The 509,952-nt window shown below is 38.6% G+C and overlaps 7 protein-coding genes across 21 annotated transcripts; 4 read left to right on the forward strand and 3 right to left on the reverse strand.

The window, feature by feature from the left end:
- Positions 1–18,103: 18,103 nt before the first annotated feature.
- LOC148079724 (receptor tyrosine-protein kinase erbB-4-like) lies at positions 18,104–240,843 on the reverse strand. Of its 3 annotated transcripts, none has more exons than XM_087791381.1 (27): positions 240,562–240,843; positions 130,418–130,569; positions 108,971–109,157; positions 85,494–85,628; positions 83,981–84,046; positions 82,000–82,118; positions 81,345–81,486; positions 78,748–78,861; positions 75,975–76,101; positions 73,497–73,570; positions 72,500–72,590; positions 71,943–72,148; positions 70,258–70,390; positions 66,399–66,492; positions 62,307–62,461; positions 60,293–60,337; positions 54,488–54,620; positions 48,855–48,977; positions 47,665–47,763; positions 41,925–42,107; positions 27,279–27,440; positions 25,889–25,964; positions 25,631–25,777; positions 24,515–24,612; positions 24,241–24,411; positions 21,541–21,823; positions 18,104–20,732 (listed from the first exon to the last, which is right to left on the reverse strand). In XM_087791381.1, the coding sequence occupies exons 1-27, from the start codon at positions 240,623–240,625 to the stop codon at positions 19,918–19,920; spliced, it is 4,194 nt and encodes a 1,397-aa protein (XP_087647507.1). In that variant the 5' UTR covers positions 240,626–240,843; the 3' UTR covers positions 18,104–19,917. The 3 variants fall into 3 exon arrangements, with proteins under 3 accessions (XP_087647507.1, XP_087647508.1, XP_087647506.1); XM_087791382.1 differs by having other exon boundaries at positions 27,285–27,440; positions 41,925–42,110; XM_087791380.1 differs by having other exon boundaries at positions 41,925–42,110.
- A 4,488-nt stretch (positions 240,844–245,331) lies between these two features.
- LOC148079725 (receptor activity-modifying protein 1-like) lies at positions 245,332–251,575 on the forward strand. 4 transcript variants are annotated; one of them, XM_087792539.1, is made up of 5 exons: positions 245,332–245,516; positions 246,624–246,691; positions 246,789–246,883; positions 247,963–248,101; positions 250,889–251,575. In XM_087792539.1, the coding sequence occupies exons 3-5, from the start codon at positions 246,829–246,831 to the stop codon at positions 251,142–251,144; spliced, it is 450 nt and encodes a 149-aa protein (XP_087648665.1). In that variant the 5' UTR covers positions 245,332–245,516; positions 246,624–246,691; positions 246,789–246,828; the 3' UTR covers positions 251,145–251,575. The 4 variants fall into 4 exon arrangements, with proteins under 4 accessions (XP_087648665.1, XP_087648661.1, XP_087648663.1 ...); XM_087792535.1 differs by having other exon boundaries at positions 246,624–246,883; XM_087792537.1 differs by lacking the exon at positions 246,624–246,691.
- An 11,046-nt stretch (positions 251,576–262,621) lies between these two features.
- On the reverse strand, positions 262,622–312,276 carry LOC148079726 (Krueppel-like factor 7). The gene is made up of 4 exons (XM_087791394.1): positions 311,864–312,276; positions 280,469–281,075; positions 271,280–271,403; positions 262,622–267,241 (listed from the first exon to the last, which is right to left on the reverse strand). The coding sequence occupies exons 1-4, from the start codon at positions 311,963–311,965 to the stop codon at positions 267,190–267,192; spliced, it is 885 nt and encodes a 294-aa protein (XP_087647520.1). The 5' UTR covers positions 311,966–312,276; the 3' UTR covers positions 262,622–267,189.
- Positions 312,277–387,516: 75,240 nt separating this feature from the next.
- On the forward strand, positions 387,517–394,772 carry creb1a (cAMP responsive element binding protein 1a). 3 transcript variants are annotated; one of them, XM_087791391.1, is made up of 8 exons: positions 387,517–387,694; positions 388,722–388,815; positions 389,179–389,325; positions 389,417–389,517; positions 389,728–389,867; positions 389,948–390,130; positions 391,381–391,525; positions 393,734–394,772. In XM_087791391.1, the coding sequence occupies exons 2-8, from the start codon at positions 388,729–388,731 to the stop codon at positions 393,876–393,878; spliced, it is 948 nt and encodes a 315-aa protein (XP_087647517.1). In that variant the 5' UTR covers positions 387,517–387,694; positions 388,722–388,728; the 3' UTR covers positions 393,879–394,772. The 3 variants fall into 3 exon arrangements, with proteins under 3 accessions (XP_087647517.1, XP_087647519.1, XP_087647516.1); XM_087791393.1 differs by having other exon boundaries at positions 391,384–391,525; XM_087791390.1 differs by having other exon boundaries at positions 389,948–390,117; positions 391,359–391,525.
- On the reverse strand, positions 394,675–397,492 carry mettl21a (methyltransferase 21A, HSPA lysine). The gene is made up of 3 exons (XM_087791396.1): positions 397,208–397,492; positions 397,031–397,142; positions 394,675–395,629 (listed from the first exon to the last, which is right to left on the reverse strand). The coding sequence occupies exons 1-3, from the start codon at positions 397,352–397,354 to the stop codon at positions 395,232–395,234; spliced, it is 657 nt and encodes a 218-aa protein (XP_087647522.1). The 5' UTR covers positions 397,355–397,492; the 3' UTR covers positions 394,675–395,231.
- Positions 397,493–416,934: 19,442 nt separating this feature from the next.
- Positions 416,935–475,510, forward strand: tns1a (tensin 1a). 7 transcript variants are annotated; one of them, XM_087791406.1, is made up of 35 exons: positions 416,935–417,235; positions 417,445–418,043; positions 435,581–435,695; positions 438,639–438,676; positions 445,066–445,104; positions 446,183–446,224; positions 448,724–448,773; positions 449,423–449,594; positions 449,676–449,726; positions 449,789–449,911; positions 450,235–450,299; positions 450,888–450,971; positions 453,058–453,170; positions 453,233–453,311; positions 453,392–453,467; positions 454,122–454,251; positions 454,567–454,632; positions 455,169–455,294; positions 461,679–463,340; positions 465,367–465,515; positions 465,775–465,856; positions 466,053–466,106; positions 466,775–466,792; positions 466,917–466,998; positions 467,065–467,582; positions 469,704–469,790; positions 469,998–470,126; positions 470,195–470,290; positions 470,350–470,427; positions 471,323–471,394; positions 471,616–471,642; positions 471,785–471,953; positions 472,981–473,049; positions 473,125–473,154; positions 473,240–475,509. In XM_087791406.1, the coding sequence occupies exons 2-35, from the start codon at positions 417,948–417,950 to the stop codon at positions 473,367–473,369; spliced, it is 4,917 nt and encodes a 1,638-aa protein (XP_087647532.1). In that variant the 5' UTR covers positions 416,935–417,235; positions 417,445–417,947; the 3' UTR covers positions 473,370–475,509. The 7 variants fall into 7 exon arrangements, with proteins under 7 accessions (XP_087647532.1, XP_087647538.1, XP_087647531.1 ...); XM_087791412.1 differs by lacking the exon at positions 416,935–417,235 and adding an exon at positions 464,893–464,973 and having other exon boundaries at positions 417,271–418,043; positions 453,251–453,311; positions 473,240–475,510; XM_087791405.1 differs by lacking the exon at positions 416,935–417,235 and having other exon boundaries at positions 417,272–418,043.
- A 20,884-nt stretch (positions 475,511–496,394) lies between these two features.
- LOC148079730 (insulin-like growth factor-binding protein 5) lies at positions 496,395–508,421 on the forward strand. 2 transcript variants are annotated; one of them, XM_087791398.1, is made up of 4 exons: positions 496,395–497,118; positions 505,119–505,351; positions 505,909–506,028; positions 507,117–508,421. In XM_087791398.1, exons 1-4 carry the CDS (start codon positions 496,797–496,799, stop codon positions 507,252–507,254), a joined length of 813 nt encoding a protein of 270 aa, XP_087647524.1. In that variant the 5' UTR covers positions 496,395–496,796; the 3' UTR covers positions 507,255–508,421. The 2 variants fall into 2 exon arrangements, with proteins under 2 accessions (XP_087647524.1, XP_087647525.1); XM_087791399.1 differs by having other exon boundaries at positions 496,405–497,118; positions 505,140–505,351.
- The last annotated feature ends 1,531 nt before the right edge of the window (positions 508,422–509,952 follow it).

A 509,952-nucleotide genomic window follows, 5' to 3' on the forward strand; every position in this document is an offset into this window, starting at 1 on the left:
AGCTGAATTGTTTGACATTTGTTGGAGACGCTCAGGCCCACGTGTATTTTGGGAGGGGAAGTCAACAGAGGCGAGACGTACGGCGGGGTGTGAGACGGGTCGTAATGGGGAAGTCTATGATTGATATTCCCATTAGCCACCCGACAAGTTGAGGACAAGGCTCTGATAATGAATTGTGACATATTAATGAGCTTGTCTAGCAAAGACAATACCTGATCAGGCCCTGTACCACTTAACCTTTGATAACACTGAAGCAAATTGAAGGCAAATAAGTCTCTCAAAGACAAAATAGGACTTCAAAAAGCAACTTGCCGCCAACTACTTCCAGATATTAAACATAAACGTGCACTTCAATGTGAAGCTAACAGTATTTATCCAGTGGACTCACACATCCTACGTCTAAATAAATAATTAATGAAAGAGGATGATTAAGATATACATTGGAACACATCCTGATATTACACTTGTGGCAGACACGCATACACAGGTAGGTGCTTTTTGCAATTATTTATTGGATGTCTGAGCTTACCAGTGGGATATCAAGGAAGTAGGAAGTTTCTTTCATCTCCAGGTGTTGCAACTCCTCACACTACACCATCTGGTCAGGAGTTCTGCATAATGCCACTGTCATATCAAATCTCTTAAACTGAAACATTCAAAATAATAATCAATCATCCGATATACATTGGGTTTAACTAGAAATGCACTTATTAGGTCACATCCGTTTGTCATGGCAAAATTACAATTTATTTTTCTTACAGGATATTACAATTACATTTTTCTTCTGAATCAACAGCATATTACAATTTAATTTTCATAATAACAATCATACATTCAAGCTCAAGGCCCCGGGGGCCAGATGCGTTCTGTCAAGACATTTCATGTGGCCCACCAGATGGTTGGTCAAAACCAAAGTAGATTGATGTTCATGTTGACCTATTAAGATGCAAGTGTTTAAGCTATGACAAGGAATTATCAATACCAACAATTATACATCGACTTCAAATATAATAATCATAATAATCACAATCTGACACTTTTTTGGTAAATGTATTGTGCATTTTGTTCAGCCCACGATCTTGATTGCTAAAAGATTTCCCTCGTGTGCTTGAATTTGACTCCCCTGATATAGATTAAACAAAAGTACTATGCTATTATCTTGTCAATAAAATCTGAATTCTAACGTAAAATTGTGTTATCGTGGATCTTTCAAGCAAGCACCTTTATATACAGGATTGTTAGCTGCACTAAGGGTTTAGCATTTTCAACTGGTTCCACCAGGGACCATTTAAACCTCTCAATGGACCAGTCAACAGATAAATATTGGAGGTGAGGCCCCAGATGCAGTAAGACCAGACAGGCAAACAAAGCTTCAATTTCCATCAAAGGAATAGGCAGCAAGTAAGGTCAGGGAAAAAACTTGGTTCGGTTGCCAGAAGACCGCGGGTACCAGATGTGGCAGGAGTGAAGTCAAGAAACTGACTGGTTCAGGAAGGCAGGATGTTTAGTGACGATAAATAAATACTGAACATAGGAATCAAATCACAAGTATTCTTGCTGAAACATAAACACAGTGGGGGAGGGTTAACTATGAAGTGAAAGAGGGCATTCGATGGCAGGGGTGTGATCAGTCTACTCAATGCTCAAATCTTAAAGAGTTAGAATATAAACAAGTGAAGGGGTCTGTAAATCAGGCGTTATTGGGACTGTATCGACGGGCTGTTGAAGCTTCATGAAACAGTATTCATAATTTTACTGCCAACTAGATTCTTGTGTCCACTAGAATCTAGTTTACATCTATAATCTAGATGGTCCCCTCAACGCTGACCTCTAAAAAAATGGAACACTGCTCAAGAAGCTTCATCAACTTGCAGAACTGGGAGGTGATCCATATAATTAAAGCCATAAAAACAATAAGCATTGAGGTAGTTAAGGTGTAATATTAAGTATCAAGAGAACTCTGAACCAGAATTAAAAGTGCATGCTATCCTTCTATTTTACCTTTTATAACATGCAAAGGTCTACCAAAGACAGATCTTGTGAATAAAACAATTATACACTAAATTATTAATTGTGCTACATTAAACTTTGAGAATAGTGTTAAAAAAATTAAATTCTGGATCATTTTTAAGACCTCAAAAACTAAATGTAATTTATTTTTGGCTTCATAAACAACATTTTCAAAATGTTTTCAAAAAACAAAATAGTAAGAGAATCTAGATCTAGATCTATTTTATATGTATGATGAGACATATTTGTTATCATTTGAAAAAGGAATTATATTCTTTATGGTCAAATTCAAATGAGCTCAGTAAGACAGAAGGTGGCAATAGTTTTGTGGTTGCTTGCACAAACCAGTTAGCAGGAAATTCTGATCGAGCTTTAGAAAAAGTACTGGCAAAAACAGATGGTTATTTTTCCAAAATAAGAAAACTTGCATTTGTACACGGTTATGATGATCATCACTCTGTTTTCACATCCATAATACAAACCATCACAAGCCTTTATCCCTTGCTCTTGGGTCAAAACACCAGCTGCACATTTCAGAACATGAAGATAGAAGTTTATTGATTTACAAACAAGAAGATGCTTTTAAATGTTTGAATACTGGAAAGTCATGTCAGTGGGCATCGTGCACATCGTTTTAAGATCCGAGGAAGAAAAGGCTAAGATCGTGTTGGTAGCCAGTCATTCTACAATAACATTTATTTATTTCTTGGATGAAAACATGATCTTGCACCTGCACTTGTGAGCTCACCGTCTTGCCAGGAACTCTTGGAGGCTCTGCTGCTTTGACTCCATCCAAAATGGACGGTGGCGAGTTTAGCAAGGCCAGGGAACCTGTTATTGCTCCACAAAAAGCTCCAGCATGATCAGACAGTTCAACACGTGTGCAAGTAGGATCCAGGCTCACAAATATTTACAGGCTTTTTATGCGACTGTGAATAGAGCCATATCACATTTCTTCCAGAGACGAACACAACAAATGCTATTCTTAGTGTTATGTGCTGCAGGGATAACGTTCAGTTATGATATGAAAGGAAAAATGTTCGAGAAAATGGCTCTTATAATGGACAATATTTACTGATTAAAGATGCTCATTGAAGAACAGAAGAAATGAGATGGCATGATTGATCATGTGCCCAGCGCAAAGCAAGAGAAGCTATCGGCATGCTCTTTAATTAAAGTGAATTCACTATTCTGAAGAGGCGTATTAGTGGTCGTTCCCCCGTGTAAGAGATACCCGGAGGATCTCAAGGTTCTTGATGTTGTGGGGCAGTCAAGCGCTTGTGCAACTTCCATGGACATCTGGAGAGGTTCTGCTTGGTCTTGGTCCTCCACTTCAAAAAGGACCACATAGTGGGAAAAAGAGGATTAGGGAGTGTGTTCCAACAACGGGGAAGTATCACTCATCAGAACCAATGTTCAGAAGTCGAAAGAAAAAGGTGGAATGTTCAAGACCATAGAGAGACCCTTCCCAAGGTGGAAGAGTTCAAGTGTCCTGGGTAAGGTAAAGATTTTTGGGGAGAGGGAATGCTCTGGCTACTTTTCCACAGCCCAATCTTGGATCAGTCAAAAATAATTTTCTGTTAATTCAACAGAATATGGGGAATGTTTGGACCACATTGCCTGGGGCCAAATCTGTCCAGCAGAGACATATTATGTGACCCATCCAGTACTACAAATCAAAGTACATTTTCGCACCATGCGGCTGATCTGATCATTTAAGGATAAGAAATTATGAGATTATCTATGCAACAATTACATAAAGATAGGTTGGACAGGTTGATCAGGAGGGTTGGCTCTGTGGTTGGCATGAAGCTGGACTCACTGGTGACAGTTGCTGAGGGATCTCTGCAGAAACTACTGCCCATCATGGATGACTACAGCCTTCCTACAAACACTGTCATCAGTGAGCAAAGAAGCAGATGGAGTGCACGAATGCTGCTCCCCAGATGAAACACTAATAGACTCAGGGACTCATTTATTCCTCGTGCTATTAGATTGTATAATTATGAATTTAGGGGCAGGAGCAGAGTGAAAGAATGATGTTATTCTATTCTATGTTAATCTTTGTATACTTGTCTTTGCGTTAGTTCCTTTGATCCTTGTTCTTTTCACACTGACATTGTTCTTTTGTTTGCACTTTGTTCTTGTTTTTATTTAACTTGTTGTACCAATTTCCCAAAGGAGAGCTCGAGGGAGATAAATAAAGTCTATCCATCCATCTATCTATCCAAATAAGAAAAGGAGATCATTTCGATGGTTCAATATGGATAATATCACAATCAAACTCAATCTGAAAGACACTTTGACAAGTATATGATGGAGTTGATGGAGTTTGACACCCTTGTTTGATTAATATGATCAATGGCTTATGTTGTTACAATCATTTTCTAAACCAAAGCAGTTTATTTGTACATAAAAGTAACTCTACAAAGTTCATTTTCATGCTTTGGTTGCAATGATTTGTCTAGTCTTCAGGAAAGATATTTTGTTTTCTTTTTTTTTCTATCCATGTAATGACATGCTGATTTAATTGGCAGCCTGAGTTGATGTTGTAGTGGCTCCAGGATGTCAGTCGGGGAACAGGAACACAGTGGGGTGTTGAACACTGGGAAACGGGGATGAGGGGATATAATGAATCAGTAGAACAGCATGACAGGATGTGCAATGGCGAGCAATTGGATTCTTTTATATATAAGAAAAAACAAAAAAACAGGTTCTCTCACTTCATTCAAGCACTCCTCCATCCCTCACACCATCGCTGTGCAATTAGACTGCAGGCCGGGAGAATGATTGGCTGTCATCCCGACGGTGGCCTTCCTCTGCCAGAATGTCAACCACGCCTGAGACAGCCTAGCTGAGAGAGCCGCACACTCAATTAAAGACCTTTGCACGGAACGTATTTACAAACACACGCATGAATACATATGAGACGATAGATTTAATATCTGTGGAGGAGACAAAAAGAAAAAATGACACACATGAACGCACACAATCGCACTTTATGCTCCACGCTGCCCGGGGTGATACTCTTAATTAAAACATAGATTTTCAGAACTGAAAAAAAGTAACTATTGCTTACTTTGCCCTTTTTTTCTTTCTGTCTCAAATTCCTCCGCAGGCGAACGTCACTTCTGGATGAAAGTGGATACAGGTAGGCGTTCGGGTGAATTCCTGTGCCCAAGTCAGCAGCATCAAAGCAAGCAAGTGTCAAGGGATGGGACATCAGAACCTACTTTTTCCTTTATGTTTCTGTCTCGGCATCACCCGAGTGGCTACAGGCGTTTCTTACCTTGATGCCTTTATGTACATGTCCATAGAGAGATTCTATATTTAGAGCTCAATTAATAACCAGATGCGTCATAAAGGCATTACGACGGATGCCAGTGAAATGTGGGATGAGGATGAGTAAAAGGCAACATTTCTGTCTACCTGTTTGTGTGAGTATTTGTCTTTATACCTGATCTGAATGTCTTATACTGTCCAAACTGCTCGATATAATAGACTACTGGCCACTCAGTGAAGGTCTTAAGGGGGAGAGAAGATCGATCAGGTCAAAGGAAATGGGGGTAAAAGGCCAGAAAACCCCCATGGAAATTCAAATACGTCAAATTTTGATACAAAATAAGGGAGATATCAAGAATTTCTGCTCCATTCACTGATTGTAAGAGGCCCCTAAGGGAAGAAGGTGGCAGAAGCCCCCTATGTATACCTTTTAAAAATGTATTATTATTTTCCATAACCCGCATGAGCTTACTCCTTTCTCTCCTCTTTCACTGTGTTTTTTTTTTGGTTACTTGGGTTTCAAATTATTTTTTAATATCATCCTTTGTAATTTCTATTCAAGAAATTGATTTTTGTTATCCTTTTCTTCAGACATTTTCTTAAGCCTACCCACGTACGTACCTGACTCACCCGGGCGTTTTGAGCTAGTGTTGAATAAAAAGCGAAGATGAAGACAGACATAAAAGAGAAAGAGAAGAGAAATAAACAAGAGCATGCATATAAATATAGACGGAATTGTAACTCGTACAATCACATTTCATTTAAGGAACCATGCGACTTTGGAGTAACTACCGTTGACAATTTCTCTGGTTGAAAAGAGCAGATATAAAAAACCTTATCTTCATTCAACTGCTTTTTACTCGTGTTATGACAGTTGTTTGTTCGTTGTTGCGTGTTTCCTGTAGCAGGATGAGTTTGGGGAAGTACATGAAGCCTCATGACAGGAGACAAGGGATCATAAACAGTGTTAAAATAAAAAAAATTTCACTGAGTTTGAATCTTAAATTAAACACAAAGAAAGAAGTAAATGTCTGGATTACAGCATGACGAGGCAGACGACCTTACAGCCCCACAACTGATGACACCACCATTTGTGTCGGGCACGGTTTAATAATGTCACAAGACTGAACTACGTTTTAAAAACTGTGACATTTATTTTAAATGTGATGGTGTCAGGAAAACGCACATTAACTTTTATTTGGTGATCCAACACTACGAAACATTACACACGCCTCGCTCAATAGCGAGGTGCCTGAGCAGTTTAAAATACTAAACGCGTTCAATAAAATCAATCAATAAAATCATTTCAATCCATGGTAAGGATGCATTAAAGAGTTCTAATGAGCTGCCAGTGATCTTTTGCTTCTCCATTTAGAAGTGAGAAAACATTGAGGAACTGAATGCAAGATAACATACTGTAAAAGCACTTAGAGAGAGCAGACTTTGACCAAGCTGATCAAGTTTTCAACCAATACTATATCATACTTTATTTTTGAGCCAATATTATTCCCAAACATTGTTTAAAATCAATATACAGTAATTGGACACAATGTTTAGCATGGTGCACAGTTCACAATACAATTGATCATGACAGAAAATAAAACAACTTAATATGACACAAACTAAAAAAAACATAAATAAGAATTACATCAACTACAGAAGGTGAAGATGTGTTCATTTTTAGGGGAGATCTGTACTGAAATATATGTCAAGTTGGCAAGAATTAAAAAATAATTAAAAAGGAGTATGACAGTAAAGAAAAAGTATTTTTCATTCTTCCTAATAATTTTTTCAAACCATTTTTGTTGTATGTTTTTTTATTTTATTTCTACATGTCTTTTGTATTCAAATTCAAAACATAAAATAAAACTTTAAAACATTTAACAACAAACAAAAAAGCTGTTGTTTTTTTTAAAACCCACTACAACAGTAAATATTTTAAGGTTGTATCAATCATTACTTATTTTGTTATATTTTTAAGTCTTGACCTCCTCTTGTTTAGGGGGGTACATATCTAGAGCACCTGGCCAGGAGTCCACCAAGTAATGTAATGTGGAATGCCGGATGGTTGGTTCAAAAGTAACCAGCAGACAAGAAGATGGACAGGAAAAATACATTGATTTATGGATAAAAACAAAGTCTAATAAGTACAAAAACAAGAGTCCAATAGCTTCAAAATGTGAGTCCAATATCTCAAGAGTAAAAAATAAACTCAAAACGCCACCAAAAAGGGGATGAAACAGCTAAAAAAAGAGAAAAGAACAGGGAACCTGGGATAAGAACAGAAAACAAGCAGGTCAAAACACTCACTGTCAATAAGAAAGTATCTAAGGCACAAGGGCATAAAATACAAAGAATACATAAGATCAAACCAGAAGATTGAAGGAACAAGACAACAACTTTACCAACACAGGAACTCATTTGATCTGGCTCACAGGGCTGGACTCAGGTGGTTGAAATAGGTGTCTTGATGGCAGTCGTCTGCCATTAGACAACTCACGGGGAAAAGAAAAGGAAAGATCAGGAAGTGATAAAACCAAATAAAGCCAAAATAAAAGTGGAACTTGACAACAATATGGAATAGATAAATGTAACAAACGTATGTTCTGAATGATAACTTTTTATTTAACTTCACCAGAATTGTAGAGATACAAACGAACACACACTTCAAAGGACGAGGATATTTTTTTAGTTTGTTCAACCAAGTGCAACACAAAGCGTCCATATTGTGCTCAGAATAAACCTCATTCTTCTTTGAACAAGATTGACTTACAACAGATTCAAAAGATTGCGAGGCTCAATGATGGCCGGCGAGGATTTAAATGTCAAAGATTTACTGTGAAAAGGAAGTTTATCTTTCTTTGTTGAAATTCCACAAATGCTTTTGAAAAGGAAATGAAAAGTATTTTGTTCTCAAGGGGATTTGAAGTTACTTTTTTTGGGCCCAGAAGATATTAGAGCACTCTGTCTCTGTCTGAAGGCCTGAGCTTCTCTGAGCATATGAGTGTTGGTCAGTGCCAGAAAAAAAAAGTGTTTGGACATTTGAGCCTTTTATCCTCCGGCTGTACAAAGAAGGAATTCTATTAGTCATCAGATATCAACTTCTACATTAGAGTTGCTCTGTTGTGGTTTTTTATTATCATAAACTGCAGCAGTCAAAATGTCTAACAGAAATCACAAAAAGTAGACCAAAGTTGATAATAATTCAAATGTAAATAGTTTTTACCTGAAGCAAGGCTTCGTTTTGGGACTCCTTGAAGTCCTCAGGTCAGCCTCTTTCCCTGTTGGAGAAATGAATAGTGATTATTGTACAAATACAAAAGAACATGACTTTATGAATCCATTTGTTATACAAACCACATTTGTTTTGGTACAAGTGATTGCAGGAGCATTAACCAAGCAACACATACGTGAGCGCTGAAGTGGACCAGAATCAGGTAATCAAGTCTAAAATACAAATAGAAAAATGTTAACACATATCTTCAGGGACATGAACTTGAAATCAACAAATGTGTTTTTGGTGGAACATAGAAAGTGTTCATGTCAAGTGCTTGATGGTAATTGTGACTTTTAAAACAAGTATTTAACTCGATTGCTCAAGGGTTTGCGAGCTTACTTGAGTATAAATGTTCTGTTCTGCAACAGATGGATGGAGTTAGATGAGGTTTTCTAAATTAAAAACACACAATATTTTATAAGATGTGTATAATACAGATGCAATACTACCATGATCATGAGGAACACCGGATACACTGTAAGTGAAAAATTCAAAAGAGCCTCACATAATTATTTAACAAAACTATTTAGTCAAACACAGAATTATTTAAGAAATATTTTACTTTCATTTACAAACTCAACAAAAGAAAGTACTCAAAGTATACAAGCAATAGGGGGTTAGATTAACCATTTAACTACGCTAAAATCATTAACAATAAACATCTTTTATTTGACACCTGATGTCACCGACAGGCCTATTTGACTTCTCTCCAAAACATTTGTCATGAATAGATAAGGCATCTGAACATAGTGGTGGAAGGTAGAGGGATTAAGGCTAAAGATAGATGCAAGTACATGCTGTGAAGTTCGATACTCATTATAAAAAATATATATAATGTAGAGAAAGAGTTGAACAATCGGATACAGAATGGTGACCTTTGAACAGAAGGTAAAAAACAACAAATACCCACAGTTGAAATACGTGTTTTAAATCTGCATAGTTGCGAGAATAAAAGCTTCGCAAAAACGCAATGGTAATATGTTGGAACTCACCCAGCAATACACAAGATTATGTGGATTTGTACTTTATGACAACATCTTGAAAGTATTAGCTCAAACACCGAACTCATTTCACTTCGCGAGACATTTGGCAATTTCCACGTTATTAGAATGTAAATAGACCATCGGAAGTTTGAGCGAGAGATACAATAAGAGTAATGAGACTCAATTATGCGTTGACGCCGAGGCCACAGATTAATACTGAGACTGATTAAAGATTTCTATCTGTTGCTGGTACAACTGGGAGGTTGTGAGGTAATGAGGGCTGTTACTCAGAAGCAGAGAGAACCTGACTTTACTGGAAAATGATTCCGCTTTCAAATTGCGTTCAATTTAGAAGTAATTTGAAATATGTACATTCATTCGTTTCCTGCTAAATTATTCCCTGGAAAAAAAAAGTGGGAAAAGAGACACATCTTTAAAAATAAAGTTCCACCACTGTCATATGGTCCAAATAAATGTAGTTTAGAATCATTAAATGGGAGCTGATATGAAATAAAATCTGTTTATCTTAAACCATTTTGATATTACAGATTTATAACGACAACATTTTTTTTTTTTTACTTTCATTCAATAACCATTCCAGCAGTCTTGAGGCTATTCAACACCAATATGTGTCATCCACAGGTACTGATATCATCATTAGATAGATAGATACAGAACATTGAGAAAAGTCAGTAAAAAAGCCAGAATAGAGCGCACACCAGTCTTCACTCAGAAACTCCATGTAACACCATTTGTGATGGAGACATAGAAGTACCAGTAATTGTCACATCAACAGTTAGGACTTGTGTGATCCCTTTTCCTGGGGGATTTTTGTGGTCACGTTTTAATGCAAGAATGGTAACCGGTCTTTCGCGGTAAAGCCATTACTCTCACCAAAAGTCATGAGATTGACAGGCGGATTGGGGCGGCATCTGCAGTCATGCGGACCCTGCACCAATGTGTGGTGGTAAAGAGAGAGCTAAGCCAAAAGCCAAAGCACTCTCTCTCTCTATACCGGTCGTTCTATGTTCCTACCCTTACCTATGGTCATGATAGGTAAGAATGAAAGAATGAAATGAGTTTTCTCCGTAGGATGGCTGGACTCTAGCTTAGAGTTAGGGTTGAGAAGCAATGTCATCTGGGAGAGGCTATAATTGCTGCTCCTCAGTTGACGTGGCTTTGGCATCTGATTTGGATGTCTCCAGGACGCCTCCCTGGTCAGCTGTTCAGGGCATGACCCAATGGTAGGAGACCACGACGTAGAACCAGGACACGCTGGAGAGAGTACGTCACTCAGTTGGTCTGGTCCCCCCTTGAGGAGCCGCTGCCCCCGCGACCCGAAAAAGAGAAAGAAGACAATTGTTATGAACTCTGTCTGACCAAAACTTGATTAACATGGTCAGGTGCTTGGCTTCTCCTTAGAGATGACATGAGGAGTGCAGTCTTCTGGGGCGAAGTCAAAGTAAAACAGCTTCTCCTTCCCTCTTTTGAAAAGGCAGTCGAGCAACCTCCAGATGTCCAGATGTCTTCCTAGTCCAGTAGGACACAGGGCAGACCCAGGAGTGGTGGATATCTTGACATTTAATCAGAGCCGGTTTACATCTATTTAGTATGGGTAAAAGCTAGCACGGTGGTGAGGTGTTTGCATCAATAATAGAACTGTAAATATTTGTGATGTCAACTTTCGGCCTCTGTCAACACCACCTCTATTCACGACCTACTGTAGATGAGTTATAACGTTAGGAAACGGCCACATGTGTTTTGGCCGCAGACATGAAATTAACCGAATCATAAAAAATAATAACACAGTCACCTTGTTTCTCTATGGCACCTCAGCCGCGTGGTTTAAAACAAGCCATCAAGGTGACACGATGCAATTAAACAGCAGCGGTGAGCCAGTGACGGGCTGTCATGGCCTGTGAACAGGGCAGCTGGAGGAGTAATTGCTACAGGCCCTTAGGACCGAGTTGAGACACATCTGCTTGCAGGCCTCACAGCAACGTACAGTACAGAGTACCTCCGTCTGTTGATGATATGAATGTGAGCTTTGACAAATTTACTTAAAATGATGATAAGAAAGAAAAAAACAATTATTGTATTCTGCATCTCATGGTATTTGATGCTTGATTTGTAACTTTCTGTTTTATCTGCACAGAGAAACAGCAAAAACTCAGCAATGATAAATTCAGAGCGGGAGATGTGAAAAAATGGTAAACATTAGTATCATGATGTTCTATTCTATGTTAATCTTTGTATCCTTTGTCTTTAGACTTAGATTGTATCATTTTGTTTCTTCTTTCTCTTCATTTATCTTTGTTCTTGCTCTTTTATTTTTATTTATTTTTTTCTGAATAATTGCTGTATTGCTGTGGCTAATTGGAAAAAAAACAATTTCCCGAAGGAGACCTCCCGAGGGATCAATAAAGTTCTACCTAACCTAACCTAACCTAACGTAAACATCAAAATGGACACCGGCTATATTATATCAGTAGATAAAAATGGACATACATTTGAAGCAGTAAAAATCCCCCAAAGAACTCTGAGGGATGACATAATATATTGCATCTAGGTGGATAATTGGTCCCGACAAGTGCTGATAGGAGCTGAAATGAATGATAACCTTCTTTACCATGTAATCAAAGTTGTATTAACCTCAACTTCACTTGAAATTGGACCTATTGACCTTTCACAGGGGTCGTGTTTCCACCTTGTGCTCCCATTCACTTGACCTAATACAGTTGCCTGTGCTGTATCTGAATTTGCATACTTCTCTTAGTGCACTGGCAGTTAGTATGCATCAGGATAGTGTACGTACTAACTAGTACACATATTCTCGACAGATAGTACGTCTCAAATCAAACACTGCCGCTGCGCACTAACCGGAAATGATGCGACAGCTTCTTCTTCTACTACTATTTACCAATGATTTCGACCAACTGTTGGAACGCTATCGTCGACACCTGTTGGCAGCACGTCTTGCAAGTTTGGATCAAGAAATATGAGAAAAGAAATATTCGCCAGATATTTACGCCGGTATCAGCACCTAAGACGTGTCATCCTCCTAGTGCTGGCTGAAAATGCACCTGTAAGTATATCGTATATATATGCATATATATATATGACGTAACTTCCATTTACAACGTCAATGTCACGAAAGATTGTGGCCGTTTAGGGTGTCCATCGATCCATACTTAGTTTTGTGGGCGTTTTAGTACGCCAAACTCACATACTAAGAATTTGGACGCACTTATGCACTAAAAATACTAAGTTTAAGTACGCAAGTATGCAATTTTCAAATAATTTTCATTAGCCTTCATTTCAAAACTAGTTTGAGTTGCCTCATTTGCCCCAAGCCCTTGCTTTAATATCATCACATGGAGGAAACTTGGAGAGTGGATGGGAAGTGGAAAAGATAATTAAATGCACCTGCCCTTCACTCACAGCCAAAATATCATGGATCAGCCACATGTTGCTGGAGCAGCAATATATTCCATGATTCAAACAACAAGCAATACAAAAAACAATACAAATAAACCATAAAAACCTCACATAATGCACAACAATCTATAAATGGAGTAGTTTCTTTCACACAATATTCAATAACATTCAGTTTCAATAAAATACATGGGTGACAAACTATAACGTGTGAAGAGATTGTTTAGTTTAATAACGTCTCCCAGGTTTAATGTGACACTACAACATTTTTTTACAGGCAATTTAATTTTCCCTGTTTTATAGTGATAGTGGAATTCATTTATTTATTTTTTTAACGTTTATGTATGAACATAACATTTCGCAGCAACAACAAGGGGCCTCATTTGCACACAAATCCACGCATAATCCTTTTTATTCATTATCCTCAAAATAAAATAAATAATATAAAAACTTCTTCGGAGGGACAGCAGAGAATTGTGGTCCTTTAGTGCCACTGCATGGATGCGTTTTTCATGCACCAAAGCTGTGCATTGTGGGTGAGATACAGCTCTCGAAGGGATTTCTTCAGCTGTTCTGAGAACTGGGATGACTTTTTGAGATGGCGGTGAGAATTCCCCCAAAGTGAATTGCTTAGAGAAAGTCAGGGAAAGCATAGACATGTATGCATCGACGCCGCATCGACGCCGCATCGACTGTAGACGGATGTGTAAATAGCGCCGCCATCTTGGTACACTGTCATCAGAGGCCACGGCGCATTAACAACTACAGGGAAGGAGGTACATCTCAATCAGAAAATACAATTATTCGATGAATTCTGGTCGATTTTCAAACAGTTCTGTCCGTATTGGTTTCATCTATCGAATTCATCATATTTAAAACGTTTTTTTTATAGATTTTATAGAAAAATATTACTTCTAATAATGTCCATATATCTGATCTGAGGTTTAAAAAACAAACCCTGTAAAAAAAGCTTGACATTTAGAGATTTATGATCACTTTTATAGTGTTAACACATCATTCCTCTGTAGACGTAATGCACTGTAGGAGCGAGTGGCGCTGTACCAAGATGGCCGCCCTGTTTACACAACGCTCTAGTGGGCGGCAGCAGTCGATGCCGTGTCTATGTATATATGTCTATGAGGGAGGGTACAGAAATTGAGTAATACAGCCCATCTCTCGGCAGAGAACATCCACACCTGGGATCATGTGACCAGAGCACCTGACCTGAGCCTACCTTTAATAGGTGAATCGCCCTGATCAGGTTTTCTACGACCCACACATTGATCCCAACTTGTCTCTGTTTTTTGTTTATTTAATATGAGGCTTTTGCTCTCTCACACATTAGCATTACCTCCAAACCTCATCATCCTCAATGACCTTGGAATTTTGCATTTTGCGTATCGTCCAGTTGATGACATGGGATTGATAGACTGAACCAGAGTATTTCAGACTTCGAGGCGTGTTTTCCCAGCGTGTCCTGTCCCACCTGCAAACAAGAAAACCTGGTGAACTTCTGGAAGGTCTATCAGCGGATGTGCCCGGGATCCGAGCAAACAAGCAGCAGAAGCTAATAAGGAGGAACTGAACGTGCTTACTAATTGAGGGCTCTGAGGAGGCGGCGAGGGGATGAAGGCGGAAGAGAGCGGTTGCTGGATTTCTGTTCATAAACTGTGTTTACTTAAAGAACTCCATTGCCTTATTAGTATTAATAGCAGTGACTTCAGAAAGCTCATATTCTGCCATTGGACGGTTTTCTATTATTTATGACTGAAATGAAAGCTGGCCTGCACGCCAGCGATTCTGAGGGGTGCTGCATAGTAAACAATGTTGCTGACTGCCCATTTACGTGAGCAAAATTTTGTAAACAGCAAATTAAGCACAGCGAGAGGCTGGAGAAAATTGAGAGCAAAATGTTACATCCATACATTAGCCTTCTTGAGACATGATTTGGGAAAGCGGCGAGAACACTTCAGACCTTTTGATGCAGCTGGTCTTCATCTGCGAGTCTTTTTGAAAGCCTGCCGCAGTATCACGCCTCCAGTGCAACTTCTGGAACGCCGAGCTTCAGAAGTTGAGTCAAAAAAAAAAAGAAAAAAAAAAGAGAAAAAAAAAGAAAGACGAGCGTACGGTATCTTGAGAGCTCCCTTAATTAAAGACACCATCTGTTAAATTTGATTATTAAGGCTGTTAGCGTGAGCATGGATGCAGCAGAACATGACTTTCATTTTCTGCTCTATTTGCAGGGCAGCGGGGTGGGATATCATTTATGGAGACATGGATAGAAGTTCGGGGTTCATAAGCTCCCCCGGTGAGGTGCTTTTGAGCAAAAACATTGAATCCCAGCTGCGCTTTTGCAACTGCAAGGCATGATTTGAGCTTTTATTTTAATGTATTTTAATGAATGAAACAAGGTGTGGAATCACACTTAACCGTGAGTTTGCTTATGAACCACAACACACGGAAATAACACCCTCAAAAAAATCTTGTTTGGAAACAGAAATCCATAATAAAAAAGTGTATATTTTAATGATCATTAGCCCAAAGCTGTGGAATTAGATCATCTTGCTCAATAACAAGAATATTCCAGGAGATGAGAGTCAAATTCCGACAGTGGCCCAGCGTCCTTCCCTGGTTGAGTTTGGTCATCTTACTTTTCCTCAAACTCTTGATCAGTGTGCAGACATTGAGACACTAACTCCTCCCGTATTTTACTTCATGCCAATCAGTCCGTGTAGGCCGGCAAATGAAAGTTTGAGATTTAAATATGTGATTAAAAAATACATGTAAATCAGTTTAATCAAGTTAATCTATGTAGTCAGGTAAGATCCGATCAAATGTTGTTATCGGGAATTCAAATGGCTCGATATAGCCAGGATGATTTAGGCTGTTGTTCGCAATTTGTAATGGTACTTTTAATTTGTCAATGAATTCAATGTTAATCCATCCAGATTAACCCAGATCAACCCCTTTTTTTCCTTATAATAATAATGATACTAATAATAATTAAATGTTTTAGTTCTTGACGAGCCCTCACACTGGTCTTAGAATTAAAGTTCCTTTAGAACTTAAAGGGTAAGTCATCCAAAATCATTGAAAAAAGTTTCATTCATTTTCTACTCATTCTAGTGTTGACTGAAAGGGTTGTGATTATTTCCAGAGTAATCCATTCTTTTTGGCACAAATGTATACCCAAGCTAAAATAGCAACCGTATCTCACTTCATCTTCATCCAAAAAAGACAAACCTAAAATCATCCAAATACCTCCGAGGTGCTTGTCTGTAATGTTCATCCTGTACTGAAGCCTCGACTGGAGAAAAACTGTATGTATTTAAAGTTTGTAAGTAGCGGAAGCTCTCAGTCTCAGAGCTCCAGCTAAAAGTGTTTCCTCATTGAAAAAGATTGTAAGTGTCACTAACGTCCTTGGATCCCACGCTGAAAAAAAGCATAAAATAGATGCATTTAAGTTTTTTTAGGAACAATTTCTTATCGTGAGCTCTTCGATAGAAGAGGGACGTTACAGACGAGCAGTAGGGAGGTATTTGGATGTTTTTAAGTGTGACTATTTTTGTCTATAACAGCAAAAAGAAATGGATTCCAACCTTTGGTCGACAAAAGGGTTAGTAGAAAATGAGTGAAATTAGATTTTTTTTTTTTTGCACACTATCAATCTAGATAGCTCACACCTGTTCCAGACCTAATTTTGGCTCGCTCAGCACAACAAAGCTGCAATTGAGTTTGGCACTGATCCTTCAATTCAATCGCTCCAATGTCGTAAAAAACATCTTGATTGGATACAATTACATTTTTCTGTCAGAAAATATCCTACAATTCCAGCCTCAGTTTTTGAGTGATTTGAGACAAAAAGGGTCTGAATAATTGGCATGCAGCTTGTAGCTACCAACCAGGAACACAAAGACTTCCTCTGACAGCTCAAGATAATCTTCCTGACATATATGCTGCTGGGCTCCTCGGCCTGCCGCACCTCCACCGGTGCCCATTATGTTAGCTGCGGGGTCATCCGCAAGGGACCATCATTCACAGATGTTTCGTTCCTTAGCCGGGAACATCTCTTGGTGGAGGTGCAGTTAACGGGTACAGACCCCCCCACAGAGCTAGCCTTTCTCACGAATTGTTTACTCCCCATACCTCGGATAAATATAGTATACTGTAAAGAAAATGTTACAAGAGCAAAAAAAAAAAACTCACCTCTTCAGACCAGATTTTGAGATCTGTGTTATCTTGGTTACGTGATGGAAGATCCAGTTCAGTACTCGTCGGACCACATCTCTTATCTGTTCCCTCAATTTTGGGACAAATAAAGGAACATCTTATCTATTGTCATCTTAATCCAGCCTCCAATCATCCCACTTAGGATACATACATGAGAATATAACTATGTGGAAGCATTGATATGAAAATAACTGAGTTAAAAGATATGACCAATGACCTCATCCAGGATCTGGCAAAGAGATCCGGCCAGAAAAAATTCAACGAAATTTCGTTGCCATTTTCACTGCGATGTTTTTTTGTGCGATGACGATAAAAGGAAGTCTTAGTCTAAAAGAAAAACAACAACACCAAACACTGAATCAATCTTTATTTATATTAAATTAAAAATATACTTTTGACAGATCCATGTAAGAAACATGAGGAACAGTTTTTTATATGATATAAAGCTTTGAGTATGTTATTGAGAGCACTCGGGAGAGAAGAGTGAGAAGCAAAGAGACGACGAGGATTCAATGCTCCTCTGTCTCCTCTAGAAGCATGCAAACAAATAAAAAAAAACCATTGTTAAGAAAAAGAAGGTCAGACTTAGCTGAGCTTTATTTCCACTAAAAGGTTTGCAGAGATGATCACTCATGAAACCAAAAAAAAAAAAAGGTACTGCGCTGGTTTTGTCAAGAGACATAGAGGGTATTTTATCACTTACTTATGCTGCTCTCAGGATTAAAACAAGTATGGCAAGAGGAGGTGCCACGGCGTTCTTCCATCATGCACCATCATGACTTGTCAGGAGGGACTGCCACTCAAGTACTTAAACAAAACACTTACAGCAAATACTGTTTTTGTAAAGCCAAGATTCCAGAAAGCTTTCGTATATACAGAGAAACCATTTCGGTGCTTTATAAAAATACTATTCACATTTATTTTTCAGTTTGTTAGAGTTGTTCTCCGGAGATTCTGTACAGAGCGTCTGGGCTCATTTACACATCTTTGAGGATGACTATGTGCTATTTACTTGGGGACGAAGGTGTGTGGGTTTTTTTTTTGGGGGTGATGAACAGCAATCAAAAATTATTGTGAAAAATGAAAAAAAATAAATGTTTTTTTGTTTTTTTTGAGGAGACACACTTTATAATATGTTAATAAATAATCAAAGAATTAATGGTAAAGTTAACACACACAAACACACAATGCTTCTTTAAAATATTCCAAAATGAAGGTCAATTGCAGTTTGTGCTACTGAGGTCAATACGTATAAAATATTTTAATTCAGACCTCTCTGTATGTTTTCTTTTTTTCAAATGAAATACATAATAAAGGCCAGTAAAGTTCTGACTTGGAGAATCATGCAGGATTTCGTACTATATTTCTGAAATGACTACATGGCTGTGTACTGCAGTTTTGGATGTGGATATAGCAGCACAAAGAAATGGTCCAACACTTACGACAATAGGATGAGAAACCAAACCCGTCTCTCCCTCTAACTTTCTTATGTGTCTCTGGAGTCGACTGGTGACCAGGCCGGCGCTTCAGTTTTCATGACTTGAAATGACCTTAAAACACATTTAGGCAGTTGTTTCCAACATAAGTACAAACCATCTCGGACATTTAACGTTTACATTAAATGGCTGAAAATAATAATAACTTACATCTTTGAATTAATTTTCAAAATGCTCAATCAAATCCTCATGAGGTTAGTCCACAACTAGTATAAATAAATACATGAAAGTTTAGCTGTCAGAGCTGGTCAGTTGCACCGAATTCACACAAATATTTCAGACATGAAAGGTAAAAACATTAATTTTTTACCCCCCAAAAAGTGCATAGTGGGGTTGTATTATTCTACCATGTTAACATAAAAATACACGCAAATATAGTGAAAATAAATAAGAACAACTATGAAAACAGATTTGACTTGTATAGGGTGACACAAATAATATTTATCCCAAACCTGAAAACAAAAAAAAATCACCACAAGGGTAGATAAATAGTTTTTGCAGCACAGTTGGTGCTATTGGACTCACACTTGTGCTGGCCTAACATGACTGCAATTGTCCTGCAACAATTCCTTTTGTAAACACACATCCTTACTTGGAGAGATGAAGTGTCAGATTATATTCGACTTCCTCCTTGGCCTACAATGACACAATTAGTCTTTTTTTCCATTGGTTTAAATACTTTTGATCCGTTATATCAGTTTTTTTTTCCATCACACGAGACCAGATACACTATGACGTGTTTGTTACTACAGTGAATAAAATATAGAAGTAACGATGCCACCAGATGCTGACGGAACATTTTGAGTCTGTCTAAAAGTCTTCTGATTCCTTCCACAGTGGATGGCAGTGAGTTCAGGTCCCCCCAGCGACAAAAGTGCCTATTTCGAGTTGATACCACCAACGTCCGCCTGGCTCTGACAACCCGTTTCTCGGTCATGTGACAGCCATCGCAACACGATGTTTCTTTTGCACCATGTGTCAGGTTCTCAGACTTTTCACTGTCTACGTAAATGAAATGGCGGAGTAAAGGTGGCGGCGACGGGTCTGCTTGGTTCAGTTTTGATAAGTCCACCGCTTCACAGTAGTTTGAGAATACATGACTTTTTATCTGGAATAGTTTGAGGCGGATCCTAGTTTGAGTCACTGTGCCTCTCTGTGGGGAAGTGGAGTAGTTGTCGGGGGTTGGAAGATAGTTCTGGACAATCTACACCACTGTGTTACGCTGTCTGTATGGCGGAGGGGGCAAGACTGTGCCAGATTTAAGGGAAAACTCAGACATGTATTCAGGGTTTTCGGCCACAGCTGACCGTAAGTGTCCATTTTGCTTGTAGAAGAGTTTGGCATTGGTTGATCCTCCCTGTGCGCCTTCAGATGTCTTGGGAGGTAAGCTGTGCTGCCAGTATTCAGGATTGTCAAATGTTACCTTCAGCTTCTTTCCATTTGCTTTACCTGCCATCGGTCCTCCATGTTTCAGCATACTGGAGGGGTGGACGGTGGTGAGGCTATGGTACGCTGGTAAATTGCTGTGCCCGGCAGACGTTGAAGCAGAGAAAGTGCCCGGAGTCTGGATGACCTGGGCTTGGGAGGAAGGCCCTGTTTGGCTTTGGCTGGTGGGTCCGACGATTGAATTGCTGGGTTGTCCTGCAGGTTTGATGTTGTGAAGGATGCGTGTGGTTGGCCCGTGGTGGCATGACATGGCGGAGGGAGAGGGCTGTACCGACGGGAGTAAGTAGTTTGGAAGGCTGGTCTGGATGGTGAGGGGCATGTGGGCTCCTGAGGTTGCGGCCGAGATGGAGGTGGGTGGCTGGGCGCAGATGGGGAGACTCCTCCTCAGGGTCTCCATGGTCAGGTCGTTAGGGTTATGGAAAGTGTTGAGGTAGAGCGGCTCGTTGATGTACTCGTCCTCTCCCTTGGGCTGGCTGCTGGGTGTGCTGTGATATCCAGGGTTATCCAGAGCATGGATCTCGCCGTTTCTGCGCCGAGTGACAAACGGATTTTCCTCAATCGGATTTAGATACTCTGCAGCACAAACCAAAAGAAAGCAGGGAAGGAAGAGATAAGAAGCAGAATAAGAGAAAAAGTTTCGAGAGAAACACAAGCCTCACACAAAACATTATCAGGGGGAGAAAAAAAAGGGAAAATTGAAGATGCAAATGAAAAGAAGAGAAAAGAGATCACTCGCTCATGAGGGGAGGAGATGAAGACGGAGCTGATAATGGTGATAATGGGAGGCACTCAGGAGCAGACGGGCAACTTGCCATCAGTTCCTTGGCTCTGGAAACTCCATCTGCCGGGGGTGGAAATGCCATCAAATGACCCTTCCAAATACTACGAGAGTTGGGTGCGTAAGCCTATTGATTGCTCCCACTCCTCTGTTACTTGACACTACATTGGCTGTGTTTGCTGAGGGCTTTGTTATATTTTCAGAGACCAAAAAAAGGCGAGAGCACAAAAACAAGTTCTGGAACTGCGCTGATCGACTAAATTGTGATCAAAGGCCAACTTGTAACATTTCCCACCGAGTCTCATATAAATCACTGACGATGAAAATGACGGATTTTTGATTGATTCAATCTTAGGAGACATTTTCTCTATAAATCATCAACTTTTTTTTATAAAAATGTTGATAAACTCATTCAATAATAATGTGATCATGAACTTACTATGGCAAAAGTCATTCTTGGACATTCTAAATACAAGAGAAATGGTAACCAAGAATGTTTAGGAAGCAGGTCAAAAACTGAATATGACAACTATACTTGGAAGAGACTGCTCATCGAACCTCCTTTGTTATTAACAAATTGTGATTATATCTTACTTGGATTACCTGATGAGCTCTTGTTCTTCATCGGAGTCATGTATCCATCTTCCGTTTCCCCTCTGGAAACCCTCTCGCCGAGGAAGATGGTCGGGTCAGCGCTGTATCTCTGACAACCGCTGTCTTCACCGATTTGGCTCAAACTCTTTTTATGCAGGCTTCCGTTGCATCGCTGGTCGTCCATTAGGCGAGCGTCACTGCCCGTGGCTTCCTGGTTCCCGCATGATGCCTCGGCTCCACCAGCAGAATCCTCTGCTGTATTTGAACCTCCATCCCTGTAGCCGAACTGATTCTAAAGAGGTTCAAAAAAGCAGAGTCGCTTATACTTTCTGATAGCAACACAGTGAGATACATGCATGGAACAATGGTTACAATACAATATAACATTATTTTATTGAGGAAAAGTCTTGTATGGAAGTTATTAGGAATACAATATTTTCATTGACCAAATTCATGATTTGCTCAGCTGAAGATAAACTTAAGATATCCAACATAAAATCAACGTTATTAGGGTAAAATACAAGACAAGTCATTTAACACTGAAAAAGATCATAGTTTACAAGGCACATAAACACAATCAAACATTTCAAAGAAGGCAAAACATGTGTCAAAAAAAGTTCTTAAATCTGCATAAAGAACTGGTGACTTGTGTCTTCTTATAGAAAAAAAAAATTCAAATTTTACTTTATAATTGTTGATCGTTTTGTGTTATATGATAACCAATGTATGGAAGTGTCTGATAGTTTAATAAGTGGATCAGGAAGAAAAAGAAATAAGGAAAAGTTAAATGCCCCAAAATAATGATAAAAATCTTTAAAATATTCCATGGAAAATGGGTTGGAATCACATAAGGGAACTAACCCGCAAATCTTTAAGTAGGAAAGGATCAGTCTGTCTCACTCAAGCCGAAAGATATCCAAGACTTCACTTTACCAGCAAAAAACCCCCGAAAAATTAACTCCTGTTACCAAATAGCACAACTATAAAAGTAAGTAAGTAAGTAATTTTTATTTGAAAAGCACAACTAAACTAACCATGACAACAAATATAAAACCTTCAAGTTCCGGCCAACTTCATGTCACCTTCGGGGCCAGAGAGCGAGACAGTTCACCTGCACATCTGCCATTACAAGGTAAGATTTGCCAACAAAGTCCTGCTCATGTAGTCATCAGCCTTCAGAGACTGGAAGGCGCAGCCAGGAAGAGATACAAATTCAAACACCTGCACCTCAAAAAAGAACACAAATCCCCACAAGAAAATACAAAACATGACATGTAAAGCGAAAGGTTTTTTCGTGGTGCGTTTGTTGCCTCAGGCAATTTAACTCAGCCCTACTTCTCTGCACTCTAGCCAACTGCAAACGCTGCTGCAGCAATTACAGGGAAAAAAAGAAACTACAAAAATATAAAAAGGAAAAAAGAAGCTGGCTCGGGGTCACATCCGTCCACCTACTCATGCTGTCTTCTCTCTGATCCCTACATTGTTAATCGCTACTTCAAAAGATTCATTATACGCTCCTTTGTAAAGATGAGCGGAAGATCAGAGTGGAATGGATAATAGTTGCAAAGCAAATCATCAATTCAAAACAACAAAACAGTGGACACACAATCCAGTACAAACTATTTTGAAAAGGATTGATGATGATTCTAATGACGCTGAGGGTTGCGAGCTTGAGGTCTCTTCAAGAAACAGGTGACAGTGAAATCTTTTCAAAGTCATACTTAAAAAAAAATAAAAAGGGAATGTACTCCCTGTCAATCTGCAGCATGCTGCGCCATAAGATTGAAGAAAAATAAATGTATACATGAAAAAAAATGCTTAGCGAGCAATGAGTAATGAAACCTGGGGCCTGGGGACGCCGCTATGCATAAAGACTACAGGTCGAAACTGCACACAGGGAGGGAAATGATGGAGGTGAGCTATTAGTGAGAGAAATCATCTGTGTATTGAACGATCTTGGCAACTTCAAGCTCATTTATGGAGTAGTGGTTGCGGCACACATAATGAAAATGTAAGAATATATCAATAATGTGAAATTATATTTAGATATCACTTCAAAGTAGACTTGGGAACAGTTATGCTTCTGTTATTTACTGAAATGTGTAACGTCATGAGCACTTTGTTAAAAAAACAACACATTTGGACTGAAATAAATTCTAAATTTACGAAAGGAAACAGGTGAATTTTAAGTGATAATGAATCAGATCTTGTCTTAAACTGATACAGTACACATTTGACCTCTGGCTAACATGTTAATACCCATTTCTACAGTGTTGGAACATTAAATCAGTGCTGTGATAAAACAGCCAAAACTAAATATATCTCAAATAGAAAATTGTATTTTTTGAGCCTTAAATGGACAGAGGCGAGTAAAACCTCAAACAGGTCACCAGTCTACACTTTTTGACACATTTAAGAATTTGGTTGTGTTATAAAAATGAGTTTTTGTCTTCATGTTTCACAATCAAAATAGGATTCTCCCCATAATAATAATTCATTCATGATCCGTAGACATTTGATTAGTCACTTATGGAAAGAGGAGTTGAGTATCTCAAGTATTGTTGACCAGTATTTGCAGTATAACAGATGGATCAAGCGAGCTTTTGCCCTTCTGCTCCACGGGAGGTTTCTGTTTCAACATACTCTAGTCTGTCAATTCCTAATCAAACTTGTCTCTGAGAAAATAGGTAAAAGTTTAAATGTACTTACTCTATTAGAGTCCACACGAGGTCTAGTCTTGTATAAAGGAGAAGCAGCGTTGAAACCATGAGGTACCAGATAATCGTCAGCGTCCATCAAATCGTTCAGGTCCTCCTCATCAAGGAGACTCTGGAAGAACTTGCTGTCGTTTGGGCTGGGCAGCTTCATCCTGTCATCTCCCTGAAACCACATGAGAACAGTCTCTTAAACGGCATCTCAAATACTTTTATTTTATTTGTGAGTAAACGTGAAAGTCTGGCCCTGGTCTTGGAGAAGGACGCACCTGGATGACAAGGTACCGCTGGGGATCACGTGCCATTCTACAGAACTCGGCGGCCAGCTCCTTAAACTTGGGTCTGCTGTCTGCGTCGATCATCCAGCCTGGATTTGAGACGTATAAACCATCATGTTGTGCAACAATGCTAAAAAGATTCATCATGTATTTATCTTATATTATCTACAGAGTTGGCTTTGTTGAGTTAGAACCGTAGTTTGATGGAAAAATATTAAGTGAATTATGTACAAAAAAGAATATATTTTTTACTTGGTGCATAACATAATTGAAATAAATTAAAAAATATATTTTTGAGTTACACAATCCTATTATACATGAACAATGTGGCCCCTTAAGACGTACCATAAAACCCCCCCACAGGATTAATCCCTCAGGGCGTTTTACTGCCTTTTAATGTATTATAGAACCTTTATTTTTCTCATCTGCAATCTTGAGTGAAGACTACTGATTGGACAAGAAGTTAACCCATCGGAATTCAAAGTCTCTATTAAGAAATCAAGTAGTGGTTTGAGTGCCACATTTGGGCCAAAAACAACAGAGCATACAGCCTAATTTTTATACATAAATCTGACTGACATAAGTAGAGTGGTTAGATAATGACGGTGGACTAAAGTAAAATCTCAACAGTGGACCAACTCAAAAATTAAAAAAGTTGGAAGACCTTGATAGTCAATTTTTTATCAGCGCTAGGTAACTTAGCGTCGATGTCCATGTCTGCATCGTCACTTGGTGATGCTCTCATTTTATTCTGTATTATCTTGTTTCGTATAAAGAGATTTTGGCTTCATATAATTGTTATATGGTTCAGCTATGTAGCCTAAATGTTCTCCAGTTTTCTGAAGTTAATGTTGAGTAGGTTTCTTGTTGCAAAGAGTTTTATTGATGTTTGCTTTTGGCCGTGAAGGCTCAGCTATGGAGCACAATAACTACATAACAGCAGTCATTTAAGTTAAATACATAACTCTCTATCAAGATAAAGAAACTGTAAAACTATCAATATCTGTATTTGCTTTTGCAGCCTTCTTTCCTACGGACTACATCAATGACTGCACAAGTCAATAATCCGTGACATGTAAAGACTTGATACTCTGTACATTTCCTTACATTTAACCATCACCATGTATACGTCAATAGTGCAAATGGGTGGCTGGGGCAGTCGTTCCCCTTTTTCCAAGATGTCCGGAATTTCCCTCGTGGTGATGCCATCATAGGGTTTCCCACCAAATGTCATCAGTTCCCAAATGGTGACTCCTGAAGAATGCAATCGAGTGAGATTAGGAGAAATCGAAGAACGTGGACAGCGTTGCATAGATTATTTGCGTTTTCACTTTAGGCAAAGAAGAATGCACAGGTGCCACTCACCGTAGCTCCACACGTCACTCTGGTGGGTGAACTTCCTGTAGTGGATGCACTCCAGAGCCATCCACTTGATCGGCATCTAAGAGAAGGTTGAAGGTTATTTGAGGAACAAAGACGTACACTTCCTTAAACATCAATTACAAGGCTCCCTGTGGCCGCAGATCTTTTCCTTCCTTTGGTTGGTGCGACATTGGGAAATTGACAAGGCTTTCAACCATAGTTTGGCTTTGCTCAATAACACTCACATACTGTGATTGATTAGTTTGAGTCTTAGCCAGGGTTTGTCAATACAACTGAGTGCTCTTAAGCTACTAAATGAGATTGTTCTTTCCATTTGACTCGCATTATCTGCTAAGTTTACGGAAGGCAAATCCGAGAGATTAAAGTAGCAACGACACTTGTAACTTCGCTGACAAGGACACTAGCAAACATCTCCATATCTGCTGCTATATCTGAAGCCCATATTGATTATAGGGGAATGCAGCGTTCAACCGAGTGAACAACCTAATTATCCATTTATTGTGCATGAGAGCAGACATGTATGTCGCTCTGACACACATGCTGGTTCATCAGAGAAAATGAATTGCATGTTCCTGTTATATCACTACAGATTTGTTGATTTACCTCAGCGTGGGCGGATTCTTGATATGCTCAAGTATTTGCTGACCACAGCTGTTTGACAAGCTGTAATTCCATGTGAATATTTTAATAGGTTTGGTGTTAGAAATTAATATTTTAAGGCACACATGGAAAACACCCAACTGGTTGGAGGGATTCTCACCAACGACCATTATAGAGGTTGTGTTTCTGGGGCAACAGCCGACCACGACAGCTCCAGCAATCCTCCCCGAGGAGGTTACCGGTGAGAAATGAGATACAAACTCTCGCCAGGTTAGTGAGTCTGCAGCTCAACGGTCTCATCGGTGGATCTAATACCCCATCAGGGAGTTGTCCTGACAGCAGGCAACCGATGTATGGCCGAGCCTTCCACTCAGCCACACACGTATCGCTCAGAAATATAGTGGAGGAAAATCGTTTTCTTTCATTCCACTGTCCTGGTCTTTTGGTCGTCACCCACGGCTGCTGACCATAGAAGGAGCAGTAAATTGAAATCTTTTATCTAAGGCCCATCTTTTCATTGATCTGCCAATCTAGTGTTGTATAATAATTACGATAAACAAATGGCATTTTAAAGTTTTAAGCAACAATTCAGAGAAAATAAGTAACAAATGTTTTTTACTGTGGTGTTTTTATAAATGGTTAGTTTACTCTATTCCTATCACTGCACTCTTGCTTCACATATTTGCACAGACCATCTATCAATTTAACTTGTCTTTTATTAAAGAAATAAAACGGAATAAATGTAAAAAAGAAAGTACACTTCTCCACTTACACCAACCTTGCCCACGTCAGAGTTGTACTCTTTCTCGTCTCCATCGAGCAGACGTGCCAGGCCAAAGTCTGTGATCTTGATGTGATTGGGCGACTTCACCAGCACGTTCCTGGCAGCCAGGTCTCGGTGAACAAGCCTGCGCTCCTCCAAGTACATCATACCCTGAAAACAGTGAACGTATATTTTCAGTGAATTAATTTGTTTTTTAATACATATTTTGCACATCTTGATAAACGCAACAAAAGGGTCCATCTCTTACAAAATATATGCTGCTCTTCTCTCCTGCCACTATTGCTCATTGTGAACCAGTTTAAATTCTTACATAGTGTTATACAAACTTCAAAGTGTCTGGGGATAACTTGGTTATAATTTGGCACTTTAAATAAAAAAACCTGCTGTAAATAAGTAATGTTGAAAGAAATAAATGGCTTTTTTTCTTCTGTTCCGTTTCTATCAATAAACAATTAAGAGCTTATTTTGGCAAATACTTTTTTAAAAGGATTCAATAGGATTTATTATACTCAGTCCTTACGCAACATTTCTGAACAGAATTCATCTGTCAAAATAGTTAAAAGAGTACTTCATTAAGTACCAGGCACATACGACAGCTGGAGTTCTGAGCTGACAGATGTCTGGCATATGTCTGTTTGTTGTTTCGAAACACAATTCGTTGTCACCACTACCCTTTTCTATACTTGTGTCTTTTATTAAAATGTTTGCGCCATAAAAAGGTTTAATAAATTTTGTTTAAAATGTAACTGTTTCTTTTTAGATTTCAGCTCTGTGAGTTGACATATGATCCATGTTGAGATCAAAATGTGAAAGCTTTATTGAAAAAGGGCTTCGTGCAAAAGTTGATCATCAGTTGTACAGACAGCTCAGTCGGACTCGGGGTGAAATTCTGGACAGTCAGCGAAATCCGGGTCGAGTGGTCCGAATCCTGCTTTTGTAAAATTTAGAGCCGTGTCCATAGTAAATAATGCTTAAAAAACATTGGCTTCTGTTGATGGCTTTACAAATGCACTGCATGCTACAACATAAACTATGTATTACGATGTAGTGAAAAAGGTGTATTAGAGGTGCGCCCAGACTTCGCACACTATCAATATCTCAGCCTCGGCACATGTTTGCCTCTGGTGTGACCTTGTTACCTGATAACTGCGACTGTCTATAATTGAAGCCATTTTCAAGATGAGTGGGCAGAAGAGAACAATGAACGTCCGTTCAATTTGTTAAATTCTCATTATGAACCGCGACGTGACGGCGTGGGAGGGCAATAAAACTTTCAACGGCCGGAGCCGCCACCCGTTTTTACTGTCCTAATTTGTTGCTCAACGGCCTGAATGGACACTTGATAGTCACTCAGAAAGCTATTTGCAGCCATCTTGCCACGCTCGATTCAAAACCTCCTGCAACGTCTCACACCAAACAGACGTCTCAGGCGCACACCTCTGTGTGCCTTGCATTTATAGCGGAACAAGACAGCCGGCCAATTCAAGCGTATTAGACTGGTTGTTAAACAAGTGGATGCCACTTTGCAGGCGGATCAATGAAACACCCTGCCGAGAGATGCAGTCCTTGTCCTGAGCAGATAATGAAGAAATTTTTACCGAGGCCTGAGCTGGCATTTGAGGATAATCCAATTGTTGGCGCTGCTCAGAGCGGTGGTTGCGCGCACATATATTTGAGCCAGATTGCATCAGAACGCTCTCCCGCCGCACATGTCGACGCCCCCCCCCCACAATCCTCAACGAATGTGAGAATAAATCGATAACACTGACGTCTTGCTCGCCACGGGCTGAGCCCTCATCCATCATCTACAGGCGGTTCAGAGACAGACATGTAGACACACAGTATACACACTGCATGACACTCTGAGACCACCGAGCAAGACGTATTTCAATGAGCATAGTGACTCTTGCAATATTTCTATCTACCTGTCGCTTTGTATATCTCCCGCTGTCACTCAAGTGCTGTGTTGCAGTGCATTTAAGCAGCCCTTGAACCTTTCTTCTTGCCAACAGGAATACAATGTGCTGGGACCAGGCCCAAAATACGTCTCCTCCTTTTACTGAAAGTGTATTTAAAATAGATTACTTCATGAGGGTTCAGCCGGGCGATCAATAGCTGTGCTGATTACAATAAGCCCAAAGACGACTGTGCAAAGCAATATTTATCCCTGATGTCCATGTCGGAGGGAATTAGGAATCAATGGCCCACACAGTGCTTTAATACACTTGGACTTAAAGTGACGGAGCAATGAGTAGGGGCCATCGCACTGACAGGAGAATTTACAGCCGCTCAAGGAGCCAATTAATTTTCAGCCACTCTAGGCGGTAAACTACTGCATCCTATGGGAGGACGTGGTCACAAAGCTGGGGGTTCAGGTTGGCTGCTTGGATGTTGCTCAACTGTCACAATCCCCAAGAAACCCCAGGGTCTTTGAGTAGATGTTCTGATTGGATGATTCGCAATAACTTGATGGAAAAATGAAAGACTCTTTTTGTGTTAGATGGCTCGCAATGATGTCTCCTTGCCTTCTATGTACGTCACATTTTGGTCGAAGTGTAATCTGGTATCATTATACGACGGGACGACGATACGATATACAGTATTGCCATATATAGAGATACTGTAAAAACAAGGATATATTTGTAATATTGTCTTTTTAAGTTATTCATAGTAAGTGATTTTCTCTCTTGACGAAATCGTTACTGCTTTCATTTGTTTTTAAACCAGAATATATCCAAACATCATCTTTAAAAGCTGCTGGCGCCGACTGTATCCTCTTGTCCTGAGTCATTGACGGGATCTCAGAGGATTTCATTGTTCCTTTAAGTTTATTTTCAACACACAAATTAATAAACTCTACTTACTTGATACCCTTCCCTTATTAAATAATAATTATTTTATTTTAAACACACTTTATTGGACTGTAAACCATAAAAACTAGAGAAAAACGAATAGAAAACTTAAACTGTTAAGAGATAAATTTTGTTATGATCGGAAACTTTAAATGAAATAGAATTGAAATTGAACTTAATTGAACTATGATAAAACATAAAATATCATGTAAAGAAAGAAAAAAAAAAGAACACAGCACAGTCAAATATCGTTACAGTATCGAAAATACTGCGATATACATCTATGTCGATACTTCAAATTCGGTCATACCCTAAAATCTCTGTGTTATGCTTTAATGGCCCATGTGTTTTCTCTTTGGTTGTATTAGATGAAGCTGTCATTGAAGACCTGATTTTAATACTTGCAATAACCAACAGCTTATTATGCGGACCACCACTAGGTGCCCAACTATAGCGTGCCCACAGCCAAAACATTGATATTAAAATCATTGACTTGGACACGTGTACTTCAAGGTCCTCCATTTGGTTTTGCACTCTTTGATGCATATTTGTAATGCTACTCATGGTTACATTTCCACATACTGTCTTCATACATCATCCCACTTGGTGCAACATATACTGGCCAAGTAACAATAGTAAACAAACTTTAGTCAACTTGATTCATTAGGATGATAACTAGAAAGGTAACAGTTCAAAACCACCAATTCTCAAACATTCCAATTCACAAATAGTCAAGTAAAAAAAGTGTAAACAGAACATTATGAGAATGGTTTGTTTTGGTATTGTTCGTCTAAATAAAAGTTGATGTAGTTATTGTAGTTTTAGAGTGTTTAAAACAAACCTAAATCAGATGAACCCGTGTTGTATAAGAAAAAAAGAGTCGTGGTCACCCTTTGCTTTTGTTCTCCTTCATGTCAGTCTTTCTCTTCATACACTTAACTTCATGGTGCTCGCTTCTCTACCCAGCATCTATTTTCCGCCGCATCTCTCTCACCCACGGGTTCCCCTCCTCCCAGGCATCACCACACAACACCTTTTTCATGCCTGGTTTCATCCTCTGTAACTCTCCCTACACATTACTGAAGACACCTCTTTAGTCTTTCTTCTTTCAGCATAGAGGGTTCTAATGGCTCAGAGACCAGTCCTGACCTCATCTGTTCCCAGCTAAAGAAAACTTTTGCCCTTTGTAAACAATCCAGAACCCCACAGTGATGAAAAAGAAAAGCATTCAGTGTGTGTTTTGAAAATTGATTTTATCCTCGCTGTTAGCGTGTGTCAGGTCACCAGGAGATCGTCGTTAAAGTAGGAGAAAACCAACTGCTCTGTAACTCTACATTCAAGCAGGGTAAAAATATACCGTACCAATACCGTGTACGATCTGGCAGAGTACGAACATGTTTCTGTCTAAAATGAGATATAAGATTCAGATAAAAAAAAGGGAAACAAATTATAGAATAAATAGGTATATCGATATTGTTAAGATAGTCAGCTTTGGACTTATTTTTGGTCGAACAGAAAAAAAAAGAGTATTTCTTTATGATTACACAGTAGAGAAACATAGTGAACAAAGAGAAAAAAGGTGCTGAAATTGTGGAAATCATAGGTATTTTATATGTATTAAATATGTTGTAAATTTCATTGAAATTTGGACAAAAATCTCATCGAGGTCTTCTGTCCCCTTGAGCTCCCTTATTTCACATAAGCAATTTTGAGTCTATAAGACATTAAGATCACGCGGACACACATCCCGACAGGCACACATTTAAAGTTAGGAAACAAAGTTTCAAGCGCAGGTGTGGAGATTACTTTATTGATTGTTGTTGAAGCAGCAATGAAAGTGCATAGACAGGAGAGGAAAATCGCAAATACACTTGTATGTATCTGCAAAACTTTTGGAAAATGAAATGTACAAGTCTATTTGTTAAGAGGGAACTGCAAAACCGATTCTTTTTTTTTACTTTACACTTTTACACAAGTTTTGGAACATTACTGCCACTTTGATTTGACAACATCAATGTTATTTTATCATCCAGAAAACACATTTAATTTTGTCAAAAAAAATGGATGTATAAAAACTCTGTTGTATGTGAGGAAATTAGTTTATTGTTTTCGCTATTCTAGCAATAACTATTATTCGCTCCTACAGTGTTTGTTCTGGGAGCGAGTTCCTGAACACTACTGCCACCTGATTTCCAACTGAGCTCATTGTTGTTAGCAACCGTTCAAATGATATATAAACCCATTGATCTGCTTAGAATCAATGTATGGCATTAATATTAAAATGAAAAAAAAAGAAGCAAATTTAAAAGCAACATAGGTTGCATAAACAAGCAGGTTGGCAGAGGTCTTCGCTTTTCTTTTTTCCAGGTGCATCCCTTGTTCTTGACTTGGCTTAAATTCACACATGCACAATGGTTGAGGAGCTAACCAACAATGTGAGACATATGGAACCATCCACACAGTGCACTGCGACGGCTGAGATTAGGAGACAACACAATGGGCCGGTTCTGGTGGAGCAGGTGCTCGTCTGTCATGTGGTATCTGGGAATGGTGTGCCAGATACAAAAGCAGAACATATTTCTACTGCCTCCGTTTGTGTGTGTGTCTTCCAACACTTTTTTGAGGTTGGGCAGAAGTTTGGGGCAATATATGGAGTAGCGAGGTACATACTTTTCTTTTCGCTGGAAATGTCGCGATGTTCCCTGGCCAACTGTGAAACATGGCGTGTCCAACATGCTCTTTGTCTGTACCGGGGTCTGTTTCCACTTATAAATTTCCCAAACAGCTACCCAGGCAGGTGTCAAGAAGGCATCTTAAAAAGGTGCTAGAACCAACTCTACTCATGGTCTTCTGATCCCTTCCCAAAGTCCATGGCTATAGATGAAATATGTATTCAGCTCCATCAACACCATTGCCCTTTTTAGCAAACTAAAACACAGTATGTATTGGTGTAAACTACCTTGTCCAACCACAAACAACCATTTGGGTTGATATCAAAGAGGCTCTTTGTCTAATCACGCTTTTCCAAGTCTGATCTTCACTAAGACCATGACCTTTTAGCAGAAAAATGAGGTTCAAAGGAGAAACACCTTCCGGTTCTTCATACATGCTGTGTCTCAAATCGCACACTTATCTAAGTACACTGCTTTACAGTACACTGTGAGACAGGGTAGTACTGTCTCAAATCAAACAAATGACTCGGCAGCTTCTTCTCCTACTACTTGTTAACGCTGATTTCAACCAGCCGTAGAAACCCTATCGCCAACACTTAAAAGCGCCTTTGGCCAATTGAAACAAGTTATTAAGTTGTGTTTCATTTCGCTATTATTGTTGTTGTGTTGTTTTGTGGTAAAATGTGTTTTTCTCAAGATATTTACGACAGTATTTGCTCCAAAGAAGCATCGTCAGTGACTTCTTGTAGCTTCCGTTTAGCGTCGTATACGTCACTAAGATGGCGGTCGTTAAGGGTTGAAAGAGTAATCGATCGAGTGAAATCGATCCACACTTTATTTTTTTTACATACATTACATTACATTTTACATACGGTTTACATTTTCACAAACTGAAAGTGCAGAAGTGCACGGTTTGGGACACAGCCCGAGTGACTCTAGAAAGGGTTTGTAGAGCGAACTTTTCAAAACACTGATTATTAATGTGGAGGAACATTGACGTTAGTAATTCTCTTCCATTTCTCCAGTGATTATTTTACTGTTTTTATTTTATTTGAGCAGGCAGGAATGCTTTTTTTTTTTTATGCGAGTAAAAAACACGGATAGTCTAAAAAACATTGCAAAAGTAGCTTAACATGTACATCTCATTTTGTGCTGTTATATACTAATTATGTTGCAGAACAAATATCCAAATGGACACAATGTTGTTCTTAATCTTAAGGGAAAGACAACGATGGTCTATATCCATTAAGTTGCACTTCTATGCATGAATGCATGAATAAATATGAATAAAAAATAAAAAGGTCACGCTGGCTTGCAAAAGTCGGGACATTAGAATGAAGTACGTGTTTTAAATAATAAAAAAGGTGCATTGTACACAGCATTCCAGGCGTTTGTTGCGAATATTCTGGGAATTTACTCATTTACTCCTATTTCTGTAAATACAGCGTATTCCGACAGTCTCAGTTCAATTGAATTCCCCCGGGGGGAAAAGAAGAGCGCGGGGATCTGTTTCTATTGTCAAAATAATGATATTATGTAGTCAATTTCACCAAAACATGCTTGTCATGTCAAGAATGGAGAACCAACTGCTAGCGTCCATGTGTAATGAGGCCCGGCTGCAGGCGTCATGAGTAATGGATGTGCAGGGAGAGAGGTGACCGATCTAATCATGCCTGCCCACCCATTGGAGGTGGCAGTCAAATCCATCCCTTTACACATCCTTGAGCACTGCTGATCCTCACAGATAATTAGAAAGTCCCCGGGGACTTATCCCTCCTCCGCCTTCCCTTCCTCACCTCTTCCTCGTCTCCCACGACGCACTTTCCTCAATTTGTTGCATCAGCAGGGACACCTGTGTTCACCCGGGGACGGCGTGAGGGAATGTTGTGGATGCGGTAGCTGCAGAATGTGTCCGTCTTTGTCTTAAGATTCTTAATGGTGGAATGGAACGAATGTATTTTCCAAATAGAGATCGTCATCATATGATATGCTGACAGTTACAGTTTAGCTCAGATTTATTAAATATTTGAGCAGATTAAACCGATTTTTTAAAGGTATTTATTTAGAGTGTGAACAATACATTGTGTGCGATTTCTGAAAGGTTTAAGATGGGATGTATTATCAAGTAAGTGAGTTTGTCGGGTGTATGCAGGGGCAACCTACGGCTCTCATCAGTCCTGCATATTGAATTGTCAACGGGGACTGAAACGGTTCTAAAAGAGCTGGCTTTTAAAACCGTCAGACCCAAAGATAGTGTTTTCTTTTTTACATTGAATGATCAGTGGCTTAGAATGCTGGCAGACAAAAGAGAAGGTTACATTTTATTCAAAAAACATTTTACTATTTTCATGTTTACTTTTATAAATGCCATTTTTTTTACATTTAAACTCACTTGCACAGTTCTGTATGTCTACACATTGCATTTTTAACATACTAAAAAAAAAACTGTAGTCATTTTCAATCTGTGTTATGTTTTTTATCCTCCAAGCTATTTTCTTTTATGGAAGAGGGGATGAAACCTTGGTCGATTCAGTATGGCTGGTTAACATGCAATCTTGCAGAAATGTAAATTGGAAAATTTACCAAACACAATATAGTATTTTTATTATTATCTCAAATTAGTTTTTGCAATAGTAAACACCATGGACGTCATTTCAGTGAGTGAAGAAGCCCATCGTTTAAACACATTGGTTCTCCTTTCGGGCCATTTTGGAGCTGTTGGATCCATAACCAATTAATACCTGCAATGACAAAAGTCCTTGTAGGTTCTTTTTTTCCTGCAGCAGCTATTACAGCTGGGATTTTACCAAAGCTACACATAAGCTAACATGACCCACTTTAATTCACATTCCTGGACATTATATAATTTTGGGTTTGTGAACAGAATGCCGTGAGTCTTCATGACTCATACATTAAAAATAAAGTGAACTTTTGTCTCTTTCAAAGATATCCAAAAATAGATTTTTTTATTTTATTTTTTTACGGCAGTGGAATCAGCAGGATATGACCGTATGTTTGTTACTTGACTTAGCAGGCATAATTGAGAAACAAACAGGAGGTAAAGTGATGGTCAACATGCAACCCTCAGAAAGAGAAGCACGGAAGAAAATACGTGATAAAAGACAGGAGGACTCGGGGCCTGGCTAACGAGTGGAGACCAAATGTGTATGCTCAGCACATAGCAGTATTTACAGGACAGTGAATGACACTGAGAGTGTCGCTGTCAGCTTGACTAGATTCAATCTTTGGCCATAGGGTGGCATCTCCGGGGAGCCACTGCTCGATGGGAAATCTGATCTTAAGACTCATGCAAGCACACCCACACAGTTGGGTGTGAAACATCTGCTGAGAAGAATATTAACTCACGCCAGCACAAACGGACAAGAGCATATGCAGAGTCAAAGATCGAGAGATACATTTATTGGTGCAAAGATTTTTTTTTCTACCTTTTTCCCTGAGTAAGCAAAAAAGGAAAAATACTGATGATATGACCAGAATGAAAAATGAATATAATCACAGTGGATTAGGCTGTGTATATATATATATATATATATATATATATATATATATGGTGGGTTTGATACCCTTGTATGGTCAATGGAAAACATGAATTGAATATATTCTTTATTGACTTCATAGACTCTTTGTATCCCTTGTCTTTCTTATTTTTCTTTGATCTATGTTCTTTATCTTTAGACTTAGATGGTATCATCTTGTTCTTTCTCTTTATTTCTCAATTTAGTTCTAACAATAAAGTTCTACCTAATCATTTTCTTTGATTAACATAATTAAATAATGTATATACTGAAAGGTTTAAATATGTTTTTTATTGAATAATTGAATTCAATAATTGTTTTATACATAGTTTGATATTCTAATCTCTATAAAACTCCCGTCCCTTTAAATTAAATATAAAAATGTTTCTATGATGGAGCAACCTGATGAAACCACAAGAATACCAAGCTACTTGATAACATTTTCAGCTATTTTTTGGACGACATAGAAGCACTGGAACACCAATTTGGTATTTCCAGACAAAACTCAATTTCGTTTCAATGTCAATGGTCAGATCAACCCGTGTTAGAGCGAGTTCAGCCCACAAGGTTTGTATAGCTCAGTCGGTAACAATAGTGATGGTCTGATGAAGCTTCATGAAGCAGTGTCATGTTGTTTAGAGGTCAGTAGGTGGCGCCATTATTTTTAAAATGATGTGACGTTTCATTTGAACAGTTGTTCAAAACAAAGGAAAATAGAGCAGAGACCGCCATATAGTGGAAATAATGACACTACCTCATGACGCTTCATCAAACCATCACTATTAAATTTGATCCTTCTCTTTTTCTTGTTTCATGACTCATGTGAAAAAGGCACCTTTCTTTGTTACCTCAAAATCAGTGTATAACCTAAATTGTCTTCATAAATATTTCGACTCTTTCACAGAACAAGCTTTATAAAGAGTGTATAGATTTATAAAACTGAACTCAAATTATGTGTATGTTTAGTATCCTTAATTAATTTAATTTAGTTTTAATATCTTGCTGCTGTGGAAAAATATCTTTATGGAACACCTTTCAGTTCAGTTCAGTTTATTTTAACCTGGTAATTTGAATTTGTACTGTTAGGTAGTGAGGATACTTTTACTTACTAAATATAGTTGCTGTCTATTTGCATATGAAAACTATCTTATTGCAACAGATGGCCGTTTTAATGTCTGTGTATTTTCTCCTGAGGGAAACCTGAGGAACAAAACACCAAAAATGATCATGTGTGTCAAATGAACATTATTATAATTCAAGGATGGAAAAAACAATCAACTAAACAAATTCATTCAAATTTTCCACAACAACTTTTTTATGTTTCCAGACAAAATATATGATATTAACTGGAGGTTAAAAAAAAATAGAACAAAAAAAAAATAGAATCATGTACTATCATGTACTGTTTCAGTCTCATCTTTAGAAATCTTATGACTTCAGCCCTAACATGATTGTTTTATAGAAACTGTTGTAAACATTGTTTATTGTCCTGGAATGTATGCATGCATAGCTATTTTAGCTCTGTCAATCAGAGTACAAAAGTACAAAAATTAAATAAACATCCAGTCTCAGTAGATGCTGATTCAACTGAAAGGTTTGTATGTAGAGCACCCTGCAGTTACAGTTACACATCTGTTTGTTCACCAATCGTATGAGAGCTATTTCCCTCTTATGCATGGTCGCTCGTAAAAAAAACTATTTTTCAACTTAAACAGATGAGGAAAAGGTTGATAATGAAAGACTGAGTGTGACAAAATTAAAAGACTCCCCCCATAAATGTCCCATATTTAATTCTCTGATTAATAAGTTCATTATAATGTATCCTCACCTAATTATTCCATTAATAATCAAAAGCAAAATGAGAGCGAAAGAGTCAGAATAAGTTCATGAATGTTGGTGCGCGATTCATCAACTACTTACTGTTATGAGAGCTGCTGTATGTTAGCTTTTATTAAGCGACTCTTTTGTGTTGTGAGATGAAGAGACGAGGCTGAGCCCACATGAAACCATTAGCCATTTTGCAATGAGACAACATTATCTCTGAGTCACTCAAGTCACTTTTCCTCTTCGGCATATACACCTTTTAATAGGGATTGATTTAACAACAATGAAATGCTTTTTTAATTTATAGAAAATGAACTAATATTCTATATTTTGTTAACAGTTATTCAGAACAAAAAAATCCTTGAGTTTAGAGTAGTTAGGAGTTAAGTTGATGTTGTTTGCTGATGACATAGCGATTTGTAGTGAGAGTCATGTTGGAGTTTGGTTGATGTTGTTTGCTGATGACATAGTGATGTGTAGTGAGAGTCAGGTAGTAGTTTAGTTGATGTTGTTTGCTGATGATATAGTGATGTGGAGTGAGAGTCAGGTAAGAGTTTAGTCGATGTTGTTTGCTGATGACATAGTGATGTGTAGTCAGAGTCAGGTAAGAGTTTAGTCCATGTTGTTTGCTGATGACATAGTGATGTGAAGTGAGAGTCAGGTAGGAGTTTAGTTGATGTTGTTTGCTGATGACATAGTGATGTGTAGTGAGAGTCAGGTTGGAGTTTAGTTGATGTTGTTTGCTGATGACATGGGGATGTGTATTGAGAGTCAGGTAGAAGTTTAGCCGATGTAGTTTGCTGATGACATAGTGATGTGTAGTAAGAGTCAGGTAGGAATATAGTCGATGTTGTTTGCTGATGACATGGTGATGTGTATTGAGAGTCATGTAGAAGTTTAGCCGATGTAGTTTGCTGATGACATAGCGATGTGTAGTGAGAGTCAGGTAGTAGTTTAGTTGATGTTGTTTGCTGATGACATAGCGATGTGTAGTGAGAGTCAGGTAGGAATATAGTTGATGTTGTTTGCTGATGACATAGTGATGTGTAGTGAGAGTCAGGTAGGAATATAGTTGATGTTGTTTGCTGATGACACAGTGATGTGTAGTGAGAGTCAGGTAGGAGTTTAGTTGATGTTGTTTGCTGATGACATAGTGATGTGTAGTAAGAGTCAGGTAGCAATATAGTCGATGTTGTTTGCTGATGACATGGTGATGTGTATTGAGAGTCAGGTAGGAGTTTAGTCGATGTTGTTTGCTGATGATATAGTGATGTGTAGTGAGAGTCATGTTGGAGTTTGGTTGATGTTGTTTGCTGATGACATAGTGATGTGTAGTGAGAGTCAGGTAGTAGTTTAGTTGATGTTGTTTGCTGATGACATAGCGATGTGTAGTGAGAGTCAGGTAAGAGTTTAGTTGATGTTGTTTGCTGATGACATAGCGATGTGTAGTGAGAGTCAGGTAGTAGTTTAGTTGATGTTGTTTGCTGATGACATAGTGTTGTGTAGTGAGAGTCAGGTAGGAGTTTAGTCGATGCTGTTTGCTGATGATATAGTGATGTGTAGTGAGAGTCGGGGGTTTGGTAGATTTAATTTGGATGGAAAAAAGAAAAGGGAGTACATTTGTGTAAAAGAGAGAGGCAGGAGAAGCAGTAAAGATGCAGTCAAGATAGTGTAAACAAACAAGTTCAAGGATTTGGGTTCAACCCCTGGTGTGAAAAAAGCCAAAAGAAAAAAAGAAGCTGAACGTCCATTGAGAGGGAAAAATCATTCCATGAGTTCTGCGCACCACGCTGGGTCACTTGAGGATAGGAGAGAAGCATTCTCTACAAAGGCGATAAGGAATGACGGAGGAAGGTCAAGAGGAAATGAAAGTGAGAAAAGGAAGGCAATTGTGGTGAAGAAAACAGGGCAATAGAGGTGAGGACGCAGCAAATATGTAGAAAAAATAAAAGCTACAGGACACAGATGACAACAGAAAAAAAATAAAAACTCTGTCAGTGCCCTGCGTGATAGCAGCAACCATGTGAGCCTCACCTATGTGTGTGTGTGTGTCAGGAGGAGTGGCGCACTCACTGTGGCAGTAGATTAATGGCACCTATTATCAGAATGCCCAAAACACTTAGTGATGAACAGTCACTGCCAGGCAACATGTCTTAGCCAATCAATTAAGGGCGCAGTGGTCACTTGACGGGGGGTCAGAGCCTCCAGACATGTTTGTGTGTGACGCTGGGTTAAAAGAAAAACAGGTGGATGGTTGAGATGTCTGGAATAAGTAACAATAATAACTGAACAAATAATGGCCCTGAGTTGTCAAAAGGGGTCAAATGTGGGGATCAAAATAACTCTATAATAATTAACAAAATACTCTGAATTATTTATGAATTCACAGATTTTTCGGAGTCCATTAGATTGTGTTTGAACACAATTAGCAGACGGAATGCATTATTGTTTATCTATGATAAGAGCGAATCTGGAACATAAACATGTCAAAATCTTATCAAACTGATAAAGAAGTGTAATTCCTTGTGCCTAATCGTTCGCTTACAGAGCTGACACCAGATGTCTTCTGGCGCACTTGTAATAACAGCCTGGCACCCCCCTGCCTTCGCAGAGTGAGATTTACATTTATATCATTTCCTGCAGTTACACTATCAAACAGACTGGCTATATCACCATCCTCGAGAAACACGACTGTGCTTAGAAGAGGCAAAACAAACTTGATAAAGTCAATATTGTGTTGTTGTTGTTTTTTTTTACAGAATAACAAATGAATGGTCTGTTGTGTGACTGATTGGTCAGTATCTAAAGCCAAGATGATAATTATGATTTAAATATGCCAGGGATGGAATTCTATCAATTTCTAAAGTGTTAGTGTACTAAGAGAATATTGAAATTGGAGCAACACTCACACAAAACTATTCTATACACACTCACAAAGACACTCATTCAACCTTTGTATGATTTTGGAGTGTGGGAGGAAACCAGAGTGCCCGGAATAAACCCAAAAAACACAGGGAGAACATCCAAACTCCACACAGATTGCCTCAAGCTGGAGGAAAACCAGCAACCCTCTTGCTGTGAGGTGGTCATGCTTACCACTACGCCACCGAGCGCCCCCTTTGATTGACACATAGGTAGAAGGGCACCACCGATTTCAGGGAAAAGCAAAAGCAGGAAAACTATTCATACTAACTTCACAATACGATGAGTCTGTGGTCAAATAATGAGCCGTATAAGTGGACTATGACAAGGGCGCCAAACCTTTTTGTAAATGCATACCAGTTACTATGAGTTTCACAAGCTGACCCTCAGATTAAAAAAAAATAAATTAATAAACGATAAGTGCACGATCTTAACCATGAACTTTGTAGAGTGTATTTTTACACATTTTTTTTTAAAGTAAACTTGAAACATCTCAGGCAAATATGGCTTACAGTCTTCATTCAAAATTGAACACATTGCAGACAGGACTAATCAATAGATCAGGATCCATCCATCCATCCATCTGTCTAAGGTGCGGTACCACATTATGGGTGTAGTCTTTATTGGCCAGGGATTTAGTTGGCTTAAGCAGAATACCACCAAGTTTTGTCAAATTTTTAGGCTCACTACACAACATCCATTGTCTTCATGTAGATAAGGTTTTCTTATGTGGTGGAGTGACCTGACATTTCAATGAGATGACAAAACACGGTTTTTCGGATGATTCCACCTCAACACGTTGGACAGAGTTTCAAGGAGGTGACCTACCTTGGCGATCTGGACACACCAGTTGAGTAGCAGCTGAGATCCGATGTTGTCCTTGTGCTCGTGCACGTAGTCCAGGAGGCAGCCGTGGGGCATGAGCTGGGTGACCAGCTGGATGGTGGGGCTCAAGCAGACCCCCAGGAGGCGCACCAGGTGAGGGTGCTCCATGCTGGCCATGATCAGGGCCTCCTAGGTGAGAGGTTGAGGAAATAAAACACAAGGACTAAGAAGACTTATACTTGAAGGCACAGTGCATATAAATAACATTCCACAGGGGGCATAAAGAATGATTTTGTAATTGTGACGAATAACCTGCGTCTAGTGTTCTGCATGAAGAGACAGCAGCAGCTAAACTCTTTTATTTTTAATGACTTGAACTATGACCAGGAGATATCTCTGTCCAGACCTGCTAATGTTTAGTTGATGCAATTAAATGTCTTGTTAGAATTGTGTTACTCATTGTTACAAGCTAGAACTGTCTGGTTAAAGATGGTAAACATTTCAATAGAAGTGAGTTCACACTAAATATTGAAGTGAATTCTTGACTTTCATTTGCATTTCAAGTTCAGAAGAAGTTGAGCTAATAGCGGATGATGGCGCGGGAGGCAGAGACAGCAAAAAGTGACAGATGCAGCATAACATGGATATTTTGATTTGTTTGTTATACGAGGAATATTTGATATAATGTCAGGGAAAAAAGTTTAAATGAGATAAATAAGATTCTTGACAAGTTTTTATCTCTGTTTCATTAATTGAATTGACTTTTGTTTAAGGGTTCAGATGAAGTTCAGCAGGCATCTGAAAACAAATGGTGAGACAGAGACTTTAGAGATAAAAATGTGTGGATTAAACATTGTAAAACAACAAATGTAAAGTAAGATTCAAACGATACTTTTTATCAACTATTCCGACAAACTTTTGACTGAAATGAAGATTGAAAGTAAGTAGTTGGTATATAGTTGCATAAACTATATGGAATACTTATAGATAATAGGTAAATGTCCAAGTTTAATATATACATGGGATGTACAGTCAATAATTATACATTATTAAGTTAAAACAAGTTAATCTAAATGTAACTAATCTGTCTTTTTTGGGCGAGTTTAAAGACATGGGTTTGAATAGACAATTTCATGCAGGTGTCAATCATGGTACTTTTTCAGTTCATATGCTGAACTTTAAGTTTACATTTTGGTCTCGGAGTTTAGGAAATAAAACAGCCATATTTATTTAGTATCTTTCTGCCCACCGCCACATATTTACAAGGCAGTTTGTCATAATCCTTTGGTATTCCACTGAACAATGTCCAAAATTGGTTGCTTGAAAGGCTTTGTTACTCGCCGACTTATCTATACCTGTCATCTCAGTACGTGACTTCTGGTAATTGGGTCAATTTCTGCGTCGCAGGGAGCGGTGAGATAAGCGACTGGCAGCAATACATTCAACTTTGCAAATGATTGAAGATTATTGCAGTTGAAATGAATAACCCTACTCAGTGGAAAAACCCAGCCTATTTATTCATCCATGAATTTTTTTTTAGTAACTTAAAATCCCTGTGCGAATATTGTGAGTCCGATCAACTAAATCTTTTGATTCATATCAACTTTAAAACCACCAAAAGCTACCAGAAGTGGTGGACAACAACTTATCACACTGAAGAATATATTTCCACTCTTCCAACACCGTTGGTCTAGAGAATTATTCCCACACATTAAAAGGTAGGGTCTTGACTTATTTGCATGCAGCTTCTCTTCAATTAGTATTCCTGCTGTGCCTGAAATATCCTGCAGAAGCACATCAAAGCTGTATCAACACATTCTTTTTTATAAATATTTCAGCACGCCGCTGTTGAATCTAGCATCATCACAATTTAAAGACCAAAAACGTGTCCAAGATGAAGTCCTTCAGTTGAGCCTGATGCTCCACCAGTCACCATATGGTGGTGTTTGATTTGTAAATACATCGACCCGGCGTCGTCCTCCGTCCTCAGGCAGACGGATGGAGGTCTGAACCCTTGGCTAATAGTTGGTGCAGAGCTCTGATGAGACATGTGATGATAAAGAGCCGTTCTGGCAACAATTCCAGTGGCTGTGTGCATATCTGCTCTAAAACATGGTGTACCATTGCTCTTGAGTATGTTGACTTTTAACACCCTCAAGGGGCGACTGCACAGGGAATGGTAGAGCAGGTATCTATCAGGTGAGAGTGTAAATTATACACATCTTCTGTCTTCGTCTTCCCCGCCCCTACATCGTCATAGCAGGCTCCACTTCTGGGCGGAATTCTGGCTAAACTCTTGTTAAGGATGTTTATGGATGTGCTTAAATGAGCATTAGGAAGCCGGTGTTTTCTCCTTTTCTCTTCCAATTTCGGAGCACTGACCTCCATTACTGCCAACTCAACCGTTCTTCGCAAGCACTTGCTCACTCTCCTGCACACGAGCACACACATCACATACACACTGGCTTTCAGCACAGGACATGGTCATACACAAACACGCTCACGCACACACACAAATCTACACACACACACACCTTGTCCCGTCATATATACACAAGCTTATATTACAGCACTTGCACACACATACCTGTACAAACACACCCAAACACATGTACAGTATACACCTACAAACACACACACGGACAAAGCAAACAAAGGCTAACTTTAAAAAAACACACACATGCCTACACAAAACACCTAAAATAAAAAACCTGCCTAACACACAGCTACACACAGCATGTACATACTCACCTGCCCAGGCACATATATACATCTAAAAACACGCACACAGACAAAAACCATCAGACGCACTCAAAGGCACACACACACACACACATGCAAAAAAAAAAACCACACACGTACATATTAAAAAGTGCAAAGCGGATATAGCTGTACCAACAAATACACATTCCTACACACTAGAACAAGCAAACACACATACATTTACACACAGACACAACTACAAACGCACACCTCTACACATCATATACACACTGGCTTATATCACAGGACATGCACATCCAGTACAAACTCACCTGCATAAGAATGCAAGCAAATTTTCACACGTGCACGCACTCACACACCTACACAAATACACCTCAAAAAACAATGCACACACACACCTAAACAAAAACACCAAACAACTACTGCATACATCCCTACACGCAACTTTTACACACTGGCTTATATCACAGGTCATGAAAATGCACCTGTACACACACATCATCATACCTGCACAAGTATGCGCACACACACAGACACACCCACACTAATACACCTACAAACCAACACACACACACACTTGCCTACATTAAAAAAAACAGCTATAAACCAACACACACACCTACAACAATCAACATACACACAAACACTCACATAAGAACACACAAACACGTTAAATTGTGCCCCTACACACAGATGTACACACATAGAAACACACACGCACGTTTCTAAACTACCGGTGGTTCAGTTGTCTCTCTTCATCTAACAAAGGTCTTCTGTAATAAACGTTGATTCAAAAGTAAAAGTGAATCCTTGATAACCTGGATGACTTTGTTTAACACTTAATTATATTTGTCTTGAGCTCTTAAGTTCACCGAAAATAATACACTATATCTACTCATGTATCTTTATATGTTGGATTATCTCTCTTTATCATTACTATGTAGCACTTTTCTCTCCTCAGTTATTAGTGTATATATGTAGAATTTCCACACAGTGTTTGAAGCAGGCACTCCAGCGGCTGGTTCCCCAGTGGTGGAACGTGAGCCTGCCTTTAGATTGCTGTTTAACTAGACAGACAGATCATATTTGCTCCAAACGGACAGGGACGCCCGCTGGGGAAAAACCGGAGGGTGGCAAAGTGAGGGAGAATGCAGAAATGAAGGTTGTTGATGAGCAGATGCACTGCTAGATGATGGAACAACTACAGTATGAAATAATGTTGTTGTGTCTCATGATAATGGTTTGGTGATCATTTCTACAGTAAGCTTAACACTTAACTTTATCTTTAACTGCTTAAAACAATAAACAGTTAATAGCAGACTGAGCCGAAAAGGTTATAGCAGTTTCATTGTTCAATTTTTTCACAGTTGCAGCCGAAAAGGGTAAAAGGTACTGAGGTTACAGTAGTTTGGAAAGTTTGTGTAATATGAATAAAATACTGCTGCCAACACTATATCCTTAACCATCCCCAGACGCAAGTAAATATTCTCATTAGACAATCTCATGTGCTATAATATTTATGATCCTGAATAAATATGTATATTTGAAAAGTGTAGGTTAGGTTGTATCTGATAAAATAAAGACATTTATATGATATTTTTTATCCATTCAAAAGAAATTTGAGCAACAATGCCATACAACTTGAGGTAAGTCCTAATCTTGCCACCAGCAAATACGTCTGTTTACAATGAAAGAGAAAAACACTTAACTGTTTTTTTTTACTTCCTGAAAGCTCAAGATGTATTCTCTGTACTTTGGCCATGAAGAAAATGAAAAGAACAGCTGCTACTGTTAAGCAGTTTGATGGTCACAACTGACAGTTTACTGACCGCAATGCGTGACAAAAACACGAGGGGAATATTTGGAAAATATATAGACTAGGAAGTACTGATGAGGCTTTTTCCCGAGGAAAGCATCAGGATCAGATTAGTTGACCCCCTGGCTGCTCAAGACCTGTGTTACTGAAATATCTGAACCTCGGGCGGTTCAGAGGCTCCACTGTACCGTTCATGTCCCAAAAAAGAACAGGCCCAGCGAGCTGAATAATTACAGACGGGTGACACTGACATCACAGTGGATTAAAACAATGGAGCGCCACCTACTCCAGAACCTCAGGCCCTAAAGTTCAGCACGTCTATCAGATTGACGCCATGCAGTGGTTGGGGTGGATGACGCGGATAGGAAAGCGTCTGAGTGAGCGTCCTGTTCCTGCTCTTCTCCATTGCATTATATATTATCCAGCCCAACCGAAAATAATGCAAGTGGACCCCTGCCTGGTCTCCCGGATCTTAGACAAGCACAGCATGTCAGGCTGAAGTACATCACATCTGACACTTGTGTCAACAGTACAAGGAGCACCACAGGGTACTGTCCTGGCCCCTCTCTTTTTCACACTATACTAATCAAATTTCTGCTACAGCTCAGAGCTAAGTCACATCCAGAAAAACACTGATGACACTGTCAGTGTAGGATGTATAAGGGATGACAAAGAGAGCAGGAGCCTAATAAGTGACTTTGCTGGACTGCAGCAGTAATAAAGTCTTAAAGCTCAACACCTCAAAGAAGAAGGAGCTGGTTTTGGACTTTGGATGGTCCAGTCAATATTCACGTCTAGTCTCCATCACAAACTGTACTTTATCCAGCCATCTTAAATCCAACTATTCTTCAATCAACTATTTCTAAATCCATCTATTCTTCCCTATACATCCAACAATCTATCCATGCATCTTTTCTTCCATCGATCCCTCCATCTATCCATCTATCCATCCATCCATCCATCCATCCATCCATCTATCCATCTATCCATCTATCCATCTATCCATCTATCCATCTATCCATCTATCCATCAATCCTTCCATCAACCTATGCTTCCATTCATCCATCAATCCATCCATATTCCTGACTTTCAATAAGGGTGCATAATGATTTGATAAGCCTGAGATAGACATTTCTTAATTACATTATTTTTTCCAGAAATCTCCCTTCCAAAATTCAACACAGTTACTTAATAAATACTCACATCCATGAACTCCACGTTGGCTTTGGGACCCGTGGTCTCATTCAGGATTTTGATAGCTACAGGAATCTTCACCGTCTCACCTTCGGGGACCCAAATACCCTGAAGAGAAAAAAAGCACTGACTTGAAATGCATCCTGCTTACTTGCAACAAACAAACACACCGCGCAGACTGTGATTATGTTTTATGAGAACTGTGTTTTAATTAAACAAGTCCTGCTGTCTCGCTGTGCACAAACCACCTATGAATGGAAATCGTGAGGAAACAAAGACACATTTGTTGCTTTATCATGTTTGTGTTAAACAGTTTCAATTTCCCCTCACGGCGCGTGTGAACAGCAGCAGACCAACAACTGTGAAACGATAGAGAACTTAATGATTATAGCAGTTGAAAAAAAAAACAGCACCACTTTTGGGAAAGATATGATTTACAGCGAGCAGCAGAGAAGCCAAAGCAATTCAATAGCTTTGTGGAGTGTTTTGGTTGTATGAATAATTTGTCCGAGGGCAGTGAAGTTGGCAAGCAGACAGCTGTTTCTGTTCCAGGTCCTCACGCTGCCCGAGGCTTGTGTCTGTCAGAAAACGTTAATACAAAAGAAGAATGTTTATGCTTTTTGTTCAGGTTGTCAAGGTGGACCGTTGTACCAGTGAAATAAAATGAAAAAAAGATATGTGTATTTCCTTTCAGTGGCTTCCCCTTTAACAAGACCCAGACACAATTCATCCTAGTTGAATTTCGGCCAAGGATTTGTCTCTCACAATGAGTGGATAGATCACCCACTCCACTTATAAAGAGATCCTGCCGCACTTCCTCTGCTAAAGTAGAGTCATTTTGGTTAAAGCAGCCCAATTGGTTTTACACCTTGTTCATTCATTCTCGTGAAAACAGAAGTGTCTCCCACTCTGCCTCCGCAGTTCCTATTTATTCACTGGCGATACTTGAAATTATTGCAACCTAATACAACGGCCAGTGTTTGATTGCCTGATTATTATGCAGTTCTATTGATTGATATAATGTTTCATTAATTTCCTGCAGTCTTTTGACTTAAAAAGGGGGCTTTCCAAAATCAGAGGAATGTGGTTTTTCTATTTATAAATTACTTTAAATCACAAATCAATGATGAGGACTTCTGTGGATACTGTTCTGTATAAAAACCGTAGTATCTTGCTTTGTTAGGTTGAATCTCACTTACTTTGTAGACTGTTCCGAAAGCACCTGAGCCAAGAATCTTGACCCTTTTGAGTTCCGTCTCTTTCAGGATTCGAAGCTGAGCCTGGTTCGGGGCCATACCGCTCGGGGTCAGAGGTTCCACTAGCTGCCAAAAGAGAACCCCGAAACAGAAAATCAGTGAGAATCCTAAGTCATTTTCATAAATACAAAACTAGCCAAAAAGCCTAAATACACTTTTCTTTTTGTAGACACGGCAGTAAAATGTAATATAGCACACAGTACCACACAAGATTTGGAAATTTTTTAAAAGAACAGAGTCAGGTTTTGTCCAAGGTTACCAGAACAATATACAGACAGTTGAACACACACTGAGGAAGAAGTCAATACCTCGGTTCAATACCCGTCTTAATGAGCCCATCAGCTTCCTTATTTGTTGTAGTTTATTGGCGGCATAATCACCCGGCTCAACCACGGCCATCAAACAATATAATGAGACGATATATCAGCGGATTGGTCGGTCACTGACTGATATAAGGCTGTCAGACAGTGCCGTGTGCGGTCATGCTAGCACAATGGATCTCATTTGGCATGGACTGGCTATGACTATACGTCTACGATAAAGTTACAATCACTATAAAGCAAAACTGTACATGACTTTAAATAGGCATTGATGATTGGTAACTAGGGGTGAAAATCGAAATGGTGATATATTGCAATAATTATTTTAGTGATACTCTATCAATATTCTACAGCACTGTCAATCCTTTTCTTTTATTATTATAATTATTTTATCTTTTCTTTAAATAATATATTTTTTTATATCAAATATTCACAGCATTTGTTCATTTTTGTGTTGCCATTGAACCTCTGGCCACTAGATTACAGCAGTCATTACAATTTAAGCAGCTAAAGGAACAATAAAATCCTCAGAAATTCTATTCTGAGGACAAGAGGATACATTTCACTCTATCAGCTTTTAAAGCTGACGTTTGGCTGACAAATTAAACTAGTTAAGACTTAAGTCAAGAGTCATGGGATCTGTAAATTCTGCAAACAGAAAAGGCAAGTTATTGGGCAATATTACAAATATATTGGTGTTCCTACAGTGATGCAATGTATCGTATTATTGCCTGTGTATCATGATATGGACAGTATAGCCAGATTCTTAACAACAGACACCCCCTAACCCCAAATTTTTTTTTCAACACAAAAAAATAAATCTTGGTATGGAGAAATCTGGTTTCCTTGTTGGCAAAAAGTGTTATGTATTCATCTTTGCCTTAATTCGAACATTGGAGACATTTGTAAAGGGTAATTGTTTCGTGAGGTATGTGTCGTGCAACAACATTTAGATTTGATTATGTATTTATGTATTCATTCATCTTATCTAAGCTCATGTTGTGTGGGCAGCAGTTTGAGCCAAGACACAAAAAAAAACAAATGCGTATCTTGCATTTCCTGTGTATTTTGATGAATGAGAAAAATATGTTGCTGTTGAATCTCTTTACCAAACTATTATTGCACCTTCTTCCCAGCTGTTGACTTTATTTAGCAAGAACTTTGCTCACATCCATCAGAGGAGGCTGGTATTTGGGCAAAGAGCATCATTTGCATCAATGTGTTCGCTCAAACCGTGCATGAATTACAAAACTGAGATGCGAAGCAGGAAGGTTGTGATGGAGCACTAATAAGAACAGATGGTGACAGCCTGTAGTTGTTATCGTTTCATTAGGAAAAGCCTGGATGGAGCTAAAGAGGAGCAAGCTATTAAATCCAGCTCAGACTCGTGGCCTATAAAATTCTCCGGAGTTCATACCCACTAGTACACTCACCGCAGCACTTTATTTACCGGCTAATAACGCAATGTGCTTTCGACAAATGAGCTTTACTGGGGGAGCACTGGAGAGGATTCAGTTGCTTTACTGGACAAATAGGCAGAACGCTGAAGACTCCTGCTTGAATACATCCACCGAATTATTGTTATTGACTAAATAAACAGTGTTTCCAAACATTGATTCCACTGCGACATCGCTGCATAAATGTTCACATTATACATCTTTGTTTATGGATTACGTCATCCAGCTGTTATTGAACCTTTTAACAGAAAAACAGTTAATCCGAGAAAGTCCCTTAATACCATATTCTATTTATAACTTTTGTATGTTGCAGGCAACTATCAAATACAGATATAAAGAAATATGAAATGCAATAACCGCACATAAACATAAAATAGATCAGATTCATCTTTTTTTAATCTTCCCTCATTTACATAATTTAATTTTACAACTAAATAAAAATGTTTGTACTTTAGCTTTATTCTTGAAAAACATAAAACTAGATACATTGCTCTAGTTCATATTTTAGAATATACTTTATCCAAGGACTATATAGACACATTTATAAATTCCATCTGTTAGAACATTATATTAGAAGAGTCTAATTAAACTGTTTTTTCCATTTACTGATAATTTCTCAGGCAAATATACAAAAGTCTTTTTTTTTCTTTTTTTTTTAAAACATTTTCAGTGCATACCAATCACAGCAGAGTGGGTGTGGTTATGGTAATCAATATTTGATCTCCAGAAAAAAATATTTATTTTTAGGGGGCGGGCTTAAGCACATTTTCTGACACATACTGATAAGTACAATATAAGTCCACGATCTATTTAAGATACACTTAAATCAACACATTAGTTTCCGTTAGTTAACCCTTTTTTTTTTTTACCCATATGCTGCTGCTACCTCTATCTATTCCGTCCTGTTAAAAGCACCAACCGCACACACTGCAAGTCATTTTACCATTTGTTTTCCTTTAGCTTTTTAAAAATGGCTGAAAGTAGAATCAAGACTTTTGCATAAACTAGTTGCTTTTCCTGAAGTAGCTCATTAAGGCAATTTGTCCACAAAAGCTGAAGTGCCCTAATTTGCAAAGCTGTTACTTTCTTTATGGCAAAACTCCAGCAGCATGGAGAATATTGCAATACATTAATGTAAAGTCATGTTCTTTTATACTAGCTTACAGATTATTGTGTAGTAAAATTGATGTCCTTCCTTCCTTCCTTCCTTCCTTCCTTCCTTCCTTCCTTCCTTCCTTCCTTCCTTCCTTCCTTCCTTCCTTCCTTCCTTCCTTCCTTCCTTCCTTCCTTCCTTCCTTCCTTCCTTCCTTCCTTCCCTCCCTCCCTCCCTCCCTCCCTCCCTCCCTCCCTTCCTCCCTCCCTCCCTCCCTCCCTCCCTCCCTCCCTCCCTCCCTTCCTCCCTTCCTTCCTTCCTTCCTTCCTTCCTTCAATATTTGCTTCAAGTAGAATTTTAAATCCTTATCTTAACCTACAAAGTGTTACATGGTCTAGCACCAACATACAGTACATCTAAGATTTCCTCCAAACATTTCAACCTTCTAGGACGTTACGATCCTTAAACTCAGATCTATTAGTTATACCTCAAAGCATCAAATGTAGATACGGAGCCAGGGCCTTCAGTTTTCAGGCTCCACCGCTGTGAAACCAATTACCGGTCTCAGTCCGGAGGGCAGACACCCTCTCTCTTATGTGTACAATAAGTCTTAAAACTCTCCTCTCTGCCTGGACCAGCTCTTAGTCATGCTGCTATAGGTTTGGATTGCTGGAGGAGTTCTTTACCCACCGAGCTCTCTCTTTCTCTGTCTTTTCTTTCCTGCCTCATGTCTCACCAACTGTGCAGTTCTAACACTTCCTCTTCATCCCCCCATAGCTCAGTGTCTGACCTTCTTTAACAGCACCTCCGGAAGATGCTGCTGGATGGACAAAGACTATAGATTCAAACAGGTGCCATTGATGCAGGTAATAGAAGAGAATAGAAGAGCTTCAATAATGAAGTAATGGGTCTGGGAGGGGACAAAATTATTGCTTTTGCTAAATACTTATTTTCTGCACCATTATACAAATACATTATTTTTAAATCATCGAAAAAGCTTTCTTGGAAAAAAAAATTGTGTCTCACGGTTTAGGTTTACCTAAGATGAACAGATTTTGTATCTTTTTGAGAGGAACAACTTTTGGAAACAACACCCCCCCCCCATCCTCCTCTGAATATAATATCTATTGCACAAAAAAGAAGCAAGAGGAGAGAAAGCGGGTCAAGCAGATAACCTCTCGTTTCCTTCGGTTGACAGTACATTGGTGGATCTTCTCAGATCTCGGATTCAAGACTTCCCGTCACGGAGCAAGGTGATCCTGCGATTAAGATGGATGAGCATCGCCTGGAAGTGCAGGTTGCCCTGATTGCGGCCTGTGACCTGACAGCTGTCTCTAGCGCCGCCACATTACCGAGGATTTATACAAATACTGAGTGACAGTCAGCAAAACCTGCCTCTCTTAAGGCCACACCACTGTTTGCGGCTGTGTTCATGCACCACGACGAAAGGTGATCCTCCGGAGTGAAGAGACCATTAGCTCATCTGAAATCTTTGACTTTCTGCTCTCAACATGCTCCCGTCAAGGTCTGATGTGAAGCAAATACATCTCTGGAGGTTTGCTTGAGCATCATTGCTGAGGCAGAACATTTGAAGGTTTGTGTTCGCCAATTGATGAATTGGCATTGTAACTTTTAAGTGAGCTCCTGGGTGTTGTTGGGAAGCTGACTTGGCAAAATGAACAACAGTGAATCTGTCTTCTTTCCATCTCTAAATCAAGGACATTGTATAACACTAACCAACTTGAAGTAATAACTTCGAAGTTGAATTTATTTTTATTTTGTATTCTTCTTTTTTTTATTACTGCCGCCTACTTTCACAAGTCAAATATCAAACTGCAGAAAATATGATATAACATCAAGACCGATATTTAAGAAATGAAAAATAATATAAGAGGGAAAAAGAGAGCGAGAGTATTGAACAAGGTTGCCAGGAGTAGAAGTAGAAGGAGAAGCAGAAGATTTAAGCAAGGAACAGAATTAAAAGATTGCAGGGTTTAAGGAGGAAAAATGTGCTGTTCCAGATGTATTCAAGCGATAAAAAACCTTTCCCTGTAAGTAAGTTTTTACCTCAGAGATTCAAGACTGTCAAGAAAAAATGAATGACAAGATAATCACAAAAGAAAAAAACAAACAAAGACAATACAAGATAATATCAGAATTAAAACCAACCAAAACTACTCAAACTCAAAGACATCGCGATACCGAATCACCTATAGACAATTTACATGTATAATAATATCAATTTACGTCTTCTTCTGACATGACAGTCACTTGCATTCTCATTTTTATTTAATATACTTGTTTGTACAATCATCTTTTAACCTTATTTGTGTTGTTATAGCTATTGTAGGACGTTTTCTCCTTTAATATGATTCTACAATAATATTTGACGTACCCTTTTTTCAGCTTTAAATCTTTAAAAACCTGTAGTATCATAGCTCATGCTGAGATGCTAATGTATGCATAGAGATTAAAATGAACAAACTATTGCACAAACATTATTTGATAAACAGGAAAGTTTTCAAGTGTCCTTCAGCGAACCCTTAACCCTGCAACCGGCCCGCTGCTGATGAGTGTCCTCGGGCTGCTCTTCAGCTGCTTCCATCATGGGAGTGAGTCAGCAGAAATGGTTTAACACCCAATATCTTTCCCGCTCGCATCCAAAATACGTCCGAAAATGGGAAATGAATGCCTGTGACCTCTTACCTCGGTCTCCAGAAAGCGCCGCAAGGCTCTTTTCTTCTTGATGCTCTTGCGTCGAACATAAACGGCAACACTCAGCGCCAAGATGACCATGATAAATAGACTTCCGATGATACCCGCTGCTATTAGGGGAGTCCTGCAGAGACAGAGCAGGGGATGAACATTAACACTGATGAAATATTAAGGAGTAGAATCGGATGCATTGTATCGCATTACCTCCCCTGTATTAACTTTTATTCACACATTCTTTTAACTAAAACCGGAGGGGTCCCCAGATCCCCTCATACAATCAACAAACTCAAGGTACAGGGATGTAGATGCATATATGATGACAGAGTCAGTACAGTGATGATGCCATCCTTGTGTAGAAATGTCAAGACCTTAGTAGGCCTTGAAGATGTTGTGTGTGTACATGTGTGTGTGTGTGTGTGTGTGTGTTTGCCTGTCTTCATGAAACTAGGTTTGAGGAGTAAAAAACACCTTGCTTGCTCAAGGGAGAAGGTGTGTGGTTGGCATGATAAGAGAAGTCCGGTTTATGCTAAATGGGACGCAGGTCTCTGGGTCCCTATGGTTGTCAAGTGTTGCATGTATTCCCACACGGGGGGTCCAGAGTGACGGAAAGAACAATGTATGATGGGTCCAATGGAGGTGATGGACGGTTAGATAACGCATCTGATCCACTAACAATCACATTCTCTGATGGCCGATTCATTCTTTGTGACGCTGGACGATGTGTCGACCCACTCCAGCTAGATTCATTGCCATGGATCAGAAGACAGTTTGTAGCTCCTGCTTTTATTTCTGCGTAACTTTTGAAGCATGTGCAGGTGAATCTACTCTGTGTTTAGATGGGCCTACCTTATTACAGCAGAGCTTCGCCATTATTTTTTCTTATGCCCCCTTTAGGATGATGAACACCTTTCGTGCGCCTCACACTCTCCCAGGCAGCTGTATGTATAGTATAATCTGCTTATAAAATGGTTATAAGTACACTTCTCTAAAACATTGGTTGTTTATTAACAATCAAGAAAACAAAATAAAGATACAATTACAACAACAAATAACTTTATTTTCGTCTGTAAAAGAACAAACTCAAGGTGCATCATTTTGCCTGTAATAATAATAATGATTGAGTAAAATGCTAAAATGTGATGAATCTTCATTTAACTTTTGACCAATTAAATTGAACCATGAAAAATAAAATATATACATTTTAATTGATGAGAAACTCGGGAGCTCAATATGTAAAACAAAATATAATAACAACATTTGTGCTGTTAAAAAAATGAAATCAAAAAAGGGAGGTCAGTATAAGTGGCCTTAATGAGAACATTTTGTACCGCAAAGTTTTTCAAAGCGAGGTTTGAAGCACGATACTGCAACTCTCAGCTCTTTCTCGGTGTTTATCTTAACCTGTACTTGGTCTTCAGTGCAGCAACAGCAGATACGATGAATGTGCTTGAGGGTTTACTGATAGTAGCTTTCATAATGTAGGATGATTGTTGGCAATATTTGGCAAGTGAACTCGAAAAACCCTACACGACTTTTCCATGGGCCTGAGGTGTTAAGTCTTGAAGTGACGCCTTCATTTTTGTGCTTACTGACGTTTTTGGACACCAGTCTTTTCCTCATTTCACACCATTGCCATTGTAAATACAAGCTGTAAATACACTTAGTAATATTTCTTGCATTTGGTTTTGGTAATTTACAGGCTGAACTGAATGTAAATTTACTTGTGATGGTCTGATGAAGATTCATGAGTCAGTGTCATTATTTTCAGAGTCCACTAGATGGCGATCTTTGCACCGTTTTCTTTTGTTCTAATCATTTTTATACGTATGGCGCCACCTACTGACCTCTAAACATGACACTCCTTCATGAAGCTTCATCAGACCATCATTGGTTTGTTGAATTATTGCTTTTCATATCTTTGTATTTTTGTTAAAGAACTGTTTCATATTGTATCACACCAGGGGCCAAACTTGTTTAGCAGTCTATGTAAGTTACGGTGAAAAAAAGTTTTACTTAACAGGAATTTTGATATTGCTCTTTCTTTATATAAGGTTAAATTAATTCAGTTTCAGTTTAACTTCCAGCATCACGATCAGAATCAGAAACTTTTAATGAGAATAAAGTGTTTTCAATACAAATTGGATTTTTTGTGGTGTCAGAACAGAATAAAATAATGCATAAGGTAACACACAAAATAAGCAATATAAGAACAAAACCAATCCCTGAGGCAGCCATTCTAAGGCACCTATGCTTACTAATATGAAAGACATCCATCATCTCTAAAGGTCCAATTTAAGAACATTGTTCTACTTTAATTATGATACAAACGTCTGGCAGGAGCCACATACAATGACTTGGCCTTGAGTTTGAAACATGAGAATAGTTTATTCCTGTAATTCACTTATTTATTTTACACAACATGCTCATGATTCATTTGTATTTAGAATGTGTTTAATTTCCAAGCAGTAACATCCATTGCAAGTTATCAAAGTCATGAATTTTAGTTTTTTACTTTAAAATGTTTGGGTCTGTTCCTTTTAACTATAAGTTATTGATTTTGTTTTGCATCTCCTTGCACTCAATCACTTCTTTTTCTTGTCACCTTTCTCACTGTGATCTTTACCCTTCTTCTTCTTTTTTTTGTTGCAGAAAACATAAACGCAAAGATTAAAATAACCCCTTTCTCCTCCGAAAAAACTGAAGTTCAAACCTCTATTAGCGCTGAAGGCCATTAGCTGCTAATGGAAGATTCATGTATCACAGGGAGTTAAGGTGCAGCAACGTTTGCCATATTGAGAGAGGCTCTAAATTTACAAAGGACGCTGTGGGCTGGGACGTAATGAGATTTACTGCCTGGTGGTGAATAGTGATGCACGTGTAAGGGATGATTAGGCCGAGGGGGGTAAAGAGACAAGGAGAAATGAAAAATGCTTGGGAGAGACTTTAGATAACAAAGGACGAACATTTACAGTAGAAAAAATGCCTCAAAGTAAAAGAAAAACTAGCACCGTAGTTTTTTAAATAAACCTCAACATTTCATTAATCAATTGTAATATCGAATCTAGTTTGAAATGTTAAAAAAATATATTATTTGTTTTATATAAAAGTAAATACCCTTTTTATATACTTCACCTGCAATACTACAGTTTAAATTGTATATAGCACACTAGAGAGTTTCCTCTATACAGGCAGGTTTTTATATATTTAAGAAAAAATGTTCTCCAGCAGACATGTGATGGAGTGGGTTTTTGACAGTTTTTGAGAGATTTACAAACTAACGTTTGATAACTTGTTGTGCCTCAGGGTCGGATTTAAAGCCGCAGATTCAGTTTGAGAACAACAATCACGGCTTGAATGAGTCCAGCCTTGGTCTGGGTGAGGTCTTTGTCTGGTCGAGGAGTTTTCAACAGGGAAAAATAGACGACTGCACCGGGCAAACTTGGTTTCAGCCACACTTACGTTCAAAAGCGTCTGTGCTCACATAGCTTCAAATGGAGATTTAAAAAAAGAAAAAAACGCCTCCTTTTCATTTCCTTTGTTTTATTTTACAATACCAACGTAAGTGGAAACGATTGTACGATAAAAGAGGAGCCGAGTCAGCAGATAAAAGCTCTACGTTTTCGGATCAATTATATTTCATTCATCGACCTTTCACCATAAATTATGATGATGAAGGATATAGTTGGTCACACGGTGAGAAGGTTATCTTCCTAGCGCGTTGGAAGAAATCAGGCTGATGCTTCTGAACATAATATAAATTCCTCTGTCAGTCTACTCTGCTTTCACATGTATTGTTTTAAAATACTGAGCACTGAATAAATACTGTACATCGTAGGTGCTACTTCTTTAATATCAATCTGAATTAAAAAGATAAGGTGATTATTCAGTTTGTTTGATTATTGATATGGCGCACGACAGTAAGCGTGATGGCCTCGCAGCAAGAAGGTTGCCGGTTTGCTTCCAGGTTGGGAAGGAGCCAACTGTTTCTGTGTGGAGTTTGTCTGTTCTCCCTGTGTTTCCTGGGTTTACTCCGGTTTCCTCCCACAGTCCATAAACATACAGAGGTTGCTTGGAAACCCCGTGAAATGGTCCGTAGCTATGAGTGTTTGTGTGCATGGTCGTATGTCTTTGTCCTGTCCAGGGTGTCCCTCACCTCTCGCCCAATGAAACTGATAAATGATTGGTGCTTTTCAGTAGCAGTGTATACTATGTATTAGTACTATGGATGATCACCTCTCCCTTAAACAATCTAAAACAGATCTAGATACATGGATCACAATACGATTAATTCCTGAAACATTTCAATATATAAAGATGTGATGAAATTTGATGCAATGCAGTTCACCAATTTGTGGGTTGAAAAATGATGTAAAAATGTATCAGGTTTTACTTATGCTTTTTCTAACTTGCCTTTTTGTTTATAAACCTTAACAGTTTATTATGTAACATAAGGTAAGCTTTTCCGTCTTTAGTTGCCATTTTTGAGCTCCTTTCTGTGTTTCTGCATCCTCTGCATTTTCATTTCTCGCCTGTTTCAATGCACGTTCTGGATTTACGTCTTGTGGATTTAGTGTTGCTTAAAGACTGTGATGTTGGACACTTTCTTAGCTTCCTTGAGCACGATTTGGTTTTCTGCCTCTCCTAACTCCTGACATCGACTCCTGGATTGGTGTCTCCATGCCATCATAACAGGCGAGTGCTTAGATTAGACCAGCTACTGCTCAAATCAATGTTTTACACACTTTATAAATTGCCAGACTTTTATCCAGTTTCCTTTTCTTCTTAAATTTTTTTTTAAGATGTGTGGGTCATGCTGTGTTAACCCTTGTGTTATCTCTAGGTCAAGGTGACCTAGTGTTTGAGGAATCCTATGTGTTTACCATCGGGTCATCTTGACCCAGAGATAATACAAGGATTAACTGCTCTGGTGTTGTTTGACAGCTTCAAACAAAAAGGTGACTCTTGTCACTGCCTAGGTTCTACGAGATAAGAGCACCATATTTTGTATGGAACCCATAACCGCATATAAATTATCCAAAATATACATGAAGTACTTTTCTTGGATTAAAAAAAACATTTCATTAAGAGAGACACTTCTCAATACATATGGTGGTTCAACTTCCACGTTCCTGCTGTTCTATTGATTTTTTTTTCTTCGTAGTAAACTGAAGTAATCTATAATAAAGACACTTGTTACTGTTCCCACTCTTACAATGATGATTTATTTGAACAGCAGATATGCTTTAAAATAACTACAGAACTTAGTGGGAGGCATTCATTACTGCAGCAACCTTACTACGAACAAGACTGTGAACTCCCACGATGCATTTCTACACATTGCTCTATTGAGTGCTGATTAGCCTCCACAATACTGTACTTAAATTATACGCCATGTTGCTCATTCCAAAGGAATTGACGGCTGTGATTTGTCAGCCCCTGAAGTCGGCTGTTGCTAAACATCTTCAGACATTCTTATCTGTGCAGGCTTTTTCCTTGATTTTCTGGGACTCCTGTGTTTGTCTTATGTGTCTTGGCCTTTTAAAGCATGTATTTTAGCTGTGTATTGTTTTTGAATGTTAAAGCGCTTCGTGACCCTGGTCTAGAAAGGCACTTTACAAATAACCTTTACTTTACTTACTTACTTGGCTGGGCGGCAAAGCATTATTTGAGCTGTTCAGGTCTTGTGCGTGTATGTGTGTCTGTTCTTATTCTTTAACCAGCTTCTGCAGAGCACAGCCCTGCCTCACAGGGGAACGTCCAGTGACGAGCAACACAATCACTCTAGAGAATTCTCACCTGTCCATCATGCCAACACAATCCTGAAGTCGTGGACCGACACACCTGAAAGCAGGAGAAACAAGAGATTATCTGTTAATTCACTGACAGGTTATGAGTAAGCCTTGTGCACGTCAGTCATCTTTCACTGTGAGGAACTGATGAAAGATGGAGAGCAGAGAAGCCATCGACCATTAGCAGAGATTATGTCAGGAAAAAAAATGTAAGTCAAAGAAATGACATGATTTGCTGATTTCTAACAATAAATCCTATTTAATTGTCATTATAAAAGAAGACTGTGGGACACATCTGGAAATGAGATACTTCAAGGATCCTTATTGGAAATTAAGAATAAATAAAATAAATAATGTCTTTAAAACTTTGACAGGCAGCATGCTGGTGGCATCTCTGGTGTCAGGTGAGCTGTCAAACATGTAACAAAAATAATTTGTCAGCACTCGTGGAAGAATTGGGTTGTTACGGCTGAAGGCCAGGTTGTCCCTGGAGAAGTGGCTCTTACTCAGATAGGGCCAGTTAAAAAAAAAGATAACTCAAAATGTTTTCATTGTTGGTACTAACCATTTTTAATAGCTTTTGTTTGAGTCTTGCTTTCTTAATTTTGCTCCCGAAGTTTTCTACATGAGCTCAGTCTCTGATATACTCATTTCCAACCTTGTCTTTACAAGTCAAAACTGTGCAACTCAGACTCTTTCAACTGCTTCTTATCCTTGTGTCAGAGTAGCTGTCTGTAAAATATACTGTACATCACTGTCAATCACGGATGACATTCACCTCCACCCACCCTAACCTGCCTGCACTCTTCACCTCTCTTTATCTCTTTCCATCATTCTGCATGACCGATTTTCCATCCTAACTACTCAGATTTTAGTTTTTACTTATCATCATTATTCTTATTTTTTGTTTTCACTTTTCTTTCTATTTAACCTCTTTATTTTCACAATGAAATAAGAGGGAAATAACCCATGTTATGTTTATCTTCTTGTCTTTAACGCTGGTGCATCTCAGCCAAAAATCAAACCAATTTATCGTCATCTGTCTCAATTTGGCCAAAATAAAACTGCTGTCGGCAACTTACGCATCATAATTGTGAACTATAATAACCTGTCAGCTGCAAATCGTCTCATTAAACACTCTTATTTTCAGCACATTACCGAACTTGTTTGAAGTCACTTTCACAGTGGTTGTTTTTCCAAAGATTATAGTTGATCTTCTTTTTTTAATAAGAGAACAACATTAGCGCTAATGAAGGAATGTTAATTTGAGGCACCTTCACACATCAAAACTGATCTTGTATTTTACATTGTAATCTGAAACTAGAAAAATAAACTTCAGTCGCTTCTTTCATCTACGACATGTTAATCGTCTCTTGGGTAGAGCGACGCTATTCTTCTTTGTGCAGTGTAAAACAATTAATCAGAATATTATATAAGGAAACTACTTGAGAAAGACAGTCCAAAACTAATGAACTAATTAAATATTTTAGAAGCATTTATTTATAGTTGTAATAATAATAATAATAATAATACATTGTATTTATATTGCACTTTTCGTCATACATGACCTCAAAGTACATAGTATAGTGTTTAGTCTTGCAGGATATACTTTACTTTTATTTTATTTTGTGTACTTTGAAAAGTGCTAAAGAAAACAGAGTATTACTATTATTATTAAAAACATGTTACAGTGTGTCTGTCCAATTTCAATCAAATACCATACTATTTTAAATATGGAATACGATTTTATATAATTTCTGCAATTTAACTTTAAATTTAACTTTATATCAGAAGTTTTTGGGGGTATTTGGTCTTTAAATTAACTTGTAATACCTGAAAAGGATCATGTGAATTTACATTTTTCAATTATTCTTTTTAGATATTCATTAACCCTCACTTTTATCTTCACAAATGTCTCCTTGAAGTAAAAAAATAAGTTATTTTTTGCATTTTAACACATTTTTGACACACAGTCACGGAACCTGGAATGTAATAATTAAAAAATAAGCTCGGTCAATTACCCCTGGGAGCAGTTAGCGTGGCAGGGATGGCATTCGTTGTTGGCTTTTGCGTATTTAAAGATGAAGCTGTTGGTTCCCTGCAGACCGTCAGGGCACTTCTCCACACAGTTGGGTCCGTCTTTAAAGTGATCACACTTAATGCAGTGATCTGGGCCCTGCAAAGAACATCAAGATTAAATAACAGATTCAAAAGAAGTGCTGGCGGTGCACGGCGACAAATAAACAGCGAGGTAGTATATTTGTGAAAAGGGCAAGGTTTAATGTGAAGTAGAGGATAGTTGCGGCGGGGAAATAAGGTTTTCCGAACTGTGGAACGGAACAACATTACTGAACATGAAAAATGAACAACGGTGGCGGACAAAATCAGATTCAAACAAATTATGTCAATTTGCTCTCTTTCCGCCGGAGCTAATGTCGCTGGCATGACCCGCGTGAATTCAATTCGAGTCATTTAAAAAGCGCCGAGCAAAATTGCCCAGAGTGTATTCTGCTGCAACCCTGTAGGAAATGGCAAAATGCATAAAGAATGAGGTCATGTCAAGGTACAGCACAGCAGGGGTTGACATGCGGTGGCCGAGCACGAGCACAGCTTGATTCTTGAATGAATAACGACCGTGTGTTTGGGTCCGACTTGGATTTAAGACCGAGACACACTACCAAGACCGGGAAGGTGTCGAGATCGATCCAGACTGAGTCAAGACCAGAACTATTTCAGATGGAGGCAACGACAGAGTGGGAGTGTGGAGTGGAGTGGGCTGTAATGATGTGTCAACGTTTGTGTGATGTGTATTATTAAAGGAAAAGAAAAATAGTTAATTATGCTTCAAGACCACTATTACGAGTGGGAGGAAACAGGAGCGGGATAAGACTATGACACCATTTACAGACCTAGACCACGCTAAATGACCAAACTAAATGTATCAGTCTGACCCAGACCAAGACTGGTGGGTCAGACTGACTGACTGAAAAACAAAGATAAAAAGGTATAATTTCAATGGTTGGTCCATTCACACAGTAGAGGCAGTATCTCACCGTCAGAGACTAAACATTGCTTGTGCTCTCACCAGGGCGATGAGTCTGAGACCTGATAGAGACTTGAAAACGTCTCCAAATAGTCTCCAAAAAAATAAAACTTGGTTGCGATTCGACTTGTGTCAAGAAGATGTCGCTGCGACCAGCAGAGCCTCCAGTTGCTGCCAGTTTATGACCTAGTCTCTAGGCCAGCCCTTTATATAAAGGTTTTTTTAAGGACTAAAAAAGGATTCACAATATGCAATGCATACAGTATTTAAAAATCTTAAATATCTTAAATCATTGTTCACCGATTGGAATAAGTATTTTATGCCCTTCAGGGGAATACATCTCTTTTTAGATCTCTTTCAAATCCTTGAGTTGAAGAATCTGTCGCCTGGCAACTTAAAGCGTTCTGAATAGGTTTATAGGTTTACATCTTAATACGTTTTTTGGGCGCTACTTTATCCCCTCTGCCGTACTTTTTGGGGACATTGTCAGACGGGAAATCTCATCCAGGACCCATTTTAAGCTGATTGGCTGAATAAAGGAGGTTGTCAAAACGAAGGACTTCAAGGTACAAGATCCCATGCATCTATTCTTTGATACTATAGAGTTGTTTATCGTAGAAACACCAACATTGAAGATGTTGTTTTTGGGCGTATTGTATACATTTCTCTTACACTGATTAGAACCTTAGATTTCAGTCATATCTGACCACATCAGCATATTCAAATTACTCTCATTACTATTGTCCTGGACATGTCTCTTTGAACAGGACAACCATTCCATAACTCATTATGACATAATATCTTGCCAATGGCTTCATTTTTTAAATATTTAAAGGGCAAACAACCAAACTTTCCTGACTTAATAACATGTTTCAAATGTTAAAGTCTTCCTCTCCAGGATACAGTAAGTCCCTTATCGTGACGACGTTTTGAAGTTATGACTTTATAAATCTGAAATCTCAGCGAACGAGAGGTTACAAGAGCGGAGTCCATTATTACATAATAATGGTCTTCACTCCTCCTCCAGCATACAGTAATCACGCCTGCTTTGTTTTTTACAACAATTCTTTTGGATGCTTGACCAATCCCAGCACAGTAGGTGCGGTTATGGTAAACAAGATTTGATCTCTCTTCAGTGGGCGGGGCTTAAGCACATTTTCTGTTGTAAATATTTTAATTAAAAGAGAAGTTTGTAGAGACATATACTGATGAGTACAATAGAGGTCCAAGATTCATTTAAGACACACTTAAATCCAGATATTAGTTGCTCTTTAATTTTAATTCCTGTTTACTTTTTTATATTTTCTGTCTCACACTATAAAAACAAACCAAAGTACAGACCATAAACGTCTTTTATGAGTCAAATGAACATAGATGGTTGGATTCAAATACTGCGAACAGCCTAACAAATGATTCAAGTGATGTAAGAGGAGCCGCAGAGACACGTTGATACATCCATGGTCGATGCCGTTGCTGGATGTAATGGAATGTTTCCCTCAATCTTTTTTTTTTCATTCCGACGCAGTACATCAGTAAAGATTAGGCTCAATACTGCATGTTTGTGTCTACCTCCGCGCGTGTGGCTACATACGGATGTCTGGATGCATTCAACCGTGTCCGTATATGAATGTGTATTTGTGAGTAAGCGCCCGTGGATGCTTGACTCTGGTGTTGTTCACTACTCAACTGTGACCAGCATTTGAAACTCTAGCTACTGAGAAGCTCATCTGTTTTCACTAAAGCGTTTCTCGCTCAACCGGAAAATTAGACAAAAGTGAAGAAAAAAATCTAAACAAATTAAATGAATGCAGTTTTTTTTTTTTTTTTAAAGATGAGGCAAATACACCAGCCTTGGTTTGAGTACAGAGCAGACTGATAAATTAATTTACCATTAGATGCGTCTCCTGGTCTTGTACCTGCTCCCCTCAGTAACACTTAGATGTTCTCTTGCACTAAAAACTTCTTTTGTAGATCTTTCTCAGAAGGTCGATCATGATGGTATGTTTCAGTTACGTCTATAGATGTATGTAATGATCTATATATAACAAAGAGAGGTTTTTGTTTTCATTTCTATGTAATCTGTGCACATATTGCTTTAGAGTCCAGACTCTAAAGACCAGAGATTATTGAAGCTGTTTTTAAGCATCCAAGTATTCTATCAAATTTAATTATATATTATTTAAAAATGTGTTAGAACTTTAAAAAAATATTAATTTATCTGTCTTACAAGGACCTAGCCTGTGGGCTAGTGATGGGTCGATGAGGCCTCGTGAAACAGCTGGTGGGGAATCATACAGTGTTTTTATTTTAATAGGCCACAAGATGGCACTCTTTGCTTTATAATATTTGGCTCTGATCTAGTAATTTGATTACATCTGGCATCAATTTCAAAATGAGAGTGCCATCTAGATGAATAAACTGTATCATGATACAGTACCAGCTGTTTCATGAGGCATCATCCAACCCCTAATTTTTACTTATCAGCTTGGATTTGCATACTTATAAGTTTAAATACATTTTAATTTATTTCATTTTACTTACATTAGTATTCACTCAATTCAACACACACAAAAGAACCGTAAATATAAACAACAACAACAAAACATGCATTTAAAAAAAATAAAAAAAATATATAGATATAATATATAGATAGATTTAAAGTTAAGTTTCAACTTTTAAATACAATACTAACTTTACAGTAACTTTTAATTACAATAATGCTTACAATATTAACTTTACAATAACTTTTAAATACAATTCAATTTTGTTCACCAGAATCTGATGACAAGTAATAATATTTGTATTCACTATATCTGTTATTGTAGGTTTCAACGGTGTTCATAGAACATCAGCAAGTTAGCCTGAAGAAAAGATGAATATTTGATGTATGTTGTATCCAAGATATGTTGCCATTTGTTTCAACACATGCCAGAAATAAAAGATAAATAACATTTACATGTTGCAACACGCGTTGGCTCTTGCAAACACTGTTTATGATGTTGAATTCTAAAGAGTAAGCTCATTTGTTCCTATTTATAAGCACGGATGAACGGATGCAGTCGCGTCTTACCTGTCCGAGACAAGTGGTCATGCTGCCCTCCATCTTCTCACACTGGCGGTCACACTCCAGGCAGACTGATCCGTTGGCGAATTCACGCACCTCCCTGGTTTAAAGAAGAGAGTTAATAAAGAGCAGTGAGTAGATTAGCAATTAGAAACCCTCTGGAGTTGCCAATTGGAACGTTGGAATGAGATCAGCCTCGTACCATCCTGCTCAGAGTTCAGCGCGTGATGCAAGAAAGTCAAAGCACTTTCCACACATTCTCATCGTTTAGGTAGGAGTGCTGTAAGAGAGGCACGTAGGGCAGGGAGCTGCTGGAGACTGTTTGATCAAGTTAAAGGCTTAGAATGGTCAATATTCTTACAGAGAGGGACCATGAATAATGAACCGCTTTTTAAATCATGGGAAAACACAGAAAGGGTTGCAATGTGAGGGTGAGAAGATAGACAGCCAGAGAGAGCGGCGGCATTGCTCAGAGACCGATGGAGTTTCACCATTAACCACTTCCGTGGTTCTAAACGAAGAAGACGAAACAGGCTATTCTCCGTGAATTACACAGCCAAAGGACGACTCGTGACCAAGGTTGTAACAGTGGATATTCAATGGTCTGTGTGTTCACCCGTTTCTGAATTGATTCTGAATTCCCTGTCTAAAGGAAAACAGTTTTCTAAAGATATTGATCAGCTGAGGATTGAGCGACCCTCACCATTTATACTCTTCATCTGAAGTGTTTGTACATTTGTTTGAAGAGGAGAAACTTCAATCTCATTTGTGGTTCGTTATTATAATATGTTACCGCACTGCATATAGAACTATGTAGATCTAAAGTAGATAAGATAAGGAACAGAAAAGGAAAAAGGAAATACGTTTCATGGCCATGTTTGCTGGAGATAATTGATGGAGCGTCCAAGAATAAAAAGACTATATCACAATCAGTAAGAAAGGTCACTAAATATAAATGTTTGTTTGAACAGCAACTTCGACTGTTGACAGATTTTGGCACCTTGTGTGATCTTTCAGGTTAACATACTATTTAAAAGTTGTATTTCATTAAGTTTCAGAAGGAACCTTATAAAATGGTGAGTGTGATCTTATTTGACATTTTTTTCTACCGTATCATAGAAGGCTCAAAGGGCAAGTAATAGTGTTGATTTAAGTGTCTCTTAAATTGATCCTGGACCTCTATTGGAGTGATGAAGCTTCACGAAACAGTGTCCTATTTTAAACGATAAAAAAACTGTTTAAATAAATACATTCGAGAGCAGACAGTGCCATCTAGTGGTCTGAAAATGATGACACTGCTTCATGAAGCTTCACCAGCCCATCACTACTCTAGTGTACTTTTATTGAAATATTTACGTTACAAGTGCTTAAGCTCTGCCTACTGAAATACTTTTTTTTATGGAGCTAAAATCTTGTTTACTAAAGCCACACCCACTTTGCTGTGATTAGTTAAGCATTGAGGTTTGTCACCATGCATCATGAATCAAGGAAGTCTCCCCCTGCAATAGACTTGTTGTATAAACAAAGCAGGGTGTGTCTACAGCTGGCTGGAGAAGGAGTGAAGCCATTATTACGTCACAATAAATATAACTTACTTACTTACTTACAATGGACTCGGCTCTCGTAACCTCTCGTTCGTCGAGATTTCAGTTAGGGGAGAACTTTATTGAGTAATTAATTCCAAACATGGTCAAGATGAGAGACTTACTGCATCTTGGAGAGGAAGGTTTAAATTTCAATAGATTGAAACATGTGAGTGAGTCAGGAAAGTTGTGTTTTCACATGAGTTGCCCTTTAAGTTGAATTCTTAAAGGTCATTAATGCCACATGCATTTTCAACAGCAGCTCTGATCTTAGTATTGAACTTTTAAAAGGTTGTTGATTAAAGAGCTTTCTTTATAAATTACCTCCTGTTGTTATCTTTACATTTTGCTGTGGGGATTCTCTTCATTGTTGGGACATAAATTGTGTTTCCATTTCGGAAACAATGCGCATACGAGTTCTTGAACAGACACTATGTGGCAACGGGAGAGATATCTGGTTCAATAAGGAGGAAGGAAACACAGTGAGACAAAGAGCGACTGACAGGGTTGGTCTCCTGGGTCATTTCTATTCTTTCAAACCTTCTCCTAATTGCCCCTTTCACGGTTTGAGTGAGTGCCAAGGCCCCAACGGAGCGAGGCCTGATTAAGGATAATCCCCATTTTTTAGCAGGAATTCAAAATGGAATATGGCCGCCGCTCAGACCACCAAACCTGGTGAGTAGGTGCAACCCACTGGAGCGTCTTGTTTTAATTAAACACTTCCAAGGTCTCCCTAATCTGCTCCTCTTGTCATACTCCATCCATCCCTGGTGGACGCCATTTCAGACGTTTTTCTAACCCCTCTTGAACTCATTCTCCTACTTTTGTTCTCCCTTTGTTTCATTCAACGGACAGAAATACTAATGGGAATTGGTGCCCATGCCTGTGAAGAATGGAGACGTAGTGTGTAACAGGTGCAACCTAGAGACTCCTAGGCTTGAGAATACGTGGAAACACATTTAATGAGCTATTGCTTAATGTGAAATAAAAAAAAAGTTCAGTTATCATGATATTTCTTTGACTTCAGTGGACAATCTTTTGAGACAAATACTTGATTATTCTAGGTACATTTTTTTGGTCAATATAATGATAAGAAATAAAATGAGATAGCAATAACCACTTAATCAATATTTTTGCAATTGTAACGACACAAATTATAGCTGACTTATTTTAAATTCAAAACGTTGAACAGTTTGCCCCTAATATTGTTTTTTGTTTGTTTAATTTGCAGCACACTTTAATGTCTGAAAACCTCACTATTGAACGAGTCAATCACTAAAACAAACGTATATAAGGCCTGAGAATCAGTTGTATTAACATATTATAGATGTGTCACAATTACGGTTATTGCAGAACGTCATTGAGTCTGTGGTAAAACTATGAGGGATGATTAAGTAAAAATCTGGAAGAAATATATTTAAAAAAAAATGTGAGAACAAATTGAATTACATATTCAGGCATGTGGAGATTAAAATTATGAAAATAATTGTTTTAGTCCAGAGCAAAGATATATGGCTTCAGGTATACATGACTTGATTTGTATAACAAAAGTTGGAGTGGAATCGGTGCCAAGTTAAAGTTCTAGTTGGTCGGATGTGGGCCAAATATGAAAGTTTTAAACAGAAGCTTCTTAACTTTTATAGTTTTTTGTTAAAATAATCTGTCAGAGAGCAAGAAAAGAAATGCACTTTCTGTAGGTGAATAAACTAGTGTCAAAAAGTGTTAAATATATACATTAAAATACTTTGGAAAACATAGCGTGGCTGCTAACAAAGTGTAAAGCGGTTGAATTAAAAAAACATTTACAGTAGAACAACTTCTCATCACATTAGCTCATCAAAATATGATTGGTTTTAATTTATAAAAGCCATCCCCTCCCTGAAAAAGATTACAGGTAGTAATGGTCTGATGAAGTTTAATGAAACAGTGTCATGTTGTTAAGGGGTCAGTAGGGGGCGCCATCGGTTTAAAAAGGATGTGATGACTGCCATCTAGTGGTCTCCGAAAATAATGCTCAATAAAGCTTCATCAGACCATCACTAGTTATAGTACTATTGTGATTTAACAGAACATGTTAACTGGTTAATCTTATTCAATTTTCGATTAGATTTTTCTCTTAATTGATTGTATTTCCAGTGACTGTCAAGTGTGTGTTTATAAAATCCGAGATGATGTCACCTCCAGAAAACCTTTGTATTTGATTACCTAACACGTGACGTAGATAAGATTTGGTGGCAGTTGAGTTTCTACTCGAGACGTTTCATTGTGAGTGGATCACTTACCCTTCATAGAGGTTGCACGACTCGATACATCTCCGGCCCCGTCTAAAGTTTCGGCAAGAAAGACACTGATCGGGCCCGGGACCCCAGCAGCCCTCGTCTGAACACATGCGATCACACACCATCCGCTGGTGAACTGTAAAGAGAGCGGGCGGTAGTGTAAAACCCATTTGTGCAGCCATTCATGTCATGCAATTAAACCAAAACGATTAAGTTACAGAAGATTGCCCTCGGCTCACTGCGTCCACAGTAAGTGGAAATTAGCAAATAATTATGTTTGGAGCTAAAATGAATTTATAGATTAGCTAACTTGTTCTGGAATAATGAGAATGCCTGGAAGGGGATATCTGTGAGTTTAGATTTGAACAGTCTTGGTTTTTCATCTGTGGTCGCTGAGCTTTGAAAGTAAACACTGCTGTTCGCCCCTTCCAAGAGCTTTAGAACTGTAAGCCCCTATTTTTCTTCCAACAATCAATACTTAGCATTGGATTCCGGGCATTCGCTTTACAAATGAGTGACACCCGCATCCCTGGAAGCACGACCCAGTCGGGGACTTAGCATCCTGGTCAACGGCGGTCGATTGCGAACAGGAAGGAGGTCGAGTCTAATGAAGAAGCCTGTGTAGGACCTCATCGATCTGACTCAAACACCCCGCTCTCATTAACTGGCTAATGATATAAACTGCTGAGTGGCACGACGCTGGAAAACAGTGAATTCTCCCGCTGATGGTCTTTTGTCACATTATGATGATAGTACATGACGCCTTAAGAAAACTGATATCGACTTGTACTTCGACATCCTATAAATGCTTCACATACTTTAGATTACACTCACTTCCAATTTACATTAAATGTCATTTATCAAGCATCACAGTAGTGATAAAAATTACTATTAGACAGACGGTCAATCATGAATTGCCCTTGAATTATTCAACTTCAAACCATGGGTCAGCGTTGCAAAATAGACCAATTTGAGCACAGTTTCAAATTGTCCACTTATTTTCTTCTGTTGAATGTCTTTCTCCGGGTCTCAGTTATTCTAGGAGGGTTGATGCAATCTTATTTATTTGATATGTTCATCTTCAAGTTTACAGTGTAGCAAGCTTTAAGAAAATTAAAATAAAATAAATATTAAAAAAGGATTTAACTTACAAGAAATATGTGCCTAATTTTTACGTAAGATAGTTAACATCATTTTTTCCCCCTAATATTAACTAGTAATTTTATAATAATAACAATAATAATAATAATCTACAAAATCCAGTCATTATCCATATACTTTTATATTGTTTACTGTCATTATGCTTCCACACAAATCACAGTCATTTGAGCTGCAGTTGTAATATATTTTATATATTTAAAAAATAATATTAATTCCAGGTTTGACAGAAATATCAAAACTTCATCAAAAATGCGTGGGGAAGGCTTGAGTAATATTTATCTACAACATCATTGTGTTTTCTCATAAAAATTGTTCTTTTTTTTCTAATTTACATGATTTTGAATTAATAATTTATCTCTTTTTTATATCATATTCTAGTCCCTTGACATCATGTTAAGGTACGATGCCGAGCCATGTGTGTTGTTAATTGGTCTAAAATAAAATAAATATCCAAGTATATATAGATATCATTCAAGATTGTTTTTTACCGGTGGTATTGTTACATACACAGGAAGTAGATGACTTACTACAATTCTTGGGATCTCGATTGTGCCCGACCAGCAGCTTCTGCGTTGGTGTTCTGAACAGCGAGGTCCAGTTGACGGTGTTATAGAAGCACAGGCGGGTGTTGTTGAAGATGTAGACATTCCCGGCACTTATCTCAGTGAGGGACTGAAACTGTAGCGAGCTGATCCAGCTCTGCCGGAAGATGAGCAGCGAGATCCCACTCCCACTGGAAGGAGAAGACAGAAGATGTGGAGCTTGAGAGGGAGGCGGGACGTCACTGCGGTGACCAGAGAAAACTTCCCAAGAAAGTTGACCAGGAAGGAAAAACAACCTCAACTGCTTGGGTGTCAAAATATGGAGAAGCTCTAATGTAAAAGCCAAATGAGCATCTGCACACTGAAAATAAACATTTAAGCTCACTGTCTGAAAGGTCAAATGTAGAATGCCATTATAATTTACTCAATGTTACCATTTTTATTAATATCCTTCGTTAGACCTCAAATGACATCATTACCACGTATGAAAGCTGCAGTTTCTAACTCAACTTTTGTGTTCATGCTATCAAGGAAGTCCATACCTGTACAGGGTTCTTCCTCCAATGGTTGCCAGGTTGGAGAAAACCCCCAGATCCGTCATGTTCTCTGGCCAAGACTGGATATTTAAGTAACCTGTTGAGGTAAAAGTAATAGAAATTGTCAAGAAAAATGTAAAAAAAACCACTAATGATTTGAGTCTAGTGTGACAAAAGACACTTTAAAATGTTATATTCCCCACTCACCAATTCACTTCGACATTTAGTGGATGGATGCAAAACATAGTCACAATAAAACAGTTGCTGCACTTTTACATTGATTTGTTTTCATTAGTGTCATAACAGTTTCTCTCTCAGTTCAGCTTAACTTCAAGTCTGGTAAATGTCCATATTAAATATCCACCGAGCCCTCCTATTGCCTATGTGTTTATATACATGTACTCTTTCATTCAAACTCATGGTCCGGGGGCTAAATCTGGCAGGCTAATTCATTTTATGTGGCCCGCATGACAGTTGGCTCAAATCACAGTAGTTTAATGTCATGTTGACACTGTGATTTATAAAGGGGCAATTGTTTAAGATAAGATAAGTAACATGGATTTCTGATGCAAACAACCATATAGAGGCTTCAAATAATATTATTGCGATTAGACTCATACTATCTGTTATCAACGGTTTGGTAAATATTAGTAATGGGCTGATGAAGCTTCACGAAGCAGTGTCATGTTGCTTAGAGGTCAGTAGGTGGCGCCATCAGTTTAAAAATGATGTCATGTAACATGAGAACAGTTGTTTAAAACAAAGGAAAACAGTGCAAACACCACCATCTAGTGGACTCTGAACATAATGACACGTCATGAAGCTTCATGAGACCATCACTAGTAAATATACATTTAGTTCGGCCTGTGATTTAGTCTCTTGTTTGATTGATTTTGACAATAGTGTACACAAAATAGCTTGAACCATTACTTTTTTCTGATATAAACACAAATTTTACTACACATAAACACATATATATTAATCTCAAAAGGGCTTCTTTCACCTGTTATCTCTCTGACTGTACGAAACACGCTGAGACGTTCAGGGTCCAGAGGTCCAATTCCATGGTACATATCTCTGTTAAAAGAAAATAACAAATCAAAAAATATATCAAACCTCTCAGTAGGAGTGAATCCTTCACAGCACAAAGAACAGTTGCACAAAACAAAATATGTTTATTGTGAAGAACAGTCTTGATCGTAGATTCTTTCAATAAAAGAAAAAAAAGAAGTCATGTTAAATGATGAACTTAACTATGGTGATTAAATGAGACCAGAGTTGTCAGAATTCAAATAAGGTAGTTAAACATGCAGGGGCCAAATGAGAGTAACCTTATGCAGACCTTCAAAATAAAAGCTCCTTTATCTTCATCCACTACCACACTAAACAAAAGAACAGGTAGGATCTGGCCCTCAGACTACACTATACATGCCTGAGATAGGAGCACACACACTTCATAACCACATTCTTTTGCGATAAATATTGCTGTTTTAAGTTGACACAACTGATTACATTCATCATTTTTAATTCATATTTATTAAGCAAAGCATTTGATGAAAGTGTAGATGACAGGAAGTAATTAAATAAAGATATTTTTAAAACAATTTAACCAGGGTTTGATGTTAAATTCATTCAAGACCCTCAGGCATTTTAAAACATATTTTAATTGAGGCAAAAACACATTTTATAACAGTTAAAATAATCAAAGTAAGCACTCATAATTATCAGCAAAAATAGGTCAAATTATTTTAAACAAAACCTAATTATATTCTTGTTTTCAGAAAAACTGTTGTTTAAGTGTAACTCAATTTTATGTCATTTTGTTATATATAATTGTCAGTGTATTGTCACAATAAGGCTAATTCCTAGCGGTATAGAGTCAAGCCACTATTTGGACGCGGGTCAAACCACCCTCCGATAGACGTGGATATTTAGCGTCATCATCTTGGCTCCCCTGTGGTTTCACAAGCTGATTTCCCTGCTGACAGCGTTGTTGTACAACTGCATCCTGTTCTCATTTTGTCAAACAAGCAGATTCAGAGTTCAATTCGTGAGATGAGCCGCGCATCTGTCCGGACCAGCATTTCCCATGTATCGTCTAATTACTATTCCAGCTGAGCCTGTTCGTCACTGTGACGCCGACGGTCTGTCGGACAAACGATAATCTGTTAATGAACTACATTTTTTATGCGCCAGCTGGAACCATACATGTGTGATTTAGGTGTTTTTATTGTCCTGTGTGTCACATGCAGGGGTCGAGCGAGATACGCAGACCATCATTTAATCAGATTTATATTGACATCTCAATGTGCTAGCAATTACAAAATCACTTTTGTCCTGGTTGTTCGAACCAATCTTTTCTCTACATCGACATGCCAAGTAAGGAAATATTGTGGAGGGCAGCCAAGCAGCATCTCTGTCGTGGACGAAAAAGTGGCATTTTGGGGATTTAAAAATGAGTCCAAAGCATGTAAAACAAACAGTAAGTTGACACTATTTTCAAGCTGGTGAAGGTTTAATTAAGATTTCTGCCGGAAGCTTCACATCTGAATCAGGATTTGAATTGACTGACAGCCACCGTTCGTCAAATTTTCTCAAGGCAGGAGAAATCTCTTTTTCTATACGGTGTGATGAGCCGGGGACTCTGCAGTGCCGTTACACGACGAGGCGTGATGACTCTCGCGAGGCAAAGTGTTTCCTCAAGCACTTGAACTCTGAGAGGAAATTGGGATTGTTTCTGGAGGAGGAATGTAAAATGAACCGGCAGCTAATTATATATTTTTCATTTTAACGTCGTCTTTCTTGGTTAAAAAAATGGCTCGTTTTAGATTTTAACGTGTCGCATGGACAGTATTGTAGAAGATGTTTATATTGCTGAGGCATACTAGTATTTTCCAGAAGCCAGTCTGGGTCAAGCTCATCTTCAGTTCTCATCTGAATCTGACCAGCCGTCAAACCGGTGGATGTCAGTTTAATTGCTCAGCCTTCACAGTTCATTTGCTGCTCTGTCTTAGTTCTCAGTCAATATAATTTGTTCTGTCATTGATGCGTTCGCTTCCCAACTTGCACCATGTTGACACCTATCATATACAGTATATCTGTGTTTCTCCTTTTTCTGCAACACATTGTGCACTATGACCTTGGTACACTTTCTCACAACATTCAGTTTTTCGTTAAAGAAAAAATGGATGGAGAAAAAGCACCGTTAACCTCGTCTGAGACCTTTTAAAATGACTCGTGCCAACTTGAGTATCTCTTTATCTTTGTTTGAAAGGATGTGTGGTGTTTGTGATTGACAGATGTTTGTTTTTTCCAGCTAAAATAGTTACGAGTGAATCTCTGGTTCAACAGTTTTTTATCATTTGTGTTTGAGACCAGTCATGACTGAAGTGTCGTCCCCTGCATACCTATGACGACTAGTAAAGTGTGAGAAGTGCAACATTAAGGAAGGTGGACGTTGGTGAGTTTTTGTGCCACTTACCCTTTCATGCCAGTGATGAGAAAGATGAGGTTTCCATTGATCTTTGTGCAGTTGACAAATTTTTCTATGTTGCTCGCGTCCACTGTTTGGGCCGTCTGCAAGCTGCCTGTCCCGATACCATCACAAACTGGGAAAACATAAAAAAAATAATTAAAAAAAGGTTACGCAGGGAAAAAAAAAAAACACACAAAAGGTTGATATTTTTATCTAATACAGCTCTTACACTGAAATAAACCAAATGGTTACAAGTCATTCATAAAATGATTGTTTAAGAAAGAATTGTATAAAATGTAAATTCAACAGCCTAATTAGAATTCATTGAGTCTCACGTCCCTGACATGTTTATTTTTTCACATTTTATTTCAACATATTTGGAAAGAAATGACACCTGAATTACTTGTATACAGTTAAAAAAAAAAGATAATCTGCCATTAGGAAGATGAATACATTCTGGTTTAGCTTCCTGTACTAAAACATTATTCTTGTTTTAAAAAATTTACAAGAAAAGGTTTACACAAAAAGATTATTTTAATTATAAACAAGTAGTTCAGGAGTATTTTTGTTCATCTTAATACCTTAAAATAAGACTGTTTTCATGGACTCGTCAAGGAAATCTAGTTCATTATTAAGTTTATTATGTTGTTTTTTTTTTAAATGTAAAAGTAAGATTTCAGGTGTTGCAGAAAACAGAGCCATTTAATCTATTATAACTTCATATATATATACAGACACTTCATAAAAACTTGAATAGAAAATAATCAGTTTGCTGCATAATTATCTATGTATTAATGTTTATCATCTTTTATGTGTATAATTGATCTTTGTGAAAAGAAATATATAAACAATATTTATTATTGTTTAGAAGTTTATTAATAATACTTTAACTACAGTAGAAAAAAAGAAACATTTCCTTTTCATGTTTAATACAGGAATAATTTTAAAACAATAAAGATTCTAGCTTTTTGTGTGTTATATTATGTGTTATTTATTCAGTAGCAAAACATTACGCTGCAGATTTCTTGTACATTAGCTAGTTCCAAAAGCATTTTGTTTCAAAACCATTATGTACATTATGGGCGAGTGTAGAAAAAAAAAAAGAGGCCTGCACTTGCAGCTCATAACAATTGGTGCCTAACATACCGAGCAAATATAATCAGCAATTTATGGGGCCATTATTCATACATTATTATTCATCAGGGGGGAATGTTTCCTAAATGAGGTTATTGATGGAAAAAACAGGAACAGCCATCTACACTAGCATGTGTGTAAAATGCCTCACCTGCACACAACCAGTAATCAGATCACCCTCCAGGACAGAGGACGACTGAATGCATTATTGATGCCCATCAATGCAGGCCAGGATGGTAAAGCTGTCAAACACCGATACACGAAAAACTATAGGAGGCTTCGACCAGAGAGCTGTTAACGCGCAATGTTGACTTTTCCTTGTATATGTATGTGAATCCTTGTGTATGTGAGCCACACACTGACATGTCAGTAAGCAAGTAAGTAGGTAAGTAAGTAAAGGTTATTTGTAAAGCACCTTTCTAGACCAGGGTCACAAAGCGCTTTAACAATCAAAAACAATAGGCAGTTAAAACTATATACTATAAAAGGCAAAGACACAAAAGGAAAACACAAGAGTCCCAGAAACTACCAAAAGCTTGTTTAAGATTTAAACTATAATCACAGAAAAGTGCTTATGCTTTGACTCTTACACGTAATATAGAGTCAGATTTGCACTTTTTAAGGATCTATATTTGAAACAAAAAAGTAACAAGAACTGAAATCAAAGCAGATATTTGTTTCAATTAAAAATGTCTGATTAGTCTTAATTGACTCAAAATTACCTGAACAGTCGAGAGAAATTTCTTGTTTTAAGATATTGAAGGACAAATCCTTTCCTTTGTGTTATTTCCTTTGATCTTTACACTTGCACTTTGTCACCCTTTGCACTTTGTTCTTTTATTTGTGCTGTGTTTATATGAAACTATCGTTTGCTGTGTACTGGAAACCCAATTTCCAAGAGAATATCTCCAGAGGGATTAATCAAGTCTATATAATCTAATCTAATCTTAAAACATTAAAAGAATTCCACCCAACGAGTTGAGAAAAACAAACTTTAGTACTATTTAGTACTTTCTTGTATTAAGACATTGTTCTTGTTTTTGGAAACTTTATTTTTACTACTTGCATGCAATTTAGACTTCATAGGTGCCTTCATATTTTAAAATATTTTTTCACTTGAATTAAAACTTTGTTCTTGGCAGTGAAGACGTTTAGAAGTGAACAGTGAAATGGAATGCAGGAAAAACAATTAAGAAGATCCTGGAGTCAAGCAAAAGTATCAGAATCCTTAAGTGAACGAACGAAAACAAACAGAATATCATCTTTTCTTCTCACTGTTTTTCACAAAGTCAGAAAAAAAGCCATTAGAAAAAAAAGAAAATCAAATACAATGCTATAATTGTCAGTTTTTTGTTTTGTCAACCATCACTTTCCAATATTCAAAACCTTTATAGGAAATATATTAAAAAAAAGCAATGTGTCACTCAGAAAACCACACATGCAACTTAACTGAAGTGAAAATAGAAAGAAGTTTGAACTAAATTACTCAGCAGCTCCACTACATGGATTATTAAAGATGAGCATGTTTTTGTGTCTTATGTTTTGTCTTCCGAGTGCTGCTGCTGCTAATAACTGTTTTTCCCTTGAAAGAAAATAAATATAACATCAAGCAGAGCTTTTATCTAAAAAACTCTTGTGTTCTCACCTTTAGGGCAGATGTCAGTGCAGGGTATACACATCTTGATGCGGTTCTCCTCCACCTCCATCTTGTTGCTTGGACACGCTCTCACACATGAACTGTGGTCCACAACAAAGTTATCTGTCAAGAAAAATGAATACATGAATCAAAGATGCATCAACTCCAAAAAGGCAAGTATTTGATTTGGGATTTGAAAAGATGAGTCAATCTGTTGCCAGGGAAACACACAGTGAAGAAAGACACGGTTTATTCTCCTGATTTAACAATCAGCGAAAGTTGATGTTGATGTTCGGCTTCATAATACATGCTGCTCAAATGCAGCAAATCTTTACCAAAGAAAAAAATTGTTATTTGCTTCTTTTTTTTTTTTTTTTTTTGTTAACCAGCAGAAGCTGAAACAGATGGTGCATGAAAGATTTGATTGAGATACACAATTTATTTATGCTGGAGTCATTTATCAGGAATTTGAATAACCATCTCGGGTCCAATTTCAAGAGAGATTAATGCATTTTTGATGGACGCCCGCGTGCAGCAAATAAAGCTTAATTATGAGTATCATTATGAGCTTTTTATGTGCTCGCAGGGTAATGTTTCGGTATTTTAATCAAGTGCAGGGGTTCATGTGAGACTGCTTTAAAGTGACACTGTGTTTGTTTTTTACCTTTTAAACACTGTTTGTTATTTATAGCATGCATTCGCTGCCAGAGCTCGTCAAATATCCGGTAGTACATAAAAAAAAAAGTCTTTCCAAATGAGCAGTGGTGGCTAAAATAAATAATAACAGGGATCACGATGCCAAAAATAAGCCAGCGCTGCACCACTGTACATCGCTTTTGATGCCAAAGTACTGCTTTGTACGAGCTCTGTATATAAATTACATCACATGTCCATTTTTATTTAGTCAGATTTCTTCTCTTGTTTTTCTTGAACAGACACTAAAAAAATACTGTAATTTCTGGGTTACTCATTTGAAATACTTAAGCCAATTGCAAGTGAATTATGACAAAATTATTTTTAACAAAATCAGCCAAAGACTTGACCTGAAGCTTTTTCAGATTTATTTATGGATGTATTTACGACAAATGCTCAGCCCATCGCTAGCATTGATAATTGATTAGCGACGGGCTGAGCATTTGTCGTAAATACATCCATAAATAAATTGTCTGTGTCAACTTTACAACGTTAAGAGAGGATTATACTGCATTATTTAAACTGGAGCATCTTTACTTTACGTAAAATGAAGTCTTGGCCACAACAAAGTAGTTTGATGGAGGAAAGAAGGAAACATTTTTTGTGCTCATTTTAGGACAGAATTGTTATATTAAAATATTAAAAAGTTAATTTATTCCATTTTAAAACATTACCATGCGAATTTCTCATATATTAAATAGTTGCAAAAGCATTTTGTCTCAAAACCCCCTAATTATCAGAGATCAGCAAAACTATAGTTTTATCTGGTTTTGATATGCATTTGGGTTTATTTTAGAGAATGAACATTGAACTTCCCTGTTAAACTTTAACCTATCGTAATTTAAACTGAAAGTAAAATACACTTGCCCTGGACTACATCAGTTATATTCTTCTCGTAAAATGAAGCATTGTCGTCTATTGTGGTTCAACTGGGTATTTTATTGTGTCGTACATTTACTTTATTGACACTTTACTTTCACAGAAGAAGTGTTTGTGAAGGTTCAGCTGATTGGACCAGCCCCCGACCACCTTAGAAAATGGACAAATGGGCCGCTTTCTTAGTAATAACGTCCGTAATTTGTAAGCCTGCCCTCAATTTAAACTATTTGAACACTGGATTAAACTCATGAAATGTTGTGTAGCCAGACTAGCATCGCAGAGGAATTTGTTGGTGCACAAGAACTTTTAATGATGTAATGTTATGAATTAAAAATGATTAAAAAGCTGCAAACACTGTTTTATTTTGTTAATTCAATGGACCATCTTCACTTTCTACCACTCTTGGTGCCACAACGTGATGGGGATACAATGGAAAACACTAATATTTTCGCACGGCGGAACACGTGGAAAACAGGGCCCTCTGAGTTCTCTGGTTGAGTCGCATTAGTATCTAATTTCCAGGCTGCAAACATAGGACTGCACCGCCACAACTTTGCGAGTCTACGGTCAGCTCTGAAAATAGGAAATGCTTCATGAAGCTTTATTGGCCTATCACTTCTTGACACTTGTGTTACCTGGAAATGTAGTCTAGTAAGAATTATTTAGGTATTTATCCCAACTTATTAAGTAAGTAAGTAAGTAAGTAAGTAATATTTATTTATATAGCGCTTTTCGAGACCAGGGTCACAAAGCGCTTAAACAATCAAAACAATACTCAAAAAAGTACATACTTTAAAGATCAAGATAATACTGAGAACAACACAGGAGTTCCAGAAAATCAAGGAAAAGCCTGAACAAATAGAAACGTCTTAAGATGTTTCTTAAAGGAGTCAGTAGACTCCATCAAGCGCAAAGAGAGAGGAAGATCGTTCCAAAGCTTAGGAGCAACAGCCTGAAAAGATTTCTCATTGTACCTAAAATTTCAACAAACCAAACTGGGACCTTTGTAAAACCAGGACAGAGTTGACACTTACGTGGACATTTCTTGACGCAAAAGGCTCCATACGTGTACTTGGCTCGTGGGTTGTGTTCCAGTTGAAACGAGGTGGGATTGTACACAAACGGTTGCGGGCATTGAGTCACGCAAGCACCACTGTCGTTGAAGTTGGTGCAGGCCTGGAACAGACATAACAACTCATTTGACACACTTGGCAAGATTGTTACGGCAACGTTTCCGCGTTTAGCGTTACGTCCTTCCAACCATCCAAATGTAGGCCGTTGATCCACAGCCCTGATGTAAATGTTGAAGTGTTTGCTCATAAACCTCATAAGTGGTTTAGTCTGCCACAGGGCTGAAAATGGTGGTAATTGGATTGGATGAGCCTCTTACTGAATTACAGCAACAATATCATCGCGCTGCATGAAACAGCAGAAGAAGTTGTGGTGGTAAAAAGGGATATTAATCGGAACACTGAATAACCAATTTGTTTCTGGTACGATGAAGAGTGGCGGTACACTTAACAGCCTTGTGAAGCGCCGAACAATTCATCAGCGTGTAAACCAAGTGGATCATTTTCAGGTGGGCACGATGATGAGCAGATGTTGGGGATGGATAGGAAGAGTTGTGTGTGTTTGAGGAGGTTGAAAAGAATAAGGTTGGGGGGGGGGTGGGGTTGGATGTAAACGTACAAAGCAGTCTGTGTCCTTCGGGCCCGAGCAACCACCGGCGCACTCGCGATGGCAGCAGTCGCTGACGTAGGGCCCAAAGCAGCGACCGTCACACTGCTCCGCACACACCGTCTTTGTCACTGCGAGGGAAGGGAGTGAGAAATGTATTAGTCTTTTTCACAAGAACTGCCACTGTCAATGTCCTTCATTCGGAATTTGACATTGAAGAAAAGAGAATGGTAAAGTGGATGGATTATCATCAAGGTCAGTTAGAAGTGAAGCAAAGGACTTCGCTGCTCATATCTTATCTGTACTGTATATAAAACAAGAGTTAGCAACACAATCCATCGGTTAAGGAAATGTAAGTACTTTTTATTCAGGTCATTTCCTGCAAGATATCATTTTGTAAAGCTATAGATTCTCATTTCTTTATCTTTATTTGATTAAGCAAAGGAAAGAAGGTTAAGGTTGAATCACTGATCCATGATTTCTTGTTAAAATGCTCATTCATTAGAAAAAGCTGCTGAAAACTAACCATTTTGCCAAATAAAATCTCTGTTAGTGAAAGTTTGGTCAGTCTAAACTGGGAGACCTTTTAACACATAAACATAGTGAAAAAGGAACACGTGTGCTTTTTTTTGCATTCTTCAATCACAGTGTTAAATTTAAAACTCATTCTGTAATCAATGATTATTTTTTTTAATCTTATTTTCAAATCAATTCTTACCACCAACTAGCATGTAGAATTCTTGAATCTGTCATGTTAATAAATATCTTATACAGCGTAGGTGTTATTCAAACTTCTATCTTTTCGGTAGCCTTTTTCCATCAAAAGTATATAGTTGTCTGCCTTTATCTTTAGTCCACTGCCTAGTGACAACTACACAACACGCATCAAGTAAATACTAAGTATTTCAGATCATACTTTTTTTTTTTTTTTAAACACGGCACACGCAGAGGTTACACTTAATTTATTTGTTTATTGTAATACTAAAGGTCTTGAATCATTCAGTTGTTGTCACTTGTGAAGTTGAATACCTGAAGGTGCTTAATTGTTGAGTTAGACAATGAAATAGTTTAACAGTAAGGTGATCCTGACACATTAAGATCTACCAGATGATTCTATAAAATAAATACAATTCAGCCAACAAAAACCATAAAATCGATTTTAGATATTTCTATAAAATACAGAAACGTTTTTTTTATTTAAAAATATTTTGTCATCTTAGTGTTCAGTCAAGCATGAAAAATATAACCTGCATACAATTATATATAATAATATACTATTTTTGGGAGTGTATCCAAACTTAAAATTTAAGGTTATTTCTTTTTTTCTTTTTTTTTGTTGCAAAAAGTGGCTCATCTCTTCTCTACTTTGGTAACAACTTTACTTCTTTTTGACTTTCATTCCATCTAATACTATTCAATATCCAAAGCAGCTCAACGGATAAATGTAAATGTAAAACAGACCAGATCAAGGAAGATTATGGATTAATTTAAATCAACAGAAATCCAATAATCTATTTTCTCGTTTAATTTGACCTAGAATTAACAGATTTGCGCAGAAAAAAAATCTGCTTCAGCACGATTTAGACCCAATATTGTATTCCTTGATCATCTCGGTTATTTTAATCACATCATAGATATTCAAGTTATTAACTTTTTTTTTCAAACATTATAGTATAATTTCTGATGTCTTTAACTTGACTTTGATATTGTCGCCCAAGAAACTTTCCACACATAAGAACTAAAGGCAGCAAATGTGACCAAGAAATACAATCTGTTCCTAGTTGTATTTTTATCTCATATCTCCGGTTGCTCACTGAAGACGACGTCCTCCTTTGTTTAAGAATCGATGGCCGTGCTAATGATGATGATAGGTCACTGCCACTAGTGATGGTTTCAATCACCGGCGAAGGAGGAGTGTGGTGTCGAAGTGTCACGCACTGCCTCACATCTCTTAACACATCACCTCATCAGTCACATCATCAACATTACTCACAGGTCTGACATTGGTCCTCCTGGTGGCCCCAGCAGCGTCCATGACACGAGCGATGGCAGTTTCTGCCTGTGTATCGCAGACACACACACAAATGGAGAAGGTAAAAAAAAAAAAAAAAGCATTCAGCGAACTTCTTGGCTAACTTTACTCTAGTTTTGACACAAACACAAATCTCAGAGGCCCCTCACGCACCATCACAAATAGCCTCACAGAGTCCCCGACTCGTGACACTGACAGATCTGTCGAATCTCCTCCACTCATCCGACAAAGAGGCAGCAGTCTTCCTGACCGACTCTTGGCCCACAAAGAATATGAGCCTGGAAGACATGCTCCTTCTCTTTTACTGTCAAGTCTTCGTGGTCGTCAAAACGAGAACCAGCACTGTTGGTCCATCATTAGGACTTAATTGATGTGATAATTCAAGAATAATATATATAATCTACTATTGCCTCCAGTTTGTTAGGTTCAAGTCTTCCATTATTTTTTGCCAATCTCTTTCTTTATTTGTCTTTTTTTCCTCAGCATAGGATGGTCTACAGATGTTTTACATGCATTAACCCTTGTGTTATCTCAGGGTCAAGGTGACCCGGGTGCCCGAAAACAAATATGTTTATGGTATCCCTTGTGTTGCCTTTGGGCCAAGATGAAACACCTTTGCCTGTGTAAAGGAATAAGAATTAAGGTTGCAATAAACAACACTAATAAACAATATTTCACATGTTATATACCAAAAATGAGAGAATCTCTGTCACAATTTGATTTTGTTAAAGTAATGCAAAGGTGATGTAAAAGCACTTTAAAGCATTACAATAAAAAAAAATGTCTTAATCTCTGGTCTTAAAACCCACTTTTATTCCCTGGATTTCAATTTAGCATTATTCCCTTTTACTTGTTTTATTTGCTCTTATTAGTTTACATTTATTTTTGGCATATATATATATAATAAAGCTGAGTTGAGGAATGTAATTCAATACTTTGAAATGAGAGTAATAACAATTTTGAAGTTACCCGTCCAACACTGGGTCATATCTGTAAACAAACACGCGGTCAGGAGTGAACTTTTCTAAGAATCTGGCACTAGAGAGGTCCCAATGGTTGACCCTGAAAATGTCAGAAAAATAATAGAAAACACTGTTGCTTTGAAATCAGCATCAAAAAAACACAGCCCAGATGTTTGAGCCGACTGTCTTTTACAGCCAACCATCCTGACGGCCGGACCCCTTGATGAGTCCGTGGCCGAGGGTGCCGAGAGTGGAGAGCTTCCAAACCAGCTGTCAGATCTGCTGAAATTTCAAATGAGACCAGCGAGACGGCGGCTCCATGGGCCTCGCTGGAGAGCCATGGAAACACCACCACAATGAAAAGGTTCACACGTTGATCTAACTCTATGTGATTTTTGACCCGGAATAACCGGAAGCCAAACCGAATAGTTATTGAGGGAGAGGGACAGACTTGCCACGAGAGTGTATTTTTGCACTTTCCCCAATTCCACCCCGGGCCGTGCCGTACTCACATCCAAGGTTGCTGTTGTTGGACGAGACCACGAGGAGCTCCGCTTGCGGGTTCTTGATAATGTCACGCCAGTGGATGGTATCGGCGTGGCATAAGGATTTGTTCTGGTCAACATACACGCCCCCATTCAGAATCTCTGCACACACAGAAAGGAGAGCATGAGCATTAAAATATGGTGGCGGGAAATCAATAGTTCAAAGTTAACTCTGGTTGTCACAGAGTGGGAGACCGGACTCGCCGTTCCCTCAGGTGTCGTCGGAGCATGAAGATAAACACTATTGACAAGTGCACACAGTGATTTAATAATACACAATCATTCATGGAAGCTTTCAGATAATCAGAGGGCTTTTCAGAGCGCCAAGAGAACAATGTCCGGCAAATGGCTCACGTCATAAAAGACAGGTTAGGATTTCACAATGAGAAACTTTACTTGATTGAGGTTTTTAGTTCAGAATCAGATTTGTATAGATGAAGCCGAAGGAGTTTTTTTTGTATCATTGAGACATGTTAAACTTGTCATACTGTCCTTTTGGTGAACCATTGCGTCTACATTCTCATATTTCACCACAAGTAGCTGGGATAGACTCCAGTCACCCCATAACTGGATGGATATGTGGAAAATAGAGGGTTTTCATTCTGTGTTTGAAGACAGAAAGCTCATATAAACGTTTTACAAAAAGTATAGACATTTGTTTTTGGGAGAGTCTTCGTCTGTCATAACAACACTTCTCGGTAAGAAACCGAATATCATTGGAAGAGCATGTTTATTCCTCTTTTAAATGGTTCCCCACTTGAAAAAAAAAGATGCATCTGTGGGTAGAGCAGCAGAGCTGTGCAAGTATCTTCTTCGCCCAGTCAAACAGTTCTTTCTGCCACTGCCTCTTGTTTGGTGGATTGCCTGATTCAAATTTGAAGAAACAATACATGTTGGCAATTCAACAATTGAGTCATTTAACAGTAGCATGCCAGACACCCATAGCTTTTTGTTGTCACAACACAACAACTGCTGCGTCAATGAGTAATGAACAACAACATATTTTATCACCACGGTCCACACATAACAGTGGATTTATTTTAGTTATGCAATCGTAAGCTACATTTTACTATACTACTATACTATATGAACAATTATTCCAAAGCCTCCCTAAATCATGTTCCTTATCATATTATGGCGAGCCATCAAACATTTAATGGAGCTATGTTGCATTTGTCTTCAACCTTGTTCCAAAAAGACACACTTAAAAACATCCAAATACCTCCATACTGCTCGTCTGTAAGGTCCATCTTATATTGAAGCCTCAACAAGAAGAATTGTTCAGGAATAACTTAATTAAATCTGTATAGTTTAAGTTTGTGTGTAGCAGAAGTCATCAGTCTCTCATCTGCTAAAGTCTTTCCTCGTTCAAACACAATAAAAATGTCATATGCAAGAGTTAGGCTGATAAACTAGCAGTGTTAGCTAAAAACAATCTTAAAATATAGACTTATTTAAGTTTTTCCAAGCTCTTTTAAAGGCTTGAATACAAGATGTAAATTACAGAGCAACCACAGAACCACAGCTGTTTTGGGATGTTTTAAGTCTTTCAGGAGTAAGATAAAGACGAATACAACTGAGCATCAGTGGCTACATTAGCATGGACATTCCTTTGGCCTTTAACTCTAAAAAGGAACAGATTACTGTTAGAAACACTTAGTCGACATGAGGGTGGAAATGAGTGAAATCTGGGTTAACTATCACTCTAAATGTTCATCAACAGACAGACATACAGAACGAATATATGGATAACATAATCTCCTTGGCAGAGGTAATAATGAGTTATTGTTTCACCCTTGAGGAAAATAAAAGCTCAACAGTATAAATGACATCTAATGTATCCAGTATTTGATTGAGATAGAATCTCAAGTGAGAGCTAATGAGTGAAATGTAATTACGGGACATCTGAGGATCATTCTCGTGGTAACATAAAACTGAAACAAGATATCGAGAGAAATCTCATGATTATATCTCTGGATATTATCACTAAATATAATCGTGCGACAGAATGACACAATGGACATGTGACAATAGACGGATGAATTTCACAGGCTGGTCTCAAATCCATTCCTTATTAAACAATCTCGTTTTCCTTTAATTCTTCCTCCAGCAGCCTTCAAAAGGATCCCGAAAATTATCAATCCGATTTAGAATACGACAAGTCATCTGTCCGGTTGACCAAAACCCTGAGCAGCTTATTGTCCCGTGCTGAAGAAAATCTGACCACACACACCACTGTCTGTCGCTGGATGGATTCTACCTCTTGTAATGAGCATCAAATAAAATAATAACGCCGTAATCCACGTCTCCCATGGCAACCTCTGAATGGATTATTTAACCTCATGGCGTTTAATCCAGATTCCATATGCAAGCATGTCACTGATAAATTGAATTTATCATTCAAAAAGAAACAATGTGTTTTAGATTAAAGAGGGATTAGAAGATGGCATGAAGGTTATTATCTTCTGTGCACGAGGAGCAAGCTCATCACTACTGCCAGGCGTCCTGATTAGAGAAGTGGGCCTTGGTAGAGACAGGGAAATTAATTCATGAACCTCTGGGCGGGACACGGTCCTTGTGAAGCCCTTAAACAACCGACAGCTGCTGTCACTTTCATTGTCATCATGGGTAAAAAAAAAAAGAAGAAGACATTTGACCGGAGAATAACCAGTGAAAACATTTTAAAGAAACAAATGGGACCCCTTGGTGGTGACTCCGAAATTGAAACGCAACCCTTGATTTTTGCTTCGTATGATTTTTACGTTAATAAAAAGAAGATTGAAATGATTATAATTGATCACTATGAAGCAAACAAGCTTTTTACTGTAGTATTCATCAGTTCTGTGGATTTTGAAGTACAATACAAGTTAGTAATACCTAGTGATGGCTCCGGTAACACCGATGCGTCGGCGCATGTGTCACGCTCGGGCAGTTAAGCCCGTATCGGTGCGGATATCACTTTAAAGTAGTCACCTGACGGATACCGGGACTGTTTTGAATTGACCTTGATGCGCCAAACTGTGTTCATAAGGAAGCGCATCTGTCAACGGGATGCGGCCGCTAAATGGATTGCGGATCATTTGCGTTTTAAAACGTATTGGAGCTGCCTCCCATTAAACGTGGGACCATTTTGATGTTCTATCAATCTATCAATATATCCATTTTAATGTTCTATCAGAAAATATGGTATTTGATTTAATTTCCTTGTTTCGTCCTGTTCCTCTCCAAGTTTCCACTTGATCTATTTAAATCCAAATTCATTTTAAAGTGAAACTTAGTTTACTATGCTTGTTGTAGGTTAAATTTCTTTTCTTTTTCTTTTTTTTTTAAAATAAATCCACCTCCTCAATGCTGAGGCATCTTTTCTATTTGATTTTTTGTTTTCTACAGCAGGAGATATTATATCAAGAAAGAGAAACCGACTTAATTTTAAAACAAAACTATCAATACAGAGTTGCTATGTGTTGAAATGCTTCAAGACGCCTTATCGACCAATCGCTAGCAACACTGTATGCTCATTGGCAACTTATTAACTATTAAATTCAACGTATTAATGCCTTATGTTGCCAAATTGATAATTGTCAAACCACCATTTGACTCTTGTGATTCATTTTGGGGATTCCCTGAATAAAATGTTAACATATTTTACCCTCCGAGATCCAATCTTAAGTATGAATAATAACAGAACATATTTCACAATTAAAAAAACAAATCAAATGCGGTGGTTCAGGTGTTTACCAATGGAACAAGACAGTTTTACAAATGAAGGCCTACTTCACAGGCTTTACTGATGGCACCGTTAATATCTACATCTGTGAATAAATCTCTTATATTCACTGCAGCTGCATTTTTCCATGAAAGATGAAGTGTTTGGCTTCGAGAGAGAGCGGCGTTCACGTGAAGAAACCAAAGAAGATGATATGTGCTTCAGTTTTTCACCATTTTTTTTTTACCAGCACAGTTCGTTGAAATCGTCACGTCAAAGATTTTCTTTTCAAACTTTTTTTTTAGAATCTGTGTCATTGTGACCACAAAACCGAGGGTGGTTTCGACGAACACTATTTTAATACAAAGTCCAAGTTCTGAAGCTTCTGTTTCTATCTAGTGACTATCAGAGAGAAAATGTAAAAAAGCTTTTTATTTTTGTCAGTACAACATCACAGCTCTTGATGGGAGAACTAACAGTGAGAGGTTATTGTTAAGTAAACCAAAATCATGTCTACATATCAGTTCATAACATCAGGTCAAACATAAAAAGCAGTCAGGGTTGCGTTTGCTAAAGGATACAAGGACAGAGACAAGGATTTGTACCTTGACTGCAGAAGCAAGACAAGAGACTGTTAAATCCAAAAGTTGTATTAAAAGATCTCTAGATATGAATTTGTTTAAAGAACACCAGAGAAGGATTGTGAGACTATTGAGAATGAGAAGCATCAACTCATTTCTTTTGTTATCTTTCTTTATCTTGTTCTTACCCAATTTCTTCATTATTATATTATATTTTTAATATGATGTTACTAAATCTTATTTTAAAGCAGACAAACTGTTGGGTTGTTTGACATTGTATTACTTACAAAGTTACAGGACAATTCAAAAACAATGTTTTGTCTTTAGTAATGAAGCATATAAAGCCAATGGTTTCACCGTATTGGACATTCTATTTAATATAACATTTTATAGTAAGAAAGGGTGGGATTTTTCTTTGTGATTAATTGCATCCGTAGATTTTTTTTTTATATCAATTTGAACTCCTCGGCCAGAGAATGCGAGATAAAATATTTCATGTAGTTTATTAAAGACATTCATTTTATTAGTAAGCTTTTCTTTTCTCCGTCGTCAACTCTGTCTTTTTGCAATTTCAGAATGGTCACTTTTAATGCCCAGTCAGGAATCCTTGAGGCTCCCAAATGCAGTTTTATGGAAGGTGAAAACACATACTCAGCAGGTGGCGTCACTCATATTTAATAGCAGCAGTCTAGAAAGTTCCCGCAGCTGTGATGAAGATCCTGGAATTCAGTCGTTGCAAACATCCCAAGGACCATGAAAACTTTTTTTTGGTGGGTATTTTCTTTGTTCATGCTGACAGAAAGTTGATTTATGAATTCAATTTGTCAGTTTTACTGTCACAAAGGAGGATTGTCTTGACGGGGTTCGACTTGGGTCAAACCTATCTGTGTCCTTTCTCAAGCTTCTCACAATAGCGTCTGTAATTTTATTTTTTGTACAACAGACGAGTGACAAGATAATTATCCTTCAGATTTTCTTTTTCATGATGTCAAAGAAGCAGCTTTTTCAAGTGTCCCTAAAATACATCCACATGTGTGACTCTTGTTAACTCACATTATTAAAGAAATGTGTTGCAACAATTGCATATACAATAAAAATATATTTAAAATAATTCTCCAATTAGGCAATTGTAGGTCGTTTTAAACAACACAAAATAAGACATTAAAACATGAATAAATACAACTATAATGGATCATATTCTAACTTCTATTTTTGATTTTGCATTACATTTTATTGCAGAGTATTGCACTAAATGATGTTTTTTTTTAACCAACCCATCCACTAGACTCACCTCATCCTTATCAAGCCTTCATCTCTTGATGATGCTTTGTTTTTTCTGTTGGATCTACACTCACACCATAAACCACATCATCCCTGCAATACATCTCTGCACCAGAGTGTATCTCGGACTCATGAAAGTGTAATGTACTTACTCTAACAGATCAAATATATTTCCTTTCTATTTCTTGTTGCAGGAACGGGATGCTCCTGTCATCAAAAGAGAGAATCTAGTTTGTTGTATAAAATCTGAAGGAGGAAATGACCTTGTAGACTTTACAATTTGACATTTGAGCAGAGAAGCAGATGGAGTGCACGGATGCTCCTCCCCAGATGCAACACTAACAGACCCAGGGACTTATTTATTCCTCCTGCTATTAGGCTGTTTAATTCTGTTTTTGGGGGTAGGAGTGAAGTGAAAGGAAGATAATCCATGTTAATATTTGTATCCTTTTTCTTCATTATTTTTTCTATCCATCTATCCATCCATCCATCCATCCATCTATTGTGTGGTTCAAAGTCTTAAAAAAAGTATGTGCTCCTCTAAATGCAGGATAATAATCAGCATGAATCAAAATTACTGCATTGAAACGGTTATAATTTAAATGTAATATATGTACGTGTGAACGTATAATTTGCAGCCCTAGTTAAAATTGGGAGTAAGAAAGACATTTTTTATTTCCAATTAGTTGATAGACACATTTAAAAAAAGCCTTTCTTAGTCTTTGATACAACACCCTTTATTTTATCACTCTCATTAGAAAAAGAAAAAAGATGCCATTCATCTCTGACTCTCAGCTGCTTCAGAAAAGCCAATTACGTCTATTGTAGCGCCGTTCAATCTGAGCAAAGCCAGTTTCCAGGCAATGATAGCCGCGGCACGAGTTGGCACCGGGGGCCCACAGAGAGCATGCTGATGAGCTTTCATCAGCACCACTCACCACTTCTCCCGCATCCCTCCGTCTTTCCTAATTATGCTGATGAATAAGGGTGTAACGGCGATCCATCCACGACTGATGAGTCCGGGCCGTTTATTGTCTTGTCTTCGGGCTGGGTGTGTCACCTATTACCGAAGTGAGGAAGCACTCTCAGACCGGGATCCGTCCCTGTTCATTAGCCTCCGTTGAGGTGAACGATGGTCGGATTAGGAATGAAATGTGGTTCCTCAAGTCAACATGTTGTCAGAGGAAGATAGAATGCATTGCTAGTAGACTATTGGGCTGGACTATTTTTATTTTTGGGCTGTGCCCGCCAACCCATTATGGACGCAACATAACTTTTCCCACCAGAATATACATTTGTTTGCAACATAAGTTGCACACAATTACAATAAAGTTCCAATAAGGAAAGAATCGAACAAGGTCAAAAAATTCCCAAATTTGCCACGTTTTTCATCTCCTGCTCTGGCATATGTTCAGGTAGAAACACCATTTGAACTTTAAAATGTAGATAAAAGTCCAAATTATCAATGTTGTATTTCAATTTTTTGTAGATTTCATAGATTTTTCGTCACCGGGCAAAGCGCACAAGCCCACTCTCGCGGTTTCCCGGCGAGGAATTGTCCATTTTATAGTTTGATTTTAATCTAGATCTTTAGTTAGTCCACTATGAAGCTACAGATCTTGCTTAAGGCTGACACTTAAACAAAGAACAGAAATCAGAGTTGGTTACAGCAGGGACAGAGGAGTATAAAAATACGTTTACAAGTCATTCTGCAACAAGAATTATTGCCCCATCATAACCTGATAATTACGCAACAAAGGCGACAACCAGAAACACGCACACCGGAATGAATTACTGCAGGTTGAGCGCTCTTCCTGATGGCTTATCCGATTATTATGTGTCACCTGGAGACATCCTCTCATGTTCCCTTCCCAGGCCGAGCAGTGATTAAAACATAAGAAGTGATTGAATATGTTAATATGTGTGGTTGATAAAAACCGCGATAACATACTTTAGCCCAGCAATTTCCCATCATCCACGTAAAGTAAATCTATCTAATCTTTATCGAGGGAGTTTTAAACTTCTATTCCTTAATTGGTTCACAAGCTTTTCACATTTCCAAAGTGCAAAAGGGGAAACTAAAAAATGTTTCTAAATCCAGAGGGAACAATATTTTTTTCTTCTGTAGTTGCACATTTTATAAAGAGCTACATTATTCACAAACCTAAAAAGCTGTCACCGTGAAGCGTTTCTTTAATAAATGGTACAATCCTTACAAGCAAATCCACAGCGGCTCGGGGGCCACTGACTTGCTGGGGAACTTATCTGATCTTCACAGAGAGATGAAGGTGTGTCCCTGGAGTCCCGTTTTCTCTGCTTCCCCATTATTAGCTCTGCTCGCTGAAGAGATATTGTGCTCACAGACAAATGGGGGACAAGCCGCTCAGAGCAGACAGTGCGGGGGAGGTCACTTCCATCTTTCTCCCTCCCCTCCCTCGCCCTCCCTCCCTCACCCACCGCTGCAGCCGTGTCCTCCCTGATAACCGTAATTGTATTTTAAAGCCCCTGATTAAATTTCGGTCTCGAGTGATATTATTTTGCGATGAATCCTTATGAAAAAAAATCTGTCACATTAGGGCGACAGCGGAGGCTGCGGAGGCACGACTAAAAAGGTAGAGGCGGGGAGAATTTTTTGGATACATTCAAGAATGCTAAATGAATCTTATTTTTCCCCACCACCCACTCTTGCTCCACCCTCCCATTGTGGTCGAGGAACACACACAGTCACCGTATTGTTTTCCTTTCGCACTCCTAATAACGCCCGAGGCAGTCAATCGACTGTGCGGCAAAAAATAATTTTGATTGGAAGTAAAGTGTCCTACTGTCAAACGTGAACATCTTCATCCTCTGTTTTTTTTTTTTTTTCTTTAGAGGTGACACAAAATGCAATCAGGGTGAATGAGAAGGGAGCAAATTCAATAATAGAGGCAAATGGAAATGAGACTGAAGACTGTGCACTTAAGGCTGGATGGGCTCGCAGCCCTAATAAGCCCTCTTCTGTCAACGCTTTCAATGTCTAGATTTAGCTGAGGTCCTCCAATCAGTGCAGGCAAACAATTGAGGCGGCCAAAGAGGCGCCTGCTCCGCTGAATACCAATGACGGTAAACAGGGACACCGGTCGGCCCTGATCAACTCGGCGTGCATGTGTGCAGAAGGCGAAGTAAGAAAGGAACAGTCAAAACTACTCATCGGACAGAGAGCTAATAAGATTCCACGTTCGGCCTTGCGGCTTCAGCCAAAGACAGTCGGGAAATGTTAGACTCTGGCTTATGAGAATTTGATCAAACAGTTCACAGGTTTTTTCTGAAGGGAATTAGAGAAAAATAATTCCAGTAATGTGTTCGTCACATTTCTGAGCATGAGAGCTTCGTAAGAAATGAGCGATTAAAAATGATTAATTCTTTACATGTATAATGCATGTTGTAATTTCATGGCACCAATCAAAACATGATTAAATATTTGATTGTTCGTCACGAGTTGACTCTTGAAAGAATTGATTTTGGTCAGTTGGGTCGATGCAATGAGAACATTCCATTAGGCTTTATCCAGGGATCTTTCCAAACGCCAAATCAGCTGTTTTAATTGACCGTAAGCTTATCCAATGAAATCGTTAAGCACCGAAAACTCAGTGGGCGGATCTAATGACAAATAAAGTGAGCCATTAGTTATCTGGAGATGGCCGGTCCAATCATGTGGACCTTCTCAAACATCGATTCTGTGACAGTGTAGTGTTAATGTAGTTGTTAATGTCCAGTACAGGGCAAAGGTTTGAACACATCTTCTCATTTAATGCTTTTTATTACCGTTTTTAATGATTATTAACATTATAGATTCCCACTGGATGAATCAAAACTATAAATGTGTGGAATTATGTACTTAACAAAAAAAGTGTGAAATAACTGAAAACGTGTCTTGACTTTTGGCAATCTTGATGACCTTCAAATTATAGTCACCTGGAATAGTTTATACTTGTCTTATAGTCTGTCTTTTCAGGGTTACTTGGTGGAATTTTGGGACTACAACCCTATTGGACAACCTTATAATTCAGTTTAAATCAGCTAAGAAATAAATAACTTTGTAATGTTTTACACGTTCTCACACAGTGTATACACTAAATCATTTTAACATTACATTCTAAAAGATGATAATGAATACTATACCTGTAAAATATTGGTATGGCAAAAGATTGGAATTCAAAGTATTTGAATTTGCATGTGTCTGTTTGTGAAAAGCTCTCTTTTCATTGACACATTTCATTAGAACATTTGCATAAGCCCCGCCCACCAAAGGGGGATGAAATCTCTTTAACCATAACCACACCTACTGTGCTGTAATTGGTCAAGCCTCCAAAGGACTCATTGTGTAAACAAAGCGGGGGGTGATTACAGCTGGCTGCAGGATTAACGAAGCCATTGTAAAGTCATAATGAACTTCGCTCTCATAACCACTTGTTCGCCGAGATTTCAGACAAGGGAGGACTTCATAAAGTAATAATTTCAAAACATCATCATGACGATGACTTTATCTTGGAGAGGAAGACTTAAACATTTGAGTAAGTCAGAAGAGTTTGATTTTCATGTTAGTTGCCCTTTAAAAGAAGGATCTTGAAACTTTGAGAATCCTTTTCACATGTTTTTAGGTCATTGGAAAAGTCATCACTCTCTGAACTTTAGCTCTACTTTACATGATACAAGTTGTCATTATAAGTGGAATAATAAAGCTCCAGTTTTCTTAAGATATGTCTAGTAAAAAGTAAAAGAAAAAAAACTTTTATGTGACCGGATAAGAATGACCAATGAAAAAATTATGCCACAAATATTACAGATCGTTTTATTGTAGTTTTGGGAAATTCATTTTTAGGATTGCACAATTAAAGCGTCTCCCACATCAATAGAAACAATGTTCTCTGAAATAAAGACAAGGAGTCTCTACTGCTGCTTTGTTCTACTTTTTGACAGGTTGCTTTACAGCCATCACTTTGCTCTGATATTGGAAATAGTTTCCTCCAACCGGCCAATCCAAGGAGCTCAAAGTTAAGAGGGCAATCGACGGGCCACGAGGGAGCCATACGGACATTAAAACTGCCGAGCGGCTTCACTCGTGAGTTGTGGACTCATAATGTTCACCCTTGAGTCAGAGAAGCAGAAAAGAATAAAGCACCTGCAGGCACCTGCACACAACCTCCTCACTGCTGCCCCAAAATTATTTCACATTGCTTTTGTGCTGGGAAAGCTTAAAGTGGCTCTAAAAAATGTCAGTTTCTATGAGATTGCTGTGCAATTTGTCACTTCTTGCCAAAGTGTTTTTTATACTTTTGTATTGTAGGACAAACCAGGTATGAGTAGAACACTCCTTCCACAGCTAGCTAAATATATGGAGTGGGTGTTTGTTTGAGCCTGGGAGAATTCTATTTTATGGCTCCACCTTGTAACATGTCTTTCCCACGAAGAATCATTTCTCACGGATATTGGACAAGTATTAGTGTCCAAGTTACACCAGAGGCAACAGATAGAGGCTGGACCACAATAATGTTACTAAAAAAGTCCACAATGTCAAGAAGGTTAATGCCAGTGTGAACATGAGCGCACAGATAAGATCCAGGGCTATGACTCACACCACTACACACAGTATCAACATGTCAGGGTGAAAGAGATATGCACTTGGATACACTTGAATTTAAAAAACAAAGCAGTAAAATAAATATTTTTAAAAAGATAAGTGTTATCACTGTAAAAAAAGTATATATTTTGTTTATGTTTGATTGTTGTATTAATTTGTTTTTTGTCATTTGTAATTATTTCCTTGTAATTGAAAAGACCATTTTGTTCATTAAATATTTGAAGAAAAAACAAAATGTGTGCTATTGAAATTATAAATATGTTGACGCTTACACACGTTTAAAGAGCAAATTTTTTGTTGATTTAAGTGTCTCTTAAATAGATGTTGTACCTCTATTGTAGTCATCAGTATGTGTCTGTTTGTACAAAACTCTTTTTTCATTCAATTATTTACATGTGCTTAAGCCCCGCCCACTGAAAATGGTTCATTTTTATGGAGTTGATATCTGTCAAGCATCAAGGTTAGTTATTACACGTCACAAATCCCATAACTCTCCACCTCCAAAATACTCCTGTATAAACAAAGCAGGGCGTAATAACAGCTGGCTGGGGGAGAAGTGAAGGCAATTATTACGTCAAAATGGACTTCGCTATCGCAACCTCTTGTTCGCCTATATTTCAGATGTGATTTTCACATTAGTTGTCCTTTAAAGCGAAGATTGTAAAAAAATTAAATCAAAATCATTGATTTACTTTCTCCATCATAAGAAACATGCCAAAGCAAATAATTGTCATCTTTAATTTAAATTATGTAAAAACTTTTTTTTTTTAATCTCAGACACTCATTTCATCGTGCAATTTATTTAAAGTCTTGACACTTTTTGGTCAAACCATTTATGTTTCCCTCTCTAAGCTTCTCACAATTATCTGCATGTCAGAGGAGTGACAAGAAAATTATCTTCCTGATATCCTGATTTCCCTTCCCAACGTTGTCATAAGAGAAGCAGCTGTTCCAGGTGTTGAACTTCACCAGAGCAGGTGTAAATCACTAAACGATAGCTGCTAATGGCTTCTTACGGATGACAAACATCTTAAGATTTCAGTTATTTCCACAGCTAAAACACTGTAAACAAATACAATTTAAGTGCTGTCCTCTGACCTGTGTTGTGCCAGATGACTTCTTCCACTTCTGTTTCTTAAAAACTACTTTGCAAAGATGAAATAAAAAAAACTCAGCACACGATGATTAAGAGGTGTCTCCGACACTTTGCTCCTGTTCCGATCTGTAAACTCAGTCTTAGTTTATTGGATGCAGATTGTCGTTCCGCCCACAACAGAGACATCTAAGCATGAAATTACATATGCCCAAACCTGGATCTGTTTTATGAATCTGAACTTATTGCTTATCTTTCCAATAGTTCTTTTGACACTTTAACAAACATTGTACTGCAAAAAAAGTTATTTCAGGCATTCCATGTTTTTCAAAAGTTACTATTTGCAAACCAGGACAGCATAATCACCTTTTACATGACTGTATATTTTGTTTTTCTTTTGTATTTTATCTTATTTCATTACTATTTCCTATTTTGGGATTTTTTTTAATAAAAGTTCATTTTTTTGTGATTCATTTTTTATTGAGCATTCGCACAAAACATGTGCATTGAAAAAAAGTCCTAATTGGAAAATAAAACCCTCCTACCCACCCCTCGTGGCAACACTCCCTACCGCAAAGACCAACACCAATCTTTCCTTAAAGTAAGAAATAAAAGACAGAAATATACTTTAAAAGAAAAAAATAGCACAAAGCACAAATTCAAAAAAAACAATTATAATTATAATTATAATAACACAAAATGCTACAATGCAGTAAGTTGCACTCTCCTTGAGTTTTTGAAATGTCAAATCCCAGTCTGCGTTGGCTCCATGCATCCGGGCAACAGATTTTTTAGATAATCACAATTATTTCTCTATATCTTGCTCGACACATATGGAAAAGCCTCCGAGCTGCCGGTGTGAGATCCAGGTGTTTTTTTCTGCAACGTCTTTCTTCCACAACAAGAAGACCAAGGGCTGACAATGTCAGTCGCTTCATTTTCTTGTCATTATCCATCATATTTTTCAACGTCTGTAAACACCGACCATTCTCGACTAGTCAAATGTGTGTGAGGCATTTTTTTTTCAAGAGAGAGACGGGGCCGGACTACGTCAGACCACACAGGACTGTCCGACGGCGTCAGACGCCCGACAGTCGGTGGGGTGTGTCTAGGCCTTTAGACTTCCACTTTTTTTTTTCTCCAGATAAATCTACTAATTGCTAATAGCCATTCATTTGAGATATAGGTATCATGGAGGAAACTAAATTTATTCGGGGAAGCACGTCCATTTTTTACAATGTATATATGTGCCTGAAGAGAGTTTGGGAGCCCAGTTAGACGTTCAAAAAAACTTGTATTTTTATAATATATGTTTTGAAGTTATTTTTAACAATTAAAGAAAGAGATGGGAACATTTTCAACACCAAGATATTTACATTTCTTAACTACAGGAATATATGATGGTAATGTGATACATGATGCCCAGGAGTTTAAATGCGTTAACTTTGTCCAATTAATTTTGTATCCAGATATTGAACTAAATGTATCAAAAGTTGATAAAATGTGTGATGATGTGGAGGGATCTTTAAAAAAAGAAGAATATCGTCTGCATATAATGATATAATGTGTTACAGAAACTGATAAGTTTTATTAATAAATGTTGTCGAATCTTTTGAGCTAAGGGTTCAAGTGAGAGTGCAAAAAGTAGTGGCGATAGGCATGTCTCACTTGATATAGAAAACCTAGCGGAACAAATGTTAGTCGTACAAACCAATGCAGGGTGGTTTGTGAACAATACTTTAATTATGCCAATAAAGTCCTTCCCAATGCCAAATCTGTCCAAAGTAACCCAAAGATATTTCCATAAGTACTTTTGCATAAAGCTTTACATTCGCATTTATAAAGGAGAGAGGTCTGTATTTACTGCATTGTGTCAGGTCCTTATTTATTAAACAGTTATAATTGCCATGTTGGCACTGGTGTTAAAAGATCCTTCTTCAATAGAGGCCTGAATCATATCAAGGAGGGGTGGACCCAACACATCCCAGAAAGCTATATACAGCTCTGATGGAATTCCATCCCATCCTTGGGCTTTTTGCCCCTCTTCATCTGAACGAGAGCCCCTTTTCAGTTCTTGAAAGAACAAAAGGTCACAAACAAAGAGGTCTTAGAACAAAAATTGTCAATTGATTTTTCAGTCGAGGAAAGTTGTGATTCATAAAGGGTTAAATAGAACAATTTGAATTCCTTGTTAATATCATGAGGGTCACCCAGGGTGAAGTTTTAATTGCTACAATATTTTAGTATTTTTCCTGACTTTTCATTTTTAGGGATAGCAAATGACTGGGCCTTGATCGATTAAAACAATATATTCTTCGTACTTTGTGCATCAGAAATTCAGCTCAATTGTCTCAGTACGGAAGTAAGTTCAGATCTTATTATTACTTTTCTTATTACTGTTGCCTCCAAATACTTTGTTTATTGTTGAGATGTCAATAGAGTGTGTGTCTTCCAACTCCGTTATCTTAAAAATCCTGCTGTTTGTTTAAATTAGATGAGAATTAAGGAGTTCCTAATGCATCCCTTGATAGAATCACACAATATTCTGGGATCACCATCAAATGAGCCTGCATTTAAATTAATCAGTTGTTTTTTATTTATTTTCCAGAAATTTAATAAAGTTTAAAGAAGCATCACATCAAACGGGAGTAAAACGGGCCGAGACGATACTGTGATCAGAAAGAGCACATGGTTGAATGTTTACATCTTTGATGTTGGAAAAGGCTCTCAATAATGCAAATACATAATCTTTATGTGAAAAGTTAGGATGTCTTGCAGAATTAAATTGTATATTGTCTAGATGTAGGATTGATTACTCGAAATAAGTCTACTAAGAGCGTTCATAAATCATACATTTATCCAAGTTTAAAGCAGCAAAATAATGCATATCTCCACCAATAATGAGAAAGAAACCCTGAAGTTGTTATAATGTTTTTGTTAGTTGAGTTAGAAATTAGGGTTCATATTGGGAAGATGCATACACTGAAATAAAAAGCATATTTATTTCCCGATATTAACGTTTTGACATAAGAAATCCTGCCATCGTCACTACCATATTTACCAAGAATGTTTATTTTTAGGTTCCATTTCAGTAAAATTAAATGGAATTCTTGTACCATTGCCATGTCAACCTGGTTTCTCCGCAGTTGATCAAGATTGCGTTTAATCTGTCCATTCAGGCCGTTTACATTCCAACTACTCGTATTGCAGCAATGACTGGAAATAAATGAAGATATTTAACAACAACAATAAAGAATAATGCAGGACTGTATGTAAAAAGAGATTCCCCCACCATGTCGCCAGAACCCACCCTCCCTTCTCCAAACAACAGGAGATCCCCCAACCCTTTTAACAATATCAAAAATACAGCAAAACGGAAAACCCTTATTTCTGTTTCTCTGGAACAATTATTTGAATGGCAACAAACAACCAAAAAAAAATACAACTAATAATCAGATTTTAACTCCTGGGAAAGTACACAAAAAAAGGAAGTCAAAAATACAGGGAGAAAAACCAACCGTGAATGGAGCCGTGTAGGCACCAAGTCTGAACTCCTCCGCGGTTCAAAATAAAGTTTATTTTAGAGACTCCACAAACTCCTTAGCCTCCTCAGGTGTGAAGAATACGTGGCTCGATCCTCCTCGAGTAGCCATGACTTTAGCTGGATAGAGCAGGAGAGTGCGAAAATCCAACTTCTGCAGAGAGTCCATCGAGTCAGAGAAAGCCATCCTTCGTTTAAAAGTGTACAGGCTGAAGTCGAGGCTGAAGCGGATGGTTCTCCCCTCCATCTCCACGTTAGATTGCCAGGCAGTTTTTAGGATTTATTTCCGTCAGTAAAGCGAAGAAGTTTGCAGATGAGTCTGCGTAGAATAGAGCGGCCGCTGTCATCCTCCTTCGGAGTTCCAAAACACCATCATTATCTCAACCCGTCCAATCTCTGGGAACCATTTCTGGATGTCCAACATGTCAGCGATCTTTAAAGCATAAAAAAAGTAGCCTTGTCCGTGAATTATAACAAAATTAGGGGTAAGACCGGAATGCCGAGCTCTTACATCCCTCGCTTGGTCACGTGACTCCGGCAACAAAAGTTTCTGATTATGGTTTGTACTTTAAAGGGTCATGTCCTGCTGAATTGGATGGATGTTGAAATAATATCAGACCCTTTTAGAACACTGCAGCATGTTCCAGTTTATTTGGCTGCAAAGATATGACCTGCAAAAGGGCATGTTCACCTGATCATTTCCTAAAAGAAAACTATTGATTGAAATTTTCAAACTGTCGATAATAAGTCCAATTGGATCCCTTTTTATATAAAAAACATCTATTTGTTTTTTAAAATGCTGACAAAATGTCACATTAGGTCTTTAAAAACTGCATTTATTTATGTATGAGCAAAGTGCAAACCTATTTATAACATTTATCTGTGGATTAGCAAAGGATTAGAGGCATTTCAAAACATGTATTAAACAAGAAACGTAGACAGTAAATAGATTTGATGAGGAATATTTCATTGATCATGTCATGTCTAGAATTTTATAAATGTGGTTTCAAATGGAATAAACACATTTAAACAAAGTAAGACCTTGGTGAGATAAATTGTATACCAACATCTTGTGAGAGTGTGTAGAAATGTTGTGTTGAATCTTTGACGCACAAAATAGCTAAGCCGACAACCAGTGGCTTGGAGTCTACAGATGCTTTGGTCTTCTTAAATGGGCCGGAAAAGGCCAGTCTTTCAAAGCCCGATAAATTCCCAACAGATCTGATTTGCCGTCTCCGTTTGGAGACCTTGATCCAAAATGCCAGAGGCTGTTGCAGAGATGGCTCACGTAAGATGCTGTAGCCTTGAGTCACAACAAATGTCTCTTGAATCAGGCTTAACCAATCTCTATTTGCTTTGCTGATTAGACCAACAAGAGCGAGGAGCAGGTGCTCGGAATGTGTGAAATTAGTGATCATGCTGTTGCGATGAAAACGCTTGTCAAGTTAACTATCATGAAATCTGCTTATCAATTTCAGCAGCGCCCGCTGCCCGCCGACTGGAAGTGTTCATTTGCTAAAAAGTTGACAGAGAGGGGGAGGTAACGAGTCAACAAAACTGTTGCATATGGAGCATGATTATTGGGTGTGCAGCAAGACGGGTAATTTGTCGACCGCACTTCGCCATACTGCCTCATTTGGCTCGCGTTCAAATGGTCAATTTTGCTTGGCTCTAAGTAAAAGGGAATGACGAAGAAAGAAATCATTTTCTCTCAGGCACCAGCTTTTCTAGGCTTTTGGTGGTTATTATATCCACAACTGCACAGCGTGGCGTAATTAGCAGTGCCATGTGTAGCCAGGCATCTTGTATGATGGGATGCAGCTTCAGCGGCCCCCCTACTGTGTCTGTTGTGCTCCTCCGCTTCACGTTCTTCCCGATTACGCTGAGCTCCAGGGTGAATGTGTACAACTCCATATCAGAAGAATTTCCTGAACACACATTACTGTATACCCACAATGAAGACTGCTCAGTTAAAAAAAAAAGAAAAAAAAAAAGCTCAGTGAAATAGAAACACTTATGGAGATTCCCACCGTGCGAAGAATCCACTGAAGCCGTCTTTTAATGTGTCAAGTGCAGAAAGAAATACTGAACTCACTGATGTGACTTTATGCTCTGGAGACGTAGGAAACGTGGATGTGAAACTACCACAAAGTACTTTTTTTTTCAGGAAACGTATTTTCAGAGCTGCCGAGAGTCATGCTTTGAGTGTGACTTCCTCACTCCGCTTGACATTTCTCAAGCCTACGTTCACCCGTACAATACTCAATATTAAACTTTTGTACTTTTTGCACAAATATGTCCAACAACAGAAGGGACTAGACAATCTTTCATTACAGCGCCATTACACACAACACAGAGAGACATCGAGTTAGTGTAACATACCAACATTTGAACACAACAGAGCCCACATTTCTCCACTCATGAGCCACACTTAAATCAGGAGTATTCTAGCTTAACTTCGTGGTAAATTTAGATGAAGGAAAACTTACAGCTTTCAATATTTAGGAGCATTAAATAAACTGCTTCTGCCATGTCATCCTTTATTAACAGTCACACTTTGTACTCTTAGAAATAAGAACAAGCGAATCCCTCACCGGTTTCACTCTTAAGTAACATGGAAAACAACGAGCGTTATAGTATTTTACTTCTAGTTTGTTCAAAAATGTAATAGAAACAAATAAAGACCTATACAACTACAATTTCTTTCAGCCTACATAGAAAATATTTTTTATTTTTCAGCAAGTCCGTCAGTTACAAACTTGTACATTATCATAAATTAGGTTAAGTTTGATATAAAATCATTTTTAATGTCTTTTTATTTTGTATTCTGCATTGTTGAATTGATAGTAATAATAATAATAATAGAATAATGATGATACAATTATTATTATGTACTGTGTAAATAACTCTCCAGAATCACATGCATACATAAGAAAAGAGAAAAACAAACATGAATCCGTTTAACAACTGCATTAAATATACAAAACATTGTTATGATAACTATCAATGCTTGAAGTGATAGTTCACCCAATATTTATATTTCACATATTTTCCACTCAACCTCATGTCGACTAAGCATTGGGATTATTTTCAGAGTAATCTGTTCCTTTTTAGAGTTATAGCCAAAAAATGTTTGTTCATTTTAATGAAAAGACTGGTGCTCAGTTGTCTTCATCTTCAAAACTAACGTCTTATTTATAGTTTTTTTAAATGGAGCATAGACGCAAACAGAGAAAGTGAAGTTGATTGTGGATTTCCGGCGGTGTCCCTTCATCTCCCCCTCACCACTGAACATCCGGGGACAGGACATTGAGATTGTCACGTCTTACAAGTTCCTGGGTGTTCACCTCAACAACCGCCTGGACTGGGTGGAGTAGACTCTACCTGCTCCGGAGGTTGAGGTCGTTTGGTGTCCGGGGGCCACTCCTGAAGTCATTCTATGACTCAGTGGTGGCCTCTGCCATCTTCAACGGTGTGGTCTGCTGGGGGAGCAGCATGACAGCAAAGGATAGGGCTAAACTGGACAGCCTTATTAAGAAGGCCGGTTACGTCCTAGGGCGCCCCCTGGATCCTGTGGAGGAAGTGACTGGAAGGAGGATACGGAGCAAGCTGGGCTCCATGAGGAGGAACTTGTCTCACCCTCTCCAGCACACACTGAGGGCATTGAGGAGCTCCATCAGTGATAGGATGCTCCATCCTCGGTGTGTGAGGGAGAGGTACCACAGGTCCTTCAGACTCCACAATAACAACACAGCCAGATAATTATCTAACTGCACCTTCTTGTTATTTTTGTAAATATGATTAAAAGTGTATATAATATAGTACAGATTTATTTTCTATTCTATTTAGATTTTTTCTTTTCTTTTTAATATTTTATTTCTGGGTGTTTTATTTTTCTTCTGGTATACTGCTCTTGCTGTTTGTTAAAAAGAATTTCCCCTCGCGGGACAATAAAGGGATTCTGATTCTGATTACATGGAATTATATTTAATTTGTATAGTCAAAGGGTTTTGCGGTTCCCATGGTTTTCATTTCTGGCTTTACTGTAGGAAACGGGTCCAAATGGCTTTTTGAATAGTACGGCTTGACGAGCCCTGCTTTAGAGGCATGAATCGTGTCAATCAACATTAAAAAATTGCAATTGTTTAGTTTTGCCAAACACGTCTTGTGATTTTCTGAGACTTGGCAGCCCTTTATTTTCGAGCCTATTTTCTCATAAGGGAAGGGAAGAATAACTGCTGGTCTGACTGTGAGTTCGCTAACAAGATTTTTTTTTTTTTGATCACAGAGTAGTGAAGGGCAGTAACACTCATCTGTATGCATGGAGGAGCGTGGCTTAATTGCAGGGTCAGGATGGTCGCATGAGATAGACTGAAAGCGGCGGTGTAGCTTAAACAGAAGAGTGGACTGACATCTAGAAAGGCAGGCGAGGGAAGGAGGGAGCAACCGCTGCAACACTGTGGGAACCAGAGGTGAAATCTGTCTGCTCTCTGGTTGTTTTCTGAAATGAGAGGAGCTCTAAGATGTGGATAATGCCCTCGAGGAGTTTAAAATCCAATAGGGGGCTTATCATGAGTGATATCTCAGGATATTTCTTACACTTTCAGTCACATGACTCTTTTGTACAGGTGCTGCACCTCCACCTGATATTTGGAGAGTCATTTCTAACGGTTATGTCTCCGGCCCAGGGGAAATATGAACGGACATTGATTTTGGAAGTCTGTGTGCTTGCTTAGCTAGAGAGGAAACTTTTCGCAACAAACCACATTTCCCAATTAAATATGACAACATATTTGTAATGTAACATTTTCCTTCATCCTGTTCACTATTTTGCTCCCGTAACTGGGCACCTCAGTCACTAAAAGTTAGAGAAGTGCTATTTTTGAGATACATAATTACTTGTATATGAATAATCTTAAAACTATTAGGTATTAGATACATTGTAATTACACTCTTGAACTTCTTTTATACTCACAAATAGATTGTAGATTGTAATTTATATATACTGTATATATATTTATATATATATATATATATATATACGTATATATATACAGTATATATATATATATATAAGGTCAAAATGATGGCAAATCCATCTGATATTCTCCATTAGTATCAGGGAATGATGGGCTGAAGAAAGTTTCACGATTCAGGGTCATCATTTCTGGAGCTCAGTAGGTGGCGCACTCAGTTTTAAAATTACATGAGGCTGTTCAAAGCATTAAGGTTTTCAAAGTGCAGTCCACTGAGGGGCCGCCAGGGGGCTCTCAGTAAATTGGAGGGAAGATAAGAATGAAATATAATATAGTATAATAAAAATAGATTTTTAACCATATGCTCTGATCATCTAAGACTCAAAAAACCTTGATCTTTGGATTCTGAAGTCTCCGATTTTACCTAAACACACCACCTGTTATCATGGCCCAGTAAACAAGTAGCTTTAGGCTAGCTATTGAGGACAAAATTGACAGATTTCTGATGAGAAAAAGGACAAAAAGATTCTGCTACCATAAACAAATCAAAAGATCTCATCGCCTATCTTAAATTCTAAAAGTCTAGACAGCAAACTTCAAGTATGGTTTTATAGCCAAATAGAAAATGTGTCCCAAAATTCTGTCTGGAGATCCTATCTAAAGAGTGTTTAAAGCATTCAAAACGTATGAGTCACTGAATATGAAAGCATCTGGTACAGGCCGAAAAAAACTTGTTGAAAAAAGTTTGTTGGAAATTAATTCAGAGTCCTGAAACACATTTGTTAATAATTCATTATGCTTGGCAAAAAAGGAAAGTGAACAAAAGAAAGAAAATACTCACAAGTGGATGTTTCTACATATATTTTCAAATGTATTTTTTGGGCAAAGGGGTCCCAGGACGTAGGCTATTGTAAGTGATGGGCTTATAAAGCTTCATGAAGCATTGTCATGTTGTTTAGAGGTCAGTAGGTGGCACCATCAGTTTAAAAATGATGTGATGTTTCATTAAATAAGTTTTTTTAAATGAGGGAAAATAGTGCAGAGATAACCATCTAGTGGACCCATGAAGCTTCATCAACAAATCACTAGTTCCATTTGGCTCCAAATGGCTGCAAAAAGGAATCGCACCAAAAATGTATTAATATACTTTTAAAGGCTTAAGTATAACTTGTCGTAAACAAAACAAAAGCCTCACAGTGTTATGCTAGTCTCCGAATAGAGAGGCACGACCTCAGTATAAATCGAAAGCAGAGGAACGACCTCAGTGTAAATTGAAAACCTTTTGAGGTGGAATTGGTTCACATTGTGATGCATCAACAAGATGAAAATATATATCCAGTTACAACAACATTAACGTCTTTAAAGGAGGTTGTTCATTGTTCCCATTAATTGCCTAATCAAGTAGATAACAAACACTGGTTCAAATATAATTCGTAAAGCCAGAAAAAAGCCCTTAAATATCCTAAAGGAGGTCAAATGTACGACCCTCTGCTGTTTTACAAGCTCAGTCTGTCGGGCACCCTCTCAAAACTCTCCCCAGACCTTTATCACCAGGCTCAGACTCCATAAAACACCACTTATTACACTAAATCTGTCATGTACTTTAATATGATTCACCATTACAGCTCCCGACATCAATCACCAAAACACCAGAGCAAAGTCGAAGGCTCTGGAGCTGCGGGTGATTTTTCTCTTACCCATTACCTATCGGGGAGTAAACACCTAGAACATTACGCAACGATACTGCTTCATAAGTTACAAGGGGAACTTCTGTTTCACATCGAAATTAATTTCGCTCTCGTGTGAAATATTTGACAGAGGATTGCCTGCAGTGGTGGCTCACGGGCTGGATGCGCAGTGAATTACATTGCCCAGAGGAGAGTGGTGCAGATCGATGTCAGAGAAGGAGCCTCGGGCTCACAAGTACAAAGAGGTATAAAAACCGAGGCTTCCTAGTGGTTTGACTCCATGTGATCTCACCGCGGCGGATTCAACTCAGATTTTTAACCTTGCTGGGCGTTCAAGCAAACAAAAAATACAAGAAATACAAACATTTTTGTCAGTTTACAGGGTTTTTTTTGGGAGGAGAAAACATGTATTCATGCAGTTATCGACAGACCATAATGGAACAGATACTCTTTCGTTGGACATTTTCTGAGGAAAAATATTTCGTAACGCAAATGATGATAATAAATAATATTAAAGAACATCCGGTTGTTGAATTCAGGATAGGCTTTGAGTGCTCTTTCAATGAAAGAAGGAAGGAAAACACAAGCTCGACGTTCACCTTGGATGAGCCGAGACCTTCATGTGTAACGATTCATCCACTTAAGTAATAAAAATCTTGACAGTTTTTCATAACTTTCCTTCTTGATCCTTCAACCTGAATACACTGAAAAAATGAACAATCCTTTGAGTGATAGTCTCGCAGCGTTCTTGTCCTGCTGTTGTCTCCGTGCCAACATTTAGGGATTTTCTTTTTTTGGGGGGGCAATCATAATGGCAAATCTGTTGTACAAGAAGGACCAGCCGGAGCCAAAGGGGGAGGTGAATTTTGCAGAGTCACTTCTTCTTATATTAGACTTTAATCAATCAATCTTTAAGTTGGAATGAAGGTAGAAAAGATTTTTTAAAGGCGTCACTGACCTGTCAGGTTGCGCAAGCCCAGCTGTCTCAGGCCGTAAGAGCCGTCCCACCTGTAGTTGAGGAAGATTGCCAGGGAGTAGCGACCATTGTACAGTTTGGTCCCTCGAATTATCCGAAGATTCTCCAGAGGCAGGTAGTCGAACTGGTTTAGAGCCACCAGCACGTAACCAGTCACCTCCCGGATCGACTGAAAAAAAAATGGATCAATTGAGGATATGAAATCATTTCTAGAGGTACTTCTACAGTGAATATATATGAACAGTCATATGAACAGTCATAGTGTTTACATTTCCACTTTTTTTTCATTTTACAGCCTTATTTTAAATTGTATGAAACACCCCATTATGACTATTCAAATTAAATGAGTGGTTCAGAGTCAGATATTATAGAGCAGAGACTGCTGCGCGATGGTATTTAAAAATATATAAACCTCATCAGCCATTCCATTAAATACCATCTACAATCACAATTATATTCTCTTTGTTATAACGAACATGCAATCAAGCACAAAAGAAAAGACAAAAGATAACTTATCAGATTATTATATTTGAAAAAAATAATGATATTGTGTATAAAGAACTATTTTATTTTCAACAACAACAACTGTGTCCTGTACACGGATAAACACATGCTGCATTCAAGGACAGTTGGCAAATATAAAACAATTGTTCAATTTACACACCAAAGACAACAAACCTCTGTTTGTCAATGAGCAGGTGCCAACATTTAATTAAACCTCACAATACCTGTCATGTTTTACTTGCTGCGCCTAATGTTACTTATGAGGTTTTATTCATCTGTTTGGGTTTTCTTTTACCCCCAAGTTAAAGCACACAGACCACCTGGAGTTGGTTCCCCACTTTGAGATTACCGATTGAAATCACAGCTCTTCTCTCACCAATACAAAGAGCAACCCAATCGGCCGGCATGAACAGTAAATCACAGAATTAAAAATAAATGGAGGTCGTTCCTGTTTTCTCCTTGTTTTAGGATCAGTCTATTAAATCTCTTTCTTAAGAATAAAAAACAACTCCTCCAGTGACCTTCTTCTAGCTCTATTTGGTAAAGAAAATAGATTATTTCCTTCTTTTTTTTTATTGTGATAATCCAAGTTAATTCTACTTTAAAAAATAAAATGTTTCTTTTAATTACTTTAAGAAAAAAAAGTTTTCCAGTATGATTCGTTGATGATGAATGTTTTATACGTTTCTAAACAAGGTGACGAAAACAACGACTTTTCCACTATTGTACTTTTATGCTTAACTGTTCCGTGAGGCAGATTTTTTGGGCTAAAGAAATGCTGTAGAGGTGCTGTAGGCAAATTTCAGAGGCTCTTTGAGGAGCCTGTTATATGTGCCATAATATAGAGTAAAACCTGGCTTAAGCCCTATTCGCACGAGATAAGTATTACCTGGGGACCTCTGTGTTTTGTAGATTACCCCCCCTCCTCCGCGTTATTTTAAGTGCATTCACACGGGATAAGCAACGTCTGTAAAATAGTCATTTTTACTGACATTACCTTGAGATACAGATGTAAAAAGGAGTTTTTTGCAATTACTGACAGAGAGTGTAAGTGTAACCAAGTGTTTTTCGTTTAGAGAAGATAAAGTGTAAAACCGTTTATTTTCTTTCGTTTCTCAACTTTTGCAGATGCTCAACAGCAAGAGCGCAGCCCTGTAAATAAATTTGCCCCAACATTATTCTTACAGAAGAAACACAGTCTGTTATAGTAGTATAACCGAGTGTATTCGTATGGGAAATAACGAGGCTTGAACTTAGTTTGTAGCTGTGCAGCGCGCACGTCTTCTTTACTTTTGTCATGTGGAACACACCCCCAACAACAACAAACCCGATCTACTTACTTTTTAATCCCTTCAAAACGCAGACATTTGGATTCACACGGGATTAGTATTATCACCTGACGCCTGTGTTTGGTGAATTACAGTAGGTAATTTGAGTAATTATTAAATTACAAATCACACAGGACTCAAACTCAGACATTCTCCGCAATTATTACAAATTACCAGAGGTCCACAGATAATACTCCTGTGCGAATCAGACAGAAGTCACCAGTAGAATACATAGAAAAAACGCAAAAGGACTTTATCAACCGCTCAGAAAGCTTCTGAAGGACTAAATACTGCCAAACGACCGACAAAAGTGGAAGAACACTTGAAATGTATTCACTGCTAGATTTCCTGAAATATGAAGTTATGATTCACACCAATCACCACCTGATAATGGATTTCAGGTTTTCCTTATTCCGAGACAATTATTATCCCGGCTCAGTGACAAATGGTGTCAAAATTCTCAGGGCTGGTTCGTAACTGGGGATGCAAAAGCACATCACCACTTGAGCACACAAACTGTTGTCTGTCGTGTTCTTTATGTTCTCTACTCCATCACCACCTACGTAATTCCAGCGGCAGCTGAGTTTACAATCAGCGATATTACGGCTAACAGCGTGATTTATGCTGAGGTGCACAAGTTCAAGGTATTCATAGAAACATTGGCATCTTTCCACGAGCGAGGAATAGATCATAATTAGATGATGAAGTTTCATTAAATGGCCATTCAAATAAGTTGGCGACAGGGTACGGAGAGGAAGATTGTAACGATATACTAGGACAAGCGGGTTATAACGTGGATGAGTAATGCAGGCCGTGATTGGCCGCTGACCTCCGGAGAGTTCTCGTGGAAAGTGACAGTTTGGCCACGAGAAAAATCTTTTGTGTTTTGGGATAAAAGTCAGCCATAGAGTTGTGCTGCTATCAGTGAATAACGCTTTGTTAAGTTACAGTAACCATGTTAGTTTTTTGCAGTAATAAGTGCTGTAACTAATTACTTTGTCAAAAACGATAACACATTTATCGTTACTTTGATTTTACGAGGTTTTTTACTCATTACTTCAGTTCAATTAGCTCACTTGACAGAGGAACAGAGTCCCATGCGAAGGATTGATGGTTCGAGACCGGCGTCGGCTGTAACAAGTAACTTAAACTAACTGAGTTAGTTTTCCTAGTAAGTAGCTACTTTGAAAGTAAAAAGGAACATAAAATAATTGAGTTACTTTTCCAAGTAACTAGCTAGTTTGAAAGTAACAAGTAACTTAAACTAACTGAGTTATTTTTTCTAGTGACTAGCTACTTTGAAAGTGAAAACTAACACAAAATAATTGAGTTACTTTTCCAAGTAACTAGCTAGTTTGAAAGTAACAAGTAACTTAAACTAACTGAGTTACTTTTCCTAGTAACTAGCTACTTTGAAAGTAAATGGTAACATAAACTAACTGAGTTACTTTTCCTAGTATCTAGCTACTTTCAAAGGAACAAGTAACTCAAATTAACTGAGTTATTTTTTCTAGTGACTAGCTACTTTGAAAGGAACAAGTAACTTAAATTAACTGAGTTACTTTTCATAGTAACTAGCTACTTTGAAAGTAAAAAGTAACAAACTAACTGAGTTACTTTTCCTAGTAACTAGCTAGTTTGAAAGGAACAAGTAACTCAAATGAATTGAGTTACTTTATCTAGTGACTAGCTATTTTGAAAGGAACAAGTAACTTAAATTAACTGAGTTACTTTTCATAGTAACTAGCTACTTTGAAAGTAAGAAGTAACTTTAACTTACTGAGTTTCTTTTTCTAGTAACTAGCTACTTTGTAAAGGAACAAGTAACTTACTTATATTAACAGAGTTACTTTTCCTAGTAGATAGCTACTTTAAAAGTAGCAATTTTCAAAGCTGACCTGGTAATGTAACCACATTAATACTTTAAAGTAACTAAGCCAACAACGGTTGCCATATCGAGTGCTCAGATACACATGCACAGCTGCCAAGTATTTCTTTTGTCGCTCAAAGACAATAGCCAGAGAGACGGGAGCGGAGGTGCTCATTAGTTAGATAACAATTCATCAATCATCTGAGGAGTGGAGAGAACAGAATGAGAAGAGAAACTCAAAAATTCATTTCCAAAAGCTTTGTTTCACGATAGGGTTCTGTTGTTGCCACACCTGTCAAGCGGCTGATGTCGACGATATTTTGAAAGTATTTCACACCGTGTTTTGCAACCTCACGCAGCCCATGACTCAGCTGCCCAAAGTACAGTCAGGAAAAAAAAAAGTTTCTCTCAGGGTTGTGTTAAGAAAGCAACCCTCTAGCAAAGTGTATTATTTCAACACGTTGACCCAAACGTGACCCCGTGTTACAACTCAGGACCAGGGGGGAGCTCGCCCTGCTATCATCGGCTGTGAAAGACCCCTGAGTTTTCAACTGAAGGGAGGCAGCTCGCCTGCAGGGCCAGACTGCACTTGAATGGTGGACGACTTCACAGCACCATGTGCCCATGTTTTCATGCCAACCCCCGGAACCAGCCGGCAAGACCAAGAAAAAAAAAAAAAAAAGATTCCTTGTTGCCTGGCAACCGCAGCAACACTCTTGTGAAAAGAGCAGAAGAGAGAAAACAAGGGGGGGGGGACAACAGACAGGATTTTCTGTTGTAATTTACCTAATTCAATTAAAGGATTACTCTCATTCTCAGTCATTTTGGCTTGCTTTGACGCCGCCTAATTACCTTCCACGGATATAATTTACTTCTTAGTCTGAGCGGGTTCTGTATGATTTCTTTAATGCATTCCAGTATGCTGGGAGCAAAAACAGGCAGCGAAGACAGGGAGTCCTGAGGGAAGTAAATACAAACACCTGTGTCGCATCGGCTGCTCTGTTTCTGAAACACAAACACACACACACAAGCCAGAGGAAGATGCTGCCCGATGCTGGGTTGTGGTCGGTGTGGCGTGAATGTGTGTTTGTTTTCGAAACACAAGGAGTAAATGAGATGAATTAAATCATATGATGTTGAGAGAAATACAGAAAGTTGCAGCTTCAGAATCGCATAACAGCCAGAAATGGTACAAAAACGATTGATAAATTAGTCTTTGCCCGACCGTGTTTTTTACATTCTCAAAGGTTTTTTTAAGCGGATTTCGGCACAGGCTGCTGCTCTAAAAGAAAATTCGAACTGTAGCTTTAAGAGTTGAACTGCCGAACAAGCTAATGAAAGGAAAAGCTATGTCGCTATAGGGCGACGCTAACAAAGAAATTCAACTTCAGTTCGGAATATTAAAAGTGAAGACGGTACAGATGAGGGTGGGGAAGCAGGGCGTTCAGAGGAGCTTTCATAAATTTTACGGGGTGAGTCATGGTTAAGAATTTCATATTGCTAAAATCATGAAGGTTTCTGAAAGAGTATGAACTGTCATAAAATGGATAAAAACAGCAGTTTGGGGTAGGTTTATAAAGAGTGCAGGGAAGGACTATGACGCCTTAAGATGTATTTGAATATTGAAATTTCAAACGGCCACTATTTCACGGATTGTATTTATTGCAGGGGGGGTGGTTTCGGAATCCAATTGGGTGGAGTAAACAGGGCTAACCCGGGTCACGCCGTAGAGATGGCATTTAATAAGTGAGGCGATAAGAGAAACTTGCCCTCCGCATTTCGGCTGCTGCTCCCACCACCAGACACAGTGCAAAACGGACGGATATAAGTTATTTAATAATGTTTCTGATATTGTTTTTCTGAATCCTCGACAAAGTTTAATAAAGCAGGGGGATGTTGGGGAGGGTTTCAAGCTGTATCAGTATTCATATTATTGTTTCAGATTGAGGACAACAGTGTCATGATATTTTACATCTCAGACTTATATCCTGCGGCTGATCATTATAGTTTTGATTATGATTGAATATTTATGATTGAATCTATCACACAGAATGTCAATGATGAGTTGTATTATTATTGTATTATCATTATTGTATTATTGTATAATGTGGTAGTTTAATAAACTGTATTTGTTGATTATACAATAATACTTCATGTATTACAAAAAGCATAACTATGCGACTGACTGTTTGAGCTGAATTGTGCATTTCTCTTTATTTCTATTTATCCTGAATGCACAACAAAGAAAATTCCTTAGCAAACACCAACAGCTGGTGAAAAATCTTGTGTATATTAAAGCCAAAAGGCAAATAAAGCCGTTTCTGATTCTGATTAATGTTTCTGGATCCCTCCACTGTAAGAACAATCTAATTTTCATTTCCATGTGTATTTATTCACAAACAAGAGAAGGAGCATTTTTAGGTCTGTTCTCAAAATGTTCTCTCAGGGCTTCAGCAATGATAGAAAAGAAGGCCTCTTCCACTCCAACCTACTGTAACGTGATGGTATTATGGTATATTATATGGTTATAGACTGTCTCGGGAAAAGTCTGCTCTTGCTGTAGTAATGAGACTCTTGCTTGTTCAGGTCTGCTCCAATGTTTGGTAAAGTCAGTAAGTAAGTAAGTAAGTAAGCAAGCAAATGACAGGCCTATAATTTCCATTCCATCTTTGCTTGGAGTCTTGAATACAATGTGTTGATATGAGTTATCTAAATATCTATTTTTTTAATTCATTAAGTCAAGAAGTTAAAACCTGAGAACCTACATTTACGGAACGGATTGCAGACAAAGTGGAAAATCCTCAAAAACATGATAAAATACCGAGAACAAAGTGAGTGAAAACCATTATTACATTCTCTTTCATAACCTCTTTTTATCCAAGATTTGAGATGGGGTAGAACTATATAAAGTAATAAACCTCAAAGCATCATGAGGGACTTCTTGGAGAGGAAAACTTTAACATTTTCAACATTTTAGTAAGTCAGGAAAGTTTGGTTTTCTTTTATTGAAATACAAAACAAAGGGTTACTTTTATGTGCATGCAATAAAGATTATTTACTTAAAGGTTTTAAATAGTAGGATATACTTTTTTTTTAATCAGTTGGTAGTAATCAGTGGGCTAGCAAACAACCGGCCAAAGGGAGTCTGAGGTTCTCCCGACAGGCTTGTTTAGTCTTTCAGTTATACCTTCAAAAACCAAGGTTTTTGCATTTTGATAGAGTATCCCTTGAAACCCACTGCACCGACGCCAGCTGAGGGGCAAGGAATAGGACTTTGTTTATTCCACAAAAACATAATTATGAGTGAACACGCCTGTTCTGTCTTAAAGCAAAAATGAAGCTCAGAAGCTGCCGAGGGATCTCAGCAGCCCCTTCAGATATGAGAGGTGCACTAGTGGAGACAGAACAATTGGGCTTGCATCGCATTAAACTGTTTGTGAAGTAAACAGTTTTATTAATTAATGAATCCACTTGTTGATGCCGGCTCACATTGCCGAGGGGTCTGTGTCATAACTCGGCAACAGTTGGTAAAATCCAGGCGAAAGTCTGGAGATTATGAAGCAGTAAAAGCATTTCAGAGCCTCCTTTTAGTTCCTATAAGACCCAACAGAGGAACCCATTTCCAGTGTCCACAACAATCTATTTAACAGCAGATACATTTTTGGACTTTCCTAAATTCTGCCTCATATGTGATATGTGTATTGAACATGTTTTACCCAGAAATTATATCTTCTATGTGTTACTAATAGAGGTGTAAACAAATATTGATACAGCTTCACAATTTATAATTTGTGGCTTTCCTATCATACTTTATTTACATTATGGTTCTTTAATGGTTTATATATTTTATTATTTTACACAATCTGTAGCTTGTAATCCATGCATTTGTGTCTTCTCGTTCGGACTATTCTGATAATTTATTTTGTAAGTGTCAAGTGGTCTGTAAAGTGTCAAGTGGTCTGTAAATGATGAAACATGAGAGTCAAGTACTTACTATACTTGATAGTACAAATATTATCTTGTTCAAAACAAAATTAATTTGTGCAGAGACAACTCTTCTAATGAAAAATTAAATTGATGGCACTGATGGCGCCACCTACTGAATTCTAAACAACATGACACTTCTTTGTGAAGCTTTATCAGCACATCACTAGTTCTGACTACCCATCAGACGAGGTTACCAGGCTTAAACGCGTTCCCTTGTCCGTCAAGTAAACAATGCAAAAACTGATGAACGATGAAGTCACAGTTTTTACATCAGCATTGGATATTTTGTTTTTCCTAGGAAAGAATATGGGATCATAAAATATTGAGATGAGCTGCACAAACTCTTCTCAATAACAGTACTGCAATACTCTGGTTTTGTTTTACTGATTCATCGCATCACACTTTCATCAATAGAATAAGATAATAAAATAAAATGGTATTGTGGAATCTTAAAGGATCCACAGTGCAGATGTTTTTTTCATGCATTATTAACACTACACTGTTTGTGATACCTTGAAGAGTAAAGCTTTAAAAGAGGAGGATATTACGTTAAAGTTAAACATGTTGGTAGCTACACAAAGACCTGAGGATAATACGACAAAGCAGGAAACATTATCGCTATAAGGTGCAAGCAGTAGGAATCATATTATGGTGAATGTTTCATTCCAGTCCGTATAGATCACACTGCCAAGGAGAGTGCAATGGTGCGTGTCGGCCAGAAGACGGTCAACTCCCTCAGGTATGTTCCTCCTGGGGAAACAGTGTGAATCTTACACACACAGGTAAAGTCAATAAGCAGGAAGTGACTTGTTTACTAAATTGCTTCAATGCCCTTCTTCACCTTGCGTGGCTGCTCTGGGTAAACCATTTTGTGTGTGACATTCAAGATAAAAAATAACATGTTAAAGAGTTATTTTTGACACTGAAATAAAATATTTGCAACTTTGAAAATGGCTAAGGGAGGGATGCTCTTTAAACATCCGAAGTTCAATGACGGTGCCCAGAGGTACTCCCGACTGATTGACTGGATTGACAGTGCGGAGTGGAGTTTCTTCCCCTTCAAAATAAACACGACATGAAACGGGTTAGGATGACTGATCTCACGCCCCATGCCACTTTCCATGTGGGCTACATATCCACTTCTTCCAGGTGTTTCTGCAGACCCCACCTCCACTTTGGGGAAAATAAAAGGTAATTAAAAGAGCTTAAGAACTTAAAACTAATTCAGCAGACTTTTCGAGAGGTAAAAAGGTATTAACCCAGCTTAAGACTTTGAAATAAAATGAGATCATAAGGATTTTAATTTATTTTTTTGCCATTCATTCCCTTATGGGGATAGCGGGGGGCTGGAGCATATCCCAGTATCTTTAAGAGGCGGGGGACACCCTGGACAGAGCTCCACTCATACCTACGGACAATTTCCACAAGTTCCCAATAGACCTCTGTATGTTTACGGGCTGTGGGATAAAACCAAAGTGCCTGAAGACAAACTCACGCAACACAGAATTTTGTGAGTCGTCTTAATAAATAGAGAAAAAAGCACAATCCATAAAGCATGTTGTTCTTCCTTGAATATTTTTTTTTATGTACGTATATATCGTACGATTTGAACCTTGTGGCTTATACAATGATGTGGCTAATCTATGGATTTCTGTGGGTTAATGGCCCCCAGGTGGCGCTATAGCAGGAAGCACAAGAGCGAAAATATAGGTGGACATCAAGATGTATTGCACCAAAAAATAACATTCCCCTCCTCTGGTGTATATAGACAAGAGAAAGTCTGATGAAAGTTCTCACATCCACACTCAAAGACTCAAGACACTGGAGCAACAACTTGCTCTGTGTGGAAAAGGGCATAGAGTGAGCCTTGTGCTCTTGGCTTTCGGAACTAACATCTATCATCTTAGACAACCCAACAATCTCACTGGAGTTTGAGTATTACAATCCCTAACCACGAGGCGTCTGTGTTGTCAAGTCACATCACACCAACGTGGCTGGAAATTAACGCCACCAAAGGCTAGTGAACAAATTAGGAGGTTTTAAAGTCCAACTGTGACAGTGGTGTACAGTGTGCGCCGGCAAAAGCCGAAGTGGCAACACCGATCCATTAGTCAAGAGGCGAGGCTGTTGTAGCCACACTGACATATGACATTACGCTGTTGCCTTCGGACAGACTATATGCAGTTATGTGACAAAGCTTGTGCTCGTCAGCCACTGGCACACGTCTGCTCTCATGACAGTGGAGGTGAAATGTTCTAAACATGTAGCAGTGGGATGCTAAAAAAATTACATCTAGCAATATTAGCAGTATTTGCCTTTGTGTGTGTCAGTTTTCTCTCTAAAAGCAATTATTATTGTTAGCATTATTATTATTATTATACTTGATGCAGTAAGTCGTTCATCATGACAAAGTTTTGGAGTTATTACTTCATAAAATTCCTTCTTGTCCGAAATCTTGGCAAAAGAGAGGTTACGAGAGCGGAGTCTATTATGACGTAATAATGGTCTTCACTACTCCTCCAGCCAGCTGTAATCACACCCTGCTTTGATTATACAACGAGTCCCTTGATGGAGGAGACTTCAGGGATTGATAACGTGCGGTGATTAATCTCAATGTTTGACCAATCACAGCAGAGTGGGTGTGGTTGTGGTGAAAAAAATGTAATCCCCAGAAAATAACAGTTTTCAGTGGGCGGGGCTTAAGCACATATTTAAGTGTAAATATATCAATGAAAAGAGAGTTTTGTACAAACAGACACATACTGATGAGTAGAATAGAGTCCAAGTCAAGTTAAGAAACACTTAAATCAACGCTTTAGTTGCTCTTTAAGATTCTTAAACATGAGATCAGGTCTAGCGTGGAATCGTTGTTAAACTCTTTTTGTACATATTATTAATCAAATATACGATGACATCCAATAAGTTTAGCATATGTGCAAATTTAGTGAATATTGTGTTGACCCCAACGAATAATATTATATAACTTATTCAACTATAGTCAATAACTTTTCTATTATCTTGTTTTTTATATGTTAAAAAAATGTGGGTAATCCCAAGTTAGTAAGTGATCTAATAATGAATATAGCTATTATTATTATTTACTTGAAATGTATCCTGTTTGGGAAGCAGAAAATAGAAATGCATCAGAATAAAAATGCATTCATCATTGATGATGAAGTTTATTTTTTGTTGTTAAAGTAGAATAAATAAGTGTGAATCCCCCGTCTGGAAGAGCTTGAAATGTTGGAAATAATTGCATCACTTCACTACACTGCAGGTTCATTGATATTCGAGTCGACATTTTGGGATTCTGTACCATTAGACAAAGGGATTTATTTTTGGTGGGAGTGGTTTAAGGAAGATTGTGTTCCAGAGTTCACTGCGAAATCAGTCTCCCGTGTTCAATTTTCTTTCAAAGTTAAGACGAGGTGAGTGCGCTGCTTCCAGTTGAGCATATTCCTTTCAAGGTTACTACACAAAAAAGGAAAAGAATTAGCACTGAAAGTAGACATTTTGATGGTAAAATAAAATCTGAGAGAGAAAGAAATCAGAACTATCCAAATATTCTTAAAGGTCACTGCTTAGACGAAGTGATATCATGAGCAAAAGCTTGTGTATAAAAAGGTTTGCATCAAGTTTTTATTATGACAGGCTGTGGAAATATTCAAGTATAGTGTATTAAACTAACGTGCATCAAGCGATTTTACTCGCATATACTGTAGATAAAGTACTCTTTTCCCGATGGGAGGTTGAACCTTTTACACTCTTTTATAGCTCAATCCTATTTGATATTCCAGATAACACAACATACATAGTCATGCTTGCATGATTAATCTTGGTCACTAGAGGATACGTTAGATTTTTCCTTTGTAATTTGCTCCGGGAGATTAAAGAACCTATAGTCTTATCTAACCTGCACAAACGTCCTTCTCTTTAAAATCTCTGGGGTTTCTAGGGGCTGAGAAATGTAGGCGACTTCATTACAAACCAAATGTTTGATACTAAATTATTTTGCTTCTAAATCATCTTGGTCTAAGTTTTTAAAAATATAATAAAATGAGACTATTTTCATTTCTATTGGATTATTTAATCATGTGTTTAACTTGGTTAACACGATGCAAAGACAACAGTAGGTGTGGTAACATTTGAATTTCTCTGGTGACCTGATTAAATGTTCCAAGATTACTTTCTCCATGTTCACATGAACCACACAGTCCTGTATGAAGCAAAGAAGAATCCTGTGGTTGTTTACAAAAACACATTTTCAAATCCAGAAGAGTTTAAATTGTGTCAAAATTCAACATCATTACTGCGGCACAAATTAAGATACTCTGGTAAAGCAGAGCATTAAGTAATTAAACGTTTATTTTAGTAATTAATCAACATATTCCTCTTTCATTTTCATGAGATATGATAATGAAAACAAGGAAAAAATCTTGAGAAAGAAATAAAACAATATTTAAAAAAGATAATTTATAAAGCAGTATATAGTAGAGGTGATGAGGGAAAAATCCAGAAAAATTAGCATTAGCATTAGAAGTATAATAACTGGTATAATAACACTAAGGTTAGCTTAGTTTATGCATATATATTATAATATGTTTTGTTGTATTGTATTTATCTTTTATAATGATTTATATGTAGTATAAAGGTATGTATCTTATCTACATATTAATGTATTGCTAGAGGTTTTATATTGCTAGTTGTATTCTATACATATCTGTTATCATATTCAGCAATTTGCTGCAAACTGAACAATAGCCTTTGCTTTTTGGTTTCACTTTAGAAATGATAACATGTTCTAAATATATTAATTCATTCAAAAAAACAAAATGAGTCAGGGTCAGAACCGAGTTTCATAGCTACATAATTTACACACACACACAAAACCTTTGCAGGCTTCTCATCGAATAAGAAAACCCTATTAAAATTAATCTATTAATCTGTTCATTTCAAATTCTAATCAGGACAAATTACAAAAAAAAACTAAATTGTAGTGGCTCAAAAACTATCTCTGGATCTTATCTCATACTAATATGTCACAATAGAACAACGTTTAGAGATAAAATGAACAGTTTAGATGTCGAGATAACAGATGAATCTAAACTATTGTCGAGAACATGTGTATATATCCACAGAGAAAAATGTTCTCTGAGAGATTTTGTGCAGGAAACGTTCATTCTGAATGGTGATAACATTTCCTGACAGTGTGCAGAAAACAACCCCAGTGCGAGGACGGTCAAACCCTGACAGGCCCAAGATGAATGGTTTTATCCACACGAGTCCCTGACATTGTTTTTGCTCACTTAATTCATCATCCTGTCTCAATGATACACTTTTCTTTTGGGTGGGGAAAAAAAAAGGAAAAGAAATCTTCAATTCTGTCTGGGGTAGAAGATAAAAACATCATTCCAGGAAGTTACACAAACAGAATATCACAAGGAAGTCGTCGACACGCTCATGGATGCTATAGCAATAGATATAATGTCTTACTGGCTCAAAGAAAAAAGCAGCTATAGTTCGACACTGCCACAGATCTCCAAAGTCTGTCAGAGTGGGTTTAAATCAAAATAGGAGGGAGAGAGAGAATATTTGAACCAGCAGGAGCACAACGAAAAGTGGTCGTTCAGCTATTATGGAGTGTGTGGTATTGTTAAGGCTCCAGTGGCTGAGGTGGGGAAAATAAATGTCATTACAATTTTTACTCACACTTTGGGCTCACTTGTACCTAAAGAGTCCACGACTGGCATTTATTTCAAAAGCAAGCAGCTTTATAGAATCACTAAAAACACATTTATTCAATAATCTTCTCCCGCTTTATCCCTTAGCGGGGTCGAACCTGGAACTCAAGATTCTTTAGCGAGAGTTCACAATTCACCTTTGTGGGTTTTGGACTGTAGGAAGTAACCTTCAACCACTTTATGTAATGTTGTGCACTAGACTATATTCATATTATGCTTCACAAACTACAAAAGTTGGAGTTGACTATGGATACCATTTAAAGAGCCTTCTCCCGGAGAAAAGCTATTTTAAGGCAGGGAAATTCAACGAGTACTTTGGGCCATTTCATAATAAATGTGTTGTTAAAAAGATGTTAAAAGTGCATTTTTGACAATTCTTTGTAATTCGTAAACAGATGATTTAATGACGAATGGACAGAAAAATATCTAGACATTCGTGTTACGATGTTTATGCCGTCAAAAAGTGGGACAACGTGAGGAGATACTTCAATTTCTAACTAACATTAAAGAGGAAATAGCAGTCCAGGAGGTGACTGGACCACAGGGTGGAAATCCCTTTTTCAAAAACCTAACTCTGGAAGTTTTAGTGGAATTTAAGGAGTAAAGTTTCACTACAGCAGCAGCATAATGAACATGATCATTGTTCACCAAACACGTTTCACACACAAAAAATACGCTGCACACTTGCACGAGCTCAGGCAGACAGAATTTGTCATAGACACATTCCTACCCTTCTTATTTTCAGGCGGCAAGGATGACAAACCCAGAAAAGTGCATGGAAAGTGGGAGAAGACGAGAGGATATCAAATATTTATTTCTATTTTCAGCTACTGTTCATTTATTTTAGCCCGCAGTCAAGTTTTTCTTAAAATATGCAGGATTTAGAGATAATTAGAGGAGAATACGCATGTTTGTTTCCTCCTTGTTCTATTTATTTATGGTGTAAAAAACAACTTTATTAATGTTTATCTAATCTACTCATCTGATGTTATACATGTTAACCAGTTGAAAAAACATGTGAATAAATATTTATATTCATACTATAATTATGTGATCATAAACAATTGTTTTTCATCGTTTTAATTCATTTTGTTTCATGTTCTTATTCTTTGAGAATAATTGGTTCTAGAATAGAAGTATTAGTTCTGAAGCATGTTCGCATTTCTGAAAGAAGCATTAATTCAAACCATAAATACGACGATTAAGTAGAAATATGTATTGGGCCAAACAAAGAAAGACGGTTGCAGGTGGACCTTTGGTGTCAGCTTCCATTATTCGTGGCAATAATGGCTTCCCAGCGGGGCAACTCTCTGTCCGGCTATTTGTGGGTATTTGAAGTGCGAATTACACATAGGTTACACCAGTGTCTGTGACAACACTTAGCAAAACAAGTGCCGTGGGATTGTTTTGACGAACAACCATGTTGCTTTCATGGTGCAGGCGTTTAATTTAAATGGTTATCACCCCCTTCTCGCCACTCACCATGGAAACAGCTGGATTTTAGTTACACCTCTGAGACCCGATCTCCACACTGTTCACCCGCTCATACGACTGCAGAACATCTCTGAATAAAAACAAATAAAGATGCACTATAGGTGAACGGCTTATTCTGCCGAAATAACATGAATTATCTGTATAAACACGAAAAGTACTGTAATGAGCAGAATAGTTTCGACCGCACAACTGACCAAACCCCCAGAGGCGTCGAAGACCCCAACTGTGACTTCCTGAATAATACAAGCCAACAGTGGCAGCCCTCAATTCTAAGTTTTTCTGTTTACATTCTTTCTTTTTCTTTTTTTTTTGGCTCCGAGAAAAGTTTGAATCCTGAATTTTCTCCTTCATTACTGGATTTCCTATTCCTTAAAATACATAATGCATGAGCTGGTGTGGTCAACTGGGGGAGGCCCAGATGAAAGACTACTTCTGCACACTAAACTACAAATACAGTCCAACTCTATACCGATACATGGTGTTGTTGAGGTACTTCTGCTTAACTGTAATATAAAACCTTTAAGCCTTTGTTTGTAATTCACTAGACGTGAACAAATGAGACAACAAACTCTGACGGCCTGAAGAAAACATTTTTTAGGCTACACACTTAAACCAATCACTCATTGTTTAACACAGTCCATTAAATCTGTTTACGAGCGGTTTTCAGTGTGCATTTGCCAGTTTAGGCCTGGAGAAATCCCAGTTAATTTTTCTGTCAAGAAGCAAGGTCCTTCAGTGCCAATAGTGATTCATGTTCTTCAATCTCTCTCAGATGGATGGTTGCTTCAGTTCAAGTACAATCAGATATCACTGCCATTCTGTCACGTCATGTTAAATTGTCAAGGCCAACATGAAGATAAAATGAGGCAATGATCTTTGTTTCAACGAATGAGAGTAAATATAAAATGGAATTGCAAGAAGTCTGCAACGAACATCATCTGAAGTTGGGTTACAAAATGACACTGCTTAATGAAGCTTCGTCAGACCATCACTACATCCCAGCAGTAAATGATTTTGGCTAACACACCTATCTGTCCTTATATTTTCCTCACTTAAAAGTTGTAAAATGAGGACCATGGCTCGGATTTAAAAGAGCAGGTTAACATATGAGTGACAAACATCCTAACCATGATTAAAATGAAGCATTAAAGTTTGGAGAAAAAACAGAATCTATTGTTAAAATTATTAACTAAGTAAGACAAGACTAGGACCAGAAAAGACAACAACGGAGTTTCAAAACTGATCATTATGACCGCCATAGTTCAATTGTCAATCTAGTACATATCACACCGAGACATAGCACTGATTGTTTCTGATTGAAATCACTTGCACTGACTCTACAGTAGGTTGCGCCAGAAAAAAAGGTGGACAGAGACGAAGCAAAATCTCAAAAAAATAAATAAAAAAACATTTCTACATTTTCCAATGGTATAGACAGTTTTATTTAGATGTTTCAATGCTAATTTATGTGATATACAAAACCCTTGTGTAATCTTAGGGTCATGGTGACCCGAAGGATTGAGAACAAATGTAATTGTTTATTCCTTGTTTTGATTTTGGGTCAGGGTGAAGGACCTCTCTGGCTTCATGAAATACATATGCAGTGGTGGAGGTTGTTTATCTTGATCCAGAAGCAACATCATTTGTTTTCAGGCCTTTGGGTCACTTTGACCCTGAGATAACACAAAGGGATCACTGTTTGTGTGTAACTTGTTTTTATTGGCATGTCCAGTTGTACTGTGGTGTGTTAAATTATTTAAGTTTTTTTTCTTAAAGTTCAAAAGCTAAATACATATATTTTATCCACATCAATGTATGTATCAATTGGTATTTAATTTCACATGTTTTGATGTTCATATAATACAATCACTTGTATAGTACCACCAAAAATAAAATTGAAAACTGCAATATTGGTAGAAATATCGTTCCTACGGAGAAGAAATGTACTTGTGTTATGTTACGTTCTTTGCACCAGTCAATCAGTCTTCTCCAGAGCAGTTCTCATGACAGCCTTGAATGGCAACTGCTATATTTCATATATTGTAAAAGATATTGCATCAACACTATCATTTTACATCAGGTGCTTCTGTGTACAAAATACATCAACATGTCAACAGACAAAAACTTTTGCTACAGAGAAAGATATGATAAAAACAATTTCAATAAAGTTATACCTTCCTAGCCTAACCTGTTGTCCACCTCTGTCTCCATACGATACAATAATACATTAATAGATGTTAAATTGATTTTTTAAAAAGCTGGATTTAACCAATTATTTCCCCTTAAGAGGATTAAAGAAGGATGGAATACGTTGTGACATCCTAATTATTCACAAGCTTAATAGGAGGGATTAATAGCATCATCAAGATTTGGTACTTAATGCATCATGTAGTACAAGAGGTCAACATTTTTTACATGTACATAAGTGAGAAATAGATATTCGGAAGTTGTTCACGCTGTAAGTGGGAAAACAGAGCTAAGGAAACATGTTTAACCGGACACTTACAAATATGAATCCACTGCTGAGCTGTTTCCGGTTCTTGTCCTTCTCGTCCACCAACCAAAACCCATCTGCGTCCTAAACAATCTTTGGTATCAGTGATATTGTAAAATAGAAAATAATTGTGTATAATTGAAGAAAAAACTATGAGAAAACATTAGCCAAAGTTAGACCTTTGAAATATAAGATACAAGTTTAGATTCTAGTTGTTTTCCACATAGTCCCTTTTCAGCTCTGTCCTTAGATCAACTTAGTTCCTTACAATTCACTGTGTACCCAAATACTTCAATGGTCTTCCTCCGTCTCCAAAATATATTTCCTCATTGCTTAAGTTGTATCTAAGAGAAATATTGATGAATCCTCATGCAATATGTATTCTGGTGCGCCCGAGACTTGATAGGTCCGGTGATCCAAGCACATGCAGGAAGAATCACTTCCACCCAGTGTATTGAATGAACAACATCATGTTCCATAAAGAAGAACATCTAAATGAATCAATATAACCCACTTACCAATACATTTCAATGTTCTTCCTGTTTTTTTCCCCTTAAAGCTATTGATCAAGTTGAATCAAGTGCAGCAAGATCCAAGTAATACATGATATTAAATTATCTGTAAGGTACCCATTGAGATACGAAGCATAGCTTGACTGATGGTTCAGGGAAACGTGTTAAGCTGCACAAATCTTGAAGCACAGATGCAATTGAATGTCATAAATAATAGTTTATATATATATATATATATATATATATATATATATATAGACACATTCGTTTATAACCGTTAAATAGACCTGGGCAAAGTGCAGCCTGGTGGACCACATGCGGCCCTTTTTGCGGCCCTAATGATGTCAGAGAAGAACTGATCCATGTAGAACATTTTCCAACAGCCAAACATATAATTGTATTTATTTTAACTATGAATACAATTTGCTAAAGTTCCTTTGTTAAGGACTTTTTCTTTTCTCTGTTTTGGGAATATCTTTTGCCCTTAAATAATTTGATCATTTTAAAAAAGAAAACTATTTTATATGTTTCTTACTCTCTTTTTTCTCTTCTGACTTTCTAATGCTTTATCCCTTCTTTTAAAAAAAAAAATGTACATCATATTTTAACTCTTCTCTCCTTTCTTTTAGATTTCGCCCCTCAAAAACCGTATGTACATTCATTTAAATAACTTAATCATCAAATCTGTGAAGGTTCTCATTCATCCAGTCCATGGTTATCCAAGAGTTTCAAAAGCAAGTCAACTTGACTGTGGAGAGTTTCTAGGATAGTTCCTAAAAAAAACTACATAGTCCAGTTGACTCGCTTTTGAACCTTTTGGTTAATCATCAAAGTTTACAACTGGCATATATGCTGATCCAACTTTAGACATACTTTTATCCATAACTACTTAATGGAGGTAAAGTGTTTCCAATGAGCTCTTGAGTTGTTTAAAATATGCATGGGTCGAGGCAACTGTTATATAACCACCAACATTATTTTCTTATGCAAGATTCTAATCAAGAAACAAATAAAGGCCAAATAGTCTTAAAACTGAAACTGAGTCTTAAAACCAATACTAGATGTTAAAATGAGGTCTGAATCCAGCAAAGCACTTTACCCATGTACTTAAATAACTAGGCCTATCAAGTTGCAGACACACCAGGGTTTAAATATTGAACACTGAATCATTAATATTTCTCTTAGATACTGTTTGACTCTGCAAAAACAATTTTTTTACCCAGAATTGGTCGTGTCTTCGGATCCATTGGGTCTACTGGAGTAAGAAACAGTATCTGCTGATTGTGGGAACATACATAAAAGTAAGTGGTTCCATATAGAGATTCTGTAAACCTGACCCAAACAAGCATCTTAACGGGTCAAAATAGATGATCGTACCTATTAGGTATTCTCTACAATAGCTTTCTATTTCATTATTTATTTACCGTTTTTATCGATATATAGATAAAAAGAAAATATTCAACTCCTGCATCTTTCAAATATTAAAACAATATATCTATATTAAATCAAACCTATGCTCTCCATGCCAAGTTGGCAAAATATATTCATGCATTAACATTCTCTTGTCTGGATTATTTATGAATTTGCTCCTCGCTGACATCACGCCCCACACTAGTCAATAACTCAGCAGCGAAGGATCTGACTGGTCCTAACAGACGAAGGCACATTACACCAGTTTAAGCTTCACTGCACTGGCTCCGTGGATTTTATTTATAACTCTTAAACCCTTGGGACGGGCCTTGATGGAAGTCCCAAAGTCAAGGCTTAAATCTAAGGGTAACAGATCCTTCTCCATCAGACTTTGGAATAGCCTGCAGAAGATATCGAACTGCAGCTTTCAATTACACTCGTCAAATTCACCACACAACAAACACATTTTTATAGACTTGCAAATATTTTTGCCTTCTTCTTTGGTATCGCTGATATTCTAGCACATTTAGTTGTATTTGGAAGCATAAACATATACCTGCCCCCACAAAAAAAGAGTATATTGAATTTAAAAAAATGATTTTTTTGTTCGAGTTTAGCAGGCCCTTTAGTTTACTGAACTAGTCCATTATCAATTGTATATATTGTACTTTGGTATATTACCAATAATATCTATATTTGAGTCGTAAAGTGGAGGTTATACGAAAAGATTCATCGAATATCTGTTTTCTTCTGCCATTTTCTCTCCAGTAATTCCTGATTTGTTTATGGAAACAATGCACAACACCAGCTGTTGAGGTTTCACGAAACAGTGAATGAGGGTTCTTGAAATACCTAATGAAACAGTGTCCTTTACAGACACAAGAAGCTTTTTTTTCTGCTCTGTATTAGGTTATAAACTAAATTCAGTTAAAACTGAAAGGGCCAGCTACTGAGCCCTGAAAAATTACAGTGTATCAATAAACCTCATCATCCCATCACAACAATACAATATAAAAAAACATATATATACACACTCACACACACACACACACACACACATATATATATATATATATATATTTTTTTTGTATAGAGTTTGTCTTGCACTATGGGAGTAATCCAACTCTACACTGTGGCCCAGATCCGAGAGGGCCAGACCTTTAAACTCCACATAATCACTTGTCTCTTCTGCCTTCTTTATTCTACGAAGCGAACAAAGAGAGTAAAAGCCAGAGGACTTGGCTTTAGCGGGAAGATGGACTTCTCATCCATCAACTGTCAAGGCTTGGGTGGGGGGCACTTCCATGGATCACTGGTCAAAACCAGGAAAAAATACCCCGCTGGTTTGACCAAATCTAAAGCATAGAAACGCGACTTTCCCAGATCCTTGACCTCTCTCGTATCCACTCACCGTTTCCCCAGATGCCTAATTGTTTCTGTGATGAAGCCGAGCCTCATGGGACTGTTTAGGGAATTCATTTGATGGCACTGACCCAGTAATTGGATGACACCACACTTCATTAAACAGCAGTAGTCGGACATGGTGCCTGGCCATGCTTGCACGTTCCTTTTCACACACGTCCTCACACAACTGGGAAGACAGGTTCCTTGGTTTTATTGATTCAAAATCAACATTTTATATTGTTTATCTTTTTGTGGTCCTTGTGCATTAGCAGGTGACAGAAGCAGCCAATATGGAGACCGGTCTGTGGTTCTGGATCACCAAATATGGGAACTTTTATTTGCATCTGCTATGATTTTGTCAATAATTGAAAATGCTGGTTATATTAAACTTGCATACATAATGGGCCCTTTGTAAAGAATGACCTGGCTGTAATTCAAATTATCGAATAACCACGATTAACCACCATAAGAGTGAGATAAACAGATGGTTTCTCAACTTCTCTGGTACATCCCTATAGATGGTCTCACCAATCTCCATTTTAAATTATGCGTTAATGGATTTTTTTTTCCCCCATTATCGATTGTTCCTAGGCAACCGAGTGTCGTGAGCAAGAACCTGAGCTGTCACGCAGTTATGATAATCTGATTTTTCGAGATCATGTTAAACATACTCCATGGGTCCTACCTTTAAAAAGGAGAGGTTTCGGTTCCGTCCAATGCTGGTGATCTCCAAATTCCCCATCACAACCTCACAGTTCTCATAGTATTTCTTCAGGGTGCTGTACTGCTGGTCCAAATCCGACAAGGTGCTCAACTTGTTCTCGGTGCCGGGACAGACTGAAAAAGACAAAAAAAAAAGGCAGAAGCATCATAAGACGAGAGTTTGCATAGTGTTAACATTATTCCTGACACATCTTGAACGGTTGCACTTCACCTCCAAAACACTTTGAAAGTTGCTAAAGGAGGCAGACAGTGTGAATCAGCCTGATAATTTAAAGAGGATAAGAGAGCGGTAGCACATTCAGCAAAAGCATGTATTATGTCTGTGTGATCACAGACACCCAAACGGGGAAAGAAAAGGAGACAAGACGAGAGAATGAGTAGGTCGGAAGATTATGTAAATTCCTGCAAAGAGTGCAGAGTGCAGCCGACATGACAATGAGCCAGCCGCCGGAGTGGGGACTGAAGAAGGGACAAGTGGGGTAAGTGAGGTGGGTGCTACTTCTCTAATGCAGTGACCTACAGTGATGGTCTAGCACCGGCACGCTGTTTAATCAAAGATATTCAAATTCTGCCGGTTGACCTTTACGAAGGGTTTCACATACTCGGGCGATGAGATTTCAAGAGTTTGGTGGTATTAAAGTTAAAGTTTGCACAGGCGAGAGAACCCATCCGTGTCTTTTTTCTGAGTAAACGTGTATTACCCAAGGGCCGAGGAAATCAGCGAGTTTATCAAATAGACCAACAGTTTACTACTTGTGTATAAATATGAAGCATTATAATTAATTATTTTTAACATTTCAAAGGATGTCAAAATTGAAAATCATTCTTTATAGTACTCAATCGGAAGGCTTCTTAAAGAATAGTCATTAAGTCATATCTAAATGAGTCATGAAATGTTAATGATCCAGCAGTAAGTTGTTACTGCAAACTAAATTTAGAGCCTACAACTTAATTTATGGAAGTAAATATAGGCCATCAGACTTTGAATATAAATATATGTTTAATTTTTACATCATCATTAGATTGTACTGTGTTTTTGTATATTATTGTGTTTTTCCTTCATTTCTATGTGATGTTTTATGTAAACTGTCTGCATCTTTGTTGAGAACTACAGATGGAAAGTAGCATTGTGCAGCCATCTTTTTAATGTAACTGCACATTGTCCTTTTAAATAAACTGAATCTGAATCAAAAAGTCATACATTTACTTCCATATTAATTCCTTAACACCATCCCTATATTTGTTACCCAACTCTTCTGGAAGCCTGAAAGTCTTCACTGTTCCCAGATTATCTTGGATGGATGTGCCTGGAATCTGTCCACTGGCAGCTTTTTAGAATACTTGAATGAACAAGTGTCTCTGTTGTCAGACACATTGAAATCTCCGGAAAAACAAACAGGTCAGATGTTTGTTACCAGACAAATAAGCAATCCTAAAAGTAAACATTGAATCACAGACTATTAATTGAAACAGTTTTCCTTGGGTACATGCAGTTCCTGAAACAAGGTAAAAAAATTACCAAAACTAATAAGGTAAAGTAAATAACATTTAACTTTATTATTATATTAAATTTCACTTACATAGGGTAGACATTGGGTCAATTTGCTTATAAGAGTTAAGTTGTCAAGTCTATCAACAACAAAAGAGATCCAGAAATCCAAGCAAGCAAATAGATTGACATTCAGGGGACACACCACTAAGAGAGTGACATTTAAGAACAGACCAACTTCAAATGCCAATTAACTTCACTAGCACGATTTGCGCCTGAATTATTAGTCACATAGTCTGGAAGGTAAAGAGCCAAGTTTGCAGTTAGATATGCAGTGTGGTGCCCTTAGTGAACTTCATACGAGAGATTTATACAGCAGATGCACCAAGAGCGCCACAGGCTAAACAGAGCATCTTTAATTAAAGATAATTGTAAGTTTTGAGTACCTTAGGTAAAAAATGGATAATGTTATATCATTTATCTTAATGTATCTTACAGTGGGCGTTTATAATTGTGCTTATTCATAGGCACGGCAACTATATCCTAACTGTTTGCTATGTAACATTAACTATAGATTCAGCAGCGGATGAAAAAGATAAACGTTTGTGCACTGCAAGACAAACCAGAAATTCTTGTTTTATTTTACTTTTGTCTCAACCACAGATAAATACATTTTAACAACAGATTTAATTACTTCAATTGCATTCATGTAATGACAAATGATTGGATTTGATGTATTTAAGCGATATACTGCACTGCATTTTTTAATAATAGATGTTTCTGCTCTGGTACGTCAGGATTCTTTAAATATTTTAAGTCATGTGCACTAACCTCCTTCTTATATTGTTATTATTATTACTATTATTGTGGTTTGTGCTTGTTTGGTCAAATATTAGATTCAACTGCTAACATTTAATTCTGGGTGAAATAAATGATTTAATGTACATTTCATGAATGAATTAACAAAATTAAACAAGCATTTGTTATTTGTTTTTTGATATTTTTAATGTAGCTATTTAGTTAATTATAATGAGTAAACTAGTGACGGCCTGATGAAGCTTCATGAAGCGCCGTCTTAATTTCGACACAGAAGTTCTAATGTGATAGGAAACTCAACTTTGTTTGAATAGCACTTTAAAACAACACCAGTATCACAAATTGTTTCATGCAGAGTAAAAACCCAGGGACTACAAGTTGTTTTAAAAAATTACTAGAGACTAGACAGTGCAATCTAGTGGGCTGAAAATAATCCTACTGTTTCATGAAGCTTCATCAGACCTTCAATAGTTATAATTCAGCCTCATGCTGATTTATTTAAGCCAATTTTGCTCAGGGATGAAAAATACATATTTTATTCAGATTCTCTTTGATTCATTATTCCATATTGTGAAGTGGAGGCAAAAAATACACAGTTCAAGTGTTTGTTTTTGAAACATAGCTATTGCTTTAATTTATAACTACAAATTTGCTGAGCCTGAATGTAATTTTTTTTCGCAGGGGAAATAGTATCCGTCGTGCAATACTATGAATATTGTAAAACTGATTAACAGCACATCAGTCAAACAGGTTATTGCCAAAGGAGAAGCAATCAAGGAGAAATACCTCTAAGCTGTTGCATAGCTTCGCTTGTATTGAGCAACAATGGGAGCCAATAACGTCTTATATTGCTTTATAGATCATGAGCTATCTTTCCTTTGTGATCTTCAGCAAGCCAAAATAACAGTGTGGGGACACCGTTGGCGGTGATAAATGAGATTTACTGACCACACGCACGGAAGAGTTATTAGATGAAACAATTTAGGAGACGCTACAAACCCAAAAGAAGTCGGCACGAGGAAATAAAGCTGCTTTGATCGATAAGTGCTGGTGTGTGTCCTGGTTTTTTGTGTGGAAAAAAATGTTAGTGGGCGAACGTAATAACCCGTTATTGAAACTTACTGGAGGGGGTTTGTTAGTCTGTGTGTGTGCTGGTCCTGATGAAAGATCAGGTGAGAGGTGATGAGCAAAGGAAAGTCACTCTTCAAGGCCAATATCAGCCCTCCAACACAATCGCGCACACACACACACACTTGGTGACATGAAGAGAAATAGCACTCATTTGGGGTGAGCGAGCACGGCAGCCGAATTGAAGCTGAGAAGGGCGAGACAGAGGAAGAGACAGACTTCTGTATTTGTGGGAGTAGATAGGACGTGCGCGAGGAAGCATTAGCATTCATATCGACATGCTCTACTGTAAACGCACTTTCGCTCTGGTCTCATTTTAAAAATGTCCGGATCCGTCAGCTCCAATTCTTCCAAGCTTGGCCTAATTTCTTTTTCTCTGACCTCAGCCATCCATTTCCCCCGTCACAGTTCCGCTCTTGTCTCTCACCCTGATCAACTCGGAACACTGTTGGACCCCTGCCTTTCTCAGCCATCAATGAATTGTCTGAATACATTGCGAACACTGACAGCTGCAATCAGTCTTGAATTTGTTCTCACTCTGGTAAACAATAATTACGACCAAAGCATTTTAATCAACTGTGGACCAGTGACGTTTTCAAAAATCACATTAAATGAATGTGTTAGCTATTTTGGATTTTTGGTTCTGCAGAGTAATAATGCAGTGAGCTCCTTTCATGATGATGTTTTGAAGTTATTACTTTAAATAGTTTTACCCATCCTAAATATTGGCGAAGGAGAGGTTATAAGAGCAGCTCTAATCACTCCCCGCTTTGTTTATACATTGAGTCCCTTGGAGGTGGAGACTTCGGTGATCTATGATGCAAGGTGACAGACCTCGATGCTTGACTAATCACAGCAGAGTGGATGTTATTATGGTAAACAAGATTTTAGCTTGAGAAAAACGTGTTTATAGTGGGAGGGGCTTAAGCACATTTTCTAATGGAAATATTTCAATGAAAAGAGAGTTTTGTATAATTAGACACATACAGATGATTACAATAGAGGTCCAAGATCAATTAAAAAAACACTTAAATCAACAAATTAGTTTCCTTTCAAAAGAAATAGAAATAAATGGAGATAAAATGCTACTTCATATCTAACGTTTTGTGAGTTGTGATTTTGTGATGCTACAATTACATCACGCAGCCATTTCTATGTCTTTTTGAAGGACAGTTTGAGTTAAAGACTGCTTTTATTTAGTTTGAACCGAGTGCATGGCAGATGACAAACAGCAAAGTGAAAGAAAGAGCAAAATAAAAAGAGTGAGTGAGGAGAGGGAAGAGCATGATGCAACTGTTGTTCGTGCTCATAACTCAGTTTTATGAGCATTACAGCCACTAAAAGCAACATAGGATACTGATAAATGGCAAAAGGCTTCACACTTGATATTTGAAGTTTAAACTCAACAAATTGAACACTAGTGTAGGCGTGACTCTGGATTTATACGAGCCTGTTTGAGACACCTTTTACCCCAGGCACATCCTTTCAAATCACTTCTTCGATTGTTTCAAAACTGAATTACACCAAAATCAAATCCAAATATAATTTCTGCCAGAACACACAGATGACATTTAGAAAGCTAGAGAATCTATCAGTTGTATCTTATCTTTTCTGAAGGCTGTCAGGATTATTAAAGAATGGTCTTGTATCCTATTGTATTTATGTTATTTATCATCCATTTTTGAGCCCCTTCATGAAAGCAATAACCATGTACCATTCTTAGCTGCTGGTTAGCTTACAGGCTTCTTCTTCTACTACTTTTGTAGTACGTTGGAACCCTATCGACGACAGGTATTTTTGCCAATTGAAACAAGTTATTAAGTTGTGTTTCATTTTGGTTTTTTACTGTTGTTGTGTTGTCTTGTGGTAAGATTAGTGTTTTCTCAAGACATTTACGCCGGTATCTGCTGCCGTATATTCCGTTTAGCGTAGTCTACGTCACTAATATGGCGGCCATTAAGGGTTAAAGTTGTTGTCTATCAATCCAAACTTAATTTCCGGGCCATTTGAGTGTGCCTTCTGAGTCAGAATATAATTTGTAATGAGACTACTTTTTTGACACAACCCTATATAGCGATGTTTATGAAGGTCCAATTTTGATTGGACCAGCAATCTACTAGTTGATGAACCAATGAGCAAGTTCATTGGAATCAAACAGCTGTCAGTCTCAATTAAAATGACTGCTTTGGTGTTGCATAATCTAATAGACATATTATGAATTTGTCGACCCAAATATGCGAGTTTGTGATTACAAGTCCAGCCTCATTTACTTTAAGAGTGCGTACACAAAAAAAAAGTGTTTACTCTTTCATATCAAGGTTCTAAGCAAGTCCCCTATCCAGCACCCTCCTGATAATTGCTTGCTTGTACAAAAACACACCCCAAAAAGAAGAATTCTGGAAGTAAATGTGTCCCATCAGGCTGTGTCTGTAACAAGTAACTCTATTTCTATTTAGAAGCAAACTTCAAAAATATATATCACTCGCAGTAAGCTTCTCTGAGCCATGTGTTGCCGTGTCAGCATTACTTGTGGGTTTTTAAGGGGATGATGTCGACAGTAAGGACACTGTGGGTTGGAAATAAAGTCTGCTGTGCGTAGTGGGGACGACATTATTGATCCGGCGAGGAATTTGACCCGGCGTGTCACTCCAGGTGTCTCGCATGTGTGTGCACGCAAGACTTGATGGATTGAACGCTTAATATCATCACCATACAACTTTACTTTTTACACCACAATCAAAAGACGCTCTTAGTCATTCACTCTTGTCATTGGGATGATTTTGAAATGTTGACAATTTCCATTGTAGCTTTCACTATCTACAGTAGCTAGTCATGGAGCTGTTGAAATAATAGCATGTTGTTTCACATAGACCGGAGCAAAAGGCATGAAGAAAATAGAAAGTCACGATATTGATATAGAAATGCAATTTTTTTTTTCCTTTCTTGTTAATGAGTATTAGGAACACATTATCATAAATATCATCTGTAGTTGTCCACGAGGTTGCTTATGTCAAATGGGACGTTAAAATGATGTGAAAAAAACTGTAATGATCAATTAAAAGAGTTATGTATTATCTTAAGAGGCACCTTTTTGACATGTCAAACTGAATATTTGTGAGCTCATTAATACTTGCCACAAGCATTTCAGCTTCTATATTATCAATGAGATGTTGAAATGTTGCCAAGTAGTCAAGTGTTCTAAATGCTTCTGTGCACGCTTGTACTCATTCCCAAATGATTAATATTAAATTTCACTGCAAATTTGAGTTGATGAATTTGTGCTAAAACTCGTATCCCTATAGACAATATAACAGCAGACAGCTATATATATTATATATAATAATAATAATAATAATAATAATAATAATAATAAAAATAAAATAATATATATTCTCTCACACAGAGACACACATAATGGAAGGGCTGTGAATGTCTGTTTTAATGGCTAAGGTTGCAGACAGCTGATATTAAAAGATCAAAAGAGGTCACTGCTTTAACTGGTGCACGTGATCACTTATCTTTTTTAAACACCCGTCTACGGATTAAAAGAGTAAATGGAAGAAAAGGTAGAGCTGGGTACGATTGATTCTGTAACATACACTAACATGACGATGACACGGTAAAGTGCCCATGAGATGTTCGGGGAATACGGTAAAGGTCTTTCATTCGGGTCATTTTCTCGTGTCTCCTGCTCACAGTTCCTCAGGAAGATCACTAGACGTCGCTCTGGAGGGATCTACATGTGCGTCCAGAAGGCAAAGAGCAACGAATGAAATGGTCATCCCTGACATCCCGGGGCAGCTGATCCACACTCAGCAGCGGTCCGGACCCATCAATCATCTCTCAGCAGAGGTCTGACCGACCCCTGTAGTTCCTCCATTAGCCACAATTTCCAAGTGTCTCTGATTTTCTACATCATTTTTCTTTTTTTTTTTTTCTCTTCTCCCTGCCCTTCAATGTCTCCTCTGCCCCCCCCCTCGCCTCTCTCCTTTTCATTCTCCTCTCATTTGTTTTTCCCCTTTCACTCGTCTTCTGATGTCTCCCACAGGGCATTCCTATATATCTTAATCGCTTACCTTGCCAGTGTACTGTGTTTCAATAACCTTTCCATGTATGAACAAACACACACACACACACGCACACGTGCACCTTCAAGTCATACAGTAGTGACGTGCACAGCCATGCCCATTAAACCTGTGATCATTTCTCAGTGGACGCTGCAATGTCACGTGCTACACTGACATCTCTGGGTGTGGACGGGGGTCATTTATTTAATAGATTTGAGTGTGTGTGTGTGTGTGTGTGTGTGTGTGTGTGTGTGTGTGTGTGTGTGTGTGTGTGTGTGTGTGTCTCTCTCTCAAACTGGTTTAATGAGTCGTCTCAACCAATTTTCAGCCTGTAGCTCCTCTTTGTGGGGAAATTAGGTTTGTAGTTAATGTAGCACATAAGGCAGGCTAATGGTTAGTGACTGTGCGTGTTTATACACAGGCTTGTGTTTCTTTGGTGTGCGTGTGCTCTAAACTTAGCTTATAAGGGGTTACATACATTTACATCTGTGTGTGTTTGTGGGTCTTAATGTGGCTCAGATATGTTGCCTAGTGGACATAAGTGTTATTGCAGATGCGTGTCAAGTGGACAGTCTTCTAGTTTGGGTAGTTTCAAGGGCATGTGTGTAGGCAAGTGTATCATGTAACCTATTGCAGCTATTTTAAAAGTTCAGTGTGAGTGTGTGTGTCTCGTGTGTATGTTATTTAGAATCAAAAGTCTATTTGCAGTGAGTGTGAATCTAAAGATGTGACTGTATTCGTGGCTAAGCCTGGAAAAGAACAGCTGTCCCTGTGTGTTGAAGTACGTGTGTGCGTTCATGGATATTTGGGTTTCTGAGTGTGCATGTGTGTTTGTTCGTGTTTATGGATTTACAGATTCGTTGGTGTGTGTGTTTATGGATATGCATTAGTGTGTGCCTTTGTTTGTGTATGATGTTTTTGAATAATTGTCTGTTACAGCTAGGCATGCTTGTGTGTGTTTATAGATTTGTAGTTTATAGTGTCCGAGTGTGTGTGTGTGAATTTGTGTTTGTTTATGGATATACATGTTTGTGTCGGCTTCGGTTTATGGATACACTTTTAGTGTGTTTATATACGTGTGTATGTTTGTGTGTGTGGATGCATTTGTGTGTTTGCCTGTGTTTGTGTGTTTATGGATGTATATGTGTTTAAGTACGAGTCTTAATGGATATTCATGCGTGTGTGTGTATAGTTTTGCATGTGTCTGGGTGTGTGTGAGTGAATTTGTGTTTGTTTATGGATATGCATGTTTTGTGTGTGTTATGGATATGCATTTAAGTGTGCATGTGTGTACTTTTGCGTGTGTCTGTTAATAGAATATATATTTGTGTGTTTGCATTTATTGATATCCATGTGTGTGTGTGTGTGCGTTTTGTGTGTACATTTGCATGTGCATGTGTCATCGAGGTTACTCTGGGTAGATCATTAGTAGAAACCATATGGAGGAAATCATTATCAAGATCATCTAATGTGTTTAACTATCTGACTGAAAATGGAGAATATAAAACACTGGTGTGGGATATGTGTGCAAACAGCCATCTCCATTCGTCCATTTGAAAAAAAAAGATCCAGAAAAAGAGGGACACATCTGGCACCAAATGAAAACACCGACCAACCTTGCGTGTGCACATGTGTGTGTACGTGTACAAGGTGGACACAGGGAACTAGTGTGGATTGGATGTAATGAGCAACTGAAAGGCAAATCAGCCCCTCAGTGTGACGGCCTCTCTCCAAACCCAGACAGCCCGTGTCAAGGGATATGCCATATTGCTGAGAGAATCCAAAATGTCATTCATCTATCTGCATGCGGTCGCAGGCCTCGCTCCCTCTCATTTATCCACAACCACTTTCTGTCCCTAACACCCCCCCCCCCTTCACCACTTCCTTCTCTGGAAAAAATATTTGACAAAGTATATATGCACTACATTTACCTAACACTTACCCTAATATGCTCGAAGCATGACTTATACATAACTGGAAATAAAACACTGATGTTACCCTTCCTTTAAGGTCATCTGTAAATAAATAATCATAAATGTTACTTTAACATCCACCACTCATGCACATTTCATACCGTTTCCAAAACGGATCAATGATGGCTACAAATGTTTTGTGATGGACAAATATACTTCCCCTAAAATATGAATATGAATATGAAGAACCCTTTCAGTTCAACTTCTGCTCCAGGAGCAAAAGAGTATTAGTAATAGAATACTTTCTTCAGCCTTTTTCTCTTACCATTTTGTGTGCATTTTCGAATTCCTGTCGCCAAACCCTTTTGTCTCCTCGCAATAGAAAGTGAGAAATCAATAACTTTTCACTGGCATGTTGGGGCTGAAGGATGTAAATAGCAGAATTCTGACATTGGCGAGATATAAAACAACCGGCTCTCGATATAATCAACAGTGTGGCTCATGCTGTTCCTCAAACAATCCATAGTCTTATTAAAAGAGAGCCAATAATTTAGCCTCGCACAGATGCTGCAGACAGCGCATGACAACCGTGTCTGATGAGTCAGGACTCGTGTTTATGATGGACAAAGCCGAGATCGCTGATTGGCTGGTTATTGGCGGAGCATCTGGAAATGAACATTAAGTGTGATCGCTCGTGAGTTTCTGACTTCTACCGACTCTTTCTTACTCGCTCTGCCTGTCAGAGACAAACAAACACAGCGTTCGAACATCTATTATTCATCCTTTAATTACACTTAATGAAGAGAGTGAAGAGACTTGGTTTGGGAAATGGGGGCAGGAGCCAGAGGACGGGGAAAAGTTGCAGTGTGACGCGTGGTTCATGAAAAACTCTTGTCGGAGTGGAGCTGTAAAAAAAAAAAAAAAGGGGGGGATGAGATAAGATGTCGAACAAGCGATGAGGTTTTTGTTTTTGTGGGCAAATGAGTGTCCGGTGGGATTTATTGTCAAGCGAGGAAGTGTTTTGTTTAAAGAATTCCATATTCCTGAACAATATGTCCATATATTGATGTCAAGACCTAGTGTTGCTCAAGTGAGTAAAGGAAGTCATAGAACACGATAAATAAAAGTATTTCCATCTTTGTACCGTCCAAAACACGAACATCATTCCATCTATGAAGGCATCCGACCTTCACTCCTCTCCAACTCCCATTCACCAACCTTGAAAAAAAAAGGAGCGAGGTCCAACTCCGGCACCCTAATCGTTCCCGTCCGACACCACCTACGCAGCCTCCGTTTGGGGAGTCGTCGCTGATGATGCAATCAGCGCCGAGAGGAAGCATCACAGTGTGACGGGCCGACGTGTGAGAGACAATCGACAAAAGTGTTTTTGCTCATAAATGATGTTAAATGAAGTGTGGGCAGACATTTTTGATTCAGTCGCTTCTATTAGGAACAAAAGAGTTTCATCATCACTTGAGTGTCCTTGTCAGAGGCGAGGAAAAACAACTTTTCCTCGAGTGGTTTTGTAAAGTGTCGCGCTCTTTCAGGGGCTTTTAAATGCTTGTGGTCTGAGTGGAGAACTGTTTAATATATAAACCTCAGATCGTGCACTGTACGAATCAGACTTTTTCTGGAAGTTCCCAAATGAATTGAATGAAATTTATTGTCTTTCTGTAGTTTTTCTGATCCTAAATCTCGACTTTGTTCTTCTCAAACCAGCCGTCACACTTCTTGAGCCCAGCTCTTATCTCCGGGTCAAGGTGACCCAGAGGCCGGAGAAACAAATGTGTTTGTGGCGTTCCTTGTGTCGTCTCTGGATCAAGGTGAACGACCTCTACCACTGCATATATGTATTTCTGGAAGCCATGGAGGTCGTTTATCTTGACCTAGGGACAACACAAGGGATACCACAAACACATTTGTTTTCGGGCCTGTGGGTCACCTTGACCCTGAGATAACACAATGGTTACACAGCTTTCACTTTAAATCATTTATTGATCACCAATGTCATTTTAGTTGGAGCACAAATCGAACAACCAAATATATATTTTAAACAATGTCCTAAACTCTACACAAGATCCACAATCTTTTTCAAACATACTAGTTCATCGTCAATATAATCTACGAGGTAAGAAAACATCTCTGCATAGCTTGATCTAATACGAAGAAGACTGAATCAGAGTCACATCATATAGCACTTGCATTAAAAATATATTCATGAATATAGTATTCAACCAAGTCTCTCCTCACTGCAGAGCCACGTCTGTAAAGCGAGCACAAAGGAAGCTGCCATGTGTAGAAATGCAGTCTCTCTCAACACAATCATTTTTTGGAGCAGAACAAAAATACAACTCTGAAAAAACAACCTCATGTTGTGGCACGAAAATAAATCTTTCCATAAAACTTCAACAAGCTCTCAAAACATTTTATATTGGATCATATCAAGCAGATTAATCAATCAAAAAATAATACAGGGTTATATATAGTTTTGTAAGTTATAAAAAAAGGTTTTTTAAACCTGCAGTGAAAACAAAGTTCCATCTTAAAAGTTCCATTGAAAACGGAATAAAATTTGTCTATTTTTTTAAACTCATCGACTTTTTTTCGCTCGCATCCTCGAGAGGTTTTATTGCAAAAAGCAGATCTGAAATTGTTTTGCATTTCATGTAAAAATAAATATTGAAGCAGGCTAGCTGCCAGCATAAAGGAGCCATTTTTATTGTAGCTAGTAGTGATTGGTGAAGCTTCATGACGTCTAATGTTGTTTAGAGGGCAGTAGGTGGCGCCATCAATTAAAAATGATTTGATGTTTCATTAGAATAGTTGTTCAGAACAAAGTAAAATAGTGCAGAGACCGCCATCTAGTAGACTCTAGTGGAAAAAAATGACACTGCTTCATGAAGCTTCATCAAACCATCATTACCTTATACCCAATACCTTATTGTTTTAGTTGGTCTCCACTGTTAATATGTCTTTATAGTTCATTGTAAATGAAACAATTTAAAAGAATATACTTAGTGAATGTGTCCATAGCTTAAGCACATACCGTATGCATCTGACACTGACACTTAGATCTAGTTAGCTAACGATAAGTGGGAACAAAAGGGCTACAGTTAACATCTGTTATTTCAGATTGTTTTGTGTCGAACTGTGTAACTCAATACACAACGCAAGAGTACAAATGCTAAAGTAGCTAGTGGACAGTAGCTAGCAGACAGTAGCTAGCAGACAGTAGCTAGCAGACAGTAGCTAGCGGACTGTAGCTAGCTACGTTTAAGTTGATGTCATTTTAAGTAAAACAAATATTGGGCATTCCTGATATTTAGACTTAATTCCTGACACATACTTTTCCAGAACCATAACCATGTAAAATACACAACATTTAAAACATTGTAAGAATTTAACTTTTTAAAAGCTAAAAAAGCTACTGCGTGTCAGTTCTAATTTCTTAAAAGTGTATTTCCTGTTTCTTAATAAGTTCTTAACTCTGGATGAAGATATTCCTGCTTTTTTTCAGAACTTCTGAATGTGGTAACTTGGTATGATTTTGCCACTCACCGTTTTCTCTTAACCATACGTTAGGGTGTAATTTGATTTGAATGAATGAATGAAATGAATGAAGTGATGTCAATGAAAAAAATAAGAGCAAGGTTATTCTTTTCGCGGCAGAATATCCAACGTGCGAACCGTCTCCCGAGCTCTTCAAGAAATTAAAATAACCTTCGCTATGAAGTCAGCATTAAAGTTAAACTGCTTAAAAAGTCAGTGTAAATTAATTTTAAATGAAACATAACGCTCTGCTAAAAACAGAATCCATACAGAGAACCAGGCCCTGCAGCTAACGAGACCCAAGTCAATTATCTTGTTATAAAACCTGCAGCTGAGTCTATTAAATCAAGCCTGGGGGGTTTTAGGGATCCCTGGTCTCACACAGCCGGCCACACCACCGGAGTGCAATTAAAGCTTAAATATGTCTCTTGAAGACAAAGCTGAAATAGTGGACATCAATTATTGATCACTAAAGGTTAAACTGCAGTTCTCCTTTCAAAACTGTCACATGCAACATGTAAACTGTACATCTGACTAATGAAGTTTACCCAGTTTAGATTGACTAACATTCTCCAAGTGTGTCTGAAGTATCCGTCTACCTCTACAACCAAGCTTGGGTATCTTTATTTATTTATTTAACACCTTAAAGTGATAGTTCACCCAACATTTAAATTAATTTTTCAACTAACTTGACTAAGGATTGGGATTAGGGATGCAAATCAATTATAAATTCATTGTCAATAGGAGATTACTCGATTGCAATTCATTGTTTTGAACCCGTTTTCCTGGCGAGTCCACATGAGGGCGCACTTAGTAACACAAGCGAAGCTATGACGACGACAACAAGACAAATGGGAAACGGTACACTGGCAGCATGAAGAGGGCAAGACGGGCTGCAGTTTGCAGACTTTAAATTGGATTATGATGACAACGATGCCAAAAGCAGAATATATGGAAGTATTTAAAGGTTCAACGCCTCCACAACTTGGTTGAATTACCAACTGAATGTATCACATTCCGCAAACACGGAGTGGTTCTTCTCAGCCTATGATCACCACAGCGTTGGGACGAAGGGTATGTGACTTCAGGAAAGCAGAGGGCATTACCCAGAATATATGTTACATGGTCACAATCTTTGACACATCTCTCATCAGACTGCCTATATTTTAAGTTAAATAGAGCTACAACAATCCTGTCCTGGTCTACTAATATTGATATTGTCACATTTTCCCAGTTGAAAGGGGATTATAAAGGGGATTAAGAGACAGTGCATCAATTAATTTTCATATTAAAGCAGCCTAAATAGTATAGTATTCTTCTGTTCAGAAATTTATTTTTTATGCTGGCGTTTTTTTCTCATGTTTCCAATGTCGAAGATGAGTCGAATATTTAGATATTTTCTATTCAGAATATGTTTAATATGCTACCAAAATAATATTCCCTGCCTTCGAGTGAGCACAGAATAAATATTTGATTATGGAATAGAATTTCCATTTTTTCTTCATACCATAAAGATTTATACAATTTCCTGAAGCAGATCTCCAGAGGGATCAATAAAGTTTATCTATTCATCTTTCCATCCATCCATCCATCCATCTATCACAAAATAGCATTTTATGTCAAGTATACAATAGATTGATCCTATCCAGAGAGAAATTCAGGTTCTCAGAAAACGTGCAGCTTATCAATGAACTGATCATCGATTGAAAAAATGAAAAAACTATAAAATTATGAATTACTCAATAATTTGCATCCCTAGTTTGGATAACTCTCCATTTTTTTTTACTGCTGCAAATGGGGCTCACTTTTCTTTGTCTAAAAAGACACACCCACCCTTGTGTTATATCAGGGACAGACAACACAAGGAATACCTCAAACACAATTTGTTTTGGGGCCTCTGGGTCAGATTGACCCTGAGATAACACGTTTACAACCTGTTAAAATCCAAATAACTCCATACTACTCACGTTAAGGTTCATCTTGTATCGAAGCCTTGACAAGAGGTCTACATTTTAAGCTATTTTGGAGCAGAAGCTAAAAGGCTAACATGCTACACCAACAGGAAATAAGCAAATATCACAAGGATTTCCAGTGTAGACGGTGGAACCTGGGAGCCCATAGAGGAAAACTGGGTTGTGCCCCTCCCGCAGATCAACCTATATATATATATTTTTGTTTGAAAACAATCATGAAAAGTGATGACTTTGTATGTTTGTAGGACTCTTCACACTGATTAACTATATTTGCATTGATGCATTTAGTGTTTGTTTATAGTCTCGGTTTGTATCGTTCTTCGTCAAATCCAATCTATCTGGAAGCGCTTCTTTGAAAGGTCAGTGTGTCACGTTTTTGTAACTCAGCCAATCATACACCGTTGCAAAAGAAATGGAAAAGCATAGTTTCTGATTATAATTTTGGGGCGATGTAAAAGCGACCCCGATAGTTGTGATGCATACGGTGCACGTTTATGGTTTGTTATTAGCTCGGTTAGCTCAGTTGGTGTGTTAGTGTGCTCTTGGCCTTTTTTGATTTATGTTTTTAATAATTGTTTTTTTTTAATAATTTTGTGTATGCTTGTAGGTAGAAACTATCTCTGATGTTCTGGTGCAGAGGACAAATAGTTTCCCTTTATTTTTTTTAATAGTTTTGTTTATTCTATATGATGCATGTCAGTATAATTTAAAAAATGTTTTCACTTCATATCTAAACAAGGACATTAATAATCATTTATTATTATTCATCATTAGCTGTCAAACTGTACTTTTTTCCATGAAATTATTGTTGTTGTTGTAAGTTTAGACCACTTTTCGACTGTTTCAAGTATAAGTACAGGCAGATAAATATAGTAGCACAGAGAGCACTACAAGGAATATTTTTCGCCAATAATAGGAGCTGCAGTATTAACCCTTACAGATAAAAGTGAGCAAGATTCATGACCGTCAAACGGACATACATACTGTATCTCAATGTAACTCCTAAAATAGACTCTTAGTGGAAATGGAAATTTTGCGTAAACCATCACTTTAACAGAAAACATCTCAGCCAGACTCTCCATTATGTAGTGCGGGTATAGTCAGGGAGACGGAATAATTGCTTCGGATGTTTGGAGCTCCCCGAGATGATCGGAAGCTTAGGGCGATGCCGTCATGAGTCCCGTGGGGGGTGGAAGGGAGGGGCTACAGGTTTGTGTGCTCTTGTCACATCGCAGCAAACGTATGATATTTTGATTTCACATGTATTTCTCGCCTCTCTTGAGAGGTTCCTCGAGTTGCATATGCACACTGTGATTTTGCTAAACAACCGCGTCAGGCGTTCTGCATGCATTCCGCTCTGCTTGGTGTCTGACAACTGCATCGAGTCGCCCTGGCGGCGCCCAGACTGTGACAATCCAGTCCCCCGGACCTGTCAGTGTCGTCACGTGTGCCCTCGGGCTTCTGGAATCTTCTAGATGCAAAAAGAGACGGAAAAAAAAAACGCTGCGATAAGCCTTCTAGCACCACTGCATCATGGATTCCTCGAGGGGTGATTTGCCAAGGTTCTGCCAAATCATTTAAATAAGAAATCCTGTTACAATTTCCAGATAATTAAGTGTGTTGCAGAACATGCATGGGTATCATAGTAGATTATCATTAGACAAGTGACTAACATTACGTATAAATGACCTTATGAAATAAGGAATGCCGCTTATTTTTGCATAATTATTATGAAAAGGGCACGAAACTGAGGACATGGCTGTTGATTCTGAAGCACTCAAGAGGATCGACAGTCTTCTGTGACTCCTCCAGGCTTTCAGCTGAATGGGCCTTTTGCAATTATCTTAAAATGGTTATTGTGACATTCCCTTGACACAACTGGAGGACATGTTTTCAATGAGGAGCCGTCATCCTCGCGTGACTCGAGCTTGGGTGGTGATAATGTACTGTTTTAATATTCATGTGACTTGAAACATTCAAAGAGAGACATTTGAAACATTGTTTTACATTAAATATGGTAGTTTCTTAGCAAGTCTTAAGTGATGCATCCATTAAAATATATAAAACAAATAAAACACGTGTTTAAACGGACAAACAGGGGAAATTCAAAACAAGAAACAGAACTGGAAAATAACACAGATAAAACAAATTAGGCTTTTAGTTTACACAACTATTAAAACAAATAAAAAATTGATAAAATAAAGCTAAACCAAAAATACTTTCTAAACATGACTAGAGATTTAAGAGGGGTCCAGTTTTGTGTTTTGAAGAATGGGTCATTTATCTTTGGTGGTTAATAGAGAGCTAAGCCAAAAGGCAAAGATCTCTGTATACAGGTACATCAATGTCCTGAATCTCCGCTATGGTCATCATCAAGTAGTCTGTAGTGACCGAAAAAAAAATGTTGGTGAGCTCCTCTGTGTTGAGGTGGCTTGGGTATCTGATCAGAACGCCTCACTGGTTAGGGGTTAAGGGCATGTCTATCTGTAGGAGACCGTGAGGGGAGACCCAGGATACGCTGGAGAAACAGCCTGTCTTTGAAAGTCCCAGAGAAAAGATGGGTGATCCAACCACAGAAAAAGTGTTTTATCATTAAACAACTATGATTGCTTCATACTGGTAGTTTAAGTCCAAAAATCATCTATTACATGTTTCTAATAAACTAAATTATGACCTTCTCGTTTGGACTATTGTAACAGTTTATTTTCATGTCTAAACAGGAAGGAGCTGTCTCGCCTGCAGTTGATACAAAACTCTGCAGCGAGAATTCTGACCTGCTCTAGTAGAAGAACTCACATTTCCCTGATCCTTAAAACTCTTCACTGGCTGCCAGTTTCTTTCAGGATCACATTTAAAATTCTGGTTCTTACTTTCAGAGCTATTCATGGTCAGGCTCGTCCTTACATCAGTGATCTGATCCAGCCTTACACCCCAGATCGGGCTCTGAGGTCTGTGGATCAGAATCTACTGATGGTTCCTTGCAAATGCTTCCAGATCAGAGGAGAGAAGTCCTTCCAGGCTGTTGCTCCTAAGCTTTGGAACGATCTTCATCTCCCTCCTCCTTTGTTTGTCTTATGTATTTGCCTTTTAGAGTTTTTAAATTTACAGGTATTTTTAAATGTGTCTTGCTTTTGAATGTTCAAGTACTTTGTGACCCGGTCTAGAAAGGCGCTTTACTAATGACTATTATTTACTTACCTTCTTAAAGGTTAAAAAACCTACTGAATCACTCTTTAAAATGAATCACAATCACAATATAGCCATCACCTCAGATCTGAAACACCTTTTAGTTCATCGAAGAATGTTTGAGTGAAGACGGCCGATATGACTCATGTTTCGCTGCAGTGCCAAAAATGATTGTGACCTATATATCACGTCCTGACAACATGATTGGACAAACAAAGTGTCTAAAAGTCAAACCTGAACCACAGAACTTTCAACTCCTCCCGCAGAAGTTTTCTGATGTGCTCCACTCTCAGCATATGGCACTGATTGACTCTTGACACGTCTGACTCGCTTAAAATCAGGAGCTAGCACAGCAGGGCTCGCTAAGGACCATTGTTCTGCAACTCCGCTGTCTTCATTGTTTAGCAGTGCAGTCATGAGTCTGGCACCACGTGAGGGGAAGCTCTGCAGGCGAGGCCGCCACCTGTTCCAGATGTCTAAATAAGGCGCAGATGCACTGGTTTAATTAGCCTTGCCAGAGGTGGAGCGGCATGATTACCGTAGTCCGCCCCAGGAGGACGCCTGCTGAAACGAGAGTGAGTTTGTGTAACACAGCTGGTGTGAGAGGGGAAGTAGAGTGAGAGGAAGGGGAAAAATAATGCTAATATTCACCCACTGAAGATGTTTGAGGAGTGATGATGGGAAGTCCTACCATCAAGATTGGGTTTTTACAGAAACGTCCAAATTCCACATCGGGGACTAAAGCACGGAAGAGAAAGTGACCTAGTTGGGAAGCGACACCTCCGGGGACAGACGGTGACCGACAAGATGCAACATGTAGCTAATGACACAGTTACAGCCACACGACTCGCACAACACGCACCTTTAATGGGGTCTGCCATTGATCGGCAGCGCGGTGCATGGGAGAGAGCGTTTGAAGACGCGGCGAGCGCATGTTGGCAGCTCGCACCTCGTCGGGCGAACATCAAGGCGGATTCAGGGAGAAGGTTCAAGGAAATGTCAGCTTTGGGGGATTTGATCGAAGGGAAGTCAAATGGACTGTGATATTTGGGCCATTTGATACGGCATCTGTGCTCCTCTTGTCATCTGGAAATCTCTTTGTTGAAGGAGTTGCTCCGACTAATGTCTCTGCGATGACTTGAGCAGCTCAGACATACTCATGTTAATTTGTATTAGGAGACACACGTACCGTATGTACTTGGAATGAGACTTTAAAGAAAGTTAAAGCTTCAGGTTCGACACCTCTTTGCAACTTCTCTGAGCAGGTTTCAACCAGAAAAGTAAATGTAATGATGGTATGAGTTTTTATCCAATCATATTACGGCCAGCTAGTTGATGTCACAGACATCACGCAGTAGGCCAAATAATATTTCTGGCCTGAGTCAATGAGTGAATGGGGACGGGCAAGTGCTCCGGCCAATCAGCTCTCAGGTCAGTGATCGGTAGTGAAGTGTACATTTTATTTTGTCAGTAGTCAGTAAAGACATTAGTTCCCCTTTAACGCAACAGGAAAAATGCATAATATGCCTGTATTTATAATAGAAAAAAGATTATATATAATCTATTTAATATGCTTCTATTCACTTCAACTTTACTCCATGAGTCATTCCACCCCCTGTGGCATGAAAGCACTTTTCTACCTTTAAAGACTCACTATTGAAATGAAAGGTAGTTAATATACCAATCAGAATACATTTTGGTTTTATAGAAGTACCCACTTTTCAACCGAAAAAACTGTTCAGAGTGACCTCAGATCAGATTTCACGGATGTGCAGCTTAATCTTTCATTTCCTATCTGGACAATAAACAGCTGTTTGTGCATTTTCAAACGGGCCTCCTGGTAAAAAAAAAGAAAAAAAAAGAAAGGCTACTGAAGAATGAAAAACGACATCTCAAAAAGGTGTGCGTGAGCACATCTGCCCTCCTGTAGGTAAATTAATTCCCTCCTCTGCACAGATGTGTGTGATCCATGACAAAAGAAGCTTACTTCTGCAGTACCAAAACGTCTCTTAATATCACCAATAGAAATCAATCCTCAATCTGTCATTTAACATATGTATGAGAATTCAAGCTTTGCTAGCCAAGTGGAACACTTCAGGATAATAGACGACGGTGAAAAAGAATATATAATTCCAGTGTCATAAATCAACACAGCAGAACACACAGTCATCAGGGAGTTCTAGGAGCCACGGAGACAAAATTAAATTCTAGTTTAGCTTGTTGTAATGGTGTTTGTTTGCTTGCTAGGCCTGAAGCAAAAAAAAAAAAAAAAAAAACATTTTTATTATAGCCTTGTGTAATTTGAGAGTTTCACTGCTGAGATGATTTAAATATGATCTGCACACAGCCGGGCCTAATTAAACTAGATTGTGTCTTAGCATTCGTTCCCTGTTTGCGCACCAGAAGTGCAGCTTCTAGGAGGTAAGTTTTGCACTTGTTTTAGTACAAGCAAACCTGGAGTGAATCAGGGGGGTTTTGCTGTATCCCTCTCATCTCATATGCAGTTCTTGTTAAACAATCTTTCAAGATTTCAGTGATTTTTTCCAGCGCCCGAGTGCAGCCTTTAACTACGAAGGTTCATTTGAATTCAGTGGGCGACAGATTAACGTCCAGTGTCAAAAGGCTAAGAGTCTTTTAATTTTATGTTTCACTGATCCAAGGCCCAGACTTGACCTGTTCATGGAAGATTGAAAACAAGGAGGCACTGAATGAAACCAAGTGACTTAAATTAGCAAGTGAATAATTACATTCTTAGTCTAGCGACTACACGAACAAAAGTTTCTCTTTTTGACCTTCAGTTTGACTTGACTTGATATATACAGTATACTCTGCTAATATATATGTATATGTTACAATGGGTATGACCTCTTGAAACAAATAGTTTGGTCGGACATATTCGATAAAAAAGAAAATAAAAAATGTGTTTATCTGCCTCAAGTTACCATCTACTTTTTAATCTAAAAACTGCTGTAAGTGTTTTGATACATTTTAAACTTAAATAAAAGTTAATTAAGTTAAGGCAATGTTTTCCTTTTTTTTATTAGTTAATACCTTATGCAATAAGTCATGCTTAATTATGATTATTTGTGTTTGTTTTGCAAACACAAAACACTGTAAAATGAATCCAATTAGCTATTTATTATGAAGTGCAATATTTCATTTTGTGTATCTATGAATGCTTTAAAAAAAAAAAAAAAGTACATGTGATCAGATTCCTCAATTAATAAATATTTTCAAGGTTAATTGGTTGAGAGAAATAATACTAATAAACCAACTATTTTAGCCAAATAAAAAAAAACCATCTCAATACTTTTTTTTACAGTAAATGTTGCTACAGAGGAACAACTTTGTAGTCAAAGTTAAAGTCAAGCTTTTAACTGGTGTTAGTCGCACATTAACCCCCACATTATGAAGGAATCTCAAAGCATGTAAATGCAGTACCTCTTTGTTTCATCTTTTTTATACCAGCCTCAGCTGCAGTTTTCCCACATGCAGGTACCTTCAAAAGGCTCTTACCTGTAGCTCTCCTGACTTCCTTTCATCCCAGAGAATTTAGATCCGGTGCAGTTTTTGGCTGCTCCTGAATAAAGCAGCCGGTAAAAACGACTTCTGTACCGCGCTTGGCAACCCCAGCCAGTGAGATTGAGGTGACTCAAGGTGAAATCAATGCACTTCCCCCAAAAAACTATAGAAAGTGGCTTACTGTTTTAGCCCCGGTGGGATTCACAGATCCATCCTTCCACTATCTGTTGTGCTCTACGGCCTCTTTCTTTCTCTTCTTTTTATTACTCAATCCCTCTCGCTCTGTACTCTTTGCTGTCTTCCTCACATCTAAGACGAACCAGCACCTGGGAGCGTTTTTGAAAGTACCTCACTCTTGTGAAGTTCAGAGGAGAATAATGTTCCATCTCCCACGCTTGTTTCCGCCTCCCTCCTGAGCATCCCGGGGACAAGGGGTAAGGAACAAGGGCTGCGAGGGCAGCAAAACATTGCAGTTTTTCTCGGATGAAAAACATGCACTTTCAGCTTTTGCAGTATACACATCACTATCTTTGATGGACGGACCCAATTATAGGATGTATTTGATCGTGTACGAATCAAAGTACTTACAACAAAATGGTTTAAAAAATGGTTTTAATCCAAAATATTTGTTGGTTTGCAGAAGCACAATGATTACTGTGAACATCACAGATAATCAAATATAGAAAGTTCGTTGAATAAAAAAGATAAATAGTATAATAAATATGTAAAATTAAAAAAAACTCTTTAACTGTTGATTTTCAGTGAAATATGGATATTCACCCAAACTCTTTTCACCATAGTTTAACTGTCAAAGTGCATTTTTTTTTCAAAGAATAACAATTCTTAACAACAAAGAAACAGTGTGATTAATAAATACTGTTCCAGCGATTGTTAATGTAGCTATAAAAGACACATTTTCATGACAAATCGTTTTTATCTCAAGGATTAGTCATATAAAGGGGAATACTGTGACGCCTGTGCTGCTCCATTACTACTCATCAAGTTTGGCTTCGTAGAAAATAAAACACACCTCATCTTAACCAAATTATTCACTGAACTGGTGCTCCCTGTATTTGGGGTCTTCAACATTTTACCTCACAACATCTAATCCAAGTTGTAGCAGGTGATTAAGTCGGTGGTGCGGATCCTATTAAGAGGAGAAGAGAGCATCAGATCAATTCCAGCTTACTCACAGTGCTACTTTACTTAATCTCCCCGCAGAATGTATTCCTTCGAACTCGAGTGACATCCCCGTTCTCTCTTTCATCATAGGAGCAGAAACAAGAGCCTTGATTGAGAAGACGTTTAAGGAATCGTAACTATATGTGATGCAGATTGACGTCTGCACTGATGCAGAATGAGAGGTGCGACAAGTGACTGTGGGATTTACAGAGACGGCGGCTAATTACACGACAGAGTGATCTTTGAGGAGGATTTTGACAAACAGCATTTGTCTTGGATGAGCGAGCTGTACAGAGAAACATTCCTCTGCTTGCTCCAAAGTACCACCGCCGTTTAAACAGGTTCAATATTTGTTAAATTTAACGTAAATAACTGATTCATTCATTTTCTGAGACCAGATAAATGTCCATAAGATTAAAACAATGAAGATTCCAGTCACTTGTAGTCACAAGTCCAAGAAGATGACAAGAAGAAGTCAATCTTCGCTCGTCTGGATTTAAAACTTAACAAGCAGAAACATGGCTCTTCTGATGTCAATTAACAGGATGATACCAACATCTGCAAAGCAAATACACACTAAAACAATGGTCCCCAATCCCCAGTTCAGGGACCTATATTGGTCCTTAAAGTACTTGTTAACAGGCCACTCAGAAGAAAACCTAAATGATATCATTTCTGTTATATTGATTATTACTGTTTGGAAGGTTTTTTTTTTTAAAGATGATAACATTAGCCTGTGACTCTTCACACTTAAAGTGATAGTTCACCCGAAATTCAAATTCACTCATTTTCTACGAATAAAGGTTGGGATTTTTTTCAGAGTAATCTGTTACTTTTTAGAGTTAAAGAAAAAACATTTTTTTAATTTTAACGTAGAGACTAAAGCTCTGTTGTTTTTGTCTTCAGCTTTTTCATTTAAAAACTTCTAAATACCTCTGTGGTGCTCGTCTGTAACGTCCAGCATGAGGAATTGTTCCGGCAAAAATTGTCTAAGTCTTTATTTCTGCCACACTTGTTTTTGGGGCTAAAGTTTAAATAATAAGAAGCGATACAAACAGGAAGTGCTCCGGGCAAATGTTGCAAACTCTTCCAGAGCGCATACAGTCTACTGTCTACACTTCTGGGGTACTAGCCATTTTTATCGCTTGTTATTCTTTGAACGTCTGCCACAAACGAGCGTAAAAATATCTTCTTTTTTTTCTGAACAATTCCTCATGTCGAGGCTTTAATACAAGCAGGCAGGAGGTATTTTTACATTTTTTAATTCGTCTTTTTGGACCAAAATGACGACGAAGACAACTGAGGTCCAGTCACCATTTTAAAATGAACTTGCTTGTTTTGTCTATTACTGTAAAAAAGGAACAGATTACTCTCTAGAATAGAAAAGGAGTGAAGTTTGCATTTTGGGTGAACCATCACTTCAAAGCGATAGTACAACAAAGTGTTGACGGTAGATAGTGGGAGCTTTCATTTTGTATCCCCAGGTTGTTTCCTCTCTGGGTAGCATGTTAGCCGTGTAGCTTCTGCTACAAACAAGTTTAAAGTGTAGACCTGTTTTATTCTTTACTAAAACAACAAACCTATAAACTAGTGAAAATGAGTGAACGTCCATGTACGTAATAAAAACATTAAACAATGAAAGACGTTGCCTTAATTAGGCAAAGTTGTGGACTCCTGATGTCAACTTTTAAAAACTAGTCAAATATAGCATGTCTCAGTGCATAACCTCTGTATATGGTCCTTGAATTATAGAGTTCTATATTATAAAATACATGTATAAGAGGTAATTATTGTAAAAGTTGGAATGGAACACTTTCTATGAAGGTCTTCCATTTAATATATATTATGAAAACACTTTAAACTTATATAATAAAGCTTAAATAAGGCTTTACATAATAAGTTAAGGTGTTTAATCTTATAATAATCATGTAATGGAAGTCATGGCGATGTTTAAGCTTCATAGAGCTTTAAATGAAGTGCAAAATCTTTGTTTTTTGCAACATTAGACACTTTACTTAAGGCTCTTAAAGACATAATATACTTTCTGAAAGTAAAAATGAACATGTATATCTCTGAGTATATCTATGAGTGTTGATTAATACTATGACCATTAAAATGTGTGACTTCAGTCATGAATTGTGAAACATCACTGGATTCATAATGCATTCTTTCTACCACTTATTATACTTTATAAACCTTGTTTTAAGAAGCTTTAGATGACTATGAACCACCATCTAGTCTATTACAAAGCCTTATAAATGCCTTACAACGTATTATGCATGTGCACAGAAGATCTCTATTGTCATACTATACTATTTTACTAAAGTCTCCATCTTTAAACCTTTCCGTCAGCTCATGTATCACACTTCTGGTCAATTTAAAAAAGAAGATTTTTGCAATAACAAATGATCCCTTAGGAGCAACAGCAACTGAAAGGAATATAAAAGCAACATTTCCTCTCACTGTAAGCAGCCATGCTGCAGAGAGGACAAACCAGGACAAAGAGGAAATATGATTGAGGTCAAACAGTGCGATAGAAAACAAAACAAAAAACAACTTTTGATGATAAGGCCCTTTGGTCTCTCCGTTCCCCTCTTCCTTTCGGAGTCAGAGGAAGAGTCATTCATCCGTCAGTGAGGGATAAAAAAGATGCCGAAGAGGATAAAAACACTTATTTAGATGGTTGGTTCAAAGAATATTACTGGAGCTTTGAACAGTTACCAGAGGCTGCGAGTTCTATCCGGTGTCAGGGAGCAAGTGGCGATGGGGTGGCGATGGGGTGGCGGCTTTATCTGGCGTGATCGGGAGCGAGTCTTCTCATTTCTGATGTAACTTGTGTACAAGCGACAGGATAAAAATGACAAGAAATTGGTCGTGTAACTGCACGAAAAGGTTTCTTCCAGCTGGTGCAACGACAGATACTCGACTTTTATTTTAATCCACAAGAGCGATAACAAAACGAAAGAAAAAAAAATGCTGACAATGAGTCGTATGCCAGCATATAAAACTCGTATTTATTTATTTATTTCAACAAAGATTGAACAAGTGATTCTGGAAAGCAATAGCCTCAAATTTGGCTGAAGCCAAACTTGTGGATCTGCCAATTATCTGGCACAGCTCACTCCAAATCCTAGGAGGTCCGGAGACTAAATTCTGTTTGTCAAAGGCCTGATTATGAACCAGTAAACCATGTAGAGTCTGGGATCTATCTCAATGTAGTTTTCAACTGCTAAATCAAAATAATTCTTCACACTTCATTTGCCATGGAACCACATGATCCTGATTCTCTAGGCTTTATTCCCATTAATCTCATCGCATCGACGACAACAAAAACAACAAATGATAAAGTAACAAAAATATAAAAACAAATAAAATAAATATCCACAAAGAATTAAGGTAAAAAAAAAGTACAAATCACAGACAGTGAATACCTTACTATTTGCAGTACAATTGGTTAATGCATACTCGTAAGACAGTAGTTAAAATCAATAAATCTAACTAGTTCTAAATCAGATGTTTACATTAAAAGTGGAAACAAGGAGGCGACAGTTTTGAACTGTATGTGGAGATGTTTTAAAACAGAACATTCTGGGATGAAGTGAAAAAATTACTTGAAGAAATGTTTTGAAATAAATTTGGAACCAAAACCGTTCGTTTTAAGCTTCGACTCATTTCATTGTCCACTCACAAAGAAACATTATTTCTAGGTACAACTCTGTTGTTGGCCAAAACATTTTGGACGACATACCCTTCATTTGTAAGAAACCTACTAGAACAAATGAAGACAATTCTAATGTGTTGGAAGTATCTTAGGAGAATGTATGTAGTTTATTTATAGATTTTAACATTCTTGTCTTTAACTGCTTGGTTATGTGTTAGATACAAAACCGAGAGGAATATAAAATTAATATAGTTTTTAATCTTGTCCATTTAATATGCTTTTATGGACATTAAAGGTTGGTTGGTGCTTTTTTTTTTCCAGGTGATGCGTATATATATATATATATATATATATATATATATATATTTATATATATATATATATTTAGCGACTGTAGCTTGTTTAATATTTGAGCTCTTAATTAATGAGATGAACAGATGATGAAAATGACCATTCAATCCCTTTCATCACTAATGATAAGGGAATAGGTGTCCGGCCTTTTTGGACAATCGCGGACGAATAAATAAAATATGAAAAACCCACTTAAATGGATCAGACCTTTTGTTTAAAGACCAGTGTGTCCGCGTTTCACTGGTCAATATTCATTCTATGTGTTGAAAAGCCACCCACTGGTGCGGCTCGCAGGCCATATTGTCCACAGCTGAGGTATGAGTGACCGTGAACGACCTGCAGTGGGCAGGCAGACGCTCTTGGCAGCCAGATTGCAGGGTTGACAGGAACCACCTGTCTATACATGAGACCATTATTGGATGTTCAAATCCTCTTATTTTCTCTGTGTTTTTTTTTTTTTAATATTCCTCCAGCTGCTTTTGATTTCGGTGACCTCTTTTCTTGATCCTGGTCACCGTGACCAGGATACCAGTGACCACCAGAAGCACCTTAGCTTTTTGTAGTGGAGAACAAGGGCAGGGATGTAAGCAGCTGCTGGGGAAGTGTGCAGGTTGGGAGAGCAGGGAACAGACCAACGACCATCTGGAAGGAATAAATCTCCACGTTGAGACCTCAGGAAGGATCTGGATAAACTGAGAATTCAGAACTATGATTGACATCAGCTGTTCTGAGAATAAGATTCATATATCATCTTCTTTTTTTATTAATTTTCTCAATTTCTTCGTAAATCATTTACTTTTTAACAATGTTTAAGTAATTTTAACTCTTTCTTATCTTGATATTTATCTCACTAGATCTGCTGTTAAAGTTAATATTGCTTAAAGTTTTTAAAACTGCAAGAACTGCAACTGAAAAAAAAAAGTTTATTTTATTTGAAAAGTAATCTGTTTTATTACACTACAATAGATTTATCTGACGAAAATGTCGCCAGAATCAATAAAAAATCTGCCAATGAAATGAGAAACTTGTCTCCATACAAGAACATAAAAAAAATTGAATTTATTTTTACTCTTTCACGAAATACTGGTCATTTTGTCTTTCAATTTTTTGGATTTTTTTTTTTTGGTGGTAACTCAAATCTAATCTAATCTTACAGTTTTTACATTAAACAAGTCTTAAACTCTTGTTTAGATGTCGGATTTTGCTGTGAATTTAACATAAAAAATAATTAGATCAAAGTTAAAAGAGGTGTTTGTCGTAATCTTAAAGGCACAGTTCTCTGTCATTCATTCTTCGACCTCTAATGGGCTTCGCTATCGGTGAACCAAACTGCTTCACCGCCGAGGCAGGTCCTGCCTGGAGGCAGCTGGAAATAATAAGCCAATATTCAAGTCATTGTTCGAGTGTGATAAGGAGGAAAGCTGAGGCATCTTTAGATATGGAAAATAAAACCCTGAATTCAATTCAGGTCTCGACCCTGAAGGTTCATAAGTTATCTTTGTATCATTTTTTTTTTATTCCATCAGAATCTGGAGGTTCAGAGTGTTCAACAATCATTAAAAATGCATGTAAGGATACAGTCAGAGTTCAGGATACACACATGTATTGGCAGCATAGCATCTTGGTTCTCAATAATCTGACTCGAACATAAACGTTTCAATCTAAACATCTCACGCCGGGAAGATTAGAAAAGATGGCGGAAAATGTAAAGTTAAGTGTTCCATACTGCGCCGTCCCTGACCTTGAGATAACAAGGGTGAAGGGGAGATCGTAAATCGTCAGAGAATATAATTTCTCTTCTCATGTGCACACATGCTGCCACAAATCATTCACGGCACATAAATATGCAGATGTGAAAGACATTAAATGGTACACACTCGCGGCGGCCATTTCTCTGCCAGGGACGCCCAGCTCCCTTTCTTAAGTGTCAATAAAAAGGTGGATGTATGCAAACATGTTGAACCGCACTTATGTGGAAATTTAATTCTGATGCATTCTATGAATACCATTAAATGCATCACCTATGAGGGGAAGGTGTGTGTGTGTGTGTGTGTGTGTGTTTTTGTGTAGGTGTGTGTGGACTGATGCAGGTGTGTGCATATGTGTGTTCTTGTGCAGGTGTGTGTAGACTGATGCAGGTGTGTGCATATGTGTGTTCTTGTGCAGGTGTGTGTGGACTGATGCAGGTGTGTGCATATGTGTGTTCTTGTGCAGGTGTGTGTAGACTGATGCAGGTGTGCGCATATGTGTGTTCTTGTGCAGGTGTGTGTGGACTGATGCAGGTGTGTGCATATGTGTGTTCTTGTGCAGGTGTGTGTGGACTGATGCAGGTGTGTGCATATGTGTGTTCTTGTGCAGGTGTGTGTGGACTGATGCAGGTGTGTGTGGACTGATGCAGGTGTGTGCATATGTGTGTTCTTGTGCAGGTGTGTGTGGACTGATGCAGGTGTGTGCATATGTGTGTTCTTGTGCAGGTGTGTGTGGACTGATGCAGGTGTGTACATATGTGTGTTCTTGTGCAGGTGTGTGTGGACTGATGCAGGTGTGTACATATGTGTGTTCTTGTGCAGGTGTGTGTGGACTGATGCAGGTGTGTGCATATGTGTGTTCTTGTGCAGGTGTGTGTAGACTGATGCAGGTGTGTACATATGTGTGTTCTTGTGCAGGTGTGTGTGGACTGATGCAGGTGTGTGCATATGTGTGTTCTTGTGCAGGTGTGTGTGGACTGATGCAGGTGTGTGCATATGTGTGTTCTTGTGCAGGTGTGTGTGGACTGATGCAGGTGTGTGCATATGTGTGTTCTTGTGTAGGTGTGTGTGGACTGATGCAGGTGTGTGCATATGTGTGTTCTTGTGCAGGTGTGTGTAGACTGATGCAGGTGTGTGCAATATGTGTGTTCTTGTGCAGGTGTGTGTGGTCTGATGCAGGTGTGTGCATATGTGTGTTCTTGTGTAGGTGTGTGTGGACTGATGCAGGTGTGTGCATATGTGTGTTCTTGTGCAGGTGTGTGTGGTCTGATGCAGGTGTGTGCATATGTGTGTTCTTGTGCAGGTGTGTGTGGTCTGATGCAGGTGTGTGCATATGTGTGTTCTTGTGCAGGTGTGTGTAGACTGATGCAGGTGTGTGCAATATGTGTGTTATTGTGCAGGTGTGTGTGATCTGTCGCAGGTTTGTGCATATGTGTGTTGTTGTGCAGGTGTGTGTGGACTGATGCAGGTGTGTCCAAATGTGTGTTCTTGTGCAGGTGTGTGTGGACTGATGCAGGTGTGTGCATATGTGTGTTCTTGTGCAGGTGTGTGTGGTCTGATGCAGGTGTGTGCATAGGTGTGTTCTTGTGCAGGTGTGTGTGGTCTGATGCAGGTGTGTACATATGTGTGTTCTTGTGCAGGTGTGTGTGGTCTGATGCAGGTGTGTGCAATATGTGTGTTCTTGTGCAGGTGTGTGTGGACTGATGCAGGTGTGTGCATATGTGTGTTCTTGTGCAGGTGTGTGTGGTCTGATGCAGGTGTGTGCAATATGTGTGTTCTTGTGCAGGTGTGTGTGGACTGATGCAGGTGTGTGCATATGTGTGTTCTTGTGCAGGTGTGTGTGTTCTTGTGCAGGTGTGTGTGTTCTTGTGCAGGTGTGTGTGGACTGATGCAGGTGTGTGTGGTCTGATGCAGGTGTGTACATATGTGTGTTCTTGTGCAGGTGTGTGTGGTCTGATGCAGGTGTGTGCATATGTGTGTTCTTGTGCAGGTGTGTGTGGACTGATGCAGGTGTGTGCATATGTGTGTTATTGTGCAGGTGTGTGTGGTCGGATGCAGGTGTGTGCAATATGTGTGTTCTTGTGCAGGTGTGTGTGGACTGATGCAGGTGTGTGCATATGTGTGTTCTTGTGCAGGTGTGTGTGTTCTTGTGCAGGTGTGTGTGTGTTCTTGTGCAGGTGTGTGTGGACTGATGCAGGTGTGTGTGGTCTGATGCAGGTGTGTACATGTGTGTGTTCTTGTGCAGGTGTGTGTGGACTGGTGCAGGTGTGTGCATATGTGTGTTCTTGTGCAGGTGTGTGTGGTCTGATGCAGGTGTGTGCATATGTGTGTTCTTGTGCAGGTGTGTGTGGTCTGATGCAGGTGTGTGCATATGTGTGTTCTTGTGCAGGTGTGTGTGGTCTGATGCAGGTGTGTACATATGTGTGTTCTTGTGCAGGTGTGTGTGTTCTTGTGCAGGTGTCTGCATATGTGTGTTCTTGTGCAGGTGTGTGTGGTCTGATGCAGGTGTGTGCATATGTGTGTTCTTGTGCAGGTGTGTGCATATGTGTGTTCTTGTGCAGGTGTGTGTGGACTGATGCAGGTGTGTGCATATGTGTGTTCTTGTGCAGGTGTGTGCATATGTGTGTTCTTGTGCAGGTGTGTGTGGACTGATGCAGGTGTGTGCATATGTTTGTACTTGTGTACGTGAGTAAGCAATTCCCATTTGTAAAGCGCCTTTCGCACACTAGGGTCACAAAGCATGTGCAAATGTGTGTTTGTGTGCATGTCTGAGCATGAGTGTGTTCATGTGTGTGTTCTTGTGAACGTGTTTGCATAAGTGTGTCTTTTTTTGTTCTTGTTCAGTTGTATTCCTATGTGTGTTCTTTTGCAGGTGTGTGCATGCATGAGTGTATATGTTATTTTGAAGATGTGTGCATATATGTGTTCTTGTTCAGGTGTGTGCAAATGTGTCTTCTTGTGCAAGTGTTTGTGTATGTGTGTTGTTGTGCAGGTGTGTGCATTTGTGTGAAGTTGTGCAGTTGTTTGCATATGCGCATTGTTGTGCAGGTGTGTGCCACTGTGTGTATGTATGTGAGTTCTTGTTTAGGTGTGTGGCATGTTTGTGTGTTTGTTCATGAGAAGCTGTTTGTGTACACATGTGTGCATATACGTGTTCTTGTGCGTGTTCTTGGACACAATCATTCAGGATGAAAAACTCCATGAAATATAAACTAGCTGAATAACAGCCTTTTTTCCAACTTTTAAGTACAAAATTCTTCCTATGTTCATATGCAAAGTTCAGTAAGGATGAGAACTAACAACTATTCAGTGTTGGATGGTAACATCAATTGAATAAAAACCTGGGATGGGCCTGAAGTATGATGAACAGAAGGAAAACATGAGAATGGAGCAGTGAACAGTTGAGGGTGAAATTGTGAAATTCAAGGTGAGAATATTTGCCTTTTCAAACCATATTAAGAGCACAATTCCAACATTTAATGATGTATTTAATGATAATTAGCTCTTAAGAACGAATTAAATTATAGATAAAACTCGATATAAGGAGTCTTTTCGACCAGTAGTAGCATAATTGTCCACTAAATCCCAGGCTTGGCCTCCGGGTCCGGAGGAGCCAGGACACAAATTAGGCTGCTGCACTGCACACGCACACGCACACACACACACACACACACACACACACACACACACACACACACACACACACACACACACACACACACACACACACACACACACACAAACACACACACACAGAGCAGACAAAGGGAACAACTTTTTTTTTTTCATCTCTTCAGGTCTGGGGGCGGCCACAGAGAAAGAAATCTTATGGATCAGGTGCGTCATAATGTCGAAGCGCAGCTGTGTGATTACACAATGTAGTTTTATTAGGACTTATGAAAAAACCATCTAGTGGCTGGCAATGTTATTCTCAGCACTTGAAGTGCTCTGGATCACATATGTGCTCCTCAAAAGATCTGCCTTGTTTGTTTGAACCGCAGCATCTGAAGGACCCAATCCGTGCATTATATTTTCATTATAATAAGTAATGCAAGTGCTTCCCCGTCCTAAAAATGCCATTAGTCGCTCCCCACATCCTCTTCCCAGCCTCGTCCTTGCTCCTCTTTGCCCTTCAGCAGCCACAGCCGAGCACAGTTATTATTTTTATGGAGCAATGGCTGAAGGCAGGGAGGGAAATGCTACAAATGATATTACTTTTACCCTGAATAAGCCTGTGACACACAGCATTATCTTCTCGCCGCATTGAGACGCTCGCCGGCATAACGACCGGACTTTGAGATTTGATCCACTCTGTCCAGGTAAGACGGGCCCTGCTTGTCCGGATACTTAGTGTGAAGCAGATACGCTGTGTCAGGTCGGTATTTTCGATCGCTGAGCAAACATGCGGCTCGACACACACAAAACGTAACAGGCAGCGGTGATGGACAAGCCATGCCGGCGAGGATGTCTACACAATCAGGAAAATGCTATTATTTGGAGGAAAAAGTGTTGTGTTACTAAGATATACATGACAAACAGAACTTTTTTTGTTGGCCCTTTATTGTGTCCTTAAGAACAATTTATGTGTTGATTTAAGTGTCTTAAATAGATATTAAACCTCTATTGTATCACCAATATGTGTCTGTTTGTACAAAACTCTCTTTTCATTAATATTTACATTAGAAAAATTAACTTAAGCCCCGCCCACTAAAAAAACCTTTTAACGATCCAATCGTTTATCATAACCACGCCCACTTTGCTGTGATTGGTCAAACACCAAGTTTCTCAACACGGATCATCAATCCATGAAGTCTCCACCTCCAAGGGACTTGTTGTTTAAACAAATAGGGGTGTGATTACAGCTGGCTGTAGGAGTAAAGACCATTATTACGTGACAATAGAGTCGGCTCTCGTAACCTCTCGTTCGCCGAGATTTAAGACATGATATACTTTATGAAGTAATATGTTCGAAACATGGTCATGATGAGAGACTAACTGCATCTCGGAGAGGAATACTTCAACATTTGAAACATGTGAGTGAGACAGGAAAGTTGAATTTTGACATTAAAGGCCCCTTTAATGCAGGGGTGTCAACCTAATCACACCAAAGGGGCCAAAATATTTTAGCACTCTAACTCTAGCATATTGTTGCAGTTAAATATATGTAGTCAAAATCATATTAACTGGTGCCACGAGGGGAAAAAGAAGACGATTTAAGGAATTAATTCCATATAGAGATAGACATGATTTTGAGCAGATTTGGTCCCCAGGACCTGAGATTGACACGGTGGTTAAAATAAAGAAACCGTTCACTCTTTCATGATATGCTGGCGAGGATGTTCGATCAAGTCGCCCTCTTCACTGCTTTTCTGTCACGGCTCTACCTCCTATGTAACTGTGGACTTTTTAGGAAGCAGTACATGAAGAACTAAATGTGGAAAAAAGCAAACCATTCAACTCCTCCCCCCTCTTGACACAAATAACAAGGTGAGGGAAAATCGGAATAAATTGTCCTCTTTTGGTGTCAATAAAATTCAATTTCACAGGTACATTAATCAATATGGTATTGCAATATTGATCGTCTGTTCGACCCCATCACACCAAGGTCAACCCAGTCACATGATGCGGTTTTCTTTTTAATATAACGGGAAATATGAGGTCAATCTTTCCTTTAAATACATTTACCTTTACCAATCAACATCAAACATTGATGCACTTTTTCTTTTATTGATCAATGATAATAGTAAGTGTTAGATGAGGTTCACATGGAGTTTAGTTTTAGAGTTTAGTTTCAAAATATTTAAAATTAGTTATTTAAAAGACTTTAAACTCCTATTCACACAGACTCTTAACTTGCCTTTGACTACATAGACATAAAAAGGAAAAGGTACTTTTAAGTTCTATTAGGAAAAAAATATTTTCTCAGAGTTTTAACCACTTTACTATCAGATGTTGTGAGAGAATTAAAAAAAAAAAGATATTTAATCAAAATGTCATCCATGAAAACAAATATTCAGTGTAACAATAATAACAAGTAGATAAAGATAGTCTCCCTTAATTGTTTAAGTGTCTTGAGAGGACTTTGTTATGATATGATTAATGATTAATGATGAATGATGATGATGAATTGATATTATAATGCATTGTGGGTAAATGCATGAACATTACTACACACATGCAAAGCATATTAAGCTTCTATGTATTATTAACACATGTTAAACAGGACCATTCAAGCGTTGGCTAATTTCCTTTCAGTGGACACATGCAATGAACTTCCATCAATCTATGTTTAATCCCTCACACCATAAGATGCATGTGTTGCTCCACACAAACATCCTGCTCCATAAACACACTAATCTGTTCCCCTTTCCTGCTAATTGCTCTGGAATCTCATGTAAGGAAAAGACGACGTGGGGCAGATGGTGCTAAGAAAAAAAAAAGTAAAAAAAGGTTCATATTTGTGACTCTGCAGAGTGCAAAGCGTCCAAGTACGAAGGCCGGCGTGTGTGGATATATATCGACACTTTGTGCATCTGTCTGGAGTGTGTGTGTGTGTGTGTGTGTGTGTGTGTGTGTGTGTGTGTGTGTGTGTGTGTGTGTGTGTAAGTCAGGGCCAGATGCTCACAACCAGCAGCCCATCTGCAAGAGGAGAGTCCTGCTAGACCACTAATCAGGCAATCCATCAAGTCTGCTTGTCACCGGCCATTATTTGTGACACACAAGCACACACAAGCACACACACACACACACACACACACACACACACGCACACACAGACACACTCTGTAGACGTGAGGGAGAGTTTTTCACCTGTCAAGTGTAACAACAGTTTGCCGTTAAATCAGTAAATAGTTCAAATATTTCATTTTAACTTGACACGCCTCTTTTAAAGTAGTTACTATATAAAAAGTTTGAAATGCAAGTTTGATTATTTGTAGTGCAAATCTATTGCATTCTTTCAGATGTATAGTATGCAGCTCTTATGTTACATTTTTATGCAAGTTTTTTCAATTTAAGATCCAAAGGTTTCGATGATTGTAAAACTATATTTTGTCTTTTTATTATAAGTAATGCTGCTGATGTTATACTCTTATGTGGACTGAGGGTTAGGATTATTTTCAGAGTAATCTGTCATTCTGGAGTCACAGAATAAAGTGTGAGACCATAGGACGATCACCACCAGTGCTCACTTTTCCTTGTTAAGAGACAATTAAAAAGAAAACATAAAAATACCTCCATACCACTTGTCTGGATTGTCCCTTTTATACTGAAGTTCCATTGTTTAAGGGGTCAATTTTTAAACTTGTTTGTAGTGAAACTTATTGTACCCTGAGACACTGACACCAACAATCTCAATTTAACTCAACTTTATTTATATAGCACTTTAAAACAACAACGCCAGTTAAAACAAAGTGCTTTACAAGAACATTAAGTATTGCGCAAATTAAAAATAGCTTACCTCATGCTGAGTTAAAAGCCAGGTAATAAAAGTGGGTTTTGAGAGCTTTTATCTGAGGCGCTGGGAGTTTCTGATACAGACAAGCTTAAAATAGAGACTTAAAAAAAAAATTGGAACAAAGTCAGTGAGACATTGTTGGAGGTATTTAGAGGTTTAGATGAGGTGCATCTTTTTGGACGAAGAACATTAAGCATTGGTCACACCATATCTGGCTTTAACTCAAAAAAGACACTTATTACTCAGAAAATTGGAATTTTGACTAGACTGTAAAACAATGCATGAAAAAAATAATAACTGTCTAACTTGTATCCTGCTGACCAGGAACATTTTGATTTTGATTTGATGCAGTTTTATATACTTTTCTTGAATCGGAAAGGTAAGATAAGTTGACTAACTTTGCACCATTAAATAAGAGTAAAAATAATAACTTATACATTGAAATGTAAACTGCTTATTGCGTAGAAACAGGACATTGTTTGTACCTGTCGTACATAAGATCAAAAGTTACCTTTAAGACATGTTGAAGGAAAATATTCTATGTCTGACGGTCATTAACGTACAATATCCAAGCTTTCCAGCTTTTATTTAGCATGACAGGTGCGGAACAGTTGGATGTATAACAAGCTCCTCACTCGCATTAAACTCTCCGTGCAACATCCACCTGCATGTGCGTGCATGTGAGCATGCACGTGTTCCCCTCCAGCGATCACTGCATGACACGCTGTCTGATCACCGAGGGAAAGGCAGGAGGGATTTTATCTGGCTGTGAATGAAACACTTTTCACAACTAACAGCAGTAACAGGCTGCCACACACACACACACACACACACACACACACGGAGGCATAAAACACACACAAGCTCAAAGTCACAGCAGCGCTCCTTCCTTGTGCGAACTATGTAAATTTACATGATAGTCTGACAGTGTGTGTAAATCTTGGAGGATCCAGCTACGTACTTTTTAGAGATTCTCTCTCCTCAGATCAGCATGGGGAACTTATATTGGACTCACAAGACTGGCAATTCCAAAGACATAGCAGGATTGTAAAAAAAAAGATCCTTTTTTATTTCACCTTAACCTCGTATTATAGTCTAATATCAACTGTGAGAAATACTTTAAAAGATTTGGGCATAAAAGCCTTATATCCAGGAGCCAAACTAGGTTTGTCTCTGGATGAATTTATTATCTTAAATCCATGAGGAATACATAAAATCCTTTTCAATTTAACTAACAAACAACTTCTCTATTAATTCAGTTAGATTATCTCTTATTAAAATATATTGCCTTCTTCTGAATGTATTGTAGTTCTTATGTTCAATTTTCCTATGAGTTCTTTCAATTTAAGATCAATGGTTTTGTTGATTGTAAATCTATATTTTGCCATAAGTAATTCAAATGTAACGCAGCTTAATTACTTCAACATGCTTTTATGTGCAGCCAAAAGGTCTGTAGTTAAACTTCCAACTGCTTCATACAAGTCATTCTAAAATAAAAGTGTGAATGAGTAAACGACTGTACGGGCTAGCTGCATGCATGTGTGTGTGTGTACGTCTGTGTTTATCAGCAATGAAAATGATCAGTTTGACGAGTTAAATACAAGTTTATACAACTGGGACATGGTGATCCGACAAAAATGTTGTGTGGTTACCTCAAGCTGCAGCTAAAACGAATAAAGGAAAATCTATCTATACTTCAACTATACACAGTTGATTTCATACTTCAATAAGATGTACGTTCAGAACACGTTGTGTTGCTGTAAACTTCTGATACTGACCAATGTGGTTGTTTTAATTGACACAAGAAGGAGCTTGATTTCTACACCACAGAAGCAGGACCAACTTAAGTAACTGCCCTCTTAGCACCAGTTTTCTAACACGGGTCCACTTTGACACCGTGTGTGAACCTCCACGAGACTCCAAGAGATGTATTCAATTATCAAGTATATGCACGGCAATTTTACCCATGCCTGGAAAGGGTTATTAAGCCACGTCCACTGAAATCTTGTGTACGATAACCACACCCACTCTGCTGTGATTGGTCAAACATTAATGTTCGTCACTGCACATCACCACCCTGAAAGTCTCCACAAAAAGTAGTGAACCCCTTTATCATGCCATAATCGGCTCTGCTTTTGTAACCTCTTGTTTGCCAAGATTTCAGATGACATAGAACTTTAAAAGATAATAGCTTCATAATGTCATCATGATGACGGTCTTACTTCATCTTGGAGAGGAAGACTTCAAGATTTGAAACATGTGAGTGAGTCAGGAGAGTAGGAATTGGACATCAGTTGCCCTTTAAATGACTCAGAAATAAGAAGATTAAGCCCCTTCATGACATAGCACCAAGATTATCGAGTCAAAAAAAAAATTCAATGTCATTTAAATAAAACTTTTCCTAAAAGCTTTTCAAGATGATTAATCATGTTGTGCGTCGCCCAGGAGAGCCCCCCCGCACGTGTGCGGACAAAAGACCTCTTGGAGCCATTAATCTTCTAAAAGAGATCACAGAATCTTATCTGCAGGATTTCCTGACAACAAGTGTTTATTTGTGTCTTTCTCAGACAGATAGCATGTGTAGCAGCCACTGTGATAAGCTGCAGCCCTGTGGCGCAGCAGTGATGTGGAGGTGTTGAGATACAGCGCACACACTGAGCTATAACACCACCCACGGGTGTTTCGTCCCTCAACAGACCTTCGCGCTTACAAAACACAAAACAATACAAGGACAAGACAGAGGATGTGATGTCTGTGTTCAAAAGCGAGGGCCCAACGCAATATCTTTGCATAGCGCCAGCCGTTTCTTCGGGGGAATCATTTGTATAAAAGTTTCAGCGCCTGGTCGTGAGTCATGACACCGGGGAAGAGAAGGAGACGCATTGTTCGGCGGCGTCGTCTATTTCCACGGCCAACAATTAGGATATGATCTAAGCGGGTCAGGCTATCGATGCTTGGATGCAATATTCTCTCTGACACACACACACCTGCATCGATTGATGCCTCGTCTGCCATTCTTCTATCACACTGCGGGACTGTAAATCACATACACAAGCATGGACCTGTACACTATATGACTTAAGGCCCTGTTGAGCCACAGGCTTAGGCATACACACACACACACACACACACACACACACACACACACACACACACACACACGCACACACAAACACTGGATGGATGGCATGCCAAATGGAGACAGCGCCAAAGCGGAGACGAAGAAAATACACCTGCAGCATCAATCTTCACACTGGGAGTTGAAGAAAAACTACACACACATTCATAACAGGATTAGACCATAAAGCTGTGACATCGGATAGATGTATGACGCACCGTGACCAAGGAGAGCTGTCCCCCAAACAGAATTACACCATTATTGTCGCCCAGAAATAATTACGATTTTTTGAATCACAGATCTTTAGAATCAAGCATGAAAGAATAAGTGCCGTGTCACGCTGGTTTATAACAATAGTTACAAAGATTTGACAGGTTTGCACAGGAAACGGGTACATTATGAAGGAATATAAGGGAAAAAAAACTGCCATTTTAGAGAAAATTGTTGTTAAAAGTAAACTCGTCTGTGCAGTAAAACCATTTAGCTTGACAAGAAATCTCAAAACAAGTTTGTTCTCGGCTGCAAATATGATTTCTCTGATAAGCATTCAAGGGCTTCAAATGAGTTTGAGATAAAAAATTAATTAAAAACAGAATTGATAGAACACATTAATAACACAATAACAACGAGTGTGTGTGTGATGGTAAACTTTATACTTTAATGTCATGTTTGTTTTGCGACCCTATTAGATCAAACAACTTGAGTTCGAGTTTTACAATTTGACCAATGATTTTATCAGATAATAAAAGTGAAAAAAAAAAAAATTGTATATTCCCTTATTTATCATTTCCTTAAATAACTATATTTACAATATTGATTAATAAATGAAAAAACAACCCCAACTTGTTTTTTTATACACATTTAGAATCTTAGGTTCATTGTATCTTTAAAATTACATTTATTTTAGTATTTGAAAATGTTTTAAAAGCCCAATAATGTTTAAGTCGGAGGGACTGCAGGCGAGTTCCAGAAGAGAAGAAAGTCAGTCAAGGTCGCACTTAAGAGTAAAGTCTGCATCATCATTATTTTTCTTTGATTTTATTGAAAGCAATGATTCATGTTATTTTGCTAACGGACCTACAGAAGTAAAATAAAACCTCATAGTTGGCTTTACCAGAGATTAAAACACCCAGTAAACATCATCACAGTTAAACAGAGTTACTCTGGGAAAATGTTATAAAGGCTACAAAACCTTAATGATATTCACTTTTAATAATAGGTTAGTAAAACGTAAAAATCTTGGGTGTATGTCTTATTTTAAACACATTTTCTTAGACTAAATGATGCGATAGAATCACTTGACAAGTCTAGAAAAGAGTCTCACAAGAAGATATTAAGAGAAAATAACGCCAAATAACTTTTAAATCTGATAACATTTTTCTTGCAAAAGGTTCTGAAAACAAGAAACTATGTTTATCTCACTTTTTTAGAAATTCTTATTTATTTCAGTATCTTAACACAAAAAAGGTTTATGGACTAGTCAGGTAAAAGGTACTTATATTAACTCTCATTTTTTAAAAATAAGAAAAATAGTTTTATTTGTTCTCTTAATTGTCTGCTGAGCTTAGTAGGCGGAGCTCAGTAAGTACAATAAGCGATAATAAATAATAATAGAAAAAATGAAGTATTGATTTTCAAAATGTCAGGCAACACTTCAAGTTCAATCAAGAAGCTATGCAATGACAGGACAATGCAAGTCATTTGAGAGTGTACTCTCGTAAAATAAATGTATTACAGTCCCTCATGAGTGTAAAACTTTAACTCTGGTCTGGTGCAAGTAAAAGTAAATTTGTTTGGACAAATAAAATGACCATAAGTGGCTTATGAGATCTAATACTTGGACATTTTCCGTTTTATTTGACATAACCACTTAAGTTCTGACATCAATGGCTATGACATTGTACTGAACAAAATCAATGCTTTAAGGCTTTTCTATGTTTTCCTTTCTGTTAGTCGCACGTGAGCTATTGTTTAATTGATAAACATTGTATCGATGGCCACTCTGTACATACTGGACTTCTTCAACTGTCGCACTTAATTTTTGTAGTTGCGAAATATTGGAATAGCAAGTTGTTTCTTTTTGTAAACCATGTGTTCTTTATGACAGGAAGCATCATGCTCAGAAAACTTAATTCTGCTGCTTTAAAATGATACGTACCACTAAGAATAAAGTAGTTATAGTAAATAAAAGGAGCGACTGATGCGAGGATCAGTCGAGGACAGTCTGGGGTCGGCGGTGTATCAATAGACGGGTTAATAGATGAAGGGAGGGACAGTCAGAGCGACCAGCCTGTGGTTTGACCAGCAGGAACAGCTTGTGAGGCAGCGGGATGACTATCACTACACCACGCCAACCACTGCCACGCTGACACCACCTGCCACTCAAATCCGGTTCCAGGCTGATAATTATCTTTTCCACGGAGAGAGTCTACACATCTAAGCATTCACTTGTGAATGAAATATGGCAAATAGTTTCAAACAGCGGCTACAAGTGTGTCTTGCACAACAGGTGGTGGGGGGCTGCGTATTTGCTCAACGCCACCATCTTCATATTTCACAAGTTGGAACCTTGGGACAGAAGGTCTTTGGATACATGTGGAAATTATACCCAACATACCCAATAGAACTGTCAGGAGACTGTCGTTTAGCAGCTACGCTAGCTCAAGTTATTGGCGCGCAACCAAGAGGAGTGGGTTTTTAAGACACGAGACGTATTCTCGGAAACACCGACTGGAACCATTCTCGCATGCTGTTCCGACTTCACCGCCATCTGCGTGCACGCCGTGCGCACGCCTGTTGGCCCTCCCCTGCCAAGCACTCTGACGTGGTTTCATGGAATCAACCAAATGTCTCTACCCAACAATGACACCAACACAGATGGAGTTCAGACTGAACGACTCTTTTTTTTTTCTTTTTTTTTAAAAGCTGTTTTTGTCTTGCCTTGATGTTGAGGGTCAGCTAGTGGACACCGTTTCATGGAGATCCAGATGCACAAACAGAGTAGATTTGGTGTCATGAATATAAAAAAGGACAGAGTTCAATAACCTGTGACTGCGGGATGTAGTGGGCCACCGGACTTGAATGACAATAATCGACTACCAGAGTGCATCAAGCTGCTTTCTCATTCGCCGCATTCTTTAGACTCTCTCTTGGTCATCCCTGAGTTGAAGGCCTGGGTGTTGCAATGATGTAGGGAGCAGTCAAAACACTGGATACATTTTCATCTTCTAGTATTTTCGCTTCTTGCTTGCATCATAACTGTGGTGACGTAAAATTAGTTGCACAATAACGTGTAGTGACTTTCTTACCGAGGACTTTCTTGGCTACGTTTCTCACTCAATTGCAGCCTTTTTGTGTTCCTTCTAACGCCTGTGCAAGTGTGAATAACAGAACTGGAAAAGACGATATTCTCAATTACCGGACAAGAATAGACTAACAAGCATGAATAAAGCCATGAAATCGAAGGCTTTTGCTTGAACGTGCTGAAGAGTAGGAGTCTAAAAAGGTGTGAATAAATGGTAGAAGTGATAAATACTCAGGTTTAGACCTTAGATTGCTTCATATTGAAGTACAAAGCATCATTTCCAGGTTTTCAACATCTACAATAGTTTGAAAAGCAATTGCTTCTACTTAAATGTTTATGTTTTAGAGTTTAACTTTTATCTCAAGTTTCTGGCATTGCATTATGACAACATTATTACATCTATATTTTGATTAACACTGCAAATTTCTGGTAATAATCTGTGTAAAGGTCCAGCTGAACCTAGTTAGAAAAATAAATAATCGGCCGCTTTCTTTTACATGAGGTCCCAGCATAGAGTTGGCTAGAATGTTTCATTGGATAAGCCAGCTGTCTATTTAAACAGCTGATTTGGCATTTTTAGGATCCCATGATTAAACGAATAAATGTTCTGATTGACCCAAATAAAAGTAATGATTCCTTTCAGTTAATGAAAAGAAAATGTACTTAATTATGTTGCAAGGAAATGTTTAATGTGCTGTATTAAATTCAATGAAATGCTCAAATCAAAGTGAAACGGAGCAGTTGAAAAGCGAAGCGATCACATTTTACGGTCTGTCGCAATCGCAAAAAACCTGCTGTATTTCATCTAGATTTCAAGTATTGTGATAAAACTGTCAACACCATCCTTCTGTATCTGTTGCTTGTGTGGGAGTTGCATCAGACAACGAGACCGTCTGCTGCAAAAAAAACAGATAAGGCGAGTGACCACATCAGATGTGTCAAAAGTAAGTGATAGCACAACCTGTTGTCCTCATCTATCTTTAGATGAAAAAGCAGTGCGAGTTTCCAGTTGTTGCATTGATTCACTGAAGCTTAAAGATATTTATGAGCTACTTGATATACGTATGAATCCTAAAGAGAATTTTAAGGTAAAGGGATTGTAGACGACAGAAGGCATGTGACGTCACACTGTTTTTCAATTATACTGGGGAGAAATGAATAAAGGAACATCTCCAAAAATGAAGAATCCTCATGATTAGAAATACGTGGATAAAGGAACCCTTTAAATTGGAATTTCAATTCATTTATAGAATTGCGATTTACATAAATTGGCTCCAACTCGAATGATGTTGAGCTGGACTTTGAATTACAGGACATTGAATTCTATTCATTTAACTTAAAAGGAAGATTTTTTTGACATTACGCTAAATGTGTAACACTAACATACATGAACTGTGATATGTGTCATGTATCAAAAAGAAAGGTCTACCAGATAATATAGTGGAGTGAAAGTTATTTAAATTTGTTGTCGAACAGTAAATATGTGTTGAGTGTTGAGATTCTACTGTAACATGTCATCAGGTAACGTGAATGCAAACCGGGTGCTCACCTCTTATCTTATATAAAAACAGTTGAAATCATAGCAGGTATACTGGATTCTGGCGTCGGCTACCCTGTGTATGCATTGGCTAACAAATTCATTGGCTGTTACGAGGGTATGGAAAAGGCATGCACTTAACACTGACAAAAGCCTCACAACGCATCTCAATGGAGTCTATTGAGAGTGACTCTCAAGCCGGCACAATGGGACAGGAACGACCTTGGATGGGAGAAGGAGCAGAGGAAGAAGAAAAAAAAAAAAAACGCTGACGATTATGTGTCCTGTGTGAAAGCTTCGATGGCAAGTGAGCAGCAGCGGAACTTTGGTGAGAAACAGAGGGATTCAAGGAGCAGACAGGGAGAGACGTTCCTCCAGCACATCCTTCCCTCTCAGGACTGTAGATGTGGAGGAACTTCAAAAGCAAAGACTGAAAGCCACTTCACGGTCACTTGCTGTTATCAAACGGCGGCCGAGCATTTTAACTGTTGCCTTTGGCGCGGACTGGGCTCAACCACCTAGCGTGTTGTTTATTTATTTTCGGGGGCTGATACCCTCAAGTGTGTTCAAGCCTGGCCTCATGGAAGTATTCTTCCTGGGTGGCTCTAGAGCTTTTATCAAGTGTGACGGCTGCGACTAGGAAGTGTGTTATCACTGATATGGAGCCAACACTTTTTTAAAGACTAAAGACATACAGTCAGAAGGTCAAAAAAAAGTTGAAGCAGAACCGTTGTAGATAAAACACAACATTTTTGTACACAAGTTGAACGAGAGCAACTTAAGTAATCTTGCCTTCCCAAAATGTACTTCATTTCTTACTACCAACTTTATTGCATTTTTGGCTTTATTATAACAAGAAACCTGAAATAAATTAAAGAATAAATCTTCTCAAGTATAAATCTTCCCGATTCACTCAACAAAAAAAACGCTAAAGAGCAAAAATCCAAATCCAATACATTTTAAAATACATGGCCTACATGCAACCAAAAACTGTTGTAAACTACAAATATTGGTCAGGAATTCAAGGTTATTTCCAATCCCAAATCTTCTGTCAAGACATTTGATTAACGCAGCATCTTTAGTTGCGCTTAGACACTCTCCTGCCAACTGGTCAAGCTACGACTAAATGATCGACGCCGTCTGTGGTAAAGTGATTACCAGGCATTTCAACAAGGTTTCTTACTGGTGTAGAGGAATCATGGGCCGTCTGTGTGACGTCTAGAGGACTCTCATGATCCATTTCTCACTTCTGTCCTTATCGTTCATCTGCCACGGGAGCGGAACATATTACCCCCTTTCTTCAAACTCCCTTGAGCTCTTCCCACTTCCGTGCTCTTATACCTCAATTCTTCAATCCTTTGAAGGGTTACTGCATTCCACCACTTCTACTCTTTGACTTTGTATTAACGAACTGAGAGCAACGGACCAGAAGTGAATTTCGCCTCGTCTCTTAAGCCAAAAGCTTCTGACGCACGACTACATCTGCTTGATTTAAAAAACAAAAACAAAAAAAACAACACTAATTAAGGTTGAAACTGTGGCACTGTGAGAGCAGCTCTCTGTTGTGTTATGTCTATGAAGACGGAAAAGAAACAAACAAATGTTACAAAGTTACTTTTAGCCAATGAACACCAGACACCCATCAGCCAGGAGAAACTGAAAAATATGCCCTGCTACGCAATTTTAATTTAAAAGATTTGTTATTTATAGGAAATAACAAAGATCCCTTATCTAGATCCTACTTGGAAACATTTCTCACTTACAAAAAAAAAAACCTGATGTAGAGGAAAACTTTGTAAGGTGATTATTAACTGAATATCTGTGTCTACTAAATCGCAGGCTAATCATTTTAGCTTGCTCCCAAATAATAAATACCTAGAAATTCATCAAGAGATCATCCAACAGTTGAAACTGTCAAAATAGTGTTTGTTGCCTTTCACAAGCATGAACTGTGTGTTGTGAAAAACTGCTTTCATGAAGCTGTTGAATCAACAAGGTTAATTATTGTTACGTTGCCAAAAATTCAGATGGATTCATTGTTATTCACTGTACTGTGTGGCCGTGCTACAGTGAAATATTGTGGATGATTGACAAGGAAGGAGCATATTATAGGGTTCATCACATACTGGTAAATAACCAGTACTTTTGAAATGGTTGCTTCAGACAAAAAGTGAACGCAAAATGTGTCCAAAAACTGCAATAATATGGGATGTTTGCAAAATTCTACCAGGTGAGTTCAGATGGGGACGGAGAGTGAATCATTGTCACAACTGTATTTCTTAAATACATGGTGAGTATTTGTATGTCAGACAAAGTCAAATCTTGTTAAGTACTTTTGAAATGCTGTTTCCAGAGAGAGCTTACCGAATAAATGCAAAAATATGTCCAAAAAACTGGAATTTTTGGAACATTCAGGCGAGTCCGGGAAGCGAGAGTGACATGACGCTCTGAACATTTTTAAGCGGGTTGAAATTTGCATTTTATACAAGAGTTCAAAACAGTAAAAAAAAAAAAAAATGGCATCAGAACCGAAATCTGTGAGTTTGTTTTTTTTTGTGTATTCTATTGTTCTTGCGAGTGGAATCAACACATGACTGAAAAATTTTGCATTTGTTTGGGATCGAGACCTCTGGAGAAAAGTAAAAAAAAATAAAGATTGCGTGTTAAGTTTGTGTTGTTTTATTACTCAAACTGTAAAATAATGCCATTTTAAGAGTTGGTCCTGACATGAAAGTCATTCATGTGCTGTGCCAGGTGACATTCAAACTGGGAGTGAAGGGAGGAGAATATAATTCTTTCCCAAAATAGAGTAAAACATCAGCAAGGTTGTCAATAATTCACAACGACCCGTAGACTGCAGAAGCAGGATATAAAGGAACATCAGAGTTTGACGGAAAAGCTTCCTTCATCCCTGCTCCAATGATCTCTAAAAGCCCTGCTAGAGGAAGAGCCATGAACAGGCTCATTAGTCCTAAAAAGAGAACACGCACCGTTTCAAGGATGTGTGGCTCTGTCTCTGAGTTTACATGGACCACTATTGAAGAAAGAAAGTCAATTTGTATTGTAGAAGTGAGCTACTGGTGGAGTCAGGGGCGCCAAGGTCAGCTAAGGTCAGTCAAGTGTGTGTGTGTCTGTTTGTCCGGTGTTGCCTGCATGTGTATTTGTGTATGTGTGTCCATGAGTTTGTCTGCCTTGTGCGAGTACAAGCAAGAGAAGCAGTGTCGTAATTAGCTCTAAATGAAATGTGCCGGTAAGCTTTAGACATTTGTCAGACATTCATTAATTGCCGTCGGTGAAGTGAGGGTGACAGCAGCTCATTTTCTTGTTCTTATCTGGCCACAGCAGGACCAGCGCTGGTTTCTGTTTGCCATGATTGACGTCGTGGCAAAATGCAATGAGGTGCACATAGTTGATTTCTGGTTGGTCTTCATAGGATTTGTCCATTGTATATCCATTCGTCCTACATTCATCAAAAGTGCAGCAGACAAAAAGAGGCCAAGATTTCCGGTACTTCTGGGGGACTAACAAAAGTTGGCAACATCTATTTGGGACCTCTTCCAGTTGGACATTCTTAATACTGTTCTTTTGGTCACAGCTGGAACAATCAGTTAGAGTAGCTAACTATTTTCATCCAAATTGGATAGGACAATCTAACCATTTATAACTGAGTACTCAGATTATGAATGGCTGATATTTATCTTGGCTACTTCCTGGAGATCCCATTCACCTGGGCTGTACCCACAAAGCTGGTCGGTAAAAATAAGCAAAACCATGTTACAGGTTTGTACCCGATACTGCCAAAACACCTCCCAGTTGATACCTACTTTTTTCCAGTGTCAAAGCGGGAGAAGTGTCTCACAGTTAAGGTGGACATGTTAACAAGATAACTTTACTACATTCCTTCTATAAAAAACAAGCTTGACAAAAAGGACAATAAATATTCCTTATAATAGTCAGCAAATTATTGTTGACAAGAGTAGTTCTTAAAAGAAGTCTGATCAATAATTAGTGGTAAAATATAGGTAGGTAAGTAGAACTTTATTGATCCCTCAGGAGGTCCCTTTCGGGAAATTGTTTTTTTCCAATTAGCAACAGCAATACAGCAATTATTCATAAAAATAAAATAAGAACAAGAACAAAGAGAAATAAAGAGAAAGAACATAGAACATACAACATAAACATAGACTACACCATGTGATTATATCAATCATGTCACAAACCAGATTAAACATCTGGGACTCATCCATAATAAGAGGAAAAAACAGCCCTACGTTACTCATGATGATTCTTCTGAATCAGATTTCACAGGGAGCGAGGAAAGGATTCACGACTTACCTAGAGGAAAATAGAAAGAAACAGATTACACTCTGAAATTAAACAATGAATCAACACTGAGACAAGTATTAAAAGAAACACGTTAGTCAACAAGTCGCCCTAAACAACATATTTCGATCATTTATGAAAGTGAAATGCAGAACTTGGTGACATGATTGTGAATGTATTCTATTGTTAGAATAGATAGTTCCACACACTGCAGAAAAAAAATGGATAGGTTCTCCTTTACACTAAAACCTTTTTTTTCTTGTAAACAAACACCAAAGTCATTATTTGATATACACTCTACTGTTTATCTTTCAAGGAACTACTTTATTTATCGTTTCTTTTTTGGGTCTAATCTCTTAGGAGACTGTCTTGGCAACATTACACATATTTTTGAAGAGGTAGATCTGAAGCAGTATTTCTCAGTGTAGAATATCGTAAACCTAGAGGGACGATGATACAACGCTTAAGTATTCAGGCAGAAAAATCCATCTCGTTGAGCTTCAGATTTCGGAGGGAGAATTTGGAGTTGATTTTTTTTCTACACCAGCAGGGATCTCCAACTTGCCTAACCCCAGAAACACATTGGTCGTAGTTCTGTGGTTGTATTTTACTCATTGTTCCACTGATTGCGTCAATCAGAGACTTTTCGTTCTTGAGCAATTTATTTACAGAAAAAGGAAAGTTATGGCTGTTTTATACACATCTATTTTTAATTCAGATGTGATTTAAAACAAATCTAATCTTTCTCCAGAATCATTTCCAAACACATCATCCAAGACTGCTTAACCTGGTCCAATCGAACATGTTAAACAACTGTTGGATCATCTCTTATCACACTGCCATAACTTCCTAAATAATTAATCCTGAAATGCATGCTGGGACGCCTAAACGCAGGAAGACATTGTTCCAATACAATTAAAATCCGACACCATGAGTGTGATGCACATTTGCTGAAATTGTAATCATCATTTTACTCAAGAATGTTGTTGCCGAGGCTGGTTATGGTCAATAAGTGTCTCCCTGAAGTTGCATTGATTGTATAATGACGCTCCTTTATGGACGTTTACATTATACCACGGTGAATCCATTAGGTTTCATCTAACAAAAGACAAACTATTCATCCATATTCTACTGAGTGCCCTCTTTGTTGTGATGGTCAAAACATCTTGGGTCTAATGGAGTTTACAACAATATTGAAGTTAATAATATCGTATTCACTGCTATTATTATCCGTCACAGAGATCGTTTCCCTTCCCTGGGGTGTGGAGACGAAAATCGAAACAGCTTAGATGAAGCTGCTTGACAGAATGCCTTCAGAAATAATGAGTATTAGTCATATCTTACATGCTGAGGCAACAAAGAATCCAAAACAACAAACGTAAAATGAAACAATGGGCCTCTTAAGTACTAAATTGTTTTACACTCAGTTGGTTTTTAGACACCTGCACTATGTTTAGACCTCAGGTAAGACTATCTGCATAACTTATTCTGATATGATATTTTATTATAGTTATTGCTCCTGATGATAAGGTTCCAGGAGTGAGTCAGTACTTGGGTGACTTAGGTCAGTCTGTCAAACTGAGCCAGAGAAACCTGGGTGTTGTATTTGACAAAGGCATGTCTCAACACTGCAGAAAACTGACTAGAAACTGTTTCCTTCAACTGAGAAAAATCTCTAAACTTTGGAAAATGTTGTCACAACATGATCTGGAGCTTGTAATCCATGCGTTTGTGTCTTCTCGTCTGGACTTTTCCAACAGTTAGTTTTTAAGAAGAAGCTGTCTCGCCTGCAGTTGATTCAGAACTCTGCAGTGAGAATTCTGACCCGCTCAAGTAGAAGAGCTCACATTTCTCCGATCCTTAAAACTCTTCACTGGCTTCCAGTTTCTTTCAGGATCAACTTTAAAATTCTGGTTCTTACTTTCAGATCTATTCATGGTCAGGCTCCTCCTAACATCATTGATCTGATCCAGCCTTACACCCCAGCTCGGGCTCTGAGGTCTGTGGATCAGAATCAACTGATGGTTCCTCGCACACGGTTCAGGACCAGCGGAGAGAAATCCTTACAAGCTGTTGCTCCTAAGCTTTGGAACGATTTTCCTCTCACTTTAGAGTTTTTAAAAGTTTAGGTATTTTTAAATGCGTGTTGTTTTTGATAGTTCAAGCGCCTTGTGACCCTGGTCTAGAAAGGCACTTTACAAATAACTTTTACTTATTTGTTTCACACTCTCACATTAAACATCTAAGAAGAACACAAAGTCAAAGAAAAGAGGGGGTGGCAAAAGTTCGTAAGGTCAGTTTAGACAGCAACACTGAAATGGACATAAAAGTGGACTCGCATGTCAGGTAATGAAAAACCATTGTGTAGTCGCAGAGGGTCAACGTCAGGGTCAGCAGCTTTAAGCCAGCATTGGGAATTCTACAGTCCGTGCACTCTACAGAGTGCAACATCTCCGCTCCTTAAGCTAGTGATTAGAGAGCAGGCAGTATTTAGAAACTGCTATAGGGCCTCACCGGGTGGAAAAGTTAAGCTTTGGACCATCTTCCGGCCAATTAACCAGCAAGGTTGAGTGAGAGTATTTCTTCAGCATTGTTTTCCGGGGTGAGTCGTGCTTCATTAGATGAGCACCTGGATATTTCTACGGAGTAGGGAAGAGTGGTCAAAAACACTTCCAGTACACAACTGAGATTTAATTCATCAGAATAGGGGGGAGAAGAAGACAGCAGCGAGAACTTCCACTGTCTAGTCAGGACTAATGAGACACGAGTAGGATAGAGCGGCGTGAGCTGGAAAGATGCTGAACTAAGCTGCACATACAATTTAGTCAGACTCTGCACAATAGTTTATGAAAACAAGCTGTCAATATTCCGTTCATAACAAATCTTCAACACTCCTCAGAGGATCTACCCGTTTCCCTTTCTCGTACTAGAGTATTTTACATGTGGTGTCTTTGAGACTGTGAATTATTTATCAAATCTGAAGTGGTGCATATCAGAAAATGCAGGAAGGCACTTGTGGAAATGCACCAAGAAAACAAAACACATATGATGCAAAATGTGTTTACTACTGTGATGCCTAAACCAAAAGCCAGGAAGAGACTATTGCCTGATGTCATAGTTCTCTCAGCAGGTTTGCTTTTGACAGTGTTTGGCAGACTTCACAATTGAATCTATGATTAAATATCTTAATATATTGAGTCAAAAATGAACAACTGAAACTATAAATAAGAAAAGTTTTAACTTATTCACTGGCTATCAGGTAGGAAATCAAAGAACTTCAAAAAACACCATGATAGTGTTGGTCTTCACAAAACAACAAGCTAAATGAACACATCTAAAAAGGAGAGAAATCACAAAGTACAATCGAGACGTTGCCTTGAAAGAACCTTCATTAAATTGCACAGTTGGGTCTGCAACATTCCTCTTTTTTCTCCCTTTTGAGGATAAAGATTACTTTTTATCTATCAAATACACGATGAAAGCAGAGAAGCTGCACTATCTTCCGACATGTCAAATGGAATATTGGACTTTATTGCTGCTGGAATCAGAGAAGAGGAAGCTGCCGTCCTATCAGCAAGAACATCAGGTGTCTTTTCCTATCTTTATCATCAACACACAGGGAGACAATGAAAGAGATGGTGTCACAACTTGTTTTCCTTTTTCATAGCCAGACATGGAAAATGTGTCTATTGACAGTGTTTAAAAAATGGTATACTACTGTAAGAGATGTGTTCGTGGTCAATCAGTAGTAACTCTCCATGAACCCATGTATGAAAGGGAATATTAAAATGTGACATTTGGCAAGAATTTCTTCACCAAGATTAAAGGAAGTTGTACGAAAAAGAATTTAAAAAACAGTGAAGATAACTGTGTATTTGAAAAAGAAAAGTATTGTTATGGTGAGTTTACATGTTTATTGAATAACTGGTAGCAAATCTATTATAGAAAATATATCAAATAGACGGCCTAAGCTGATGAAATAAATGATCAGATGAAACGAGGATGACAGGGAAAAAACATGTTTCAATGTGATCAAGGATGGACGCTCTGATAGCACCTCAATGTTACAAAAGGCTTCAAGCTTTCCTGAGTCAGAGGCCAATGTTAGTTCATATTTTGTGTTACTATTGAAGACAGAGTACAGCTTGGAACTGTAAGAAATGTAATTCAAGTTGTTCCGACCGTCTTGGTCCTGCTCAATCATAGAAGAAACATTGTTTATCAGTTTTCCTTTCTAAAGGGATTGGGCTCTGAACGAAACTTCAATTTAAGAAAGGCGTCGTGTTTTCACCTTGCTCTTTAACTTTAATTTCCATTTTTCTCAAATAGTTCAAATTTCTTTTAAAGGACTTTAGAGAAAATTAGTCCCCGAGTCCTGCGGGGCATTATCTGGGAGTGTGGGGTACAAAACTACTTGTTCCCCAATTAACAGGTGTCAGAGTCTGACCAATGATAAATAATTAATAAGTGGCAATTATTTCCATGTTTTCTTATATATATATATATATTATGTATACAAGATCAAAAGATTTCACAATGTTTTTTTACTTCTCCGTGCAGGTTTTGATGGGCCTAAGATCTCTTAATTGCCCCGGTGCTGTTGGTACCACACTAGGACCTACAAAGCATACTAGAAGATAGAGTGGTTTGTAACCATCACTCTCTATCTTATAATCTTTAAAGGGCAACTCATGTGAAACTCCAACTCTACTGATTTACTCACATGTTCTAAAAGTCTTCCTCTCCAAGATGCAGTAAGTCCCTCAACACGACGATTTTTTTGAAGATATTACTTTAATTATTCCCCCATCTGAAATCTCGAAGTCAATTATGATGCAATAATAGGATTAACCTCCTCCTCCAGCGAGCTCTAATCACGGCCCGCTTTGTTTATACAACAAGTCCTTCAGAGGTGGAGACTTTGGTATTGTTGACATGCGGTGACAAACCTTGATGCTTGACCAATCACAGCAGAGTGGATGTTGTGATGGTAAACAAGATTCCATCTTCAAAAAACCAAATCTTTTTTGAGTGGGCGGGGCTTAAGAACATTTTCTAATGTAAATATAAAAATGACGTGGTTTTATTTTTACAAACAGACTCATACTGATGAGTACAATAGAGGTCCAGGATCAATTAAAGACACACCTAAACCAACACACCCTTTAATCTACAGCTATTGGTCATATATTAATTTTTACAAGAAAACTCTTTCTTGTCTTTATCTAAGAAAAGTATACATGCTCTCACAAGACTTTCTTTCAAAGTGTTTGTACACCGAGTTCAATAGTTTGTCCAGTATTTTTGTTGCTGTCAAGGATGGTTATCGGGACAAGTGGAAACTAGCACAAAAACAACTGCAAGTAGAAATGGCTTATTTTCTATTGTCACCAAGATCATACTACAACATCCAGAATAAACACGTGGATGTAAAGGCAGTGAACAATAGTGAGCTCGTGGGACGCGTCTCATTAAACCGACTAATCTTTACAACGACGACGGACAGTGTTATCACAGGCGTACATGTAATTACTTGCAAACTAAGGTGTTTCACAAACATGTCTCAAGAGAAAATGTGATTTTCACACAGAATGTGGAGTAATTAAACGCCGTCTTCACGAGGGAAAATGAGCAGCAGTCACATTTTGAGAGAGGAAACGCTCTCCCTGTCATATTCACTGCAGACGCCCCTCCAGCATAGGAAGTGTTAGCACCGTTTATCTAATACGAGAAGCTGTGACCGGCATTGAAAACAAGGAATCACACGTGTATGTTTGAGAAGAAAAAAAATTGCTATTAACATAAAGGTCATATCTGCGAGAAAACAGAGAGAAGACGACAAGGATCAGAGGTTTACAAGTGAAAGAAGAAAAACTGATAATATTTTTTTGTTCCTTCAACTACACGAATGCTTTTTTTGTGAGATATATACCATTAGCTAATGTTACAAGTGATCTGACCACATTAGACAATGGTTAAAGAAACAAGCTACCTTCTTCTGAGCATAGTTTATTAAATACTTTATTTAATACTTTATTTTATCCCTTCTACAGCCTGTTCATATGAGAAAAAACTGCTATGTCCAACAACACTCTATTAGAAAAGGTTTTACGATGTATTTGCTGACCAAATATAAGGTAAGATCGGAAAGACAAATTAACTTTGCTTTAAAGTAAAAATGGATTCAGAAATCAGGTTCATATTTAAACTAAGTATTTCTTCCATTGTAGTGTGAATACGGTCACAAATTATTGAAATATTCTACTTGGTTTACACAAGATTTGCAGTTGCTACCAATGAATTATAATTGCTAAGATATATTCAAAAAAAAAACTTAAAAAAAACTTTATGAGTCTGATGAGTTTCATGAACATTTATGGCAAAAATGTAATGTGGAAATGTGTATTGGATTGATGTGACTGCAAATGTTGAATCTGTGCACAAGATTGTATGCATTCATTTAATATTTGGTAGTTTTTTTTCACGACTTTCTGGCCTCAACAAAACGTTATTTCAGATCCATCAGTCCATGAGTGTTACTTCATAATGCTTTTCTATGGTATCCCAAAAAATAATAAACATAGTCGCCACATAATGGCTGCATTGTTGCCTTCTTCTGTTCTGCTATTGCTTATATGCGTTTTATCGTATTTCATGACTTTATTCTGTACTAACACCACAGGAAAATCTGATGTTTGGCAATAAAAGTTACTATCCTATTTCCATTTAGTATCATAAGAAGCATTAACATGAGTGTGTGGGATCAGTTAAGAACATTAAATCATTTACTTGTTGAAAACATGTTTTCTGTTCAGTAACCCATACAAGTTAAAGACTAAAAAGTGAAACCTCATGGATTAACATTCTAATTTACAGAAAGAAACGTTGGCTTTGATGTATTTTAATGAGTCCTCACATTACTTTGAGTACTACCTGATCCTCAGTTCCTAATTGCACCCAAAACACACTCCCGAGATGTGACCTTCATGGACGAGACACAATGGCGAGAGAATAATTTGGGCTCCATGAGCATGAATCCTTAAACTTTTCAGTGTATATTTGAGGACACACTACATTGGTGAGACCTTTGCACACAATACGCAGCACTTCTGAACATTGAGTGGCACTGGATGAATGATACGAGCTCTTAACGAAAGTGGTGAAATTAACATTAAAAGTAAAAATTGAAAATAAATGTTGCATGGTTTATAACAGAACCATTAGAACTCGCCGGACACACACACACACACACACAGACACACACACACACACTTGTCTATTTGCACCGCAACACAGTATGATTGTTCGACATTCCATTACAATAGGAACTAATATAAGAAAGGCAATAATTATACTCCTATAATACACTATTCATCATTATGGCGACCTTTACCATCTGTGATTGCTCAATTCCAAAAATGGTTTTCTCGCTGGTGAAAATACATGATTATGAATTCAGCAAAATATCACATTTTATTAATTGAGAAACGGATGAGTTTCTATTCTTTTAAATCACTATTATATATATAATGCTGTGATTATTAAATCACAACAGCTTCCAGAGCGCACGCAGTCTACTGTCTACGCTTGTTATTCTTTAAACTACTGGCACAAACAAGCGAAAAATATAGACTTGTTTACATTTTGATGCAACACTAATAGACTCAGTGACTCATTCATTTCTCGTCCTATTAGATTGTAGAGTTTGGCGAGTGTATCTATCTATTTAACTATCTACCTATCTATCTATCTATCTATCTCACTACTATTTTGCCAAAAAATGGAATAGAAAAACAGAATAGTGTTATTAAGATTATGTAAATGTTTGTTAATCATATTCACAGAATCACTTCCCTGATCAGAATGTCAATCATTGATTATATATATATACAGTATATATATATATATATATATATATATATATTATAATATATACATACAGTTTAATGCAAGACAAGACATATTGATTGACAGGTCAGGGTAAATGGCTCAGTGAGCTATGATGTTTGCTGATGATATAATGATTTTAAAATAGGAGGAGTTGGAAAGGTAGACAGAAGAATAAAAGTCAATTAAAGCAAGACAAAATTACTGTGGGGGAATAAGGAAACAGTGTAAAAGCAGGTAGAAAAGGAGAAGAGTTGGAAGAATGTTGATTAATAGGATGGAAATAACAGTCAAAGGAGGTGGTGACGACCATAGATGTAGTAAATGATGACAAAGAGGACAGAAATGACAAGGCAAGGATCTTCAGAATAGGTCAAGGTGGTGAAGATTGACTTGCTAGTGAAAAGGTCTAAAGAGTAAATTCCTGAGGACATTATTTGTTAAAAGAAAAAAAAAAAAAGTTAGATTGGTAACAGAATCAGATATTTGTTTTTATATAAGACTTCATTGTCAATTTCATGAGCTATAAAACCAAAATGTGGGTTTTACTGCGGTAGAAAAGATATAAATTATATTTAATAAAGAAAAAAATAATGATTCTAAAAGAAGAGATAGTCGAAGACTAAAAAACAAGCCGAGGGTAGTCAAGTATTTGTGTCATAAATGTTTCAGAAGAAAAGTTTGTGGAATTCTCAATATCACTGCTAGTACTAACAAGTAGGAGCCAGAAAAGAAAAAAAACTGAAAGTCAGCAAAAAGTTAAAGTTAAAGAGGTAAAATAATCAAGTATGATTGTACATTAATAAATGAAAATGGTCTCTTGTGAAATGAATTATTAAAACACAAGTTGTTTGTTTTCAATTACGCCAAGTGCAGTTAATTAAATGTAATTAAATGTTTTCAGATTTACTTTTGAAAAAAAGTTAAATTTGAGAAAATTCTCATAGCAGTTTTCTTGACACAGAAAGTGAACTCTCTCTGTAATGAATTTCTAAAAATATCCATATTGTGTGCCAGTCAGACACATGTCCCCAAAAACTTTTCATTCTGGACACATGAGGAGAAAAGGCTCTTAAAGTCGGTGAATTTTTAAGAAGTGATGCTCTAAAAATACTTTTGAGTGGACTGATGATGTAAATGTGGATTTAATTATGAATGAGAAACAGCCAAAAGAAAAGTATCAAAGTTTTCACAAGGGCCATCAATTATTTCTCCGGCACTTTTATGCAAAACAGCGATTTATATACTTGTAGAACTGCTTGTACGGCGAGATTCTATTGGCTTTTTCCTGGCGTTTGAGCTCCGCTCTGGTGTTTGTGCTCCCCCTCGCAACCTCCCTTTTCCCCCTTCGTACGCCGCTCCTCTGTTTGATTTCTGTGCGCTTGTCATCCTGGCCCCGGCGTGTCCGAGAGTCTCAGAGCTATTAAATATTCATCCGGTCTAATCAATTGCTCTTGCGATTCTTTTTGGAGAAAAAAAGCCGGAGGGATGGGAGGGGTTGAGGAGGGAAGGGAGCAGGGGGTCCCTGAATAATACAGCGACCAATAGGAGCTATTTTTGGCTCAACTTAGATGAGGTGGTGCAGTGGGGGCGACGGTGTTTGTGTGTTTTGATGCTGCGGATGCATCGACTTTGGCAGTTATCACGACCAAAAACTAAACCCAAGATGTCTTTGTGACCCCTGTGAACAAACGAGTCTGAACTATTACACTTGTTGTCGAGTACAAAAAACAAACAAAAATATCTGCCTCTGAACTCATTAGTCAATCACTTGGTTTTCATTTTTGTTTGCAGATATTTGCGCGTTGGAACATGTCACAAATGAGACGGTTCAAACAAGGGTGAGTATTTATTTTTTAAACAATAAATTAAATTTTTAAATGTATTCCATTTCCAGTTGGAAAGATATGGAAGAATTTGACGAAAACAATAACAGTTTACTTTTACTTTTATTTTGTTCACTTTTTCCTCATCAAATCAAGAAGTGTCGTCATCACAGGAAGTGATAGGACAGAATCTTAAAAAATAAATTGATAACGTTTTTTCGTCATCAATACAAATGTTTTGTGTGACAGAGGAAGTCTCATCACATCATTCATTTGAAGTTTTAATTACTCAGAGTATTTTTTCTCTCTTTAACCAATAGTAGGTGCAGGATGTCATTACTGTAATAACAGTGTCGTGTTTTCCTGTGCTTTTACTTTGACAAGGTCCTTCTGTTCTCCTCCTCCTTTTTGTCTTGACAGATAGAATATATTGTATACATTTCATTCAACCAACACGTCTCTTCAGACAAAATTGTGTCATGACAGAATCTTAAAAAAGTGATCTTTCGTATTTTGTGTGGGAGGATGTTCCCTCAATAGTTTTAATACATTTTTTTCTTTTACTTTATTATTTTTTTTCAAATATCTTTATCTCCTTGATAGAGAAGTCCATTTATTGCACAATGCTTGTTTTTATAGCTCCCCACAGAATGTTCCGCCTTTCAGTTAATAAGCTTCGCAGTTCCTGCTTGTAAATGTAATTTTGCTTCGACCGACCCTCATAAATTGACCTTTTAAATGGTTGTTGAGTCAGTGTCGGCTACGAAGATTAACCATGTTCATGCTAAACTGTTCATTAACACCTTCAACCGTCTGCTGCAAATCAACCCCCCCCCCCCCCCACCCCCCACACGCTTAATATTTAGTCGACGCCAGTTTATCAAAGTGTAACCTTGCCTCACGCACGCACACACACACACACGCAAGCGAGGTCACTGACCGGTCAAAGATTCAGCAGCGTTAATGGAGGTTACTTGGAAGCAATATAATGGCACTGATAGCATCTTTATGAGAGTGGAGGTCATTTTGTGTCCACCGAGTGATATTTCGGCCGCGGAATTGTCCGTTTCCCGCGACCGTCTTCGGTTCCACGCCGCTCGTCCCCTGGCCGGGACTAATGAAAACAATTAGCATCTCTAATTACCACGATAAATCATCGCTCAACTGGCGACGCATTGATTTGATAGACTGCGTGAGATACGAGCTCCTCCCCATTGAACGGCGCGTAAAAGACTTTACTGCAAAGAGATTGAGCTCGCCAGGCTCTCGCCGGGGATATAAATCTCCGGGATATTGGCAGAGAAACGCCTGTCATCAAGTCCAAAAGCGGTCGAGGGGAACCTGAAGGCTTCCTCCAGATCTGTTTATGTACGGCCTCCGTGTGCTAATGGTCTGATCGCTCAGTGCAATCCGGCGTCATCGCCGGCATTTATCATTTGACATGAGTGGCATTTGTAAATATCAACGCCGCGAATACTGAAATCTAAGCAATTATTTAAGTCTAATAGTAGATTTCACTTTCAACTTCCAGCTGACAAGTCAAGGTTTTGTTTTTATATCACGATATTTAAAGACAAAAATTGCAATTGTTTGTAAATAGTAATAAAAAATCCTTTAAAAGGGAGAGAAAAACAAACTTGTTTAGTTTCTTGTTTTTAGACATAATTAAACGTTATATCTGAAATGTTTTTACCCAATAGGAATATATTTTGCAACTATTAAAGCTCATTCTGGCTTTATTTTTTTCTGAATATCTCGAAATAAGACCTTTTCTGGGTTTTAGTTTTTGCAGTGAAGATGCAAGAATTATTTAATAAATAAAACAAAGGAAAAGTAATGACACAATCATTTATATAAAAGCAATTCCCCTTTTTTTACCTAACATCCTGAAACTTAACTCATTTATTTCATATATTTATTGTTCCTTTATATGAGAAATGTTGTATATTTTAAAGATTTAACTGATAAAATAATTGTGTTGACTGCTAACCAACAATTTCATGTCGATATATTATAGTTTTTAGCAATTGATTATTATTTTTATGGAAGTTTTTAGTCTTATACATTTTTTTTAAACAAAAAACAATTAATGCATTTTGGTTTATTTAAGTGCATTCTTGATATAACATACAAGTACATTTTAAACATTGTTAAAATAATCTAAATTGCTTGAAACATGGATTAAACAACTTGTTGTAGATCTTTTTTTTTTCCTTTTTATTCATTACTTTATAGCGTCCAACTATAAAGTGTGAGAGTCTTGACATCTTTAATTTAAGGATTAAAAAGGAAGGATGATAAACCAAGGGTGAGACGATCACAGAAGATGTAAAAAAAAAAGAACTAGAAAAGGAGGAGAGAACCAGGATTTGTGTGGCAGCCGGTCGAAGTACGTGTCAGAGGCAAGAGGAATATTAACTGGCCTGCTTTAAAGTAATGATGCACAGACACATCGCTGGTGACAAAGCAGAGTATTTCAGAGTCGAATTAGCGCGTGGGTGTGTGATTGGCAGGAACATGTTAGGAGACACACGCTTAAGTGTTTTCACAGCGACAAAATCTAACACGAGCGGGAGAGAACTGACACATTAGCAATTTGGCGATAGCATCAGGACAAGCCAAACCAAGACAAATATTAATTACTGACACATTTTCCCATCTACGCTTTTACCTACTTGGCCTTGGAAGTCTGGGAAACACTGGCTCTCATCTCACCGAGTGTGTTCAAGCTGACCAGTGATGAGCTGATGAAGCTTCATGGAACAGTGTCATAATGTTTTGAGGTCAGTAGGTGGCGCCATCAGTTTAAAAGTGATGTTTCATTAGAACATTTGTTTAAAACAAAGGAAAACAGTGCAAAGACCCATCGCTCCTTGAACTTGTTGTTTTTTAATCGTCGTCTTCCGCCAGCAGAAGCTCATTTTCTTCGCTCATCCTATCTGCAAAGGCAGACGCTTTCATCCAAACTAAATGGAGCATTGACATTAAGAAAGTGCCATAAACATCATGGAGGCCCAAACCATGAAGAAGAAAACCAGCCACGGTTGACAAGTAATGGAGAAACGGAGTGATCCAAAAAACTATTTCTTTTTGTGAGCCTGACATCAATATTAAATATTGCTGCTTCTTACAACTTTCGATCCAGACACGTGGGTTGGAGCGAAGAAGTAGTAGGTGGGGGCGGAGCTGACGCATGACAGCAATGAGGTCAGCAGAGCTGCATTCATGAATATTCACACTCCCTCACACTGATATGGTTACATTAAACTTTTGTTTTAGCATCGATTCCACATCTTTTTTTTACTGACTCTCATACACTAGTCAGAGGCAACTTTCAGGTTGGAACGCTTGTAACATTTTCATGGGTTTAGAAAATGCCATGAAATTAGTTTATATACTAAGAAGAAAAAAAAAAGCAAGGATAGCCGTTTAAATACAGGCTCACTGAAACTTATTTTAAAGTGAATCTTACATATAAATGATTACCTGGGCTACAAGATTTGGGAAATTAAATCATTTTTCTTTAACCAATATTGCAAGTGCCAGTCAGTACATCAGTTTATTTTTCGGTTTTACAAAGTTATTGTATAGTATGACCAACACAACATGTGATAGAATCAACATAACACTAGTGATGTGCTTTTGAAGCTTCATGAAGCAGTGTCATGCTGTTAAGAGGTCAGTAAGTTTAAATATGATGTGACATTTCATTAGAACTTTTCTTTAAAACAAAGGAAAACGGTGCAAAGATCGCCATCTAGTGGACTCTGAAAATAATTACACTGCTTCATGAAGCTTCATCAGACCATCACTACATAACAGCGATTCCTTGTAGGCCACTGCTGAAATTAGATATATTTATACATAAAAATGGTTATTTGAACAATGTCTTTATCTAACGTGTGTGAACAGTTAAACATAAAAACCCTAAATAACACAACACAGCACAGTACACCTGGAATGGAAAACAAGATTTTATCTATTCATCTATAAATAGAAGATTTTCAATGTTTAATCACACAATTAAACATTGTGAAAGATGCTCAATTCTGCCCGCTTTTGTTTCTGTCGCCACCTACTGTGAATTCAGTGTAATTCATTAATTTATTCTATTCCAGCCTTTGCATTTTCTGGAGACCCAGACATGACATGGTAAAAAATTTAAACACTATTTCTTGGCCACAAAATACTAAGTCTTGGCCATGAAATAATAAATATTCAGATTTTTTACAAAATACAATCTAATACCTTTGTTTAAGTCCAACTAATCGTAGAAAACAATAAGGTAGTACATTCTCCGGGATTAAACTCTTTGGTATCAATAACATAAAGTCTAACCAAATTGAGAAAAAAATCAATTAGCCTATTTTTCAAGATTAAGTTATTTCTCAAAACAATGTCTCTTATTGTGGCTAATGCCCAAATATAATTCGCTGCATCACAATAAGAATTTAAAAACAACACACACACGTAAAATGACTAGACTAGACAAGTCTCGAACCCTTTTGGACACGAGATAATAAATAATATTCATGGCCACCAAATTTATGTCTTGGTCTCCGTAGCATTTTGTTAAATCACGTTGTTGATTCCTTAAAAACGTTCATCCCCATCCATCACAGATGTGAAGGGTGAACCCTCGTTGTTTTGTCGTGGGGTGTGTTGACCTGTGATCGGTGCAGGTGCCGAGACCACAACATGTTTCCCTGCAGACTCGGTACCAGCGATAAGACACTCGAACAGACAATAAGAGACAATAAAACTGCCATCATGTTGTCCTTGTCATATCAGATCAGCGTGAATGGAGCTCTCACGAGAGCTGGGCCAACCGGATATAGAGGATGGAATCACATGAAGATTCGGATTTTTTCTGCAAGTGCGTGTGTGTGTGTTCGAGTGTTGCTGGCATACTGGAAAATGTGAGTGCCAGGTTTGCTGGGAAGCCAACATGTCACTTTAGCCAAAATATTTTCTCACAAATGAATGCAGAAGCGTCGATTCAATTCAATTAGAGGAAGCTGAAATTGTGTACCATGAATGTCTATCATTCAAAAAAAGCATCTGAAGTCTTCCTTTATCACAGACTAATCCACTAGTGGGCGCTAATATTAAGAAGCTCGTCATGCAACGAATTCTAAATCTTTAATATGCAACGTATATTCGACAGCAATAGAAAGCTTGTAGAGCTGAAACTTTCAATGATACGTTTGGTTGGTGTGTGTAATGCAGTAGTGATCACTCATCTATCAGCATCTAGTCCCAATAAACACCTAAGTGCACAGACACACACGCACACACACACACACACTCGTACACACACACACAGTAGAAGCTCCGCTGCATTTCGGGAAGTGTACAAATAGTAGGACGGCGCTTTCATACATCACAATATTACCTGCTTGACCTCCTTCCCCAGCGTGTATAAGTGAGGTGAAAAATTAGCTTCAGATATTGCTACATGTTGTAGTTTAATGTATTTTGCTGACGTGAATCAAGTGTAATATGCTGGGACCAATTCAGAGTGCGAGTTGGTTTTGACATCAGCACAATAAAATGTTTCTCGTTGACTTTAAGTCTTGTGTTATTCTGGGTCAAGGTGACCCAAAGTCCCTAAAAAGGGGCTAAAGGTGAACAACCTCCACCACTGCAAACGTATTTCTGGAAGCGAGGGAGGTTGTTCAATTTGACCCAGAGACAACACGAGTGATACCACACTTTCCCTGATATAATACAAGGGTTAATAGGAAGTATTTTCCATCCATGGAAGCATCACAGTTACAACCATTAGCCCTGGAATCTAATCTCTGCTTAACAACTTTGCATTTAGCCACAGCTCGCTCTGGTGTCGACACTCAAATCCTAGCGTGACAGAGACTGCATACTCAAGATATTTGAAATGTCCCTCTCAAAAAACACAATATATCTAGTACAGACCACAGGTTTGGAAACACCTTCTCATTCAATGTTTTTTTCATTTTTTTTCATGATAATTTACATTAAAGATTCTCACTGAGTCAATCAAAACTATGAATGAACATATGCAGAATGATGTACTTGACAAAATAAGCGTGAAATAACTGAAAATGTATTCTTCCAGTTTTGTTATTCTTTTGATGACATTCAAAATATAGTCACCTGAAATGTTTTTTACTTTTGTCTTTCCAGGGTTTGATTTTTTAGTCTGCTTTTCTCGTTCTGCAAACACTTACATACTATCAAACTATCATCGTGTCTACTTGCATTTACAGATACGTGCTTGTGTAGACATTCTAGTCTCGCATGTGCTTGTTTTTGTCTTGCTTGTGAAGTACCTTCAGAATAGCATTTCATTATTATTACACATTCAGCTGCCTGTACCAGGCCACAGTAAATCTGGGTAAATCTGCACGGGTGCATCATATCCAACCATATAGTTGTGATAGGTTAATGAAGCTTCATGAAGCAGTGTCATGTTGTTTAGGTCAGTAGGTCTCGCCACCAGTTCAAAATGATGTGATTTTTCATTAGAACAGTTGATCTAAACAAAAACAAAAAATAGTGCAGACACTGCCATCTAGTGGACTCTGAAATAAATGGCACTGCTTCATGAAGCTTCTACAGACCATCACTAAACTATAGTGAGCTCTACATTTAAAAAGACAGCATTTGGCAGAAACAATTTTTGCACCTTTGTTCATTTGTTTATTTGGTCAGAATTTAAAGGCAGATCTTTACTCAGGGAGACTCGTCCACGATCGTTTAAAAGATGGAAAAATCGGTCTGAGCCTCAACCCAACACCTCGTCCATATTTAGTGCATGGAGTGGATTTCGAACTGGCCCGGCGTGTCCCAAGTGTTGGTGGTCAGTGGAAATCTAAAAGTAGACTGGCACCAATCCCCCTCTCGCAATGTTTACAGCTCGTCCTCGCTCGTCTCTGGGCAACAGAAAAAAAACCTCATTGTGTTGACACGTATATACCATTGTGGCGGGGATAGAGATGATTAAAAGTTGGCAGTCGGTCGTGGGACGATGCTTTTGTGTCTTGAGAGATTGTAACCTTGACTCTTGTTTGCGACTACGGGGCTTGTTTTCTCTTTGACGGTCTGATTATCATAAAACCCACAAGGACGAGAAGCCTTTCTATCACCTGGTTGTCCGGTGAGTGAAACAGAAGATTTAAGGCGTGGGTGTGTTTGACACCAGACAAGGACTCACTTCAAAGTCACTTTAGCAACAACATGGATGTTTTTTTAACATTTCATGGGTCACCAAGTGTTAAAAACTTTACAGCGACACATTGTGTTTTCTCTTATCTAGTGGGTTATACATATATACCAATACATACTATTTTTTTCACCTCAACTAGAATAAACAATTCCCAACATACAGTGATGGGAATTTTCATCACAGCAACAGTCGTGTCCTTAATTGGTGGAAAGTAGTGCTGAGTTGGTGAAGCTTCATTAAGCAGTTGCTTTCATAGCCCACTAGATGTCACTCTCTGCTCCATGATATGGCGTTTAGCTGCTCATCTACTGTAAAAACATGTCACTTTTTAACTTTAGGCGCCACCTACTGAGCCCTTAAAATAGGATAGTGCTTCATGAAGCTTCATCAACACATCACTAGAATAAACTGGCTTAACTTTAACATGGAATCTTTCTAAAATCACTCAGTTGTAGATAGTGATGGGCTGATGAAGCTTCATGAAGCAGTGTCATGTTGTTTAGTGGTCAGTAGGTGGCACCATCCATTTAAAAATGATAACATATTCCATTAGAACAATTCAAAACAAAGGAAAATAGTGCAAATTGACAAAAATAATGACACTGCTTCATGAAGCTTCATCAGATCATCACTAGTTGTAGGGAAATAAACTGTCCATAATCATTAAATATCATGTTCATCATTAGTATAAAGTTGTTACATAAATGAATAAAAAAAAAAACATAACTTTGCCACAGAATGTGAAAAAGCTCCCGATGGAATATGATACAGTATTTCTTCATATCTTGCATTGATATTGACAATTATGAATCTAACTTTGTATCCTATATCCTGATACAGACCCTTCCTCAAAAAGTAAAGATAAACCAGAGCTTATATTCTGATGAAGATGATCTTCCATATGTTCCTCATGAAAGACTTAACTACTTTGCAAACTCTGCCAAAACATTTAGAGAAAACGAGCTCCAGTAAGAAAACATGTTTATTAGTGAGAACCTGTGATGATAAAAACCTTTGTGTGTTTGACCGAGACTTTCTTGGCTCATTAGCTCCCTCTATTGTGTGAACCACAATGATGCTCTTCTGAAGAGCAAAGAGTTTTTTTTTTCTAGTTCCTCTAAATCATTTGACGAACAAAGACATTTATTTTTATCCAGAAACCTGAAGCAGCTCAAGCAGCGCTTGGTTCTACCAGAGCTGATCCCCGCAGATTAACCCGGAAGGACTCGAATAGAGAACTCGATGCCACTCACTAGACTAGAGGAGACACTGCTCAATGATTTGTTGAACTCTACGCCACATCGTGGATCAAGATCTGTCGCTGTAGAGCCATGATAAATCAACTGACACAGATATTACATTTAATGCTTGAACTTGACAGTCAGCAATTGGTTATAAATAAGATTGCGTTTTTGTAGGGAATTGTAAAGCCATACTTTTTCCGCCATTTTAAACTGGCTTTTATACTGATTGCACATTAAGTTAAGCAGATTTACATCTAATCCCAATGCTGTTAAGTAGTGGGAATTTGTTGAATGCTGTCCTATCATACATAAATATGAGTGCAGCAGATAGTTTCTAAAGAAAAAAAATGTACATAAAATCCCATTTATTTTACAGAATTTGGGAATTAAAGCTCAGTTTGTCGGGATATTTTCATGAGTGTATAATTGGCTTCTGAGCAGACAGATGAGCTGCGTTTACAATTAGACTCCGTCCAGCTGTCGGAATAAGAACCTTACCGCATGAGAGCAGCTGTGTCTTGAACTAGTTAGAAAAATAATGCGAAAACTCCAACAGAGCAGTAGCTAGTGGACCAACTTGCGCAGGCCAAGACGGTCCTGGAACAACAACAACTGCACCATCAACGTGAGGCTCGGCATCGATCCGCCAGCAGACTGGCTTTCTAATAGTGAAGCAAACAAGCAACCTTGACACCTGGGCCTTTATTTTTTTATAAACAAATTGAAATTCGGTGCGTTATTTTTGCTCTACCTGCCGGCTGAGCTGCTGGATAAAAGCCAGCCAGTGAGGAGTTTAATAGCAGACAGACATACCATACCACAACCCCCCAGATTTACCCTTACAGTAATTCAACAACTGATGGGGTCTAGCAGGTGGCTCATGCCGTGGACGTGTGTGTGTGTGTGGGAGTTAAAAATACCTTGACCCTGACACTTGTACAAATGCTCCTCGCATTGCAGAGATAGTCCAACGGGGGCCACAACTGTGTTGCCTCCATTCTATTAAAGGTATTTGGGTGGTCACTTTTTGGAAAACAGACTAAATCTTTCGGTTCTCAAACAGGAAAAAGCTCTGAACAGTTTGTTGGTTTTACATTAGCATTATCCCAATAATAATCAAAAAAAATATTCTTCAGTTACTTCAAAATGAAAGGAAACTTAATTTGAATGGTATGTGTCAAGTAAACTTGAATTCCAATGTTCTATCTTTACAGAGGTTTGATCATTATCTACATTTTTCCTTGAGCCAAAATATAAAAAAAAAAAAAAAACTCAAAACAATTGTCAGGTACTGTTGATCTAAACATGAACATGATAGAAAACTATAAGAAGCTGAAATGTGTTTTCCCCTCACCAACAAATAACGAAATCTAAGCCTCAAAATGTATCTGCTGCCATGTTGCCACAATTTCACAGTGTTTCCCTTTTTATGATAACAATATATAAAAATAGAATGTATTGAGCTTTGCATGCAATATTGAACACCCTTTTTAAACAGATTGACATCAAGTAGAAGCCATTTTTTCCACTTTTTTTTCTCTTTACTTTTGTATCTTCTGATCAAATTGACACTATTGAGCTCTAGACAAACTCAAAGATTTTGTATGTATATCAAGTTTCGGTTCCAGAAAGAAGTTGTGACGTTGAAAGGTTGTTCTGTGGCATGCAGACATGTGTGCCCCGCCAGAACAATAGACGGTAGCTGTGCAGGGACCGGCTGACTCTTGGAAGATGTCTGATTTAATATGGAGTGATGGACGGCCACTGGTGGCGTCCAAAGCGGCACGATGTCGTCGTCGACATCCTTCCTTTCCATCTCAGCTACACTGCTGCTGTGAAGTGACGGATGTGCGACAAAGAAACAAGAAAAAAAAGGGCAACTGGTCGATAACCAGGGTTAAGGTTTGTCTGTGGAAAGACAAGGGAGGACTAGGATTGGCATCAGAATATGTTGCACATGTGACACCATAAAGAATATTGTCTCTCTTCCTTCCTGATCCTCCCTTTTTGGGAAACTTCCTTCCAGAAGAAGCATTATATTCCTGAGAGAAGAATTTAGATTTTAGCTACAACATTGATATTGGAAATCCAATAAAACAAGGAAGTTTTTTATGAGCAGAGAGAAGAAAAAAAAAAAACAGAGTTGTGGTTAGATAATAACTTCCATGCAACGTTTGTTACTCATCCTCAAGGCTAGATAACAAAAATCAAATAAATAAATGAATTGAGGAAATCTGAGAGCAGAGGCGAGTCTGCCCACTTTCTCTGCCCAAGGAAAACACGACGCCTCCCTGACCTCTGTCTGTTGGACGCGAGGAGCTCTGGGGAGGGGCGACCGAAGCATTGATGAGTCACGCAGAGGAATCATAAAAAATAAAAAATCTTGGTTTAGATATTTCTGCAGTCAGTTACTGGCTGACATCGCTCATGACTGTTCGACAGGAATACGGATTGTATCAACTATTTCTGCGACACGGAAATGACTAAATGTACTTAAACAACATTTTACTAGCACAAAGGGGGTGACAAATGGCAATTGCATTTGGGTTTGGAGTGAACAAAGATAATTAAAATTCTCGATTATTCTTTAAAAACAAAACAATTGTATATACTAAATATGTAAATACTATGACACAAAATAAACATAGTTACGTTGGAGGCAATGTTTGCCTTTTAAATTAATTTCTTATTGCTATTATATACTTATAAATTATAGTATAATACATGGTTTACTGGTTTAAATTCACAACATAAATCTAAAAAAAACAATAATAAATCAATATATACAAACAATGTGTGTAATTTCCTATTTTCTTTTGTGTATTTGCGTATACTAAACAATTTGATAGTTGAATATCAGCATGAAAGGGACACAATGTATAATCCATAGGTGACTAAAATGTTTCCAAATCGGAGAACTTCATTATTTGGGAGTAATCGTGGTGTGAAGGGGATTATGGGTAATATAGTGAATATTTGAAATGCCCTGCCCCATCCTTAGGATCAGTATAGGATCACATGGACTATGGGCCAACTACGCCATACCTACTTTTAAATCATTATTTTTTTAATTCCTATATATGGTGGTCTTAATCATACATGGCTGCTATACGTGTAGTAGAGCTTTCAAATAATGTGTTGAATAACTGAAATATGATGTTTGATTCAGCTATAACATGGGGTTATAACAGAGTTACTACATACTGTAGCATCAGGTTTCATAGTGGAAGAATTGTGTACTACCAAGTTAAAACCATATTTAAAGAACTCATGTTTTGTTTCCATACATTAAAAAACAAAACAGAATCAGAATCATTTAAGTGGAATGACTGGTGATGTTTCGACGGCATGTACTGGGTAAACATTGTAAACCACATGTTAATAAAAATATTTTCTCTTGAAAAAATAAACAAAGTTTCCTAGATGTTTTTCTCAATCTTCTTTTTATAAAAAAAAAAAAAACACAGCCAACAACTGCCATAGGCTGGAATGTAGCCAAGAAGGAACATAAATCAAAGGCACAACTGAAAGCGTCTCCTAATCCTCAGATTAGCATGTGTCACTGGGTGCGGCGCGGCCATCAATAAAGATAGGCATATCCCATCACCTCCAACATCGAGCACAATCTAGCGAGCTTGTGCGGGACCCCCAGGGACGGATGGGAGGCATATCAAAGACTCTGCTGATGGAGGGGCAACGGGAGTGCAGAATCCAAACCCAATCCCACTTAGAACAAACACTTTGGTCTCTGGCTTTGTTGTATGTTGAAGCAACCGTCGCCAGGTGAGGTTTAAAAACATCTCCTGCATGAAGCTATTTCTCTGCTCCGCCACCTGTCTGTGCTGCGGCATTTACACGCACACTTCTGCTGTCTGTGGGACTTGCTGAAATGTCTTTAACTATCCAGCTGTCTCCTACTGAGAGGGGGGGGAGCTGTCGCATGCTCATCGTGGCTGCCTTCAGCTGTTACGCTCGTGACAAAGAGCTTTGTCAGGTTCTTTTTTGGGTTCTTCACCTCCCGGGTTGGGGCCATCTGAGGAGCTTAGTGGCCTCGCCAATGAAGACACAGGATTGTGTTTCTGTATCATAATGTGTACTTTGGGGCTATTTTTATGTCGCAAAAGTACAATAGCTACAACGGAGTGAGTTTTAGAGTTTAAACAAATACTCAAAACCAGAACCTGCATAATCAAAGTAAGCGTTTAATGACAGTAAGTTTATTTGGTGTTGATTTAAGTGTCTCTTAAACTGATCTTGTACCTATATTGTACTCATCAGTATGTGTCTGTTTGTACAAAACTCTCTTTTCTTTAAAATATTTACATCAGAAAATGTGCTTTGGCCCCACCCTCTAAAAAAAACACTGTTTTTCTGGAGATTCAATTTTGTTTACCCTAACCACGCCCACTCTGCTGTGATTGGTCAAGAATCAATGTCTGTCACCGATAATCATCAATCCCTCCAAAGGACTCGTTATATATTATAAACAAAGACCATTACTACATTATAATGGGCTCCACTCTTGTAACCTCTTGTTCGCCGAGATTTCAGACGGGGGAGAACTTTATAAAGTAATAAATTCGAAACGTGGTCATGTTGAGGGACTTACTGCATCTTGGAGAGGAAAACTTAATTTGAAACTCAGTGAGTCAGGAAAGTGTTGACATTAGTTGCGCTTTAACTTAAAATATGTAATATCGGATTTTCAGTAGAATAGTTGATAACAAAAATACTCACAGCTCTTAGTGATTCTATATATCGGCCGTTGAAAGTGTAGATAAGATGCTCGTCTCCATTTATCTACGCTATAGAGTTTTGCAAATGTGCACACGAGCACCATGGAGCTCATTACCTTGTTATTATCAATAATTACCATCAAGATCAGCAACTCTGGAAGATTAAGGAAGTCATAAGGAGGACCTTGGTGGGCTCACTCCAACGAGCCTGGTCAGAAACAGCAGAGCTCAACAAAAGTGGACACCAAACTGCCGCATCAGCAGCAAAAATGAGCTCAATCTGGATATTGTTTACATAGCTATATGCTGACTTGCTTAACCTTTGCCCTCTTTACCCATCTATCCGTGCAACGTTTGTCCATTAGCTGCTGCGTTCTTGTCAGGCTGTTCAGTCTCAGTCATTTTCCTCATTCTACTACTTTTCAAACGACAATTTTCAGAATAGTCTCGACTAGAGACACGACTCGATCAGCGACCTGGCAGCAGTCGCGCATTGTTGTGTCTCTTCATGTTTCCAGTCTATTTCCAGGAGTGCCTTTCGAAACGCATCTAGGGTCGACATAAATTGTGCCATGAATAGATCTGGCATGCCACGCTCGCCAGACACTTTGCAGAAAGCGCTACCCGGACTTGCACAGCAGCGCTCACACTCAGTCTATCGTCCCTGGGACAGGAACAGGCACAGGGCTATCAGTGTGTATCATTTCTGCTTCACATCCATCATCGGGGCTGCCGTGCGACGGCCACTTGCGAGCGCGCCTGTGAGAGTGTGCGGCGCTTCCCCTTCCACTTGTGCGTGGCGGGCGAAGGCAGCGCTGCAATTTCCTACTTATTGTTTTCCCCCATTTTCCTGCTGCGAGTTCAAGCGCTGACGCAAAGGAGGACGAGAGCATATGGTGAAACATGAATGAAACATACAGACAAATGTGAAAGTCTTGTTTAACATTTCAGTCAAAACTGACCCCGAAAAAAAAAAAGAGTTAAGCTCTTTTTTATCATGCGTTAAATCCAAGAAAAACATGTTTGTGTTTGGAAGCGACGACTGCACAAGAATCCTTACACCACAGATAACGCAGCTCCACTTCTGCTCCCAGTCATAAATTACCATCAGTGCCAGCATCTCCCGCTTCATGATTGCGCACCTTTAACTTCCCCGCCGTTCAAGAATCCTTCTCACATGCACACATATACACACACACACGGTTTGTTGTTCGCTTCAGGTCAAAGTCTCAGAGGCATGCGCTCATTGGCAAGCAGCGTGGGTAACAGGAATTGTGAGGAATACCAAGTCTAAAAAGGGGCCACTGTTGTGTTCTCTCAGTCTATAGATAGTTCATGGCCTCCAACAAGCAACACTAACAAGTTTGTTTTATCCCACCTAATTATATTGTTTCAGAATAGAAAAAGAAATGAGGTTACATTAAAATATTATTAAGAATTTTTACAATGTATCCAATGATTCAACTCACGTTTACTGCAACCCTTGATTAGACCATGAAGAAATGTGTCACATCATAAGATTGCAGTACATCAACAGCATTGCCTTAAAGTGAGTTTATAATGTTGGTTTTCCCAGAAACTATTTTCTCTCCTATTTTCTATATCTATATCTATAGAAATGGTCCAAGTCCGTTTCTGACCAGAGCCATGCAGCTGCCATGAGGGATACGCTCTATTGTGACTATTTGAAAGCAACCAAGGAGTCGAGACCTTTGTCAGCTTCCTGCAGGAAAGATATTTTCTGGAGCCGTCATCACCTGTTATGCTGTACTAAAAGGCCAAGTAGAATCTTATAGGTGTTTCGGTCCAGAAACCTGATGCTGACTGTGTGTCATGAGACTCACCACAGTGTTGGGAAGTCACAATGATGTTCATGGAGTGGCAGAGGGCAGGAATAAACACAAAATCCTCTAGTGTACTCATGATTTAAAGCAATATGGATACACTTGTTGTCTGTGGCCTATTGGTAAGTATGTGTGTAAACCTAGAACAAAGAGATTTGGCCACACAGAAGCCTTGGTAACATTTTCTGTTGAACTGGAGATCAGCATATTTCGATGTCCTACCAGAGACCTCGTTGTCTACATCCTTGTTGAAAACGATTTTCCTTAAGGTGTTGGTCTCCTGGTCATCTAGGGCAGGACAATAGGTAGTTGTTTCTTACCCTCTCCACTTTAGGCGGAGGTTTCGACGCTCGCAAATAATCTATTCAGGGCATCACAGAGCAACTGATCCTAGCCAATCTGAGGATTGATACCCTTGTAATCCATCATAGCCCTTAAAGCTCTCTACATGTTTCAGGCCATCCTGTTGTCATATTGCACCTCAAATCACTGTTTGTACCAATTTCTTCTAAAACTAGATGCCCTTTTGATCAGCAATCCTGGTCTTGGTCAAAGCCAACTTGGCACCCGACTTATGGCAAGAGCCCTGCTGTGCCATGATCCCTGGTATGGCTATACTATTGAGGAAAGACAAGCAGTTTGGTTCGATGGTTTCAGCTTGATGGAGATGTTGCCTGACATTCACATTAGTGTTGCTGGCGCTGCTTTTGAATGCCCATCCATTGTTGCAATCACCTGGTTTAGAATGGTGTTGTTTGCAATAGACATATTTAGTATTGTGCAGTGGATAAATGTACCTATTTTTAATAAGCCAATACAGTTTGCCCAAAACAATATAAGGAGTACTTTAGGGTTTTAAAAAAGCCTCAATCAAAAGGGCACAATTAAAAATACGCAAAAAATGTCCCTCTTGTGCCACCATGTCATAAAACTGTATGATATTCAGACACATAATCAATAAGGCAGACAATAGGGGAGTATCCCCAAATTAAAATGATGGTTACTCAAAAATTGATCAGGCTTTGTCCGTAGAGCGCAATTCGCCCCTTCGACTTTAATGTCAGCATCTGCCACATTCCGCCACTCATGAGTAGAGGACAAGTAGAGGACACTTTTCACTCTTTTCTCCGATATATTGCCGTTGCCAGCTCATAAACATTCTCAAATCTCTTGAACTTGATCAAAATTGTCTTCTTTTATCTTCTCAGGTTCTGCCCGCTGCTCACTCCTGACATCTACAGGTCATCCGGTTCCATTGTTAACTAAACCAAACATTTGTGTCTCACCCTCACCTGTCAAAGCCCAAACTTAATAATTGCTCTAAGACCACTGCCACACAAGTATATGGATATTTGTTTGTTTTTTAATAAGAACCTGGAAAGCAGACATGAAGACATTAAATAACTGACTTAACCAAAGATCTAATGTGCTACATATTTTCAGTTTTAAGATCCAATTTATATATAGTGAGCACCACCTAGTGAGCTATACAAATAAGAAAAGTGAAGGGTATTGAGCCCATTTATTATCTGACACAACATTGTGTGGCTTTTCTTTCTCACTAATGCTTTTGTGTAGTTGAATTATTTATTTTAAATAGTATTAGTTACACACTCGCACATTTGCCATTTCACTGCTGCAAGATCAGGATAATGCTCGGCTCATGTTCTGATGAGACTATTTACAGACTAATCTGTTCATTATTTCCTAATAGCAGCTGTAAGTCCTCATCAGAGGATTACATCCCAGCGCCTTCAGTGTGAGGCATCAAATGGTCACAACAGTTGGTTTACCATCAAGGTTTTTGGACCAGTCTGGGCTCAACATATGCCCGGCCAAAGTCTGGCGTCGGATGTTCATGGACCATTACCACTGAACTGATAAAATAGTTGTCACTAATGGAAACGGATATTCTCCTCTTTATTGTTGTCTCAGCGTTTTCCTGATAAACCCAACGACTAGTTGCCAAGTGTTTCAGTGATGCCATTTGGGAAGGATATCAGCATGAGTCTGTGAATCTGTGTGTGTGCATACACACACACTCATACCCAGCTCTTTCAAGTGAATGGCCAAATAAAGTTAAAAGCAGTCAGATAGCAAAAGAGCTTGGCTGCCAGAGGTCACAACCCATTGGATGATTATCTGTCTTCTGTTCTCTCGCTCTTTCAAAGCCAAAATACCTTAAATGGAGACAAAGCAAGTCTATTTATATCAGACGTGTCAGGATATTCACTTCATACTGGAAGAAAGAAAAATATTGGATTAACCCTAATAAGTGAGATCTGAGGACAGACTTGAACCATCGTCTCCCTCCAGACGGTTTGTGTTGTGTTTAAAGAGCTCTAAACAAACTTTCATGTTTGCACAAAAACAGCAACAATCTCAACATTAAGTTAAGGAATTGAAAGTCAACTGATAATAAAAAAGTAGAAGCGTTTGCATGTCATTCAAGGTTATGACAGCGAAAACAGTGAATAGTCATGATATTTAAAATGGCAAGATTACTGTTGATCACAGTTTATAAAGTGTTCCATGAATGAAAGTGCTATAAAATAAACCTAATACATTCCATCACCTCTGCTCCAGCCAGACAGATCACCAATTTAAAGTCAGCTATATACAGCCAGTTACAAGATCAATTGAGGTCAATATTTTCCTTAAATAACATTGAAATGTTAACATGTCATCTGCTATATGAACTGTGAACCCGTTTTTTTCGTCGCAGAGTTTCAGTGTCACAGTGCAGTAAGATGTAGAAGAAAAGGTCTTCTAAAGGTCCTCAGTTAGTCAGTGAACTTTGAATCTAATCTCCCCTTTGCCCTCTTTCTGTGAGTATGCATTGTGTTTCCAGAGCTATGGAATGTCGGTTTTATGTATTATCAATTTGCTTTTCACATTTTAATTCAAATAAAAGATATGTTTTACATGTACTATCACTAATATGTATGTCACATCTACGGTGGCTTGACTTCACTGTTGAAGTCAGCGAGAAAATCTTGCAACCAACGAGATACCAGTGGAGAAAAAAGGAATTAAAACAATGTAAAACATCACCAGTTTAAACAAACAGTTGAAGACCAACCACAACATGTAGCATGGACGTTAACAGGGTGGACATGCTAACCTTTACAATGTCAGGACAAAAAAAAACAACATAATTGTCCAGAAACATTTACCATTTTGTTTAATAGTTGAGCTTCTTAATTATATTGTGGTGATCGATATTAAAGAACTCTGGACATTGAATTCTCTTTACTTCTGTCAATGAACGCTGCAAGCAGGTAAAATAAAATGTCACTGAATATCTATTAATAATGTATTAGCTCAATACTTAATCGTTTTTTTCTCTCTCGCAGCTCATTAAGGGCTTGGCACAGTAGCTGATCAGTGGGGAGTGATTGATGACCACCAGCAAATCACATTCCACCTGCCAACCCTGTGTTTTCTTTCGCTTGACGCTGGCGCATCAGGACTCAGGGCCCCAGGGCCCATTGCATTACAGCATTGATTATCACTGTCATCAAATACTGTATTTCCAATCCATCAGATTATTCTTTTTTTTCTTTTTGGATGAAAGATATTGCATTTTATAAATTGCACATATGATGGTCGTTATGGAAAAACCTTCATTTAAATGAAATGTAAGTAAGTAAGTAAGTAAGTAATATTTATTTATATAGCACTTTTCGAGACCAGGGTCACAAAGCGCTTAAACAATCAAAACAATACTCAAAAAAGTACATACTTTAAAGATCAAGATAATACTGAGAACAACACAGGAGTTCGAGAAATTCAAGGAAAAGCCTGAACAAATAGAAAAATCTTAAGATGTTTCTTAAAGGAGTCAGTAGACTCCACCAAGCGCAAAGAGAGAGGAAGATCGTTCCAAAGCTTAGGAGCAACAGCCTGAAAAGATTTCTCTCCTCTGGTCCTGAGCCGTGTGCGTGGAACCATAAGTAGATTCTGATCCACAGACCTCAGAGCCCGAGCTGGGGTGTAAGGCTGGATCAGATCAGTGATGTAAGGAGGAGCCTGACCATGAATAGCTCTGAAAGTAAGAACCAGAATTTTAAAGTTGATCCTGAAAGAAACTGGAAGCCAGTGAAGAGTTTTAAGGACCGGAGAAATGTGAGTTCTTCTACTTGAGCGGGTCAGAATTCTCGCTGCAGAGTTCTGAATCAACTGCAGACGAGACAGCTCCTTCTTGTTAAGACATGAAAACAAACTGTTACAATAGTCCAGACGAGAAGAAACAAACGCATGGATTACAAGCTCCAGATCATGTTCCGAAAACATTTTCCAAGTTTAGAGATTTTTCTCAGTTGAAGGAAACAGTTTCTGGTCAGTTTTCTGCAGTGTCGAACAAGAGACATGTCTTTATCAAATACAACACCGAGGTTTCTCAGGCTCAGTTTGACAGACTGACCTAAGTCACCCAAGTACTGACTCAACCCTGGAATCTTATCATCAGGAGCAATCACCAGTGTTTCAGTTTTGTCCACATTTAGAGTGTTTTCACTCAGCCATTGTTTGATTTCTAGCAAACAATTGACTAAGCTGTTCAGCCTCTGGGGCTCAGTTGGATCAAAAGAGCAGTAGAGCTGGATGTCATCAGCAAAAATGTGATAAGAAACATCTGGAAATCTCTGAATGATTTTACCGAGGGGAATCAAGTACAGCAAAAACAATAAAGGACCCAGAACAGAACCTTGAGGGACTCCACAGAACAGATCTGCCGATTCAGACCTCATTTGATTGGCAGATACACTAAAACTGCGCCCAGAAAGGTAAGATGAGAACCATTCTAACACAGACCCAGACAGTCCCACTTCATCCCTCAGTCTTCTCAGCAGGATCTGGTGATCAACTGTGTCAAAGGCTGAGGACAGATCCAAGAGAACCAGAACAGATATATAATTCATTATGAATTATGAATTATGAATTATGTATATAATTCAGTGAAAAATCGACGGTGAAACGCGATTAGATCACGTTAAATGTGGAAAATATTAAAAGTTGTACTAAATGGAAATCAATGGAAATCAATGCAATACACCTGCAATACACCTGCAAAAAAAAAAATGTAAACAAGAAGTATAAACACAATTATAGTTCATACTGTAGTGATCGTTAATAGCTTCCAAATGTAGCACAATATACAAATCATTCAGTAAGTACAGACCTCTGCCAAGCAGCTCAATCTTCGAATCTCATGTACACCCAGAGAAGCTCTTTCTAGGAAGACCATTGGTGTATAAAGTTATAATACTTCAAAATTGGTAGATTCTTCAACTCAAGTGTCACTATCATACAGTTTTAAAGCTCCTAAAAGACAGAAGAAAATAAAAATTGTTTATGTGTCTGAGTAGATCCATCCGATCCATTGAATTAGATTAATTCCATAAAACATATAATGTGTTATTTAGACCACAAAGTCCACAATTCTTCATGAATTACAAAACATCATCAATTAAATAATGCATTTAGTCCACAACTATATACATATATATATATATATATATATATATATATATATATATATATACCCCTGTTTCATTCCACCCAACATGGGTGCAGACAGGCATATTCGTGCAACCAAGGAAAAACATCACATGAGCTAATAGCAAGTGAAGCTTTGCCCCAATGCTCCGGGAACAATCACGCAGCACCAGCACCTACACACTCCGGGTGGTGATAAAGTCAAGTGCTTGTTGTTCTATTGCATCTATAAATTCCCCCCCTCAGAACTGTGTGCCCGCTCGCCCGGCTTTCTCCTTAGCTATCCATCAAAACCAAACCTCCCTTTGTCCGTCACCTTTTGTCCTACAAACATGATCCCTAAAGAGCCCGCATTTGTTTTGGCGAGACCCGGTCCCTTTACAATTTCAAACTTCTTGAAGCTCACCATCACACCGATTTATTCCGGTTGGATGTTGTCATCCATCAGGCCTATGGAGACGAGTGTGGGACAAACATTGTGTTCGGGGACAACATGGAACATAAGGAGTCGGGTTAAAGGACTGACTCAGGTGGGGTTTGCCAGGAGGAAACTCTTTTTGAGATGAAAGACTGCACACGAGGTGGACAAAGAGTGAGCTGAACCCACACTAAGTTTTGCTATCCATCTTCCTAATGGCCCTGTCACATTTCATAAAAAAATGTAATTCAACTACCCTGTGTGCAAAGAGAGGAACGGCGAGGCCTTATGATGCAACTACAGCATTAGTTGTTGGAAATTGCTACCGACCAAAAAAAAAAGAAAAAGAAGTGACATCAGAAGATCACCTGTGGTGAGTGGATGATACAGTTTTGTATTTGTTATGAATACAATTCTCCTGAAAAGTTAATGAACAGAGACAAGACTACTTTTTTGTCTCCATTGATGCAAGGGTACATTAAGATTCACTATATGAATTCACTGTCAGACTGTTGGGCTTGTCCTGTGTACTTGAAGTTGTGTCGTTTCGATTTTTTTTTTTCATTTTTGTTTTCTTTAAAATGTGGAAAATCTAACGCTTGGTAATTAATTATATAATCTTTTCACAGTTTTTGACACATGCCTCATTGAAAAGATCTTGAATAAAATATGCACTTTTTTGGATTATTAAACAAGGTTGTAGCTCTGAAAAAGCTCCAAACCCCTAAAGGGAGTTCAAAACCCATTTAAAAAATGTTTTTTTCATTTTGACACTTAAATATGCCATGATATATAAAGGTAATCCAATCAGCTGGACCATAACAACAGTTGTAAACTAACCAATGTTAAGATTTCTTTATCATAAGTTCTGTCAATTGAGTCCGAGTACTAAGAGGTCCATTGGGATTGCTATAAGTAAGAGAGAATGCTAGATTTTTGTGTGAATCCTCAAGGGATTTACAATAGTTCTACTTTTCCACACTGCAAGATTAACTGCACCCGAGGACACTTTTGGTGAGGAAAAATGTTTTGGAAAGACTTATATAGACTCAAAGAAACAGCTTCTCTACTACTCTAAATTCCTAATATATTTTTTTTTTTTCCTCGGAGTGGGGCAAGGTTATCTAAATCAGAAAACTTGGTAGAAGCTATACAATGTGTTTTTTTTAAACACACAAATTATCATACGCAATATTTATTTCAGCCCACAGAGGTGCAACATTTGCAATTTTTTGTTTGCAAACACTCCGTCCATAAACTGAAACTGACCTCCCACTCAAATTCTCAAGATGAATGTGTTCTGAGAAGGAGGTGAGATGAAATGATGGAAACAAGATCCCATTTTATTTTATTTATTTTTCATTTGGCTTCGGAGTGACAGTGGCCGGTGGGCTTGTTTCAGATCAAATCCTACACACACCAACACAGGTTACAACTCGGATTTTTTTCTTTAATAAGTTGGACTATGGAATTCAAAAATGATGACCGAATTTACCACATGCATGTGGAGTAGAGGAGTAAACACAAGTTTCGTAACTTTCCGGAAGAAGTCAGAGTTCAGAGGCTCCATGGCCAAGATGTCGGCTGCCTGCTTGGCTGCCTCTCTCTCTCGGCTGTCTGAGCTCATGACTCACCTCTGCCTGGCAGCTCTCTCTGACCAGCTGACTGACAAATTGATATCCGATCCGGGTTGCGTTTCGGATTTGGGAAAAGGAGGGAGCGGGGGCTTTTCCAGTGTTTTAAATTACAGGTTTCCAAACAGCTGAATAATTAACGGTAAGCTCTGAGAGTGCTGTTCAGCGGGACGGGCGAGACAACTTGCTGTCCAAAATCAGTGGAATCCAAAATTTGTGGTGGGCAGCACTGGCCCACAGACAACGTTGCTGTCATTCTTGGATTGTGGAAATTAGTGTTAAAATGCAAAAATGTTCTGTTAAGCATGTGTCCACGGGGATGTCAGTTTGGCAATGTAATACAGGCATTCAGAGTTGCTATTCTGGGTGGTTTCTTTAAGCTTATTTGTGTGTTTGTGTGTCGCCATTATAGCAGGGGGGTGCTCTGCTATTTCAAGGGGAGACCCAATTCCTGGCATAAGCATGCGTGGACTTTTTTCCATGTGTATCTTCAGGGTGACTGTTAAGGGTAGACTTACGTAAACCCTTAACTGAGAGCGTTCTGTACACTAACCCCTCTACACATCGACTTGCCTGAGGGCAAAGCATTTTTTATAAAACATACATAGCTGAATGGAAATCTGAACCATTTTAATCTAAATTGTGTAACAATAAATTAACATCCCATCAGCGGGCAAAAGGGGAGGAAATAGTCACATCTGATTCTGACCCTTGTTAAGAGATGTTTTCCTTATATTTCCTCAGCAGAGCTTAAAAAAAAGATTTGATGAGTCACTGAATAAGAACACAGGATCCTGCGATGACTCACATCAAGATTTACTTTCAAGTCACAGCTTATTTTGCCTGAGCAGGTGTCCACTGTGTTATCAAGAAAGACATTCATTAAAACTAGCTTCCTAAAAGATCTTCACAAGCTCTTGTGGACGGAGTTAGTTTTGTTCGTGTGTGTTCTGAGCAACAGTAACTTTGTTCTAAGGGGCAACATCTGTTTTTTAAGAGTGAAGCAATTTCATTGAGTGTCCACTTGAGGCCAGTTTGAGAAAGAAGGAGGTCAGATACACACCCTGGTAAAAAAGGATTTTTAAGGAATAAAAAAAGATTTACAGCCCGTTTGAAAAGGAAAAGCTTGAGTCTTAAATAAAAAACTTCACTACACAAACTGCTGAACAAGGGTAATTCATTTTTTAACATTTACCCTTTTGATTATATCCCAGTCTACTTTTCGTGGATGTGCATAATAAGGGAAGTGTTTAATTTGACTGACAAGTTAACTTTTATAAGCAAGAAGATGAAGATGAAAATGGCCAAAAGTGTTCGACAGTAACTCCTAACTACCACGTCTACGTTTGGATAATAACAGAAAATACTTATTATACATTTTTGATAGTAGACAAGTATTGCCAATGGTAATACTGGTATTTGACAAATTAGTCAATGTCACTCCCTGAATAAATCCTCAATATTTTTCCTGCCAATGAATTCACAGATCCAGGTGTCATTCAAACCGTATCAAAAATCGTGTTCAAGAAGTGAACAACGGTCTTTTAAAGATACCTTCAAATGTAATTTTGGTCAATATCAAATGGAAAAAGATCATCCCTCTTCCTCCTCACGTACTACAAAAGGTAAGGCTAAGGTAAAGTGGAGCCGCTATTCTCGTGACAAAGAAGCAGGCGAGGAATTGATCGACTGTCCGGGCAAACATACGCTGCACATTGGACCTTGACCAGGGCCGGTGTTTGCGATGGGTTATTTCATTACTCACAGCCGGGGTTACAGGGCAGATCGATACATGTAGGATGGAGGAACAGATAAAGAGACTGGGGGATGAAGTACTTACTCTGCCACTGGGTGACTTCCACCCCACCCACCAAGGATACCAGGAAGACGTAGGTTAATTCACTTTGAACCAGGCAGCTGCTGGCCAGTGACGGAAACGTCTTCCAAGACAAGGAAAGGGGGATACCCTGGACCCAGAGGAAATGAACTCCAACATAGTGTCTGATTATCCTAATCGACATTTAATCTTGGATGTTGGAGGACCACTCAGTGCTGAAGCCTCACAGATAGAAGATCAGATTGTCTTTTGGTGGAGGAGGAGTTGTCTGTCTTGGGCCTCGTGATTGACTGGCAACTGATCTTCAGTCCCAATATATTCAGTGACAAAGCAGAAGATACTGAATATCTAACAGACCAACACTTAGCTTAGGGATAATTTACCCCAAAATTCATCATTTTCTCCTCACCCTAATGTCGACTAAGGTTTGGAATTATTTTCAGGATGATCTGTTACTTTGTTCTAGGCAAAAATGCAAGTCCATTTTATCAGAGTGATTGATGCTTAAACGTCTTCGTCCTCATCTTCGTCCAAAATTGCACTTAAAAAACACCAAAACCCATAATTATCGCAAGCGTTCCAGTCTACCGTCTACACTTGAAGCGCTTGCAATATAACTTCCTGTCTGTGTAGGATCTCTACAGCGTCCCTTAAAAACAACCTTAAAATCTAGACTTTGAGGCTTAAAAAGAAGGGCGTCACAGACGAGCAGTATGAAGGTATTTGGATGTTTAAAGGACGTCTAACCGTCTGTTTGGACGAAGATGAAGACGATAATTAATCTCCAGTTGCTACTTTAGCATGGACCTACAGTGAAGAAAATAAGTATTTGAACACCCTTCTATTTTGCAAGTTCTCCCACTTAGAAATCATGGAGGGGTCTGAAATGTTTAGAATGTTGACCCTCAAAGACCTGTTAGTCCGCCTTTAAAAGTCCTCCTCCACTCCACTGTATTATCCTGAATCAGATGGACCTGTGTGAGGTCGCTAGCTGCATAAAGCCCCTGTCCACCCCATACAATCAGTAAGACCCAAACATTCAGCATGGCTAAGAGCAAAGAGCTGTCCAAAGACACCAGAGACAAAATTGTACAACTCCACAAGGCTGGAAAGGGCTACGGAGAAATTGCCAAGCAGCTTGGTGAAAAAAGGTCCACTGTTGGAGCAATCATTAGAAAATGGAAGAAGCTAAACATGACGGTCAATCTCAATCGGAGTGGAGCCCCATGCAAGATATCACCTTGTGGGGTCTCAATGATGCTAAGAAAGGTGAGGAATCAGCCCAGAACTACACGGCAGGACTTGGTCAATGACCTGAAAAGACCTGGGACCACCATTTCCATGGTCACTGTTGGTAATACACTAAGACGTCATGGTTTGAAATCATGCATGGAATGGAAGGTTCCCCTGCTTAAACCAGCACAGGTTAAGGCCCAATTAAGGTTTTCCAATGACCATTTGGATTATCCAGAGGAGTCATGGGAGAAAGTTTTGTGGTCCGATGAGACCAAAATGGACCTTTTTGGTCATAATTCCACTAAGCGTGTTTGGAGGAAGAAGAATGATGGGTACCATCCCAAGAACACCATCCCTACTGTGAAGCATGGGGGTGGTAGCATCATGCTTTGGGGGTGTTTTTCTGCTCATGGGACAGGACGACTGTACTGTATTAAGGAGAGGATGACTGCAGCCATGTATTGTGAGATCATTGAAGATGAGTCGTGGCTGGATCTTCCAACATGACAATGACCCAAAGCACACAGCCAGGAAAACCAAGGAGTGGCTTCGTAAGACGCATATCAAGGTTCTGGAGTGGCCTAGCCAGTCTCCAGACCTAAATCCAATTGAAAATCTTTGGAGGGAGCTGAAACTCCGTGTTTCTCAGCGACAGCCCAGAAACCTGACTGATCTAGAGAAGATCTGCGTGGAGGAGTGGGCCAAAATCCCTCCTGCAAACCTGGTGAAGAACTACAGGAAACGTTTGACCTCTGTAATGTTGGTGTTCAAATACTTATTTTCAGCTGTATCACACGAATAAATTGTTATTAAATCATAGATTTTGATTTATGGATTTTTCTTTTTATATAATCTCTCACACAGTGGACATGCACCTACCATGAACATTTCAGACCCCTCCATGATTTCTAAGTGGGAGAACTTGCAAAATAACAGGGTGTTCAAATACTTATTTTCTTCACTGTATATTTATGCCTATAACTCTATAAAATTACGGATTAATCTGAAAAAAATCCGAAAACCCTTGAAAATGGAAAATGGAGTTGAAAATGATTGAATTTACTAATCACTTTAATGTCTAATGAGGAATTGATTTATCTAGTTTTGTTTTTCAAAAAGGGAGTCCTTTGCACCCCTAGAGAACATCTGGAGATAAAGACAATAGCATTTTTTTTTTTTTGCGGCCAAAAAGGAACAAATTACTCTTAAAATAAACCCAACACTTAGTTGACATGAGGCTGAGGAAAAAATGAAAATATTGCCTGAACTATCCCTTCAAGTACGACCTTGTTCAGCACAAACATTCTTGCTTTTGTGTTATTAACTGCATGAATTAATGAATAAATGTTGCTTCTCTTGCTGTTGCTTTTGACATTGTATCATGTCTTGTTCACTTGACAGCGTTTCGCTTGAGCAATGTTGATCTCACGAAATGACACAGCGGCTTGTTTGCTCCACGGAAATAAAAAGTCCCACAGCATTTGCATATTTGGAGCAAACAAATTTGATGAATTACAAAGTGCACCCGGAGAAATTCTGGTGCACGTTCATTATGTGGCCCCTTTTTTCTACTTCAGTGTTCATTAATGACATGTTGGGCATTTCAATCAGAGCTTGATGAGGCGTGGATTTGACCTCCTCTTACCTCCCTGTCTCCATTTTCTTGTCCTTTCCTCCCTCTTTTCGCTGTGCACTTGGATCTTACGTAGCATGAACTTTTATAGAATCACTACATCTGAGTTACCATATTATGTTTTGACACATGAATTCATTCAGTTGGAAATATTCATTTTACTTGTGCAGCAGAGCAATTTATAAATGCAAATTATCGAGTGTACGGCTTCTATTTTCTTTCTCCTCCATGATCCTGAATCAAGCCCCCCAGTTACTCTGGGATTGATTAAACCTGATGCTTGTTTACTTCTTCGACTGCCTTTCCATGCTTTATAAAGACACCTGCAGTATATTGTCTTTTCTCGTGTCTGAGTCCGTCTTCAATACAATATAAAAATCTGAATCTGGTAGCGTTCCATTTGCTGCTGCACTTTTGATGGACCATTTCTAGAGGTTCCGACAGACACATCCATAAAATCTAGAAAGACATTAAGGGAGACTTGTGGTTAATGGATGAAAACCTTATTGAGGAGATAACTCTCGCTCCCTGTTGGCACCCCCGCCTCAAGCTCCGGTTATTTTTCTGCAGAAACCATTAAATTAATCCTGAAAGACAAAACATTTTGTTTCCTCTACAAAAGCTCTTTGAATTAAGAAGCATTTCTTATCCCTTTTTCAATTCCAACCAGAGAAATTAGATCCAAGAGACCCATTTATATGCATTTATAATGTACTTAAACCCAAATAAAATTTGATATTAAAGCAAAGGATGGCAGAAAATGAACAATGAAGACAACCGATGACAGAGTTTAGACAAACGATCACCAACTTTCTGAAGATATTCAGTTTAATTCAATTGTTTTTTAAAGTGTAAAATCATTAAGTTATCTGAAGGCACTTTCACAGTTTAAGTAAGACTATATGGAAGGAAAGAAACACAACATGAGTGGATCACAGTGCTACAGTGGCAAGGAAAAACTTCCTTCCAGAATTCCTTGACCACAATACATGATCATTCAAATGTAATTTTTCTATGTGCTCCGATATGTGTGCATGAATCAGTAAAGTATTTCATACAACAACCAAAAATAATGGATGAATTCTATTTAAAAATGCCTTATTCAACCTCCAGTCTATAATCCAATTCATTATTTAAACACCAGAGCAACTGGTAATAAGATGATAATGAACCAGCTTCACAGGCAAAATCATTCAGAAGTAAAATGAACAAAATATGAGTCTTCATACGAACGTAAAAAAAATAGATTAACCCTTTTGTTTGGAGTTCAAGTTTGATGGATTTAAAGTGATGCCACAGAAGTCTTCAAAATAAAAATGGGAAGCATCAATCGAGTGTTTTGTTTTTATTAGCATGAAATATGCTCCGAGTACGAATTTCCATGGCAAAAACAAGGACTGCAGAGAGAAGGAGAGGAAAACTTGTGCACTGGTTTCTAGGCCAACACGGGGGGAAAGACGGTGCTTCAAAGCTGGAAGTGTTGCAGTGAGAAACGGGTTATCAGACATTCACAGAGACCATCTTTCGCCATCTCACTTCTCCCTCTATCTCACGCTCATCTTTCATTCCGGTCCCATGGGTCTTTTTCTCTAATCTGGATTCTCCCTGTCTTCTGAATTTACTGACAGTACATCAATCAAGCGGTAAAAGGCACGCGCAACATGCCCACTTGATGCGGCGCACACATGTTCTTCCGAGGCGAATCCAGACCACTCGTTGATCTTTTGTCCAAAATCGCCATGGAAATGATACGCTGCAGAATCACAGCAAACGCGTGCAGCGGATTAGCATATATTTCAATTGCTCTCTGATTTGAAATACAACTGCGGGTGAACACGAGGGCAGCTCTGCGCGGTTCCTGCCAGACTTTTTTTTTTTTTGTTCCAAGAAAGTTTGGAGAGAGGAGATGATCCTTCTCGCGAAAGGTCAAAGTATTCGCATTGTTCAGTTTGATCTGTGTGAAACAGTGTATTGAAGACTGTAGATTTACATTTACATATTTACATTTGTCCTGCCGATAGCTGATGGATAATTCATTCATTTCCGCTTATTCTCTTAAGGAGGTTGCAGGGGGGCTGGTGTCTATCCCAGCTACTCAGGGTGAGAGTCACAAAGAGACAAATAACCACCCATTACATTTCAGCACTAAATCAACATCATTATGTTTTTTGGAGTGTGGGAGGAAAGCAGAGTTACAAGAAAGTAGAATTTACAAATTCTACACATAAGAACACAGGTTCACACACGCTGGAAGTGAACCTACAACCTCTGCGCCCCCGTGCTTGCGCCGTCGAAGTTTCATCTCCCAATTTAAATGTTTTGGTTTTTTTTATTGTTTTTCTTAAGAAAAAAGTAAAGTTGCCTTCATGTTGGCAGGTCTAGATATCACCAGACCAGCCACATGAAACAGGCCCAAGGACAGGTTTTTAACCAGTAAATTACATTAGTGAATCATAGATGAGTATGGATTGAGCATGTGATTTGCGATGCAGCGTATTTTCCAGCCCCCCATCCCATATGTTGCTCTACTTACTCTTTCTGTTTCATCCATCAGGTAATGGCAAGAGGATGACAGAAATGCCTCAGTGTCAATGGCAGTGTCATTGAGATTACATTATTACATCAATAAATCCTTCCAATACCTTCTCTACTGCAACCCCCTGCTCTGCTTCCCTTCCAATCTGCTGCCGCGTCGTCTCGTGGAAGCTTTCATGTTGAGGCATCTCTGCAGTGTTCATTAAGCAGCGTCAACTGGTCTCTGCAATATATTTGTATGCGTGTATACGTCTGGTTGTATAATGGGTTTGTTGTTCTTAAATGATTTTACGTTTACAAAAAATAATCTTTAAAACTTGACCTTTTTTTTTGGTTCGGAACAAAACAAACAGAATAATACCAATGACTGTAACACCTACTTAATATATGTTGATATCATAATTGATGCCTCCAGTCCTGATGCACAAGGATATAAACAACAAAATGTGTAATATCTCAAACATTGATACATCGGATGTTATGTAGTAGCTCACGCAACACATACTAGTGACGTAATGTAATATGAGCTCAGATACTTCTGGATTTTTAACAATTTACCAGATTCATCAGGAGATACAGAAATGTAACTGCACGTTAGGAGTGTGAGGAAAACAAAGATACATTTAATCAATATCGTAATGTATTGATATTCAACAGAATGTATAGATATTTGGCAAAGGAAAAATCTGTTCTTTTTTGGCTTTCAAATCATGTTTTATATCCATCTTAGTTCTTTTATGGTTTAGAATTAAATAAAATGGGGTGTAATAAATTAATTTATATTCATAATTAACATGTAAATATATATTAATATGTACGTTTTTGTGTTGCAATACAATTTTGCTAGATGGCAGCATTCATTTCTTCCTCAAAGCTAAAGGGACAAGTAAATCCTATACTTGGTATATTTTGGTTTCAAAACAAATGAAAGCAGTTACTACTCATGAGTAACACCAAGTCAATTGCTCTGGCTATACCACAAATATAAATTTGTTCCTATAGTATTGAAATATATCGTATCGTGATACGTTTTGCAGAAGGTTCAAGAATAATAAACTCAACATTGCATGTATTAACATTTTCAACATGTCCTCGGGGGGTGCAAAAACTGAGACTATAATAAAAGTGCACTCTTTTCCCCAATGCAGGAAGAATAAAAAGGTATTATCATCTACCGGGCCACTTCCTTAAAACGAAGGTGGTACTTGATCACTGATCTTATGACCCACAGAGGCAATAAGAACGCAGACCTCAAGGAACCTGATTCAGCCGGAAAGGTTCCAATATCCGAGAAACAAAACTGTGTCCAATGTGCAATCGTGCATGATTGCTCTGGATGATAGAGAAATGAGAGGAGAACAAATCAAGTGCGATAAAACCCGCTGCTGCCAACTACAGTTCTGTGGAGGTGCATTAAGTCCAGTAGCATAATTAATTAGGTGAGAAGATGGACTGCGATAAAAACGGACATCACAGTTCACAGATTCAGACTAAACACCTGCTCACCACAGGCTACTTATATTAACCAAAATGAACGTGTTCTACGGCAGACATTGCTGTAGACAAACTTTAAGATTTACTAGTGATGTGATGTTTGTGTAACTGCTGTGGTGGGGAAGACAATATCTTTTGTATTTAGCTGCTGTTTTCCTTTCTTTTCTTGGTCCATTTCCTTCTCTACACTTTGTTTTTCTGTTTTGACAGAGGCTTGTATGGCCGCCCGGAGGCTAAAAGCCATCACCATCCACAATGGTCTTAGAAAAAAAAACAATGGTTGGATCATAAATATACCGCCAGAAGATCAAACTTCCAGAGTTGGTACCCGGCCCAATGATCTCCTCGATGCTTCAATGTTCTTCTGAGGAAATTTGTTGTTTATGTTGTGGACATTTCTGGGGGCGAGGTCAGGAAACGGATCCAATAAACTCAAAACCAGAAGCTTGTGTCGTCTAACGTCCAGGTTTCATGAAGGTTAGTTCAATCAACCCTGAATAAAAGTTATCGCGAGCCGTGGTCATGCACGACTATATAAAAAGACCTTCTCAATGGAAAGCCGACTATCACAATTTACAATGGCAAGACGTAAAAAAAAAAAAAAAAAGACGCTCTTCGCTGCCTTCTGTCCGGCGTAAATGAAAACATAACTGCATACACAGAGAGTGATCGTATAATAAAATGCGTTTCGTCTTTAGTGCTTCAGCAGAGCCAACAGGGGCCAAATGGATTTGTCAGCAGCTAAAGCTTAAATATAAAAATATATAGTGAGGTTCAATTCAATTAGAGCAGTTGTGGTGTTTTGTAGCCTGCGGCTGATAAACAGAAATCATAGAACAGAACCCATTTTATTGTCACTGTGCACCTTTATTGGAGCAGCTGTGAGGGATGTGACTTGAACACTATAAATGTGCAAATTAGTCTTTTTAGTGTAAGCAGTCTGAACAGCAACAAACTCAAACTTGTATTTAAAATGTTATTATATGTTCTTATAGAAAGGTTTGAGAGAATACTATCGACTAATAACACGAATACCAAAGACAAAACTGGCTAAGATTGAAAGAAACACAGCTTAACTTTTGATGCAGCGATTGAATGATGCATTCAATGCCCTAGGAATTAAATAAAAACATAAGAAAACACTATAACTGAATGTTTTTTACTCCAATAAACCAAATAAAACATAAAACGTATTGGCTTCAGATAATAAAAATATCAAATAACCTGTGGCAATTCACAGACCTCGCTAAGAGCTTCTTAAAAATTGTCTTTAAAAGGTTCCTTTTAAAGGCATTTAAAGTGATAATTACACTCATTTTCTACTCACCTTAAAGTATTTTTCAGAGTTATAGGCAAACAATGTGTCCATTTTAATGCAGCGACTTGAGCCCAGTTGTCTTCGTCTTCCTCGTCCAAAAAGCCTCCGTGTTAGTCGTCTGTAACGTAGGAATTGTTCCAAAAAAATCTAAACAAGTCGAATATTTTAAGCCTGTTTTTTTGCAGAAACTGCTTATATCAGCCTGAATCTCGCCAGTTGAAATGGACAAACATTTTTGCCTATAATTACCAAAAAGTATATACTTTTGTATACTCTGAAAAATACTCCCAACACTTAGTCGACACAAGGGCGAGTAGAAAATTAGTGAATTTGGGTGAACTATCGAAATTAAGAACATGTCTGGGACACACCTTCCTCATAGCTTTCCAATGTTCTTAACTCTTGTATATATAACCCTATATGCATTTCTGGAAGCCAGGGAGATTGTTCACCTTGACCCAGAGACAACACAAGGGATACCCCAAACAAGTTTGTTACAGGGTTAAGAACAATCGATTCTTGGAAATTGATGGTTACTTTTATATTTTTCACCTTCAAGACATACACATTCATCACCACGTTCATTGTGTTGTCCTCAGACTTGCACTCCCGCCTTCAGCACGTGCGCTCTGACTGAAATCTAATTAATCCATCTCCGTCAGCGGGGAACGCTTTGCTTGTTTACTCTTATTGAAATTAGAAAGGCCTCGCTCCCCGGTGACCCGGCGTCAAAAGCACAGTTAGCTGGCGCACGGCTAATTAGGACATGGTGCTAATGACAATTCAGTGTCTCAACCGGGGCGAGGGGGCGGGGGGGTAAAAGAGGCGAGAGGGAAGATTTGGTGCAAGATTTTCAACAAAAGCATCAGTCAAACACTCCCGTTGTAATGCCCGCGGTCGTTCTCAACACCTTGGCAGACAGCTGGCCCACCACCACCACCGCTAACCGTCATTACACTGATTATCACCCCTGTCAATCGCAAGCACCGCCCGCTCAGGGGGGACGTGATCAACCAATTAGCAGCGGGAGAAATCTAACAGTGGCAAACAGAAGTTCAACCACATGCAAATTAGAAATTATATATACTTTTTAACCATTTCAAGTTGAGGAGACAATACTGTCAGGAACACGGAGGCTCAGAGAAGGTGAAGCGGCAGAGGTTGTGTGTTTGTGTTTTCTTCAGCGGCAGTGAAAGGTCAAATCATCGAAGGAAAACGCATTTTTTGCAAACTGAAAATCATTAAGGAGGTCGGAGTTAACCTTGTGGGAGAAAGAGACACTGACGGCTTAGTAGATAAAAACTTTTTTTTTGCAAATAATCGATAAGTAACCAACGAAAGATCCTGACATAAATATCCTGCTCCTCGGAACATGTCGGGAGAATGTTCAACAATAACTTTAGTTTGTTCTCTTCGTCCCTTCAAAACTGCAATAGCGCTGAAAGAATTGCACGTCTGACGCTGAAACCTTGGCAATGCCTTCCTCTCAGATCAGTTTTTGCCGGAGTAAAAACAAGTTTTAGGAAAGGCAACTCATGATATGAAATCAGCACGGAAAGGAGATGAAACAAGAGGTCAATCTCAAGTGATCGATCGAAATGAATAGTCGATAAGATAGTCAAGGTCTTGAAAGTTTGACTAATGAATGACTCTTACGATTTACACGTAGAAAACCGTAATGAGACGACTAAGGAACCATATGCTGAGTAGAATGTTCAATGATTTATGGTTCATTAGTGATTAGTTTTTTTCTAAAACTTCATAAAAACACCACAGGTCGGCAAACTCGTGAACAGATGAGTATTAGAGAGAATAAAAAAAGATGGATTCACTGGGTGAAAGGGATATAAAAGGAGTGAAAGAGTTGAATTTAAGCGATAAGTGGTCAGATAGTGCTTCGGGGAATTACCAGTCAGCCTCTGAATTCTGAGTAAAATGAGAGCGAAGGCAGAGTTGACGTCGTGTTGTTAACCAGGAAAGGTAGGAAAGTATCAATCACAGCAGAATGATTTCATGGCAAGAAAGAACGCCACAGATCAGTTGCTTGGATTAAGGAGGCGAATAACGAGGCAGAGGTTTTTTTGGTAGATCTTCGCAGGCCTATGATGGCGAGGAAGTGTGTGTGTGAGGAGGTTGGGCACATCAGAGAAGAACAAGAGTTGTGCAGGACATCAAATACAGAGGTGAGTTAAGCTGCAGGGGATTCAAAGTCAAACTCAAAACCAAGATCTGGAGAGGAAATAGAAGATAAAAAGGATGAAAAATGAACTCCTCAAGTAGATATCATTTGGGGGGGGAACAAAACAACTATCTAAACATCCTGAAATCATACAAAAAAAACATTGATAAAACCCGTTACGGAAACTACTTGTGAAATAAACCGGAGATATTAACAATACTTGGATTTACCGCACAACCTCATTAAAGATCACAGCGACTTGAACCTTCAGTAAAGGTATCCAGAGAAGATATATAAAGTAAGATACTCCAATGCAAACAGACCAACAGTAAAAATTGGCATCTAAAATGGTTTATTCTCTTGAAAGCTGTGTTCCACAAAACTGAAATTGAGTCATATGAATTCCTACCTGATCAAAATTGAAAATATGAATATACTGTATTAAAAACAAAAGAACGATGCAGTGATATTAAAAATTATATGATGATATTATTCAAGCAACAGACTAACTAAAAAAAAGTGAAGCATCACAAACCTGCCCATGTTTTTGGTTCACAAGTACTCTTTGTAAACATAATTAGCGAGTGTATTAAACATTTCCACGGAGGTCCGCGTTGGTCCCTGTGGACTAGTTCGCACATGGAGCTGATGAATGAGACTTCGCAGCAGCCTGGACACTCGGATTTAACACAACGTGTGGCAACAAAACACTTGTGTCGCTGACGTTACTGGCATGACTGCATCCCTGAGCTGGTGAGACACAAGCGCTCTGTCTTATTGACGGGAGAAGTGATACCTTAGAATAGATCCTTAAAGAAAAAGGCTGAAAGAGGTAATATAATAAGATTTGGGAAAATCTTTTGTATACAATTCTACAAACAAGTAATCGAGAAAGAATGTAGGAATCCCAATAAATGAATAGAAATATACTGTGGTTTGACTAATCACAAGTTGTAACCACTTTACTCTTTGATAATTAACATTATAGTCATTTAACACAATGGCTTTGGGGCGAATCACATCGAGGACAGAATAAACTTTAATTTCAATTAAAAATATTTATTATTTGCCACACAGGAGTCATTTTGTTCTCAGACAAAATAAAAAGGTCATTCATTTTCATCCCGAAGATTAATGTGCACACATGCAAAAATAAATCCACGCAGACTTATCCGAGTAATTAAATTGCACATGATCACACATTCTCAAATGTGTCGCCATGCGTGCCGCCTGGCATAATTAAGAGCGTAATTAAATGCACAGTTTTACTGGTTTGCCCGGTGGACTCTTTTGGCTCTCATTGATGTGTTTCAATGGCAAAGTGAGGGAAAAAGTGGAGCTTCTTCGGTTGAAATGGAGCTGCCAGGATTAATTGACTGGCAGCGGTGACGTCAAATGTGATGTTTTTCCTCACAAAACTGCTGCTGTTCTTTCCGCCGTCTTGTCTGCCGTTTCGTCCTTGAAACACAAGTGTCGGCTTTTTCTGGCAGCCGTCAACACAGATTGAAAGTTTGGGTGATTTTATCAAAATTAAAAGAGAAGAATGGGAGTCGTCAGTGCGACTTTGATTCTGGAGCATTAAAAAAAAAGTTATTTATCAATATATCGTTAATGGCTTAAAAGGACGGTCTTCATGTTAATAGCAAGCTTATTACTTATAGTTAACATTTACATTAACAATGACAGTTTCATGAGCCTTCACACACAAGTTTTTGCAGAACCTCACTTTAAGAAAAAGCTTATGCTTAAAATGGTATTAAAACAAAGTCAAAGTCAATTATAGATCGATACATTTCTGTAGCCCAGCTCCTTGTTTTCCTTATTTCACGAAGCTTTTTTGCACATTTGCTGTTGTATATTGTATTATTTCTAACTGTGACGCAGTATTTGATTTAGTTAATATTTGTATTTTCTTTCTAGTGCACATAATTCATAGTGCAGATATTTAATTGTAGGTTAAATGTGTACAACAGTAAACAGTGTATTAAACCTTCACAGCTAAAGATGTAAAGGACCAGAGATGTCTTTTTCTAGCACCATAACATTAAACAAATGGCAGAAATGCTCATTAAAAGTTGAATAAGTTATTTAAACTATCATCTTAATGGTCTTTATTCTGAGCTGGCAAAACTTGCAACACTTCAGGCTGGAAGCTAATGATGGTTAGAGATGCATTATGGTAGATAAGCTGCATATGTGCGTATGATCCATTTAGTCGACTATAATAAGTGACTAATGATTATTACCGTTTAACAGCTTGAGTCTGAACAATCAAGTCTTCTTTATCAGTTTAGTTATTCGGCATTAACTCATAAGGTGGCGCTCTTGGTTTATTCATGGTGTTTGGTTACATTAAAATAATAATACACTAAACATTGTAGAGCCCTGATCTAGTGGGCTTTTCATCAGCCCATCCTTACTGTATACTTTCTCTCCTGGCGTACAATCATTGCTTTTTTTTCTTCTTTTAAACGTGTGGCTGTAGTTCAAAGCTTTTCATTATTTTTTTTTAGCATTCGCCAACATAAAAAAATAATTAAATCATTTGACATTGTGCCAACTTAACTGAACACCAGCCATTTATTAACGTCAGTCTAGTTATGGCTCTATTAGAAATAATTAAATAAATAGATATGCAGTCTTTCAGGTTGTGTTATCAAGATATTTTGGAACTCTTGTGAACTTCTCACCCCCGACCATTCGTGAGATTTCAAAGTGGCACCAAAATTGAAACAACATAAATCCGTAAAAAACCTCACACACTGCGAGTCTGGAGAGGTGGAGCGCGGGATAAACAGTGGATTAAACTGACCGTCGACGAGAAAAAACACAGTGAACATGTGGTCGGATGCAAATGAGGCTCGCTTGCCTCCCTCGTAATTGAACCTTTTGATCTGTGGCTAATTCCGCTAATTAGCAGCAAAATGTTCGCGACAGAATGTTTGCTGGCGTGCGAGTGTCCTTTAAGTTACTACCTCCTGTGTTTGTCGCCGTCTGGCATTTCAAAAGAGCCTTTAAAGGGAGAAAGGGAAACAAACCGCCGTCCTTTATCAGAGACGAGAACAGACAGGTGTGCCGTTAATGCTAATAAAAGCGCAGAATCAAAATGGCAAATATGCTCATTATGAAGACAAAAGACGGGAAAATGTGCACTTATTCTGCGGCTCCTCTATATCCACCCATCGATCCGGCTCGCTAAATATCGTGGTAGCATGTCAGAGTCAAGGTCATACATGATGCTGATGTATTTTTAAGTGACGGTCACACAACTTCACTTTTAAAATACAGTTCATCATTTCAGAGTCCAAATATGTCAGCCCATTGGACAGTGCGATGCAGAATCTGTTCACAGATGGAACACGATGAATATAAAAGGAAAAAAAAAGATTTACGCACTTTTCTGCAGCAAATTCAGCAGAAACGCCTTCAGAACTGGTCATTATTTGCACGCCGCGGTGAAGTGGAGATCAAAGCAGCTTAGCGTAATTGATAACAAAGCTCAGAAGTGATTAAAGCAACTGACAGAAGTTGCGGTCGGAAGGAGCAGAAGATGTGTTAACATAAGTGTGTCTGAAGCAAAGGTGTTACAATCACCTCCTGTTCTGCTCACCCGCCTCCGCGCTCGCCGTCAGGGCGGGGGGGGGGGGGGGGTCCGAACTGTGGCCTGGAGCAAGTGATGTAGAAATATGATGCAGTATTGGTCGTACATGAAGCGTACACCGGACCGACTCTTACCCGCTGCAAGAAGTATTTCGGTCAGAATTACAATTCAGTTCATGCACCTCTTACGTCACGTCATGTTTACACGTCACAACCTGCAAACACTTTTTTGGCAGTCAACGAAACTTTAACTGAATGTTTTGACGGCACGACAAAAATAATTTGTATTAAACTAATGTGTTGATTTAAGTGTGTCTTAAATGAATCTTGAACCTCTATTGTAATCATCAGTAGGTGTCCGTTTGTACAAAACTATTTTCATTGAAACACATTCTGGAACTCCTGTGTTTTTCTCAGTAGTATCTTGACCTTCAAAGTATATATTTTTTATATTTTTAAGCGCTTTGTGACCCTGGTCTGGAAAAGCGCTCTATAAATACAAATTACTTACTTACTTACATACATTAGAAAATGTGCTTAAGCTCTGCCCACTGAAAACACTGTTTTCCTGCAGATTAAATATGCTAACATAACCACGCCCACTCTGCTGTGATTGGTCAAACATCAAAGTTTATTATCAATCCCGGAAGTCCTCAACTTCAAGGGACTTTTTGTTTAAACAAAGCGGGGTGTGATTACAGCTGGCTGGAGGAAGAGTTAAACCATCATTGCGTCATAATGGACTGCGCTCTCATAACCTCTCATTCGCCGAGATTTCAGACAGTGGAGAACTTTATAAAGTATTAACTTCAAAACATGGTCATGATCAGAGACTCACTGCATGTTGGAGAGGAAGACTTCAAGATTTGAAAGATGTTAGTAAGTCAGGTAAGTTGAAGTTTGACATAGTTGCCCTTTAAAAATAGTTTTTAACACATTTTTAACCAGATTTCTTTTTACTTGTACTTCACACGTCAACACAGCCTTCACAAAAGCCACCGGCATGGCTGGCTGTGATGTGTGAACATGCTAATGCGACCAGGTCAGAGCCGCCTTCAGATGCTGCGCTCGCTAATTAAGTGAATTGGAGAATCACAAAAGCAGATGGTGGGACGAGAAGATGAGACAAATAAGCGCGATTCCATGTTGCCGTGTCCGTGTCGCCCCGAGGTGCTTCCGCTCCTTCTCACTCCGACTACTTCTTCATTACCAAGACACAATCACACTCCATCGGTGTAGACCTCGGCCGTCTTATCTTCATTTCTCTGTGCTCCCGGTGCTCCAGCTGTTTCCCCCGCGTCACATGCATCACAGGTGGAGATCACGCTCACCCCGAGAGAAAATGAGTGATCCTTTTGTGAAGGAAGATAAAATATGGCTGCCTCTGCAAGCAGCCGTGCATATAATATATGTCCTGGTGTAGGACACGCTTCATTATCTCCTTCCTAATTTGAATCTGTATGTTTTGCACTGGTTGTTTTGTGTCTCTGTGTGTGCGTCTGCAGGTTGTCTTCTTTTATCTGCACTTAAAAAAAAAGGACAAAAAACGTTTGGCATTTACTCACTTGCTCAATAAAACGTTGATATTTAGCCTCCCTACTGCAGCTTCACGTTAAAAAAAATGATGCTACTCAAGAAATGCTCTGTATCGATTTGTTGTTTTTAATACACAAAAAGAAACCGGCTGCAGATTAAAACGTATTGGGAAGACATCAAAACCACAAAAATGGGTCTTGTTAGTGCAATGAACCAGCAACTCAAAACATGATTTGGATTTTGGTCTTAGAAATTGTATGATAAATATTGTCATATTATCTCTATATATAAAATAGCAGATGTGTCAGTACTAACCTCTCAGTAAAGGTTTTAGGGTGGAGGGCAACTCGGGTCAAAGGGACAAAAGACCCAGATGAAAATTCAACTCCGTCTAATTTTTTGATGAAATATGAACCATATCTACAACAAACAAATGGAAATTTTTAGAATTTCTGTTCTTTTATTGGTTGTAAGGGGGTGAGGAAGACCCCCCAAAATAAAAAGAATAATCGTTAAATGAGTTTTATTTTGATGAAGACAAGGCAATAAACCCCCCCCCTGAAAATTCAATTGGATCCAACTTTGGTTAAATTTTAACAATATGCATTACATACCAAGTAAGGTAAGGTAAGGTAAGATAAGGTAGAACTTTATTGAGCAGGAGGTCTCCTTCGGGAAATTGTTTTTTTCCAATAGCCACAGCAAATACAGCAATTCTTCATAAAAAATAAATCAAAATAAAATAAGAACAAGAACAAAGAAAAAGAACAAGAGTAAATGAAACAAACAAGTAAATGAGATTTTCAGAATTTCAGTGCCTCTTTTTGTAACAGTTACAAAAGGAGGCAGAAAAATTAAACTGTCCAATTTCAATCAAATATATGCCATATTTAATATGTAATAAATGACAATATATTAAATATTTCAGCTTTTTTCAGCAACTGTGAGACCCATCATCCACCTGAACTTACTCAATTCTCTCCTCACCTTCACTCTTGTACATTTGAGGGTTATTTACTTTTCATTTTCTTTTCATTTGAGCTTTATTTCTACATATATTGGTTCAACCTGTATGACGTACAAGGTAGCACAAAAATAGACACACATTGCTCTCTTTAAAATGTACTTTTTAAAGGCTCAAATCTCGAGGTCAGAAATTGTTAAGTTGGTTTGGTTAAACACATTTTTCTGTTGGTTATGTAGAACTTTAAAGATGTTTTAGTTCATTACATGAACATGATTGTCCTTCAATTGGAGCACCTAAACCAGACGGGCTGGTCTGCTCTCCTCTCCACAGGTGCTGCTGACACACTTTGCCGTGACTCGACATACATGACTGCAAACCTGCTGCCGCGCACATTAACACGCGCAAACACTTGAAATTCCTGTGTGGCCAGAGTTGATTAATTGGAGTGTTCAGCGGCAGTGATGGCTGTTCTCCTCAGAGATAACACACTGTCGCCCTCACTCCACCTTAACCTCTTCTGGACACACACACACACACACACACACGCGGCGATGGCGCACACGTTCTGTCTTCTGTTGTCATGAAACGGGGCTACCTCTTTGGCCTCCCCGCCGCCTCCATTGAACTGACTTCCATCTTACAAACGACACACTGCGAGGGAGGCTCACCTTGCCAACGGCGATCACTGGCTGTGTTTCCGGAAAACGGCGTACGGTGTTTTTTTCGGGCCACTCCGGTGCTAGACTGTGCTTTTGACCCTTTTTGCTGCAGACAAATGAATGAACAGATGCCCTGTATTGCATACACAGACCAACCGTCTGTCCTTTCACACACACACACACACTGAAGCTCGGTCAGTTTGTTTTATGTCTCTTCAAACACGAGAAGGCACGGGAGATGTTTCTGCAGGGGCTGCAAGGGGGGGACACATCAGTTATGGAACGGTTGAACTGTGATAAGAGGACGAGGCAGTGACTCCACCTCTGATCAAGGTATTGTTGAACGTACAATCACTTCCTCTCGTTCTACATTGTCTCTTCTTAATCATCTCATGCTCCTTCCTTATCTCTCTGCCGAGACTCGCCACCTCCTGTACCTCCCTTTGTCTTCCCCTCCACACACACACACACCAAACCACACACACACACTCGCACACACACACTCCCTTCTCGCTGTATTCCCTCCGTCCCCAGTCAGCTGTCACATCTGCCACTTCCTCGCACACGCTCATTTATTACAGGTCACCACTGCAGGAGGGGCCATTTAAAAAAAGGACAGTGTTCCACAACTACACACATACACACAACAATTAAACATGGAGCAGCAGCAAAATCACTTCCACAGTTACGGCGATAACATTTGGCCGGTGGTGGGTCGCCCCGGACCTGCGAGGCCGTCTCTGCTGGCCTATGAAATATCAGAATTACGGACTTATTTTGATTAAAATAGTGGAAATGTATCATTATATTTTGCATGAATAGCTAATAATCATTCCAAAATGGTCTATCCGTCTCCTTTCATAGCCTCCTCCTGGTCGCACTGCTTCCAAACCTAAATATTCATAAGAGTATTCATCCGATCACAGTTCAGCCATTATTTGTAACAAAGGTGTCGATTTGACTGACGCTTCAACCGATCAGATTTTGAGTTGACGACGCCACAACCAACATGAAGGCGTACGGTGACGTCAGAGAAATCCCGTCCTTTGATTGGATAATCAGACAGCACGCTAGCTAGCTACAGCAACCAACTTGTTGAGAGCTGAAAGAACAGAAATATAATGTTAATGTGTTTATTTATAACCCACAATGGCTGAAGAAGTAATTAACTTGGTTGCAGATTTACTATCGAAGCCATTTGCAAGTACTTTTCAAGAAAAGCGGGACATAGTTAAGAAAGTTATGGCAACCCTGAGGCGAATCTGTCACAAGCGTTAAAGGATTTGTCACCAGTCCATGAACTACTTGAGTAACTGTAATTTTCCTTCTATGAGGTTATTAGTGATGCATGTGTGTGTGTGTGTGTGTCGCGGCTGTAGCTACAGTGTAATGAGACTTTTATTTCCTTACGAAAGGCATTTATTCTGTTATCTGTCTGTGATGCAACAGCTCTTTATACTGCCTTTTTCTTCATAATGGTTTCTTTAAATTGTCAATATGTCACTCCAGAGGGACGGTTGACTCCACACGGTTCTCATTCCTGGGAGTGAAAGAGGATGGTGGCACTTCGGGCTGGTGGTCCGGGCTGGTGGTCCGGGCTGCATTATTGTGTGTCGATCATTGATATAATCTTGATGTGACGTAGCTGCTGATTGAAGGCTGGCTGTGGTTGTTGTTCCATGTTTCTGTTATGATGCTTTGGGTTTGAAGTGTCATGAATCAGTAAAGCTTTATCGGCATGAATTAAACAATGTTCTTCACTGTCATCTTTGCTAATATGTAGCGCTTGTTGACTACTGTGAGCGTCACGTGAACACTTAACTGTTAAACAGTGCTGGGTAAGAGACAGTGTACCGGGACAGTACTGGAACATTTTGAAGATAAAACCAAAAATAGACGCAACATAAATCTCTCTCTCTCGTTTGGTTAAGAAATATAACATTGGCAAAAACTTGCAGATACACTATTCCGACACTAGATGGAGCCAGAAGCACCTTTTAAGAATTTACAGATTATGGCTTTAATCAAGCAATAAACCAAACGAAAACATTTCGTTTTGAAATTAAGTATCTAAATATAGTACCTTAGAACTCGTATTGAGTTTGAAGAGGTAATGTAACCTGAAAAATTGCTATTTTGTTGCAAAAAGCCAACAACACTTGTTTTCCCATTTATTAGTAATCTCATCTGAATCTGCACCTCAGTGATAGCACATTAAAATGTAACAGATGACGGGATTTGAATAACTTCAATGAATGAACAGGTGGTTGTTTCTTTTTAATAAAGTGCATTATCCCCAGATTTTGAAGCCATTTACATGATTCCCTCCACACAAATGCACCCACACAGACACACAAACGCACACTAGCACATGTTATTCTGCATCCAAGCGAGGGAAAGCAGTAATGAGGAACGACACTTCTAAATGTCAGACCGGAGTTACTGTGAGAAACAATGCCACACACGCCCTTGCAATGTACGCTACATCTTATTTCTCCCACAGCTCGTAAAGGTACAAACTTTTGAAGGCGACCACGTTTAAACATTTCAGTTAATAAAATGTTTATTTGGGGGAAAATTTAGACCCGTTTGGGGGATTATTTTGTCTCCGTCATGGCAAGTTATTTCTGCAACACATATGTTTGACAGGTTATTATTGACCTACTGTTTGGACCATTTATTGGTTCAAAGTATGTTATGGAATGTTTTTATGCAAATATACGTAATATTCGGGTTAAAAATAATCAGCAGTGGAAGCATCCAGCACCATCTCATTGACTTCCATTGTCGATACAAGTGAAAATACTGAAAAATAAGCGTGAATCTGAGCAAATTGAATGCCACGGAACGTGATGATGATCGGAGAGATTTGTCGCTGTGCTGCCAAGAAACCTATACAGATAAGAATCTGACTGACTGACGCAGAAATGTCAGACTACGTCTTCAAAACTTGTTTTGTAATTATAGAACCATGCTTTTGCGGTGAGGACACAATTGGATTTGCTTCATAAAAATGTTGGCTAAAAGGTTTCATATACTGAAGAACATTAATAGTATAAGAGATAAGTCTTGCCTCAAAATAACTTTAATTATTTATGAATACAACAATGTTAACAATGAAGTAGAACATCACATACATGTATATTTAAGATATAGTTTAAAGGATAATAAATACATACATTAAAATGTAATAGTATTTAAGCAAAGCAAAATAAAGTGAAATGGTGAAACACTAACTTATTTTAGAAAACAAATGGCATTTTTCATTAATTAAATGACAAAATATAAAATATTATAAGTATATTATACAAACTATTTGTAACACATAAATGGGTCGTCAGAAATGCTTTCCAACTTTGCCTCAATTAACTCCGACTCTACTTTTCTAGATCTAACCAACAAGAAGCGAGTGTCGAGAAAGTACTTTTGTAACACCTGAGTGTTTGCATTTCAACTCCAGCAGTGATGTAAACAACAGTATTATAAAAAGGTTAGTGTACGAGCAGCTTAACTTGAGCTCTTATCCGTCAACCTTCACAAAGTCAGATTTGGAATCTTTCTAATCCATCGAACACTCTTAACTAGCACGTATGAATTAGAACATAATCCACTGGCTGCTCCGTCTCCATCTAATCCTGACCTCTGCATGAATATTCAACGAAATATGCTGCGGTGTCACTAACAAGGATCTTTAAAGTGACAGCAACAGGAACTCAGAGGGAAGTGACACAAGTCACGTGTGGGCTTGTGAATGACCGTCTGAGTAGATGATCATGTCTTCTTTGACACAATATTTTGAGCGCGAGTAAAGTGGTAGATACAAATTTTTAGGAAATTATCCACAAAGGTGCTGTATAATGTTTCCTGCAGCAGAAACAAAGCAGTTGGCTACTAATCCTTTCTTAAGATAAAAAGGATATGAACATCAGGCAACACTTTATTGAGACGTATGACTCATGAAAGGTTTTTAAGAATCTCTCTCTCGCTTGAGGAATGTGCACACTTGACGTCAGCTCCGCTGCATAACTTTCATGACGTCAAAGGTCCTACACTTCCATCTATATGAGATTCTCATAGCTCAGCCGCCACTAATGTTGACGCATGAAGGAGACGCTGTTATCTCTGCTATAATCTCTGCTTTAATAATCCATCTGAAGATCAATGAAAACTTCTCCATTAACCAAGATTAAGTTGAGCTTTTATTCACTCATCTAGAAGTTTTTTACCATTATTTAAATGGAGATGTTTATTTTGTCTGTTAAGTTCCCTTTATAGTCCATATTCTCTAATAACGCAACGGATGACAGATGTATCCCGATGAACTCTGATGAGACAAATGTCTTTCTGAGAAATGAAAATGTAAATGACAGATAAAAATAGTGAGAGGTACAGCAAATGAAAATATTGCATAGCACAGTTTGGCGTTGTTTTCTGTCGTCAGGACTATAGGTAGGGAACACAAAAGCATACGCAGAAACAGGTTAAAGTGTAAACTGCTTTATACAGCAAAAAGATAACTATACTGATTGGACACTTGACAAAACTATAATAGATCGATACACCAACTAGATGTCACAGAGCCATGAGAGTTTCAAATAAAGCACAATCGAGGATAACAGAGATTAGGTGAGACAAATAAACAGGTGACACAGATCAAGGAAACCAGGTCAGTAGAACGAGAGGAAGTAGACAAGACAGAAGGGCATATGAAAAGACTAGTTGTAGTAAAACAGATCCAAATGACTCATCGTAATCCCCTGAAGGTGCGTCAAATATTCCATAACCATTATTTAGGAAGATTACTAGACCTAGTTTTGTAGAAGTAATCGGACATTTCTGCAAATATTCTCAACTATATAGAGGTATTACAATTATTATTATTGTTGCTATGGAAGGAATGAGATGGCGCTTGAAACTTGAAGTCATACACGCCCAGTTTGGTTAGATTTGAGCAGGCAAAATAACATTTGAAATTTACAAAAATGCAAATATTGTGCATTTTATTAAAAAAATATTTTAACAAATAATGATCCAAACAGTCTCTTCACAAAAAAGCTTTTGAATTCCACACGTGTAGGGTAAGAGCCAAGCAGCTCCTTAAAGAAGGCGTCAGGGAGGGAGAATAAAAGGAATAAAGAGGTGATAAGGAAAAGAAGCAAAGGGGGAACAATACACTGAAAAGGAGAAAATAAACAAAAGCTCAGCAATAGAGAGGGTATCAATGGTGAGCACCGGAGTGGGTGTGTGGAGAGGATTTTGGACAAACTTACTGGCCGGCTGAACCAAGCGAAAGTTTTGTGCTCGTGTGACATCGAACTGTGGTTTCCTTGCTTCTCATGTTTGTGTGGACGCTCTTATGTGCAGAAAGTCCCTCTGTCGCAGGACGGAGGCATTTCTCTCTGAGTGGAATTACAAGTGGCAGACCGAACAAACCCTCCAGTGGTCTCGAAGAAACGGAGCAGAGGGAGGAAATAAGTCTTTCCTTTTTCCTTTCACTTTCAAACGAGCCAGTGCTCGGAGCGAGCATGAAGACCTTCTCAGCGTTAATGTAGGTTTAGGGGTTCACGGCTATTCACGCTGCACCCGTGCGCCGCTCGCTGTCACCGTTATGAAAGAGGAACGCCGTTGCCAAGATTCCGACACAGGATTGGTCAAATCTGACTCTCGCCGGGAACTGGAGCTGGCAGCGGATCTCCCAGCGTGACCAAAGCTATCATGCTCCTCACAGGGACTCAAAACGTCCATTGAGAAGTCAGAGAGGGGTGATTAACAGACGCCAATAAAGTCAGTGCTTCGCTCCCATCGTCACAGTAATCAGATGAGAGGAATTGATGTTTTCCTTCCCATGCTGTGCAGTTGTGAGTCTGCATGTAAATATTTGAGCGGCATGCACCAGCAGAGACAACAGAAGCTTGTCTGTGACGCCTGGCAAGCCAAACTAAATGTCGGGGAATCAGGCCTTTTGACGTCTGCAGGGAGAGAGGAAAAAAAAAAAAAAAGGAAGCGAGATGTGGGATCCGACAAGAACAGCGAATTCTTTGTGCAGATAACAATCAGACTGCTGATTCAGAGGGAGAGGACCATGAGAAGCGGCGCAATGCTGTCTTGAGCCTGGGAAAAGCCCCGCATCACCCGACGCATCACACAGCCAGGCATCACCTCTGTGCCCCCAACACCCTCAATGAAGCACATTATGAAAATGGTTTCATTTTCTAAATACTACTTTAGAATAGACCAGGGGTCACCAACATGGTGCCACCAGACACCAACATGGTGCCCCCAGACACCAACATGGTGCCCCCAGACACCAAAGGAGTTTGTTTTACCCATACAATAACCATCTTATTATGTTTTAATTCAAGTTTCATCTCTTGTTGCCCCACCAAACTGAGCGTCCTTGAAGTAGCTCCCAGTGGCAGATGAATAAACTGAAATTGAAGTAGGTGACCCCTGGAATAGACAAACTTTTGTTTTTCATTGACTTGTAATGCACTGATCTGATGTTGGCTTGGGTCCAATCCAGACTCTCAAAGTTGGACCAGGTATCGATGAAAAAGGGTCCGATGCGAAGAGCCGATCCAGGCAATGTAACTTTATGTTTACACAGATGTCACGGATCCTGTCAAGCAGCGACTAATGAAAGATGTTTTAATTTATTAAGGTGGACTAAAGTGGTTAAAAATAAGGGGGTTTCATTTCCTTTTTGAATATTGAGAATCCCGTAATGTAATCCTACCCGTTATATATATATATTGAAAATTATAATTGATTTGAACATTTTTGTTGAATAAAATATGCATTTTAGAAAAGTTATTTTTTTACGGGGTTCGGACATTTTAGAGATTGACACTTGCAGGTTTGTTCTTCACCTTTTACAGTATATTGTTAAACAGATCTTGGTATCGATCGATGGATCATTTTCGATACTGGTACCGATACTACCCTTACTTTGATAGCAGTTCCCGAATAATAATAATTACAAATAATTACAAATCTTGAGTAATTTCCACTCCAAGCTGTTTTCTTACAGAAAAAAAAAAATTCCATTGCAAAATAAAACTAGCTATCAAGTGAAAAATCCATCCGATGTTTACTGCCTTTGTTGGTTTCCTTCAAAAGCTACATTATCAACATATGGCAATGAAAGACTAAGCATGTTTTGATACTCGGATCTACCAAGCCAAAAAAAGTTTATAGTGTATGAACCACTTTTCATTTAATTTACACGTTATTTTAGGGAAAATGATCAACAGTAAGCGCCAGACAAATACTTGAATAAGGACATTTTTTAAAACTTGCTGAATCTATTTATATTTTTTAAACCGTTAGTAAAGACTTCTCAAGAATCAAGGGAGGTTTTAGGGTGGAGGGCAACTTGATCAGGTCGAGGTCAAGGGGGCAGAAGAACCTGTCAAATAAATCTAGTTTTTATTTTTTTTAAATTACATCTTTCTATTTAAGTCCCTTCTATTGTTTTCCTTTTCTTCAGACCCTTTTTAAAACAAACTTCAGCGAGGTTTATATGCAATACTGCAGTTTTCATATATTTGTATATATATATATTTAAATTGTCAGTGATTCAAAATCATCATTAAAGCAGGAATTTTAAATATAAAGATAGCTACAGCAAAAGATAAGTTAAAAGTAACCCCATTGTTTTTTACATTCATTTCAAACTTTTTGTTGATTTTTTTTTCCCCCTCTTTTCTCTCTGGTATCATCTTGGAGCCAGTAGACACTATGATGTAAGGCATTCGATTGAGGGTGCCGAAAAGGACGACTGAGTTGGGACTTGGAGCCGGGCTGTCATTTTGAATGAACACATTTGAGAAACAAAATGAGTTCAGGGTTTTGATATTAGCTCCAGATAGCAACGTTGACTAATTTCAAGTGAGATTGAATTCCATCACCAGGCTCATCTATCAAATGAGAAACTTTGGTTCTAGACTGATCCTATCAAAAAGAAAAATTCTTAATTAGCTTGTAATGAATTCTCATTTCCTTCCAATCTCCCACAAAGTCTCAGCCAGCAGTGTGTGTGCCAGCTGAGGGGTGACCCCCCGATCTGATGCCCGCGTCCAACCAGCTCCTGATCCACCCAATCCTTCCCACAGATGAGGCTTCAGAAGTCTCTCACACACATGCAGACATTTTGGGCTATATCTGTTGACAAAAAAAAAAAAAGCTCTCCAAGCGGGAAATATTAAAAATGATAAACAGAGTGAGCGGTGGTGTTGAAAGCAAAAACAGTTCTTTCCGAGTAAAGCTGTCGTCCTCAGTGGACACAGATAAAAGGCTTGTTTATCCTGCTTACGTTGGATGCTGTGATGTCGTCAACCGTCTTTAATAAGAGAGGCGAGACAGCATGAGAACCACTGAGGAAATGTTCGTCGCTGTAGAGGATGTGTGGAGGTGATGTAATCCACCAGTGAGAGCGAGACGACACCGGTTCACCATGAAATCATAGACGTGTTTTTGTGAGTGCTGGGCCAGCGTGCACATGTCCTATTCACTGACCAGCACAAGTGCACTCTCCTTTCATTGTATGGCACTGGTGGGCCTCTTCTACAAGCATAACTACAGTTATATATTCTTTTCATTGCGTTTCACATTGGTATATTTGTTATAAATACATATGACATTATTTATTGAGCACAATTTATACAGTTGTGTTTAAGAAATATTTAAGACACATAACTGCAACAACAGACAACTTGGTGATGGAAGTATAATTTTAGAAGTAAGCACCATTTTATTTCACATTTGTCCAAATTTCAAGATTAAATTATATTTATTCAGTAAACACACCATTTTGTAAGTAAAATAACTAAGAATCATGTTGAGGGAGGATGACTTGCTGTGGCAACACATGACTGCAATTTAATAAATTCAATTATTATAGTGTTGAGGAAGTGACGTCACAATTAAAGGGTGCTATATAGATATTTTTTACACATTGAATTATTAATTTAAGATAAGGTGATCTTTTATAAATGGCACAAGGGCATCAATAGAAGCACAAAGAGCACAATTAGTAGTGTTTTAAACAGTTAAACACAAAATGTTTAAATGTTATGGTATTTATAAAACAGTTATGGACAGCTTTATTGTATTATTTTATTCAGCTGAGCTGATTGACGTTTGTCTTTTGTTGTTTGTGTGTTTCAGTGATCATTTTGTTCTCTTGTGGTTTAAGCAACACAATACTTTACAACAATGGAATAAATTGAGGATTTGCTCAAGCCTGGAGGCTTCATATTCCCTGTGCGTTGTTTTGAAAGACGTTTACTGATGACCATTTTGACTGCCTGTCTGTTAACTCCTCCGACTCGAGTGAAAAATTAGAGAAAGGAAGCCAATTTGGAGGATTACCATTTCACTCGTATTATCTTTGATCAACATTCTAACATGTTGTTGGTTTCTAGCAATCCTCTGACGTGCACATGGTTCTCCGCAAACATCCACAACTCACTCGTCCAAACAATCAACTTCCCAAGTGGCATACCTCAGATTCTTCCACCCAATTTGCATCACAAATATCAAGTCTGTATGCACTTGGAATAAACAAAAGCACATCGCCATTAACGCTGCCTGTCCATCCACTCCAGTTGATAAGCATTTCATTTTGCACCTTCACAGTGTGGCTGTGTTTGTGGAGTCCAGTTCTGCATAATCGTACCGCTTGAAGTGTCATAAACCCCCACCAAAAAAGCACCCCATTTCAGCCAATGTTACCTTATATGACATTTCAACACATATTTTTAGAGTCCAGAAATTATAAGTCAACAGAAATTACTGTTCAGACTAATATAAGTATAAACACATTTATGGCATTAGTTTCATGTAAACCTTCAAATATTATGCATGAAATTATCTGATATGGATTAAAATATACGTATAATGGTACACAGTCTTAGATACAAGCTATGTTCGTTTAAATTAAATAAATAAATCCATGATATCTACTCAGTCAAAAAAGCTCGTTTACTTCAGTCTCATCAATGTACCATCATGCTACATGTAAAATGATTTAGGCTGAATATAATGTGTGACCACGAGCCTCGATTCTAGCATTTACCAGCATGTTTGTCAACAGTTTGTGTATGTCTTACAAGTATAATGCAGGGCAGATATTATTTAAATATCGCTCAAATGGTGACAAAAAGTTACTTCAAACATTAATTTCTTCACAAATCTAAAGAAAATCAAGTGATTCCATTGTGTTTGATGGACTATAAAGACACTGGTTTAGGGTCACATACATATAAAATGACCAGCAGCGCTATTATAGGAGAAATAAAGTGATTTTTATCCAAGAGTTTGACATCAGAGGTCCTGGGATTGTGAAGAATGGCTCTCATTCACCTGCACATACGTTCACAAAGCGAACCAAGAACAGGGTAAAAGTGACCCCTCACTGTGAATGGATGGAATGCATGTGTTTTAGGGTCACACTATGATCGAAGGGTGAACATGGAGCATCCTGACACTCACCTGACTGCGCTGCGCTCGTGCGAAACACCAGCAAAGTCGCGATTACGCAGACGGAGAACTTCATCTTCAGTGGAAGAAACGAGGGAAGAGTCTCGTCTTGTTCACTCACATGTCCGACAAAAAGGTATCCCACAAATTATTCAAAGATAAAAGAAGTGTCCACTGGTGTCGGGGATCTTCTCTGAAAGCTCGTGTGCGCAGCGGAGAGATGGTTGAAGTGACCGGAGCGCTCCTGGATCCAGACGCGGACACTATGAGAGTCTCACTCTGCCATGGAGCCGGTGGGTGCTGCTGGGAAGTGGGAGGTGGGTGGTGGAGGGGGGTGTTGATGGTTGTGGTCTATGGTCAATGCCCGCCTCCTGCGCGTGATCGACAGCTACCCCGCGTTCTGTGGAAACGGCCACACGAAACACTTGAAGAAGGCTATTATTTTCGCATTACACAGACTTCACTTCAGCGCCTCTGGCTGCCCGTCAAGTCTCCTCAGGCTGTCCCGGGCACTGGCAAAAAACTGTACCTGGGGCACTCAAGAATCTCACTTTTTTTTGGCACAGGGATACCTCCATCCTCAGCAAGTTACCTTTTTTCTTCTTTTTTTTAAACGTTCCAAAGTGTTTGAACTGAAAGTTCAGATGACCTGAGGCATCAAGGTGGTCATTTGATCCTTTTTATTATTTAGGAGCAAATGTTTTGATTTTGAAGAGTTTTATGATATTCAATAATATACAAAATAATGTGAAATATCCCAAAAAATAAAAAAAAAATCAGGAAAAAGCGTCGATAAATAAAAATTCTTAAAATCGAAATACTCTAGTCAGTTAAAAGGTCTTGTAAAATGAGCTAGCTGGAATCTTTCATAGTAAATCTGTACTACTTTTATTGCACTTTTCTATGCATTTTCAGCACCAAAAGTGCTGGCTGATGGGAGGAGGCTGCGACGCAGCATGCCAGCTGAAACATCAGGAGCATCATCGAAATACTCTAGTCTGTAAAAGGGTCTTATAAAATGAGCTAGCTGGAATCTTTCATAGTAAATCTGTACTACTTTTATTGCACTTTTCTATGCATTTTCAGCACCAAAAGTGCTGGCTGATGGGAGTAGGCTGCGACGCAGTGTGCCAGCTGAAACATCAGGAGCGTCATCGAAATACTCTAGTCTGTAAAAGGGTCTTATTAAATGAGCTATTTGGAATCTTTCATGGTAAATCTGTACTATTTTTATTGCACTTTTCTATATGCATTTTCAGCACAAAAAGTGCTGGCTGATGGGAGTAGGCTGCGACGCAGTGTGCCAGCGGAAACATCAGGAGGAATCAAGTGTGTTGCTTGAGGACTCAACAACCTCATCCAAAGCCGGGGGATAGAACCAGCAACTTCTCAGGCCAAAACTTAACCACTATTTGAGCTATGACGCCCCCATTATGTTGCGCAGCATTTTAGTTCTGATTCGTGGGTGTGTCTGTGAACAAGGAGTCCAACCTCTGACAGTTATATTATGCTTAACCAATGTCAACACCATGGCGATGGTTGGTGCGGTGACTCCATCAGCGATATTTGGCTCGATACATGTCCAGAATCAGAGCAATAGACCGGTTCAGGAAAGGTTACCATAGCGGTACGACAGGTTCAATGATGTTGCACATCATTTCCGTCTACCAATAAATCAGTGTAATCTTGCATTTGAGAATAAGAAATTAAGAATTTAAAACTACATTTTCTATGTGTCCAAGTCCCATGAACAGAAATTTAATTTCTCTCCATTTGTTGAACGGAAGGTGACTCTTTGTTTTTGCTTAGCCTTCATGGGAACAGTTATTTCTGTTGTACGTTATTTGTAAAAGCACTGGTGTTCTGCACTTGCTAACATGAGCTAGAAATGACGAAACATCGCACTTATCAATACAACCAAAACCACAGGAAGTTAGCTATGGCAATCTTTTCAATAACTTGTCCCTGTGTTTGGTTAACGGTCTAGATTCTTGAACCGAATCACTAAATTATATGCCGTAAACAAACCAAATAACCGACCTAATGCCCGACAGGTACAGCTAATCCCTGCTGTGCCAAACTCTAACCAGTAAACATCCGTTTTTTAATTCAAGGGGCTGACGAAATCAAATGAAGCAGCAGCATGTCCAGCCTTTTAAATCAACGGAACCATTCAAAAATCAAGGCCAGCAAAGCACGTTTTCCCTTGAATGTAGCGCAGAATTTTTCTAAATGTAATAATGTTTAATAATAAATAATAATAATTAATGCTTCAGGACAACCATTAGTTCTTTAATTCGTTTAATTTAAGTTTTACTAATCATTTTGGGAAATTTCTGTTTATCATTCAGTATTTTTGCTGTTAAAACAAATGAATATTTATTTAATATAATATAATATAATATTTAATATTTTTAGAGACATTCACTTTATTGATACAAGAATCATGTTTGTTTATTCTGTAGTACTTTTTTTGAAGATTATTTGCAAAAATTAATTCACAAAAGTGAATAAAATGTTACGTGATAGCTGCTTTGTAAAAGTAAGTTCAGATCCTGTCCCTGTGGCTCAATCAAAACCTTATATCAGGAATAATGGTTGGCTGACAGTGGCGGAGGTCGTATATTTACATTACAAACTATCTGTGATGAAACATGTAATCATGTGACCTCGCTATAGAAAAACGAAGCTGGATCGGCGGAGAAAATTTTTCATATAAGCCACTTGACATTTTGAAAGCCCCTTGTATGTGGATTTTTTTAATGCTATTGTTTAAAATAACATGAGGAGTCATTGAAATATCTTATGTATGGCCCAGACAAGAGGGAACAAATGGCTTATATGACAACAAACCTTCATGAAAATGTGCTTTCATTACAATTATATACATCCACAATCATCACAGAGCAACCACCATCACACATATTCCACTGACCATCAGCCAATCTAAAGACACAAACAGCCCGGTTGTGTAACATGATCTTGAAATGTTGTCCTTTTAATCTTGAGTTGAATTTTCTTGTTCCTGGACAGTTTACTACCATCAAGACTAACAGAAACAAGTATTATTTTCTGATTTCCATGTGTATTTCCTTCATTTTTTTCTGGTATGTCTGATTAAACTAGTAGATATGTGCTCCAGTTTTAATGATGACCTTTAATATGAACATTTGATATTTAATTTAATAGTATCTTGTTCTTTTTTTTCCAGTTGCTTTTCCAGTTGTTGTTTTTTTATTATGACATATTTTCTTTTCTATCTTAATACAATATGATTGGATCTTAACACACTGTTCCATCAAGATCTTTGCTTCAATATTTGTCTGTAACAGACTTTAACAGAAACTAAAAATAACAGTTATCTTCTTGTAACGTTAACAGTGTCAAGGCAGTTTCATTGATCCAGAAGTCAGCCGGGCTGGCTAATGGTCTGCCCTGTTCATACGAGGTCACTGGTGCGATTCCACTGAAGCAATAATTGCTCTGTAATTGAGGTCATAGTTAAGGACAGACTGGTCAGCTTGTGAAGGGATATAATAATCCCAGAAGTACGTAGAACCGTCTTCAACAGATCCAGAAAAGATCAGTATTGGTTGCAGGTTTTTAAAAAAAATTAAACAAGAGTACACAGTGGATGGAATGAATACATATGATATTGGATAAACATCATGGATAGATTGTGTCAATGCCACTCTATCCACTTCACATTTTAAACTTACAATATTAAACCACAATAAACAGTGTTTTTCCAACAATACATATAATAAATTCATTCAGTCGTTCATTGTACGAATCTTGAGTAGCGACGAGCAAAGATAAGATCTTATTATTCGAGGGGAATGAATCGTCAGGTTAATTCATGGAGGTTCCAAAATAGAAAAGTTGACAATCATTTTTCAAATCCTCTGCTTCTCTCTAGTGGATTTACTTGGTAACTGCTTCTATATGGGGTTTCATTTTATTTACTTGCTAGGAGGAACGTCATATGCAGGCAGTATTCAAACAAACGTGATTTTTTTTTTGCGGTTGTCAAATTGCTTAAACATGTTTTTTAATATACTATATTGAATGCAAGAAAAAGTGTACTATTTGGGGAAAACTTGAAATATATTTTACGTTTATAAAAGTATACAACAATAAAATCATTTATATAGAGCTAGTCCATATTTAATTTTAACGAAGTATACCTTAATTATACCACAAGAATACTCTTCTATTTACTACAATTGTATTTATGATGTGCTTCTAGTACATGTTCGTATATTCATGTTCTTTAGAATTATTTTCAAGTGCATCACTGGACCAACTATATAGCTTAAACTTACAGAAGTGGAAGACTGTCCATCATCTTCCAGGTCATGTTTGTCCAGAAGGTTCCAAATTTTTGCAACCGGACTGTGTAGAGTTCCAGGAAAAACATCACTTCCAAACATCTGATCACATGATCGCAACACCTGAACTGACAGGGGGAGCTAATGACCCTCAGCAGGTGAATCACTCTGATTGGTTGATCCTGAATAAAGTTTTACCTTACCTTACCTTACTCCTCCCTCTCTGTCTCCTTCCCCGACAAGATACAAGTAATTTGAATCAAAAACACTCATGAATGGACTTTCCTGGACTCATTAAAAATGAAAACAAGTGATTCTAACTTGGAAAAAGAGCTAATATGTAACAAATAAATATTTTTTCTTTAATATAAAATACTTCAGGAAGCCAGGACAGGAAGTGGCATGTGTCAAGGAAGTCACTCACAACACAACATTCTTCCGTTATCATGATCACACTGCTGTAGTTTCCTTGACAGCTGCTCTGCATGCGACAGTATCTTCATAATCTCTTCATCTCAGCAGGAGGACCCGATGTGTGCTCAACGTGGCTCCTCGGCCGACTCCACATTGTCAGCATCATTTGTCGCTGAAGGAGGGATCACTCTGGAGTAGAAGAGAACAAGCTGCTAACATCACGTATGTCCTTGTATATGTTAAGAAGTGGAGATGATCCGATTTGCTGCTTAAGAAATTATGTCACTTTTGGTTGGTGGTTCTTTTAATCCAGAATCACCCGATAAGGAAAAGTTCCACCAGAAAATCGTTATTGTCAGAGTTGTGCTGTGTCTCAAATCGCATACTACTCTTAGTATACTAGAAGTTAGTATGCATCAGTTTAGTGTACGTACTAACTAGTACGCAAATTCTCCACAGATAGTACGTCTCAAATCAAACACTGCTGCTACACACTAACCGGAAATCACACGACAGCTACTACTACTCTACTTATATTTAATGATGTTGCAACCAGCTGTTTGAACGCTATCGACGACACCTGCTGGCAGCACGTTTTGCAACTTTGGAAAAAGAAATAAAGAAAAAGATGAGAATCTAAATAATCGCAAGATATTTAAGCTGGTATCAGCAGCGAAGACGTGTCATCCTTCTACTGCTGCGGAAAATACACCTGTAAGTATATGCATATATATGTATTTATATATGACATAACTTCCGTTTAAAACGTCACTAAGATGGCGGCTGTTTAGGGTGGTTAGTGTCCATCGAACCATGCTCAGTTTTGTGGGCGTGTTAGTACGCCAATTTAGTGTGCATGGCGCACTAAATTTCGCACACTAAGAATTGAGACGCACTAAAAATACTAACTTGTATTGTATTTGTCTATTTGTTTTGCATTTAATTTCCTTTCGACAATTTTAAGAAAAATCCTTCTGAATTTACTCTTGTCTCTCATCCCCCTCTTTCTTCTGTTTTTTATTTTTATTTTTAATTTGTCATTTCTTATTCATCTTTTCTTTTGCTTTTATTCAGACCTTAAACTTGAACACCAGGACGGATATTTCAGCCAGTGTTAAATCATTTAATTAATTTTAGACCATTTTAAAGTTTCCATCTGTAAATAAAGAAGTCATACTTGCAATGTTATTCCAAGACTAATGATATACAACAACACCAGAGTTTCCCTTCAACAGTTCGAGCGTTAAAAGTGTCTCTGAGTCTGAGTCCAGTGCTGTCTTTAGCACCAGAGCTAATTTTGGCCGCTGACATTGTGTTGTCCTCCGTCAGCCGCCCAGGACAGAGCGGGAATCAGATGACAGCGTTCCTGCGCGATAAGGCGCACTCAACTGTGAGAGGTCAAGGATCGCCGTGTGGTCCGTCACCTCGGACTCAGTGTCGTGGTTCTTCAGTACGATTACGATTTTAAAAACACTTCTGCACATGTTTCTGCAGCGAAGATCTTTGGAAGTGTAGGAGTTGACTTCCTGCCAGAATGGAACAGAGAAGCATGTCGCTCGTGAAAACTGGACTTCTGCTGCTGATCAGTGGTGAGTGTCTGCAGTTTGTATATTGAAATATTAAATAAAGCTCTTAAGTTTTGTATTTATTAATATCATCATTATTAGTGTTTGTCAACTTAAACTATGCACTCAATCAATTTTGCATTTCGACATCAGAGTAACTTTTATAACATTTAAGGAAACAAAATGCCAGTAATATCAGCAAAGAATCCAAAAGCAGATTATGAAAGAAGAAAAAAATTATATTCTTTTTTGTATTCTACTTCAAATAAAATGTCTGCTGCAATGCTCCATGTTGCACTTAATTTAAATTAATGTTTTTTATCAAAATTCAAGTCATATCATCCATATATCCAGTAGACTGGTTCATTTGAGTTCTTGTCCGTACCGTTTAGATCTGCTAATATATATATGTTATATTCATAACCATATATAACATTCAGATGATACATAAAGTATAATATTGTTTTAAGATTTTTATTTAAGAGACCAATCTGTTAAAACAAAAACTGAATCAGAATCTCAGTAACTACTTGTGTCTTTATTAGAATATTATTTTATTAAATGAACCTTTATAACGATATTGGTAAACACACTGACCTTAACCTCACTCAGATGAACTACAGTAACTCTGTGCTTCATAACATCAGCTGTGTGAACAATTTTACACACATCCTTCACTCTGTGTTTCTACTAATGTATAAGAGATAGAAAACATTAAAGGGATATTTCTGATGTTCGTATATAATTCTGCTTACCACCATTTGAATTAATTGAACATTCGTAGTCTTTGCCAGACTTTGCTCCTTCAACAAATACATGTGACGTCCAGGCTCAGCAGTCCAGCAGCTGAGTAAATAGGACGCCATATTGAGAATCGTCTGGTGTTCGAGCTGATGCAGAGGAACATGAAGAAACATCTCTTTGCAGCGTCGGCATATTCTAACACCAAACAAACCCCCACTTGTTTCATTTATAAGTTCCAACAACAGTTGCTCAAACCACAGCTCCTCAGCGAATGTCGTGATGCTTCAGTATCAAAACTGAAGTTTTAGGTCTGATATTGATTTCATATATGTTTTATATCCGTGTTTGTTTCTCTCCAGCTCAGCTCCTGCTGTCAGTGCACGGCTGCCACAACGGCTTCTACGAGAAGATTATCAATGAACTCTGTTTGGTCAAATTCAGATTGGACATGGCAGCTGTGGACCAGAGGCTGTGGTGCAGCTGGCCGGACACCACTCTGTAAGTCTACATCACAAGAAGTGTCTTTGGTTTTCAAACTAGGACATTAGTTACAGGGAAAAGGTGAGTGCGAAGCTTTTGGTGCCAGAGAGAGAGATCAGAAAACTTCTTGATGTCTCCTGACGTTTAAGACCTGGAAGTATGCCTCAGTCAGATCGATTACCATCATCCAGTCTCCTGGACAACAAGCCCTCCAGCAGGCGTTTGACATTCCAAACAAATGAAAGTCCAAGATGGCCACCTGGACTCTTTTTGTCTCTAGCACCAAGAAGTCCAGAGAACGAAAGACCCTCATCTATGCTCCACTGTCTCCATCACCTCCTTCAAATCTACCTGTCCGGTGTCTGCCTCAGTCTTTCCGGAGCCCCCCTTTAGCCCAGGAGTTCCTTGGGTCAGTGTGGACGCTAGTGTTCTTAGGTTTTGCTTTAACCCTTGTGTTATCTCAGGGTCAAGGTGACCCGGAGGCCTGAAATACACATGCAGTGGTGGAGGTCTCAGAGGACCCAGATAGAACACAATGGATACTACAAACAGATTTTCTTTCGGACCTTTCGGGTCAACTTGACCCTGAGATAACACAAGGGTTAATTAAGGGAGGATATAAGTTTGAATAAGTATAAAAACTTCTAATAAATCAGTCAGGCTTGGATTGTAAACTGAAGCTGTGTCAAATGGGATAACCATATTTTCCAAGTGTGGAAAAAGCATGAGCATGAACACATTAGCTTAGCAACCAAAGCTAAAAACAAAAGGTGTTGGTCCGAAGACAAGTGCTGTGTCTCAAATTGCATACTAGCGTACTCAAAGTTAGTATTTTTAGTGCGTTAGTGCGTCTCAATTCTTAGTATGCGAAATTGAATGCGCCATGCACACTAAATTGGCGTACTAACACGCCCACAAAACTGAGCATGGTTCGATGGACACTAACCACCCTAAACAGCCGCCATCTTAGTGACGTTTTAAACGGAAGTTATGTCATATATAAATGCATATATATGCATATACTTACAGGTGTATTTTCAGCAGCAGTAGAAGGATGAGACGTCTTCGCTGCTGATACCAGCTTAAATATCTCGCGAATATTTAGATTCTCATAATTTTTCTTTATTTCTTTTTCCAAAGTTGCAAAACATGCTGCCAGCAGGTGTCGGCGATAGCGTTCAAACAGCTGGTTGAAACTAACGTTAAATAGAAGTAGAAGAAGAAGCTGATTTCCTGTTAGTGTGTAGCAGCAGAGTTTGATTTGAGACATACTATCCGTGGAGAATTTGCGTACTAGTTAGTACGTACACTAAACTGATGCATACTAACTTTTAGTATACTAAGAGTAGTATGCGATTTGAGACACAGCAAAGGTTGCGATTTTATATCGAGTCAAATCCGATTATCGTCATAAGATGCACATCTTGACATGTACTTCCAACTCTAGTCATGATGACCGTGGAAGGAATGAGTTGCGTAAGAGAAGATGGAATGACTTGACATGATAGCATTTCTGTAAGGGGGTCGTCTGGACCGGCACATAGAATCAAGGTCCACACATTTGTCACAACATATTATTGGCATGTGTCTCTTCCCCCCCCCTGCCCCCTGCAACCTTCAGTTATACTTAGCCACGATAAGCTGACCGGGAACTCTAGACTGTTTTCCAGGCAACGGGTATGTCTATGTGACGGTAAACACTTGAGATCGTGGTTAAGATAGAAATGAATCAACACTATACTTGCAACTTCAGTTGTGACCACATGTTGCTAAACATGTTATATAAGATCATAATGATTCACTTCGCTTAAAATCTAAAAGGAGAAGCAGCTGTTTAGCTTAAAATGGAAAGGGGAAGTAGAAGCATGTTGTTGAAGGCAACATTAAGTGATTAACTTGACTTTTCTCGTTTCCTTTTTATCTATTTTTTTTGTGCGTTCTTAACCAGAAATGAATGTTCTGGAGAAGAGAATTTATTTTACACAAAACAGCCAAGAGCAAAGGCTTCACCAAACAGGAAGGAAAATAATGCGATGAAAAAAAGAGGGATAAACCTAAAAGAAGAACTGGATAATGTGCTGATGCAAACAACCAAACAAGAGACAGAAACATAATTAATCAAAAAGGGTTTAATTTGATTAGGGTTTAGTTTGATTAGGAAAAACAAACAGAAGCTGGAAAAAATGACAAAAAGTAGGCTCAAAATCTGGCGCCTGTTGCTGCAGGAGTGGTGGCTTTAAGCTCTTCTGCTGAGGTGGTAATTGTTTGACGAACTGCAGCTACTGTTAGAGCAACAGGCACCATTGGGAAAACAAAAGAAACATACGTGTCAAAATAAAATCATGGGACATGACACATACAGAAATACCATAGCTGACAAGACAAGCTGTAGGGAAAACATCCAGGAGGGAGATGAGGACAATCTGACACTGCGGACTGTAACCAGGAAGCTTATCCAACCAGGCATCCTTAACCGGTCGATTTAACACAAGTGGGGGGAAGGGGCACAAAATAAAAACACAAAAATAAAGCAAGTATAAACGTCATGACATAAATTCATCGTTAAATATGATATATCTATTTTTTTCTGCAAAAATAAGGAACATACTGCAGTGTTTTTTTAGAGGTCTAATATAATTTTGAAAAGACTCAAAATCACACTAAAAAATGGGAGGAAGACTCGCTTAGCTAACAAGCTAATTGTTATGTTAAGATTAGTTGTCTTTGTATTTGATGTCAAATAAACATACTTACGTTGTAGTTACGATGTGGCATATATTGACTGGATTGTTTTTCTGACTCCAGGATCTATGAAGAGTTGACCAACTGCACCTACCAGATCGCCTTAAAGATGAACTGCGTATGGCCGGGAGAGATCGTGGACAACTTCTTCATCCAGATCCATAACAACTACTTCCTAGACTGCCCACTGACAGGGCGACTCTTACAAGACCCTCCCATCGGAGTCCTGGCACCGTTTATCGCCGTACCAGTGCTGGTCACTTTGCTCATGACGGCCCTGGTGGTCTGGAGGAGTAAACGCACGGAAGGAGTGTTATAGAGTTGAAGGCGTTTTGTAAATAAGATGTGGATGTTTATTCAAAATAATTGAATATCATCCTTAAATGTACAAAACATCAACACGTTTAATTGATTACCTTTTTTAATATCTCAAGATAATGATACTGTATATATTAGGAACGATGTAACCCTGTTGTGCAACTTTTAGGATCTATGTACAAATTTGTTTTTGAAATGCTGAACATTGTATAAAATACTTGATGGGATGTTTTAGTTTTTTCCCTCTGCTACACTGTCAGGCGTGAAGTGACATTGTTACTCGTGAGTAAAAGTAGAAGCCTTGAGTGCTTGTATTAGTTGTGTACTCATGATTAAGATCCAAGATATCACCTCGGAAGATCAATCAATAGGGAAGATTGTTGGAGGGCTTTGTGGTTGAACCAAACTTGAATGAAAAAATGAACAATAAAATAAAACACAACAATGTTCTGTTTTGATTTTTTCTTCTACCTACATTGATGTTGAACAAACTCTCTTCAAAGTGTGATTGAAAGTTTTGTGCAAAATTTGACAAGATGTAGTTTTACTGCTTATATGAGTGTAGTAAACATTTACATCTGAAATTAAAAAATCAAGTACAAAAATCAGGTAATTCACATATGAAATTTTACATCAACTGTCGTTTTACACAGTGTTGTTTTATAAGTCGCGTGGACGTTTCTTGTCCAAGAAGACACTTTAATTGACCACAAGAGGGCGCACGAAGTCAGTATTTTAACAAACGTAAGCGGTAGTTGAAATACATACATAGTATGTGTTGTGATACAAGATCCCTATATTAACATCAATACGTATGATATTAAGTTGAATACAATGTTTTTGGCTGAGCACTACCTTGTTTTATTTACTAATTACTGGTAGTTGTATATGTGAAGCAGTTGTTGTTTTTTTTAGAGTAAAAACAAGTTTATTATGTCTTATTATAGTAAAGGGGGTTTTGTATTTATAATTATTCACAAATGTATGGTCATTATTTTCACAGCAATGCTAAAGAACAGAAGATTGCATGCAGATACAGTATATACAAGTATATAAGTATAACAAAACGTACAGTACAGTGTAATAAAAACATAGTGAGTATATATAAAAAAGAATATATCAAACCAATCATAATGTAAAAGGCGTTATTCCTTTTTTATATCTCGAAGCACGTTATTACAAACGCGTCTCTCAGTCCTAGGCAGCAGATGGCAGTCGTTGCACATAAATAGATAAATCAACGTGATTTCTGAATAAAACAATTTTCGATGCTTTTTCTTGTCTTTGCTTGTCATTTTTTTTTCCACAGATGACAACTATATTTAAAACGTCACTTAAACAATACTCATGTCATAGGATGGGGCCATTAAACAGACAAGAAAAGTATTAATTTGTCTTTGTTGATTAAATAATTTGACATTTGAAAAGCACGTCTGCCAAGACCAGCAACGTCACAGTGATTATATGAGTGAGGTGAGAACCACAGCTCCTGTTTAATCAATGAGCTTCACACCTTTACATTTGACTGATCAATATGGATTGTCAGATTTGCTTTTGCATCAGGACTGAGTGGGGGGTGTAGTGAGAAGTAAACCCCACCATGCTGCCAGGCTTGACCCTGCTGCATGTCATTATAATACATCAGTTCTGAATGGAAAATATATATATATATATATATATATATATATATATATATATAGCAAGACAAAAAGTAATAATGAAAAGTAAATATATATATTGCAATGAAATACATTTAATAACATATTTATTTATATATTTGTTCCAGTTTTAGTTTTGTCTCGCTAAAATTCAATATCCTGGTTAAAAGGAGCCTTAGAATAATTTTTAAATGTTTTCTAAGTATATTAACATGTCTAATAGCATGAGCTAAAATCATTTAAAAAAAATAGGAAGGAAATCATTTTTGTCGAACAGAACCAATAAGATAGGTAAACATTCACTTTTTTATTTTAGTATATTTTAGTATATACAATCCTTTGTGTGGAGGAACATTAAAAAAATTAAACATTAATACATAAATAATGAAAAACTTGCCCATGTATGTCTCTAAAACATATGCATGCTTTAAAAAATATATATATATACAGTATACTGTATTAACATGTATAAACACATGAAAAAACCTTCCTGGGTTGCACACATTCATTTTGAGAAGACGAACTGTAGGACACTTGAGTTTATTTCCAAATTGTATTTGAAGCTGTCACACAAATATCCTTCATATCTGGGCTTCTTTGGTATCTGCAGCAAGCTGCGCCACGATAACAGCCTGAACGCGAGAGCGTCACTAACCAGCAGTCATTAATATTGCAATCACACAGAAAATATTACACATGGCGAACACAACAGAAGTAGTCTCGCAGAAACTTGTTGGAAACCGTGTCGTGGAGACGGTGGCTTAAATGCAGGATATTTTGCAAGCGGAGGCAATAGTCGTATATTTGACGCTTAACCAGATTCATGTCTGCCGTTGTAAATACCTGCACACCTTCATCCCCCTGACAGCGGTGTGGGGGGGAAGGATAGATGAGTATTGAGTATGAAATCCTTCTTTCCCTCGGAAAATCTCAGCAGGTAAAGGCAGATTGCAGCTGCTGGAAGGAAATCCATGAATTTAGGGAAATTGTCTGCCCGCCACACTGTGAGCCTTGTATTTATTTATTTAATTGGAAGAGGTGGTGGGGGGCGAAGGGGTAATTTTCCACCAGTTTTTGAAAAGGTTTCACAGCCAGTGTGACTGCAGTCAACAGAGAAAACATTATTCAAAACAGGCTTTTACATTTGTGTCTGCAGCATCGGTTCGTACTGAACTCAAGGCTCTTTTTTTCATTTGCTCATCAGCATTCACGGGAAGTATTGCAAAGTGTAGCTTCAGAAGGATCAGGTGATTTTTCGCTGCCCCCTGGTGGGCAGCGAATGCATTAAGCTTTTCTTGCTAATAAATAGACAGAGCATGTATGAAGCAGATCATTTAGAGTGAATATAGTCATGAACCATGAATTTGCGTCCTCTAACTGTGTTTCCCAGTTGATCGTCTTTCTCTGCATTTTTTCTAGCGCTTGCCCCTAGTGGTGAAGCACTGTATTGTTTCCAGTTCTCAGTTTTTAAAATAGTTCCAATAAAATATCTGATCAAAAAATAATTTTAGAGCAGAGAGTAACATCTATTGGAAAAATGATTACAATGCTTCATGAAGCTCCATCAACACTCGCTCTTACTAATAAATGATCTATTATTTTTGTTGAATATGCAGATGAAGAGGAAACCAACTGAGTATTGTATTGTTTCGGACATTTATTTGAATATATTTACTTAAATTTTCCCAAGATGTGCGCGACTTCCAAATTGTTTGTGTGTGTGTAATGCGATTTGTGTTAATATGAGGTTTCTGAAAATAGGGTGATTATATTAAATACTTAATAAATAATATAATAATAAATAATAAAAACAATTTCCAACTTCCGATTACACTTGGAAAGCACCAATAGTCTGTAATCAAACACTTAACTATTTTTCAGGTGACGCTCCACTGTCCCCTGTTGGGTGGCGAGAGCATTGACTGTGTAATAAAAGAAAAAAAGAAAAAAAGTGTAGAATAATGTTAGTACTGCACACTCTAGGATGGTCAATGCCAGAAAAAAGTTAAAACAGATGAAAATAAACTAAAATGACAAAATAATAACACATACAAACAGGAAAGAAAAAACATATTAAAGATTGTGTATTTATAAGGAGAAAATTGTTGAGTAAAGGCAAATATAATATATTGTATTATGACATCATTGTTTTATTGTTGTATATTGTTGTATTGTGTCCTCTGAACACTGTCATCAGTGAGTAGAGAAGCAGATGGAGTGCATGAATGCTCCTCCCCAGGTGCAACACTAATAGACTCAGGGACTCATTTCTTTCTAGTGCTATTAGATTGTATAATTCTGAGTTTGTAGGCAGGAGGAGAGTGAAAAGATGATTCTATTCTAAGTTATTTTTCTTTGATCTATGTTCTTTATACCTAGATTTCTATCACTTGTCTTTTTGTTGTATTGCTCTTTGTTCTTGTTTTATGAATCTATCGTCTGTCTTGCTGTATTACTGGAAAAACGATTTCCCGAAGGAGACTCCCGGTGGGATCAATAAAGTTTATCTATCCATCCATCTAAAATCAGTCACCCTATTTAATAAATGTGATTTAAATTTCTACTGCTAACACATCCTGGCACGACATTGTTATTATATATGTACGTCTTCATTGATCTATTCATTCATTTATTCATCAAATCTTCTGCAGGCTCGTCGCTCATTAATGTATTTCATATCATTGTACTGTTCCACCTGCAACCCTCCATCAAGTCTCTTTTATAGTTTTGAAATGAAGCCTGCCGTTCCAAGACTCTTTATCGGAGTAATAGAAACAATCCCGGCGACGTCTTTATTGTGGTCAGGTGTATCGAGCCCCGCTGTGTTCTCATTCTAGCCGGCGTTATGAAGCTCTTAAATCATCCGCCCATTTAAAGTTCTCTTGACAACGCTCACGGTGCACTCCATCGCCGGCTGTAAAGACCAAATATCAAGGAGACGACGGCGGTGACTCAGAGCTGTCGTTCTTTCACACCCAGACGGTTCCGTTGCTCTGCGGGCTAATCCCACTCTTGGAGGAGAGAGCTAGGTGTTGGCTTTGATGATAGGAAATGGATTAAACAGATTACATTAAAGGCCAGTCTAATTGAAGCAATCTATCCTGATTCTGCTGCCGCAAGATAAATGATGGGCAGGTCAGATAGTGTATATATAGGTCATGTGTGTTGTGTGTCTGCACCGGCTTTCTCCGTCTGATGTCCACACACAACCGGTAAAATCCCACAAATTTATGTCTGCAGGAATAAATTGAAGCTTTCCGGAGATAATTGGTACTTAGAGTCTGCAAATAAAGTCCCAGATTATCAGCTCATAAACTTCTTAGTCCACAAATCACTTCTCGCTGGCGCTCAGGTGGAAATAAAGGAGTTTGTGTGTCTGGATGTATGTGTGTGTGTGTCTTCCTCTTTCATCAAATATTTAAGTGTCCGACCGTCCGAGTCACTTAGTCGTGTGTTTCTGGATCACTTTTAGGTTTTTTTTCTTTAATCATAAACCTATGTTTTAATACAGGGGTGTGCGGATAGATTCCCTCAGGGGCCCCATTATATTCCTTGGCTATTGTAAGGGGCCATCATGCCAAAAGAAAGAAGGGACCTATAAAATGAGATTTAATATCATTGGAAAACTTAATAGATAAAAAAAAGAATAAAAATGACATGATACAATTAGCTTAACCCTTGTGTTATCTTAGGGTCAAGGGGGCCCGGAAAAAAAAACGTGTTTGAGGTATGCTTTGTATTAGCTCTGGGTCAAGGTGAATGACCTCCCTGGCTTCCATGAATACATATTCAGTGGTGGAGGGTAAAGGTGTAATTTGACTGCATATTATATAATTCTTAAATCTATTTATGGTATTAAAAAATTCTCAGGGAAAAAAAAACAACATTTTTATCTTTAATATGTTTGTAAAAACCACAAAGAAATGCAAAAGTTGAAATAAAGTTATGCCATGACATCATTTTAAAACTTAAAAATAATTTATTTTGCTGTGTACTTTTAAATTTTAACACATTTCATTTAGAATAATGATATCAAAAATCTTGTATTAGAATATTACCCTAAAAAGGACATATCAAAGAAATATAATAAAGAAAAATAAGTCCATAAAGAAATATGTTTTATGGCTTTAGTTGGTTAAACAATTGTTGGTGGTCATTGTTTATAGTTTTACTGTCAAGAGGGCCACATAAAAAAACAGTCCCTCATTTGGCCCCCGGTTTGTACATTACAAAAGCCACAGTCCGCGATGTATTCATGAATATTCCGATTTGAATAGCTCTGGAGAGCAACACTATTGTCTGGTTCAGTGGTCCTCAAAAGACAGATTTGGGATCCAAAACTTCACCATCCCTGTCCTCCAAGAATGTCCCTCGCCTCCTCGGGCTATTGACGGTGTCCAGCAGGAACAAACCTGACAGGGTGACCTTTTCCTCAAACCTTGTTAGCAACAAGCAGTCGTTGAGCAGGGTTGTTTAATTAGCGGCAGAGTGGCAATCGAGAGCCAGTCCGTGGCCATAGATACGGATCAATGCTCTCCAGGGAAACCACCAGGCTTCGCACACACATGCACAAATGATCCTGATGCGAGCTTACATGCCGGTAGACAATTAGAGAGTAAGATCACTTGCTCATCTTTGCTCTTGTTGCATTCGCTTACTCAAAATTTACATGTTTTTTTCTAAATTAACAACTGTTTGTTTGGGATTTCATTTTTTATTAAAATGTTAGAAAACCTTTTTAGAAAAATGTCTTGAATAAATACTTCCTATCAATGATGCAGGATTGTAAAAGGTATTGTAAAGGTGTTTGGAAAATGGGTTTAAACAGTAAAAATGATTATCGATGCTTAAATATTCAAAGTAATGAAGTAATTTTTTGATTCGATTGATCTTTATTATTTGAACAGAAAACATGATCCATCAAAAACGCAAAACTTTTTTCAGAGTTATAAAACCTGATAATAAGCTTTATTTTAGAGCCTCTGGGTCATCTTGACCCTGAGATAACACAAGGTTTAATTTTGAAAGCTTTAACTAAAAATCATACTTTTAACCCTGAGCAGTCAAATACAAACCCTATATAGAGAAAAACATTTGTTAATTTACTTTTTGTAAATTAAATTATCTCTCTCTCTGAATCTGACCATGAAGAGAAAAAAATGAATCAATGAACAATTACATAATGTGAAAACCCATCTTTCTTGACTCATATGTTTCAAATGTTAAAGTTTTGCTCTCCATCATGCAGTAAGATGCCCACGTCTAAAATCTTGACGAACGAGAGTTTACGAAAGCGGAGCCCTTTATGACGTAATAATGGCTTCAGTCCTTCTGTAATCGCGCCCTGCTTTGTTTATACAACGAGTCCCTTGGAGGTAGAGACTTCCTCGGATATATGACAACCCTTTGAGTTCAACCAATCACAGCAGAGTGGGTGTGGTTATGGTAAACAACAAGAGTTTTTCAGTGGGCGGGGCTTAAGCACATTTTCTAATGTAATCATACTGATGAGTACAATAGAGTTCCAAGATTGATTAAAGAGACACTTAAATCAACAATTTAGTTGCCCTATAAGGTTTTTTCTATCATTGTTTTCTCATTGTATAATAATAACAACAACAACACAAACAATAATAATAGTAATACAGAAATCAAACATGAGAAAAGTGTTGTAATTTTGGTCTTAATGTTATTTTTGAGCCTCTATTTTACATCTTCATTTTGAGTGCAGATGACTCATTGTTGTCCAAAAATGTCCTTAAATGAACGTCTAGCTACATCGGTCTGTAAGATTACGTCACGGTTTGCGTTCTATTACCAGTTTGAAGGATGTTTGTAAGAATGGCAGCACCTACCATTCGGTTTGAAAAAAAAAAAAAAATCAGTGAAATTGGACTGTGTTGTCTTACAAACCTTTCATTTTTGGTCCACTAATGAGCTTCTTCCTTGTCATCTGTTGGAAATAAACCTGAGTCGGTGAGAGCTCTGAGGCGTCTGCACACTGAGGTGGACATTATTGTCATTTTACAAGATACACTCGGCGGCTAACTGCGCCATCAGACCATTTCCTTCTCCGTGTAATGGCAGCAGAGCGACCGCCATCCAGCCTTTATTAAAATCCTCCTGCAAAAGTGTGCAGCCTTGTGCAAGCGCACACTAAGTAATACACACTTGCACCTGGCGAGACCCGAGTGAAAGTGAGAAGCATATACAAAGAGCTGAACGCTCAGGTTTGTTGATCTATTTTTACAGCAGCGCAGGGGGCAGAGAGGAGGGGAGGGTGGGGAGAGAATCGAGGGCTGGCGAGCTTCCTGCATAATACATAGTCCTGTGGAGGAGTGGTGGCTTTAGCAACATGGCTTTTCTCTGGCTGGCCAGGTGTTTTGGCTGTCGATCAGGAGGCTGGTCCCGGTCGCAGTTGGAGCCGGAGACCACCTGCACTTCCAACTTTCATGTCGCTTGTTTTACACATGAGCGTTCGCTCATTACATCACAAAACGGCCAACGTGTTTGACCCATTTAGAGCAACAAAAAGATCGCAATTATTTGCATCGCCATGTCATTTATGTCGATATAAAATAGTAGATCAGTCTGTCTGTGTGTGTGGTTGTCCGTCCAATATTTATATCTTATACACTTTTTCTACCACTAGACGAAATATCTTTAAAAGAAGAATGTAGACCAGTGACCACTCAAGGTTTTAGGAGGGAGGTTTTAGACAACTCGACCAGGTCCTAAGAAGATTGAGGCGCAGAAGACCAACATGAAAATTTAAAAAGGACCAATTTCAATTAAATGTAAACCATTTTATATTGTTATTTCTTTTCAGGCAATTCTAAGGCCACTCTTCATTGCATTTTATCTTGTATAGACACTTCCTTTCTTATCCTTTTTTTTGTTGGTAGCCTAAGTGTAGCATGACCTCCTACAAAAGCAAGGCTGCAGGCAAACCGGACTTTCCATTGACTGGCGTTAGCTCGTCTTACAGTTCTACCTGGTAAACTCTGACACGCACTTGTTTGCTGTTGGATATATTGGCTTTTTCCAGATTTTTCAGACAGTTTTGTCAATGCTTTTGGAAACTTCTTTTTTTTCTTTGTCATTGACTTTTGTATTTGTTTTAAGTGAATCATATGTTTTGCTGCTACTTTTTTTGCACCTAATGTGTTTGATCATTTATTTTTTTGAAGAATTGGACTTGGAAATTGAGGTATTATTCTGCGATTTCCTAGTGGACAGTTTTTGTATTTCCTTTATTTATACTGTTTTAATATCTTTTTTTTCAGCTAGTGGTGGTATATATAAACTAAATTATGCTTTAATGTCAAGGTCCATTTAAAAATCTGCTCATGATCGACTTATTCATTTAAAAAATACACATATCCATGTCAATTATAGTATCTTAAATGTGCGAGTAATCTTGATTAATTTGACCCCATAAGCGTGTTTGACTCAAATAATTATTTTTTTTAATCAATCTACATCATTATACGGGAACCCCTCAAACACCAAAATGACTGTATCGGACCACAGCCTCCCCCAGACGGGTCCGGCTCGCCGCCGAGACTCACAAGGAGGCGACTAATGAAAGCTTGATGAGGATGCTTCTCTGAATCCAGCAACATGATTAGGCTTTAATTACAGAGGGCCACATTGACATTTCCTCTGTAATTGGAAATATCGAAGCATCTGACTGCTCGTAGCAACCAGAGATCTGATGTCCTACCGTCAGTACCAGAGCTTTCTATTTGATCAAGGCTGCCAGTAAAGGCTTTGTTAGATCAGTTGCTAAGCAGCTACCTTCTCCGGGTCTCTGACATTTTCCCAGCTTGGAAACGTTGACGGGAGGTTTTTTAAACTCGTAGCCTTGCTCGGCAGTGCCCTGGCATCCTGGCGCAGCCAGATGTGACACAAACATCCTGCGTCGGCAGCCAAACGCCTACAAGACACCCACAGGCTTTGGCAGCACCCTCTCTGAAATTCTTCTGTTGCAAAAACAAGAGCTTTATGCTTGTCTGGCCACGTGAAGGACTGTTTGCCTGAAGAATGAACTGTTTCTCTATCAATGCCGCCTAAATCCAACAGCATCTTTAAGAACAACCGGATCATTTCACGGACTTAAGATGTTCACGGAACTGGAACACGGCTTTGGAGGGAAGCATACAGAATCCTGTCTGCACACCAGTTTGAACTCCAGGAACCCGTGACACACTGCAGCATGAATACTCACATGATATCCGCTTGTTTTAGCTTAATAGTTTTAGCTTGTATCTGCGTCTTGTGTTTTTTGGTTCAGTGAGTTTTGGCAAATATCTACCAGTACATAGCTCCTTGGTCCTCCATCTGAGGACATTCAGTTGTTTTTTTTGTACTTTCTTTGTTCACTGTTTTCGCGCAAAGCTCTAACTTTTCCGTTATTACCTTTTCCCCATTTTCTCCTGACTTGAAAAGCTCCTTTTATCCGACAATAGTCAATACTTTCATTTTAAAGTCGACCTCTTCATGTGGTTCTATGTTCTTTACTATCTACTGCACTAACAACCACATCCCCGGGCACCCTCTACTTGTTTGATCAAATTTTAGTTGTCGAATAATTTTGTCAACGTATTAACTATTTAAACTATATTATCATAACATGCACAAAATAGTACATACAACTAACATATACATTTTTTTTTAGATCATGCTGTTTGTATACCGTAACAGTATAATATTGGTTAAATGAAATCTTAAATTTCTATTTAAGTTTCACATTTCGTAATTTGTAAAAACACTTTCTATAACATGCCTTTAATTCAGGGATGTCAACTTAGATCCCAGTTTGAGTCAATTGAGCGAACTCTCTGTGACAGGAAGTGCGAGTCGGATGTGTCAATCTTGGAGGCATTATCTGTGCGTTCCTTTCCTTCGACTTCAGTCAACATTAATTCTAAAAGAAGTCTCCATATAGTTGTTGACATTCAGAATCTCTGTTGCTGCGGCCATGAGTTTGACATTTGATTTCATTATCTCACGGTCAAGGTGACCCTATGGCCCGAAAACAAAATGTGTTTGAGATATCCCTTGTGTTGTCTCTGGGTCAAGGTGAACAACCTCACATATGCATTGGTGAAGTTTTGTTCGACCCAATAGCAACACAAGGTATACCTCAAATCCATTTATCTCCGGGTCACCTTGACCCCGGGATAAGACAAGGGCTAATTTTGAAAGGCGTTACTTCCATCATCTCTGATCGGAGACGTGTTAATGGTAGCAGACGGTGTTGTAATCTTATCACAGATAAAAAGAACATTAAGTTGGACAGATACATATATGGTTCTTGATTTCAATTAGCCAGAAGTAAATGAAAGAAAAACCACCTGGGAGCTCGTCCGATGAGATTTAACACGCCGAGTTGGACCATTTACTAGCCGGTAATTACTTCCTAATTAGCCATCAGTTATTTGATTAGCCATTTATCAGCGAGTCATGGTCAAAAGGCAGGAATAGTGGATAAGTCTTCACCTTCCACGGTGATTAACAAGCCGTGGTGCCTTCGGAGACAGCCGGCGGAGTCAGTGAAGGTACTTTGGCCTATTTTTTTTTTCCCCCGGATACGATCAAAAAGAATGTGCGATCAGGTGGTTTCGAGTCATCCAGTGGTTGGGTTTTTTCCGCTTGAAATAGAATTTGAAAGCGTTAATGAATCTTGGATTGAGTTGGATCTACGATAAAAAAGGGAGGTAAATGATATGTTTAGCAGGAAGACGGACGGTGTTATCGCCCCCAGAAAATGATTTTAAAACAGACCAGCCAAGAACGATGAGTACTCCATGCCAAACTGCTTCTAAGATTTATTACACATAATTACATTCTTAAATAAAAACGATTCACCGAACTGTTCCTTGCATAGAGATATTACAATACCAATTTAAAAAAGGAATTATGAAACAAACCGGTAACAAAAATAAATCTCTCAATTTTTTTTCCCCATAATAAAGAACATTATCGTACCCATACATCATAATATACAAATGATAATTTTGAAACACTTTGTACAGCAGGGGGGGGGAAGGAGAGACAAGCGGAAGGATGAGGAGGGGTGGAGAGCGAAGGAAAAGAGGCGATGAAGGGATCATATCTGAGAAAATGTGAGGACCACGGGGGAGGGGAGCGCAGTGAGGGGATGCTGGTAGAAAAAAAGGGTTTCGTTTGATTTCAAAGTCAGACCTGGCGGGAACAGAGGTGGTGTCACACATAGCAATGTAAGCATCTTTCAGAAAGAGTCTGATGAAAGAACAGTGAAAAACACACAAGAAGGCGAAGCGAGTGTATCCGTGACATAGAGGTTTGTGTGCATGTTTTTTGTGCGTTTGCCCGTGTGTGTGTGGAGATTTCGTGGGTTGGGGGGGGGGGGGGGATGTTTGGCATGCATGCGGTGTGTGTCCTTGACAGGGTTTGTGTGTGTGTGGCTCAGTGTATAAAACATCTACTGTACAGACTTTGTGTTCAGTGTTTAGTCCTGTGAAGTGTACAAGCGGACAGAAAAAACATCACATAGGCAACCCCCGGCCCCCCCGCCCCCCACGCCCCAAAAAACAAAAATCAGAGTGCAAATACAAACAGACAAAGAACATACAGGCACAGCAGAATTGACAATCATTCATCAAAATGACACGGAACTCAACCACATCCTCTGGGATGATAGCCAGAGCAAAAAAAACAAAAACAAAAATAAAAAATCACATTTGAACTCCTGGTCTATCGCTGCTCTCAGCACGGAAACATTTGTTTGTTCGTGTCAAGAGAAGTTGAATTTAATCAGTGCTGCTTCCCAAAAAAGAAAAGAAAAATAAGTCTTTACCCACAGACAAGAACACATTCAGTGATGAGAGTCAGTCTGACTGGCACAGAATATGAAGAAAATACTCCAGAGCGGCACGGTTACACACACACACACAAAATAAAAACCATTCAGTCTGCAAGGAAGTCGTGAGTGCCGTGCTCAGATATCCAAACACACACCAGAAGAGCTGCTGCGAACCGTTCTAACCTTCTGGTAAATATTTGGTGTTTTTTTTTCCTTTCATTCTTTCAATCAACGTCAGATCTGCAGACAGCTCTGAATTTCATGTGTGAGTGGATCCAGAGCAGATCCTGTGGAAATCCTTCTCATTCTAAGATGTACATCATTATTATTCTTTACTACCTTTAAATGAAGGATCTAGTTCCCAAAGTTGGACTCTAAAAATATCAGTTGATAAGAACTGATTTGAGATTGATTTTGCCAATAAGTGAGTGAGTGAAAAAGTATTTAAGTCTTGTTTAAAGTAAAAAATAAAGTCTCATTCGATTTAATTTGAGTCACATTCAGCTGACATGTCTAAACTAGTTTTATTAAAAGATATTGAAAGACAAAAAAAACATTATTAAAAATCGATTAGGATTAAAAAACATTACTTGTTTGAGTTTCCTATTAAATTAAAATATAATTATTGTTTTCAATAAACCTTAGAGACTTAAGACTTTAACACTTATATTTCAGTTGTTTTAGTTCGTGTCCTGGGCAAGGGTTAAGGACCATAAGGCATGTGGGTAAACACGTGATCATAGTTAATATATCTAACTGTCTTTTTATGATGGGGACATTGAACAAGTAAATGAAACAGTTTTGACACAATAACAGTTCAAAACAAACTTATTGCAAGGGTTTACAGATGATGTTTGTTGATTTACTTGTTTTCTGAAAAAAACTTCAATAAGAAAACAAAAAAGTTAGAAATACAGCTTGCAAATAGCAGAATTAATCTAATTTTGATGCATCTTTGAATTTAAAAATTACCTATGGGCGTGATTTTTAAGCATCTTAAAGAGAAGGATTGCCACATGACAGCACATGTTGGTTTCTGTATATTGAAGAGGTTTTTTTTTTCTGAAAATGTCTAGCGCTTTCAATGGAAATACATCGTAATTCTGCAGGTTTTTTGTTCAGTTATTGTCGTCATGATGCGTATAAACCCTCCTAAAGAATGAGAAAGATACAAAAATTGTTCCTTGAGGAACACCACGTCACACATCATACGTATGTGAAGGTTGTTTTTATTATTTTGGTGCAACAGGCAGTGGTTTGAGTGCAGATTTAAACCCACATGGTTCTGAGCATAACAAAGATATTCCTTTGTTTCGAAGGAGGACACGGTCGGCTCGGCCTGGACAAATGTTAATTTGCTCCAGGTCCAGCTCCATCGCGGTTTCATGAGCTGATGGTGCAGTCCTCCTTGCTGACGGAGCAGATTTTGCTCTTCATAACCTCGTCCTGCCACCGAGTGGAAATCTGCGCCGCTCACTGCCTGCTGATCCACCACTGATATGATGACTGACTTGTCATCGGCCACCAGCTGTGACTACTGAGACGGAAGCCAATTTTTAATGTGTAATGAAAGTGTCTGGCGGTGTCTGTGGAGATGGGGGGGGACGGTCGCAACCCCCACTTCCTTCTTTTATGGGCTTGGCAAAAAAATGTATACACTTACAACAGATACATTCACATTGATTTGCTCAAAGAACAGCAAAATTGATTGATTTTTTTTTTTTTCTACATACGCCTCTGTGTACAACTGGAGCGAAAAATCTGCATTCATGGGTTCAGGAAGTCAGCAGGAATGTCCGTAAATATGCATAGGGCTTGGACCTGATGCTGCTTTCTGAAAGTCTGCAAGCTGCTAATTTTGGAAGGGCGAGCGGCTCGTATCAGACAAAGAACCCTCCTTCACCTGAGGAGCCAATCACTCTCAAATGCCAAAGAGATCATTTCAGGCATCCCCAGTAGACACTTTTTTTTTTGGCTGTATCCTTTTTCAACGTATATTTCAATAACAAAGAGGAGTTTTTTTTTTCTTAATTTAGAAACATATATAGCCTTTAAATACATTTCATTTTGATGTGCTATTGCAGTCTTCTAGCTGCTTGAACTTGTGCATGTGGCTCGTACATGCTGTATCAGCATTGACAAAAAAAGCCAAATTTTGGTGACTCCTGAATTAACCACCAGTTCAAGACAATCGGGCTTTTTTTTTATCTTTTTTTTTTTTTTTTTTTTTTTTTACAAAACTGGTTTGCAAAGAGTCAATTGTGCAACAATTTATGTCTACATTTCATGGTAGAACAAACCCTCAGGATTCATCAATTTCCTGTGAAGATGCTAAGTATAAGCCGGTGTTCTTTGAGTCCTTTTGAAAGATCGCTGACCCTCGTCCTGAGGAAAAACCTTTCTTTTGGATGAGGTCTCTGGAACGAGTCTTCTCTCCGATCGCTCTCCCATCCCACGTGTGACCGATGCTTCAATCCAATCTGAGCAGAACCTGCTGTGTCCATTTACAAATGCATCCACATGGTCGCTGATGTTATTTCAAAACTCTGAATCTGTTGGTACCCCTTTGCAAAGAAACCCTTCTACGATACATCTCCATCTTTTTAATTAAGTGTGAGTCCATATTTATGAGAAATAAAAGTGCAAAATTCAGGAGTTTTACTTTTAATGTATAGTGTAAAAGTATGTAATTTACTATGTATATCCAAAATTGGGTAATTATTGTGTGGAATCGTCACTTTGGCTTGAGTTGATGGAAATGATGCGGCTTCCGTTCATTGGAATCCGAAACATGTTAGTCAGCCTCACAGGAGTGACTTGATTGGATATTGCACTCTTTATGACTCACACGATGAAACAGTGGGATGTATGCGGCAGAAGTACAAGATGAAAAAACACAAAAAATGCACTGCGTCAATGCTATATGTAAAAGATGATTAATGTTATTTAAATAGAGGCTTATTCACTAGTTTCTTCAATGGATGCAGGAGGTTTTGTTCTTCTATTTCACCTTCAATTAGCAGATTATAGTTCAATTATATAACATTTGACATATTTGCTACACGATCCAATGGATTCTGGAGTGCAGTGCATTGTTTGTTTTTTGTTTTTTTCCCTATTTTTTCCGAGTGTAAAGGGGTACCATGTCGTGTTTGGCGGCACTTCTGCATCAGCAGGCCTGACATTTTGGAAGCTCGTCACAAGGGGATGACGCCTAAAACAAAGAGCTTTTTGCAACAAAGATGTGGTCCAAAATTCCTTCTGAGACACTTGAGAAGGGCTGAAAGTAGAGTACTGTATTGTCCCGGCGACAACTGGGGAGGGGTGGGTCGGGGGGGGATGGTTTGTGTGGCGGTTGGTTTTCGTCGTGTGTTTGGCTCACAGATTGACAGAGTCAAGGTCCAGTGACGACCTCTTGTTATTGACGGGGTCCTTTACAGTTCATCATCTCGTCCGTCCCGCTGATGTCCATTGGTGTTGTTTTCTCTGCTAACCTCTTCATCTTCTCCTCTCCCTCCACAGACCTCCGACTCCTCGCTTCAGATGTGCCTCTTCATGTGGAGCGCCAAGTGATCCGACCGTGAGAAACACCTGCAACCAAGAGAGAAAAAAAAAGAACAAAAAAAAAAAGGCTTGTTAGCTCATTGCTAATGGACCAGCAGTTTGTTTTGTCAATTGAGCTAAATGTTGCTGTTAGCTAGAGCGCGCTGAGACGGTGCGATGAAGATGCAATTAGTATATGTGTAACTAATTCATAATCAGCATTTTCAGCAGGAACGCCTAATGGCTTCAGCTGCACGCTGAACAAAAAAAAAACAAGCTGCAGATGAATCTGGAGAAATAGTGGAAAGAAAGAAAAGAACTCGAGAGCAATAAAAAGGTGCTCAAGATAAACTGTTGCCACCCACTCTGCAGTACTGCTCGAGGGTGCAAAAACCTTTTTACAAATATATCAACTGATGGTAACACATTGACTTAATTTAGGCTGGTTGTTTATTTCATTCTTTTTTTTTTTATTAGACCTCCAGTGTGCACTCTCTCAGCATCATTCCCATGAGGAGTGCAGTGCATTCTAATTGCGTGCAGTATGTTCTGCTCATTAGTGTTGGTAAAGATAAAAGCCACTTTCCTGAGAAAACGTTCACTTAACAAGAATAAAAAGACATTATGTAATTACACGGCAGCATTGTTTTCTGCGGTGACCCGATCCAAAGATGAGACCAACTTAATTTGACTGAGATATACTGTCGGTCCTCAGTAGTACCTTGAATTTATCCTTAAATACCTTTTAAAACGACAACAAACTTGACATTTCACGATTTAAGTCTTTCCTCAACACGTACTTTAACATTTTTCTACCTGAAAATTTTGATCCATATTCCGTAGCATCAAATTAATTATAAATAATATAGCATCAAAAGAGACAAAGTACCTTTACTGAGCTAATGATCTTGTTTTTTTTGTTTTTCTTTGTAATATTATCAACAGTATAAGTCGTTTTGGATTGATTTTTTTTACCCTTATGGTAGACTAGAGTATAAGACCTCAGGTCGTACTTTAAATCAATTTTACATTGACAAGTATCTGGCAATACGTATCAAAATACAGGGACAATGATACGATACATTGCGTTGTATTGCAAAACCTTAGAAGGATTTCTGTATTATCTACTACCAGGTCTCTAGCTTTGCATCTATAGACCGTATAACTGGTTGCATTCGCTCTGAAACCAAAATATGTCTAAACATCAGCTTTAAAAGCTGCTGGAGTCAACTGCATCCTCTTGTCCTCAGTCATCGTCAGGATCTCATAGGATTACATTGTTAAATTGTTTTCAGTTGGATTACGGACAGATGTGTCATTGGATTTTAAAAAGTAAACTTCCCCTGTTAAATGTACTTTGGAAATATCACCATTTTGGCGTAAAAATAATGTGACGCTATTCTGATTATTTATCTTGAGTTGCAAAACCTCCAAATCACTCAAACTCAACAAACATTCCCACAATTATATTACACTAACAGGGAAAATAAATACTAATAATAAAAACAAAAACGTTATACAAGATTTATACAATAGAACCATTATTCCTGCAATGCATGCTGGGATAGCTTTTGGTATCCAATGAATATGATTCGTTATTAAACCTAAAATTACAAGCCACCAGAATAAATTGGGTAATTTGATCCACTTTTGTGTTTAACAAAAAAACAGATTTTGGTATTTTGTCTTTTACCAGAAATCAATGGTATAATCAAAGGTCACTGGTTACCAGTTTTCCCGTTAATTGTCCATTATGTGAACTTAAATACACACGGACAATATTGACTTTACTCAATTATGGGTAAGAATTTCTATAAAGGTCTTGTGTAAAGACATTATGTTCACGTTCATAGGACATTATAATGCATTCATAAGGTTTTAAAGAAGAAGTTAGGTCTGTTTATAGTCGATTATAGCAAATCATAATATGATTTAAAAAGTTTTACAAGTGATCAACGTTAAGTCTTATGTAAAGCAACAAGGGAACACTGTCTTGTTATTCCAAACAACATAGATTGCATTAAAAAAATTGTCAAAACTTGAAGCAGCTTGAAAATAAATAGCAGTACTACATGATACCAAAGTACAGACTGATTGATACACAACAGGACATGACATTGGGACGAGTTGCGGTATTTCCAGCTGTGACTCAGCGCTTTTGTACCCAAAAGTGTGTTTGTTCACTTGTCATCTCTGTCACTTCTTGGCAGCGACTCAACGTGGAGCTCACATTTTCCAGTGTTTGCAACGCGTCCAGATAGATCAGAGGTTTTTTTTTTTCTTTCCAAAGAGGAACGACTTCGACTGATGAGCCACAGCCGTCCTTCTGTCTGTCATACACCTGCATGTGTGTGTGTGTGTGAGACGTGCATGCGTGAGACACCCGGGATTAATGGAAGGCTCGGGAGACCTGATGTGTGTGTGTGTGTGTGTGTGTGCTCTGCCAGACAGATGGTAAAGTATGAGTCAGGACTCGGGGGCATGACACCAGCTGGCACACCGTGGTTCTAGCTCCATCCACCCCCTTCTCCCCTGACCCCCACCTCACCCACAATCTTCCACCCTGTCCTGCCTGTATCTCCTCCTCTTCCTTCATCCCAGCAGGGGGGCCCTGTGTGTGTTGGCTGGAGGGGCCCAGTGACACATGACGGAGGTGGGCCTGGATAAAAAAAAAAAAAAAGGCTTCGGGGAGAAGGTCTGGTGGAAGCAGGAGGTGGGAAATCATCGGGGAGGGCGATGGTGTGGGGGTACTGTATTTACAGTCTGTCCAGCTGAGACCTGATTAAGCTGACACTGCGCTCAGCCCTCTGTTGCACACACACACTCAACTCACAGGTATATTCTCCCCTCGTCCACTTAAAAGATGAAAGATTAATGACTAATATTACCAACTAAATGTTTTATCATCAGGACATTTTAAATGGGATCACATGACATCTATAATATCTTTGAATAAGCCTAATAGAAGCCATTAGTTACGAGACATATGGATTTAAACACTGTCATTTTTTAAATTTAATACAAAATCTATGGTAAATTGTTATCATATAAGTGGTTCTAAATCCTTACAGGTCCAAAAGGAAAGTGATTTATTTTGAAATTGAATTTTTATGAGCCTGTGAGTCTTGTTAACTAGTAATAATGACCACGTTGTTGTAAAAAATCCACTTCAGAGCTCTTGCTGATTCCACATTATGATAAGATTTACTTTCACTTTTAATTCATGTCACATTTCTTTCATTTACTTTATATTTTTAGGGGTTGGTCTGAGAATATGATGCTGACCTTAAAACATCCACGGTGCAATGAACACTCGGGAGACCAATTTGCTGGATGACTAACAAAATGGTTGTGTGTTTCTGATTTAAGTGTTGTGGGGTTTTACACTTTTCAAGAGTTTTAAAGAAGATTTACAGATATACAAATGTGTCATAAACCTTAATTTAAGTCAAATAAAGTCAAAAAATAGTTTTAATCTACAGCGTAATAGCTGTTTTAGATACACGTTAATACTGTCATTTATTTATTTTAAATAATGATGGTTTATAATTATATATAAAACTTATAATAAGATTTATGAAGTACTATTGGATAAATGTCTTTATTATGAAAAACATATTTTATGATAGATTTAAGCTTCACTAAAAATGGGCTTAGTCAAATAAAGTATTTGTTTTATTTTGGAGCATAATAGAGGTTTGAGATACACACAAATACAAATTCTCTAACCATTACTCAAATAAGAGTCTTCATTGTCGAACAAGTGTGAAAGTAACTTTTAAAATCAGGGTCAACGGGAGAAAAGGTTCTATTTATAAGCAGTGCAGGGTCTGGTGTGGGCATGGGGGGGTTCTACCCGAGACAATAAAAGCCTGAAAGTAGGTTGGACCAGGCTTCTGTACAGCTCACATTAGTTATCCTGCCAGCACTCCTAAAAAAGCCTGTTGGTACTGAACACACCATCCGTGACGTGTTACAATAATCTTGTTACATCTCGGAAAATGAAACAAGGCCGAACGTAACGGGTCGACACGGGCAGCGGAGCAAGAAGCTTTCGGATCACATGAGAGGAGTGAGTTGACAAACCTGTCACAGTGGTTGCACTTAAAAGGTTTGGCGCCGGTGTGTTTACGATAGTGCCTCGTCAGCTCGTCGCTCCGAGCGAATCGCCACTCGCAACCTTCCCAGGAGCACTTGTACGGCTTCTCACCTGAGGACGAAAGAAGAAACACAGATCACATGCTTGCTGTTGGAAATAGATAGAGATAGTGATGCGCTGATGAAGCTTCATGAAGCAGTGTCATGTTGTTTAGAGGGCAGTAGGTGGCGCCATCATTTTTAAAAGGATGTGACGTTTCATTAGAACAGTTGTTTAAAAGGAAAATGATGCAGAGACCGCCATCTAGTGGACTCTGAAAGTAATGACACTGCTTCATGAAGCTTCACCAGACCATCACTAGCTAGAGACATTCAGTGGTGCTGAGGAGGTCAACAGAATCGTCACGTCCAAACTAGGGATGAAACAAAATTAAAATTTCTGTTTGAAAACCAAAAAGCAGGTAATCGAGGCCAATGAAATGAAACTAAAAAACAGAAATATAATTATTGGTAACTCTCAGATTTTAATTAGTTTTGAATGCTTAAAATACTTATACAATAACAAAAGGATTAAAATATATATTGCACTGACATTTCAATGTATTTTAAAACAAAATGTTTCGTTGTCAAACTAAGTCTCACTCGTCACTGATGTACAGTTTAATAATGCACTGACCTGCTGCAAGATGTATATCAATGCAAGAAGACCACTGGCTTAAATGAGCTTCTAAACTGGACATCATGTTCCCTAAAGTACTCAAGGGAACCAATGCTTAGCAGAGAACCTCATTGGGGAACTGTAAAGTGCCTCATCCTGTTTGGAGTGGGTCATAAGGTCAGATGTATCTATGGCTTTGTGCCAAATAAAGCATAACACTGTACTTATCTGGGTTTCTTCGCTCCCTCAATATGTCTAAATCCAGATACATGAGACTCATTCTCCATCCAACTAATAATATTAAAATCCTTTGTATGATTATATTGTTGGAGTAAGTGATACATGAACACATTAAAACAGGTCATTTTACCAAATTACTTTTCTATGGGTGTAAATCTGACGTAACGTTATATATTTAAAAGCCAGCGTTTGCTGTGAGAAAAAGATGTGAAGTGAAGAAAGTGTGCCTGCAACTGGGGTCCGTATAAACCTTATGGCAACGTATCAGGATATAAAATTGGCCTGTCGTAACACATGAAGAAGGAAAGATCTTACACATCATCTCGAGGAGGATTTACGTCGGTGATGTAAGTGGAACCAACATTGTTTTGTATTTTTAGCAGCTGGAGTGAGCGAGTTCAGTTCTTTTTGAAAATGTGAAACGGAGAAGCTCTCACCGGTCTATAAAGTTGCTGAACAGGCAGAAGAAGAGTCTGAGGAGAGAAGTGGAGCTCGAGGAGGGGAAGTGGAGGAGACGGAGCGAGGATTAGATGCATTTGGGGGGGGAAAGGTGGATGAGAGTTGCTGAGATGAAACCGCGAGATGGGAAAGTGGAGAGAAGTGCTGCAGAAGTGGATTAAGGCAGAACAGAAGTGTGTGTGTGCGTGTGTGAGTGTGTGTGTGTGTGTGTGCATCTGGGGGTGTGTGTGTGTGAGTGTGTGCATGTGTGAGTGTGTGTGCATGACTGATAATTAGGCCAGTCACACGACATAAAGGCATGAAAATGACAATCTGCCAGCTGTGTCCGGCTCAGGAAGATGTCACCTACATCAGTCGCATCCCATCTGGAGCGCGAGCGGCGACACTGACCAGTTCTGCTCCAAATATTCCTTCTTTTTTTTTTTTTAATGATAATCAAAACAACACAATCAATGTATCAAATACTTCTCTTTGTCCGGTCGGGGGCCATTATCCTCACCAGCTGTTGTTGTGGGGGGGGAAAGTTACTCTTTGTGTGCTCAACAACAAGCAGCTTAAAAAAAAAAATCAATATCGTATCGCTGTCTTTGTGCCCATTAGCTACAGCCCGGGCACTTAAAGGTGTTGAAAGACAACATCTGACGGACTGTGTCTTAAAGGTTGTGATGGAAACAAGCAGGAATCCATATTGTAGAAGAAGAAGAAGAAATGCTTTTAAAAAAAATGCCACTGACATACTTCTACTTATGGTCATAGTTCACAGACTTGAGGTTAAATTCATTTTTTTTTATATAGTTCTTCTGCATCACAAAGATAAAAGTTGCCATAGATATAATATAATAATATAATACACTGTATAATTACTCAGGTGAACAACTGAAGTACAATGTTAATACTAGTTAAATAACAAAAGCTTCTTTAGTTATCTTATTATTATTATTTCACAAATATTAGGATTTAGCAAAATGCTATCAAAACTACTTTGCACTTTTAAGAAAAATGAAAATGCAAGAGCTACAAATTAAAATGTGTAGCTAAAGCACCGACACCCTAAATGTATTCTAAATAGATCAGTACATAACTCTTGTTACTCTTCTTTAACATTTCCTTTTCCTTATTAATTGTCTCGTGGTTTATCACGTCATGCTTTAAAGGCAAATTCATCCTTTAGACCTCGTCAGTGAATATAGTGATATCAGTTATATGTCAATGCTTCCTCAAAAATGATCTTTTTTTTGGGGGGTTGATTCGGAGGCTGAGTGCAGAGGTGCCCTCTGGCCACTCTTGCCCGCCTCTGAACACGTTTATTGACCTTCGCCTGGTCTATGTTGGCTCTACGTAAATTAGTGAGGTGGTCCGAGAGGCCGAGATGGAGGAGGGGGAAACTTGAAACGCTCTTTTTTAGTGAACGTCCAGAGCAGTATAACCTTGGGTTTGAAATGGTCGGGTATTTTTTTATTATTATAATAGTCCTGATGAAGTAAGATAAAAGCCCTGTATCTGTTTCTCATCTTGTCCTTTATTTTTCTACCGCCTGACTTACCAGAAATAGCCATAGCAGCAGGTCTGGACCATCCGGCTAAAGCCAATCAAATTCCCGGGAGACAGGGATGCCTGACTGTGTTGCCTAGCAACAAAGACTAAAGGGGCGGGGTGGTTGGTGCACCGAAAGACTGGGTGGAGAGTCGGTGTAACATGAGGAGGCAGTAGTCCGTGCAGCTGCCTGGATCTGGCAGCGGCATGCTGCCATGCCACCGGCCAATTACTGAGCACGCTGGCAGAGCACGGAGGCTGTTGCCTAGCAACGGTAACTGTAGCGCGGCGGCACAGGGGCGGGTGGGAGGAGGAGGGAGTCGTAGAGGTGCATGAGGAGGAGGAGGAGGAAGGAGGAGGAAGGAGGGCAGTGCGACCAGAGCCTGCAGCGCTACATAACTGCTCGGCTACCAACTCCTCCAACGATACGCTGCCCACGTCGCCTAGCAACAGAGCACCCCCCCCCCACACCCCACACCTTCCTTCCTCATCCACCCCCTCTCTGTTCTCCCTCAAGATGTCCTCACCCAAACAGGCATGTCGAGCAGGTACACACTTGCCTTCTCAAAAATGAAATTTTCCACTTCAAAAAAAACGACATCCTGATAGGGCAGATTAATCAGTAATCTAATCCCGCGGATTATCCCGACATAATCTAATTATGCTTTGTCAGTTTGGGATTACCCTGCGTGTAAAACATATAACGTAGATTATAAAGCTAAGTGGATTATTTCTTCTCTGAAGAATCAGAGAATGTTGACAGGGAAATAATAATAAATAAAAAAACAACTATTGTTATTGATCACTGACACGACCCTTTGTTTTTTTTTAAGCTTTCCAAGAACAATCACATGCCGTACTTCTCTTTTGTAATCTGATAACTGGGTGTTGCCTGAGTTACGGTAATCCAATTAAGTGTAATCTGTTACTTCCGAAATGGCTCCCACAGACAAGACGACAGACTGACTCCGGACTCTCAGGTGCCGGTGAGGAACTTAATTGCATTCCCTCCTTTTAAGTGGTGCCGAGGCAGGGGCGCAGGGGTCCCGCAGGTCATTAGAGAGCCTCGCTCCGAGCCGCTTTAAAGGATTCGCAATGTTCCCCAAAACAACCTTTATTATGAGGAAGGGTGTCTGGGAGAAGGAAAACGACGGCGTGAAGGCTATAACGCAACAGGGGTGGTCACTCGTTGTTTTATCAATTCATTACTGAAGATATGGTTTCATTTGTCGCACATGTTTAATTATTTCGGCAACACATGGAGAGCAGAGATTAGACAAGAAAAACTATTGCATTCTAAACATGCTAATAATGACCCACAGGAAGCGTGGAATGGTCCTGAGCCAATATCAAGGCAGTTCTAATTATTTGAAAAGCTTTACCATTGTTTTATTTTTTTTAATTCAGTAACCATATTGAACATGACAAAACCTTTAAAGACAGATTTCAATTTAAATGTTCAATATTAAGCATATTACAGAGGCATCTAAAATAATAGTTCTCTACAGAAGGATTTCAAAAAGACTATATATATAGTCTTTAATATATGTTTTATGTACATACAATAGACAAATAAGTTTGGTTGAAAAGAAAAGAGAGAATAAAAAGCAAAATATCATTTAATTTAACCCTTGTGTTATCTCTGGGTCAAGTTGACCCGTTGGCCCGAAAAAAATGTCTTACCCAGAGGCAAAACACATTTGTTGACCCAGAGATAACACGAGGGTTGCTAAAATATTTTGTAATTGTATTGCCTCAGTGTGTGGAATTGAGGAGACGCACCACGAACACACAGCAAATGAAGTGACTTAATATCTAAACTATTGTGACTTTTAGTCATTTAGACCCTTAAATACGTTTTAAGATTTCACCAATATTCATTCATTTGATTGTCAATGCTGGACTGATGAAAATGGTAGTTCTACAAAAGCAGAAATAGCAAAGTCATGATGGATTCAGTCGCTAAAGATATCGAGGCTGATAAAACTCGGCTCTATATAATTACAAAAATGCTGTTTATTATCAAAGGCGAAGCACAAAGAGGAGATTGTTGCATACACTGCAAAGTGGACCAGAGGCAGAATATCAACAATTCATTCTGGTCATTTAGTCTGCTCAGGATTCCTGGTGCTGGATCACCAGAGTCAGCCATCACTCCTGCATGAGGAGATACTGGTGCACTGGTGTCAGCGGTTCTGTGGTCGTTGCTTTAACCTTCCCTAACAACCACTTCAGCACAACCTGGAGCCACAAGTTGAGACACTCCAATGAATCCGCTGTTCTTGGGTGAAGAAGAAGGAGTGATGAGAAGAAAAAACCTTGCTCTTTGTTTGTGGCTCCTGTTGCGAGAAATCCCTTTCACCTGAAAGATGTTGTAGAGGTGCCAGTGTTTTGATCAACAGCAGACTGGAGACCTCATACTGAGGCTGTGAGGCTGCTGGTGCATAATGATGGAGCTTCTATCCTTCTGCTGTGAGCAGTAAAGATGCAAGAGTTCTTCTAACAGTGTGTTGTCGTCAGTATCGTTTTCTTTGCTGGGGTAGCATCAGAGGCAGGGACAAGAACGGACCGAGCGGCACCAAACATGTCTCTGTCATTGGTTAGTACTGGAAACATTTCGGTTTGTGATGTCCATGGTAGAGAAAAGTTATTTGAGTGACCTGCAGTCTTCTATCTTTAACTCACAGTAGAGAAACAACCAAACTATAATAGACTGCATGGATTCAGTTTGTTTGGTTTGTACTTGATGTATTGTACCAACCATCCATCCATCCATCTACTAAACCACCCAACAATCCATCCATCCATGGGCGGGTTGTTTAGTAGATGGATGGATAGGATAGTTGGTAAAATACATCAAGTACTTGTCCATCCATCTATTAATTCACATATCAACCCACCCATCCATTCATTCATTCATTCACACATCCATCTATCCATCCACACATTGACACATCCGTCCATCCATCCATCCATCCATTCATCCATCCATCCATCCATCCACCCACTGATCCATTCACACATCCATCCACCTATTGAACCATCCACCCACCTGTCCATCCATTCATTTATTCAGATATAAACCCACCCATCCATTCATTCATTCACACATCTACCCACCCGTCCATCTGTCTATCCATCCATTCATCCAACCACCCATCAACTCACACATCCACCCACCCATCCATCTGTCTATCCACACATCCACCCACCCACCCACCCACCCATCCATCTATCCATCCATCCATCCATCCACCCACCCATCCAATTATCAAGAAATCCACCCATCCATCCATCTATCCATTCAAACATCCGCCCAGACACCCATCCATTCCTCCCTCCATCCTTCCACCTTTCCATCCACGAGTATGAAGAAGGAAAATCCTGAATAGAAAGTAACATTTATGTGGGAAGATTTACAGTGGAAGAAGAGGACAGAGAAGGGGAAAAACGAGGGAAAAAAAACAGACAGACGGACGAAGCAGAGTGAGTAGGCAGCACTTGTGTTGCAGCCGTTCACTCACCCTGCTCAAAATCTAATTGTACCATTCCTTATCTGCGCTAAGCCTATTCACGAAAAGCTCTACAGGGCACTGTCATTTCAACTCAGCCTGTCTAATTCCAGATTAAATCGTAGCCTTTTCTCTGTCTGTAATTTATGGAAATAACAACTAAGAAAAAGAGGATTTGAGTAATGACATCTTTAAACTTGTCAGGATAATGTGTCAGTGAATGGCTGGAAGCGTTTTGGCACTACGCTCAAATTCTGAAGAGGGTCCCGTTACTGTCCCTCCCACGTCTCTCAGTCCCACCGCTGTCTTCTTTCTTTTACTGTGTGTCCCTCTCTTTCTTCAGCGTCGTGGCACCGCTACACTGCAGATTACAGTTCACCACTTGCTCAAGGAAAGACAAATATTATTTTGCCTCTTCAAGAGCAGCTGGAATAAAATGATAGAATCAGTGGGTAAGGGATCATGGGAAGGAAGTGAAACCTTGTAATAAGATGATCTGTGACTTCTCTAAGGAAAATGTAATGGATCATGTTATGTTTTAATGTAAGATTACATTTTTGACCTGAATCCATTACTTGATACAGTAATAATAGCATCATAATAAGGGAAGGTTATATAAAAAATGCCTGTTCTTAATGTTCCTGAAGCAGTTATTTTAAGTGATGCTAAAAGGTTTCATTTTGAAACTACGACTTCAAGCTACATAATAATAAAATATCCTGGAACTATTTGTGGAGCAGGCTATTGATTTTGTCACCTCTTAGGTGTGTCAGCTCCATCAGCTACATGATTCTGGTTGATTAATTTCTAGTGGAATTGTTACGCGGGTTGGTCGTCAAATCTTTTTGTGGACCTGTTCTTTTTTTCTTCTAACAGTGTGACATCCCCAGGGAGCTTCGACGGTGTTGTTAGCTGATCTGCAGATTGCTTGCTTCTCATTATAAACAAAGCCATGTTTATTTTTCCGATAAGAATCAACCGTTGCTTGAGCACGGCTCAGTTGTCTGCCATTGTTGTAAAGGGATGACAACCAGGGTGAAAGACTAGCGATCTACCATCCTTCTATTCATTTATCCATCCCCCCATGATTCCAAACATCTACTTATGGTTCCATACTTCCATGCTTCCTTTCAAACAGGATTCCATACATGGCAACATCTACCCATGATTCCATTCATCCATGATTTCATTCATTAATGGTTCCATCTATCAATAATTCAATGCATCCATACATCCATCATCCCACCATTAATGCATTCATGATTCCATTCTTTCAACTATGACTCCATCCTTTCATCCATGATTTCATCCTTCATCAATCCATCCATCCAATCATTCATCTGTATATCAACCCAACCACTCATCCATCCATTCAATCATGCATACTTTTACCCATCCATCCATCCATCCATCCATCCATCCATCCATCCATCCATCCAGATAAATACATAGATCAGTATATATGACTTAGAAGATGGATTAAAAGCTGGAAATCTTTAAGATAAATATGCACCCATTAATAAGTAACTGTACAATAAAAAACAACATTTGTTGCTACTTAGTTCATAAAGTATTGTTTAGTATAGAAACTGGTAGGATCATGTAAGATCATGTGGCGGACACTTAGTTCAAAAAGAATGATTCGCTCCCTGAGATGAATTATCCTTCTCACAGATCCATCGTTCATGAATGACATATTACTACGTATGACGAAAAGGCCAATCTGTTGCAGAACTTTTCAAACATGACAAACCGTGCTTATGTGGACACAGACCAAGCATGAAGTAAAATCCAATGGTCTGCAGTCACACCTCTGTGCGGTAAATTTAACGTTTGTCACACAGTCCTTTGTCCCAGCCTGGCCGTTATCTTCACCTGTGGCATGTAGCACCTGGAGTGTGATCACACTTTAAGTGTGGCGCCTTGCTTCTAGACAGACAGTCCTGTTTTAAATCTACAATTACATCAGAAGTGAGAAGATACATACTGAGTCATACTCGACCTCTTGAACGAGAAAGTTATATGGCGAAAGACAGAAATCAAATTGTCTTCACTGTAACTGAATTAGGCCCGGTGCTGTTTACTGGGCCTGCATTGCTTCCGGTAAGCACAAGAGAGCTATAGATTACCCTCTATGAAGACATGACCATACATCTAATGCCTTATTGGCTTGGGTTTCCAAACGTGAGCAATGGCTGGATATCACATGTCAATACATATCTCATTAGAACTGAATAAGGTTGTCTTGGGGTTTGAGATCTACATTTTCTAGCCTTCGATAGTCATCAGTTGGTAAACATAGCTCACACTACAGCAGATGAAGAAAAAAAACTGCACAGACATATGGGGTGTGAAAACACCACAGCAAGCTACGACTCAAGAGTAGACACTTTGTTATCAGTGTTTCAATTGAGATGACCGGGCTGGCTAACAATGCGATAAACTGGTATTCGTGACATATTCGCAGCAGCCTGGTTCGACAAACCTTAAGTCTGAGTGCACAAAGGACAGGAGTGTTTTGGATAAGGCAGGGAAATGGCAGCCTATCCAGGTCAATCCATCTATCATAGTGCAGTTACTCAGACGCAGGACAGCTCCGCGACAGGGGTCTGAGTGGTTCGGGATTGAGATGGAAGAGCGGGAGAGTTATAGGTTCTGAACCCTCCTCCCTGCTCACTGAAAAATGGAGTGCCAGTTCAGTACTAAAAAGAAGCAAATGAAGTAGTTTCTGCTTGGAAAGTGGAGCTAGTGTTGCTTTAATGAATGAATTCTCACCTGTGTGCGTGCGTTGATGTGCCTTCAAGTGGGAGCTCTTGGTGTAGACCTTCCTGCAGCCGTTGAACTGACAGCGGTGGATCCTTTTCTTGTTTTCCGGTAGGTCCCCGATCCCGCACGCCGTCCCGTCCTCTTCGTCTTTCACGCGGACAGGGAGCGCGTGTGCCGCCACCAGCCGGGCCGCGCTCAATCCCACCTTCCTGGCCACCAGCTTAAGGGTCAACGTCCCGTCGGCCGACGCCGTCAGTGACTGATTGGGTTTGACAAGGTGCCGGCTGAGTTCCGGTGACGACGGCGGCGTGAGTGAAGTGACAGCGCTCAACTGGGCTTGGTGAACGCCTTCTGGCTCCTCCGCTGATTCCCCGCTCTTCGATTTGTGTTCTTTTTTTGGCGAGCAGTTGGAGGAAAAGTTTTTCCGTGCCGGGCAAACGATCACGGCCGGGGGGCTTGATGGCTCGGGCAGGCCGGGGAGCAAGGCTTCGACGAGCTCTTCGTCTCCGTCCTCTTTCATGTAGGCAGGCGTCAAGATACCATCCAGGTCTTGGTCGAAAAGGTCTGACAGGCGCTTGGGCTCTGTCTGCAGATAACGTTCCAGTTCTAGGCAAGTCTGCAGAAAAGACAAAAAGGATTTTTAGTGCACTTGTTGTTCACGCTGACTTGAATAAGCAGAGAATACGTGAATTTGACACCTTTGTGTCACCATGAAATCAGTCTGTATCTTATCAAAAGCTATTTTCTTTTCTTATTTGTTCCTGAAATGTATATGCAGATATTATTAACACTGTTCACCCAGCAATCTCAACATTAACATATTGTACACTGTAGCCAAGTAGGTTGTATATATATATAACATTTCCTCATGGGCCATATAATACATATTTTGTGACTGTCATAAGATGCCATCAAACAAAAAGAGAGCTTCAAGGAGCCCAAATATAATGGAAAAAATGGAAAATAAAATGATGTTAAGGGGCAAGGAATATACACAAAACGGATAAAGAAAAAAGAAAAGAAAAATACCATTAACAATGAATCAAAGAAATACATTTTAAGAGTTAATACCAATACAACAAAAATTGTAAGCTGTTAAAAAGAAAACAATATTTTCTCCATGTTCTACTTGGATCTGTTCTACTCTAACCACATAAATACTGTCAATAAGTTGTGTTTTGGCCTCCAGGCACCTTTCAATTGTGGCTTCCTGATATTAGATTGTTTAGACACGGCTCCAACATGCATCTACAGTGACCACATTTATATCTGCTATGTATATGACCACTCTTTTTCATGCACAACTAAAAATATGTCTCCTCCTCCTGTTTCCAGAATACAACAAGAAAAAAGCATTTCGTTTTAAGTAGGGGTGTTGCAAATAAATGGCTCAATTGCAACAATAGTTTGGTGTGTATTCATATACTATAAACAAACTTTTATTTGCAATGTGTGTCAAAAATAATTGATACAAACAACCAAGTGAATATATGGTTAATGTAAAAAAAAAGTATACCAATTTTGTTTCAAACCAGTCTTGAAAATGCTTAATCTTTCACCAGATTAAAATCCCAAGTGCTGAATTAATATATACATGTTAAACTACCTTCAACAACCAGCTTGTTGTCATTATAATTATTATTGCTATTGTTCTGCTTTTCCTACTCAAGTATCACTCATTCTTTTTCACAGTACAGATGACAAAACCTGTGTGAAGTCACTGCGAGGAGTGAGAACATCCGATCACCTGGCACACCTTGACAAGCGAGGAAGAGGAAATCTTCATGTTGACCTGAGACTGATAAGTCGGCGTCTCGGGGGTTGTCACATAAGCATGCACAGATAGCAACCCAGGCAGCCAGCAAACACCTGACAGCTGATTACACAGTGATTGATCGCGACCGCTGTAGCGCGGAACGAAAGCGAAGCACGAGGGAAGGAGGAGAAGTCCTAAACTGTACAAGCAATCCTATTAAAGCAAATTTTATAGAGCTTTGACAAGTTTGTGAGCAGCGGCTTCCGCTGAGCGTGATTTATACAGTTGTATTTATGGTCTGCTTCATCCACACGACTCCCTCTCTGTGGAGGACGAACTGAAAAAAAAGAAAGAAAAAAAAGCTGCATCCTTCGGTTTGGATGAACCAGCATCCTGAGAAGTCAATTACTCCACCAGGATGTTGTTGGGAGGAAAGAACCGATCCAGGTCCAAGAATGAAGCTATTATGTTGGAGCCAAAGGTGTTGGTTTGATCCCAGTGATCGTTGTGTTTCACATGTAGCCACTAACACACTTTGACAGCTGAGATGGAGGCGAGCAGCTCCACTGGGTGTGTTACTTGCTACTTCATTTGTGTGTAAATAGGCACTGACAGATGAAATAGCTGCTTCCATTATAAGAAATAAGCTTGTGCAGACTGAACATATCAGAGCGGTTTAGAATCGTGTATTCTCCTTTTACTTGCTGCTCAAAAGAACGCTGCATTTTTGGGAGGCAACTTGTCACTGTATTATGTGCTTTTGGTTTTTTTTTTTTTTTTTTGCTTCCTCACCATTTATAGGACGCTCATGCCGACATCAAATAAAATACCTTCATGGAATAAATTAGTGAAGCCAAAACTCTCTTTTTCTCAGCTTGAATCCTTGTATTCATTTTAACTATAATCTGAAACAATTTATAGATATATCTTCAAATACTGAATTATTTTCTCCATTTCTCCATGACAACAGATTAGTTTATGAGATATAAAACGGAATCACCATTTCTTTACTTTCTCACCTGATCTTTTTTTTTCATCCAAACATTTTAAGATGTCGTTAAAAAAACAGGTAGAATTGACCATATGCTGTTTCAAGAACAATCTGCTTCGACTTGGCTGTAAGTAACAACACTAATCCACAACAGTAAGAACATTACCATGAAACAGCTTCCACTGATACTTTAACACGTAAAAAAAAAACTTCAAATCCCCAAAAGGAGTTACTTTTGAAGCTCATATAATCTGACATTTTTAATAAATTACCAGTTAACCCTAATATGGTTGGTGTGTTACTTTTTCTTTGTTAAATGCCTGCAATGAAGACCTTTTCTTCGCAATGAAGACAATAATATAAAATCATTTTTTTCAAACTATCTCACCAGTTCCTCGCCACATCCAATAACCAACACCATTTGTAACACATGCAAAAATAATAAATTGCTCAGAAGGACATTGATGACAATCTTACACCCCTAATATGTTTAAGATTTATATTGGTATTTTCTCTCTTTTCTTTTTAAATAACCACATTGTATTTTCTACTCCGCCATTGGTGGTTGAAAGAAATAAATCAAGTCAATTATGTGTGAAATTAAAAACTAGTAAATCAATTATTTCTAGGTAATGCAAAACAACACCAAACACAACAATGCACCAGCTTTGTAAAATGTTTTTGGATTGGATTTGAAACAATCACATCGAAATCGACCTCCTTCTATGTTTTGACAATCATGCAGCATCCTCATTGTATACATTTTGATATTTCCAATTATTAATGATGATAAATGGATAAAGTGGAACATGATATCCCATAACACACAATAAAACTTATTAAGACTTAAGGATAGTTGACTGAGTCAGACAACAAGCAGATTCCTGATTCATGGGTAAAAGACAAATGAATTTAATAATAGAGAAAGTTAAAATGAAGGACAGTCTCAAGGTGAAAAGGCAAAACACAAGATTGTGAGCATTGTCATGGTGTCGGCTGGTATATCTAATGGTTAAACTGCATTGATAGTGAGTGAAAGACACCATTCTTCAGAGAAATATTTAGAGCAAAAGGAAAAGGAAGCTGCCTCTGACCCGTAACGTGGATTTTGTGTGACAGAACCAAACAAACGTTGACACATAAAGTCTCCCCTTCACAAATCCCCCCTTCTCATTTGACTTTTTTGACGAAAAAAAAAAGAAGAAGCGCTGTTCCTCTCCCTCTCTCTTCTTCTCATTGTCATCCCTTCCTTCCCAAGGTGAGGCCTAATTATCCGCTTAAAAGCGTCCCGTGAAAGGAGACTTTATTCTGCAAAACGCTGAGGACTGCAAACCAAGGTGAGTGTGTAAGGTAGAGATAGTTCAAGGGAGCGGAAAAGAGGATAGAAATGGATAAGTGAAAGGGTGGAGAAGGAGGAGGAGAGCGATGGAGGGACAAGGAGAGCGGGCGGGATGAACGAAGGAAGGTCTTGACTTCATTTTCTCCGTGGGGGGTGAATCCTTTTTAGAAGTGTGACATTTGGCGCATCAGGATCCTGTCAGTGGGCACGCCGCGAGCCTCGCACACACACGAGGAGTTCACGCACACTTGTAAGGTTACAACCCACACCGAGCTCAAGCGTGTGCACGTCTTCCAGATTTATGTGCCACGGATTTTTCACCCCGTCACCAACCTCCCATCCTTTTTTTTTTTTTTTTTCCCCCTCTCCTTCCCCCAGGTGGTGACATTAACATTGTTACAGAGAAGGTCACGTAGTTGATCAGCAGTTCATGTGTGTCTCCGGTCATGTGGCTGCGCGGCAACATCAATTATGGCGCCGTGTGTGTCTTTCATCAGCGCACATCCAGCAGAGCGGCACAATTATTCTGGCAGCAATTATGCAGCTTTGTGCAAACACCTCCGCTCGCGCATAAACAAACTGATCAGGTGGCGTTAAGGATTCCTTTAACTTCGGATTCTTTGAGCGCGAGAAGAAAAGAGCCAAAAAGAAAAATCATCGCACAATAGCTTGTTGGATGGCAGCCGATCTGTAGAGTCGGCATCATTTGGCTTAGCACAAAGCCAGGATCCATTTTCTAAAAGGCTTTTGGGATGATTCCTTCACGCCTGCCAGGATAAGCCGAGACAATCCAAAGACTGTTCTCGCGACTGGACCTCCGAAAAAAAGGAACCAAAAAATGATCGGGTGCAGGACGGCGTGTTTTAAAGTGACCCCTGAAACAGCCGTCTGAAGCACCCCGAAAAAAAACCAAATGGTTTAATTAAAAGGGTTTTAATTGTGAAATATAATTAAGTGGGTTTTGTCCATCTGTCACAAATGTGTAATTAAAACATATTTTTTTAAATTAAAAGTACTGAAAGTAAACCAACAACTCTATCCTGTTTTAAGGTTGAATATTATTGGTTGGTTGAATCCACCATTTAAATACCTAAACACTGCTGAATCTGAACATTCTGAATGACACAAATGCTGATTATGGTTGATAATTCCAGCTTTACTTCAATTCAAACATACAGACAGATGAGGGACCCCCCAAAAGAAACAAGGATCTATCTTTAATAAAAGTGAACTGTTATTTTACCAAAGTTCATCTAGTCTATCCATTAAATGTCTCTAAGCTCCCCACAACAGATCATATCACTAACGTGACTGAAGATCCATGGTTTGAATGGACAATTTTCACATGTTTTGACTGAAATGCATGAACTCTTAGTAACCCACACTTAAATCTGGCCATACTGAAATCTGATGTTTGTGGTCAAACCAGGACAGTTGTGTCGAACTCATGGACCTACTTCTTTCAGCGGTCAACTTGAAGTACTATGCAGTCTGATTGCGATATTTATTGTTTCATGCTTGGAGACTCATGCACTAGCATCAAATTCCTTTGATACGTTTAAAATTGTACCATTATCGTAAACCTAGTACACTCAAATCTATACTTTGATACCTCCAAAGTAGTTCCATTATCAAAACTCTGTACACTCGCTTTAAATATCGTTGATACCTTTGAAGCTGTACCATTATCGTAAACCTCGTACACTCAAATCTATACTTTGATACCTCCAAAGTAGTTCCATTATCAAAACTCTGTAGACTCCCTTTAAATACCGTTGATACCTTCGAATTTGTACCATTATCAGAAAACCTTGTACACTCGCATCAAATACCTTTCATACCTTCAAAGTTGTACCATTATCGTAAACCTTGTGCACTAGCATTAAATACCTTTCATACCTTCGAAGTTGTACCATTATCGCAAACCTTGTGCACTAGCATCAAATACCTTTCATACCTTCAAAGCTGTACCATTATCAGAAAACGTTGTACACTTGCATCAAATACCTTTAATACCTTCGAAGTTGTACCATTATCAGAAAACCTTGTGCACTCGCATCAAATACCTTTCATACCTTCGAAGTTGTACCATTATCAGGAAACTTGTACACTGGCATCAAATACTTTTGATACCTTCGAAGTTGTTCAATTTTGGGAAACCTCATACACTGGCATCAAATACCTTTGATACCTTCGAAGTTGTACCATTATCAGGAAACTTGTACACTGGCATCAAATACCTTAGATTCCTTCGAAATTGTACTATTATCGAAACCTCATACACTGGCATCAAATACCTTTGATACCTTCGATGTTGTACTATTATCAAAAACCTCTAAATAATTGCTAATGTCGATTGTCTCTGTTCCTTTTTTTCGTCTAAAAACTGGCATCATTATAGATCATCCACATGACCTTTAAATAACTTTGATTTCGAGAAAACCATCCGAAACATGTGCTTTAAGGTTCGATAAGAATATGTGAGTCAACAACCTTGAAAAATACCATTTAAATATCAATTTAGAGTATGGTTTTAGACGTTAGTTGTCGTTTCTTTAAAGACAAACTTTGTTGTGGTTTGGGGATTAGTCGGGCCACTTTGGGAGTGAAAAGCAAGAATCAGACTCAAGCAGACTCCCTGAACAGTTAAAGTGCTTAATTGCGCCGAGGATTTCTCTTGTCAACTCATCACAAACAAGGTTATTTCCTCCTCAGTTGATGAGCTAAGCACCTAATTACCATGATGATTCTCAGCTGCCACTTCACTCCCATTTCAAGTGTACTTTGGCTCCATTTTACGCACAAATGGAACAAAATTAATATTTATTCAAGACCGCCAACAGGCCGTCTTTATTGAGTATTTAGGTAAGCCTACAGATTCGATGCCATTAGATGATCTTGCATCCTATTTATTTGCCTAAGCACTGACTTTTGCTGTGTTTATCAATTCAACCGAGAATATACCCATGAACAAATGCTGTTTTTTTTTGTACCAGAACAAGCTTTGAATCACACGCGCTCGACACCTCAGGGCTAGCGAGGCTGAAAATACAGCAGGTGTGACAAAATATCCGCCGATCACAATGCTAGCTTGTCGGCGGCAGTCGAAGCGCCTGTGAGCTGTGAATTGGTCCTGCATCACTCACTTTTAATTTGCGTTCTCGGTCCTAAAAGAAGAAGAGAGGAAACAGCTTCCCCTCCTCTCGTCTGCTCCCTCTCCCCACTTTCTGTGGGGCCGTCAGCCTGGCAGCTCTTTCGCTCGCCGCCGCCGTCCCCCCGCCTCCCCCCCGCACGATTGGCCCGTGCCTAGGCCGCCTGCCATCGCCATCAAAGCCCAGGCTCGCCTCCCAACTGTTAGTACCCCGCTAAGCCACTAATAAAAAGCCTGGGTTATAAATATGAACAGAGGAGCATGCATGAGGCCCTAAAGGAAGGCCCAAAACACCACTAAACAGATAAACGTAATGGGATGGATATGGCTCATTAATTTTAGGATAATCGTGCTTAGTTTTTACAGATGCTGTGATAGAGACAAGGTGCTGTGAATAATCGTCTGGGCGGAATCAGGAGTGGGGGGGCGAGTGCGCACCGTCCTTGTAGAGACGCATGATCTTGAATAATATGGATATTCCGTCATCTAAATTAATAGACTCAACGATGGCAATATATTTGCATAACGGGACTCACTCAGGGAATATCAAACCTCTTTAAGTTTATCACCAGATTCTCCGTCAACACAAATCACAATCTGTAAGAAAGTGAACGATAACAGACCTTTTTAGATTCTGTCAAACGAAGGTAGGGACTTCATTATTTTGACTTTTATTTTGAAGCTTGACTAAACTAAGATGTACATTTTCATCACCAACATATACATAGTGTATTTTTCTGGCACCGGCCGAAATACTTGGGTAGTACCAAGTACCGAAACATGCTCCATCTTTTGATGCTACCTATGCATGAACGAAACATAGTCATGTGTGGATTTTTGGTAAGAAGAACCAATAAGTGACAAAGGCAGTGAACATAAGTTGGATTTTTCATTTGTTAGCAAGTGCTACTTTTCACTAGAAATAATAAAATAGATAGATGGATAGATATTTTCTTATAAGAAAACAGCTTTAAAGCTGAAAAGTTAAAGTAGGGATTTTTACTATATACAGTTTATTTTTGTTATAATTTGTCTCAAGAAATTGGTATGGAAAAAAGTATCGTTAACAATCTGTTATCAGACGTTTTTTGAATTTAAGAATACTCAACCCTACTTGAACATGTAAATGTTCTTTGATAACTAATTATAGCAAAATTGTATTGTTTATCTATTTTTAAATATACATTTTCTTGTTTAATCAAAGATCAACACAATAGTAATGCTAGAGGAATCCTTCCCAGCCGGTCACAGCAGAAGGTCATTCAAACTGAGTCTGATTCTGGTCAAGGTTTCTGCCTGTTAAAAGGTTAAAACGTTTTTTTTTGTTCAATTGTTTACATTTGCAATGGGCTTGATCAGTAAGGAAGTAGACTGACTGCCTAGATCCTGGTGCTCTTGGCCCGTTACTAGAGCTGAATCTCTAGTAAAGAGTAAGTTTACATTGATAATGTATAATTATTATAATAATTATAATAATCATAATAAAAAGATGTCTCACTTAAAACACATACAATTTAGGCTGTGCATCTCAGATTAGGTACAATATTTTATGTACCACAACAACAATAACTATGCAAAAATTGATGCGTACCTTAACACAGGACTATTTGTCACCGATGAAGGTAAGTCAGTGAAAAAAGGACGTCTTTATCCTTTTTTTCCTTATAGAGTGTTGTTCAAACTGTATGTGGAATATAAATAGTATTAGTATTTCACAAGAATAGTAGATGGATTTGTTGTAAATTGTATTGAAACATTAGTTGTTTCCTAGAAAAGCACTCTTGGTGAACTCCTGGGACCATCCTTCACTGTCCTCTTAGCATGAGGTGTAATGGAAAACCAAGGAATGAGGTCACTCGCTCAGAAAGATGCCAGAGACTTGGTCCTGCTGTGACTCTGGCATGTTGTGAGACGAAATGATCAGTGGATGACACGTATGTAAATGAAAGCAAAGTAGCATTAGTTGTAAATACTGAAGCCTCACAGCAAGATAATTCCAGCTTGGCTGAAAGTTCTGTGTGGAGTTTTTTTTTTTTTTAACCAGTGCAGTTAATATGGGGAATTGTAAATTATTATTGAAGCTTGTAGCATAAACAAGTGAATTATCATTATTTACAGATAAGACACTTGACCTACTTTGCCAAAATTAACAACACTGTTCCCTTGTCAACCCTGAAAATCAAAGTTTTAAAATATCAACAGCAAAAAAAGAAAGACGACACCACAATTCAAAACAACTCTAAAGACAAGAGTTGTTGTTTGATGTCAGCCGACTGAAGCTTCTCCAGATGTCGACTTCAAACCCTGAAACTTCCAAATTTCCTCTTTTAGAGCGTTTATACTTTATTTATTGCTCCTCCTCGATAAATGTCCGGGATGCCAAAACTCTCTTTTGTTTCTCTTTTATGGCCGGGGAAAGTTTGGACAGACACTTCACGGAGTAGTCAATCACTCCAATGTGTACTTAAGCTGATGTTTGTTTTGGGTTTTTTTTTTTTGCTCAGCTTCTCGAGCACTAGCCTGTTATGGGCCCCTGCATTGATCTGGCGTGCCCGGGATGAGCCATCACTTTGAGGGTGACAGCTAAATCACCGCTCGCCCTTCGGTGCTGACCATCTTCACCAGCAGCCTTTTTGTGAGTTCGCGTCTCAGTGGCAAATCGATACCAAATGATACCACGCAGAAGCTCATCAGCGGTGGCAATTGCAGCTGACAGACACGGTAATCTATAGCTTCACTTAGCAGTACTTACACAGCCACCCCCACCTGCACACACAGACATTGAAGATCTCCAAAAGCGCCCCTTTTTTTTTTTTTTCTTTCTCTAAGCTCCCCTCCAGGGTTTATGCTCCTTTCCCCTGCACACGCTGCGAGCCTCCAGATTTCAGACTCCTTGGAGAGCAGCGAGGCGTGATTGGTGCGCCCGAGTCGAGGCGGGGAACTCGCCTCCGGGGCCACGGGGAGGGAGAGACTACACGGATAATGCTCCGTTTTCTTGATCTGAATAGCGAGGCGTCATCTCTCAATGGAGACAGTGTCAGGTGTTGCCGCCGTATGGCCAGGAGGGATTCTACAGCTCCAGATGTCACCGTGGGGTTCAGGAGGATGGAAGAGACAAGAGGATGAGCAACACAAAGAAAGAAAAAAAAAATTAATTAGTCTTCCTGTAACTGGACAGTCCAGACCAAAGGCATTGAGCAGCCCAGGGCCACTCTTTTTGGCTCTTTGTCTGCACCATTGTGGCACCAGAGAAACTTCTCATATATTTGTTGTTGTGTTTTCTATTAACGTTTCTACCGTATTCACAACAGATGGACCCAAGAAGGGTTTTATTTTTTTTTCTATCTATCTCAGGCGAAACAGCAGAGAAAGAAGCGGTCAAGGAGTTTATTGACAAGTGAGCTCTGATACTTTAGCCTTTCGCTAAGCTTACAATAAACCCCTGAACGCAAGAAATGAAGATGGGAACATCCAGGGCAACACACAGCCTCAGATAAGTCTCCATACCAGGAAGATAGGAGGTGACGGGGATTACGATCCTCCACTATCGCTGTGTCACCTGCAAACCATCCTTTTTGGTTTTGAATTTTTCCTTCGAATTTTAGTGTTAATCTGTATATATGAAGGTCATGATTCATCCATAGATGTGTCCAGACTGTTGGTAGGGACGCATCGGAGAATAGGTTGAATTTTCAGCCTAAAAGTGGAAAGTGGAATTTGGGTTTTCCGCCAAAACGCTTTATAAACAGAAACACAGCATCTAAACAAGGCAACAAAAGCCAAAGCTGTGGTGTTGAAATGTAAAACACAATTGGATAGCAAAATGTGTAATGCTGACCTAAGTACTAAATAGTTTTGTGTTTTAGGTTTGGCCAAGGATTTAATTTCAGAGGAAATCCTAGCTACTGAATATGTAATTTTTGTTTAAATTCCCAACCTTTGGGTAGTTCAGTTTCCATCGTTTCATCACCTCACTTTCCAGAGTAATATTTTTGAAAAAAGTCACTTCAATGAGGCTTATTTTTAATCTTTAATCTATATTTCCAGTATAAATATACTACTCTCTAATGTTTGAGCAGTGGCTGAAGGTCAGACGCAACCATCCAGTTGAGTTGCATGGACAGCTATAGTTGTATTCTTTGCTTCTCTGCTGGGTTGCGAAGTGTAACAGCCTATTGAAGCTTCTCCCCGTGTTGCATGGGTTTACTCCGGGGTCTCCGGTTTCCTCCGACAGTCCAAAAACATACAGAAGTATATTGGGGAAATTGTCTGAAGGGATTTGTGTGTGTGTGAATGTTTTTTTCTTGCAAAAGACTGGCATCCTGTCCAGGGTGTCCCCCGCCTCTCGCCTGTAGAAACTGGGATAAACTCCAACCCTTGCGCGACCCCCATAAGAATATAAGCAGTAGAAGATTGATGCATGGAGTATAATGTGACTCCAGTTCATTCTTTTAGGAAGGTATATCGCGAGGAAACAGAAACGTAATCTCAATTTCTTATCCACTTTTGCGGCGTCGGATGGAATTAGAAGTTGATTTTGTTGCAACAGAACATTGAAGCATAAGCAAAAATAACCCAAAATAGATGAATGCAAATCTATATTTGATGAAACTGAAGTTATATAAGAAGGATTCGTCTCGGTTGATAACGCTAGAAAATCTTCCGCCGTCCTCGTTGACTAACAGCTCCATCGCTCCCCAGCAGCCCCGGCCTCACCTTGCGCGAGATAACGCAGGCACAGAAACAGCTTAATTTCACACGCAGCCTTATCAGACGACATTAGCCTGGCAGTAATAATCAGAGCCGCCGTCAAGCACTCTGTCAAAGCCTGGCGACGCAGCACCTTCGGGCGCTTTTTACACAGTGCGGGTTTGGCGCTGATAACACACACCGCCGGTTGTTAAATAACAATTTGCTGACAGAGTTTGAGCAAAATGACACAAGTCTGATTGTAGAGCTGACACTTTCTTTATCGCTTGATGTCGTATTCGGCTGCATGTGTGTTTTTTCTTTTTTTTTACCGCGGTGGATAATCAAGGCTCTTTTCATCAAAGCCACAATGATGAAGCACTCAAAGCGGAGGAAGCCTGTGACCTCTGCCTAATGGAGCGCAGAGACGTTTCCCTTTCAACGCACAGCCACAACAGAGAACAGCACCTCGCCTTCACCACACACACACACACACACACACCAGGGAAATGTTCTTTTGTTTTTCTGGGACACGACACAGAAATGTTGGATTTGGACTCGGGAGCCGTCACGTTTACCGCATGATGAGATTGGCGTCTTAACTACATGATCCACACGTCCAGTCCTGATGTTCCGATACACATGACGGTACCTTATTTTTTAACATTAAGTTACTCAACATGAACTGACATTTGTCAGTCAAGTTAATTGAAAATAAATCGTTTACATTTTTTTTAAATATATATTTGTATTGGTTATTGGAAATTGAGCCAAAGTGCTACCGAATCTCTCGGCTGCAACACAAAGTACGAGGTGTATTATACACCACCAGCAGCAGACGTCAAGCATAATCCTGCTTAGACCACTTCCTGTAAACATCCATCACCCACAACAACCACACACACAGACACACACTGTTGACAATCTCTCTGACAGGTACTCTTTCATGGTGGCTGTGTATTCATTCACGCACTCCTAGAAACAATTCAGCTGGTTTATGTCTAAAGTTTGGTAGTTAACAGTCACTCCTTGTGTTGCGAGTGAGTTAACCATGGATTGCAGGTGATTAACTAAAGTTGGATGATAGGCAAACATTGTGTTGAGGACAGAAGTGTTTATAAGACATGGAAACAGTTTCAACTAACATAAAACGTGTTTGAAAATAAACATTACATTTATATTGATCGAATAGCTTTTAGGTTTGATATCTGTACTATTATTTTAAAAACATGTTTAAATCAGAGGCTGAATAGGTCGGGATACACCTACGTTTCTTTTGTTAATAGCTAAACAGCTTAAAAAGCACAATACACATGATTAGCAAAGTCCCTCTGCTCATTATTTCTTTGTGGTTGTAAGAGAAACACATCATTACCTCCTTTAGTTCAATCATATGTTGTTGTTTTAAAGCTGCAGAATTGTATTATATTCATGATTTTATTTATCAAAAACCCATATACTAGTCTATATTTAACTGTGGATATATTTTTCACGACTAAGTGGTTTTTTTAATGTTACTTTAAATCTCAAATCAAACAAACACAGGTATAAAAAGACAAAAAAAAGTCAGCATTATGTCCCAATAATGATAAGTAAACATAACAAAAGTTAATATGAAGTAAATATTCTGTTCAGTGAAATAGAAAATAACAGTTTTTCCGTTTGGTTTGATTATGGTTAAACAATGTTTGATTACATTTTAACATTCTTTGATTACAGTTTGAAATTGTTTGATTATGGATGAAAAAGGTTGGATTACTGTTGAAGATTGTTATGAATATGGTTGAAAAATGTTGGATTAAAGTTGAAAATTGTTAGATTACAATTGGAAATTGTTTGATTATGGTTATAAAATGTTAGATTACAATTGGAAATTGTTTGATTATGGTTAATAAATGTTGTATTATGTTTGAACATTCTTTGATTACAGTTGTAAATGGTTTGAATATGGTTGAAAAATGTTGGATTACTGTTGAAAATTGTTTGATTACAATTGGAAATTGTTTGATTATGATTATAAAATGTTAGATTACAGTTGAAACTGGTTTGATTATAGTTAAGAAATGTTTTATTACATTTTAAAATTATTTTATTACAGTTGGAAATGGTTTGAATATGGTTGAACAATGTTGGAATAAAGTTGAAAAGTGTTAGATTACAATTGAAAAATGTTTGATTATGGTTCAAAGATTTTCGATTATTAATGTAAATGATTTAAAGATAGTACAAAAATGTTCGATTACAGTTGAAAATTCTATACCTGAGCCATGTATGTATGATTGGAATCATATAATGTATAAAAAAGATATAAAACTGATGGAAAGGACAAGATGAGATCGGCCACTTTAAAAGGAACACCCCTGAAGAAATCTACTTCCTCGCCACCTTGTCACCTCGCATGCGTCCTCTAAACATTGAAATTCCGCTCCGCAGTAAACAGCTTAACCTGGGGAAGATCTGTAGTTCCTGTGCGGGGAGAGACAAGAGGTCGGCATCACGAGACACAACAAGTGCTATAAAGACAGCAGCCGCTCTATCTAAATAGCTTGTGACAAAGTGTGGAAAATGCCGTTTGGTTCCGGTATTAGTGCCAGGAGAGGAGCGGTGATGGAGACGCGAGCGAGGAGCCGCGATGCCTCGCGAGTGTGGCAGGAAGATGAATGATGGCAAGAGGGATGATATGGTGGGACAGAAGGGTATGGTGGTGGTGGTGGTAGTGGGGGGGGGGGGATAATCCCACTGACTGGATCCATGTTTCACTCACTGGGGAGGGTAACTCTGTCTCTCTTTAACTGGATTTGGGTGAGCTGCTGTTTATCTGCGTGTGAGTCGCCGAGCGCTCGTTCTCAGCTGTCAAAACCATCCTAATCTAATCACAAGACATTCTAGCCATTTGCCTTCCACGCGCCAGAGTGCAGAGAGCATATTGAACATAATTGCACGCTCGTGTGTGCGAGCACCGCGAGGAAGTAGGCGACAACAGTGGTTTTACACCGGGGTTAGCAGCTTGCCACAGGATTTAGGGAGTCTATGCTCCGGATGCGGGGACCCCATTGTGTGCGACAGGCTGGCTAATCTTCATTACCGCACACAATGCCGGGGCGAGAGAATGAAGCCTTTGCTGGAAAAAAAAGGCAGAGGGGAAAACAAAAGAGTGGCGAGTATTTTGGAGAGAGAGAGAGCACGGCTGAGAATAACACAGAAGAGAGATAATGGAAACAGTCAAGCGGAAAAAAAAAAAAAAGAAAAAAAAAAAACTCCTCTTCATACAGCGCCATTCAAAAAGAAACGTCGGGGTACCTCACTCGCTTCCGCGGAGCGTGAAGTGCAAGTGTGGCTCTGTGACCACGTTGATAAGAGCCCGGCGTGGCGGCGGCTAAATTAGACGGCGACTTTGCTCGTCTGGCATACAGATGTGACTCGACAGAGCGCTCAGGTGTCACTCATGGCCGCTGGAAACAAAAGATGAGGAGAAGCTGGAAGAAGATTCCAGGAAAAGATGAAATATTGAGTAACTTTTAACGGAGAGAATGGTGCGATCTCAGAGAAAGAGAGAGAGAGAGAGAGTGTGTTTATGTTGTGCAAGGATGGGTGGAGGCGAAAGCGACAGACTGAACCCATTCACCCTCTGCCGCGGAGAGCCTGTCGTTTAAGCCGGAGCTGCCAAACGGAGTGCAGTCGCTTTTCACCCCAATTTCATCCTGACAATGTAGAACCGTGCGACGGAGGTGTAAGAACTCATCGACTCCAGCCTTTTCGGCTTAAGCGTGTTGTGACTGTAACTTTTCTTTCAGATTAAAGGTAAGAGGTTAAGTTCTGGAATAAAAGAGCGTGAAGACTTTTTTGGTTGGAGTCGTTTTTTTTTCCTCAAATTCATGTGTTAAAAAGCTGAATAAATGACACAAGAAGTTGAGTGAAGTCTACAGTTGGCAGGATTTTTGTGTAGTTTGTAACCTGGCGTCAGTCTTAACTAGAACCTCGTTACCAATGAGGCCAATTAAATCTCTTAGTTAACAAACAGTTGGTTTTACTATAAGACAATTTAACCATGAGAAAAATTAAACTTTTAGGTAGGTTCTTAGGTCAGATGCGTCCTGTTAACTGTATTCATGTGGCCCTCATGAGGTCAAAGGTCAAGTAAAACTAACACTTTTATTTTGTATATACTGTATTTCTATTATTCATTACTAGTCTCTAAATATGACTAGTTTGTTTGAGGACTTTTGTGTTTTGGTGAGTATTTATTGACCCCTAAAAAGATTTTAAAAATAAGTGGAAAAGTGCTTTTAGTTACAAGTTATATAAAATACAATAATAATTTAGGCATATTTAGTTTAACTGCATGATATCAATTAATACTCCCCCCCCTTATTTTTTTGCTAGTTGACCCCTCACAACAGCCACTGTATACAATTTGGCCCCTGAGGTACTTTAATTGCCACCTGTTCTCAAAAGGATATTTAAGTATGTTTAAGACGATGATGATGATGATGATAATCATGATCATGATGAATCCAATGATTATGATGATGATGATGATGACGACGATGATCATGACGATGATGATGATGATGATGATGATGATGATGATGATGATGATGATGATGATGATGATCATGATCATGATCATGATGATGATGATGATGATGATGATGATGATGATCATGATGAATCCAATGATTATGATGATGATGATGATGATGACGATGATGACGATGATGATGGTGATGATGACGATGATGATGATGATGATGATGATGATGATGATGATGATGATGATGATCATGATCATGATCATGATGAATCCAATGATTATGATGATGATGATGATGATGATGATGATGATGATGATGAAAATCATGATGAATCCAATGATTATGATGGTGATGATGATGATAATGATGATGATGATGATGATGATGATGATGATGATGATGAAAATCATGGTGAATCCAATGATGATGATGATGATGATGATAATGATGATGATGATGATGATGATGGATCCAATGATTGTGATGATGATGATGATGATGATGATTACAATGATGATGATGATGAATCCAATGATGAAGATGATAAAGATAATGATGATTACAATGATGAAGATGACAAAGGTGATGACGTTGACCACGTAAATACGTTTGTGGTCATATATAAACATCAATCAGGATCCTTTATTTCTCCTTCTCATTCGAGGGCCACATCACAAGGACACTTCAATACCACATATTTTATATTCAAAAAAAATCTCCATTTCATTTTCGTTTTGGTATTTTTTGAACTCCAGAATGTACGAGTATGGAGAATATTTTGACAGATGCGATGAATGAACATGAGGTCATGACAGATAGAGGTAGAAATGAGGAATAAGCAGTGCATATTTGAAGAAAAATAGATGCTGTCACACACACACACACACACACACACACACACAAACCCAATAAAGTCTCTCTTCAAACCTCTCGCTGTGTCGTTCCTTGCCGTTCCTTGCACACACATACCGCTCCAATGAAAATTATTGATGTGCTCTCTTATAAAACAGTGGCTAGTCCCTGAAGTATTCCTGGCAACATCACAGTCTGAAAATAGCTGCCGACCCAAATAACTTTCCCCCTTCGGAACAAAGCAGCAGCCAGACCACAGCCACCGGCAACTGGCTTTACTAATTGGCATCAGTTTACAATGGAATAATATCTGGGGTAATAGACTGAATAGCACATGGCTCTAAACGGAAGAAGCGGGAGGATATGTTGTCTCGGCATGGCAGTTATGCAGGGGTGGGGAGAGATTTGAGGGGGGGGCGGTGAAGTCGGGGAAGGGGTAAACGGGGATTGCAGCTCACTTGTTAACATAAGTTATCAAATCTGTTTCCCTGAAAAGGCGCGTGTGGGAATTGTGCTATAAAACGTTAATGTGACAGCAGACATTTAGTTAAAAGACAGTAACAAACATCAAGGGAGCTTTAAAAAGTGAGTTGATATTTGTCAAGAAACAGTACACATCCCTCCGGGTGATGTTGTTCTATTTAAGAAGAATAAAAACTACACATGAAACCGAGATTACGTTGTCGTTTTCTTCCGGCCCTGGATCATTAGCAGCACAGATCCTCATGGAAAGGGTTTTGTAATCACTGACAATACCTCGGCCAAGATTGCATCAGTGAATGATCACTAATACACATGAATTCAGTACAAACTGACTGAGCATAGACACGACCTCATCACAGCATGAATGCTTTCTATGTTCATCCTAGGTCTTAATGGGGGTGTTAGGAAATATCAATATCGCATTATATATCGCAAATTGTTTTTCATGATACTGTATCAATATTCAACAGCACTCTATCAAGTTTTGCATTTATTTTTTACTTACAAATCATATTAAGTGTGTAACCAATAGTTATTTTATGGTTTATTGTTCAAGTAAGTGTGTAAAAAACAATTATTACATATATTTTGATTTTAAATTAACATATATTCACTCTGTGTTCAGTTTCGGGTTGCAATTAGACTTAATCACTATGTACTCTGCAGCCAAAGGATCATTGAAATACCAATATGACTGAGGATGAGAGGATACAGTTGTCTTCAGCAGCTTTTAAAGCTGATGTTTGAGCATATTTGGGTTTCAAAACAAATGAAAACAGTTAGAACTTCATCAAGAGTCATGTCTTTAAATTCTGAAACACCAGAGGAAAGTACTTAAAATACTACTTGTTCCTACAGTATCACAATATATTGTATCGATGCCCCTGTATCATGATCATAACACCAGATTCCTGCCCACACACACCCATTACAAAGCACCACGCTTTTCTACATTTGTGTAATCTATGGTTGATTTAATTTTAATTTTAGTTGATAGAATTAAATAATTGTATTAGTAGTGGAAGCATCTGTCACAACTTGATTTCATGATGTTGGATTAATTTACGAAATTGACCCAGATCTTTACGCCGTTCTGTCAGTTACTCTACTACTTTTACAGACCGAACTACACTGATCTACCTTTAGAGGTCCTTTAGTTTTATTAAGGTGGTAATCTGGATCTCTATGAGAAGGAATGCATAATTCCACATTCTGATTTAGATGTAAATCGCTCAAATCTTTGACAGGGTTTCACTTAGTTTTTTCCCTATTTATAAAAGCAATCAGAAAGTGTTCCAAATAAAGTATTTTAACTTTTAGGTACTTCATCTGCTTGGTGGTGAATCAGTAGCAGAGACTAGTTTTCAAATATTCACAGCAGGATTGGACAAGCTTCGAATTGACCTGAAGATTAGATTAAGTTGCAAAAGTAGAGTTGGTAAATCACTCTGGAATAGGAATAACTTGAGAGCCTTCAGTCATTTCGGAAGCGGTCAATGAAGTGCATTTAAGGGGAAAAAACTAGTTTCCAACGATTTCCTTATTACACTATCACTCAACATGACTTCCTTAAAACTTCCTTGTAGTTTGAGTGAAACCGGCCGAGTCAGCAAAGACCAGAAATCACACCCTGTGAAGGAAGAGTGTTCAAAGACAAGCAGAGCGGTATAAACACAGATGTCGTTTGGCAGCACCAAGAGGTTCATCTAATCAAAGGGCTGCCAGCCCGTCATTAGGGCTTAAACACACTCGTCTCCGTGCATACCAGAACAATGGAGGAACAGAGGTATGCTGCCATGCTGATGAATGACGCTTCCCGTAGGTCTCATTAAGCCACAGAAGGGCACTTCCACAGCCTGTTGAGCAAGTTCCTCAACCACGTCCTTCTACTTTGACACGTTTACTGCTGGATTTAAAAAAAGAAACATTTGAATGTTGTGAAGAATGATGCCTCATCCATTCACATACTGTAGAGGTAGAAAAGTTAAGACACTGGATGAGTATCATGGTAATATTTTCCATCATGTTTGGCTAGTGTAGAGCATGTTAGACATAAACTTTAAACCATATATGTGTACCTTTATTTGAGGGTTATCAAAGGTATCAAAAGTCTAAAAGGTATCGATAGTTTAGAGGTTAATCCAGACTTGAAAGTGTTAAGAAACTGAATCATTCAGGTTGATTTTTTTATCATATTTCTTAGTCCTTAATCTTGACTTGTTTCAATAATGCTCTGCTATTTGATGATTTTAGATTTGCCATCATGTATGGCTGGTGTACACCATTTTAGAATACAATATATTTAACCATATATCTGTCCTTTATCAAAGGTATCAAAACTCCAAAAGGTACCAATACTAAAATGCTTTATCTGGACAAGATACTTATTTTCAGAAACTTGTTATCAAAGTTGCTTTTTACTGTACAGATTTGTTGTTTTGCATTTTTCTTTTATTAAAACTATTTTGAATGTGTGGGTATTTTTTAATCGTTGTGGTATTGAAAATGGTATCGAGTATTGAGTATTGAGTCTCAGTATGGAGTTGACAATTTCTGTATCATGAAAACCCTATTTTAGACGGTATGTTTTAAGATAAAAGTGGGTTCCTGGAAGCATCTGGCGGACAAACAGACTTTGCATTGTGGATGAGGACGCGAACACCAAACGACACCATCCAGCCGCTGCTTACACCCCGAGTACACACTTATGTTAAAGGCTGATGGTGACTTGTCGTTTCATTTTCCCTGGATGAACTGAGTTCATTAAGACAACTTTAGGCTTTGAATGCCAGAACAAACCCTGCCCCGAAAAGGTCGGTAAGTTCTTGCGGTCTGAGTCCGGGCTTTTGATCTGATGCACTGCCTTCTGAACTATCCTTGAGGCCTCAGCGCTCGTGTCCTTGCAGCTGACAGATCCAAGAGCGACGAGTCATGATTGATGACCAGCCTCAGATGACAAGTCTTGCTGGTGTTTACTTGCAGCAAACCGCCCTTGTCCCTATTCCATGTATTTTTTTTTTGGACTGAGAGAGAGAGGGGGCGGGGGGGTGCATATTATTATGTTATTAGATTCCTGGAAGGCTAAAATACCTCTGGGTTAGATTTACTTTCTAGAGTGACAGCTGAACAGACAGACTGGCCAGACCATGTATTCCAGCTGTCCAAAGCTCCTTAGCAACAGGTCGACTAGTGATAGATTAACTGGAGGTTTGTAATAGAAGGGAAAAAAAAAATCTAATCTAATCTTACTAAAACAACACAGCACATTAGTGAAATTATTTCTCCTTCACAAGAAAGTGGAGTTGAGATGAATCATCAGATAATTATTGAGCCTGAAAGATATTATAAAAGTAGAAGTTTAATTTAATTAACAGTATTTGAGAAAGGTAAGAAACACTTGTTCTCTATGCACACAAATCAAAGGCAATTTCCTTATGATTGTTGAAATTGGACGCCATTTATCAAGTAGAGATGCAGAAGTTTCTGTCTTAAACTAAACTAATATTGTCACAAAATGTTGTGTGTGCTTGTAAGGTGCGACTGAATACTGTTGAGAGGTTAGTTCAGTTGCACCAAAAACCTCTAATTCTATCAGATTGAAAGTATAGTTTCTGCTTGCGGTTCGACAAACCCGAGATGCTATAAACCCTGTAAAATCACAAATGATTTAAAGTATTTTTCAACCCCTTTGCACATTTTAAATTAAGTTTCTGCTTCACACATCTGTTGTAAATAAGTTTACGGTAAAGTCTGTTGGCAAGAAATCTACAGACATTTTTCAGACAAAATTGAAAACTTAAGTTGTTTACAAAAATATATTGTTTCCTTAAGAGGAATATAAATCTGCATTTGAGCTGTTAATTTGATATATATTTATGACATATATTTCATATTACATGATCTATGTAATGGTTTTTTAATTGTGTGAATGATAAGTCGTTAGAAAAAAGAAAAAGAGGTGTCACAAGGGCTAATTTTGAAATACTCACTAAAAAATCCAGTCCTCGTTTTTTCAATTATATACCTCGAAAATCTAGGGACTTTGTCTTATAACTTTTATAAAGCTATTTTAATAACTGCATTGTTACTACTTCTTAGACATGGACTTCTGTTTCCCCCCTTTCCACATCCTGTTCTTCTATATTGGATGAGAAAACTCCACAGGGTTCCGCAGAGTCTGAACTTTAATGGCCCCGGAGCTCCTTCTTCTGCCTCAGTGTCAGAGAGAGAGCGGCCGGAGATAAAGCCAGAGACATCCAGTCAGCGGTGATCTGAAGGCATTAACACTTGATCGGCCTCTTTCTTTTCTCTGCACAAGATAAGAGAGCTTTAGCCCAAAAATATGTGAGGTCCAGTGTTAAAACCATGGGTTGAAACAATAACAAAAAAAACACCATTTTCCCAGTGGTTATCGAACCTTTTGCTGAATCCTTGGAAACCTGAACATACAGATTTACCTCCTCGCTGACAGACCCGTCACTGGAGAACATGATTACTCCCACAGCTGTCTTCTCTTACATCAGTGCGTCCCACGTTCTTATCTGTGGCCATAAAACCGTCACAGGCGACAAACTATGAGACAGACGGATGGCGACGTGTTCACGAACAATGACTCATTCGATGAACGGATCTATCTTACGTCAAGTTAAAAATATGCATAATTAGTTAGTTACTAATCATCAATAGGTCACATGACATACATCTGTGGTTTGAAAAATCATATTCATTCTTCTTTTTTCATTAATTTTAAGTTGTTTTCTCGCTTTCAAGTCAATCTAATAACGACGAATCACATCAACGATTTTCATTCATGTAGCGAAGCGTCACAGGGATGCTCCGGGGGTCAGGAGGTCACGTGTACATCTCATCCCACAACACAAACCTGCACACCTGATAGTACATAAAATATACATCAGATTTTTTTTTTTCTTCCCCCGTGCCGCTCATCCCAGCGAGGTCACGGAGGGCGGAATCCATCATGGCTGACATTGAGCGAGAGGCTGAGATGACCCTCGCTCCGTCATACACACTGACAAGCTCTAGAATCACACACCTGTGGAGAATACCTGTCTGCAATCAGGAAAACAAATGATGCTTTTACATCAAACAAAACTGGATAGTGAAAGACACAATTTGTATTCAGTTTTGTTATTCATATATTTAGGTTGTAATTTATTGCTTTATGTTGTGATATTGACAACATTATATCATTTCCAATAAATCTAAAAAATGTTTTAAAATCAATAAAAATGAATGTTCCTGTTAGTATAGTGACCTAGAAAGATGTCAACCTTTAAGATAAGATAAGGATGATGGATGTAAAATTGAGTAAAACTGATGTTACAGTAAAGGAAAGTGTTTTGAGCCTCAAATAATGAAAAGACTATATCGAAATGATACTTCCTGTTTATGAATCTGAATCACTTTTGTGTGGCCCTCGAATTGGACTGCCAGAAAGTTTTTGGCCCTCGTTTAAATCAACATAAATATTGAATTATTTTCCCCTCAATATTTCCTTTTGAATAAGTTACATTTTCTTCCCATGAGTCCACGTGATCAGGAGCCACTTTAAGTGCTGTGACGGCGAAATGCTAATTGAACGCCCTCATCACGTCTGGCGATGAATCCGACATGCATTTTTTCCACGAATAATAACCTTGATGCTTTTTAAAAAATGGAGAGGAGCGGAACATTTCGCAGCACAAAGACCTCCTTTCAAGCATGGTTGAGTCACGGGCCTTGCCGTGTCAAAAAGATTCGGCAAGGCATCCATCTTCCGGATCTTCTGACTGCTTGTCGGGTTAGAGGTGAGCAAAACAACATGGCTGGAAATACATTTTATTTTAGGCGACTCCGAGGAAGCACTGGCCGCTCGGAATACTTTAAGGATGTCGGGGAAAAAAATGAACTGTAGCGACTGGTGCTGGTGTTTGTTTGTATGAATATATCAGTATTCAGAACCAGTCAGGGATGAAGCTCCGACTTCCATCTTCCATCATCTTCGGTCACACCGAAATGGACTGAACTGAACTGAACAACGAAAAAAAAACATTCAGTTGAGTTGATTTCCTGGAATCTTTGCGTTTTACAGTTGATTTGACATTTTAATAAAGGCGGTGGTGCAAAACAAAAAGCACTACCGGGAGTTCTTTACAGAGAATTATGATTAAGTCTGCGTTTGGATCTTTTCCTCCCCATCGCTCACAGCAGACTCTCTCCAGCATCGACGGAGATTTAAAATAATTATTCGAAGAACGACATCAAGATGCCGTGAGGGGAAGGTCACAGAGCCGATAAGAGGTCTGCTTGAAGAGGGGATTATGTGTTTTGGCCACTCTCAGGTTAGGAGTCTGACTTACAATTTATTTAGACAAAGAATTCAACATCAGATCTGGTTTACAGACTTACATTTTAACCTGTATACAAGCCAAAAAGTAGAACCGTTTACATGTCTGTCTGAATCCTTTCTGAAGCACAGAGCTGTTAGTTCGCTGATATTTATCTCACTCTAAAGGTTTCCACCAAAAACAACATTGGATGAATTATTATCATCAATGTCGGACGTGGCGTTTACTCCTTCTAAGATCGGCATGAAGACAACTGTAATCTTTACATTCCTTTTTCTCATGCAAGCAGTGATAAAAACACCACCAGTGTTGCAATTCTTATTATATTATATGTGGTTAAGTAAATTTGAAAAACATACTTTAGCTACGGATTTTCCCATCAGCCACTTATACGATATCCATGACTTCTGAATGAAATACTTGAAATTCCCTTATAAAAATGTTGTCAACAAGTGAGGTTAAAATAAATTTGACATTTGAATAATGAATAGATTCTAAAAAAACAAAAAACTCTAGATTCCAGATTTAAAACATTAATAATTTAAGATTATTAATGTCATGTTTTCCCGTAGTTGTCCTACTACCCAGCCAGAGACAGCACATTAATTTTTAAGGAAAAAAATGTATTATATATGCACATAATCTCTCTAAAAACACAGTCTATAAAGCATGGTGTCGCATCCTGCTAACCACTACTGAGAGAAACTTCTACATTTAAAACCAAACATCCATGTAGATCATCTTAAATGGGGGCAATGTAATCAAATCTCACACACTTAGAGCGTATCTTTTTCTTATCTTAAAGCACTGTTAAATCTGGTAAAATGACAAGGACTACAAAAATGGCCAATAATGCGCTTCCAAAAACAGTCCCACAATCCTTTGCAAATTTGTAAAGACGCTCAGATGATCAGACCATAGACTCAATATTATTGTAAATTAAAATTGTTCTCCTTTCTTTTTCACTGGTGAAGGTGTGTCAATAAATAAACAAACAACAATACAATTATTTAAAGAAAATAATTATGTTAAAATATGGATACGCAAAAATGAAAGAAAAAACAAACAAAAAATTAAATTAACAATAACATAAAATAACTTAAAATAAAATTAATAACATGAAAAAAATAATGACATGAACAATTTACAATATATAAATAATAATAAAAATAATTTAATAAAAAATAACTATAACTCGAAAAAATAAATGAAACTAAAATAAGTCGAATGTTTTAAAGTGGATTTGTAAAATATTTTGTCTTCATTCTTATTTAGGAAAAAGTTATACATTTAAGCTTGTGTTTAATCAATTATTTTAGATTAACCCTCTGTTGTATTAAAGTTATTTGCACAAATACAAACACCATCTTGAGAAAATTATTTATCTTAATTATCGAGGTGAACTATAACATTTGTAAATTAATTTCTAATAAATGTACATTTATTGTTCTTCAATGTGTCTCAACTTCAAACTTTATAGTTGCTTTGACACATTTCTCCACTACAATGACACGAGTTAACTTGGGACCCAACACGATCCCTCGATGAGTGGGAGAAGGAAACAGATGAGGAAGACAGAGACAAATAAAGTGGGGCCTCTATTCACCAGCAGTCCTGCTGTGTGTGAAAAAACAGCTGTAGCCATCTGAGGATTACATAACAAGCCCGCACACACACCAGCATACATCTATAGATCCCCCATTCGCACATCCCGCCCTATAATGTCTTCAGAGCCTATATCGCTTCCTGGTCTTGGACTGACAGGTCAGCAGCAGAGGAAACGTGTCTCTCACGCCAGACCAGAATATTAGCTGGAAGCGTCTCCCGGTCTTCGCCGACGGTCTGCACGTCTTCATGGGGTTCGTAAGCCCACTAGACTGTGAAATGTGAAACCTTGCAGCACTGAGAATGTGCGTGCTTGGCAACTTCTCTCCACTTCTTTGCTTCGCCGTTCCAGCTTCTGGAAATATGCGTGCTATCAAGTCGCCGGTCGAGAAGTGCGTGTCAGTGAATGCATCTGCGTGTGGATATAGAGGTCAAACCTTGATGCTCTTTCCACATTTAGACACTCGTCTGTCGCTCATGGCAGTTACAACGTACAGACACTTGGCTGCTCATCAGTCTGCCTATATATACAGTATATGTGTGTGTGTGTCTGAGTTTGTGGCGATGATACTTAATGTCTTGTCCTTCACGTTTAAGTGATGTGGACGAAGAAGATCCTCATGAGTCTCTCATGAGATCTGAACCTGTGAGTCATACTGCTTATGTAACTGGAGGAATCTTTGTCTTTGAGGACGAAGTGAACTCTTTGGTTGGCGACCAGAAGAAAATCGAGAAGGAAAAGAAGAAGAAGAAGATGAAAAAGACAGAGTGGAAGAAGACGGAGAAGAAGACAGAATAATAAAAAGAAGCAGAAGGATGAGGAGGAGGAGAAGAAAGAGAAGAAGCTGAAAGAGGAGGGGAAGAAAGAGGAGAAACAGAAATAGAAGAAGATGGAAAAGAAGAAGAAGAAGATGAAAAAGACAGAGTGGAAGAAGACGGAGAAGAAGACAGAATAAGAAAAAGAAGCAGAAGGAGGAGGAGGAGGAGAAGAAGGTGGAGAAGAAAGAGAAGAAGCTGAAAGAGGAGGGGAAGAAAGAGGAGAAACAGAAATAGAAGACGATGGAAAAGAAGAAGAAGAAGATGAAAAAGACAGAGTGGAAGAAGACGGAGAAGAAGACAGAATAAGAAAAAGAAGCAGAAGGATGAGGAGGAGGAGAAGAAGGTGGAGAAGAAAGAGAAGAAGCTGAAGGAGGAGGGGAAGAAGGAGGAGAAACAGAAATAGAAGAAGATGGAAAAGAAGAAGAAGAAGATGAAAAAGACAGAGTGGAAGAAGACGGAGAAGAAGACAGAATAAGAAAAAGAAGCAGAAGGATGAGGAGGAGGAGAAGAAGGTGGAGAAGAAAGAGAAGAAGCTGAAGGAGGAGGGGAAGAAGGAGGAGAAACAGAAATAGAAGAAGATGGAAAAGAAGAAGAAGATGAAAAAGAAAGAGTGAAGGGAGACGGAGAAGAAGACAGAATAAGAAAAAGAAGCAGAAGGACAAGGAGGAGGAGGAGGAGGAGGAGGAGGAGGAGAAGAAGGTGGAGAAGAAAGAGAATAAGCTGAAGGAGGAGGGGAAGAAGGAGGAGAAACAGAAATAGAAGAAAATGGAGGAGAAGAAAGAGAAGAAGCAGAAGGAGGAGGAGAATACAGAATAAGAAGAAGATGCAGAAGGATGAGGAGGAGGAGAAGAAGAAGGATAAGAAGAAATGGAGAAGAAGAAGATGGAGAAAAAAGTGAAGAAGAAGAAGAAGAAGCAGAAGGATAAGAAGAAGAAAATAAACAACTTTTAATGTCCTTTAAATGTTCCAATAATCTGAATCAGTGACCTTGACAGAGGTTTAGAAGATTATGTCTGAATATTTCAGTGTGTAGTGTAGAAAAAATGAGTAACAAATAACTGTAGACACATGAACAGATCGTTTTAAGTCGAAGCCAGTTGACAAAAGATACTTTACAAACTCACAAATTGAAGTAAACTAAGTGACCTTCTTTTTATTTCTACTCCGGCGAAAAAACAAATATATATATAACTGTCGCGAGAATGGCGAGCAGCACAACAACTCATTTTGGGTCCATAACAGGAGAAAGCTCACTAGCCGAACAGATAGACAGTTTCAAAAGTACCATCTGCGGACCTCCAAAAACACTTTCTTGCTCTCCTCATCCCCATCCCCCATTACTGGGCTGAATCATGCCTCACAGACACCAACAGGGGACACAGTCATTACTCTTGCCACTGCATCTCTGGGAGCCATTTAGGGCAGACAACAACGGCCTCCTATCTCACCATCAGACCCCCATAAAAGCATCACATTCTAAATTGTCCCGGGAAGACAGAGGGGGATTGCTCGGATGGATCGCGGGCTGGAGGAACGAAGCTTTTAAAGCAAACCACAATTCATAACTCCTGCAGAGTCACGTCCACGAGCCGTGCTTGACAGGACGGACGCGCGACTTGGCTCAATGTTCTGTGAGATGGGATGTTTTTTAAGAGAAAAGTTTTTTTTTCAGCATAATTGACTCTGCGTTTTAACGACTCCAATAATACAAAGTGAATATTTCTCAAGTAAAAACGCAGAGATGGTGAGTTTGAGGTTACCACAAAAAAAGTGTAACCTTCCTTAAATAATGTAAAATGTAAAAATCAACTAAAAAAAAAAAATTGCCGGAAGGATTATCATTTTATTTTATAATTTTGGATGTATCCCTAATGTAACGTGTATTAAATATCATTGGCATTTTATTGAACTTTATTTATTTATTGGACCTATTTGATTTTTTTTCTACCCCCCCCCCCCCATTTTTGAGGCCTTTACAAATGAACTTAGTGAGATTTTCTGGAAATCTTACTGACTTACTATATAATAAAGTGGATTAAATATGTATATCAATTTTTATGAGGGGGTCTTTTCTCTTGACACTGGTAAAATAAAAGTGCATAAAAACCATCTCACCGTAACGTTTTTTTAAATTTGTGTGTACTTTCAAATGTGTATTGTTTTGTTGTGTAACCCCTTACGACCCTTGTCTGTGAAAGGTGCTTTACAAATACACAATACTTACTTACTTACACACTGGTTACAACAACATGTTTGCATCTATGCATATTTGATTGTATGCCGATGATGGGGTTCTGTATGTTTGTGTCTTCTAGCTTTTACGGACTTTGTGCCAATGTGTGAGCATGTTTGTGTTTAAGTACTATTTATATGGAATATTGACTCTGAAACAGTTTTGTTTTTAGAGTTTTACCAGAGGCTAATGTTATTTTAGAGGAAATCTCTACTCTTTTTAGGTAGTAATAAAATGCTTAGTACATTATCCAGAACATAATTAAGCAGCGAACTTCACTATCTTCTTGTGTGACTCATTACATGCTACCGGAATCTTTATCTAAACTTTTAAATATGATCGTATTGTTTGAGGATTTTAGTTTGGCTGAGAGGTCACAAATAATAACTTGGGGTTAGATTTAGGGTTCATGTAGCTAGATGGCAGAGTTGCACCAATGAATATAGACAATATTTTGTCTTTTGAAAATATTCAGACTTCATAGAACTGAAGTAGTAGACTGGTTTAGTACCCCATTAATAAGAGTTCATCAATTATTTCAATAATCATTCTACTCCAGGTAGAAGCGGATGAATGGAAAATGTATCCTGTAAATGTTAATAGACGTCAAACGTAAAGGTTTATAGGGAGAATCAGGGAATTTCCTGTTTTGTGTGACCTTTACCTGTTGTTCTCCACCTGTTTTCCTTTCTTTTTAATCAACCACAGGTCATCTCTCAGAGCAGCTAATGTGCAGTTTAATGTCCTCCATCGTCTGATTTTACAGATATAAGTAATGAAAACGACTCACTACGTGTGAGGGTCTCTATTAAAAATCTAATCTGCTGTTAAAATTGCTTCTACGGTGCCGTGCGGCTGCAGATGATATCAGAGGGAGAAATCTTCACTCGCCGAGGATTCTATGTCTCTTCAATCGAGTTATCTTTTTTTAATCGGATATCAGGAGTCGCATCCTCCGAATTTATATGTGAACCTGCAGCTTTGGCGCCGGGAGAGAAGGTGCCGCCGATGTCTGAGAGAAATTCTGTCCAATCAGAGCAAACTGACATTTTCAGCCTCCACAGATAAGAGCCCGGGCAGCTCTCCCTTCCATTTGCATCAGGTATTGATTCAGAGATGCAGCAGAGATGCGACTGTATATGGCCCCACGCACTCACACACACACACACACTCACACACACACACACACACAGGAGCAATTTAAAATTCCTCCAGAAGTGAAGGAGTTGGAGAGTTGTGAAAAAAAAAAGTGTCTGTGGAAAACATTAAGATGCCAATTAGGCTGCTTGGCCACAACGAATGGATTCAGACTCACCCACCGTCAGCCCCCCCTCTACACCCCCCCCCCACCCTTCTCCGTAGGAGTGAGGAAAAAGCTGAACAATACCAGCATCAAATTTCCATGGAATGATTTTTTTTTTCTCTCTCTCTCTCTCTCTCTCTCTCTCCTTCTCTCTATGGTCAGTCAAGTGCAGCATGGAAAGCATCATCAGTAGCAGAATCAATGCAGGCTGTGCTATGAGCTGTGCTTTTTTATTGTTTGTCACACACCTGAAATAAGTGTGTCTGGATTCATCAACACAAAATAAAAATTTAATTCGTATTAACGTAAAGAGGATTGGAGCAGGGATAGAGATGAGATATGAGCCCCGGAGTAGACTTGAAAGTCACTTTCCTAAAGGCCTTTTTTTTACAGGATAATAAATGTGTTATGAGAACCAATAACCCTTTCAACACACACGACTACTTACAGACACACTCAGTGACTGAACATCCACCCACACATTTTATTAGAGGGAAATATCTCTGTGTTGCTCATATATATATATCACCTAGTTGAAAACCAACCAACACTATATAAATACACACATATTTATTGCTATAATAAACACACATGTTCCTTTTTATGTACACATATTCACAAGTTAAATAAGATGTTTCACTCATACATAACACATGTTTGTACTTAATATTGAAGGACACACAAGTACCAAAATACACATGTATGAACTCAACTATTAATAAATTTAAAAAAAATGTCACAATTAGAGATAGACACAAAATGTTCCACTCATTTGTGTGTATATTCCAAATTATTGTTACACATGTGCACAACACAGTACTTTATATTCCAGGAATGTAGTACACTTGCTGAGAGAGGGGGGGGAGTATTTTGTTTTTCACCATGTGCTCATCCACGCCGCTGTGAACTTGGAAACAGCGTGGAAGTGGACTGGAAGCAGCGGGACGCGTCTTCTTCCATCACGTCACATTTAGACGCTACAAGAGACATGTAAGACTATCTATTATAGATAAGAGTGGTGGTGGGGGGGGAGTGGGGTGTGGAGGGGGGGCAGGTGCCCACGCGTAGGGGGGTCACCACGCGGTAATCTCGGGGATGCACATCTATAATTCACGACCATTTTTTTTTCGCCTCAATGATGGGATTGGGATCTTCATCTCTCCAAATGGCATGTGACAAGCTTTTGCCATTTTTACGCGACAAAAGAGGCTTTTTTTTTTTTTTACACGTCACGGATCCATCGTGGAAAAAAAAAAAGTTGACGGATCGGGAGGATGAGGATGAGGAGGATGGACACGTACCTGCTGCCAGTTCTCCTCCAGGGACGGCATGGCGGAGAAGTAGCCGGTGTCGTGGACCAGCTGAAGTTCCTGAAAGATGCTGTGGTTCGCCAAGACATCCATGCTGACGCGCGAGAGTGGGGGGGAAAAAACTGATCCACCAAAAAAAGGTTGTTGTTACAAAAAAAATAAAAACAAGCAGTTGTTCCTTCTCTTGTCACACTTCTGTCCAAATTAGTCCCGTTGAAAAAAAAAAAAAGAAGAAATGGTTTCACTCCACGAGCGTGATCTCGAGCGGACCGGTACCTGCGCACATCATCTGCCTCCGTGCGTAAAAAGATGGTGATGGAGACTCCATGCGTATCCCTGTTGCCAAAATAGACACTGATGTGGATTTGTGGGAGGGGAGGGGGCGAGGTTAGACGCGACGGCGGGGGGCGTGGCTTCCACGTCAATCACCTGCCCTGTTTGTCCATTTAAGGCAAATAGGCGGAAGAGTAGCGATTAGGGCGGCGGTGATGCGTGCGGGGGGCGGGGCTAGAGGGAGGCGAGCGCGCCGATTGGCCGCGCGGACGAGTCGCTCAAACTCAATATGGGCTCGATAGGTGAGCTATTTATGGATGGGTATATTAGATTTGGAAGATGGTCTGCACGGCCAGACTGAGAGATGTCACAGAGGAGACATTATTTCGTCCAGATATTGTGGTGTAATGCGATTAAAAAGGAGATTTAGAATTGATCATAATCGGGTTTTATCTATTTCCGACCAGAAAGTTCAATAAAAAAAAAAAGGTCCACAGAATACAAATGAGTCATTATGAAACTAAATAAATACAAATGTACATACAATGGAATGTATGGTAAGGGTTCCACGTTGAAATGTATGTAGGATCCAAAGTGTATTCATATATACAGTATACATACATATATGTTCTTTATCTTTATCTTTAGACTTAGATTGTATCATCTTCTCTTTATTTCTCTTTGTTCTTGTTCTTGTTTTATTTTGATTTATTTTTTATGAAAAATTGCTGTATTTTCTGTGGCTATTGGAAAAAAACAAATTTACCTTACTTACCTTACTCTACCTTATATATATTTATTATTATGTCACCCTTGCAGTTACACAGCTGAATTTAGTTGTACATTACGAATATGTTTTTTAGGAAATATATTGAGCCAATTAGAAAAAAAAATTCAGTTAAACTGAAAAATATAAAATAAAATTGGACAATGGCTTTCTACAAACAATTAAATAAGTGCCTCCTACTAATGCTCTGAATGTTAATATAGCTTCGGAATGACATGTATTGTGTTACACCGTTCACCATCAGTGTGAGAGAAGAGTTTGTTTTGTCGGAGTGACAGTCGAGTTGGTCGAGGTAAGCGATTCCCAACTGTCTGTCGTTGCACTGCGGAGGTAGTAATCTTATTAAACTGTGAGTGGAAACTGGCCAAGGGGCCGAGGCTATGCGATCTACGGGTGGCATTTTAGGAGGGGGAAAAAAGGAAGGGACCCCCGTTGACATTTATCCTTGTGCATCCCCCATTTGACACAACTTTCTTCAACACTCCACATCATGTCTCCTGGCGGCCCCCTCAGTGCCTTCCTCACTCAAATCTGCTCTGTATTCATTCTTATTTTGACCTCTATTTAAAACGTTAGCTTTTTTTATATGCCTCCCCTGTTGCTCCATTTTATATGGCATATGCCATCAGCTGTAAATAAATAATACAATTAATTAAAGTGTGAATAAAATGTGTATAAGTATTATATACCTCTTGTATATAAAGCAGTTGCTCTGAAGGGCAAATAAAAAAAACACAAAAACATCACAGTACTCCATTAATAAATTTAAAAATAGTTACAGTTTTGTTTTTGCATTTGTTAATAGTGTTTTTATAACTATGTTTATATGCTTATGGTTGTCATATTATAGACATTTCACTCTATTTGTGTTTCACAACCACCTCACGAGGGCCATATAAAAATAATCAAAGGCCACATGTTGCCCCCAAGCCATGCTTTGCCTGGGTCAATACATTCGACTAGCCGAAAAGGTAACGATAAAGTACATTCCATTTTTTAATGCAATCCATTTAAGACTTTATAATTAACACATGCTTCTGGTAAAAATGCTGCACAATGTTGTTGAAAATAAAATATTAAAAAAGAATCTGTCCTTTCGGATTCAATGTATTCTTCGGGCACAAAGGTGACAAAATAGTGTAGAAAAGATTGTTGTATAGTATTCTTCAGTGTCAGTTGTCACGTGGTCATCAATATGTTCTTGTAGAAACTGTTTACATTTCCAAGTTAAATACAGACGACAGACAATCATATTAAAAACCTGCGTGACTTATACTTACCCTACTAACATTTTATACAGGTCACACCGCCAAACATGTTTTTACCGAGGCCACATCCAGCCCATCAGGTCATTTTATGTGGCCTCGCCGGATGGTTGGCTTTAAATCAAGTAGATTAATGTTCCATGGTGATGACCTATAAAGATTCCAGTGTTTAAGATAAGATAAGAATCACAGATCAATGTCTGCAATTACGCTGGGACATCAAAAAAAGAATCAAACTGATGTTGGAGGGTTTTGATTGGAGTTTTTGGTGAAGAAGGACAAATTACAAAGATAAACATTGAAAATAAATAAATCATACCATTGCAACAGACTATATATGAACTTTTGACAGACAGTTTGGTAAATATGAATTTTGTTAAATACACCTTTTTGTATTAAAACGAGGTAAACATTTCATTATATTTAATTGTAATTGAAAAAATACCCCTCAAATCCTGTGAAATGAATCAATCAATATTATTCAACGGTTTTCTTTCAATCTATATATTATGTTTTTAACAAAGTAGTTTTCGTAATTTTGTCATACTTACATTGGCAACTGTACTTATATGTTTTACACGTATTTATTTATGGATGTTTGTATCAATGGACATGTTATTGCTGCTGGACAACAGAATTTCTCCTTCAGGGGATCAATAAGGTCCATCTATCCATCTATCCATCCATCCATATATCTATCTATCTATCTATCTATCTATCTATCTATCTATCTATCTATCTATCTATCTATCTATCTATCTATCTATCTATCCATCTATCCATCTGTCCATCCATCCATCAAATAGTATCATCCTTGCTTTTCCTGTAATGTAATGACTTCTCAATATAATCTCATCCACCTTCACTTTTCACTTAAACCCACTTTAATTTAGTGTCTATTGTACTGTATTTTATTCATCTCATTTATATTATTGTATTTTATTAAATTTGTTCTATTTAATAGTTTATAGTGTATTTGCAATATAAAAATCAATACTGGAAAACAATGTTTTCTGACTCTAATCTGAGATTTAACTGTTAATCATTAAATTGTGGGCGACTAATATAAACTTTTAGCCAATGAGATTCTCATATATATTTCAAACTGGCAAATAACTGAACTTAAACCCTTCTTTTTATCTCTTTTTTTGTTATTGCGTCCTGAAACGCTGCAGAAAGTAGCAGGTCAAAAAGCACCGTCCATATACTTGTTTCAAGGATCCATCCCAACACTTCTCCGGCCTGATGCCTTTCGCATATCATAGATGAAAAAATAAGTGCTCGCCATTATCTGTGGGCACAGCGCGTTATATTGTGGATGCTGACATTGCTCTTACCTGGCAGTTGGTGCTTTTACTATATTAATAATGTAGCAGGAACCATCCATCACGCGGATATGAGGCTGCTAATCATGTCAGCTCCCGAATATTCTCTTCTTTCATCACACAGGGGTGGGGAGGGGGAGGGAGGGATGACGGGAAAACCGGTGAGAAGAGAGGAAGTGGATGACGAAAAGAAGCGAGGGGACGATATCAATGTGCTGAACACATGACAGATGCCCTTGGCCTTTTGCTGAATGGTGTCTCTGTTGGCACAAGTTAACTAGTGTATTTAAACGGGACAAGACGAATGGGAGCGTCGCTTCCCTTCTGCTCACTGGACCGACCCACTCCACATGAGAATGCTAATGTGGAGAGCTGGCACTGGCGGGTCTTCAAACATCGCATGTGCATTTTCATGTAATATTTAGACCAAATATGCATCCCTTAGCCAACATTACCTTTGAGCAATTTTACTGTCAAAACTTTCAAGCCTTACATATAAATATATTGACTATACCTTTTAATTACAATCATTTGATTGATTATCACTCAGGCCATTTCTAGTAGATCAGGACTCAAATACCAGATTTAAAAATAATGAATGAATGTCATGTGATATGATATTTTATACCAAGAAAATTGGTTATCTTACTGCATGCCATTCTTCTTGGGTCACAGTCAAAACAAATAAACTTTTTTTTAACTCCTTCTACTTCTGTGTGATTGAGAAACATATCTAAAGCAGCTTTACCTGTTTCAGTCTAAGCTTTCTATATATATATATTGAATAATGCAAATAGTATGAAAGTTTAAAAGAGTACTCCTGAGAGAAAACCATGCTATTGTACATTGTTGACTAGATTTAGAGTGCTACCACCATTTCTTCTAGGCACTGGCGAAAACATGACCTTTTTTTTGGAAGCGGTGGTAGCTCATAAAATCACAGTCCATTGTATTAACGGTAAACTCATCGATCCATCTTTAACTTGTCCCTTACGACGTTTATCAGTGGACCGCGTTGCTGTAACCGGTGGAGCACATCATTCTTAATCGAGTCATCGTTGGTTCGATCCCCGCGTCGCACATTTCCATTTTTAGAGGTTATCGTAGAGGCCTTATTGTGTTGCGGCTAAAATAAACTATACACTAGCTCTCTTTAACTGCCACAACATGACAGTAAGACAGGAGAGCTCAAATAATGTAATTCCGATTTATGTTGTTATAAATAGATGGCCACAACTGATGCATGTGTTTCTGAAATGTGGTATTAAGGTTGACTATACATCCCAGACATCCTCTTTTTGGGGAAATTGTGTGGGGTTGTGGAGGGCACCACTGGTTAATACAGACATAATATCTCTAATCCAAAATATCCCCGGGTGGAATTTTTGCTCAGCCCTTTAGGTGTGAGTTGGAAACATACTGGAATAATATCTAGTGAGGGGAATTTTTGAAAATGTTACCTTAAAGGTACTTTCCCCCCCTGGAGCTCATGAGCCCTCTCACCCGGGATACCCCCTATTTCAACTGTTCCCGCGTGACAGGAGATTGAAATCGATACGGACCAGAACATTACGGTTCAAGAACGTTACTACCCGTCTTCTATCGGGATCATGAAATCAAATCAACATAAATATCAAATTGAATATATTTTGTTTTAATTTTTATTTTTATTCAATGTTTTTAGATAATTTATATGTAATTATATGTTTCCACCACAAAAAAAATCCCATGTTCACCTGTGTTCTCCGGGTGCCTGGTCTGGTATGTGGTGGGTTCAGCGAGTTCACAACTATTCTCACTCAGTCATGTATGCATCATGCACATGTAAGGGGTTTAATGGACTTTGTCACTGGGTCGGTGCTAGAAAAAAGTTGAGGTTTCATCTTTATATCGTTTCATATTTTATAACCTGGACACTTGACTACATGTTAATGTCATTAAATAACCCTTCATTTTCCAACTCTAGGCACATTCTATCCATCTATCTATTCATTTTTCTTGGTTCCAGTAAGTCCTGGCTATTTTTAGAGCATCACTGTCTCTGGTTTATAAGGTAGCGATACATGAGGGTTTAGAGCTGGCAGGAAACAGACTCTTTGAGTTTCCAAAAAGTATTCCACAAGTTATTAATAATAGCAAAAGGTAATAATTGATGGAGGCATGTGATACAGGTGTATCATTAAAAAGCTCATCATGTGTATCATGAAACCTCATCAGGTGTAACATACAACCTCATTAGGTGTATCATGAAACCTCATCAGGTGTAATTTAAAACCTTATCAGGTGTATCATGAATCCTCATCAGGTGTAATATAAAACCTCATCAGGTGTATCATTAAAAGCTTGTCAGGTGTATCATGAATCCTCATCAGGTGTAATATACAACTTCGCCAGGTGTATCATTAAAAGCTCATCAGGTGTATCATGAAACCTCATCAGGTATATTATACAACACCATCAGGTGCATCATGAAACCTCAGCAGGTGCATCATGAAACATCACCAGGTGTATCATTAAAAGCTCATCAGGTGTATCATGAAACCTCATCAGGTGTATCAATAAAAGCTCATCAGGTGTATCATGAAACCTCATTAGGTGTTTCATAAAACCTCATCGGGTGTAATATACAACCTCACTAGATGTATCATTAAAAGCTCATCAGGTGTATCATGAAACCTCAGCAGGTGTATCATTAAAAACTAATCAGGTGTATCATGAAACCTCATCAGGTGTAATATAAAACCTCATCAGATGTATCATGAAACCTCATCAGGTGTAATATACAATCTCACTAGGTGTATCATTAAAAGCTCATCAGGTGTATCATGAAACCTCATCAGGTATATTATACAACACCATCAGGTGCATCATGAAACCTCAGCAGGTGCATCATGAAACATCACCAGGTGTATCATTAAAAGCTCATCAGGTGTATCATGAAACCTCATCAGGTGTATCAATAAAAGCTCATCAGGTGTATCATGAAACCTCATTAGGTGTTTCATAAAACCTCATCGGGTGTAATATACAACCTCACTAGATGTATCATTAAAAGCTCATCAGGTGTATCATGAAACCTCAGCAGGTGTATCATTAAAAACGAATCAGGTGTATCATGAAACCTCATCAGGTGTAATATAAAACCTCATCAGATGTATCATGAAACCTCATCAGGTGTAATATACAATCTCACCAGGTGTATCATTAAAAGCTCATCAGGTGTATCATGAAACCTCATTAGGTGTATCATGAAACCTCATTAGGTGTAATATAAAACCTCATCAGTCGTATCATGAAACATCATCAGCTGTAATATACAATATCACTAGGTGTATCATTAAAAGCTCATCAGGTGTATCATGAAACGTCATTAGGTGTTTCATAAAACCTCATCAGGTGTTATATACCACCTCACTAGGTTTATCATTAAAAGCTCATCAGGTGTATCATGAAACCTCATTAGGTGTAATATAAAACCTCATCAGACGTATCATGAAACCTCATCAGGTGTATCATGAATCCTCATGAGGTGTAATATAAAACCTCATCAGATGTATCATGAAACCTCATCAGGTGTAGCATACAACCTCATCAACTCATTGCTAGGATTTTGTGTTCGAAACCAGGCCCAGCTTATAAATACCTATACATCATGATGGATAAATATTGTCTGTAAAAATGTGTATCACTGACATTGCACTCAGTGCATCTGTCAAATAAATGACCTTCACGTGCGCCAGGAGTAAAGCCTGGAAAATTCCTCCGCTAGCATCTGTCCTTAACTATGCCTGTTGCCATACACTCACGGCAGAACTGCGAATTTTCCCAGTGATTGATGGTCCTGGTTAAATAAAGATAAGATTTTCAAAAATGCAACCATATGTCTGCCATATGCACCATCTTTCCTTGGCTCTGGGCCTGGAAGCAGAACATCCTCGATACCCCCGATGTTCCTGGTGATGTGGAAGAGCCATGGGAGCGGTGAGATGGTGGAGGCAGAGGAGGAGGATTACGGAGCGACAGGCCGTCTCAGGAAAGTGATAATGAGTGCTCGGGGCTGTCTGGGGTTCAAACCCTTTCCCTCGTGAGATAGCTACTGGCAGGGGGTTGAAGAAACATTGGAGAGCAATGAGGAGGTGCAAAGAGAAAGCAGACTCTTAGCCATGTAATATTTAGTGTGGATGCACAGCTGCCTTCACCAGACACTGAGAGGAACAGTCCGGCACTGTGTGCTGCAGCTGTTAAGAGCCAATTTAGAAATCACAAGAAGGAAACAGGAATGTGTAGGTACGTATATAGCTGTAGGCAGCAGTCAAACTGTTTATATCCTCATTAATGTTCCCGCAGTCACTTTCATATCGTCCTCTGAAGGGTGTTTTATACAAACTGCACATTTTAGAAAAAGAAAGAATGGTCAATGTCGTACACAATTGAAGGAGATACTTTTATCTTACAAGTAATGTATTTTATTTAACACTTTCAGTTGTTTGTTGTTCAAAGGTTGTTAAAGTTACTCACAGTTTATTGTTTTTATAGGTTTGTGTGATCAATAGTAAAATAAAAAGGGGAGACTTTTGTGTGTTTAAGTTCCTAGGATAAATCAAAAAAGGCAAAAATCGTTATCAGCAATCTGTATTGGCCACAAAATGTACGATCCGCACCCATCATTTATTTAGTTTAATTTGTTTTTGTTTATTTCATTGATTGTTCTTACCTTTTCTCTCAATTCATTAATCACAGCATTCAAACTCAGACAGGAAACTTTCCTTAGTAACAAATTACTTTGAGAGTAACAAGTACTTAAAGTAACTGAGTTGCTTGTCAAAGAAGTAACTAGTAATTCAACCAAGTTAATATTTTATTGTCTAGTGTTGACTCAAATGAAATGCGCACGGTTGAAGCAATAACCTATAAATGGTCTGTGGATTCCAGATTGGATCTTATCTGATCTTCATTTTCTATTCTTGAATCCTTCACTTCCTCCTCTGCACTCATGTGCTGTCAGTTAGTGCAGTGTTGTCTTTGTCATAAACACATTATATGCTTTATTTCCGAGTCTTTGTGATCACGAGTTCCTGTCGTGTCGAACGGGTCCAGGCCAGCGCCAGTCGTGCACACACTGCAACCACATTAACATGGCAGCTGGTTTTAGAAGGAACTCATTAAAGCCGTCGTATTCGACACCCTTTACCGACTTGTATCTCCCCGGATACACAGTTTCCACACAGTGTTTTGTATATTCATGTTTGTACCTTCCTATCTTAATCCTTGCTATTACTCGCATGGCCGCCCATGTCAAGGGGAGATTTGCTCACTCCCGGTAAATTGGCCAATATTGACAGCCCACCCCCACGTCAGCGGGCGCTGTGAAGGCTTGGCGCACATTTATTCATGGGTTTCAAGCCCGCTTCAGTGAGGAGCAACGTGTTAGACAACAATACTCGCAGGGAATCTATTCTAATGCTATACATTTATCTTCAAGTGTCAGTGATGATGATGTTGATGAACGCACCGCAGCTCTTAGGCCCAAATACGTGATCAACTCAGTTAGGAGAGATTGGTAATGTCTTCAACACATTTTAGGGGATGTTTGAGATGAGTGAGCTAAGAGCTGAAGTATATATATTTTTAAATAAATCCAAATTATTTTATCTCTTTTCAATCAATATTAAAATTTGTATGAAAGTAGGTAAATGATAATGATGAATTTTAATTGAAAACTGAGCTTTTAATAAGAATATTCACCAGAGATGCCAGAAAAAACTAAGTATTTGTATTTAGGGTACTACAGGTAGTACTAGCAGTGGCCCCTACAATGTTTATAAATCAGTAACACTGTAGTTAAACTAGGGATCAACAACAAATGGCGACAACATTAATGATTCTTTCAATAAAATGGTCAAGATTATATTTTTGTTGTCAATAATGACTTTTGTCATAAGAGCCAAGAAATTAATCCCACTTATTTTATATAATTTATAGATTTTTTTAATGTATCCAAACTCTATTAGGTTTTCTCATTTCATTTCAGAATCTGTAAAACGAAGCATTATTGCGAAACACATGTCCTTCAATTATTTCTTCTGTTCATTATTTGGAATTATACTCTAGAGATCCCGGTGAGTCGTCACTGTTGGAGTTTTATGAAAATTAAAATGGAAATAACATAAAGTTAGACCCGTTTTTATATCACTTATGACTCTGAAAGGAAGGAGATGGAATTGGGTTTTGTTTGACATTAGTAACTTTCATTTGATTCATGCTCTTACTTTTCAGCCAAATTTCAGTCTGAAAACTATTACCATTTATCGTCCTCGGCTGTTCTGTGGTGCAGAAGGTGGCCAAAAAAAAAAAGGAGAAAAAAAAAATCCCAGATATGATCCCTTCTGCGTCAAGGTCAATAGTTGAAAAGAACCTGACTCCACTTTCATCACCTGAAAAAACTTCACGGTTCATTTTCCAGACACATGTCACCGCTTCAAAGGTGTTGGTGATTTGTTAAGGAAAGCGCCGCCGCTCCTCTCTCTCCGTCGCTCGCTCTCCTGGCTGTTGCTGTCGCACTTTGTTTTGCATAAATGGAGTGATTGAGTCAGTGCTGCTTCTATGACGCCATTTCAAGGAAACCAGCCCCACATCATTACCGCTGACATTAGCAGGTGACAGCCACAGAGCCACCGCAGACGATGTTCAAAGTGCTTCAGCTGCAGCGACAGATGAGACGAATGAAAGTCGGAAGAAGGGGAAATGAAGGAAAGTTTTGCTCAGATGATATACATTCCAAATGAACAGTGCAAGTTTTTGGTGATCAGAAATGTGGGCAAAAGTATTAACCAGCACATAAAAAGGGTAAATATATGGATTCATATTAGGCAAAAAAAAAGGATAAATGTTTGTGAAAAAATTGCATATCATTTGTGAAATTTTGTTTTCACTTATTTTTCACAAAAGTGATATACAATAATACAAATATACATAAAAATAAAATATTAAATATGTAATATATAATATAATATACAAATAAATCATGGATATGCTTTGCTGTTTCTAAAAGAATATGTTTGGTGATTTTGAGTGTCCATAAAGACACAATAAAATAAAATGTATTATTATTATTATTATTATTATTAAAAGGCTGGCCCAACATTGTCTGCTAGAAGGACCCTCGGCTAACTCATTTGTTAAAACATAAACAGTTGAGTGCGCTTAAATGATGATGAGTCATACAGTGTTACTGTATCTCAGGGATGCAGTAAGGACCGGGAATCAAGAAAGGAGGAGGGATTGTTGATGGAGACACTAATGATACTTCTGTTGTGTTTCGGTCTTTGTTTATCACTAAGACATGTTTTTTTATATGTATATTTACATAAATGTATGACCATTTTACTATGAATAGAGGACCACAACTGCCACTTAAATTCCTCGAGACTTCTGACTGGTTTTCCTGCTCAACATTAAAGTGAAGCTACAGTGACATCTGTCATAGTGAAGATAGATTCTTGATTGACTAACTAACCCTACTTACCATTAGCCACAACAATCCTGAGGTTTTGTCCAGGTCTGTTCTTAGACTTGCTAGGAACAGTTTCCACATGGAGGAGGCTGATAAAACGTCCTGTATAAAACTATTGATTTTCAAACTGTGTAAACCAAGACGTGCCATACCAGGACCATTTTCATATTTCTTTTTTAATTATCAACTACATTTGGTACGTCGAGCCTCTGTCTATTCTCACTACTCCTACTTACCAGTCCATTTTGCAAAACCGTTTGGTAAACACAAGATATTAGAGATATAATAGAACCCAGAATAAACAAGTGTATCGGATATCTAATTTAAAAAGGACTTTTATAGAAGTCCAGATAGAAAGATCAATACGGCTGTAAAATGGGGTTGCATTTCCCCTCTACATCTCCAATCGACAAAGTGAAGAGGCCGTGCAGTCAGATGCTGTATATTCCCTTAAGACTATTGATTCGTGTTGCAGTGCAGAGTCCAGTGATCTTAACAAGTGCGCCCATTGACCTCGAAACAAAGCAAAACCAATGATGCTAACTCCAGCCATGAAGCACCCACAATGCTCCGATTCAAAAACTGGAACGTGAAATGTGGTAAATTAGCGGCAGATTAAGGATGTGAATAACACAAGAAGGGGATGAAAATCATGGGATAGTCATGTGATGTTGAGCGTGGCCATCAAAATGAAAAAAGAAAAAAAACTTTAGTAGGAGAGGTCAGGGAGTATACGATGAACAGCGTTTTGTGTATGTTCTGAATGTTCCTCTGTTTGCTGTCCTTGGAAGGGGTCGGACTCAGAAGTACCATGGAAATTATATTTATTTAAGAGAGAGGCACCCATTCGTTTAACCAGGAAGCACTTTCCATCTCTGCTCAAATTACTATCGGAAATAGAGTGTGTTTGCATAAATAAGCTTGTCTGGTGTAAGTAATGCTCCGAGCGTCAATGTACCTTGTCATTACAACCGTTTACGCTTCATTATTTGAACACCAAATCACCAAATCCCCCATTTCAATTTGTTTCCCCCGCCCCTTTGATACAGTGGTGCACACACACACACACACACACACACACACACACATGCACACTTCAAAACTGCTCCAAAATGAGCTTGCTTTGCCAGGCCGTCGTTGGGCCAGACCAATCATCCATCGGCAATAATAGGAATCTTCTGGCTGATAATAGACTGAGGCAATCACTGGGCACGCTGAGTGGGCTCTTCAGTCTGGTCTCTCCGCCCTGCTCCTGGTTAATAGTGGTGGAAAGCTGCAGGAGGCTGGCAAGTCCGGGGCAGCCCCTGGGCTTCAGGCTGGCAGTCATGAGGTCCTCGGTTCTGAGCCAGAAAACAAAACAACAAGTGCAGAGGAAAATTACAACATGATAGGTTACTAAAAAAAACAACTACAACTTAACAACTAGTGTTAAAACAATAATAGTGTGCTTCCCCCGACAAATGTACATGATTGATTCACCATCAGGATTCATCTGATCAAAAAGCTCATCATAATTAACAATCCTGCAGCACAGAACGAGCCACTGAGGTATTGTTTCAGTGAGGCAACTCACTGCAGGGGCAAGTAGAGCACAGACCATCTGTGGATTTAAACAGCACCTCTTGCAAAATTATCAGCTGAGGTTCTCATTCAGGTAAAAACATTTTTTTTTAATTTACTCCCTTTTCTATTCAGTTTTTGATTGCATGTTCTGCCGTGTCTCATCTCTGTCGGTAGTAGGGGACACCCTGGAAAGGATGCCAGTCTGTCACAGGGACATAAAGACAGACAACCATCCACACACATTCATACCTACAGTCAGTTTCCCTAAATCCCCAATCATCTTATGTGTGATTTTGGGTTCTGTGAGTGGAAACCGGAGTGCGCGGAGTAAACTCACACAACAGACGTTTTTATTTGTTCAGGCTTTTCCTTGATTTTCTGGAACTCCTGTTGTGTTATCAGTTTTATCTTGATCTTTAAAATATATACTTTATTGAATAATGTTTTGATTGTTTAAGCGCTTTGTGACCCTGGTCTGGAAAATAAAAATGACTTACTTACAACTCGAGGAGAACATACAAACTCCAAAGAGAAAGGTCACTAGTTGGCTCCCTCCTGAACTGGAAGGGAACCAACAACCTTCTTGCTGTGAGGCGATCGCACTCACCGTTCGCCCGCACACGTTATTTTCATCTTTAAGTTGTGGCAGATCAATGAAGCAATACAAATTGTATTGAAATGACCAGCAAAACAAAGTGACATGCATAGTAAAGACCCCATGCTGAAATCAGTGGGAGCGCTGGCCTGGTTTCTCTCTAGTATCTCGAGTATCCCATACAACGTTGGTTTCCCCTTATTTTTGCAAGACTATTTTTCTTTAGTAGACCAAAACAAGCCCGTCAACGCCAAAGGCTAATATTGCTTTTGGAGAAACTGGTCTTTTGTCTATATATTGTATAACACCTTACAAACAAGAATTAAAGCAAAATATATTGATATTTAGATAAAGATATTTTTTCATTTGTCTGTGTGGCCCGGTAACAAATACCTCACAGACCGCTTCCATTCCATTACGCAGCGGTTGGGGACTATTGGTCTATCGTTTCCCCATCTAGAGAAAAAAATTAAATCTTTTTGTTTATCTATAACCATAAAAGGTTGTCAATGAAACGTTAGACTACATTTACCAACGGTTTAAATGAACTGAAAAGAGGTGGTGAAAGAAGAAAGTTGTTCAAACACTGCAAAGTAAGATCATTTAACCGAGGTTAAGCTAAATGGGGCCCACGATGCTTTAGATGCAGTCTTTCGACTTCAAATGTGATCTCCACAGTTTCCTAAATCGATGCGTGGGTCTTATGAAAGTAGCTTTGAGGTCTATGCACCCAGTCCGTTTCTAAAAGAAGTTAATTAGCGTCTCCACTCTTTGGACCGCTGATTTATTTGGCCTTGTTGTGTTGATTCACGACTCCCGGCTGGAACATCTTACAGCCGAACAGGCTTCAAAACATCTCGAGGTTCCACCGGGCCGCTACCTTTCATCCTCTCATTATCCCCCCCTTCACTTTGCCATCCGTCCTCTCCCATCACTTTTGGGATTTCGCTCCATGCCCCGAGCACCTCTTTTCCCTCCATCATCCCCAGCTCTTCACACCTCCATTTCAACCCCGCCGCACCCCGGCATCCATCGTTCCACCTCTCATCTGCATGGAGAGCGTCTCGTTCTGCCCGGGCTAATTGGCTCTAATTAGAGTCATTCAGCGGGGGTTAATCAAGGATGACTTACACAGATTAGGACGAGTGGGGGGAGGAGGACGTGGCAGCAGACAGCATGTGTCACACCGACAGGCTCGTATCTCCCCCTCAACGTCTAGAAGAGGGTGATCGTGTTGGCGAAGATAGATGACAAAAGCGGGGCTTATGGATGTCGGATTTGTCATGTGATACCGTTTCTTTTTTGGGGGAAACGCGATCCCTAACCTAACGTTAGAAAAGTGACATCGCAAAAAGTGGCATCGTCCTCAACATTCTTTGACCAGCAATATGTAAATAAATTTTAAAAAACAACAACAAACAGAACGTATATATGTAATGAAACTCGCTAGAACTATACAGCCTTGCCCTGGGATTTTTTTTAACATACGAAACCGCTAAAAAATGCAAAGCCAACATAATTGAGCTTTAAATACTTTGTCCCTTTAACATGCTTGCATGGACGTAAACACGTAATTTTCCGAGCCGATAAAAAAAATTATTCAGAAGCTGCTAAGGGCTAAAAGGAGGCCAAAAATGTTGGAGGACTTGCAACTTTTAAACACAGAACTTTAACAGAAATAATAAGGGAGTAGTTAACGTATGACCTTCTTTCCTGCCTTTTGGCCTTTGGACAAATAGTCCAGACACAGAGCACGGCTTGTCATTTTGAACTCAAGAAGAGCTGTATAGCACCCGTGAGAGGGTAACCAAGCTGACTCGTGTGCCCTTTATAGATATAGATAAACAACAACAAAAAGAATATGCAAACCATGGTAAGCATTGTGTCATCATAGTCACATGAAAGCTGCATGACATCAAATTAGAAGTTATAAAAGTTAACGTTCATAATGTTCTAGATGATGCTCTAGTAGAAGAACTTCCATTTCTCAGATCCTTAAATCTCTTCACTGGCTGTCAGTTTCTTTAAGACTGTCAGATAAAATTATGGTTCTTACTTTCAGATCTATTCCTGGACATTGTATTGTTTTGATTGTTTAGGCACTTTGTGACCCTGTTCTGGAAAAGCGCTCTACAAATATAAAATACGTACTTACTTACTACAGAAAACCACCAAAATGTCATCATCTATGATAACAATGTGTCCTGAGAAATTAAATAATACATTCAAAACTTATTATTGTTATTTTGAAAAACAGACGAATCAACTCCTACAATATCCCAATCCCCTTGGCTGAGGTAACAGTTGTTAACAAGCCGTTACATTTTGTATCAGGAATAACAATTTTCATACCAGTTGAAAACATCTAATTGAGTCCACCAAGTGAATCACAGTTGAACCTATGATGAATATCTTGAAAATGTATTTTACGCTATCAGATCGCTTTGATTTACCTATTAAAGAAAGAATTGATTATTTCAGAAGATTTCTATTGTTCCCACGGATTACTATTTAAGTGCGATATTGCATGGTTCTCAAAAAGAGCACTTGTAAGGGTCACCAGTGATTGCGACTGCAGGCGTAAAAAGTCAAAGTGGTGCTTATAGTCTTCACTGTGCTGACACCTACATTGTTTTCACCCGAGTGCTGCCTGGAGTAATCTGGGAGACGTAATCTCTATATCGTTCCATGGCATTCTTTGATTAGCCACTTCATGTTCACTGAGTTTCATACAAATGTTAAATAATTCAACAAATGAAATGATTATGCAGCACAGCACAAGTATGAAAAAAACACACATTAATATCACGCAAGCTAGCTGCTGGTCAACTACTGGTCTAAGGGTCTATCATGGATCACTGATATAATTGGACCCAATTGCATGTGTTCATCTGGGGAAGAGAGAGTTAACACAAAACAATGTTTAACAGTTTACACAGTACAAACAAATGCACTTGAAAAAACAAGAACAAAAAGTAACCTCTGAACTGGAAACGAAACGAAACGAAAACCCAAATAACCAGAACTAAAGTTGCTGTGAACAAAGCATGGGCAGAGAGGCGAACACAAAACAGCAAAAGAATCAATGACGATCTGACATCACAGACTGGAACCAGGAAGCTTAAGTAGCAGCTGCAGTGGTGTTGATAGAAGATTGGCTCCAGCTGGCCGTCTTAAACGTGTCCAGAGGAAACTAACAAAACAAAAAAATACATGAAGTCTTCAGGTGAAGAATATTACAGGTTACATTTATCTGTACACTGTTTTACTGTTGCACCGTTTAACTGAGACTAAATTGATTAAATTTAAAAAAAAGACCATCTTTGTCAAGCGTCCTTTCATCTATAACTTCCCGGTCTGACAACAGACGTGACTATAACACCAACGGAATGTGACTAACAGGGATGACAAACAAATAGCTGTTCTAATTATAACACGAAAATTATTGAATTGCATTAAACATTTGTGTCATGTGACATGGTTCAGCCCGGACAAATTCAGTTAGGGTGAAAATGACATGTGACTTTTTGTGTATATAAATGTTGAATGTGTGGTACAAAGTGTCTTCTAATCACTCTGTTAAAGTTATGTTTACTCATAAAAAAGCTTTTAAAAAGACGGCGTGACATCACGTAGGAAGTGCCCAGAAATGGTACTTACTAGGGCTTAAGATACGAAGATGCCGTAAAGACGAAGCGAAGTGATGACGAGTGCCTCCTCATCACACTCCGGATCTCGTATGAGTCGCTGGGATAAAGAAAAGTCCAGACACTGTGCGGAGCAAATGATTTTTTACGCGCTTGTTCTTTCAGGCTTTTCTCAAAGATTGTGTCCATATATGAGATAAGAAACACAGAATCATCGCTGAATGCTTAGCTTTGACTTTTTCGCTCAGCTTTATTTTCACCTCAACAGAGACCTCATGGTCTTCTATAACCTGAATTGACCCCTTTTCGAACTGGAGACCATTGTCTTAGAGAAGATAAGTTGATTCCCAGGGCCGTACATTTGCAAATACATTAGCTGGATGAATATAAATACATCACTTTCACGTGTTTTCTTTTCTTTTCTTTTTCAAACTACAAACTGATGTGTTCCCAAGTCAAAGTAACCATTGAAATAAGAAATTGCTGAGTCCTGAACTTATCCAATGGAACCCTTCATCCGAAACCCTTCATCCGAAATATTTATTTTTTACGTTTCCTCAAAGTCACCTTAGTATCGTTTTAAATGAAATTTATAGCTTTCACCTGTTTTGTATTTTCACTATATGAATATTTGAATATATAGGGTGCTTAGAGAGGTACCTATAAATAACATTTATTAATAAATGATTCCAGACAGGCACATAAAACTATATAGTCCACAGGGTCATTGATGGCCCCATTATACTCGAGGGCCTTGGAATGGGGAGAAATGAACATAAAAAAAGGTATTGAATAATCTGATTGGTATTCATAAGTATTCACAGGTTTATCTTTTCATTTTGTTACGTACACATATTCAGACTTTACTGTGGCTGCTGGAACTGACCCATGTCCATCTATATCTACTTAAAAAAACGATGTGGGATTCTTTTCATTTAGCTGTAGGACACATGGAATGAATAGGAGCGAAAGGATAAGTAGATTTGTGACCTTGTACAGATCAGGTCTAATAAAATGAGCCAGTCTGTACTTTATATAATCTTCAGGGATAGAACCATCAAAGTGTTGCTTCTCTGAGCACTTTATCTGGATTTTATTTGTTTACATTTCCTGTTGTGTCTGTCGGAGATGACAAACAAAGTGTGTGCCATAAGTCTTCAGTGTGGATCACCAACTGACTCTTGTCTTTATATCTGCCCAGTATTCACAGCGCAATATCACAGGATCCTTTATTGCCTTCCCTCCTCTTACATAAAAGGACTTTTGGTAATTATTTAGGAGGGCTGTACTGATTCAAGATCCCACAGGGACTGGAAACATAATGACTGGGCACACACTCTCTCTCTCTCTCTCTCTCTCTCTCTCTCTCACACACACACACACTTCCAGTATACTGGACAGAGAGTAATGGTCCGACCCGTGGTGGTAATGGCTTCTCTTCTGCGTCTCAGTGTACTGTAGCATACATGGATTCATCTGAGCATGCTCCGAGTCTATTCGATGTGACTAGTCCATTAGATTTTCAATGGGCTCCTACACTATAATCCTGAACACACTGTTTTTCCCCCTCTCTTTCTTCATTGGAACCACGGTACAGATTGCTCCTGTCACTGTTGAAGCAGACAAATTCCTCTGCATATCTCCACTGCATATGGGATGGGATTGTCTCGTTATGGCGCTGTTACAGTTCCCCATGGCAACATTAGCCAATGGCTGTAAAAAGACTATTAGGATCCAAATCATTCTGGACCAAAGAATCCTTGGCAAAGAGGAGTTAGTGAGGGCTGATTCAAAAGGGACGATATAAAGCAGTGGATTGTTGGTGCAGGGAAGACCCTCTAGGAAAATATATACCTATACATCTACTGCATATACACATCTTAAATTAGCTGCCCTGGCTACTCAATAAACACCTGACAAGTACTCAAATACAATGTAGAGGAAAAATAACCAGACGTCGTCTGCTCTATCTGAACTGCAATATGACTCCCACGACAGGCAGCAGAGATGCAAACAGTGATTTTAAACCCCACTATAGACAACTACACACAAGCAAACACATCCTCAGTCGTAGATGGATCCACACACACGGCTTGTTGTGATCTTTCAGGATTCCGTGAAACAATGTAGGGGGGAAAAAAATTAGACCAAATCCACAAAAGCAGCTGATTTACATTAACAATAAAGGAGCTCGTCCCCCGAAACAAAGCATCGGAGAAACAAATGAGAGGAAACGGATGAATAATTGAGCAGGGTTTAGAAATAGGCCATGTGGGTTGAATTAAAAATGAACAAATAGTGTGTCAGTTCAGATTTGTTAACAGGCACACAGAGAGCATCTTTTGTTTGTTGCTTTAAACAGTTGACTGACTTGTTTATTTGAACTCTAATTTGTTCAAGGATACACCATGTGCTTAACTAATTATAGGATTAATTCCAGTGAGTTTCTGAAGTCAGTAAGAGTTTTTTAAGTGAGTGTGTTACACATAAAACACTTGAAAAATATTGAATTTTCTGTCTTAACAGGACCCAACTGAGCATTACCATGGCAAGTACATTTTCCAATTATGACCGATCAAACCCTTCAGAAGTAGACCCTTGTAGGGTTTTGAAGTGGAACCCTACAATTGATTCTACTTTAAGGGTTCAGCGGCTGGGAGAAGATGAGAGCATAAATCACCAGAATGCTATGTCAAGCATCAGCATGCAACCCTAGTCAACGGTATTTTGTGGCAAAAAGAAAACGGATGTACTCATTGGTTGGCAGAACATCTTGTACCAGGGCCTTCAATGTGGATTCCAGACCGGATATGAAATATTTATAATATCAGCAGATGTGATGTAGAATGTTTTCTGTTGTTGAACTAGAACGTTTACACTGATCTACCAATCAGAGGACGAAAAATAATGGTACCATCAAAGGCCTGAATTTAGACTTTGTGAGCTGAATCTGATCTCTGATTTGTCAAAATAAAATAAAGTCTCACAGCTATTCCAATTGATACAGCTGCACCTGGGAGAATCACATAGGCAGACAAACTGGTGGGAATAATTTCGTACAGTACCTTTTCTCTGCTGAGTCGATAAAGTAAAGTACGGAACCATTAGTTGATTCTGATGGTGTAAGGAGGAGCCTGACCATGAATATCTCCAAAAGTAAGTATCAGTTCAAATTTTAAAAAATGGATCCTGAAAGAAACTGGCAGCCAATGGAGAGTTTTAAGGATCAGTGAAATGCGAGTTCTCCTACTAGAGCACATAATTCTCACTGCAGAGTTTTTTATTAACTGCAAATACAACACCCAGGTTTCTCAAGCTAAGTTTGAAAGACTGCTTATACTACAACAGACACCATTTGAAGTCAATTGGGTACTTTTTAAGGATGCCTCCCCGTGGATGTGTTTAGGGTATGGTTAACAGGAACTGAGATCCCTGGCGTACCTAGAACACATTGGAGGGACCTTGTTTCCTCTGGTCTTTGTATTGTTTTAAAGAGCTGGGGGAGGTTTCTGAGGAAAGTCTGGGCCTCTTTGCCCTGGCTGCCAGCCCAGTGACCCGACATTGGATGAGAAGAGATGGATGGATGGATGGAACAGAATTGTCCACACACAATTACACACCACCCTGACAGACCCTCATATATGAGGTGCATATATGATCTTTGAATTAACATTAATCTATTACCGTATTGTGCCTTTGAGCGACTCCATCTGCATGTTTATAACAACATTTAAACACTGAATCATTCATTATTGATTTTAGAGACAGGTTGTGATGCAGACACCATAAACTGTCAGACCCTTGCTTACTATTATAAGCTTTGGTCTCAGCACTTTCCCGACCAGGTGAAAAAGTACCTTTTTAAGAACCACATGTTACCCTAAAAGATTTTGTTCTGCATTCTTATGGGCAGTATGGTTTTGTAAGGGATTGTGCTTTTATCGTATCATTCTAATTACAAACATGTTGTACAAAACCCAGAACATAAAGTCGACCAGTTGTTGGGCAAAGGTCCAGTGGTCATGAGGGACTGGGCCTGCTCCATCATCGGACTATCAGGGTACGTTTGGCTAACGAAAGGGGAAAGTGGTTTTGAAGTGTGAGGAAAAAAAAACAGGTAGAGAAAACGATTTTTCCCCAAACTCTAGCTGGAAGAGTGTTCATACGTAGGTGTTTGCTGTCAAAGATGACCATATTCTCGTATTTATCCAACACACAAACAGAACTGTTCTGGCTCACACACCTGTTCACACACACTAACACCTCTCTGGCTCCCCTTCGTTTTCATCATCCCATGTGGCCGGTTGCATCAGTGGGGGGTTCTCTGACTGTTGTCATGGTGTGAAACATCATGTGTAGCCCCTGTGGGTTACAGAGCTGCTCCCTCTGCATGTAAAGCAACCTGCAACACGAGCAGCTGCTGTGCAAAGGTGTCGGCGACAGATAGAGGCTAATGTTGGAGGCGGCGAGACAAACACCGCTCACACCTGATGGGCAGTAGCTCGTCGGGAGTTCGACCTCTCTATAAAAGCTCTTCCTCGACTGAGTTGGGAGACAGCTGCATCACCAGTCACCTAGCAACCGCATCTTGCGTCATCTTATAGGCTCATGGGAGACGAGCCTGTTCACAAACACCAGGTTAAAGACGCAGTCGCTTCTTGTTTTGTTGCACATGAATGTGTTCAAAGCTTGCATCTTAATGTTCCGTACTAGTTAATGTCCCTCTATTTATCCCAATCAATAAAATGCATTTTAATCTTTTGTGGGAAGATATATTGTCAGTGCACTTTGACACATCCTGCATTTGTGAACAGGTTTTAGAAAGGTTTTTAATGCCACTTGTACCACACATGAAAAATGGATGTTAAAAAAAGAGACAATCTTTGTCAATCAGGTCATTTTCCAAGCTTCTGTTTTGTTACTTCCTGGTCTGATTTTGCTTGCAGCCTTTTAATATGTCATCACACATGAATCGGTATTGACTTCTCAATAGACAAGTATGCACAACAGTAGTTCAAATTAATGACTTGAGATTTTCACCCTTTCAGAAGGGTGGCTGAACCATAATCCACGGTCCATGTCAACAAGCCATCCGCAATATTCAATTTCGTAATGACTTTTGCATTTAGACGCCACGCTAACGACTGATCTGTGATCAGTAACCATCTATCATCTGTGTTTAAATGACCGTGGGCACATGGCCCGTTAAAATGTGATTTATGTGCAGTGACAAATGGAAGCAATAATGTTAGCCAATCACAGTCCAGGAAGTAACTATACAGCATAAGCTTGCTGCTCTTTCTTACCTACACCGGGTTGGTACACCCTTTGCCTTCACTCAGTTTTCTGTTGCATGGATTATATAAGATGTTTAGTTCCTCAGATATTTTGGTCCATATTGACACAAGCCAGTTTCTACAGATTTGTAAAATACACATCAGTGATCAGGTTCCAGTTGCTCTGTTGGTAAAATCGGGAGATTGTAGTAATCCAGTGATCGCTCCAGTGGTTTCTGCAAGTAGTGTTGTTGCACCAAAGAATGATGAGAGTGGGCAAATCATCGAGATGTTGTCATTTATTAACAGAATCTCAGCATGAACCCTTGAGATAATCTCCAGACGTCAAAAACATCACTTGTAAAATAATCTCACAGATAGTTCATAGTGTAATATAAAACGTCGAGTGACCAATAATAGTTCACTTTCACTTCTATGGTCAGATCTTTAGAACTCATGGTGTAACATCTAAGAATGATCGGGATCGTTTGGCTTGGTAAGTGAATGTATCTCTCGCCCTAAGGCAGTCCTAAAAGGGTGGACATGGCCGACAAACAATACAACACCCCAAGCATTAACAGTTCTGGTGAGTCAGTATGAACGCAGGATGAATTGAGATGTAAGAGACCAGACGTTTGTTTTCCAAAATTGCACTGTCCAATTTTGTGTGAGCTTGTCCAAATTGTATCCTCCATTTCCTGTCGCGGCTGACAGTGGCGCGTTCATAGATGTTATTTGGCATACCTCTCTTTTAACAACTGGTAATTTAACTCAAAGTCGTTTCAAACCTCTCTGCCCGTTCATCTCTGACATCGACGAGACAATTATTTTCGGGCACTGGCTTTATTTTTGTCTGCATCCTATTGTGATGGTCGTCATTTTCTTTTGCATTTTGAGGCTCAGTATTAGCAAGTCAAGGTCACCACATCTAGATGTTTTCAGGCATTTGGCTGCTGTGTTACATTTGAATTATGCATTTGTTTCTCTATTAGTCACATGTTTACCTACATAACTATTAATGGTAATTAGCATTTATTACATTTTGTGGTAATGGCTGTCCATTTAGTTTTACTTATGTCTGAACTAGTGAGCTAGTTAAGGTAGAATAAGTAAAAAAAAAAAAAAGGGCTAATAATTAAAAAATGTATTCGGCTCCCTCTTGATGTTCTCATTGAGATTGTAATTTATGTGATTATTATTATTAAAGTTTGGACTGATAAGAAAAAAAAGACATTTATTTAAACCTTATTTTTATTTAAAATACATTTATATTCAAAAGGCGCCAAAAAAAAAAAAGATGAATGACTGACGTAGCTTTAAATGGTAAAACAAATTGCAACTCAGTGTTTGCTGAAGCTCAACAGTGTAATTCATAAAAAGCAAGTCCTCTTCAGCCCACTCGAACAAACCTTTCCCTCTGTCTGTGTCCGAGCATCACTTTGTCTGGCATGGATCCTGAATAAGCCATTATGTATTGTCTTTGACTATTAAAGTGCAGCTTTGAAGCCGACGCACCATTCATCAGCGTATGGAGATGAGTCACTCGGCTAGTGGGAAAATGGTCAATTATGTCGTTGAGTGTGTGTGTGTGTGTGTGTACTGGACCGTTGAGTATATGTGTGAGCGTAAGATAACATCATGGTGTGTGTGTGTGTGTGCTCTTGTGTGATAAATGGATATGCAAGTCCGGCGTGTGTACTTTAATGCATGCAGTTCTGTAAGATAGCTATCTGTTTGTGTTTGCACTCCTGTTCCGATGATGGCTATCCGAGGCATGCCTATGTGTGTGTGTGAGTCTCTGTATATGTGTGTGTGTGTACCACAGAGAAACAGGTAAACATCCTTGACAGTCTCTTCCTCGTCCTTGCTTTGATACTCTTCCCCCATTTTGTTGACTTCACCTAAGCCTTAAGATTACATTTTGACAAGCAGCGATCTTTTGACTCCGTAGCTGGCACCTGACACACAGCAGCTGCCTTATTAAAACACAAGTAAGTGGTTGGAAACAAGACGAGGAAGCAACGCAGACTTCTAAACCAACACTGGAGGATGGGTGGAGATGGTAGGCGGAAGATATTAGTGGAAAATAATAAAAGTAGGTTATTTCTAGGGAGCTGAAAGAGATAGATGTTCTACAGGAGGCTAATATATCGTCAAGACTGAAGAGACAGCTGAGATAAGATAAGAATTTCCTGTCAGGGATGAGGAAGCTTAATCATGGGATGGAAGCGGGAGGGACTCAGGTGAGGAAATAAAAAGGTTTGCTGTTGATATACGAGAAAGTGCTGATTACAACTATCGCTTTGTGTCACATTACTCTCCGTTTAAACATAAAAACAAACGTCGAGCTAGATCTATCAGACGGGAAGAGTTGCCGGATAAACTCCACATAAGACGGCAAGTGTCATCTTCTAAATCCTTTCCATCAAGAGCGACCGATTGTCTTCCTTACGCCCTCGAAAAAAAAAAAAAAATCTACATTCCGTCCAACTCCATCCTCAGAATCAGCAGCCAATCCGTCGCTGAGCCATCCATCCACTACATCCTCCTTCCTTCTCCACTCAGTGACACCTCTTCACCGTCTCATCCTATCTTCCTCTCACCTCACCGTGCAATTCCTTTTTCTCATTTCTTCCTTTTGAAAAGCCTGTTGCTGCTCAACCACGATGTGTACCCACTCGTTTCTCACAGTGAGTAAAGACTCTCTCCAGGAAGGCGGCAGTCGTGCGGGAGCAGCATCTACTCCAGCCGGTTATTAATTACTCCCCAATTTCTCATCTGTTCTCCGTCTGTCCGGAGAAGTAATTACATCTCTTCCCATTTCTCCCTCTTTCTGCCATCAGAAATGACGTGATAACCAGGATTCCAAATTACTCCGGCTGATGAGAGAATCATCGAGGGAGGGGGGAGCTCGTCGGAGATTTCGCAGTGTATGGCCCCCTGGGTAATGAGACCTCAATCTTAGCAAGGGAGCCTACTTAAATTTAACACCGGCCAAGTCCAATTTTCACCTCAGGAAACATTGGTGTTTAAGAGTGATGGAAAGAGATTCCCTTTTTTTCAACTCAAGATTTTGGTTTCCGAAATACGAGAGTGCAATCTTGAGGCGATTGCTTTTTTTTTTTACTTGGAGATGATGGAGGAGGGAAGGCAGATTTCAAACAAGGCTACAAGCAATCTTGAAAAAATGATGTTTGCTCAGTCATTCTCTGGGTTTTTGTTTTCGCTTCTTACTATCATTTCTTTTATCCCTCTGAAATTCAAACCATAAGTGAACGACTTATATTGTACAACATAGCAAAGGGCTGAGGATTCAAATAAAAAAATAACTGCAAAAAGATTAAATATTAAAACACAACATTAGTCAGGTGAAAAGAAAAATACATGTATTAAACATGTATACTGTCAAAGCCACGGCCTTTCAGTCGCATTCATGGTTCATGTTGTCTTCCCTGTTTTATTTGGAAGGACTCCTTCGCCATCAAGCTCTAATCCCGTCCGCTTTGTTTATACAACAAGTCACTTGGAGGTTGAGACTTGATGATTCGCTCAACAAACTTCGATGACCAATCACAGCGGAGTGGGTGTGGTTATGGTAAACGAGATTCAATATCCCTGAAAAATAAAGCAGTTCCAATAAAGTATTTCCAATAAAAAATAGTTTGGTGTGTCTGAGTGACTTTTGATCTGAAATGTAACTAGTAACACAATACAGTATATATATGTTAGAACTTGTTATCTTCCACAAAAAGGCTTACTGGGAAATAAAGAAAAATAAGGTTTATATCAATTGTAATTTCAGTTATAGTTGTTTGACATCAGACACTATGAAAGTAATTCTGACAAAAAAACAAAACAAATGCTCTATTAAACTTGCATCTCTGAATTCCCCACACATTTGAGTGAATCTTTGTGAACTGAAGAGAGAATAAACACACAGTCTGAGGAGGACAGGAGTTGCTGAGACGGTTCGACATCACCACACATGATCACCTGCACATATCTTCAACTACATGATGTGTATTTCTCAAGTGAACACGTTCCTCCCCCCCGCCTCGCCCACGGATGTAAAGCACATTTACGATCCCAAGGATTCACCTCCAGCCCCCTTCAGGTCGGGCTGCAACTTTTAACTAATTGAACTATAAAACCTGCTCATATCACGGTTTACACGGAACACAGTCATGCACGCGCCGCTCTTAAATAGCTTAATATACAGCAGCAGTATCAGCAGGTTGTTATGGCCTCTCGTCGCAGAGGCCTGCACCACCACGGAAGGAGCTCGGAGCCATTGTCTCGTAAATCAATGGCGGGAGATTGTTATCAGGTTTCATATCCAGCTTGAGGATTAGTGCTATGTAATGTAATAAAACTTGCTTGGTGGGGAGCTCTGGTGGTATTACCACTGGTGCGCTGGGCCGGGTCTGAGCATCAGGCTCTGATGCATAACTTGTAACACGTAAAGGTGGTCCACATAAATGCAAACAACCTCTACAATTAAACACGTAAAGATCTACTAAACTAATGTAGCGTGCTTCCATAACACTATATAGTATTACTTAATCTTTCTCATGTGACACGGCATTACATCATGCCTCTCTCCCACCTTTGGCGAAAAAAACACTGTGCTATATTAATATATACTATAGTAATCAAACATTTTAGTCTTAAAAAAAAAAAAGAAATCTTGTTTTTTCAATGAGCACACAGCTGTGGATTGTTAAAGACCTAGAGAATCTGAACTTTTATAGGCTTATAGTGAATTTTAACTGTTTAGCTACATTTAATTCATACTTCAATTGAATCCTTACCCTGTAAACATAATCACCATGACATACAATGTCATGACAGTATCTAATATGAGCAGAATGTATAATAATTTATATTATTTTGAACATTTTATTTATTTATATTACAGTGCTGTGTGCGGCTTTTGTTATCGTTACCTGGTCACTGCAGCCATGCATGCTCTATTACACATACACACTGTTTGTACCAATTATTCAGGTTTAAATCTCACCTTATTCTCAAAAATAATTGACATTTGCTTCTTCAAGACCACAAATCCTGTCTTAACTGTGGCAGAACCGTGCTTATACACTATTAAAATATGTTCAAGTTTGTGAGGAAATTTCAAACGTTTTGCATTTTTATATACTTTGGTATACTGAAGGTACCAAAAAACAGAAACAAAAATAAGGTACATGATTATCATAAAACACAATGTTTGAGGGAATATATTTGAAATAATCAGCCGTAGAAATAGTAGGCAGTTAACCTTATTTATTTATAACAGACAAATTCTCTTAAATTCTGTTCCTCTATTTTTAGTATTCCACATCTTAATGATCAGGAAGGTTTTGGAAGAGCGTTAAACAGCCATCATAGCTTTAATCAACAGTTAAATCAGTGAAATCAAATGAGCAACTATTTGCTTGGATGAATTTAAACTGTAAGGTTAAAATGGTTTCTTAGAAGAAAGACCAATTAAAATGATTCACAAAACACAGAGATCTAATAGGCAAGGGTTCAAACACGGCATCATTTAAGTGGAATGAAACAGTCATGCGCTCGACGCTGCTTAAAGACGGTAGCATAATGAATTATGGGAAAGCAGTTTTGAATAAATCCTTCATGGCTAATTATATAGTGGGGTCCTGCCAAAATGTATAATTGAAATTATGAAATCCTTAAATTCAGGCTTAAAAAGAGGGAGTTTTGATAATTGAAAAAGTGTATTACCACGCACATTTCTTTCTTCCCCAATGACTTTTTAAAAGAAAGGCAATTGATTATTCAACCAGCGGATTGATGTTTTTGAGGATTAGGAAACAAACCAATGATACTCCTCTTCAGGTCATCAGAGAGTACAAGCTTATATTAGGAAGCTGAAAAGATAAAACAAAACTTTAAGACTAACCACCTTGTACACAGAGCCTTTTTTTTTTGCCTTCAGGATGCCCTTGAAAGATTGACCACGATCACAAAACCTTAAAACTGTTACTGCCGCATGGAAAGCAGCCAACTCTAAATGTATTACCTCCAAGATGTTTAAGACCTCTAAGAGTCTTATTGTAATGAGTTGACTAAGGTCGGCCACCCTTCATCCGTTCACGCAAAACTTTTGTCCGACAGCCAAACTACACTTAATAACTGTGGAGAATTACATTACAGAGATTAAAAAAATTAAATTGAGTTACTAATTTATACAAAAGATTAAGAAACATTCAGAAAAAGAAGGCAAAGTTGAATTCACTAGGGTGAAGTTAATGCCGAATAAATTATCAAAATACAATATAAATTAATTTAGCAGCTAGCTTAATGCAGCTAGCAAAGACTACAGTATCACGCTAGACACAACCCATAATATAAGAACCAACAGTTCTAGGACACAGGCCGGACTAATACATTAATCCGTTTGATACGGTAAAATAGATGACGTAAATAAAGTAGAGGTATGTGTCATGAAGGCCAGGGTGCTGACCTGGACACTCTCAGAACGATGTCGTGCTTGCAGAGACAGTGACCCCGAAGTATCGATATCATGGCATATCAGATACAACGTTTCAGTATTGGTTCTTGTCGGAGTATTGATATTTTGACAACTCTCCTATAAGACCATGTGTTCCCGCTTGCTAAAGCGAAAGTCTCAACCTTGAATCAAGCAGCTTAGCAACACTGCTCTGAAATGATCATTTTCCAACTGTTACGGTTCATCATTTGGGTCTGTTCCATGTTTATATCAGCCTTATTCATGGCTGTTTTCTTTCCTGAGCGTGTGTCCACCATGATCCGCGATGAGCTCCTGTTTCAACAAGATATGTCGTTTACACACCTGTGTTAGTCTTTAACGCAGATAAAATCAACATAGCCTAAATATTATATGGGTTAGCCATTGGAGGATTACGGGACATCGGCAGGATTGAGTCCATACACAACAGGTTTATGTCAAGACCATCAATTCCAAGTAATATTAAGAGACAATAACATTAACACTGCAAATTTTAACTTGATTTCTGACCTGGGGATGTCTAGTTGTAATTCAGAATTTACATTTAAACACACTTTGGATAGTTTTCTTTATCGCCAAGATTAACCAGGAACCCACAAGATTGTGGTGTCACAATGCAACAAAATGTTAATTTAAACATTGTAAAAAATATTGAACACATTCTCTGAAAATATGTTGAAAGACGATGAAGTTTATAAAAAAGGTATATAATAAGGTCTGAGTGATTTCATGTCTATCATCTTTAGTTTTATGCTGATTTCAAGTAATGATACAAAACATGGAGAAGCTTTATTGCTATTACAATTAATATTTGTATTAATCTGTGATGTTAAGAGTAATGAAACGTAATTTGGAATTAGTTAACAGATATTTTTTGTACAAAAAGTGGATTATTTAAACAAATATTTACACGATTTAAAATATTTGAGTTGCTGGACTACAGAAAGAAACTCACATGTTATTGTCCCAACGATAAAATCTTAGGGTAGGTAGCATTGAAGAGACTCTTTCCGCAGCATGGATTAACAATCGATCACGAGCAGCTGTACTTGTAGGAAGAGGTGATTCATTAGGATCAGAAGTGTCTGCTGAAGGTAGGTCAGCCACACCTCACAGCACAAACGCCTGCTCTGCTAGAATACAAGAAAACATAAGAACTACATCACAGAGACACAAATACAATGTTACTGCACTGTGAGATTTACGAGTATTTGTACTTTACTCCAGATAAGATTAGATGGAGGTTTTACTTTTCCACATAGGATTGCAAACATTTTGTTATAGTACATTTCTCTAGTGTTTTTGTGGTGCCTACATATTTGTGAAAATTACATTTTTATATATAAATATATATATTGAAATACCTGGTATTTAAAGTGTTCATTTTGCAAAGAGAGCTCCAGTGACGTTATGTTATAATTATAAAAAGTATTTTTAATAAACTACACATTATGAGGTGTCCATCAAGTATTATGTATGTATATACAATTTTTTAAATATATTTAAAGATGCACTTTATAAAGAGAACCGAATTATCTGTCTTAAACTGCACATATTGCAATTTGTAAATAGAAATTATTATTTATTTTTGTGTTAGAGACATAATGTACACAGAATGTATGTGTTTGAGATGAATAATTGAAGTGGACTGAACCCGAGAAACAAGTGCATCTCTTGCTGCTAACGCTCATCTTCATTTTTGCACTCAGTTATTTTTTTACTGTGGTCGACGCACCCAGGAACTGGAACATTTAGTCAAATTGAAAACTACATTTAATCATCTTTTCAAAAGGTAATTGCATGAAGATATGGCAGAGATTCCGAGGAATTCACATTTAATGCATTTAACCAGTGAATTAAACTCTTCTCCTCTAGTTCCATATGTTTTACTCAAGACCTCAAACCCTGCCAATTCCTTCAAACAGCATACAGGTTAACTGCAACCTAACAGTTTTAAAACAGGAAAAGATGGTGGGTGGAAACTTAATTCTGTCTTCCTGTGGAGAGGCTGCGTTCACTTTGTCATCAATTAGACGTAAAGTACAATAAAACAGTGAAAGTTTTACGTCTTTTATTGTAACACCAATTTAAATATTGTTGTTATTTACGACACATTTTATTTATCATGTCTGTTTAAGAGCAGATTTGTCACTGAACCCCTGATGAGTCCTGCTGTTAAGAATGCAGTTAAATTTTAAACAGACATGTTCTGTTATTTTTCTTTCAGGCATTTCTAGATGAAAAAAATCCAAATTGGTTTTCCAAGTAGATTTAACTATTGATTGAAGTGTATTTAAAGTGTGATTTGCACTTTAAAACAAACAGCAGGTTGTGAAATATCAACTAATATATTTTATTTCTACCTCCACGTCAAATAATGTAGAAAAAAAACAAAAGCTTGAAGTTTTTCAACCAACACAAGGTTGCCACCAGCTGGTCATGCAGCACCAAACCTCTTGCTTTTGGGCTGCAGCACGAACCACTATGTCACCAAGCTGCTCCGTGCAATGAGCTGGATAAAATTCACCGGATCAGGATTCTAGATTTTGTGGCGAGTCAGGGACGGGACGGTGTCACAACTGACAGCTGGAGGCGAGAGACAAAAAGGAATCCAGCTGGGCGAACTGGCGAAGTGAGACAGAGGAAAGGCGAGAGAGATTTCGACCAATTAACTGGCTGCAATGAGCTTTAAGCCTGCTGGGACTTGAGACTCCGGTGTTAATGTGCATCTGTGGACAACACAAGGTCCCATCCTGGAAAATCAATATTATTCTGGGCACTCCTTACTTTAGTAAGTGTCTGAAGAAAAGGGGACAAAATAAATGGCCAAACATACAAAAGAAAAAGACCGACACAAAAGGTATATTTAAAAAGGTCTTTCAATTGCTAAAAGGATCTTAAAAGAAAATATGTTAAATGTGGTATGAATTTTATTGAAATTAGACATATTGGAATCATCATGGGGGTCTACTGTCTCCCATTCATCCTCTTACAATTACTTTCACTACGTCAACTGGTTCAAAGTTCAGTTCACCCATTTTTAAAATGAACTAGTTATCATAATTTGAAATGTTCAAAAGTTCACTGCTCCAACAATGAACCAGTTCATTGTTTTTTTTTCAATATGTTGGCAGTCAGGAATTATTATCTGTTTAAACATTAAAAATATTCGTCAAATTTCCTCGTCATGTCAGAAAGAAATTCAATATTTATTGTCAGTTTTGTAAAAACGACACAGGAATTGTATCTTTTGTTGTGTAATACAGTATAGAATAGAGTGAATGGAATACCTGTAAATAAAATAAGATGAATAAATACGATAAAATAAGTGACTCACTCAGTAAAGTGGGCATATAACAATGAAATAACTGAACAGTCTGGATATCTCATTTTGAACCTAATAAACCAGGTTTACATCGGGTCAGCATTTCTTTCTATTCAGTCCACAGTAGCAGTGATGCGTTCATGATCCTGACATGCAGATTTTATTTTTAAAAGTCTTCACATGACTAAAATGTTTTCAATACTCATCGATATTGTCATCAGACAAGATAAATGATTTTATTAATACTTTGTTGAGTCTGTCTGTGCGCCACTGGTGTTGCCAGAATGGGTGTTTCATGCCCGAAATACATTAAGACCTGTTTGCAGTGTGTTTCATCAGGTTACTGTCTATAAGGCGCCGTAGAAATCTGGCAACATACTGGATGATGAATGGAAAGAACGAGGCGTTCATGGACACCAGAATGTAAGCGCCTGGAGCAGCGTTCATCGGACAAAAAAAAACATACATTTAGTTCACGTTTGTCCAAAATATGAACTAGTTCATGAACTACCGTTCAACGAACTCGTACTTGCTTATATATATTGTTTAAATGTCATTTTAAATGGTGTCTTCTGCCCCCCCCTTGTGCCCACTTGACCTGATTCAGTTCCAACTCCAATTCCACCTTAAACCTTCACCGAGGTCAGTCATCTACATGCTCATTTGAAGGATAACCATCTTTAATCCAATATCTTTTACAATTATTTTTTTTAAACTTTGTTTAAAATTATGTTAATAGGGTCACACAAGAAACTGAACCCTCCCAATTAAGCCAAACCGCACATTTTAGGGTGGCCTTTTCTGCCGGGGCAGCCCAAGCCCTCGTCCTTTTGTCCACACACATTTAGACACTTGCAATAAGGAAGCCTCTCCGACGGATCACTGACCTGCAGTGATTTTGTCAGCCATAACGTTCACCTCTAATACCCTGATGTGCTGTCCCTTTACCAAGACCAGTGGCCAGGAAAGGGGAACTCGGCAGGAGTCCTGGTGAGCTGTCACTTGGTCTGCTTCAAGGGCTGTTAGCCAATTCCAGGTGGAAGACAGAGGAGAAATAATAAGAGTACAACAGAGCAGCGGGAGGGGGTGAGGGAGCCACGGGGGTCCTTGGAAAGACTATAATATTGAAGCTTATAACCAAGAGTGATGGACCCTGTGGGAAAGTGTAATTAGAATTGGACATTACTATGTAGACCAGCAGATTCTCAGAAGTACAGAAATTGGTTTGAACGGACATTCTTTTAATTATAGCAGTTTGCCGCTGTAAGTGTTGTTTAGTGGAAAAATGTTTAAAGGGCATAGACTTCAACAGACAGCTCAGAGAAAGTAAAATGTATTTCCCCACTGACTTTAGGAAATGCCAACGCTGTAACTTCAACAATCCTTGACTCATATTGCGCTCAGATTTCAATTATTTGTTTGCACAGACCAAAAATGAACCCATCAATGTTGTATGGGAAGAACACCGGTGGACTTTGCACCAGGGTTTTTACCAGAAGAGCATGATTGCGTTGGTGTCAGAGAGAGCAGGGACAGTGATAACGAAAATGGTCCAAAACCAGTTAATAAAAAATGGTTTCGTTAGAGTAAACACATGGGCATATGCTCGTAAACCTGTTCGAAATCCTAGAACCTAAGTTGGACATCTATGATCTTCAAAGTGAGAACATTTTTACAAGTCAAAGGTTCAGCTCCATCTGTTTAGAACGATCCTACTTTGACAGTGGAGTTCATTTGCTTGAATTTAGAGTTTTGAAACAGGGGATGACGTTTCATGATCGTGTTCTTATTTTCAAATTGTACACTGTAAAATGCAATTATTTGCGCAGTGCGCACAGTTCGACAGGGTCGTACTGTCTCACACTTGAAATGACTCGACAGCTTCATCTTCTACTACTTTTTAACCCCCTATAGACAACCCTTTGCTCCTTATTCCTTCGATAATCTAATACCGGTTCGGTGACTTTTCGGTTCTACCTATTGTCTGCTATTAGTATTATTAGCCTTATTCATTTTCTTAGCTTTTTGAATACCTACTTTGGGCATTTATCTTTAGTACTATTGTCCTTTTGTTACTTTAATCAGAAAGATAATTCATTTAGTATTATGCTAAACCAATAATAATGTCTACTATTCCAACAACAACATGGTTTTCTTCCACTTTTCTTACCATGTTTCTGACTAAGGCTCATGGTCCTCATCATAATATTAAATAATTTACAAAACCCTATTTTCATTCTACTTACTATAAAGAGACAGATATAGAGTAGAATACTTGGACTGCATACCAGGCCAACCATGATTTGACCGTCGGGCTGCAAATCCTCATGCGTGGCAGCTGGAGCAGCAGGTGAGCTCAGACCCAGTGAAGCCCTAAGGGCTCCACCACATGCAGACTTCTGACCATGTGACATCGTTCGATTCCAGAGAGATGACGCTATCAATTCACAACCAGGACTTGACGGGTTCACTTTAGCTGGAGTTATTTTCTCCAAGAGGCTTCCAGCTGGGCAGAAACCTCAGGTGCAAGTAACTGGCCTGCGGATCACTGTCTGCCCTGAAATTGAGTGCAATGAGACCCTTTTGCACCTCAAAAGTGATCTGAGAGGAATTCATGGTCAGAGTTGGATGAATTCCGGCCAATGAATTTGGTTCCGCGAAGAAAAGAGTACTTCTTCCTGGTCTATCTTATCTAATCTATATTCTTCCAGAACACTTGATTCTGATGGTCAAATTCCAGATTTAACCTCGGACAGAAAAAGATCATGGTTGATATGTGTGGCCAAATCAAACGGATGGCTGATATGCTCAACGCTGGAGGAGTGTAGTTTATTATCAGAACCTAAAACCTTATCTTATCTCTAACCTGAATCTGGACAATTTTAAGCACTGCTGGTTGCTCAAGATTGCTGAAGTAATACAGAGGAACACAGACTCAAAATGGTATATTGTCCAAGTGACTATGTGACACTGAAAGAATAGCTACTACGGATTCCATGGTGAGGTGGAGCTACCTAGTTCAGACCGATAACATTTTGTTTCAAAATAAAGTCTGAGGAACTACGAGCTAATTGTGGACAAAGATGTCAAGAGGACGGAGGAACAAATTAGAAAGGTTTTAGTGTGCTCAACCACCACCTACTTGAATCCAACAATGCTGATGCTAATGCTAACAAAGCAAATATAAGATGGTCCAGAGTGTATCAAACCATCTCTGGTTGAAAACAATGTAGATCTAATCCATTTTAATTGAGATGTGTGCATGTGCATGTGTTTGTGTGTGTGTGTGTGTGTGTGTGTGTGTTGGTTGATAATATAAAAGGGCAATTGATATTGCAATTACCAGGAGGCATGGTTATCTCAGCAGAGGGTGTGATAGGAGTGCGTCGGTACGTATAATGCCTCAAAGCATAGGTACAAGAACGGCTCCCCGTCACCAAAGTGTTACTATGGTTACTGCTCTCCTGTCTAGTCCGTTCAGAGAATATCCTGTAATGTTTCTTTCATCAGGTAACGCAGGTTAGAAAAATATAGTCCTTGAAACGAAGGGTTTTTCCATATAAATAACACAACATGTACAAGATATTTACAGACATGAAATAAGTCGGCTTGATTGGTTCAGGACTTTTCTCAAATTATACCCAGAACCAAATAAGCAGCATGAAAAAAAAAAAAGCAGAGAAAAGAAGCAGCTGGGTAATTATTCGTGAAGGGTAATGGGCTCATCCAGAGTTCACTGAAATATAACAATCCCCAGCTTCACGTGATTATAGACTATTGTGATGCTAATCAGGAATATTGTGTACCATTTTTTTTTTTTACAAGAATCACCCAAAACCGTGCACACTGATCCCCTACCATTTTAAGCCTGGCTTCACACACACATGACTAGGAACAATTCTTTCCCCAACAAAATGTTGTCCGAGTTCATGAGAAGCAAAGCCAACATTTCTGCTGCAAAGCTCAGCATCCTGCCATGGTGTTACACAGTAGCACAAGTTAAAGAGCTTTGTTTGCATATTACCAGCCCAGAAAAAAAAGGGTTGCGACCCATGTCAAGCATTCTTCCTGAATAATGTGAGAACAACTGCACATGCACGATAACCACTTTTGCTGCTTTGTCCTACTTGCAGCTGCCAATCGCTCTTTGTAGATCTAAAAGAGAAACACGAGGCACATAAAGCACATGAGCACTGAGACCAACTGCTCCCCAGTCCAGCAGTGTTTCCTTGGTAGAGAGCAGAGGAAACAGCATGATCTAAATAGCTCATTAACTTTTGATGACAGGCTCCTTTGGCTGTAGATCTTGAAAGCAAATTAGGACCAGAATCCTTATGGCTATTGATTTAGAAACACCCCCCTATTTAGTCCTGAGGATGGCCAGTGGGTGCTTCAAATTATTCATGCCTAGATTACTGGTCACAAGACTGTCTGTAAGAAACACACGCACACAATCAATTGTACAACTACAGAACCACAAGTAGAATTTTATGTTTTTTGTTTATCTCAAATGTTTAAATTAAATTAAAAATGCAGATGAAAAAACTAACTTCATTATCCTTTTTTACATTTTCTTAAGACAATACAGTCATTTTCACATTCATCTGTATTACTGTGGTGTTTCAGTAAAGAAGCAAAACTACCTCTCATCAATAAGTAGCACAATATTACATTTTGTTTTTATTGTTTCTTCCGTTTTGTCTATTTTCTTTTGGTTTATTGTTCTTTTGGTACAGCTTTTTGTTTGGAAGTTTACAAAATAAATTATATTTGCCAATGTTGGGAGTTTTTTCAATTGTAAATATTTGATTATTATATAAGTCAACATTTGCTTGAACAAACTCAGAAAATAGCTACTAACCACTTTTCTATTGATTCAACAAAACACAAAATACTTAATAGAAATAAACGAAAAACAACATCAGAGACCACAGTTTGAGTCCGACATCCTAATGTTTGAAGCTGAAACTAAGAATTCAAATTAGACTGAGTCAATTACAATCTTAACACTTGTTTAATTCAGAATTATAGCAGCAATAAGTAACCTTTACTACTTTTTCAAATTTACTGTGACGTGATTAGTATAAGCTTATTCTGACGATACTCTCAATACGTTACATGGCCTGGGTGTGTAACATGACCAACATAGTGCTTTACATCAGTGGTTCATTGTTTTCATGTTTTCATATAAAGTACTGAGAGACTTATTCATGTCACCAGGGAGATAAAACGAGAAATTGACAAAACAATTGAAAATATATGTATTTCTGCTTTAAGAGACTGATTAAAGACAAATGTATTAAAAAAAAAAAGTAATCCACACAATTGTGTAGACAAAGTTGTAGTTCAAATTTACTCACATACTAAATACCATTGTATCTAAATTGTTTTTATACATCCAAATGTTAATAGTTACACATCACAAATGTTGAAAGGCACATAAATGTATATATATTTTTTTAGAAAAGCTTAAAACTCCAACACTTAAATTCCCCCCAAAAAATAAATGTTCTCTTTTGATCCAGGAAGCAATTGTAACCAATTTCTTGTAACTCGTCTATTTGTCGTGTGATTATTTTTTAAACTCGTATTCGTGTGTAACTGGCGGCTCTTTGTCTGGTCGCGGTGTCTTTGCTGACATGTATTTGACTTCCACTAACAACACCTTCATATTTGTGTCCAAATACTCCAACCCTGCCAGCCTCCCCCCCATGAAGGTTATTAGTGCATGTGTGGGGGGAGCGGTAATGCCTTTGTCAAGCGGAAGTGGCGTATGTAAATTTGGATTAAGCCGATAAGGCCTCAGTCAGACTCAATAACTATTGTTGCTTGGCGTGTGGGTGTGCTAGCGTGTCAGACTGGCTATAGGCTGGAGAAGATGCATATGAATGAGGACTTTCACCTGCAAACTAGTAAAGCAATTAAAGCCTCATAACCGCGTGTGGACACTTCAACCCGTGCACGCGTGTAATCTGGGACCCGTGTGTCCGTCCACACACGCCTGAAGGGAAAGGTCCAAATCTGTACTTTTCCATCACACCTTGAACTGCTCGATGTCTCCGGGCCAACGGGCTTCTTGTCCGGTGCTGATAGTGCTGCTCTGTGACTCAACCTATATCGGCCGCTGCGTTTCCCTGCGTCGCGTTCGCTGCCACGCCAGGGGAGAAAGACCCTCAGACCGAGGAAAACACTGATAAGAAGAGGAGTTAGTGGTGTAGGGGGGTCAGTGCAGCGCAGAGATAGGGGGCTGCTACATGGCAGGAGGAAGCAAAGCGTGACCAGTCTTTTACTGTTTCATTCATCTGTCACTTCTTCATCCCTCGAGTCATCCTCAATATGGACTTGTTATCTGGTGCAGCACTGCTTTGTACCCTGTCACTGCTTGTTGTTGTGTGTAGAACTCTGCTGTGTCTCATCCGACCCGATTCCCGGTCTTCAACGGAGTCTCGTCCTTTTCAGCGTTGACGAAAAGCAAAAACCCCCCCGCATTGATTTTACACCCGCTCCTCTGCCGGAACAGTCCTTGAATAAAGATGGACGTTTGTTTTTTTTGTTGTTGTAGGATTATGAGAAAATATCTATATAGTGATAAATGGCAATTTTCTTTTTGCATGAAACTGTTTTTGTATTTCCAATCTTTAAAATCATTAGTTGTATCTTGGTTCTTTTATGGTTTACAGTTCAATTAAGGGTCTGTAACATTTAATATCTTTATTTACAATTAAAAAAAAAAAAATGTTGCCTCCGGCCACTAGATGGCAGCAGTCATTTAAATCCTCCGATGATATCCAATGAGATCATGGTGGTGACTGAGGACCAGGGGATACAGTGGACTCCTTAAAGCTGATGTTTGGGTTTTAAAACAAATTAAAACATTTATGATTTCATCAAGAGTCATTTAAATCCTCCGATGATATCCAATGAGATCATGGTGACGACTGAGGACCAGGGGATACAGTGGACTCCTTAAAGCTGATGTTTGGGTTTTAAAACAAATTAAAACATTTATGACTTCATCAAGAGTCATTTAAATCCTCCGATGATATCCAATGAGATCATGGTGACGACTGAGGACCAGGGGATACAGTGGACTTCTTAAAGCTGATGTTTGGGTTTTAAAACAAATTAAAACATTTATGACTTCATCAAGAGTCATTTAAATCCTCCGATGATATCCAATGAGATCATGGTGACGACTGAGGACCAGGGGATACAGTGGACTCCTTAAAGCTGATGTTTGGGTTTTAAAACAAATTAAAACATGTATGACTTCATCAAGAGTCATGTGGTCTGGAAATTCTGCAACAGCAGACTCATGTACTCGGACAATACCACAAATAAAGTTGTCGCTTCAGTATCGCAATATATCCTGTTGTTGCCCCGTCATTGTGATACGCATTGTATCGCCGGATTCTTGCCAATGCTCACCCCTAGTTTTTTTCTGTTGCACTCCTCACCAAGATTTATTTTGGGATTATCTTGAGAATCCCTTTATTTTCCAAACTTCCTCGGACCTGGTCCTTCCTGATCCACCTGAGGATAAACCCTGATAACTCTCTCATCGTTGAGGCGCCTAAGAGGCAGGTGTACCGAAGGAGACTATGATCTCCAGGAGCTCGCTTCCTTATCTTCCCCCCCGACCAATCTACCGGGGCGCAGGACACTTACGTACTGTACTTCTCACCCGTCTCCGCTGGCAGCTTTTGATTCTCTGGCTTCCTCTTCTGATTTTGCATAATCAGGCGGTAATGCGGAGGGGCCGCGGTGTGCTGGTGGGACGCCACTTGCATGGCTAGCTGGTGTCGGAGGCTTCTAGTTAAGAGAGAAAGTGGGGAGAACCCCAGTGTGAAAGGTCCACAGCCTTTGACTGCACGAGTACATTTGCTAGAAACACAATTACACAGGAGCAGGGAAGCATACCAGACCCCTCAATGATTTCTCCATTCACCACCCAGTAGAGCGGCTAATTTCCTTAGCAGCTAAGTACTTTTATAGCTGTGTAACCCAAGCTTGTGACAAGCAGAGACAAGCCTGACGGACGATGGGAATGTATCGCATGATTTTTTCTTTTCCGCCTCATATATATCATATTGTGAAGCTTGTCCTTACATATGCGTGAAACTCTCAGAGAGAGAGAGAGACTTGGTATGGAATAATTTTGCTGCTCCATATATTATGTACTTGCATCTCCTTCTGGATGCAACAGGAGCAAATCTGTTCTGTCTTGTTAAGTCGTATTTGCAGTTGTACTGCTGTTTACGGTAGATCAGGGGTCCCAGACTTGACATGTTATTCTGCAGACCACTGTTTGATGTTGCAGTTTACGAGGGACCCTATGTTTGTACAATGTCAGACTTACCGAATAAAGATTATAACGTCAAATGTTTGAGTAAGATGAAACAAAGATGGCCCCAAATATAACACAAATCGGTAAAAAGAGAGAAAAACATGAATCAAATTGGATCAAAAACATGCAGAAAAGGGGTTTAAGGACCCCCTCTGCCAACCCCACCAGCCTGCCAGCACCTCACATCAAGACATCATTTTTAAGATGTAGTTTCATTAAGCAACATGTGAAGATACATTTATACACATCATAAGAACACGAGTCTCATGAAAGACGTTGCCAGTTGTGGTTTTTCATTGGTTCTCCTACAACCGTTTTCAATGACACCGAAAAGTTTATAGCAATAGATATGATTATTATAATTTCAATTGTTTTTCATAGGCACAATAGACAAATAATCAAGTAAATGACATTGTTTTCTCTTTGTTTATAGATGCATAATCTGATTATAATTTATTTAAAGATTGACAAGAGATGGACGGATGGATATGTTGAGTGTTTGCGTGGTAGTGATTTACTTATTGATCCGGGCCTCAGTGGCTCAGGTGGGTGACAGGGATGTTCAATAATCAAAGGTAGTGGTAAGGGTCTTCCTTTGTCCCGGTCACCCACTGCCACTGTTGTGAATGTGTGATGAGGGATTAATTCTGTCTGTAGAGAGCTTTGGGTGTTTAAAAAAAAAGGAAAGAAAGAAACTATTGTAATAAGAGACCACTTTACATTCCAAGTATCTGAGTTTGTCTGTTATTGTCAACCTCATGATGATGATGACAATTATATTTAGTTAAATCATGACGCATTCTACTTTCATTTGCTGCCCTGTTAAGTCATGGAGGAAAAAGAAGAAGAAAAAAAAATCAGATTTACAGCAGATTTTATAGAGTGACAAAAACAAAACGGATTAAATAAATGCTCTTATTTCATTGAATGTACTCCGACGGAAGGCTATTGCCTAATTAAAGTGATGAGAGTCATAAACTTCAACCACCTGCCCCACTGCCCTGCTTTTTTAATGCAGCAGATGTACAAGATGTTCCATTTTTTCCACCCCTGTCTCTCTCGCCGTCGCACACACACACACACACACAGACAGATGAGGAGGTGTGGATCGGAGAGGTCTTGTGGGTGCTCATCACACACACTTGACAGAAGCAGTGCTTTTGGCAAGGAGGAGCTACATGATATATGACGATGGCCACTTTGAGCCCACCATCAAACTCAGTCCACACCCCACACTCACACTCATCAGCCCCCTGCCCTCCAACCAGCCCTTGAGACGCTGATGGTGACATATATGGAACACATGCAGACTGAAGTCTGTTAAATATTCATGTCTTGTCTCTGCATTACAGACGTGTGTGTGTGTGTGTGTGTGTGTGGGTGTGTGTGTGTGTGTGTGTGTGTGTGTGTGTGTGTGTGTGTGTGTGTGTGTGTGTGTGTGTGTGTGTGTGTGTGTGTGTGTGTGTGTGTGTGTGTGTGTGTTTGTATGTGTGTGTCTTAGAGAAGAGAGAGACGGGGAAAGAGAGGCAGTGATGGATTGATAAGGTTTCACGATACAGCCGATACAGCGTTGTCAATTGCAAGGGTCACTAGATGGCGCTCTCTGCTCGTTCTCTCTGAGCCACTAATTCAATTTAAAAAACGTTAAAAATCAAACGAAAGTTCTTAAAACAAACAAAACTAATCGGCTGTTTCATGAAGCCTCAATGATCTATAACGTGAGGCTGAGCAACATTAAGTGTGACACATGAAAACATATGGTTTTTTGTTTTTTGCAAATTGGAGTCGACTGTATCCTCTCGTCCTCAGTCATCATGGGATTTCAATGTTCTTGTTCTACAGCATTCACACAACAAATGCTATGAATATGTATGTTAATTGTAAATTTTAAAAAACAACATTTTATCTTACACACACTTTATTGAACAATAAACCATAACATAAATATAGTATTATATAAAATGTGATCTGCAAGCCAAAATTAAAAATTGACACAGTGCTGTTGAATAGAGAGCTCAGGTTATATGTCTTTGTGTTTGTGTGTGCTCATGTGTGCATGTGTGTGTGTGTGTCTGTGCGCATGTGTGTGGAGCAGCATTAAAACAGCAAGTCGTTCACAGTGTGGAGGTCAACGGGGCTGTTTCTGTGTATTACTGGTTGGGGTGAACAAATATGAGGTGACCCACAAGTGACCCTCAGGGTCTGGTCAAGGTTGTGGCTGTTGAGCCGGAATGGAAACAAAGAAGCGGCTGTCTTGTTGGGATGAATCATGCCACAAGATGAAGATCAATAATTCATAAAGAGAAGAGGGACAATAAACCGCCAGGAAGCAGCAATTCCACACGAGTATGAAAATGGCTGTTTCGGAAGTGTGTGATTTGCTTTTGAAGTGTTAACTCTTCTACTTATATTCACTCGATTTTTTGACCTCCTGATGGAAATGCCGGGCGAGGCTTCAGTGCGCAGCATTATCTCTTAAAGCGGTTTCTGTCCCATCTTCACTGTCTCACAGCGGGGGGGCATGTGCAGAGACCACCTTTGCGTTCGTTTTTTTGCCCCTTCTTAGATGTTGTTTTTAATGATAGTCCTCACATCAAGGGCTCAGATTCGTGATGGAGTGTCTGCGCCTATTTGTCGTTATAACACTTAAATTTAATCAGAGGACAGGCCGCTCTTCGAGTGTTTGGAGAAACCACTTGTGCCCGCAGGCAATCAACACCTCATCAGAGACCCCCCTCTTATGTGGACAGAAGGGGCAGCTGTGAAGAACACAATTTTACCTCCTCTTCTTTTCCTCTTCTGCTTTTGGGTGCCCTTCTGCATAGCGATTGTGTTTGTTGTCATTGAAAAGTGTGTCTTCCGGGGTTAATTTGAAAGAAGAGATGCATGTGCTGATTGATATTTCCTTTTCTATTTTCGTTTTTTTTATATTTTGAAAGTATAATTCAGCCAGTTTCGGTTCCTAACAGCAGGAGAGTGTTGTTGCGATCAGCATTGGAAAATAAATTCATTCAGTTTTCCCATTTGAATTTCAGAAGAAGCAGATGCAGCTGGTCAACACAAAAAGGTGTGTAGTAATCTATGTAGTGTAGTGTGATTTCATGAAGAACACAAATGACTCTTGTAAATATTCCTAATTAATTCATTTCATTAAGTAAACATAACAAATTAATCCAGAAGCTAAATTTACATTTTAAAGAAGCAGAGAGAAGAAAAGTTGTAATCATTTGTGATTGGCTTTTAACTTCATCATTTCCCTCAGTACTAATACAATGATAATCTTTATAGAAGTAGTTTGAACATATAATTGAATAGAAATCCCTCCATGTGTTTTGTGCTCTTCATCAGATGTTGATCCATAGAACATGTGCAGATGTTCTGGATCCATACATTATATACGGTGAACTTAGTCAGAGCCATTTCAGTATCCGTCCTTTATAAACAGTACCTCCTCACTCCCCTGAGGGCAAAGCACCGAACCCTGGGGGACCGAGCCTTCGCCCCCACACTCTGGAACTCACTTCCTCAGCCCATCTGGAACTCTGACTCACTCCAGACTTTCAAATCACTCCTCAAAACTCACCTATTCAAAATTGCCTTCTCTTAATATTCTTCCCTGTCCTTTCTGTTATCAAAATTCAATGTGTATGTTTATCCTTAATGTAAAGCGTCATGTGTGTCCCAAAAAGCGCTAAATAATTATGATGTTTATTATTATTATTATTTTTATTATAATAGTACATAAGGGTGTCTTTGGTGTTCCACCTAAAATACTTTAAAAGCCTTCTTCAGTAGAAGAAGCAGCTGTCTTGTATTACTTTGAAAGTGCTTCTATACTTGCACAGCATAGAACAGTTGTGAAGTAGGTAGGTGTCTTTTTGGACGAAGACAACTGAGTGACACACCTACATTAGCATAAACCTACATTTTTGTCTAAAACTCTAAAAAAAGGAACTGATTACTGTGAAAATAACCCCAACCCTAAGTCGACATGAGGGTGAGTAGAAGATTTGTGAAATTTTCATTTTCATTTTGGGGGAAGGAAAACATTTTATATTATGCTCCAGGTTTTTCAACACAGTAACTCCTCCATGTATGCAATGTTGTGGATTCCTGCTTTAGCTTCTATGCGTCCAGAGATTCTACCGCCTCTGCTCGCCTTCTTGGGCGCCACGCGTCAGTCAGCAGCTTCTTGACTAATGTAGAAGAAGAATCCAGTAGGCAAAGCAGATGATCACATCCATAGACATCAGAAGGTGACCCTCAATATTCAGAAGGTTGTTAAGAATGCAAATCTATTTCTAAATACATGTCAAGGGAATTAACTGATTGAAAGTCCTGTTTGTGTCCATAAACTCCTGCAATGCTTCTACTGAACGTACACCAAGCACAAGTACAGTACAGTACCGTCACATCACTGTAGTAGACAGACACTCCATCACTGTCAAGTGGCAAATTTGAAGGGAGAGTCTGCTTCCTGCAGTTGCAACAAATCTCAAAAAGCCCTTTTGTGCCTGTCAATCCAGGAGCGTTTCATTTTGACAGCAGAGAGAAGAAACATCAGGTTTCAGAACATGCTTTTCATCTGGCTGGGAATAAAGGAAGACCAACAGACCATTTACGTTTCCCCCCCCAGTCGCTTCGTTACCTGGCACAATTCAGGTGGGGAACAACATTAAACTGGAAATTCTCACTTTTCCTGGAGTGAGAGACCATTACAACTCTTTTAAATACACACATACAGACCCATTCGAAACAATACCCATGTCTGTATGGAAAATGCACCATTTAATCAAGAGGTGGATAAGACTTTTAAACGTGCTTATTTTTCTGAAAAAAACATGATACAGAATACTAATTTAAGGTATTAAAAAGCCTCAACGGCACGTGGTTTTGTTTGAGTCATCATCGCGGGTGAGTGAGGGGAACTTTACCCCAACATGCTCCCGCTAATGTTATTCATGGCCTCTGTGACTGACACATTAATCATAGAACCACTCTGCTATCACTCTGTTATGATCGAGTGTAGGTCTCTCGCTTTCAAAGGCCGCAACAGGATAATGTAGATTTCACCGCTTAATAGCTGGCGAAGGAGACAAGTCAACACAAGCTGGTATACAAGTGACAGTCCTCAACCGCCGCCCATGAAATGAGATGAGGAGCTGGATTTGCCTGCTGATGTATGAATGTTGCTGTAGGTGCCAGCGCTACTACTGAGGAAATGTATCGTCAATGGATCTTAATAAATGAAGCCCAGTGGACCAGAAACTAAACTGACTTTGAGGACTCGAGGAGGAAATGGTTCTTGAGTTGCTGGTATCTGCCAATGCTGGTTGATGTGCCAAGCTTCAGTCAATCCACTTTGGGAACCTGGTCTGGAAAAGCGCTCTACAAATATAAATGACTTACTTTACTTCCTTACAACCTCCCACACACTGGTAATCTTGTTCTTGCATCTGGGTATTCCCTCGCTTCGGGTAAATTGTTGTATGGCTTTCATGGCCACACTAACATTATCAAACATGGTGACTACTTTACCTTCTTCACCGATAGGCCGCTGTTATGAATTATGGTTTGCCTTAAAGAATAAATGATTTATACTTAAGCTCTTTAGTTTGAAGAGACATTTTTGATTATTTTGCTTATGTTTATCACGTTGGAAACATTGTGATTGTAATGGTTTGTGATGTGCCTCCTTTTGTCTTAAAAATAGGTTGAAGATTATTGTTACTTCCTGTTACAGTGAGTGGTCTGAACTGCTATTAGGGCTATTAGGCGTAAGCAAAAGTTTGGAACCATCCCCGAACTTTCAGGCAATGGAAGGCTACCCAAAATTCAACTGTACATTCCATTACAACGTACATTCCATATACAGTTTAGGGAATCAATGGATTTGGACATATGTTCCTTGATATTGTCATCACAACAATTTATGAATTGCTTATTTTCTGGTGCCTCATCTCAAACCTTTTTGTGATAGAATACCCTACTTAAGACTTAATAGATGAGTTTTCCCTCACCATATGTTTAAAAGTATGTACTTCTTAGCAACATTGCACTAAGGTCTGTCTGTACAAGGCCCCAAAGAAGGCCAAGGAATCTAATGGAGAAGCACTAAATCTTGTATATTCCTCCAGGCTGTAGTGGTTGCAGTGGGGTTGTCAAACTTTATTTAATCCCACACAAACAAGATTCTGAACTATTCTACTTAAAAAGCAACACGCAAATATCAGAGATTTGCTGTACAACTCACCATGGGCTGAAAGTTGCATAAACCCAACAGATGGCAATGTATTATTTAGAATTATGCTTTAAGAAGTGAGTCAGCTGTATAGCCGAATTTGGAATGAGTGCGAAACAAAGACAGCGAAACAATAAGACTGTAGCAAATACAGTATGTGTTGTGTTGTGGCTTTGTGGTTACAACTCCACGACTTCAAGAGTTTCCCAAATGCTCTATGGTTCTTTTCATTCCTATTGAGAGACAATTTGTTGCTCCTTAATGATGTGGGAGAGAAAACCTTTTCACACCATCAAAGACAAGACATTCAAAGGACAAGCGTATGCAGTGACTTCTACACCTCAAGAAAATCAACACACACATGTGCACACACACACAGCTGAATTGAAATGCTGAAGTTTTTTTATCAACCAAATCATCTAAGGAACCTGGTCTGCATTGGCCATAAGAAATTTGGTGCCTTTCATGAAGGTAACCCTAGAACACTGTGGTAGAACATCAGGGTGTTGGTTGACATAAAGCTGAAGAGGAAGGCTTATCTGAAAATATTGATTTGGGTCTGTGATAGATTACCCCACTTAAGACTCAATAGATGAGTTTTCTCTTTAAATCCCCCACCATTTTAAAAAGTGACAAGACAAGGCAGATTTAGCCTGATGTTGTTGAGGTAGTTAAATAGCTACTCATTGGTCGTGACCCTGGTTTAGATGAGATCTCTCCGGAGTACTGCTCTGGGGAGGTGACCCTGGACAGGCAGATGGAAGAGGTTGGACCACACTCCTCAGCGTGTAGAAGCACAGCAGAAGGATAATCGTCTGTTAGACCAGGGGTCCCAAACCTTTTTTTTGTACTGTAGACCGGTTTCATATCAGCAAAGCTGTATATATACTGACTGAATGTCATTTAAAAACATTTTTTTATAGTTTACAGGTTTATTTTTTGACTGAAATGAAAACCTTGACGTGTCAAGAGCCACAGGCTAATGTTATTTCAGAGAAAATACTACCTTTTCCTCAAAACAAGACAACTTTGAGACAGTAATAATCAAAAGAACGTAAATTATCTAAAAAGAATTACCGCAATGATGAGATTGCACAACCAATTCACTTGTGTTTTGGACTCGGAGAAGGCATTCCACCGATATATTTCTTTCCTCGGTAATCCTGAGAGGGGTGCTCCAGGAGTTACAAACTTGTTTACGCAGCTTTTAGTTATTTTTAGGATGTAGAAATGAGTTCTTCTGTCTTTTGATGAAAGCTTCTTTCAAGGTCACTTGAGAATGTTCATGCAAATAACGATGTGATAATGTGTAACTCTGCCGTCACAATACAGTGTTGAAAGTCTCCCAAGAAGTTTAAGGAATTCTATCAGTGACTTCATCTGCCATTTTAATTAAAGAGTAAATATAGCTTTTTCAGAAACAGATGGATTTCAGGGTGTGCCAATTTCAACTTCACACGCCACACACTGTTTTCTTATTGAAATCAAATCCCATCTCAAATCTTTTTTTGTCAGCTCAGTTACTTCATTAGTAGTAAAGAAGGGCAAGGTCCACACTGTATAAAACCCTTAATAAAATGTATAAAAAAATAACTAAATCTTTTTACTTTCATTGAGTATTATAGTGTTCCCTTGTTTATCACAGGTATAAGGTTCCAGTAGTTAGACTAACTAGACTAGACTAGTTCAAATAAGGGAAATCTGCGATTTTATATGAATATTTTAAACCCCGTTTAAGTTCAGTTCAATTGTTCTACTCAAGACAGCGATTCATTTTCAAAGATGATGAATGTGCTCTGAATACAGCTAAGAAGATAGTGATGATAGTGATGACGATGAAGTTTGCATCACAGGACATTAGAGCTCCATAGCTCTTGTGATGTTGTTTCATGAAGCACCACGTCAGGTGGTGTATCTTCTGCCTTTTCTAAAGCCTTTAATGCCTCTTTCATTAAAAGTTTTCTTTCACAACCAATGCGCCATGAGCCAATCAGTACCGCGGATACAGAATTCATGCTCAGAGTTGTCGCTTAGCCAATAGAATTATATGACATTTATACATGGTACATCCCATATTATAGTTGAGCTGTAACATTTGAAGACATTTACACCCCAAAAAAAATGGTGAAGCCACACAATATGAACTGCGATATAGCCAGGGAACACAGTTTGTCTGTCTTTTACACCTGGTTTAAGTACGCGAGTTAATATATCTTTGGGATATGGAAACCCACATTGGTCTGGTCAATTGACATACACTGATGGTACAAAAGTGATTAACCACAACTGCAATAAGAGCCAGCTCTGGCGTGAGGACCGGCTTCAAAGCCACAGGAGCATTTCTCAGAGCAGAACCCATCTTTGGGATTTATCCCCGATCCTCCAGGGGCTCCTAATCTGACCCCCTGGTACTTCCTGGCAAGCGAGCCAGTTAGCTGACATGAAGGCGCAGGTAAGCAGGTGGCGGTGTGCTTTGGGCATAGATCAAAGAGCCAGCCATAGATGACGTTCCCCTAGTGGTGTGGCTTTTCTTAGGCTTCTATCCCAGTTGGCCAATACCTAGGTTATCCAGAGTCTCCTTGGCTTTCTCGATCAACTGCATATGGAGCTTGTCCAGGGCAGTACACACAAAAAGAGAAAGTATTTAATAGCAGGTCAACATGTAAATATGTTTTTGATATAAAAGGCGACCACAAATAATTCACTGCTATAGTTCAAAAGATGAACCTGTTCCTGTATCGCAGATCAAGTGAAACTATCAAAAGGGCACGTTCAGTATGAGGGTTTAATGTCATACTCTAAGGCAGCCATGTTTGTAACATTAATCCATGTCAAAATGTGTTCTCTTCACTGTGGGGGTTGAACACCAGGCAGACCGTGCCCTGTCACTTTAAGAGAAGCTGAAGAAAAACTGAACTCCTCCGTGTCCTTGTCCCTACATGACAATAGGTCTATGATCTCCCTCTTCTCTCTCATTCACGAACGTTAAAGCTCCCTCAGGCTCCTCGCTCGCCCACCTATGGTTTCAAGGTTGCAGAACCACTGTCATAATCTGAGCACTCTTTCCTCGTTCTTCGCACCTCTGCTGTGAATGGAGTCTTCAACTCCCCCACAACTTCTCTGTGAGCTTGTCACTCGTGTCTGAATGTGGGTTTACTATTGGAGGCTGAAAGTCAGTTTACGTCCCACTCTTGAGCAATCGCTGAAAACCAGAACCGGGGAACAATTCGTTGTTTTTGTTTTCCTGCTGTGTGTTTAATAATTTCAATGATAACAATAAGTATTTCTGATGCCTCCATTCCCAGCCAACAACACCAAATATAAACTGGAGAGCTTTTTTTTTAGGATTCAACTATTCAATTACTGGCGATGGAGGCTAAAGGTCTGCTTTTCCACTCCTAGTCCACCACAAGGTTCCTGGACTTCCTGGTAGCTGTTCTTTTTTCCCATTTTGGAAGGGAAGAGACTGACCTCTACAAGTGGTCAAATGTTCATGAGAAGGTATAAATCCATCTCCTATATGAAAGTCATCCACGATTTCACTGTAAATTAATACAATACATCAACCAACAAACAGCTGGTTTTGAACTGTTCTTCTACTGCTATTAGTTAATCCTTCATCATCATAATCTACTATTAATCCACCCATACAACTATTGGCTTCTGTATGCATAAAAGGAAGAACCTGATCCGTGACCTCGATACCAGTAACAACGTTAGCATGTGTTATCATCCTCTCTAACTTAACTAATATTCAGATCAAATAAAATAATAAAAAGCCAGAACCTTCGTGGAGGAGAGAGGGTGTTTATAGCAGCTGCCTGCAAGTGCTAAATACAAGATTTTTTTGGGGTACGCAGCACACTTTCAGCGCAACCTTTTTTTTTCATTTTGACACACTGTACAGGATCTCAAATCACACAATAAAACATTAAAAAAAACGTTTTCTTTACCGTAAAAAATAATACTTTTTTGTAAAATAAAACTTTTACACAACTATTTATATAAAAGAAACTTTCCAACAAGATATTAGAGCTTCTTGAGGTAACCATTTCTGTCCACCACAAGACAGAGGGGCACATCAAAGAAACTTCCAGGATCTGTTGAATCTCCCCTCACCTGAATGGAGGCAGCGTATGCACTTTAGTCTCTCTTTGATGGCTTCATGAAAATAATTTGGCAAGGATGTTGGATTCTTTTGGTCAATTTTTACATCCTTCAAAGTGAAGTGACTGAAGCGGATGTTCCAAAACCTTTATCGGAAATTGTACCTTGTCATCAACTTTGTAGGGAGAAGACAAAGAGGATCTTTGTTGGGGCTCGACTTTCTCGACTTCATAGTAAGTAATATATATTTAGGTATTATGAATGTATATATTTGCACTGTTAGCTTTTTTGGACATTTTATTTGATTTACTTTTGCTCTCTGGTTGATTGTCTGATCAATAAGTTGTCAAGAGATTGAAGGCAGAGTTTATCAAAGTACATGATATCCTCCTCATTTCAAGGCTCTTGCGCTGGTCTGCTGTCAACATGATGGATACTATTTTAGGGCAAAGCTCCCGGGAGTGATCTCTTGTCTGTACTATCAACTGTGGAGAGCAGAGACAAAGGAAGCACCAGAGAATGAGAAAAGCTGACAGAGGGCAGCAGATGCAGACAGCAAAACCAGTCCTCATTAAAGTCAAATCCTGCTCAGGGCTCAGCAAACTGGGGCGATACAAAGTTTGCAATTGAAAGTATTTCACCGCTCTGTACTACACGAACAATGCTCAATTTATGTTGGATGTGGATGGTGTTGATAACGATCCAGTCAGACCACTGCACAAAGCTGTCAAAAGCTGACCCCAAATATCCTCCCTGGGTTTTAAGGTCTGGACTGCAGTGACCAATCAATGTGAGGAAACGACATGCACCATGAACCACTATTTGAGGCCGCTGCATTCTTTACTTGTTTCACTTAGTTTTTATTATCACCTGAGCAAACATTTTTGGGAAATTGACATAACAACAACAAAAATAATCAGAGGAAAAAATAAATACTTTACTATTACTCATTAAGACAATTTCCCCAAATTACAAATCACCCTCGTGTGTCTTTGGACTGTAGGAGGAGCCTGGAGTCCCTGGAGGAAACCTATGCTACATGCCCAGAATATAAAAACTCCACAGAGAAATGTCACAAGTTGCCGCCCTCCCAACCTGAAATGACCCTGCAACTTTTGAGGCGGTCGTGCTAACCACTGCGGCAGCCTGTGCCTTTTATCTTTAACTGAACAAGAAAATCTTTGTAAGAAATGAAGACCTGTTTTTTTTTTCTTTTTGGGGGGGAGGACTGCTTTCTGGAATTGAACGCTATTGAAAAGCTAAAAAAATGAAGATTTTTCTTCTATACAGTGGAATTTGAACTGCGAGTTCACCCCAGGTCACGGCACCAGCCGTGTATTCATCTTCTTTGATTCAAAAACCACCACTCAATGCACAAACACAACCATTATTCTCTTCTAAATAGTGCATTCTGCTCGACTTCCTGCTTCTGCTTCATCTCATCATTCTGTAGACAAACCTGTCAGCCTGTTTACAGATGGCAACGCTCGAAAAATAATCCTCCTCCGCCGCCTACACACTCTGGCTTCATGCTTACCTTTTTTCTCTTGCTTTCTCAAATTCCTACTCTGACTTTAATAACTGCTGCCATTTCAGCTTGGCCTCCAAAACTCCCACACACATCCGCTCCGTTTGCCTTACTTACCACCACGAAAGCCGGGCTGGTTGGTGCACCACAGCTGCCGCGGCGCTCTAAGAAAAACTGGAGCTCAGGTGTAATAGATCGGTTCGTTTTCCTAATTACAGCTAATTAATGCCATAGAGGAATTACGCGTGTCAGTTGTGTTTAATTACAGCGCCAGTAAATAAAGCGGAACATGAAGTCAGCATATTGTCGGCTGTTTGTGTTTTTTTTTTGGCCAACATGGATTGTGGGAAATCCGTTCATTTACATACACGATAAGAAAATTGCCTCGCACGGGTATTAGCATGTTAATGGTGTCATTCACCATCTAGATTCCATTGAGGCAACAGTAGAGCCCCCTCGGGCGCGCGACGATATAAGTCGCTTGCATGATTCAGATGCATTTTCGCTCCAACAGATTGAAGAAATTACCGAAATTGCAATCTAGCAAAGAAAATAGTTTTACTTGCTACCTTTGTTTGCTTTTTTTCGTCCTCCTTGTCTACCCTGTACTATGTTGAATATTCACAACAAGCCTCCAATCCCCCAGAGTTCCCTGGCACCAGATGATGAGCAGGCTGTCAGGGGTCGCCCAGATACCAAGGTCACTTTCTAAACGCTTGCTCGGTACTCAGTGGAAGTGACCTAAAATCTGTGCCAGTCCTCTTTGCGCCCATGCAAAGTCTGTCCAGTCGCCCGCTCTGCAGATTCAGATGGTGAGCTCCACCCCAGCTGCCATAACCCCTCGCGTTACCCTCTGTACCTTATCGCAAGAATCCTCACTCCTACTACACCCACTTGTTTTTAACCCTTCGCCACGACAGATTTAGACACCTCTCTCCATCAGACAGGGAACCGGCGAGCATGACGTTAAGTCTGTCATAAGTCGCCTCCTAACTCTTGTGCCCATAAAAAAATAAGCGTTTTAGTGATTTGTGAACTGATCTCCTCGGTGATATATGATACTGAGAGGCGTTCATTTTATTTTATTCCCCATCCAGAGGAGCTTTCGCTCAATAAAAGAACAAAAAAAAAGGGGTTCCGTGCTCCTTCACAACATGTGGTCTGAAGTCCATGGCTAGTCACGAGCCAATAGTGGCTCACGCTCGACTCCACCTCAACCCTATGTAGTGGTACTTAACTCAGCCGTGGATGAAAGGCAGCATCTTGAGACCTCCTGTAATCACGTCTTCACCGCCGCTCCCCAGTCCAGCCCCGTTTTCCCCGAAATTCCCTCTCAACCCATTACCTTCCGACACGTGCCACTCCTCTTCCCTCGCCCACGTTGGACAGGCAGCAACAATAGAAAACAAGACGGCCAAAATGGCATCCATCCACCTCCTTCTGGAGCGTCCCCTGGGGGCCAGTGCGTATCGCCCGAGCCAATCTTAATGCACATCTTCCGCAACAAATTGGCCAGTTTACTTAAGAGTCTGCTGTGGGCCATGAATATTTAATGAGGTCAGGGCTGTGGAGTGAGGGGATACAATGACGGGGTCTTATCTTATTTATCCAGACAGAGGGTGGGGGGGGGGTTACAAGGCCCCATCCAGAGCACGCCACCAAAAAGCCCAGTCCGAGATATATTGGTGTCAGTGGTCCACACCCTTCAAGTGCAATAAGGGTTCAAGCTCCGTCTGGATGGTAACCGTCAGTCACTCAACGAATTTGAAGGATAACAGAACAGTTTTGACATGCTTTAAAGAGCAACTCATGTGTTGATTTAAGTGTATCTTAAATAGATCTTGAACCTCTATTGTACTCATCAGTATGTGTCTGTTTGTACAAAACTCTCTTTCAATGAAATATTGACATTAGAAAATGTGCTTAAGCCCCGCCCACTGAAAAATATTTGTTTGTCTGAAGATCAAATCTAATTTACCCCGAACACACCCACTCTGCTGTGATTTGTCAAGCGTCAAGGTTTGTGACTGTGCTTCATCGAACCCGGACGTCTCCAGCTCCAAGGGACTCGTAGTATAAACAAAGCGGACGTGACTACAGCTGGAGGAGGAGTGAAGTGTATTATTACGTTGTAATGGACTCCACTCCTTAACCTTTTGTTTGCTGAGATTCAGATGAGGGAGAACTTTATAAAGTAATAAGTTTAAAACATGGTCATGATGAGGCACTTACTGCAGCTTGGAGAGAAGGACTTCAACATTTGAAACATAAGGTCAGTAAAGTTTAGTTGTCACATAAGTTATCCTAATATAACCTGGGAGCTTTACTGGAACATTATTTGCTAATTTCCCATGATGAAATAAAAACCCACTGTAACTTTGGTTTATCTTGCATTTTCCTCGTCACTTTATCTTCAAAACTAAAGTGATTTTGAATTTTATACAAACAAACATGTTGGATTATAGTGACTCAGATTTCTACAGGAAGTGGTGATATTTTACGCCCAAAAGTAGTGATCATATCATACAGGCTTTATTGAAACAGTGCTGGAAAAGCACAGAAATTTCCATTGTTGATACAGGAGGAAATGAGTTGAAAGATAGATTGATTTTCGTTATAAGTCCTGCAAGTTGAAATTAAGCAATGAATGGAAAAGGATCAAAATACAATAAAATAGCAAAGAAAACCCTTTTTTAGAAAAATACAAAAATATTTTAAGAATTTTAAAAAGTGTTTATTTCCATGATTTAAGTCACATTTAAACTAAATTATGTTTGGTCTACATTCTGTTGTGGAGAAACTCTAGTGCGCCGAATGATACAAATAATTATTAAAACTGGAACCATCCAGTTAAATCCCCTCAAATCAACATAGAGCAATAAAATGATGATGATTAAACTTTCTATTTAAAACAAAGGACAGTAGTAGTAGTAGTTGTAGTCGACATTGAGTAGCAACATCCAAATTAACCCTTTATGTCAGAGTCAAATAAGAAGACTATACCTAAAGACAGCAAAAGTAAACAACAAGAAGATTTCGTTTTCCAAACGATTATACCCTCCTTCTCCTCTCGGTGAGCTGTCTTTCGGTCCCTCTGGGCTTGAGGTGACCGGGTGATTTTAAAAAGAGGCTTCTCATATTGCCTGGCCTGAGATGGCCAGTAATACTGTAGCCTCCAAATCAATGGAGCATGTCCTAGATTTCGCTGCGGTCTCAACTCTCTCTCTATAAAGGGATCTGGAGGGCACTCTATATTTTTATTACCTGGGAGAAATGGAGAGGGGATCTCATTACACACTGATGGTCACACAACTATTTTTTTTTTTAGACGTGAAGCTTAAGAAAATTGCTCAATATGATCAAAATAAATAAATGAAAAAATATCATCCAGTGCCAGAAGAAATAAAAACTAATAACATCCGGCTCTTTGTTGAGAGGATTATTAAAGACAAGGCGGGACATGAAGTGGAGCTTGATGTTGCAGGGAGGCGTTCCTCGACCCGTTTTGTTCACTCTTCATGAAATGCTTCTAAGAGCAGCGTTGCATGCAAGGACGGCCAGACCAGAAGCACATTTCATCTCAATAACCCAGTAAAACTGTATTAAGGACAGAAAGAAACAAATGGTAATATGGGATAAAATCCACATTTTGTACAGTACAAAGCTGTGAGTTTAGATCCAAAATAGTAATTTCCGAATCTACCAAACCTAACCGGCCCTGTTTATTTATCATTGATTGATTAATCTATTTATGCAACATCACTTTTGAAATAACAGAAGGTAAAAAAGGGTAAAATATAGTCCCAGTTATGACAGAAATCGTTGTTTACACGTTGTTGGTTATTTTAAAAAATCATTCGTAGTGAATGATACAATTGTAATCCACCATTTAACCCCAGACCCTGTGTAGTGAGAGGAACTGTATCCTGGTGGAAACTGTATCGCTTCATTAGGTAACTGAACATGTGCACATGTATCGGCGTGATGCAAATGCCAGTGTGAGTCGTGCTGACTACATCGCTGACTCTGCACATTCAGTTGGCTGGTGCAGGAAAGGTTAGAAACAGCTTGTAGAGCGAGGTGAGGACAGGGAAATAGAAGGAAGTGAAAATGTTCTGTCAGTTCAAACCAATTTGCCTCCTGATGAATGTCTAACCGTCTGCTTAAATCAATCTCGGAGGATGGAAATGGATTGGTTGGCTTGTCTGTCTACCTATTTGCCAGACAGCCCCAAATGACTTTTTTGAAACTTGCCCACAAAGGGTTCTAAATGTTTGAAATAATAAATCCTAGTACAGGTATATTTGATGTCTTCTTCTAACAAAGATTTTTTTCTTTCGTGTTTAGCTGCTCTGCTTTTGGAGTCACTAACAGGAAGCTTGTCAATATATGTGTGCCTACTTTTAATAACTCAATTTCTTTTAAAGAAGTCATTTAAATGTCAAATACTGATTCCAATGACACATTGCCTTTAAATTACATCTTGTGTTTATATTCTTCTGGTTGGACATGGTAGTTTCTATGTTAAATTTCTTCTTTATTTTTCTACAGTGGTAAAAATATTAAAAGCCTAATTTTTTGAAGATCAAAAAAGAAATTTCACGCATATGTATTCAATGATAACTCATCAATCTTCTATAAAGTTAAAGGTCAGCTGAGACAGATTTTTCGTCCATGCATCTCACAACATTCTCGCGTTAACCCATAACTTGAACCTGAGCTAATCGCTCTTCAATGCGACGCTCCCAGGTCGAGTGTGTGGTGATCCCTAACAGTTGGATGCTGCGGGCTCCACCAGGACTCAGGATTAGATGCACCTACAACTGAATGTCAGCCTCGATGAAATTCCATCACAATCGGCAATCCTGTTGGAACCAGAACGTTTGCCGTTATAACTAGCATTTGCACGTGTAACCTGGGCTGTGTCTCAAATCGCATACTTGCATACTTAAACTTAGTATTTTTAGTGCATAAGTGCGTCTCAATTCTTAGTATGCAAAATGTAGTGCGCCATGCACACTAAATTGGCGTACTAAAACGATTACAAAACTGAGTATGGATCGATGGACACTTTCTACCCTAAACGGCCGCCATCTTAGTGACGTTGATGTTGTAAAAGTTGGTTGAAATCATTGTTAAATAGTAGTAGAAGAAGAAGCTGTCGTGTCATTTCAGGTTAGTGTGTAGCGGCAGTGTTTGATTTGAGACATACTATCTGTTGAGAAATTGCGTACTAGTTAGTTCGTACACTTTCCTGATGCATACTAACCGCCAGTGCACTAAGAGAAGAATGCGATTAAAGACACAGCACTGGTGCCCCCAGTTGCAAGCAAATTTAAAATGTTCTGGAGTAAGAAGGAAAATCTACCACTCACAATGAGGTGCCAGATAATAGTTCACCCAAGATTAAAATTTCAATCATTTTCTACTCACCCTCATGTCGACTAAGGGTTGGGATTCTTTATAGAACATAAAGATCACACTCGATCACACATGACGCAGACTCATCCCATCCTTTTTAACGATTTATATATATATATTTTTTAATATTTTTATTTCATTTTATTCTATTTTGTTTTGTTTTTTTTCCCTTTTTATACATATGTTTCAGTATATTTAGACTGTACATAACTTGCATGCCTCTGTGTTCTATCTCTTTGTAACATATTCTGGAGCTGCTGAACCGTGAATTTCTCTAAGGAGATGAATAAAGTATCTATCTATCTATCTATCTATCTACAACTCTGCCAGTCTACTGTTTTTTTTTTAAGAACAATTCATTTTTCAGGGGCTTCAATACAAGATGGACGTCACAGACGAGTACCATGGAGGTATTTGGATGTCTTTAAGTGTCTTTTTGGACAAAGATGAAAACTGAGCAATAGTCGCTGCATTAAAATGGACTTATATTTTTCTATAACTCTCAAAAGGAATAAATTACTCACTTATTAATTCGAATTTTGGGTGAACCAACCATATTAATTTGATATGTATTTTTTTTTTGTTGAGTCTATAAGGTGACTTTTATCCCACCAACCAGACCACAAACAAAAACTCCACTTTATATGTATCTAACCCCTGACATGACATATTAAACTGATGAGAGAGAACAACTCTATAATACGTAAACGCCCCTTCCATTGCACATGGCTGCCAGCAATCCACTCGCCAACCTTCGTCAGCAGCTAATTGAATTTACTTCTCTTCATTTGGCCGTAATGTGGTTTTAATTGGATTACACACCTGGGCATGAAGAGGGTTCAGGGAAGGGTGAGGACGATGAGGGGACGGTGAGGCGAGGGAACAAGGTCGGGGGAAGATGTCTGACATGAGCGTGGTTAAAGAGCAGAAAAGTGGCAGGCAGTGGAAGGATGCGAGGCTCATACTGATGTGATGGCTGTTTGTTATTGCTGTCGGGTGAATTTTGGTTGTAAGAGCGGCATATATTACCGGAGGCAGCGAGGAAGATGGCTTGGTGAGATGAAGAAAGGGTGCTTTGATGTGGTGATAAGATAGCAAAAGGGTAGAAGTGTGGTGTTGGCTTAGCAACTTTGAAAAGAAGGAGAAAGTCGCAGACATTGCCAGTTAAAAAAGATCAAATGAGCAGGAGAAGTCATGTGAAAGGGTAAAGCTTTGGCTTTGCATCTTTCAACAGAAGTCCTTCAGGGGTTTTTTTCTTCGAAGAAACAGCAGAAAATTTGAAATAATTTAAATATTTTTTTTAAGTCCAGGACTGCAGCTTGAATTTCTTTACTTTTACAGTCAACACCTTTGGTGCGTCACTTAGTATTCCGGTGTTTGTACGCGACAAGTCCTGCTCACCCCTTACGCCGTCGGACAGTCCTGTGTGGAAACCGGAAATGCTTTGAGACTAGTCGAGACCGGTCGGTGTTTACACCCGCTGAAAGAAAGATAGAATAAAAATACAATGGAAAACGACACGAATATTAAGCGACTGGCATTGTCAGCCCTTGGTCTTCTTGTTGTGGAAGAAAGACGTCGCAGTAATAACGCATTAAGTGGGTGTTAAGTCTTGGATCTCAAAGCAGCAGCTCGGAGGCTTTTCCGTATGTGTCGAGCAAGAAAAAATAGTGATTATCTAGAATGATCATTAAAGTCATGTCAACAATATTGTCCTTCTGTATCATTATTAACACAAAATGACCATGAATCAGACACGGTGATAATGCCAGGTTGCATGTGAACAACAATTCAATACATTAACGTAAATGAATGAGTTCATGGAGCAGGAGTTGATGAGATGCATTCAATGTTATGATAATGTTCGCTGGATGCATGTGAAAGGACCAGATTAACATGTCTAGACTGCGCCGCATTGAGCTGCTTCATTCACATGATAATATTGGTGTAAAGTTTTCGATAAAAGTGTAGTTTCATCCATGCCATCGCTTCTTGTTTACAAGAGTCACTTCCGTTTCATTGTCCTGCGCTGATTCACTATTTAAAGCTAACACTCGACCAATCAGATTGACCATTGAGCCGACTGAGCCGACTGAGACTCCAGATTGAACACATGCACCCGCCCCTTTTTCTGACTAGGGCCGACTAGGACGCCGACTCCCGACTAGGGGAGACACACCACAGGGATTCAGGAAAAAACAGGACTGCCCGAAGGCGCCAGACGCCCAATAATGGTGCAGCATGTCAAGGCTTTTAGATACCTACTCCTGATGACCTCCTGTCTCTGCTCTTTATTGAAGGCTTTCTGTGTCAAGACACACGTCACCTCCTTCTGACCTTCCCAAATACTGACGTTGTTCAACTTATTACTTCACCTCCTCCTTTGTCGTTAGTCATCTGAAAGAAACATAAGAAGCTAGAAATGAGTTCTTTATTTGTTCAGTATTTATTTACTACTGGCTTTTTTTTATGTTGCTAACCTGACCACATGGTATGGGACTGTGTAGAAAGAAAAAGTCATTCACTGTGAATCGGGAAATAGTTATCGATTCACTCGTGGCAAAGCCCGGAATTCCTCACTTGTCTCGCGTTTAGAATAATGACCAGGTGGAGCAATGCACTTGATAGCACTTCCAATCTCAGTTTGTCTTTCCCTCTACAGCTCTCGGCCCCCTTTTTGTTTTCTAAAAATCCATTAATGGCCACCTTTTCATTTTTCCTGCTTTGCCAGGATATGACATACCTCTTCCAGCTGCAATGGGCTGTCAAAACAAAAGCTTCTGGCAGAGTGGCAGGCAAATTCAAACGACGACGCGCATTGATTTCCGCACGTCCAGTTTCAGTACAATGGCACTGCTTCCGATACAAATGGAACGATTGTGACTTCATATGGCTGGAGAGCTGGTTTGGACATATTAAATAGGTCATCATCCATCAAGTGATGAATTGTGTTTGCCAGCGGAGCAGCAACTCTTTTAATGCATTTTTGAGAACAATGGCTGGACGTGACCTGTGGTGTAGGCGAAGCTGCCTGCCCTGTGGCATACACAACCATAGGAATCTACACACTTCCACACACCAAAATTCATGATTCAAACATTTAATGTCAAGATACTTTAGCACATAGATGGCCATCTGGCAGGCTGCGGGCCACATCCATTACCTTTAGAATCTCTTTCCTGCCAGAAGCATGTCCGATCAGGAGCTTGAGGTAATATAGTGTATATTATCAAATTGAATTCAGACACACAGTGATTTGTCTGAAGTACTTGGAGGACTGAAGGTTCCTGAAGGGAAAATAGGGAAACTGACCCAACAAGAGCCCTGAACAGTGTTCTGGCAGAAAAATATTTTCAATGTCTTTGTAGATTCTCTCTTATCCATGTCATGGCTTATCCTAAGGATCTGGTTTGGTCAAGGTGACCCAAAGACACAAAACAAATGTGTTTGTGGTATCCCTTTTGTTGCTTATGGGTCAAGGTGAACAACCTCCCTAGCTTCCAAAAACGAATATGTAGCAATATAAATATATAAGCAACACAAGGGATACTATAACCGCATTTGTTTTTGGACCTTGACCCTGAGATAAGAAAAGGGTTAGAAGGCCACTTACAAAAGGTCTTTCTCAACATAAAAAACTCAACATAACCCAGTTGTTTCATTTTGAAACCTTCTGATTATTTTTAATCTTAAGTATTGCTACTTTAAAGTATATATTCCCACAAATAAATACAAGTTTAAATTGAAAGTGGTTTGTCCACCAGCAAATATTACACAATAATTGAAACATAATCTACTATAGAACAGTAGAACAAGTGTAGATTAGGACATGTAAGTAATATAAGACACGAAAACTCAGCGTTATTCCAAACCTGCATATTCTGTGTATGTTTGACTTATATATTAACTGCCAGGCAAAAAATGAACACAGCAGTAAAGATCAGGTATAACCCTAACCCTAACCATCATTAGCATAAGCATTTGTGAAGTTGTTTATTTGTCTCTCATTTATAAAATAATAAAATATTTTGCCATTGCTATTTAATGATGTTATAACATAGCACTGCATTTTACTACACATAACCAACTCAAAGTGAACACATTAGCATCAGAACTTTGACAGCAGCCATTTCCAAATGTAATTATTAACTTATTATTATTTAAGGTTGAAATCCTTCAATCAATTTGTGATAAAACAGTTGATAGAGTTGTCATGCATTCTGTTAACCCTTTTTTAAATCGACAGACACACACGTGTCACTGAATGCCACAATATTCAAATAGTCAGACACTTCTAAAAGATATCAACCGCAGTGACATCTTAAAAAAGGCCCTGAGAGCCCTCCACCGATTTTGCAAGATATTATCTATGTTTAAAGGAAAATCTAATCAGCCTAAGCCTCCACATCAATACAAGTCCTTGGGCCTTGATGGCCAAATGTGTCATCGTAACACAAACAAGGTGACACCCCGGATGCTCTGGTTTAAGACCAAGTCCCAAAAGCTCCCCTCAACCAGATGATTTTTAAATCGATATGGCAATGTCACCGGGCTCCAGGAGTAATGATGCTTCCTCAACCAAGTCGTGTGGATGCTTATACACCCCCCCGTAACCCCCCCCGTCCCCCCATCATCATATCTTCAAGCCCATCAGCTAGCTTAATGGGGAAGGGATCGATACAATGGAGCGGGTGAGGTGAGCAAGTGAGTACACAAGTGCCCCTCATGACACATTTACTAATAGGCCGTCACTGTCAAATCCACTGTTGCAAATGAGCGTATCATTGTTCTTATCATTTTCTAAAGCACTCTTCTTTGCAACCGGTTGGTTGCTTGTTGGATGATAGCAGGGTTCGGGTCAATCCTTCCAGACTCAATCATGTCTGAAGAAACCTTTAGAAAATACAAATTAGAGCCTGCTGAAGAAGACATTCAAAAACGGGCGAGTCTAATGGCTCTAAAGCAGCTTTGGTCTCTTCGCTTGACCAAACTCATGGTTTATCATGTCGGGAAGTATACAAGCAAAAAAAAAAAAATTGTACACTTGTGAGGAAAATACAGATTTCACCTTTTCATGCCAGAGTGGAGCACAGAAAATATTGGGCTATAAAAGGGAAACAAGGATATAAAGCCATTACGGCGCACACTTAATTGATCCACTTCCCATAACAAATTAATTGAGCGGAAAATGGCAGATGGCTTTGATGAATGTCATAAAAAATGCTTGTCAGCAAGCCTAGTTTGAGCGACCCCTTTGCTCATTCATCGTATTGCATAAAGGAGGCTGCTTAGAGAGGATGAATTTCGGGGCAGCCGCGTGTTTCTCGTCGTGTTTTTACATCCCAGCGAATCTGATGCTAATCATGTTGCCTTATTGACATTGTTGCTAATTGTCTGCTACCCAGCGTGGATCGTTTCTCCGGTTTCTTTTCTGCTACTGCTGTACAAGGGCGCTTTTTTCTTTTTTTTTTTTTTTGATTAGTGGGGGTATGGCTGCACTCAGTGTATGTTTATGCTGCCTTAGTCGCAGAACAAATGCTAATTTAATCAATTGGCTATAAATCCTACTGGTCGCTGACTCATGTGTCTTCTGCCCTGGGGACCGCGACAAAACACCTGCCAGTGCAGTTTGTTCGGTGGACATACGCACACACCCATCCATCCGTCACACTTATCTTCGCCTTCGTCCATCACCGCTATATTAACATTATTCAGGCAAGAACACATTGTTTTTTTGCCTTTAACTGCAGTCCAGTCGTCTAGTGTCAAGTCCTTCGAGTCGTTCTGTGAATTGACTCTTGATCTGAGGTAGTACAACTGGAAAATGATTGCTAGTTACGTAGGTAAGTTTGATTGTAAGGATTTATTTTATAATAAAGGTTAACTCAAAACTCAGCAGGTCCTGACTTGTATTTTCACATCCTTCTTAGTCAAATCTAATTTATACTCATCATAATACCGTACATATGACGCCACGGCTTGAGAATCCATTAAGAAGTGTTTTCATCGTCAAATCTCTAGGTTTTCTTTCAATATTTTGCAATATGTCGCCTTTCGGGCTCTTAAAAGAGCGTTTATCCAATGGCTGGGCATGTTTTCTATAGAGTAAGATGTTTCAGTGTTGCAGACTTGAGAACTGATCGTCCATCTTAATTGTTTCACAGAGCACAGGAACCTTCTGTGTTGATTCTAAAAAGCCTCAGGCAGATCTCATACAACGCAACAACAACAGCACCAGCTAGCTGAAACATTATTGGATAAAAACTGCATAATATATAACACAAATAATATACACAATAAATACTGGAAGCAGAGCCACCAAGAGGATGCAATATGAAATAAAGACAACGGAATACATTTGCTTTCTTGAGCATGTTTTGCCTTTCTGGTCCGGGCAAGAATGTCCCTCACTGATAAGATGCCTCGTACCTTCTGAAACTTAAATGAGGTTAAGATGAAGATACTATTCAAGGTATTCCATATTGATCTTGGCATGAGTGCAGTGCCAATGTTTCCTGGTGATGGAGATGCTAGTCCAGTCAATTGGATGTTAAACAGAAATGTTTACCGTAGAATACAAAAATCGAACAATCCACAGATTTCTAAGACCTCCATGCATCTTAAGCCTAAATATTAGAAAAAGTAAAAAGCTTTGTCTTGCAGTATAAAATCCTTCACAGTTCATTTAAACGAACTGGAAATAACCCGCCAGTGTTTAGGAATTGATGCCAGCTAACACTTTAGAGTCTGTATAAACAGAGGTATAGATGACTGATTTTGTTATGAAGAACATGCCAAGTCCTTAAATCATCCTCATGAGCCTGGCTCCGGAAATATGTGCCCTCCAATTTTATGCTGATAATTATTTATGGACGGAGAAGCCTCTCTTGCTGTCTCGCCCGCTACAGTGGACACACCTGGAGCTTCACGACATCCAAATGTGCCAGAGCTGCTGAAACAGCGTCTTCACGGGTAGGTAAGTGTGACAGAGAGACAAACACGTGGGAAGTGACAGAGGGAAGACAAAAGCACTAGGGAGACCAACAAAGCTATAAAGAAATTCAGGAAAAAAAATGATAGAAAAAAGGGTGACAGGAGTGAGGGAGCGTGCTGCTGTCTGCTGGCGGCGTGGTTGGTGGGAATCCGCAGGCTCTGCTCAGAATTCTGCGAGGCATTTGTGGCCGACGTTGTTTGCCATCGATCTCCGGTTGCTCTGGCAGCAGCGAGTGGCTGCATCTTAATCTGCAGGGGCCGGACGTGAGGACGGACAGGTCGCCTGGGCCACGCAGTAAATAACATTTCCACGGACTGTCCCCTTCTATTCCCCCGTGCACCCACACAAGCGCACGTGCACACACACACACACACACACACCTCCTGTCAACAGAAAGTTGCCAAAAGCCTCCAAAGATAAATTGTAAATGTCTCAGTGAAGTTTTTCAAAAGCTGCAAACAAAAGCTACAGTGTTACACTTTGACATTTTAAGAATTTAAAATGCAAATGTTTCACGCTGTATTTTTGCGGCCATTATCTTAACACCCTTCTCTCAGTTTGGATCAAAACCTTGCTTTAGTCCACGTAATGGATTAGAGGATATAGCTGCACAGAATTAGAATAAAAGTAACACAAACAAAAGAAGAAGATGCTGCTGCTGGGGTACTTCACTTGAAGTCAGTTTAAAAAATGGTTGTACTGGAGTGGTGGTCTAATAACCTACCAGAAAATTAAAAACATAGTAAATTATTTATAATTCTAACATCTGTATTTCTGAACATCTTGTTGATTAAGTTATGTGTTTAGCCATTATTTGATTCATTAATCTGTCATTTGCTGTAATACATTTGCCATGTCCGAAAAATAAGATAAATAGATTTTATCCATCGCCTATAACTCACTTCAGAAACTCACTATCCGGTTACATTTTTAAATCTCTGAAATAAGCAGAATAGGCCCATTTAAGAAATTTGTCAATTTTTGGTTTCTGGAACTCGGAATATCAACTTGCAAACACTCGATTGAAACTCAATATATTCTTATGGATGGCAGCCAGCAACAGCATCTCCATCAATACTGTGCAGAGATCCGAAGTCATTATTTTTCATGTTATCAAATGTCACTCCAGTGGGACTCAAATATGCTCCATGAATGTCTGTCCATCTGTATTTAGAGAGTAAATCAACGTCTAGTTCTAAAAAGTGTGTTGCAACCACTATGTTGCCAGTTCCTGCTTTCATGGCCAATAGGAGCTCTTTATCAGAAGTGATCTGGTTCTCTTTTAGGTGTCATCAGATGCAGCAGTTGCTGAATGCTGTTAGATTTTGATCACCACGTATTGTTCGGGTGCTTTCATCAAGAAGAAAACTGACAGGACAAAACAAGCTATTTAGCGCTGACATGGTAAGTGGTGGCTTGATTAGTTCAGCCCAGCTTTGGAGTTAAGATCTGTCCTTCTGCCGTGTGGCGCACTTTTAAGCATTTTTGCAATCTGTCTCTTTCTCTTTATTTTCTGCTTTTTCCGTTGATCAGGGGTCATGGCACAGGACCACTATCTGCAAGGAAGAAAAATAAGTAGCATTTCCAGTGGACCGCAACAGAGACTCCAGCAGACCTCTGATGTAAACATCGCTGCTCAAACTGTCAGAGACAGACTCCATAAGGGCCTGACGTCCAGAAGATGGGCCTATGCTCACAGATCAACATCTTGCAGCATGTCCATGACTGGTCCGGTGATATACAGACAGACGGGTTACACACACCAACTCTCAATGTGAATTTTTCCACATTCGTTGAAGCACCATGTGATCTGATTTTTCCTTTTTTATTTGAGCATGATTCTGAATCCAGACATCCATGGATTTAACATAGTGATTAGCACTGATCATTCTTATGTCCTTTTTTTCTCAAACATTCTATTTATTGATGAATAAAACTAGGGGATTCCATCCATTAAAGTGATAGTTCCCAGAAAAATTCACTAATTTTCCTCATTTTCCTTAGTGATGGGCTGATGAAGCTTTATGAAGCAGTGGCATTATTGTCAGAGTCCACTAGATGGCGTCTCTGCACTATTTTCTTTTGTTTTGAACAACTGTTCTAATGAAACATTACATAATTTTTAAACTTATAACGCCACCTACTGACCTCTAAAACAACATGACACTGCTTCATGAAGACCATCAGACCATCACTACTCACCCTCATGGTGATTTAGGATTACGATTGTTTTCAGAGTAATCTGTTCCTTTTAGAAACTATAGGCAAAAATGTTTGTTCATTTTAATGTAGCGACTGAAGCTCAGTTGTCTTTGTCTGCATCTTCGTCCAAAAAGACACTTAAAAACATTCAAATACATCTGTGGAGCTCGTCTGTAGTGTCCATCTTGTATTGAAGCCTCGATATTAGCAATTAGACCGGAAAAAAGTCTATATTTAAAGTTTGTTTGTAACAGAAGTAATACATCTCTCAACTGTTGCCTGAAGTCTTTCCTCTTAGAATCACATTGCAAGTGTCGCATTTCAAGGTTTAATAGCTTAAAATATATAATTTTTTTAAGATACTTTTTTCTGGACAATTCCTCATGTCGAGGCTTTAATAATTTATATACATTACGGACAAGCAGTATGGAGGTATTTGTATGTTTTTAAGCGTGTTTTTTTGACGAGGATGAAGACGATGATAACCACATTAAAATGAACATATTTTCTTTTTGCTTATAACTCTAAAAAATGAACAGATTACTCTGAAAATAATCCCAACTAGTCGACATGAGGATGAGTAGATGACATTTTATTGTGCATTAAAAACAGACCCATCTAAATAATAATTACCGGTAAAGAAATAAACAAACATAATTGATTGTTAAACTCCAAATTTAGTTAATAGAGGACAAAAGGACATTGTGATTTATCATGATGTCGTTGTTTAATCCGATTATCAATGACAACAATTATGCAGCTACCTACAATAAGAGTTCAATAACATTAGATAGAAGTGTTTGGAAAAGGAGAACAAACACAGATCTTTTGGATGAATTCAGCCTCTAGTAATGCTAATACAATATCACAACATGACACGTTCTTGTTAAATCCATCATGTTTAAAAAACTGTGTAGCGTGCCCAGCATTACTTTATGGAGATCTTTTGGGGGGGATGGCATTGCAGTATGCACCACAAAAAAAAACCCTCCAGCCCAACAGCAGGTGCCAAGGATCTTCCCAACAGGTGCAAGGCATTTTTTATCAGTTCAACAAATAATTGTTTTTTTCTTGTCAGCAGAGAATTTGAACAAATTCTGACTCTCAATGTCAAGAACAAAATGCTCCGGATTTGCATAAAATGTGTGACTTTCCATGTCTCTGGGGTAACATAGTTTTTTAGATATTTTTTTTTTTTGCCGGCAGTTTGTGAAAGCACCTCGTAGGAATTTACAGTAAATATATTCCTCTCACAACCCACACAAAGCTGGCACGGCGCTCGCAGTGACAGCTGCAAAGATCACACACAATAGATGCATTATCAGAGGGAGACGGGGGAGGCAAGGTGAGAGAGAGTCTGCAGATTAGAGGGCGGCTATCTCTCTCGCTCATGGCTCTCTGAAACCCAGGAGGCACTTCGGCATCAGTCGCCACGGCTCAAATACAAGAAGGCCAATCGTCACCGCTATCTCTCGCCGCTTCTTGGTTGCTTCAGTGAAAATTTACAACCCCTGGTGCAGCTCGGCGTCTCTCTGACCCCCACTGCTTCTGCTCGTAAGGCCTTGACTGGGTCAGAGGTTATTGTATCTTCCCCACCCACCTCTCCAATGATTCCAGGGGCTTTTGTGTGTGATGCGGGAGTCTGAGAGACCGGTAGCCATGGCAACCTTTGAACCTGGATGCAAGGAGATGATTCTATGTTTTGAGTGACGGTCTTTATCGGTTTCTCATTTGAAAGGCTGGATGCGAGCTCAGCGTACCTGATCACAGACACGCTCTTGACTTATGCTGCGTCACAACAACTTTTACAACGACATCTTTTGACCACCGAAAGACGGTACATTGGCCGACAAAGGCATCATTATCTTCCTCCAGATGATCTTAATTACTCTAACTATTCTTTTACAGGTGGTCAAGGCTTTAAAAAAAAAAACATTTGAAGTCTGAAAGATTATTTTAAAGAGGAAATGTGTTGACCAAACAACAGAAATGTACAAGACAAGACACTTCCGACGACATTTAGGATCCACTAAAGATTTCTAAGAGAGAACGATTCCTAGTTTATGACTTCCAATAGCTGTGATCGGCACATCCAACCGCCTTTAACAACAAGTTGAGGGTCCTGAGGGAGCACACTCAGCATCTGATTAACCTGGCGCGCCAGATGCTTCCTCACACCACCATCTGGGCAGTTGTCTCTGCTAATGGTTACCTGGCAGGTAATTGGATGACTCATCTATAAATCACGCCTTCTAACATGATAAACAAATGACTTGAACTTTATTTTTTTTATTTTTTTTCTTACGTAATCAAGTTTGTTCTTTTAATATTGTGTCTTTTGGATGCTGTAGTCTCTTCGTTGGAAGCTGAAGGTAAATATTTCCCCTTGTTTTGTATCCCTTTGTATACACAAACAATGTTTTTTGTTTTAAAATGTCCAATTGTCTCCTTTAATTAAGTGTTTTTTGGTGTTTCAAATATTGTTTTCACCTCTATTTATTTTTTCCTTTTTTTACATCTGAGTTGTTTGACAAATTCTCTATATAAATAAGATAAGTTCCTATATCCACTCACTGTTGAATGCACCCATAAACTACATTGAAGTTATATAAAATATGCATGATTGAGGCCTTGTTTCCTTACATCAAAATGCAACATTTTCTAGCTATTTTCTCTCTTAAGCAACAGAAAAATGTAATACAAAGTGACTGACTTTGGGATTTCCAGATAAAAGTGTTAAACCAAAACCAAGCCAAAATCAATGAGAAAATGTATTTGGCTAGCCACTAAATCTACCACAAGATCATTTAAACGTTGAATATTAAAAAAAGGTTTTGTATGTGCTAACCTTGTGTTATTTATATTTGTGTTATTGATATTTCTGTCAGAAGAAGGGAAAATGGAGGCTGCAGTGAGCAGCATGAGAACGGGTTTGCTTGAGAGAAAATACCTTCCAGCAGGAGAATGTAGAGCAGGGCGGAGGGAGGAGCTGGCACCTTGACGGATTGATTGAAATCGGCCAATACACGGTGTAGCCTGCAGTCTAGATTAGCGGCAGGTCTGGGTCAGCACAATCTCTCCCTGTGTTAGATAACTTTGTTGCCTTCAGCTGCATCTCAGCGCCACAATGTGACACAGTAGATTGCAGGGGGGAAAACTTCGCCATTCGAGCAGCACCTTCCGTGTAGCCGAGACAAGCCTGTTGGGGACCAGTTGCCATGGCAACCCTTCACATATATACGCACTTCAGGTGATGAATGCAACAATTGACCCGTGCAAGGTCATCGGTATTTAAAGCAAAGCGAAACCTCTTCTGTTTTAGAATCTGGCATGAAGATGATTTCAAACACTGTTTATTAAATATAAAAATGTGTTGTGTTATGCATCCAACATTAATTTATTTTAATATTTTAACTTTTTATGATTTTGTTTCGTACTGATTTAAAAACCCAGATGGACGAGCGACCTGTGTGTTTCCCATGTGTAGATGTGCAAATGGAACAATAAATTATAAATTAATTTATTCCACAAGGTTTATTCAAACGGTGAAGAGAATAGAGTTTAAACGGGTGGACGTCGTTGTTGCTGCGACACAAATATACTAATTTAACACTTTAATCCAAGCAAGTAGAGAAAAGAGCAAAATCTAAACACGTGTGCCTCTTTATCTTGGATCGAGCCAGAGTGTCGGAATAAGTGAGATATTTTCTGCTGCACGTCATCATAGATGCTCGGAGTGAAGATGATGTTAGTGTCAAAGTATGGACGAGCTAACATGCTAGCGTGGAAGTTTCATGTGTTAAAATTGAGCATTAGAAAAGCCTTCTCCACCCTATTGTATACTTATTTATGGGTACTGATTATTTATTTATACTGACGAAAAAATGAAATAGAAAACTGTCATAATTCACATAGAATATTTCTATAATTGCCTTAATGCCTTAAAGTGCTAGTTACATGTTTGTCACTATTGATGTGCCCACAGTTCATGTACTAATAACACATTGTATGATGGTCATTTAATGTCAATTAATTAGCATTCATTCATTTAGAAAAAAAACACATCAAATCATGACTTCCTCTCGTTTATCTTTTTCCAAAAAGTAACGGTAATTTAGGCAAAACGTTCTGCAAATGAGCAGGACAACTGAGGTAAATAGGAGACAGACCTGGGCAGGCCTGGGCCATGTACTTAGATACCTGGAAAATTGGTAAAAAGAGGTTGAAGACAAATGTCATCACAGTACAATGATCCAACCGTGATCCGAACGATACAGTAGATCCTGTTGACTGTTGTGCACAAATGAAAGATCTCAAGTCACGCGCCGCGGTGCCATTTTGAATTATGACCATTCAATTCAGATTCTGCCACTTAATTCTACGAGCTATGCTCAGATGCAAGTAGTGCTGGGTATCGTACATCGGTTCTTCTTTGGCAACAAAATGCTTCGGTAGTATCAAGTGTCGAAACATCGTCTTTTGATGCCAAGTCTAAGTACCCACGCGCGATCAAAACTTGACATTGACTGGATTTTTCTGAAGAAAAACTGATAAGAATCAAAGGCAGTGAACATCAGATTAATTTACTTGTCAGCCACTGTTTTTTAAGGTGAAAATATTACTCAAGATTTGTACTATGTGTAATTTAATTTACTTTTTGTTAGAATTGATTTCATGAAATTGGTATAAAACAAAGGTGTTGTTCAGGGGCCGGTATCGAAGTGAAAGTATCGGTATCAGTATCGGACATGTTGGATCAAGACCCAGCTCTAGTTGCAAGAGCACAGTTTGCTTTGGATTCACATGAGGGTCTAACGCACTAGTTGTAAATGATTTGGATGTAAATCTCCTCACTGATAAATATTTATCACACGCTCTTCAATATGAATAGAAAGTCACATGCTTATTTGTTGCATCGTATTGTTCAGAGGTTGTTTTTTTCTTTTACGATAAAGGACACGATTGAGGTCAGTATTGAATATGTTGCTCCAGGACCGAGCAGGAGAAGACAGGTGTGCTCAGAACCTGTGTGTGTGTGTGTGTGTGTGTGTGTGTGTGTGTTTGTGTGTGTTAAGAGGCATCTGCACTGACCTCGTACATTGAGATCCTGGTCATAAATTGGTCTGAAGTCTCATTTTCCCCCGCAAGATTCTGACCAGCTGCTACCACTTAAAACCCATTTCCACAAGTCCGGATGACAGAGTTAATGAGTCGGTTTTATGGCTTAAGCCAACGAGCAAGGAGAGGCAAACGTGAATTGTGAAAAGCCGTAAATAGTAGATAATAGGAGATGCCAAAGCTTTTCTGCTGTCCTGATTACACACACTAGAGGCCGTGGTGTTGCCATTAAATCTGTATTCAGTGAAGCTCTTTATCAGACTTAAGTAGAGACTAGTAGTTTTCTGAAATACAAAAACAATCTCGGTGAGAGTAAATGTTGCGGTAGTTTACTGCCACCTTGTGTAGAAATAGCGGTCGTGCACTTTCAAAAAGAACGTTCCCAATTTTTAAAGAGATATTTAAATTCATTTTTCCTTTTTTTTGCCAGATTTTTTTAGGCAATCGAATTCCATCACCCCTAAAGATTTTTTTTTTCTTAAAAAAAAAAAAATACAGCAGCAGCTCTGTGGCCTCAAAAAATGGTTCAATCCACTTCCTTGCACTCACACACGGAGCAATGCATTAAATTATGGGCTTGGTTTTATTTCATTAATGTTTGTAAATATACAATGGGTGGTTTACAAACAGACAATGGTTGTGAGATGTTCTTATAGAAATATATCAGTGGCATTAGACTTTGAATGGTTGAAATAAACATTTCAAATGTTGTAATGTTGAATTGAAATGTTGAATTCAAAAACGTAACAAGAGGCACAGAAAATTAATTCCTTTTTGTTTTAATTGAATTAAATAATTTGTACATGAAAGGTTGATTTTATTGAATTTGGATTTGTTTATTGATTTTTGAATAACTGAATTCAAAAGTATTAATATTCTTATTCCAATAATTCAAAAATAAACTTTCTGAGTTCAATATTTAAAAAAATAAATAATGTCCAATGTTTTCCAAACAATTCAATTATTGTTTTTTTTATTATTTAATTAAAAATCACAAAAAAAAAATCACAATTAAATGCTTAAAAAAAAGATCCAACATTTCAAAAATGCCACATGTTTAATTCCGTAAGTCAATATTCTGATGGCATTGATCTACTTCCATACATTCTCGCAAAATCTGGAAATGCATCTTACTCTCCCTCTGTGTTTGATGATCTACTGAGTCCTTCAAGAAACATCTTATGACACTTTTATTAGTGCAGGCTTTTCCTCGATTTTCTGGGAGTCCTGTGTTTGTCTTATGAGTCTTGATCTTTTAAAGTATATATTTTAACTGTTTATTGTTGTTGATTGTTAAAGCGCTTTTTGACCCTGGTCTAGAAAGGCGCTTTACAAATAACCTAATTTACTTGACATTTTAAAACCCATTTGTGATTCAAATAACAGCCACTAGGTGGCGGTGCGTTTTAAGCATTGACCGTCTAGACAACAACATGACTACACAATTTGATTCTGTTAAACTGGCTCTTTTCTATGGAACCCTTGAAATGAGAAGGTGAAATAAAGAAATGAGGGGCCCAAGCATACTGGCCACGAAATACTAAACCCTGGTCACAAGAAACTCATTTGTGACATTGAAATACTAATTTGTGGCTACAAAATACCTATTTATAACATTGTTTCATTTATCTATTATTATTATGTATCACTAGCCTGGATTTCTCAATCGTTGTAGTACAAATGACTTATGGTCATTTTTACCTGTTAATTTAGGGATTTTTGCTCTCTGGAATCTGATTCTCTGGACTCCTTCTCTTGTCTAGTAAATGCTTTTTCTTCTGTTACACTATAAACGTATCTAAATTATTGCACTTCATTTTATTTAATTTACATGTATTCCATTCTTATTATACTGTAGTGTCATGACCTTGAAAAAAAGAAAACCATGCGTTGTATTTACAACACTTGAAATCTAAAGATGTATCCATTTGACATACAACACACTAGATATTTTCCTGGTATATAAAATAAAATTGAAAATCAAATAACTTTAATAATTGTACAGTTGCTTAAAAGAGATGGAATTATGGAAAGATCACTTATTTAATATGTATTAAATGTAGTATTAATTCCATTGCAATCTTCTGTACCCCTTTGTTTTGCCTTAGAATTGACAAAAAGGAGCTGTAATACATTAATTTCTTCAAAAATACATATTTGAATTTTCATTAGGTTATCGCCCTCTATACACACTTTTCCCTTGACCTGTAAACTTATGTCAACTACATTAAAAGTAAACAAAACATTCATTCAAATAAAAGGGTAAACTAATAATACATGATTTGTCTGAACAACATATAATTCAAATGGAATGTATGTTTTCATTACCAGGTGCAACACAGCGCTACTCCAACACCGTGCGGCTGAACGAGGACGCGCACCATTGATCTCTTCCCATCTAACCTCACGCACTCTCCCTGCCTCGCCATGTGGCCTCGGTGTGACGTAACTCGCGAGGGACGAGGGCGAGTGAGCGTCGAGCGAGGGAAACTCAACTTGATGTTTGAAATCAAGCCCGCGAGTGTCCGCCCCCCCGCCCCCCCGCCTGTCATAGATTCGGCCCCGCCCCCGAAGCTGACGGATCTCTCCCGCCTGAATCCAGTCGTTGAACGAATCGAACGCACCCAAACACTCTTGCGAAAACCCCGATGTTCGTCCATTCACAAAATTTGGGGCGTAAAAGAAAAACCGGAAACCACTTATGATTTGAATTTATAGATGATACAGTCTATTTTTAAAAATGTATTATTGTTTTTATTGTTATTAACTATTATAATTATTACTTATTCTTCACAATTTATTTGATTGCGTTAAAAAAAACAGTGATGAATATTTGTACATAGATATGCACAATATTACGATACTTATACCTGCAAAATGCAATATATTTGTAATAAAAACGCTTTGTTCTTTCCGCCTGCTGAACACGCATTTGTACACATAAAGAATAATAATATAATATAATAATATAAAATAAAATAAATATATTAAAACATTTTTATTTTTTTCAGGCTTTTCCTTGATTTTTTGGAACTCCTCTGTTTTTCTCGGTGTTATCTTGACCTTTTAAGTATATATTTTATTGAGCATTGTTTTGATTGTTTAAGCGCTTTGTGACCCTGGTCTGGAAAAGCGCTCTATAAATATAATTTACTTACTTACTTACAAAAACACATATGTATGTTTACACTTGTAAAAATGTGTGTGCATATGTACATTAATACAATATATACACACATAAATACAAAATGACTTGATAAAATAAGATACATTAATCTTGTTTTATTTTATTATTAGTTTTCATTTTTATTAATTATTTATGGATACAGTTATTTATAGTTTTTCGTTTTCAAAAAAGAAATACGTTTTAAAAAGTGAAAATGTCGTATACATTTAAAAAACAGCGTAATCCAACGGTTACTCCATTTGGAATTTGAACCAATCGTTTAACGCTTTCCAGACCTGTGGGGTCGCATTGGCAGGAAAAAGAAGAAAAAAAAGGGTCTCCTTCGTCGTTAACATTCGTGTATAGTCGTTCCTTCGGTAACCTTCGCGCGACTTCGCCTCCTCGGCAACCTTCGGATACTTCCGGCCTCTATCGCGTCCACTCGTCTCCTGCCAATCGAGCTGATTTTTCCCTCTGTCGTCGTTGCCCTCGTCCTCCTCTCCGTGTTGTTGTTCTCGGTGACGCGACGGAGGTGTAGCCTGACGCGGTCTCTTACGTGTCGGTCTGAATAAAAGTGGAGCTCCGTAGACCCGGGAGTGACGAAGCGAGTCTGTGTTGGTAAGAGGATCCGCATCCGATGTTTGCTAAACAGCTAGAGACATTAGTTGTGGCGTATAACAGCACAAAGCCAACAAAGAGATCATGGCGGCGGGCTTGCACAGGCTCAGAAAATGAGTCAGTCTCTGCAATGCTCGGCATTAGACACTTTTGTACGAACACGGGGGTGGACTCCGATATTTTAACTATGTTGTTGCATTTGAAAGAATACGTTTAGACAGTGAACTTGTTATTTTTTTCTCTACTTTTCAAGACAAGTTAAGACAACATCATCGCCAGTGAAAGTAGTGGAGGAAAAAAAAAACGGTCGAACATGCAGACATTTCCCTCCTTAAATTTTCAGAGCCCGCTGTCTGCTATTCTGTATTATATCACAATAACCACGCCATATTTCTAAGGGCGTAATGCAAATGAATATTGTAAGATACTGCCTGTTGGTGTAAAATGTCCCCCGAAAAAAATATATTACATTAAAGTATCCGTTGCTAAACGCCGCTAGCATGTTAGCATGCTAAATAAAGCAGTGTGCGTAAATACAGTCGCCGTTAGCTACATGCTAACTACGCTTGCCATGAAGTTTTTTTCTGAGCCGGACAATTCGATAGGTATTGTCCGCAATATATTTTTGTGAGGGTAATAAAATGTGATTTTTCCCATTTTATTTTTATTTTAACCATGCATGTTAAACTTAGCCGCCACACCCAAGTTTTGGAAAAGCCCGCACACTTTTGGGATGCTTTGCTTGTACGATCATGTAAACCGTGCTCACCTTTTTAGTTTTTGCTTCAACCGATTTTTGGAAGCGTTTTTGTATTTTTGTTGTGGTGACCGAATTATATCCTGCCTGATGCAAAACGATGGAAGTAAGATCGGCAAGCATGTCATTCAAACTTGTTTACTTGGAAATCAAAACTCTTGTTATGGTAGGCATACTTTTACAAGTTAAAAGTAAATAAACCAGCGTGTAGTCGCAGTTTCCCTTTGAAATCATGCTTGAATCACACTTATACGGAGTCTTTTTGTGTAGATTTTAAATGACCATGGAGGCTTGTGCAGAGACACGCCAAAGTGGTGAAGTGGCTGTTTCGGAATCCGAGGTCCAGCAGATCACCTTGACCCAGGTAACTGGTGTTCCTTGTTTTCTGTTATGAAGTATGGCTGTCGTTTCGTGATGCTGGTACTCGTGAAACAAGTAACAAAAGCAGGGGACATCAACATGTTTCCCTTGAAGCCCGTTTTTGGTCCGTGAGGGAGGTTGAATGGTTATTTGATTTTATGTTTATGATCCGCTGAAATCAATATCCCATCATGTGAGCCATGGATTCATTTCATCCATCATTCACAATACATTGTTAAGCAACGTGTGTTTACTTGTACGTACGTTTTCACCTGGACATGGCTCTTTAGGCTACTTGTAGCTTATGGTATATAAGAAAAAGGTTGATAACTGTTGACCATGGTTGTGTTCTTTCCCTTCATTATAGGCATCAATAGCAACCAGTCAGATGTCCTCCAGCAGTCCAACATTCGCACTCGTGCAGCTAGCAAACGGCCAAACAGTCCAAGTGCACGGAGTTATTCAATCGGCTCAACCTTCAGTCATCCAGTCACCACAAGTCCAGACAGTACAGGTGAGGATCCATAAAGACCAGTTTCATCAAATCATGCTTTAGTACACATTTTAATGCAACATTTGTGTGGCTTTTTTGGGTTTGATTGCAGATTTCAACTGTTGGTGAAAGTGAAGACTCCCAGGAGTCTGTCGACAGTGTCACAGATTCTCAAAAAAGGAGAGAGATTCTATCCAGACGACCGTCTTACAGGTGTGTAAAGTGTCCAATAAAGTTTTATAGTATAATATTTTGAAAGTAAAGTAAGATGAATAGTTTTAACTGGCAATGCTGGCAGACGCCAATCGTTTTGGCTCATTGTAAGATAATGCCCATATGTTTTAAGAGACGACAATGGAAATGACATTTGCATTCAAAACCGTTTAACAAAAATGATTCACAAAATAACTTCTTGCCCTGCAGAAAAATCCTGAACGACTTGTCATCAGACGCTCCCGCAGTCCCTCGTATTGAGGAAGAGAAATCTGAGGACGACTCCACCCCTGCCATCACCACAGTCACCATGCCCACTCCAATCTATCAGACCAGCAGCGGCCAGTATAGTACGTATTTGCTTTTTACTGGACCTACTACAGTTTTGTTTTTCATGAAAACGCTAACTCCATAATCACAATTCTTGTAGTCGCCATTACCCAGGGAGGTGCTATCCAACTGGCCAACAACGGCACAGACGGCGTGCAAGGCCTGCAAACACTGACCATGGCTAATGCTGCCGGAGCCCAACAGGGCACCACTCTCCTGCAGTATGCCCAGACCAGCGACGGCCAGCAGATCCTGGTGCCAAGCAATCAGGTGGTCGTGCAAGGTAAGCAACATTTCATTTTTTTCATATATTGAACACAAGACTAGTCAAATGATGAATAAGTAAGTCATTTATACTTATAGAGCGCTTTTCCAGACCAGGGTCTAGTAGTAAGTAGAACTAACTCAATTAGGAGAACATCATTTTTAGATTGGCTGTAAATTGCAGGATCACATTTGAATACTGTATCTTCGCACACATGAACAAAGCCTGACACCACGGCTGGTTGAACATACTAACACAGTACGCCAGTAGCCATCAAGGTTAACAGTCCATTGAGAATTCGTTTTTTGGGCTTTTTTATTTCTCATTTCAATATGCTGTTTCTTGTCTTGAGTAATTTCATGAAAAGTTTTCCGTAGCCATATAGATGTTTAATATGTTTATTTCAAAGTTATTTAAAATACAGTAATTATATTAGGCACAGATTGCAATTTTCACGAGTGTGAAATACCAAAACCTGACCTGCCAAACATTTTTTAAGAACGGCCAACATGCATCTTGTTTTATTGGACATCAGTATATTTTTCTTAATAACACAAAGTAAGCAATGTTTTGAATACAACGTTTATACACAATATAATTGTGTAACAATTTACAGGAATAACTAAACACTACAATCACAAATCAGAGTTATGCAGCCGCTTCGGGGCATGTTAACATATTGATCTAAAAATGACCAGAAGCTTACAAAATAAAAGCTGTAAAAGTGAACAATTTGTTAAAATTATACAATTGCACATGTAATTATGTTGACGGGTAAGTTGTTCTCAACACTTATTGACCCAATTTCAAGGTTTCTGAAATCTTGTATTTTCAATTACCTAAAGGCTCCGGCTGTCAAATATCTGGGTTACCAGATTTCACTATTGGGTCCAAAGATATTTATGATTTAAATTGCAGAGCAGGTTTCTTTACATACATGTATGTACAGCATGAATTAACAGTAATATAAATACACCTTTCCTATCACTGTAATCAACATATTTGTAATAAGAAGTAACGTTAATGCTCTCATACTCAAAGCTAATCATCTATTTCAGATCTGTCAACCCTATATTCAGGTAACGTAGGATTATTCATGACCAATGTTATTTACTGCCACAAACCATGTAAAACAAGCATGTCGTTTACTAAGTCTGCAAAGGATTGCATGTTTTTTACGTTTAAAATGATTTGATATAAATTTAATTCTCAACATTCTTCATCGGCAAAATGTGGATGATTATAGTTGTACTTCTCTGCTGCCCCAGGAGACGTCCAGGCTTACCAGATCCGCACCGCAACGACAAGCTCCATCACTCCTGGTGTTGTTATGGCAACATCACCTGCAATTGGAACAGGAACTGGCACGGAGGAGGTCACACGCAAGAGAGAGGTTCGCCTGATGAAAAATAGGTATGTGGAGGCTCAGTCTCGCCGCTTCAAATGTGGTTCTCACTGTGTGCGACAAGTGGCTATCTTGATGGAACAAAATGAACATTGTGGGTTTACATATGCGTTTGTGTTCCTGTGCCTTCAATTACATTTGGCATTTAAATGTCAATATTTTTTAAATTTACAACTACATCTTTTAAAACCTTTTTTAACGATTAACACAAACAGAAAGTGGAAAAAAATATCCAAGTTTACAACACTAGTTCTACACAACAAATGCAGGAAATGCTTGAGATGCTGTGTGTAAGATAAGAATCGGATGCTTAGATTGTCTCCCATTTCAGTCAAGAGCCATATTCGTCACAATACAAAACATATTTTCATTGAAACTCAAGTTCAAACGGTCAGTAATGCATAACAGATAATTGACACCTTAAAGTTCTGCTATTCTAAAGACCATGAAACACAACAATTGTACAAAATGTGCAATTCTAGAAGCAGGAGTTTTACCGGCATTAGTCGGGGGCACACATGAATAGATTGACTCACAAGGTTGGAAAATTTGGAGCTGGTCCACACTCCCAGTCTTCTCCTTGTAGTGTGTGAGAGCAGGGTGCTCGTATTTCTGTGATGGCGATCTATTCCCTCTCCTCAACAGAGTAGGGATGTTCCGTTCCTTAGTATCGATATCGGCTGCAGATCCTGCTATTTTTGGAAGATGAGATGAGATCACTGGAGTGCATGTTGAAAGCGTGACTAGAGTTGGCTCGTGAATGAAGGAACTTCTGCTGTTCTTATGCACTTGTTCAGAATGGTTATGGCCTATAGTAACTAATGTTGTTTAAAAAAAAAAGAGGAGAAAGTTGCTAATTGTTAAGCACCATTAAAAGCACTACACTTCCTAAAACCATGTAAAAAACAATACTGTAGGCCAGGCATTTCCATGGCCCTCTAGTAGTTTTCATTAATATAAGTAGTATTCAACCAGGTGATAGAATATACCTTTTAAAATAAAAAAGTGTCTTATAGTTGCAATGAAACAAGCCTTGTATGAAAAGCTCCCATGTGTTTTAAATAGTGAAGCTGCTTTGTGTTGATGCTATTTTTAAATACTGAAAATATTTTGCCTTTCCGTTTGAACTTTGCATGAAACTGGATGAAGGTATTGTCTTTTTCAACTTCTGAGCATTGCTATCTACATCCAGCCGCTCGTTCATTTTCACTATATGTGCGGCCCTAAAAAGTTTGGACAATCCTGCTTAGGGCCGAAGTCTTCTGCTGCTTAAACCCAGCTGAAATATTATGTTGGATGTGAAGAGAAATAGTTTCTCTGTGAATTCAACCAACAAGCTTTTCTTCATTTATTTTTCAAAGGTTAAGACTCACTTAGCCCTGGCGGCTCCACAAGAATTTTTCGAGGTGTTTAAATCTCAACAAAGTGTTGTCAAAACACGTTTCAGTTTAACTGCTTGTGTTCTGCACAACTCAAGTTCCAGAACTTTTAAAGAGGGGGGAAAAAGAGCAACTTGTTTTTTAAATTATTGTAAATTGAGTTATAAGATAAAAAACACTAGTTCTTTTTTTTTTAACTTCTTTTGCATTGTTTAACAACGATATTTCCATATGTTCATGTTTTTATTTAAAGCAAATGTTATGGTATCTGTGGGAATAATAATAATAATAATTAATAATTATAATAATAAATCAGATCACTTCAGGGGCTGAAAAATCTGGTCATCTGTCAGAGTGACAGCAGGCATCTTTGTGCCGATTTACTTTCAGACTCTTGTCTAACTTTATCTTCACTAAAAACTGAATACTGTACTGAAAGATGGCTGTCATATGATTAGGACACATCGATGTGTCCCTCAACTCTTATGGGTACTCTGGCCAAATCCAGCTCACCAAGTCATTTAATGTGGCCCAGTGGATGGTTTGCTCGATTTAGTTCCATGTTGATATGATACCAGTGATTAGGCTTAGATTAGAAGCAGATATTATGATGTCAATGATTTTACAGAGAAACCCAATAAGACAGTTTGGTAAATGTAAAAATAGTTGGCCTGTGATCAAGATAGCAAAAGTAGTTTGTTTCAATGAGTTTGATACCGCTGCTGTGGGGTTAAAGTTGTCTGCTCGTCTTGAGTGATTCCTCTGCAAAACCTTTATTTCCACTTTAATCTACAAATGATTCATCCAGAACTAACCAGCATCTTCCCGCGGCTTTAGGGAAGCAGCCCGAGAGTGTCGTCGGAAGAAGAAAGAGTACGTCAAGTGTTTGGAGAACCGCGTGGCCGTGTTGGAGAACCAGAACAAAACCCTCATCGAGGAACTTAAAGCCCTCAAAGACTTGTACTGCCACAAATCTGAGTAGAGAACGGCCGCCCGCCGACTCCGCCTCCCCCCATGTATAGAGACTCGGCGCAGAGCCATGCATCTGGAGGCCACTTTCCCTTTTCTACTCTTCTGCTTCCTTTTTAAAATAAACTGCTGACAACTACTCAAGTGATGCATCACGGAAAAGAAAAATCAACCAACAAAACCTGTTTTCGTAAGAGTCTGCTTTCACGGCAATTCGCACAACGATGAGGAAACGGAAGAGCTGGACCCTGCAGGGTCTGGAAAGTGATGGAGCTTCACAGTCACGATGTTGGGCGACACCAAAGGGAAGCATTCCAGTCTACGGTGCTTGGACTCACCTGGCCACGTCACCACCACACAGACTTTTTACATATTGGCACACATGCCGAGAAATTATTGTATGTGTTCATTGTAACTTTTATGTTACTGTGTTACTTTCTTCGCTTGCAAAACATAGTGAGCTGCATCACCGTTTTATCTATGAGGTGTATTTTTTTGTTTTCGGTGTTATCTGCTCGTGTAATGCTATTGACTTTTTTTTTTTTTTTTTTACTGCATTACTTTGCCTTGTACATGAACAAATATAATAATGCTGGATTGTAACAGGTTTGTTTATCGCAGCTTTAAAACATACAGTGGTGATGTGTCATGGAATTTGGGATATTACATTTTTTAACAACTTTTTAAATTGAAAACACGAGGATGTGTTTTGCGTATTTCTTTTTCTGCCACAATATCCCTGTTTTAAAATGAGAAACATTTCTATAAATGGCTTAAACCTTTGCTCCCAAATGATTAGGTCGATTGAGTTTTTTTTTTTTTTTTTAAATCTGCGTTTATTTCAAGTTATGCATTTTTTAATTTGACGTGAAATGAGCCCAAGATGAGAAATAAATGTCAACCAATATTTGGAGTTACTAGTCATGGATATTAGTCTTTGGGAATTTTTATTAAAAATGTGCTGCATCATCTTTAATCATCTGCAGTCCCTCGCCAAATTTGTTTACAGATGTCAAGTGCAATTTCTTTGCAAAAACAATCCTGTATTTAAAGCATGGGTGGGAATAAGAAACAGGAACTCGGAACATTATATTTCTGTTAAATCTTTATTGAAACAACTTTTAACATCCTCATACAAAGTGGATTATTTTGGAATTGCCATACTGTGTTAGGTATTATGTATAGTCTTGAAATAGTATGCATTTTTTTTTTTTTTCAATGTTGCGTTAAATTTTCTATTGAGTTTAAAAAAAAAATGCCAGCACCAATCTGTGTATTAAAAAATGTTAGAGCTATGGAATCTTGGCAGCTGTTAATAAACGTGTTTCTTGTAAAAAAAAAAAAAAAAGAAAAGAAAAAAGATTTGTTACAAATCCTTTGGTGGTCGCAATTTCCTCGCTTGATAAATCCGAATGTCTCGCTCTGCATCATAGTGGACCTCCTCTACAGAAAATTGGTCTTGGAGTTTCTTCAGAAAGTTGGTGTCTCGTTCGTAGCGGATCTTACAGGCCAATAAGACCAAGGTGTTGTCAGAACACAGATGGTTTATCGTTTGCAGCAGTTGAGCAAAAGTGTCTTCCAGATAGATGATGTCAGCGCCGAGCACTAGATCGAATCCTCCGGCTGGGTAAGAGTCCAGACTCTCTCCCCAGGACAGTTCGGACACAACCGCTGATCCCTCCAAGTCAGAGGGAAGGTTTGCTTTAACGTTAAAGGACAATAAATCCAAGACTTGTTTCCTGTCAGTGATGGTAACCCTGCCACCTAGAAGGAGAGCACAACGTCCTTTATAGGTTCCTGCTTGTCTCAAAAATTCTGTCCATGTATCAGACACGGAAATTGAAAAAATTGTTAGTATTGGACTTGAAAGAAACACCAATGAGGATAATTCTCACAAATACTATATTCAAAAACCTGGTTTAACAGAATGATTTGAAGGAACAAAAAAAATGAAGCACGTCTGGACAGAAATGATGGTACCAATAGAACCGACTGATGCCAGTTGAACATGGACCAGCCAGTCACACTAGAAGACTGAGGGAGTCATAGGGGGTCTGGTTCTGCCTATTAAAATGATTTATTTCCTCACCAGTATTGCCAATTGTGGTTCACTGGTTTCTCTTATATACCTGTAGTTGTATATGAACTGTGAAGGGTCTTGATATCATTTTATTAGAATTGGAAAACCTTAATAATATTTAATGGGAAGAGGCAGCGAAGGAGAGTGTCGTCTCAGAAGATTACAAAGGAAATTACAGACACAATAGTACAAGACCATCTCCAAGCAGCTTGATCATGACAGTTGCAAATATTATTTAGGAATGCAAGATCCATCTTAGAGTTGCCAACCTCCTGGATGTGGCAACAGCAGGAGAATTGGTGACAAATCACAGCAACTGATAACACAAATAGTAACAAAAGATCCCAGAACACACACTTAAGACATCAAAGATGCACTTGTAGGTCAAGGTAGATTGTGTCGGATACCACCATCCAAGTTGTTTGAGTCAAAGTGGACTTTATGAGACGACCAAGGAAGACACCCTTGTTTCATAAGCAATGTCTCTAGAATAATTAATAATAATTGTATTTATTTATTATCAGATTAAAGTTATTTCTGTGACTTTTAGATTTAGATTTCCATTATTATTTATGGGTTTTGTTTTCATTAGGTAGCAACAATTCTGTCCAGGAATTAAGAAAATGTTTTTTTTATTATTGGGACTGTTGACGCACGGATTGTCATGTGAGCAACCACGAGGAACCAAGACTTCTCGTGGTCGTCATTTTTATAAAAATACATATCTATGTATATATAAAATATTAAAAGAAGGTATTCATTTTGAGTTTATTTCAAAGTTGACCTAATTACAAATATTGTATAGAAAAAGTTAAATATTCCCTAAATATTATTGCCTTAATTTAAGAAATAAAACTCACTCAGACATGCACAATACAGAAATAATTAACAAATGTTTAGATTCGTATTATAAATACAGATGTTAAACTTGTATTGTCATTTAAAGTGGTTGAAAACATCATCTTTTGTTTTCCCTCTACACAAAAACAAGTACACAAAAGATAATAGTATAAAACCAGAAGAGATTTAATACTAATACACGTTTTATTTGAATTTATTTCCAAGTGTTTTGACTGACTACTTACCCAACAACACTGCAACAATGCCGACCAGTCCAGTCCCAGCTCCCAGTTCAATGACCGTCTTCCCCTTCAGCTCCACCTGACCCAGCTCCAGGTACACGCACAGGACGACCGCCTGGAACAACGAACACGTTCAGCTCCACAATAATGTCACATTTTTACAGACAACGAAACACTCACCGCGTCCCAAACAACCGCAGCGACGCCATGAGTCTTCCAGTCCTGAGACACATGAAGGTCTCGGTCCACGAAATGAAAGTTTGTGCTGGAATTGTGGAGTTTGGCGAGTAAAGGCAGAGAGTTCTCCACGTATGGAACCAGAGCCATAATAATGGAACAAGGTACGTTTATCTTCGCTACAGTTTTTTTTTTTAGCTTTTCAAGATATTAAATCCAAACATCCATCATTCATTGTTATGTAGCAGAAAGTTGTTGTTGTGAATATAAGACACATCCACAATACAAGCGGTTGATCAGGGATTTAACTGAGGATGTGAATTTTGGCCAAAGAAAGGAGTAGCACCATCTAGCGGACTGGAGTGTCATGTCCCACTTAATCAACATTAAAATGCGAAAGTTTGTGGATTATATATTTTAAAATTTGTTTGTATTCTTGTGTTTTGCGTAGGCTGGCTCAGATTAAATGTTCATACTTTTTCATTTTACACAGAGTTGAAGATCAGAGGTCTCCCTGCTTGCCTTTTTTTTCTATATTATTATTATTGCCTTAAAGTTTATAATAATAATAATAATCTCTATTTATATAGCGCCTTTCTAGACCAGGGTCACAAAGCGCTTTGACAGCCATTCACACATACTGATGGGAGTAGGCTGCACCACATTATAGTTTGGTTAGTGATTTAGTTTCACCACGGTCTCCTTTTGTAAGAAAGTAAGAAATATTAGTAGAGCGGTTTCTAAACCAGGTTCACAAAGCGCTTAAACTATCAAGTCCAATTGGAGTTTGGAAATAATTATTAATGATATTGATACTTTACTGGAATTATAAAATCCATAAACCCGTCTCCCTCATTTATGAAATAATGATGATAATTATTATCAATTTATAAAATAAAGAGGAATCAAATAAAATTAGGGAAGTGTGTAAAAGAAGTATAAGCATTATTACAAAAGGCTAATTGACTCGTGTATATATTTATATTAATAATATAAGGTGATAATTACTGTCAGAAATGTATTATTCATTTATCCATATTGGTTCATCAGTTTGTTGATTTTAATTGATATTAAACCATGATTAAATTCTAGTTGCTGGGTATTTAAATAATCATTATCAGATTAGATGATACATTTATATATTTTTAAATGACAATTTGGAACCCATATCTCTTTATCCCAAAAAGCAGTCACAAATAAATGATGGTTCTACTTAAAATGTGACCAATTTTAATGCTTTTTATCAAGTAAGTTATATTATTAATGGATAAAAGAGGATACCAGGTGCAGTCCATCATAATCACACCTGTCACATTTATATCTACAATCCGACAATGTCAAATCAGAGCGGCGTTTAGTGACCTTTGTATTTGTGGACACATCATGAAACCACCTCTATTTAAATGATTTCTACAATCAAGGTAAGAACAGTGTAAACTCAGCCATGACCTGTGACCTTTCCTCACATCTTTTACATTCGTAGATCAGATGTTTCAGTAATTAATGAAGATATACCTTCGATATACTATTAATAGAGAAAAAAATAATTGTCCAAAACAATTTAGAAAATAAAACAGTGAACGAACTTAATGTTCAGATAAAACAAAAAACGTCTTGTTTAATGTTTGAAACAACACAAGTGATATTTGTAGGAAATACTTATAATTGTACTCAATTCTGGGATGTTGACAGTGGACCAGCGGCCTTCCTCGATGTGGCGATACTTCACACGACCGACAGGGGGCGACCGTGCAGAAGAAAAGACAGACTGCAGCTGTAGCTCTTTTTTTTTCTTCCCCGAGTGTTAATGCGACATCCTTTTCAGCTCGATCTTGTTCCATCCTCTCCACCGACTGTCCTCCTCTCAGTGAGAGCCCTTCAACGTGATCACAGCGACCCTGGTCGCATATTAAAGACCATCAATGCACGAAGATCCCACTTGATTGTTACCATCAGTCAGACTAAGAGCCATGAGATCATTGAATCGCCATCATGAAGATCTGCCACCTCTGCTCTTACCTGGTGCAGGTACATGCTAACCATGTGTATGTGTGCTTGTGTGTGTGAGACTGTGTGTGTGTGTGTGTGTGACTGTGTGTGTGTGTGTGTCTCCTGGTTGGGATCAGGGTGCCAGTGCAGCTTCATTAATCTCCCGGCATCAAGGGACTTGTCTGAACTCTAAAAGCGGTCTTCAAAGAACAACCCCCTCGCTCCCCTGCGGTTGTCACACCATTTACCCTCTTCTTGTCTCAGGTCAGCTGTCATATCGCAGTGTTCTCAGAGAAAGCGGGATCAGTGTGAACATGGATCATGTATACAAGCATGAAATGTAAATAGCAGGGACCGGCCTCTGCAGCATGTTCCAGCGTACATCCCAACGTGCTCTTTAAATTGATGGATCGCCACTAAATTAGCCACAACTAATGCGTCCTCCAGTTGTCATTGGGATCCTGGAATGAATGTCAAGTGCATAGACAGCCTCTGTTTTTTTGTCAGTGCTGCACACGTTTGACTGTTTAGGTGATATCATTCCACGGACTTGCACAGTTCAGAGGCTCTTCTGTGGAATTTACATTCTGGCATTTTTACTGATGAGCTGCTGACCAGTCCAATGCTTGAAGAGATAAGATGATCAAGCAATGACAGGTTTTTATCAGGACCTTTCTCATTGTTTTGGGGGTTTTTTTGTAAATTGAAACAGGAAACAAATGGTTGAAGGCATGTATTCTGAGCAACACAGAAATGTTTAGGAAATACTGTGTAAATAAGTTACATTTGTTGGTCTTAAAAAAGAAAAGGCAAGAGAGGATCACACTGGTTTCAGGAGTGGAACAGTGTTGTTCTCAGTGTTATCTTGAACTTTTAAGTATATATTTTATTGAGTATTGTTTTGATTGTTTAAGCGCTTTGTGACCCTGGACTGGAAAAGCGCTATATAAATATAAATTACTTACTTACTTACTGTCGTCCAGTAGAAGCTACAAGATCTATTGATTTTTTTACTGAAGGTCGCGCATCGTTTGAATGAATGAAAACGTATTCAGTAGTGATGGGCTGATGAAGCTTCATGGCACTGTATCATGTTTTTAAGAAGTCAGTAGGTGTCGCCATCAGTTTAAAAAAGGATTGATGTTTTATTGGAACAGCTGTTTCAAACACAGGAAAAAGTCCAGAGACTGCCATCTAGTGGACTCTGGAAATAATGTCACTGCTTCATGAAGCTTCATCAGACCATCTTTACTATTCGTGATATCTAGATCAGAGTCCAAACCCTTTTTAAAGAGGGCCACATTTAATCCGGGGTCCAATGTGAACAATGAAATCATACCATTATTATATAAAAAAGATTATCTTAGACCTGATCAATTTTGTCATAGACTTTCTTAGAGACTTAGACCAGAGCTACTGTCTTTGTATTGCACTAAGGTTGTCTATAGTGATGTGTCGATGAAGTTTCATCTTCATATTATATACATACATACATACACATAGTATCCTTACTTTCAAAGATCACTAGTTAGCACTGCTGTGAACCACTTACCCAAATTAATTTTAGCTCATGGGCCACATGGAGGACTATCTTCTCCCAAGTGAGCCGTTAAAATCATGGGAACTAAACTAGCTAAAACAACAATTTCTTAAAATGTTTTCTTGGCATGAAGACCAACATGGTGGCGACGAGGGATATATCCTGTGAAACATGCTGTACACAAACATCATATAGTTTTTCTATTCACTGAAATAGAAAAATGTTTAAAAAAAAAAAAAGAAACTCGCAACTTTCAACACAAAGGACGTCATCCAAACTAGCTGCACTTGCTTCGTCTACTCGCTCGGCCACAGATCAACAAATTTCTTGCCATTTTGCCATCCGGTTGACGCAAGGAGAACAGCAGGTCGATTTATTTACTTGAAAAGTTCATCACATTTTTATACTTTTTTCTAAAATCATTAAACCTGTCAAAGTGTGAACCTTACGCCTGACGTCCCTGCACTAATCAACCCATCACTCGTCGTCAGCCGATGTCATCGTCTGTAGGAAACATCTTGACGTGTAAGGTCACAGAAACGATGCATACATTTTTTGAATTCATTGCAGCTCTCTACGATGATAATCAATCAGTTAAAATCCATTTTAAATCTTGAAGAAATTAAAGAAGCACAAAGCGTCACTTACAAAATTCGGTCGACCCTGTTTTGTAACATTCATCCATAGACGTCATCAGGGATAAGAAGTAAAAAGATGAATGGATACTGGCAAAAGCACCCATGTCTGCTGCATGCTGATGAACAGATGTTCAAGGTCTTGTTTAACACACTCTTCACCTCTCTTCCTCGCCAGCACAGCACAGGAGTCGCGGCTGCTAAACACAGTTTTGTTGGACTCAGCTGGCCATGATCACGCTGATGCATCCGCTTAGCTCGTCCCATAGTAGAACATGAACTCTGCGGCAGAGGTTACGCCTACTGCATGCCATCATAAAGTCTGATTAATTAACAATTTAAGATTGTAAATTAATGTTTATGTTCCAAATACCAAAGTCCTTAGTTTGGTAACAATCACATGGTTATCATTATTGTTAAGGATAATTTTAAAACATGTTTGAGAAGGTCTGTGATGAAGCACTGATGATACAATAAAGGGGGGGTTTGATCTGAGGCTACAGGGTCATAAGTTTCTCTTTGCACCGGCAAGGCCAGCGTGGCTTTAAAATCATCATAATAATAATCATTATTATGATGATTTGCTTGGTGGCCTGACAAACGACTGTCCGGTCACCGACGCATAATCATGGCTAAAAGTTATTTGAAGGTTAACGCAAGAGAAGGTGGCGTGAAGGTCACCGCTCGGGAGGATGGTTTATGGGCTGTGACGTACCCGAACAAAAGCCAATTGGCGAGTGTAATGTTGAACTTGGTTAGGCCCGGCTGGACGAGCCATCATTTCCTACATCCCTCTTCATCTGACCTAGTGATGATCTTGGATACATCAGCCATAACTCACGCTGTCAACCTACAAGATTCACCACAGCAGTCGACCCGTAGTCACGTTTTTCAAATGGATCCTGAGATTCTTTTTTTCACCGGAGAATATAATAATAGACAATTGAGAATTTTTCCAATTCCTATAAAGAGAAATCCCTCCACTTATTAATACTGAATGATTCATAAAGATATTTAATGTTTTCTCTTAAAGGGAGAGTGGCCCTTGTTAACCACAGCTAGACACACAAGGTCCAGAATATAAAAAGAGGAAATCATTTGACATTTTTTCTGGACCCAGGCTCAGAATGGGTTTATGAGGGTTCATGAAAGAGGGCCCTCATTTTCATAAGCTTCAAAATGAAACTTTCAATCTTGTCTCTCAGCCACTGATTCAATGGAACCTCTTATCATTTTTAAACTAAATCCCTGCTTACTGATCTCTGAATATTCCGACAGGGTATCAAGAAAGCTCTTAAAACCATCACTACCTGCCTGGTATTGGAAAAAAAACTTCTTAATGCTCAGCTGCCTGCTTGTCAGAATCAGAAAACATTTCTTGCCAGTATTGTAAACACAGCACAAGATCTTCGTGTGTTGTTTTGGATACAGAATAAAACAGAATTGAATAAAGGAAATAAAATAAGGTGAATACAATATAAATAATAAAATAAGTTAACATAAGAAAATCATTTAATTTAATTATACACAAAAATAAATAATTCAATAACTGACATTTTCATAACCTGGACAGAAGGCGGATTAAATAAAGTGTTGAACTGAGATTTTTCTGGCCCTGAGATATCTTAATATGCCTGAGGAGAGCGTTTCAAAAGGGGATGTCTCGGATATGAGGGTATCAGTCATGTAAGAGGTCAGCCAATCATCTATACTCTGGTCTACACGGTTGAGTACCATATGGTGATGGAGGAGCAAAACCACTTTTATATTGACCTTTCTGGACGATAACAAAAGTGATTTTGGAAATTTTTATAAAGCCTCAAATATTTACAATAAAGCATTGTCTTGACATCTGTGGTTTTATTTCTAATGTTATGTTTGTGTTTATTCTCATTGATCCCCTAACATGCATTCAGTAATCTTATCAGGCCTAAATGTTTGAATATTGAAGTACTTGTAGAATTCATTAACAGTAATTTCATATTTATTTTATTGTTCAAGTGTCGATCAATGTCATCAATGCCTTCCCCCCTGTTGTCGAGTATTTCTAGCCTCACAAAGAAGCTGTACCTTTGAGCAGCCACAGTAAGAGTTTTCAGTATTTGCTAAATCCTACAAACGTCTCCCATAGCAACAGTGCAGCAGTAGAGGGAAGCAGAAAATGTCACTGTGGTCAGCTGCCATTCTACTCAAACATTCATGCAATCATTTCATTTATTTAAATTACACTCACGCCGTTAAATTATGAGACTCGCATGTTAAAACTGTAGACTCCATTCAACAGAGACGTTTTTGAAAAAATGTTTACAATACGATGGATCAGCAAAAATACAAGTAAAGGTTTAATTTCTTGATGTTTAAATACATTTACACATTAAGCGAATACTTAAAATATGAATATGAAACATATTGGAAACACATGTTCAGTTTCTCTGTATCCTTCTTTCATGTATTATTTTCATTACTTGCCCATTTTAACCCACATTTTTCTTCTTCATCTTTCCCGGAGCTCCAGGGCTCCACCTCTGGAGCTGCTGCTGGATCCAGGATCTCCTCGGCAACCATGTCAACGGATCCAGATTTCTCTCCATGACTCCCCCTTGACTCTGGTGCTCTACGCTATACTCTCCTCTATTCTCTCTCTGTATCCTCCCTCACTCTTTTCTCCATCTCCCTTTTATGCCATATAGTCTTAATAAAACAATTAAGAGTCTTAGGATTTGGCAGTTTAAATTAAATTGAAATTGAATAAAAAATAAAGAAATCTAATTTCTTCGTTGATCTTTTTCAAGGATATATTTCCTGCTATTGTCGTCACAGTTTGGTAGAAATGCCTGAAGCCGTTTCCTATACTCAGCTATTAGAATGGTTCATTTCCCATCATTCCCTCCGGATCGCTGCTTTGCTCGCAACTTTCTCCTGTCTCTGGGCCCTGAAGTAGAGCTGAGATCTCTCGCCGTGTTTTCCTTTTAATGTGTCCGCCGGTATCTGCTTGACATTTCCAGAGGACAGATGGACTTAAGTTTGACTTATTCTACTAGGAGACAACGGCTGTGAAATGGAAGGATATTTGGCACCAATAAGGGGGTTAAATATCCTCTTCAGTGCTGTTTTGTCTCTAAACAATAATGACAATTTGAGGCTTATTTACCCCGCACAAATTAACCTCACACCATTAGAACTCTTTAAGTCAACTCAGGAGCAGAAAAACAGCGATTCACCCGTGTACAGTAAAAATAAAAATGGAGTTTAGAACCTTGTTTGATGACCACACCTCTCCTATCGGATGTAAGATTACCAAAAGTCAATTTAGATTGACGACCGCTAAATATATTTAGGTGGATATAAACTAAAATCACAGTTTCTCTATCAGAGCTCAGGTTCATCTTAATCCAAAAATGACACACTTTAAAAGATCCAAATACATCCATGGTGCTCGCCTGTAATGTCGTATTGAAGCCTCAACATGAGAAAAGGTTCCTGACAAAATTAAACAAGTCTATATTTCAAGTTTTATTTTAGTGAGGGCTGCTAGGGTTGCAGCCTTAATCCTGAGTATGAACACTGACACTTACACCGTGTCTCAATGAGGAACAACGTCAGGCAGGAACTGAAAGACTGATAACTACGAACAAACTTAAAATACTTAATTTTTCCGGAACAATTCCCCATCTTGAGGCTTCAATACAAAGGGACATTACAGACGAGCACCATGGAGGTATATGTAAGTTTTTAAGTGTGCATTTTTGGACAAAGATGAAGAAGACAACTGCTAAGCTCCAGCTGTATAACTCTAAGAAGGAACAGATAACTTGGAAGATAATGCAATCATATAGTCGTCATGAGGGTGAGTAGAAAATGAGTGACTTCAACATCTTATTCCATGACACTAGTCTCTTTTGTTCATTTACCCATTTCTCTGCCTGCTTTTCTCCGTCCTCCTTCCACTGACTCAGCATAGACAAAAGCTTTTTTTTAGGATTATTTTCCTACCACCTGTTCTTAGCAATGGAATATCAGTCCTAATGATGGCCTGGCTGTTTCTGGAACTACTTGAACCTACTGAAGCGTATTGTTGGTTCACAATTACTGACCTATGCTCAGTGACCCCTGAATAACACTGCGCGCGTATTCTTTGCGTCTCTGTCGACTCCATCACTTTGCACGGAGTAGAACGGTCAATGAAATGTTCAACGGTGGATGGAGTCCGGGGTGACGCCATGGTTGACATAAGAGTACCCGGGTGATCCTGCGCTATCTCTCCAATGACCCGATTGGCTCCAGTATCCCCAAATGTATAATCCAGACCTATTTCTTTTTTTTAATTCCCCATATCTGCAGGTTACGTTACAAAATAAACTGCAACGTACCACAATCTCAGCCGGTGGACATTGACAGAAGACTAACACACAACAAATACACACTGAGCACCGTGCACCAAGCACTCCCGCTACTTATGTACCTATCAAAATGCTTCTGTGCCTAACATGGTGTCTTCTGTTCTTGTTTTGATCAAATGGTGTGATTGGTTATAAATGTATATAATTACAGTGAGTGGAGCTCTTTATTGATTGGTTGACTCAATTAAGAAATGAAGGCGGTCAGCGAATTCCTGAAGACACTAGACAGGGTAGTGAATGTTTTATGTACTTGTTCTCATGGTGAGAAAAAGAAGACCCGGATTCAGTAAGAGTCGATAATAATCCATGAGGGAAAGCTTAAACAGTCCAAAATAAAGTAAGTAAAAATCCCACATCCACAATAGGAAATACAAAAATGCAGGCCATCACACAAAAGACTGTCATGGCTGAGGATCAGGATCTTACCGGCAACTAAAACAAAATAAAAAAAGGACGCACCTGATTAAATGAAAGACGTCTGGAACACACAACAGGGACACATTAAACCGATCCATGTCAAACTTCAGTAAGAATGATATGATGGCCAATCCTGGTTGGAAGACCTAATATCCTGGCTGCTTTTATCGGGTATGATACTCCTTATGAATTTGAAGAAACCGACTCTCAACCATCTCCAGCTGTGCATGCCTGCCTGCATCAATTAAGAGAAACAAAACAACACAGAGCTGGAAGCAACAAGATAAAACCATACAATTGAAAAGCATGACACTTGTATGAGCACTAGCAGCGAATACCTCTCTCTTTCCTTTTTTTTCTCTCATATTCATTCCCTTATATCTGTCTAATCTAATGAATAACCTATTTATTATATCAACATAGTTGGATCATGGGCTCTCCCAGAGACTATCCCAATTCCTCACCTCTTCTATTTGATAGGAACTTCTTGTCACCACATTACAAATGTGCTCGATTTAATTAAATTTGGAGGCTTTTCAACCAAGTAACACCTCTGCTGTGTCCCAAATCGCGCACTTCTCAGTGTGCACTGCTTTACAGTACACTGTAAGACATAGGTGCTCATTGTGCACTACATTTTCACACACTGCTCATCAGGACGCACTTGTCCACTCAAAATATTAAGTGTAGAAGTATGTGATTTGGGACACGCCCCTAGTATCTAGTTCAAGAAAGTGTGTGAAGAGTTTAGTTTTATGACATGGTGCATCATCCTGCTGGTAGTAACTATTAGAACATGATACATTTGAGTCATGGTCAGCAGCAATACTCAAGTAGACCATGGTGTTTCAACGATGATGCCTGAACCTCAAGGTCAGAGGCTAAATCTGGTGGAGTTATTTTGTGTTGCCTCCTTCAGGTCCGGAATCACAGTAGGTTCATTTTCAAGTTTATATCGTCACTGAAGTTGTCAGCATCTAAAATAAGATAAGGAACAGATTATGCAGAGATTAGAGACTAGAACTTACATTAAATAAAAATTATGTAATTGTAGTGTTTGGAGAAGGAAGACAAATATAGAAAATTACGCAACATCAAACCTCCAAGAGTGACAATTTTAAAATACAATTCATACTTGCTGTCAAAGACAGTTTGGTAAATGTACATCTTGCTTCCCCCCTGAACAATATTGCTCAAAAATGTTGTCCTTTTGTGTGATTGGGTTGGACATTCCTGCTCTGTACAAGGCAGAGTAGATGCCAAATCACTGTACGTCCCTTCCCTACCATCATAGTTAACTGCTGACTTTCTAAAGCCATTTTATAATATTTCCCTGTGCATACCTTAGTTGTAGCAAGTGATTATCCGAAGTACTGTTGTCCTTTTCCTCTGACATCCACAAAACATTTCCGTCATTGCTACTACTGCCCACTGGAGTATCCTTTTTTAAAATATTCATATAAATACTTTCCTTTCTGATCTTTCGCACATATCTAAAGTACATATACACAATCTTCCCTTGAAACATTACGTACCATCCCCCTAAAGTGAGTGAGGGATCAAAAACAAAATGCTCACCTTGAGACGTCTCCCCTGGCAATAGGTGTTCTTGTCTTTAACCTACATGGGTAGATACATTAGCAAGGCTAACAGCATGCCACAGAAACTCACAGCCAAGTCAGCAGTGAGCTGCGAGCGATGAGTTGCATGTTGGAACATAAGGTGAGGTGGGGGGGGGGACGTGTTGCAACCCTTAGGGTTTCTTCCATTGCTCAGATGGAAATAGCCGGCACCGTTGTTTCACATCTTCGTCTGCCGGGGGGAAGGACGGAACCGTGATGCTGACACATGCGAACATCAATTCTTTATCTATTATTTCATCCAGTCCTCTGGTAGTTTCTGTCGACCCTGTAGGGACCTGTAGTAATATGTGTGGCTACATGTATTAGTCTTCTTTTCCTTTTGGAATTTGTTCAACTTAATGACCAGTTAAAACTGACAGAAGTTTACCTTATGAACAACAGAATAAAATAAGAACTTCTGAATTGACCGATTCATTTATTAAGCTTGTAATAATGCAGTTTACATGTGCTGGACTCTACAGAAAAGAGAGCCAGGCAGCCATGTCAGTTGATAATTGTGTAAATCAATGAATAATCTGCTGATACAACTGTTTTACTTGTGCAATTCTGATAGTGATGTCCTCTTATAACCTATATGCCTCAGGTCATATCTTCAGAGCTTAATATCTAGCCGCAGGAACAGACACGGACATCCCTGTTATTCTCTTGACCCTCTACAAGCCTCCTTGAAACCCTTCCTGAATCTGTTTAATGCCTAAACACTCCCCATCCTCACAACCATCTGGTTCCTGCTTGGACCATCTTTATCTTAGGTGCCCAAGATCAGCCTTCATAAGCCCTAATGCTGAGCAGTTTTTACCTACAGAGCAGAGAAGTGTGAATCTTATTCACTTTGACCGACTCTGATATTCTTGGCATTTACTCTGCAGCTAGTATCTTCTGACTTCTGATCTTAAACCTAGTGAAAAGTATGTATTTTGAGTCATTCGACTTGCTCAAAAATATTTACTCTCAGTCTGACCCGGACTTGGCCTTCTGGCCTGCTCGGCATCTTGGGATTTGTTTCTGCTCACGTCACTCCATCCATCCATCTTCCATCAACCCCTTTGTCACTCCTCCATCTGACCAATAGTTAGCTGCTGATCATTTTCCTGATGTATCAGATTACACAATTAATACTGTATAATATTGATTTTAGACCAATTCCGTGTAAATCCGACGTAAGAATTCCCATAGAGTTGCTTTGATTAATCCTGTACTGTTGTCAGTTTAAACTTAAAAATTATCTTCTTAATATCAGTATTATCATGTTGACATTTTCATTCATTTCCCTTATCATTACCCTATGAACACCCTATAGAACCATATTACTACCCAATAAACTGTATGCCATTTCACATTAATCTACTTTTTAAAAGATGTCAAGCATTAATAGTAAATGTTCTTTTACGAAATGAAAGTTAAAAAGTGAAACCATTACTTTTTTTTTCTTGTTATTAAGAAATACCACAAAACCTATAAACAAACTTCCTGTTAATGCACAGCCATGTTTCAAGGCTAAAGGCGGAGGAAGGTGAAAGTCGACCATCTTGAAAGGTTTAAAAGAGTTGAATGGGAATCGAGGGTCGATTCTAATTTAACCACCGGACTGCAGCTGATTGTGACGCCGCGCTACGATAACGGTGCTGTTGATCTGCTGTCGTCTGGCTGATACCTGATTGCTGCTTATCTCAGTCATCTACATTTGTGATCACCCGTCCCCTCCTGGTCCGTGCTGTCCATGTGGTGGCAGCACATAAATGGATGAAATATGAAAAAAACCTACACATGAAAGTGTAGTGATCAACATTAGAAAAAAACAATCTCGTAATATAATAAAAAATAACCGTTAACATGTACTATACATTATATACATGTGGTTTGCATGTAAAACACTCGATGAAATACAACAATGACTCGTAAAAACCTTTTTTTGATTTAAGTTCAATTCATGTCTTTTGACTGCACCGTTTTTTTGTTCCATCCAGTAAATTCTTGCCAAAACTTTCCATTATCGGTGAAAATAATCTTTCACATTAAATGGATAATAAGTTCAGGGTTCTTAGGGAAAGCTTCTTGTGAATCTTGTCATGTTTTTGAAAGCTCTTATTTCATTCCATTTGCTTTCATTTCCCCGCCCTTGTGTGTCTCCTTTGACAGGTTAATGACACCCGACTGGAACGGATCTGCAATCAGCTCCGAGCAGCTGCTACATAAACTTACTGGTTTCAATCTGTAGTGTCAGATCGTCCTCACTGACAACCCTATTGTTCTCTTAGGTATCTGTGCATTTTTTACTTTTATATTTATTCTGCTGTCCTCAGCACACAATTTTCTCTATTGATTCATACGTTTGGATTAACTGCCATGTTTTTTTTAGTTATATTTCTCTATAATGTTCTTTATCTTTATCTTTAGACTAAGATTGTATCATCTTTTTCTTTCTCTTTATTCCTCTTTGTTCTGGTTCTTATTTTATTTTAATTATTTTCTATGAAAAATTGCTGTATTTGCTTTGGATAATTTGGAAAAAAACTATTTCCCGAAGGAGACCTAGAATAAAGTTCTACCTAACCTAACCTAATGTCCACACACTTTCTTCTGGTACCAATATTTAGTTCTGCCCATTGTTTGTTTGTTTTTTTGTCCACGTTCAATAAATTGTTTACTTTAATTCTCATTGTGTCGACTGTCCCGGTTTCCCGCCCACAACACGCATTTGGGTCTGGTTACTTTTCGGGGGTTTATGAAAAATCCAAGTGTAAATCCAGTTTGAGTCTCTCCCAGGATGAAAAACTCCTGGTAAGTAAGTAACTAAGTAAGTAATATTTATTTATATAGCGCTTTTCCAGACCAGGGTCACAAAGCGCTTTAACAATCAAAACAATACTCAAAAAAGTATATACTTTAAAGATCAAGATAATACTGAGAACAACACAGGAGTTCCAGAAAATCAAGGAAAAGCCTGAACAAATAGAAACGTCTTAAGATGTTTCTTAAAGGAGTCAGTAGACTCCATCAAGCGCAAAGAGAGAGGGAGATTGTAAGATTGTTCCAAAGCTTAGGAGCAACAACCTGAAAAGATTTCTCTCCTCTGGTCCTGAGCCGTGTGCGAGGAACCATCAGTAGATTCTGATCCACAGACCTCAGAGCCCGAGCTGGGGTGTAAGGCTGGATCAGATCAGTGATGTAAGGAGGAGCCTGACAATGAATAGGTCTGAAAGTAAGAACCAGAATTTTAAAGTTGATCCTGAAAGAAAATGGCAGCCAGTGAAGAGTTTTAAGGATCGGAGAAATGTGAGTTCTTCTACTTGAGCTGGTTAGAATTCTCGCTGCAGAGTTCTGAATCAACTGCAGGCGAGACAGCTCCTTCTTGTTTAGACATGAAAATAAACTGTTACAATAGTCCAGACGAGAAGAAACAAACGCATGGATTACAAGCTCCAGATCATGTTCCGACAACATTTTCCTAAGTTTGGAGATTTAAAAAATTCTTCCCAAATATTTCAGACAGATATGAAATTCAGGATCCCCATAAATCACCACGCACTGCCAAGGACGGAGACATTTTCACTTTGAATCTGTTCCAGCAACAACGGAATGCGATGCAGCAGAAATCTTCCAGTTTCTATCTGCTGGGCAGCATCTCTCTCGCTTCCACGGGACAGGTGGGAGTCGTGTGTATGTTGGGGGGAGTTAGTCAACATGGAGGATAACTGGGTTTCCGCTGGCAGCAGGCCCCAGAAGTGTCACCACTCATATACCTCCACTCTAAACACCTCCGTGTCCCTGCGGATCCTCTGCCCTGTCTAAAAACAAACCTGTCACCTATGCTGCGCCTCGGTCTGCTCGTCTGCTCCTGCTTCGGCCGCTCATTTTTTATCTCAGGGGGGTCACTGAGATACAATGATCTGGTGTCATTGAAAATTACTGATCAAAGCCCCTTCGCTTAATAGACTCCCTCATTGATCACAGGCCACGAGGGTCACCTCTGCCTCTGCAGCGCTGTCTTTGGGATTAGCTGTGATGAAGAGGGATAGGTGGTGTCGTTATCAGGTGTTGTTTTGTCTACGTGAAGGGCTTCCCCGTGTCCTAGTCCTGGAATAGCTTCACTGATTTGTCACCAACATGCCTAAATAACCTCTTCCCTGTCACAAAGTGATGAATGAACATTGCTTAAATGGAGATGTTATCGTGGAGTATGACAAACCTCCTGTGTCAGCAAAAGTATCCACCAGCATACTTTGTAGTACCAGTTGAGGAACCAACTTGCTATGAGACCACCTCATGTCTGATTTCATGAGATTTGCTCAAAATGTTTTCATGAGTGGACACCAAATTATTGTCTCCAAAATCAGATTTTTTGACGTATGTGTTTAAAATCCAGTTTAATAATTGTCCATCCGTCTATCTCTTGCCCATTCCTTAACTAATGTCAAACATCAACTCTCCTGACTCACTAACATGTTTAAAATGTTAAAGTCTTCCTCATCACATCAAGATGCAGTAAGTATCTCATCATGATGATGTTTTGAAGTTATTACTTATAAAGTTCTCCCCCGTCTGAAATCACGGTGAATGATTACGAGAGCGGAGTCCATTCCTTCAAGAAGCATCTGAAGACCTTTTAATTTGTTCAGGGATTCCTGTGTTTGTCTTATGTTTTCTTGGCCTTTCAGAGTTTTTAAATTTGTATGTATTTTAAACTGTGTATTGCTTTGGATTGTTCAAGCGCTTTGTGACCCTGGTCTAGAGAGGCACTTTACGAATAACTATTACTTACTTACTTACTTATGATGTAATACTGGTCTTCACCTCTCCTCAAAGCTAGCTGTAATCACACCTGGCTTTGTCTATACAACGAGTCCCTAGGAAGTAGAGACCCTCTGGATTAATGATGCGCGGTGACAAACCTCAATGCTATGGCCAATCACAAAAAAGTGGGCGTGGTTGTAGAAAACAATATTTTAATTAAGAGAGTTTTGTCACATACTGATGAGTACAATAGAGGTAAAACATCTGTTTACGATACACTTAAATCAACACATTTGTTGCCATTTAACAGGGTTGTTTATAATTGAAATATCAGTTGTCTTCTATCTTTTCTTTTCTTAGTCATGTAGAAATTTCCATACTGGCACCACAGAAGTCTGTCTGCTTCTCTCCCTAATTCATTTCCACATTGACGGCATCCATAGACCACAATGGTTTTCTTCTTCCCTGTTTTATCCTTTTTCAACATTTTTTCCGCCAAGATTTTGCTTGTCCCAAAAATCTGAGTCTAGAAAAAAGTCTTCTGGACAAACCCTGTTTATATCCCAACAAGGATCTCAACATCTAAATAACTGCATCATCAACAAACATCATGGTCCACTCCTCTAGATGACCTCACTTTATCCTCACTGTCCACACACATTTACCTCCTTATAGGGATCGTTCACCCAAAATTCAAACTCATTTTCTACCCATCCTCATGTCGACTAAGGGCTGATGAACTATAGACAAATTGAGCTCCAGCCTCTACATTAAAGTGAACATACATTTTTACCTATTACTCTAAAGAGAAGCAGATTACTCATCGAACCAGCAAGAGCTTTAGAGAAATTCCAGAGTTGCAATCAAATCCTTTTTTTTGTTCATTTCACAGAACACATATATATATATAACACCTCTATTCTTAATTGACAGATGACAAAACTACTATTGCTTAAAGATCAGCTTTCAATAAATGACACATTTTAAAATGGCAGTTAAGTTAATCAGATAAGTGCTGCTGAAACCATTACGGAGTGCAAAGAAGATGGAGAGAAAAAAGGTCGATTATTGCAAATTGGGTTCCTAAACTACTTGAAAAAAGCAATACTGCTGACAAGTCACTGTTTTTTTGGCACCGTTCACTTTTTCACAGTGATCCAGTCAAGCAGACGGGCGGTGAGGCAGACGGTCAATAGAAGTCAGCGGTGATTATACATTTTGCTTGTGCCTAATGAGAAAGTTAAGCACATCGCCACGTGAGTGAGACACTAGTCTGATCGCACTGATAGAAGTGGCTAATCTTCCAGCCCTTGGGTAGGTTTGTTCCACACACTCCAGTTTCCTCTAGCAGTCTGAAAAACCATACAGAGGTTCATTTTTAATTGTTCGTAGGTGTGTGTGTGTGAATGGTTGTTAAGGGTTCCCCCCTGCTTTTCACCCTGGGTAACTGGGATAGGCTCCAAGGCAAAACCCAGTAAGAGAATAAAAGGTATAAAATTAACTATTAAATACAATTAAGGCCTTTGATATCCTGAAAAAATTGTTCTTTGGTTGGTCTGTTAGTACAATAATAGGGGACGTATTTGTTTTTAGTCAACTATACAATATTAAATGTTAAAACCACATTTTCCTGACTTACTCGCATGTTTGAAGTCTTCCAGCACTAAGTCCCTCATCATGAGGATGTTTTGAAGTTATTACTCTATAAAGTTCTTCCCTGACTGAAAGAGCTTACGAGATCCCATTATGATGTAATAACGGGCTTCGTTCCTCATGCAGCTGCGAAGAAAGCCCTGCTTCTATATTTATACACGAGTCCCTCGGAGGTAGACACTCTGAGGTCTGTGGATCAGAATCTACTGATGGTTCCTCGCACACGGTTCAGGACCAGAGGAGAGAAATCCTTCCAGGCTGTTGCTCCTAAGCTTTGGAACAATCTTCCTCTCTCTTTGCGCTTGATGGATCTACTGACTCCTTCAAGAAACATCTTAAGACATTTTTATTCATGCAGGCTTTTCCTTGATTTTCTGGAACTCCTGTGTTGTTCTCGGTGTTATCTTGACCTTTTAAGTTTATATTTTATTGAGTATTGTTTGAATTACAATATAATTATATAATAATAAATACAAATTACTTACTTACTTACTTCTGGGATTGATGACACACGGTGACAAACAAGATTGATTCTTGACCAATCACAGCAGAGTGGGCGTGGTTAAAGTAAACAAGATTTTAGCTTGAGAAAAGCAAGCATTTTCAGTGGGCGGGGCTTAAGTACATGTAAATATTTCAATGTAAAGAGAGTTTTGTACAAACAGACACATACTGATGAGTACAATAGAGGGTCCAAGATCAATTTAAGAGACACTTAAATCAACACAAAAGATCTTAATATAACTATGCCTTTCAAACAGTTTAGAAGGTAAATGTCATATTTCTAGAAGTAAGATCTGGAAAAAGACAAAAACTCATTGGCAGAAGTATTAAAATGTACAGACATTCCATCGCTTCAGCAGAGAAACTAGAAAGGGACTTCTTCTGAATTATTAAAACTATTCAGATGAGATGTATCGCTGCTACGTGCTGATTCTTGATTTCTCCAGTTAATCAACTTGATCGTTCAGCACGTTTGCTGACTCAAACAGTTGACTCTCTCTGCCCCCTGTCTATCAAGATGATCCATCTAGTCTGACTGACTCAACACAAATGTGTGTGTCCTGCTCTTCAAGAGCTGAGAAGCTGAGAAGGATGATATATATTTATCAGAAATATAACGTCTTTGCATTTCCTTCAAAACTTAACACATGGATGCGTGACAAGAAAAACTTACATACGATAATCTGTATTTTTTTTTAAAAAATACACCCCAGAGATTGATGAAGCTTCATGAAACACTGTCCATGTTTTTAGAGTCCACCAGATTTTCCTCCTAAAGGGAACGTGGACCTCATTCGCTAGAGGGCTTGAGTATCTAAAAGCAGGAAATGAATTCTCAAGATACTCAATATTATTTGTAGCTCCCTGGTAGAGAAGGGTTAATAAGGTTTCACGATACTTTGGCCTCATTTTAAAAGTCAAGAGATTAAAATGTATCTCCATCTTTGGCTCTTTCATATCATATATAAACTGAAGGCCAACTTACTGACCTCTAAAAATTGTCTGGTGAAGCTTCATGAAGCAGTGTCATTATTTTCAGAGCCCACTAGATGGTGGTCTCTGCACTGTTTTTCTTTGTTTTAAACAACTGTTCTAATCAATCACATAATAATTAAACAGATGGCGCCACCTACTGACCTCTAAACGACACTGCTCATCAGCCCATCAGTACTAAAATAGGCTCATGAAGCTTCATGAAACAGTGGCCTTATTTTCAGAACCCATTAGATGTCACTCTCTGCTCTATAATAAATTGTTTTGAACAGCTATTCTATGCTCACATCATTTTTAAACTGAGGTCACCAACTGACATCTGAAAAATAGGACGATGCTTCATGAAGCTTCATCAACACGTCACTTGCTTGGATCTAAATGTTTTCAATAAGCTCATGAAAAACATCAGCATTCCTGCCGATTGATCTCAAGCGCTGGAACGACTTCATGATTCGTTGTGTTCAATTATCTGTTTTATAACACAACCCTATGTCCAATCAGGAGAGCCTGCGACTATAAAGACTTAATAGCTCTTGTCTTCGCTACAAGAGTCCCTGAGTCAGCTGGATGTTTTCTCTCCCAACCGGTTACATATTCTCCTACTTGAGAAACAGCTTGATAGTAGAGATATCTCTGATCGGTGAACCTACGTGCCGACTGCCACGACCACAGCCTCGAAAGCTTGTGTTTTCCACGTGCTTCGGCGCAGTGACATAACGCTGTGTCGCTACTAAACGTTGACTTGGACAGGGGGTGAAAAAAAACAGGGGTAAAAGTTGCTGCGTGTAAAGAGTGTGGCGTGAAGTGGTTTAGGCTTTACAGGCTTCGGTCATCAGAACAGCCGCCTCTCGCGCTCATTGCTTTGATGTGTTGTGATTGCGTTGGTGTGGCGGCGCTGGTGTGCTGTGTTGGGGGTGGGGGTAAAGGAGGTGTAGCAGAGAAAAGCATTCTGCAGTGAAAATCTGCTCCCACTGAAGCGTAGAGAGACTGCAGCACAGTGAACTAGCCTTTGCACCATATTTGCTCAGAATTCGCACCTGCCTCCCCTTTTTTTCTCTCTCTCTCTCTCTTTCCTCCTTCTTCTCCTTCGACCCAGTTTTCCAGACACGCCACAATCATCTCCCCCTGCTTTGGTATGAGCGGCGATCGTGACAAACTGCTGCCGGTTCCACCTGTGTGTGAATGCACTCGGTATTCTACCAACACTCCTCTCGTCTCTGCCTCCCCTCTCATGCCTCTCATCCCTCCGTCTCTCCCCCCATTCATGCCGTCTCTCCTCCACCTCTTCCTGATCACTTCTTGATGCGCACTTTCATTTCTGCGGCGCTCCTTTCTCCTCGGCTTTTTTTAAACGCCTGCCGAAACACACTCCCGTTGTCACTCTGCGCACACACCCCCTTTCCCTTTTTCCAATCATCCCCCCTTTTTTTCTCCACTCTTTTTCCAATTGTTCTGCTTCTAGTCATTTCTGTCTTTCACCCCCCCTCCTCACACTTTGGCTCCCCTCCACCCTCGCTGGCTGAGTAAGTGCTGCAGCGCCGTGCATGTGCGTATATGTGAGAAAGCAGAGCGTGAGAGAGTGTGTAAGAGGAGAGTGTGATAGCGAAGCACTGGGGATCCTCAGCCTGGAGGGAAGCTGTGTGATGAGGGTGGGGGGGTCTTCTGTGGATGTATGAGCCAGGACGGTGCTGTGTTTTTTTTGTTTTTTTTTACAATCTTTTCTTTTTTGCAGGGGGAGCGTACATGTGAGGCAGTAAGCGTGTGCATGTATGCAACGCTGTCGTCGAAACCAGTGAGGCAGCCACGAGTGTTCATCACATTCTGAAGGAGCGACTCCTCCAGTCCTGGCTTTGGAGGGAAGAAAAAAAAAAGAAGCAGACGGATGAAAAGACGGGAGGACAGCTCGAGTCTTTCGGTCCCTTTTTGACTGTCCCTGAGACTGTGGGGCATCACACAAGCCCCCCGTATTTCACCCCCAAATTGGATATACAGACACACAGCCAGACGTCACATTTTCTTCCGTATAGCAGAGAAAAGGAAAATCCCAACAGACTTCAAGCTCTATTGGCTCCTAGATCTGGTCAAGAGGGGTTGGGGGGGGGTTGGATTTTCTTCTGCAGGGATTTAATTTATTTTTTCGGGGTGGGGGGGTTTGGTTGACAAGATCCTTTTTTTTTTCTTCCCGGAGCCGAGGGAAATAACGAGGCTGGAAGACAAAACGGGACAGACGCAGGCATGGCTCGCCTCAACTGGTGCCTGGCTGCCGTCATCAGCTGGGGCAAGTTCCTCTTCGCCTGCTTCTTTCCTCTGCGGGGCGCCAAGCGAGAGAAGGTAAGACCTCACAGGAAAGGGGTGGAGAACTTACTGGATGAGTCCTGCAGATGTTCTCACACTTCATCTAAAAAACCAGGGTGAATTTCTTTGAGGTACCCCCAAAGAATCCCCCCCCCACCAAAAAAACCCCCCTCATCTGCATGATGCATATCCAACGGAACTTCATCAAACCCATTATCTTTTACTTTGCGCACTGCTGACTTTACCAAGACCAACACATGACGTAGCTGCGAAAAAAAAAACCCGGGGCGACTGGTCGTGGACTATCGGCTCTGGTTGGACGGCTTGTGGTGCTGATTCAAGGTCAGTGTTACATCTATGAGGGTCTCCAGGCAGGTGCTCCACATACAAAAAAAAAAGGAGCACTGGGATCAGATTTTTTGGATTTTCCATTGGTGCCCAGTGGCAGTCAAGGGAACTACCAAGAGTGAACATTCCACATCAGGTCACCTTGTCTTCGCAACTGCAGAATCTTTTAATGGACCATTATTTTGGTGGATCCCAAGGTTTCTATTTCTTAAATCATCTTCTACCGCCTTAGAAAAGTTGTGCGAGTGAATCGCAAGTGTTACGCACTTGTTCTGATGTCTGATAGTATTAATCCAGGAACACATATCTCTATGATGCTTCATCAATTCATAAGTTCAAGCATGAGAACCTCGTCTCTGTTGGATGTTGGAACTGTTTTAGGTAATGGATTTACCCCGAAATGGCTCAAAACGGAGTCTTGGAAATGATCATCGTTCATCATGTTTTCAACATCATTACAACAAATTGAATAGATTCTGTGATCATTGACCAGTTTCCTTTATGTGTCAGTCATCATCCGGCGATCTTGCATGCGTTCAAACTTCCATCTCTGCAGTTGCCTAAAACTGAAAACTGTCAACCTGAATCAAACCAGAATATACATGTTGTATGAATGTTGATGCTTGTTTTTTTTTTGGTTTCTCTCTTTTTCTTTTCTTTTTTTTTTGCCTGGCGTTGATGAGTACTGAGTGCAGTGCTGCAGCCGCCCGTCATTCTAAGCCCCAACACCAAATCCCCACCCCCTTCCCCAATTGCCGCAGCTCCTTATCTTTATACTCGTGTTTCATCCCACCACTCTGTTGTATAATTGTGCGAATATAAAACAGTGTCTATATATAAATATAGATGTGCATTTTACCAACTAAATATATTGATTTATTGAAAAATACGCATCTCTTTTCCGGCTATACACAAAAATAATTTGTTATTGTTTTAGTTGTGATGGATTTTGCCACATAGAGCTACTGATATAAAGTGTGGAATCTCTTTTTCAACGCACTAAAATGATTATGGGATGCGTTTTCCCAACCTTTGAATCTGCTTAAACCACGACACACACACACATGCTGATAATGGCTAATGCTAAATTATTTTTCAACATATAGATAAACGTTCCATTTGAAATATAAAAATGTGAATCATTTCTGCAAATAGTAGCAGTTACGAAAGAAGACGTTCTCTAAATTAATCAAGTTCTGATATAATACATTTTTTGCTGTTTAAATCAAGAGCGTATCAAAAAAGGTTTAATAAATTTGGTAATTCTGTCAAATAAGGCATTTTGGGGAGTCAGTGCTTGTTGCTCTGCCTGTTAGAAAAGTAGTCAAAGATGAACACGTGTGTCAGTTGAGTTTGATAAATAAGATTCTTCTTTCCTTTATTCCTCCTTTTCGAATGGTTTCCCGTTCGTCGCTCCAGCTGCAGCATTAGAGACGGTCACGTGACAGTCACATGACACGGGAGGTGAAGTGGTGATGTAAAAAGCTTCCCTGACTTCCCTGGAAGGGCCGCGCTGTGGTGTTCAGTTTCCATGGCAACAAAGCTCAAGCCGTCCGCACACACCGGGACTAGTTGAGAACGACAGGAGATGGACTGCGTAATATGCAATTGCGTATTTGACGGCGAATCTGCGGAGACGTGAGGGACACGCTGAGGGACGATGATGATGGAGAAGCTCTAAGTCCGTGTTACCATGGCGACGGACTCCTCCTTACATTCAGCATCTATTCCGTGTCTCACTGCCTCAGCTCCTTTTTTCTCGGTATTAAGTGTTTACTCCCTCCTTCATTTCGCTAATGTCCTCGGGGGCGATAAATTCAGATCAGGCAACGCTGCAGACAGCCAAAAGGGGAAGTGAGGATTGGGGTGTGTGTCTCTGCAACAAAAAAAAAAAAAAAAAGCTCCACATTCTATCGTTGCATTGACAAACCTGTTCTCTGGTTTTGTTTGTGAAACAAAGTGTCGGATGGAGGTGGGCCAGCGATCCACAGGTACCCGGCAAACGTCTCTCTCTGCTGCAGTCGCTAATCACTGTAGACGACGTTCCCGGTGATGGATTCATTGTTATTGTAGCATTAAGTTTTAATGTGATGGATTGTTAGCAGTTGAAGCTACTGCGTCGCTCTTTGATTTGATTCTCTCTGTGACGAAGTATTTTTAGTAAAGCGTGTGATCGTCGTGAGCAGCTACAACAGGCTAAAAACGTCATTATTTTCGGGGTTGCGAAAACAGTTTAGTGTATGTGACAGTTCCGAGAGGGAGCACGTGGACGTGTGAGTGAGTCTGCATGTGCTTGCCTGTCTGGTTTTACTGAGCTCCGGCATGTTGCGTTGGGAATAAGGGACTAAGAATCTGACCTCACTGTGTAGAAATGTTGTACTGAGAACATACACCACTCCCAATGGCAGTCCCAAAATCAATGCTTTTCATAAAAACCAGTAGCCATCTTGACTGCACTGTGAAGAACTCGACAACGAGTCACAAATCTAGTTTGTTTTCTTGAGTTTTCCTGAATTTAACGCCCAAAGAAAAAAAAAAAAAGCCATAAAACATCCACACGTTGTTAGAAACTAAGCCTGAACTACTGGATGACAATGATGTCGGACACAAATCCAACTAATCAATCTGAGTTTGGTCTCACTGTCTCTAAGTGGTGGACCACAAATTCATAAAATACACATGCACAGATGATGTGTCCGGTTTACGATGGAGGTAACTGTTACAGTGGAAGTGATGGAGAGCGGCCAGGATCGATAAAGCGTGTTTTTTTTTTTTAATGAATTGGCTCTTTGCCTGTTATAGATTCCACTGTGGTCTGATAAAATATACCTTCACTGCCGCATGTAATTCAAACGCATTGTTGTACTCTCACACATACATTTGTAGTGAGTTTTCCCCTGCTTTGATAAACGTTAACTAATCGTATGTGAATTGAGAACTAATAGAAATACATTCTGCAAAAAGACTGACCAATGTAGTCAGAAGACAATGACATATTTTCTTAAATAATAATCATAATATTAGATGAAACGCTCTCCAAATAAAATAAACTGATCCTAACTTCTTACATTCCCAATTCATGCGTTTATCTCTGATACAGCCAAAAAATAATAACAACCAAAAAAAATAACCCCAAAAACTCTAAAGCGAATGAGTTATAGTGGATTATGGGCATTAGAATTGCGGGAAGGAGCTAAAATTATGGAAATTGTTCTTGTTTTAAGCATTAAATATGATATGAATTTAATTCAATTTGGACCTATTCGAACACAATAACTGAAATGCTGGAAATCTTTCTTACTTAGTATATAACACATATGGTTTAAATTTAATCTAAATTGGACCCATTTGAATTTTCAGAGGGGGGGTTCTGCCCCCTTGTGCCCCCTTTCCTCTGACCCTACTGTGAGATGTTCATTAGTTTACATGAAAATGGTCAACCAATTTTTGTTGTGCAATTTGGGAGTCTACAAGACATTTTTGTGTTATGACCAAGTTTGAATTAAAACACATTGATTAGATATCAGGAGACTGAATTAGCAGCAAATACCTAATTGAAAAGCAGAATTTTTGTATTTTTATTCTGTGATAACAAAAAAAAATGTCTCCATTTGTTTCCATCAATAAAAATGGTGGATCATGGTGGTTGGGCTGAACAAGCTGAATGATACACAGTTGTAATAACATGTAACTTGTAACACATCTGACTACAGTGTAGTGTTGTGAGCAAGAGCAAAAAATGTAGCCATGTGTGGATAGTTTTGAGGAAAAAGAAAGATTAAGTGATAAAGAAAAAACCTCTGATACTAATGGGCTAAGGGCTGCGACCAAATTAAAAATATATATATATTGGTCTTTTTGGAATATGAACAGGTTTATATGTTTAAGGGAGCAATTACAAAAATCGGCAGCTTTGTAATATATCAGCATTTCTTCTCTCATATGGAACCTAAACTTCTTGTTTACATTGATACTGCATAATTCAGTAACACAAAGTCAACTATAATTCTCTTTGAAATAGATTTTCAGTTGTTTAGGCTTCAAATTCAGCAGAACCAACTTTGTGGACAATAAAAAATAATAATATTCATACAAATATTTGTGCATTGTTTAATTTATCATTAGTATTTACAATAACAACAATATGAGACATTTGCCCGACAATATGTATTAAAATTTTTATGTAAAAGAATAGAGTCAACCTCAGGAAGTACGATTAACAAATAGGAGAAAGGGAGTTTAAATACTTTTTTCCATTTGTTTGAAACTTTCTAGCTGTTTCTGAAATGTTCCGTAACAAGTGAGATAACTGGAAATATTCAAACTAAAAGTCTGTAGACGTATAAGTGGACAAGAGAAGCTCCTGGTATTTCGAGCTTCATACTGGTTTATTCAGTGGGTCGAGCTGGTTGATGGACGAAGAGAAGCAAAAAAAAACTGCTGTCTAGACAAATTGATCAATACATAATAGAAAAGAGGTTTATGGTGAAAGACTGAAGATACGATGCATGAGTAGAGAACTAGAGAGGTGTTCGAGATCAAGAAAACTTGAGTTATGAGAGGATGAAAGAAGAGCAGAAAATGACAGAGGTATTGTGGATACATGTGACACACGAGCATAATTTGAGGAGGGAGGAAAATAATAGCAGGATTTTCATCTCAGCCTTCCCCTTCTTTTCTCGCTCCATGGAATAAAGTTACGACACATCATGAGAGAGGGAAGTGACTGGGCGAACAAGTGAGGGAGAGAGCGGGAGAACACGGTGGATGAAGCTTGAGGGAGGGAGTCAGACGAGGGACTAAGGCCATCGGAAGAAAAAAACAGAGAGAGCTGTGTTTCTGTCCCTTCCTTTTGTTCACCTCGCATCTGGCGTGGATTTGTGTCACTCCGGCTTGCATGGAAGGACTTTTGCGGAATACGGTGGATTTCTACGGTGAGGAATCATCAGAGGAACCTTCCGTGGCAGGATGCCCTCCGTCTCTCTGACTCTGCCCTCTGCTCTGGCGGGGAGGGCGAGGACCTGGGTTTGCCTCTCCTGCATGTTCTGGGTAAGAAACGAGAAGAAACGTGGGAAATATAAGGAAAATGGTTATTGCTGATGTGACCTTTACGGAATGGTGTAAAGGGGATATCCATGATGACACCGGTGAAGACACTTCTCCTCACTCGTGTTGTTTTATCTTAAAACAATTAAGGGTGTCTTCGGTTAAGGTTAAGAAACTCTTTATCAACATCCAACACCTGACGCGATGAGCCGTTTCAAGCCGTCTTTGGGACAGAACCGCTCTGGTTGACTACTCATTTCAGTTCCTGCATCAAGTCCACTCTGCACTCCAGCTATTTCTGTTCTCTCTTGTATAATTTAATCTACCGGTGCATGCTTCTCCTCCTATCTGGGACTGCCTGAGAGCATGAGGAACCGGGGCTTTTCCACACGGCAGCATGGTGTTTCCCAGGTCGTTTTTGAAAAAGAACAAGACATCATCAGACGACTTGTGTCGCCGTCGTCGCTGGAAAATATTGACGATAAAAAGGTGCTGGTGGACGACATTTACAGGTGGAACCGTCGCCTCTTTCTGCTCATGCCCAACTGTGAAATGAGGCATCTGCCCTACTTTTTCTGCACAACGCAGCGAAGGAAGGAGCCACTTGAATGTGAAGGGAAAAGAAAAGCTCCCACGCAGTTCATATGCAAAGTGCATCATTGACGCGTCCAGATGTGAGACGTGAAGATGACAGAAGATCTTTTGTGACGCGAGCAGAACCTAAAAGATAGGGAGTGATGTGGAAGAGGCAGGTTCAGAGAAAGCTCCTCAAATACATGCAGTTAATAATTGATTCCTCCCCCCCCTCAACCCCCCCAATGATGCACAGAGAGAGAATAATGAATTTGACATGCTGACAGAATCAGTCGCAGATGCAAGTGCTAACAACGTATGGACGAATAACTGCGAACTCATTACCGCTCCACCATATGCAAAGTAGCTTTTCTATGAACAACAACAACAACAACAACAACAACATCCGGATGGTTATTAACATATGGAAAAGGATGCAGTGTGAAGACAGAGATCCTGCTATTGTTTTTTTTGTTTTTCCTGAGTTCAAAAGTTGTATTTATGTATATTTTAAGGAGAGTGTGAAAATGTTTGACCCGTCTGCAGCACAAATTATGTATTAGGGTCATTCAAAGTGGAATTTATTGGTTAGAAAATTTCATCTGAAAGACAAAACTACAGCTATCTATTGTACATAGATAACTAGTTTTGGAATTCAGTATAATTATTTTTATATTGTCATTTTCTATGCACTGGAGCCTAAAATCCTACTGCTTGATTTTTCTTTTTCCTATTGTGATTTACTCACTGACATGTTCTTTTAATCTTACATTATTTAAACTTTACCGCTTCTCGAGATAACATTTTTAGTATATAAAGCTTTTATTACATTTGAATTGAAATTTTATTTTAATTGCTGTAGTTGTAGAATTTTGCCTCATGAAACTTCTAAAGGATGGCTTATCTGAACTTGACTAAAATATTTTTTTTATGGAGGTACCTAACATTTGGACTTCAAAAGCAAATTGTTATTTTGAGCAAAAAACATACTCAGGTATTCACTGATATTTAAACCAAAATATTGACATTTACAGTTACAGTAGTCATTAACTTGCAACGCCAAAACTGAAACGTATGCATATTAGGTCTTAGCTTAAGGAAAATTGTTTTATTTGACAAAATGATGAGTAAGATTCACCTGATAAGTCAAGAAGAAAATCTTATTTTCAGACATAAAGATACAAGAGTAAGAATAACGCCAACAAATACAATTACTTATATAAGGTTAAAAGGAATATAAAAACAAAAATGATGTCTTATACAAACATTTAATTATGAAATAATTCTAAAATATATGTTCCTCACCATTTCTTTCTTAGAATAAAATATTCAAGGATTCAATATGACTTAATTTAAATCTTATCAGACAGTTTTTAATCGACTTGAATATTAGTTTATATTTCAGTTTTCACAGTGCAGTGATTGTTCTACATGTTGCAGCTGAATGTCCTGAAAGGATTATATACATGTATTTATCCCAAAGTCAAAGATGCCTCAACATCTTCAAATATAAGAGTTATTTATTATATAATGAAGCCGATAAGTGGTTTATCTTTGGTCTAAGAAAAATAATAACATGAATTAGTAGTTTGAAACAAATTAAAGATTTTCGAAACAATCATTTTCTTCATTCATGAGATAGAAGGACTTAACGCACATTTTTTCTTGTTTCGTACAGATTGTATCGTTCATTTTGACAGCTGACCTCTACTCTTGCACATCAACGGTCTCTCCTCTTTAACCTGTTGTAACCACTGTCATCTCTTCAGCGCCTCTTTTTCATGTCCAGCAGTATTTCTTTCTTGGCAGAGCTGGCCGGATCTTTATGTGCTTCTGTTGTGCTCACAGCAGCTGGAAGACTGTACAGCAGAATATATGGCAGCTCCATCATGTCTTCAGGTGTCTAACGGAGTCTTGTAGTGACGGAACAAAGTCCCCTGAGAGGTATAAAAAAATCTATTAGACTTTGATTGGAAGCTCACTCACTGCTACACCGAGATGAGCGTCACCACTGTACGAGGGCCAGTGGCTGTCAGGAAAGCCGTCTCCCTCTTTTTGATGCGAGCATGGGGAACAGGTCCAGGCTTTAATTGATCATCATGTCGTCATGTCACTTGTAATGCTCCATCAAATTCTTATTTACAAACCGGTCACCCCAACTTCTTATGCTTAACCCAGACCTTTTGCCAGATGTTTTGATACCAGTCCCGACCATTTTTGGATTATCAAAATGAGCTGTTGCAGTTAGTATGAAATTGAGCGTTGTTTTTGTTTCCATACAACCAAGAGTGGTCTCAAAAAGTATTTAAACATTTTGCAACAGTTTGTAGTGATATAGAGATACAATCTGTCTGCGGTTATAGAGAAACTCAACATCAATCCATGAAAAGAGCTCAGATTTGGGGATCTAAGGTTGAATAGTTATTAAAACTCCCTCTACTTCTAGACTAAATTGATCAATTTTTGCTGATTCAACACATTTTATTATCACCTAACCATCAATATGATATTTAAGTAACATCTACTTGATGCACAGGCATTTCGACGCATATAGACTGATTTAACGACGGTAATAATGTGTTTAATTATGTTTCTTCTTTGCATGTGACGTCAGTTTTATACATGTTTTGTTATCCATTCAATTCAGATCTTGATTCAGATGTACAGTCGATGAAATAAGTAATTGATCCCTCAAAGCTAAGTTTGACCACCGAAAATAAATGATCTATACTTTTAACAGTAGGTTTATTTAAGCAGTGATTAACGGAAATCGTAGAAAAAAAAACCTCTTCAACATAGAAAAGACCAAATAAATGTCAAAGGGACAACAAGTAGAGATTGTCTACAAGACTATTGACAAGAAGCTGTAAGAAGACGACTGTTGGTGCTATAATTTGAAAATGAAAGAAAACAGATGATGACCTTTCTGTATGGTGTGTATGGGGTTCAGCTTGTGAGGTGACAATGGTCCTGAAAGGGATCTGACCAGGACTATAGTGGTGGAGCTTGTTAATGATCTATAGGCAGCTGTGACCTCGGTCAACAAGAAATATAGGTATAGTTTATATTGGTAACTTCACCGATATTTTAGTTATAATTAGTATAAATAAGGTTGCAGGTTCACTTTGAGAGTAGTATGTGTATGTTCTCCCTGTGCTGCGTGGGTTTACTCCAGGCACTCCGGTTTTCTCTCACAGTCCAAAAACATACAGAGGTTGATTGGGAACTTGTCCATAGGTATGATTGTGAGTGTGAATGGAAATAAGTAATTGATCCCTCGAAGCTAAGTTTGACCACCTAAAATAAATGATCTATACTTTTAATAGTAGGTTTATTTAAGCAGTGATTAATGGAAATCGTAGGAAAAAAAAACCTCTTCAACATAGAAAAGACCAAATAAATGTCTAAGGAACAACAAGTAGACCTTGTCTACAAGACTATTGACAAGAAGATCTTTGTGTGTCCTGCTCAGAGCCCCCCACCTCCTGCTCGAAGAAACTTGGATGTACAGAAAATAAACGAGTATAGTTATAAATGTAATTATAGTTATAATCCTGCTCTGACTGAGCAGGAATGAGACATTATTCTGAGAGTGAAAGGGAGAAGGAGGTGTGGTCAGAAGAGACTAAAGCTCATTGGGATCAATTTGAGTAACTTTTTTTAGAGGAAGAGGAGTTCAGACATCTCCATCGGGGATGTTTCTATGATAAGGAGGTCATCTTCCCTGTATCGAGTGGGTGTTGAAGGGGTCTTGAAACTTGAAATACTTGTTAACAACCTCCTTCTTTCAGCCAATTAACTTAAAATAGGTGGACAAGTTTTCCAGACTCACAATGTCCCAACAAATACAACCAAGTTTAAGGTCATGGATTGGCCTTGTCAAGCTGGTTGTTTGGAAGTCACAGGGTTGTGGATTTGATCCCATCTCCATTGTAGTCACTGTATTCGGGCAAGACCCATTGGCCTGTTTTATGGTGCATTCCCTGGGACTACGGTATTCCAAACTGTTCGGAAACCGGTTTCTGTTTGTCTGGTGTCAGAGTGTGTTGCACAGTCAGATATCTTTCCAATGACAGTTGGATTCCACCACTGGTCGTAGTCACACTTTATATGGACAGGATTGCTCTGTTCTGCCAGGGAAGGAAATGTCTTTGGTTTGGTAACCACAGGATCACGTCGGTGCTTTTGAAACGATGACGTGTTGCTGATGGCTTCCTCAGAACAGGAACCGTCAGTTCTCGCTGGAAAGCTTTTCAGCAAATTCCAAGCAGTCTGGAAAAGAATCTGCTTCTTTAAATCCGAGACAGTGGTCTCCGGTGGAAAAGGGTTTATCATTGAGAAAATAATTCAATAATTCATTTTGCAGCATTCAAAGGTTATTTTATTTGACACAAAGTTGACCAAATTTAGCAATTGACATGTTTATTGGTATTTTTAAACACACTTTCTCTGTTTAAAACGTCTTATTAGATGATTAAGGTAAGAGCTTGAGCCATTTTTTCTTCTCCTTCACCTACAGTTCCAGAGCTGTTTACATAAAACACTAGTGTGTTTGTTTGACTTTTTAAATTCCTCAACATTCATGGGTGCTAATAAACAATGGAGTTCATTAGCAACGCACTAATGAATCATAAGCACCAGTGACTTCATGATCAGAGCTTATTGATCTTTGTGCATCCCGTAAACCTGTTATTGATCACACAAACACCGTCGTCCGCGCACACATCCACTGGTGTGAGGATTGTGTAGCATCAGTTCAGCCTCACAATTTGTCAAAAGGTTTCCTTGACTTGCTGCAAAACAGCAAGAGGGAGAGAGATCTGCTACAATCTGGCAACCGGCCTGCACGGGTCAGCCCACTGGGATTTACTTTATTCACTTCCATAAATAAAAGATCCCAGGCATATATCTTTGCTCGTGTACATTTATTCATGCTAGCATGATGTAAGAGAGATAAATATGTCTAACGCTGAAACGATATTATTTAAATGTAAGCACATGTTTTAGCAAATTATGATTTATATCATTTTATTTTTAGGAATTTATGGAATTTGTGCTTCTAGCAGAATTTTAAACAGGTTTATAGTATGTTTAAGAAAGAGAAAATCACCTTAATGGCATACTATTAACTTAAAAATTATCTATATTATTTTCCTATTCTAGTCACTCAATATAATGTGACACACACAACAGTGGAACTGCAACATTTATCATAATCATCTATTCCATAATTTTTGTGTCATTGTTGCAGAAAGGTCTACAGTTTTTGGAAATTTGGGCAATATATTTTGATCTTTTAATTGTGATGCTAAACAACATATCATCAGAACGTATTGTATCACCAGAAAATTGATTACTTTTATCTCAAATTGTTGTCTGTCTAAAGTAATTTTAAACTGGTGGAACCCATTGTGGGTTATTGGAGCTACTTTTATTTGTCAGATAATGGATTTTGTTTTTAACTTTGCATGCTCGTAAAAAAGTGGTTGTGTTTATGTTTTTTTTGGGGGGGCGGGGGGCATTTGACCAAACACGGTGACCCAAACAATAGAGGCATCATTCCATGCTATATATCTTTATTGATTGATTGATAAGAATACATAAAACAATAACATAAAAATAATAATAATCAATAAAGGTTACGAATAATTCTTAATCGATCAACAACAATAAACATTTATAAGAAGACAAAAACTACTATTACTAGATACTAGAAAATACTTTTTTTATGTATTAAATGCACACACTACAGAAGTACAGAAAGATTGAGAAAGACTTTTTCAAAACATTTTTATTTAATTATAAGACCTGATCACGGTGGGCTGGAGGGACCATCAGAACATCTACTTCCTATAGTGCGGATGCATTATAAAGAACCTGGTTACAATAAATCATTTTGATGTGAAACTCACTTTGTCTATCCAGTTATCTAATCTATGAGCTGCTTGGTGGTGGTCTGCACTTTCTCAATGATTTTCTTAAATAGATATAATAATAGATAATAATAATAATAATAATAATAATAATAGATAAAATAAATCAACCGATCTTGCTACTATAAGGTGATGCGTCCGATGGTCTATAGTTGATTTTTTTCAAATTAAAATGTAATTCCAATGTCGCTTTGATTGATCCAGTGGTTCTCAATTCAGAATATTTCCCAATGTCTGTGTTCTCTGTTCCTAGAGCTCTACTCAGTCCAGTTGAACATGTGCTGATCTTTTCACCACTATCTTGCCGGAGTAGCTTGTGGTTATACTGAGAGGTTCACTGGGCCATGAACATGATATTTATCATGGCATTTCTGTCCACACAAGTCATCAGAAGTACACACATCATATTACTGTGTTTAGTGACCATCAAACATGTCAGAGCACATTTGTGAGAAGGACAGAAAGGTGCCTTTGAGCTCCGGGTCCCTCATCGCTCGTCCATCTCTCCCTCCTCGTTTTGGTGGGGTCGCGGTCATAGTAGCACAACAAGGCTTTTCATTAGCTAAGTGCACCGTTAGGAAAGAAGAGGACGGCCTTGATTTACTGCTCCGGTTGTCTCTTAGCTGACACACACACACACATACACACACACACAACAAAAGACACCTGTCCTCAGCTCACGGTCTACTCTCTCTTCCCCCCTTACCCATGCTTCTCCGCCACAACCATTTTCATGGATTCTTTCTGCACCTCCATTTTCTCGAGTACCAAAGGGCAGCCTTCAAACTGGACTGAGCTTTATATTTTTTTTTGAGTAGATCACTGGGATTTCAAGTATTATAGATCTTATTTTTTGTTATTTTTGCACAAATTGTGTAGGAGAAGAGCAGAAATAAACAATTGGTGTCGAACTATTTTTTCTAGAATGTGGGTCTCCAACAGGTCTTTCCAAACACATAGATATCAATCAAATAGTGACTTTATTGGGTAATATATTTAAACTGCAGATCCATATACAGTATATGCAGGTTGGTCCTCAAGCTATTAGAGTAGTTCCCATTGTTGGGCCTACAGTGGGTCTCAGATTGAGTTGTTTCAACTGGGGAATCACCAGGAATAAGGTAGACATTAGGGGGAAAAAAAAAAGTTTTATATTGTTAGGGCCTTTGGTGTACCCTTGTGCTATCTCAGGGTCAAGGTGACCCGAAGGCCCAAAAGTGTGTATCCCTTGTGTTGTTTCTAAGTGAAGGTGAAGAAAGAAGACAAGGGATAAAATGCTTTTTTTGGGTCACTTTGACCCTGAGATAACACAAGGGATAAACAAAGAACAGAAATCAGATCTGGTCTAAAGTCACACGTCTAACTTGCAAGTGAGAAAGAAAGGAAACAGAACTTTCTACATCCACTTTTTCACTTTGTTCACTCCTTCAGAGAATGTTACGAAGCACAAAGTCATCTGTGCGCATTTCACTTTCCTTTCCTACACAAGCATTGATACATATCAGTGAGAGAATAATATTACTGTTAATGTGATCAGGAATATGAGAACAATTACTGGAGCTCAGGACTTTCCTATCACTGTCCCTCTGTCTCTTTTTGTTTGTCCTTATTTGTATTTAACTTTATGTATTTAAATTTAAATCCTCTCATCTTAGTATATAGCCTGCAATCCATGGTTCAGTCCCAGCACGAAATTATATAATTTATTAAACATTTAGCAAAATCTAAAGCATATAACATTTTCAGGAATATACTTTCTTTCTGATACACATTCTGATACATTTTCCTAATTAACAATAAAAAAAGACCCAGTACAAAAAACATATGAAATAATTTGGTACCTTGAGCTTACTGCATGTCACCAGACGTACGATGTTAAAGTCTTGAGATTAATGACCCACACTGGTGCATTTACATTCCTGCATTGTTATGAAAAGCAAATCTGCTGACTCGGCCGGAAATACACTGAGCATCTATTCTTCCTACATTTCTGCCTCCAACCGTGAACCACATTCATAGCTGTTGTTTGAAAGGCTCTATCCTTGCAGAAGATGGATCATTGGCGTGTTTGTAGGGATGGAAAGTGATTCACCAGAGACCTGGTCTAGTGAGAGGAGCCCTCCCATTGTCACGTGACATCTTTGGATGATGGAGGACGACAAAATGGCCCATCTCTACAGACACAAACTTGTTCTTGTTTGTTGTTAGACTCCTGTGTGGAGCATTAATTGAGGTCATATTGTTGTTGTTTTCAGCGATCAGAGCAAAACTGAAGCCAGAGAAATAAACTAAGTTCGTCATTAGATGATGTCATCGTCTTTTTAAGGTGTCTCTATGCAATGGTGTGCTGCATCGGGCTCTGCAGTCAAGGTCAGCAACCATTCCTCACTGCAGCTTATGGCCACTGTGACAAAAGCCATTAAGATTTGGGAAGATATGGAGGGACTTTTCTCTTTTTTTTTTCTTTTTTTTTTGTCTAACGCATTCAAGCAGAGGGACTGCGGCACACAAAGCTCCAGAAAACCATTAGAGCTGATCTTGGGCAAAAAGGCTGAGAACATTTAGTTCTTACGCACCTCCAGTAAGTCAGGTGACAATTTGAAAATATCTTCTTTTTTTTTTGCTTCGAGGTAGAAAACGATTGGAAAAAGATGCTGAGGCCCTGGAATTGCAGACTGGATGCTGATCTTGACTATTTCTCCTGCAGGGATGGAAGGGTTCTAGTATCTTCAGGTGAATGTGGACAAGTAATGTTCCAGACATTTTACTGACATCGGCATCTTTCTCGAAGTTGGATTGTGACGAACCCTCGAAAAGACATGTTGGAGATTAAGTTAGATTAGCTTTAGCATTTGAAGTTTTATTTTTTTTCATGATATAAATGAAAATTGATTGGTCCAAGGTATGATCCTTGCGATTCACCTCTGCTAACTAGTGATGGGCTAATGAAACTTCATGAAACATTGTCATGTTGTTGAGAGGTCAGTAGGTGGCGCCATCAGATTAAAAATGATGTGATGTTTCATTAGAACAGTTATTAAAAACAAAGGAAAATAGGCCAGAGACCGCCATCTAATGACACTGCCTCATGAAGCTTCATCAGACCATCACTACTGCCAACAAGTAGTTTCTGAGTTAAGTCAATGTCAAATGAGACATGTATGAGATTCAGTGACAGGCTGCAACATGAAGCTTCATGAAGCAGTCACCTTATTTTCGGTGACCTCTAGATCAGGGATCCCCAACCTTTTTTGCATCGCTGACCAGTTTAATGTTGGCAATATATCCATGGACCTTCAGGTAAAAGCAGTAGAAATATGTCATAAAGAGTTTGTGTTTTACTCATTTTCATTATTTATGGATTCATATTTTTAGGTAAACTTGACTGAAACTAGTGTTTTGTTACTTCAGAGAAAAAAACACATCTTTTTTTTCAAAAAGATGATAGATTCACTGTATTAATCCCTCAGGAAATCTCCTTCAGGAAATTGGGTTTCCAGTTCACAGCAGACAATAGAAGGTACAGCAAGTTTCATAAAAACCTGGCAAGTATAACGAACATAAATCAAAGGTAACAAATGCCTAGTGGACCAGTACCGGTGCCACAACCGGGGGTTCTGGAGCATTTCTCTAGATACCAGTCTCTGCTCTCGAAATCTATTGCTTTTGACATTTATTTTACATCGAAACCTCACATTTATAACTTGAGGGCGCCACAAACTGACCTGTAAACATCGGACAGTGCTTCATGAAGCTTCATCAGCCCATCACTAGTATGAGTTACCATGGCTACATTATGAAAAACATGATTCAGAACCTCAAGGTGGTCCAGAGAACGTTTAGTAAACTGTGTGTTTACTAGTTAAACCAGGAGCTATGTTCACCTTTTGGTAATCATTTTCATTACTATTAGTTATTTATTATCATCAGCACTGAAGATTTCATAGAATGCATTTCCAAGAGGAGATGTTTGTGAGGGAACAAAAGATCTGGCTAAGATTTAATGTCATGTTGTCAGGTGATCATGTCCCAGTTATCATAGCTATAGAAGTGCAAATTCATCCTTGCTAAAGAGGGCCAGTTCATCCAGGCTATTTAACTGGAGCTGAAGGAGGGACATAACAGGCCCTTACATTTACAAACTTACTAAACATATGTACACATTTTTGCAGTTTGTATTGATTATTTTCATGAGCTTGTAAATCGGTTTCAATCATTTATAAATGTGAAGGTTTATTTTTCCTCACACATTGAATGAGACTTCACAAGACAATGTTGTCACCGTTTAATTAAAAAAAACAAAAATGATGTTCCTGCTGGATGCAGAAAGCATGTGCTTGTATAAAATTTAAGGCGCTGCTCAACCACTGAATGACAATATCAGCGACTGTGTTGAATTTAAAATAAGTAAATGAGTTATTGTGAAGCACTAATGCTCTTCACTGAGCTGTAACACCTCTGATCCTGAACCCCAGAGTGGCCCATGGAGCCATTAATTGCCTCCAGGGTATTTTCTCCTGGTTTATTTTGAAAAGAACTTGTGGATGTTAGTGGCACAGCAAACGCTCGTGACCTACTTCTTGGCTGCTTTCTTCACGTAGTACAGAACATCAAGAAGAAGCTGGCGCTGCAGAAATTTCAACTGGGACACGCAAATTGTTTGTTTGCTGTTCCAGCTTGTGTGTAACTCTGGTGCGTGTTCACTGTAGTTCAAGATTTTTTTTTAACCTCAATCTCATCATTAATGAGTCTTTTGATGAGAAAACTTCAAAGTCTCAACACACTCTGTTGGTGGGAGATCAGTTGGTGGGGTCGGGGGGGCAGAAGAAGTCAATACTTAAATACTGTCAAACTCTCACAGGACTTGATGTACCTGATCATCTAAGATGCTACTGACACAAACACACACACACACACATATACACACACATGCAAGAACACCTGAACATACACCAACCTGCACATCTACACAAAAGCACACACAAACACCTACACACAAGCACATCTACATTAAAAACATACATAAAACAGAAGCACACCGAAACACAAAGACACACATATTCAAACACATGTACACATATTAACACACAAGCACACTTACACAAATCACACACAAACTCCTCCACAGATGTTTATATACACATAAACACACACATGCTTACAACTAGAAAGGCAAACACTTGCACCTAGACATACATATGAACATACACACAAAAACACCTACACAACTATATTCACACAAAACGCACCTTTCTACACAGAATTACATACACACCCACTTACACAAACACACACACACACACACATTTACACATACACATACACGCAAACACACGTGCACAACTACAAAAGCAAACACTCACACCTAGACACGCATACTTACATTCACACATCTACACACACAAACACACACACATACAAACACACACACCTACACACACACATGCACACACACCTTCATACACACAATTACATACACACACACACACACCTACACACATGCACAGACTTACACACACAGGCACATGTACAAAAATACATACACACACAGAGAAATAAAGCGTCAGTGGTTATTTCGTATCAAAGTACAGCATTAAATGCAAGTATAGATGTAATCAATACATTGTAATACATTATCGATTCTCTACTTATTCTTCTCCTCTCTGTTTCCAGTCGGACGAGCTGGAGGGCGTTCACACTCACTCCTTTAAGCTGAAGCCATTCAAGAAGGCCAAGAGTTGCGACATATGCAAGCAGGCCATCACCAAAGAGGGTCTGATCTGCAAAGGTAAGAGAACCTGCTGAGACAATAGAACATCATCATCATGTACGAGGATCACCTGAGGAAGGATTCAATATTGTATACAGTAGTTTCCTTTGACCTGATCAAGCTGCTCTTCTATAGACCTAATATTTATTTATATATTATATATATATACAGTGTATAGACATATGAGGAAAATCCTTTCACCCCCACATCATTTACACAAAGTTCCACACCTTCATTGAATTAGATTTAAAAACAAAATGAAATCTTAAAAAATAAAATAAATATTGATTTATATTCATGTATCTTAAATATTTATACTTTAAAGCCAAAAAATAAAGAAATAACATATTAAATAATATAAATATTATACATATATATTCATTAATTAACACAAGTGTTAAATACAGTTACTATAGTTTTAATCTTTAGTTACAAATGCAACTTTTATATGATATTTTAAAACTGTAATAATAATAATTATTACAATAATACAACAAAAATAAGAATAGTTAAAGTAATTGTTATTAATTTTGTTGAATCGTGTGTAACTTTGCCACTAAGTTGTGTTGCTATAACACTATTAGAAGCAGAATCTTGGACTTACAGATACACATACATTTGGAATGAATGAGACACAGATTTATATTAGTGATGCTGGTCTAATAAAAAAAACGAATGAGACTTTTTGTCGTAATCTGTAGAAACTACTCACAACTATTGATATTTTGTATTGTCTGATGTTCTGCTGCTTATGAATCTGCAATAATGCATTAAATCTCTGCAGGTGAAAGTAAGAACGTGACATTCACATAAAAAAATAAAGCTCAAATAAGTGCTTAAATGAACGTATATTGCCACGACATGGTGAATATACAAAGAAAAGAAGAAAGGGAAGACTTCCTAACATCCCTATCGTCAGGAATTCTTCTCTTTCTTCTGATTGTGTTGAAAAATAGAACCTGGCAGTCAGAGGATCAGACTGTGTGGGTGTTTGTCAGGAAGGGTTTTGGTTAAAAAAAAAAGAAGAAGAAGGAGAAGAAGAAGGAGCAGCCTGCTGCTGCAGCATTAGCCCGGAAAAGAGGGAGAAAGGGGTGAGGAGTGGTGGGTAAAGGGGGAGAAAATCAGGGAATGGACGGATTAGCAGGAAGACTTGAAAGACAAGATGGAGGGGAAAAAAGGGAAGCATTAGTTCCCCTTTTATCCTCATTCATAAAAAGTCCACAGCCGGGAAAATCTGCTAACCTTGTGTGAGGAAATATGTTTCATAACACGCATGAAGACACATTCTGCTTTACATCCTCCGCGGTTGCCAGGTCGCGTTGCCAGGTCGCGTTGCCAGGTCGTGTTGCCAGGCTCCACAAATACAAAAGATTGTGTTGCTATGGCCTCCAGACATGAACAAAAAAGTAAAAGTAGGTCAAAGTGGTGAATCAACAATCAATACATAGATAAAATGCATTACTATGTCCATTTAATTGTTGTAAAATACATTATTTTTAGCGGGAAAGTACAATAGTTGATTAAATTGAAACAGCACAACTACGGTGGCTGAGATGTGTAAAACAAATAAACCAATAGCCAAAAAAATACAAATTATAACAGTTGAAAACAGAACAAATAAAGACATCATGTTTGTGTGTTCAGTAAAGTAGTTGGAAACCAAGTATTTTCCTGCAATGAATCACTGAAAGTCAGCGTCAATCGTCCGTCCGACCCTAAATATACCCTGAAAGTTGTCCCTGGTGTGGAAGTGTTCTCTCTGCACAGGACCACACACTGACTGCAGCTGTGTGTCATCACGCTCGTCTCCTATTCCACACTCACCACCTGATGCCCACCTCCATGGGAGACAGTGGCCACCTGTTAGGTCTACTCAGAAAATCAAATCACTTATCAAATCATTACGACCGGCAGCAGTGTCCGGATGTTATCATCCATCATTGTGCATTTTCAACTGGTCCTTATGCATCACTGACGTAATGTTTACACTCATCTATAGAATGGAGAAAATATTTGTCCTTTTTTGTTCCAGGAAACTGGAGCAAACCGCCTTTGAAGCTGAATTAGATAATCGAACACATGCATAAAATGGCCACTAGGGAGCAGCATTTCAGCATAACATCCGAATTCTTAAGATTAAAAAAAAATAAGATGATTGTCTGCGTGTCAAACACAATACAACAAGCAACGCAGTGTCAGTATTTGTATATTATATAACGTTCGTTAAAACACAAAACCACACATAATATAAAGGTAACAATATTGTGTCTTTTTTAAGTAAAAAAAAAAGTGATGGGTTTGTGCAATTTTAATTATTAAATAGTTGAATTATCAATCTCAACAGAAACCTGCTCTTCTGTCTCTGTGTATTACTAAACTAGCAGCACCGTAACTTTTTAAAATTAGATGTATTTGGTAAAAAAGATGTGGAAACCTTTCTTTAGTCACAGAGAAGTTAAATTAACCATATTCTGAACCTTTTGTTGCAAATGTAACACTAAACGTTTTTCTGTAAACAATCGATCCGCACTAAAACATATCCTTTATATCGGAAATCCAACTGTTAACTTGTCAGATTCGAGTTTAAGAAAAAATATACAGTATGTAAAGTAAGTAATATGGGGTAATAATAGTGCCATACCTAATAAACGATTGAAATAAGAAAATAAAAGTGGAATAAAAGAAAAAAAAGCGAGTCAAATAAAGATTATTTTGTTTAAATAATTCTATGCATCTTTATTTTTGTATTACCGTGTGTTTTCATGTGAATACATTTATTGTGAAAAACAGACCCCATTCACACCAAATCCACTTATCTATTGATTCGCAGTTCTGCTCACAGATGTCTGACACACGTATAAATGTTGACAAAAACATTAAAACTCCTTAAATGAATATTACAGGATCATTGTCAAATGACACTGTTAAATCTGTTTTAATGATCTTTGTGTCTTCCTGCAGCATGTCGTCTCTCCTGTCATAAAAAATGTGAGGTGAAGGTAAGTCTTGTGTTGTCTCCTTGTAATTCACTTTGATACAAGTAATGTCATGGTTATTAACATGTGGTTAATCATGTGTTGTTATAAAAGGTGTCAGGCTGTGTTAATACCTATAACAGTGGTCACATATTTAGTTTTTTTCTCTAAAAGTCAAAACATTTTCATCTCTTTCTGGACGAAGCATCTTTGACCTTTTGAAAAACAATGACGTCATGATTTATTTCCGTCACGCGTGTAAACAGTCGGGAGGATGTAAACAGTCACCAGCAGAGTTCATGTGAACTCTCCTGGTATGTAGAACTGATGGCACTTAATGAGCCTCGCCAGAGGAGAGCCGTGTCACAGCAGAAGTCTCTCCAGTATAAACACATGCTTCTCTCCTTCCATACAGTCTAGGTTGGAGCTTGTTAGCCCGTGAAGCTGAATAGCGTTTAGGTTCTTTCAAAATAAAAGCACGCCCTCATGTATATGATCTGGTCGATGAAGTGAGGCATAGGAAGGAAAGATACAGGTGTGACTCTGAGGAGGAGGTTAAACTGATGATGGGAAATTAACAGAAGATGGTTTTATTTATGGTATGACCTGTTTGACGAATCAACTACACAGCAAAACATGTGTCTATGCACGCACACAGTGTAACACAACATACACAGAAAACAGACACACACTGAAGCATGACACAAACACAACCACACGTAGACATTCAATAACACAGACTAACTCACATTCAAACCTACACACACGTTGGCCTATACCCCACACACTCACACACACTCAGACATACAAACACCTACACACACACACACACACATGAACATACAGATACACACAAAGACACACAAAGAAAGACAGAAATACACATAAACACAGACACACGCAAACGCTTACATAGAACCATATAGAAACACAATTACAAATACAAACAAAAACACACACAGAGACACAAACACACACAGAAACACAAACACACATAAAAACAAACACACACACATGAAATTACAGATACACACAAAGACACACACAGACAGACACAGACAGACAAATAAACACAGACACATGCAAACGCATAAATAGAAACATATAGAAACACAATTACACACAGAAAAAAAAACACACACAGAAACACACACACAAAAATGAACACACACACACACACAGACAAACACAAAAAACAGATACACACTCCAACATGACACACGCACACCCACACAGACACTCAAAAACACAGACACACTCACATTCAAACCTACACAAACTCCCCACACACCCACTCACACATAAACATACAGATACACACAAAGACACACAAAGAAAGACAGAAATACACATAAACACAGACACACGCAAACGCTTACATAGAACCATATAGAAACACAATTACACATACAAACAAAAACACACACAGAGACACAAACAAACATAAAAACAAACACACACACATGAAATTACAGATACACACAAAGACACACACAGAGAGACACAGACAGACAAATAAACACAGACACATGCAAACGCATAAATAGAAACATATAGAAACACAATTACACACAGAAAAAAAAACACACACAGAAACACACACACAAAAACGAACACACTCACACACACACAGACAAACACAAAAAAACAGACACACTCACATTCCAACCTACACAAACTCCCCACACACCCACTCACACATAAACATACAGATACACACAAAGGCACACGCAGACAGACATGCACAAACACATACATAGAAACGTGTGCACACACAAACACCTACACACACATGCACACTTACACGCACATGCACACAAAAACATAGAGACAAAAACACAGACAGAGACACACACACACACAGAAAACACACACAAAAACGAACACACATACACACACTAGATTTAGGCCCTGGGCTCCCATGCTGACCTTATATAGTAACTGAGGAATTTGTGGCTGTAGAAGAAGCAGAGCCGGAGGAGGGCCGAGCGAGTCCTGGTCCGGTCTAGAACAAAATCGAGTTCAGGGGGCGTCTTGAGCATGAGTGGGATCACAGCTGTTGAACCAGTAGGAGGAGAGTGTCTGGCTCCTGCTCGGGCTCTCCTGGAAAAAGCGAGTGAGGATTAAAGGTAGGAGATCAACGGATGAAGGAGGAGTGAGAGAAACAGCGGCGGCAGGTGTGACTGACGATCATCATCACCGCAGACGTGCGACTGACATCTTTATTCTCCTTCTATGATCAGACTGACATGACTGACAGCGACTGTGACGCCGCACTCTTACGCTGTCATACTGTAGCATCAGATCTTCTCAGTGAATGATTGAAAACTATATATTTTAATGACAAACGTGTTCCTGTCTGAAGACTGGGTTGGCGAGACGCTCGCTTCGGTCCATCTGGAGGGTTTCCGGAACGTGCTGACCTCTGACCCTAACAGCAGGACGTAAACATGTGTGTGTGTGCTCAGACATTCTGGCCGACCTTCTGACCGCTGAACCAGGAACTGCACTTTCAATAGCTTTGGAACAACAGAACTCTTGAGACGTCAGATGTTTTTATTGCTATTTTTAAAATTGCTTCCACACGGTGGACCCCCTATGGGTGTGAGAAAGTGGTCTTCTCTGGGAAAGTTGGGACCAATTACATTTCCTCAGGGGCCACATTATATAGTTTTGATTGTTGTGGGGGAACAAAGAGCTGAATTATGATGGAAAAAAACGATAAAAAGAGGTATAAAAACGATAGAATATTTATAACCTTCATAAAAATAAAAATAAAATACTTTTTTTTTTCTTAATACAATCTCAATAATCTCTTAAAGTAAATAAAGGGAAAACATTTGTTTGGACCAAATTGTATTTAGAGTTAAATTCAAAATTAAATTGTTAACTTAAAAGGTCAGAAACATTTTCTACATTAGTACACGGATCAGCTGCATGTTCTTCTAAATGATCTAAAAGTGTTTAATTCAGGGGCCTCTTTTAGAGACTGGTCCACAGGTTGTGTGTGTGTGTCTTAATGTCTTTGATTCTAAATGTGTTTGTAATTTTGTGTTTAATGTTTCATGTTTTTGTTTTATTCACTGTGAATTTAAGTCATTTTTGGCTACATCCATGTGTTTGTGTCTTCTCGTTTAGACTATTGTAACAATTTATTTTCGTGTCTAAACAAGAAGGATCTGTCTCGCCCTGCAGTTAATACAGAACTCTGAAATTCTGACCTGCTCTAGTAGAAGAACTCACATTTCTCAGATCCTTAAAACTCTTCACTGGCTGCCAGTTTCTTTCAGGATCCATTTTAAAATTCTGGTTCTCTTATGTTCTTATGTCGTCTTGGCCTTTTAGAGTTTTTAAATGTATATGTATTTTAACTGCAAATTGCTTTTGATTGTTCAAGTGCTTTGTGACCCTCGTCTAGAAAGGCGCTTTACAAATAACTTTTACTTACTTACTTTCTTACATTTACATGTCATGTTGTTCTATAAATAATTTAAATTTTAACCATATAATCAAAGCTATAGAAATCATGTCATCTGATGCATTGATCTTAACCAGCTTAATTGATAATTGCTGCAGGAATATAACTAGAAAAATCACAGATTACTGGAGTTAGCATTAGCTGTGTTGCTAGCTGCCATAGACTTTGCTTCATATTGGAAAGGAGGACTGGAGGGCTTTACTGACTGACCTCTCTACATGTATATCTGGTGTTTAAAAATCTTTAGATGAGCAGATATTTGTTTATCAACAGTCATGGCAGCCTGAAAAGATCACCTAATAAAACTGTACATACATGTTGGTGCCACTGCTCAGGTTGTTGATCAAGTTTTACTGACAATTTTCTCTTTGTGACATGATTAGGAGGGAAATAAAATAAAATGTAAGGCTAGTATCGGATGGACATACAGATAACTTGATTTCACCATCACAGCAGCAGATACTGCCCAAGTTATTTATGCAATTTAAATTGTTTTATTACAAATTTAATTCGTTCTTTATGATTGTTATAGCTGTATATCATATTTATATTATATCTTTGATTGGATAGTCATTTTTTAGCATTTTTTATTTTGTTAGGACAGCAAAATATCCTTGTGATAATCATCCTACACCGTTTGTGCCGTGTTAAAAGAAGACTTGACTTCACGTCCATCAGCCAAACCAAGCGTAAAGTCCATGTTCAAATCACTTCAAACCGCCTGTGTGAGCTCTGGCCCATATTTGGCTGCTGTGAGGACACGAGATGGATGTATTTTGTCAGGCAGACTGCCATGGACGCGGCAGCAGCTCTTGTGTGGGCTGCGGGACTCTCTGCTTGACCAATCACGGGATTATTACCTCGAGCCAAAGAGGACCGGCAATCATGCTCTCAAGGATTTTAGCACATTCTTTTATTGCCAATCCACTCAATAAAGCAAAGTTTGTGACTAAAAGTGATGAAAGCAAGATTTTCTTTTTAACAACCTATGAAATGGAATGGAATTCATCTGATAGAATAATAGGTTTTTGGTGCAACTGAAAACCCATTTGAACGCGACACAACACCAGATCCTTAAAAAACTGACGGAGAAATCTCAGCAGCTGTAATAGCAGTCGTCAGGGTAGATCACATCAATAATAGATGTCGGCCGCGATCAGTGCAAAGAGACGGAGAAAGTTCAAGTGCTTTCTCACGTACACCAGAGACCGACAGTCACTTCCAGGGCCAGGAACCGGCTCTGGCAAAAGGTATTTTGTCTCACACCGCCACACATCCGCCGCGCCCTCGCACACACATGTCAAACATGTACCTTTACCACCAGTCTTAGATCTTAGTCGATCATCAGGTAAATAAAACATCCACGTCAGATGTTTTCTTGTCTGCAGAAGATCAAGTGTTTTTTTTACCCTTATATGGTTGAAGTAAAGGAGGCTGTCTCTCTGGTTATCTCACTAAATCTCCCAGAATGTTTAGATGCTGCCTTCTTGAAACAAATAACTTCAGGATGAAGTACAGATGGAACATGTCCAGCTGTCCAGTTTCACTCTCTGCTAAATCACACAAACTACACTGTACAACCTTTAAAGTAATGTGAAAATGATGGGGTTACTAATGTTTAAAATCAGTCACAAATGCTTGAAAGGTTTTAGAAATATGTACTTGTATCTGTACTGTGATCGGCAACTCGATTTAAAATGTCTTCTTTTCAAGCAAACACGGCCAAGATTTCTCCATCATCTATAAGTTGTGATTCAGACGTTGTCTGTGTTTGCAGATGTATGCACATTTATTTGAAATTAAACATTTATAAATCGAGTTACACATTTGTAAAGCACCGTACAGATTCACGTACATATTTGTTAAACCTTCCACGCATTCAGGAGTGTTTTGAAGCAATAATGACCCCATAGAAAGTCTAAGAAATCCTCTTTACTAACGTCAACTTGTATTTCTATTTTCAAATGGACAAGCTTGCGTCTGCAATCTGATCTTTGGTTTGAGGATCTCTTCCCGCCTGTCATCTTTTTATATTTGCCTCTTTCATTCAGCACGCATGGGAATCCATGTCCTCATTGGTAAATTTGACTCTCTCTGTCCGAAACTATACCGAGGTGGGATCAGTTCCTTCACAGTGGTTTGTCAGGTATCGTTAGGTCCTTCAGTGCTGCCACACTTCCTACATAACTATCCATCATCAAATGTCTCTCATTCTAGCTGGGATTCATGTTATTGATAAGATAAAGACCTGATCACATCACTTAATCCATCTCAACTACTGAATATATATCTATGAGAACGATCACAACTGTGAACAGTCTGATGTCACCTGCACCTGCCGCTACTCTGTTGTCGCATAGTCACTTTATGTTGTTTCATTTGCTGTAGTCACTTTTACGTTGTTGATTTCCATTGTACCAGTTCTAGCTGGGACCAGCCCTGGACTAGCCTGCGTGAATTCACCTTCCCATTACCATCTTCGAGGACTGGGGTGCGACGGCGGTGTCGGCCACAGATATCGTTCTCACAAAAATCCCGTGGCGTCATTTGAAACGCCGTGGTCGTCGCCGCCTCCATTCTCCCGCTGTCCCCCGAAGCTTGTAATGGAAACGTGAGCGATCACTGGTGTTGACTTGGTGCACAGAGATGGAACGAAACCGAGTCAAATTCCCTGAAAAAAAAAGGACGATAACAATGATTCTGATTTTGACATGATTGATCCTCTGTGTGACATTCTGACTTCATACGGACTTTATGAAGTCAAGAAATAACCAAAACCAACAGAAAGTGTTCTTATCGAAGCGTCCCCGACACGCCTGTTTAATATGATTATAGATTTATTTTTTTGCTTCAGTCATAACTGACTCTTCTCTATTCAACCTGATGGTTGAAGTCACTGTTGGTTCCTGATGGTCCTCTTCCTGTCCTCCCACAGGTGACCACATCCTGTCAGACGACCACGAACTATGAGCTGGTGAGTCAAACACATTATTGTGAAGTCATTTCCAGATCTCGCGTCAAACTCTTTGACCGACGGATGGTTGGTTTAAAATCAAAGTAGATTAATGTTCATGTTGAACTGGTGATGTGTAAAGATTCCAGTGTTTAAGATAAGATAAGGAACAGAGATTATTAATTATACAAAGAATCCCTGTAAGAATAAAACTGATGTTGATGGGAATTCGATACTTTTGTCTTCCTACCATCTTGTGTTTTTAAAAGCAGAGTTGGGAAATACATTCAGATACAGATTTAATAGTATCAGAGAGGCCACTACAGCCCTGAGATTGTTATAGTAAACAATTGATTAAAAAGTATTCTGCGTAAATTGAAAACCAGGATAAATACAGGGGCGAGTTAAGAAGTCAAATTTCCAAAAATAATTCATGAATATTATGTGAAGTTGCAACAATACAGATAGATAAATATCAACTTTTTTTAAATAATATTTCAGTAAATGTACTTAAATAATTAAAATAAAGTAGGAAAAGTAAAAATCTTTCTGTTTTTGGGGAAAAAATATTTAAGTTTGAATTATTAACAGCATGACTTATTTTCAACACACCAGACATTTGTCATACGTTTAAAAAAAAAAGACATACTCACCTCAAAAGTGCTGGATAGATGCAGGTCTGCAGGACATTTTTATAGTTTAAAAATCACATGAGATTTAAAATCTACAAAAGCAGTAATAAAACGCTACATTAAGATCTTTAATGTAACATGATAAACAAATAATCTTGAATATAGAATATAATATAAACACATTTTGAAAAATAATAATAAGAGAAATGTATTGTATCATTTGTACACAATCTTGTTCACAATATAACATCATGTAGAAAGTATAACATAAAGTATTAAAAAATCAACACTGAGTCATACAAGTTAGAAAGCTGTTTTGTGTACGAGTTTGACATGTTGTCAAAAACTTTTATTTTTTACCTTATATGGTCCTAGTGGTGGCCTCAAGGTTGTTTATTAACAAGAAGCCAAAAAACTCACAGACAAATTAAACAATGACTAAAACCTGACCTTTTTTCTCCACACAGCCTCCGACTCCTCAGCTTCCACTGAAGCATGTAGACACACCTGTGAGTCACGTCTCTCTCCCTCCTTCTTACACTGATTTATGTGTCTGTATGTGTCGTGTTTGCCAGATAAAAATCTATGAGTCTGTATTAAAAAAAAAACCAAAGCAATGATAACAGTTAGAAATACTTAATATGGACTATACTATGGAAAATATGAGTGGTCTCAGCAACGAGGAAAGACGTCACACCTAATGGGAAATGATTTTGAATCTGCTTTCAGGCTTCAGAGAGGTTAGCTTGGTGAAGATCGGACAGAATGATCTGCACCTGGGTTGATAATAACTCTCATATATGTCCAATAGTGATTTACAGATCTACTCACCGCATAGCTTATTTATATCCATAACAAGTAACTGCATTGGTTCTCTGGTCCTTTTGGATATTGGCCAGTGATTTTGATAACACCGATCTGAGGCTGTAGATCTGAAGGTGTATATTTGTGCCCGAATCAATTCCTAATGGTATAGTTCGGAGGTCATGGCTCAGCAACCTTAAGTTAACTAGATGGTCAATAGGTTATCCTACTACCAGTTTTATGCTTACTTTTCAAAGTCAAATGCTTCACTTTTAACCTGAAACATAGAACTGAGTTCATAAATGATTTTGTATGTATTATTGTTGGATGAAGCTTCATGAAAACAGTGTTCTTATTTTTTAATGACCACTAGATGTCACTGTTCGCTCTATAAAACGTTGTTTTGAACAGCTATTCTATTGAATCTTTTTCAAACAGAAAGCGCCACCTACTGACCTGTAAAAAAAAAAATAAGACACTGTTTCATGAAGTGTCTCAGTTCTGTCCCTGAGTGGTTGCTTTCCTTATAAGCAGATTTAAAAAATATATTTTTAGTATTTGTGGCCTTAAAACGACAAACTGTGTAAGGCTCGCTTATGGAAATGCTGACCAGTAATAATGGTGGAGATGCCATCACCAACAACTAATGTAAAAGAAGGGATGAAACGACATCAGCTGCAATTATCATTCCCTGTCTCTGACTTTGGTGACTTTAGGAAGGAAGCGAAGGAATGTGAGGAAGTATTTAAGAAGAGATAATCAGATGGTGGGAGGAGAAGTTCCGGTCAATGCAAGCAGAACACGAGGGAGTAGACAGCAGAGGGTGACGTTCAGGAACACCAGGGAAGTCGTGCAACAGCTTGAGTCGTTTCATTTACATTTCAAGCCAAAGTGGATTCAGCTCGAGTAGAAAGATCACATCCACGCGTTTATTGATAAACTCGAAATCAAGTCATGTCGCTCGGATGCTCCATACGAAGGCACTTGGCTGGACTTCGCTCGTCCTGGATTTGCAGTACAGAGCACTTATACAGCAAGGTAGGAAATGACAGAGATGATGTACTTATAAGAAATGTCTCCAAATAAACAGCAATACAACTAATTCAATAATAACTTTTATTTTTATATTATCACTGCTTTGCTTCTTTTTTTTAATCAGTCCTTGGTTTTTAAATGTTTTAAAACTGATATTAACTACAATTAATTTTTCACAAGCATAGTGATGAGGGATTAAAACTAGTATGATCAATAATAACAAATGATTAATTAAAAACAAGATGTTGTAGAACACAAAGTGAGAGACAATAAGACAACCATGAAAGGATGTGGTTCTTCTCCTGTCTGTTGCTGGGAACACATTTATTTGTGACGTGTTGTTTGAAGACTGTATTGTTACATTTCATTACATCAATATGGTAATAACTGCTGAGCACTGCAACAGGCGCAGATTTACAAAAAAAAGGAATACAAAAAAAGGATATACTCAGCATTAAATGTGCCCATTCACTGCTGTCTACTTTTGAAAAGCAGAGCTCAGCATCTACTGGTTGTTCTGGAAAGATACTCTTAAGAGCTTACCTTGTTTGTCTTCAGAGGCGATCCAGAGGCAGAGTGCCCCGGTTGTGACCTTATTTACGTTTTATAACAATATTGCCAATCGTTTTTAAGGACGAATGAAGGCTCTTAAGAAGGTTTTGACTAAGAAGGATTGCTTGGATACGGATGTTTCCCAGACGTGTTCTAAGAAACATCTGATGACACCTTTATTTGTTCAGGCTTTTCCTTGATTCTCTGAGACTTCTGTGTTTGTCTCAGTGGTGTCTTGACCTTTTAAGTTTATATTTTATTTAGTTTTGTTTTTATTGTTTAAGCGCTTTGTGACCCTGGTCTAGAAAAGCGCTCTACAAATATAAATTACTTACTTACTTACTTAGAACCTTGAGATCAAGCAGAAGAAGCTTTGTAAGAAGCTCTTAGTGGGAGCTGTCCACCGCAATGGTTCTGAAACTGAAATAATCAATGCCAGGCATATCGATCCCATATTGATTAATTATTCCTCCATTTCCAATCCTTGTGTGTGTGTGTGTGTGTGTGTGTGTGTGTGTGTGTGTGTGTGTGTGTGTGTGTGTGTGTGTGTGGGGGGGTGTGTGTGTGTGTGTGTGTGTGTGTGTGTGTGTGTGTGTGTGTGTGGGTGTTGTCTCCAGGGATCTGCACGGTCCTGCAAGAGTGTGGAGATTCTACGAAAGCAGTCACGGTAAGCAGCCTCTGTCATGTGATGAGTTGGAGCTTCTAAGTTCTCGAGAGTTTACTATGAAAATGGAAACAGTAATCAATATCAAGGACAGAAGAAATTATTTTATTCTTCATCTATTCGACCCTTTAAGTTTATCTTTATTTTCCAATTTTAACCGTCACTGAGTTTTTAATACTTTGTTGTGTTTATTAACATGTAGTGATTGGAAATTTCGTCGTTGTGTTTTGAGGTTCTCTCACTGTCATCTTACCCTTCTTAACGTCGATAAAATAGTGACTTTTATATCTCATTTTATGAAAAAGTAAAATGTAACTTTCAAAGAAAAAACATTCATCTTAAAATGTTAAATGTTGACTCTAATACAGTGGATAGTTTAGGATTATCTTTCCTCTTATTCTAACCCTTTTGGCCCGAAACCGAATGTGTTTGTGGTATCCCTTGTGTTGTCTCTGGGTCGAGGTGAACGACCTCCCTGGCTTCCATAAACACATATAAGGTCGTTCACTTTGACCCAGACACAACAGAAGGTATACCACAAACACATTTGTTTTCGGGCCTTCGGGTCACCTTGACCCAGAGTCAACACAAGGGATAATATAATTAGTGATTTAAACCTTCTTGAAACTAACAGCAGTTCTCTCTGGAGCAGGAGTCAGAGTGTAGTGCTGGTCATGGAGGAGAGTTACGAAGTGGACCTGGTCTACATCACAGAGCGGATGATCTCCGTCTCGTTCCCTGCTGCTGCTGACGAGCGAACCTACAGCACACACCTCAAGGAGGTGGCTGCCATGCTGCGGTCTAAACATGGAGGCAACTATCTGGTACGAGCTTCTTGAGATACAGCAAAAAATAAAATGAATAAATCAATCATTTAAATGAACTCTTGATCTGTGTGATTCCAGGTGCTGAACCTCAGCGAGCAGAGAGCTGACATTGTGAAGTTGAACCACAAGGTAAACTCTTATAATAATTATTTGTATGTTATTTGATCTTGATCACATCTGTGGACCTGCAGGTGCTGGAGTTTGGCTGGTCAGATCATCACGCTCCTCCCCTGGACAAGATCTGCAGCATGTGTAAGGCCATCGACGCCTGGCTCAACGGAGACAAACACAATGTTGTCGTGCTGCACAACAAGGTAGAGAAACACAACGATTCCTACAGATGTCAGTGGAAGATCTTACGATTATATTCATCTGTAAAGCAAATTAATCATATGTTGTTGCCTAGAGTGTTGCCAAGTTTAATGGTTTTATGTTTGGTATATTTAGAGAAAAAAATAACCATAGTATTATCATTTTTTATCTGTTCTATTTTTCTCCGCTCGAGTTCTCTGCTTCTACTTTAAAAACTACTTCTATCTCAAAGTTGATCTTCTAAATGTAAATGTTTCATTATTAAGTTGATATTTTTGGACACCTGGTGATCATTTGTGGAACTGCATCTGTGTCTCTTCTGCAGGGCAACCGAGGGCGTACAGGAGTGGTGGTAGCTGCTTACATGCACTACAGCAACATCTCTGGAAGGTATTTGTTAAATTCAGGTTAACTGTAGAAATTCACAAAGCACGAAGAAAGGATAAGATAAATGCCTCAATGAAGTTACAGGATAACACATCTATTTAGAAACAATGGCTTGATTATATCACCTCTCCTTGTGCTGCATACAACATTTAATTCTAGTGATGGTATTAGTAAAACAGACATTCATGTAGAAAAAAAGTATTTGAAATCAGACGGTGATCTCAAACCTCTTCACCTGATGGGTTGACGAGACGTCAGTTATTATCCCTCTTGATGTGTTGAATTAGATTTTTTGTTTTGTTTGTTAAGTTTTTTGAGCAGAAATAATAAAATATTATGACAACACAAATGGACAACACTATATCATGGAACCTTATCAACCCTTACTGCATCGTGACAGATCCTCCAGATGATTAATGGATGGTAATCTGGAACATCGCAAAAATGTCAAATAAAACTTGTGATTACAATGAATGTGACCTCTGAATGTGACCTCTGTGTGTGTGTGTGTGTGTGTGTGTTTGTGTGTGTGTGTGTGTGTGTGTGTGTGTGTGTGTGTGTGTGTGTGTGTGTGTGTGTGTGTCAATACAGTGCAGGACAGGCACTGGACCGGTTCGCCATGAGACGGTTTTATGAAGATAAAGCACTTCCTGTGAGCCAGCCATCCCAGCAAAGGTATTTTATTCAAAGAGCCAAATGTCCATTTTAACTCATGTGTACTTTCCTAGATTGAACATGTACATGTAATATGTAAATTATGGTTTGTTTTATTTTAACTGGGAAAAAAACAAGATAATACCTTTTTTAACAGGACTTAAATAAGAAAAGTTATTCAATAAATACAATGAATGAAGATGTGAAATTCATATTTATTTTCATTTTATCCATGTTCAGTGCTTTTATTAACGCTCTGCATCACAAAATAATGATATTTATCCCGTCATATTTGATCAAATCAAGTCACTATTTACACGTTTAATGTGATAAGTTATCACATCATGTTATGATAATATTACATTTTCTGTATATATATATATATATATATATATATATATATACATATATATATAAACTTATCTTCGCTAAAAAGGGAAGCAGCTGGATCTTTTTTCTCTTTCTTTTTAATAAATATTATTGAGACTATACCAATAGAAGAATCCGAAAAAGTTTTACATTTTCAACTTAGTTAAAAGACTGTTTCATGTCACCTCAAAAGACAGACTCAAAATATTTACAACACGACTAACAACAAGACTTTCAAAAACAGTTTTCCTCTCAGAGCGTTCCACTGTTGTTGCTAAGTTTATCTGTAATGAGGATAATTGTGAGAAAGTATTTCGACGCAGAAGTGAGCTCATGTTCCGTGCCTGTGTCGGAGAGTCCAGCGTCCCCCGGAGAATCGTTGGCATTTTATCCCTCCGTGGATCTCCGCATATTTCTCCGCCATTACTGTCACACGGTCGCTCCGGACTCTTTGAACCGACCGTCTGAGACCTGAGAACTCTCTCTGTTTGCTCATCACCTTGCCATGTGCTGGCCTTCATCCTGGAAACACACGTTTGGAACGATCAGCGGCTAAATGAGGCTCTTTGTGACAACACTTCTAAAAGTGTTACTCATCACACAATCTGTTCTGCAGTTTCCTTCTTGTGTTATTATCACGGAACCCTGTCTTCCAACTCCTACGATCTGGAACCATCCTGCCCAGACAGGTTTCAAAGTCTGAAATAAAGCTGTTATTCTAACCTTTCCCTCTTTCCAATGACCACAGTTATCATAGACAGAGATACTTCAGGATATTGGATGAGAACTGAAGCCTCAATATGAATATTAAGTCTACTTAATATATCACTTTAGAGCAATGGAGCAATTTCAGTCTACAATGCAACACTGAAAACACTTCATAACCACGCCCACTCTGCTGTGATTGGTCAAGGTTTGTCATGAGGGTCATCAATCCCGGAAGTCTCCACCTCCAAGGGACTCGTTGTATAAACAAAGCGGGGTGTGATGACAGTGGGCTGGAGGAGGAGTGAAGCCATTATTACGTCATAATGGACAGTGCTCTCGTAACCCCTCGTTCGCTGAGATTTCAGTCAGAGACTTCAACATTTGAAACATGTGAGCGAGTCAGGAGAGTTGGGTTTTCACATATTATATTATTAAAAATATTAGCAAATATCATCATCGTCTATTATATAGTTTACATTTTTGGTCAATGGCTTCTTTTGAAACATATTAATTGTACATTTTCAAGGAACATTACCTTGTTACTAACCTTTATTAAAGTTTATTATTTATACGATTTATTCATATTTTTTAAATATTTGACCAAATCTTTCTTCAATAAATTCAAGTATTTTGACTTAATGACACAAAGAAAATTGTAAATATTCAGGGGACGTGACAAACATCTATATTACAATACATGTTTTTTTTTATATATACAGTGTATATATTGTATTAATTTTAGAATATACTCTATTTATGTTATATATTTTCTATATTTTTCAGCATATTTGACCATTTTGCCTCCAAGTAAAAAAGGAGACGTGATTAATATCAGGGACAATAACCTGTATTACAATACATTAATACATACAAATATTTATTCTGTAATATTCCACTTTTTTGACTCCAATTAATGTTTAAATATTCAGGAGATGTGAGACACTTACTTATATAACAGTCTGTGAAATATAACTATCAATAAAAATTAATTCTGTGGAAAATACACAAACTTCGTCCTCTCTCTCTCCAGGTACGTGAAATACTTCAACGGTCTCCTGTCGGGTCACATCAAGATCAACAACAAGCCGCTCTTCCTGCATCACGTCATAATGCACGGGATTCCCAACTTCGAGTCGAAAGGAGGTGAGTGTCTCTCCGTAGATCCTCCAGGTGTTGCTTCTTCTCAGAGTCTTCTTGCTTCGCAGAGAACACTCTCCTCTCAGGCTGTCGTCCCTTCCTGAAGATCTACCAGGCCATGCAGCCTGTCTACACCTCGGGAATATAGTAGGAGAAGTTTTGCTTTTGGATCCTAATCGTTTGTGCAAGAATGTTGATTTTTTTTTAATCTTGATGATCCTCCACAGCAACGTGCAGGGAGACAGCAACACCAGTATCTGCATCACCATCGAGCCAGGCCTGCTGCTGAAGGGAGACATCTTGGTGAGATTTCACTATTTAATTCATTCTTTAACCATTACTAACATTGTCATTACTGTTTGGTTCATCCCTAAAATGGTTAGATATAAGTAAGAAAAAGGGTTGATTTAGCAAGATGTTTTACGTTTGAAAACGGTTATTTTGCTTCAACATTTTACACCAGTATTTTGACATTATTGTTATTAAACCACCTGAGAATGGAACCTCCATCTTTCAAACAACTATAGATAAATTATATTTATGAAAAATGAGCTTATTTAATAATTTTTCATTTCCATATCTCAGTATAAGTGACTGGAAAAGCGCTTTATAAATACAAATTACTTACTTACTTACTTTAAATGCTCAGCTGCTACATCTATACAGCTTTTCCATATTTATTGCTGTTTTTGCATCGTTGATGTGGCCCTAATAAATCTCTATATAAATCTATAAACATGTGTTTAAGATAAGATAAGGAGATATGACATGAAATAAACATAAAAATACGGTTTTAAAAAGGACAAACACAGAGATAACTAAGATATATTGAACCTCCAAGAATACAAAAATATCGCGATAAACATACTAAAAGGAAAATATCACGTAAACCTACTTCAAAAATACAAATTTGACGTGACCTTGTCAACAAAATGTACCTTTTGTTTTCAACTGCAGCTCAAGTGTTACCACAAGAGGTTCAGAAACCCCACCAGAGACGTGGTCTTCAGAGTCCAGTTCCACACATGTGCCATCCACGACCTGGGGGTGGTTTTCGCCAAGAACGAGTTGGATGAGACTTTCAAAGGTGAGACGAGTTTTTCTTTTGTCATTTCTTGTTATTGTATTTTGTTGTTGTTGTTGTTGTTCAACTTGACTCCAGCCCAGCACAAGCTCTGTGGTACAAATGGCGACATCTGGTGGCGAAGATACCACATAACAATAGTTAAAAAAGACATTAACACGTCAACACAACAGCTTCATGTTTCCTCCACGATGCTCTGAAACCGGGTTTTAATTGTTTCAATCGCTTTAAATATTTGATATATTGTACTGTGGTGAATAAAAAACAATATTTATATGTGAAATCAATATATTTGTGCCTTTTTTTTCCCTTCTACAGATGATAGGTTTCCTGAGTATGGCAAAGTGGAGTTCGTCTTCTCATACGCACCAGAAAAAATTAGAGGTATTACCTTTTTAAATGTTGATATATTTAAAAATTTTGAGGCAACAATAATTCTAGGAATTTGGGGGGAGAAGAATCCGAACAGAGATCACTCCTGAAATTAAATGTTTTATTGAATTTGATATAAAAAAAAAAGGCATTTATTTTTACTGCTTAAATTCTGTCAGCCATTTTTTGGGGTCAAATATAGTAGTTATTCTTCCTACATTGTGTTCTTGCTGTAGCATGAAGTTTGCTCCTCTCTTTTCAAGTCCTTTATTTCAAATAATGATGTTTTTGTTGATTTGTCTTCTTAAAATGATGTTCTTGTAATTCCAGGAAATGTATAATGTTGCTATTTTAAACGCTATGTATCCAGAACAAACATTATTAGAAAGTGTAAACAAATCTAAAACACAATAAAACATGAGATTTAGGAATATTTGAAACTCCTAAATATGTGTTTGTTGATTTAGAAAAATACTTTATTATCTCAAAGACAAATTTCAGTTCACAGCACTGTGGACCAGAACCTAATGTCTCCTGGTCTAACTCAGGTCTCAGTCACCTGGAGAATGGACCCAGTGTTTCTGTGGACTACAACACTCAAGACCCTCTCATACGCTGGGACTCATACGAGAACTGCAGTCAGCACAGTGACGACACCACAGACACCAGCCACGGTGAGACACACTAACACACACACATGCACACACACTTTAACATGTTGTATATCAGACGCACACAATGTGTTACATTGAACCTACAGGAGCGCCACCAGTATCTGAAGAAACACCTGAAGAATGCTTCACATATATAAGATATTATGTTGCAGTAAAATCAGCTGTTTTACATAAAATACGCATTTATATAAAGTATTGAAAAAGAAAAAAAAAGTGGTTTTAATGTATTTATTGTTAAATATTATTGTTTAATGTATCTTTAATTAATCGAAATTTAAATTGAATATATATATTTTTGAATGTTTTCAATTCAATAATTATAGTAATTTATTCAGTGTAATATTTTTCAAATGCATTACAAGGGTAAATTAAAAAAAAGGTAACAAATGGCAAAATTTGAAAGATTCTGACTGGATTGTTAAGATTCCTGAGGCATCATAGAAAGCAATCACTGGTCCCCACAGCATTCCACAGTCCTTAAATAGCTCGTGGGGAAATAAAGGGGGAGTCAGACGCCTGGCTCCTGGGGCCGCCTCCTTTCTCAAGGGACGTAACTTGAAACATTACAGTTTGGATTATTATAATCCTGATTGAAAAGCAACAGTTTGTTTTGGGTATCAAACGTATATTAGGATATATTTTATCTCTCAAATGAATGTCTCTTATGTTCGTGTAAGAGAGTTTTTCAGGATATTTCGGTCCTGATTAGATCCAGATTTTAATTTTGATGGTAACAGAAAATGCAATCTATATATATTTTACTGACAGATACTATTTTAATAAGTGAAACTTATAAAAATCTCAAGTTAAACATCTTCCATATTAAACATAATCCCATATAATCATTACACAAATGATTCTTCTCGACTCTCACACAGCTAGTATGGTGACAGTAGAAGACAGATATTATCGTCAAAAAAATGTGTTTGTGGTATCCCTTGTGGTGTCTTTGGGTCAAGATGAATGACCTCCCTGGCATCTATAAATACATATGTAGTGGTGGAGGTTAATCACATTGACCCAGAGACAACACAAGGGATACCTCAAACGCATTTGTTTTCGGGCCTTTGGGTCACCTTGACCCAGAGACAACACAAGGGATACCACAAACACAATTGTTTCCGGGCCTTCGGGTCACCTTGACCCAGAGACAACACAAGGTATAACACAAACACAATTGTTTCCGGGCCTTCGGGTCACCTTGACCCAGAGACAACACAAGGTATTCCACAAACACAATTGTTTCCGGGCCTTTAGGTCACCTTGACCCAGAGACAACACAAGGTATACCACAAACCCAATTGTTTCCGGGCCTTTAGGTCACCTTGACCCAGAGACAACACAAGGTATACCACAAACACAATTGTTTCCGGGCCTTTAGGTCACCTTGACCCAGAGACAACACAAGGTATACCACAAACACAATTGTTTCCGGGCCTTTAGGTCACCTTGACCCAGAGACAACACAAGGTATACCACAAACACAATTGTTTCCGGGCCTTTAGGTCACCTTGACCCAGAGACAACACAAGGTATACCACAAACACAATTGTTTCCGGGCCTTCGGGTCACCTTGACCCTAGGAAACACGAGGGATACCTCAAACACATTTGTCTCCAGGCCTTCGGGTCACCTTGACCCAGAGACAACACGAGGGAACCCACAAACACATTTGTTTTCAGGCCTTCGGGTCTCCTTGACCCCGAGACAAAACAAGGGATACATTAAATTTTTGTAGAACTGCAACTAAACATGAACCAGAACAAACAAGAATTTTCATCTTTAAACAAACATTTTTTTAATTTAAATCAAACTATATTCAATATAATCAAACAATTTTCAACTGAAATCAAACAATTTCCCACTAAATCAAATAAACCACCAATGAGGTGAGAATGTAAATCATGTGTGAAGAAGCCACCGCAGCAGGCCGGACGCTGGCGCTGCCGCCTGAATAATGCTGTTAAGCCCCTGAAAGAATCCTCTATTTTTACACCGAGCTCTGACAAGTCGCCACGAATCACTCGCCAGCGTCACTCAGACAACATGTGTATTTCCGCTGACGTGAAGACACGTCTGAATGCTGCCCAAGTTTTCTCGCTGCTTCCGTTTGCCATTTTGAACCGAGTTAACGACCTTGAAGTGCCACTCAAAGCGTTGATTGACAGATTGTTGGAATCAGTCATTGTTGGACTTTTTTTTAACCCAGAATCATGAGTGGAATTCTACACGTATGCACGAGTGTCTTTTTTTAAATGACACAACTTTATTGTCTCAGGTGGTGCGTCCATGAATGTGTCATGGCTCCGCTCCACTAATAGCTTCTGCTGTCTGGCAGCTGTCGACCCGAGTCAAGCCATGCACACCAGAGGGACACTAGTTCTTCTTCAGAGTCATTCACTGCGATCATCAATCAGTTATGGTTTGTAAATAAAGACACAACACCATGAAAGTGATTCCATATAGAGACCTAGTGTTCTCACACATCTGGACCCATCAGTCAGATTGAAAATAATAATTCTGGCATTAAAAAACAGATTTTTTTTTAAATAATTTTGCTTAAATATGATCAATAAATACTGTGATTATGTGTTATCTTCTATTTCAATCAAATAATATCTATTTAATTGTATAAATTTAAATCCAAAGATTAAAACTTGTGTTTTAATGTCATATCACACGTAGCATTCACTCATAATGAATGTTTTCACCGTGATTTCGATACAAACAAATGTGAAGTTGCGACGGTTTGAATCCCTAATGTGTGTGTGTGTGTGCGTGTGTGTGCGAGAGTGTGTTAATGCGGCGTAGCAGCAGGCTGCCTTGTTTACCAGCCCCCTCCTCCCATATTTAGCGGGGGTCGAGCCCTGAAACGTGTCTGGAATAGTTGCACAGAGACAGAGCGAGGGAAGCAGGATTTGGGAAGAGGAGAGGAGTCACGTTTTTTTTTTTTATGAGTTAGAAAAAAAAGGAGAGAAATATTGAAAAAAAGAGGATCTACATTTTTTTTTGGGTGAGTAGAACTTAAGATAGAAACATCTTGTTTTATCTCACATAGAACAGTTGGTTATTTAGAAGGTGAATCGTGTGAATTCTCTGTGTCCAGACGCCAAGGTTTGTGTGTTTAATCAGTTTCCATGTCAACGTTGAGCTCCGAGGCTTCTGGTCAAAAATGACTCATGGAACACTTTGTGTGTGGAACATTTAATGGGCAGGCTGCAATTTTGGGCACACCAAACCATTTGGGAATATGGTTGGTTATGCAAGTTTAAAAATGACTTTGCCTGTGAACGTGTTGCTTTTCTATTACACGGGTTTATTAAACTGGTGTTAATAATGTTCTATATTTTCCTGTTTAGCCCACTTTGGTTGACCTTGTGGTATTCCCTGACCTTTGACCACATTTTAGCTGTAATTCTTACTATTACTTGAGATATTTAGAAAGGAATACAAGTCCTAGACATGTAAATCAAACAGGACGCTGTATGTATAACATGGTATCAGATGATAGCGATGAGCAGTGATGGTTAGGAAACGACTGATGCTCCACATTAATAAAAAAAATCCTCTCCATCAGCGCTGATCTACCATATGAAGGGAGTTTACCGTAAACGGTGACCATGGAGGCCAAATGTGAACAGTGACATCATACCAAGAGTATTCATTCTTTCAAATTACAAGCTTCAATATCTTCAAACACTAAATTAAGAATATCAGAGCTTGAAATAAGAATTAGCATTAACTACTAGAAGGTTCACTTTGAGCTTTTTATTTGAATTTTAATTGTGTTAACTTGTCACTTAAAACCTGTATGAAATTAAAAATGTGTATTTTATTTTTTACAATTAAAAGTGTTTGTACATTTTCTGGTTGAATAATACAGTTTATATTTCAGGAAGCATAAAGTTTGCTAAAGGGTTATGGTTGAAAAATGCAAAATGGCCACAATTTTCAACTGAAATCAAACAATTTTCAACTAAAATCGAACGATTTTCAAATGAAATCAAACCATTTTCAACTGAAATCAAACAGTTTTTCAACTATAATCAAACAATTTTCAACTATAATCTAAAAATGTTCAACTATAATCAAACAATTTTCAACTGAAATTAAACAGTTTTTAACTATAATCCAGCAATTTTCAACTGAAATCAAACAATTTTCAACTATAATCTAACAATTTTCAACTATAATCAAATAATTTTCAACTGAAATTAAACAGTTTTTAACTATAATCCAACAATTTTCAACTGAAATCAAACAATTTTCAACTATAATCAAACCGTTTTAAACTGTAATCTATTTTTTTCTGTAATTTATTTGGCATTTGGTCTGCCTCCAATAGTCAAAACTTACAGAAGATCACTGGGTTGTGCCATCACTGTCATGGTTACATTTTATTTTCCATAAATTGTCTATAGAATGTGTCGCATATGTGACAAAGTTCTATAAGAATCAGGGTCACTGTGAAACCTCTCGAAGATCTTTGTGTTTTCTCTTGACACTTCAACGTAGACTCCTCCCCCTTGACTCCTAGTGCCACTTCTTCACATCATCTTCTCTGTTAAAGGCTGATGGTTCTTACATGTTTCCACCATCTCATCTCTTATGCCATAAACCTTTGAATTATTTCCTGAAGACCCCAATTTCTCTTTCCCCTCCTTCTGTCCATCTTCTGTTCATCCTACCTGGTTACGTTTATTTCTGGTGCAGATCTTTATCACGGTCTCTATTATTACTCATGACTCATCGAGCTCGTCTGTGTGACGATGTGTGTGATGTTTATTTTTAAACAACTTCATGATGGGAATGGCCTGGATGGTTCATGATCAGGTCAGGATTCAAGGCACCATCACAAACTATTATTTTATCATCAACACCAAAACAACAGCTTCTACTGACCCATGACGAAACACATCAAAACTTTTTTTTTTGTTAAAACATGATATTTGAACAATATCAAAAATCACTTTTTTAAGTCACATAATATAAATAGCGTGGCACCAGAAAAATCATTAACACATTAGCAACTTTAACTATCTCATTTAGACTGTGAAATAAAATACATTGTTTACTTGCAACTCCTTGTTGATACTCATTCCTCTACTTCAACTCCAACTTCTTCAACAAGTTTTTTGTTGCTGTTCTGAGTTAATGAAACATATAAGTCCTTAGATAGTCACACCACTTTAAAAAAAATCAAAACTACTAGAACTACTACTTTATAACTGGCTCTTTACTTATTACTCCTATTTAAGTCTCTGTGTGACATCCACAATCTCTGTCCTTTATCTTATCTTACACACTGTCATCTCTATAGATAGACTTTCCTTCAATAAAATAGGTTTCCACTTCACAGCAGACAATAGAAGGTATAGAAGTTTCATAAAAAACAATATTTTCCGTGATTTTCTGAGACTCCTGTGTTGTTCATGGTGTTATATTGATCTTTTAAGTATATATTTTATTGAGTATTGTTTTGATTGCCTAAGTGCTTTGGTCTATAAAAGCGCTCTACAAATATAATTTACTTACTTACAAGAACAAAGTGCAAAGAGATAGCAAAGTGCAAATATTAAGATTAAATATAGCAAGTAAGACCAGGTTCACAAAGTGCTTTAACAATACAAAGTTAGCAACATTAACCTTGGTCAAATGTGATTTTGGGCCATATAAAATCACTTGGCGGTTCTGATTTGGCCCCCACACTCCCATTTGTTGATGAATAAAAATAATTATTTTTTTGAATTTAGGAAATATTACAATGAAATATATAAAAAATGTATTTGATTAAACAATAAAATGTTACATTAAAAACATTATTATCATAGTGATGGTATATTTTATTGCTATGTCCTTACGCTGGAGTTCAATCGTCATTCCGGTTCTCGACAAAAAACCTCTGACATCAGCGATGTTTCCAGTCCAGCATCTGCTTTTTGAGCCTTTTTCTATTTTCTCTCACACTGTGGACGTCTGTTTCAAGCGGCTGGCCCGGTTCCAGCAGGTCTACATCAGACCATGTGGGATCTGCAGTGATGCAATGTGACAGGGGCTCTCGCCCTGCAAATTGGCTATTAATAGTGCTTCCGATGGTTGTGTTGCTGGTCGCCGAATGCCGAATGCCAAAAAAAGATGGGTGCAGAGGGGGCGGGTGTGTTTGCATGCTGTGTGTGTGTCTCCGACCGATGCGGACTTGAGCAACTGAAACTAGAGCTTGAAACAGAGTATTTATATTCAGATTTAACCATTTTAGTGTAATTTTTTCTGTGGTTCAAGCAACATATTTGTGCTTGATAAGTGTCTTGTTGCTATGCCCTGACGACACCAGTGAGATTGATCTATTTGATTGACACTAATGCCTTTTATTTGTATCTTTTTCAGATGTAGCTCACACTGAAGGACCGATCGATGGAAGCCTGTACGCCAGAATATGCAAGAAGGAATCCCAGGATGGGGTGGTCACAATCAATGGCCTTCCAGTCCATGAGAACCGCTTAGCCAACGCTCCCAACGCCCTTCAGAACCCAAACCACCTTCCTCCGACCACAGAGCCGACGGTTCCCGTCGCAGGACACGCCTCCCTCCCCGCCGTCGACCACACCCTCTCGGTGAGCAGCGACTCCGGGAACTCCACGGCGTCGGTGAAGACCGACCGCACCGACGAGCACAGCCAGTTCGTGCAGAGTGTTATGAGCCATTGTCACCCGCTCGCAAGCCATCCTTTACTCAGCCCTCAGGAGAAGAAAGAACTGGATCAGCTCCTCAGCGGCCTCGAAGCGCCCGCCCAACGACAGGCGTACCTGTCCACCAGTCCGGGGGGAGGCGTGCGGCATCTGGTCCCGGCGCAGGTCCACGTCAACGGGGGTCACGGTAGAGCCGTCAGCACCCTAGCCACGGAAGAACGAGAGACGGACATTCTTGATGACGAGGTTCCAAACAGCCAGGAGGGCAACAGCGTGGACAGCCTGGGAACCATCTCGTCTCTAGAAGGCCAAGCGACTTCGGCCGACCTTTACTATCAGTCGAAGAAGGCGGTCGGCGACGGGCCTTACCTGGAGAGGGGACTTTGCGAAAAGTTGAGTGAAATGCCGGTGCACGGAGTACAGATCCCGATGGAGATGCAGGAGCGCGGCACGGACTCGCCCTTACTGCAAGGAGGATTCAACAGCTATCAAAACGGGGGAGGGATTTATCATCCACAGAGCTTTGAAAACCCGCCCGTGATCAGCCCTGAGGCGAACCCAAATTTTATGCCAAGAGCTCCGGAGAGGAGCACAAGTAGCCGCGAGGCCGTACAAAGAGGTCTGAACACGTGGCACCAGTACAGCCTCCCGGACGACCCCTTCGGCCCGCCGCCTCAGGCGACCCACAGCCTGCCCCATTTCCCCACCCCGCCTTCCCAGAGGGACATCGAGCAGTCGATAGAGGCGCTCAACATGCTGATGCTGGATCTGGACCCGGTCAACTCGCACATGACCAAGTCACAAAGTGCGCCGTCCGGCGAGTGCGGCCCGGACTCCTCGCAGGCGCCCCTCTACCAGACCCTGGCGAGACCCTCGTACCAAGCCGACTCCGCCATCCACGGCTTCAACGGCTCGGCGACGGTCAACAACAACTTTCATCAGCCGCAGAGATCCCCCGGGAGGGTGTCGGCCATGCCGAACCAGAACCCGGTCATGGAGTCTCCTGAGTACTCTCTGCACAGATCCAACCCTTCCTACCAACATCAGACCATCACCCCGACACTCACACCCGAACCCTACCTGCACACCAGACAAATCCCACCGAATTGCACAGAGTCCTTGTCTAGTCTCAACCAGCAGGTGCCACTAAAACCCGGGAACTCGTACATGGGGGGCAGGATTTCCCAATCTTCAGACCTTCAAGGTTCCTCTCCGTATCCTGGCTATAGTGCCTCCTCTTCACCCATCCCTACATTCACCCCTCAGCCCAACAATGCATCGTCAACTTCCTTACCAAGGGAGCAAGAGGTTGAGGAGGAACCTCTAAACCTAGAAGGGCTGGTGGCTCATCGTATCGCAGGTGAGACTTCGAAACCTAATCACTTCATGAAGTAACGGACGTTAGTTGTTTACTCACCAATGGCTAAACAAAAGATGTGGAGGGGTTCAGTCTCACCCCGTGATTTGCCTACTTTGGCGTTGAAAAGGGAGAGACTTACTGAGTTGTGGTGGGAAGTAATTTTGTGAGAAGGATGGTTTTCAACAAGTCAATGTGACTTTTTTTTTAACGATATTCATATGTTTACAAGAGGCTCTGGTGTACTTGGAACATTTCCCCTGAGATAATTGAATGAGTACTTTTCGTGGTCGATGACATAATGTTTTATTATGTAACATCTAAGCAAATATGAGCCACAGCACCAGAGTTAGTATTTTATGTAGATATGTCTGCTCTTGACTACGAGCACATCATTGTCTTAATAAATGATGGGTTTGTCATTAGAGTTCTTAGCGCTAAATCTCATCATATTCCTACTTTTCCCTTTTTTAAATTCGCTTGGGTAACCATGGGTCTGTCTGACAAATCTGTTGCAACTACTATTGAACTATGATTTGATGTGAAAACTTTGTTTGAAGGGAAACCTTATACTTCACGTGAATTCAGTTCCAGTTGCAGATATTAGCTAGCTAACAGCTTAAATATGTATGTATATATATTTGAAAATATGAATACAAATCTCTACACTTTTTATTCAAGAGCTTTTAAAAGGCGTTTGTTCAACGCAAAGTTCTTCATGCTGACACAGAAACACAGTCATAGCAAGCGATTCAATCCCTTAGATATTATCATTATGGTTAGTAAGCAGGGATCACTCAATAGTTCCTTTACAAGAAACGACTTTTTGTGGTGGCTCCTTCAATCATTTTGAAAATATTTTAAGCACCAAAAAAAAACCCTGTTATTACCCAATTTTTTTGTTGTGTATTCACCATGACAACATGTTCATCAACATTGCATTTCCATAGCAGTTCCTTTTCGTTAAGCTCAATAACTGCCTTTTTAAGTTGATAAATACTTTTTTCCATATGTATCAAAAGTGTCAACAATTGAAAAAATAATAATTAGGGTCACATTCACTGCTAATTATATTTTGATTAACAGAACTAACTAAAACTGCACATCATGTAGAACAAATATAGTGTTGGCATAATAAAAAATAATGTTACAATGTAAATCAAAGTCTGTTTTTGTTATTCTAGTGCCATGTTTCAGCAACAAGCAGCCCATGTTAGGATCATGCGGAGCAGGAATAGTATGTACTAGCAAAAATAGCACCGCAACTGAAATTGTAGGAGAATAAGAATAGTTTTGAAGGCTCTTGCCAAGAGCTGAGGGAAATAAATATTTACTCCAGCACTTGTTCGCTCGTTGATTATCACCCTGTCATGAAATGCTTCCATTTAAAATCACCAAGTTGTTCATTTTTTCTTTTTTATTCTTTTGTGTTCCATCCTTCACTCCACTGTATGGACAATCCTTCCACTCTTTCTTCTTCTACTTCTTCTGCACGCTTCTTACCTCCTTCCTTCCCCTTCCTCTATCCATCCACCTGACCTCCCTCCCGGGGAAGAGTACAACGCTCGTATCAGGGGCATCAACGCGAGCATAACTCCGCAACCATCTGACCGTCACCGCTCCTATTCCTTTTCTGGTTTGTCCTCTCACTTTTAAGTTGTTTTTTTTTACTCTCACTCTCTTTATCATTTCCTTTATTTACATGTGTTTTTCAGCTGTTTCACTAATCACTGATAGTGGTGCTGACCTGTCAATACACAACATGGCTAGATAATGAAAATTGTGTGATAAATACTTGTGGCCGAGACACTATTTTAAACCAACTAATGTGGAAACTTGAATTCAAAGATCAAATATCACTTTCCTACTGTCATAAATCCTCAAAGTTTCAATATAAAAACTTTGTTTTATTATGTGAACTAACACACGGCATTTTAACGCTGACATATCTGACATTTAACTTGTCCAAGGATCCTCAAAATGTAAGTAGAAGAAAAAGGGGATACATTTTCTGACACTACCTTTCCAGGGGTTCGATCCAGAGGAATGACCCCAGAAGTGACACCGGAGCCAATCGTGCGACGTCGCACAACAAGTGAGGGTCAGTACCAGAGCAGCCACGACAACCACTCACCAGACTTCAATCTTGCCTTGAACCAAGGAGGGAGAAACCGAGAGGTAAAAACTACAGACTGTAGAGTTTAAGTGAACATGGTGAAGTTTGGATGACCTAAACATTGTATTGTCACCGTCCTGGTTATTGCAACTGCTCATCAAAGTTAATGTCATCATGTTTGAATTACTATCTTGATCAAAGTTGATTAAACATGTGCGTCATTGAACCACCGTTGAGCCGAAACAAAGTCAGGCCTCAAACTTGTAATCTGATGAGCTTATTCATTGACGTACACCATTTTGTGTTTTGTTTCTCTTCCAGATAAGTATGCACGGATACCGGGAGCAGTTTGAGGGGGACATGGTTGATAGATCTTTTAATGATCCCACATTTGTAAACCTTGGTAAGATTTTATATATAATAATAATAATAATAATAACTGATAGACATCTATAGAATGCAACTGCAAAAGCCTAGAGAATTCTTAAATTATTGAATGGCAGAATGGACAAAATTATATATAATGAACTGTTTTTACCAAATGAAACAAGAACATCACATTGGTTTTTAATGTTGTTGGGGTTTTTTTTCTGTTTCAGCTCGCTCTCCATCCAAGACGCCTCAGCTGAAGCCACACGCTCACACAGGATCAGGTGCGTTTGTGTATCAGACATGACTGTAATCTCACTTTAGAAATCGATTCAAACACCCTACAATTTTAAAGCAGTGAATAAATTGTCTCATGAATAAAACGTTTTAAACAAAGACTGTAGAGAGTAAAATAAACGGCGTAAACAACAATTTACTTATTAAATAATGGATAAATAAATATGACTTTAAATTATATTAATTTGTTTTTTAATATTGACCAATGTGCTTTGTAGGTTTATATGTATTTCTGCTATTCTACCTTCAAAATTACAATTTTGAAAATATGCATTTTTATTTTTATTTCTTCTCATCCGTTGAGTTGGTTATTCATAGTACAGCTCCTCCATTTGAGGAACCTCTTATCAGACATCTTTTTTTATTTAACAATAGCTGACTGTGTCGACTATTTACTACCTAAGCTAATACACAAAAAACATTTGACTACACAACATCAATCTGCTCAATTGGTATGAAATGAATCATTCATAAATACTCAGAGAACAGATTGTCGATGAATGTCATTTTGAGTTGTTTAGTCTCTGCTACCCTCTGCTGGATTAGTCTGTTGTTGTGTCTGGACGCTTCTCAACCATTTCCATGCTGTGCTTAAGTGTGTCACTGTCTCCTCCTCTTCCTCCCTCCTGCTCGTCTGTCTCTCATCGACCGTCAGATTCTGACTCTGATGACGGTGAGTTCGACCTTCTGTTGCCTTGCATTTGTCTTTTAGAAAACCCTCAACTTCCTCATGGCTGCGTCACCACCGTGGTCCATGTTCTCAACAGTGAAGCATGTGTTTCTGTTTTCTGCTTCAGATAACCGCAGTTTCGTCGACACCAGAGTACGAGGCTTCAACGCTCCCCCGGTCACCTCTAGCCCGGTCCATGGTGCTGATGGGTCAGTTCCCACTTCCTGTAGATGATGAAGAAACATAGTCTTAACTTTCCCCCCTTCTTTAAGCAGAAGAAGATTGGCTTCTTCGCAGCAAAGAGCCGCTTCCCCCGAAGGGGCCCAGGTTGACATCATGGGAGTCCACACGGTCCCTGGGAGCCCCAACACACTGCACCGTACGGTGGCCACCAACACACCCCCGAGCCCCGCCCTGCAGAGACGCCTGGGTCAGGCCAGCCCTTCCCTCTCCAGACATTCACCTTCATCCGCCTGCAGCAGAGACGGCCTCCCCTCCAGTCCGCTGATCGGCCGCAAGACCGCAGGTGGCGCTGTCCCGCAGAGTCCCATGATGGGTCGCCGCATGGTCCAGAGTGGCCACTGCACCCCGGACGAGCTGGGGGCCGCCTCACGCCAAGGGAGCGTCCAGCCCCCCTTCACGCCCGCCTTTCCAGTGTCTCCGCAGCTGCCGGAGAAGAGGCACATGTCCAGCGGCGACGCCGAGAGGATCGATAACAAGAACCTGACTCCTGCACCGGCCAGTGGGGGCAGCACCCCAAACCTGACGGGGACACTCCCCAAGTCCATCTACGGTGAGTCTCTGACTCCACTGTTGCTAACCTCAAACATTTAAGATGATCGCGTCACTAGATCCCACTGCAGGAAAATTGGATATTACCAATCCAGAACAGATTATAGGTCTTTACCATATTATGTCCACCTTGGATTACATTTCCTAAAAACATCTAAAGGAAAACCATTCAGATTAAAATCCACTGATCTGACTGTTTTTTAATGGGACTGTCTTTGTACTCTTGAAATGATCCAATCCTTGTTGCTTAAAGGAATGCGTTGAAGTTTAGCAATATTTGGTCACTCTGTGAAATCCATCACTATACTACAGTGGAGAAACAAAGTACTTGATGGTTTTTTTAATTTGACCACAATAAATGGTCAGTATAGAGGTCAAACCCTACGTTTACATCAAGGTTATCAAACTCAATCAGGAGAGAGGCCAAAATCTTTTAGCAGTCTATGTCTGCAGCCAAATAAAATGTGTATTTTCCTAAGAGTACAATATTTTAATATTGTACTGTTTGAGGCTCACTTAATCTTAATTTTCTCTGTATTTGTTCTCCTATTTGTATCGGGTTACTCTCGTATGGTTGACAAACAAAATCTCTGTCTCAGATATAATCTTCACCACTCACATATTTATGGGTCACTATATAAACATGAACAGTAATCTAAGGTGATTTTGAGATCAGGCGGGCCACATGTAATGACTTAGTGGGCCAGATTTCGCCCCCGAGCCAAGAGTCACATGTGCTATAGATGATAACCAGGTTTGCACACATCTCAGGAAAAAAATGTTTTTGGTAGATCCTCTCCAAATATTTCAGGTAACAAGTTGTGTCTCGTCACTCGAAACCTCCACCATGAGCTTTGGATGTTCTTACAAGTCACTTATTTGTCACCTTGGCTCTGATATTTATGACAGTATCATGCTTGAAGACCCATCCTTTAGCAATGTTAAGATTCTTGGTCGAGAAAAGGAGGTTGATTTTATGCTATAATAACCATCTATCTCCCAGAAAATTGAAATAAATAAATATGTGAAACATAGAAAAGGGTTTGGATTTTAACAAACAAAGAACATTACAACAACAACAAAACATCATAGGCTCTGGACAGGATCAGTGTAGTAATCAAATAATAACAATCATGGTTACAGGAAGCAAAGTATTTATGAGTTTCTTACACGTAAGACTTCAGATCACTATTTTGGAAACTGCTTCAGGTTTTTCCGATTTGAAGGTTGCTTTCTTACATGTGGCGTTTTATGATCTCTCTGAAAGTGTTTTACGAGATTCACATCTGGACTCAATGCTGCTCATTTAAGAGCTTTCAACTTGTTGTTTGCAACTGTTTCTGAGCTATTTTGGTGTTTTGGGGATTTCTTGCTAGAAGATCCATGACCTCCAGGATTAATGGGTAATCTTAAGAATCACCAGATTCCTTTATGTCATTCACAAAGTAAAGCAACTCCACCATGTCTGTTTTCTTTTGAAGGCCTCAGAGATTTGTCTGTTTGGGGATTTTGTGTGACAACGTTTAGACGAACGCAACATAATTGTACCTTGTGTCTGCAGGAAAACTACAATTTAAAGCATTCATTTCTTCATCCTATCAACAAATAAATCAGGAATTTGTAACAGAGCTCCATCCAGTTTCCTCATCACGTCATTTTTTCACTTTTACAGAAATCATTCACGGGTTCTTGTTAGTTTTGCTAATCGTATTTGTGGAGATAATATGATGTTGCAAATCCATGATTTTACTAGAGAGAGATCGTTTATCGTTATAGTTTATAGTTTATAGTTTATCGTTTCAAAACACGTTCCCTGGATTAATAATTTCTGGAAAGTTTGTCTTTATGGAATGCAAACTATAGAGAAAGATAAAAAAAAAAACCTCCAAAGTGTCAAGGTTAATCATTTTACATTACTTGAAAAGGACATTTTAAACCAAGAGAAGAGCAACAATAATTTCGAAACCAGTTTAATAGCATAAGTGGAATGGATTTGGACTTGTATCAGAAGTGTTAATTCAATATAATTTTACTCAAAATACAAACTTTAAGCTTTGGTCACAGTTGTGTATTTTACATCATTGTTCTTTTCTTCATGTCTGTGTTTCTTCTTTTGACTCAGATGGTTATCCAGACATTAAGATGAACGTCAAATTTGTCCAGGACACCTCCAGGTACTGGTATAAGTCGGACATCTCCAGAGAGCAAGGTAGGATATTCAAACACTCCCTTTTACATTTTGTTTAGTGGTTAAAGAAGAACGTTACAGACTCGCCATGCTTGTTCTTCACACGTTACAAGGCATTCATTTCCTCAATTGACTTAACAACCATACCAACCATAAATAAATCACACCTATTCTAAGTTCTTTCACTTTCATTTGCACCTTCCCTCTGACTCTTCTTCCTCCCCTCAGCTATTAACCTGCTCAAGGACCGGGAGCCCGGAGCGTTCATCATCAGGGACAGTCACTCTTTCCGAGGCGCCTATGGTCTGGCGATGAAGGTGGCCTGCCCGCCCCCCACCGTGCAGCAGACCAAAAAAGGTAGAGCCAGTTAGCGAGCTAAATGAAACCAAATAGCTCATCTGCAAAAAAAACAACATTTTTTTCAGTTGGAGACTCCCCCAATGAGCTGGTCAGACATTTCCTGATTGAGACGAGTCCCAAAGGCGTCCGATTGAAGGGTTGCCCAAATGAACCATATTTCGGTGAGTATATGTCTCCCCAAGTCAGTGGTGATGGTTTCTGACGTCGCGCCCTGTTATAGGATGTCTCTCCGCTCTGGTGTATCAACACTCCATGACCCCGCTGGCGCTGCCCTGCAAGCTGATGATCCCCACCAAAGGTGACCTCCTTTTTTACCTGTTGGTGCTTGTGTGAGTGTACTCTTGGTAACAATGATAACAACGATAATCAATAATAGAAAGTCAAATAATTAATAATAACAATAGAAATAAAAATAAAAAGTGTGACTCTTACAGACAGAAATGACAAACCATTTCAAAATGTTCTATACTATTTCATACTACTGTATGAGTATACGAGTATAGAGAGCAATGATATTAGCAAAGAAAAATGGTACACAGAAAATATTATTTCTAAATGTATGTATAAATGTTTTTTTCCTCATCAGTGCATGTAAAACAGCAGTAACACAGCTACAGAAAAAAACAGATCTTTCAGAACAATAATCATGCTCTTAACTTTTTTCACTTAAATACACTGCAGTTATAAAAATATAACAAAAACAAATATGTTAAAAAGTTATGTTGACAAGTTCAGGCCACCAGATTTTTGTTTCCTCTGAAGGTGTTACGCTGCCGTCTCCAACGTCTCACAAACGATTCATTATGGAGTTTATTTTTTTTTAAAAATTCTTCAACATCCATATTTTATTTAATATTTTAATTTGAAATTAACTTCCTGCTAAAGCGCCTCTTGGAGTCTGTTTACTCACAAATATCTCTAAATCATTATCATCTACATATAAGCCTTATGGTATAAAACGGGTAATAAAAGTTGGTGGCTTATAGTGCGTCAATTACGGTAATATGTAGGGCTGACAGTAGAATGGTTGGCTTGTCACTGAGAAGTTTTCTGCTTGATCCTTGAGATCCTTGAGATGGGTTAGAGTTAGGGTTGAGTTAGGGTTGATCGTGTGACCTTAAAGGGTTAACTTAAGGTGAAGATCTTCAGCAGAGAAAGTGCCAAACTTTATTGTTTTATCTCGACCAACTCAGATCCAAATCAAGAGGCCCAGGAGTTGGCTACACCTACTGACCCGGTTCTCGAGCTAATGAAGCAAGCAGCAGGTAACAACAATTTTTCTTTATTTTTTACGAACATCTAAAAAAAGATTTCGAGACAATAAACAAATCTACCAGAAAAAAGATGTCATGAATAAATGATCTAAAATGTTTTTTTTTTCCATAGTTAACAAATTTACTGAACAAAGTTAATAAAGTGCAGTCTAAGTTTAAGTCTAAGTCTAAGTCTATATATTTATCTAACAAAGTTCTACTTTACCTTACAGTCCAGAAGGTTCCGGAGGAGGCTTATGGTAAATACTGCATGAGCGTTGTTACAATTTCCACCAACATACCACTCTAAAACTCACAAATGCTTGTCATTAACTCCAGAGAGACAGAACATGAAAACTGCATATTTTAAGTGTGTTTTGACGCTTGTTTGTTCGCCTGCAGCGTGTAACGTCCTCTATATCAACTCGGTGGATATGGAGTCACTCACCGGACCGCAGGCCATCGCCAAGGCCATCAGTCAAACCCTGGCCACCAACCCGCTGCCCGACGCCACCACCGTCAACTACAAAGTGTCGGCGCAGGGCATCACCCTCACGGACAGTCTGAGAAAGTAAGTATGTTGTTAATATCTGCAAACTCAAAGTGATAGTTCACATTTTTATTTTCTACTCACCCTCATGTCGACTAAGAGTTGGGATTACTTTCAGAGTAATCTGTTCCATTTTAGAGTTATAGGCAGAAACGTTGATCCATATATGATGATAGCGAAAATTCTCATGTCGAGGCTTTGATACAAGTGGGACATTACAGACCAGCAGTGTTGATGTATTTAGATGTTTTGAAATGGTCCAAGAAAAATAGGCATCATTCGCTACAGTCAGAATACTCTGAAAATAATCCAAACCCTACATGAGAGTCAGTAGAAAATGAGTGAAATTAGAATTTTGGCTAAAATACCCCTTTAAAAGACAATGTTTGCACATTTATACCACAGATTTTTTGCTACTATTTTAGATTATAATTGTCATATCATCATTATTATATTGGGGATCAAGGATGGCAGGTAGTGATGGGTTTATGAAGCTTCATGAAGCAGTGTCATGCTGTTTAGTGGTCAGTAAGTGGCGGCATCTGTTTAAAAATAATGTGAAGTTTCATTCGATTAGAACAGTTGTTTGAAACAAAGGAAAACAGTGCAAAGACCGCCATCCAGTGGGCTCTGAAAATATTGACACTGTTTCATGAAGCTTCACCAGACCATCACTAGTGAGCCCAAAAATCTGGGAGAATATTTTTGTATTCTTTATCTTAATAATTAGAAAATGTTTAAAAACATCAGGTCTATACAAAGTGATGTAGTTTGCCTCATCATAAAACAAGTTTTAAAGACTCAACAGACCATTGTTTGTAATCGCAAGGCGACCAAAACGAAACAAAGGTTTTACTTAGTTTACAACATAAACAGTTACGTTAGAGATAAAAAAAAATTGGGATAATGAAATTAAATAAACACTTATTATGACTTAAAAGAATTTATCAGAGTCATTTGTTTTAGATTAATAATGTATACCTCTCTTTATTATCACTTTTTTATAGTGTTATTAATCATTTCTATCTCTGTGTTTCCGAATCCACAGAATTTTCTTCAGGCGCCACTATCCTCTGAACACAGTAACTTACTGTAACCTTGACCCCCAGGAGAGAAAGTAGGTCCTAATTTACAATATATTGTCTTATACTTATTGGTTTACTCATTCTCTTGTTTGATTTTCTCCCCACAGATGGGTTAAAGAAGATGGTGGTTCAGTCAGGTTGGTTCATTCGTGCAGCATCTCAAGAGAGATATCGATGATTAAAATGCTTGATTTTCTCGTACCATCTTTTTTATGTGTCCAGACTTTTCGGTTTCGTGGCGAGAAAGCAAGGAAGCACAACAGACAACGTGAGCCACCTGTTCGCCGAGCTGGACGTGGATCAGCCCGCTTCCGCCATCGTCAACTTCGTGGGCAACATGATGAAGCGGTGAAAGTTTCCCGGCGAACCATCTCGGCCGCTGTCGGCGTCGTCTTCACCGGGACTCGGTGATTTCTCCTCATCTCCGTTGCCTGTCGGTTTGTCTCCCCCTGTGCCGTTTCTTTTCTCTCTGCCTCGCCGGTTTCTCCTGACGCCGGTCATTACACCAAGTCTGTCGACAGAAAGCGTGAAGCTGGTAAAACATGGAGGCGTCTGAGTGGAGGAAATGTACTCAGAGGGGTCGCGACCCTCGCGAGAACTATGGAAGGGAATTTCAGGGTTTTCTGTTCCTATCGATTGATTTACCAAAGGAAGTTGCAATACTAGTGCAAGAATGATTTGCTATTAAGCCATTTCCTCTTTAAAAAAAAAAGTTGTTGTCTTCAGGAAGAAAAAAAAAAAATCATGAGCCTTGACGGCTTTTTTGCAAAACAGTGTCTGAAGACTTTATGCATGTTGGCTTGATCTTTAAGCTTCAACCTTCCACGAGTTGTTGTCAAGTCCTTTGGCGTAGCCTGTTCTGGGTCCTGCTGCGTGTTTGAAAGGGCTCTGCAGTAAAAAAAAAAAAAAAAAAGACTGATTCAAACTGCACATGGCAGACCAGACATTTTAAAAAATAGAAAAAAAAGAGGCACAATAAAGGACAAAGCACTTTGTGTCACCTCATCTGCAACCTGTGCTCAAAATGATATCCTGGCAGAGACTATCCACTAGATGGAGCCCTCGCCCCCTCCCCTATCCTCTCTCAATCCATTGCTTGCCGTAGAGGACCTGCTGTCACAGAACCACACTGGAACTGGCCAGGGACTGACCCCATGACCTGGACCTATGCACTGTTTGTTATGCATGCTGTTGTCCCCGATACTTCCTCAAAGCATCACTGAAACATTCAAAAACCCTTTAGAGGTTGTATGACTTGTCAGAGACTGCATGAACTAGTCAAACCCTTTTTGTACTCCCTTCAGCCTTAGAAGAAGAAAAAAAAAAATCCACATCCTTGAGTCACTTATTTTGTCTTCCCGGTCCTTTCTTTTTTAATTTCGGTGGCTTTGAGCTAGGGTTACCTTTCACTGTCTGTGTATTTGGTTCCACGGTGTTGTCGAAAAATTCATAGTTAGACAATTTTTTGGTGAAAAAAAAAAAGACAAATGTGCAAATGCCTGCTTGTTTCACAAAACTGTTCACAATAAGCTATTAGAAACCGATGTAAATGTAAATAGGTATACTACTTTGAAAGGTGACATAGCGAAAAAGTATTTATTTTTGTTGCTTTGGTCCCTCATGATTACTCATATATACATATATTGTACAGTCTAGATAGATAAAGATGACCTTATGGGTTGAGAAAAAAAATATAGACTTATTTTGGCTAATGATTTCAAAGTCTGAGGACTTTGAAATGTGTTTGAATATATGGTGTACATTTATTTTGTACATGTATATGTTTTGTTTTGGATCATCAACTTTGTTTGTTTGTTTGTTTTTATTTTCCATTTTGGCTCTTAAGAGGCATGAAAGAAATAGAAACCAGGAGTGACTTGCATGGACTGAAGCATCTGTCCACGAGACAAAAAAAAAATAAATGAAAAAAATAAAGGAAACACTAAGTAGTTGATAGATTAAAGCTGTTTTCAGGACAAAATATGTCGCAAAAGCTCTCATGATGGTTATTTTATTTTGCTGAAAATTGGCAATGTCATATTTTTCCCAGGAGCCAAAATCTGAAAAAGGTTTTACATTGACAAAAAAAAAATAGTAACATGAATTCCAGATGGGGGTTGATGAACCCTCCACCCTTTTAAAATGAGGTCATTTATGTGTTGGATTGAGACGAATATCAACTTCCTTAATGTCATTGACAAGTGACGGAATGTGTGGTAGCTTTCATCAAACGCCAACAAATACAATGCACCGATTTTTGCAAAAAAAAAAAAAATGTAAATGTTGTTGACAACATTATGATGCACAGATGTTGTGCGTTGTATCTGTTGGCTCCTAAAGATTCCTGGTCTCCGATCGAGCTTGTTTATCATTTGAAAAAAGGAGTTTAAGATTTTTGTTTTTATCATTTTCATTATCTTGTCATGGCTTACATGAGAAAGAAAAAAAACATTAAAGCAATACAGATCGACAACAACGTGTCTTCGTTTTTCTTAGTCACTATCCTGCCAGTGACATCTCACCCAGGTATGACCTTCCCACATGCAGGCTGGTTTCGGAAAAACCTGATTCCTGCAGATGTCACTGGACTGTAAATGCTCAAACAAAGGAAAACTCTCACTCACCTCTTATCAAATGGAAACGTCAGTCTATTTGTTTTGGTTCTCACAGCCGAGTAGGCAGGTCTTCAACACTGATGCTGACTTTATCAGCTCATCTGCTGCCCCCAAACAACCTTGATTCAATGTTTTGATACAGTAGAAGCCAATTAAAAATCCACTAATACCAAATGTATTTCTGCAGCAGCGCAGCAGAGATAAGTTTTATGTGCCAGATATATATCTCTAGTCCAAGCTTGTCAGGGATGGTTCAGTTGCATCACCACTTAGCTGCATAACAAAACTTTATTCAGAGCTTCAAAATAAAAGCTTCCAATGTGTCAACCAGTTCAAGACAAAGGGTTTATACTTATAGTTTAATTTTAATATATATTGCACTTTTCATCATTAGATCCAATCCACACTTCTTCCTTTTGATAAATTCTAAATAAAATAAAAATAATTAAAAATAATAATTTCATTGTTCTTGGTGGGAAACAGACAGCAGAGAACTGTGGTCCATTACTACCACTGCATGGATGTTTTTTTTTAATGCACCACTGCAGTGCATCGTGGGTAATATACAGCTCTGGAGTAAACATTGATGTTTCTTCGATCCCTCTTCCCTCGAGGTTGGATCTCACCAAGTTCACTTCAGATGTTCTAAGAACTGGAACAACCGTTAAGATGGCGGTAGTGATTTCTTGGGGTAAGTGAGCAATAGCACATGAACCGACTATTGAAACCACGTTTTCTGCAGCTGCTTGTAATCTTCTCATTAGGGTTCTGCTGCAGAGTTGAGTGCCTGCCAGAACATGAAGTCATCTAATATAGTATGGGTCATTTTCTTCTAGATGATTCTCGCCTCTTATCTGCTTGCATAACAGAAAGGTTTAAGTCTTCTGCTCGACTCGTGCCAAGTGTCGTCTGTCAGATGCTCTCATAAAGTCTAGTCGACTGGCCCACCAGGTTCTGACAGCCTCTTTGGTGTTAGCAATTACATCATTCCTGGATCTCACAGTGATTTCAAATTAGGTACTCCAGCCGTTTGTTTCTGGTAGTTACAAACGCATCTTGTTTGAGGCCAGAATCGCCAGCTGGTCATTCCCGATTGGTCCAGCAGGACATTGGTTTAGGATGTGTGCTGCTTCGCGAATGCCTCAATGGTCATGCAGAGCAGTAGCTGTGGCCAGGACAGAGTGAGCAGTGATAAGTGCAAGATTACAGTATATATGACATAAACACACTGGAGCTGCTGGCTTTCCACTGCCTTCTGTCTCAATTCATCTCCTGACCCGTGAGTTCTCTTCCTTTTTTCTTCAGTCACTGGCCCTACACAGGACGACCACTTCTATCCCAACTTTGGCATATTTAAACCTTGATTTCTTGTAGAGTATGCTATGTTCCGTGAATGTCATGGAGGATATGTTTTCCTTGACCTTTACAATGGCATCAATTCTGTAAACCAGTAACAGACCTCTTTGAAAGCATGTCCATCACTGAGTTTATACATCGAGGTGTTGTGGTTGCCATGGTTTGCCTGGTGTGGCCAGATGGTTTATGCCTTTCCACTGATGAGACTGAAGACCAATGACTAAGTCCCCAGAATTTGGTCATTGGCCCGACTCAATCATTGTGGATAAGACAATAATATTTGCAACGTGACCGGATAAAATGAGATTCATATGCTGATGCTACCATTTCCTAATTCTATGGAAGCCAGAGAAGCAAAAGAACTTAAGTTGCCACAAGCTCTAAGAGTCATCATTTGGTCAAACTTCCATGTGTCTACAATTATTCATCATTATAATACCCCGAAGTTCCTCTTTTCAAAAGGTTCCGAATGCATTTCTATCTAAGTATGACATCACAACCAAGCTCCAATTAGATCGTTTTCAGATCCAGTTGTTCATATTCTCAGTAATAAAAAGCTGTCTGCTCACTGTCCAAACCAACTGTGGACAAACTTGTGATTGGATTATTTTCAAGTTAGGATCAGCTTCAGTGTTAGCTATCACACATACACATGACTTTTCAATTGATTAATAGATTTATTGAATAATTGATTTAATAAATTGATGGAGTTTGGAGCAAATTCTACCAGGGGACTGACTTTGTTGACTGTGCTTTCCAAGGGTGTGCTGGCGTTTGCAATATATATATATTTATATTTGCTTACGATTAGAGACCCTGTCCCATTCAAGGCTTTGGTCTTTATTCGTTAACTATACCACCGCCTCCTCTTCAAAATAGGTTTGTCACAGGAGAAGCTTTTTCCTGGGTTGACAAGAGTGAACTTATTCAGCTAGACTGTTTGTTGGCAGAGTATGTATTAGCGAAATTGGGTCTTTTTTGTGTGAGAAGTAAGCCTGTTATCAGCTTATAAATTATAGATGAAGCCCCTCGCTATTGGTTACTTCAATTTATCCAAGAGTGAACCTCTACATAAAACACTCAGAGATCGAAAGGTTCATATAATGCCATAGCGCTAAAGAAAAGGAATGCAAAGAATTGCTGTAACGACCTAGTGTGAATACCTGGTGTTCAAGGGCAGAGAACAAACTGTTAAAGGTCAACCATATTCAGAAAGTGCAGAACAAATGTAAGTTCATCATTTTCACTGGGATTCTATTAAAACTACAAGTGTCTTCTATTTTATGAATTTGTATCCAATACATAAATCAGACCTGCTTTGCAGAAAAGAGTCATAATTTAGAAATCCTGAAAGTCAAACTGAGCTACTATGAAGCAAACGCATAACTTCCTTTTTCCAAAGTCGATTGGATGTTTTTCCTGCTCCTGGAGATTTTCCCTCTCGAGTTTCTTATACAGCAAAGCAGCGATAATTGCCAGCATGAATGAACATGACCACCAGAAATTATTTCCTGTATTTCAGGATGATTCAACCATTATTTAGTCTGTGGATTCTGCCAATGGCAATAAAAATCGAGACAATCTGCTGCACGGTGGGACTTACTGGAACCCGTACATGAAAAGCAGAAGAGGGAAGAAAACTCACTCTAAGAAAACATAATTTAGTGCGAAAACTTTTCCGTAAAAGTCATGTTCAGGATCCATCTGTCCATTGATAAGTGGACTGGACAAAGCAATACCCGGCAATTGGGGACTTTGAGTGTATTGGAAAGTGGGTAATATCCAAGCACAGGGTTGTCAAATATATAGCAAAATGTCTACTGTTGCCATAAAAGTCACTAAAAGCCACTTAATTGCATCATTTACTTTGTTCAAGCAAGCTCTATAATCCCACCACTGACAAGAAGGTTCATAATACTAATAATTATTTTTATTTATAAGGTCCTTTCAAGACCCACAAGGACACCATACAAACAGATTATAAAACAACAGTGAAAAACTAAAACAGAAGATTTAAAGATAACAAGGATACGAAAGTTAAAAGGTTTCGTAACCAGTGAGAGTTCTTGGTGGGATTGATTCCTAGTTTTCCATTTCTTAGACATTTGGGTTGAAGTAGGGGGTTGAGTTGTTCACCACCTGAGTTGGATCAGATGGAGGCCAATCAAGTGCCTTGTAGGACTCCTGAGTCAGCGGACATGTAGCAACAGGCCAAGCAAAATGTGGCTGTGGCAGTCGCCGAGGCAACATCTCAGATGTGGGAAGAGTTTGTTGGGACCATTGAAATGGTCTCTGAGATCCTGGACCACCACGAACATCTCCACAAGGGGGATAAGACCCATAACACTAGTGAAACCCTCTCTATAGAAGAAGCAGAATCAGGGGGCTTTGAGGCGAACTCAGAGGTCTCTGGCCTGAGTATGTCCTGGGGCGAAGCCTGGACACATTTTGGTAAATTAACGTAGCCAGCATTAATATATTTAAAATGTCATCAACACTTTTAGAACTTGGCATAACAAAAAAAAAAAGAAAACACTATTAACACAGTTTACGTTTCTGCAGGCGATAATAAATCACTGGCCTGTAAACATGCAGAGGTCTGCGTGTGAGAGAATAAATCACAAATCTCTCAACACTCGCTGAAGTACCCTTTGGCTAAACCACTCAACTTTGCTCAGTGCTTGTCAATGAAGGAGTGCGGTTTTGATGACACAGCGAGAATTATGTGCACACTCAGCCCTTCTCAGGGTAGATGAACGAAGTAAAACCCTAACCTGAGGTGAACCCACTGAACTGAGACATTCACCTGGAAAGGGTATCCTAAACAAAGGACCCTACAAGGAGGTATCTCCATGGAGGACTGCAGGGGTCACTGGTTTCTCGCCATGAAGATATTCATCCTGAGCTCCCTGTGCATGTCCGATAGTGAAACACATACTTTTTTTTAAATGTTTTATTAAACATCGTCATCTTCTTTTCTGAGAAAATCCCATTATGATCTGCTCAGGTTTCAGGTGTTCGAGCCTATTGTAACACACGTCATCGATCCAAGTTGTTTCCATGAAATCATGATGATGTACGTCATTGCAATTTTAAATTCTATAATCGCCATAATCTCGTCACTGCAACAACATCAGAATATTACTCCGTGATGGCGTGTTGAAGGGTGAAGAGGTCATTGAGTGTTCCTGTTCCTCTTGAAGCCAAGTTTTGACAATTCATTTTCTGTAGTACCCCTGGATATGCGTTAACTTGAAGGCTGAGGAGTTATGGAAAACACATCTTCTACAAGCCAATAAGCAACTTTCTATGATCTTACTCAGACTCTTCCCACAAACCGAGGTTTTTGCCTCAGGCAAACTACACGTGGCCCTGCCATCTGTCTCAAGAGTGCTGACGGCCAATAGATTCGACAGGTCTCAGCAATTGACTAGTAGGACACCGGCCCCTTCAACTCAATGCCCTTGAGCTTCATCCTTAGATGTTCCAAGTTGAGTCATGTGTGGATGTTGACGCTCAGATGCTCTACTTTCTGCACTTGTTACATGGACCTCCAGTGGTGAACATCAGTTTTTCAATATGTACTATTTTACTTGTATCTACTTTCTTTTGTATCACCTTAAGAGAAAGGGTCAATGCTTTACTTCAAATATTCTAAAGTAGATGAATTAGGGGTTAGTAATGCAAGGTCTCCAAAATGTAGCTAAGAACAATTCAATTCACACCTGCTATGTATTCATTCACATAATTGTGGAGCTTTGTGAAAACAACAATTACACTTGTTAGTGAGAGGACAAAGATTTTAAAAGACATGGAAGATAAGTAGAATGGCAAAAAGAGTAACAAGAGCAGGGTCAGACTGGGGTTTAAAACTGAGAAACTGATGCTGCGGTTGTTGATTTTCTTCTTGACAGTAGATTCATGTTGTGTCTCCATTCATTTTGAATACCATAAATTGGTCTTCAGCATTATATTTTAATTCCGTTTTGCCTAATAAAAGTACAAAACAAACTAAGCCAACATCAATGCTAACGGTGCTAAGCGAACAACTACAATGTTCTATCACATGCCAGTTGTGCCATTTATAAAATGGTTCTTTTGTTTGATACGTGAGGAAAAGTATAGTATCGAGTTACTTGCGTAGTATAAAGAAACCCTATCATTGAGGATTGCCACGACTAGACAAGCAGTTTTGTGATTTAAGCTAAGAAACGTGCCAATATATGTGCCAAGAGTGTATCTCAGTATGGTTAATGTATACTAGAAGAACTAGTTTTTTATTATTAAGAAAAAACACAATGATGATTGTACAACAAAAAATAAAGGGCTGGCATGTGCACTACTTCACTTGAGTTTAAAACTAATTCTAAAACACATAAAACCCATTTTGATCAGAATTTTTAACAGTTTATGTGTAAGGTAAGTCTGGAGGATGTTTCAGACAAAGTCATTACGGATTCTTTCCATCATCCTGTCCTGCAACTTGATTTGGACAAAGTTTTTTCGATGACAGTAGTGATTTGAAATGACGATTCAGAGTCAAAATTCAATATGAATCATGGATTTTTTTTTTGTAGCCGTCTAACAAAAGTAATGCTCAATTAAACTTTGTACCTAAAATTCTAATATAAAACTATAAGTAATCTTACATTCACAGAGAAGTATGAACCACTTGTCATATCCTATGCTCGGGTATCTATTGGTTCTGAAAGGGACCAGAATAGAACCCCCCCAAAAAAGCGACATAATATTTAAAGTGCTATACTTTGAGTCCACACCAGGTATTCCATACCCATCAAACATTACATATAATCAAATCAAACACAACGAGTGTCTTTTCCTTCCAAATGTCTCTTCATCAATCCATGATTTCTAGATATGGTGTGATGCATATTTAAAAACTCAGAACCTCCCACACAACCATCTGCTATCACGCAGTGCTTTGGAAAAGTATGCACCATGCACTCTTGTAGAGACCCACAGACGACTGCTGAGAAAGTAGGAATCTAAATAATAAAGTCAGTGAGCTCTCCTGACAGTTTAAGTCAGAAGTGAAAAAGAAATGGGAATGATAATGCTGCAGCATGCATGATAGCACACTCCCCCCTCCTCCCGCTTTCTGATCTGCAGTAAGAGGATCTGTGGGCCTGGATTTGGCTTGACAGCTGTACAAGGCACCAGGCTTATATGTTCAACATATCTGTTTGCTTTGGATACTTTTGCCGTTGTGAACCTCCCACAAGAGGATAATATTTCTTTGTAATTAATAGAAGCCTACTGTCTTTGGAAGCTGCTCTGCAAACACACTTTGCTTCCCCGCTGACCATGGCTATGTTGGAATGTTTGAGGCAGAAGAACATAAACAAATGAATGTAATTCGTTTCATTACCCATTTGTTGGGGAGAAGTGGATTTAGAGCTGAATGGGTTATTTTAACTCTAGGTTTGGTCAATTATTTTGACCCAACAGATTAGATTAAATATGGAATTTTCGGAGGTAAAGTAAAAGAGACTATCATTACTACCAGGCAATGAAGATGGTGAGAAAAAACCAATACAGTGGTAACCTGTTTGTAGGATTAGACACAAAACATTCTGCTTATACTAGAACATTTCTGCTTCCCGCCAAATAAAGGGTAAGTTATGTTCTGAATATTTTCTCTACACTAATTCACAGCCAAAACCCTCTTAAACGGTAAATTATGGTCATTACAATTATAACGAGCGATGCATCGATACAACTTATATGGTCTCAATTCCAATTCCTGGGCTTTAAGTATCGACTGATACTGATTCGATAATAGTGATAAAATATTAAGTTTCTTGCTGTGAGATGAAACAGGAATTACAAAGATATTGTATTTAAGTGTTTAAATGTTTACTAGCAACTTGAGAACATTAAATAAATACAGTTATATTGTACTTTGTATACTTTTTCTGTTATTTTTGACACTTTCATTTTGTTTCAGTTTGGATCTGTAGTTTATTTTACCCTCATTAGAAATGTGTTTACTAAACCAGTTCACATGAGTTGTGTGGTCTTGGAAAATACATTTTGACTGTGTTCCTTGAGCTATTTTTTGGGACTTTGGGGTAGAGAATTAATAAACACAGTCTATTTTCTTCCTTTATTATTGGTGTTAAGGGTTCCTTCATTACTTGTTGATTATGTTATGATGTTCCCTTAGACCAACATGGGGAGTCATCGTTGGATTTCCGGGTCCTCAGTTAGTCTACAGATATTTCCCTAAATGGAGATTCTCAAGTATCATGGGGTCTTGCTCACAAGTGAATGAAAGAAGGAGCGTAAGATGTGCTGATGTGAAAACAGAGGTGAGCCAAAATGCGAAGCTCTCAATTTACTGGTCGAGTCTTGTTCCTGCTATCATCTGTGGTCAAGAATCTTAGAGGTAAGATGATGATCTCAGTTATTGGCGAGAGATGAGACATGAAGAGAGGTCAGTTGAGATAGGCATGTTCAACTAGGAAGGGTCCTCGAGGAAGATCTAGGAGGCGTTGGAGACACTCTGTCTCTTCGGAACGCCTTGATATTCGTTCAGAGGAGCAGGTTTCCTGGTGAGAGAAAATTCTGGGCTGAGGCAGTAGCTTTAACTCCATCTCCATAAAAGTATATTTATATTGTTAATTCTATTGTAAACCATGTTAAATAATCTTGATTACCTTTAAAATGAATATATATTTTCCTTGTCCTACTATCGACATTTTCTGATACTGTTATTGACAAAAGCAAATAGTAAAATTGTTACACAGTTGAGCTTCGATAGTACCAGACTACATCTTCGTTATTAACTTTGTCTTTTTCCGGTTTGAAACATAAATACGAAGTGAATAATAACGTATACTATTGCTGATTTAATACAAAGTCAAAGCATATACTGTAGATCTGTACTGATTAGATGGTTGTTTTTTTTTTTGCAGACATGGAGCTGGTCGAAACTGGTTCTGTTTTGGAAAGACCAATTTTCCACATCGGGCTGCTATTTTTAGGCTATAGGACACAACATTTTGAACATAACAATTCCATTACCCTGTCTTCCTTGTCCTCCTTCATTATAATGAGCAGCAAACTTAAAATTGATTGGACAACACACACGTTAAAACTCAACATTCACAAAAATAACTGTTATATTTTTAGCAAAGATTACAGAATACTCTCCTGCCGTTGTCGTCAGAGCACGAAGTGGGGAGCAAAGCTATCCAAAAAAATCAGGAAAAGGGCTGGCATGTATACTTCTTCAGTTTAATTTGATCATTATTCTCATCAAGTTAAAGTAAACATTTGATAAGCTTGCTACCAAATGTTCAGATTTAGTTTTAGTTTATTTAAACAAAGCAAAACTCTAGTTCTGTTTATCTTATAAAGTGTGTTTAAGTCATTTGGCTCAGGCACTTTGTGGCTTTTGCAACTGAACTAGAACATGCAATATACAAAGAATAATCCCCAAGAAATGCTCCTGTCTACAACTGTAATCCTGGATGGCTTTCAGACTCAACAAAGATGTTAGTAAAACCACAAATACAGGCATCTCAAGAAGATTTGGAGGCTGGTGTATGCTTTAGATTAATCTTTGCACCAGTGCAATTTAGACTCGGACGTCTTATATAAGGAACACAGCCATTACACAATGACTGCTGACTGTGGCTCAGGCCAGAAACAAGAACATCTCTTTATGTGCACAGAGGGAAGAGGCACATCCCTTTTACAGCATGGGCAACTTGGTCTAGGCCAAGAGGGGGTATTTAAAGACATGATACTTCCTCAAGAGGAAAATATATATTTTCATTGAGTTCCCTTCCCCTTCTTTTGTAGTTCTAACCAAAATATATCACTCATCCTATGACTGGCGTTCTTACCTTTGTGCATTAATGGAAAACCATCCTTTAGGTGTCTCATGTTAATAGTACTGCCTGAAAGTATTTTAGACTCCTCTTTTATTGTAGCGGAGTCTCTTGTCCTGCAGGTTTTGTAGAGAAGCACTTTGTGGTGCTGTAGGTAAGAACTACCAAGAAAACAGCAAACCTTTTACAGGTGTTTTTTATGGGGTTAGTAGTGCAACATGAGGATCAGGGTGCTGTGATAATTTCAGTATTTCCTGCCAATCCATTTGCCTGGGGTAACCTGGACTGGAGTGGGTGATCTTGATGCCCCATAACCAAGCAAAGTCTCTTCCTCATGATCTATTTTGGTATGCCATGTCTGGAAATCACAGACTTTATTTTCTGAATAACAGTCTCTGAAGTTTTATAATGGATAGTTAGACCCTCCAAATATTTAGATTAATAAATCTCAAAGTGAAAGAAGGATTTCCCTCTTATTTTCTAGATGTCAGCCCCCACTTTGAGCCATGGTACCTCAAGAATGTCATGCGATATCATCAGCTCTTTATGATTGCTGAACTTGAACTTTTGGCTTGTCAGGATTCAACCCATCGCTAATTCTGTTTGGTCATTTCTGGTCAGTACCAGTACTTTCAGGCTGGCACTTTCGACCCTGCATTCCTTAATGAGTAACAGGGAGCTTTTGTAGCATGTTCTTCCTCAGCAATTCTGGCTCAACTATTCGGTCACCATCAAACACTAGTCCTTTTGTCTGTGAAGGTTCTTATTTATCCAGGTCATGGTTACCCAAGAGGTTCAAAAGCGAGTCAACTGGACTGTGTCGACTTACTAGGAAGACGTTTGGAAGTAAAGTGAAGTAAAGTGCAGGTTATTTGTAAAGTGCCTTTCTATACCAGGTACACAAAGCAACAATGCGCCTTAAGAATCAAAAACAATATACAGTTAAAATACATGACCTTCTCATTAGTGACCTCATCTTCCTGTGTTTGTTGTTCGTTTACAGTGGCACGTAAGCGTGTGTGATCTGTCAGATGTTCCTTGCCCAGTGTGTGTTTCAGCTGCAATAACGTTCACTGCATCCTAGAAGTAGCTGTTCCTTCTTCTGGATGTTTACCAGTGGCTTCTGGTCAAAATGCACATCCACTTCCACTCCATAGACATAGTGGTGGAACATTTTGAGATCAAATACTATGTCTCCCATTCCTTTTCAATCTGTGCATTGTTTTTCTCTGTGCCTTACAATGCTCTTGACGTGTAGTCAAGAGGATGGACCTAAGCCATCATTAGATGCACTAGCTTGGACGATGACTTGTGTCTTTAGATCAAAGTAATAATAGTAAATCAATAGTAAGTTCTGTCTTGACCTTCTGTAAAGATTCATTGAGCTCATGTTACCACTGCCTGATATTTTATACTATTGTGGCCTTACTTGATGTATTGTGCCAAGTACTTTTTCATGCCCAACATTTGCTGAGGTACTGTTTTGTCCATTGCTGGAGGCACTTTTTACAAGGGCCCAGATCTTTGCCTTATTAACAACTTCTGATGTGAAACATATCCCATGTGGTAATCTTTGTTAATTTCAAACTGTATCTCTCCTTTGTTGATTCTCACGTTTTACTCTTTTTTCCTTGACATGAGCTTTCTCTGAAACTCATTTATTAGTCGAAGCTGCAATGATCACGTCATCATCCGAATATATGAACACCATCAATGTCCCCAAAAGTTTCACAGTTGCATTGCTGGAAGAATTAGCTTTACTTACTTGATACAGATCGGCATGCATTTGAAATGATATCTCCCTGTGGTGTGTTGAATGTGAACAGACCAGTCAAATCCAGCCCGACTTGCCAGCAGAGTCCCTTCACATCCAGCACTGCGGACAACTTCTTTTCTAGAAAGTTTAATCAAAACTTCCTCTGTGGTTTGGATAGAGTAATATTTTCTTTAGCCTCTTTTTTTTCAGCGATGACTAGACTGTTCACCCATGCCTTTGGCTCAGTCTCTTTTGCCTTTACACGTGCACGTGTTCAAGTCTTTTGATTCTGCCAATTACAAATAAATGTGTTTCTTGGAACCATGGGTGACTGGTGTTGGATATGTTATTGCCCTTTAAATTTACAGAGTCCTTCAAAAACATTGTCTCTTCTTAAGTTGTCAACATTCATAATCCCATGCATCCTTTCCAAGTATTGGCAATGGGGAGTGCTTTGACACATAAGTAAGAGTATATAATGTAAAATGTTCTGCTTAAAACATTGAAGAAAAAGAACCACACAGTCATATTTGTCCACAAGTTTTGCTCCATGTTTTATAAAGATACTTGTACAAAATGGAAATCAAAGATATAAATATATCGTACGCAGGGTCTCTGGATCGTCATAAAGATAGATTAAATAAATCTGACGAGGCATTAGTATCTGTCACTTTACTGTATATTACTTTGGTGTTCAAACATGTCCTTTTGATGAAGAATATGTTTAATTTTTCTATGTAATGATTGCTCCTCTTCTTCTTCTTATTTTCCTTTTGGCTGCTCCCTTCAGGGGTCGTTTCAGCGAATTGCTACCTGAGCAAAATGCAATAAAAAACATTTATCCATGACTCCAGATCAGATATATTATTTAATTTACTACAAATTTTCCTATGTTAAAATGACAAATTCATTTTTCTTTGTTCACAGCCCTCATTCCAGACTGCACATCTAATTGCATTTTTCGTTTTTGTACAATAGTAGTTCATCAATAACATATTGACTTTCCTGCACATAGTATCAATTAAATTAAATTTTCCTATTCTATTCTATTAACATCTCGCCTCTCTCCGAGTCACCTTTCAGCCTGAAACCACAAACTTGTGCGTGTCTCTCAAATATGTGGTTTGCTTATCTTTTCTGTTTACAAAACAAAAACAACCCTGTGACTCATTTCCAGCTGACAATGCGTCCTTGTTTCAGTACATCAGGTGCTCTGCGGAGAGACGGGACTCTGTAGGCGTCATCCAGGTAGAGGTGAGATAGTGGAACTGGCCCATAAGGAGAGAGTACGGCCCCTGGAGAGTACACCGACTACTATCACTGTTGCCATCAATCCTGGTGTTCAGACTAGCTCAGCATATGTGATAAAAATCTGCAAAGCTCATGGAAAGATCTTTTTCAAAATCACATGATGCCAACACACCCTTCCTGCACCCACCACGTCTTCCAACATCTCCAGGGACTATTTTTTTTAATACCTCAAGTGCATGAATTAATAATAATAATATCTGTAAAAACAAATGATCACAAAATAATGTTGTGTTTCAAAGATTAAGATTAACAGATGTTCAAAACAAAGGAAAATAGTGTAGAGACCGCCATCTAGTGGGCTTTCAAAATAATGACACTGCTTCATGAAGCTTCATCAGACCATCACTAATAATCATTACCCACTCAGCAGTGATTGGTCTGTCACCAAGCGTCATCAATCCCAGAAGTTTCCACCTCCAAGGGACTTGCTCAAAAAAATAAAGGAAACTCTAAAACAACACATCATAGATCTGAATGAATTAAATATTCTTATTAAATACTTTGTTCTTCACGTAGTTGAATGTGCTGAAAAAGAAAATCACATTAAATCATTAATGTAAATCGAATTCATTAGCCCATGGAGGTCTGGATTTGGAGTCACACTCATAATTAAAGTGGAAAAACACACGACAGGCTGATTCAACTTTGATGTAATGTCAAAAATGACCTGCTGCCAAACCGGTCATTTTGGAAGATGTTGCAGGAAGCAGAACGTTCTCCAGACTCTGTCACGTCTCTAACCTGGAAGTTCATTTTTAATTGTTATTTCTTCTTTCTGGGTTTTAATGTGACTTTCAGTTCTTTCTGAAGCAGCCAATAGTGGACAGCTTTTTGCACTTCCACATGAGAACTAAATTCAATCAACACATTTGTTTAACAATTCTGATTATTGAGGCTTCATCGCTGAGTTCTCACCTGCCTCAACTCATCGCTTTAATGTAATGCATTCTTGTCTTTGAGTCGGATTGTGACGCATGCCTTCTATCCAATATTGTCTGAGAGGTGAAATTACCACTCTTGCTTTATGAGCTTTCAGACCTGACATATTTACTGCTTGATTGAAGGGTGCGGAAATAGTTTATGAGAAATTCCAATTAAACACATTTGACTCGATGATCCCACTATTTGAATAACATGACTTGAATTATACACCTGATTATGCAGCTTTTGCTTCACGCCTCAAACCCATGCTGGTGTTGACATTGTTTTGCTGACAGGCAAACATTTATTGGTTGTTTTATTAGTATGTTGAAACATTTCTGGAGTTTGATTCACATTTCGTGTTTGAGGTCATACTTGATAAGCAAAATTCAATAAAAAATAATTGATGTTTTCTAAGTTTTTAAAACTTTGCAAAAAACTTTTAAATTACTATTTTATATAAAAAACAAAAACCTAATTTCTTAACAATTCCCTGGATGAATAATTCAAAATCCAATATTTCAACCAGCTTTCCACACCGTTGATCAAGCCGTTAGAGGTCCTGATTAAGCCAATTTTATTCAGAAAATTTACAGTAAACCATTAAATGTTGTACAAAGAATGGGAGCAAATAAAGCTCTGGGACAAAAGTTGAAGCTATCGATTTACCAGACAATTTCTTTTCTACGATCAAAACTGTAGTTAAGGAGCGAATAAAACAGTTTTTTCCACAGGGTACCTGAACTCTCCCTTACAGATCCGATGAGGAGCTCAGTCATATCGTAGACACTGAAGGTATAACCGCTTCTAAACACATTATCCACATAGTTCACCAAAATTCCAATTTCATAATTTTGTTAACTCAACCTAATGTCGATTAAAGATTGGGATTATTCCCTTTTGGAGTTAAAGGCAAGAATGTAAGTCCATTTTTATGTAGCGACTGGCTCACTTTTCTTCATCTTCATTTTTTTTCATACAAATAGACACATTTAAATCCAAATATCTCCACACTGCTAGTCATTAACGTGTACAATTGTTCAGGAACATTATTTTGAATGCTGTTTATTTTTTAAGCTTGTTTGCAGTCGGAGCTCCCACGCTCTCTTGCCTCATTAAAAAACATTGCAAGTCAGTTCTCATGACGGCCTGGTGTCTTCTGGTGAAAACAAGCTTAAAAATAGACTTGTTTTTTTCTGAACAATTCCTCCTAATAAGGCTTCAATTCAGGATGGATGGTACAGACAAGCAGTATGAAGGTATTTCGATGTTCTTAAATTGTCTTTTTGGACAAAGATGAGGACGAGTGAACACTAGTCGGTTTTTTAGAATTACACATGGATTTTTACCTATAACTTGGAAAAGGAATGGATAATCACAACCCTTATATGATAGGAGAGTGAGTAGAAAATGAGTAAAATTTGAACTTACTCTTGCTTGGGTAGGATGCCTCCTAGATACATAAATGTCCAATAGGTAAGGGACTTGAGGGCAGACGCAGGACATCTTGGATCGACCTTGTCTCCAGCATGTCCCGGGAACTCCTCCAGAAGAACTGGAGGAGGATTCTGGGAAGACGTCGAATAAGCAGTTGAAGAGTTTTGCTCAATAAAAGATCTTCGAGTATTTGAAAAGCTTTTTATCTCCAAATGTCATCTGCACTGAGGGATATAAAAGAATCATTCTCTGCATGAAAAATGATGACACAGACCATTGGCACCATCCAGGACGTATTGAAACAATTAAAATGGATTAAGAACAGGTCAATCAAAGATGTTTATGACAGAGAAAGAGTTTCAAAACACATGTTTCCATCAATAACTAAGTGCATCTGTGTAAACACTGTAGGCTAACGATGTCAACAGCAGCCAATGTTTGTTTGACATTTCTGACACGCTCAAACAAAAGAATCACAGGGGACTTGATACTTCCAAGAAAAGGTCAGAGTGACCTGGGCGACAACAAATTGGACTTATTCTGAGGGAGAAACTTTTGAAATCCGGTTGATTTTTTCGTCAGGAATGTTGGAAAGGTGGGGGAACAGTCAGACTGCAGCACGAACTCTGAATTTTTGATTCAAAAATGGTTATGAAATCATTCCTGAGGGTATCCTTCAGCCAAATCTTTTATTTGGAAAGTGTGTTCTGCCTATGAAGGTGCAACAAAGCAGGCCACCATTAACATTGAGACCTTTCAGCTTTATTAAGAATATATCATTTGGTAGGATACAGGCTACCCATCCTCATCAATGTTGGCTGAACTTAACTTCTAGGTTTCCAAATTTGCCTTTTATTTCCTTTTTCCTGCCAAACCAACGATACCACTTTCATTTATAAGTGAGAATATGTAGTTGGAAACCACTGTAACATTCCCAAAAACCTGATGGGAAATGTCAACAGGCAAAGAAGAAGCTGCTACCTTCTCTTATGTCTCAACAATCTTAGACGTATCTCTGGTTTCAATGGAAGTGTCTCTGACACTTACTGTTGCTCCTGTTGTACAACCAATCTTGGTAAATCAAAGGCACCACATAATCATGCTCTTCATGTAAACTTCAAAACCATAAGTACTTGCCAAGAAAGATTATTTTTAAGGCCTAAGTTGGGACTTTATCTAGAATGACATCCAAGGATGTCAGCTCTTCTAAACTGTCCCTCCGATTTTATTGATCCTTTATGATATGGAGTGGGGAAATTTAAAAAAGGTGAACATTTAAGATTTTTGGAGATGGAAAATGGTAGGAAAATAACTTTTTAATCTCACCATTTCTCATGTTACTTTTTATAGTATTTAAAAACAATGTGATATAATAGTAGTAATGTGTTGATGAAGCTTCATGAAGGAGTGTCCTTATTTTGAGAGCCCACTAGATGGCACTCTCTGCTCCTTAATCAATATCTTTAAAAAAAAGTTATCCTACCAAAACCTCAAGTTATTTTAATCTGAGGGCGCCACCTACTGACCTAGCCAGTGCTTCATGATGCTTCACCAACCCAACCCTCATTACTATAGCACTATAGTATTATATTAGAATACTATATAATCTACAACAATCCAACATTACATTATCAAGCATCTGAATATTATCCCTATATACTGTGATGAAACCCATTCATGTCAATCCATCACAGTCCCGGACAGATACAGACTAGACAATTTCAACGTGCTCCAGAAACATCCTGTTGAAAGTTGAGTCACGCTTCACCCAATGTTTCCTGCTTCGTGATCCAAGTTGCCTCGGGCGAAATATCACACCCCTGCTGCTCTTCTGCCAGAGATGTCTGGGACAATTTCACCTCTCTGCAAAAAAACTAATGTATGATTCCTTTGTGTTCTCAGATGTTTGAATCCATGGTTTGAACTTCCAATGCATCATATCTTATTTATTTACGACTCTTTTTTTTTCTGGGTGTTCATAATACAGTAAATATGTCCGAGACTGCTGGGCCTGACAAGAATATATGTGTGAGAATGGGGGATGGTTACATTCCATATCAGCTCATACAGAGGTTTTGTTCGCTCATATGGCACATGTTGGTTATGCTCATGAATTGTCAAACTAAAGCATACATGTCTGTCAGTGTACGTCGGTGATGCAGCTGCTTAGCCAACCCTATTTTTTACTCATCCCCCAAAGGCCTGAAGAATTAATGTTGGAATGTGGGAAGAGCTTTGGACGGCTGCTCTCTCTGTGTGCAAGTCATAACTGCAGCGAAGTGCTTGAAGCGAATCTCACGTGGTGTCACCAAACAAAATATATCATAAAACATAACTGTGTACTTTCTTGAAGTCTACAAATCACAAAAACAACATTGAATGATTTCACATCATTCATTCCTAAACCCCACAAAAGGCCAAATCTTTAAGAGAAGCTTTCTTATTTGACATGTCTAATAATAATAGTAATAATAATCCATTGAGGATTTGTCACCGATGCTGATCCGGACACACCCAGGGCGTTGAGGGGGGGTTCTGGTTCGGTGGTTTTAGGATTGGTTCAATGCCTTTTAAAGATGATGTCGTCCTGTTGGCTTCATCAGAACGGGACCTTCAACTTTCACAAGAGCTTTTCAAGACCAAGTGTGAAGCAAAAGGGATGAAAGTCGGCACCTCCAAATCCCAGTCCATGGTTCTCTAAATTTGGTGGAGAATGGTATCAGGATTGGGTTTGAGGGGTTTCTTTAAAATAATGTAAAATTATATTTCTTGTATGTATATAGACGTACCAGATGAATCATGAAATCGTAGGAAATGTGGTCAAAGCCTGAAAATTATTTTTACTCAAAGGCTTACTTGTTGTTGAGCTTATTTCAGGGAAAGACCCAAACCATTACACAAATTAAACAAGTGTTTTGCATACGGCTTTAACAAACTCATTCAGACGATAAGTATGTACAATTGTAAAAACAATATACTTAAGGACCAATGCGACATCTGGAGACACTCAATGTGTAAAATAACAATATGCCCACGAGTGTTCGTTTTCTATGAAAAATAAACGGATGGCTATTCTTTATATTTTTGTGGTTCAATAGATTTATCATTGAGGTGGTAAAAGATGCAGCTCAAAAAAACAAAAACAAGATGTTTTGAAGATCGTTTTACTAACATATCAGAATGTACTGTCTAAAAACCGGCTCCTATATCTCACTGAAATTTCACTCTCTGGTGGAGTCTTGAGATGTTTTAACTAGAAATTGGAAAAATAAACTTTTTTGGAGTCCTCTAATGTACTTTAAGCATTGTCATTAAAAATAAAGTTTCAGTCAAATTTGGCTAGTCATACTACCCTAGTGATCCTTTCTTAACACTGAGATGTATGATTTAGTTTATTGTTCCATGACAGTCAAACAAGCTAGAATCAAATGAGACAAACACCAAGTAGAACCTCTTCAATTTCAGAAAGATAACCGGTGCCTTTGAAGTGGTTCAGGGACCGACCGTTGCTAGGCAGCATTAGCCAGTGATCTGTAAGATGAGCGTAGTGACTAAGAAGTGGAAGACAGTGATGGCAGATCGGAAGACAGGGAGAGTGTTGTCCAGAGTTATCTCTGGATGGTCAGAAAGACCCGACTAGTGGGAGTCAAGCAACCGTTCTGAGGGGAACTGGAAGGAGGTTTATCAGCAGGAAAAGAAAGGAGAACAAGGAGACTTGGTGGTTGACAACTAGTATCAGGGGGGAAGGAAGGAGAATATGAGATAAGCAGAGATATGATGATGATGATGAGAGGAGACTGGACTACTTAGAGGGCAGACAAAGAGCAGGTAGAAAGGCTAAAGTAATAGCTTAAAGGTCCACAAATGTAAACCATTGCTTCTTTAGAAAGAAAATACACAGTATTTCTGTATTAACAAATACAACTCTATAAAGACATTGTTTCAATATATCAATTACATTCTGATCTAGATGAAATGGATGTTTGGTTGTTTCTAGGTGGATCAAAATCCAATGTCAATTTTGACATAATGAACAGAACCACAGTTGTTAACAAAAACTAGTACAGAGGATGTTGTGAGCAAAATCAGCACGATTTGAGCAATTTGTGGATCATTTTTTATGAAGAAGATTAATGAAGTAGAGCAAAGTTGATACTATTGAAGGACTCAATGTATATTTGAATCATAAAGTTCAGGAAGTCATGATGACTGATCAAAAATATATTAATCTAAAATTTAAAGTAGAGTCAAAAGCCGAATATCTAAATGGTATGTGGGTTTAAGATATATGGATACTAATAAAAAAGAAATACCCAAAATGTGTCCTTGATTTCTTTCCTGTTTTGGGCCTAAGTAAGTTACTCCACCAATTGTCTTATCGGATCAGTCCACACACTTTGACGGCACCATAAATCATTAACAAAGGGACTAACCTTTTTTTGTTTAAGTTGATCAAATATTAACTATTATGAACAACCATCTTTCATTTGACTTTCTTCAGCTTTTTTTGTCTACCTTTGCAAAGAGTCTGTAAAATAATGTGACTTGAAAAATATCTTAAGAAAGTGTCAGTTTTATTTTAATTTGACCTTTTTTCGGTCACTTCCCGTTTTCTCCCTTTCTCTCCCCATAACCCTGACTAATGTCGTTGCACGGCTGGACCTGATCACCAATCACCTGCACTATATCTTCCACCTGCTTCCAGATCCAGTAATTCCATGTGTTTGGTAATTTTCTGTGTATTCTTTATAGTATCCTGTGTTTCCATTGCACTTTGCCTTGTTTATCTGGTGCCTTTAGTGTTTAAGTTGTTATTTTTTCTTATTTTGCAAGTGGTTTAACTGCCATATTTTCTGTTCCTTTTTAGATTCAATGTCTGTTTCCATTTATTCCCTGTTTTTATGACAGTTTGATTCTGTGAGATATTTAACTATTGATTGTTTATTGGATTTTGGACTCTGGTTGACTGTGTATTGCACTTTTTTAAATTAAATTGTACCTTTTTATCTTAAACCTCTACTTACTACTTCGTCTGCTTTATACTTTTCACTCTCACTTTGATTCCACCGTTTTCAGTTCAAGATGTAGTGGAGATTGTATAATAATTGCGTTAAATATAGTGTAACCTGGTACATTTTGGTGATGACCATCTGGATCCACAACTCTTGAAGGAGTCTTAACTCTGACAGAAAAAGGGATGTATTGTGAGCTCCCTTTTTTTTCTTGATCCTTTGCGTTTCGTTTGACAAGTAACGGAACTAAACGACCACCTGTTGACTTGCTGAGCTAATTTTCAACTACTATTTAAACAAAACATTTTGATAAGGGCAACCATTTATTACAATATGGTTGTAAATTGGCAGCCCAGTGGTGATCCACGTTGTTTTAATTCAATTTTCCATATACAATAATAAAAGCTCAAAAACTACCAGCGGTACTCATTTATTCTCATTTTATTTGTGAACAAGGTGTTGGCTTTCAAAATTTAACAACCCTGGTTAATAAAAATCAAATGGTTAATAATTTATTAAGACTGTCTAGAAAATTACAGGTATCATCTTAGGTCTCTGCGTACTAAAAAGATTGAATGTCAGTTGAACTTTATTTCACTTTTTGAATGTACATCCATTATTTTATTATACATTTGTTTCACATTTAATTTAAAATGTTGCTTTCAGAAATCACAGCCTGTTGGAAATACAAATGTGTCCCTTTAAAATCGTGCATAATGGTGATTAATAATCCTTAAAACAATATCAATAAAAGTAACTGATTATGTTTGTATGGATTCAATGCTTCTCTGTGTCTGAATGAACTTTGTTTGAACCATTCATACTCACTCTGCATGGTGAGATGTTCACATAGAACTTGGATAAAATAAATGGGTTGGATCAACAACAAAAGGATATTTTAAAATGGTATTTTGCTACTTATAAATGAAACTTTTATTTATTATAGGGCAAATTTTTTTTTTTTTTTAAGGCAAAACTTGTTTTTTTGTGGTGTCCAAAAAGTCTATGAAGACCAAGCCAGCTTGCCAGTGACTCTCTCTCCATCGGTGTCAGACTGTCCTCGTGTAAAGACGACGATCAGTCAGCGCTGGAGACAAGCCAGCACCCGCCCTGTGACATCTGCATCACAGCACACACTCCTGACAAGTGCGCCTCCCCCTCCGAACCTTCCTTGACATACCCATCGTTAAAGGCTTCGCCTCTGGCTCTTTTCTTTCTCAAAAAAAAAAGAAAAAAAGAAAGAAGAAGCCCCGCTGAAAAGCCACGCATTATACATTCTGCTCACAGACCGAGTGGGTTAAACCACAGCCGGAGCGACGAGGACAAACTGCTTCTGATTCCTTCTTTTTTTTGGAGAAGATTCTGCGTAATCGTTGGATGCGGTGACATCTCGCACCTGTGGATGCAGCAGGTGATGTTTGGACTCGGAGCTCACAAAGGATCCAGTTGATAAATCGCAGATTATTCTTTTAAAAAACAAAAAAAAGCATTTCTATATATTTTCCAAGCGTCATGCTCCTGATCATCTCCGTGCTGCTGAGCATCACCGCCTGTGGATCGTCTTACGTTCCGTGCGAGCCGTGCGACTCCAAGGCCCAGGCCATGTGCCCGGCGGTGCCGGTCGGGTGTCAGGTGGTGAAGGAGCCCGGCTGCGGCTGCTGCCTGACCTGCGCCCTGGAGGAAGGGATGTCGTGCGGCGTGTACACCGGGCCGTGCACGCGGGGACTCCGCTGTCTGCCCAAGAACGGCGAGGAGAAGCCGCTGCACGCGCTGCTGCACGGGCGCGGCGTGTGCAGGAACGAGAAGTTGTACAAACTGATGCATCCGAACAAAGGTAGGTGGAACTCGTGGATATGATCTGCAACCGCATTGAATGCATCGATGTGTGTGTTCGACTGATGTTGGAATTAAAACATACATATGTGATATTATTTCAATGCAGGTGGTTTATTGTAAACCTGATCAGATACGCGTAAATATTCTTAATTTTGGACATGGAAATGTTTGCTTTACCTGTTTGGTTCTTCGATTTAAAATAATAAAAAAATATATTTATATATATATATAAAGTTAGATCAACATTATAGTGCACCCCCCACTTATGCAACATTATGCAAAATTAAATACAAAATGTTGGCAAATTTGCTATTTTGTCAGACCATTATGTTTGTTTTGTTTTTTACACAAAATAGACAGTTTATAATATATATATATGTTCCTACAGTGGACCTCATACCTGCATTTGCTACATTGACCACATTAGTCAGAATGGTATTTTAAAGGAGCGATTATACTCGGTCATCTCAACATTATGTACATACAATGCCACACTTTGTGTCCCATCCATTTTTGTGAGAAGATTAATGTTGCACATTTATTAGGAAAAGATATATAAATATATACAATTTTGTCATATATATATATATATATATATATATATATATATTTATACTGTATATATATATATATGGGGGATGAAATGACCGTATTTAAGTAATAATTATTTCAATCAGTCGGATTATAGAACTTGACTGAACTGATATTGTTTCACATGAAGAAAAGACAGAATACAGTTCCGTATCTTGCAAGTGCATTTCCACAGACATAATGTTCATGCATTAACTGAAAATGTCACCAATAAGTTAGCAGCTGCTGGCATCATCCCTTAAATGCAGACAGACAAAAATGAAGACAGATTACAACAAAGCATTGCTGGAAATGGTGGATAAATAACCTCGGGAAAAGAGCCAAGCTTGTTCTAGCATTCCTGCAGGTAACATACAGTTGGCTTGTATATGTTGACAATCCAAATAAAAAAAGACACTACAACAAAAAAAAACATGGAGAAAACGTATTCATGGGACAAAACCAAAATCACTGACAAAATTGGCACTGTTCATGCTTGAACTGTTGCTTCTGACACTGTGTGAATTGACTGTGTGAATGGCTTTCAATGTTTATTAAATACTCTTGGACAGCAGCGTAGTACATAGTGCTCTGAAAAATAAAACTTGGGCTTAGTCTGGATGTGAACAACATACTGTTAAAGTTTCCCAAATCTGTAAAGACCTATAGAGGTTTGCTCAAAATTCCTCGGAAATCTGAAAGAAAGTAAGAAACGTATTCATGGTCACAGGAAAAAAAAAATGTCTGTTGTTATTACTCAAGGATGTGCTACCAAACTTTAGAAGTATTTCTATTTCCTATCAACGTGATGGTGACAGGATTAGTTCTCATATTAGCTTTAAAGTCATGATGTGATCCAAACAAGTTTGTATGATCAAGTATTAGGAAATAATCATTACAATCCAATGTCATTGGTACTAATTTAGACAAGGAATATTTGAACACTAGCACTTTAATTGCGTGGCTCATCTGAGACACTAAACACTGGGTCTTCACAGGAATGTAACCCAGTCCGTCTGGGACCGTGAAGATTCATCCTGTCATGTATGAATCAAGATAAACTCAGTCACACCTCTCTCAAGTCTGACTGATATGGGTCGCAACCCTCTTTAAGGGCCTTGATACCTGTAATTAGCAAAGCGCACGACTCAACAGCCCATCTGCGTCTGACCCCGTGAACTCTGTCAACAATTGGTGCAAAGTGCTGATCATCCTGTCATCAGGGTGAAAAAAAGGCTGAGAGCTAAATCAGTAGGTTTCGTGTGAGGGGCTCCATTTCACACAGAACAAGGGGGGAAGATCATAGGTGGTCATCTCGGGAGACTGGCTCAGGACTCATCAACATGAAACATCCACCGTTTACCTCACTACCCGCTCTTCCTTCTTATCTTCCTTCTACATCCTCTCCCACTTTCACTGCTTTTTTAGATCTGTTTGAAGACATAAATAATCTCAGAACTCCCGAGAGAGTCGTTCTTATTTTAGCTGCTGAAACAAAAGGCATGTTCTGGACTCTAATGTGGCACTATGAGCATGTGAACTAATGCAAAACGACAGTGTGTCTCTGTTCCCTCTGGTCTGTTCCATTTAGGAAACCATCAGATAAAGTATTCATCTCTTTAAATCCGAGGAAACACTCCCACTGCTCTCCCGCTGATCCCCAATCTTCCTGTGTACCTTGATCTCAGCGCTGCAGGATGACAGTGAGTCAGCAGAACGCGGGAAGAGAGTGGGCTACAGAACTCATTAATCTTACTAAACTAACCAAGACCAAGACTCATGAGAGCAACCATGGCTCTGCAGAAGAAACGTTTACACACAAATACCATCTATGGCTATGAAGAGAGGTTCAGGTCCGAATACTTAAATGGCACTTGAAAAGAAAGATATTCAGGAAACAGGCGAAAAACATATACAAATCAATATAAATTGAAAGATAAAGTTTGTATTTTAAGAGTCACTGTTTGATTTGACTTTTTTATTGTTACTTTTTATGTTCATATATTTACAAATACTTTTTACTATATATTTCATGTGTGCATGTTCACACAATTTGTATATACTCTCAATTTCAATAAAAAAAAAAAGCTAGTATGACATTTTTCAGAACTTTTATCAGATCAGTATTTAACATTCAATTCAAAGTTTGTTAAATGCCATTGCATTAGTCAAGTGTGTGTATAACATCCATGCTATTGTAAAATCAATGTGGGTCTCTGCAGTGGCAGTTCATTCACTCAACCACAGACCTCAATTAATTGTATTATTTATTGTCGTATAAGTAGCAATCCAAGCCCTGTCAGCTAAAATAATGAGAAAAAAAAAAATGATGTTGGATTTACAGAATATTTTATTTAAAATAAATGAACCTATTATTATTATATCAACCTAAATTACTCAATTGGAAAAACAGGATTCAAATGTTTCTGGGCTTAATATATCACTTTTGAAATGAGCCCGAGGTCTTGACAGTAAACTTACAAATTGAATAGTTATATCATATTTCAGACGAGAAAAAAAAAGGTGCCTTCTTCTTTAACCCTTGTGTTATCTCCGGGTCAATGTGACTCAAAAGCCCAAAAACAAACGTGTTTATGGTATTCTTTGTGTTGTCTCAGGGTAAAGATGAATATTAGGATTACATACGTTCAAATAATGGTCGTACTCAAAACTCAAGATTTAAACAGATCATTTAGGTGCTCGAAGTACTCAATGTAATAATTCTAGGTACAGATGTTTATACCTTAAACATATATGAGTAGGTTGAGAATAATTACTCAGCCAAAATATATAATGTGTTACTTGTAAGTATATTAAAACTAAATTAGATTTTTATATTTTGTGATATTTTTTGGGTGGCGTTCTGTGTCAAATTTACGTAATGTGTGCCGTGACTCAAAATGGTTTGGAAACAACTGCTCCGGTCCATTTTCCTGTCAGTGCGACCTGATTCTTGCACAGAATGTGTCGTGATAATTCCTCAACAATTCTACTAATGAGTACCTTGATGTTAAAAGAGACGTTTTGTTTTCACGTTTCCCAAATATTAGGTTGCATGGCTGATGGATGACACTGTGGAATGTCAACTCAAGGATTAAAAAGGAAAGTGTCATGTTTGCAGGCACAGACGAAGGAGACTAAATCCCGTCTCAGTTGAGCTCTCGAAGATCATTTACGTTTCACAATGAAAACAGAAGAGAGCTGAGGAATAAAGATCCCTCAGTACATGCAGGATTTGACAAGTGTGCGGATAAGCAAGTGAGGACTTGCTTAGTCTGATAATACTGATCTGCCTCTGACTATTCTGAAAGGAGAGAGAGAAACGGCGTCAGGTGGAAACTGAGAAGGAAATCTCTTGTATTTCCAAGAAGTTGTCATCACAGAAATAAATAACATCACTCTCTCGGCGGGTGGGTGGGAGATTTTAAGTGCCATTCTCAACAAAATGTTGACCTTGTTTCTCCAGTTAGCTTAGTAGCTTAGCGATCACGTCACAGCTGGGTTTCTATGCAGAGTTTGCAAATCTGACAAAATGAAGCTGAAACAAGTGCGTGACACAGCAGTGGAAGTGGGCCAGCACTGGCTTAGGACATGTATCGGGCTAATGCAGGCAGTGAGAAATGATTTCAAAGTGCTTTTGGAATTGAGAACCAGAGCCATTGACTCTGCCTTTTGTAAGGAAGTAGGGGGGACAGGAGCCATCAAAAGAGCAGCAAAGGTCCTTTAAATGTTGCTGAGCTGTAGTTTAGCGCAAATGAAAGAATCAATAATAGATAAGGGATTTTGGCTAAAATTGTTTGAGGTTGGTTGTTTTTCCCACAGGCCTTGGGCTTTAATGCTTATCTTATAAAAAACCCTATGTACTTTAAACTTAAAAGAAAACTAATAGTTGTTACCATTATTATGATTTCAACAATGCATAAGACAAAGAAAAATTTAATTCAAGTTATCAAGTTGTACCCTTCTTTAAATGACGTACAGACCTGCTTAAAAATATAACAGTACTTTATCTTTGGGTTGATGCAATAAAAGTCTATTCAAGCAAAAAGTTGATGTTATAATCTGTGTACCTCAAACCAAATATTCTGCTTCCATCAAGCCTCGATCTTTTCTCATTTACATTCTTAAATTCCTATAACAAAATAACGGTCTTCATAATGCCAACCATTTAGTCGTGGTGACGTGCATGGGATCTAAATCAATCTCAGTGAAACAAGTGACAGACAGAAAAGTGTACTTTTCCTTGTTTTTACACTTTCGTCTTTCTCCAGAAAATGGTTTAGCACTACAATGAATACATAATGTTGCCTCACGTTGTGACAGAAAAATCATTGAAGCTCTTTACTTAGATGCTCGAAATGGACCAAAAGAAAGAGAGAAGGAATACTCTCCATTAAAGGGATAGTTCACCCAAAAATGAAATTTCTATCTCTCTCAATCCTCTTTAGACTTTATGTCCACTTTACAGTCGCGTAAGTCTACTGGAGTCTACCCAGTCTTTCCTGTCTGTCTAGTATGTTATACACATGTATTTAGATGAAAACGGAATCCGGTTTGTGACCGTCAAATGAAAATACATTCCAGCCTATAACTCCAAAAAGAGAGGGATTACTCTGAAAATAATCCAAACTCTTAGTCGACATTCGTAGAAATTTGAATATTTGGTGAACCGTCACTTAAAAACCCACTGTTAAGAAGTAAGTGTCGTGCATATAGGCAGCCACAACTTCCTTTTATGCAACAGGACTTTCCAGCATGGATTAAGTGCTGTTCCAGCGAAGCATTACTCATTTTGTAGTTATCTGTAAATCCTTCTCAGGTGCATTGGCACACTTCCATTGTTTTTCTCTATCGTCATCATAATAACATCGTATTAACTGAAAGTGTTTTACTGTTCCGCAGAAATTCCACTTCCAGCACAGGACAATTAAGCCGTTGATGACTAAAGATGATCCGTATAAAAGTGTCATGAGTCAAGGTGATCCAGCAAAAGGTCATGAACTCTAGTGTCCAAGTCTGTACTAAGATCTATAAAAGTAAGGACAGAGCTAACACCGTCATCTGCAACTAGAAGGAGATTATTAATTACTTTTGAAGGGGAATCACTTAACTACATTGTCTGGGTTGGTGTAAAATGTGGCTTTCTCTTTGGTGTACTATTTATTTTCCTTTAAAGTGGTTAAAAGTCTTGGTGTATTAGGGACGCTGAGAAAAATGGCTGCAGTGTTGTTATTGCAATTCAGCTGACTCCTTTGGTTAGGACTACAGATAGTTTGGGGTTTCTTCAAAGATGGGGGTTGTGGGTATTGCAGGTGGTGCTCCTGGTATGTTAAACTAGTTGGTGGAGGTGGTCAACTCTGGATTGATTTCATAATAGCCACAGGTATTTGTGAAACTTAAGGTGTGCTTTACGACTCTTGAAAGCAACGAAAATATGCTTTGATGGCCTGTTCCCAGAATGGTTCGCTCACGGACGTTAAGTCCTGTGTAATAATTGGTACAATTTTAATCCTGCCACGTCTGTAATTTGTGAAGCATACTTGAGGAGAGACAAAGCTTCTTCAATGATAGTAATTGTTGGAATCCAGTTTCAGTGGCTACAACTTTTACATGTTTACTCTTGTTCATAACATTCTGTAGATTCACAAAAGGAGAAGGTCAATAATAAGGAGTGAGACGAATAAATTGCACAGTTTGAAGGAAGCAAAGTTTTATTTAACTCCCAGTAATGAGCACTCACACATCAAGCAGCAGTTGAAATACTGTGGGAACTGAAACGGACACCATAAAATCAAGAAAAGTAAAACAGAATCACAAATTGCGGACGATTTGCAAAGATTGCGTGGGCAAATGTATGCTAGAGCATGAGGCCAACTTAGTTAAGCTTCCATCTGTGAGGTTTATATCATGACATAATTCCTTGAACACACATACAGTGATGAGAACAAGTATTTGGCAGCCCCTGATTCTGGAAGTTGTTTCATTTAAAAAGATGAGAGGTCAGTTATATGTACCAGAGATGGAATTTTACTGAGAGAGACAGATTTTTTTTTTACATAATTTATGACATCACACTGGATGATTTTCAAAGAATGTATTGAATTATGAATAAATATTAATTATACCACATGCAAAAAAGTAAGAGTACAAACAAGTGAATTCTTCTTTAAGGATCTCTTCAATTCTCCGCCAACACCATCCCCACTGTAAAGCGTAGGGATGGAACCAAGCTTTGGTGCTGCTTTCCTCAAAAAGGAACTGGACGCCTGATCTGTATGAGGAATGGATGAATCTGCCCAGATATATTTTTTCAAACACCTCCTTCAATCAGTGAAAGCATTGACGAGGAAACAAGCTGGATATCCAAGACAAAGAAATAGTGGCTTCACAGAAAAGGATTTCTTGTATTTGTATTGGCCTAGCCAGTCTCCGGACCTCAGCCGATAGAGAATCTGGGGAGGGAGTTGAAAGTGTTTGTAACCCAGCGACAGCTTCTAAAAATAAGAAGATCTGCATGGATGAACAAACAGACCTCTTGTCTATTTAAGTGGGACAATTTGTACATCCGGTGGCTGCTGAATACTTTTTTGCCCAACTGTAGAAGGTTTAACAGGATCATGTTCCTCTAATGTGATGCTATGGACACACTTTAGATCTGTCTAAAAAGGGGGTGAACTCTACCTTGGCTCCAAAAGTGCACTCATTCAGATCCAAACTTGCAGAGCTGGCAATTGTTACACGTTTGTGCCAAAGATTGGCAAACAACACAACCCCAGTGGACCAGAAATGATCGATCTTGAACCAGTTAATTTCAACTTTGATGGATAGAAAGTGAGCATAAAGGGAGAGTAGGTGGTTCTGGTTACAACTGGAAGTCAAGTTAATAGCATTTATGCGACTGTGTTGAGCATATGGCAAGATTCTTTATATTATACAAATTCTTAAAAGCACCTGAATATGTAATCTTTTCTATTGTTTGCTAATCTTTGTCAGTAAATATGACATAGTTTTGAAATAATATCCACCAATTAAAGACCTCGGACAGCACATCTGGAAAATGATAGAAAATGCCAAACAATATCAGTATTTCAAAAGTCAGGTCAATGTTTAAATTACAATAAAAAAGTTAACAATAAATACAGGACAACACTCTCAAATAGTGATACAACCACGATACAGACATATATGTTGAATTTAAGTGATAGTTTTGCATCTCAAGACAAACATAATACCATACACATGTTGTTGTCATTAACACAAAAATGGGTTTCCACCTTAACAAAAGATGTGTTCCCAAAACCTCAGATTGAATTTCCAAGGATGACTTTGCTGGCTGCTTTAAAAGACAAAAAATAAAATATCTAATTGCTGTAATTCCCATCATTATACACCTTAAATCAATGTTACACTCAATTAACCATTAAAAAGTTGTTGTATGTTTCCAATCAGATGTGGCGTCACATGCTGATGGTCTACTGCCTGTTCCCGAATCCATGTTGCCCCAAACCAAAGTGCCCTTATATGGACGAGACCACATCAGCAGTCGTAAAGCTCAGGCCATGAAGCAGGCCAAAGACCGCAAGAAACAGTTGGCCAGACTGGGACCCAGCAGCAACTTGGACTTCCCTCTGCGCACCGTGGACAAGCTGGAGCCTGAGTTTGTAAGTGCACAGATGAATATTTCCTAACTTAGCTCTTATCTTAAACTCAAATTCACCAGGTGTAATTAAAGATTAAATTACTTGAGCTTTTACTTGGTCATAGTTTGTCGGTAAAAAGAAAAATAGTTTTGTAAATGTACATATAAGCACAAATATATACTTCTTTTAATGCTCCACAATGAATCCTGTCTGACCTCATTCTCTAACATCCTAATAAACTTGCCTCTGCCTGTGAGTATTCTTGGATTATTTTGTAACCACGGTCTCATAGTTGACTTCCTGTGTGTTAATTCCCACTCAGCTGGTTTTGGCTAAGATTTATGTACATAAACAGACAGTTAGGAAAATAGAATTCTGTTGCTTCAGGCTACATTTGTCTCTCGAACCAAGGAGCAAATGAGTTGTGACAAATGAGCAGAGATGCCCCACAGGGACACGTTCACATGTGACCGTGTGCCAGGATTGTTACAACTTCCTCATAGCTCGGGCAGTTTTCTCTGTCCCATTTCTTGACTACAGCCTCTAGCTGCTCTTTTCCAACTCTGGTGTGTTTGCAGGGCCCCTGCAGGAGGAGACTGGATAATCTCATTCAGAGCATGAAGGACACTTCTCGAGTCCTGGCTCTGTCTTTGTACATTCCCAACTGTGACAAGAAGGGTTTCTTCAAACGCAAACAGGTTGGTATTCTTCCTAAAGTCTGGCAGCAACTTGTATAATCTTAACAAATTAAGATATCTAATGGAAAAAAAGGAATTCCATTTTCTCTCAAGAATTAAAGGGCAACTCATCAATAATGGTCTGATGAAGCTTCATTAGAAAGTGCCATGTTGTTTAGAAGTAAGAAAGTAAGTATTTTTTATTTGTATAGCGCTTTTCCAGACCAGGGTCACAAAGCGCTTAAACAATCAAAACAATATTCAATAAAGTATAAATTTTAAAGATCAAGATAAAACTGATAACACAACAGGAGTTACAGAAAATCAAGGAAAAGCCTGGTCAAATAGAAACGTCTTAAGATGTTTCTTAAAGGAGTCAGTAGACTCCATCAAGCAAGTAGGTGGCGCCATTAGTTTAAAAAGGATGTGATGTTTTATTATAACAGTTGTTTCAAACAAAGGAAAATAGTGCAGAGACCGCCATCTGGTGGGCTCAGAAAATATTAACACTTCATGAAGCTTCATCAGACCATCACTAGATTCAAATGTTAAAGTCTTCCTCTCCAAGATGCAGTAAGTCCCTCATCATGACAATGTTTTGAACTTATTACTTTCTAAAGTTTCCCCCCTGTCTGAAATCTCAGCGAACAAGAGGTTATTAGAGTGGAGTCCATTATGACGTAATAATGGCCTCAGTCGTTCTCCAGCCAGCTGTAATCACGCCCGCTTTGTTTATACAATTAGTCCATTGGAGGTGGAGACTTAATGGAATTGATGAAGCGCGGTGACAAACCTCAATGCTTGACCAATCACAGCAGAGTGGGTGGGGTTATTGTAAACCGGATTTTAGCTCGAGAAAAAAAACGTGTTTTCAGTGGGCGGGGCTTAAGATCATTTTCTAATGTAAATATTTATATGTAAAGAGAGTTTTGTACAAACAAAACAAAACATCTAACAGCCAGTTGAAACTCCTTCATATAGTTCTAATTCCATCATTCCCTCATTGCGCCCTTTTGGAATTGTTCCTGCGTCTTTTAAAACCACCTACTTGGCCCAAATTCTGTAAAACGCAAACGTTTATTCAATATATAATCCTCTTTATTTTCCAGTGCAAGCCTTCCCGTGGTCGCAGGAGGGGCATCTGTTGGTGTGTGGATCGATTTGGTGTGAAGATCCCTGGCATCAACTATGCCGGCGGAGATCTTCAGTGCAAAGACCTGGACAGCAACAGCAACAACAATGAATGATGTTAGTGATGTTTGTTGGAATTTGACCGTGTTGGATTCTTAATTTCAAGTCCATGCCTCGTCTCTGTAAAGAACATAGATATATAAATATATTATTTGTATAATAGCAAAAATAAGCTGTATGTGGAGTCCAAGAGGTTGGCTATTGACAAGGCATAATTTCAGTGTGGCTTCCCATCATATATTCCAACTAGTCAGCACTGCCATTGTTTTTGATTTCTGTGGCTTTTTAAAGATTCCCATCAGGATGTTTTCATCGGAAGGGATTGTAAGCACATTTGTTTTCTTTTTGTGTGTAAAGTCTAGTAGCTTCACTCGAACAGTAAAGCAGAAAATTGATTCAAATGGTGTTTTTGCTCAGGATCCTTTATGACGTTTCAACTGCCGGGTTATATGGCATCTAAGTCAAACTGGTACCTATTTTGCCACTGTTGTGTTTTACTATAGTCGCTTAACTTGATATCGCAGTTTAGATGGAGCACTATCTTCGTTGTTCAAAGTCAAGAAGTTCGGAACAAACATTATTATACAGAAAAAAAAAGTTCATGTTTTCGTGTTGATTAGTAGTTTTTTCCAGATTGAATCCGTGTGCATTTTGAATTGTCAAAAACTAACCTCCGGTATTATCCGTAAACGTGGGTTGCCCATTTTCCTCGGCACACAAATCGTATGCAAAGTCTTTCTGGTGCTGCCCTTGTTCTGAACACGCCGGTCACCAGTGCTCCCACAGGCAAATGTTGACCTTTGTGGATGTAGGGAGTCCAGCCTTCTGCGACGAGCAAGGTTGCTGAGTTTGTATGTAAATTCAAGTGCCTTTTGCTCAACAACGCTTTGAATTCTCATTTGCATGTGGCTCTTTTTTTTTTGTTGACCGAGAAAACAGTGTGTCATACACTGAAAACAACAGAGGACAACAATATTTTCCAGTTGAAAATATTTAGACATTCCTGCCTATGACATCCTCATGTGGGAAAGATGTATCTGTACCAGGCTTGTCAGACGTCTCCTTCTATTCTGGCACCTGTAGGAAACTCATAGATTTAAAAAAAAAATGGTAGACAAATAAATATTGTGAAAACTATTGTGAAATATTTATCAGATGTGTAATTGATTGAATCTGTTTTTGTAATAACAAATCACTATTTAAATAAAGCTCCTGTACTCTGAGGTTTGTAGACGTTGTTCTTGTAGCTTCCAGGACTTTTCACAGGATCCTGCTTTTTATTTTAACTAACGGATCTGGAGCCATTTCCACTAAACATTTGTAAAAAAGAAAATGCAGTCCAATATAAATGAGAAGATACAAAATTAACTTCCTTCTTGGTAAAGACCCAGAGTAGGTTTAGGTGCTCATGAATGCTTTTTCTATACTGGGGATATTAAACAAAACATTCTAGTCAACCCCATTACTACTATTTCTTTTTTTTATAAGATACAATAATTGATACACATTAAGCACTATTAAACAGGTAAGTCTCTTGGCTTAATTCTCCTTGTATATAGTGTATGAAGTGATGGGCTGATTCATGAAGCAGTGTCATTATTTTCACTAGATGACGGTCTTTGCACTGTTTTCTTTTGTATTAAACAAATGTTCAAATGAAACATTGCATCATTTTAAACTGATGGTGCCACCTACTGACCTCTAAACAACATTACACTGCTTCATGAAGCTTCATCAGCCCATTAATACCTTACAGACATTACACAAAAGTATTGAGCGAATGGTAGATCGATTTCTGTAGATATTTTTCTTTCTTTTCGTTGTTAAAATTTATGTTTCTGTGTCAACTTTATGTTACAGAGAGGACCATGTAGATTTTTCCAAGCTCCTCAGTTTACCGTAAACTGCAGTCTTTGCCGGAAAGCATCGTGTTGCTCGTGCAGTAGATCACTGAAAACTAGTTTTATCAGCTTTTTGATAACAAGTAACACACAGTATTTATGGATAAATGGGCCACAGGCCAGTCCAATTGGGTGAAGGTCTGGATTTGACCAATGGGTCATAGGTTGGATAGCACTGGTCTAGAAATGTTTCAAAATGTTTTGACACATCTGTAATACCAAGATACTTAAATACAGGTACTATTTAAAACAAATGTATGGCTCTCCTCTTGTCTGTTTTTTTTTATTTAATTCCTGAGCCAATTCAGTTCATCCAGCGCCGGAGCTTCATCTGCTGTGACATGATGCCCCAACTATCCGTCAATTCAGTATGAAATGATGTTGCTACGGCCAATATATTGGTTCTGTAGAAATCAAATGGTAAATAATTGGTCAACTTCTTAGAATTCTTATTTCACGTCACATTGCACTTGAGAAGTGACCAATCATCAAAAGGTCACCTAATGAAATGAATTGAGAAGACAAGGTCTTATTGAAGAACCCTGTTAACTTTCAGTCTCTTGCCTGATGTAAGTAAGAAAGTAATTTAAATTTATAGAGCGCCTTTCCAGACCAGGGTCACAAAGCGCTTAAACAACCAAAACAATAATTAAAACGTCTTGGTATGTGTCTTGAAAGAGTCAGAATACATCAAGCGCAGACAGAGAGGAAGATAGTAGCAACAGCCTGGAAGGATTTTTCTCCTCTGGTCCGGAAAAGTGTTCAGGAAACATCAGTAGATTCTGATCCACAGACCTCAGAGCCCGAGCTGGAGTGTAAGGCTGGATCAGATCAGTGATGTAAGGAGGAGCCT

This window comes from Callionymus lyra, chromosome 5 (assembly GCF_982586985.1).
Source record: "Callionymus lyra chromosome 5, fCalLyr1.hap1.1, whole genome shotgun sequence".
Classification (NCBI taxonomy): Eukaryota; Metazoa; Chordata; class Actinopteri; order Syngnathiformes; family Callionymidae; genus Callionymus; species Callionymus lyra.

What these genes read in the sequence shown, in the direction of transcription:
- LOC148079724 (XM_087791380.1), bottom strand. Translation starts at nt 240,625, where the DNA reads ATGAAGTTCTCCGTCTGCGTAATCGCGACTTTGCTGGTGTTTCGCACG. An exon ending in GGAGGACCAATGTCAGACCT is followed by an intron (nt 82,119 to 83,980) that starts GTGAGTAATGTT and finishes CTTCCCTCGCAG; the next exon opens with TGACAAAGACGGTGTGTGCG. An exon ending in AGCGGTACCTTGTCATCCAG is followed by an intron (nt 24,412 to 24,514) that starts GTGCGTCCTTCT and finishes ATGTGGTTTCAG; the next exon opens with GGAGATGACAGGATGAAGCT.
- LOC148079725 (XM_087792535.1), top strand. Translation starts at nt 246,829, where the DNA reads ATGGAACAGAGAAGCATGTCGCTCGTGAAAACTGGACTTCTGCTGCTG. An exon ending in ACTTCTGCTGCTGATCAGTG is followed by an intron (nt 246,884 to 247,962) that starts GTGAGTGTCTGC and finishes GTTTCTCTCCAG; the next exon opens with CTCAGCTCCTGCTGTCAGTG. An exon ending in AGCTGGCCGGACACCACTCT is followed by an intron (nt 248,102 to 250,888) that starts GTAAGTCTACAT and finishes TTCTGACTCCAG; the next exon opens with GATCTATGAAGAGTTGACCA.
- LOC148079726 (XM_087791394.1), bottom strand. Translation starts at nt 311,965, where the DNA reads ATGGATGTCTTGGCGAACCACAGCATCTTTCAGGAACTTCAGCTGGTC. An exon ending in TGGAGGAGAACTGGCAGCAG is followed by an intron (nt 281,076 to 311,863) that starts GTACGTGTCCAT and finishes TCTTTTCTGCAG; the next exon opens with ACTTGCCTAGAACTGGAACG. An exon ending in ACATCAACGCACGCACACAG is followed by an intron (nt 271,404 to 280,468) that starts GTGAGAATTCAT and finishes TTTCGTCCTCAG; the next exon opens with GTGAGAAGCCGTACAAGTGC.
- creb1a (XM_087791390.1), top strand. Translation starts at nt 388,729, where the DNA reads ATGACCATGGAGGCTTGTGCAGAGACACGCCAAAGTGGTGAAGTGGCT. An exon ending in TCCAGACGACCGTCTTACAG is followed by an intron (nt 389,518 to 389,727) that starts GTGTGTAAAGTG and finishes CTTGCCCTGCAG; the next exon opens with AAAAATCCTGAACGACTTGT. An exon ending in TCCTGGTGCCAAGCAATCAG is followed by an intron (nt 390,118 to 391,358) that starts GTGGTCGTGCAA and finishes GGATGATTATAG; the next exon opens with TTGTACTTCTCTGCTGCCCC.
- mettl21a (XM_087791396.1), bottom strand. Translation starts at nt 397,354, where the DNA reads ATGGCTCTGGTTCCATACGTGGAGAACTCTCTGCCTTTACTCGCCAAA. An exon ending in CTGCGGTTGTTTGGGACGCG is followed by an intron (nt 397,143 to 397,207) that starts GTGAGTGTTTCG and finishes TCGTTGTTCCAG; the next exon opens with GCGGTCGTCCTGTGCGTGTA. An exon ending in CATTGTTGCAGTGTTGTTGG is followed by an intron (nt 395,630 to 397,030) that starts GTAAGTAGTCAG and finishes CTCTCCTTCTAG; the next exon opens with GTGGCAGGGTTACCATCACT.
- tns1a (XM_087791412.1), top strand. Translation starts at nt 417,948, where the DNA reads ATGGCTCGCCTCAACTGGTGCCTGGCTGCCGTCATCAGCTGGGGCAAG. An exon ending in TGCTGAAGGGAGACATCTTG is followed by an intron (nt 453,468 to 454,121) that starts GTGAGATTTCAC and finishes TTTCAACTGCAG; the next exon opens with CTCAAGTGTTACCACAAGAG. An exon ending in GGTGGCTCATCGTATCGCAG is followed by an intron (nt 463,341 to 464,892) that starts GTGAGACTTCGA and finishes CTCCCGGGGAAG; the next exon opens with AGTACAACGCTCGTATCAGG.
- LOC148079730 (XM_087791398.1), top strand. Translation starts at nt 496,797, where the DNA reads ATGCTCCTGATCATCTCCGTGCTGCTGAGCATCACCGCCTGTGGATCG. An exon ending in ACTGATGCATCCGAACAAAG is followed by an intron (nt 497,119 to 505,118) that starts GTAGGTGGAACT and finishes ACCATTAAAAAG; the next exon opens with TTGTTGTATGTTTCCAATCA. An exon ending in GTTTCTTCAAACGCAAACAG is followed by an intron (nt 506,029 to 507,116) that starts GTTGGTATTCTT and finishes TTTATTTTCCAG; the next exon opens with TGCAAGCCTTCCCGTGGTCG.